Below are 434,317 nucleotides of genomic sequence, written 5' to 3'. Positions count from 1 at the left end.
TACGTCATCAAAACGTTATTTAAAATTGGACATACAACCCTAATAGTTAGCTAATTAAACTAAAATGTTCTAGATTGGTTATTAATAACCTAGTTAAATAAATTAAATTTGATTGAAATCAGACCCCATCTTGTAAAATGGCGGATACCAGGTAAAAATGAACTACATTCATTTTAAGGCAAGCGGTTTTGAATCCGGGGACACCCGAATATTACTAAAAGGAGTTGGCTTCACGTCGAAATTTGAATTAACATAAAAGTTGAATAAAAATATTAAATTCAAAAATATCATATTTATTGCATTAAATAAAACTGAAGACGAACATTTCAGGCTTCAAAATGCTCTCAAATTCAGCGCACCAACGTTTGTACGATGAAACGAGAAACTGACTCAATCCTTCTCGGTTGCCGCGTAAAAAGAGCTTTATTTTCAGTTTTCTACAGAATTATTGGCGATTGAAGTACTCTTCGGTGACGTTCAAGGGAAATTTGACCTTCATGCTCATACATTCGTCTTGAAACCTTTAAAATAATCACTAATATTCAAATAGGGATATACTTTTGAATATTGAATTTAAATAAAGCAAAAGAATAAAGTATAAGGCGCTCAATAGTGGATCAACGAATTTCATGTTATTGCCACTTGGAGCGCTGTTGATTGATATTTAGGAATATAAGTCTGTAGGAGCTTTTTTTACCTTATGCAAAATTCGAAATGGTGCGTCTATCCGAAACAGGGCTGGCTGTTTTAAACCACACTGGTTTAAACCATGGTTTAAGCCAAGTGATTTAAAAAAAACTTAGGTTTTTAATAATTTTTTTAACTAACTAAAAATTATTTCAAAATGTTTGTTCATTTTCTTACCGAAATGATTACATTTCTAAAAGGTGACCACATGTCCTATATTTTCAATACCTTCCTATAAATTCCTCAGGTTTTCTCGTGTAGTATATAACCCTAAAAAATTCCGTCGTCGTGTACCCTTCTTCATCCTATATTTCATTTTATTTTATCTACTGTTTTTCGACAAGAATCCTTTTTTTTTACTTATGGTTTTTCCTATATTTTCCTTTAATTCACTTCAAAAATTTCCTATTTTTTTCTATAAAATTTTCGAGGCATTTTCCTGGTCACCCTGCATTTATACAAAATCTCAAATGAAACTAAATCTAAAACTTCATTCTGTTGAGACTTGTAAAAAATGAAACCAAAACTAAAACTTTGTTCTGGTCATGTGAGACTTGTAATATTAATTTTTAGGCGATTGGTAATATTTATGAACGATTAAACAAAAGCGAAAAACAGATTAAAAGTAAAATAATTAAAAATTTGCGAATAAGTAGATTAGTCCATTATGAAAAGGGATAATAAAGCTAAACCCTAAACAAATTTGAAGAAACTTAAAAACTTACTAATAGCTCGTACCGATAGGTCTTCGTGCAAACAAAAAGATGCAAACCCGGACCAAATAAGTCTTCGAGTGAAAAACTAAATTAAATAAAATAAAATAAAATAGACAGAAATTCCAATGGTAGACCGGTTTCGTCCTATTTGGGACTCGTCAGTACCGTGCGGGAAATCTGGCTTGCGACTATTAAACCAAAAAGAGAAACTAAGCCTAAATAGTAAAAATTTCAAAACGAGTTGCATAGCAACGGAAAGCTGAAATACAGTCCATAGATTGTTCCTTTTAACTAAAAGTAAAATAAAGCAGTGTTTAAAAAAAACCTGATTTAAACCAAAAAAAAAAGGTTTCTTTAGTTTTCATAATTTTATTTTCAAACCCTGAAGTCTCTCCTCCTAGTCTTTCTTCGTACACTGGGGATAAAATTCTGTGGTTGTATACAGAAAAATAGATTTGACTGACCCTCAATTTTCAATACATTTTCTATTCTGTTTAATAAACATCAGTAGAAAAACATGGCGCTTTCACGCTGAAACCTCAAATTATAGACAATGTAAACTTTGGGTATGTAACGAAAATAATCAATAGGTCTGGGAAAAATTCTTCTCTTACTGGAAAATTAATCTTAGAAGATGGTGAAATTAATAGAGAAGGGGGCGAGTGCAAAATTCGTTCCTCCCAAAAATAATTCCCGAACTAATTTTTCTTTCGCGGACTTCCCCCGAGAGTGCATGGACGTCGGTGCGCGGATCCGAGCGAAAATAGGGGGGATCAGAGCGCAATTACTCAAGCAAGCTGCTTATTTATAGATAAGTATTTGCGCGTCGAAGCATCATTCATCGGGCTAAAAAACCTAATGACGAAACGAAGGATATACATGGTAGTAATTCGCCTCAGTTTTTGGGAGTTTTCGCCGCTGTCAAACTAATGAAAAAACGTATCTACGTATAATGAAATGCTTACTCTTCCAAAAATCATTTCCCAGATGAGTTAGGCTTAGCGTGGAATTTCCCGGAAATTTTATCCGCTTGTTTCTTCGTTTCAGGGAAAAACTGGTGACTGGAAATTTCTAATCAGTCTGTAAATACAAAATAGAACGGATTAAAAAGAATTTAATCTCTTGGGTTTTAATGTTTGCGGAATATTTTCTAAGGTTTTAATAAATGTTTTACCAAATTCATAGATGGATTATAAGCTTAATATTTTTGCGTTTCACTTGAAATTTCTGTCTAAAAAGCTAATATACTCAGTTGCTTGTTAAGAAAGGCAAAATATCTAGTACATTTGGCGGAACGATACTAGCAGGAATTTCCGGTAAATCGGCAGTGGGAATTTCGAATTTCGCCTATTTTCCGTTGAATTCCTAAATTTTCCTACGCGTGTTATATACAATCGCGTAAATTTCAAAGTAATTAATTAATATTTGATGTTGATTACAATTTTTATGTTGAGTATTTTTAGTATAATTATCCTATGCAATCATCAAATCGTACGTTTAAGTAGAGCTCGGCGTTTGGATAAGAATTAATCACTTTATTTATTTTTATCCAAAACACACATTTATCCACAAATTATCCGCAAAAATCTATTATTTTTACATGTTAAATTGCTTTTTATTCTGGATAATATCCACGAATAAACAGTTAATCGTAATTTTTATGGTTAATCGAAATTTTAGTGGTTAATTTCGCCGAGCTCTACATTTAAGTACTTCAACGTGGTAATTTCGGCATTACCCGTTCTATACTTACCCTGGATTCGCCAACGTGGTAATTTCGGCATTACCCGTTCTATACTTACCCTGGATTCGCCAAACGGAAATTTTGTACCCCTCTAAATCCAAAAAGTTCATAAGCGTCTGTGTTTAACCACACGTTATCGTTTTCGAAATGGCCTCAATTTTACGTCACACTATAGCTAATTATCTCAACTAACTGACGTACTTAATAGTAATAATCTTAATTTCTTAGATATACGATGGATATTATATATTATGCGGACCAAGTGGTAATACTACTTTAAGCCACAACGCTCAATTTTATAATTACAATAAATATTGTGGATACTAAACTATTAATGTAAACAATACATACAAAAAAGAATAAAACAATAAAGTTAAAAAAAAGGATTAACTATAGTAGAGCGTACAATTAATTTGGACCTTGATACGGTTAGGCTTGAGTATCTCACTATGCAGGGTGTCTCAAAGGGTTATGAAAAAATTTAAAGGAGTTGTAAGGGGTGAGTTGAGAAGCTTGCCTGTTTTTTCCCATTTTACTACGATGAGTGAAAAGAGCGCCAGAGAGCTTCAAAGTGTGTCTTCCTATTGGCCCTGGAAGTAGACTGCAACTAGCGCCAAACCAAGCAGCAGGGAAATGCGAACATTTAGGTTTGGGCTCGTGTGATATAGGTTTGCGCTTGTTGCAGCCTACTTCCAGGAGCTAGTAGGCCACACTTTGAAGCTCTCTGGCGCTCTTTTAACTCATCGTAGGAAAATGGTGAAAAGACAGGCATACTTCTCAACTCAACCCCTACAACTCCTTAACATTTTTGCATCACATTTTGAAACACCCTGTATAATATAATATACTATAATATATATTAAGTATGTTAACTATAGACTTATGGTGTCAGCGTTTTTCATTTGTTTTTCTCAGGCCTGATGGGATCCCCCCAAACTTAAAATATTCCAACGCCAAAACCGATATAAAGAATCGATTATCGGGAAAAAGGTAAAATTGCTCTCTTTCACGTTTCTTTATTATTTAATCGAAAATGGCACGTGGCCGGTGACATCGGTGTAGTAGGTCAAGCCTACCTCCCCCCACCTTTATACTTTAACCCATATATTCGTACACCAGCCTACCGGATTCGACCCACCCCGTTTGATCGGAATAGCAATAAAGATACCCTTACCGCAATTCCATACTTCCTAACCAAAACTATAACTTAAGGAAGGTGTCTACGAAATATTTGGCGTTACGGAAACGTACATGACGGGAAAACGGTGTCCTTTAGCGAAAGGATGAATGAAGATCAATACATTTTTTTCTCCAGCTCGTGGATAAGCATCAACGGACAGTCGTGTAGAACGCGGGCAGGGTAGGTATCTACGCGGGGCAGGGGCTTGGTACGAAAGGGCGCTGGTGGTTCGATTTTCAATGTCATTTCACCTCCGTCAGTGGCTGGGCCGTTCTTATCTTTTTTTGGCGGCTAGCACACACGGCCGGCCACAAAAACATTTTTATTGATTGAACGACGAGCGGCTATTGGCAGATAGGGATGCTCACCGCGTAATATTGGAAGCGTCGATGTGTCGCCCGTTGGACCCGGTACTTGTGGCCGGATGCCTTTGCCAGCCTTTCTTGTATTACTCTCCAATAATCATCGGAATATCGATTTCAGAGAAGGAAAAACGGGAAAATACGAATACACAGACTGTTGCTATAGCATCTCTTCTCGGAGACTTCCGAGCGTTGCCGATAAGCTTACATTATTCAAAGGAGGGGCGAGCCCAAAATTCATTAAAGTAAACTTGAATGCGTTACAAAAGAAATTCTCAACATGTTTAAGACAAATGTCGAACATTTTATTTCAATCTCGATTTAAATCCAGTCATTTTTTTTGTTAAAATCAGTGATTTAAATCAATTTGACTTCAATCTCGATTTAAATGCAGTAATTATTTTTCTAAAATCATTGATTTCAATCCAGTAATTTTTTCTAAAATCATTGATTTAAATCCAGTCATTTTTTCTAAAATCATTAATTTAAATCCAGTAATTTTTTCTAAAATCATTGATTTAAATCCAGTCATTTTTTCTAAAATTATTAATTTAAATCCAGTAATTTTTCCTAAAATCATTGATTTAAATCCAGTCATTTTTTCTAAAATCATTGATTTAAATCCAGTCATTTTTTCTAAAATCATTGATTTAAATCCAGTCATTTTTTCTAAAATCATTGATTTAAATCCAGTCATTTTTTCTAAAATCATTGATTTAAATCCAGTCATTTTTTCTAAAATCATTGATTTAAATCCAGTCATTTTTTCTAAAATCATTGATTTAAATCCAGTCATTTTTTGAAAAATCATTGATTTAAAACGATTTGATTTCAATCTCGATTTAAATCCCGTAATCTTTATCTAACATCATTGATTTAAATAAATTTGATTTCATTTTGATTTATATCCAATCACTTTTCTAAAATCATTGATTTCAATCTTGATTTATATCCAATCACTTTTTCTAAAATCATTGATTTCAATCTCGATTTAAATCAAGTAATTTTTTGTAAAATCATTGATTTAAATCATCTATTTTACTTCAATGGTAGCTCTCTAGCAATGTCAATTCAGACCAAACTAACTTAACTTTAGTTTTTAATTAGAAATTAAATTTAATTGAGATAAATTTAAAATGTAGTTTACGTCAAAGCTGCAGTTTGTCAAGACATATGTTAAAAATCAATAATATTGAAGAATCAATAAAAATCAAATAAATAGATTTTTTCGATATTTTTAATCAACAACTCTTTTGAAGGAACCTATTTCAAAATGCTTTAGATTTTTTATTTTAGTTTTAATTATTTTATATGAAGACAACAGGAAAATTAAATTTCATTTAATAAATATTAATTTGTAATTAAAAAGATGAAGTATATGTATAATCAACACAACAAGTCCATGCTACAAAGACTTATCTGGATTCTAAGAATATCTTATAATAATCTCAATAATATCAAAATATACCTTAATTTATTCATAAACGACCTTAAATCTGTTATATTGTCTGCTATTAGTGTTTTATTGTAATTAATTTGTGGAAGCTTCAAAAATTAATAAAGCAAGGAGACGGAAAAAATTATTCTTGTTATATTTTAAACTGCGTACCTAATATTAGTTTACTTATATCATAAGTGATGTAATATACATAAGAATGAAACTTTTAGAATTAAATATTTATTTATTTTCTTACCACTGATAATCCGGAAATTAAGTTTGTCTTTGAGAGTAGCATTTTTCTTACTGGTTGGCTGATGTGGACTTACTTTAACACAAAACGCGTTTCGGTTGTAGAATTGATTGAAGTAGAACATTTTTATTTAACAATTGAAATAATTATTTCCTGAAATATATTTCTACACTTTTCCTACAGCTCTTAAAGAGCCACATAATCATTTGAAAAAATCGGCTTGTATTTCATGATCCCCTACCGTACCTTGTGATAGCAAATACGACGAATCAAAATATTGGCATTTTTTCAACCCTATTTGCGAAGTTCAAACGATTTTGTAACCCCTAAAGTAATATTGACGATTTTAAAGTCAATAATTAATTAGTTTGAATCTTTTCAGAGAATAAAAATTCGCGGAAATCTTCTTAACTAATTAAACAAATATGAAAAATTTTAGTTTTAACACTGGAACGTTTGATCTGCATGTCGAAATTTAGTTTTTTTGAAAGCAGTTTTTTTTTGGGCAAAGTCAGCGTTATTTTCCTTTTTGAAAGAGATTATAAATTTTGCTAAGCTTTAACCTATAATGGTTAACAAGCAAGTGAAAATATAGATCGGTAAGTCACTACTAGGTGCGCGCTATTTTGTCATACTTAATAATAATAATAATAATCAGCTAGGCTAATATCCATGGTAACACCTTAGGATAGCGCTCGGCGGAATAGATAAATTAACCGCGAAAATTTATATTATTAAAAAAAAATAGATTAACTGTTTATCTATGGATATTATTCGCGGTTATAATATTTAATATGCAAAAATAACTTTTAATTCGGATAATTTTCGGTTATGGATAAAAACAAATAAAACTGTTATTTCTTATCCAAACCACCGTATTTCTTGGCTAAATTGATTTGTCGCGTCATTTAACATATCGATTTATAGAAGTTCTTAGTTTCAATTTAATTAACTTCCAGAAGATACTGTTAAAAAGATTTTGAGATTTGTAAAGAGTACCAGGCACTGTTTTTAAATCCTTTCCTCTAATGTCATTTAAGATAAAATATAAGTAAATAAAGACATTAACTGGGCAAACGTAATCGCTTTGAAATGCTCTTAGTCCGGATTAAGTTGATTAAAGTTGGCGTGAAAATTAAATGAGCTGAAATTTCTATTTAAGACGGTATAACATTAAAGTTTTTTCTTTGAACATGCCCGTTATTTCCCAAATTAAGTCTTTTCGTTAAGACGACTTTTCTTCGTTTACATTTGGGGCCTTGAAGTAAAAGTTTCTCCTTAGGGTCTTAATTTGATTTTTCTCGGTGAAGTAATCCAATACTTTTCTCCGGGATAAAATCTAATTAAGAAAGCGGAAAAACTTATCAAGCTTATAAAGAGAGAGGAGAACGGATGACCATTTTCCAAAGTTTCCGGGTTTTCGATCAACTTTAAGCCATATAAGCTAAAGAGAGAAATTAAGTTTAATGTTTCAGAGTACGTCGATATACTTAACCTGAAAGAGTGAAAGCTTTCAACCGGATTAAAAGTGTTGGCGAGCATTTACATGGACCCACGTCCACGGCGACAACAAGGTCTTTGCTCGATTAACTCGTTGCAGTATTTAAAATAAAAGCAGTTAAATCGATGGAAAATAGAACAGGATTGTTGCATTTCATCAAATCACATTTAGAGAAAACAAATAAAAAATTAAACTCGGAAAACAGTTAAAAATTGCGCGTAAGTTGATATACCAGATACTAAATTCATAGACAATGCCCCGAAAGCTTATGATTTTTGATTATCTAATATATAAAGATGAGTGTTTGTACATATGTTTGTCCGCTATAGGATTACTCTACAGTTTTCATCTTAGGTCGACCACATTTGGTATACTATACCATGGTTACGGTCAGCAAAACAACTTTAATAATTTGAATTAATTTAATAATTAGGTATATCCGCTATATACAAGATACTACACTTTGGTCTTCGCCTAAAGACCGTAGAGGTCGGGGACGGGTAATCATTATAAATGTTTAAATTGATTTTTTTTCGGGGAAAAAATGTAAACAAAGAAATTTACCGGTTAATATTTCGGAAAATGATTGAAAAACATGTATTATTCGTAAAATTTTGCTTTTTATAAAAAAAACGTCTTTTTTTCGATTAATTTTACAAATTTATCAAAAGTAATCGGCTAATACAGAAATACAAATTACTTGATCAAACCGTTTTACGAACAATTTGGAGAGCTTTATCTATTGAATAAAAGTTAACCATCCCCGACTTCTAAAAGACCGATTGTCTTATTTCTTTAGGCATACACACGAAAATAGTTGGTAAAAAATATGTGATTACAAAAATATTAAGTCATGTTAAAAGTTAAAATACCGAAAACTCACTTAAACCTTCTTAAACTTTATTTACAATATAACAATAGTGTTTGACTTCTATGGCAGATGGAAATGGTTTGAAAAAATCTAAGAAAAATTACACCATGAAATACCGCCGAAAATGAACCATTCTTATAAATGGATTTTCGTTTCTATCTATTATTACGGAAACTTTATAATCATTTGTGTATGAAAAACAATTAGACCTGGCGCCTACGCGGCAGCCTTACCTGGAAAGAGGCTCTAGCGATCCCAATTTTGGTCAAATATAAATGTTTATAATGTTTTTGTTATTCTCGATAGAGACTAAATTCAATTTGTAAGTTCTAATGATAATTTTTTACTAATAGTTCACATTTCTAACTGTTTAAGAATATCCCGTATCTGTATCTCATTATCTTGTTCAAAGAAATTCAAGATGGCACAGACCATAATAGTAGGCTCACCCCTGTCCTTTACTATCGTAATTGGGGCCTCAATGGTCGCTTAGAAATTAAGGGCCCAAATGGGTATCGTGATTATTATTTTTTACTCAAACCAAACATCTCGAAACCAGTCAGACTAAGTCAATGTAAATAAAGAAGTCTCCACATTTTTTATAATTTCTCTTAATAGTAAATAATAAAAATATTTAGAGAAAAGGTTTTTAATTTTAGGCTAAAACGTTTTTTTTAGAAAATAAATCGCCTAACATACAACTTTTTAAAAGTCTACTTTCTTAAGTAACATCTCGGATAAGAAACAGATTATAAGTTCTATTAAATAAAACAGTTTTATTTTTATCTGTGTAGAGCTCGGCGGAACAGATAGATTAACCCTTTCGCGGGGATATTTAGGTCAGAATTTTATTTGGGGAGGGGGGCGAAACAACCCCCTTTGATCAACAACAAATTAGATAGAGGGAAATAATACCAATCGAACGACGTATCAATTAAACTTTTATCGAGTGCCGTTGATGAGTAATCGACTTTTCGCGGAGTCCCTTTCGGAGCTAGCGCCGCGGTGTATTCACCACCGATAACACCAAGAGTTAAAATAACAGCCTCAATCGCTCTATAACTAGAGGGGTGAGTCTAAAAACACATTCAACTACGTTATCTAACCCGATCAGACAATCTGTTAGCTTTATCTAAGTTTTTTATCTGATCTGGTTTTTAACTTAAGAATTCGTTATTTTCTACAGATTTTAGATAAGTAGTATTACCAGAAGTGTATCACATATATCTTACGAGTGAAGTATTCAACTCCCTATCCTGCTACCGTAATTGGTTTGAAATTAAATTATTTTTGGAAGAAAACTATTACATCCGGAAAATGATTAATTAATGAGTTATATTATATTATATTATAACATTTTATTTATCTCAATTTTCAATTGATATTCATTTTACTCTGAGCCCAAATTAATAATGAGGCGTAAAAACCGCTTGAAAATTCCGAAACATAAATTTATTTTAATATCTAATGTTCCTGGGGAACTATTCCCCTAAGAAGGAGAAAAGTTGGATGCTTAAATATATTTATATTTCTGAATTAAAAACCGCTTGTTATGACTGATATATTTAAGAATTAATTAAAAGGCTGATACTTCATGGAGTTTAAAACATTTTATTTACAAAATTAGCTAGTCAGAATTAGCTGAATATGTAATTGTGACGGTCCGAAAGCTCCTAATTTTGTAAATAAAATATTTTAAACTCCATGAAGTATCAGCCTTTTAACTAATTCTTAAATATTTCAAAATAACCATGGAACAAATTTTTTTTTTAAATTTATGTTATGATTGATCATTAATTTTGGTTCGTTTCACTAAGCTCTTCTCACTTGATCTATCAACCAGCTGAGTGGTTAACACTTTCGCCTCGCAGCAAGAGTAGTGTTCGGCATTCGATTAATTTTTATCCATGAATAAAATAAGCTCGGTGATATTTAAATAATATTTATTTAAATAACCAATAGTTGAATAAAAATTGTAAAATGTTTAAATAATCGAAAGTGAATAAGCCTATTATTTAAATAAAACAAACAATTATTTAAATAAATACCACTTCTATTCAAATAAATGCTTGGTTGCGTAAAAAACGTAATTAAATAAGTTAAAATGATATTCTTTTTACTAACGTTTTTTAAATAAATCGGAAAATTTGTGGATAATGAATAAACAATTCCGAGCACTAAGCAAGAGGAACCGGGTTCCATCCCAGCTTGTGACATAGGGTGAAAACTCGAAACAACTCCTTCCGCGTTGAGTTTGTAAGTTATCTCCTTGCTGGTTAGAGGGGTATCCCGTAAACACTTGTCGAGGTGAACGTTAATAGTAAGTTTAGGGAACTGTTGGCTCCAGTGGCATGAAGGGCTTTCCACTACCCTCCTACGCAATAGTTGATTTTATAAAATGTCTTTACGCTTGCCCAACTTGTTGAAATGTTGCCCTGGAATAGTTCAGCCAATGCCTAAGAATGAGTTCATAAACTCTTTAGTGGGAGAGAAAACGGATCCACAGCTGAAGCGGGGAGCCAACATTTCAACAAGATGGCCAAGGTTATTTTATAAAAAGAACTATTTAACCCGGCCACCTGAATTAATGGCTTTAAATGTCGCTAGATGACTTAGGCCTTAGGTGGTGTTTTGAGTATTAGTCTAAATAAAAAAAATAACCTTTACCCTCGGATGGTAAAACAATTGGGTTACTTTGATTTGGATACATAGAAAATAACAATTAGGCTATATTGGTTGAAAGCACTGAAACAACTTTTACTTCGTAAAATAATGGAACGGTCATAGAAATTAAAATTCAAACCTACTCTTATTAAAAACAATAGGGCTAAGCGTAAAATGAGCCTGAATTTAATTTGGCAAAACGATTCGAATCGAATTGAGAAGATAATTCTCAGGGGTCACGAACAACCAATTAAGGGGTGCTTTTAAAAAGCGCGTTCTGGAAAGCGCTTCGAAATTGCTTCCTCCGAAGTCCATTACAAAAATGAAGTTCGTAAAATTTAAAAGTCGCGCCAACGGTGATTCCGGCGAAATCATTTGAATAAAAAGCCTTCTTCTAAGCCTAGAAAAAACACGAAAGACTTCCCTCCACCGTGGCCCAAATAACCGAAAAAGCTCCCTGTTACTCTTATCAGCAGATTCGGCAGTCGGGGAAACTCCAGGGAGTGGCCAAACTTTTTTTTTTAGTTTAAATGTTCCCAATGGTTTTTACGGACGAAAACTTTTTTAATTATTAGCTATCCTTTTCTCATTTCCGAGATTTGGGTAATTCGGAAAAGGAGAAAATGGTTGGAAATTATTTTTAATTTTGGCCCTGTTTTATTGAAGCTACGGCTCGCTTTCGGTGGTTGAGTATTATCGGAAAACTACCCCTTTTAAGCGGGCCACTGCTCTGGTCAGATCAGACTCGTGCAGAGCAGGAAATTAAAAAGGAAATGAAAACATTGAGCCATCAAATTCCCCGAGCTTTTCGTTTCCTCTTGGAAATACGCCTAGCGACGGAATATTCGTAAACATAATTAAATAGTTTTTCTTTCGGTTTTTGTTTATTGAACTGTTAGTTCGGCTTGCCCGATTGTCTTGTCGATTTAAAGGCCCTATAAATAGAGCTCGGGGGTTGGATAAGAAATATCCGTTTTATTTTTTTAGACTTAATATTAAACAGCCCAAAAAACAAATTAGAATGCCCAAAAACAACAATGAATTTTAAAAACAATTTCATTGGTTTTTTTAGGCAATTTAATTTTTTTTGGGCGATTTAAATGTAAGCCTTTGTTTTAATCCATAACCGAAAATTATCCGAATTAAAAGTTATTTTTTGCATATTAACAGTAAACCGAAATTTTTATGAATAATCAAAATTTTTGGCGGTTAATTTATCTGTTCCGACGAGCTCTACTTACTGTATAATTGACATCTAAAAATGTCGACCTGATTATGAAGTTCACAACTTCACACATACGCCGCCACTAAACTTGGTCGACTTATCTCCTTCACCAGCACAGTTTTGATTGAAACCAAGTCTTGAAACCAAGTCTTGAAACCAAGTCTTGAAACCAAGTCTTGAAACCAAGTCTTGAAACCAAGTCTTGAAACCAAGTCTTGAAACCAAGTCTTGAAACCAAGTCTTGAAACCAAGTCTTGAAACCAAGTCTTGAAACCAAGTCTTGAAACCAAGTCTTGAAACCAAGTCTTGAAACCAAGTCTTGTTGAAAATAAAAACGCTTTCATAATGTAATCTGACAAATTATTGAATCGGAAGATGAAATTCAGTTTTGAAGGTACTTATTTTGAAATTTGATATAAAAAACGCGCTTTCACTAGCCATCTGTCATCGAAAGAGATAAATCTATAGTCCTCAGTAGCTGAAATATAGTATTTCGTCTTGCGTTGCCAACCGTACTATAATTATTAAAAATTTCGATAATATTACTTTACGATTTTCTCCGTACTATAATTACAATCGCGTGCTATATAGTACACTTTTTCCGATAATTTTACTATATTTCCGATATCTGTGCGATAATTAAATAAATTTTAGAAAGTTCCTTTCTGTTAACTTAAGAATTCAGTTTCCAGTCTATTATATTACTTCTAGTAGGCTAAGAATGGAAATAAAATACTCCTTGGAGTGTTTGGTTTGTAACTTCTTAGACTGGCAAATACGGCCAACTAATCAAGGGTGTTGTAGGAACGAAATAGGCCGTGGATCTTGGAAGTGGGTGAGTACGACCAACTATGATCAAGTGCTACCACGCTATAGCGAGTAATAAAAGCTGGCCGTACTTTGATAATTTTGGGCTTCGATACTATAATTTCGGTTTTGGGACCTGGCAACGGTGGATTCTGCTGAGCACTTAGGGTAGTCGGCGTACACGTTTCCTAAAGAATACTTAGTATCGGCGTAATCTACGACTTCCATGTACTTCGGGTTATCTCTATACAAAACATAGATCTGAGACCAACGAGGAAACAGAACCTTGTTATTAAGTTAACAAAGTTTGTACACTAAAAAGTGACATACTTTAGAAAATGATATTAGGCCTTAAAATAAAACATTGCCTTGCTTAACTGATTTTGATGATACTGACTATTTTATGTCATTGGTCAACCCCCCCCCCCCCCAGGCACGAACGGGGGAAGAGAAAACGTCACTAGTGTGCGCTTCAAACGCGTTTAAAATGAGAGATCCGAAATTAATTAATTAATTCTAATTAATTAATTAGAAACTAATTTTCAGATTTCAAAAGACGATTTTCTTGTTGATTTCGGGTTTTTAGACGGATTTCAAGTTTTTGGAACTGATTTTCAACCAGACTTCAAAATTTTCAAGATGATTTCAAGAGTTCTAAAATCATTTTTTTTTCTAGAGTGTACGGGATTTGTACGAATGTCGGAGCCCTCGGTCGAAACCAGCACAACAAATCACTTTCGTAATCACACAATCTTCGGGTACTCTGTTCGAATACCTCCAACGACTAAAGAAACAGATCGGAGCTCCAGTAGCAGAAATAGTAGTAGCGCTGTGCGAGTAGTGGTTTTAGGCTATATAATCGGTTATCGAGTATCAATTTTTTTTCATCGAGTATTCGAGTCGATTAATATTGAAGTCAAGTCGAGTAATCGAGTACTTGATTAATGGGAAACTTTCTCTTATTCAAGTCGAGTAACTAAAAATAAACCTTGAGTAATATTTTTAACGAGTCGGGTTATCGAGAACTTAATTAGAAGCTGGTTTTAGTCAAGAAATTATGAAATTAAATTTAAGGGAGTATAAAGTAACTTTCAATGCTGAAAAATATTCCTAATATATAAATGAACCTCAGTTTCCACAACTTTGTAGGTACCGTTTATTGCCCTCCAAAAAGTTGTAAAAACCCCTCTTTGAACTTTGAAGCAACGAGGATAGAAAAAACAAATACTCGACGAGTTTAGAGAGCAGCTTATTCAAGTAATCGGGTACCCGAATCTACAATTCTTTAGTACTCGGTAATCGCCGAGTATTCTCCAATTACTTATTCGAGGGCGAGTTCGAGTATTCGACCTTAAAAAAGGCCGATTACTTGCACAGCCTAATATTTTTTCCCTTATTATAAATATCAAAAGTGACATAATTACCAAAAGTGTGTCAATCGACCCTATTTCAGAATGAATGTTACGAGCGAAATACAAGTTGGGAGGGGAGAAGGGAAAGTACGCCTTGGGGAGGGAAGGAAGTTAAAACCAACAAATAACGCCTCGTAGTGAGAAACGGAGGAACTAAGTAGCACTGGTCAAAGTTAGTGTATTTTTTGTCGTTCTGTGGAGATGCTATCGCCATCTACCTACGATATAATACATAGACTAAAAAAAGATTCAGAAAGGCAACAATAAATAGTCTTTTACGTGGTCGATCTCGATTCGAGCATTCATTAAACCTTTAGCATACGAAAGTACAGGGATCGTCACACTTTTGGGAATTATGTCACTTTTGTAAATACATACTTTCTTGAAGCTACTGTATAAATAACATAAAGGAAATACCTCCGGCGAAAAATTCCAGAAATGTTCACAAACTTCAAGAAATACGAAGAGATATATCCAAATGAAGGTTTCTAGTTCTTCCTAAGTATAAATAAATAAATTCTTTATGAAAGTAAGCGTTTAAAAGAGGGTATATTTACATATATAGCCCTTACGCATTCAAACTGAATTTTCACGAACCAACCGACATTTCTGGTTACCGTTCCCCCGAATTCAACCGCGATATAACTTCTAAATTCCTAATTAAATATATTTTTTTCCTTTCGATTTGTATCAGATTGTGCGAATGACAGGCGAAAAGGGGACCCTTCTCCAGGGGATTAAACAAACCCCGGGGCGCTACAGCCCCCGCCTGATAGCTTCCTCAGTTTCATCCACAGCCTCATCCTACTTTCTCCCTACACTGTCATCTATCTCTAGGTTGCGGGATTTTTGAAAGTTAAATCGGGTTCACTCAACGGGTACGTTGGTCGGGGTTACACTCACTGGCGCGGGAATTCGAGTGGGTGGGGAACCGCGAGAATTTTTAAATCCAGAATGAAATTATTTCTGCAGCCTGCGTGTGATTTATACGCAACTAGGGTTACCCTATCTCCACCATCAAGTTGGTATTTCAGGTTTTTTATTTGATAAGGAAAAGGGTGAAATCACGCTGAATTAAATTAAATACTCTGGAAGGAACGTTCAGATTTTACAACTTGTATCGCTTAACTGTAATTCCAAACGAACTATGTAAGTGTAAAGCATGAAAATAAATAATTTGTGTTGAAGTAATAAAAGTTGGCATTTTTTCTGGTTTAACACTGTGCGAATAAAATAGTTAATCAAATTGACCCACAAAACCTTTATTTGATGTGAACAAAGCTTTAGATAACTAAAACGGTATGTAGGGAATAGAGCGCTTGACTAAAATAGCGTTTTCAAAAGCGCGTTTTTCAAAACAGCATATTGTTGCAACGGCGCTTTGTTAAAACAGCGGTTGTTGAAATAGAGTTTCTCAATACTGCGGTTTGTCGAAAGAGCGTTTTGTTTAGTCAGCGTTTTTTGGTTAAGCGTTTCTCAGTAGAGCGGTTTGTCAAAACAGCTTTTTCCATAAACAGTGTTTCTGAATATAGCGTTTCTCAAATTAGCGATTTTGAAACAGCGGTTTTGGTCAAGACAGCGGTTTCTTAAAATTTATATGAATTGATGATGGAAAATGTATAACACACATATGAACTTCAGGGGTTAGGTTAGGTTAGGTTAGGTTAGGTTAGGTTAGGTAAGTTTGCGATAATAACTATCGGCAGAAACCATTAGGTAATGAAATTTTCCGAAATTCCAGAAAAATATGTATTACAATAGGCCTATATTATTATTAGTGCTATAGAAAGCAGCGCCGTTTTGGGAAACGCTGTTTCAACAAAATACGGTTTTGAGAACCGCCGCTATGACAAAGCGCCGTTTGAACAATTTGTTGTTTTGGGAAACGCTGTATAAAGAAACGCTGTTATGACAAAGCGCCGTTTGAACAATTTGTTGTTTTGGGAAACGCTGTTATGACAAAGCGCTATTTTGACAAAACGCTGATTTGAAAAACGCTGATTTGAAAAACGCTGTTTTGGAAAATGCTGATTAAACAAATGCTGTTTAGGAAAGCGCTGTAGTCCCTACAAATCACTAAAACAGTGTTAAAGCTAAATCGGTATCTGAGTTTAATAACATCATAACTCAAATTATATTTTTCCTTTGTATTTTGCGTTGATCTTTCCACTAATATATTTCAACACACGTGCAAAAATTTAATAACAGTTCTGTATCGTCTATTTTTTTGAAAGTCAAGTTTTCAAGTTACGACGTTTTGAAATTGAAGGAACTTAATGATTGCGTCGTAGTTTCATGACGGTTATCCGACTTAAGTCATAATTCAAAATAGTTTATTGTCCAAACCCGAACTCAACCTATGCTGCCATCTATGCTACTAAGTTGACATTAAAAAACATACCTCGCCGAATTTTGTCCCTTCAATGCAAACCGTACGGTATGTCATACAATAACTTAAATTAACTTTAATTAACTATGAATTGCACATAAATAATAATCAGCTAGGCTAATACTAGAGGTGGACAAAACAGATAAATTAACTGCCCAAATATCGATTAACCATAAAAATGCCGGTTAACTGTTTATTTATAGATATTATCCACGGAGAGAAAGTGATATAACATGCCAAAAATAATTTTATTTTTCGGATAATCGTCGGTTGTGGATAAAAAAAGATTAAGTTATTAATTCTTATCCAAACGCCGACCTCTAGCTAATACCCAAGCCACCACCTTAGGCCCAAGTCATCTAGCGACTTTTAATGCCTTTAACAGGTGGCCAGGTTACAATGCGTAGGAGGGTGTTGGCAAGCCCTGCAAGCCACGCGAGCCAACAGCTCCATATACTAACTATTACCGTTAACCTCTACAAGTTTTTATGGAACACGGGGGAAAACCTCTTTAACCAGTGGGGAGAGCACTCTACGCGGAAGAAGTGGTTTCGAACCCGGTTCCTCTTACTACGAGGCGAAAGTGCTAACCACTCCCCCACCCAACTGTTAAAACAATGGTACATATCTCACCGGCCTACAAGCTCCACCGTAAGTCTTCAATATCAAACAAGGAAGTAATATCCAACAGATAAACCCCTCTTATACAAATAGAAAATCGTCGCCAAAAAAACCATAACACTTTGACAGGAGTATTTTTTTATTAATATTGACAAAAGCGTCCGGTCATCTAGAACCAGGCTCGCGGAGGGGTCATGGATGGACGCTGTCTCCCCCCCCCCTGTTCTTATAGCATCAAAGACGACGTGAAAAGAGCAAAGAAGCCACCACTTGTCAAATACAGCCAGCCGATCCGATACGCGAGCACCACCTTACAACCGCGGACGCTAGCGGAACTCTTACGGGAACGCTTAACGTCAGCCTCGCTTTGTACTGCCAGGTGATAATCGCCGCAGGGGCGGGGAAAACGGGCGAAAACCAAATTGGATGAAGTAGCGAAGAGGCGCAACCCATACAGGTACGTAAGAGCCTAGCGGGAAAGACACGGCGTAGGGGCCGAGGGAAAATAATAGGGGCCCGATCCCTTCGGGGCATTTAGAGTCCTTTGTTCCGGCATCTTGCTTAATTAAAGCTGACACGGTACAGGTAAAAGCTATCTTCTCATTTCCCCCCTCCCTCGTCCTTTCATCCCCTTTTGGCTCCGAGCTAGAAATAGAGCGCAGACTCTTTTGGCCAAAGACGCCACCGAGGATCCCAGCAATTTATTTCTCCGCGGGATTCCTCGTAATTAAAAACGAGACTTATCTCGCTACTATTAGTATTATTTTTCATCGCGTTGATATTTAATCTGATGAAAAGGAGGTTCCCTCTGATAGCATTTGCTGTTTCTAAATATAATAATTATAATAGACATATTGGTTTAAGCTAGGAGCAACAAACGCAAGGAGAACGCAGCTAGCCTTTAAACACGCTAACGAAGGGTTGTGTACGAATTTCATTGGACGAGCGTCACCAGCCTTTACGCTGAACGTTTTACGGGCGGGGGGAAGACAATTTCCAAATTTTCCCCTTCCGACGGCAGCAGGCGATAAAGCGTCTAGCCAATGAAAACTGTACGCCATAAAATCCACGACTTTTGACGGGTTACGTTCTCCTTGTGTGGGTTGTTGTGTTTGTTGCTCCTATAGGTTACAAATTCAGAGAAATTAAATTGGCAGTAACGTCCATTGTTTACCATTTTGCAATTTTCCAACCATTCCAAATTCTTTTTACAATAGGTTTCCAATTCCCAACCATTTACAATTGTCATAAGGTTTTCCATTCCGAACCATTTCCGATTCGATTAGACATAAGGATTTCCATTCCAAACCATTTCCGATTCGATTAGACATAAGGATTTCCATTCCAAACCATTTCCGATTCAATTAGACATAAGGATTTCCATTCCAAACCATTTCCGATTCGATTAGACACAAGGATTTCCATTCCAAACCATTTCCGATTCGATTAGACATAAGGTTTCCATTCCAAACCATTTCCGATTCGATTAGACATAAGGTTTCCATTCCAAACCATTTCCGATTCGATTAGACATAAGGTTTCCATTCCAAACCATTTCCGATTCGATTAGACATAAGGATTTCCATTCCAAACCATTTCCGATTCGATTAGACATAAGGATTTCCATTCCAAACCATTTCCGATTCGATTAGACATAAGGATTTCCATTCCAAACCATTTCCGATTCAATTAGACATAAGGATTTCCATTCCAAACCATTTCCGATTCGATTAGACACAAGGATTTCCATTCCAAACCATTTCCGATTCGATTAGACATAAGGTTTCCATTCCAAACCATTTCCGATTCGATTAGACATAAGGTTTCCATTCCAAACCATTTCCGATTCGATTAGACATAAGGTTTCCATTCCAAACCATTTCCGATTCGATTAGACATAAGGATTTCCATTCCAAACCATTTCCGATTCGATTAGACATAAGGATTTCCATTCCAAACCATTTCCGATTCGATTAGACATAAGGATTTCCATTCCAAACCATTTCCGATTCGATTAGACACAAGGTGTCCCATTCCAAACCATTTCCGATTCGATTAGACACAAGGATTTCCATTCCAAACCATTTCCGATTCGATTAGACATAATGATTTCCATTCCAAACCATTTCCGATTCGATTAGACATAAGGATTTCCATTCCAAACCTTTTCCGATTCGATTAGACATAAGGATTTCCATTCCAAACCATTTCCGATTCGATTAGACATAAGGATTTCCATTCCAAACCATTTCCGATTCGATTAGACATAAGGTTTCCATTCCAAACCATTTCCGATTCGATTAGACATAAGGTTTCCATTCCAAACCATTTCCGATTCGATTAGACATAAGGTTACCATTCCAAACCATTTCCGATTCGATTAGACATAAGGATTTCCATTCCAAACCATTTCCGATTCGATTAGACATAAGGATTTCCATTCCAAACCATTTCCGATTCGATTAGACATAAGGATTTCCATTCCAAACCATTTCCGATTCGATTAGACATAAGGATTTCCATTCCAAACCATTTCCGATTCGATTAGACACAAGGATTTCCATTCCAAACCATTTCCGATTCGATTAGACACAAGATGTCCCATTCCAAACCATTTCCGATTCGATTAGACACAAGGATTTCCATTCCAAACCATTTCCGATTCGATTAGACATAATGATTTCCATTCCAAACCATTTCCGATTCGATTAGACATAAGGATTTCCATTCCAAACCTTTTCCGATTCGATTAGACATAAGGATTTCCATTCCAAACCATTTCCGATTCGATTACACATAAGGATTTCCATTCCAAACCATTTCCGATTCGATTAGACATAAGGTTTCCATTCCAAACCATTTCCGATTCGATTAGACATAAGGTTTCCATTCCAAACCATTTCCGATTCGATTAGACATAAGGATTTCCATTCCAAACCATTTCCGATTCGATTAGACATAAGGTTTCCATTCCAAACCATTTCCGATTCGATTAGACATAAGGTTTCCATTCCAAACCATTTCCGATTCGATTAGACATAAGGTTACCATTCCAAACCATTTCCGATTCGATTAGACATAAGGATTTCCATTCCAAACCATTTCCGATTCGATTAGACATAAGGATTTCCATTCCAAACCATTTCCGATTCGATTAGACATAAGGATTTCCATTCCAAACCATTTCCGATTCGATTAGACATAAGGATTTCCATTCCAAACCATTTCCGATTCGATTAGACACAAGGATTTCCATTCCAAACCATTTCCGATTCGATTAGACACAAGATGTCCCATTCCAAACCATTTCCGATTCGATTAGACACAAGGATTTCCATTCCAAACCATTTCCGATTCGATTAGACATAATGATTTCCATTCCAAACCATTTCCGATTCGATTAGACATAAGGATTTCCATTCCAAACCTTTTCCGATTCGATTAGACATAAGGATTTCCATTCCAAACCATTTCCGATTCGATTACACATAAGGATTTCCATTCCAAACCATTTCCGATTCGATTAGACATAAGGTTTCCATTCCAAACCATTTCCGATTCGATTAGACATAAGGTTTCCATTCCAAACCATTTCCGATTCGATTAGACATAAGGATTTCCATTCCAAACCATTTCCGATTCGATTAGACATAAGGATTTCCATTCCAAACCATTTCCGATTCGATTAGACATAAGGATTTCCATTCCAAACCATTTCCGATTCGATTAGACATAAGGTTTCCATTCCAAACCATTTCCCATTCGATTAGACATAAGGATTTCCATTCCAAACCATTTCCGATTCGATTAGACATAAGGATTTCCATTCCAAACCATTTCCGATTCGATTAGACATAAGGATTTCCATTCCAAACCATTTCCGATTCGATTAGACATAAGGATTTCCATTCCAAACCATTTCCGATTCGATTAGACACAAGGATTTCCATTCCAAACCATTTCCGATTCGATTAGACACAAGGTGTCCCATTCCAAACCATTTCCGATTCGATTAGACACAAGGATTTCCATTCCAAACCATTTCCGATTCGATTAGACATAATGATTTCCATTCCAAACCATTTCCGATTCGATTAGACATAAGGATTTCCATTCCAAACCTTTTCCGATTCGATTAGACATAAGGATTTCCATTCCAAACCATTTCCGATTCGATTAGACATAAGGATTTCCATTCCAAACCATTTCCGATTCGATTAGACATAAGGTTTCCATTCCAAACCATTTCCGATTCGATTAGACATAAGGTTTCCATTCCAAACCATTTCCGATTCGATTAGACATAAGGTTTCCATTCCAAACCATTTCCGATTCGATTAGACATAAGGATTTCCATTCCAAACCATTTCCGATTCGATTAGACATAAGGATTTCCATTCCAAACCATTTCCGATTCGATTAGACATAAGGATTTCCATTCCAAACCATTTCCGATTCGATTAGACATAAGGATTTCCATTCCAAACCATTTCCGATTCGATTAGACACAAGGATTTCCATTCCAAACCATTTCCGATTCGATTAGACATAAGGTTTCCATTCCAAACCATTTCCGATTCGATTAGACATAAGGTTTCCATTCCAAACCATTTCCGATTCGATTAGACATAAGGTTTCCATTCCAAACCATTTCCGATTCGATTAGACATAAGGATTTCCATTCCAAACCATTTCCGATTCGATTAGACATAAGGATTTCCATTCCAAACCATTTCCGATTCGATTAGACATAAGGATTTCCATTCCAAACCATTTCCGATTCGATTAGACACAAGGTGTCCCATTCCAAACCATTTCCGATTCGATTAGACACAAGGATTTCCATTCCAAACCATTTCCGATTCGATTAGACATAATGATTTCCATTCCAAACCATTTCCGATTCGATTAGACATAAGGATTTCCATTCCAAACCTTTTCCGATTCGATTAGACATAAGGATTTCCATTCCAAACCATTTCCGATTCGATTAGACATAAGGATTTCCATTCCAAACCATTTCCGATTCGATTAGACATAAGGATTTCCATTCCAAACCATTTCCGATTCGATTAGACACAAGGTTTCCCATTCCAAACCATTTCCGATTCGATTAGACACAAGGATTTCCATTCCAAACCATTTCCGATTCGATTAGACATAATGATTTCCATTCCAAACCATTTCCGATTCGATTAGACATAAGGATTTCCATTCCAAACCATTTCCGATTCGATTAGACATAAGGATTTCCATTCCAAACCTTTTCCGATTCGATTAGACATAAGGATTTCCATTCCAAACCATTTCCGATTCGATTAGACATAAGGATTTCCATTCCAAACCATTTCCGATTCGATTAGACACAAGGATTTCCATTCCAAACCATTTCCGATTCGATTAGACACAAGGATTTCCATTCCAAACCATTTCCGATTCGATTAGACATAAGGATTTCCATTCCAAACCATTTCCGATTCGATTTGACCTAAGGTTTCCCTTTCCAAACCATTTACAATTCGATTTTACATGAGGTTTTCCATTCCAAAACAATAGTAAATGTTTTCTTAAAAATACCATCAGAATACAAATTTTATACTGTTTTATTGCATTTGAATAATATTTTTGAAAGTTACTTAATTTGAAAAACAGTTTTAGCATTCCGCAATTTCTACCCATTCAAAAATATGCCACTAAAATGCTCTGTCGATTTCAGAAACATATATTTATAATCATCACATTCATAAAATTATGAATTAGAACACAGGAGACTACACGAAGAATTCCGGGAAAATGCCCGTTTTAATAAAAAAGGTCCCCGAGACATGTTTCGTAGACCTCAGCGAGCTTCGTTACGCCTCTTCTTCCTTTACCGTACTTCCAACAACCAACTGATCAGGTTAATCAGTTCATAATTTTCAGATACCTGAAGATAATTAGTTAGTCAGACACAGATCGTGTAATTTTTTGTAATTCATATCACTCAGAAATCTGTTTTCAAACTGTTGAGTTTTGAGGTTAATAAATAGGTTAAGCAAAGACCTGCAGATGTTTTAACCTTTCTCCTAGGTTAAACGTATTTTTAGTATTATCGGCTTTCTTGGAATTATTTTGGTCCTATTTGAGACTAAACCCGGCAACAAAACGCGTACGGATAACGTGTAGAAGACGACTAATTCAATGAGAAAAGTCTGTAAAATACAACTCATTAGGTCACTTTCGTGTACTGTGGAAATGGCCAGTTCTTCACGTTTTAGCGTAGGCGTGCTTAATCTCGAAGTTGGTGAATTTCATTAGCACTCGCGTTCTTCTAATAGCGTTGTCGGTACGGAACATTAAGCAAGGGCCTGTTAACGCGTGTAAGAACGCTTCGGTGTCGTCAAAAAGAAGGAGCTCTCCCCGCGGACAAATTACGATTTAGCAGTCACGGAAATTAAAAGAGAGAGAACTAGCTGAAAGGAATATAAAAAAAATAAGTCCAAAGTGTTCTTTCTTCATCTCCTCAGAGTCATAACTTAGCGGAGAGCTCGGGAGAGCTAGAGAGAGAGCCGAGTCTCATAAATCGTGGCTTCTTTCCAGCTCCGTCGTAAGAATCCGAATGGCAAACTACCCAGATGAGACTTTCAAATAAAAAGGACGAGAAGAGGCGGAGGAGAGCGAAGGGATGGTGGTGTATGGCGGGGAAGTTAAGGAGATGTAAAAATGGGACGTGAGTGAAAAGGAACGGAACATGGCTGCAGAAACGGAGCCATCCATCAAGAGCGCGTTTCCAGCCGTCAGCGCCCGTCTACCACCACAGCCAGCGAAGAGGAACTTTTATTCTTCGCAGTCCATCGCGATGCCGTGTCTGGCCACCCGTCACCCCCGGAAAAAGCCAGCATTCTAGACAGTATTATAAAGCATTGCAAAGCAGTAGTAAAACGAGGGGGAAATTGGAGACCGTGTTCTGTACTTCCGATGAGTCATAGCAGCATCTCGGTCTTATGGAAAGGGTGTGCGATGTGACATCAAATGGGGATTTCTTGGTGAGAGTGATATAGCACTCCGGACATTAATATTCCAGGAAAAGGGTTGACTAAGAAATTTCGTTTCCAGAAATAAGTTTAAAACTTTTTAAATAGTATGTAGATTATTTTTCCATATTTTTCCAATGAAACTCTCCCAAGAAAGTTTTACGACTGCCGTAATCGCCAGTAGTCTTTGTGGGAGCACGCCATCTATTTAAAAAAATTAAAAGCCTTCTAGCTGGCCCATTTTCCTTGTGATTGCCGGATAGCGCATTGGTTCTAGTCTCATATCTATTTCTAGGGTTGGCACTACCAGTACGTGATATATTATTTTTAGTCCGACGCCATTTTTAAAAATGGTCGATAACTAAAATACTTAAGTGACGACGAAAGCCGTTGGTCAGAACTTTAAACCACACTAACAAGTAAATAAGAGTCACAACTTTATGGCAGCTTAAAACTAACGCGCAAGACCGTCTCGAAAAATAAATAAATTACCAAAAACTTGGTGGATTGATGCAGTCCAGACTGTTTTAGCGAGGAGTAACAAACGCAGCACCCCACACCAGGAGAACGCAACCAGTCGAATGTCGCGCATTTTTTTGCGTACATTTTTCATTGGTTAGACGCATTATCGCCTGCTGCCGACGGAAGGGGAAAATTCGGAAATTGTCTTCCCGATTTCCGTAAAAGGTTCGTCCAATGAAATTTGTACACAACACTGCGTTATAATCTTTAAATGCTAGCTGCGATCTACTTGTGTTTGTTGCTCCTAGATGGCGCTACAGACCAATTTTTAGCGCGTTACCATTCTGAGAAGTATGAGATCATGGCAACAGGGTACAAAGTTATAGATATTATAGTTCTTACTTGATGATATTAATTTTTTTACCGTTTTTTACCTGTAAAGATTTGATCTGGATTGGTCACCCGTTCATGAAAAATAATTGTTAGAATGAAGAGTTCACAACGATCCTATAATTCCCATATTTTGTATAATTGGGAACATAACATTTTTGTATCGAATATTTATATTTCTTTGTAAATTACTGCTTAAATTTCATTGATTAAGTTAAGTTTTTTCACTCCTAGGTTTTAGTGTCCAAGAGGGATTCCGATAGAAAAGCACCCTGTACATTTCGGGTTTCCTGTAAAATCGTTCCGAAGACAGGGAGACCCTGGCTTGTTCTTACATAATAGAAGTTGAAGCATTATTCCCCCTCCTGCTTCTAGAGCCCATTCTGTCCTTTCGTTTCTTTAAGTTCGCTTATCTGATCGATAACGGAGTCTTTAATTTAAGCCAACTCGAGCCTACCAGACGCATGAAACGACCCCCCTATTCGAGTCCTCCGCCACGTCATCCTCAGCACCACTTTCGCTTATCATCGGACAAGTGACTTCTGCTTCTTCAGGCCCCGCACCCTATTTTTCAGCTTACTACAATATGAAGATTAATGTTTTCCACTTTCTCCCGCCGCTGGTCGCCACAGTCGCTCGCCTATTAAGCGGCCCTGTCTTCCGTGGCCCTTAGCCTACCCTATTCAACCCCGAAAGTACGCTGACTGGCGGGCTTTATCAAAATTGACTTAATGCGAGTCGGCGGTTAACCTCCGTCGAGGTCTGCTTTGTTTTACGGTCGCTTCTCCCGTCGTCTTTTCGCCAACCGAACAGGGCTGCCATTCTGTCGTTTCAAAGGGCTCGAAATAAAAGTTGACGACCAATTTATACAAGTATGGGTAAAATCATAAGTAACATAATAACAATAAGTATGACAATTAACGAGATTTACAACCAAACTGATTTTAATAGTTATTGCGTAATCGTTAGAAGTTTTAACTTCAACTCCAAACTGCAGTTACCCGTCGATCATTTTCTCAGGTTAAGTTTTCGACGTAATGAACGCGGAACGTCTAGGTTTTCGCGTTGCTTTTGCGGAAGTTTTGTCAAGCGAACTTGACAGTGTTGTCAAGCATTATAAATTTGTTGATATTACATAAGTAACATAATAACAATAAGTATGACAATTAACGAGATTTACAACCAAACTGATTTTAAATCAAGATGTTTTCTCAGCACAGAGCCCTCTAGTGTCTAAAATATGCGAGACTTCCGCTAAGCCGAAATATCTGGTTTCCGATAGATAGGCGGAATATTAAGCTAAAATGATAAAAATTAAAAACGTTTTTCTCAACGCCACGAGCTCATGTTTTTTTTACCACGCGTGATTCGCACGCGGGCTTCAAAACAAAGACAAGCCCCTCGCGACTCCAGAACGTGCTCTCCGATATTAGGCTTAAATTTTTATCAAAATGTAGTCATCCAAAACGGTAAGTCGCGAGTCCAAGTCACAGCTTGATGAAGTATCAGTGCCGAAAAAAGGTTCGGTTAGAAAATTAGCATTAAAGCAATAGGAAGTGTCATACTTATTGTGTCATACTTATTGTGTCATACTTATTGTGTAACTTATGGTAAAATTAAACAATAACCGGATTATGCAATTTGTTTAAAATTAGTGTTGTAAGTCAGAAAATTTTCCATATTTTTCCGAAAAAAATAAAAAAAAGTTATAATTCCATAATTAGTCTAATATTGTTTGCAAATTTAAATAAAGCGGCATTTTCGCCATATTTTTTCGAATCTAAAAGTAAAACTAAATCTCTAGACTAGCTTGAAACTGATAAACAACGTAACACTATTAATGTTTTGTAGTATATGTTTACTGATATTAGACATTTTATATCGATAAAAAGTTAAAAACATTAAAAACCCTTAAAAAGAAATTTATGTTTCAATTTCTTATTTTTCCGATTTGCGCCAACTTTTTTTTTGGAAATTTTTCCGCATTTTATTTTTCCGGAAAATTAACAACACTATTTAAAATCAACCAGTTGTAGCCCTCATCGATGTCCCGATTAGTAATCATTGACACCGGTTTCTAACTGAACGCATTTTCGTGTTTCCGGTGTGACGTCACGCGGATCTCGGTTACTCGTGGAAGTCTTCGGTTTTTGAATGGACTAACATTTGCTGGACGTTCTTTTCTAACATAGCAATAATTTCGATTCCTGTAGTAATTTTTTTAACATAATTTTCCATGTTTTTCTTCAAATTAATTACACCAAATCCGAGGGGCAGATCACTTTGTTACAAGGTGTCCTAATAATCATGATTAAAAAGTTAGTCATGATTTAATCATTTTTAATCTTCGTACAGCCAAAGCTACAGATTTAATTTTAATCTAATCTAATCATGATTTAATCATACGAGGGAGTGAACTGCCCCTCGACCAAATCATCATTAGCAAGTTCAATAATTTGTTAAAGCAAAAGTAAAATAATAACAATAAGTATGTCAATTACGATAAATTATCACCAAACTAATTTTCAGAGCTTTTGGGCAATCTAAGTTTAGTTAAGAGCCCCTAGTGTATAAAAACACACTCGAAGATTAATTTGGTCCAAGATTCGCGTCTTTATGTTTACTCGAAGACCTATTGGTACGAGTTATTTGTATGTCTTTTAATTTTAATTTCTTCAAATTTTGTTTATGGTGTAGCTTTTTTTATCCCTTTTCATGATGAACTATTCTACCTATTAGCGTATTCAACACTTTCTTAGGAACCGAAATTCTTTCCGATGGATGACTGTTACTGAGCGCAGCCACTGTCTGCTGTACCAACAAGTGACGCCATTTTTGACTTCGTATAATAGAGATTTATTTTAAATTTATATAAAACGCTTTGTCATAGTTTGGCTAAGATCAAAGTGTAGTACCTTTCCTATTCAATAAAATAGTTGATTTCGTAAAAATATTTTGTTGAAATTTAATTTTAACTATATCTTGGTTTCGCCAAGTGTCGTATATTGTCGCATCAGCTGCGAAACGTATCTTGCTACACCCACCATTAAATCAATTTATAAGATAAGTATATTTATTTAAGACTCGCTCAGCCGAATAGATATGTTTCGTAAATTCAACTAAATTCAAGATAGATTTACATCTTTTGAACTCCCTTGAAGGTTTGGTGTCCAGGGGTGAGAAAAATGGTTTGACCTGGAGAGGGTTACCAGCTGGCAAACATTAACTGGCTGCCTGTAGAGGTAAGATTTGGATCACCTAATTTTCTCTTTTCAATTTGACTATAAAATTTTAACTTTTCCTTAATCTAAAATCTAAAATTTGAATTTTCAATCTACATTATTTTGGTAACGCAGTCACCATTTAGCACAACTAACTTACCATTTGCAAAATTAACTAAGACAAAATTTACCATAAATAACTTACCATTTACCATAATTAACTTACCATTTGCCATAACTTAATTACCATTTACGATAGCTAAGTTACTTTTTGCAATATCTAAGTTACCATTTACAATATCTAAGTTACCATATACAATAACTATCGTTGCCATTGCTAACTTACCATTTACCATAACTAAGTTACCGTTTACAATAAATAACGTAAAATATCCAAGTTACCATTTGCAATATCTAAGTTACCATTTACAAAATCTAAGTTACCATTTGCAATATCTTAGTTACCATTGGCAATATCTAAGTTACACTTTTACAAATTCTAAGTTACCATATACAATAACTAAGGCGCCATTTACCATAACTAAGTTATCATTTACAATAACATATTTGCCATAGCTAAGTTACCATTTACAATAACTAACATACCGCTTACATTAAATAACGTACCATTTAAAATAGCTAATTTAGCTTTTGCAATATTTAAGTTAGCTTTTGCAATATTTAAGTTACCATTTGCAATATCTAAGTTACCATTTGCAATATCTAAGTTACCATTTAAAATAGCTAATTTACCATTTGCAATATCTAAGTTACCAGTTACAAAATCTAAGCTAACATTTAAAATATCTAAGTTACCATTTGTAATATCTAAGTTACCATTGGCAATTCTAAGTTACCATTTGTAATATCTAAGTTACCATTTGTAATATCTAAGTTACCATTTAAAATAGCTAATTTACCATTTGCAATATCTAAGTTACCATTGGCAATATCTAAGTTACCATTTACAAAATCTAAGTTACCATGTACAATAACTAAGGTGCCATTTATAATTTTTTAAATATCTTAATCGTGCAAAGTTTAGAGCTGACCAAATAGGAATGGAACCACACAGCCCTGTCAATAAAGACAATTTCGCTATAAAAACTAGAAATATTTGATGGGGACATGCGGTCGGTTGGGTTTAACAAGATGCAGATTCGCCGTGGGATAACGCAGCCATTAACATAAAAACGGGGCTCAAATTTATTGGGCTGACGAACGCTTGATTGCTATCAGCCATTCTTTCCCCATTTTTATGTTCCGGCCAACCGTCGTCCATCCCAACGGGCACATTGCGGTTAAGCCATCACAAAAGAACCCTCTTTCCTTGTATGACGTCACGCAAAAAGGAAACCAAAGCTCACTGTTGAATAATTTTACTGTATTTTTATTTTATTTATTTTTATTTTTATTATCATAATTAACGTTAGTTGTATAATAAATCGATGCTCACTCGACAATGGATAAAATAAATTTAGATTAAAGGCTCATTTTTAAATACCCGATATCTTGCCATATGGCGCCAAAAGTCTGGAACCTAAAAGAAATTAATTTAGCTTAATAACAGCGAAAAATATTTCTTTCCTAGTAAAATCAATTTCTTAAAATTGTATAATAAGTTTTTAATTTTGATTTATATCTTATTTCTTATGGTTAGGAAAATGGTACTGGTGTAGTGAGGTGGGGGAGTTACTAGCGCTTTCGTCTCACGATAAGAGGAACGGGGTACGATTCCTGCTTGTGGAAGTTGTGGCACTGGGTTGAAACTTGAACCCACCTCTTTTTCGTTGAGTTTGCAAGTTATCTCCCCACGGATTAAAGAGGGTTTTAACTCAAGGTCTTCAGATTCCCATTTCCATAACAACTTGTTGAGATTAACGGTAATAGTGAGTGTAGGGAGCTGTTGGCTCACTTGGCATAATAGGCTCACAACTACCCTCCTACGCATTGTAACCCGGCCAACTGATTTAAAGGCATTAAAAGTCGCTAGCTGACTTGGGCCTAAGGTGGTTTCTCGGGTATTAGCCTAGCTTATTATTATTATTATTATTATCAAAAGTAGCATAAGACCCAAAAGTGTGTCAGAACGGTATAGTAGTTAATGAGAGTTTGTCGCAAAGTAAAAAGGTAAACGAAAGGGGGTGGGGGTCGGATAATACGTCATCAAAATCGAGGTACTCCAGCGCCGCCGAGTGAGGCGTTTTAGAACGTATGTCTACGGGTGAGTAAATCGAAGAGAGTTAATCGCGCCAGCCTATAGACTAAACATAAAGGTGTTAGTGCTATTCCAACTAGTAGGTTATGTAGTCTATAGTGTGACTAGGTCTCATTAGAAATTTTAAAAGGCGCGAAGGTACAGCTGACACACTTTTGGGTCTTATGTTACTTTTGGTATTATTTATTATTAGTTACATCAATCGGTGTTTCTATTTTATATATAATACGGAGGTCATGTGATAATGTTTCGTCTACGTCACTTTGCTGTAGCTCTTGAAGGTAGAGAGCACGCGCTGCAGTCGCAAGACCCTTCGGAATTTGAAAGCCGAGTGCAAAACTGGCGTGCAAGTAAAGCACTTAAATAACTTGTGCTCGGGACGCAGATTAAAACATTTTATATTTATAAATGTTTATTGATTTATTTTGTAACTTCGCTACCAAACCAAGCCCAACCGATCAAATCACGGGCCTAAGGTGGTGCCTAGCTCATTACTTGAATTTACTACCAACTAGATATTCTCCACTTTGGCGTTTACTAGGTTTTGCCTTGAGGCAGTCGTAGTATTAAATGACCTGTTTGCTTTCCTGTAAGTGATTTATTTATTGGTCTATTAGACCGATTTTGCAAAAAGCGTACAGGAAAACAAACATCTAGAGCGAAGCCCTTAGAGGTTCGATTTTAATGCTTTTATTAATACTAGATGGAGCTACAAAACTAAACACATTCTAGCATTCATTTAATTGAACCAAAGTTTAACTAACAAGGATACTACCCGAGGTGTAACACACCGATTTTGTTCAAACTCGGGGGTTAAGTAGGCCTTAATGAATCATGAAAATTCCCAAATGGAAAAGTTTCAACGGGCATTAGTTTTGCCATGGCAACCGAAAAGGTTTTTGACAACACAAAATGGAAAATTTCTTACCGAAAAAACCTGGGATTTTGAAAATTTCTAAGGGTGCCCCCTTGGAAAATTTGATAAATTTAATTTTATTTTTCGTCAATTTTGATAAAATTTTTCTATTTTTTGCATTTTAATTTTTTTTAATTTTTTGGAAACATTTCCAAGGGGGCACCCTTAGAATTTTTCAAAATCCCATGTTTTTTTCGGTTAGTAAAAATTTTACGTAAATACAAAACGTCATATTTATCTTTTTTTAAACCAATTAAAATTACTACGTTTCAGACGGCTAGCGCCATCTACTAAGACTTGTGGTATTTAAGAAATCCCCTCTAATGACGTTACATAATTTAGGGGGGGTTTACAACCAAATCATAATGGGGGATTTTATCCCTATTGTTTCGAATTCAATAAAGGAGTCTACGGCCTCCCAGCCACCTATACCTTCCTGGTGGGGAAAAAGGGCCAAATTCAAAGGGGCTTTTAGACGTATAGAGGTAGAAAATCGAAGGGTTTAGCCCCTGTTGGTCGGGTAAGTTTTATCTTTAATTTGTACGGCGCAAATTTCCCCCGTAATGTATTGATCCTTGTTCGATTTCGAGCCGAAGGGAGGAACCCAGTTCTTTGTCCTTAATGAAAATATTTGTTTTCCAAAACTTTGACGGCACTTTTTTAATTAACTGGGACAAAATGACAATAGGACGATTTATTCTACTGTAGCGTAACGAACATTAATCTTAGATGGGAAACCCTCTTGCAATTCCGTAACGGAAGTAAGCTGTTTTGTGTTTCTGGGGGAAATTAAGAGATGGCGCTGAAATACGTCTCTTGCTGGACTCGCTACCTGAGAGCAAAAGTCAAGTAAGTCGAGATACGTGACTATTGAAAGAAATTCAAAATAAGAATTCTTGAGTGTTTTTAAATTAAGGTTAGTGAATAAGTAGATTAGTCCATTATGAAAAGAGATAATAAAGCCAAACCCTAAACAAATTTGAAGAAATTTAAAAACATACTAATAGCTCGTACCGATAGGTCTTCGAGCAAACCAAAAGACACGAAACTCGGACCAAATAGATCTTCGAGTGAAAAACTAAATAAAATTAAATAAAATAAAATAGCCAGAAATTCCAACGGTAGACCGGTTTCGTCCTATTTGGGACTCGTCAGTACCTTGCGGGAAATCTGGCTTGCGACTATTAAACCAAAAAGAGAAACTAAGCCTAAATATTAAAAATTTAAAAACGAGTTGCATAGCAACGGAAAGCCCAATGGGAGATTAGTATATATGCAATGTTAAGTTAAAAGGAACCACCTATGGACTGCATTGTAAAGGATGATAAAATTAGCGAATAAGTATTAATTATTAATTTCTGGCTATTTAATTTAATTTATTTTTACACTCGAAGATCTATTTGGTCCGAGTTTCGCATCTTTTTGTTTGCTCGAAGACCTATCGGTACGATTTGGGTACATTTGTTCGAATTTCATTCGTCCGAACGGTGGTACAAATGTCCGAATGATCATTTGTCCGAATGCCGTAAAACAGGATCGTATGTCCGAAAACGTATTTCATTTGCCCGAAAAATTTATCACAACTTTTGTTGGTGATTTAGTCGTTCAATTTATTTACTGGCGAATTTCATTTGTTCGTATAATTGTTTGTCCGTTGTTTCTGAACATTAGGAATTGTTTTTTTTAAATATTGTTAATATAAGAAAATAGTAACATTAACGTGAACCTAACATTGATCGATATTAATACGAATATGAAGTAAAATATACAATATATAGATATAGCAGCAATTAAGAAAAAACAACTTGAACAAACAACTATATTTACAATGTAGTTTTTTATTTTTTATTTTTGCACTAAAAAAATCCGGACCAAAAAAAAACAGCAATAAGAAATACTAATTTAGCGACAGAATTCGGACAAGTGATGCTACCGATTCGGACGAATGAAAAACACAAGTTGTCCAATTCGAACAATTGAAACATTTGTTATTTTGGCGGTTCGGACGATTGAAATTCGAACAAATGTACCTACCCCATCGGTACGAGTTATTAGTAAGTTTTTAAATTTCTTCAAATTGTTTAGGGCTTAGCTTTATTATCTCTTTTCATAATGTACTAATCTACTTATTCGCTAATTTTATCATCCTTTACAATGCAGTCCATAGGTGGTTCCTTTTAACTTAAATTAAGGTGACTGAGTACAAAATTTTCAATATATATTTTCACTATTTTTATCAATTTTCATTATTAGATTACCATTGTTATTATGCTAGATTTCGAACTTAAAACTGTTTTTTCTCAAATAGAGGTTTTCAGACTGGCTTGACTCTAAGGTAGTGCGGTGTTGTCAGAAAAATATTTCAATTTCAATTTCACGTGATTTAGTTAAACTCATTGCACTGTTAAAGTTGAAAGCATCGCACGCGCATTTAAAAAACGTCCTCGCGCTGAAATATTAGCTCGCGGAATAAAACGATACTTTAGCGCGTTACATTTCAATTTTACTTTTTTTAAGAAAGTCGTAGCGACTTCTCGCGTCAGTTAGGCTAACTACTAAAAAATACGGTTTTAATTGGGCTAGCGGTGCCATTTTCAAACGTAAAAAAGATTTATGTCCACTGGAGTTATTTCTGACTTCCCCCTTAAGTCAAGTAAAGTCTTGTAAGAAAACTGTTGAAGATAACCGATGAAGATTGTTTAACAACACAGCGGGAAAGATAACAAAACCACGGAGAGATGTTTTTTACTTTACCTCTCCGCTTTATTGTCATATTTGTTTTTTAAATTTTTTCCCGCTCGGGTTTTAATATAAAAACCTTTTACACTGCGTAACAGTGTGTCACTAATTTACCAGCTTTCAATCATGTAACTTGTTCTCATTATTTTAATAAATTAAATCAGTTTATCGTTTATTCGAGTCCCTTGATCATCACTGCGAAGCGCTGCTGCTCTAAAACTTCAACAAAAACCCATTAGGGGATTCTTTCCCGTATTACATCAAAAGACCAAAGTATCGCCCTCTATCGTTGCATTAGCGAAAATATAAGAATTTTGTTACCCAACGCGAACATCCGGTGATTTATCAGAGAAAAATTTCTTAAAAATTCTTGAAAACATTTTAATCTACTATAATGTTTGTTGATAAATATGGGTAAATTTTAATAACTTACCTTATTTTTGTAAAATCTAAAAGATGTTTATTAAAATTGACCCATTCACTAAATACATACAAGGAAACACACTTTTAGCGGTTCGATTTCAATGCTTTTACGCATTCTACAAAACATCACATTCAAAGTTCAACCCTCGACCCTAAGAGACTGTAGATTAAGACTAAAATCGAGGTCATTTTTGAAATCTCAACCAATCAGATCTAATAGACTAGATCGCACTCCCTGCTGACAGCGACATCTATAGAGCCATCGAGATACTATACTAGAGCCGCCATTTGTATTTTGCAAAACATTATTGGCCAATACGTCTCACAAACCGTGTTAAAACAATAGAGTTAATTAATATCTTTAAATTACCCATAAACACTTGAATTCAAAATAGTTAAATTTAGCCATCCAAATTAAGGCATTAAAAGTCGCTAGATGTCGTGGGTATTAGCCTAGCTGATTATAATTATTATTAGTTTTATTAAATAATTTTAAATGTTTTTTTCATACGTCTATAATTGTGATTATTAAGTGTGTCAGTTAAAATAATTACTGATATCAGAAGTTATTAATATGTTTCATACGAGATAAGTTTTAATTTACTCCATTAAAATGAAGATTTGATGAATTTTGCTCCGAACTATGTTTCCTTCAAAATAAATGTTTTGGGAAACCATCGGGAGCCTGCAAAACAGATGTTTCAAGCTAATAACATAAGCAGGAAAGGAAATAAATATTTCGTTTATTCCCATTCGACCGAAATCCCATTCGACCGAAATCCCATTCGACCGAAAGAATTTTAAAATGTAGCCCAATTGGCGGGGTGATTTGGTATTTTATTTATAAGGTATGTACTATCGAAGATCCATGTTTAGGTTAGGTTAGGTTAGGTTAGGTTAGAGTTGGTTAAGTTTACTATTTCAGTTTTGGTTCAGTTACTTTTCTTGACTAGGTGAAGATAAAAATATAATTCATGCTCATTCCAAAAGCCAATTTATATAGCAGCGTTCGGTCGAATGGGACACATAAAAGCGTTCGGTCGAATGGGACACATAAATACCGCACGTTTCGGCGGAATTCGGTCGAATGGGACACCTCAAAAACCGCCTTCGGTCGAATGGGATTTCGGTCGAATGGGACTAAAGCAAATATTTATCTCTTAAGAGACATATTATACAAAATTTATACCCACCTTTTAAAAGCATAGCTTCTCTAAAGGAAAGCAAATATTTTTCCAAAAAACATTTAAACTAATGGCATTCTAAAGTTACTTCATAATTTATTTATAAAAGCAATTAAGAAATAGTTTAGTGTATTTTTAAATTAAAAAAATTGTAACAGTTAGGCACTACAGGAAAGCAAATGTTTTTACTAAAAAAAGAAATAGCTTTTTGTATTTTAAAATTAAGAAAAAATTGGTGCAGTTAAGCATAACATGGTTGCCACAATATTTTTAGAATCAAATTCTCCAACTTTTGTCGGTTTTCACGGGCAATTTTTAACTTGATATTTAAGTTTTATCAGAAAATAATAAACTGACTTCAACCAGACTTGGTTCCTTAAAACCAATGCGATTCAAACAGCTGGACGCTGGTGACGTTTTTATTTCATCCCCCACTCCTCTCATGCGGGGGAAATAAATCAACTATGACGTTAGCGAATCGACTCGACATTACGCCAAAGTATAAATAAATATTATCTTGGTTACAATTTAACAAAATCCTATTATTGCAACGTCAGTCTGACGTCCACTAATGTGTGGTCATTTTAGAAATGGCTCCGAATAAATATCCAAGATAAGAAACCGTCACACTAATGCCAATCATAATTATAAACATAACGTATAGCATAAGTAACATAAAAACAATAAGTATGACACTTCCTATTGCTTTAATGCTAATTTTCTAACCGAACCTTATTTCGGCACTGATACTCTCTTCAAGCTGTGACTTGGACTCGCGACTTACCGTTTTGGATGACTACCTTTTGATAAAAATTTAAGCCTAATATCGGAGAGCACGTTCTGGAGTCGCGAGGGGCTTCGGCTTTGTTTCGAAGCCCGCGTGCGAATCACGCGTGATAAAAAACATAAGCTCGTGGCGTTGAGAAAAACGTTTTTAATTTTTATCATTTTAGCCTAATATTCCGCCTATCTATCGGGAACCAGGTATTTCGGCTTATCGAAAGTCTCGCATATTTAAGACACTAGAGGGCTCTATGCTGAGAAAACATCTTGATTACGCAATAACTAAGAAAATCGGTTGGGTTGTAAATCTCGTTAATTGTCATACTTATTGTTATTATGTTACTTATGCGGATAGTAATATCAGTAAAATTTTAACGCTTGATAACACTGTCAAGTTTGCTTGACGAAAACTCTGCAAAAGCAACGCGAAAACCTAGACGTTCCGCGTTAATAACGTCGAAAACGTAACCTCTTAAGTGAAAATGGTGCAGCCTCAGAAAATGATCAACGGGTAACTGCAGTTTGGAGTTGAAGTTAAAACGTCTGACGCGAGGACTGTTTGCACGGTAAGAGCTTCGATAATATTTAAATATCTCAAAAGTAATAAAAACCCCAAAAATTTTGAAATATGTTCGTAGGGGTTGCAGCCCTCCATTTTCGATTTTTTTTTTCCTTTATAAAGAAGTTCAGCACCTTCTTCCGAGTCTTGGTGAAAATCGAAGAGAGCATTCTGTTAAAAATAAATGATGCAGGCGCCTCGCTATTATTTGCTTTTTTGTGATCAATAGTAACGCGTTTCTTGGTACTTTCTTTTTCTTTGTAAATGGCCCGGGGTTAGGAACCCCGCTCCTAAAAAACGATGAAGAGCTTCGAAGGGTTTAAGTTTTATCAACGTGCCATGCGGATTATTAATGGGGGGTATAGTGCCTCTTGTCACGTGATAAATATTTCAATTTTGTAGACTTTGTTTTGCCACCTATTGCTAGGTAATATATGATCTTTACTCTTTAGTTGCAGCGTGAAAAATATTAGTTTACTTCTTTAACAGGGCGTCCACATTTGATATCTAAAATTTCCCTTTTTCGACTTGGAAATTTCCATTTTTTATCCCTCGCTATATTTTGGAGCTTTTAATACTACTTTATATAAATATTCAGTTTCATTCTGAAAATAATTTCAAATATATGGTTTTATTTATTACAAAATAACTTACATTTGAATAATAATAAATAATATATAAGTAGCAAATGGATATTTAGATCATAACATCCATTACTCTCAAAATGACCAGCATTTTAGGAACGTATTAAAATTATTTTTTTCATCAGTGATTCATGGACTAAATGTAAAATTAGAGTAGATTACAAAAGGCAATGTTAATAGAACAACTAAATATTCCCTTTTTCCCCGTGCAGAGAACAATACTCCCTCCGAAGGGCTGTTTTCCCTTTTAAATTGCATTATTCCCTTTTAGCATATTGGAAGGTTGGGAAAGGGAAAAATTCCCTGCATGTTGAAGCATTGTTCTTCAATTTGCTATTTCATAAATCGTCAGACATCTCTATTTCTTGTATATAGCTAAGGTAACGTATGTGACGAGAGTATTTTTTGAAATAAAGGAATATTTTAAATTGAATTTTTTCACAATCAATATGATAACTGTATTTCACTATAAACAATGGTTTGTTAAAAAATAAATACGGAAAAAATTATAAAAAGTATTTAGATATTTAAAATCCACAATCATTTCTAGGTGATAATGCCTCAGTCCCTAACCTACCGCAATTGCGTCTATAATCTTAACCTGACACAACATAATAACCCAGCAGGGTGGTGTCAAAACTTATCCTGGCACAAAATTATTGTGCCTCAGTCTCTAACCTAACATAATGGCGCCTAAACTTAACCAAACACAACATAATGCTGCCACAGTGTCTTACCTAACACAGTGGTGCCTAAACGTAACCTAATACAACGTAATGCTTCATCGGTCTCTAACCTAACGCAACGTAATAATGACTCAGTTTCTAATGGTGCTTAAACCTAAAATAACATAATGGTGCCTAGGCTGATATCCTAGCATGGGGATGACCACCCTGAAACCTAGGAGCAACAAGCACAGCACCCCACACAAGGAGAACGCAACCCGTCAAAAGTTGTGCATTTTCTTGCGTGCATTTTTCATTGGTTAGACGCTTTAGCGCCTGCTGCCGTCGGAAGAGGAAAATTCTGAAACTGTCTTCCCCCTTTCCGTAAAACGTACAGCGTAAAGGTTCGTCCAATGAAATTTGTACACAACACTGCCTTAGCGTATCTAAAGGCTAGCTGCGTTCTCCTGGTGTTTGTTGCTCCTAGCTGGCCCGAAACAAAGTTTATTTTAAACAATGGAAATATGCCGGTACTCTTGCGTTATAATTATTTAATTAATTAATAATTAATATTCCTGATTTAGGTAGGTGTCTGTTGCTTAAAACTACTTAAATCATTTGAAAGTATTATTGATATATTACTATTTCAAAAAAATTTGAAAAAATACACGTTAGAGAAAGCGAACTTGACAGTGTTGTCAAGCGTTAAAATTTTACTGATATTACTATACGCATAAGTAACATAATAACAATAAGTATGACAATTAACGAGATTTACAACCAAACTGATTTTCATAGTTATTGCGTAATCAAGATGTTTTCTAAGCACAGAGCCCTCTAGTGTCTAAAATATTCGAGACAGCCGCTAAGCCGAAATATCTGGTTTCCGATAGATAGGCGGAATATTAGGCTAAAATGATAAAAATTCATAGAGATAGAAAATAAGTAGAGGCCCAATGAAATCTGAGGGTTTGTTCCGCGTAGCTATCCCCCTTCGCGAGATACGCGTTATAGGGAAGAAAACACGTGGCGCCACAAACGGCCATCTAAGAAACTAAACTCCCTTTGTGGCAACCAGCTGGGCTCTATGACGTCATTTCAGAATGTAAACAACGTCGATATTTGGAGAGAAAAAAAGTAAATTTACCTCTAATTTTCAAGATTAAATAAAATTATCAATCGTAATAATATATTTCTGATTTGCATTGCATACAAAATTGTCCTTGGAAAAGGATTCTTGTGGTAAGTTTTTTCAAACTGCTTCTTTCTTTTGACTATCGTTGATGTATCATGCTGATTTTTCTTAACCTTATATTAACAAGTTTCCTATAGGGACTTTCCAATGGCCGTTGATAGCCACAGCCATAAATACAAGGGCTGATGTTGCAATTTCGTCAGTGGCTCGAGTTTACGAATCCGGAAAATTAATTTCCATTCAGTATGTTTCTTCATTGACGTTTCATCAATAGATAATGCTATTAAAAGTTGATGATATGATTTGTCACTCTCATTTTTAATGTAGTTAAAACTTGGAACGATTTTGTTTATCCATTCTCGTAGATGGTTGGGATGTGGTAAACAAAGGTGTTTTCTCAAGAAATCGTTTGCTTTCGGAGAATAAAAATGAACTGTCATGGCAAAGCTTCATATTAACTGAGGGTATTGCTGTTTTTTTACTCTTCAATCCAGTTTGTTGTCAAAATTTAAACAGTTCTATTGAAGTTGGACCAAATCTTTTATCTAAATTCAATAAAAGCTTTTCTCATTTCATAAAGAGAGTTTTTTAGAGATGAATCATCTTCAATCTCGTCCATTTCAGTAGATTCAAAATCCATCCATACTGACTACAAATTTTAAATAACATTAATCATGGAATATTAATTATTAGGGCAACCATTTTCTTCTGTATATTCTTTATCTGAGGATGACACTTCTAACTCGAGAGTGTCGAGATCTTAGAACGTTTCATATTGGATATCCAAAGACGTTTTTGGGAGTTTTAATGTTTCCGTGCAATAGTAAGTGTTAGATGTATATTATTAATCTCGAGTGTCTCCGAACTGACCAAATCATTATGTTAACTGTAAGTCCTCTATAAAGTTATTTTGGTATATACCGATATCACCAGAAGTACTTCTGATATCACTAACATTATTAAACCCTTAAAATTGTATACTTTTCTCCCGGTTTTGTTGAATCTCAAGAGAAAATCCAATTTGGAACTTCACAAGCTTCAACTATTCAACTAAATCCATCCATACTGACTACAAATTTTAAATAACATTAATCATGGAATATTAATTATTAGGGTATCAGAGGATGAGACTTCTAACTCGAGAGTGTCGAGATCATAGAACGTTTCATATTGGATATCCAAAGACGTTTTTGGGAGTTTTAATGTTTCCGTGCAATAGTAAGTGTTAGATGTATATTATTAATCTCGAGTGTCTCCGAACTGACCAAATAATTATGTTAACTGTAAGTCCTCTATAAAGTTATTTTGGTATATACCAATATCACCAGAAGTACTTCTGATATCACTAACATTATTAAACCCTTAAAATTGTATACTTTTCTCCCTGTTTTGTTGAATCTCAAGAGAAAATCCAATTTGGAACTTCACAAGCTTCAACTATTTTCAGATATATTTAAATTTACATAATTACTATAATTAAATTATTATAATTCACTCGATTGTTAACACTTTCTGGCTAAAACTTGTGCGTAATACATAGTTGAAAGTGATTCGAACCACTTTTACACAATAAAAGGGTGGTTCGTATCTCTTTCAATTATGATAATTCATTCAAAATTGTATGTAAAAAGTATTATTTCAAACTTCAAAAAATGTTACTTTATTTATGATATTAAAGCCTATTACAGAAACTTCCTTAATACCCTATTCAGGCGAGGCTAATAAAACTAGGTTCAGTAAACCCAAGTTAAATTTTTATTGCACATTTCAGTATAGCTAAATAAGCTCTGGTTTCAAAAACGGGATCTAAACCCGGGTTTATAAGCCTCGTCTGTAAAGGGTATAAGCCTAAAAAGTTTGTTTTTCAAAAGCTGTATAGTTAGTTTTCATGGTTTCTTACGCCTATTTCTAGTTCTTCCCTGTAACGCATGTCACGGGGGGGAGATGAGATTTCCGTAACAGAAAGAAGCTCTTTTTCCCCCTGACTGGGCCTCTACTTATTTTCTATCTCTATGTAAAAATTAAAAAAGTTTTTCTCGGCGCCACGAGCTGCTTCAAAACAAAGCCAAATTAAGCCCCTCGCGACTCCAGAACGTGCTCTCCGATATTAAGCTAAAATTTTTATCAAAACGTAGTCATCCAAAACGGTAAGTCGTGAGTCCAAGTCACAGCTTGAAGAGAGTATCAGTGCCGAAAAAAGGTTCGGTTAGAAAATTAACATTAAAGCAATAGGAAGTGCCATACTTATTGTTATTATGTTACTTATGATTGTATTAAAGATAAATTCTAGAAACCGACATTTTACTTATTCTAAAATATTCAGCGGATAGGATCTGTCGAAACCTAAATAACTGGTCTAGGGTATATGGTTGCTCTATTAAAACTCAATTTAATTGAAATCATTGATTTAAGTAACTTAATTTAAAAAAAAATTATTTATTATATGTACAAATCAGAAATGCCAATTAATAACAATGAAATAAAATTAAATTTAAATAAATTATATTAAGCATTGAATGTCAGATAGTGTTGTTAATTTTTCGGAAAAATAAAATGCGAAAACATTTTTCCAGAAAATTTTCAGAATTGCGGAAAGTTTTCGGAATTGCGGATAATTTTAACCTAAGTAAGTTCTGGATAAATCAATAAATTTGAAAAGAAATAAATGTTGTAAATCAAAGAAAACTAGTAGGCCTATTTTAAAAAAGCTTACTGTAAATCAAATAATTATAATTTTAAAACCTTTTGTTAATCATTTTATTAAAAAGATTTCAATAACGTTGCCAATGTATTCATGAGAAGCAAAATGACTGACAATGTATCAAATAACTATCTAATAATAAAAAAATCTAATTTCCATAATTTAAATTATCAACCTATAAAATTACTCAAGATACCAGAGATTTCATTTAAAAAAAAAAAGGTTTTACGCTCCACCACCAAAGTTTTACATACCAAATCAGGGTATTAAAATATCTCATTTCCTAATTTGGTGTAGGAAAATAGAAAGCTTCAGATTCCAAGTTAACTTCCTCGCATCCATTTTTTAAGTAGCATTTCCTGAAATAAAGAAAAAAAACACGCTCGTAGAAGGTTAGAATATCATAGCGCTAAGAAATGTTAAACTCATTCGCTAGCGAAGAATTTAATTTTAAATCTGAATTTCAAAATCTACTTTGGAAGGATTTTTACGGTGCAACGCCATTAAAGCCCGAAGCGCATTATGCAAAAAAGGGCAGTAAAGGAGATTCTTTTCCTCTCAACGGAGCTTTCCTGTAAGACGCGCTATGCGGAGAAGAGGGGAATAAAAGATTGTCCCATTTTCTTGTTTACTCGCCTTTAGAATGGAAAGGATGTCGGATAAATCTACGGCGAAGACACTTTCTATCTCGAAATTATTATCCGTTAGAAACGAAGAGAAGGCGATTTCCATTTAAAACGAACGCCTCGAAGCGAAATTGAAAATTGAGTTTTAACTCAAACGAGAATCTCATTTCTGTTTTAAGGGATGTAGATTGCGCTTGGTAGGGCCAACTAATAGTTCATTACAGGGGAAACCCCGGGGGATTCTGGAAGACAAGAATAAAATAGTCAGTAATTTAAGTGATCAAGACAAAAGATCGATTGTATTATATCTGCTCACAAAATGTCATAAAATATATTTACTTTTGGATAATACGCCAAAAGTATTTCAAATTTAAATATAAATTAATTACTAAAAAGCTTAAATTTTAACGCTCAAGATTACTTACCGCTATAAAAAGTTATTAATCTTGTAAGGAATTTATTTAGTTATGAAATATTTTGTCAATGGGTACTGAACAGGTTTTTTAAAAGAAGTGAAAAATAGGGTTGTCAATTAGTCTATTGGTTTACGACTCGTGTTGGCCAACAATATTTTACAAAAATGTCGGTTCGTTTGAATAGACCTTTACTTGGTTTACGATCCGTGTTGGCCAACAATGTTTTGCAAAAATGTTGGTTTGTTTAATAGACCTTTACTTGGCTTACGATCCGTGTTGGCCAACAATGTTTTGCAAAAATGTTGGTTTGTTTAATAGACCTTTACTTGGCTTACGATCCGTGTTGGCCAACAATGTTTTGCAAAAATGTTGGTTTGTTTAATAGACCTTTACTTGGCTTACGATCCGTGTTGGCCAACAATGTTTTGCAAAAATGTTGGTTTGTTTAATAGACCTTTACTTGGCTTACGATCCGTGTTGGCCAACAATGTTTTGCAAAAATGTTGGTTTGTTTAATAGACCTTTACTTGGCTTACGATCCGTGTTGGCCAACAATGTTTTGCAAAAATTTAGGTTCGTTTGAATAGACCTTTACTTGGGTTACGATCTGTGTTGGCCAACAATGTTTTGCAAAAATGTTGGTTCGTTTGAATAGACCTTTACTTGATTTACGATCTGTGTTGGCCAACAATGTTTTGCAAAAATGTTGGTTCGTTTGAATAGACCTTTAGTTGGTTTAAGACCAATGTTGGCCAACAAAGTTTTGCAAAAATGTTGGTTCGTTTGAATCGACCTTTACTTGGTTTACGATCCGTGTTGGCCAATAATGTTTTCCAAAAATATAAGTTCGTTTAAACAGACCTTTACTTGGTTCACGACCAATGTTTCGAAAAAATGTTGGTTCGTTTGAATAGACCTTTACTTGGTTTACGATCCGTGTTGGCCAACAATGTTTTCCAAAAATATAAGTTCGTTTAAATAGACTTTTACTTGGTTCACGACCAATGTTTCGCAAAAATGTTGGTTCGTTTGAATAGACCTTTACTTGGCTTACGATCCGTGTTGGCCAACAATGTTTTACAAAAATGTTGGTTCATTTGAATAGACCTTTACTTGGCTTACGACCCGTGTTGGCCAACAACTGTTAAACACAAATATTGACCCGTGTGAAAAAGGGTCTAAACCATGAAGTCACGACCCCGAACATAACCCTGCTTCGTAGTACAAGATGAGGCACAACTAGTCGGGGAAACGAATTCCAACCGATTCCAACCCCTACCAGTCCGAAAATCTCCGCGCTGTACTTAAGTCGTTAGAGTCGCGGGCGGGTTGCTAAACCAAACGGCTTAATCCCCATCGGAGAAGAATCGACGTCCGCCACTAATATTTTCCCCCGCACCCCAATGAATTAAAAGCGAGGACGTTTTAAAAAGAAGTAACGCTCAAGCTGCTCCCTGATTTCTATATACGAGAGGGGCTTCCTCGGCATACGTCGCCCCATATAGATCGCGGGGGCAAACTAGGGCCCGCGCTCGGGGCATAGAGATCATTAATTCTAATTTGTTACATGACGACAGAAACTGCTTAAGGCTTTGGCTCCGGTTGCGACCCGGCCGACACCGACGGCAGCAGCTAGAAATGACACTCTCTAAAGGCCGTTTTCCAAACTTCAATCTCTCCAGGGAAAACTTCCGATGAAAGAGCTTCCAAAACTGTTTCTAGCGCTTTTTACGAATTAAATCTCGTTGAAGCTTTACCCCTTTTATTAAGCTGGAATATTTTAAAAGTTTTCAGTCTCCCCAATTAGAATTTCTGGATACAAGATAAGCTACTTAGCTCCCAAAGTTAAAATGTCAAAGTCACTTTTTTTGCGTCTTATTGTTGTGTTAAAGCGATTAATATTAATTCAGCTCGCTTCCAAAGTACGCAAATATATAGAAAATTCTGGTTTTTGTCGAGTTTATTCTCTAGCTACAGGGTGTTTAAAATTACTTTGATTAATTTTCTCCAAAAACTGTAAATTGTCGATATGTTTTGAAATAAACAAATTGAAATGTCGCTGAAAATTTGCAAGTTGAATATTAAAATTAATATTGAGAAAGATGGTTCAATGAAATTAATTACTAAATCTTGACTGTTTATAAGACTAAAGTTGTATCGTCCCAAAGCCATGAAATTTTTAACATAGATGAATTGATGTAGGGTGCTTTGCTGTATAACGAAAAAAATATGAGCCAGTACTATCTTTCACGCTAAATCATGAAATACAAATGTAGAAATTCTAATAATCCTTTTCGAAAGGCATCCGCTGGTCAGATATTTTGGGATTGGGCGTCTTTGAATGTTTATATCTGTTAGTTGGAACTTTTTCGGTGGGGGAGTGGCCAATCCCTTAACCGTCAATCATCCAGTATTAGTCCAAGAGCGCATGACAAAATAAGCATGTGATAAGGTACACGATGGGTCAAGGTATTTTTTAATTCGGTTAGTGATTTGTAACAAAGAACTGTTTGTCTTACGGGTCAAAGTAGGGGCTTTCCGGAAATACGAACCACGTGACGTCACTTCCGGTGACCTTGAAAATTGATATGAAATGATATTGGTATCATTCGATTGGTCTCAACGTGCTCTTACCAAATATCGCTAAATTAACCTTCAAATCTGAACCAAGAGGCGTATAAGATTAAAAAACTAATTTCGAGCCCCTGCCAAATTTACATGTATAAGATAAAATTACCTTTTTAGTCTTATACTAACCTTGACCCATCGTGTACCTTATCACATGCTTATTTTGTCATGGGCTCTTGGACTATATGGTTTAGCGAGGTTCTTTCTAATATAGTGTGTGTGTCCCCCCCCCCCTTTGTTTCTTGAATTATCAATAATTTTGAAACCGTTAAGAGGTTGCCGAGATATTTTTGGAATATGTATGTACACCACATCGAGATATTTTTTTACTTGACGTTTTTAACGATTTTTCGTTTTTCTCCATAGGGAAAAATGGCATATCAGGTTTTAAGTAGTACTATGACACGTATCACCATGAAAAATTTCATAACTTTTCCACCTTTACCACCCGAGATACACGCGATTTACAATTTTTCCCTATAGAGAAAAATGAAAAATGGTAAAAAACGTCAAGTGAAAAAAATACCTCGATGTGGTTCCATATCAGGTTTTAAGAAGCACTGTGACACGTATTACCATAATAAAATTCATAACTTTACCACCTTTACCACGCGAGCTACACGCGATTTACCATTTTTTATTCCTAAAGTTGCGGAGATGCGGTGTACCGTCGAACACAAAATTTTAAAACACAATTAAACTAAGATGCGCGTGTTCTCGGCAACAAAGGCTTTTTTTGCTTATAAAAGTTTTTCCAGTCGGTTTTTTTGAAAAATAAAATTTAGGTATCGAGAGTATAACTCAAGGCACGTGCATATTAATTTTCAGAGCTGTATACCAATTTCGAACAATTTATCACCATGCGCTCTCACTATAAACAAAAAATAAGATCCTAACGGTTTCTTGAAAAAAAGGTTATAAAATATTTAAAAAGATAGAAGGAAAATCAGTTAAGATCGGGAGTTGGTTCGTAAAGGACACTTCTAAAAATCGGATACAGATATTATCGGTTAATTATTCCACATATGTCGCGAAAAGTGTTCTAGTTTTGTTGTTGCTTAGCTATTTAGTATTTGGTTAGGTAGTTAGGAGTTTTCTTTTTATTAGTGTTGAAAATAAATAATATCAGTCTCTGGCAATCTCTAAACTGGTTATTAATAACTCTGCTTATTTTATCCCCTAGACAAATTTATTAGTTGAAGGACCCTCGCTAACTCATATACGTTATGCGAGTACCCCTTATGTATATTAAGTGTAGAGGAAGTTCACGGTGACTTCTAGAGTAATTATCCTAGTATAACAATTATTTCCTCTATAGCTGTGTAGGTTTTGGTGTTACATCGAAACATAGTTTTAAACAGTTTTTTTTGTATCCTGTTTCATTAAAATAATGAATGGATTGAAATCAAGCATTCTTTGAATCATAAGTCGAATTTTGTTCATTTCAAAAAGTGTTAAAAGGTCTAATTGGTTGGCCAGGCTGGTCGGTTACCAGATTCATCTGTTTATCCGAAGCCAAATAAAATCCATTTTCAAGTCAAACTAGTCCACGGCCAACTTTGATCACGCGCTGTTCGCGCTACAGCGGCCAAAACATTCGCCGAAATTCCGCGAGCAAGGATTTTCCCCCTATAAACTGTACTATAACGTGTAGGAGTAGGTTGTTATATTGACTTCAATGTAAAAACTATTCTAAAAATAATAATCCACGTCATACACAACTTTTGCTCATAGGTTAACACAGAAACGTCAACGAATGAGATGGCCGCTGTAGCGCGAGAGATCAAAGTTGGCCGTTTCCTGACATAAGGTTTTCGCGTAGACGCAAAAAATATCGGTTAGGCCTAATTTAGTGGGTGGTTTTTTTTTTCACTTGTCCAAGGACAAAAAGTGTAAACTTTTTACCCTATAACGTTTTATTCGCCTGTTCTCGGGGTAAGATTTACATTGTCCCGAATTTTGTTCGCTTGTTCCCTAGCTCAAAGGTTACACTATTATTTACTCCTCCTCGAAAGGAGGTGTAGAGCATTGAGTTGGGAATAAATAGAATTACAACTAAATCTAGCTGGCGCGGGACCAATTTCTTTCAATAAGGAAACTCTATCAACTTTATCGTTCTACCGAGGCGGCATCTGTCTAATAATAATAATAATAATAATAATAATCAGCTCAGCTAATACCCAGGGCACCACCCTAGGCCACTAGTGGTGGCCACTATATGGCAATTGAATTTTTGCGCGAATCTGACGCGAAATTAAAATGTATGATTTCTCGTAACAAACAAACTTTTGAATTATAAATATTTTCTTTTATTACCATGGTTGACTAAATTTAATAATTATTTAAAACAAAAGATCTGCTACTTCATGGTTATTTTCATTTAAAATCACTCGGGAGCTTTCGGACCGAGGTCCTTCTTCAGCCGCGTCTTACAATTGATTAGTTACAATTTTCAATAATATTTAAATTTTTTTTTAATTAATAATAAACAACGATTAAAAAACCACAATATCAAGTAATGAATACAACCCCTTTAGACCATAATGCTTTCATTCTCTAATCTCAAAATCTCCCCACCCTTTTACGTCTATTACACCCTTGTCTAAATTCAAATGTCCTATTTTTTTGATATACACAGCTTCTTTAAAAACTCTCTTATTCCAATTTAGTTCTTGAATTAAAACGTTGGCCGAGTCCCAATTAATTTCATGTTTTCCATTTCTTAGTATATGGTCCGCTAGGCCGTTTTTTTAACTAACTAAGTTTTGAACCATCATTTGGTGCTCCCCCCTTCTAATTTTAAGTGTCCTTTTTGATTGCCCAATATATGATTTTTACAACCACATTTTATTTTGTAAATTATTCCGGTCTTCTTTAATTCTTCTACTTTAGGTTTATTTTTTACTACGTGGGTTTTTAATGTGTTTGCAGTTTTATGTACCAAATTAATGTTATATTTTTTTAACTGTCTACTCGTTTTCTCACTAATGCCTTCTATATACGGTAAAGAAATTACATTTTCAATCTTTTGCTTCTGAGACTCATTTCTAACCAAGTTCGTTTCGAAAATTGTGTCTATTAAATATTTTGGATACCCACTATTTATAAATTGGTCTCTAATATTATTTTTGTCTTTGATGGGTGTATCTAATATTAATTCTATTTTGTTTTTAAATGATTTTAAGACTCCTAGTTTAACTTTAAACGGATGTGACGAATCAAAATTCAAAAAAGTTTTTGCGTGTGTCGGTTTTTGGTATAGACTACACTCAAATGAAATATTGTCATGTCACACCAAAATATCTAAAAATGGTAATGTTCCTTCTATTTCTCCTTCAAAAGTGAACTGTATATTTTTATGAAAGTTATTTACTATATCCAATAATTTTTCCGTAGTTAACATTTTGTTTTTTATTAAAAACACGTCATCCATAAACCTATTTCACAGTTTTATATTTGAGTTCATTAATTCCACTTCCATTAAGGATTGTTCCACATATTCCATTACCATATTTGCTATGGGGGAGAAAGTGGGTTTCCCATCGCTAATCCATTTTTTTAATCGTTGTTTATTATTAATTTAAAAAAAAATTAAATATTATTGAAAATTGTAACTAATCAATTGTAAGACGCGGCTGAAGAAGGACCTCGGTCCGAAAGCTCCCGAGTTATTTTAAATGAAAATAACCATGAAGTAGCAAATCTTTTGTTTTAAATAATTATTAAACTTTTGAAGTTGTTTAAAAATAATTTTATTCTGTCAACACCATCCCTTTTAACACAAGTTACGGTACATAAAAAATGTAGATGGCGCTAACGCCTAATTATTATTTCATACAGTCTTCTCAGAACAGGTCCCGCGTAACCATGGCAACCGAAATCGTAATTGTTATTCTAGCAGTATTATTCCCAATTCAATGGTGTAGAGGGAGTAATCTAGCTTATATAGAAAATTCGTCTGCTTAAATTTCATTTCACGAAAACATGACGGGTTTTGAACATACTCACATGTGACAAGCTTTTAATAACGAAAATCCAATTGTTAAATGCTATTTAATGACTTAAAAAGTCGCTTGATGACTTAGGCCTAAGGTGGTGCCTTGGGTATTTGCCTAGCTGATTATTATTATTATTATAACGGTAATAGTGAGTGTAGGGAGCTGTTGGCTCGCGTGGCTTGCAGGGCCATAGACATAATAAAGAAATAGACACCTTACGCGGAGTTTGATTTGCCAAAAATATACGGAAGTGATAACTAGCAGACAGCCGGCAGTTGTTCCGTATTCCTGTGGTACCCGTGTAAAGCGCCACCTAATGCTTATTGGGTTTAAAAACAGACGCAAAAACTTTAGCGGATAATTTGAAAAATGCGTAGTACGTTTATGTTTTGGAAAATTGGAAATTTAATTATAAAATATGTTACCTAAGTTTAAAAGAAGTGGTTTAAGTGTTTTCTACTAAAAATCAATTTTTATTTGGTAAAAATGGTAAACATTTGTGCTTTTACGCATTGCAATAACTTTTCAACAAGTAAAACAATACCGGAAAAGGTTTCATTCCATAAGTAGGATTAAATTATAATATTATTTAGATAAATATTCATTCTTATTTAAAATCTTTATATAACTATAGGTTTCCTTTACCTAAACCAACAATACTTTCTCAATGGATAATTGCTTTAAATCGCGAAAACTGGACACCTTCAAATCATGATTTCATTTGTAGTGATCACTTTTTAGAACGTGATATACAAATTGTAAATGGCAAAAGGTGGCTCACGCAAAAAGCCATTCCAACTCAGGTTTTCTTCCTATAAAATTAAAACAAGTAAAAACAGTCTAAATAATTTTTGTTTTATTTAATGTAAAGAAATTACATCCACTTGAAAGTGATGCTAACCTCTTACCTTTAAATTTTGACCACGGATCATTTTGTGTTGGTTAAATTATGTTATTATATTTTGAGCGGGATCTCCTTTTGTTTTTAGCAAATTTGGTTAAGTTGTTATGAAGAGATATTCCTCTCTCTATAAAAGAAATGTAGTCTAAGAACTAGAAATTTTACCATACCTACAGTTGAAACATCTTTATTACAGAATTCCTTTGACGATTACTTTTTCGGCTTGTGTGGACTCATCAATAGCTACGGTTCTACATTCGGTTGAACAGAATTCAGTTTCGGTATATATTGTTTAATGTTTTCCAACCAAACAGTCCGTGAAAAAATTGTAACTTCCATTAGGTCACTGTTGAAAATGAATATACTTCAGATATTTCAAATACAGTAGGCGAAATAGAAGATTTTTTAGTAAGTTATTGCCCCTGAAAAAAAACATGTTTAGTTAGATTCAGTAAATTAATTTCAATATTATTAAAATTATTATTTCAAGGACAATAGCCTCATACCTTTTGAAACATCCATTTCATCAATATTCGATTTACTTTTATTTACAATTTAGAAACTCATATAGTCAGAATATTCCCATAACAACCCATAACCACAACACCTGTAAATGTAAAGTACTTTAAGCCTTGGACAAAATATGATTTCGTCAATTAGATTTTTTTTATTTTTAATTAAAAGATCATCTGCTGCTTTTTATTTGGGTTTCGAAAGAATTAATTGACTTATTTACAAATTATAATGAAAATTTACCTTATTTTAAATTCTCACAGCCGAAATATTCGAGAATCACGTCAGATTACCTAAAAGATTACAAACACTATTATCTATGCACGAACACGTGACGATTTTTTATTTTCTCGCCTAATCGACAGGTGTCGCTTAAAAGTAGTACCACAGGAATACGGAACAAATACCGGCTGTCTGCTTGGCGTCGCCTCCGTATTAACCGCCCGTAGAATCTTGGGTCTATTTCTTTATTATGTCTATGTGCAGGGCTAGCCACAACCCTCCTACGCATTGTACACGAATGCGAGAATGGGGCCAAAACTTTTGGCGCGCCATTTTAAAGTTTGGTAGAACTTCCGTTTTAAAATATTTGTCCGGCAACACTGATATCCGGTCAAAACGATGATGGCAGCCGACGGGAGATTTAGCTCGAGCGCTAGCTCAAACAAAGGCTTAACAGTTTTAAATGAACAAGTGCTTGGTTCAAAAGATAATAAATTAATTTTCCCAATTCTTGGATTTACAAATTGTATTGAAAATGTACCTAAAATTAGCGTTGAGGATATTTTATCATATTACGAAAGGAAATCAATAGCCAATCGGCAATTTGAAAGAAGTTGCAAATTTGCCATTGAAAGTTATTTAAATAGTGGATCTGTACAAACATCATACAATAGGTTTGTATTATTATTTGATAATGAAGTATTAGTCGTTTAATTTAAATGAATCAATTTCAGTGGAACTAAAGTGGTATATATCAAGGGAAAGTTGTTTCAGAGTCAACGAAAGAGGTTGGAGCCATATACTCCAATGGTCGCTATCAAAACAACATAGCCTGTTACAATTGTTGATGGTGACTGTGAGTGCAAAGCTGGAAAAAAGGAACATGCAATCATGTTGTAGCTTTGTTAAGATTGTTATGTCTTTTAAAAGAAAATGGATACAAATATGCACCACCTGCTTTGGCTTGCACCGAGCTGCCTCAGAAGTGGAACCGGCCAAGAGGGAAAAGCGTATATTATTATTCAATAAATGAGAAAAATTAGTCATATATTGATGACCTCACCACCGGTCGCCATCTTAAAACCAAACTATGGCTGCTACGGCAAATAAATAACCTTTAATTTTTAACTACTCCCTTCTTACTCCAACTCGGTTTTTTCGTCAAGATAGAATTGGAGTAAAATGACGTCAGATGGCTACACTTTTTAACCTGCTCAAAAAACCGAGAACAGGCTAAAAAAACCACCTAGTGTTTTCCCGTCGACGCAAAAATTCTCGGTTAGGCCTAACATAATATTTTCGCGTCAATTCATATAGGCTTAGCCTAGTTTGTCGCACTTACGCTCTCTTTTGAAAACCATCCCTTACTAATCTGTAAAGTATGAATGTTATTGGATCGTTTTCTTGAAGTATATTTTGGGGCCATACATCTTAGATTCAACTCGTGCGTCGTAGGCATACGTCGTAGTTAAGCTCCGCCTTAAAACGGCCGCCATGACTTTATTCCACGTCACAGATCACCAGGAAAACAAACATCCTGCAAAATAATCATATGACCCCTATAGACTTAAACGTCTTACCATAGCAATGACCATAGACCACACCCACCACGAGACAGCTGTGAATAAGCAGCAGCAAATTTATGTATTTATTATTTGGTGTCTCCTAATAAACGCGCCCCATATTAAGCGATTTTCTCTAAGCTTACTTTATCTTTACTGGTGCCCTAATTTCCTGGAAATTTCCATCCCTCAGATACATTTTAGATGGGGCAGTAGCCCACCCGGCCCTTCCGCGCGCACACCAATTTACAGGAACAATCCATAATAACGACAAACCTCGCTACAAAATTTACAGTAAAAATAAAAATAGGTCGTTTAAAAAATAAATGTTTATTGATATTTCAATTCAGCGCGTTTCAAGAATTTATAGAGATTTATCCGCCATCTAGGGGATATTATATAAGTACCTGATAATTTACATTTCAGTTACAAAACATATAATTATTCAAAATATTTATAAACAATAAAGTAGTAGTATAACACAATTAAATTGAGAAAAATCATGTAAAATTTTTATTAAAAAAACAATACTCACAGCTAGATGTCGCTTTAGACGTGTGCGCAAACTTCTTTGGCTCGATGGTTTGGCAGAAGCCATTGAGAACCACCGAAACTTATCAGCGGCTCCAGTTGACTGATTCCTTAGAAAATAACGTCCTTGAGGGTACTTTCACCTCCAGTTCGAACCACAGACACTTAAAATAAAATACACATGTAAAAGATTTTTAAAGCAGATAGTAACAGGTTATTTAATAAAAGATGAAAGAAATTGCCATCATTAAATTAAATGGAAACAGTCACGTTTTTGTTCTATAAATTAGAGAGGTTAAGCACACGATGTTATGAACGTCAGTGTTTTACAGTCATTTCGTCACCCTAACCGTTAAATGCTGTAGAACAATCTTGAAGTACTTTAATTTTAATCAATCCCTACTACCATAAGTGTATAATATTGACACATAAGTTTGACACTTCCTATTCTTCACATGCAAAAGTTATTCGTCACATGCAAAAGTTTTACTGATAACTATTCACAAGACAGACTGCGTCACGGGCTTCTTCGTAGTTTTGTGTCCACTTGCTAACTAGTCACATGTAGCCTTCGACAGCGCCTCGCTAGGGAGATATTTTCTTCTTGTAATGACGTCATTCCGTTACTAGCTCTCAGTAAAATATTCCCCAAAGGGACAAATTTATGGAACAATATTATAGACTTATGCTACTACCTTAATTAAATTAACAAACACAGTTTTCAACGAAAGAACTTTTTAATTTTTACCCCATCAGCCGTGGCAATTTCTAAATTATTTCCGTTGCCATGACTACTGGATTTCCCCATGAATCCTCCAAGTTTATCATCCAATCCATAAATTGATTTTCCTGGTAGGCGCTGCCATCTTTTTCAAAGCATTGCTAAAGCTACGCGTTTTTAACTGACCAGTAGCCAAATTGAAATAAGTAATTCGTTGGCAGTAGACCATTGACCCAAGTTTAGGACAAATAATACACGATTTTTATCTAGATTGTAAGAAATGGAAACGTATTCTAATCAAATCTTTTAATTTAAATTGGAAATAAATTTATTTCAATCAATTTAAATTTACATACTTAAATTTGTATTTTAACTGTAACCAACTTCAAATGGGAAATTAGCATAACTATAAAGTGCCATTAATAACTTTAAAAATAAGCTTACATCGATATAAGAATTTATTAATTATTTTAACGATTTCATTCGCGAAATGACCCGCAGATGTCGCCACGAGTGTAAGTATCGCGTTCGAAGGCCACCCTACCGGAGAGAAGGGGAAACGTCGGTCTGAGAGGGCCGTCCATTGGTTTGAAGAGTCAGAGAGAGAGTCAGTCTCTCTTCGGAGTTTTGATTGCTACGTCGACGAATTAACGGATACCTTGAAATAGTTGAAAGTGACCGCAGAGTGGACCCGCATCCGAAGCAGGTAAGAAGCCCACTTACTACTTTCGCGATGAGATCTGGGTTTTTGTAGCTAGAGGTTTAAAACGCGGAGGGCATCGAAGGAGGTTGCTGCGAAACGGCCATTAGAAGCGGGACTGCGTTTTGTTCTCTCTAGCTTCGATCATTGTTGGGATCTGGCCGCTGCCTCTCACTCCGTTGCCCGGGGAACTCTGCACTCTCATATTTTATCCCCTCCCCAGATTCATACGCTACTCTTTTATCAATAGCTCAATTCTCGATTTAAGTTCCCTTTTACCAAGTACATTTAGCGTAGCATTTAATATAAAGCCGGCACAGTTTTACGTCGCTTTAGAGTTGATAAGCGGCGTGTTTTAAACCATTTGCATTGAGCTTTCTCTTTTTCTCTGGCAACCCTGCAGAAGAAATAGCGGGAAATTAGAAAAACGAGAAGACTCGAAAATTATTATCTTGAAAACTACTTTTAATTGGTCCAAATTATTATCTTGCTACTTTAAATTCGTTCAAATTACTATCTTGCTACTTTTAATTCGTCCAAATTATTATCTTGCTACTTTTAACTCGTCCAAATTATTATCTTGCTACTTTTAATTCATCCAAATTGTTATCTTGCTACTTTTAATTCGTTCAAATTATTATCTTGAAAACTACTTTTAATTCATCAAAATTATTATCTTGAAAACTACTTTTAATTCGTCCAAATTATGATTTTGAAAAGTACTCTTAATTCGCCCAAATTATTATCTTGAAATCTACTCTTGATTCGCCCAAATTATTATCTTGAAAACTAATCTTGATTCGTCCAAATTATTATCTTGAAAACTACTTTTAATTCGTCCAAATTATTATCTTGAAAACTACTTTTAATTCGTCCAAAATAATATCTTGAAAACTACTTTCAATTCGTCCAAATTATTATCTTGAAAACTACTTTTAATTCGTCCAAAATATTATCTTGAAAACTGCTTTTAATTCGTCCAAATTATTATTTTTAAAACTACAGTTAATTCCGCAAAATAAATATCTTGAAAACTACTTTTAATTCCTCCAATTTAATATCTCGAAAATTACGGTTAATTCTTTAAATTAACATCTTGAAAACTACGGCTACTTCCTCAAAATAATATCTGAAAAACTACAGTTCATTCCTCAAAAATAATATTTGGAAAACTACGGGTAATTCCTTCAAGTTAATATCTGGAAAATTACGGTTAATTCTTCAAATTAATATCTTTAAAACTACGGTTAATTCCTTAAAAGTAATATTTGGAAAACTACGGTAATTCCTCCTAATTAATATCTTGAAAACTACGGTTAATTCCTCCAAATTAATAACTGGAAAAATAGGGTTAATTCTTCAAATTAATATCATCAAAACTACGGTTAGTTTTTCAAATTAATATCTTCAAAACTACGGTTAGTTTTTCAAATTAATATCTTCAAAACTACGGTTAATTACTTAAATTTAATATCTTAAAAACTACTTTTAATTTCTTCAAATTATTATCTCGAAAACTACTGTTAATTCCTCCAATTTAATATCTTGAAAACTACGATTAATTCCTCAAAAATAATATCAGAAAAATTACGGGTAATTCATCAAAATTTTGGTTTTAAAAACTTCAGTAAATCTCTCCAAATAACTATCTTGAAAACGAGAATGTTTTTTCTCGCGGAAAACTTTTTATTCGTAAAACGTTTAAGGTGAATTTTTAATTCCAACTTGTGAAGAACTGTCAAAAAATATTAGCGTATATGGTAAGAGTCGATTTAGAGCTTTTATTGAAACGTTTAAAGTAATTCTGGAATTAAAAGCGCGGGAAGTGAAAGAGCTTAAAGTATTAGAATGAATACGGAAAAAGTTAAGATGAGCTTATCGGAAAATGTTTTGAAATTTTTTTAATGAATTTTCTTTTTCTAATATTATTCCGGAGAGTATTAAAAGATATATTTAGAAATATTAAGATTGAAGATTTTATGCGGTTTTTATGATTAAATATTGTAAAATATTGGTAAATTGTTAATTTATTTTAACACTTAATGGCATACTGAAACAAAATACGAACTTTTTCGAGATTTTATTTGCACTTTGTAGTGACACAATTTTGCAATTTTTCGAGATATTATTTTGCACTTTTTCGAGACATAATTTGGCTCTTATTCTAAGTATTATTTTGCACTGTTTCGAGATACAATGTGGCCTTTTCAAAGTATAATTTTGTACTTTTCTGAGATACAATTTTGTACTTTTCCAAGATACAATTTTTCACTTTTCCAAGATTCAATTTTTAACTATTTTGAGATATAATGTTGCACTTTTTCTAAGTATAATTTTGCACGGTTTTGATATATAATCTGGCACCGTTTCGAAATGTATTTTGGCACCGTTACAATTTAGCACTTTTACTGAGATAATTTTTAAGCGTTTTCTATCATCTTTTTTGTCGTTTCCCGCGGCGCACTTAAGACAAAAAGCAAAGGTTTTTCGGAAAATTCTAGACTTTTTTACAAATCCGTTTTAATGTAACACGGGAAAAACAACCAAGGTTGTCTCTTCTTATAAATCAATCAAATTTCAAAAATATACTACACTTTGATCTTAGTAGAAGCATAATGATAGATAGCCTAATAATTAATGTGTTTTGATAAAATTTCAAACCCTTTAAGAAACATTTTGGCTCATTAATCGTAATTTATATTTGGAATCTACCAGTAATCCTTGCTAGGCCGGTTAATTTAGTATTTAATATTTACTGAACTACGTAAGTACTAATTACTGTTTCTGCAAACATGGTAAATCAAAAATTCCCAACGAATTAAAATTCACGCGTTTGAACTTCAAATGATACGTTCCATTAGTTCGGAGCCCATTTTGTAAACAAATTTTGTTTATTTTAATCTTTTAATGTTAATTTGAACTTTCCAAAGGCTGTATAATATACCAGGCTTAAAATATCGGGTATCATAGGCATTTTAAATTCCAAAGCCTACTCTTCCAAAGGATCCTTTTGCGTCTAGACAAGAAAATCTAGGATCGTATTCCCTTTCGTGATTGATAGCAGACAATGCCGTTTATTTCAAGCCCTTAAACAATAGATGATACGGACTTTTAGGTCAAATAATTTTTGGAAATTGGGGAAAAGGCAATTTTAAGATTTTCGAAAATGTCAAGGAATTCAATTTTATCTTGAAAAATATTTTTAAAGGGATTATTATTTATAATATTATTAATATTAATATTTAGTGCCTTTAACCTAGGAGCAACAAACACAAGGAGAACGAAGCTAGTCTTTAAACACGCTAACGCAGTGTTGTGTACAAATTTCATTGGACGAGCCTTTAAGCTGAACGTTTTGCAGGCGGGGGGAAGACAATTTCCGAATTTTCCCCTTCCGACGGCAGCAGGCGCTAATGCGTATAGCCAATGAAAATTGTACGCAAGAAAATCCATGACTTTTGACGGGTTGCGTTCTCCTTGTGTAGGGTGCTGTGTTTGTTGCTCCTAGCTTTATCGTTCTGGCCATTTTTTTAAACGATGCAATTTTTTTTTGTTAAATTATATAAACAAGATAGTGGTATTATTTATAAAAACATTAAGAATAACTTTATTTACAGTTTTTTTTAGAAATATAAGTAGAATACTCTATTAAAATTATATATTTACTCTAAAGGATACTTTGGAATAGATATAGAAAATATTTGCTCAGGACATTCGCAATTGTTTTAGCGTATTGACTTGTCAAATACGAAAGTGCTTGAGGTCGAGAACTGGTTCGTTTCACGGAATTACTTCCAATCTTAAGGAACAACAGTTGTAAGATATTTCACAGGCCCGTTAAGCCAATAATTTCTCGCCCATTCGACTAAGTCCGGCTTTTAGGTAATTGACTTTAATTTCATAAGGGCCCGATAGCCCTGGCCCGCTGAAATATTCCAGGCTTAATCCAAACAGGGCGACTCAATTATCAAAATCCAGTCCAAAGACGTTGTCCACCCTCCGAGTTCTTAATCAAAGAGAAGGAGATTTCCGAGGCCCCCGCTAGAAGGCGCTGACGAGTGGGCCCGCTCCGAATGATAACGGATCAGGAGGGCTAAAGACTCCCTATGGCGGCCAACATGGCGCGTTCCCAGTTGCCATGGAAACCCCGACTAGAAATATCGCTCGCTGGTTGCGGCTTTCCCAGCCGCCGCATTGTGTCCGTGTATACCCCGATTCTACATCCCCCGCGAAGAGACCCGGACAGCGTGGCGAAAGGCCGGGATGCAGGTACAGTCGGCGAGATCAACGTCGTACTTCCGTTGTCATCTTACAACGTCAACGCTCGCCTATGCATTGAAGTAGACCGATTTGAGATGAGCGAGAAGGGAATGCTATAAGCGCGGAGATAGGCAAATCAGAGGGGCAAAAAACCTCGCCCCCTACCGTAACGTCATTGGTAGGAGCCCCCCCTAGTGGGCAAAAGTAGTAAATCAAATATATTCCGCTGTTTATTTTGGAGAGAGCGAAGACCGAAAATAGAATAGACTTTTCGCGGAGAAAGTTAGGCCTTGGTCGTTAGTCGTAATATATTCGCATTTCGCTTTCGTGGCCCAATTCGTTGGGAAGCCCCATTTCCAGGGAAGAGAAACGCAATTTAAGGCTTCTTTTCTATAATCCTATCTGCCTCGGATACAACGGCCCTCCCGTGGGTAGTTGTAACGTAGGATTGTTTAACCCGTTTTGTCGCTTAGACGTTGATACAGACTTTGTTTCGCGACAAAACGTGGGCGCCACCATTGCTGCTTCTACCGCTCCCTACGTACCACCATTCCCGCTCTATATGTTCCACCATTCCTGCTCACTGGGTTCCAAAATCCCAACTCACTATGCCCCGCGATTCCCGCTCACTGTGTTCCGAAATCCCCGTTCTATATGTTCCGCCATTCCCTCTCACTCAGTTCCAAAATCCTCGCTCACTACGTACCACCATTCCCACTCACGGTATTCCGAAATCCCCGCTTACTACGCCCCGCCATCTCCACTCACTGTGTTTCGAAATTCCCACTGTATATGTTAATCCTACATTCCCACTCAATGTGTTCCTTAATTCCCACTCATTATGTTCCACCATTCCGGCTCACTACGCCTCACCATTCCCACTCATTATGTTCCACCATTCCCGCTCACCGTGTTATGCAATTCCCGCTCTATATGTTCCGCCATTCCCGCTCACTACGTCCCGCCGTTCCCGCTCAGTGTTCCTAAATTCCCACTCATTATGTTCCACCATTCCGGCTCACTACGCCTCACCATTCCCCCTCACCTTGTTCCTTAATTCCCCCTCACCTTGTTCCTTAATTCCCACTCATTATGTCCCACCATTCCCGCTCACCGTGTTATGCAATTCCCGCTCACTACGTCCCGCCGTTCCCACTCAGTGTTCCTAAATTCAAACTCATTATGTTCCACCATTCCGGGTCACTACGCCTCACCATTCCCATTCACTGTGTTCCGAAATTCCCGCTGGGTATGTTAATCCGAAATTCCTACTCACCGTGTTCCTAAATTACCACTCACCATGTCCCACCATTCCACTCATCGTGTTCCTAAATTACCGCTCACCATGTCCCGCCCTTCCCGCTCACTGTATTCCTAAATCCCCGCTCTCTACGTCCCGCCATTCCCACTCACCGTGTTCTGAAATTCCCGCTCACCATTTCTCATCATTTCCGCTCACTGTGTTCCACAATCCCCGCTCACCATGTCCCGCCATTCCCACTCACGGTGTTCCGAAATTCCCACTCACTTAGTAGTGATTGTAAGTGTGGATTTTGAACTATTCTTCCTATAATCATCCTCAGCTGCTTTTGCTAGAGTGTTTTCCACTTTTTAAATATGACTGGTTTCCAAATATGCTTCTTAATACCGTATGGCAATAAATTTGACCAAATTATAAAATTAAATATCATTTTACAAATTACAAGGGTCCAACTAATCACATTAATTTAAAAACGAAGTATATCGATATACACATTTTTTATATTTTTTTTATAGAAACGTTTTATTCATACCAAATATTAGTAATATGGTAATCGTTGATTTTATAAAGGGGAGGAGCTTAGCTTTAAAATGTCTACGACACTTGTCTAGCTTTAACAAGTCTACGAGTGCGAGCTAGAATTTTGCAGTGGTGATGCAAATCGCTCGTGCCAAGAATAATCAAATAAAGCTCTGCCTCCTGACGTAAAGAGCAAAATTTTAAAAAGTTGGCTCAGACCACAAGTTATTTGTAAAATTAACTATTTCAGTTTAGAAGAAATTCTGGGTCACTGAAAAGTATAGATTTAAGCGAGAAATTATATATATTACACTTATTTTTAAAGATTAATATTAAATGGATTTACAGACAATACTTTTAATAGGCACCGTGGTACGCGCGCTTTTCGACATTAAACCTTGGCTCGAATAGAAGTTCACTTATCTCAGTTTTGTAAACATATAAATACTTGAATTGATGCGAAATGATAGAGACCAGTTTCGTGAAGAACATTATAAATTCTCCAAGACTAGCAGTGTGAGAACGAATCGGAATCTGGTTTTGTTTATTATCCGAGTGGGCGTCGTCCATTTTTCTTGCTCCGGCAGCGGCTGCTAATTCTCGTTGTTGTTCAGTCAATGAATTTGAAAATTAGGATTATGTATTACAAGAGCGTTTTAAAAATAGAGGTGAAAAGCAGGGTTGGCACAATTTTGCCAAGGTGGAAAAAACCTGGTGGAAAAAACTAGATTTTCCGCGGTTTTTCCACCTATTGTTTTCCTGTTAAAAACCGTGTGGAAAATCGTACTTCCTTGGTTTTTTCCATCTCTAGTGGCAAAATTCAATAAAAAATAAATAATAAAAGCAGTATATTCTTCTATTCTATTCACTCTTCTCCCGGCCTTTTTGTCATCTTCTATTTTCAATGACCAAATTAGTCACTTAATAGATATATCAATTATTAATTTAGCATGAAAAGAGTTTTTTCCGATTTTTACCAGTTTTTCCCACGTGTCCTGGCCATTGAGTTGGGAATAAATAGAGGTACAACTAAATCTGGCTGGCGCGGGACCAATTTCATTCAATATGGAGACTTTATCAACTATATCGTTCAATCGTGGCGACATCTGTCTCTAGTGGTGGCAACTATATTGCAATTGAATTTTTGCGCGAATCATATAACTTTACAAAATATAGATGGCGCGACCGCCTAATTATAAAGATGAATTTCGTACAGTCTTCTCAGAACAGGTCCCGCGTAACCATGACAACCGAAATCGTAATTGTAATTCTAGCAGTATTATTCCCAATTCAATGGTCCTGGCAAAAACCAGTTTTTGCCGGGTTTTTGCCAACCGTGGTGAAAAGCGACATAAATATTGCACCACGGTGTAAATGCACCATAGCCATTCTGAATGTATTCATATATCACTTTTTGATTGAAGTCAGTGGTTTTCAACCTGTCCGCGAGATGGCTGTGGGGGTTCCACGGAAACATTTAAAAATATACATAAAAAGGTTAAAATCCTAAATAACAAATTTATAATCTAACCTATACTACTTCATATATGTGTGGTTTTGGTTAATAAATTGATATAGTTCTGCAGTTTTGTTTATAAATAATTATAAATAGTATTTTTATAAATAATAATTCATTTTTTTATAAATAAATTATTATTATAAAAAATAATAATTTTTTTTATAAATAAATTATTATTATAAATAATAATTAATTTTTTTTATAAATAAATTATTATTATAAATAATAATTTTTTTTTATAAATAAATTATTATTATAAATAATAATTTTTTTTATAAATAAATTATTATTATATATTATAATTTATTATTTTATAAATAAATTATTATTTATAAAAAAAAATAAATTATTATTATTTATAAAAAAATAAATTATTATTATTTATAAAAAAAAATAAATTATTATTATTTATAAAAAAATAAATTATAATTATTTATAAAAAAAAATAAATTATTATTATTTATAAAAAAATAAATTATTATTATTTATAAAAAATAAATTATTATTATATATTATTATTTATTTTTTTATGAATAAATTATTATTATCTGCAATGTTTCATCTTACCAGATTCAGTTAGCTTAACAATTATCTGATTTATACGCTAAGTGTATATATAATCTGATGAAAGCCAATTAAAATAAACCGTAATTAAAATTTTGAAACAAAATTTAATCCGGAATATAGAATATCGGAAATCCGCTCACATTCAGTCTGTCGGCTTACAATGAATTAGTTTCGTACTTAAACTTAGAAATATGAATGACCCGTATCCTGGAATGGAAAACTGTATTCCCTCAATGCGGTAACGTAGCTCAAGCTAAAACTTTAAACTAAGCCTATATCACCATCTTAAGGCAGGCAGTGTTACTAGATTAACATATATGCGTGTACATATAATCTCTAATTACAACAATATATATTTACCATGATTTTTCTGTTTTTTACTTTTGGAAAAAAACAGTATAGTTGTGTTCTTGGAAAATTAAATTGAACGCTTTTCCTTGTTTCATTGTAACAACTAGCAGACGAAAATATTTTCTTAAGTTCAAACGTTTTCCGCTAGATGTCTATGTTTTATTAAGTTCAATGGTTTCACGTTAACAAGCCTACCTACCCAGTCTACTCCATAATTTCCTCATAGATAAAACAATCTGGTTTGCATTTTGACCCTATTCAACCAATCTGATAATATCTGAACGTAAATACAGATTATCTGATATCTGAACTATATTAATTATTTCTTCGGTTCAGATAACTAAACTCTAATCTGCAATCGAGAAGCACTAATAATTGTTGATCTTTGGGAAAATTAACTTGAATTAAAATTTAAATGTCAGGCTGCATGAGCGTATATTAGTTTGTGGTAATAGGGATATGTCGGCTCGCGTGTCATGCAGGGCTTGCCACCATTTTCCTACGCATTGTAACCCGGCCACCTGTTTAAGGCATTAAACGTCGCTAGATGACTTGGGCCTAAGGTGGTGCCAAGGGTATTAGCCTAGCTGATTATTATTGTTATTAATATTATTATTATTATTATTACATGTCTTCCATTTGGAGACACTAACAAGGAGACGACCCGAGGTGGAACACACCGATTTTGTTCAAACTCGGGGGTTTGGTAGACCTTCATGTAACTTGAAAAACTCCAAAGGGAAATGTTTCCATAGGCAACTGTTTGGCCATGGCAACCAAAAATGTTTTTGACTACACAAAATGGATATTTTCCCATTGAAAATAACACGGGAAATCTGATCAATTTTTTAAATAGGTAAAAATAGAAAATATAAATAAAAAAGTAATGAAAGAGTTCGAAATTAAAATGGTCAGATTCCCATGTTATTTTCAATGGGAAAATTTCCATTTTGTGTTGTCAAAAACATTTTTGGTTGCCATGGCAAAACGATTGCCTATGGAGACATTTCCCTTTATGGTTTTTCAAGTTACATGAAAGTCTAACAAACATCCGAGTTTGAACAAAATCGGTGCGTTACACCTCGGGTCGTCTCCTTTGTAAGTACCTGGAAATAGCAACATCCGTTAAAACTAACAGCGTCATGTATGTTTCTCATTACAGGGTGAAATAGAAATAGCGAGATAGAACGGAAGTCAGCATGATTGTCAGCGGAAGGACCACCTCGGTGGCCTCTCACCTTCTACTCTTCCTCCTAGCACTCCACACAATCAACGCTAAGGTAAGTCTCTCCGCTTTTCAATTAAACCACCTAAGTGATACTTTAACACATCCCTCGCGCTTAATTAAAACGAAACGCTATCTATTTTACTGAAATAGACGTTAATAAAACACACCCCAGCCCGTAAAACACCCTTATATAAACTTAAATGACACAGGCATTTACAGGCAAAGCACTTCACACCGTTGAAATTTGCATAAAAAAAGCAGGTAAGTCCAAACGCGTTAAAACCAGAAAAAGAACACGTCCTGTATATCACATTACCGAAAGAGACCAGGTCCTTTAAATAAATATACCTAAAAAAATCCTTTTAAAAAAAGGTCCTTTTAGAAATAGGGTTCGTATAATATCTCACTTACTGGCCCAACCCCCGTTTCAAAAAAGAGGCCTTAATACGAACGGGGGTCTAGGCTCCATATTTTTCAAACAAGTATCCTACTTAAAAATCAATCCGATTCATTTTTTTGAAGAACGTGGATTGAGAACCTATATTCGGGGTGGCCGATAGTCAAAGCAAAAGATGGGGCGGGGGTACGAAAACTTTGCCTTTTTGGACAGCGGTATCCATCCATCTTAAAAAAAGGCGAAAGGATTCGTTTTCAATCAATATCGGAGGAGCTAGACAGGGGGGGGGGCAAGTTCTTCTCTTTTGGGCCTCCAACACCGTTTATGTAACTTAACGGATGGGTTCTTACGCGTGGCAGCGCGTAAAAGCCTTTTTACGGAAAACCTAGAGCGCAAAAACTATTTTCCTCCGTCGCTACCCCCTCCCCCCTTACCTCATCCATTGCCAAAAGTTCCTTGGACCTTACCAGACCTAGATCCGCCTAGGCCCACCGAAACCTACTCCGACCCCTCTAGAAGAAGAGTGTTAAAGATTTTTCTTTAAAGGAATAAAAATCCTTTCTCTTTTAGCCGGGGATGGAAACGGAATGGGGCTGACTTTGCAGCGTTGCGCAATGCGCTCTCACCTTTTGGAAGGTTTAGAGACGGTTAAGCACCGACAAAAATGATTCTTTTGACCTACATATGTCTTTAATACCGCCATCTATATGCGGGATTCTTACTGGTTGTATCAAATACTCGAGAATACGTGGGGAGACCATCTTCGATCGTGGCTCCCCCATCGGTTTGGTCCCTCTTACCTCCCACCTCCTCTGGTGGTCATTTCCGACTAGACCCCGGGGATCATTTTCGTATATACCGCCCTCCAAAAGGTCTACCCCAACCCCCCCGAAAGAGGTTTTTGCCATTGGTCAGAAGAGACCCCTCGCGACAGGAAATGATCTAAAAATGGCACGCGGATTGATTCGAAAGTCTAAAACGAGACAGACGTACCCCCGTCAACTTTCGGCCCCACATTTTCCCAAATTACTCAATTTATCTTCTAGAAATAGTCCCCTTTTCGCGTTCTACTTACAGCTACGTACTCTCGCCGATAAATATCAGGGGCGCGTCAAAACTCTAAGAAGGAATTCTTCTCTTGAGAATATTAAAACGATTCTTCTAAAGATGAAATTCATATTCATCCACAAACATATCATAATTGATGTTTATTTTCTAATGGACTAATCTACTTATTCGCTAATATTATCATCCTTTGCAATGCAGTCCATAGGTGGTTCCTTTTAACTTAACATTGCGTATATACTAATCTCCACCACTCTCCCTCTATTCGGCTATGCAACTCGGTTTGAAATTTTTAATGTTTAGGCTTAGTTTCTCTATTCGGTGTTATAGTCGCGGGTCAGATTTCCCGCACGGTACTGACGAGTCCCAAATTCGACGAAATCGGTCTACCGTAGGAATTTCTGGCTAATTTATTTAATTTAATTTAGTTTTGCACTCGAAGATCTATTTGGTCCGAGTTTCGCGTCTTTGGTTTGCTCGAAGACCTATCGGTATGAGCTATTAGTAAGTTTTTTTTTAAATTTCTTCAAATTTGTTTAGGGTTTAGCTTTATTATCCCTTTTCTAATGGACTAATCTACTTATTCGCTAATTTTATCATCCTTTGCAATGCAGTCCATAGGTGGTTCCTTTTAACTTAAAACTGACTAGAATATTAGCTGGTAATTTTATATATAATAACCATCCGTTTTTGAGCAAGTGAGAATGCTTGGAGCCATTAAATCTTTGGCTTTCATTAAAGTGATACCACATTACCAAGAATGTATATTATCATATGTAACATAACTACTCATAAGTGTGCCTCTGTTTCACATCTCTGTATTAAAATTTTAAATGAGACCTTGTTTCACAGCCACCAAAGAAAATACAGACTAACACGTAAAACTGGTTTTAATTTCCTTACCTCCCCGCCAGAACTAGTTTTGATGACGATAAAACCGTTATCGATTGCGAAGTGACGTCAATTACGTCATATCCTCGCAACAAGGTCTCATTGAGAAAAAGTAATTTCTGGCACACTTATGATATCATTTATAAAACATTTCTATGGACTTCCTACAAAATTTCAATGAAGTTTTTAAAAGCTCTAATAGTTTTATAGAGTTCTCTATAAATATTTCTATAGAAAAGACCGTAGAAAATATCTGTAGAGCTGCCTTAAACATTTATAAATAGGTCGATCGAAAACGTCAGTGAGTGAAAATTTAATTTCACCCATCTTGTCAAGATTAACTTCCCTTTCGTCCAAACGTCGTCTGTTCAGTCGTCTTCTGTCAGACTCTTAAAATTTAAGGTGGCGATGACGTAGCGGAAATGAGTCTTGACAAGATAACGGAACGAAATTTCGACAAACTTATACTTGTCTAAGACTGTATAAAATCGAACTTTCAAGTGTTCAAGTGGCAGTCAAGTGGATGGTAAATTTCAAAATTGGTTAAGAAGGCACTAAAATAATTAAAATTTAAGACAGATACAGTTTATAATTTATAAATATATATATAAAAATAGATAAAGGTTCAGTTGGAGGTCAAGGTCAAGATCGCATAGAAGCAAAGATTGTACAGACCTCGTACCCTAGATTCAAAATCACTGCCTCAAGCTTAGTCAATGGCGTTAACCCACTTCCTGCCGGAACTCCGAAAAAATTAGCCCCATAGTTACCATGGTAACCAACTATAGATAGTGCTCTGTGGCAACCGATGGAGGCCCATTTTTCAGGAGGTCACGGGCCGGAAGTTACAAAATCGTCAATCGGAAAGCTCTCTAAATTCGAATTTAGTTATATTTTACCTTTGATAGACGTAACTAACCCGAGGTGTTTAATACCGATTTTGTTCAAAATCGGGCGTATATGATATATGAAATTTCCTAAAAGGAGACGTTTGCACTACCCATTCGATTTGCCATGGCAACCGCAAATGTTTTTGACCACTTAAAACAAAAAAAAATCCCTATTTTACCCAAAAATTTCCCCAAACTTGATGAAATTTAGCTAAATGTGGTCCAAATTACTCATTTCGTGATTTTCAAATTTAAAATTTTTAATGAAACCGAGAAAATCCCGTGCTTTTTTAAATTGAGATTTTTTGTTTTAAGTGGTCAAAAACATTTTCATTTGCCATGGCAAATTGAATGCGTAGTGCAACGTCTCCGTTTGGGAAATTTCGTATCTCATATAGGTCTACATGACTCCCAACTTTGAACAAAATCAGCTTTGCAAATGGTATATTTTTCCCAACTCTGATTTAAAATTGAATAAAGTCAGATAATAAATATTTCGCATATAAAAATATTAATATTATCTAAATGATAATTTATATGAAAATGTAGACACAAAAAAGCCCCAATTAATTCCCTCAGATTGAGAAGTATAACTTCAAGGTGCCATGGACCAAGAATTTATTGGACTCACTGTTCAGGCTTTAAAAAGCACGCGGTAATACTGAAAATACGAAGTCACGGATAATTTTAGTTCAATGTGGACAAACTTGGCGTCGCTGAAGTCGATTTCCGGCGTAGTTTCGTAGACCGTTCACGTTCAATTTCGAGAAAATGGCGCCGTTGTTGTCGGTTAAATGATGAGGCTTAGTAAGTTTTTGTACATTCATTTTTGAAATTGGTTCTTTAAGAGTTTAATTAATGGTAATTAACCATTGTGTTAAATAAAAATAACTAGTAAGTCACGTATGGCTGAGGTTTTTTATCAAATTCACTAAAATCCTTTTCATGTCTAAACTTAAAAAAATTAATGAACTAAACCTAGCCTAACTTTCCCGCCTAAGCCCCGACTAAGCCTCTCGCAGTGATAGTTGAACAGAATTCTTGAGGCGCTTCAAAGTGGCTGTTGTACCTCAGTAAGCCTTCCGATTTTGGCCACGTCTACCGTGTCAAAATATTTGGAACAGCTAGTTAGTCCCTTCAGATTCTAGGTCCATAATGGTGCTAACATTAAAAATTTCCATAGTTCTTAGTGACTTATACGAATTCTTCATAGTATCAAGCTTCCACCCTAATCAAAATTTATATCGAAACATTTTAACGCCCAAAAACACTAAACGAAATGTGGGGTATAAATATTTACAATATGTAAATAAAGGGCCGTTTAGAATTCTGTTGAAAAAAATTACGTTTACATTGAAGTTTTTCGGTCCCAAACTCGAAACAGGATTCCCGATGGATTCGCAAACCGTAACTCACTCGATAGAAATATTAAACAAGCCACGTCTAACCAGACAGTAAACGTGACGGGTGTCGCTGGGGTACAGTCAATACGTAAAAAAATAACAGGCCTATTTCATTCATACCGAAATATCATCGAGACCGAAATACAGTTAACTTTAGAAGGTGCAAAAAAAAAAAACATACAAAAACTAAAAAGTTGAAAAACCAAAAAATCTATTTCGTAATAGGCTTCTGCCGCGGCTAAAATAAGCTGTCACTGTGCCGTAAAAAAATAACGTTAGGTTTTTTTCGAGGAGGGGAGGGGGGAAAAGAGGGAAGTTGAATGTTTCCCTGATGCATAATTTGCATAATCATCCGTGCACAGACAAGTAAAGCTCGGCTCTTTTTCGACGAGAAAAATGAACCGAATATGCCTTTTTTTATTTTATCCCCTTCTGAATTTTTATTTTTTTGCCTTGATTCTTGAATTATCCAGAGAATGGGCTAAGTTTACTTTTTTTTTTAATATTTCGTAGAATAATGAAAAATGTTTTTTAAAGGGGGGGGGTGACTACAGGGGTGGAATAGACCAATCGTAAATACGCTACGAAAACGTGTTTTCGTATTTTTTTCTTAGCGGTGGTTTTTTATATTTAGAAAATTCGAAAGTAATTTCGCCGTCTCTTGGGTTTAAAAAAAAACGAAGTGAACTCCAAGATAGTTTAATATTAAAGATGACTGTTTGTTGGGCGGTTTAATAATAAAAATTAAATTACGGGAAAATGAAATATCGTAGTCATGAAGTCATTTTTAATTTATTTTCCTTCACATTTTTTTATTAAATTATATATATCTTTTTCTTGGAAGAAAGATTTTAATCCCTGTTAGTCATGATGTTTAATTTTCAATACCGCTTTTGATAAAAGAATAACAAGAACGTGTTTAGGTAACTGAGAACGTATGAGGTGACTAGTTTATAGACTATAGAAGTACAGACGTAATTAATTTAAATAAGGTTTGGTGGCACCATCATTAATGTAAACTTTTAAAAATGAGGTTTAAATATGAAAAAACTGTGATAGTAAATTTCCCAAGTTTTTGGCTCGCGTGGCATGAAGGGCTTGCTCCCACCCCCCTACGCGTTGGTGGTGCTCTGGGTATTAGCCTAGCTGATTTTTTATTATTAATATTTAATATTTCAGCTAAAATTAATTCAATAAGAACCTTCAAAGCTTGTTAAAACTGATCACAGATGGCGCATCACGCGACCTTTAAAAATTTTGTCGAAGATAATTTCTTTTTTTATAGTAACATTACGAGTCTCTTTGGATTTATGTGGTCTCAGACGGAATAAATCTACTTACATACTAATTAATAATTTACCAACGTTTTTCTCTACTTTTGATGAATTAAATCGTTAAATTAAGATTTAATTGAAATTACCATAACTAAATTTTTAGTTAAATTGATCTTTTCCTTAACTATTTAAACACTCTTCACAAATGAAAGGTTTTACGGGCCCATACCAGATGGCGCTATGTAATTTGAAAAATGGAAAATTTTCGTTTGAAAGAGAAGGTATATTCTCAGTACAATAAACACGTTCTTCGTCTTAAACAAATACTACTTGGTATTAACATTTACATTCAAAATTTGAACACGCCCTTTAGACATAATAATCGATATTTTTTATTGAAATGCTCTAGGAAAATAAAATACTAATCTAAGTAATAGACCCGCAAACAAAAGATTTCTAGGCACGAAAAGCCATTTTCTGCTCCAAAAACAGACTCGAAAAATCGCAAATACCTTCTTTTCCAGTTATTTTGCACCTGTCAATTTATACTGCCAAAAAAGCATTCCTTTCTCCCGAAAGTATTATCAAAAGTCCATACATAATTTATCTTGATGGAAGTAAAAATATTATTATTTTCCTTTTCATTTCTCCGAAACTCTAAACTGCTTTCGGTGATGACGCATTTCCGTCGCACGCACCCCGGGACCCATATTACCCGACAAACAGTCCAACTTGGGAGTGTTGCGAAACGTATATTTATAGGGTAAAGTCTGCCACGTTTTCGCTCTCAATATCATTGACTGAATCGTGTATTTCGGGATTACAATCTCGGAACTTTTTTCGTCGCATGCAATAGTGCGATTTGAATTATGAATTGAGTTGGGGTAAAAACACACATATCTTGATAGGGTTAGGACTAAGGCTGACCCCGATTTTTTACGGGACTAAATTGATCTTCTCTTCGCGGACGACGATGTTTGTAGATCGCAAAGGTCAAAATCTATTTATATTTACATATTCAAATTAGAATGACTTTTTTTATGTAACGTGTACGCGCGGCTTTATGACTGTTTCAATATTGTATGTCAATACTGATTGAATGGGAAGAATGCGATTCAATATTTGTTATCTTGGAAACAAATTAGTTATACCCTTACTAAATATTCTATAGAAATGCTATATAAATGTATAATATTTCACAGAAATTCGATATAATTGTAAAATATTCTGTAGAAATTTTTCAATTCAATTCAATTATTTTTCAATTCAATTTTATATAAATGTAAAATATACCATAGAAATTCGATATAAATGTAAAATATACCATAGAAATTCGATATAAATGTAAAATATACCATAGAAATTCGATATAAATGTAAAATATACCATAGAAATTCGATATAAATGTAAAATATACCATAGAAATTCGATATAAATGTAAAATATACCATAGAAATTCGATATAAATGTAAAATATACCATAGAAATTCGATATAAATGTAAAATATACCATAGAAATTCGATATAATTGTAAAATATTATATTCAAATTTTATATAAATGTAACATATTCTATTAAAGTTTTTCGCCTTGAAGGCCTATCGGCCGAAGTACCGCATATTTTTCCCCATTAAAGTTTAGTTTTCTCCCCTACTTATTGGTCTCTTTACTTGTTCGCGTTTTTACTCCTCACTCTCTAGACCATTGGTGGTTCTCGTGTTTTTGCTCTAAAATATTCTATACCAATTTTATATAAATATAAAATAATCTACAATAATTTTTACATAAAGGTCCAATAATCTTTATAAATTCTATATAAAGGTCAAATAATCTTTAATATTCTATATAAATGTAAAATTTTCTATAGATATTCTGTAGATATTCGATATAAATGTAAAATTTTCTGTAGATATTCGATATAAATGTAAAATTTTCTATAGATATTCTGTAGATATTCGATTTAAATGTAAAATAATCTATAGATATTCTGTACATATTCGATATAAATGTATAATATTCTTTAGATATTCTGTACATATTCGATATAAATGTAAATTATTCTATAGATATTCTGTACATATTCGATATAAATGTAAAATATTCTATAGATATTCTGTACATATTCGATATAAATGTAAAATATTCTATAGATATTCTGTACATATTCCATATAAATGTAAAATATTCTATAGATATTCTGTACATATTCGATATAAATGTAAAATATTCCATAGATATTCTGTACATATTCGATATAAATGTAAAATATTCTATAGATATTCTATATAAACATAGATTCTATAGAAGTTCTACACAGATTAATTGCTAAAATATAAAAATATTTATGTAGAATTTTTGGGTTATTTTCAATAGATATTGAAAAACGTATATTCTAAGGAAATATTTAGCTAAGTCTTTTCATAATCATGTATATAAGATTTTTTAAGAAGTCTGTTGCAAATATTTTTGTATGTTTAGTGCCAAGCTAGTGATTTTCTTTTGAATTTCGATATACTCTTAGTTTCTTGTTTATTTATTCAAGTGACGAGTTGCAAAATGCCTTTCAATGTATTTGTATAGCGGATAAGCAAATATTTAGGGGCTAAGCCCGTGAAATTTGCCGCTATTTCTAAAAGTACTTTTATCACATAAAATATCTAAGCAGACCATTTTATATCTCAACAACGATGCTACAAAAAGTCATTTAATTTACGTAGAAAAAGCGCGAGTTTTCGGTACAAATTTAGAGTCTTGATTTTATTATATTTTTATTTCTACATTTTACATTTTGTTTTGGGGATAGTGGCGTAAATTGCGATATCGTTGTTTAATATTTTTCTGCAGTAAAACACCTTACCTACTAAAAATACGTCAATTTACATATTTTCATCAAGTTTTGTGTAAACAAAAGAATGAGTACATAAATTATTGTATTTAAAAATTGTTATTGTATTTAAATATTTATAGTTAAACCTTGATTAGAAAAACATGACGTTCTTTAAAACTTCACCAACAAATGCGTTTATGTGGCCAACACGTGAAAAATTGTTGTCCATTCAGACGGAGCAATTTGGTTCACAACCAGTGTTGACCAACAAAATTTCCAAAAACGTTGTCTCATATCGTTTTTTAAAAGGCGTAATTTTCAAATAAGAGCACCCACAGATAAAGAAACTATCTCGCAACTTACGGGCTTTGCACTGAAGCTCGTGCGGATAAATCATCATGTTAATTCATATAGAAAAATGTGCTTTTTTCTGTCCAATCGTTAGTCCTTAGTTGTAAAATATTAGAAACAAGGTTGCCATGATCGTTTTAATGTAGAAGCGGATGTTAAATTTTTAGGTGGGAAAATATTTTATGGAAATACCAATTTTTTAACAAGCCTCTTCAAGCAAGCTCTTACTACATGGAGTGGTTAGCACTTTCGCCTCGCAGCAAGAGGAGCCGGGTTCGATCCCAGCTTGTGGCACTGGGTGAAAACTCGTAACAACTCTTTCCGCGTTGAGTTTGCAAGTTATCTCCCCACTGGTTTAAGGGGTTTTCCCTTCCATAAAAACTTGTTGAGGTTAACGGTTATAGTTAGTGTAGGGAGCTGTTGGCTCGCGTCGCATGAAGGGCTTGCCAACACCCTCCAACGCATTACAACCCGGCCACCTGAAATAAAGGCTTTAAAAGTCGCTCGAAGACTTAGGCCTAAGGTGGTGCCAAGGGTATCAGCCTAGCTGATATCAGTGACAGATAATCAATTTCACTCAACTCTAATCTAATAATATTTAACATAGATCACTTTATGTAGCGGACTATTTTTTCCGGCGGAGGCTGAAAAATACCCGCCTTCGTAGTGGTCGAAGGTAACATTGAATTCGAGTATAGCTTTTGTTGAACCTAGCCAGGAATCCATACTTCTACTTGGAATGCATACAAATTATTGTAAATAAAAGCGTTAAAGGTGCTTATTAAATTAATATTTATTTAAAATATTAAATATTAATAATAAAAAATCAGTTAGGCTAATACCCAAGGCACCACTTAATACTTAGCCCATGTTAAAAGCGACTTTTAATGCCATTAATTCAGGTGGCCGGGTTACAATGCGTAGGAGGCTGGTGGCGAGCTCTTCATGCCAAGCGAGCCAACAGCTCCCGACACTCAATATTACCGTTAACCTCAACATGGTTTTTTTAAAGAAAGGGGAAACTGAAGAACTCGGGGCAAAACCCCTTTAACCCGTGGGGAGATAACTTGCAAACTCTACGAAGAAGGAGTGGTTCCGAGTTTTCACTCACAATTTTTCAGTGCCACAAGTGGGATTTGAACCCGGCTCATATTGCTGCGAGGCGAAACTGCTAACCACTACGCTACCCCACCTGAAGGCAGAGATTTAAAATTCATTGATCCAATCCCTTTAAAAAACACAAAAATTTCTGTACAATTCTTAAGCCGTTATCTAAATCACGAGAATCCATTATTATTTAAAAATCATTAAAAAAAAACGTCCGACACACAATCAAAAGCTTTCCACCCGTGAACATTTCACCTTCAAAAATGACATAATCGATTTTGGAGCTGGGAGAGATATTGTCGCCCCTAATGTCTTCATTGTCAGGTGAGAATTGCCACGTCGCGTTTAAACAATGTCAAACATCAGTTGTAACAGCTCGCGTTTAAGTACGGCTCGTAACGAGATAACTTCACCGCGGGACAAGAGACCATCAGTTCCCCCGACAGTGTCCCCAAGGACCCGTTACGCCACACGCGGAAACGTCAAAATTTCTTAACCATAAAATATCGACGTCTTACGACGGGACAACTTGTCAATGAAAGGTAAGACGGGGTACACTGTTTATCCAACGCGGTAACTGCTATTACGGTTAGACGCGGATGCGGGCTTTGTCAAACACTAACCAGGATTAGTGTACACGCCGTTGGTAATAAAATGTTCTATCTAAGACAATGGTCGATGTACCGTTGAACTCGCGAGTACCGTACGTACCACGCTACGGTAGGAAAGCGACATTACGGGGGCGATAATAGTGTGAAAGCTGGAAGGCTGTAAAATGGATAATAAAGTACCGGTGAAATATTTGAGCAGGGAGCGAAAGCCGGATGTTCGGAATTCCCCGGAGGAACTTATCGACGCGGAGGGTTACATTCCGCCCCGGCAAGTAGTGCCGGGATGGGTCACGTGGTGGGGAAACTTCCGCCAGGGGGCGTTTAGAAATTCATTATACGATAAGGCGAGCGATTTATGGACGAAGCGTGATTATGGTCGTGAAATATCGTTTTATGGTCTTCTTCACTTCGGTTCGCCTTCAAAGTAGCTTCTACCGTGATACACGTGCCACGTTGAGAAAACCATTATAATCACGTGGCCTGCACGAAATTCCACCTTCCGCATTGTTATTTCTATAATATTTATGGGTTAATGGCTTACGAACCTTCGTTTGGTTTAAAACATTCACCAGTCGGAGCAAACGACATCTGGCGGGGATTCTAATTTTCATTATTATCCTGACCGACTCAAACATCGACAACGTGCGGCGGAAATTCGTAAGAGTTAAAAAAGTAGCTAAATTATTTGACTTGATTGAAGTTTGGAAAGTACGAGTCCAAATTCCAAAATTTGACCTTTGACCCGTGATATTTGAGGTAACAGGTTACTCTGAAAATAGCTGTAGCCAGGAATCCATACCTTTACTTGGAATGCTTTACTGCCGTATGGCGTATGGTAAGATCACTCTGACGGCTTTGGCCCCTCTGCGCGCGCTTCCCTCTCAAGTTGTTGTGTGACAATCTGTCGCCAGAAGTTGAGGTATGGGTTCCTACTGTAGCTAATAAATTCAATGTTATTTAGAATTACGAGTAATGAAGTACGATGTCTTCTAGTCTTTAGTAGTGGCATAGACTAAGAAACGTGCTCACATTTCTTACAAGGAGGCATCCCTAAGTGTAACCCACCGATTCATGTATGTAAACATTTTTCGTTGCCATGGCAAAACGGTTGCCCATTGAATAAATTCCCTTTAGGATTTTTCATGATACATGAAGATCTACCAATCCCCCGAGTTTGAACAAAATCGGTTTGTTACACATCGGGATGTCTCCTTGCTAGTCTATGGTAGTGGTAACAAGTATGGTTGTAAGCAAGCAAGCCCTGTATAAAATTCCTAACAGCATCACACTTTCCAAAATTAAAAAAAAATATTAGTTTCTGTAGAACTTTTAAAAATACAACCAAAAATCTTGAAGGGTAAAGCAGTCGCTTAAAAACTGGCAAACTTTCCTTAATGCCTGTTTGTAAAGTTTCCGAAAAAGCCGAAACAAGAAAGCGAAAAATAGTCGACACCCCGTCGAGACTGTCGGTCCTTCACGCGTGGCTGCCTTCCGAAGAAGCCCGACTCTCGGGAGAGTACATTTTTCTTTATCCCGAAGAGAAAGAACAAAAACTGTAAACCGCGTCCGCAAAACTTTTTTCATCTATATACGTCATAAAATAATGAAACCAATGAATAACGAGGAAAATAATGTAAAGTCTACGCGCTAAGACTAAACGAGAGAAGCGATGGGTTCAAAAGAAAGGGATCCGAATAGAGCGCGACCAACCGCGCCACCTATCGGACGCTAATGCGCCGTTTACTCTAATGTTGTTTATTGGCGGAAGAGGCGCCACCAGTTCGGCTAGTCTTTAGTTAGTCGTCCGTGACAAATTTATAACGTCATCCTTCGCGACTTCCCAGCGGACTTAGCCGCGAAGGTACGGAACGGCGGAGTACTCGTAGGTCACATTTCTTATCGTCGGGACGTAGAAAAGAACGAGTATTTTTCGCAGCTTTTTTCCTTTATTACGTCCTAAGATTAATAAAGTGAAAGGCTGCTCCTGCGCACGCGCCAATTGAAGGGTTGCACAGTGTGTTTGGCCGCCGATAGCCAACGAAAGGTAATCTAGCGTAAATTGCGAGTCATTTGTCGACACCTCTCGACTGACCGCCGTGGCTGGACCAAAGGGATGTGTCGCCGACAGCTGCCCACCCACTCACGCTTATACTACTATATAGAGCCACGGCAAAACGTCTTAGCATCGTATAACCCGTCTCTACTACTCTGGCGTTTTCCCATCTCGGTGCTTGACTATTTCCCGAAGGAGTCGGTTTAATAGGAGACATAAATTTACGTTTCTTTTCTTCATTGACAAAGATCACCTACGATGCACCGTTTTTCTGTCCTCTCGTACGAACTTTTTCTATAGACTTTCTATAAAATGTTATAAAATTTCATAAACAATATGGGATTTTTGGTAATCTAGACAGTACCCTATAAATTTTTCTATTAAAAAACTAGAAATTTATTTGTAATCTTGAAAAATTTCGTTTATTTTTCTATAGAATTTCGATTATAATTATATAGAAATTTTGATAATTTTTAACTCGATTATAGAGTTTCTATAAAATGGGGCAAATGATTCTCGAGATAATTTAAGTATGGCCTTGAAGACATGGGTCAAGGCTCGGTTCAAGGTCATACAATTTTCTGAATATTAAAATCACTTACCATGATGAGAATGTCTAGCAAATTTCGATAATGTAACATGACTTGTTTTGGAGTTATTAGCGCTTTCTTGCAATTTTCCCTTTTACGACCTTTGTGGTTTTGGTAAATTTTTTCTCGACTTCCTATTGGTCGAATCCGATCGGGTTCACGCTATATAAGCGTAGAACGTGACGGGGAAAACTTTTGTAATTGGAACCAGCTTTCTAACACTTACGGTTCTCGATATAGTTTTTAGATGACATTGAAGACATGTCTTCAAGGTCATCGAAATTTTGAAAGTAGGTTTCCCCCTACACACTCTTTGTAACCTAACATTTTCAAATTCGTACCCAAAAGTGTTTTGGAGATATTCGCCCTGGTCCATATTTTAGTGGACACCCTGTAGAAATTGGCTTATTTGTGGTAGGATTTCGATTTTTATTATATAGAATGTCTATAGAAATGAAGCTACTTTTTCTGTAGGATTCCAATTATAATTATTTAGAATGTCTATAGAAATGTAGCTACTTTTTCCGTAGGATTCCGATTATAATTCTATAGACTGTCAGTAGAAATGTAGCTACTTTTTCTGTAAGATTCCGATTATAATCATACATAATTTCTATAGAAATTTGGCTAATTTTATGTAAGATTCCGATTATAATTATATACATAGCTATAGACTAGAGCTTTTGGTTTGAAACGTTTTGCACCGGCATCCAAACCCAACGTACTCAATATTTGGGATTAAAATGAATTAGTACTAAAGTTACCACACCAAGCTTGAGTCGCGCGCCGTTATTAATTAGAAACAGGTGAGCCCCCTAATGTTGTGAGCGCCAACTTCAGTATAGACAAGATAAAAATGTTCCTCATTTAGGTGTGGTCACTCACGAAATCTGGTGTACACATTTCACGAAGTCGTTAAAAAAATTCGAATCTTTCAAGCAAAGTTTAAAAAAAAAATGATGAAATCTTTTGAATTCTCAATTTTTTTTAATTAAGCCTCCCAAAAAAATCTCGCGAAGTCTGAAATTTTATGACAAAGTCATTTGAAGTCCGAAGTCTGGTGTACACATTTTCTCAGAGTAGTTAAGCCCCTCGCCGTGAAGGGTGAATATACGAATATGGAAGCTAGGAGCAACAAACACAAGAAGAACGCAGCTAGCCTTTAAACACGCTAACGCAGTGTTGTGTACAAATTTCATTGGACGAGCCTTTACGCTGAACATTTTACGGAAAGGGGAAGACAATTTCCGAATTTTCCCCTTCCGACGGCAGCAGGCGCTAAGGCGTCTAACCAATGAAAAATGTACGCGAGAAAATGCACGATTTTTTACGGGTTGCGTTCTCCTTGTTTGCGGTGCTGTGTTTGTCGCTCCTAGCTGGAAGGATACCTAGTCGAGACTACTTGTTGGTTCGCACCTTGGCCATATCCAAACGCAATAGGTTAGAATGAGGGTTATCTCCCTTTGGGGTTTCTGACGGCGGCATTCGCTATTGGACACCTCCGCGAGAGGTGGCTGGCCAGTCAGAGACCAGCAGTCGAGTCCCGTTTATCCTGATCGAAATTCGACGTGAAAAGGCGCCTCTATGCAGAATGTCCACACTCCGCCAAAAACCCTCTACTTAGCCAGACCCCTCGCGGCCTACTTGACGGCCCGACGTGTTTTTCTTTGCCTACACACACGCAGCCTTTGGCCATTCGAAAGACCCAAACGCCAACGAAGATCAAACGAGAAAATAAGGACTGGCGTTTGCCGTTACGTCAAATTGGATAGAACGCGTTGCAGGCTGGCTCCGGCCCATCACACTACCACTCTCCTGGAGAATGGCAGCCGTATATTACCCTTTAAGCGGAGAGGGAGATGGAACTAATCCGCGGGGGGGCGCTCGTTGTTGTTCTTTCTGGCAGACAAACCTTTTCTTTGGATGTGGGTGGCCATATTTTAAGTCTCTCGGACATGATGACCAATGTCATTGAAAGTGCGGAGCCGCCTTTATTGGACGGGGCCTGTCACAACGATTAACGAGATACCAGCCAGTCGCGCGTCTAATATTTATGAGACAAATAACTTTGTTTTTATATATATTAACTCCGAGAACTTGGGCCAGACTCGGCGTCTCCTGCTAAATGCCATACTTCTCATGCCTAACTGCGCACTGTCCAAACAACAACTTGAAATAATGAAGATTCTCCTTTCGCTTTCTTCAACCTATTGTTACGTTCGCTAGGACGGAGTAACAAAGAACCCTTATCTACAGGGTTGGGGGAAAAACGGCTTTTTTAAATTAATAATAATAATAATAATCAGCTAGGCTAATACCCAAGGCACCGACTTAGGCCTAAGTCATTGAGCGACTTTTAGAGCCTTCAATTCAGGTGGCCGGGTATTAGCTCATTGATTTAAATATTTGGGGTTCTGGATAGATGATAAACTGACATGGAACATCCAAATTAATAATTTATGCAAAAAACTGGCGAGCGCAACATACTTAATACGAAAATGTAGATAATATTTTCCAAGAACCGCACTTTTCGACCTTTACTACAGTTTTTTCTATTCGTACCTTAACTACGGCATTGTAGTTTGGGGTAATACGTCAAACCACAATTTAAACAGATTAAATATTTTACAAAATCGAGTTTTGAGAGTAATTTTAAATTTAAATTGGATTGCACCAACGAGTCACTTATTTCTAAAAAACAAACTTACCAATATTTATCAATTGTATAAAATGTCATGCCTAAAATTTATCTATAAAAATACTAACAGCAGGAATACAACGTTGTTTGAATTCGGTATTGAAAACCGAACTACTAGGCAAAATATTCTGTTAAAACCACCTTTATGTCTTACTTCCAAAAAACAAAACTCAATATTCTATCAAGGTGTAAATCTATACAATTTATATTTTAACTAAATACAGGAATTAAAGACAGTAGGTGCAGTCACAAAATTTTTTAAAGAAAAATTACTAAATGATTTTTAAATTTATTATGTGAAAATTAATTGTTATTTTTTTGTTGTTTTGTTTTTTTTAAGAAATCTTGATTTTTTTTTATTCCCGAATTAACTTTATTTATTAATGTAAAAAAAATGAGGGCTATAAGTCGTTTGAAGACTTGGCCCTCAAACACCGTATTGTAATGATAAAATAAATAAAAACATTTTTGAATTTGAATTTGAATTAAAAAATCAAGTATGATTAAAACTAGTTGTAACCGGTGGTTTAAGCTGGTTAAAACCAACTAATAAAAAAAATTCTGAAATTGCTTATATCTAGCCCTCATTACTTCGTAAATACTCAAATTGCTTATATCTAGCCCTCAATACTTCGTAAATACTCAAATTGCTTATATCTAGCCCTCAATACTTCGTAAATACTCAAATTGCTTATATCTAGCCCTCAATACTTCGTAAATACTCAAATTGCTTATATCTAGCCCTCATTACCTCGTAAATACTCAAATTGCTTATATCTAGCCCTCATTACTTCGTAAATACTCAAATTGCTTATATCTAGCCCTCATTACCTCGTAAATACTCAAATTGCTTATATCTAGCCCTCATTACCTCGTAAATACTCAAATTGCTTATATCTAGCCCTCATTACCTCGTAAATACTCAAATTGCTTATATCTAGCCCTCATTACTTCAAAAATGCTCAAATAGTCTATAGCTACGGCGCAAAATTTTCGTTTTGAAAACGAAAACATTTGAGAGAGTTGGCCGTTTTCGGTATATTGAAATTAGGCAACCTTGCCTGCCTTCTGGCCTGTAGGGGTCGGAGTGTGCAATAACTGGTGGCTTTACCGGGGAGTCGGGGTCCGGCTCTTGTAACCCGTAAGGGCGGTGGCGCACTGGGAGATGTTAGCTCCGTCCAAAGGGTCCTATCTCCGACCTCCGACTTCGGTCAGGTGTGGGCTGGATACTGGGCTTCGGCCCAGGCTAATGGAGAGGGGCCGGGCAAACTGGCCGCCTCGGCGGATTGAGTAGCCTGCTGTGGGGCTGCGGGCCTCCGTATGAGGGCACGGCGGACCCATCTCCCGGCCTTTTGGGCTCCCACCGGGATCTCCGGTGCCAGCTGTGCCGGGTTATGCGGGCTGCTGTGTGCCCGCCGTTCCCCTTTAGGAGCTCTCTCCAAAGGGCTTGGCTCCCTGCCTTTATAGGTGGGGTGTCGGCCGGAGTTGCTAGAGCATCCGTTCTCTGTCCCACTGCTGTGTGCGAAGTGGCGGGCTGGTCGTCCCATTGTTGCACCTTCTGCTGGGTTGAGCGGCTTGCGTCGAGGGTGCGACCATCAGTAGTGGGGTTCTGCTACCCATGCTGGTTTTGTCACCTGTCCGGGCTTGTGGACGCTGGCGTAGGGCATTCTGATGATAGGCCTCCGGTGGTGTGGTTCTCTTTCCGGTACACCGGGCTATAAATTCTGACAACATGGCCTGTATCTCCATACCGAAAATGGCCGACGATTACGCCGCCGAAAATATTTTACTAAACTGATCGGCGGTGTTTTGACCGTTATTTTGAATTATCGACTAAGACTATTGACCGATTTCAAAATTACGTTTATGCGCGTGACAGTACCGTTACATTGTGAGGTATAGCAGACCTGCTTTTATACCCTAACATGGCGGCGTATTTTCACGTGCAAAATGAATTTTATAAGATCTTCAATTGGTTATATCTAGCTCTCATTACTTACGACAAAAAGTGAAGTTTAAGTTTTTGTTTCGTTTTGGAAGAAAAAATTCAGAAACTGCATTTTTTATACAGTATTCTATTTATAAATAGTATTTAATATTTTCAATATTTCTAATTCATTTCTAAATATTTTTTTTAATGAAAAAAGTGGTTTTAACCATAGATTTTTTTGGCGCTTAAAATCTGGCTGGTTCTTGATAACCCTGCTTATCAAACTAATGCTTTTCATATTTAAAGTTTAATTTCCGCTAGGGAATCATAACGTAACAATTGTATATTGATAAAGCATTAGCAATCTCTTCGTGGTACGTCATGTTAATTGATGCCCCCGGAACGCCATCTGTTAAGCTAAATTTTAATTAAAAATCAATCCTTTACCGTAGAGCTACCTATCGTGCATTAGCGAAACTACACAGCAGCTGGAAGGCCATATGGCAACCAATGAAAGATAAGATAATTATAATAATTTACCCCCAAATCATCCTCCAATTATTTTCATAAATATGATTTATTTAAACGCGTACAAACACTGTTAAAAGTTAAATACAGCCAACTTGATGAACTCCTGATACCAATTTCTCATAAATACTGAAATAAATGATACACATCAGATTATAGATCATTAGTAGGGGACTAAATTCTGGATAAATATCGTGCAGATTCGAATAGCTCTTTCTATAAAATAATATATGCGCATACATGTATAAAAAGTGTTATTTTTTGGAGCGCGCGCTTCCTAATATTTCCGTGCAGAGGGTCTCGTGCGTTTTCGCGCGAGCTCAACAAAAACAAAAATATGTGCGAGCTCTCTAACTTAAACTGCACGATGAATCTAACGTAATCACTGGACCTCTCGTTTTTTATATAAAGAGCTATTGACAGGCTCCCCAAGACCAACCGGGTATTACATTACAAATCAAGTAAGTCAACGCAGACTGTACCATTCGTCCGCATTACGCCCAACTGTCACTCCACCTCGGGATCGTATCCACCTAAGAAGTTAGTTGGATGGCACGTCAGTCACGTACATATCCGCCCTCTCCTGAAGGTGGTCCAACGCGACAAAAGCGATTTGCCATTCTTTCCTCGAAGGGGTCATTAACTGAACGACCCTAAGACATCTTCGCCTTTCGTCATCTCCCTTTGACAACGTCCGCTGTCAGCCCAACCACCCCTTGACGCTCCTTGCTGAACTGCCCATTTGCTACTGTCATCTGCAATTGTCCACGGTAAAGGGATAGTGGCCAAAAAAAGAGACCATCGGCACTGGTCCGTGAAATGGATAACCGAATGGGGCGGTAGGGTGGGCGGCAAAGTGGGCTCGTGCGTGCACTTCTATTATAGGTACCATTTCTTCGTTAAGAAAGAACTGAAGAAGTTCCTGTCGATCTTTCTAAATAATTAATCCAGCTTTTCTATACGAGGATAATTGTTATGCCTTCGAGTCATAAACTGCGGGGATACTGAAGGCTGGAAGTGGTCGCGGTTGTGTGCGGATTCTAAAGAAATTTTCAAACAGAATTTGGCAAGGTCGAGCAGATGTTGTCAGTTTTTTTTTGTTCGTTGTTTGGAAATGATGAACATACCATCTGCTCGGTTACTTATATAAGATTGTCTTGAAATAAGTTGATAAGGATATTTTATTTTGTCATTTAAATTTACTTTATTTAAAGGCAATATGTAATTTATGTCACAAATGACATTATAAATCATATGATAAGAATTTGATTGTTTCGTAGTTTTTCAATAACAGAAAAATTGACAGATGATTTATTTATTATTTGAAATTAAAATATAGACAAAATGAAAATCTTAATTCTTTATTAATTTTTAAAAGTCAATTAAATTGTTTTTATGATTTGGGTACATTTGTTCGAATTTCATTCGTCCGAACGGTGGTAAAATTTTCCGAATGCCGGAAAACAGGATCGTATGTCCAAAAACGTATTTCATTTGCCCGGAAAATGTATCACAACTTTTGTTGGTGATTTAGTCGTTCAATTTATGTTAACTTTATTGGCGAATTTCATTTGTTCGAATAATCCTTTGTCCGTTTTTTCGAACATTAGGAATGGTTTTTTTTTAAATATTTTTAATATAAGAAAATAGTAACATTCACGTGAACCTAACCTAACCTAAAATATCCACAAAAAACAGCAATAAGAAATACTAATTTAGCGACAGAATTCGGACGAATGAAACAAACAAGTTGTCCAATTCGAACAATTGAAACATTTGTTATTTTGGCGGTTCGGACGATTGAAATTCGAACAAATGTACCTATCCCGGTTTTATATTATCTTGAAAAAAGTGTTGGAGTCAGTAAAAGGAGATTTTATTTTATCATTTAAATTTATTTTATTTAAAGGCAATATGTAATTTATGTCACAAATGATATTGTAAGTCATATGATAATAATATGATAGTTTTGTAGTTTTTCAATAACAGAAAAATCGACAGTTGATTTCATTAACATTAAAAATTAAAATTATAGACGAAATAAAAACTCTTAATTGGTGAGGTTCTTTGACGTTCTAATCTCAAAAAATAATAATCAAATTTCCACATCAGTATATAGAAAACCATTCTCAGTGTCTCTACCCTCACACGCTAACTCCAATCATCCCCAATGTCAAAAAACAACAGCTTTCCACTCGTACATATATAGAGCCTTTAAGATCTCATCAGACCAAGTCTCACTAGATAACGAAATAAATTTTATAAAAGCTATAGGAAACGATAAAGGATACAACGAAACCATAATTAACCAGACTATTTCGAAAGTTAAAAGCAGACATTTAATAAATAAAACCACCAATATTCCATATGAAAAAAAAATAAAAAAATATATACAGTTATTCCTTACATAAAAAAATATATCCGAAAAAGTAGGCAATACTCTCAGTAAATGCAAAATTAATCCTGTTTTTAAACCATGCAATAAAATTAGTAATACTCTAGCCCCAAAAAAAGACAAAATCCCTAATCACCGAAAGCTACGGTGTTTACAAAATTCCATGCACATGTAAGGGTGCTTATATTGGCCAAACAAAGCGCAATTTTAAATTCCGACTAAACGAACATAAAAATGATTTAAAAATAATAAAACCCATTCGTCTGCTCTAGCTGAACATATAAAAATAACCCTCGCCATTCCAAACTATTTGATGAAAGTAAAATAATATGTAAAATCGATAACTATGTAAAACTTGACCTCAGAGAATCTCTAGAAATTTTAGACTATAAAAAAACCAATTGAATTTTCAATCGTGACGAAGGGCCAAATAATTTTTAGCCACATTGTGGAAATTGTAACCGAGTTTCGCTTACCTCACATCACACCTGATGATGCAACCGAACGTCAGCGAAACTAGTCGTGACCAACATTTTTAAATAAAATTTTTAAAAAAAAATTTACTATGCAAAAGTGGTTGTTTTTATTTTATTTAAAAAAAAACTCTTAATTGTCTATACATCTTCAAAAGTAAATTAAACGAGTAATTTGGTATGCCTTTAATAAGGGAAGATTGGTAACGACAAAATTCAAATTATGCAAATTATAAAAATTAAGGACCGCAATATTTACAAAATAAAATTTTAGCATTTAGTATGTAAATTGAGCTTACTAAAACTCTCATTTTGACATTCAGTTCTCGTATAATTCCGCCAGGCGTCCTTATTATTCAAACTCATACCATCATTATTAACGATATTTACCAAATAATATATTAGTATACTATAATCGTAATATATATATATATATATATATATATATATATATATATATCATTTGGGCAGCCAGTTCTCATAAACTTTCCCCAGACCCTTATAAACTTCATTATTCAAACCCATACCTTCATTATTCACCGGAAAACCGATAAACGAAAACTGTCCAAAAAATTGTATAATAAAACCTGCATTGTTCTGGACGGGCTTGAAAATAATACTTCATTGTTTTCGCGACAGACAAGATTAAAAAATGAGAAATTTTTAAAAGCCTTTTCGGCTTCTGGGATGAAAAAAATCCAATCTTATTTTCTTCTTACGAATCTCAAAGATAATTCGCAAAATTAACATAGAAACAATGCAAAGTTAATGAAAGGGCGAAATACGAGCGTATAGAATGAAGAGCTTGTCGAATATTTATTAAGAACTTTTTCCTTCCGAGAACCCGGGTAACATCCAGAATTTATTTACTTGACGCGAGAGCGAAGGGACATTCTAGGATTAATCCGCTAGTTGGCCGTCAGAGGTCACCCGCTTCCGGCGAAGAAGAGCCTTATTAAGAATTCAGCGCGACCCAACCCTCGAAAGAGCGAAGCTATCGTATTAGATTTGTTCTTGTTCCATTCTCTAATGTATATTTAGCGACATCTATATCTGCTTTCGATAAATATTTATCGAATTTCCCTTAGTCTGTATCAAATCCTTATTTGCCTACAAGGTTTGTTTTGGTCATATGTATATTCATTGTAATATGAATGTTCAGTAAATACGTAAATACAAATTATTCGTTGGATAATTACAATGATTTTTGATACACTTAAAAAATCGGGATTATTTTCTTCCATAATCGATAGTTTAGTTAACCCTCGTCTCCCAAAAAATATATCTGATATTTTAAATAAAATACGCAAGTTTTTGACGAATTTCAAAATCGATTTTCCTAATTTTCATCGGTTCGATAATATCACCTATAATTTTATACTTTGGTTAAATCTATTAATAATCGATATCTACGCGATTTTCCTAATCGATATGACTTTTAACAATTTAAATTATTATTTTTATATATGGGATTTTTTAAACGATATTTGTCATCGACATATTTTACGATTTTTCATTGTGTATATATTTTACTATTTTTTCTTTTTCATCGATATATTTTACTATTTTTGTTCGTCATCGACATATTTCAATATTTGTCTTCATCCATATATTTCACCACTTTTCTATTTCGATATATTTCACTATTTTTCTATTTCGATATATTTCACTATTTTTCTATTTCGATATATTTCACTATTTTTCTATTTCGATATATTTCACTATTTTTCTATTTCGATATATTTCACTATTTTTCTATTTCGATATATTTCACTATTTTTCTATTTCGATATATTTCACTATTTTTCTATTTCGATATATTTTAGTACTTTTCTACTTCGATATATTTTACTACTTTCCGTGATCGATATATTTACGATTTTTACTTATGGATATATCCTATCTTTCATTATAGATATATCCTATCTTTCATTATAGATATATCCTATCTTTCATTATAGATATATCCTATCTTTCATTATAGATATATCCTATTTTTGAATATGAATATATTTTTTGAATATGAATATATCCTCTGTTTTAAAACTTTTAATACGAATGTTTATTTTCCTGTTTGTTTTTCACTATTATTTTACGACTTTTCTTCATCGATATATTTTACGATTTTCTACTTCGATATATTTTACTATTTTCCGTGATCGATATATTTTACGATTCTCCGTGATCGATATATTTAACGATTTTTTTCATCGATATTAATTTATGGTTTTCTCAATCGATATTTTTACCGATTTTTTTCCATTAATATATTTTACGATTTTTCTCAATCGATATATTTTACGATTTTTCTCAATCGATATATTTACCGATTTTTCTCAATCGATATATTTTACGATTTTTCTCAATCGATATATTTACCGATTTTTCTTCATTAGAGTTTTTTTTCCGAATCTTCAAAATTCCATAATTCGAGTAATTTCATTTAGTTTTTCCTTACAAAACCTCGCGAATGGGACTAAAACCCAACCATTATTCGCTTCGTAAAAATCGTCCTGCCCTGATATCAAACCTATATAATCTCACGGCAAACAGAATCTTAACCAAGTACTGCGACCGTAACTCCCACAAATCCTTGGCAGTCTTAAGGGTATTCAAAATATGACCACCTTATATAATATTGAACTAGCTCATAACACACGCTGTAAAAATAATATCACAGCCCGCTAACGCAATTTCCCAGTGGTAGGAAAACAAGGCAATTTTCCGCTTATGGATATGCCGCGTTTTTACGACTAAATCTGCGTGGAAAATCAGATAAAAGGTATTTAGCGAGGCTATCTGCCGAAATATGCGTCCACCCATAAAGTACCCGCTTTTAATACGCATCGCCAACGCCATCACGCGCCCACAAAATAAGAAAATAAATATTGCCTAAAAACATACGCCGGTATTTTTCCGCGCGCGGTTATTGAAACTGTCTAGACGGCGTTCTTTTTTTATCGGATAAACAGAGTTGCCAATTCGTCGGGGAAACCGCCCAATTGGGCTACTTTTAAAATTCTTCGGTGGGAGGGGGTTTTTGGGTTGTGGTGAAGAAGGGTTTAAGTTATAATTAATAATCAAGCTAAAGTCGTACAATAATTTTACCCAGAAATTAAAATATAATAACTATTTCTTAATTAAATATTAAATAATGTTATAAAATAACAAAATTATAATATAAAAATATAATATGAATAACATAATTGTATATTTCAGCAATATAATAATATGATATAAACATTTATTATTAATAACAATAATAAAATTATTTGACGATAATTTTAGTTTTTTAAAACGTTTTCTACTCGTGTCGCGACAGTCTAGAAAGTAGTTAAAAATCTCATAACAATAGTTTTAAACACCTCGAAACCAGATGGGAAATTGTTATTTTATACTACTTTCTAGACTGTCGTGCCCCGAGTGAGTGTTGACGGAAGCTTGACCTTCCTTGAAATGATTATATTCCTTATAATATATGGCCGGAATCCATACTTCTACTTGGAATGCTTATCGCTGCAGATTTTTGTCTCGATGTGGTTGACGGTTTTTTTGGCTTCAGAATGTTAACTTAACATACAACAACGTCAGAGGGGAGCGCGTGCAGAGGGGATATTTTCTCTTGTAGGCGGGGCCAAAGCCGTCAGAGTGATCTTACCCTACGTGATACGGCAGGATAAGCATTCCAAGTAGAGGTACGGATTCCTATATATGGTTATAAAATGAACTCCTTAATTTAAAAACATTTGTGATAATTTCGACCATTTCTAAAAATATAATTTTTGGGCTAGATTTATTTCCATTTGGGCGGGGAGATACGTTATTTATGGCTGGCAACCCTGCTTCCAAGCCGTTGCGGTCGCCCATCGGCGATATGGTAGCATATGGCAGACGCTGTTTACGTGATAGATATTTTCGGTGCTAGCTTTTCGCTTTCTTTGTAAAGGCGTATTAAATTTATTGTTTATTACCCTTCGGACCTCTGGGCGAAGAGGGTATCGCTTAAAAATGCAAATGAGCACTTCGTTATCGTCAATATTACAGAATACTGTATAATTAAGAAGTGATTTGTTTTTATCTTTCAAAATTAAATTCATTTTAATATTAATGAATTTTGGAAATAGGGGTTATTTGCATTCGCGCTTTTTAAAACACTCTTTGTATAGAGTTATTTCACGTCGTGGCTTTCACCATTTTGTGCGGGTTTTTTCTCTATGCGAAAAAGCATGGATGACGTCGTGTCACGTGAGACTTAAATCACTGAATATGACACTGGAACAAAAAAAAATGCGATTCTTGATAGTAGTTGTATTTTAACTAAATTAAGGATATTGACTTCTTGAAATTTATTTATTTATTTATTATAAATATGAATTTTAATTTCGAAAGGCTAATTTTTATGGACGAATAAAAATGCTGGAAACAAAAGTTACTAAGCTTAATTTGAATTTAAAAATAGAATATCACATTTTATTTCAAATGGGATAAAAATGTTAAGTCAAGGAAATAAGTAAATTTTATTTTATGCATTTTTTTACTCGAAGATCTATTTGGTCCGAGATTCGCGTTTTTATGTTTGCTCTAAGATCTATTTGTAAGTTTTATAATTTCTTAAAATTTCTTTAAGGTTTAGCTTTTTTATCCCTTTTTATTCAATTCAATTCAATTATTTATAATTATTTTTCTTGGTTTGTCATTGATGTTAGAGGGCCAAGTCTGCATGCGACTTATAGCCCTTTTTTACAAAATTATCATAAAATAACAATAACAGATCTCAACGTAAATCTAAAAACCGATTAGTTAAAAAAAGAGAAAACAAAGTTATTGAAAACAGTAAAACAATTTTTTTGGTACAAGACTAACAGAGCTTAGATGAGATTTGATTATTTATAATTAAACATTTCACTTTTAAAAAATCTTTATGGTCTATTCTACCTATTCGCATATTTTATCACTATTTAAAAATCTTAAGCCGATTAAATAGTTATATTTGTACACCTATCCTTATGGGAGGGGTACAATTTGTTACGAATAATATTTATTATTTATATTTTCATTAAGAAATAGCTTTATCAGCTAATGAAAAGAGTTGAATCATGAAATACATTTGAATTTAAATTAATTCAATAAATATAACTTTATGAGATATCGCTCCCACAACTCAACCTGCGCTGCCATCTATCGTGCAAAGTTGGCATTAAAAAACTTCCTTAAATAAATACGCTTGTCGAACTTGTTTTGATGTTGCTCTTACGTCACGATGTCATAGCTTTATTGGAATAGTTTTGACAAGCGCGGTTTGCACGCGCACGTGAAAATCCGACGTTTTTCTCGCCTTAAGCGCGTGCTCGTAATATTACCAAAATTATAGCAGTGACGTAGTAGATACATTTATAGAAACATCTATTACAAAAAAAAAGAAAATCGAAAATTTATATTAACGCATGGACAGTAAACTAAGAGGACAGGTTTTCGATACCCTTCCACAGTGCATTTTATTTCTCCCCGCGTATCAATCAGCTCGAGAGACTCCGAAGGAGTCTTGCAAGGTCGTTTGTACCACGTGATCTTAAAATTTCAAAATGGCAATCTAATGCGGTTGGTATTGTTACGTAATTTTTTGCGCTTTATATTTTAGTAATTTTTAATTCAATAAAAAATATCAACTGATATTTAGTATATCATATTTAATCAATAAAAACGTGAAAAAATACGTTTTGGCGTAAAAATGTACTTCGTGTTTATCTTTTTTCTTTTTTCGAACAGTATCGTCCACTCTTAGCGATACTTATTTTTTTTTTCAAATAACCTTGGCCGACTCCCTTAGTGTGATTGGTTTACGGGGTCTAAAAAACAAGCTTTTTACCGATCCTCTAAAATCTACTATCCATGATTAACGTAATTAAATTTGATTAGAATAAGAAGTGAAAAAATTGGAAAGTTGACCTTAAGGGGCTGGGTCGAAATACCGACCCCTATACACCAAGGCTACACCACTACCGACCTTTTCCCATACGGTTGAGCAAAAATCGTAGTTCTAAATTGGCCGCTTTCAATTATTCACGAAGATGGTAGGTAACCTGCCAAAAGCGACAGGGACTTGGTGGCTCGCGCCGAGTCGCACGCCATACGGTAATTAAAAAGAGCGATAAAAATCTACCCTCCCTTGTGCCTCCCTGGGTTCACCTTGTCCACCAATTTCTTTTGTACGCGGCCTAAAATAAATAGGTAAAGGTAGGCGGCTCACGCGGCGTGTTGGATCTGCGTGTCTAAGCGGCATCATTCATCCGCTTGCAGGTAGGCTCTTCCGTTTGTTGGAAGATGCATTTAGGAGTAGCCCACTTTTAACTAATGGCCGTAAAAAGGCGTTCTGTTTTGTAAAAATTAAAAGCGATTTGCATACATTTTCTACACTGTATAAATTTAGATTATTATTCTAAAGCGGTAATTTTTTTTTTATAATTGTAGCGGAAAAGAAGTTGACTTAATTAAATTTAGATTTAGCGTACTTCTGTATAAATTTTGAGCGTGGTTTTTTTGTAATAGTGTTTAGAAATGTTCTTTAAAAGTTTCCATATAAATTATATAGAATTGTTATCCGAATGCTTTAGATAAGTTATACAAATATCTATAGAATGTATATAATTTTATTTTTTGGATGTTAAAGACCTTACAAAACATTATACTTTCTATAAGAAATTGAAAACATTAGACTTTCTATAAAATATAGAAAACATTACACTTTCTGTAAGATATAGAAAACGTTACATGTTCTATAAGATATAAAAAACATACAACTCCATAGGATATAGAAGATGTTAGACTTTTTATAAAATAAAACATTAGACTTTTTATAAGGAAAACATTAGACTTTCTATAAGGAAAACATTAGACTTTCTATAAGATATAGAAAACATTAGACTTTTTTTATAAAATAAAAGATTAGACTTTCTATAAGGTATAGAAAATTTTCAAGGGGGTATGAACTAAATAAAAAAATCGTCTGCTAACGTTTTTTAAGTAACTAGCGCCAAATATCCCTAGCTTCGGTTAATCCTAGTGGCCAAATGAAAAATTCGTTGATCACCAATAAATATGGACTTTCATACTTCCTTTAAAATGTATTTATCTAGTAGATTATTCACAATGTATAACAAAATTTTTAAAATAATTGAAAGGAAATTAAAGTATATGACGATAGTTCCAATAAATTCGATTATAACAACTCAAGAATGAAATTAAAAATATTCTATTTCAATTTTTGATATTTAATCAAAATATATATTATCTAGATGGAATTGTTTTCAGATTGGAGTATCCAGATATTTATTAAGACGACGGAAATTACAGATATTTAATTAAAATTCGTATGTGGAATCCTTAAATATTCGTTCCCAATTTCTATTGTCCACGGAGTGAAAAATATCTTCGATATCGAGAGCCTGTAATTAATTTTTGCTTTATATGAAAGCCCCTTCGAGTTAATATTGAGAAATTTCGTCCTTTGTCGCGCGCCGTTCTAAATATCGCTCCGTCCGAATAATTAAATTTCCCAAACAAACGTATTGTTGCTCAAATCGCCTATTCAAAAGCCATTAAAATATATCTCCAATATGTTGCTCAAGAATTAATTAAAATCGTACAAGTATATTGTGTACTTCCCGTGGACTAACCACGTATTAGAGTTAATTTGGAACAATAGACGAAAATAAATAAAAATAAACCAAGATTACATTTATTTATATAGGGCGTTTTAAAAGGTTATGCAAAAATTGTAAGGAGTTGTAGGGGGTGAATTGAGAAGTAATGCCTGTTTTTTTTAAGGGCTATTCGTTTATTAATTTGGCAAATTTTAAATTATGTTTCCAAGTCGAGTAATTTAATTATTAACTGGAATTGTAAAATGGAGTCAAACGGCATTGTGAACATCGAGCAAATATTTTACAAATATAATCGATTCGTAATATCTGTAATTGATTACGTAATCGGTGTACCTTCTGGTTGATATGTTTACAGTAATATCTCCGTACTAATAATAATAATCAGCTAGGCTAATACCTAGCTATTTATATACCATTTTAAACAGGTGGCCGGGTTACAATGCGTAGGAGGGTGGTGGCAAGCCCTTCATGCCACGCGAGCCAACAGCTCCTTACACTAACTATTACCGTTAACTTCCGCATGTTTCACTCGGGTGAAAACTATTCTAATCAGTAGGGAGATAACTTGCAAATTCAAGGCAAAAGGAGTAGTTCCAAGTTTTCACTCACAATTTGGGATCGAACCCGGCTCCTCTTGCTGCCGTAATCATGCCGTAATCAATCTGTTACACTTGCTTAATCACTCGGTAACCATTTTAATCGATTTCGTAATCTGTGATAACGTAATCGGAGTTCTCAAAAATATGGAAGCGTTTAGTTCCTAAATCCCAAAGCAGTCACCTATTTCTTCCTGCTCGTTCAAGTGAGACCAAAATATCCCATAAATTGGCAATCAAAACACCCTACGTACATACGTATATTTAGTCCAGAATTGGAGCAGCCACTATACGTTTGGTCGATATAATAACAATAGAAGCAGTCATCAAAAATACTCGGCTATAGCGAAGCGAAACGCGCGCTGATTGCAAAGTTAGAAGTAGAGAAACCCGCTTAATATATTCCGAGCAACGGGGTTTCATTACTCATTTTTGGCAACCGCGCGCGCGGATACAGACACGCCATTTTAGCGAAATTGGGCAGATAACGCCCTCTACGGGAGAGTCTATGAATGACTAAAACACATTTCGCGGCCATTTAATTTTAATTAGAGCTCTTCTCTCCTTTTTCACACGAGCTCCGAAACCTGCTAGACCTAAAAACGACCTCTTTTCGGGCCTAATTGGAAGCTCGCCAAGTCCTAGTTAATATCACGTAAAGGCCCTTTAAGTACGGTAAAGTCTTCGTGGACTTATATTGAATAACGTACCAGCATACCCTTGTTTGTCTTTAAGCTAAGCCTCGTCATTAACGCCACTTTTTTTAAACTGGTCGTGTAAGATACTTTTTCATAGTAATAAGGTTTTAGAGGGGTCGAGATTTTTAATACGCTTAAAAGCATTATATAATTAATGATTGGAAGATGGGTTCATCTCATCCATTAACTCTTACGGATGCCAACGCTCCCCGACGAGGAATGCAACCATCATCATTATTATCATTTAATTCCCAAATGCCCATTTGCATATTCTAGCTATAATAATGAACGTTTTTGAAATATTCCCACCATGTGTTCCAATTTATGAAATTGAAGTTTACTACGGGGAAGCGCAACTTCATTTTCAAACCCTTCGCCCTTGGCTTTTAAAGTTTATTATACTTTAATAATGAAACTTTTGTTTGCACTGGTAAACAGAAATTGTATCGATTTTGGGAGGAAGCGCGTTTAAATTTTGAAGTGAAAGACCGCTTACATTTTACAATTTCGTTATAACCAAAGCAAACGCTTCCTTTTTGACCACACGCTTGGACAATCATAACTGTTGTTTTTAGTAAAATGAAAATACTGGACGATAAAAAGGAAACAAATGAACTACATAGTTTATGTACAAAATTGTCTCTATTAAACTTCAAACCAAGAAACGAAATTGACCACAACAGGAATCCATACCTCTACTTGGAATGCTTATTGCGGCAGATTTTCGTCTCGATGTGGCTGGCGGTTTTTTTGACGTCACTATAGCCGTGTTCACACTAGCCACTTTGGAACAGTTTTTAAACGGTTTAGAAAAATAATATTGAACATTTTCGGTGTCAACTGTATTAATGTCCATACGATAAATACATTTGACAGCAAAATTTTAAAATTTACACGTTCGAAACCGTTTTAAAACGGTTCCAAAGTGCCTAGTGTGAACGTGGCTTATGTGAACTTAACAAACAACAACGTGAGAGGGGAGCGCGCGCAGATGGGATTTTTTCTCTCGGAAAAAGCCGTCAGAGTGATCTTACCATACGCCATACGGCAAGATAAGCATTCCAAGTAGAGGTATGGATTCCTGACCAAAACAATACCGACAATATAGACCCTATTACTAACAATGCAAGTCCTAGCTAAGCCATTAAATCAAACTACATAGTGCTACTACCGAAGGACTCAAAACTGGAACTTTTCTTTGGTTTAAAAATTAGGTTTATGCTCAGCCCTTTTCGGTTGGTATTTTCCCATGCTCCAGACATAAAGTAAACGTTGTTTTGTATATAGGTTAGTTAGTCTACGCGAAGATAATATATTTCAAAACATACATATTTTGTTAATTTTGAATTTCTGCACAGTAAACGTGATATCGTTATTTTACTGTACATTATAGTTTGTACAACTTACAGCGAATGGAATATACTTATTTTACTGTTTGTACAACTTACAAACTTTGAAATTACCGCGATATTTTGCATAGCAAATTGAATCGATTTCTGTCCATTAAGTGAGGTGTTTAGTTTAAAATTAATTGAAAACGTGGTTTAATCACGGGTTTAATCGTACAAGTGGATTAAAATAGATTAAATTTGAGATTTAATTTCTATAGAATTAAAGTATTTTTAAAAGTCTCTTAATAGTTGTGCCAGACAATATATTAGCTAACTGTAATCTAATTATACTTAGTGTATTAGTTTATATAGTTGATTTAATTTCGTGTGTATTTCCTAAAATCTCTACCTCTGATCTTGGTCTCGGGTAACGGTGATTGCGTTTGTTGTGAGGTTTTTTCCAATGAGCCAGAAAATGGGAAGCTCAGTAGTGAAATTACACCCGCGTGGACCATTTCTTGGAACGAGTAGCAGTGGCTTGGGATGGGGCACTTTGCTTAATTGTTCGTCCCTGAATTCCCTCGACTAGCGCGTCAGTCACGTAATCTCTATTAGAATTACTGGCGGCTGACATTACGACGATGCGGCTGTGACAAAGAGACCATAAAGGCATCCAAGCCTTCATAGACTAACGCTTGACCTCTACAACTTCATCACGACCACGCGACTCAATTAAGCCGAGAGAAACTCATTTAGGAAAAAGGAAAAAAAGTAACTGCATGGTTTTCTAAATATGCCTAAAAATAGTTTATCGCTCCTGCAGAATAATCTTCTAAAATATAATTAATTAATTTCCACTTCGTTTTTAGTTCCAAACTTCTTTGAATAAATAGTTCAAGGTTATCCGAAATGCATTATCTAATGATCCCTTTGAGAAAAGTGACATGGAAATTTCTCTTTCGAAGCCTTTATAGGTGGAGGTTTTTGTTTGAGTGTCTCAAATGCGTATAGTTCACCATAAAAATAGTAATGGTCATCACCTTAAGAAACGAGTACTTTTCGAATTTCAATCGCATCGGACAATTACTTTCCGTGCAAGTACTTACAAAACGTCATTTGCTTTTAGGATTCGCTCTATCTGTCTCCCGCTTGGCGTTGTTAATGATATCTGCCACGGAAAACCTTTTAGAGACGATCGTTAATTTAGCAAAGGTGGAGCACAAGTTCTTGTTTACAATGTACTCCTTCCCCAATTATTCTCAAATGAAAGCTTGACTTCTCTAAATGGATTGGACACTGCACTTTCCCTACTATTTAAAGCAAGCACTTATACGAGTGTTAGCTTTTTTTTGAGTGGAAAACCTATACGGATTTTTGGATAGCTTTGTTATTGAGCGGAAGAGCTATTGCTGGTTCTAGTATCGATTGGATTTTGGACAGAAGAAACGAATACAATTTTTGGATAGCTTTGTTATTGAGCGGAAAAGCTATTGCTGGTTCTAGTATCGATTGGATTTTGGACAGAAGAAACGAATACAATTTTTGGATAGCTTTGTTATTGAGCGGAAAAGCTATTGCTGGTTCTAGTATCGATTGGATTTTGGACAGAAGAAACGAATACAATTTTTGGATAGCTTTGTTATTGAGCGGAAAAGCTATTGCTGGTTCTAGTATCGATTGGATTTTGGACAGAAGAAACGAATACAATTTTTGGATAGCTTTGTTATTGAGCGGAAAACTATTGCTGGTTCTAGTATCGATTGAATTTTGGACTGAAGAAACGAATACAATTTTTGGATAGCTTTGTTATTGAGCGGAAAAGCTATTGCTGGTTCTAGTATCGATTGGATTTTGGACAGAAGAAACGAATAAAATTTTTGGATAGCTTTGTTATTGAGCGGAAAAGCTATTGCTGGTTCTAGTATCGATTGGATTTTGGACAGAAGAAACGAATACAATTTTTGGATAGCTTTGTTATTGAGCGGAAAAGCTATTGCTGGTTCTAGTATCGATTGGATTTTGGACTGAAAAAACGAATACAATTTTTGGATAGCTTTGTTATTGAGCGGAAAAACTATTGCTGGTTCTAGTATCGATTTGATTTTGGACAGAACAAACTAATACAATTTTTGGATAGCTTTGATAATCGGCGGAATTACGTTTTACGAATTCTAAAATAGCTTGGATTTTGGGCGGAACACCTATCATGGATTATAAAATAGCTTTGATTTTGGGCGAAAACCCATTACGGATTCAAATAAATATTTGATTTTGAACGGGAAAAACCTATTACGAATTCTAAAATATCTTTGATTTTGGGCAGAATAAATCTGACTCTTCTAGGATTGCTTTGATTTTGGACAGAATAAACTTAAACGGATTCTAAAGTAACTTGAAATTTTGATGGAAAAACATTTACTGATTTTGTGGATAGTTTGATTTGAGGCAGATAAACTATTACCTATTCTAGGATCGCTTTAATTTTGGGCTATAATTAAGCTTCAATGGTTTTTGGATCGCTTTGATTTTGACAAAAAAAAAACGTTTAATGATTTTTTGATGGCTTTGATTTTGGCAAAAAATGTTTAATAGTTTTTTGATCACTTTGATTTTGGGTAAAAAATATTTAATGGTTTTTTAATCGCTTTAATTTTGGGTAAAAAACGTTCAATGGTTTTTATCGCTTTAATCATGGACTGTAAAATAAGAGGACAGGTTTTCGATACCGTTCCACAGTGCATTTTATTTCTCCCCGCGTATCAATCAGCTCGAGAGACTCCGACGGAGTATTACAAGGTCGTTTGTACCACGTGATCTTAAAATTTCAATCTAATGCGGTTGATATTGTTACGTAATTTTTTGCGCTTTATACTTGAGTAATTTTTAATTTTGGATTTTTAATTCCATAAAACTATCAACTGATATTTAGTATATCATATTTAATCTATAAAAACGTGAAAAAATACCTTTTGCCGTAAAAATGTACTTCGTGTTTATCTTTTTTCTTTATCCAACAGTATCGTCCACTCTTAGCAATATTTGTTTTTTTCTTATAACCTTGGCCGACTCCCTTAGTGTGATTGGTTTACGGGGGCTAAAAACCAGGCTTTTTCCGATCCTCTAAAATCTACTATCCATGCTTTAATTTTGGATTGTTTTGATTTTGAACGGAAAATCTTTTAAAAATTGTAAGATCGCTTTGATTTGTTAAATACATATAGTTTATTATTCCGTGTTAAATCGAACGACAAAGATTTATTGTCGTGTTCTTATAAAGACAGATCCTGTGCTGATAAAAAAAAAATCCAATGCTTGGGAAATTTCCTGTCTCGAATTGAGTTCTCCATTACCGTTGTTCCGATAAGAAATAAAATAAAAGTCTCCAAATCGAAGCTAAGAGCCTTTCGCTCTGTTCTTTTCATTTGTCGGCGCCCGGACATCTCGCCCGTTCCTTTTGTCAGTCGCGTCTTAACTCTGACGTAAAATTATTAAAATAGATGGCGCCTTTGGTATTTTTAACGTGCCAAATCGTCCCCGCCTTTTACGGAAAAAAAAGAAACAAGCGTATCCCGCTGGGACAAGAGAATCCCTCAATTTCCTTTGGAAACACATCGCTACCAAAATCTATTCCCACTAAAAGGAGAAAATCCTAAGCGAACAAAAAAATACGACAAAATTCCCTCCAAAGAAAAGAACGTAAATTTTTCAAATTAAGAAGAATTCTTCAGCACTCTTCCTTCGCGTATCTCCCAATTTGTTTCTTCTTTTTGGTGGCGATGGCCGATGACTTCTTACAATATTTACGCTCTTTAAACCTGATACGCAATTTTAATACGAGGGAAACTAAATTATTTGAGAATTTGTTATCAGTAGTAGTTTACTGTTGTGGGATTCCCGTGTTCCTAAAAAGCCACCTTTTGGAAGAAAACTCCAGTTTAATAAAGAAAAATTGCATTTCAAAGCTTTAAAAAGTTCTTGGAATTAAATTTGTAAGAAGTTTATTGTAAAAATGTCCTAGTTTACACTGAACTTCCAATGTTAGAATTAATTATTTCAAAACAATTAATAGACTATTCTAATAATATTCAGAATCTGACCATTCATATGCATATATATTTGCCATTATTTCAAAGCATTAACAGACTATTCTAATAATAATCAGAATCTGAACATTCCTATGCATATATATTTGCCTTAAGTAGCCCAAGTCTGAAATTTCTGTCTTAAAATATTTTTTTATTATTATTTTATAATTTTCCGTGGTAAAAATATTTATTGGCCACTAAATTAACTTTTTTATTTTCCACTATTGTCCACCCGGCATTTTCCACCTCGGAACACGGTGGGATTCAAAGCGAAAAATATTTCGATTCTAAAAAGTGACCTCTTCCCCATGGTATAATTGTATTGCTACACACGAAACTAGTACAGTATCCGTTGAACACGTTTTTGGTCAACACAGTTTTCGAAATATGTTATTTCATATTGTAGGAAAATGATTGAATTTAAATATTAAATAATTAAATGTTTTCTCTATCAGGGTTGGCAAAAACCCGGCAAAAACCGGTTTTTGCCTGGACATGTGGGAAAAACTGGTAAAAACCGGAAAAAAAAACTATTTTCATGCTAAATTAAGCAGTGATATATCTATTAAGTGACTAATTTGGTCATTGAAAATAGGAAAAACGAGTGAATAGAATAGAAGAATATACTGCTTTTATTATTTATTTTTATTGAATTTTGCCACTAGAGGTGGAAAAAACCATGGAAGTACAATTTTCCACACGGTTTTTAACAGGAAAGCAATAGGTTGAAAAAACCACAAAAAACCTAGTTTTTTCCACCATTGGCAAAATTGTGCCAACCCTGTTCTCTATTTTATAAGACGGTTCGCCATCCATTTTTTCTAACAACGTTTTGAAAAAAGAATGTCCAACTTTAGGAGTTTCTTTTACAATAAATCTATCTTCATTTGCCATACCGGAAGGGCAAGACTTAAATAGGTATTTTTTAATGGCAAATTAGTATCACAAATGGCAGCAGAGATTCGCGTTGGGGGCGCCAAAATAAATAAACTAATAGAACTTTAAATTGATAAGTAAAAAAAATTGGAGTCTCACATTTTTTAACCGAAGCAGAAATAAAAAATTACCCTTATAGATCCTGCCCCTTAAATTCCGTCTTTCCCAAATAGAAAATCCTTTCCATTTCATTAGCTTTGTCAAGAATATATATATATATATATTTCTACTTAGGGAGAATAACTATTTAGAGACGATTTTTAGCGTTGCTCTGAAACCCGTTCTTATTCGAGGAGTTAGCTACTCACCCGAAAATATTTAAAATCAACCCATTATCCGATTGGTTCCCTAAAACTGACATTCCACGCTGGTGACATACCCCCCCTCTCATGCAGGGGTAAAACCATAAGTGTATAATATTGTTACATAAGTGTGACACTTCCAATTCTTCACATGCAAAAGTTTTACTGAGAGCTATTCACAAGACAGACTGCATTAGGGGCTTCGTCGCAGTTTTGCGTCCGATTTCTAACGCGTCACACGTAGACTTTGACAGCGCCTCGCTAGGGGGAGATTTTCTTCTTGTGATGACGTCACTCTGTTATTAATTCTCAGTAAAAAATTCCCCGAAGTGACAAACGTATCTTCTTGTGACGTCCCTTTACCCTTTTTACCGTTTTTAAGGATCAAAATTTCCCTAGATTTAGCTAATTTTTGGTCGGATTTCCCTTTTTCCTTTTTACCGTTTTCATTTTTACCGTTTTAATGGTCACAATTTCCCTAGATTTAGCTAATTTTTGGTCGGATTTCCCTTTTTCCTTTTTACCGTTTTAATGGTCACAATTTCCCTAGATTTAGCTAATTTTTGGTCGGATTTCCCTTTTTCCTTTTTACCGTTTTTAAGGGTCAAAATTTCCCTAGATTTAGCTAATTTTTGGTCGGATTTCCCTTTTTCCTTTTTACCGTTTTAATGGTCACAATTTCCCTAGATTTAGCTAATTTTTGGTCGGATTTCCCTTTTTCCTTTTGACCGTTTTAATGGTCACAATTTCCCTAGATTTAGCTGATTTTTGGTTGGATTTCCCTTTTTCCTTTTGACCGTTTTAATGGTCACAATTTCCCTAGATTTAGCTAATTTTTGGTCGGATTTCCCTTTTTCCTTTTTACCGTTTTCATTTTTACCGTTTTAATGGTCACAATTTCCCTAGATTTAGCTAATTTTTGGTCGGATTTCCCTTTTTCCTTTTTACCGTTTTAATGGTCACAATTTCCCTAGATTTAGCTAATTTTTGGTCGGATTTCCCTTTTTCCTTTTGACAGTTTTAATGGTCACAATTTCCCTAGATTTAGCTAATTTTTGGTCGGATTTCCCTTTTTCCTTTTTACCGTTTTCATTTTTACCGTTTTAATGGTCACAATTTCCCTAGATTTAGCTAATTTTTGGTCGGATTTCCCTTTTTCCTTTTTACCGTTTTTAAGGGTCAAAATTTCCCTAGATTTAGCTAATTTTTGGTCGGATTTCCCTTTTTCCTTTTTACCGTTTTAATGGTCACAATTTCCCTAGATTTAGCTAATTTTTGGTCGGATTTCCCTTTTTCCTTTTGACCGTTTTAATGGTCACAATTTCCCTAGATTTAGCTGATTTTTGGTCGGATTTCCCTTTTGCCTTTTTACCGTTTTAATGGTCACAATTTCCCTAGATTTAGCTAATTTTTGGTCGGATTTCCCTTTTTCCTTTTTACCGTTTTAATGGTCACAATTTCCCTAGATTTAGCTAATTTTTGGTCGGATTTCCCTTTTTCCTTTTTACCGTTTTAATGGTCAAAATTTCTCTAGATTTAGCTTATTTTTGGTCGGATTTCCCTTTTTCCTTTTTACCGTTTTAAGGGTCAAAATTTCCCTAGATTTAACTAATTTTTGGTTGGATTTCCCTTTTTCCTTTTTACCGTTTTTAGGGGCAAAATTTCCCTAGATTTAGCTAATTTTTGGTCGGATTTCCCTTTTTCCTTTTTACCGTTTTAATGGTCACAATTTCCCTAGATTTAGCTAATTTTTGGTCGGATTTCCCTTTACCCTTTTTACCTCAGTCTGGTCTCACTGAACTGTTCACGCGACGGGATCCAAACGTTGTGACAGCGCTCGCATTTCAGAGGCTAGGTGTGAACGCTGCTTTGATTGAAACCACCGCGCGGAACCCCGGACTTTTTCGCGTCAGACACTTTGAAAACACGCCGAACAATACGCGAGAGAGTGCGGCAGCTATTTGACACTCTTGGCCACCTCGTTTCGATTCCTTTCGCCGACGACAGTTGATCGTCTGTCTTTATCGCCGGGGATTTGTCGCGGGGAAAGCCACTTTCGCGGGGAACTGCCAGCTCGAACTGTCTCAGGGTGGTAAATCGATATTTAATAAATGTATGCGAGTTAGCTCGTCACCCCAGCAACGGTGTGTTCTCCCCCGCAGCCACCAACGCCCCGTTTTCATTTCCCCCACGCGCTCTGCCTTCTTTCAATTCGCATTTCGTTTTATATATATTTTCAATTCCGCTCGCGTGATTCAAAGCCAGAGACAGATTGAATATATTGGGAATCCGAAATGTGATGTGGTCGAGTCGATAAATTCCGTATTCGAGGTTTGACGCCATTCAAGAGATTATACTTTACAATCGCATTGTATTGAAATCCCGGGCCACTCTCCCTCTTCAACGGTAGCTTCACGTGGATTTTGGGGATACGCAGGTGCATCGCCTCTCTCGCCTTTTACCAAAAGTATATTATACATTTCTACGAGAAAAGTATCCAAATACGGTGAAAAAAATTAAATGTTTACTTTCGTATTCTCGGTGCAGTTTTCAATGGAAGCAATGAAATAGAATTGTAAAAATTACTACTTTATCAACCAAATTTACAATATTTTTCTCATAAAATGGTTTTAAAAATCACTTTAGTAACATACTATTTATTCTTCCGTATTTTGGAAAAATCTTTACTTCATTATAAAAGAAATTTACAATATTTCTCTAATACAATTGTTTTACAAAATCACTATAGTAACGTACTATTTATAATAATAATAATAATAATAATAATCAGCTAGGCTAATAGCCAAGGCACCACCCTAGAAAAATCTTTACTTCATTATAAACTACTGTTGTTAATTTTTCGGAAAAGTAAAATGCGGAAAATTTTCCGCAAATCAGAAAAATAAAAAATTAAAACATAAATTATTTTTTAAGAGTTTTTAATGTTTTTAACTTTTTATCGATATAATATGTTTAATATCAGTAAACATACTACAAGACATTAATAGTTTTACATTGTTAACCGGTTTAAACTAGTCTAGAGGTTTAGTTTTACTTTTATATTAGAAAAAATGAGGGGAAAATGCCGTTTTATTTAAATTTGCAAACAATATATTAGACTAATTTTATTTTTTTCGGGTAAATACGGAATATTTTCAGACTTTATATAAACCAAATTTTCAATAGTTTTCTTATAAAGGTACACTTTTCAAACGAATAGCACTAGCAGTATAGGGATATTAATATTTATATATCTTAAGAATTATATTATTTTCTTTGGGTATTACATATAACGTTAACAAAAACGTATTTAGATTAACTGAGAACCTCCAGGCCTAATAGCATGAAATGCTTCCTAAAGTCCTCCCTTAAACGGAAAACTATTCATTTTCCTATAGTTGTATGGCACCATTTGTTATCAATTGATCGTAAAACGTTTTCTTCATTCTTCGATAAAACGAGGATAATTAATTTCCGAAAAGTTCAATTTCACTAGTAAATGAGCTCGTGCAATTTTAATTAATTCCAAATTTAACGTATTAAATGTTGACTTCATCATAAAAATGAAAACAGAATGTGTGAAGAAAAACCATTTCAAAACTACAGATTGTGTATTTCGGTTTGTAAAAGGATAAAGTCTAATAACTTCGTAATGCAAGATTACATCAAATAATTTGAAAATAGCGTAAAAGATATTAATTTTTGCATCCGAAAGTTTACAAAAAACTGTTTTGTTTCAGAAGCATAATGTTTTTCCCAAAGTAAAATAAAATTAAAGTTTTCCCTTACGAAAATAGCGGATTAAAAAATTTCCAAAATTACATCAAATATTGGGCTGATCCAAATTGGACAGTGATGGAATACAAAAGTTGTTATATTTTATCCAATTGCAACATTGTTTGATTAAAATTATTTGATCATAATATAATTGGATTCAAAATTTATGTCTTGATTAAAGTTGATTTCAAATTCGGACATTGGATCAAGTAATTTCCATAAGGATTAATTATCTCTGTAAAATTTCTTCTTACAAGACAGAATCAAATCATTTTCGTAAAGATTATCATTGTAAAATTTCTTCTTACAAGACAGTATCAAATAGTAAAGATTATCACGGTAAAATTTCTTCTTACAAGACAGTATCAAATAGTAAAGATTATCACGGTAAAATTTCTTCTTACAAGACAGTATCAAATAGTAAAGATTATCACAGTAAAATTTCTTCTTACAAGACAGTATCAAATAGTAAAGATTATCACGGTAAAATTTCTTCTTACAAGACAGTATCAAATCATTTTCGTAAAGATTATCACTATAAAATTTCTTCTTACAAGACAGAATCAAATCATTTCCTTAAAGATTATCACTGTAAAATTTCTTCGTACAAGACAGTATTTTATTTAAATGATTAAACTTTCTAGTCTACTCTAGACGGCTGTAATGGGGGGGCAAAAGCGTCATTATGTTCCCCAGATGGAATTCGCCATTAGACACTCAAACGACCAAAACTAAACGATCATCGATATTTAAAAACGCCAATCTTGGCTTTTCTCGCGGGGAAAGAAATGAAGATACGCGAAAGGCAACCCATCCGGCAAAGCTTTTGCTTTTTCATCCTTTAGCCGAAACCGCAAACACAAAATGAAATAATTATCTCACAGTGGCGTTTTTTGAGCAGTCAGTGTATCCCAGGAGGAGAATACGTCGGTAATAAAGGCGCATTGGGGCAGGCACGGTGTTACATCGGCTCTTAATTGCATTCAGATCCTGGGACCCTAACGAGCCTCTTGGGTACCAGAAGAACGCCAAAAAAGTAGCTACACGTAATAGCTTCTCCCTCTTCGGCTTATTTTCTTTCGTAGAGCCGGAAGAATGCCACCCCTAAAAAATATCTGAATAAAAATTTCCCTTTTCTTAGCCCCTGCCGCCCTCTTTTTGCAAATTATGCGGGCAGAAACGTAGTCAGCGCGATAGGTAGGAGGCGCCACCTTTCGTGACCAAGCGAAATTTGGCCCCTTAAAAGGAGCTTAATTCGGGCGTTACCCGGGTCTCACTTTTTTTATCGTTATTTAACGATTCCAAATCGATTTTATTTGCTTCTACAGCGTTTGCCGTTAGTCGAGATTCCATCGCGTATAGATACGAGCATTACCCAATTATACCTACAATAGTGGTAATGGTAGTTTTTGATAAGAGACGAAGTTTCCGATAACCTCGGGGTTTCTGGTCGGTTTGGGGCAACCATCGAGGCTTAATGGGAACGTCATTCCCCTTGTTTTTATTTTCTGCGTAGAAAAAGGAGATGGTTTTCTTGCCTCTATTGATAGGCACTTTATCTAACGAGTACGGATATCCCGACATCTACTTGTCTAAAATGAGATTTGTTATTTAGGCCGGGGCTTCAATAGCCGCGACTAAATTTCATTATTGAAGGAAGATAGAATTCTGTTACGTTGATCACGCTTTAATGCCAGTAACTGATACTTTGTACAGAGTTGGCACAATTTTGCCAAGGGTGGGAAAAACCGCGGCTTTTCCTAGGAAAAAATTAGATTTTTCCCGCGGTTTATCTCCACCTATTGTTTTCCTATTAAAAACCGTGTGGATAATCGTACTTCCATGTTTTTTTCCACCTCTAGTGGCAAAATTCAATACAAAATAAATAATAAAAGCAGTATATTCTTCTATTCCATTCACTCTTCTTCTGGCCTTTTTTTCATCTCTCCTATTTGCAATGACCAAATTAGTCACTTAATAGATATATCAATGATTAATTTAGCATGAACAGAGATTTTCCACTTTTTTCCGGTTTTTACCAGTTTTTCCCACATGACTTTGTAGCTATAACTTTTATTTTGCTTATGATTAGAGTGTACAGTGGGGCGGCGGAGTGGTTGGCACTTTCACCTTGCGCCTAGAGGAGTCGGATTCGATTCCAGCTTGTGGCGGTGGGTGAAAACTCGGAACAACTCCTTCCGCGTTGAGTTTACAAGTTCTCTCTCCACTGGTTTAAGGGGTTTTCCCCGAGCTCTTTGATTTCCCCTTCCATAAAAACTTGTTGAGGCTAACGGTCATAGTTTGTGTAGGGAGCTGTGGGCTTGCCACCACCATCCTATACGCATTGTAACCCGGCCACCGGAATTAATGGCTTCAAAAGTCTCTTGATGACTTAGGCCTAAGGTGCTGGTGCCTTGGGTATTAGCCTAGCTCATTATTATTATTATTATTAGTGTCTTATTGTCCTTCGCTAATGAACTCTGTAAGAATAGTTTAAAGGGAGTGTAAAGAGTTTGGAAAAGGAGGAGACCACACCTGTTATATTCTCAGATAGCTACTTTTAGTAGGTGGTTTCTTTTCGCTTGTTCCGGGATTTTGGAGTAGGGTAAGAAGAGTAAGGCTATGACGTCATTTCACTCCGATTCTGTGGTGGCGAATAGTTTTAGTTGGAGTAAAAACGTTTTTCCAAAATGACTGCCTGTGAGCTTTTTAGCAGATAAAATCTGACTAGCAGACGACAAAATCCGATTTACTCTCTTTACACTTCTTTTTCAGAAGGAGTAAAAAGAGTAGCCCTAATACTCCGGAACCAGCGAATAGTTTATGGGCCCGAGTAATTCTCATCCCAGGAACAGGCAAATAAAACGTTTTAGGGTAAAAAGATTACACTTTTAGTCCGAGAACAGGCGAAAAGAAACCACCTAATGCCTTTAAATCTTACAAACCGGAGGGTGGTGGCAAGCCCTTAATGCCACGCGAACCAACAATTCCCTACACTCACTATTACCGTTAGCCTCATCATGTTTTTTTTAAAAGGGGAAATCGAAGAACTCGGGATAATACCCCTTTAACCAGTGGAGTGTTAACTCAACGTGGAAGGAGTGGTTAGGGATTTTTACGCAGTGCCACTAGGTAGGATTGAGCCGGCCCTCATAACCTTAGCTGTATCTGAAATATAATAAAAAAAAAATTCTGATTCTGATTCTGATTCTGATTCTCTTTGCAGCGAGGTGAAAGTGATAACCATTTCGCCATTATATTACATTCCTATTTTTGGGTAGTATTTCGTACTTGAACCGTTGCAATGACGTGTTTTGATATAGATAGGCCAAACAGGCGGTGCGGAAATTAGCACAAAAATTATATTTTACTGCTTACGAAATAATATACGTTTTATAAAATCACGACAGACATATTGATTATTGTGTAGCATAAAAAAAGGCCTAATTCTTGACCAACAACCACAAGTTAGAAATTCCTTCAAGCTTAAAGTAAATGAATAGAAAATGTTAACAGGTACACTTAAATAGATGTTTCTATAAAAGTAATAAAAAGTAAAAAGAAGAATATGTTGCTCTTATACGTCACAAATCACTGCTTTATTAGTTTATTCTTCTTATTTTTTACTTTTTATTCATTTTAATTTATATATATATATATATAGATATATATAATGATGCTTCCTTTTTATCGACCCTAATGGCGCTTTTTTATCATCGTCGAAGGAATAATACAAGTTAAGGGGGAAGACTACAGTGGCCATTGTTTCGCGCTATTTCAAGCTGAACTGTTTTATTTTTGTGTTTTAACTTATAAAATTAATATTGATGTGTAGAACAGCCTCTTGTTTAGTGCTTAAAATAATTTTGACAAGTTTAAATTTCAAAGTAATTTAATTATTACGTTTTAATTCGGACCACCGGAGCTAAACAAGTTGGGCAAGCGACCAAACTGCCCTTTAGTTAGGACCTTATATCTCTTTAAATATTAATATTATAATTATGAAAATTATTTTAAGCACTAGAGGAAGGTTCAGCCTATTAATAAAAATATAATTCGATTGTGTAATTGTTAAAACAAAAACGTTCAGCTTGAACGAAAAAGAGGCTTTTACTATAGTCTTCCCCCTTAATCAATTCGAATAAAATGTTTAACGTAACCAGATCGAAAGAGAAACTGTGTAGTAATGCATAGGCCCAAATTTTAAATTTCGTCCATGATCTGAGATAACCTAGGCTAATTTATACGCACGCAATTTAATTTTAATGGTTTGTCTCACGCAGTCGTACGTTCTTACACGCGTTGTTTGGGAGTAAAAAGAGGTTTCTTAAATGACTAATATTAATTCGCTTCAGTGTCTGTCCAGTAGACAGAACCAAGTTCATACAGCTAACTTTAAATACTGTATATTTCGTGTACAATGTAAGGTGGTTTCTTTTCACCTGTTCTCGGAGTAAAGTGTCCGTTTTTAACCTAAAACGTCTTATTCACCTGTTCCTGGGATGAGAATTACTCCGCCCCACAAACTATTCGCTTGTTCCGGAGTATTAGCGCTACTCTTTTTACTCCTTCTGAAAAGGAGGTGTAAAGGAGTAAATCGAATTTTGTCATCTGCTGGCCAGAATTTATCCGCTAAAAAGGCACAGGCAGCCATTTTGGAAAAAAAATTTACTCCGACTCAAACTAATAATAATAATAATCAACTAGGCACCACCTTAGGCCTAAGTTACAAGCGACTTTTAAAGCCATTAATTCAGGTACCCGTTTACAATGCGTAGGAGGGTGGTGGCAAGCCCTGCATGCCACGTGAGCCAACAGCTCCCTACACTAACTATGACCGTTAACCTCATCAAGTCTTTATGGAAGGGGAAACCGAAGAGCTCGGGGGATAGAACTTGCAAACTCAACGCAAAAGGAGTTTTCACAAAGTGCCACAAGCTGGGATCGAACCCAGCTCCTATTGCTGCGAGGCTAAATTTCTAACCACTCTGACACCCCACTATAACTATTCGCTACCACAGAATCTGAAAAAAATGTCGAAGTCCCGGAACAAGCGAAAATAAACCACCAGTAATAAGGTTGAGAACGAGATACCGAAGCTCGATTAATCCGTTTTTCGTTTACATTTACAATATGTGGTCCAAGCGCATCACGAAGGGTAAAAATATCAAAAAGCATATCCAGCATTTTATAACGGAGAACAAACGAAATCTTGATGGTCCGCCATTACTCGGTCCATCCACGTAGTTGCAATAATTGCCTTTCTCCTACACGTCCACCATCCGGCAAATAAAAGACTTTTGGGACACAAAACCAAAACGAGCAGACCCTATACGGATAACTCTAAACAATACAGAATCCGAGACGTTTCAACCACACTTACATTACAAGGAAGAGTGGGAACCCGGCCTGTACGGAAAAGACACAATCGTGGCACGTAATAAAAAGACAAAAGGAAGAAATGGCGTCCTTGGATGGACGCGACTCGTAGAGGAAGAGAATGTGGGTTAGCTAACACTACGAGAAATTTATAGCCCCGTACCAACTTTACTGTTTCGCGGAGCGTTGATTGAACTCTCAACTAACGTTGGTTTGTAAAAGTATACAAGGTCTCGCTCGAAATTTATCGAATAAGAAGACAATTGTTTTTAGTGCGCAAACATCCCGAATTTTTTTTCTCTACTTTTCCTCTCTCCATCCCACGCTCTTGAGCTTCCCTCTCCGTCGTCATCCGGATGCTCCAGATGAGGATGGAACCTCGGTGGGTGGAGGAGGGATGATGCTCAAGATCGCTTCAATTGTTTTTCCGGAGTGTTGGACACTTACCACCGCGACTAAAAACCCGTTCCAGTTTATCGACAAGAAAAACCCTCAAAGTTACTTCCCCCCAATCCGCCAGGAGAAATCTTAAGTTTTTCTTATTTTCTCGATTCTGTACGGTTGGGTCGTGTTTTTTACTACTTCGGAATGTATCTTCGCCAAGCAACGATCCGAAGTTAAAATCGACTAGTTGGTAATGAACTTTAATTCTGTACAAAAAATATAAATTTTCAGCTCGAACGCAATTACACTTTATTTCAGACGAATGGACAGAATTAAGGATTGGATTTCCCTCGCGTTTGGTTCTGCGGAATGTTTCTAGATCACGATGATTGTAGACAATGCCTTCAAATTTCTCGAAATTTGAATCTTAGTGCGAAATGTTTCTAGATCACGATGATTGTAGACAATGCCTTCAAATTTCTCGAAATTTGGTTCTTAGGGCAAAATGTTTCCAGGTCACGATGATTGTAGACAATGCCTTCCAAATTTCCCGAAAGTTGGTTCTTAAAGGGAGTATGCATTAATTGACCAAATTGTCAGCTAACACGAGCTACGACTTGTTTTTAACGTGAAGACTCACTTCCCTTTATTCATAACGTCGTCACATCCCCGGGCTTAAGGGCTGGTTTTCACCAGAGAAAACGTCGACGCAAAAAAAATTGTATTTGTCCTAACGGGTATTTTAGAGTCGACGCTCGTCGTTGTGGCGTGTTTAACCTAAATGAATACCAGCTTTAAGGGGAGAGGATGTAGCGGACGGCTTTATGAAGTAGGGGAAGTGAGTCTTCAGAAGATAAAAGAACGAAATTTTCACTTGCCAAATCGATCTATGCCTTGAAAATTTATTGAAATTTGGTTCCGAATGAGAAATGTTTTTAGGCTATGACGATTGTAAATCAAACAAAATATTTTCGAGAGTAGTGAAATTTACTCATTGTAAGCAACGAACTAAATGTCTTTTAATCAATATATTTTTTAAATCCAGTCAACTCTCGTCGCAAAATCAAAACAGAAAAACTGTCAAAAATTTAAACTGGCTTGTAGTCCATAAATCGAGAGCATCGCGTCTGATACTTTTTAAATTTAGCCGCCTCGATTTAAATTGATATTTAAATAGCGCCAATACGTCACGTCAAATTATCCGTTAAAAATTAGGTCCTTCCATAAAACCCGTTTATTTCCACCGAAAAAGAGGGTTGTAGCACGGCCACGTACCGCCCAGGAATGATTTATTACCGGCATCCGTCGAATCGATACACCCTGGAAATTGGTTTTGCCAACCCCCGCCAGGGGCGCCGCGTTCGCCCGCCGTCCGTATAATACACCTAGCCTTCTCCCCTATCATGCAAATTGATCGTGTAATTAAAGCGAGACGCTTCTGGCCATTTCCTTCTCACTCCACGAGATATACTTTCTCCTAGCCGCCCCGTACGATTACCGTTCACCTATCAGTACGCCTATAGTTATCCCGGTAGGTACGGTTGACGTACGTATCATTCTTCCATCAGTGTAAGATCACTAAGGACGAACGGCCCTAACGGAAGCTTGGAGGAGATATATCCTATTCTACTTCGACCTAATTGGAAAGTGGCCAGAATTTTGTCTAATCCACGCGCACCAGCACCCTCCCACAGGCGAGCCCGGTCCTGGTCAGATAGGTGGCTTGGGGTTGGGTGCCAAGAGGACCTCGTTGTTTCCATAAGAAATAGCGCCTTCGAAACAATAACCAAAACCCCATTAGGAAAGATTGGCACGCGCGCGCTGCCCTTAGCTCTAGTGTTTTGTTCTATTTGTTATTAGACACCACTGCCCTCCGCTGGAGATACGCCAAGGGTCGTTACTCTTGATTGTTGCGGATACCGGATACTCCGTTCAATTTATTTGCTTACAAAGTTTAATTTCAGCTCTCGGCCCAGCCAAATTGTTCAGGAAAATTATTATTAAAGGTCTTTCTATAGCGTAAATGAATACCTGTATAATCTGGGAATTCTAATTTCGCAGTGGCGTACCCAGGAGAGCCCCTATCGTAAAATAGAGACTCGGAAGTCGAGGAAATTGGCCAAAACGTCGTAAAAAGTTTAAAATTTAATCATCAAAAATCCTAGTTTGTTTCTCTCATAAGCGGAGATAAATTAAAGTAAAATTTTCTATTGCTGTTAATATATGGTGTCACTGAAATTTAAATTATTTTAACCATTAATATCCGTATAATTCTCAACGAGTTAACGATAGGGAGCATTCTCGTGACGTCATTATCACTTTAGTAAATGGCTAGTGTTCCGCTTTCCGCCATCTTGTCTACATTTTGCCCGTATACCATCTAGATAAATCATAAATAATTAATTTATTAACCATGGTATAAATTCTATACTACAATACTTCATGGTAATAATGTTAAAATTTATAAAAACGCTAGCTTTCGGGTCGAAACCCCTCTTCAGGCGTCAGGTTTACAATTGATTTATAATAATAATTTAATAATAATAATTTTAAATCAATTGTAAACCTGATGCTAGATATATCAGCTCATTTCATTATTCATTAAATTTGTATTAGGTGTGCCTTGTTAAATTAAATAAACTAAATCTTTAAAATTGTGGAAAATTATACGTATACTCGGTTGCAGGTTAAGAAAGGCAAAATATCTAGTACATTTGGCGGAAAGATCCTAGCATGAATTTCCGGTAAATTAGCGGCGGGAATTTCGAATTTCGCATATTTTCTGTTGAATTTCTAAGTATATATATATATAAACTGTTGTAATAATTTACTTTTAGTACTAGAAGTGAGGCATATTTAAAGAAATTCCATTTGGCGAGTCCAGGGTAAGTATAAAACGGGTAATGCCGAGGTTACCACGTTGACGTACATAAACGTACCATTTGATGATTATTTAGGAGCATAATACTAAAAATACTCTATAAGGAAGTTTAAAAATAATAATCTACATTAAATATTTATTGATTACTTTGAAATTTACGTGATAAACATTTCTAAAATGGATTAATATAACACGCGTAGAAATATTTGCGTTCTCCTTGTGTGGGGTGCTGCGTTTGTTGCTCCTAGGTGCTAGTATCTTTCCGAAAATGACCTTTCTTAACGTGCAAACAAGAATGTATTGAAGTTAATAAGAACATGGGCCAAATAATGATAAATCCAGGACATGACTCTGGTACCTTCACGCGTACTAAATCGGCCGTCCACTAAAAGACACAGGCGGCCATTTTAGTAGGGGGGAAAAGGAGGGAAAAAAAAAGGGGGGCAAAATCAAGCAAGTTTCCGGTTTCCCGAACGCCATCTAGTGATGACTGAGTCGGAATTCGGAAATAAGTGGCGGTTGTAATTCGAAAATCCTGCCATATTTGGCCCCTCATTTTTTGATAAATTGTAACGATTCTATGTTTAATATTAAATAATTATATATATTATACTAATTATGAACTTAGTACGTATAAAAATAAGTACTTACTTTAATAACCACACTATATATGATAACTGTGAATAAATATTCCAGGTTATTTACTAAGACGACCACGTGTATTATTTTTGAAAACTGTCCCTAAAACATTTGCCCCCAAAATGACGTATGTCCGCGATCGCGCCTTTTTCCCAATAGGGGGCAATAGTGATCGGGTGTTAGCGCTGTTGGACGGGTTTTTCGCATAGAGTCATGTCCTGGATTTATCATCATTTGGCCCATGCTAAGAATATTGGACTACAGGATTCTGATTCCCATCCTCGCAGCCTTTGGAGCTTAAATTCGTCCGCTTTCCCATTCAAGTTTGCTATAAGGTATGACCTTGAATGCGCCTTAAATGCAGACGAACTTTCTCCACAAAAGCTGTGAGGATGGTACCAGGGGTTAATGCTATGCTCAAATATTCTTAGTAACTTCAATACATTCTTGGTGCAACTGATTATATCACAATCATATTTCTATTTTCGAGAGCACTTAGAGAACAGTTACGGATGATTTGTGTTTTTGTCTAGCCTCTAAAAAAAGTTTTGGCGGCGGCCGTTGTAAATCGAATGAAATCGCACTATAAAACGAGAAAGTCATCCTTGTTAAAAATATCTGATTCGTCGATAATTCGAGACGCATTAGAGAGTGGGCCAAACGAGTGGGAGGGAAGATACGGCTTTCAAGAAAAATGGTCTCTACGTATCAAGTTATCCAACAGAATACGGAACATGAATGCGCACTTTTTCTTCCACGCTTAATCTATTTTTGCGCGCCATCTATTGGAAATGAGGGATAGAAACTTCCGGTCCATTTTTACCTCCCTTTTTCGCCACTAGGCCTCGAACAATGTAGCCATCCATCAAGTATTTGGACGGTTTTATGTAAAAAAAAATACGCATCGCGAATTTTCAAAATGCGATAGTGGTTTTTATTCTTCAAGGTATAAAGTTATTTTCAATAGCGAGATACAATAAAATTGTCCCGGGGTTTGAATAAAAAGTATCAGAATATTTTATCCCACTTTTTTTTCTGTCCCACTAGACGTATATCATATCACAACACAGGTATTTCTTCTTCCTTTATATTTTTAAATTTAAAGAAAGCGCTATTTTCTCATCCTTAGGCAGTTTTCTAAACAGTATCTCTTAAATACCCACAGGTTTAAAAGTAAACAACGTCATTCAAACATTAAATATTAAGAAACTGTCAAACCTTTGCAAGTCCCTAATAGACGTTTCTTTGAAGCCAAGCAAACCCTTCACATAGTACGTATGCCGCAGCTTCAGATGGACTTACAACATAATTATTCTTGGTTTTAAAAAATTCATCATAAAGTCGATTTTTGGTATTTAACTAAGGTATCCTATTCAAAGATATTACCCGCCCGGGCAGTTTACTATCATGTTTATTAGGACACCCTCAAAATATTAAATCATGATTAAAATGATTACAGGGTTGCCACAAAATTTTGAGATTCAAATTCCTTGACAATTTCCTGTTTTCTCTGACCATTTTAAAAGATTTTCCTGACTTTTAAGGGCCAAAATTTTTATTTTAAATTTTCCTTTTATCAGAAGTTAATAAATTTAAATGGACTTATATATCAGTAAAACGTTTATTGCAAAGTTAAAAATATTATCCAAACTTTCAAGAAAATAAATGATAATCATAGAATTTGTCATAGATCTAGAGTAAAATTACCTTCACAAAATGTCAATCTAAATTTTAATTCCCTTACTTTTCCCTATATTTTTTCAAATTCTTTAAATACCCTGACCTTTCCCTGACTTATTAGGTCCATTTTAAATTCCCTGATTTTTCTCTGTTTTCCCTGACGTGGGGCAACCTTGATTTAAAACAAGATTAAATAGATTAAATCATGATTAAATAGATTAAACATGATTAAATCATGATTATATAGATTAAATCATGATTATGTAGATTAAATCATGACTATATAGATTAAATCATGATTAAATAGATTAAATGAAGATTAAATCGATTAAATCAAAATTAAATCATGGTTTAAAAGATAAGATTAAATAGTTTAAATGATTAAATCGTGATTGAAATGATTAAATTTTGATTGAAGTTATTAAAACCAGGTTGTAGTGATTAAATCATGATTGAAATCATTAAACTAAGATTAAAATGTTTAAACTGTGATTGAAATGATTAAATCATGATTAAAATCATTAAATCATGATTGAAATGATTAAAATGATTAAATCGTGATACTTTAATTTACATAATTAAAAAAATCCGACTTGTTTCATATGAAATACGTAAATTTCTAGGATATTTTTTCTACAAATGTTGACCTCCACATAAAGTCCAAATAGTGACGCGCTTAAATTCGTAGGAAAAGAACCCGTTGATAAAAAATTAATGAATTTCCTAGTTTCTTTACTTAGCTCACATAACCCGAAGAACTAACAGAAACACGAAAGCTTAAAAGTTAATTAGAGAACATCCTTGCGTGAATATTTAAAGATTCTTTTTACACGTGCTGTTGTTTTGTTTAACAGTTTGCAAACTTAATTGGTTTTTTGATACGAAGATCAAGGTGCGTTAAGACTAAGTACATATTACAGGAGCGTTTCTAAAAACCGGGACACCTTATTGAACACCATACTCGCTAAATAAATATCACGTGATAAATGAAGTAATGGCAAAATACCATCCCATGGAGACTAATTTTTCGAAGGAAAATGGCAATAAGTTTAACAATACCAAGAATTTTTTTCTTTTTAGACGATTTTTGCTTTTTTGCCAATCTCCTCGTGCACGAAGAGTAAAGTCTTCAGGTTTTCGAGTATGCTCTACAACTTACTCATTGAAACTTTTCGTTTACCACCTAGCGTTCATAAACTACAAATTCTAAAACCGTGAAAAATTTCATGATTTTTCTGAAATTCACAAATAAAAACGATCTCTCCCGAGAGAGTACATACTGAAAATTTCACATTTCTAGAAGGTATAGTTTTTTAGAAAAATGTCTGGGCCGATAAAATGAAGACACCCTGTATAAATATGACCATTTTTTACAACAGGGAGAAACTGACGAGATGATCAACCGTCAACATCTTCGGCTCACCCGTATAAAAGTTAATTTCAACTAACACACGCTAGACTTACTAAATTCCCACAAACAAAGTTCGCGGGTACAAAACCCTATCCTTAATTAAGCCTTCGTGAAATATTCCCGAACGAAATTGTTCGCGGCCTATTTAGGTTTTCCAATTAAACTCAAAAGTCCTTCGCAAATCCCCCTCCTTGAACATCGTCTTCAGCGGAATGAAGTGTCTCCTTATGAAACCTCTCAGCTCATCATCTCTGTTGAGATTGGTTGGTCACCGCTGTTCCTCGTTTTCACGCGTACTCAATAAAGGACAGTGAAAAAGAATTTTCTTCGAAAACTAATTAAGCTACTTCTAAGAGAGTTTAAGCTTATAATTAAAGAACCCTGTATACTCCCAGCCATCTCGGGAGGGCGTCTTAAGGAACCTTCGCGAAATATGCCCCGCCAAGGTCGATAAAACGCGTGTTCCCTCCAACAAGCAAGCCAACGTTTTTAAATGATGGAAGATTCGTGTAAAACAACCCGCTCCCTTCTACTATACTCGCTTTTTCATTTTCACATCAACGCCACCTCGAGAGGCTTTTGGGGTTAACCCGCGCTATCTCTTTATCGGGCGTTTTTAATCTAAGGTGTGAATTTAGGGACGAGATCTTACAGATTAAGGACCCTTGCAGTTTTTTTCTTCTTCAACGGCATTAGGGGGAAACGGTCCTTCTACGAAAGACAGGGCCTGGGTGATACATCACCCGCTGTATACCGTCCAAATTTGGAATTTGGGAGCAGGCTCAAAAGCTTACGCTTCCTTCTTTGATAGTTCCAGGTAGCACTAAATCTGTTCAGGGAGGTGCCAAGTACCTTCACCTTACAATTTGAGAAATAATAACTTTTACAAGCTAACAAAACCTCTAGTGAAATTTTCGTCGACTACGAATCAGCTACACGTTACATTAATCTTGACTTCATGTCGACTTCACGTTGACTCCATGTCGACTACTATTAAACTATAGTACTTGTCCTTCACGTTGCCTTCACAATAACTCCATGTCGACTGCACTTGACCTTCACGTTGCCTTCACGATAACTCCATGTCGACTGCACTTGGCCTTCACGTTGCCTTCACGATAACTCCATGTCGACTGCATTTTAAATACACGTTGCCAGCCCGATAACACTTTTACTTGGGTCCAAGTTAACTAGAGACTTGGGCCAAAAGTGGTGCATAACTGTTAATTATTATTATTTCTTATTATTCTTACACACTATACCTTCCATTGACTCCTTGTCGACTACACTTTGACTACACGCGGACTCCGCGTTGAATCCATGTTGACTACTCTTTGACTACACGTTGCCTTTCCTCTAAACTCCACTTTTGACTTAACATCGATCCATTTCGTAAAATAAAATTAATTGTAGATTATACTCTCATTTACTGTTTAAAATAGATCCGGTATTTTTAAAATTAATAAACATTTTTATGTGTTTAGTCCGTTCCCTTTTACCACCAGAGACTTATTCTACAGCCAGTTGAATGCTATTAAATAAATTTGATTCCAGCCTCGTGAATTCAGAATGGCCCTAGAGATCATTTGAACGCGCGCGTTAGTTTTATATAATTTTGCTATTAGGCCTAATTTTCCTAGCCAGACATAATCAAATAAAGACGAGCTAAAACAATGGTGCCTTCGTATCGACACCTGGAGCCAAAGAACAAAGTAGCCGCAGCCTTTGAGACGAGCGAGTAACGCGGCTCGACAGTTAGTATAGCATTTTATCGCCTTTTCTAACACGTAGGTGGCGCTGGCTACGATCAATTTTGAGAGACGCATCTTCTTAAAGCCTTCTCCATTGAAATGGGGTCTTCATTAGGCGTTGCCCGGGTAACGGATTAATGACTCGGTCCCTTCGTGACGTAAGTGCCAAAGAAGAAAGCTTAAGTTAAGACCTATTTTCGGGGTGTGAATGGAACGCGAGTATTTTTAATTTAACTTATCTGGCTCGAGTTTTAAGAGGTTAGCTGTACGGAGCGTTCAAACCTGGTAATTACTGATAATAAAGTCACTGGTCCTTGACTCCTTTCAATCCGCCACCTAAATTAAATTTCCAAAGGATTAGGCGGAAAGCTTGCATTCCATAATCTGCAATGTTTGTCGTTTCAATTGAGAATTGGAATTAATCGTTGAAGCCTCTTCCCTTAAAAGAGATTAAAGTTTCAAAGTAATTTTATATTTCATAATATTATTCGTATTTATTTTAGAATCTAAATATATCTTTAATCCTTAATACCACATTACCCTCTCACCACCAATTCGTTATAATCAATATTAGAATATTAATGAAATATTAATTTTAATTTAATAATTTTGTTTGACCCATTCATTCTGAATAGTACTTGTTCAAATAGAGAATATAATGAAATGTTTACCTCGGAGTAGCTCGTTTCCAAGCCTAAACTTGATTAGTCTTTCAAGATTTTTTCCACTAAATTACAATCAGATGAACCCTAACCATATGCAGATAACAGTTGGCTTGTTCACTGGAATCTGAATAAACAGATATAAATAAATATTCATCACTTTTCTCTAATCAGAAAGTCCTAAAATAATTAATAAATAATAATTATTTAAATCTTTAGCAGACAGCTGTTTGATTTGGGGTGGTGGAGTGGTTAGAGCTTTCGCCTTGCTTGAAAACTAGGAACATCTTCTGCGTTGAGTTTGCAAGTTCTCACCCCACTGGTTAAATGGGTTTTGCTCCGAGCTCTTCAGTTTCTCCTTCCATAAAAACTTGTTGAGGTTAACGGTAATAGTTAGTGTAGTTAGCTGTTGGCTCGCGTGGCATGAAGGGCTTGCCACCACCCTCCTACGCATTGTCACCCGGCCACCTGTTTAAAACGCATTATAAGTCGGTAGATGGCTTGGGCGTAAGATGGTACCTTGGGTATTAGCCTAGCTGATTATTTATTGATTTTTAATTTTAATTTTAAAAGCATATCAGTTAAGAAATGTGGGAAAAAAACACGCATTTTTATACCCAAGTTTATAAAAATACCCTATTTCATAAAAATACCATAGTCCATATAAATACCCTAGTCCATATAAATACCCTTGTTCATAAAATACACTTATTCATAAAATACCATAGTCTATAAAAAATACCTTAATTAATAAAATAACCTAGTTCATAATAAAACGTATTTTTAAAATACCCTAATTCATAAAAATACTCTTTTTCAAATGAAATCCCCGTTAAAAATACCACTTGTACATAAAATATCCTAGTTAAAAATACCCTTGTACATAAAATATCCTAGTTAAAAATACCCTTGTACATAAAATATTCCAGTTAGAAATACCCTTTGTGCATAAAATATTCCAGTTAGAAATACCATTTGTACATAAAATATCCTAGTTAAAAATACCCTTCTACATAAAATATCCCAGTTAAAAATACCCTTGTACATAAAATATCCTAGTTAAACATACCCTTCTACATAAAATATCCCAGTTAAAAATACCCTTGTACATAAAATATTCCAGATAAAAATACCATTTAAACATAAAATATTCCAGATAAAAATACCATTTGTACATAAAATATCCTAGTTAAAAATACCACTTGTACATAAAATATTCCAGTTAAAAATACCCTTGCACATAAAATAACCTAGTTCATAAAAGGAAATATCCTAGAACTTTAATAAACTAGGTCAGCATTAATACAGATGCGATAGAATTCTCTTAGGGTTCGATTATATAACGTTTACTGAATATTATCGGCAAACACACAAGGCGGGCTAGAGCGCTTCTGGCTATGGAGATGAAAGGGGACCATATTTGATTGGTAAATTGAAACTATACATAGAATTCATTCGGCGCGCCAAAGATAACCCCCCTTTGACTAAAAGCAGCCGGGGTTGAGTTGCTCCGTATTAGAGCTCATGTAGTTGGGACATCAAAGACCCACTTAGAACTGGATACGGACCTAACAAAAGGCAAAGTTTCGGAGCGAACACTCCGTATGCAAATTGGCGGACGCGCTGGAAATCGTCTCTGACATCTAATCCATAAGATTAGAAGCGGATAGTGAGTGGAACGAGAACAACCTAGTAAATCCCTGGAACCCGAGGGCATTTCGCTGCGAATATTTTAAGGTGATGTACAAAATCAGGCGGTTATTGCTAACCCTAAAACGCCATTAATTTTGGAAAGGTTGCGGCGATAAGGACTTAGGCCTTTGCCGCGCTCGGTTAAACCCGGCAACGCCGCAACCGTTAATAGCACGCGGGCGGGCAAAGGCCCGAATTATTTTTAATAATCTCAACGTTAAATATTTCTCACCTTAAGACGCGTTTTGCCGAGACAAAGGAATCGAAAGGGCGAGCGACGAACAATGAAGCGATGTCCTTCCAAATGGGTGTTATATTTTCCCAATCTTCGAAGATTTATGTATCGAGAATCTTCTCAAAATTATACGACCCTACAGGGGCGTTAGGCTTAGAAGATTGTCGGCGCGTAAAGTACCCGATAAGACTGACCAAAAATGAATTGTAGCTAGTTAATCAAAGTACGATATATTTAAAACGTTCGTTATAATGTTCGCCGCTGGTGCCTCTAATGTATTAATAATTAACTACGTCCGATTTTCGAGAGATTTATAGTCATTTGGAAATTCTGTCCACGTTTTAATTCCTGATTTGAGGGGGCGTCGTTACAGGTGTGTTTCGCGATAAATGGGACAAAATTCTAATGGCGCTTTCAATTTCGCCTTGTTAATATTCGCATCTAGCTAAACACAATGAACGTTCATTTAAACTATTCATTTATAAAGACGATGAAGACGCGAAGTTGTTGATCATTCGTGTTTATTTAAATGGCGTCTATGGAACAAACAAACAGTCGGCATTCGTAGCAATAGTGCTTCCAGCGGCCAACTGATTAGCCGAATAGTTATCTGACTTATATGTTTAGTATATATATATAATTTTGTGAAAAGCAAATTAAAATAAACTTACAAACATTTTGAAAGTAGTTAAATCGGGGGAAATATATAAACCAGGGGTTCTCAACCTTTGCCACCTTGTGGAACCCCATTTCAGTTTCAAATTTATAGTGGAACCCTTGCTTGAAAAAAAAAGTGGGTTTAAATCTTTTTTTATGCCGAAACTAATTCTATCATAGCATAGTTCAATATCTTGTGGGGTCCCTAAAATTTTAATGGAGCCGCATTTGAGAATCACTGGTTTAAACAATCTGTCTGTCGGTTTAAAATGAATTCAGATTAGTTTTGGTCTTAAACTTTTGTTTTGCATTTTGATCCTTATCAACATACTGCTCTGTTAATATCTGAGTGTAAATGCAGATTATTTGATCATATCTGAACTTAAATGCAGATTATGTGATATCTGAACTTAAATGCAGATTATGTGATATCTGAACTTAAATGCAGATTATGTGATCATACCTGAACTTAAATGCAGATTATGTGATCATATCTGAACTTAAATGCAGATTATGTGATCATATCTGAACTTTAATGCAGATTATGTGATCATACCTGAACTTAAATGCAGATTATTTGATCATATCTGAACTTAAATGCAGATTATGTGATCCTATCTGAACTTAAACGCAGATTATGTTATCATATCTGAACTTAAACGCAGATTATGTTATCATATCTGAACTTAAATGCAGATTATGTGATATGTGAACTTAAATGTAGGTTATGTGATATCTGAACTATCTAAATTATTTTATTGTTTAAAATAACGCAACTATTATCTTGCAATCGGTTGGGAGCCCTACGTGGACAGGATTGGTAGAGTTCAGATCTAGTCACATTAACAACATTTTAGCACTCTACTACTACAAAATCAGCCGATTTTGTAAATTAATTTTCGATATTTTTCTGACTGAGTGACCACTACTAGTAGACTTCCGTGTTTTTTTGTCTTGAAACTGAAAATTACGTGCTGCAAGCCACCTCATACCATAAAGAAGAAGGTTCGGTTACTTCCTTCTCTCTAATAACTTGGGCCTCGCAGTTCTCCTAGCACAGGGTCTCCAGATGCTAGCTCCAAAAAGTTTGAAATGTTATCAATACGTTGGCCAACTGCGTTCGTCCTAAATGTTGGCTCGGGAGAATAGTCTCTCGACGTCAATCATGTCCGATCGATCAACCGCTGGAAATATTTAACAAAGAACAGAGAGATTGCAATCAAAGAGGAATTTAACACATTTCGCGAGTCCATACTTAGCGACACTTGAAAGTAAAAATATTCAAAGGAATTTCAAAGTCGGTGTTGGGAATGAGTGAATCGATTTTTGCCTTCCAGCCCGCTGGCCGGAGATAGAATCTGGAGAGAGTGGAGAGGAGATGAAGACGCGGAAAAGGACAATTAAATCCAGCGCGCCGACAACTCTCTTTCATCTTGGATCGAAAATTTTCAATTGGGTTTTTCTCACCCCCCAAAACGAAAAGCGTTCCCTCATTAGCCGTACATTCCTTCAGCACCGCTTCTATTAAGCCCCCTCCTTCGGGAAAGGCCGAGGTACGGGAGCGGTAGGAATTAGAAATAGGGGCTGGTTCCTCGGAGGGCTGCAAAAAATAAGAGTCGAATCTAATTTGCATGACGATCGACAACTTTTTCGCTACTCTGAAAGTATCTGGGTAAGATAAGCTTTCGAGAGTTTCGCCTTCCAACTGTCGTTAAAGTTCCAAATGAACAGTTTTGGGTTACGAAACTACGACGTGGATGGTACCAAATTAACCGCCGTATAGAAGATATTTGTCCAGATTATAGACTTTATTACTACCTTTTTCTACACCAGAACGTTCATTAGGTACACCCGTACTTTAATTTTTTACTTTTCTGAGTTTCATTACGAGCTTTAGATAATAAACGCGGTTACTTTTTAACTAAGTTAATTTTAGATGAAAATGTTAAACCAAATTTTCACTGGGACAAAACTCGGAACAACTCTTCCGTTGAGTTGGTTTTCCCTCGAGGCTCACACTTTTCCATAAAAAAAGGTTGAGGCTCACGGTAATAGCAAGATTATTCAATTGACCACATTTGTATATTATTTTTCACAAGTTTCAACTTATTTACAATAGATGGCGCTGTTGGAAAATCCCTACAAATTGATCCCTTTTCTTCTCAGGCGGGAGGGAAGACAATCGGAATTTTCGTATAGCAATGGCGCTTCTAATAATAATAATCAGGTTGGTTAATACACAAGGCAGCACCCCAGGCCCAAGTCATCTAGCGATTTTTAATGCCTTTAATTCATGTGGCCGGGTTAAATTGCGAGCCCCCTACACTCACTATTACCGTTAACCTCTACAAGTTTTTATCGTAAGGGGAAACCGAATACCTCGCGGTAATCCCCTTTAACCAGTGTAGGAGTGAACTTGCAAGCTACGCTGAAGAGGTGGTTCAGAACTTTCACCCAGTGTCACCAGCTGAGATCGAACCCGGCTCCTTTTGCTGCTGGCAAAAGTGCTAACCACTCCGCCACCCCTTCTACTACTGGTATCGAACCTTACAGTTGAATAGTCCTGGATATAGTGACTGTAGGGAGTTGTTGGCTTGCGTGGCATTATAGCCCGGTTATTTGATTTAAAGGCATTAAAAGTTTGCTAGATGACTTCAGCATAAGGTTGTGCTTTTATGTGTTAGTCTAGCTGATTATTATTATTATTATTATTGTTATTATTATTTACACCAAAAAACCGTTACTTTTATTTAGCCCTCGATTTAGCCTTAAAGGGCCACACCGGTGTTTGAATATGCTCTGTTTCACGTGCTAGTTTACAGAATAGAACTCTTCGTATCTGCTACCACGTGCTAAATTCGGGCCGGATTTTTAATTATTAGCCTAGCCGATTACTATTATTATTTTATTATTTACACAAATAAAACATTACTTAGATTTAGTCGAATCAGTGCAACAATAATACACAGATCCAATTTTAGCAGCCGATGCTTAAAAAAACCCACAATTAAAGCTCGGGGAAACGGATTAATTAACCGCCTAAATTAAAATTAAACATAAAAAATCGATTAACTGTTTATTTATGGATATTATTCGCGACTATTATACGATTTAATATGCAACAAATAAGTTTTTATTCGGATAATTTTCGGATATGATATAAAAGAAATTAACGGAAAATTTCTTATCCGAACGCCGAGTCTAACAACCATATTGTTAAAAAGGACTAAAGGCTAGTTCCCACTTGGCGAATTTTCGAGATGAATAAAATTTTTGCACAACGAAAAAATACGCGTTCTTTCGGTCGCTGGGGAAGCGGTTCTCACTTTAGCCCGAAAATTTAAAAACGCTGAAAACAACTCGCGCGGGCTTTTAGTAACGTTTTAGGCCTAACATAAAACATCAGTTCAAAATGAACCAAATGGATGTTCCTGTTGATAATTTCAATAAATAAACGATTCTATTCGTGAGATAATTACCTTTACTTCAGTATCTTGGTCAAGTTGGCTGAGCCGCTTTTCTAAAGACCTAGGCTTAATAAGTGACCGACGGGAGCGGAATAGATCGAGGGAACGCGTTTTCTGATTGGCTGAAGCTTTTTATCGCCAAGATGTGGACGTCAAAAAATAGAACATTCGCTAGAAACCGCGCTAAGTGGGAACTAGGCTTAAGGCAAAATTTTCACACGAAACAAAGTGTATATGACGCGGGGAAGGAGAATATCGCGGGGGACTTCTTAAATTAATATTCACAGAACGCGAGTAAAGATCATCGCGGTTGATATAATGCAGCCGAGTTAAATACACTGGCGAGAAGAACAAAGGAGATCCCTTCACCGCAGCGCGCCGATATAGGCCTTAATTATACGATACTCCGTTAATGGTGGATAGTAACCCTCAGTAGACCCAGCGAGAAGCCCCCGCAGACACGAAAGAATAGAACAAAAGAAAGTCCGTGCGCAAACAAAAGCATTAAGGGTTCCTCTTTAGGGACGAAAATGAATTTTATTTCTAGTCCCTGTGGAAGGGTAGACTGTCTTTAAAAACATGGCCTTTGGCCGTTGCGTACCAAAAGAGTGCTTCGGAGTTATAAGCTTCATAATAATAATGTCTTAACAAAGACCGAATTTTAGGGTTGAAATCGCAATTGGTGCGTGAATTTCGATTCAGGGAATCATAATGGAAATAAAAAGTTTTTGGAACGAAAGTTAATGGATAATGGGGAGTTAGAAAACTATAGCAGATATTTTCGCCATTAATATCAACAGTTGACTGGTTTTGCCTTTTTAGGACTCATCATTTCTGGGTGGGAAGTGGTGGGCAACAGTTTTGGGCAGTGCAAAGTAAATTACGGCTCTGAAAAACCTATTACGATCACTAACCACACCAAGAACAGATTGGATTAACTGAGAACACATAACGAGAAGTAATTTTGTATCTTTTTTAAATCCCTAACTTCATAAGTGTATAATATTGTAACATAAGTGTGACACTTCCAATTCTTCAACTGCAAAATTTTATTTAGAGCTATTCACAAGACAGACTGCATTATGGGATTGGTCGCAGTTTTCCGTCCGCCTGCTAACGCGTCACACGTAGCCTGTGACAGCGCCTCGCTAGGGGGAGATTTTCTTCTAGTGATGACGTCACTCCGCTACTAGCTCTCAGTAAAATATTCCCCAAAGTGACAAACTTTAGCACTGCCCACATAAATTTAAAGGGGTAGATCTTGGAAACGTGGTTTGATCACAAGCGACAGCCTCGCATATTTGAAACTGAACTATAACGAAATTAATCAAACCAAATGTCCTTGGTGCGTTTTATGCCAATGGAGATAAAATATAAGATGTACGAAAAACGTATTAATTGCAACAACTATAAATTACCCTACAAAACTCCGAGTTAGGGACAATGGAACGGAGTGGCGACCGACACACTACTGCGGAGCTGAATAAATAACGTCCGCCCTACCCGCGACATTTCTTATTCAAAATATACCAGAGTGGACAAAGTGGACACTTGGGAGTACACCCCCACCCTCCCACCACTCGCCCTTTTCGGCATGGCATAATTCCATACTATTATAATGCCGAGAAACTTGGAGTGCTGAACAAACGGGAAAGATGGGGTGGTGGTAAATGGTAACGTATGCTGGTAGAACTCTCCATGTTCCACTACAATGTTGAATGGAGTTACGCGTAGGGTCTGGCAATTCCCTGACGTAAACGACCGCCCCTTTGACCGTGTATAGGAGACAGAGTGGAACGGCGAATGGCCGGCTGAACCCATTCTTTGTCGATAATGAATTGAAGTCCGTGGAAAACAATGGTCGCCAGCGTGGAGTGAAAGGCACTTTGGGGAATAATGAAGGAAACTGGGTTCAAGGTTCAAAGTCGCTAGCCGCCGAGAACAAATGAAGACGTCGCTCCGGTTTCATCCGAGTATATTTCATCACCCTCATAAGTTGCCGTTCCATATATCTTTTGTCGTTCATTAGAATGATTGAACTTCCTACTTCGACAAATTCCATATTTGTTTTTGAATTTTTCTCTTAAAGCCGCATTTAAAACACTAAAGGATGTTCCACGAGCTAAGATTTCAATGCCGAGTTCGCGTTGGCTCGGTCGTAACGTGTTTCCTCCCCCCGCGCTTATGAATTTGTAGCGCCATCTCGTATTTTTTTAAATAATTTCGCGGGTTTTTGGAATTTCGTGATTTGCGTCTGCTCTTTTAGTTGAAGATTATAACCACATGGATCAAAACACGCTTCTTTAATCAATCTTCAATTTCGTTTAAAATTACAAATAGTAAATAGTGAAAAGGCTGAATCTGCAAAGCTTCAAATCCTAAAATAAAGCCGAATACATATTAAAATGAATGTACATATTAAGATAATCAAGCATGGAATTGCACGCCCGTTTGTTTGCCCCTGGATAGAAAACAATTTCCGGTTTGCGGGCTCGCGCCGCTAGGTGGCAAGGTTACAGAGTATTTTGGCGTTTTTTTGCTCGTGGAACATCCTTTAGTGTTTAATCCATGCTTCCACAATTATTTTCCACTTCCGCTTGGAACACCCGTTAAATTTGATAATTTTCTCTGGCTTTAAAATTTAACGATAGCTAGTACTGGAAGCGTAGTTTAAGTATTTTTACCCGCTACTAGCGAGCGTGAAAATGCCACTTTAGATTACGTTTATAGGGCAGGGATAACCATTATCACCATTTGAAAGATCCTCATTTTGAAGGTCCATTTCACCATTTTCAATATCGAGATCACCCAAGATCGTCCAGTTTATTGTAGTTATTTTCTGTTACAAGAGTTTAGTATAATTACTAGATTAAACGTTTTCAGGTAGAAATATCAACATTTATTAAAGTTAAAAAAAATATAAAACCATCATTTTGTTTAATTTTTAATAGTTATTTTCAATAAAATCCAGGTCAAAGTTTGTTACCTTAATAATTTTTAATAGTTATTTTCAATAAAATTCAGGTCAAAGTTTGTTACCTTAATAAATTTTAATAGTTATATTCAATAAAATGGAAGTTCAAGTTTGTTTAAGAATTTTGAATATAGGAACCCGGGATTAGTTGCTTTAAAAAAATTAAAACTAATCTTATTAAAACTTACCTGCAACGTAATCTTTTTCGGGCACATCAAATTAAAACGACTTCTATATTTAGACTTGATAATAAATGTCGCGAATATGCAAATTGTAATCTTAAGGCCCGCTTTATAATTGAATAAATTCTTTCCCGAGTAGGCTTAAATTAGCTAAATAAAAAGTCGGCGATTAAGGCAAACGCATTCAACATTGGAACCAAATAAACAATATAAATCCAGGCATAAATATTCATGAGTGAAGTCAAGCCAATGTAGGGACATTTTTCACTGGAAACGGCAATTTAATCCGAGGGAATAGACGTCTACCGATAAAACTAATTCCAACAAAGGCCCAAAACGTCTGCCTTCTTGCAATCCCTTTCTATTTCGCGCTTGCTTGAAAAAAGGGGCTGGAAAGGTAATTTGTTTTGGCGCATCCAGAAAAACAATTTTCCCATTTCACAATTAGTTCTTTTTGTTGCGCTCGGGTCGGAGTTTCTCGCTCCGCCGCGAATGAAATGGTAATTATACTCGAGGCTAGTCGTGGACCCCTCATCCGGAAAGGGGAATTTCTGGAATTTAAATGAATGGCGACATATCTTGCGAAACAGAGGAAGAAAATCAGGTCGCATTTATTTTCGGGCAGGACAAAGAATCCACCAAGTTTTGCTTTTCGCCCGTGACGTACTAGGTGACTTACTGATAATGGGCAATGATAACGTTATTAGAATAATGCCGGAAGCACTACAGATGCCCATTAATTAAGGCGCTGGAAATGATTTGTTTTGGGGGAACTCTGCGGTAGTGGCGACCTCACCTCAGCACGCATATGCTTGCGGGAAATGCACTGGAAAGTTTGTTTCGCCTTTTTCTCAGAAATGCTCGGGATTGAGATACCATAGATAACATTGGAATGGGGATAACCGAGCTAAAGGTCCTCTAAGTAGACTGCTAATGGAAAAAATAAACGCTTTTAAGACAAGCAATGAATTAAAAAGAAACCGTCTGCCTGCTTATAGAGGGGTTCTGCGGCGAATCATTCTTCTTGCCTCCCCATTGGTGCTCAAACTCCGCCACTAGAAGAGCAGCGAACCTTTCTTCTTGAATCACCATTGTAACTGATGCGCCTAGAATCGACTTCTCCCTGCACCGCCGTGTATTGCGAGTGGACCACGTTTACAGGCGTTTATAGGCCAAAAATAGACCAAATCGAACACAAATTCCCGCTCTATAAAGCCAATTATAAAACCTAATTCCACCCAAATAAAAAAATTTGATATATCTATAAAATATATTTTTGAACGAAAAAATGAACGTTTATCGATAATACGCTGAACTATAACCTCGTTTTATATCGATACGAAGGCAGGAATTTATCAGCGTACTCTATAAAGAGCGATTAAGCCTAATCATCCTTAGATCCACGAACGCGTAAAACGAAGCCAGAGAGGAGGAATTGAGGACGGAGTGTCCGGTGTGGCGATCATAATTAGATGTCCCATCCCTCAGGGATAGAGAGAGACGATAGAACGTGAGCTTACTTGTCCTTAAAGGTCTGACGGAACCTCACGCGACGGACTAACTTGTCCTGCTGGAATGCGGCTGAATTAGAAACTCATTAGATGAATTCCCCAACAACGAACACGAATATATTTCCCACTATTAAGTTTTCAAAGCGAAGCGAAACGCGGGAATTTAAATTATGTAGCTTCGCAATTTTAAGATCGTCCACGCCGCTGTATTCATCCAGTTGGTTCGCGGAGCGGAAATAAGATTCAAAGTTCACTCTATTGTCGGTTTTATCTAATTACATTTTTAAACATTCTTGGGAGAAGACATTGGTTCATAAACTCCGACTTATACTATGATTCAGCCGAGAGGAAAACGCGTTTATAGATCATTTAGGATTCCAACATAGGCTTGTTGTCTCGTGAAGTCATCGAATAGGCTTTCAAGATAGAAATTTCTAAAGAAAATGATAAGAGCAGCTCACTGACTTAAATTGACTCGCAACGTTAGACCAAAATATTTCATCAACCAGAATTAAGTGCGTGTCTAGGTTTTCTGAGAATTTACGAGTCGACCCTTTTTAAAAATGATGCTTTTTCAACGGAACAAATTCAATTCGCGACCAAAACGAGTTTAGATGTCTGCTACAGACAAAAAAAAAGTCATAAGAACGTTTTTTCTTAAATAAACTTATCAAAATATAAGCAAACGATGCCAAAGTTATATTAAAATGCAAGAATCATTATTTATAAAATAAAGTCAAATTTACGAATAACGATGACGAAAAAAATTAGCGTCAACTTTAGCCGCTACCGATCTAGGTTTCAATGGCGAACCAAAGGGGGCGTTGCGATAGTTTTCGATTAGTAATCGGTGACATCGGTTTCCTACTGTACGCTTTGTCGCGTATCCGGTTTTGACGTCATGATAGTCATCGGTTACTCACCGAAATCATCGGCTGGAAGAGTCGGTTTTTCCGATGACTGACGTCATTTCTGACGTAAAACTACTATAAAAGCTACGGCATTTTAAAAAACACCGATGACCGAATAAAAGCGTTCAGCAACTTCCGACGTCATTATGACGAAAAGGCTCATCGGTGGAAAATACCAAATCCGTCCGGTTTTTTTCGTTGACTGCTGCTGAACGTAGCCCTAGCCTTACAAATAAAACCAACATAAACACGTGACTATGCGCTTTGGGGAGGAATAAGAAAGAGAACACCTTTTATTGAAGCGCCTATTAGTTTGAGTATTTGCTTAGCACATTTGGTATCTGTTTTCGAATAAAATCAACACTTCGTTAGCACTGCTTATGTGACATGATACTAAATTAAAACAAATCCGATTCAATATTCAATTAGACTAATCAGATAAAGCAAAGGGCAGAAAATTTTTTATGTAATTTATTATCTGATTATCAGAAACAAAATAAACGGAACCCCGAAAATGTTTTTGGAACCAAAATGTTCTGAACCTTATGATAATTTTCTTGGGTTTTCTAAAGGAAATTTAAATATAAATTTTTAAAGAATTCCTTTAGATTTTTTTAAAGAATATTTCGGAATATTGGCCCCTTTTTCTAAAGAAAAATATTGGGTTTTCCTATAGAATTTTATAAAGTTTTTCTCTATAAATACCCATATATTTTTCTAAAGAATATCTTTAGAAATATTAGTGTACACGCTCTCGCTCTAATAAATTGTGTTCTAGAAGGAAATTAACTAGAAAAGCTGCCGTTTTTTGGTTTACCTAACTTATAAAACAATGCAATCGGTTCCCATTTTTAGACAATTGCTATCAAATATTCGCAATTGTGTGTAGCGAATATATTACCGAAAAACGTTTTAAACATTTCAAAGATAATAGACTTACTTCATTTAGAACACAATAAAAAATAACACAAAATTGTAATTAAGGTAAATTATGAAATATCTTAGTTTTTTCTACCAAAAGAAAAAATTCACGCCCTAAAAATATTTTCTAAAGATTTTTCTAAAGAAATCTATAGAAATATTTTACTAAGCTTGTAGTAAGAAATGTCTTTAAAAATTTCTATAGAAATTCTCTAGAATTTTTCACTAGACTTATAAAACTTTACTACCCCTTAAACCACTTAATGATATTCTATAGAAAACCCAAGAAAATGTTCATAAGGGGATCAAGGAAATTCGTACACTATTCAAATAAAACCACTAAAAATTCGTCCTCGTCTGAAATTTCCTAGTTAGAATTAATAATAAGCTAGACTAATACAAAAGGCACCAACTTAGGCGCAAGCCATCTAGCGACTTTTAATGCCTCAAACAGGGGGTCGGGTTACAATGCGTAGGAGGGTGGTAGCAAGCCCTTCATGCCACGTGAGCCAACAGCTCCCCACACTTACTATTAAAGTTAACCTCTAAGAAATTTTTATGCGAAGGGGAACCGAATAAGTTGGGGAGAGCCCCTTCAACCAGTGGGGAGAGAACTTGCAAACTCAAGGCATAAGAAGTAGTTCCGAGTGCTCACCCAGCGCGACAAGATGGGATCGAACCAAGCTCCTCTTGCTGCGAGGCGAGAGTGCTAACCACTCCCACAATGTCCTGATCGAGGAAATTCGTACACCCTGTATTCAAATAACTTCCGCATCTGAATAAAACCACCAGGACCTCCTCTTCGTTTGAAATTTCCTAGTTAGAAATCACTTAAGCAATGGCTGCCCCCTCCCTGCGTGGACAACGAGTAGAGAGTTTAGTCTCGTCGACGGCATACGACGCGGCCAAGTTAAGAACAAAAGAGGTAGATTTAGTCACGTTCCTTCGCCATGGAGTCGCGGGGAGTCAAGTGCGGCGGAGGAAAAGAACAGTTAGGTGTGTGGGTGAAAGCGGCGCGGCCAAATTACGTCTCCAATTAAGTTTGACTGTTTCCCCTTAATGCCATCACGGTCACGTTTCCACGGCGGCCGCGCGTAGATTTTGCATTACCCACCACCCGCGCTACTTTGGCGCTGCCCGCGTATTTCGACACGATAACCCCTTACCTGCCCGAACGCGTTCCCTCTCAAAATCGAAAATTGGTTTCTAAAGATAGCGCCAGAGGTCGCCGCGAAATTCCACGATTAAAGTAGCACCCTCTGTTACGTCACATCTCCAACCTAATCACCTAATAGTACGACTAGAGGTGGGTTGATTGTATTAAACCCTTAACAAACACTGTCAAATAACGCGCGAGAATTTCAGTCCTAGGCTTATTTAATATTTTCCCCCGCCTTCAAACGCGGTGCGTTATTTTACGTCGCTTTCCAAATCGAATTAAGTCTCAGTGACACTGGGGAGAGCGCTGGGGGGTTCGAGAGCGCGACGGTTCAATTTTAGGGGGTGTGGAAACGGTCATCCCCCCTTTTAATTGAATAGCTTTTACCCCCCGCCATCAATAATGCCCGTGCTAGTTCCGCCGTACACTGAACCGTGATTGCGAACCGACGGAAGAAGGCAGTGCTAAAATATATTTTTGATGGTTCGTTATATCGGGGTTCTAATGAGAGGGGAGGTCGCCATCCGCACGGGCCATGTACCGGGAGCTTAGTTAATCAGAGGGCAAGTAGCCCGCCTCGCTAATTTCAAAGGGTCCCTACTCGTCTCCATTAGTAGTTTGAAACTGCATCCAAAACGGGCCGGAGGTTGATGACCAAAATACTCTCCCGACGCCAAATATAAGTCCGTATATGGACGTGCTGCACGCGCTTGATTTCGAGACGCCCTCTGTTGCGTTTGTAAACAAATAGCTGCCCCCTGGTGGAGAGTGTGGAATTAACCGGGAAGAGGAGCGAGTGAGGAAGTTGACCTCTACAAGTTAAGAGTCAAAAGTGCATTAAAAGGATTTTAATTTATGCGAATATATTTGCATGAAGGATTACCGCCAGGATATTTCACCACGTTTGTCGACGATTGGCCGGCCGATTTAAAAGCCGACTTACACTTTGCGGAACAATCATTGTTTTGTAATATTGGCTAATTTACATCAAAGTGGTTAAGCAACCGATATTTCTGCAGTCTATACTTTTAAAAGCATTTTAAAACTCTCGTCAAAACCTTAAAGGGCTCCTTTTGAAGAATTATATACCCTTCTACGCATTGTAACCCGGCCACCTGTTTAAAGGCATTATAATTCGCTAGATAACTAAGGTGGTGCCTTGGGTATTAGCCTATCTGATTATTATCATTATTATTTTTATTACTACTATTATATTATTATTATAAGTAACATAAAAACCATAAGTAAGACACTTCCTATTGTTTGAATGCTAATTTTCCAACAGAACCGGTTTTCGACATTTACATTCTAGCCACGCTCCGACTTGAAATTGCACTCGAACTGAGTTATCATTCTTGATAGTAGTAGATTTCACTTTAGCCATATTTAGACACTAGGGGGCTCTGTGCTGAACTAAACCTTGATTGCGTAATAGTATTATTATATTATTATATTTTGGAATTATTATTATTATATTTTTGAATTGTTATTATTAGATTTTTGAATTGTTATTATTATATTTTTGAATCGTTATTATTATAATTTTGAATCGTTATTATTATATTTTTGAATTGTTATTATAATATTTTTGAATTGTTAATATTATATTTTTGAATTGATATTATTATATTTTTGAATTGTTATGTTTATATTGAAAATATATCTATTTGTATTATATTTAAAAATATCTATTATTATATTTAAAAATATCTATTATTATATTTAAAAAATATCTATTATTATTATATTTAAAAAATATCTATTATTATTATATTTAAAAAATATCTATTATTTTTATATTTAAATAATATCTATTATTAAGAAATACACTTTCCAGATAAAATAGTCATATATTGATTTTCAAAATCTCTTTCGTTATGGAAATATGGTTTATAAATAAATGAATATCCCTAGGACAGTGTTGTATTTACATTTTACATCGTTATGTGGAGTTTTAAATGTAATTTTTGGGCCGTAATATGATTTGAAATATTTTTAAATCTCAAATTAACGATGGCCTTAGTAATAATTTCGAGAATGTAATAATTTCGTCTTATCAAGGATAACAGCATCAAAATTATTCTTCATTCAATATTTTTTTCGTGTGCCAATGGTCAAAAAATCGAAATGAACTTGCCATAAAAATATTTAAAAAGATGATAGAATATATTATCGGTCGAAATTCAATCGTGCAGCATATGGTCGAGTTCCTTTGGAACTCCTGAGCCATAAAAACCAAACAGAGTGAAAGCAACCATATTGGGTGAAAGATATTTTTTCAACTGTTTTTTATCTTATCGTTTTTTATTAGTGGCTGAGTCGCAATCTACGTAAGTACTCTGTAAACTTATTTGGATGCCTTGTAAGCCCCTGGTGAGAAATGGTGGTACTATTGCTGGTGGCCCGAGTTTTCATGGGCTCGCGCCTGTCGTTATAAATGGTCACTTTACTAAATGACTCTGCAGTGGCAGTTTTGGAAATTGAAATGATTCCTTAATCGACCACCAGGAGGCGCGCTACTGCGCGTATCCACCGCTTTGCCAAAATTATGCAAAAAATAAAAAATTCTCCTTCGAATTATTTCCGCGGAAATAAATCATTTTTTCAGGCCTGTCACTTCCTCTTTTTCTTCTTCGGGAAATTTTTCCAATTTGAAATTCTATCCAGCATATTTCCGGGCTATTTCCACTTCCAACGGACCGAGTTAATTAAAAATACGGGAAATACACGCTAGTTCCTTTTTTTCGGATAGCTTTTAGCGGAAAATTCGAAATATGAAACTCACTTTTTCGGATTTTCTTTTAAGGGTGATTTAAGTGGTTTGCTGGTTATTACCGTCGTGGTTGTATTGATCAAAGTGCTATTTAATTTTCTTATTTTTTTGGGTTTGGATTAAACTCGTTATTATCGAAAAAGGATACTTTCATGTTACGCTTTGTTTAGAGGGCTAACACGATGGTCAAAATTCAACTTTCCAATTTGGTGGTTCGTATGTTCGTTTCGTGGAGAAAGCAATAGCTTCCTTTTAGTACTCGAGACAGACGGGAGATGGAGTTGCTGTACTCAATTGAAAGCGTCTAACACCAAATTGTTACACGATAGTACAACGGGCCTGTAAGGTTTTGAAAAATTAAACTTAGCCTCGCAAATTATCTTAAAAAAACATATGTTACCTTTTTTATAATTAAAAACTAAAATAAATAATAATAATATATTAAAAAGTAAGTTGCAAATAGATAGAATAGAAACTTAACTACATGTACTTTATATTTTTGGCGTTTATTTGATGATGGGTTTTTCGAAAATGTCACTCACTTGATGAAATACCGTCGTTAAGTGTATTTAATATTAAAATGAAATTTACGTGCAGCCCGGAATTTTATTAGGAAAGATAATTTTATCACACCTAATTTGTGACGTCATGGACTATGGTTCTGTCTGAATTTTTCCCACTGCATCTGGTAGACTATATAGTCCCCATTATCCTACCAAGATGATCCTTGGTAGATTATATTTAGCCCGCGCTTTAAAGAATAAGCTTCAACACCTGTTTTTAAAACCATGTAAGAACCCGCTTATAAAATTCAGTAGTAGAATCCCATAATTCTATAGGAGTATTTTCGGATTTGCCCATTAGCATCTACATTTTTTATCCAAGCCTAAACTCAATGTTGGGGATAGCGGCCAATGAGAATTAACGTGTAGTCAATGACGTCAATCATCTCGCTAATATTTAAATTGTTTTGGCGTTCTACTAATTATTTCTAATTAACTACGAAGTGGAAAGCAACTGAACTTGATATTTGGGTACTTTAAACATAAGCACATCGTTTAATCACAAAATTAAGGATAGGGCTCGGCGTTCGAATAAGAAATTTTCCGTTCATTTCTTTTGTATCCATAGCCGAAAATTATCCGAATATAAACACTCATTTGTTGCATATTAAATCGTATAATAGTCGCGAATAATATCCATAAATAAACAGTTCATCGATTTTTTTAGATTAATTGAAATGAGGCGGTTAATTTATCCATTTCCCCGAGCTCTAATTAAGGCATAACGAATAATTTGCAACTTACTCTTTAACACTATACGTTGTAGTGTTGTAAGTCGGAAAATATTCGGCGGAAAATGACCGAGGCCTTTTTTCCGGAAAATTTTCCATATTTTTCCAAATTAAATAAAAAAAGTTTTCATTCCATGATTAGCCTATTATATTGTTTGCAAATTTAAATAAAGCGGCATTGTCGCCTCAATTTTTTCAAATCTAAAAGTAAAACTAAACCTCTAGACTAGTTTAAACTGATTAATACTATTAATGTTTTGTACACTTACTTTTATTAGACATTTTATATCGATAAAAAGGTAAAAACATTAAAAATCTTTAAAAAGAATTTGTTTCAATTTTTTATCATTCCGATTTGCGGAAAATTTTCCGCAATAGTTCTTTTTATAAAATAACCTTAGCCATCTTGTTGTTTTCTCTCCCACTAAAGAGCTTATGAACTCATTCTTAGGCATTGGCTGAACTATTACATGGTAACATTACAACAAGTTGGGCAAGCGTAAAGACATTTTATAAAATCAACTATTCGGTAAATTTTCTGAAAATTTTTCCGCATTTTATTTTTCTGGAAAATTAACAACACTGCTACGTTGTACTGAAGTTTCGGCCGTTGTCACGGAAACCGAACCGATATCGCGTCAATTTCCGTACACAATCCAACCAATCAACATCATTTTGAGCGTGAACCGATAATCCGAACGAACCCCACTCTGTTCTCCAGAGAGGATCCGAATAAAGGCAGAAATGATGGAGAAAAAATAAATAGCTTGTTAGAGGAGCCCCTGTGTGGCAGGCAGCCCGAGAGAAGAGACTTCCTAGTTCGTGGTTTCTATTGTTGGGAGCTGGGCTTAATTCTTTTGTGTTTCTTGATGACCAGCCATTGAGACCAATCACCCAAAGAAAAGCGAGAATAGAAGCTACTTAACGAGCTAGGCATTAACTAGAGTCAGTGAAAAAATATATCTCTATTGACCATCTCTACAAATCGTGGACTTATCATAGCACTCATCAAATATATAGCAACCTAAAATGATAACAAAGATGGTTAATTAAATCAAATATTTGTCAAACTAGCGGCTTATACAATCTAAGCTAATGCCAAGAGCATCGCGCTTATATCGACCGAATCAATAGGTCGAGTTTACAGTGAAATTTCTAGTTCGATAATGACTGATTAATATCGCGGTAAATTAACACTAACAGTACCTTTGATAGTAAATTAAATTAATTAATTAATTAGTTAATTAAAACAAATTAAACTGATATAATAGTTTTGGAAATATTCTTTAAAAAATTTTATTTCGTCCAGAAATAATGTTTTAGATTTTGGTTCTTGGGGGATTAAATAAAAATTGAAATATACATAGGAAAATCCTCTGTAAGGTAATTCTGTAAAAAAACCATAATCAAACTCAGTAATCGATTTGTAAAACGAGTAGTCGGTCAATAATTGCGTAATCGGTGTAGTCGATCATTGAGCACATAATCAGTGTAGTCGATCATTGAGCACATAATCAGTGTACATAAAAATGTAAGGTGCTGATGCTCTCATACAATGACACATGTTTCAAGTAAATATTATTGTGAGTATTTGGAGATCGACTAGTGATTGCAACGAAGAACTGATCAGGTTATTCAGCTCGTTATTCTCAGATATCTGAGGATAATCAGTTAGAGAAGGCTAAACTATTATACTTCCCTTATGAAAAAGTTCTATAGAATTGTATAGAGCGTTAAAGAGGTTGAAGGTGGTGCTATAGAGTCTATATATTGCCATAGATATTTCTTAGTTTCTTTATCTATGGATCTTTCTAAAGAATTTTGCGTCATAATCTGTAGAATTTTGTAGAATTCTAAAGGGTATTCTATAGGTTTTCCCTATGACGGCTATAGAAAATATCTTATAGAATATCATATAAATCAACATAGAGGATTGGGCCAATTCTCTATTCATTTCTATATGTGTATCTATAGAAATCTTAAGAAATAACTGCCTTCTTGTCTATATAATTTTATGACTTTTTTTGCATTACATTTGATTCATTATCCAAAATAACCACAATGGTTAAACTGCTATAATTTATCAACCCAGATTCAGTTAGCGAACACAAATAAACATTAATCAAAATTTAGAAAAGATTTTTATCGAGGGATATGTCTTCAAGGTCATTCAAAACCTATCTCGAGAAGCGTTGGGTTTACGGATTTGGTTCCAATTATAAAGTGGTTGCTCGCCATATTATTAGTTCAAATAACTTTTATTTGACCTAATTTGACCATCAGAAGCCGAGAAATTGAAGACATGGTTCAAGGTCATTCAATTTTACACTAGTAAATGTCCCCCTGCACGAGGAATGATCCATAGAAATTTGAAATTTTAAAGAAAAGGGTTTTTCAGTTATTTGTATATACTTTCGATGAAAGTAAATGAAAAACTACAACACACAAAAAGAAAAACTTGCCTCGAATAGCTGAGCGTTTAACTTTTTAAATTCAGTTTAATTCAAGAGTCTGTAAAAATAAAATGAAAATGAAAAGTACGAAAAACGAGATCAAAGAAAAGGGAACAGGAAGTCGTAAAATTCAATTTGTCTCCGGGGTTTCGATGGATGTATCGGTCACGTCTTCATCGCGACATTTTCGCCGACGCGAGAAGCTGGCAAGGATTTATCACTCACTCATCGGCCGGACAAAATAGCCCCCTTTCACGGGTGACGTCACCGCAACGTCTTAGTCATCGCGGAGGATGCGATGAATGGGCTTTCATCCCAAGACGTACTCGTGATGGATGGAACAATTTGCTTTCCGCATTTGCATAAATGAATATTCCGCTTACACGTTACGGACCCTTTCGATGTATGTATTATTTTCGAAGAAAAATAACGCGTTCGTAATTTTAAAAGGCAATTTTTGTCCGGTGAAAACCGGACAAAAGGTACAAAAAAATTGGGTTATGGTTGCGGTGATATTGCGGAATAAATTCACGTTTCTATTTTTCGCAGTTGTCGGCATTTTTTCGGCGCTGCGGAATTTTTGTGATCTCTATATGCGGAATAAGCATATTTAATTGGTAATGGTAATAACGGAAAATATTATGGTTGTTTCTCCTCGATGCGAATTTGTGAAATGGAAATGTTAATTTTATCATTATTTGAAGTGAAATCCAGTGAGTTTACATATATAAAAATGATTTACCTATTTAGTTGAATTTGAATAATTTTATAATTATTTCCTTATTATATTTAGCAAACCTGGCCGTTCTCGTATTGCTCCCAGATTGCCCTCAAATCTATTTCAGATTGTTCTCGTAATGTTCTTCGATTGTCCTTGGAATGCTTCCAGATTGCCCTCAAATTTATCTGCGATTGTTCTCGGAATTATCTCAGATTGCTCTCCGAATTATCTCAGATTGCCTTCAAATCTATCTACGATTGTTTTCGGAATGCTCAAAGATTGCCCTCAAATTTATCTACGATTGTTCTCGGAATGCTTCCAGATTGCCCTCAAATTTATCTACGATTGTTCTCGGAATTATCTCAGATTGCTTTCCGAATTATCTCAGATTGCCTTCAAATCTATCTACGATTGTTTTCGGAATGCTCAAAGAGTGCCCTCAAATTTATCTACGATTGTTCTCAGAATTATCTCAAATTGCCCTCAAATCTATCTACGATTGTTCTCAGAATTATCTCAAATTGCCCTCAAATCTATCTACGATTGTCCTTGGAATGCTTCCAGATTGCCCTCAAATTTATCTCAGATTGTTCTCGGAATTATCTTAGATTGCCCACAAATCTATCGGATGCTTTTGGAGTACTCCAGATTGTGTTCGGTTTGCTTTTTAATCGCTCAAGTGCCACTGTAATGTTGCATTGAGAAATTCCTTTTAGCTAAGAGATGTATTCTCGCCTCGAGATTTACTCCGAGTCGACATGACTTCGAAGACAAATTTCTGTATTTAATTCTGTAATTTTTAAGAAAAACGTTTATGGTTTGGATACTATACAGACGTCCCCAGAAAGTAATTTAAAGGAATCTTAAGTTAAGATTTTCTTCGCTGTATTTTCCCTTTCTCTAACAATTTTATATTATTCTAAAAAGCGAGTAAATAGACATTCATAGCAATGTCCTAAAAACCCCCGCCTTAACTCGAGTACTTTCAAACCGTATTATATTTTTAAAAAGTTTTCCATGTTTTTATTTCCCGCAAACCAAAACTAACAATTCTTACTTAGAAATTCATTCGCTAAGCAAATTTTGTTAACTTTATATTTTTTTAGAAAAGAGATGAAAATTGAAAACAAAATGTGTCTAAATTCAGAGTATAAGGTGGTAGTTCCAGCACAAATACATTTAGGGTCTTTCAAGGCTCAAGTTAACTAGCAGCTAACCCCGTCTCTTTTTAAATCTATGCCTTTTTTATTAAAAAAGAAGAAGTAAAGAAAAAGGCTTGGGATGCGTTTATAAACAAAGAACTTTGAGCTTTGTTAAATAGATGGCGCCTGCAGACCTGAAGCGAAATTTCTTATTCGGAAAACGTAGGGGCTACCTTGGGATTTAAGTCGTTTATGAAGGTTTGGGATGGGGAAAAAGAGCGAGAGGGCCTTGCCCAAAAAAGCAGCGCAAAAAATCCTTTTTTTAGTAAGTTAAAACTCAATTTCTTCTTTCCATTCTACCGTTTTTTCTCCGTTCGTATAAGATCGTGTAGTCACGCAGTTCCGCGAGTTTCCTTTTTTTTTTCTTATCCGAGTAATAAAAAAAATGTGAGATGTTGCAGAAAATAGCGAAAAAAATATGATGAGAAAAATTGAAAAACAAGGAGAAAAAGTTGGACTTGGTCATCTGCTGTTTTATTGGGTTAAAACAATAAAGCGTTGTTATCCAACTTTTTTATTAAAATGTCTTATATTAAAATAGACAATGAATTAAATAAATTTTTTTACGTAAAGTAATTTTGGTGTGAAATATGTGAAATTAAATTAGTTTTATATATATAGTTTTATTTCACATTTTCACACCAAAATTACTTTACGTAAAATAATTAATTGAATTCACTGTCTATTTTAATATAAAACATTTCAACAAATAATTCAGTCGATATTAAATCGGGTGTAAAATGGGTATTTGAGTCATATATTTATTAATTTATTTATTTAATATATACGAAGACTACAATGCTATAGTAACCTTATATTAAACTGCATGCAGTGATAGTTATAACTTCACGAACTATTACAGGGTTCGTACACGACCTGGAAAACCTGGAAAAGTCAGGGAATTTGAAAATGTTTCCAAAAGGTCAAGAAAAGTCAGGGAATATGAAAATGATTCATAAGTTAACCCTGGAATATGTATCGTATAGATTGGTTAAATTTTAATGGTATTTGTAGCGAGAAAGATTAACAGGTGATGGCTTAAGATACTACACTTTAACCTCAGCTAATTAGCTAATGAAGAAGCTAATTAATAAAATTTTGATAAATTAGTTTTAGAAATTCATATATTTGGTGCCAAACAAAATATTTTAAAGGTGCCAATCTACAAATAGATCTATATTTATATTTTTTTAAAATGAGTTACGAAATTACACCCAAAACCTAGACAGCAAAGAAACGCTCGATTTCACGTTCCAATTAATTTGGGTGATTGCCAAAAAATAGACCTTTTGGAATATAGTTATCCCGTCAGAACAAAACACACAAACACACGTCGAAAGATTTCGAGTCTACTGAAATCCTACGTTAGAGACTATCTCAATCCATTATCCATAACAAAAACTTGAAAAAGGTGAACCCTTAAAAATAAAGGGTAGTATCAATATGCCAATATCTGATCAGCGCGGTTCCACTATGTATTCAAATCTGATATTTTTCGGGCCAAAGTAATATTATCACATTCGCTTTCTTATATCTCGCTTTCCATAAAAAGACGGCTCTCAAAAAATCCCCGAATAAGAAGCAATAAAACTATACTAGATGCAGTTATGTCTTATTGCTGTCTAGCGTCGTATAAACACGTTCCTCGGGCGAAAATATAAAAAGCACGTCTTAAAAGAATTTTTAGCCTATCATTTTTATCTAAGGAAGAAATTTTACAGCCTTCTCATACGCGCGTCTTCGTCGGTTGGAGGAAGACCTAATCCCCGCAATTCCATATCGCCTTACCAATAAACTGGTGCCACGTATAAGTATAAAATTGCGACCAACGTCGTTCTATATTCAAACTTATAGGCGTCCTTAAGTCTGCGCCAAACTGTTTTCTACGAATACGAATTGTCCTTAAAAGGAGCGGCATCGCTTTCATTTTCTTGAGACAATCCAGCGTAGACCTCGAGATGATGCGAGCCCGAATAGAAAAAATCTTCTCCGAATTCTCTCTTATGGTTCTTTTTTTTCGTTCGCTGGGTTTTCCAGTTTCCACTCCTCTCGGCAGCCTTTCATCCCCGGCTTCCTTTGATCCCTGCCCGTCATCAGCATCTTTCTTCCCAACCCTTTTTACGCTTTACACAATCGCGAACGGTTTATGGAAGTGGCGTTTATGTACGTCTTTCCAAACTTTATATTGTTTTCAAGCTAAAATATGAACATAATCAGTGTTCCTAAAAAGCCACCTTTTTGGAGTAAAGTCCAAGCCAGTATCTAAAATGTTTTTATTTCATTTTGGTGGCAATGGCCGATGACGTCTTACAATATTTACGCTCTTTAAATTTGATACGCAATTTTACTAAAGGCCTTTTCACACGAGCCAACTTTTTGATCCAACTAGATGAGTCGACTTGTGTTGAGTAAACTAGTTGGTTCGTGTGAATAAAAGTTCGATGAGTTGATCCACCAAAAAAGTACGCGAGAAAAAAATGGATCACTGATCCATTTTTGCTGACTCAGCATTTTGATTTGAAAAGTTGGCTCGTGTGAAAAGGCCTTAAGAGGGAAACTAATTTAAGTTGTTATCGGCCACCTTTTTGGGGAAAAGTCCAGGCCAGTGGCAAATAGTTTAAAATACTGGAAAATTGGCATATAGTGGCTAATAAAGAAAAATTGCATTTCAAAGCTTAAAAAGTAATTGGAATTAAATTTGTAAGAAGTTTATTGTAAAAATGTCCTAGTTTACACTGAACTTCCAATGTTAGAATTAATTATTCCACAAAAATTAACAGAATATTCTAATGATAATTAGTATCTTACCATTACTATGCATATATAATTGCCTTAAGTAGCCCAAATCTGAAATTTCTGTATTAAAATATTTTTTAATATTATTTTATAATTTTCAGTGGTAAAAATTTTTATTGGCCACTTTTGGCCACATTGGCCACTAAATTCACATTGCCCAGGCCGACATTTTCCATTATTTTACACTTGGCATTTTCCAACTCGGAAAAAAAATTCTAAAACAATTAAATAATTTTATTGTATCGTTTTATTGTACCGCTTTTAGTAATTTAAAAGTAAAATATGTCTCGATTGTGATCGCGCCATCTCACGGCAAGTAGAGGCAGTTCTGAAGGTACAAAGATGAACTAGGCGCGATAATAAAAAAATGTGTTGTAAAAGCTGGCCCACGCAAACTTTTATTTTTATTTCGTAAAATAAATAAATAAATAACGCCAGGTGTTTAGGTTCGAATTTTCGCCGCCATCTTAGGGGCTGCCGCCAGCGCCCTAACCCCGTATGAGCGATTTGCGCACTATCCTAACTTTTAAAATCGCACAATCTAGGCTTAAGTCTCTTATAACTGGAACGCGTCTTCAGCAGCGCGCGCTTGTACGTTGTTTTTCTGTCTCACCGACTTCTCACCAGGTGTCGCGGCGGACGCGCGATTTTCAATTTCCCGAAATTTCTTTATTTTATTAAAAATTAACCACACAATATTTTTTGATGCGGTTTTCGACATAAATTTTAGTTTTTAATGGGCTATAGGGCTATCTAACTGGTTAAAGCTTGACCGTTTCCCTTTAAACAGGTGGCCGGTTTGATTTTTATGGCCTAGTAGGATACTTCTCTGTTACCAGATTTTTTATCTACTTCCGGTTAGAGGAATTGAAAATTCGTTGCGATTAGTGGCCAAAAGTTTAAAAAGTGTTATATATGGAAAATATTAAATTTACAGGCTTAAAGAAAATGATTAAAGAAAACAGAAAAATATAATCGAAATTATTAAGTTAAAGAAGATTATAATTACAAAATAATGTAGTCGAAAGTCCAAAATTAAAGAAGACTTAAAAATAGGAAAATATAATCGAAATTACTAAGTTAAAGAAGATTAAAAATATAGGGAAAATTACAAAATATAGAAAAAAAAGATTAGATGGCAATCAACTGGAAAATGAGCTTAAAATTTCAAGCAGGGTATATCTGATTCCGAACGAACGATATATCTACAGAGTAAAAACACTCCCAATCTCTATGATAAAAAAAATAAATCTAAAACAATAAAAAAAAATCGGAAGTAGAAAAAAAAGATTGGTAGACTTAAAAAAAAATAACTTCTATTCCGGCTTTCGGTAGTTTTCCAGTTTCCTCTATGGAACGATTCGGTTGGCTAGTAGCGCGGCGCTGAAGAAAAGAGACCCATGGATTCCGTGGTGCGGGGGGGAGTGAGCTGCACTAATGGAAGAACGCTGTCCCGGGTCAGACCGTGTCCTGACTTTCCGCAGACGAGCAAATCGGCAGCAACCCTGCAGCGGCACACAGCCCCGGCCCCTTCTCGCCCCTTTCCGACTTTTGCCATGTACCAGTCCAGTGCCCCCGGTCTGGCTGCGCGCGGAGTGCGAGAGAAGAATTGCCTTTCAGCCTGTATTCCGTCTTCCCCTCATACCGTCGCCGTTAAATCTTGGGCAAAATCTCGCTTGTCCCTCAGCCGTGAAACAAAAGGATTCCAGCTTCCCTCGTCTTGCCCGTAACACGGTCATCCAACTTACAAAACGTTTCCAAGTTAACCTTGTAACTGGATAAGATAAAAAAAATGGGAAGAGGTTCCGTCGTTAACTCGCCTGGCTGGCGCTAGGGGGCAGCTACGTCGCTACGAGCCAATCTCGCTCGGTGACAGTGCCGGCAATCTTGACATGGACAAAGAACGGTGGTCTACCCTTATTAGTATTCCCATAATATACTTCAGCGAACCTGAATACTGATGGACGGATGACGGTAAGAGAACGGTACAGTCTGTTTGGACTGAGCTATGTCAGTATTACGCCTTGCTTCTTTTTCTTCGGGCATCGTTACCCGGCGGGACTTAATAATCAACTCCACAAAATCAACAAAAACTTTAAAAAATAAGTAATCTTAGAAAATCAAACATAGTCAGAAACAAATCGGGAAATCTTTTACGCGTATATTAAAACTCAGATTATTTTAGAAATAATAAAATCGTTGGGAATCGGGAAATCTTATATTGCATATCTGAAAAATTAGATTATTTTAGAAATCATAAAATCACTGGGAATCGGGAAATCTACAATGCATATCTGAAAATAATATTATTTTAGAAATCATAAAATCATTGGGAAACTGGGAAATTTTTAATGGATATCTCAAAAATGATATTAATTTGTCATAGAAATCAGATTATTTTAGAAATCATAAAATCATTGGGAATCGGGGAAATTTTTAATGGATATGTCAAAAATGATATTATTTTGTCTTAGAAATCAGATTATTTTAGAAATCATAAAATCATTGGGAATCGGGGAAATTTTTAATGGATATGTCAAAAATGATATTATTTTGTCTTAGAAATCAGATTATTTTAGAAATCATAAAATCATTGGGAATAAATTTATTCCAATTTAATATTTAATATTCGTGACTATTTAGGTGAAAGTTTCTTTCAATATTAGTGAAATTTTAAAATAAAATTAATCTGGTATCATTTTAATATACCCCTTAAAATTTCAAAGACCAACATTTTATATTTCGATAAAAATAATGAAAGAAATTGAGTAGATAAGTTAAATTTAAGAATAAAATCATTGTGGTCTCATATTAATATGTCCCTTAAAATTTCAAACACCAACATTTTATATTTTCGAGAAAAATAATGGAAGAAATTGAGTAGAGAAGTTAAATTTAAATATAAAATAACTGCGGTCTCATTTTAATATATCCCTTAAAATTTCAAACACGAACATTTTATATTTTCGAGAAAAATAATAAGAAATTATGACCGCGATTTGGACTTTATCTTCGAAGGCTTTGAAGTTCATCTTACCTCCGTATACGAAACCAGATCCTATTAATTTTAAATGGAAAACAAGGTGATTGTGAAGTGGACGGAAAACAACAACCTTAATTAAAAGTCTCGCGAGAACCGCCCGAGAAAACCGGAAAGTCAAAGTCGCGTCGGCACGCTCCGAATTAGCATCTTCTCGAAGCGACATCATCCTTTCAGCTCCCAAACTTTCCCCGCCTTCATATTATTTGATTTACAGCCTCCCTTTTCTCGGAGCCAGACTCTAATTGCATTCCGGAGAGGCGAAACAATTCCTCTACTTAAGGCCGCGACCGTGACCCGCAACTTCCTAACGTCGCCTTCCATCCGCGTACGAAACGTCATTACGAATCGCGAACGATAGGTTTAGAAGTTGCCAGTTTTAAAAGGAGGGTTCTTACAATTGAACGTGTCTCGCATTAATTTCTTTACACTGCGCGCTATCTCGGCTCTGCTTCCTTCTCAGTTTCTGTTGGCTTCTTTTTTCAGTGACGACTGACTGATGACGACTCTATCCGCTCTCTCCGTTCCGATGGAAAGTGGCCACTTTTTTACGTTTCCGCTTTCTCGGCCATAAGATTCTTTTCTCTTACTTAACAGCCATCTAAAACTCACGATGCATTCTGCTTCTTAATGGTCGTCAGTCTTTCTACCTCCTTTTTTCCTCGAGTTGTTCTTCTCCTCGCGTTTCCTCCTTAACGCCTTCCAAACTATACATATGCTATCACTGTTTTGTTTTCCTTCGCAGCGCGATAAAAACCCGTTTCTCCATTTCACGAGCGTTATACGGATACATCAACGAACTATTCGAAGTGTTCTCAATTTTGTTTTGTTTTTCTTTGTAGCGGAGATACAAACGATTTTACAAGTATGCTTCAAATTTGGGGACATAGGATGAAATATTTTTATTTAAAAAGACTAATTTCTTAGAAAATAAAATACGTAACTTCTTGCAAGTCGTAATTTTTTTTTACTCTAAAAATGATTTAGGCCTTTATTTCGTCGAATCGTCCCATGTTACTACGAATCCAAATAGTTATTTCTATAATTTTTTAACGCTTATCCAACTTGTTAAAAGTAGAAGTATAACATGTTGCTCTTACGTCACAAGACTTGGCTTTGGTAGAATTATCTAAGCACGCGCGATTTGCGCGAGCGTTAGAAAATAGGAAGCTCCTCGTGATTCGAGCGCGCGCTCGTAGTGTTGGAAAAGGTAAATATAGTGACGTAAGAGCTACATTAAAACAAGAAGGCCATGTTACTTTATAGAAAGAATAATTGTCGTTAAATATTTTTAATATAATTTTATGGATTTATCTTTAATTTTTAATAATTTCTTTTGGCGTAGTTATAATAGGACAGCTTTGGTAAAATTAAAATTAAATTAAATTAAGTTAATACATAAAAGGGAATATAACCTCGGGTATTTGCGTTTGCGGCTCTGGCCGCTCTTCTCTTTGGCTTTAAAAATGCTTGGCGCCACTGTAGAGGGAAATTTGAAAAATAAAGATTGTGTTGCAGGTTATATTCCCTTTAACAAGCCGTCGAAGTTTTAAATAAATAATTGTCGAAGTGAGCTTCGATTAGTTTTTAAAACAACTGCATTTGCTTGTGTTTTAGATTCTTGACGTCGTAACTGCATTAATTGTTAGAGCCAAACGTTTCTGGCATCTAGGAGCAACAAACACAACACCCCACACAAGGAGAACGCAACCCGTCAAAAGTCGTGGATTTTCTTGTGTACGTTTTTCATTGGCTAGACGCTTTAGCGCCTGCTGCCGTCGGAAGGGGAAAATTCGGAAATTGTCTTCCCCCCGCCCGTAAAACGTTCAGCGTAAAGGCTCGTGACGCTCGTCCAATGAAATTCGTACACAGCAATTCGTTAGCGTGTTTAAAGGCTAGCTGCGTTCTCCTTGTGTTTGTTGCTCCTAGCTGGCATGATTATTCGTAACCATGCAGTAGATGAAAACGGTTTTATAATTTAATTTTAATACTGCGCCATCTTGGCAAATGGCGGATTCTATAACCTATAAATCGCATAATTGCTTGTAGAATAATTGAATCGCTCAGATATAAAATAAAATATATTATCCTATCCATAAATAAAATTACCTATAATAACCGGCAAAAATTTGGTTTTCAAGTTTAAATATCAAATCATTTTTGCAATTGACATTTAATAAGATAAATATTGTTTATATGACAAATTTCATTTATGACTACTATTTTGTGATTGAAGATAATTCAAAGCAAAATTTCACAGTCTATTTTCCAGAATTTATCAATCGATAAAATAAATCAAAAGCTGACCCTCATTTCTAATTTTATTCAGTTAATTGAAATATGCAGTAATTCAGAAAGTTGTAATTTCAGAAAATTTAAAAAAGTTAAATTAACCGAAATGATACAATTATCTGGGTGTATGCGAGAAAGTTGTAGATTTACCCGAGTCACTACGTTATCAAATTAACTTAGTTTAATTGTTTAACCACTATTTAATAGACTTCAAAATAACAGCTGAATTGTATGGTGAGTTCTTTGTTGTGACTAACAATTGTAAGATAGATGTTAACATTGTCATTACTACACTTTTTATTTTTCCAGAAACATTAATTTCCGTAAAATTTCCGAAAAATTTACCAGAAAATTATCCGGATTGCGTAAAAGTTAAAAATTGAAATATTACTTTTTTAGGGTTTTTATTCTAGATTTAACTAGAGGTTTAGTTTTACTCTTGGAATCGAAAAAATGAAGTGAAAATGCCGATAAATTGAAATTTGCGAACCATATTAGGCTAATCATGGAATGAACACCTTTTTATTTCTTTTTTTCGGGAAAATAGGGAAAAAATGCCTCGATAATTTTCCGAGCGGGAAATTTTCCAGGAAAACCTTTCCGACTTACAGCTCTAAACCGTACCGTTACGACGAATATTAGATTTAAAGCCCACTCCTTTTTATACTAAAATAATACAATACGTTTGTAATTCCATATCAAATACGGCAATTTCCTCCTTTCAAAATAAATACAGTTCATTTAATCTCTAAGGAAAATATTTTATTCAAGAAAAACGTATTCAAATATTATTTATTATCCATGAATAAAAAATTTGATTTTCAAATAAATTAAATTGTTGTGTCAACTTACATTTAATAAGATCAAGAAACTATGTATTCGTACAAAGGCGAATGACTGTGTTGAAACGATCCTAGGGAATAACGAGCGAAATTTTGCTTATAAATATTATATATAAGCAAAGTGCGCTTAGTAAAATCTCATTTATTACAAAGACATTTTAAATAATTTGACAAAAGAGAGTCAGGTAAAAAGGACAAATTTATCAAATAATAAAACACAAAAGACAGTACATACTACATATAAAAGAGATTTTCATTTCAAATTTATCAAATAATGAAACACAAAAGACAGTACATACTAGAGCTCGGCGTTTGGATAAGAAATAATCACTTTATTTATTTTTATCCACAAACGAAAATTATCCGGGAAAAAAGATTATTTTACATGTTAAATTGCTATATATCCGTGGATAATATCCATGAATAAATAGTTAACCGTAATTTTTATGGTTAATCAAAACTTTAGCGGTTAATTTATCTGTTTCGCCGAGCTCTAGTACATACTACATAAAAAAGAGATTTTCATTTCAAATTTATCAAACAATGAAACACAAAAGACAGTACATACTACATAAAAAAGAGATTTTCATTTCAAATTTATCAAATAATGAAACACGAAAGACAGTAAATACTACACATAAAAGAGATTTTCATTTCAAATTTATCAAATAATGAAACACAAAAGACAGTACATACTACATAAAAAAGAGATTTTCATTTCAAATTTATCAAATAATGAAACACGAAAGACAGTAAATACTACACATAAAAGAGATTTTCATTTCAAATTTATCAAATAATGAAACACAAAAGACAGTACATACTACATAAAAAAGAGATTTTCATTTCAAATTTATCAAATAATGAAACACGAAAGACAGTAAATACTACACATAAAAGAGATTTTCATTTCAAATTTATCAAATAATGAAACACAAAAGACAGTACATACTACATAAAAAAGAGATTTTCATTTCAAATTTATCAAAGAATGAAACACAAAAGACAGTACATACTACATATAAAAGATATTTTAATTACAAATTTATCAAATAATGAAACACGAAAGACAGTAAATACTACATAAAAAAGAGATTTTCATTTCAAATTTATCAAATAATGAAACACAAAAGACAGTACATACTAGAGCTCGGCGTTTGGATAAGAAATAATCACTTTATTTATTTTTATCCACAAACGAAAATTATCCGGGAAAAAAGATTATTTTACATGTTAAATTGCTATATATCCGTGGATAATATCCATGAATAAATAGTTAACCGTAATTTTTATGGTTAATCAAAACTTTAGCGGTTAATTTATCTGTTTCGCTGAGCTCTAGTACATACTACATAAAAAAGAGATTTTCATTTCAAATTTATCAAACAATGAAACACAAAAGACAGTACATACTACATAAAAAAGAGATTTTCATTTCAAATTTATCAAATAATGAAACACGAAAGACAGTAAATACTACACATAAAAGAGATTTTCATTTCAAATTTATCAAATAATGAAACACAAAAGACAGTACATACTACATAAAAAAGAGATTTTCATTTCAAATTTATCAAAGAATGAAACACAAAAGACAGTACATACTACATATAAAAGATATTTTAATTACAAATTTATCAAATAATGAAACACGAAAGACAGTAAATACTACATAAAAAAGAGATTTTCATTTCAAATTTATCAAATAATGAAACACAAAAGACAGTACATACTAGAGCTCGGCGTTTGGATAAGAAATAATCACTTTATTTATTTTTATCCACAAACGAAAATTATCCGGGAAAAAAGATTATTTTACATGTTAAATTGCTATATATCCGTGGATAATATCCATGAATAAATAGTTAACCGTAATTTTTATGGTTAATCAAAACTTTAGCGGTTAATTTATCTGTTTCGCCGAGCTCTAGTACATACTACATAAAAAAGAGATTTTCATTTCAAATTTATCAAACAATGAAACACAAAAGACAGTACATACTACATAAAAAAGAGATTTTCATTTCAAATTTATCAAATAATGAAACACGAAAGACAGTAAATACTACACATAAAAGAGATTTTCATTTCAAATTTATCAAATAATGAAACACAAAAGACAGTACATACTACATAAAAAAGAGATTTTCATTTCAAATTTATCAAATAATGAAACACGAAAGACAGTAAATACTACACATAAAAGAGATTTTCATTTCAAATTTATCAAATAATGAAACACAAAAGACAGTACATACTACATAAAAAAGAGATTTTCATTTCAAATTTATCAAATAATGAAACACGAAAGACAGTAAATACTACACATAAAAGAGATTTTCATTTCAAATTTATCAAATAATGAAACACAAAAGACAGTACATACTACATAAAAAAGAGATTTTCATTTCAAATTTATCAAAGAATGAAACACAAAAGACAGTACATACTAGAGCTCGGCGTTTGGATAAGAAATAATCACTTTATTTATTTTTATCCACAAACGAAAATTATCCGGGAAAAAAGATTATTTTACATGTTAAATTGCTATATATCCGTGGATAATATCCATGAATAAATAGTTAACCGTAATTTTTATGGTTAATCAAAACTTTAGCGGTTAATTTATCTGTTTCGCTGAGCTCTAGTACATACTACATAAAAAAGAAATTTTCATTTCAAATTTATCAAACAATGAAACACAAAAGACAGTAAATACTACACATAAAAGAGATTTTCATTTCAAATTTATCAAATAATGAAACACAAAAGACAGTACATACTACATAAAAAAGAGATTTTCATTTCAAATTTATCAAAGAATGAAACACAAAAGACAGTACATACTACATATAAAAGATATTTTAATTACAAATTTATCAAATAATGAAACACGAAAGACAGTAAATACTACATAAAAAAGAGATTTTCATTTCAAATTTATCAAATAATGAAACACAAAAGTCAGTAAATACTACATAAAAAAGAGATTTTCATTTCAAATTTATCAAATAATGAAACACAAAAGAAAGTACATACTACATATAAAAGAGATTTTCATTTCAAATTTATCAAATAATGAAAAATTAATACCATAAAAATTACAAACTTCAATTAGCTAAAACAAAGCTATCGAACCGAAAAATAACCAAGCCTACTAGGCTAAGTAAAAATACGTCGTTATCAACCGTAAAAAAATCGCAAAGAACCATAAACAATAAAAATAAAACCTAATTGTCATTTGGCTTTGTCAAAGAAAAGAGAAACTTTTGTTTCTACGCCACTGGAAACAATAAACAAAGTCGTTTTCCCTTAATTCGCGTAAAAATTACTCGACGGGAAACGGCTCCAGGCGTTTTTGTGGCAAAAAAAAACTGCTATAATTAAACTTTCAGCTCGATTTTTTTTTTATTTTTTCCCCAGGAGGGAGGGGGGGGACGTTATTTTTTCTCCCTATTCCATATTTTTCTTCATCTTTATGCCTTCATCTTTCAGTTTATGACAATGGTTGTACCACTTGATAGTTAAGTCAAAGGCAGAGGAACGAGTACTTATTACTTACCATTCTGCGGACGTTGAATGTCAGGTGGTATTTTATAGGTATAAGTTCTAGCTGACGCGTATATTTTTAAAAGCAGGCCGCGTCCTAAAAAGAAAAGGGAGAAATACTTTTGGGAGATAAAAATCTACACTTTTTCCGTATACTCCAAACGCAAGCAATTTTACAGGAAAAAACTAAAAGTGTTTTTTTATTTTAACTTTTCTACCGAAGGGTTTTGCCAATAAGTTATACGTATTGTGAAAAGTGGTGTATAAGGGAAATGATGAATTATTCCTCAATTCTGTTATAATTCCAGGGTTTAAAGGGTATTGGTTATAACTTAATTATGTGAAAGTAATGAAGTATTGAACGGCACGCCTATTCGGCACACTAAAAAGTATAATTCTAATGTTATTATTTTTTAACATAAATACGTTATGGAAATATGTGACATAGTGTAGTTTCTAAAGTATATTTTAAAATAAAGTGTAGTTTCTAAAATATATTTTAAAATGTAGGTTAGTTTCTCAAGTACATTTTAAAATATAGAATAGTTTCTGAAATATGTTATAAAATATATGATATATTATAAAATATATGATATATTATATATTATAAAATATAGGGTAGATTATAAAATATATTTTGAAATATAGGTAGTTTCTAAAATATATTTTAAAATGTAGTGTAGTTTCTAAAATATATTTTATAATATAGTGTAGATTATAAAATATATTTTCAAATATAGTGTAGTTTCTAAAATATATTTTAAAATATAGTGTAGTTACTAAAATATATTTTAAAATATAGTGTAGTTTCTAAAATATATTTAAAAATATAGTGTAGTTTCTAAAATATATTTTAAAATATGTATTATTTAAATATTGTTATCATTTTGACCATGGACATAAAATTCAATTTATACAATGTATTATTTCCTTCTACTCACATTAAACCCAACCTACCCGTACTACCTCTTTCCTCCTGGTAGCAAACGTCTCCCTGAACACTGGTGCGCGGCGGGTGAAACACTTCTACAGGCGCTTGGTCTATTTGTAGCCTAATAAATCCGCAACGTTTTCAAAACATTTATAATAGCAATCCTGCCATTTTTCCAATAATTCTAACAGGAGCAAATAGCCACCATAAAGCAAAATTACTAATAGCGTTATTATATTTATATATTGCTTTATAAATGCAATTTTCTCTAGCGACCTTCATAGATCAATGGAATTAGCTCTTGATAGTCAAGCATTTCCCCCCGAATCGAATCAGTCGAAGTACAAGTCTATTTTTTCTCTCACTAATCTTATATTTTTTTGGTATTTTCTCGACAACAAAATTGGTTCATTGCGCACGTGCCAATGGCCTTTACGTGAGCCACTAGATTTTTTATTTATTCTTTTTGTACCGGAAGAAACGCGCTCTCTTAAGTCTCGGTCGACCCTCGGAGCGACAACATTTTACTCGCTATCAACCACGAAGGTGTAGGGTAAGGTAAAGACTGCGTATTTTGGCAACTGAGGTCGGTTCTAGGTTAAAGAAAGGCTAGCGTAGAGTCCGGTGACGAAATTTTCCCCGGGGCACCCTTCAATATTCACTGGGGATCTGTAAACACGAATTAAGCCTTGTCTCTTCATTCTGGATAGCTTTAGATGGAGATTTTTTGTCCGCTGCCATGACAACGGGATAAAGTTGCTTTATTTATCAGCTACCTCTTTTCTTAGGCGGGACTAAATTTCGTTGAAAGATGGAAGACATTGTGTTGTTTTAAGTTAACGTACATAATTATTAGATTAACAAAGTTTTAACAGCTTAGGCTTGCGAGATTAAAGGACAATATAATAGTTTGAATTTAATAATAATCTTTTAATAATCAGATAAGCTAATACCCAAGGCACCATCTCAGGCCCAAGTCATCATTAATTCAGGTCACCGGGTTATACTGCTTAGGAGGATGGTAACCAACCCTTCATGCTACGCTAGTCTACACTTTTGTAGGCTTGTTTAATTTTTGAGTGAAACAGAGTACACGACGACGGTATGAGCTGTTTGGACCAAAGTACAGATAGACACCGTTTTAGGCTTGTAATTCCAACGATAATACACAGGCGAACTACTTTTTTTGTAAACCTTTAGAATTAATAACTAGATTTCAAAACTAATTATAAATTCCTACGTAATAATAAAAAAAATTATCAATGTTAAAAACTACCGCTGAAAGAAAAGTATGCATTATCCAATACTAGTAATGTTATTTGATTGAAACATGCTCCTTCGCAGGCTCTCCTTTATTTTTTTAAATATGTTTTTGAAAAAAAATACACCATACAGTAACTTTCTAAAATTATTACGGCGATAAAACTGTGTTCATACATAAGTAAATATCCATAAACATCGAAATTTTTACATTTTACGTCGCCAGGCGGAGGAATACACGTCGTAAATTTTGAGCAGTGATGCGGTGTTTGCTTCCGCGGTTTTAAAACTGCCTTGGACCTGGTGCCTGTTCTCATTTTTATGGGTTCTACTCTCGTAAGATAAATATTCGGAACTTGTACAATAGCTATCTTTACTTCTACTGGACTAGGAACAGGGTTACGAGAATTCCTTACAGCCATTATATTTTGGTGCGTAAAGTTGACAAGAGTATGCATTCTTATTTTAGAAAAAAAAATATTTTACAAAAATTATAATGTTAAGTTTCCAAGTTTAAACTCTCTTATAAATTTCGGAATAAAAATAGTGTAACGAAAATACGTCATAAATCAGCGTAATTTTTAAATATTAAATCGGTTGGCGGCTTATGTACAATTGTTAGCGCCGTGATTCGACCACAAACCTGCGTTGAGCATACGATAAGACATGTTTCACTTTTATGACATAATGAATGAAATATATATTATTTAAACCATATCATTATAATAATTATAAAAAATAAACTATATGCTTTAATTAAATTATTATCTATTTATAATAAAATGATACACTGTAATTTCTGCCCAAAAACTTTGTGAGTTCAAATCGTAAGCGATGTTAGTAATCGGGCATGAACAGCTAAACAATTCACACTGCTTCAGTAATGTTGTTTGCTGAAACGCAGAAACTGACCTGCCATCTATTATCAGTAAAGTTAAATGCTAAGTTTATAAATTTAATTTCATCCCTTTTTTACAATACTTAAATAGTACTTCCGGAAACGAAATCGCCACAATAAATTAATATTTCTTATTTCCGGTTTGAAAAGACATTTCGTTCTGCTCACAAGGATTCTTATCAATTTGACGTACTTGAGACGTATTCTTATACTTTTCCCCTTATGATCAAAAGTAACGTAATCAATCTTATAATAATTCTATTTAAAACTATTAGTTTAAAATGGTAAATATTGACGAAAATCATATACCGGTGCCAATTAGTTGTCAAAATACCTTTAAGTATTTTGAAACAAAAGTTTACCAGTAATTTAACTTGTCAAAAGCATCCGCTTCAGTTTAAACTATGTACCTTTTTAACAAGGAAACTTCCACCAATTAAAATAAGCTGGGAAAACTCCGCTTAGGGGTTCACGCTTTTATACGGCTAACAAACTTTTGCAAAAGCAAATCCTTTAAAATCATAGTCAATTCGCTATCGGTACTCATTTTTCTTTTAGGAAGAAATCTTCTCTTTTATACTGAACAGAAACTTCAAACCCTTTTGGAGAGGAAGTTTCGCGACATCCGAGGGGTCTAATAACATCTATTTATAACTCGCAAAAGCCCGGCGGTTCGCTTTAAAGGACTTGGAGCAAAAGATCCGTCCATTCTGTTTAGTCCAGAAGGGAAGCTCAAGAGGCAGGGACGTAATACGCTGTTTGCCAGCTAATTTTATCCCCAATCCTCTCGACGTTCCGGGACCCGCGTTGACACAAAATAACCTTTGAAAGAGAGAACCATCGAAGAGGGGCTCTTTTTAATTGCCTTTTCCACCGATAGGCTCCCGTTTCCGGCTGGGTGAATAGTTTAAAAAGTATACTACGCCTTAGGGATGCCAGCTTGCCGGTTTTCCGTCAAAATTTGGCGGGTTTTGTATTTTTATGGTCAAGTTTAAAATACAAATTTCAGAAAAAGGAACCAAAATATTTAGCATTCGAACTAGAAATCCTCGTTTCTGGTTTTATAACATTGTAGCAGGAATAAATTTAGTATATCTAAGAATATGAAACTGCTTTCAACACTTTTTCACACAGACGCTAAGATAATTGTATCCAGGGGCGCAACAACAGGGGGTGTCCAGGGTGGCCGATCACCCCTAGGGGTCCACGCAAATGTCACGTGTGGGGTTTTTTGTCATTAATGTAGCAACTTGATTGACACCTCCTAGCTTTTGGAGGTTGTGGCGCCTCTGATGGTAAATGCTATGGTCCCATATTCTTAGATAACTTAATTTATTCTTGGTAATTTAAACAATCATTAATATCAATGATATCCTAAGTATTTATTTCTGAATATGGACTTTTACATTTGCGATTTTCGATAAAGACCTTTACTTCCATATATGAACACTTAAAATAAAGAATCGATGGTCATTTGCACTAAAACGTTACTTCCGTATATGACCATTTGCAATGAAGAAGCTTACGGCCATCGAGTTCCATTTGTACTTAAAACAATTACGATCGTATATCACCAGTGTCACATTTAAAAATGTATCACATTTAAAATAGTCCCTTGGATGTGACGTTGACATTTATTGAATATATTTTTTTAATGAACCAATTTAATTAGCTTATTCGCATTTATTTTTTATTTCAGTTTAATTGTAATTTTGTATTTCTCGATGATTTTTTTTATTTTCGAAATCTTTCTTTATAATTTTAAAGCAATTTTTATTTTCGGAACCATATAACAAGAAACAGTAAAATACCATAAAACGTTTGTTCTCAATTTTCGACTTGAAACTATCAATCGTCGTGTATGAGCGCTGGACGCTCTGCATGACGGTTGACAGGTTTACCACCCGAACTCTGCAAATAACGCCCCCTAAGTCTTTCGCGGAGTCACCCTTAAGAGTGGCTTGGAGGACCAAAGGCCACGGTCCGTCCATTCCCCACTCTCCCCCCTAATTAAGTCACCAGCTGGGTGTCCACGCCAAACCATCGCATTCTATGTTTATTGTTTTTTTTTAAGTGTACCCCCTCATTGTATTTGAATTCCCCGCTCCCAATTTGCGCTACTGGACGCGAAAGAATTATCTCTCTCGCTCTCTCTCTCAATACCCGTCGAACATTCGGCTTCCTCAAAGAAACTCTTACGCCTTTCCAACATAAAAACCAATAAACGGTCCTCCACCGACAATATATATTTCTCCAAGGAGCTCATGGTCTCTCGATTTCCAACTCTCCACTTTTCGTCATACCACTATTTTCCCACCAATCAACAGAGCTTTAACCATCTTTACTATACCGTTCTTTCAACTTTATCCAATCAAAAAAAATATAAACAAAACTCGACCCAGAAGAAAAACCCTGGACACGAGGGCGACTGGCGAAGAAACCAAGAGTCGAAGGACGAGTGTCAAGGAAGACGTTTGGACAGCGAGTGCGAGGAGCTAAAGTTAGCAAAATAAGAGTAAGGACGGATAAGTCCTGAGAAAAAGATACCTAGAGGTACAAGTAGGCGAAAGTTGCTTAGACCACGATTATCCGAGTGGACCACCGTCAAAGCCAAAGTGCGCGCACGACCAACGACAGGGTGAGCTATTAAACGTTTATGGTACTACTGTTTATCTACCGAGAGAGAGAGAACCCCCCCCCCCCCATTTTAAATATAAGCCGGCGACGTGAAAATTATATTATTTTAGTGTATATTGTTGTTTGTATTGTTTTAAGCGTCATTACTTGTTTTATTGTGTATTGCATTAATCTTGATAACTTAAATATATGGTTTGGACACCCGATTGTTAAGTTCTTTACTCACTGAAACCTATCATCCCCTAGACACAACCCCAAACCCCGGGTGATCATATACATACCATCAGACGAGACCCTTCTTTCACCTTTGTTAGCGCTAGGAATACCATATTAAGATTAATTGTTTCATCATCGATAAATTTTAGCGTGACACCATCTACCATATAAAATGTTACGGCCATCAATGTCCTTTTGCGATAAAGAAACTTACGTCAATCGATGCCCATTTTCAATAAAGGTACTAACGGACATCGATGTCCATTTACAATAAAGATACTAACGGACATCGATGTCCATTTACAATAAAGATACTAACGGACATCGACGTCCATTTACAATAAAGATACTAACGGACATCGATGTCCATTTACAATAAAGATACTAACGGACATCGATGTCCATTTACAATAAAGATACTAACGGACATCGATGTCCATTTACAATAAAGATACTAACGGACATCGATGTCCATTTACAATCAATATAATAACGGACATCGATGACCATTTACAATCAAGATACTAACGGACATCGATGTCCATTTACAATCAAGATACTAACGGACATGGATGTCCATTTACAATAAAGATACTAACGGACATGGATGTCCATTTACAATAAAGATACTAGCGGACATGGATGTCCATTTACAATAAAGATACTAACGGACATCGATGTCCATTTACAAAAAAGATACTAATGGACATTGATGTCCATTTGCAAATTATGAAGGTTACGGACGACGATATGCAAATCGATGGCAAAGAGCTATTAATGAACTTTGATTCATATTTTACGAATTGGGCTACTTATATACTATAATTTGACGGTTTTAGTAACGATTTCGACGGCAAAACATTTCCCGCCAATGACCGGCAACCCTGTAAACGGATATACACGGGAAGAAGAGATTACTCGGGGGTTTTTTGAGGGTGTAATTTATCGCCATCTATCGAATTAGAAAGTACTATTGGGAATGTTCCCCGGCTTCTTCTAGGATAAATCTGACTCCCCTGAAGAGAAAACCAAGATAAATTGAATCTCGGAGAAGTGTCTTTATGTTTCGATCGGAGATGGACGATCCTGAAGAGAGAGCCAGCGAGAGGGATTTCGGAGGTTTTAAGCAGTCAGGTTCCCCGCGGAGTAGCCTATTTAGGGCTCTACGGAAGTTGAGTATATACACGGCCTCCGAGTTTGAGAAGTACTCCATCACCAGCGTGTCCGAGAAAAGGAGGATTTACAGCCGTTTCTGAAACTTCTGGGAAATTATTTAAATTATTCCAAGAATGTGCCGGAATATAGAAGCAAAGGCGCTTTAATTTCCCCATGCAGCTCCCTTCCATCTTAAATTCGCTCTTTTGGGTTTTTGACACGCGCGTTCATGTTTGAAATTCTACTTAGTTTCGCGACAACTAAGAATGCGGATTCATACAAAATCTCCGACTCGCATCACTTGTATGAATATATTATCAAGATTTAAATGTGGAAAACTAACTTAAAGCCATTCTACGCTCGCGGAAAGATCATTCAAAATAATAACCAGAATTCGCCACTCTATAGTGACCATCCAGTACAAAACGTTTCTCAGAAACAGAAATCAAATTATCTAACTTTATGAAGAATTCCTTATTCCTTTTTGTAATCGAACGATTAAATTTTTATCGAGTGCCGTTGATGAGTAATCGACTTTTCGCGGAGTCCCTGTCGTACATGTATCTAGCACCACCACCAACACCGCCACCACGGATAACGTCCAGAGTTAAAATAACAGCCTCAATCCCTCTATAACTAGAGGGATGAGGTTAAAAATAGGATGCCTTTAGCATGGATCATGTTATTAAAGACATGTACTTTAGAAGACAATCTGTAAAAAACCGTAGATTTTCCGAATAATGTGCTTAAGATATTTCTTAAATATTTTAACAGACCAAAACTATCAAATGCCTTTAGCATAGATAATTTTTCTAATGATATTTGCTTTAGAATATGCTAAAGGTTTTTCTTAACTGTTTCTATAGACAATCTCTCTTAAAATGAATGCCTACAGCATGAGATATTTCTCTAAAGCAATTTACAAAACCCTAAGCATATTTCAATGTGGTCCTGACAGACAATCTATTTAGCTATATAAATAATATATAAAGACTTTTGCTTTAAAATGCTCTAAAGATATTTCTTAGTTGTTAATACAGACAGTCTCTGTAAAATATCCTTAGAATACCTTTATCATGAGTCATATTTTTAAAGTTATTAGATTAGAATTTCTTTAGAGCAATTTTAAATCCGTTAGAATAATTTATATTTTCTCTATAGAAACCTTTAACCGTCTGAAGATTTTTATTTAGAATTATCTAAGGTAATATGCTTTAGAATTTCCATGAAAGCGTTTTCTTTCTTAACCGACTTTTCAAGTCAACCTATTTAAAATTTCAACTTCTCACAATTGTGGCGCCATCTACAGTCAATAACTTATTATGTATATTGCTAATGCTATACCATTACGTTACTTGTAAAGTGTATAACCCCGTGACATTAACAAAGTGCACCGATGTTTACCATAAATGTAAATGAGCTAGACAGATTACATTCAACGTCTAAATATTTTCTGAATATCTACATACTAGGAACAATTTTCTCAGAAAACGGTTTGAGAACAATAGCAAAGTTTTTCGTTCAAAATCCATTACCAGATAAAAATACCTTGAAACAGAAAGGATAAAACAGCGTTTGGTTTGGCTCGGGCCAAAGATCGACGCACCGAGACATTTGAAATCTTTCCTAACGCGCCGTTCTCTCCATTCGACCGTTCAAGCCAAAATTTAAATTTCCCAGCGACCCCAAATGTATTTTTTTTCTCCCAAAAACCCGACACCTCAATAAACTTTTCACTCTTTGGCAGACCATAACTACACTCGCCGACTTTCATTTTAAATTCGATTCGTGAAAATTCAGGGAAAATTTCAGGCCTTCTGGCCAAATTTAACTATTTATTACTATTGATCTAATAACTATTTACTATCACTATTGATCTAATAACTATTTACTATCACTATTGATCTAATAACTATTTACTATCACTATTGATCTAATAACTATTTACTATCACTATTGATCTAATAACTATTTACTATCACTATTGATCTAATAACTATTTACTATCACTATTGATCTAATAACTATTTACTATCACTATTGATCTAATAACTATTTACTATCACTATTGATCTAATAACTATTTACTATCACTATTGATCTAATACTTATTTACTATCACTATTGATCTAATAACTATTTACTATCACTATTGATCTAATAGGGTCATTCCATACGATTTCGACCAGTCATGTCACCATGGGTCAATCGATTTTTTTCAAATTTTAAACACCGATAGATTTGTCTAAAAAACCGTGATATCCAAGGTTTTAGCTTAAAATATTAAGAAGTTTTTGAATAAACACAGTTTAACCGAAACCCCACATTTTTTGGTATATCGTACCTTGATTTCAGTACCCCTTCGCTTTAAGTTTAATAACTTTTTAGAAATATGTTTTATTTTAACAAAATAACACAATCTGACAGAGTTTGGCCAGGCCAATTCAATGGTGGAGTTTATATAGTCCTAACTGGAATTGATACCAGGTTATTGGATGACAAAGTGTACATTTTTATTTTTGGGGGGTCTCATTCGAGGGGTTAAAGGGTCATGTGGGCGAGTGAAAACACAAAATATAAAAACACTATTAGATAGCTCTAACAAAGAGCTTTAAAATAAGCTCTTAAAAAAAAGGGGTAATTTCCTTGTTTTTATTTGATAAATCAAAAACTATTTTCTTGAAATTCAACACTTTTGAAATTTTATATTTTTGATATCATACAAAAAATGGTTTAAATCTTTTAGAAATTATTGCTACGTATTGAACGATGTGTGATAAATAATGCTCGAATATTTTCTGAATTATAATCTTTAAGAATAAAGGATCTAGCTCTGGAAGCAGTCGCTGTAAGCGTTGATATCAGTCGCAAAATCAAGTTAAGAGCTACATGGCATTTGTGGTCCCGTTTAGACCATGACAGACTGCTAACTTATGTATATATTTTCAACCCTTAATTTTGAGTAGTAAATTGATATAATATTAAATTGAAAATAATTACGTGTTAAATAGAGGCATTGAACTTTTTAGATTCGCCTGTAATGTTTGTTAAATCTATAAAATAACTGGAAAAAACCTTATACCCTTCAGTATTGAAGTTTTGTAATCCACCATTCTTGGAAAATACATTAAGAGACACATGGTTCAATAAATGCTTCCGAATTTTATTTTTACCTTTTGTAATACCAAGCCCCCAAAAGTATCAACACTTGCAAAAGATTCATGTTATATCATCTATAATGTGTGCTAGGTTCAATTTAACCTTCATAGGGGGCATCCTCGGCTGTGACCAGTTCACCTTTTACTGAATCCTAGGCAGAATTCACAATTTAAAGAAATAATAATAATAATAATAATAATAATCAGCTAGGCTAATACCCAAGGCACCACCTTAGGCCTAAGTCATCAAGCGACTTTTGAAGCCTTTAATTCAGGTGGCCGGGTCACAATGCGTAGGAGGGTGGTGGCAAGCCCTGCATGCCACGTGATCGAGCCAACAGTTCCCTACACTAACTATTACCGTTAACCTATACAAGTTTTTATGGAAGGGGAAACCGAAGAGCTCGAGGGAAAACCCCTTAAACCAGTGGGGAGAGAACTTGCAAACTCAACGCAGGAGTGGTTCCGAGTTTTCAACCAGTGCCACAAGCTGAGATCGAACCCGGCTTCTCTTGCTGCGAGGCGAAAGTGCTAACCACTCTGCCACCCCACCTAGTTTATAGCATGTATAGTCAGGAGTGGTTCTTTGAAAGATAATAACCCAAAAAATATTACTTGTATACAATCACAAGACTAAATATGTGTTGAAATAATACTCAACTGCTCATGTTTCTCACTTCGTAAAACTCACATTTTTATATCTGCTTATGGAAGGGATGATTTTATATAATGATTTTTGAGGCACCAGTTTAAAATCATTAACAATAAGGTCAACGTTAAAATAATAATTAATAGACGAAATTTAATGAAATTAACATTACGCTATTTCTTAAGTACTAACAATTTTTTAAACTAAGGATGTTTTTAAATGATTGAGTCCCTTCCTATAATTTGCACAACATAATAGATAAGAACAAGCAGTTAGGCTTACATTAAAAAGTTTATTACAATTAAATTAATTATCAAAAATAATTCATTATGGATTTGCATTTTTGTATGTAAACGGTGCATGTGCCAGTCACGGAAAATAATCATTTATAAGAGGAATAACAACCTGAACTATATATTTCTTCAAACTAGATTTTTTTTATCTACTCACAACCAGCCTTTGTTAATTTATGCAATAAATACCAATTCCTCTTATAAATGTTTATTTTACGTGACTGAATTTTTTTAAATTATTTTAATTAATTTAATTGTAATAAACTTTTTAATGTAAGCCTAACTGCTTGTCCTTAACTTATTATGTTGTGCAAATTATAGGAAGGTACACAATCATTTAAAAACATCCTTAGTTCTAAAAATTGTTAGTACTTAAGAAATAGCGTAATGTTAATTTCATTAAATTTCGTCTATTACTAATTATTTTAACGTTGACCTTATTGTTAATGATTTTAAACTGGTGCCTCAAAAATCATTATATAAAATCATCTCTTCCATAAGCAGATATAAAAATGAGTTTTACGAAGTGAGAAACATGAGCAGTTGAGTATTATTTCAACACATATTTAGTTTTGTGATTGTATACAAGTAATATTTTTTGGGTTATTATCTTTCAAAGAACCACTCCTGACTATACATATAAATTATTATTTTTCTTTAAATTGTGAATTCTGCCTAGGATTCAGTAAAAGGTGAACTGATCACAGCCGAGGATGCCCCCTATGAAGGTTAAATTGAACCTAGCACACATTATAGATGATATAACATGAATCTTTTTCAAGTGTTGATACTAATGGGAGCTTGGTATTACAAAAGGTAAAAATAAAATTCGGAAGCATTTATTGTATCATGTGTCTCTTAATGTATTTTCGAAGAATGGTGGATTACAAAACTTTAATACTGAAGGGTATAAGGTTTTTTCCAGTTATTTTATAGATTTAACAAACATTACAGGCAAAACTAAAAAGTTCAATGCCTCTATTTAACACGTAATTATTTTCAATTTAATATTATATCAATTTACTACTCAAAATTAAGGGTTGAAAATATATACATAAGTTAGCAGTCTGTCATGGCCTAAACGGGACCACAAATGCCATGTAGCTCTTAACTTGATTTTGCGACTGATATCAACGCTTACAGCGACTGCTTCCAGAGCTAGATCCTTTATTCTTAAAGATTATAATTCAGAAACTATTCGAGCATTATTTATCACACATCGTTAAATACGTAGCAATAATTTCTAAAAGATTTAAACCATTTTTTGTATGATATCAAAAATATAAAATTTCAAAAGTGTTGAATTTCAAGAAAATAGTTTTTGATTTATCAAATAAAAACAAGGAAATTACCCCTTTTTTTTAAGAGCTTATTTTCAAGCTCTTTGTTAGAGCTATCTAATAGTGTTTTTATATTTTGTGTTTTCACTCGCCCACATGACCCTTTAACCCCTCGAATGAGACCCCCCAAAAATAAAAATGTACACTTTGTCATCCAATAACCTGGTATCAATTCCAGTATGGACTATATGAACTCCACCATTGGATTTGCCTTGCCAAACTCTGTCAGATTGTGTTATTTTGTTAAAATAAAACATATTTCTAAAAAGTTATTAAACTTAAAGCGAAGGGGTACTGAAATCAAGGTACGATATACCAAAAAATGTGGGGTTTCGGTTAAACTGTGTTTATTCAAAAACTTCTTAATATTTTAAGCTAAAACCTTGGATATCACGTTTTTTTAGACAAATCTATCGGTGTTTAAAATTTGAAAAAAATCGATTGACCCATGGTGACATGACTGGTCGAAATCGTATGGAATGACCCAATAACTATTTACTATCACTATTGATCTAATACTTATTTACTATCACTATTGATCTAATTACTAATTAATTAAAAAGGGCTTGCCACCACCGTCCTACGCAATCTAACCCGGCCACCTGAATTAAAAGGCAATAAAAGTCGCTAGATGACTTGGGTCTAGGGTGGTGCCTTGGGTATTAGCGTTGCTGATTTTTATTATTATTAATCCCATAATTATTTTCTAACTGTTACTATTGATCTAGTAACTAACAAACTATTAATTTTGATCTAGTAACTAACAAACTATTAATTTTGATCTAGTAACTAACAAACTATTACTGTTGATCTAGTAAATAACTAACTATTACTGTTGATCTAGTAACTACATAACTATTACTGTTGATCTAGTAACTACATAACTATTACTATTGATCTAGTAACTATACAACTATTAATGTTGATCTAGTAACTATCTAACTATTACTGTTGATCTAGTAACTATCTAACTATTACCTTTTACTATTACTATCAATGTTATTACTATCTATTTCTATTACTATTGATCGTCTTTCAAATCAAGCCATATGCCATTAGCTAAAAAATTTTTATTTATACGCCTATTAAATGTTTTCAACGGTTTCATCTTCAACACTAAATATCAACGGTCAGATATAGACTTCTCTTTTCATTCGAAGAAACCTCCAAACTTCACTAACGTATATGAAAAAAATTTATTTACCCAGAACATATCAATACCAAAAAAATCGATAGGCATGCCGGGACATTTTCCAATATCATACGCCGTCCTACGTATAAATATGTTTCACGAAACTTTTTCTCAAGATGGCCACCGTGTCTCAATGGCAGACGGAAGAGAGTGACACCAGCCTTCCACCATAGAGACGTTGACGTCACGCGAAAACTACCTATATATTTCTTATCCCATATCCTTATCGGTACGAATTTTTTCGCTCTGGGTTGAAAATACCTATCAGAAGTAAATATTCACGCGATTCCACCTTAGGGTCCAAGTTAGTCTCAAAGCCATCTCGTATAACTGAAAACGGTACGGCGCCGGGCTCAGGATAGGCTGACGGCACCCGGAGGTATTTGAAGGGTCCACGAAGATGGGGGAAGAAAGGGGGTGATAAATCAAGAGCGCGCCGCCCCCTGGCGAATTTTATCGGCGACTTCAATCTCTTCTTGGCCCTTTTTATAGGCAAGACGCCGATAGACTTTATATCCTAGTTCCGAGTCATAAAATTAAAGAGCGGATATTTTTATATCAAAAAGATGGCGGCACAGGTTTCAATCGGGTGAAACCCGGCCGAGACCAAATTAAGCGTGAAAATTTGGCCATTTCGGAAGAGAGGTAAAATATATATAGCCCATTCTATATCTATTGCTGTTCATCACTACGCCCATACTGTTATAAGAGCTTTTAATTTTAACTATAATATTCTTGGCTATACCCAAGATAATATAAACCTTGTACGCTTGATTCGAAATAGCAAGCTCGCGCGTAGTCTATAGCGTTTACCCACTTCCTGCTGGAACTCCGAAAAAAATAGATCCATAGTTACCATGGTAACCAACTATGGATAAGACCACGGTCAACTTTGATGGCGTACTGTTCGAGCAACAACGCTTCGTCAAAGTTGGCCGTGATAGGACTGTGGCAGTGACCAGCGAAATTTATTGAAGATGGCGACCATGGTTCAAATATAAAAACGTTACGTGGACAAGGGATGACACTACCAGGCCGTCCAGGTGTCCTATAATTCCTACAAAATCCTATTGACCTATCCTGTATTCTCCTTTAATTTCTTGAAATATCCTATAAAATACTAAAAGTTCCGAAATATTTATGAACTTCGTAATTCGTGACGGAAAACTGTCACTACGCTCTTTTTCGGTGGTGACAACCGTAGTTTCTTCTGCTAAGCAGACTATTTTCTATTACAATACACAAAGCTTCTGCTTAGTAGCTTGAATATCCAGCAGTTTATGAGCCGCTACGTGGCTCTATGTACATTGAAAAGGCTTATTTGAAAGTTAACACCTCAATTTCTTAATTTTTAATGAACCATTATTACGTTTTTTTATTCTCAAATTTGACAAATAATATCCTATGTTAGAGACCTTTTAGTCCTATATGATCCTATAAAATCAATTTTTATGTCCTATTTAATCCTATAAATTGACAAAAATAATCCCATTTTTCTTATAATGAATTTAAATTTTTGTCTGGGATCCCGGCACTATCCTCCCACCAGGAATTTATATTACATACATTAGGAACGTCTAATGATTGATTAACAGATGGCGCTTAAACTAGGTTAAATCTAAGATGTAGCGCGTTTTTTTTTAAATTATATGGCTGTCTGCCGTCGCTAAAAGTAAAATTAATTTAAGAAAACCCCGATTAGCTCTCAGAATGAAGATCTATCATTTTGTCACGATCTGCGTGAAACTAATCTAGTAAAATGGCATCATTTGATTGTTAAAGAGGTAAATGATCTGATTTTCGAGATAAGGCTTAATGTCGACTAGGAGCCGAGTCTAGCTTAGCACATCGCGAGTCCCCGTTGTAAACCACACTCGTTTGTGTGATAATTATAAAGGCCACCATAGTCTTCCTTAGAGTTTCCACTTAAGTTCTATAGACCTAAAGGATAGTAGTAAATTTCAAAGCGGCACTGGTTGGCGTTTCCTGTTACGCTCTCGGTTTGCACTCACAATTGTGAGTTGGCTCAGTTTCCACACGACTGGCTAAATCGGTCCAATATTGAGTTTCAAACTATCTTTGGAAAACAATTTCAATGCTAGCTTATTTAACTAATTATCACGAGACTTAAAGGAAATATAACCTCAGGTATTACCATCGCTATCCAAAGGGTTCCAATATTGGCCGGTCCCTCCTTTGGCTTTTGACATATTAGGCGCTGCTTGGTGGTTCATTGCGGAGGCAAAACCCTAAAATTGTTGGGGTGTTCGGTGAAGAATGCTGTAGATGTTATATTCCCTTAAAACAACTACTAGTATTTGTTAGAAAGGCCTACTATAATTTTTTGCTACAGGATGGAGAAATAGTATCGTCCAATCATTTTCCCTTCGTCGTGTATTCTTTGTATCTGTCACAACTACCCCTCTTCACGTTGTTTTGCGAATCGGTATGGATGAAGCGGTGAAGAACTAGCTAGTTCGTGGGCTTTAGCTGTCGTGTTATCATTACGTCACTAACAAAATCAGACATTTTAACTAATTACCTCCTTTGGCATAGTTAACAAGAAAGTTTCCTCATTTTATAAGCAAGCAGAAACACCTCAAAATGATATCAATGATTCTAAGCTTTTGATAATTATTATAAACTTCAGAAATATTTTTAACTACATACAGTTTTTTAAACAGTATCTATTTCATATTATGTGTATTATATTTACACTAAAACTCTAATGATAAGCAATTTGTATTATTTTTAAATTGTGAATTTGTAAGTGAATGTTTTGAGGGAGTTATCATTTTAATTTTTATTCAAATCTTGCAAGAACATTAATTGACATCAGTCCTTTTTACCACCGGTTTTATAAACCTGTTAAGGTGTCTTATCAACTTGATAGTTTATTGAGGTATATTAATATAATTTAGGTACTATTAAGTAATAGTAATAATAATAATAATCATCATCATCAGCTAGGCTAATACCCAAGGCACCACCAAGTCATCGAGGGACTTTTATTCCCTTTAATTCCGATGGCCGGGTTACAATGCGTAGGAGGGTGTTGGCAAGCCCAATATGCCACGCGAGTCAACGCTTTAGTCCCATTCGACCGAAATCCCATTCGACCGAAGGCGGTTTTTGAGGTGTCCCATTCAACCGAATTCCGCCGAAACGTGCGGTTTTTATGTGTCCCATTCGACCGAACGCTTTTATGTGTCCCATTCGACCGAACGCTTTTATGTGTCCCATTCGACCGAACGCTTTTATGTGTCCCATTCGACCGAACGCTGCTATATAAATTGGCTTTTGGAATGAGCATCAATTATATTTTTATCTTCACCTAGTCAAGAAAAGTAACTGAACCAAAACTGAAATAGTAAACTTAACCAACTCTAACCTAACCTAACCTAACATAACCTAACCTAAACATGGATCTTCGATAGTACATACCTTATAAATAAAATACCAAATCACCCCGCCAATTGGGCTACATTTTAAAATTCTTTCGGTCGAATGGGATTCGGTCGAATGGGATTTCGGTCGAATGGGAATAAACGGAGTCAACAGCTATAACCTCAACAAGTTTTTGTGGAAAGGGGAAACCCCTTCGACCAGTGGGGAGAAAACTTGTAAACGCAGAGGGAGTTAGACAATTTGAAAATTACTATATATGCGCTATAGTAAAGTATTCGGGCACGGTTTCGTCATCTATTTCTCCGCGCTGTTGATATGACGGGCGCGAAAAACTTCAAGCTCAGCTGTTTTCCTGAAATCCAGGAGAGGTTGTTACCTCCAGATGTTCCCCGAACGGTTCCGAAAACGCCGTTTAAGCCTTTCAACCCGGCGAACCAAAATTATCCGCCTGGAGATTCAATGTACAGCTATTGGCGAGAAGCAATTTAAAACCTAAACCTGTCAGTAAACATGGAAAATGTGGAAAATGTTTTGAGGGAGAATATGAAATTGATACAGAAATAAATATATATTCTTCAACGATAGCCTGGTTCAAATTCTGGATTTGGATTTGTTGCAAATAAAAATAATTTTAGAAAGTATTATATTTTTTATAGTATAGTTACATGGCTATACAAAAAATATTTTGTAAAAGCGTTAAACTAAGGTTTTATGTGTTAAAACTAAATAGTAATTTAAAAAAAAAATGAAATCTTAGTACCTCAATGGCTCAATAGATGTCGTTATTGGTAGGTGACTCTGACCGAAGCTTAGAAACCTATTTTATTTGTAATTTTTAAATAGACGTATTTTCGATTGAATAAAATTAAGGTATTAAAAGTCAAAATTATAGGGCACTCTGAATGTTTATTAAAATTAAGGTAGTTATATGTAATTATAGTTATCGACATTGTAGTACATAAATTATCTTTCAATAGTTAGAGGGCGATACTTTACGCGGATATTTTTGGTGGAATACGGAAAAGCATCCGTTGCTTCAACGGTTCTAAAAAATATTTTAAATATCAAAATAATATTATACATTTATAAATATTTTAAAAATTATCCGAGATTTAAACCTCGGCCAATCAATAAAAACATTATCTTAAAATTTTGAACCTGAAGATGGTGTTACGTGCATATTTTGGGGCGTCTACATGCTGAAAAGTAGGTCATCATAGCCCCAGTATAGCCTTAGTTAAAGGTTCTTACAACATAAATACGTTCTTGTTTATTCTATATGGGAGTGGAACTCAACCGACCAAGGCTCGCGAAAAACAGACAAATAGACTTTAGACTATCCAATCCTAGCATCTCAATGATGCAGTTGAAAAACACGCAATATATTTGGAGTTAGCTGCTAGTGGAATGGATGGTTGAAGTTGCGTGCTTACTCCTTGTAGAAAACTAACAGAAAGGAAAGGGGTTAAGAAAGTGGGAGGAGCCGACTCCATTAGCGGGTTTGTTCGGCCACGCCCATAACTCAATAATGGATTTTTAAAAGTAAGCTCGTGCAAAGCGCTTCTGTGTTTGGATTTCTGTGTTTCGTTCCGACGTGTTTCTTCCCCCTCCCCCTTCCGAAACGTTTTCTCAATTGCATTTTAACCCGCGCTTTATCCTAGTATGGACGCACCTTATGCAATCGTCAATGTGAATCGGAGAAGTCTAAAGGCCTAGGTTTTCATCTGCCTAGCTGTCACCCTTTATATTTACTTTCCTTCCAAGCAAATACCCTGGTGGCAGGCCAACAGCAGAACACGTTGGCCTGCCACCAGGGTATTTGTTTGGAAGGAAAGCAAATTTAAATGGTGACAGGCAGAAGAAAACCTAGGCCTGAAAGAGAACTCCGTGTCGGTGGAATAGGGGGTACAGGATTACATTGCACCCCCCCCCCACATTTCAGTTGGAGGTACAATGTATGTATTTGAACCCCGTGACATTGCCTTTTTCAATTGATTATAAATTAGATTAGACAATTGAGTCCTCTCGTTTAAGTGACTAGATGTTTAAATTTAATCTTCATTATATCGTATTTTTAGTATTATGCTCCTAAACAATCAAAACATCGCACGTTTATGAACGTCAACGTGGTAATATCGGCATTACCCGTTCTATACTTACCCTGGACTCGCCAATCTGATATTTTTAGGTGTAGCTCACTTGCACTACTAAAAGGTTTCCATGGGCAACCGTTTTGCCATGGAAACCAAAAATGGTTTTGACAACACATAATGGAAATTTTCCCATTGAAAATAACATGTGAATCTGACCAATTTCCATTTTGTGTTGTCAAAAACATTATTGGTTGGCATGGCAAAACGGTTGCCTATGGAGACATTTCCCTTTAGAGTTTTTCAAGTTAAATGAAGGTCTACCAAACCCCCGAGTTTGATCAAAATCGGTGCGATACACCTCGGGTCGTCTCCTTGTTAGTATACGGTAATAATGGATGACGACATGGAAACAGGCTACAGTTGCAGCTACATATTTTCCGTTACCTTGGCTACTTATGTTGAAACCATTAAAAAAGACACGGTTCTTAGGGTTTCTCTATATTTCGAGAAGATAAGAAGATATAGAGCCGTTACTGCAGTAGAACTCGCGCCAGGAAACGTGCGGGAGATAGTGTAACGGGTGAAAAAGCCACCAATCATCGTTCGGTATATCCAGCCGTCGTTCGGTACCGGCAAAACCTTCCTTCACAATTCCAAATGAAAGGATTTCTTTATGACTTTGGCAGTTTTGGGGGGTGAGGATGGTCGTCTTTTGAACTCAGCCTGAACTCTGCCGGGTCTTCTTTTTAGGAAGCCCTTTCAATTTTCATTACATTTCTCTTTTATAAAACTTTCGCTCGAGTAATATAAAAGGAGACGATAATGGTGTACTTTATCTTGTCCGTCTTTATGTCCGTCGGGAAAATTACTGGCGGAGGGTGCTTGCAAATAATATTCCAACTTTTAATATTTCTTAGAGGTATGATAGCGGGACTGTTAGTTAATAGAAAGATTTAGAAGGTGGAAGATCTATCATAAAAACTTTCCAGTTAAATGACTCCTTACTTAAGCTACATTTTAAAAACTTTCACTGAGATTTACCGAAAGTTTTTCGAACTTTGAAATTAAAATTGAAATTCCGAATTATTCACCAATCTCAGTTATTAAATCTTTTGGCCTATACATTTAAATGATAAATTTTATTATAGGGTAATAAATTAGTAAAATAAATGTTAATAGTTAGTAATCAATAAAATTACTATGATTTTATTCTCATTTAACCAGCATTATTAAATTCCAAAATAAATTTCACATAAATGTCAGAATATATAAAATTATACAAAGGTCACAAAACCATTTTAAAGTGTTAAAAATATTTTGAAAATATTAGAATTCAACTTTGCTTCTGATTTTAAATTATAAAACCTGTTTTCTAGTTTTACAAATCCCTTTCTAGCCCTGATTTCTAACTAAGAGGGTCAATTTTTAATATTTTCAAGTTCATTTTAATATTATCAAGTTCATTTTAATATTATCAAGTTCATTTTAATATTATCAAGTTCATTTTAATATTATCAAGTTCATTTTAATATTATCAAGTTCATTTTAATATTATCAAGTTCATTTTAATATTATCAAGTTCATTTTAATATTATCAAGTTCATTTTAATATTATCAAGTTCATTTTAATATTATCAAGTTCATTTTAATATTATCAAGTTCATTTTAATATTATCAAGTTCATTTTAATATTATCAAGTTCATTTTAATATTATCAAGTTCATTTTAATATTATCAAGTTCATTTTAATATTATCAAGTTCATTTTAATATTATCAAGTTCATTTTAATATTATCAAGTTCATTTTAATATTATCAAGTTCATTTTAATATTATCAAGTTCATTTTAATATTATCAAGTTCATTTTAATATTATCAAGTTCATTTTAATATTATCAAGTTCATTTTAATATTATCCAAATCTATTTTATCGAAGTTGTACCCGGAATTTACTCGGTCTGTCACGCGTATGTCAAATGTTAAATAGGGTGAAACTAAAATGGTCTGGCAGTGACCGACTTGTTTCGTTATTATTTCGTTGGTTTGTGCGTCAAATTTAAAGGTCAGTAGAGCATACTAGTTCAGCTAATTGAATTCAAATGTTTTACGTAACTAAGGAATTGTTTTGGATGACGTTTAAAATTAAAAAACTGTCAAAATAATATTTTAAAAAAAAAGTTGATTGGAATTAGAAATCAAGTCAACCCATTTATCTATATTTTTATTTTCTTATTTTTATTTATTTATTTATTTTATTTTTTTATTATTTTGTCAAGTTTAATTTTTTATTTACATATTTCATTTTTTTCTATTTTTTATTTTTTTGTTTATTTGTTATTTTTATTTATTTATTGTTAAATAACAGGGTGACCACTGCTCCTATATTTTATAATTATAACTATATTTAAAAATATAATCCTATAACTCCCTATAATTGCACAGTTTTCGTATATTTTCCTAATTTAGAGGTATTGTTTCGTACTTGACCCGTTGCAATTACGTGTTTTGATATAGAAAAAGTACAAAGCTGCAAAGCATTTTGAACCAAAATTATCGCGGTATTCACCCAATTAAATATTGGCACTCACTGGCCTAATTATTAAGCCAAATTCCCTTAATATATTTCTGTAATTTAATCAGAAATTATCTTATATTTTCCATTATTTTCCTTTATTTTCGCAAAAATAAAAATCGAATACAAATTCTATTAAAAATTATTCTATATTTTACAATATTTTTCAAAAAATATCTAGTATAAAATTTTGAAAATCGAACACAAATTTCGTCAGAAATAACAATATATTTTTCTTTATTTTCCTAAAAATATTTCCAATACAATACTTTAAATCGAATTTAAATTTCATCAGAAATTACTCCATGTTTTCCTAAAAATATCTTCTATAAAATCTTATAAATCGAATACAAATTTCATCAGAAATTACCCCATATTTTCCTAAAAATATCACCTATACAATACTTTAAATCGAATTCAAATTTCATCAGAAATTACCCCACATTTTCCTAAAAATATCTAATATAAAATCTTGTAAATCGAATGCAAATTTCATCAGAAATTACCCCATATTTTCCTAAAAATATCTCCTATAAAATTTTATAAATCGAATGCAAATTTCATCAGCAATTACCCCATATTTTTCTAAAAAAATTCCAATACAATACTATAAATCGAATACAAATTTCATCAGAAATTACCCCATATTTCCTAAAAATAAATCCTATAAATTTCTATCAATCGAATACATATTTGAAATGGACTTTATTTCAACGAAAAATAGAAACAAGTTCTGCCAAAAGATCCAAATACGTGCAGAGAAAATAGGCTTGGCACATCCCCTTTAAATCAGTATCAATGTGGCTGTCCAAATCAGATTTCTAGTAAGGCTAGATAGCTCTCCTTACCGGATCCACGACAAACTTAATAACCCCCTCCCTCCCCTTCCACGCCTGCCTCTTTCCATTAAAGCGTGTTTTCTGCAAAACCCGTTAGATGTCGCCGCGTGGGGTCTCCCCGAACGCGTCGCGAATATTATTGGAAAAAGTGTCGCTAAGATAAAATACAAGCACCAACCTGACAGCGACTTTAAAAGCCCACTTCGACGTCAATATACAACCGCGGTAGTGTCAGCTGACGCCCACGAGAGCTTCGCCGTAGACCCTAATGTAACGCGAGAAGATCTAACCCCTTTTTCTGCCCAGCATCCCCGGCGTCGTCATGACAACCATCCGTTCGACGCCTCTCATCCAACGCAAACACGGAGACACGAACGAAGATGGGCCGATGGAAAAAAATATAAACTGTAGTTGAAAGTTAGCTGCCGCGGGCTAAGGACTCAATTGACTCAGTACACAGCTTTTTACGCAGTTTCTCACCCCGGGCGATATTAAATTATTTTCTACTATTTTTTTGGGTAATTTGATGAGGATCGAAGCTTATGAAAGGAGACCAATTAGATAATTTTGTTTATCCACTGGGACTTTAAATTATGAAGATTTAATTCTGATTAGTTCTCGTAAGTAGAATAAAATTACACTTTTAATCAAGTTTACTAGTATTTCAATTGTTTTAAGTTTAATTTAATTTTAAATAAATGAAAGATTAAGCACGTAAGAAAAACATTTACAAATGTTCTCAATACGTTAGGTTACTATTTAAATTTGAAATTTATGTAATGACCTCTAATTTTACCGATTGGTTCTCGTAATTTGTAAGTATTAGATTAGAAATCGTGTATAACATAAACCGGGTTTGAATGTAGTTTTAAACAGTTTTAAACATGGTTTGTGTAAGAAAAAGTTTTAGAATGATTTTGGGATAATTTGTTTAATCAAATTATATTTTTGCGTAAATTAAAGTCTGACGAAGAGTTAAAAATACGGTTTTAATTTTGTAGTATATAATTTTTGTTTAAAATTAATTGGAACAATGTAATTTGTTTTAAGCAAAAAACCTTTAGAAAAAAATATTTTTATTTAAACCTACTTTTTATCGTTTTTTCTTAAACCTAGTTTTTATGGGGAATTGTTTTTAAATAAAAACGATTTTTGCAAATCGCTTTTGCTCATAAATAAATATAGATTAAAATAGAATAAAATTGAATAAAATAATAATTAAGAATAAATACGTATCTATAATAAGAATCTTCATGTAGTCAATTTCTATAATTGATAAAAATAAAACTCCATATCTAACCAAAAACGGAAAAATCGTATAATCTTATTTACCCACCGTGACCACGAATTTTATCAAGCAAATCTAAGTCCTGTAGATAAGGGGAAAATACGAGTTGCCTAAAACTGCGGAGTTAATTCGGTAACGCGCTATTGCGATTATTGATTTAGCAAAAATATGAAGTTAACATTTTCCAGGGTATAAACTGGAGGAAAACAGAGACTCGTTTGAAAAATATCGGGTCAAAGTTGAAAGAAGCAGTTTTATATTCCTAATGCATCAGAGGTGTACTGTCATCCCAGATACGGATCGTTAGCCGGTCGTTTTCCGTGTCAGTTTGAAAAGAACGGCGGGAGTAGAAAGATGAGTCTCGACCTTCTCTTGATCTCGGTTGCGTCGTGGAAGGCGCGTTCTCGTCCATTAGGACAAATGCGACTCTCCGATCCCAGCGCCATCTATCTGTCGGATCGCGGAAAACAGTCCGTCATTCCGACAGAAGAGAGTAGACCCAATGGCACGGAACGGAATAGAGTGTATGGCAATGGACCTGATTCAATTTCAAATAAATTACTATCTTCCCTATATATATATATTCTGTAATTGATCATTAAATTGAACATTTAAAAAGAGCAACTATCACTTCTTCCACGCTCTTCGGCTCGGGTGCTTCGGATATGGCAGTCATTTTCGTATTTTGTGAACTCGTGGCTTGAAGGGCACCATCCTCCTACGCAATCTAATCTAGCGTCACTAGTTAACTTAGGCCTGTGTGATTCCTTGTGTATTTGCTTAGCTGATTATTATTTTATTTCAAAAAGTATTTTTTTTAAGAAAATTTTGGGAAAGTTTGACAGAACCGAATAGGGACCTGATTAAATTTCAGATAAATTACTCTCTTTCGTATATATATATTCTGTAATTGATCATTAAATTGAACATTTAAAAAGACCCACTATCACCCGAAAAGGTCGCCGGATCAAAAGAAAATTGATTCTCCGTCGTTGCGACGATGACGAGCGGTAATTAAATGGAAATGGTCGATACCAGATAGTCGTTCAAATATGCTCGATTGATTCGGAAAAGTTTCTACCTCGTGGCAACTTCATTTTTGGATTACATTCCTATTTGAGATCTGCGTGAAAGTGCGGTGCTAGAGCATAGCGCCGATTGGATTTGGGTCGGCGGCGCAGCCCCAATTTTAAAAAAATCCTTGGCGGCGTTGAATTTTTTCGGCGGCGGTGGCGGCAAAAGTTGCTTCCCCCTTTTGAAAATTTTGAAAAATTTTCCAACATGTTTTTGAAAGAAAGAAAAATAAAGTTGCTTAGAAAATCTCAAAAAAAATCGGCGGCGGGATCAAAATTTATCGGCGGCGGCGTCGTCGGCGCGCTGAAAAGTAAATGGCCAGGCGGCGGCGGTCCGGCGTCAAAGAAAATTTTCGCGTTGGCGGAGTTGGATCGGTGGCGCTAGGCTCTATGCAGTGCGATGACATTTTCAACTACGTATAAGGGATTTTTAAAAAAATTTAGGCCTTATTTATAATTTTTGGGCAGATTTTTTATGTGGGATGATTTTATGATTTTCAATTACAATAAACGATTTCTAAAATGGCTTCTAATGCAGATTTTACGCGCATTATTTTAGTGGGGTGGCGAAGTGGTCTACACCCTCGCATCGCAGCAAGAGGAACCGGGTTCGATCCCAATTTATGCCACTGGGTGAAAATTCGGAACCTCTCCTTCCGCGTTGAGTCTGTATGTTCCCTCCCTGCTGGTTAGAGGGATTTCGGTTTCCCCTTTCCATAAAAACTTTCTAGGGTTAAAGGTAATAATAGGTGTAGGGAGCTAGTGGCTTGAATGTCTTATCACCACCCAACCTAGGTTTTGTAAATTGCGTAGCTACTCAATTTAACTTAGCGTCATAGTTGACTTAGGCCTGTGTGATTCCTTAGAGTATTAACTTAGCTGATAATTAATTAAATTTAATTAGACTATTTCTAAGAATATTGTTGAAACTTTTGGGGAAAGTTTGACAGCGAACCCAAACCTTTGTATGATTCTACTGCAGAATTTTCAGTTTAATTAAACAATTTCTATAAATTGTTTTCCAAGGAATTGTGTAGGAGTTTTAGGGAAAGTTTGAGAGTGAACTGGGACCACTGGAGTGTTCTTAAAACGCTCGCAGAACGGTAAAGATAATTCGTAATTAATTTCCGCTTTGCTTTCAAAGCCATCCAAATTTCAACAGAGCAATTTTTTTCCCTTCCTTTCAATCCAAATTGGACGACCCGCGTTGCATTTTTTTAGCGAAGTTGGGCGGGTTTCGGTGTTGAAAGTGATCGATTAGCCAGAGGAAAAGTCGGTACGATCCGACTTCAATACTTCTTTTTAATACGGAGTTAAAAAGCCCATCTCACATTTTCGCAATTGGTTCAAATAGATTTTAAAAGCTAGCGACTTTAATGGAATCGGCATAGGTTGACTTTTTTATAAGCGATTTTATCGTTTTATCGAATTGACATATTGGACAAAAATATCAGGGTTTTTTTTTAATTAATTTTTATTTCGTTACTTTTCAATGGATGGTTTTAAATTCGAGCCATCTATTGGCGTTTTTATCAAAGTGCGACGGAATTCCGCTGTCAGAGCGGCTTTAACCCATTAAGTTTACTATTCTAATGTCAAGTTAATAAAATTAATTAAGCTATCAATATCCGTATAAACGCTTCGTATAGATATTCTATAGAATCATTTAGAGGTACATTGAGACCATTTGCTATCTATAAAGTTTAGACAGGAATCCATACCTCTACTTGGAATGCTTATCGCGGCAGATTTTCGTCTCGATGTGGCTGACGATTTTTGACGTCACTATGTTAACTTAACAAATAACAACGTGAAAGGGGAGCGCGCAGAGGGGATTTTTTCTTTTGAAGGCGGGGTCAAAGCCGTCAGAGTGATATTACCATACGCGATACGCCAGGATAAGCATTCCAAGTAGAGGTATGGATTCCTGGTTTAGATTATTCCATCTAGGAGCAACAAACCCAGCACCCAACACAAGAAGAACTCAACCCGTCAAAATTCGTGCATTTTCTTGCGTACATTTTTCATTAGTTAGATGCTTTAGCGCCTGCTGCCGTCGGAAGGGGAAAATTCCGTAAAACGTTAAGCGTAAAGGTTCGTCCAATGAAATTTATACACACAACACTGCGTTAGCGTGTTTAAAGGCTAGCTATGTTCTCCTTATATTTGTTGCTCTTAGATTCAATAGACATTTCTAAAAGAAACTTAAGAGGAATTTTATTTAAGTTATTCTAATAGCCGTAGAAAGAAATTATTTTGAGACGTGTATTCGATTTTGAATTTCGTAAAAGTAATTAATTTTTTTTTGGTTCCATTTCTATTTGATCACTTTTACCAAAAAAAAGAACAATCAATTAAAAAGGCCAATAGCCATTTCTTCTAAAAATAGTCATATCTGGGCGAACAAGGCGAACATTTATCAGGGCATAAGCCCGAAAAGCGGAGCCCACCGGTAATGGAAATCGGACGTGGAACTTTCCGACATTCAAAAAGCGAGAGCCAGTACACGAGGAACCTCGCCATTATCTTCCCAACAGAGAACGGAAGAATAGCCTTCCCCGCTTCCAACTTTATCCTTTATCGCCACCGCTTCCTGAGAGAGAGAGAGAGAGAGAGAGAGAGAGAGAGAGCTAGCGCCGCGGCGTAGAAAAATGATTAAAACGGACAGCGCTCGCGGAAAGATCCTCTGGAAAGTGGGTCAAATACGAAGCCCCAACTAATGGACATTTTCGAGTTTTACTTTTTATTCTTGGCCCGGTTCGCTATAACCATATTTTCACTCTCTAAGTAGCTATCCTGATAGGCAAAATAACGACCCTTCAGCGGTAAATCCACTAATAGTCAACGAGGGGTACTTATTTAGGCTTCAAAATTCTCGCTGCGTGCTTGCGGGATACGAGAGCGGATACTTCCAGTTTTTTCCTATCCTCTGCTCCCGCGGCCTCCCTAATTTAAGTGGAAAATTCGGTTGGGCTTTTTTTATATTTTTTTGACCTAAGAGCGTCTAATGTGGGATCGATAATCCGCTCATCTGCCAATATCAATATCGATTTTATGTAGCAGAATTTTAATGGGAAGAATTGAACGCGATCTTTATGCAAATTTTATAGATTTTTTTCTTTTACCAGTAATTATAATATCCGGGTCGTATAGAGGCTGTAGAAAATACATTTTCTTCTCAAAATATTGTGAATGTACTAAATTTCTTTAAAGGATTTAAATTTCGCCTACCCAGACGAAAAATTTGGGCTTTAGTATTGATGACAAGATAATTTATCTCTCGTTGTTACGTTACCAATATTTTCTATATAAATTCTATAGAAACGTATTCGGATATCTATAAAACCAAGTAAATTGACGTATATTCTCAATTTCTAAGTTAGATTTTACTTTCCGAAATATATCTATAGAAATTTGAATTATTTTTCTATAGACTTTGAGAAATCCTTGAAATTATGAAGTATTTTCTATTGAAATTTTTATAGCAATATAGACATCTTTTGACTTTTTACAGACTGGTCTAAGATTCTATGGAAAACTTATCCCAAATTACGAAAAAGACGTCATAGAACTTTAAGTAAATTTTTAATAAACATGGAAAACCCTAGAAATTATTTTCTATAGAAATATTTTTAGTGGTATAATTTTAGATTTTTAATTGATAGCTATAAGATTCAATAAAATTATTTCCCATTCATTTAAAAAAATTCTATAAGAAATTAGAAAAAAATTCGACATTAAAAACACTAGAAATATCTTTAAGTATTTTCTATAGAATATTAACAGAACACTCTATAAGATATAAATAACAACTCCTCATAAATGGTATTCGAGTTTATGGAAAGTCCTCAGAAACAATTTTATACGGGAAATCATTAATCTTAATCACGCAGTTATTAGACAGATTATAAAACGCGTACAAGAAACGTGAAGGGTCAGCAGCTTGTGGAGAACAAAGCTACGTTTACACTACTACGCCTAATGGGATATCGCCATCTTGGCGTATAGCCATCCGAGCCTAAGCAGGGTTTCTACTGTATACATCTCGATCTTTCCAAACTTCTTTTTCTTTTCCATGCTAGTTGGTAGTAGTTGCAGTATGGGATGAAAGGGCGGATGCGAAGTTGGCCTTAATTGGGCTGGCAATCTTTTCACCCCTTAGATATCTTCCTCCCGAAACTTCCGATAGATGGCGCGCGTTGGGACGAAACCAGGCGCCTTATCTGTCGTATCGATCCCCCCGAAATACATTCTCATCACCCGCCTTATATATAAAGTAGGCTTTCCTCTTCCTTGGCGCCCCCTACGCGATATATTACTTATATTTTCTCTTAGAACTCGCACTTGGGATTCGCTCTAATGTCAGATCGCTTCCTACGAAGCTCCGAGAAAAATGGGTGGCGCAAATTGCGATCGTAGAGAATAAAGCTTCCCTCCTTTTGTAACGCTGTAAACTAACCTTGGCGTGTGGCTAAAACAAACTGCCCGGGTTAATAAAGAGGGTCCAGCAAAAGGTGATGATGAAACGATGCTCTTAATTTTTTATAACTTCCTAATACGTTTTATAGCCGTCTGTAGGGAATTTGCTCTTGACGTCATCATCGCCCGTATTGGAAGCTTTATCTCGTACCTCTTTCACCCCCAAGCCATACCTTAGAGCCCTGGTCGCCATCTTGTCTAAATTTATCGTGAATACCACGTATGTTAACGTTCATCTTCCAATTTCTATAGCGAGATCAACTTAAAATTGACGTACTGCGCAAGTGAAAAACCGTATGGAAATTCGAGCTATATACAGCGCGTTACATACCACTTCTTTCTTTAAAAGGAATAGAAACTTAATCGTAAAATCGTCCACTATCACTCGCTATGACTTTCACGTTGTTGAAATCTGTACTTCATTCAGTTCCAAAAGATAAATGTAAATCTTCATACTTCTTTTAATTTCGTATTTCGTAAACCGTCAGTCTCAATATATATTTTTGGTATATAGCTAAGGTAACCTACGGGAGTAGAGTATTTTTTTAAATATAGCAATATTACAATTAGTATATCTAGATAATCAAAGATATATCTTTATTGCACCGTATACAATGATTTGTTTAAAAATTTAACCGATAAATAAGTTAATTTTCGGACTCAAATCTAAATTCTTTAAATACTCAATAGGTCGATAGTACTTAAGCAGAAGCATGTAGGAACAAGGGAGAAAATTTCCAAAAATATTGAGGAGAAATGGAGGAAAATAGCAGTCTGTATTCTTTAGATTGTAGAGCAAAACTATTATTCATATTAGAGAAGTCAAATTTTCAAGACATTTTTTATCTAGATGGAAAATAGATCATTGTGAAAACGTCAAAATCTTTCCTTTCTGGGGTGCAGCCAGAACACCAACGACCCAAATGTGTCAGAGTGAAATTTCAACATTTTCGCCCTATTTCTGCAGAACGAATAAAAACTGCGAAATATGTTGACTGATTATACTTTCGTTTTCCCAAAATCTGCTCATGGCACATGGCGACCAATGAAATAGATAGCTTTAAAATATTTAAAAAAAATTCTATATGATATCAAAACAATTCAATGGCCTGTAATTTCCTATTTGGAACTGGACGCAACTGAAAAGAAACCAATTATTAAATAATAACTACATTTTATATATTTTTATATAGCCGCATATTCTTTACAGTATTCTATAGATAAATCTAAAAAATCCTTTTTAAAGGAAATAGCGAAGTCTACTTATTCTAAGTCGAATTCTTTTGAAAAAATGACCATTTATTAATGAAGTTCATAGATATTTATTCAGAGTTTATCTCGATAAATATTTTAGAGAGCTAATTATCTATTGAATATTTTATAACGTGTTTTAGTAGAAATATTTTATAAAGTTTGTCTTCAGAAATATTTTATAAAGTTTGTCTTCAGAAATATTTTATAGAGTTTGTCTTCAGAAATATTTTATAAAGTTTGTCTTCAGAAATATTTTATAGAGTTTGTCTTCAGAAATATTTTATAAAGTTTGTCTTCAGAAATATTTTATAAAGTTTGTCTTCGGAAATATTTTATAAAGTTTGTCTTCAGAAATATTTTATAAAATATAGACCAATATTTAATAGAGCTAATTGTCTAAAGTAATATATAATAGAGCTAATTGTCTAAAGAAATATTTTATGGAGCTAATTGTCTTCAGAAATATTTAATAGAGCTAATTGTCTTCAGAAATATTTAATAGAGCTAATTGTCTTCAGAAATATTTAAAAAAAATTAGATAAATATTTAATAGAAAGATTTTTCTAAAGAAATATTTAATAGAAATAATTTTCTAGAGAAATGTTTAATAGAAATAATTTTCTAGAGAAATATTTAATAGAAATAATTTTCTAGGGAAATATTTAATAGAAAGATTTTTCTAGATAAATATTTAATAGAAATAATTTTCTAGAGAAATATTTAATAGAGCTAATTGACTAGATACATATTTAATAGAACTAATTGTCTAGATAAATATTTAATAGAGCTAATTGACTAGATACATATTTAATAGAACTAATTGACTAGATACATATTTAATAGAACTAATTGTCTAGATAAATATTTTATAGGGTGTCTATATAAATATTTCATAGGGTTTGTCCATAGAAATATTTTACACAGCTTATCTATAGTAACAACTCAGAAATATCTTTAGAGTATTCTAATTTTAGGAACTTTTTATAATGGTATGATCATCAGCAGCTATACTAATCCGATTGATTCCATTTGAAGAATAGCCTAGTAGAGACGACGAAGTAAATTTCACCGCGTGAGGGCAGTGGGCGCCTAATTCCATGGGTTAATTGCTCTCATCCCCCCGACACAACGGCCCACTTCTCAATGAAGTAGATAGCCTATCCTAGATGGAGCCAAAATACGTGTTGTGGATCTTGCAGAGGCGCCTGCTGCCACGACATATCTCCGGCTTACGTTTAATATAAAACATTCCCAAGAGGCCTCACTGGGGATCGATACGACCAAAGGACGCCAACGCTACCTGGTAGCGTTTACTTAGAAACGAGCTGATACAAAGGCGGCTTCCTACGACGCTATCAGGTCGCTTCGCGTTGTTTTTCCGGAAAGCGAACCAACTTCGTGGCGTTGTGGAATCGGCTCGTCTATGAAATATTTGGAAGTGGAAGGGTCGGGTAACATTGCTTGACATTTCATACCGTCAAAGTGGAATATAGCTGCACGAGATAATGTGGCAGTTTGAGATAAGCGTTCGGTTCGCTGTTGCGGTTGAAGCAAAACATATAATTCAGAACGTTATTTACGCTTATATATATAACCGCGAAAATGTTTATAAAAAGGAGACAATTGCTTTGTCCTCAACATTGAAAGGGACGACATTAGACCGCGCTTTCTTGTTTGAAAATAAACCCAAACGATTATGTTAATATTTGCAATAAACGCGTTTTTGCTTATAGCGATAGCTTGGACCTGATTTTAGTATTTATTAATAAGATTATAAATATTATATATCTAGTAAAAGGAAATAAATTATTTTGATCTGTGTTGAGGAAAAGATGTTACTCAGAAACTATTTTTATAAATAAATCATCAAAGGTTCAATTATGGATAATAAATTTGCCAACTATAGTAGTAAATATAATATAATAAGTATAATCAGTTAAGCTAATACCCAAGGCACCACCCTAGGCCCAAGTCATCTAGCGACGTTTATTGCCTTTAATTCAGCCCTTCATGCCACACGAGCCAACATCTCCCTACACTAACTATTAACCTTTATTTACCCTTGATAAGAATAACGATTTTTCTTGATAATATCGCCAACTTGACGGTTTTCCAAACTGGAAATAAAAATAATATTTTCAATTAATTTACAACAATAATTAAAAATAGTCGCTATATTAAAACATTTGATTTAAATTAATATTCAAAAGAAATAAGAATGACCGTTCTTAAACGTTTTTAGGAAAAATTAACATTGTTTATTATTGGTATTAATATTAATATTAATTTTAGACAGTTAAAGCCAGCACCAGACAACGGTCTGAAAACGTGTTGGGATAACTCGTAAAAGGTTCAGGCTGTACACGCAAAGGTGCATCTATAGTCCTATAATTTCTTCCTACACGTTTTCGGGCGCTGGCTTAACCTCACTTTTTATTAGAATTAAAAACATAAACTCAATAAAATATAAACATTATCTTGGTTGTTAACCGATGAAGTCGTTGAAAAATTAAAACTCAACGATTATACGAGCATGTTACAGTGACCAAGTTGACTTTATATTGAAGCTGGCATAGACAAATTTTCCTATAATTCAAGTGACGTGACCGGTTTGGGTCCACTTGCGCAGTTTTCATTTGCGCAGTTTCCATTTGCGCACTTCCCACTTCCGCAGTTTTCGTTTGCGCACGTTCCCAATTGCGCGTTTCCCATTTGCGGAATTGCTATTTGCGCAGCTCCCCATTTGCGCAGTTTGTCATGTGCGCAATTTACCATTTGCGCGCTTTTTCCCGATTGCGCAGTTTCCAGCTTGCGCGGTTTTCTCGTTTGCGCAGTTTCCCGTTTGCGCGGTTTCCCTGTTGCGCAGATTTGTTATTTGAACGGTTTTCCCATTTGCGGGGATTTTTATGACTTAAATATTCACTATTAATCCTTTTTCCTCTATATAAAAACTATTTCGTTGAAATGGCCTCCAATATAGGACAATAAGCGTCCTGTATTACGTAGGAATGGCCTCTGTCATAGGACAGTTACGTCCTATGTGAGAGTCCAATACCAAGATATTTCGTTAGAATGGCCTCTGTCGTAGAATACCTCCTATATGAAAACGGTGCCTACGCGCCTGCGGCGCGCCCGGCTAACCTAACCGTTAATAAAATATTCTTTCTGACCCCTAGGAAACATGCAGTGCAATTAAAAAGGTGCATTTTTGGTGGAAGGCACTAAATTTAAATATACTGTCCTCAGTGTTACAGATACTACATTTTCTTTTAGCCTAAAGGCTGAGAAGCTACGATTTGCTTGTCGACCGAAGATTTATTCCCAACAAAATATTTCAACAACCGATATGTCAACTTCAAACAACTTTAAATTATTGGTATGGACAGCGCGACCGGTAATTAAAAATACACCAGCAGCACAGTTGGATGGTAAATAAGGTTACGTTAAAAATAAACTACCTGAAAAAATCTTATTTCAAGGAAAACCACGCAAATGACAAACCTGCGCAAATGGAAAACAGCCCCACTGGGAAACCGCGCAAATGGAAAATCTGCGCAAGTGGAAAACCACGCAAATGACAAACCTGCGCAAATGGAAAACAGCCCCATTGGGAAACCGCGCAAATGGAAAATCTGCGCAAGTGGAAAACCACGCAAATGACAAACCTGCGCAAATGGAAAACAGCCCCATTGGGAAACCGCGCAAATGGAAAATCTGCGCAAGTGGAAAACCACGCAAATGACAAACCTGCGCAAATGGAAAACAGCCCCATTGGGAAACCGCGCAAATGGAAAATCTGCGCAAGTGGAAAACCACGCAAATGACAAACCTGCGCAAATGGAAAACAGCCCCATTGGGAAACCGCGCAAATGGAAAATCTGCGCAAGTGGAAACCCACGCAAATGACAAACCTGCGCAAATGGAAAACAGCCCCATTGGGAAACCGCGCAAATGGAAAATCTGCGCAAGTGGAAAACCACGCAAATGACGAACCTGCGCAAATGGAAAACAGCCCCATTGGGAAACCGCGCAAATGGAAAATCTGCGCAAGTGGAAAACCACGCAAATGACAAACCTGCGCAAATGGAAAACAGCCCCATTGGGAAACCGCGCAAATGGAAAATCTGCGCAAGTGGAAAACCACGCAAATGACAAACCTGCGCAAATGGAAAACAGCCCCATTGGGAAACCGCGCAAATGGAAAATCTGCGCAAGTGGAAAACCACGCAAATGACAAACCTGCGCAAATGGAAAACAGCCCCATTGGGAAACCGCGCAAATGGAAAATCTGCGCAAGTCGAAAACCACGCAAATGACAAACCTGCGCAAATGGAAAACAGCCCCATTGGGAAACCGCGCAAATGGAAAATCTGCGCAAGTGGAAAACCACGCAAATGACAAACCTGCGCAAATGGAAAACAGCCCCATTGGGAAACCGCGCAAATGGAAAATCTGCGCAAGTGGAAAACCACGCAAATGACAAACCTGCGCAAATGAAAAACCGCGCAAATGAAAAACCTGCGCAAATGATAAACCGCGCAAATGGAAAATATCTGCGCAAGTGGAAAACTGCGCTTACGGAAAAAGCGCAAATGAAAAACGCGCTAATGGAAAACTGCGGAAATGGGATACTGCGCAAATGAAAACTGCGCAATTGGAAAACTGCGAAATTGCATTTGCGGAAATGGGAACTGCGCTAATGGGAACTGCGAAATTGCATTTGCGGAAATGGGAACTGCGCTAATGGGAACTGCGAAATTGCATTTGCGGAAATGGGAACTGCGCTAATGGGAACTGCGCAATTGGCCCATTACCACGTTACCTCTGTTGTTATTTTCTATAAGCTTCAAGGTGCTTCGTAAAGTATTTTGTTAAAATAATAAATATATTTCAAATGATTACAAATAGAAGCTCTTAAGTGTCTTATTAAAATCGTATTTAGTTACAATATTAAATATTTTACGATAAATTTAAAAGGCACGTTAAAAGTTTACATTAACGGACAAATGATGGCGCCATCAAATTTATCCGCTTTCGGAAGGTGACAAATATTTTTAGCGTGGGGTTACCATGGACCAAGAATCTAAGGGGACTCACTGTTCCCGATATTTTGACACGGAAGGCGTGGCCTAAATCGGAAGGCTAACTGAGGTACATCAGCCGCTTTCAAGCGCCTCAAGAATTCTGTTCAACTATCACTACGATAGGTTTAGTCTGGGCTTAGGCGACAGTACGTTCTAGAAAGTTAGAGTAGGCTTAGTTCATTAATTTTTTTTAAGTTTAGAAATGAAATGGATTCCAATAAATTTGTTTAAAAAACCTCAGCCATACGCGGCTTACTGCCCATTTTTACTTAAACAATAGTTGATTACCATTACTTAAACTTTTAAAGAACCAATTTCAAAAATAAAAGGTCTAAAACTTACTAAGCCTCATCAACAACGGCGCCATTTTATCCAAATTGAACGTGAACGCTCCAGCTTCTCTACGAAACTACGCCAGAAATCGACTTCCATATTGAACTAAAATTACCCGTGATTTTCCTATTCCCAGTATTACCGTATGCTTTTTAAAGTCCCCTTAGATTCCTAGTCCATGGCGTTACCAATCCCGTTGGTTGTAAATGTAACCCGGCCACCTGAATTAATGGCTTTAAAAGTCGCTTGATGACTTAAGCCTAAAGTGGTGCCTTGAGTATTAGCCTAGCTGATTATATGCTTATTAGTTTTAACGTAACTAGAGCCAATGACTTCCACCATCTGTTGGACCTGGTGGCAGTAATTTGAACTAGAAATATGAAACTTTATTCTCCCATTAAGACGAGTTACTAAAAAAAAACCTTTTTCTTTTAAAAACCTATGCCCCGGTCGCTTAGAAATAAATCCACGCAATTTAGGTCAACCCAATCGGTGAATCGTCAGGCTAATCCTCGCTGACCCTAATGAGTTTGTCGTTCCCACGTCGCGCGTTCTCGGTGGAAATGGACGGCTTGTCAGGAAATACAAGCACGCCGAGCTTATTTGTCCTCCTATAGCGTCATATCGACGGTCAGTCCTCCGTCTCCAGGGTCGAAGAAATCGGGCTGAGAGGACATTCCCCGTTGTTATAGATATCCGCGTGTCTCGCACGAGCCGCCACCATCACATCCGGACTAACAAGCCTGCAAAAGACGCCGAGAGAGCTATTACGGAGAGAAGAAACGAATTGGCTGATATAGACAGACACACGGAGGAGGGCGGGGGCATTGGAAGATCGGAGCTCTGCCTTGAAATCCCCTTTAAAGAGAGCTTCCCAACTTATCCCCGGACATCTTGCTACACTCTACGCTACTCGGATCTATTATCTCGGGGATTTTCTACCCCTCTCCAGGTTTATTTCCCCCCTTTTCTACCCCTATTTCTCTCACCACTAGACCCTACTATTTCGATTCCACTGTCAGTCAGGGCATGGACCAAGAATCTAAGGGGACTCACTGTTCAGGCTTTAAAAAGCACTCGGTGATTCTGCGAACAGGAAGTCACGGGTAATTTTAGTTCAATTTGGACAAACTTGGCGTCGCTGAAGTCGATTTCCGGCGTAGTTTTGTAGAGAAGCTGGAGCGATCACGTTCAGTTTGGACAAAATGGCGCCGTTGTTGTCGGTTAAATGTTAGGCTTACAGTACCGCCTAGAACAAAGTTCACTCAGCGAGCGCTCGCTTAAAGCGGCGCTTATGGGGGGGAAACATGAGCTAGGGCTGCTGCCAGACCCCCGCTTCGCTTTAAGCGAGCGCTCGCTTAGTGAACTTTGTTCTAGGCGGCACTGTAGTAAGTTTTAAGCATTTTATTTTTGAAATTTGTTCTTTAAACTTAACCAGTAAGCCGCGTATGGCTGAGGTGTTTTTATCAAATTTGCTGGAATCCATTTCATTTCTAAACTTAAACAAATTAATGATCTAAGCCTAACCTAACTTCTCGCACGTACTGTCTCCTAAGCCCCAACTCGCAGTGATAGTTGAACAGAATTCTTGAGGCGCTTCAAAGCGGATGATATACCTCAGTAAGCCTTCCGTGTCAAAATATCGGGAACAGTGAGTCCCCTTATATTATTGGTCCATGATCAGGGATAGACAATCGTTATTAAATTCATTATTTAATTAAAGCTAATGCCTACATTCGGGCTGTTCAGTGTATCGGAAAGCGTATTTCACAGTTTCTAATACAATCAGTAATTTTTTAAATTTAAGTGTTATTAGAAATACTCTTAAGTAGTACTTAAGAATTGTTCAAAAATGAAAGGCCATTTCTTAATTAACCTTTTCCGTTTCAATAATAGCCAATATTTAGAGATTAATTAAGTTAAAAAATTATGTTTTGAAATTATAGTTTTAAAAAGTTCCAGTTTATGTCAGTTTAGTTTTTCAAATTAAATTTAAAAGCCATCAATAGTTAAAACAAAATTGCATCAATTGAATTCTGATTTTTCACATACTTCAAATCATTTTATTCCAATAATAATTTTAAAAGCGTTTATCAGTCCTAGCCATTATGATACGTCAACAAATATTAAATTTTCAACTAGAGCGGTAAAAATAATATTTATAGAAAATTATTATTTTTTATCTAAAAAGGTCGCTATTTGAAAACTTTCGACAGGTTTATTTGCAAATATACTCCGAAATTTTCAAAATTCCCTAATTATTTGACGTTTCCAAAATTAGCCTTTTAAGTTTACATAGCGCCACATAGTGGTCAACGCGACAAGCTCATAAACTGCTGGAGTTTCGTCTGCTAAGCCACCGCTTTGTGTCTTATCATGTGCAGACGAGAAGAGCATGTCGCGTTGTCCGGTTTGGGTCTATATACAAACCGAAAAGGCAAATTTTGGGAGCTACGTGACTCAGCAGTAGCTCCATATAGCCCCCTTCAAAGTCAAATATAGCGTGTTTACCGACAAGCTTCGTACTGCTAAAACTGTTGACAGGAATCCATACCTCTACTTGGAATGCTTATCCTCCCGTATCGCGTATGGTGAGATCACTCAGACGGCTTTGAGAGAAAAAATTCCCTCTGCGCGAGCTCCCCTCTCACGTTGTTGTTTGTTAAGTTAACATAGTGACGTCAAAAAAACCGTCAGCCACATCGAGACGAAAATATGCCGCGATAAGCATTCCAAGTAGAGGTATGGATTCCTGCTGTTGCAGAGTTCGAAAAAACCCGGCTTTTTTTAAATTAAATAATCCAGTATGTTTAAAACCGTTTGTAAACGGTGCCGTGGTTTAAGCCCGCTAAAACCACTAATAAAAAAATGCTAAAATCGCTTATATCTATCCCTCATTACTTCGAAAACGCTCAAATTGACCGATTACAAAATTACGTTTTTGCGCGTGACAGTACCTTTACATTGTGAGGTATAGCAGGTTTACTTACCCGCTTTTATACCCTAACATGGCCGCGTATTTTCACGTGCCAAATGAATTTTAAGATCCCTAAATTGCTTATATCTAGCTCTAATTACTTACGATGTAAAGTGGAGGTTAAGTTTTAGTTTGTTTTGGAAAAATAAATGTAGAATATTATATTCTGTATTTTTTATTTGAAATAAATAGTATTTCATTTCTCAATATTTTTTTAAATAAAAAAAAATGGTTTTAACCATAGATTTTTTTGGTGTTTAAAACTAGGGTGGCTTAAATCAGTCTGGCTCGTTCTTGCCAACCGTGTACTGTTGTCAAAGTTCTTTCAGCTTGTATGGTTGGGCAACAAGACAGCCTAGTATGATTTAACGAAAACAAGTATCGCCTTGTCAAAGGCTTATAACAAGAACAATTTAATTTACGAAAACATCACGCATTATATAGATTGAATCACGTTAAAAGGAAAAGGCCGTCTACAAGAAAGCGACGAGTTGTTTCCTGTTGTATTTTCTCGCCTGCTGAAAGCTGAGTCGCGTCTGTTCGATTCGGATGATTCGGTCTCCTTCAATCTAGCGACTTTTGGCGCCAACAGCTGCAATCGCCTGAGTTCCGTCGCTCCACAGAGTACCCTCGATCCCCGTCTCCGTCCTTACATTCATTTATTTCGCTCGCCTAACAAGCCTGCAGGGGGAGCCAGCCACCATCAACGTGCCAGTATGAGTTCTCTTGTCTGGCCTATCATTGGAAAAGCATTTTCCGCGAAGGCCAGTTTGGGCGCTCGCTATTATATATTTTCTCTCTTTATTTCCTCACCGTCGATTCGGGTCCATTTTTACGATGTCCGGACGAGCGGGGTTCCCGCGTGCCCGTTAAAAGGGAAGAGCCCCTGGTCACTAAAGATTAAAGAGAGGTCGAACGACCCTCGCCCGCCGTGTGTTCGAATCCTAAAAGTAGGACTCTGGTCAATCGATTGGACCCACTTTTTCCTTAACGGCTAAATTCTTAGAATAGGATTCGAGGAAGTCTTCCCGTCTAACTCTCCAATGATATAAAACTACATGGAGGAGCTCGCTTTTCAAATAAAACTCAAAAAGGAAATTATCTTACTTGACCAAGATCTTTCGACAAAGGTCAACTCTTCCCTTAATGTATTTACCACTATTTATATCTACATTAATAGAAATTTTTTCAAATGTTGAAACTCGGAGTGGTTTTTGGTTTGGTTTGCACTACAAGATTGGTTTTCACTAGGACAAAGCCGTATCAATAGCTATTTTTGACGCAAAAAACTCACGTTAGGCCTAAGAGCGGGTTTTCACTAAGACAAAGCAGTATCAATAGCGATTTTTGACGTAAAAGAAATCCACGTTAGGCATAAGAGCTGGTTTTCACTAGGACAAAGCCGTATCAATAGCGATCTTAGACGCAAAAAATCAACGTTAGTTCTAAGAGCTGGTTTTCACTAGGACAAAGCCGTATCAATAGCGATCTTAGACGCAAAAAATCAACGTTAGGCCTAAGAGCTGGTTTTCACTAGGACAAAGCCGTATCAATAGCGATCTTAGACGCAAAAAATCAACGTTAGGCCTAAGAGCTGGATTTCACTAGGACAAAGCAGTATCAAAGATAATTTAAACTCGTACCCTAGATTCGAATACTGAGAGCTTTCCCATTGATGGTTTTGTTACGAAGCGTTTACCCTTTTCCGGCACGTGACCTCAGAAAAATCGGGCTCCATCGTTTGTGGCACGGCCAACTTCGATCACGCGCTGCCGCGCTATATAGCGTGGCAGCGCGTGATCGAAGTTGGCCGTGGTTGCGGTAAGGCGCAAACCATGGAGCGAATAATTTCGGAGTTCCGGCGGGAAGTGGGTAAACGCTATCGGAAACGCGCGAGAGAGTGATTTCGAATCTAGGGTACGAGTTTAAATTATCTTTGGCAGTATCAATAGCGATTTTTGACGCAAAAAATCCACGTTAGGCGTTAGAGCTGGTTTTCACTTGAACAAAAAAAGCTGAGACAGCGAGGATCGACGCAAAAAATATATTTTATGGCTGGTTTTAATTAGGGCAAAAATGCCACATCAGCGACCGTTGACGCAAAAAAAACCATGTTAGACGTAAAGGTTCGTTTTCAATAAAGCAATAAATGCTGTGACAGCGAATGGCGACTCAAAAAATATATATTAAGGCTGTTTTCCACTAGCACAAAACCGTCTCAATGGCTAGTGTTGACACAAACAAATCCACGTTAAGCCTAAGCGTGGGTTATCACTAGGGCAAAAACGATGCGTCAGTCTGCGTCGACGGAAATTTAAAAAATGGAGGGAAGACGTCGGAGCAGACGACGTTATGACATAGCGGAAGAGAATCTTCACAAGATAGTCTGAACGAAATTCCATGCGAGCTGATTGACATATTTAATTTGTCAGTCGCATCACGTTTTGATATATGATATATCCATGGATTAAACACTAAAGGATGTTAAGATTTCAATGCCGAGTTCGCGTTGGCTCAGTCGTAACGTGTTTCCTCCCCCCCCGCGCTTAACTCCCCTGGGGGCACCAGATATGATTTTGTAGCGCCATCTCGTATTTTTTTTAAATAATTTCACGGGTTTTTGGAACTTCGTGATTTTCGTCTGCTCTTTTAGTTGAAGATTATAACTACATGGATCAAAAAACGCTTCTTTAATCAATCTTCAATTTCGTTTAAAATTACAAATAGTAAATAGTGAAAAGGCTGAATCTGCAAAGCTTCAAATCCTAAAATAAACTCGAATACATATTAAAATGAATGTACATATTAAGATAATCAAGCATGGAATTGCACGCCCGTTTGTTTGCCCCTGGATAGAAAACAATTTCCGGTTTGCGGGCTCGCGCCGCTAGGTGGCAAGGTTACAGAGTATTTCTGCGTGTTTTCGCTCGTGGAACATCCTTTAGTGTTTAATCCATGATTATTCAACAGAAGAATAAAATATATATCTTTTATATTATTAAAAATGTACTTAATTTGAAACCATATTTTCGCGATCTAATTACTTTGATTTAATTTTACATAATTTTCAATTTCATTTTAACTTCAATAGGTTACTTCCGAATAATCAGCTAAATTAAATCAAATATCATTAGCAATATGGAGATATGAATGCTAATAACTCTTATGTTTACGCGCAGATTCCGCCTTCGGCGTCGTTTGAAAGGATACCTTAAAGGATCTTTCCGCTTTGAAGTAGTACTGTAATTTAGTTACTTAAAGTCGCGGCATTTGAAAGCAGTTTGGAATGTTACGGACGTAAAAAAAGTAAAAACTTAATTCCCTTATGAAAATAAACTAAAGTTGTTAATTTTCCGGACAAATAAAATGCGTAAAAATATCCAGAAAATGTTTCGGAATATTTTCCGCAAATCTGAAAAATTTTAAATTTAAACATAAATTACTTTTTAAGGGTTTTTATTTTTTTTTTACTTTTTATCGATATAAAATGTCTAATAACAGTAAACATACTACAAAACATTAATAGTGTTACATTGTTAATCAGTTTAAAGCTAGTCTAGAGTTTTACTTTTAGATTCGAAAAAATGGGGTGAAAATGCCGCTTTATTTAAATTTGCAAACAATATTAGACTAATCATGGAATTAAAACCTTTTTTTAATTTTTTCGGGAAAATACGGAACATTTTCCGACTTACAACACTAAAATAAACGCTTTCAGCATCAGTCTTTCAATCACCTTGACATCTCGTTCCAGTTGTAGGTAGCGAAATAAACCTGTTGACATTTCCCGGGCCGAGGCTCGGAGAAATTAATTAAATAGGAAGACAGCCACTAGATGGCTCTCGTCACGCTTTTTATTATTGTTTCCTCGGTCGCCAAGTGGCGGAGCTGGTGAAGTGACGCGGTGTAGGCTCAACCCCGCCACTATAGCAATTAGAAAAGAGGCTTTGCCATATCTTCATTCTATCGAAGGGAAGATGTCCCAAGGCAAACAAATATCCTATTTCTTTTTATATACGACACGCGCGCGAGCTCGATATTGGGTGAGAGCGGTTCTCAAGCCTAACGCTTTATCGATTGCGAATAAGTTCGACTACTGTTTAAAATAAAACCTCGGGCCAAGTAATCCTTCCGTCAACTTGGCAAACACTACAAAATACGTCGCATCGATCCGTTGATTCGTTGGACGGTGGAAGTTTAGCCGGGGGACTTGTACGTGAAACGCCTACTGGTATGAGACTTTATTTCCAAACCTAATTTATTATTGCGCGTACTTCTGTTCATCCATACAAAATAGGTCCACGTTTATATCAGCTAAAACTGAATTTTGTTCAACAAACACTTTCTCAATTTACATACTGTTCGCGCAATCTCGCGATATTATATTTACATATTAAGTTATATAGAAAAAGAAATCGTTTTCGGTTAAACGTGAGAGTCGTTGTTGCTTAGATTAGTTGAATCAGGAAACTATGGAGGTATACACTACACTTGGAATGTCTAAGGTTCCATTGGGACGGTGATACGAAAGCGCGTCGAGAAAAAGGTGGGGCTTAACTACGTCAAATGTAGGACGTAACACGACATTTCTAATTCATTGGATAGAAGTTTGACGCGAAAAGAATGCGTCGCCATGGTAACAAATAGGCGATCTTCCCGCGCAAAAAAGGCTTATAAAACAATGGATTTAAAAACCTCAATTTGTTATCGTACTTAATATTTTGAAGTAATTATAATGTTCTTCGTGAAAGAAGTGTAGTGATACCTAATTTCAGATATTTGTATGGTTATAAAAGAGATAATCAGGTAAGCTAATTGCCCGATTTCAAAATTACGTTTTTGCGCGTGACAGTACCTTTACATTGTGAGGTATATCAGGCTTATTTACCGGCTTTTATACTCTAACATGGCAGTGTATTTTCACGTGCAAAATGAATTTTAAGATCCACCAATAATATAATAACCTTGACTAGGCTTAATGACGAGTTTTCGTCGAATTAGGGTAGCGAGGCGCGAGAGATTTTCTCGTGAGTTTTCCCGCGAGATTTAAGACGCGCCCTTTTCTACGAGCTTCATCACGGCCGTAAAAATCTTCCTTAAGACATTCCAAGTGATAACCTATATAGTTTCCTGGTTGAATATATTATACAACGACTAAGTCGAAAGACTATGTAACTTAAATAGCGATCTAATTTTAATTGTGGATAAGCTCATTATTACATTTTCAAAAATATTATCAAGAATGTAATTATTAGAATAATGATGCTGAGACCATGGTCTATTCACTGACACGTCAGTGTTGGGGAACCAATCAGATGCCGGGATGATTCGCCACGAAATACGTAGAAGTTCAGTTCAGTTTATGCCTAAAAACCGGGTGCCTCGTGGAATTTACTCTTATGTCCACGGAATTTTGTTGTAAAATGTCATTGATACGTCACCCGTGTCGCAGCAGCAACATCAAAACTATAAATCCAATGTTACTTTATAGAAAGGCCTATTTAGGAAAGTACACTAAAAACAATGGAGTCAAGAATTAGTACATCAAGAGACATCTTTCTAAAAATGAAATCTTTTTGGAGAAATGTACTTTAGCTATCGCTCCTAGACAACAGACACAAACAGACCTAAAATATTTAGATTCTACTAGTAGTGGATTTGGAATGAATATCGAAAATATGTAACATACAACTGAAACGAATTTTGAATAAAAAACCAGCATAGGAAACAGTTCGATATAGAATTGTAAGTCGAAATTTCCGTGGAAAATTACCGAGGCCTTTTTTTCCGTAATTTAAATTTCGCGCCATTTTCCCCTCATTCTGTCGAATCCAAAAGTAAAACTAAACCTTAAGACTAGTCTAGAATGAAAACCTTTAAAAGGTAATTTATGTTTCAACTTTTTATTTTTCCGATTTGCGGAAAAATTTCCCTATTTAATTTTTCCCGAAAATTAATAACTCTAGATCGATATAAAATGTAACATGTTATATGTTAAATATTGTGTTCTTGGATGCTTGTGACATCAAATAACTAGGACACTTGGAGCTAATATAAACTTAGTCTGTAGAAATATATCCAATAGAAAAATTACATAAATTTCTGTAAGAATTTGAGTATTTTCAATAAGAAATAAAATAACCTAGATAAATATATTCATAGAGTACTATAGGATATAAAACTTCAGACTTCCTATTCATATGCAATATATATATATATATATATATATATATATATATATATATATATATATATATAACATTGTAGAACGTATATAGAAAACATTTTCAATAGAGCCAACTTTGTAAGTAAATAATTTCACGTACTCTTATTCTTAAACAAGAATATTTACATATACAAAGTTTCTTTGTGAAATATTACTAACAGCTATCGGATTTATTTAGAATGAATAGTTCTCAAAAGCTTTTATCTTGGTACTATAAATTCTAAAAAAGTTCTTGGAAGAACCATTAGATTGAATGGTTCGTAAGATTAGAATTCCTAAGAAGTAATATTATAAAATTCAATTCAAAAGGTAAATAAAATAAACTCTGCTATGTTGAAATCTAAAGGCGTTTTCATCAAAGATATTCCGTACTTGTACGCTGCAAAATGTGGCCTTTATTTGAGAAAATAAGAATTGGGCGTGGCTCGTTGAAAAGTAATATAAGAGTGTGGATAAATAAACACTTACATTCACATACACGAATTTGCCAAAGGTATAGAAAGTACTTTATGAAAAATCAATGAATCGGAAAACTGTCATAAACAAATATTTGGAAGGCAATTGGAATTCGTAAGCATACGACCCGACTCGTATACAGGTGCGGGGCCTAAAGGTGCGGGACCTAAAGGTGCGGGACCTATTTATGGTAGATGTATTCTATAGAATATTTATCAGATCCGAATTTTTCTGGTAGATTTATTGCTTAAAATTCCCAGCGGCCGATCAAATATAGTGGATCTTCAATAAGGCTCTTCGATGCTCTGAAAAATAACTAAGAACAGATATAAATTCGCCTTTGTTCATGGTTATATTATAATGTTACATGCATTATTAAAATATACATCACATTTTATTATATATATTATTATATTATAAATTATAAATTATTTTATTATATATATTATTATATTATAAATTATAATTTTTTATATATTATAATATTATAAATTATAAATTATTTTATTATAAATTATAATTTTTTATTATTTATATTATTATATTAAGAATTATACATTATAAATTATTTTACTATACATTATAAATTATTTTATTAGACATTATGAATTATTTTATTATACTTGATGAATTATTTTACTATACATAATAAATTATTTTATTATACTTTATGAATTATTTTATTATACTTTATAAATTATTTTATTATACTTCATAAATTATTTTATTATACTTTGTACTTTATTATATTGTAATAGCTATATTTCGAAAGTAATGACGTATTACCTTTGTTGTAAAATAATTCAATTAAATCCGGACCGCAAATCACGCTGCTCTAGGCTAATTTTATTCATTTCAGAAAAATTACTAATTAGAATATTTACTATCGCAAAATTTCATAATTTTCAAAGTTATATTTAACCAAATTTCAATTTGCTTACTTCCATTTTAATTAAATATACTAATAATATTTTAAGATAAATTAATTTATAATTTACTAATGATTTTGTAGTTATTGATTAATAATTTTGCGGTTACGGATTAAACATTTTGTAGCTACTGAATAATAATTTGGTAGTTAGTAATTATTAATTTATGAAATTATAAATATTCTAATGAGTGATAATTAAAATCTTACATTATTAAGTTTTAAATTAGTAAATTCCATTAGTAATAATTAATTATTTAAATTAGTATATTCCAATTAGGTAAAAATATTTATTTAAATTAGTAATTTCCAATTAGTAATAATTCATTACTTAAACTACTTATTTTCTTATTAGTAAATTAATAATGGAAATGTTTAACGCAGAGTTACTATGTTTTTAACCTCAGTTAACGATTTTAATTTACTTTTCGTCAAAAATATAATTTCACCCGATAACTTTACAGGCTCAATCTATCTTTGGAACGCAATGCACTCTCACGTTGTAAATACACTTAGACGCCTAAGTCCTCTACCTTCATCAAATAATATACTGTTTTTTATTTTTGGCCTATTTACGCCTGTAGAAATGTTCATGTAGCAATACGTCGGTGTTCAGGGAGAGGCCAATTTATGAGCCGAATAGGGGCACTCATTCGGAAGCTTTATATTTAAGGGACTTCTGGCATGTTTCGCCAAAGATAAGAAAGTTTTTTTCGGAGAAAGGATTAGGCCTGTAGAAACGAGTTTTACGCCAGGGTAACCTCTTGCCTAAGTTACTCGCCGCGTCGGTTCTACAACGAAATATTATCAATCTTTGGTTTTTCTCTGATAAAAAGCTGAAGGCGTCGTTTTGATTGAAACCAGATTTACGCGTTTCTTTGTACTTCCAAACAAACTTTGCATCCATTTTATAAAAGCAAAAACTTATTTTGTTTCTGAGCACGTTTGAGTCTATCTTTCAAGCGTTATCTACGACCTAAATTATAAAATATGGTTCTAAGAATCATGATTAGTAGCGGAAAAATCTAGTAAATTCCTAATTTAGTTCATCTAAGTTTAGTTAAAAAATTATTTAACGAGTTAATTAATTTAAAAGACTCCCAATTATTGAGTTAATAAATAATATTTTAAAATACGTATCCGAGAGATGGCGTTACTGTTTCAAATTGAATTGTGAATTTCTGTCTCGTTTATGACGTTCTTCTATTGCTTCTGTAAACGGGCGACTCAAAGTTTGCTAGATAACGTACGTGACTTGTTCATTAACGATTATTAATTGAAGAAGAAGCATTATTGATTTGCTAATCCTTATTCATTATATATCGTCAGTAATAATAATAAGTAGTATTTCAAATAAGTATATAGTGTTGTAAGTTGGAAAATTTTCCGGAAAATGGCCGGGGCCTTTTTTACGGAACTTTTTCCGTATTTTTCCGAAAAAAATAAAAAAAGTTTTCATTCCATGATTACTCTAATATTGTTTGCAAATTTAAAGGAAAAGTCCAGGTTGGGTAAAACTTGGGTCTATTTGAAAGATCATGTTTAAATATACTCAAAAATATCAGTCGTAAAATTGTATCTTTTTTTAATAACGATAAATTAATTTTTAAACGAGCGAAATTTACCGCCAAGGGAGCTGCCATTTTCTTTCGCCTTCCCTCCGCAGACCGCACGCGGAGCAAGCGCGCGCGGGGAACAGAGCGCCGTTAAAGCCTGTTATAGCGCGAACAGCGCGTGATTAAAGTCCTAAAACGTCACCCCGGTAAATTTGGCTCGTTTAAAAATTAATTTCTCGTCATTAAAAAAAGATACAATTTTACGACTGATATTTTTGAGTTTATTTAAACATGATCTTTCAAATAGACCCAAGTTTTACCCAACCTGGACTTTTCCTTTAAATAAAGTGCCAATTTCGCCTCATTTTTTCGAAACTAAAAGTAAAACTAAACCTCTAGACTAGCTTTAAACGAATTAAAAATGTAACACTATTAATGTTTTGAAGTATGTTTACTGTTATTAGACATTTTATATCGATAAAAAGTAAAAAAAAAAATTAAAAACTATTAAAAAGAAATTTATGTTTAATTTTTTTATTTTTCCGCAATTAGGAAAATTTTCTGGAATTTTTTCCGCATTTTATTTTCTCGGAAAATTAATAACACTACAAGTACATAATATATTTCTTAAGAGATAAGTTTCAATTCAGTTCTATCTTTATATGATGTCCGCTTAGGCTCGTGTGAATGTCTTGAAAATTAGCAGTAGATGAATATTTCCCCAGTTTCATATATATTAAATACTTTTAGTAATATCACGAAACTCTGTGGGAAAATCTGCAGCCGATATAATTATTTATTGATGAGAAGATTCCTTATCACTGACTCAAATAGAATTTTGAACGTAACTAGATCAATCGAGTAACTGTGTGCTACTGGGGTTAAAATTTTAAATTTCCGTCTGTGTTCTGAGATATTCGATGTTAAATAAATATATAATATGCAAATTTAAATGAACGACCACACGAAAAAAATTAAATTAATTACCTCAATCAACTTGGAATCATTTGATGTATATATTTTTCACTGGAACTTAAGTTACTGATGTATTTAAATTTTAATAAGTCAGTTTAATCACGTGAAATATTGATTTCTTAAATAATGTGACCAGAAGTTCGTAATATTACTCTCACCAAAAAAGTAACGATAACCTTCTCAAGCTAGCAAATTTTCTTAGCCAAGTAGTACGGGTAAAAGAGGGTAGCTCACCGGCAAAATTCTTCCCAACTTGCAATGTGGCCTAAAAATTATATTTTGATGTCTACTTTAAGGATCCGATGAGTCCGCAGCGATGCGGGGTGGACAACACAGTTTTTGGGGAGGCAAGGGGGGCAGGAGGGGGCAGTTGCCCCCTAAATTTGCTTTCACCGTGTTTGGTATTGTTCCCGATGGTACATTTCACTCTGAGTCGAATGCGACCAACCACATGCCCGTAAGATGAACCGTTTCCGAGTTATGGCTGAATTTGTACTGAATCGCGTGGTTTTTTCTCTAATATGAAAAAAAATCCCCAAATGTTAAATTTAGCAATCCGGTCAAGTTGGGTATCGTTTCTGTAGTATGTTTTAACGTTGAGTCGAATGAGACACGCCGCGTATCGCTAGGACTAATAGTTTCGGAGGTATGACCAAAAGTACACTAAACAAAGGTTTTTTTTTCGGAATTTCACTAAATGTTGAAAAGGTATATCAACCATTTGGCCAGGACCAACCATACTTTCGGATCGTACGTATTATTTTGTGCCGAATCGAATGAGACCAACCACAATTCCGTAGAATAAATAGTTTCCGAGCTATAACAAAATATGTTCGAACCATAAATGGTGTTTTTTTTTTCAAAAAGTTCGAAAATATTCATTTAAACCACCACCCGTGTCTACAAATTTCTCCCCGGACGACCACAATGTATTCATCTTACATACCACTAAGTGCTGAATCGAATGAGACCAACCGCAGCGCCGTGGATTGAATAGATAACGAGTGATGACGGAATTTACATTAGATAATTGACATTTAATCCTCAAAGAGGTTCTGAAAATGTGTTTTTTCATTTTTTTACCAAACACGGCTCAATTCGGTGAAAGCAAATTTAGGGGGCAACTGCCCCCTACTGCCCCCTTGCCTCCCCAAAAACTGTGTTGTCCACCCCGCATCGCTGCGGACTCATCGGATCCTTAAAGTAGACATCAAAATATAATTGTTAGGCCACATTGCAAGTTGGGACGAATTTTGCCGCTGGAGAGCTCTTTTTGGGCCTCTTTTACCCGTACTAAAGACTAATATTAAAATAAAATTACGCTGCATAGGAATATGAACTAATTAATAACTCATTTTCCGTCTGTAATGGTTTTAGATATTCTCTATATGTTGAATTTTGCCCCAAACTATTTTTCCTTCCAAAATTAAATTTTGAAAAGCCATCGGGATTAGCACTATATTGGTAGATACGGTTACTTGTCTCGTAAGATATATTTTATACGCTTCTGATATGACTGATATACGCCGGGTCATTAGAATCTAGGAGCAACATACACAAGGAGAACGCAGCTAGCCTTTAAACACGCTAAGGCAGTGTTGTGTACAAATTTCATTGGACGACCCTTTATGCTGAATATTTTACGGAAAGGGGGAAGACAATTTCCGAATTTTCCCCTTCCGACGGCAGCAGGCGCTAAAGCGTCTAACCAATGAAAACTGTACGCGAGAAAATGCACGACTTTTGACGGGTTGCGTTCTCCTTGTGTGGGGTGCTCTGTTTGTTGCTCCTAGGTGTACGAGAGTTTCAATGCCTCAAACGTTTTTAAAATCTGAGACTAATTTCAAGAATTTGAAAAGCACATTTAAGATATTAAATACAATTTCCATAGTGATATTTATCATCTCTTTGTGTGGGGTGCTCTGTTTGTCGCTTCTAGCTATAATCAACCTAGAAATAACAGAACTTTTAGAGTAAATCCATTTAAAAAAAGTGTGAAAGATAATCCGGTTGGAAGTCACTTCTAATTTCGACTTTTTCAATGTTTAATAGACTTCTTTTAAATATAATCGTGCTTTTCATCCATCTTGGAGGATTATAAGTAGAGTTAATGCATTCTCCTTTTATCTGTATTCCCGCAGTCTCGTCACACGGCCTACTTGGAGGACGACGAGGACCATTTCCTGGGCTTGGACTCAGTGGCCCACGACGAAGACGATTACACGCCGCCCAAAGCTCTCCCGCTCGAAAGTGGTAAGTACTCTCCGACACTACCACCTTTTTGCCACTTCTTGGCGCGTGGCAGCGCTAGCACGTACTCTCCTCGAGTTTCCTAAATGGTGAGGGAGTCTTAACACCCCCGGGCTTAATCCTACCACGCTCCCAACCCTCCCGTTGATTAGTCATCGTCGCCTGTTTCTATGGCGTATACGAGTTTTAATTCGCAACCTTATAACGTCGTACAGGTTACTACCGTGTCACGACGCGCTAAGTGCGAACGAAGTCTCCGGGGTAATTTATCTCTCGTGGAAAGGGGGCGCTGTCACGAGGAGGAAAGTGGTACGCGCGATTTCATTATTCACGGAACTATGATAGAGAAGTGTTTGCGGATCGCTTGTTACTACGATACAGCGCTTTGCCGTTTGACTCGTGGCATACAAATAGCCGTGTTTCCTCATCGCGCGCTAATCTTGTACTTGCCAGCGTTGCATTATCAGCCAATTAAAATAATACGCTTTTCCATTCTCGTAATTATCCGTAGAAGCTTAGTTTCCTCCCCGTTTCCTACTTCCCTCTTGTATCAAAAGTAAACAGATGGCGAAGCCTTTCTCTTCAATGCCCTATTCCTATTTACAGGATTTTAATAAAACTTGTACTCCGCCACCCTAAAAATGGGGTAGGTACATTTGTTCGAATTTCAACAAATGTTTCAATTGTTCGAATTGGACAACTTGTTTGTTTCATTCGTCCGAATTGGTAGCATCACTTGTCCGAATTCTGTCGCTAAATTAGTATTCCTTATTGCTGTTTTTTTTTGTCCGGATTTTTTATTAGTGCAAGAATTAAAAATAAAAAACTACATTGTAAATATCGTTGTTTGTTCAAATTGTTTTTTCTTAATTGCTGCTATATCTATATATTGTATATTTTACTTCATATTCGTATTAATATCGATCAATGTTGTGGATATTTTAGGTTAGGTTAGGTTAGGTTCGATTAGGTTCGATTAGGTTCACGTTAATGTTACTATTTTCTTATACTAACAATATTTAAAAAAAAACAATTCCTAATGTTCTAAAAAACGGACAAACGATTATTCGAACAAATGAAATTCGCCAGTAAAGTTAACATAAATTGAACGACTAAATCACCAACAAAAGTTGTGATAAATTTTTCGGGCAAATGAAATACGTTTTCGGACATACGATCCTGTTTTCCGGAATTCGGACAAATGATCATTCGGACATTTGTACCACCGTTCGGACGAATGAAATTCGAACAAATGTACCCAAATCCTAAAAATAGTGCTTTATTAAAGCAAGTGGCAGCTCCAAAGAAAACCCCTGGGATGGTTCTGCGTAGTACACCAAAAAGAACCCGTAAAGTAACGCCCTCTATGGTAGCCACAGTGCGAAATATTTTAATCTTATCACTCAACGAAAAGCACCTGCAATTTTTTAAGTAACTCTTTAAAAATTACTTAATCTACATAATGTACTTGCGTGTCTTTTAATATTTCACGTATTTTTGTTCATTTAAAAAGATGTTTATTATAATTAACGATCAAAATTGGAAGCTAAGCCTCGGTCATAAGACGTAGAACGTTTTAAATTCGAGAGACTAGTACTTTGAAGCGACGATGTAAATATACGGCAATTATTTAGTCCTTGTAGTACGTTTTGGAAATCTAGAGCCACCACTTGCTTTAAGGCAAAACTAAACTTGTTACTGTTTAGAAAATTAAATTTTTTTCGCAGTTATTTCATTCTATCGCTTAAATATATCAGATTATAATTAATAAAAAAAAAGGTACCAACACTCCTTATTTGGTATTATCATATACTCAAAGGTTTTAAACTCACAATTTTTCAAACATATAATAGTAAAAACCCATAATTTACTTACTTCTAAGCTTACGTCAAGATTTCGATCCTGGTTTTGACCAAAGGGTAAATTTTTATACTCTAATGGTAACAAAACAGCCATATGTTTCTATAATTATGTATTAAAATGGGGCTGTTCATAACAGTTTAATTGGTATTTGGTAAACTTTCAACGACTGAGAGTAAGCCTTGAAAACAGCGGAAGAGTCCGAATTGGCAGTAACTAGACGCCTGGCTAGACGTCGCTGCAAAGGTAAGAACTAGAGCTTAACACACAGCGCCTGCGGTGGTTTTCCGCGAAACAGAACTGGCTCCCTATTCTCCATGATAGGGACCCCGACTTTTCGCCAACTAGAATCGAAATATTTAAGCCCAAGGGGGAAGGGTGCTGGTAGAACGCTACCTAACCCCCAAAAATGCGTTCAATTTTCGACTGGTCCAACTCAACCCCTACCGTCCCAATGGATTCGCCCTTGGGTTCGAAACCAACGACGCCCAAGTGGGATTTTGCCCACGTGATCACTCCGCCTATTTGCTAAACTATTATTTTATATATTACCATAAATAATGTAATAAACATAAGTATGACACTTCCTATTCACCCAATGCAAATTGTTTAATGATAGTCTGTTTCGCCAATACTATTACCAGAAGCGACATAAGACCCAAAAGTGTGTCAGTACGGTATAATGTTTAATGGGAGCTTGTCGCGAAGTAAAAAGAGGGAGTGGAAGAGGGGGTTGAACATACGTCATCAAAATTTGAAATTTCCTCCACTTCAGCGCCGCCGAGTGAGGCGTTTTAGAACGTATGTCTACGGGAGAATAAATCGAAGAGATGAAATCGCGCCAGACCATAGACTAAATATACCGTTGCTAGTACTATTCCATCTAGTAGGTTATGTAGTCGGACCAGCAAAGGCTTATTGAAAATTAAAATGCTTTCAAAAGTGTAAATAACGCTTACTTTTGGAAAATAATGATGAATAGAGCGTTCTATAAAATCGGTGTGGTGTGCTTTCCCCTTTTGAGTTCGGAGGAGGTGAAGGTTTGGCCGTTTTTCGTGCGACAGAAAAATATTTATCAGGCAAACCCGTAAGAAATTGAGAGCAGTCGATTTTTAGGAGTAGTGTAGTTGCTAGCCTAGGCTTCACTAATTTCCGGCTTTCCGCGCCGTTTTTCTTATTTTAAATGATTTTTGTAATAAATGTATGATGGCATATAAGCAAAATAGTAGTCCCAAATCCACGGGTTTAAAAAGAAACTTAGATCATGAAAATATTCTTAACCCCAAACATACTTCAACAACTAGGGTCCCTACTACCACTCCTAAAAGGTACGTCTCTAAAATATTCTAATAAAGACAGGACATAAGGCGAATTCTCTTAAACCAAAGAATAGCAAATGTTGTTAGTCCTGCTGAACTAGCTCTATAGTCTGTATGAAAAGTTTGGCCGGTTTTGGGCTGATTTAATAGAACGCTCTATTGTTGAATCGGAAGATAAAAATTATCATTAAAAATACTGGCTCCATTTCAGAAGTTAGTGTTTTTCGAATTTCAAACCTAAACGCGTGTACGCTCGTATTTCTCGCCATCAAACTAACCAACTATTTTGCCAACGGAAAGAGTAGGAAGTGACGAGTTTCCTGTTCGGAAACTTCCTATTTCGCAATCACTCCACGACAGACTATCATTAAGCGAATTCGTTCTGCGCCGTACTTATGTTTATTATGTTACTTATGATATTACGCATTTTTTAAACTGATTACAGTAAACGGAAACATCAGTCTTGGAATAAATCAAGTGAGGGTTTCAACTCATTTCTAGATATTCATTTATTTTTAGAACCCCAACAAGTTTTTTATTATCAGAATGAAAGCAAACCGCCCGAAAATATTCTTCGCAAATTTCTAGGTCCCGCGATTAATTCGCTCCTCGTTTGTCGCAATTGCAGCGCGCATTTAGGGTCGGGCAAAGTACCATCATTCTTTAAAGTGTCACCGTCGCGTTTGGAATGGGTGGGCTATCCGGGATAACAGTGGTCCCTACCAAAAAGTCTGTGACGGATGAAAACTGCTCTCCGACAATTTTACCTCGTATTTAGGGGGACTATTTTTCCCGCGCTTAATTTTGAAAAAGAATATAAAAGCGGGGATCAGGCTTGGTCGTAGGTGGATCGTTTGGGATGCTGCGAGGGACTTCTCTCTTATCAGTCGCGAGCCACGCGCGTTGCGAAAATCGCGGGGTGAATCATCGCGTCGCCGCCGCGGTGTCCACTCGAGCGACAACCCCAAAACTGCGACATTCGCCAAAGGGGAATCTCCCTTCCAGCCGAAACGCCCGCTGTTACCCTGACGAATTTCGGGAAAGGGCGCGTGTCCCTGACCCGAGCGGGGCAGTGAGCACCTGACGAGGAGGCTGAACCGTGGAGGCGAAGTCATTTAGAAACCGCTAAATATACCATTATTTTATGCGGAATTAATTGCAAGTATAATGGGCTAGCTCCGTTACGTGACGATGGCGGCTGCTGTATTGGATTTGTGGACGCTGCTTGCTAGATTTTGAAGATTTATTCCAGAGCTTACGATGCAAATTGCTAATGCGTTGGCTTATTTAAAATTAAACATTTAAAAAGCTTCTCGGAAAAGTAAAGGCTTAAGTATTGTATCGTTCAGAGAAAAATTTATAAATTATCGATAGAAAGTCAGCTATATTTGACATGTTTGGGCTTATATTTATTTCACCTAATTCAATCTGATACAACGATAACGCCAATAGCCAAATAAGTACTATATTATTAATTAATAAATATAAATTTATAGTATTTAACTTAATAAATTTATAGTATTTAACTTAATAAATATAAATTTATAGTATTTAACTTAATAAATATAAATTTATAGTATTTAACTTAATAAATATAAATTTATAGTATTTAACTTAATAAATATAAATTTATAGTATTTAACTTAATAAATATAAATTTATAGTATTTAACTTAATAAATATAAATTTATAGTATTTAACTTAATAAATATAAATTTATAGTATTTAACTTAATAAATATAAATTTATAGTATTTAACTTAATAAATATAAATTTATAGTATTTAACTTAATAAATATAAATTTATAGTACTTAACTTAATAAATAAATAAATATAAATTTATACGCTACTAAACCTTCACAATCTTTCCCATACTGCGCGTTAAACAAATGAAAAAATAGTATTTCTAATGCTAAATGGTTTCGAAATCAAAATGTATGGTTAATAAACGACCGAATTTCTAAGATTGTGTTCGAAGTAATTGATCTTCGCAGCCTGGCCAAGCGTGGTTTCAAATTTCAACCATATTAATCAACATTTAAAAAATAATTAGTATTTACACGCTCCTAATTAATGGAAAGCTGTAATAATACAAAGTGGACGCGATTAAATTTAATTATAGTTCGCTAATACTCGCGATTCCTATAAATACCACGATTTAATGCCTCTTACGACGCGGCGCTAAATGTGGACGCGCAGTTGGTCTCTCCTTAATTGGGGCCGATCCCCTCAGCCACCAGGCGGCGATGCTGGCGCGATTCGAGGTCATTACTTTGGTCCAATGACCATCGGCGGAAGTAAGACCTGGCGATTCCTTATTGCGAGATTATTGACTGATATTACAATTAATAATATTATTAATGACAACGCTTTTCAAAGAGGCGCGCGCCGGCATCGGGAAAGGGGATTTTGAGCGTCCTTGATTAAGTTAATTTATTACGAATTTGGCACCGCGACCGACCACGACGTCGTGTTGTATTCGAGATTTTAAGTCCCGTAATCGGCTTCGTCGTTGAAATAAGGAATAATTATTCACAGGCTGTCCTCTTTGACGCCGACGTCATTACGAGAAATTTGATACGGCCTTCCAAATCGGCCTGTTACTAAAGCATTCGGTGTGGATAACGCCGAGGCTGGATGAGACGAGCTTTACACGCAATAAATTTGATAAGTTGGCAAATGAGGTTTGGTTGGCAAATAGAATTATTTGTCAAAATGAGGTGTGGTTGGCAAACAGATCTATTTGGCAAAATGAGGTGTAGTTGCCAAACAGATTTAGTTGGCAAATGAGGTTTGGTTGGCCAACAGATCTATTTTGCATAATGAGGTGTGGTTGGCAAACAGATCTAGTGGGCAAAGTGAGGTGTGGTTAGAAAACCGATCTAGTTTGCTAAGTGAGGTGTGGTTAGAAATCAGATCTAGTTTGCTAAGTGAGGTGAGATTGGCAAACAGATCTAGTTGAAAAAAGGGGGTTTGGTTGGCCAACTTATTTAGTTGGCAAAGTGAGGTGTGGTTGGCAAACAGATATAGTTTTCAAAGTGAGGTGTGGTTAGAAAACAGATCTGATGGGCAAAGTGAGGTGTGGTTAGAAAACAGATCTAGTTGAAAAAAGGGTATGGTCGGCCAACAGATTTAGTTGGCAAAGTGAGGTGGTGTTGGCCAACAGATTGAGTTTTAGGAATGAGGTACAGTTGTCAAACTGAGATCTAGTTGGCAAAATGAGTTGCAGTTCGCAAAATAAGATGAAATTGTCAAAGTGATAGGCAATTATAGCGAAATGAGGTTGAGTTAGCAAAATGTTTTGTAGTTTGCAAAATGAAATGAAATTGGCAAATGAGGGGCAATAAGATAAATGAGGTTGACGAAATGAGGTTTAATTTACAAAATGTATTCTACTTGGCGAAATAAGGTCTAGTTGACCAAATGATTTTTATTTGGCAAAATGAGGTGCAGTTTTCGAAATTTCTTTTAAAATATTAAGCCCTCTCCCATCGAATCCGAATCTGTACAGAGCCAAATGTGAGATATAACCTTAAGCAGAACAACTGTCGTTTCGTTGCAGTAAAGCATCTTCCAAAATTAAATCAATAAACACCTGGTACACATAAAATACGCGAAAAAGTAGATTAGTCCATAATTAAAAGGGATAATATATCTAAATCCTAAACAAATTTGAAGGAATTAAAAAACTTACTAATAACTCGTACCGACAGGTCTTCGAGCGAAACTCGGATCAAATAGATCTTCGAGTAATAAACTACATAAAAACTAAATAAAATAGCCAGAAATTCCAACGGTAGACCGGTTTCGTTCTATTTGGAACTCATCAGTACCGTGCGGGAAATCTGGCTGGCGACTGTTATATCGAAAAGAGAAACTAAGTCTAAACATTAAAAATTTCAAAACGCGTTGCATAGCAACGGAAAGCCGAAAAGGGGGGAGTGTGGTGGTGGAGTCCATAGGTGGTCTCTTCTAACTTAACCTGGTACACATGCAGAGGGAATTTTATGGCACAGATTTTCAGCATATATGTTTTAAAATTAATGAACAAAAAATGTTAAAATATAAAATCGAAAATTATCACGCATAATGTCGAGAGCCACGTGAATATTTTCCACGTTTTTTCACGTTAAGTTTTGGAAGAGGAATATTTTATAACTTTGAAACAAAGTCATATTTCTTTCAAGCTGATGCCAAGATTTACATAATATTTAATATTCAAAAATGTACTAAAAACGTCAAATATAAATGAACCTATTTTTTTGTTTGACTCTTCCTTGGCAATTTTTACGAGAATGATAATAAATTATCAACTTTGATTATATCTTTTTCCTATCTACTGTAACGTGGTTTTTCTACACGTGGATATACCCTGTACTTTAAATTCCTAGATTTAACAAAACGTCGGTACCCAATCAAAACATTTCCGTCGAAATCTGACATGGCCTTCCCAATAAATTCTTTACTTCTCGGAAACTTTCATCAAAAAAGAACCCAAAAATTCTCAGGAATCAATTTCCTTAAAACGAATTCGACGTCGAGAGAAAAATCGGGCGCGCTTAAACAGAAATGCTTTTCTAATATTAATCTGGAACAATACGATCTATCAAAGAAAAAACAACGCTGTCAATAGTTTGAGACATTTGTCTAAGAAAAATAGAAACTGAACAATTTCTTGAGGTTCAGGGTTTTCCCGCGCGTTTTTCGGTTTCCCATTTCCATAAAAACTTGTTGACGTAAACGGTAATAGTAAGTGAAACTGAGCTGTTGGTTCGCGTGGCATGTAGGGCTTGCCACCACCATCCTACGCAGTATAACCCGGCCACCTGAATTAGTGTCTTTAAAGTCCCTAGCTTACTTATGTCTATGCTAGTGCTACTGTCAAAAACAAGTATTTTGTAGCCATTAGATGAAATGTTGTGCTTGTCAATGGTAAATGTTTTTCATAATATTTCTTAGTAAGAAATATATCTCCATTCACAATCTGTATTAGTCAAAATATTTTGGTAGATTTATATTTCGTATCTCAATTAATCTCAACCTTATCCTCAACTGGCTTAGACTCAGAGGGCAAATTTACTAGCTTTATTCAATAATATTTACTATTATTCCTTACGGACTAAATGTACTTTTAAAAAATAAAAATGAAAAAATAAATATTTATTTTTATCGGGAATCCATACCTCTACTTGGAATGCTTATCCTGGCGTATCGCGTATGGTAAGATCACTGTGACGGCTTTGGCCCCGCCTGCGAGAGATAAAATTCCCTCTGCGAGCGCTCTCCTCTCACGTTGTTGTTTGTTAAGTTCATATAGTGACGGCCAAAAAACCGTCAGCAAAATCGAGTCGAAAATCTGCCGCTATAAGCATTCCAAGTAGAGATATGGATTCCTGTTATAATAGATAAGTTCACAAACGCCTTTAATTCAGGTGGCCGGTTATATTGCGTAGGAGGGTGGTGGCAAGCCCTTCGTGCCCCCGAACCAACAGCTCCCAACACTTACTATTACCATTAACCTCTACAAGTTCAATTTCTCAAAAGATACCAAACAGTGTGGTGATGGTTCAGACGCTTGGATTTCATTAGTTTTCTTGCAAAAGGCAATACGTAAAATGAGAAAAACGACCAAAATTCTTAAAAATTCTGTCCGCGTGAACCAGCCTTAAGGATCTATCCCTCTATAGAAAGTCAGGAAACGGTTGATCGATATGAATTCCGTCGGGATTCGAATACTCTGGTAGGTCTAGTTATAACTAAACCGGAACAAAAGCACCTTCCACACTCAATACTTTCCAAGCTCTCTATGTTTCAGAAGTTTCTTTTCCACGAATTTCCAGTCAGCCTCTTAAGGCTGGTTCACACGGGCAGTGCTTTCTTGATTTTCTCTATTTTCTCGTTTTACCACCTTTTCCCGTGGTTCTGGCGCACGGGAAAACGACTGTACACACGGAAAAAATTTGCCGGATTTTACCGCCGCCAGCGCTGCCGGTAAACGAGGAAACGGATAAAAAATGTTGAAATATCTCTACTTTTTTTTCCCAGTTTTTATAAGCACGTTGAGGTCGACCAATCAGCGAGCGTTACACTGTCACGTGATATAAGGAGCGATTTTGAAAGTCTTTAAAAGTAGGCTTACGAATTTTTGCGTCTATCACGTGACGGCATAACGCTCGCTGACGCTGACTGGTCAAGAACAACGCGCCCGAGCGAACACACCTCAAAAAAATAGGTACTCCGTTTTCTCGTTCACCGCTAGCGCTCGCGGCGGTGAAATCCGGCAAATTATGTCCGCGTGTACAGTCGTGTTCCTGCGCGCCAGAACACCGGGAAAAGGTGGTAAAACGAGAAAATAGAGAAAACCAGGAAAACACTGCCCGTGTGAACCAGCCTTTGCGTATCACTCCCTTTTGGCGTATGTCTCTAAACATTTGAACCCCTCAAAACTGGCAAGTACAGTCGAAGAAGAAATTTGAGAATGGGATTATCTCCTTCGGTGGTTTTCAAGTTGGAAGGGTGTGGGACTGGCGAGAAAAATCGCTGGGATCAAAAATTGGTCGGCTCCTCCGCGCTTGGCAACCGCCAGGGAAATTACCGAACCTTCCAGCCTCCCCGGACACCCGGTGTCTTTCCCGCAACGCCCCTGCATCTCCATCTTCAAGCGGGGCCCTTTAGCGGCCGCCTATAAACTTCAAAGGGCATTTTTCCAGGTCTTTCAATGAAACACCTATTCCTCTCGCGAGAGTTCCCGCCACCGGGTTAATGCCGGGATGTCTCTATTTTAGAGGAACGCCGCATTTTCGAGGGTTTTCGTTCCTAAGAGGTTTAGAGCGACGCTGTTGACCAAAGCTTAGCCTTCCCGTCACCCCTCGGCGACTTGGAAATTGAGCTCTGAAAGACCAATAGTGCGAATCAAGGAGCATCTATCCTTCTTTAGCGGTGCTAAATTATTTATTTTTCAAAGAAACGAGGTTATTCCGGGTTGGGTTCCTTAGACCCGTCTGCCACGCCGTGAAATTAGATCGGAAGATATATTTTTTGCTCAGTACAGAGTGCCTCACAGGTATGCTCTCATTTAACTTGGAACATCCGGAACATAATCACCGTAAATATAACACTTGTAGCTTTGACATTGCGTTTGTTTGTTTTTTAATAACAGTAGGAATTTATTGTACAGGTAATACAAAGTACATACACTTATGGAACCCTGGGTCTTACGCAACAATAAAATAAATGTATATAACTATCAATTTTGAAAGAACTACAATTTAATTTTAAAAAGAATTGTATATAACAATCAAATTTGAAAGGACTGCATTTTAATTTGAAAAATAATTGTATATAACAATCAAATTTGAAAGGACTGCATTTTAATTTTAAAAAGAATTGTATATAACAATCAAATTTGAAAGAACTACATTTTAATTTTAAAAAGAATTGTATATAAAAATCAAATTTGAAAGAACTACATTTTAATTTTAAAAATAATTGTATATAACAATCAAATTTGAAAGGACTGCATTTTAATTTTTAAAATAATTTTATATGTAATTTGAAAGAACCGCATTTTAATTTTAGAGAAACAATCCAATTTTTAAAAGAATTGTAAGGCTTACGGTGAGGTGGTTCCAAATCCAATATGCTGAATGATTATTTTATGATAGTAAAACTGCGTTAGATTTGCATATTTATTTTATTTTTAAATAATCCATCTTTTATTAAAAATAAATATGCAAATCTAACACAGTTTTATTATCATCAAATAATAAAAGAATTGTATATGTAATTTGAAAGAACTGCATTTTAATTTTAGAGAAACAACCAAATTTGAAAGAACTGCATTTTAATTTTTAGATAAACAATCTATTTGAAAGAACTGCATTTTAATTTTAGAGAAACAACCAAATTTGAAAGAACTGTATTTTAGTTTTAGATAAACAATCAAATTTGGAAGAACTGCATTTTAATTTTAGATAAACAATCAATTTGAAAGAACTGCATTTTAATTTTAGAGAAACAACCAAATTTGAAAGAACTGCATTTTAATTTTAGATAAACAATCAATTTGAAAGAACTGCATTTTAATTTTAGAGAAACAACCAAATTTGAAAGAACTGCATTTTAATTTTAGATAAACAATCAAATTTGAAAGAACTGCATTTTAATTTTAGAGAAAGCATAAAATTTGAAAGAACTGCATTTTAATTTTAGAGAAAGCATAAAATTTAAAAGAACTGCATTTTAATTTTAGAGAAAGCATAAAATTTTAAAGAACTGCATTTTAATTTTAGAGAAAGCATAAAATTTTAAAGAACTGCATTTTATTAAAGAAACAATCAATTTTGAAAGAACTGCGTTTTATTAATAAAGAAACAATCAATTTTGAAGGAACTGCATTTTAATTTTAGATAAACAATCAATTTGAAAGAACTGCATTTTAATTTTAGAGAAACAACCAAATTTGAAAGAACTGCATTTTAATTTTAGATAAACAATCAAATTTGAAAGAACTGCATTTTAATTTTAGAGAAAGCATAAAATTTGAAAGAACTGCATTTTAATTTTAGAGAAAGCATAAAATTTGAAAGAACTGCATTTTAATTTTAGAGAAAGCATAAAATTTGAAAGAACTGCATTTTAATTTTAGAGAAAGCATAAAATTTTAAAGAACTGCATTTTATTAAAGAAACAATCAATTTTGAAAGAACTGCGTTTTATTAATAAAGAAACAATCCATTTTGAAGGAACTGCATTTTAATTTTAGAGAAACAATCAAATTTTGAATGGTTAACAAGCGAGCAGAAGTCGCTTCTGGGTAACGCTATTGCGAACCCCTCCACTAAAGTGTTAATAGGATCTTTTTAGGGATATATCATAGCCTGGGCCTATCTTTGCCCGTTTTCCGTGCAGCTATAGCGTAACTCGTGGTGGGGATTATGGGAATACATACAAGAGAAAATATAACTGTTTATAGTCGCGCCACCTAACGACCGTTAGGGGAACTAATATGGATTTTAGTGTTAAGACTATAGTAAACTGAATAAACGCTATACACTACGAATAAATTTTGTCTCAAAAATATATTACAGAATATAATTGATGTTTAACTATTAAGATATAATTATAAATAAATAAGACAAAAAAATTTATTGGTATAATAAAATAATAAATTTTATATAATTTCTTGTAAATAGTTTGAGGTACCCGTATAGATGTCGCTCTGAAACTGTTGTTCCTGCCTAAATCTGACGACTTAAAAAAAACCACGAGTGCACTAACCTCTGCCCAACTTGATACTGGTGTTAGTTTAAGTTACTATGTATTTGAAAGACCGGTAGCGAGGAAAATTGGGCCCCAATGCAAGATAAGAAAATGGGCTCTTAGTTGTGACATGTCCATGTATATATATATATATATATATATATATATATATATATATATATATATATATATATATATATTTCCCTGTCTATATATATATTTCCCTGTCCATTGCTACCTTTGTATTGGGAATAATACTGCTAGAATTACAATAACGATTTTGGTTGCCATGGTTACGCCGGACCTGTTCTGATAAGAAACTACGAAATTCATCTTTATAATTGTGCGGCAGCGCCATCTATATTTTGTAAAGTTATATGGCTAAAAATAAATAATTATTAGCTAAATGACCGTAACTTGAGTTAAAAAGGATCATGTTGACAGAATAAAATTATTTTTAAACAACTTCAAAGGTTTGTTTGTTACGAGTAATCATACATTTCAATTTCGCATCAGATTCGCGAAAAAATTCAATTGCAATATAGTTGCAATCACTAGAGACAGATGCCGCCACGGTAGAACGATAAAGTTGATAAGGCTCCTTATTGAACGAAAGTGGTCCCGCGCCAGCCAGATTTAGTTGTACCTCTATTTATTCCCAACTCAATGATTCCTACGCACGGCAAAAATAAAGACTTTTAATGAAATAATAACGATTTTAACGACGAGCCGTCAGTCCGTCCTTTAATATTTATTTCTGCTACTCATGCAATGAAATATAAATAAAAATGCAAATTTACGTATGGACGGACAATGTCGTAAATTTAGTCAGATTTTGAAAAGATGCATAACTTTATATTTCAGTCAACTTGGAGTAAAGTCGGACACGAAATATATGAGTGATTGAAAGTGCAAACTATAATAATTGTTATAGTTCTTCGTCAGTTCGTATGGACTTTCTGTATATATACGGCGTTCTTTCATGTGACAGGCGATCGGACAGTCGACTTAGTAAAGGTTTATTACTGGGGGGGGGGGGGCAATGCCCCGCGTTGGCTGCATTGGCGTATTTACGCCACTGGGTTTACCATGGGAAACTATTTCTCGTAATTGTGAAAACCATTTTAACCTGGCAATGTCGAGGCAATATGAACAACGCGCTATTAAAAATCGGTCATTTTCAGCGAGTAATTTGTACGTCGCATCCCATTCCAATTAACTAATTCGCAAACGAAGGTAATTAACCAAAAAATTGCTTTCGTAATTGAATCAAGGCAAGTGGGGCAAATGTAAACAGGGAAACTGGCCTCGAGACAAAAGACAAGCGGCCCAAGATTATCCCAGCATCGTAATAACTCAATTACGCGCGCGTGCGGGGTTTGCAGTTTTACCCTCGGAGCGGACATGGAGGCCACAAAACTTTATTAAAAATAATTATGTGGCTCGGTTAGACGAACAAGATGAAGGTGGTTCGCTGGTGGTATGGGTAGTTCTTGGGAATGAAGAAAAAAAAACCGTTATATCTAGCAAATTAGGAAATTCTTTGTTGGTAACAAAGAGACCGGTGGTAGAGAGGAATCTAAGATTGTTATAGAGAAACCAAACTCTTCGGAGAAAAGACGAAGGGATACTGATGGCGCTGAAAATAGGCAGAGAGATACTCTTCTCTGGAGGCCGCCGGATAACGAAGCTAATTTTCTTCCACCGTGACAAAGAGAGCGAGAATACTGTTCCCGACTCAGGGCAGACAGGGTTGCTTTTCTTCATCACGCGCTTTTGTTGAGATCCCAAATTGTTTAGATGAAACCAGTCCTAATGATGCACTCATTGTCCCGCATCGTATTCTCCGAGTTTCCGAAAGAGTAATAAAAAATGCAATTACTACGAAAAAGTGATGGTTCAAATCTGAATAAAACAATTTAATCAGTTTAGAAATAAATAAATGGTAAATCTGCTGCAGACGCGTCTCAAATCAGTTTTATTTTTAGGTTCTTTATACACGGTGCTCGTGTCAGTCTCACCATCATCTCAGGGTTCTATCTCAGCCAAAAATTTCGAAAATGTCTCACATTTTTGCGAATTTGAGGGTACGTTATTTACGACCACCTCTGGAAAAGACAAAGTGGCCGATACTGGGCATCACGGATAACTATAAAACAAAAACTCTGGGCCCCAAGAGAGCCGTTATTACTGGATATAATTTTACGCTGACTGCACGTTCGTATGGTCTTCACCTCTATCGTCTTTAATCGGAGGACACTTAGATCCTCGTTCATTACACATTCGAGGGCAAAGAACGCGCCACCGAAGTAAGGGGTTTTTGGGAGAAACTGATATTAGGACCCTATGAAACCCGCAATTAGGTATTGAGTAGCGAAACTATATACATGTAGTGGTTACGTAAACATTTTATCGCGTAATAAATGGTTTTTATTTTCGGCCAAGTGACGTAACTAAGGTTTTTAGGGCCCGCCTGCAGAGCTTATTTTATCACGGAAGGCCGTTACTTACTGTCTTTACCCTATTCGTAAGTGACGCCATAACATCGAAATACTTCTTGGATATACTCCAGGGTTGGCAAAAACCCGGCAAAAACAGGTTTTTTAAAAAACGAAAAAAATGGAAAAAACCGGAAAAAACTCTTTTCATGCTAAATTAATCATTGATATATCTATTAAGTGACTAATTTAGTCATTGCAAATAGGAGATATAAAAAAGGCAAGAAGAAGAGTGAATTGAATAGAAGAATACACTGCTTTTATTATTTATTTTTTATTGAATTTTGCCACTAGAGGTGGAAAAAACCATGGAAATACGATTTTCTACACGGTTTTTAACAGATACACAATAGGTGGAAAGAACCGTGGAAAAATCTAGTTTTTTCCACCCTTGGCAAAATTGTGCCAACCCTGGCTATACCCTAGATAGATGCTGAAAATGTTTTAAAGCTAAACAAGGATTTAGTAAGCCATTAAAACCTGGAAATCAGAATTGAGTCATTAGCCGCCATTTCATTAAAAATCGAGCCTCGTAACCCTTGAAGCGAAGTGTTGGGGAGGACATCAACGCGGCTAAGAACGAGGGAGGTGAGGAATCGGGATGGTTTCCCTGCTGCCTTTTTTTAATGGGTGAGTCACACGCGCCTCGGCTGAGGCTGGTATGGCCCGGAGGGAAAATGTAACGCGATTAATCCGCGTCGCTTAAAACCGTCTTCGTCCTGGCCAAGTTAATCTGATTAGACTCTGTCAGCTTTCAACGCACCGACCACCACTCATGTCATTTTCATTAAGAGTGTGGCCAATCGAGATGTTTACGTTTTTGCTTAATGGCTGGTTGACTCAACATTTCTCCACATAGAGACGGCAGTTTTCCGCTTGGGTTTGCTCATGAACTAATGGGTTTCGAAATGTTTGCTTTTTTTTCGTTTGGTATTTCTTATAGTTACAACGCCATCTCTCTAAATATAGCCGCATTACTAATTTTTAAACGCATCCTAAACGCTGCAACGCCATCATGCAAAATGTAGCCGAATTGTACGGTTTCTAGGAGATTTCTAATAGTCACAGCGCCATCTCTCTAAACGCAGCCAAAGGATACAATTTATTGCAGTTTCCTGACAGAATTTGTGTTATCTCGTTAAACGTAGGTGAATTATTCAACGTATTGCGACGCCACGCCATTTCTCTGAACTCAGACGAATTATACAATTTTAGAAGCATCCTATAGGTCACAGCGCCATCTCTCTAAACGCAGCCAAATTATTTTTTTTTTTCAGAAAATCTAAATTTCCAGCGCCATCTGTGTAAAAGTAGCCACTTTATACAATTTTACCAGAATCCTTATTGCCGCAGTGCCATCTATCTAAACGCAACCGAATAATACCATTTAAAGCAAAGTAGCCAAAGTCGAATTTTACTATTAAGGAGTTCTATCAGACTACATTCATTAAACGCAACCGAATAATAATATTTAGCAGAGTCCCGAGAATCGCACGGCCATCTTTCAAAACGTAACCACATCATACCATACAGCGCCATCTGTCTAAAAATACACAATGAAAAATAGCCTAATTTATATTTCCATTACTAGACCATCAAACTTAAAACAACGAAAAAACGGAATATCACTCTTTTCTCAAAACACATCGAGGCCTACGGCGATTAGTCAGAAGACGACCTACAAGACGGCGACATTTAAATGAATCGAAACGCATTAGTAAACACCCTACGCACAGCCAAAGTCTCCCTTCCTCAATGAAACAAAAGCAAAGGAAAGAGAAACTATTAAAGCTAGTCCTTACTTTTAGCATCGCTCCATCATTGAGAGAAAAAATCAAAGTTCCATGACCTTCCCCCTTTTTCTCTGAATCATCTCAAAATATCACGGCCAAGAATTCCCCCCTTTGTGTGTTCTTTCCCTCTGAATGATTTCGACCGTCCTAATGGGACCAAACAGCACCGGCTTCAAAGTAAATGGATAAAATGTAAGGCTTCGTTTTATTTTTCTTGAAAATTAATGTCTGCGGAAATCGGAATGACGTGTCTGACGATTTGTTAAAAATGGGGGATCATTGAACAAGCCTTTTTCGCGCTTTCAAAATGGAAAGGAAAAGGCATAGACCAACGTTATTTTGATAGGGTTAATGTAGTATGCCATTGTCAAACCTCAGCCGCTGCTTGAAGGAAGGACGCGGGAACGGTGAAGTCTGCTCGTCTCGTTTGGGTTTGACTAATGTCACTTTCGATCGCTTTGAAGGGTACGTTTTAGTTTCGCATTAAAACAATAGCTTGTCCATTTCGGCTGCTCGCTCTATTTGAGGATCTTTCGTTTTGATCATCGTTTGAACGAGGGGTTAGTCACTCGAGTAATTAGATGTACTTGAATACGGAAAATTACTGATTTTAAGGGTAAAATCAATATAGTAACCACTTACAATCAGTAATAATCATGTTTAATTCAATAGTAATCCAATGGTAATTAACTGTATACACTTGTTAAAATTGTGTATCAGCAGTAATCATCGCAAGGTAGATATGTAAGTAATCAGATATTCTTAGATATTTTTTTAAATTAGTAATCAGGTGTACAAAATCTCAAAATCAATTTCTAAATTCTTAAAATAGATCATTGTTTATCCCATATTTTTAGAAATGTAGAAATCTCCCCCGATTACATTTGAAATTGAGTACAGCGTTTGGTAATCTAAATTTGTAATCAGTTACGTAATCACTTTGGAACAGTCAATGTTACAGGCTTGTAAGAGTATTTAGGAGAAAGTATTTTTGTGGACTTTTTCTGTACACCGTTTACGTAACTACAGATATTACCAAATGATAATGATTACAAGAGTGAGTAAGGAGTAATTTTTGGGTGATCACTGGGTGATTAGGGAGTCATTATAGGGTGGTCACTTGGTAATTAGGGAGTATTTACAGGATGATTAGGGAGTCATTAGAGGGTGATTACTTGGTAATTAGGGAGTAATTACAGGGTTATTATGGATTATTGCTAGGTGATTAAAGAGTAATTATAGAGTGAGTAATTATTGGGTAATTATTAGGTGATCACTGGCTGATTATGGAATAATTAGAGAGTGATCATTAATATTAATATAGGGAATCGAAAATCACAACATTAATATTAATATAGGGAATCGAAAATCACAACATTAATATTAATATAGGGAATTGGATATCACAACATTAATATTAATACAGGGAATTGGATATCACAACATTAATATTAATACAGATAATTGGATATCACAACATTAATATTAATACAGGAAATTGGATATCACAACATTAATATTAATACAGGGAATTGGATATCACAACATTAATATTAATACAGGGAATTGGATATCACAACATTAATATTAATACAGGGAATTGGATATCACAACATTAATATTAATACAGGGAATTGGATATCACAACATTAATATTAATACAGGGAATCAGATATCACAACATTAATATTAATACAGGGAATTGGATATCACAACATTAATATTAATACAGGAAATTGGATATCACAACATTAATATTAATACAGGGAATTGGATATCACAACATTAATATTAATACAGGGAATTGGATATCACAACATTAATATTAATACAGGGAATTGGATATCACAACATTAATATTAATACAGGGAATTGGATATCACAACATTAATATTAATACAGGGAATTGGATATCACAACATTAATATTAATACAGGGAATCAGATATCATAATATCAATATTATTAAATTCAGAATTTTAGCGTGTCATTTACATTTTAAAGGTTGTATACTTTTTATAACAAATTTAACGCCAAGGTATAACAAATTTAAGGCCTATGTATAACAAATTTAAGGCCTAGGTATAACAAATTTAAGGCCTAGGTATAATAAATTTAAGGCCTAGGTATAATAAATTTAAGGCCTAGGTATAATAAATTTAAGGCCTAGGTATGACACATTTAATGCCGAGGTATAACTAATTTAACGCCTACGTATAACAAATTTAACGCCTAGGTATAACAATTTTAACGCCTAGGTATAACAAATTTAACGCCTAGGTATAGCAATTTTGATGCCGAGGTATAACTAATTTAACGCCTAGGTATAACAATTTTGATGCCGAGGTATAACTAATTTAACGCCTAGGTATAACAAATTTAACGCCTAGGTATAACAATTTGGATGCCGAGGTATAACTAATTTAACGCCTAGGTATAACAATTTTAACGCCTAGGTATAACAATTTTAATGCCGAAGTATAACAAATTTAACGCCTAGGTATAACAATTTTAACGCCTAGGTATAACAATTTTAATGCCGAAGTATAACAAATTTAACGCCTACGTATAACAAATTTAGCGCCTAGGTATAACAATTTTAATGCCGAGGTATAACAATTTTGATGCCGAGGTATAACTAATTTAACGGCTAGGTATAACAATTTTAATGCCGAGGTATAACAATTTTGATGCCGAGGTATAACTAATTTAACGGCTAGGTATAACAATTTTAATGCCGAGGTATAACAATTTTAATGCCGAGGTATAACAATTTTGATGCCGAGGTATAACTAATTTAGCGCCTAGGTAAAACAATTTTAATGCTGAGGTATAACAATTTTGATGCCGAGGTATAACAATTTTGATGCCGAGGTATAACTAATTTAGCGCCTAGGTATAACAATTTTAATGCTGAGGTATAACAATTTTAATGCCGAGGTATAACAATTTTGATGCCGAGGTATAACTAATTTAACGGCTAGGTATAACAATTTTGATGCCGAGGTATAACAATTTTGATGCCGAGGTATAACTAATTTAGCGCCTAGGTATAACAATTTTAATGCTGAGGTATAATTAATTTAAGGCCTAGGTATAACAAATTTAACGCCTAGGTATAACAAATTTAGCGCCTAGGTATAACAATTTTAATGCCGAGGTATAATTAATTTTAGGCCTAGGTATAACAAATTTAACGCCTAGTAATTTCGCTCAACGTTCTCCTCACTTTGAAATAAATTGGTGTAACCGGTAAACAACGGATATCTAAGAGGTTTTCCTCAATGTTGTTAGTTTCCTCGGCGAGACAGCGAGTGGAGAATCTGAAATCTCATTACTGGAGGCGAACCATCTTTTCTTTACTAAGGACTACTTTAATGAAGTGGCTTGGAAAGATAGCTACTGATTATAGACGGAGAAAAGAGTCTTTTAATTCAATTATGGGTCCGCGTGTTTTATCCTCTACAAAGTCGCCTGGGACCCTTACCAAAAAAAAAACAGCCAGGAAACTCGAAACTAATGCGCGACTAGGGTTAAGGCTATCAAGGGCTCCCGCCAGGCGTCGCTAGTAACCCTTGAAATTAGTTAAAGGACTATCACAGAAGCTAGTTTTTTTTTCTGTCTAATCAAACTGAATAATTTTTTTTAAATAATTTAGTTACTGTCTAATGAAGTTTATTTTTCAAGCTATTGTCACATTTCGAATTTTCCTCGAAGATAGTGAGTTTTAATTTAATTAATTATATTTTATCATTAAGTTTAGCCATAAACTAATGTTTGTGTGACCAACGTTTCCAAGCCATTATTTATTTAATACATAGCATTTTAAAAATAAGTTACTCTTCAAAATCCTCAAATTTTAATTAGTTTATAGAAAAAGCCACTTAAATCGAATTACATGGTTTTTTCTTTAAATCTTTATTTAAACTCTATGATGAATTTTGATAGTAGAGGCGAAAACCGTAGTTTTTTATTACGCATATTCGCAAAAATGTCTAAATTTTTATGAGGCACTATAGTCCCAACTCTAAATATTTAAATCAATATTTTTGGTAAGGTTACGTGGTTTTGGCTTTCAGGCGATAACAGCACGTCGTAGGCCCATAGATGTCGTGGTCGGCGCCCTGTTAGACCAAGTGCATTGAGTGTCATTGGTTGAGATTTCCAATTAACCGAAACTGTCTCGCGTGTTTAACACAATGAGAGCCTTTAACCGAGGTAAGCCTCGGTTAAAGGCTCTCATTGTGTTAAAGTTTATTTCGTAAATTATAATTAACTCCTTTCGACGGTTAAACTGAGAAACCACACAATCTTTAGGTGATAATTAAAAATATTTGGCACTACTGCAACGATAGGGGCGATGCTTTACGGAAAAGTGCAACGATAGGGGCGATAAATAATGAAAATAGGATAAATAATGAAAATAGGATAAATAATGAAAATAGGATAAATAATGAAAATAGGATAAATAATGAAAATAGGATAAATAATGAAAATAGGATAAATAAAGAAAAATAGGATAAATAATGAAAATAGGATAAATATCGGAAGCATTGAGAAATACCAAATGAAATATCAGGAAATCGAAAAATGGAGGAAAAAAATGGAAATATAAGAAATATTTGTAAATGTTTTTTCGAAATATCTCGAAATAAACAGATGACGTCATGAAACTCTCCTAAAGGTCGTCATCCCCTGCTTTCAGCCATCTTAACCAAAATGAAACGCAAAGAACGGTTGTAAAAAGTCAAAGTTTAAGCAAAACTGCGCAACATTTAGATCGGGTCGGGAAGCAGACAAAGCTTAGACTCGTAAAAGGAAAACGTCCCATCGCATCGATTAGAGCAGGGCTCGTGAAAGCGGGTCAGTGTTCCGGTTCGGTTTCCCTTTTCTTCTCGCCAGGCCTTGGCCGCTGAATATATTGCCTTTTTATTTCCGATTCTATATTCAGGGGCAGATCCCTCTCTCTTTGGTCTCTGCGCCACTCGATTATAACTTGAAAGAAGGAGACTATGCAAAAGAAATAAAGTAATCCGGGGGTAATGTTTCAAGAGAAACCAAACCGCGAGGGAAAAGGGAAATCCAATAGTGGGATGAGACGCGAATTCAAAATCCGCTGAAATAAGAACCACTATTTGTTTTACCGGGATTGCAAAAGTAAAAATCCAATAGCTTAGCACTCCTTTCGCTATTAATTTCATCGTTTCTGGATAATTTGATATTCGTACGAAGTTTTTACCAAAAACGTATTTAGGTTTACTGAGAGCTTAGTAGTCCACCGAGGATCCTACCTCAAATGAGAACTGAGGGAGTAGTTACTTATGTAATCACGTGTACAAATCGTATTTATTTACTCAAGTAATCAGGTGCACAAATCATAAGTAATAACTTAAGTAATCAGGTTTATCAATCATAGTTAATCGCTTAAGTAATCAGGTTTACCAATCATAGTTAATCGCTTGAGTAATCAGGTTTACCAATCATAGTTAATCGCTTAAGTAATCAGGTTTAACAATCATAGTTAATCGCTTGAGTAATCAGGTGTACAAATCGTAGGTAATCAGGTGTACAAATCGTAGGTAATCGCTTAAGTAATCAGGTGTACAAATAATAGGTAACCACTTAAGTAATCAGGTGTAGAAATCTTAGGTAATCGCTTAAGTAATCAGGTGTACAAATCGTAGGTAACCTCTTAAGTAATCAGGTTTGCAAATCGTAGGTAACCCCTTAAGTAATCAGGTGTAAAAATCGTAGGTAATCCCTTAAGTAATCAGGTGTACAAAACATAGGTAATCGCCTAAGTAATCAGGTGTACAAATCATAAGTAATAACTTAAGTAATCCGGTTTAACAATCATAGTTAATTGCTTAAGTAATCAGGTGTACAAATCGTAGGTAATCGCTTAAGTAATCAGGTGTACAAATCGTAGGTAACCACTTAAGTAATCAGGTGTAGAAATCTTAGGTAATCGCTTAAGTAATCAGGTGTACAAATCGTAGGTAACCGCTTAAGTAATCAGGTTTGCAAATCGTAGGTAACCCCTTAAGTAATCAGGTGTACAAAACGTAGGTAATCCCTTAAGTAATCAGGTGTACAAATCGTAGGTAATCCCTTAAGTAATCAGTTGTACAAATCATAGGTAATCTCGTATGTAATCAGATATACAAAATGTAGGTAATCGTTTAAGCAATGAGGTGTACAAATCGTAGGTATTTAATTATTTATGTGTACAAATCGTAGGTAGTTAATTAATTATGTGTACAAATCGTAGGTAGTTAATTATGTGTACAAATCGTAGGTAGTTAATTAATTATGTGTAAAAATCGTAGGTAGTTAATTAATTATGTGTACAAATCGTAGGTAGTTAATTAATTATGTGTACAAATCGTAGGTAGTTAATTAATAATGTGTACAAATCGCGGGTAGTTAATTAATTATGTGTACAAATCATGGGTAGTTAATTTATTATGTGTACAGATCGTAGGTAGTTCATTAATAATGTGTACAAATCGTGGGTAGTTAATTAATTATGTGTACAAATCATAGGTAATCTCGTATGTAATCAGATATACAAAATGTAGGTAATCGTTTAAGCAATGAGGTGTACAAATCGTAGGTAGTTAATTAATTATGTGTACAAATCGTGGGTAGTTAATTAATTATTTGTACACATCGTAGATTACTTCTCAACGAAACACTCACAGTTTTAAAATGCATTCATAATTAAATTGAAATCAATGATTTAAATATTGTGTGGATCATAAATAACAAAATAATAACTTCGGATTTGTAAGAAATACTAGAAATTAATCTTTTTCTTGAGGCCAAAAATTAGGTAATATAATTATAAATATTAACATCACAATATATTAAATTCAATGACTAGTAAGGGTTAAATTGAACACTTGTGAAAAATTATAATTTAAAACATAGTAGTTTGGTCGAAATAATAAAAAAAATTATATAATTTGGGGCTGCTGAAATAAGGTTTAGCTTGTATAACTTTATGTTATTATATATTATAATATATATATTATATATTTAAAAATTTGGGTTTATAATATTATATAATTATTTGAACAATAATCACAGAATCAAGCGATTGAGTGCGCTTTAAAGGAATATAACCTCAGGTATTTGGTGTACGTGGAACACCAACGTTTGCAGCTCTGGCCGCTCTTGCCTTTGGCTTCAGAAATGTTTGCCGCCACTGTACAGGGTAATTTGAAAAATTGAAGGGGGCATCCGTAAAGACTGCTTTACAGGTTATATTCCCTTTAAAGGGGTTTTTCCTCGAGTTCTTCGGTTTCCTCTTTACTTAAAAACTTGTAGAGGTTAACGGTAATAGTAAGTGTAGGGAGCTGTTGGTTCGCGTGGCACGAAGGGCTGGCTACCACCCTCCTACGCATTGTAACCTGGCCACCTAGTTGTTTAAAGCATTTTAAGTCGCTAGATGACTTGGGCCTAAGGTGGTGCCTTGGGTATTAGCCTAGCTGATTACTATTATTATTGGTGAGCTGACTAACTCCATCTCAGATAAATTATAAATTTTTGAACATCCAATTTGAGACCTAGAGTCCAAAGTTAGTCAATTCGTGTCTAATTGAAAGTTTGGTCGCGTTATCAAATTTCGAGATCCTAAAAGACTCGAAAAAATCCGTTTTCTTAATTAGATTTGATTTCCGCTAAACAAGTTCAGTTTTAAATAAAAGATAAATTTAAATTAAGGGAATTAAAAACTAGGGAAGATATATTTGGGAGTCTCATTTCGGAGTCAAACGTGAAAATAAAGAATCCTAGAAACACTGAATCAAATTCAATTTCTTAATGGGTTTCCTAGTACACGGCGCTATGAAAGACAACAGTAAAATGGAGCTCGACGGAGGAAGAAAACCAGCTTTCCGATAACGGAACTAATCTCCTAGAAGCTGGACTCATCTCGAATAACAGACCATGCGAGTCTATACGCTGCCTTAGAATGACAGTTTCATCTTATAGGGATACGCGCGGGTGGTCGAGGGAGTGTTCGAGTGGATGCTCGCGACTGGATGTCACACAGCGCCAGTCGGTGACAATAATTGAAGGGCAAATATTCCAAGTGCCCCTACGCCGATCAAATGTCCACTTTCGACCATCTCTCGGTATAAGCGAAGTCAATGGGGAGTTGACGGTTCGCGGCCAGCTTTGTTCCAACTAGCGACGCCTCTATCGGCTCTCACGATTGGTTCGAACGCTACTACGTATTCGCAGTACCTAGACGCACCAGCGTAAGGGGGGTCAAATCATGTAAAGGTTACTTGGGTTAAAATCGTTGTAAAATAGAGATAAGTTAAGCAGAGCGCTTTGTTAGTTTTAACAATAACGTCGGGAGTACATCGAAGTTCGAGGAGAACCGTTCTTTAAAATCTGTTAAGAGTTATTTCAGTTCGCGGGCTAACGCAATAAAGTACATTTTCAATCGAATTTTAACAAATTGAACACTTTTCGCTAATCCAGGGTACACGAAGAATCAGAAACGTCGTTTGAACAATCAGGGTTGCCACACGTCAGGAAAATCCGGGAAAAGTCAGGCAATTATAAAATGGGCCTAAAAAGTTAGGGAAAAGCAGGGAATTATAAAATGGGCCTAAAAAGTTAGGGAAAAGCAGGGAATTATAAAATGGGCCCAAAAAGTTAGGGAAAAGCAGGGAATTATAAAATGGGCCCAAAAAGTTAGGGAAAAGGCAGGGAATTATAAAATGAGCCTAAAACGTCAGGGAAAAGTCAAGGAATTTTAAGAATTTGTAAAAAGTCAGCGAAAAGTTATGGAAATCAATTTTATCTTGACACTTTTTGACGGTCTAGATCTATGACAAATTTTATGATTATCATTTATTTCCTTGAAAGTTTGGATAATTTTTTCAACATTGCAATAACCTTTTTACTGAAATTTAAGTACATTTAAATTTATTAACTTCTGATAAAAGTAAGGTATAAAATAACAATTGTGGCCTTTAAAAGTCAGGGAAAATCTCTTAAAATGGTCAGGGAAAACAGGGAATAGTCAGGGAATTTGAATCTGAAAATTTTGTGGCAACCCTGGCAATACTAAAACAGACGTTATGTAATGGGTATGAGTGTTGTCGAAATACAATTATTTGTTTTTCGTGTGCCCGGGTGTACCGCAAATTTCTTTTATACTCGTACTTAATATAACGAGTTCCAAGTTAGAGCTAAATTTTTAGTTAAACGAGCATTTTGTCAAGCCTTACTTTAATAAATATGCCGATCAGTGAGCTTAGATGGCGCCACGTGCTCCACGAGGTATCGTTTTTTACGTCTACCATAGATAATTGTTTATCTGCAACAAGCAAAACACGGTCTCTGCGCATGCTCAAATGTCAACCAATCCGATGTTGCCTCCTGAATTTAATTAGCGTCAGCGACGGTTAAAAATTCTACCCTCATTTATTTTACGGTCTATTTCTCGACTTTTTTCGAAACCGAGCCAGAAAAATAATTTTACCTCCGTCGGAAATCCGGTTGAACTTTCACACCACTCATACTCAAAAGGAGGAAAACACTTGTAGCAAATTTTGTAGAACGGTCTCTTGCGATGAATGGCTACGGACGGTTATTAAGTTACTTATGGTTGCATATTATGAAATTATTATTGTGTAGCAAATTACCAAAATATAATTCTGTTATGAACTGAACTTTAAAGTAAAGACTAAACGGTTGAGAAGCTCATCATAAATGGGAACAAAACTGCTAAACCCTAAGATCATTCAAAGATATTACAAACTATACGAGTTATTCGGATCCATAGGAATTTTTTCCAAATTATAGGCCAATCTCAACGTGTCAGGGCGAGCAGGCGGATAGGACCTGGCAGCCGCAACTGTGGTGCCATCCTTAGTTTAATTGGCAAGAAAATAGACAAGTTAGGCAGTCAACAACTGCGCGCATCCAGTTTGCTAGCGCCTGCTTAACCCCTCCGTAAAATAGCCAGTTTTGAAATAACAAAACGAACTACCTCCATCAATTTATTATTAGTTGGACACAAGTAAAAATATAAAAATTTGATATTAAAATGGAAGATAAATTATTTGGTCCCAAAATTCAGGTGTACTCTGCTTCAGTACTAATCACGGTCTTGATCGACTTGTCCCATTCGTCTGAACCACCCTCGTCGTTATCCGCGATAGGGCAGCATTCCAGCTTTTCTAGGTTGGCAAATGAGGAAATCGGCACTGGCTCCGTGAAGTCACAAACAGTTTCTTTCTTGATTGAGCTCATGTCGGCTTTGAGGTATCCAGTAGGCTCCTCGGGTTCGGGAACTTCGTCCTTTACGGTGTGGAATGAGTCGCGTTTGTCTGTCAAAACGTTTATCTGTTCGTTCGTCAAATGTCGAAGTGGCGCCGAACCAGGTTTCAATTCCATTTCTCGGCGGTGATTGGTCGAACCGTCTTTTTGGTTTCCGGGAAGACCATGAATTGATAAATGAGCTTCCGTATCGAAGATTATGCCGTAACTAGACCATTCGTTGGTCTTTGTCTCCTGAGGGTGACGTCTGGCCCGGTATCCACACTTCGTACATTCCAAGGGGTTCTCTCCCGAGTTTCTACTTTTGTCGCGGATAAGGTTGCGCTTCACCACGCTGACATGGTCGCACTCATTATATTTAATAGTTTTATCTCCCACGCGAGTTCTTTCGTGGCAAATGACGTGACTCGAATATGTACTTTCAAAACTGCACTGTTTTCGTCGAAAGGACTTGTCCCTCGTGTGTCTTTTTTGGTGGTTTCTCAAGTTGTCCTTTCGTGCGCATTTGTAACTACATTGATCACATTGAAAAGGTTTTTCCCCCGAATGCGTTCTCTCATGCTTCAACAAATCAACTTTAATTGCAAAGGCGTAACTACATTGGTTACATTGAAAGGGTTTCTCCCCAGTGTGTCTTCTTTTATGGCAGCTCAAGTAGTCCTTTCTAGCGCAGGTAAAACTACACTGATCACATTGAAAAGGTTTATCGCCGGTGTGTCTTCTTCGGTGGAAAGCCAAAGTACTCTTTTTGTTAGTGGCATAAAGGCACTCAGTGCACTGATACTTTTGCTCTTCTAGGCTATTCATTTCAACCGTTTCAGAGTTAATAAGTTCGGTTCGAAGTCTCTTCTGGATTTGTCTCGCTAATACGAAATTTTCTTAGTGCAGCTTGTTGTTGAAAGACCTTCAATAATATTATTATTATTATTATACAAAATTCCAGTATTAGAAATAACGAATCAACTTAATTGTTAATTAAAACGTTTGTGGCCTATTCAACTGAGATTTCCCTCCAAAAAGACATCACCGGGTGTTTTTTTAGTATTTACACGTGCTTAATATAAAAATGTATTTTTTAAATGGACTTGGTCTTTAAACCTAATAATTTCATACACATCCTTCTTATTAAAAAATCAAATAAAATTTTAATCTCACCAACATATATGGTATTTTTCTTTAAAAATTACTATTATCTTTGAGACTAAGTGCAAAATATCAATATTATATCGTAGACCGTCACATCCATCAATATGACGACTAGTTAAAGTCAAAGTTGGCCGTGGCTCCACAAAAGGTTGCCGAAATTTGGCGCGGGAACTCAGACTTTTAATGAGTGGAAATTTTGCCGGATTTTCTATATTGACGAGAAAGGGACTAGACATATAACAAAATAAAAAGAATATATTCGATTTGCATTTTAGGCTGTGTCCGAAACGCGTGTAAAATTAAGTTTGGGTGGACTAAAAATGGGCCGATGATTTCTATGAATTAAGGCCAAGGCTTAGATATATTTAAACATATAGCATAAGGTTAGTTAAGAAAAATTTAAATATTTACTTTTTTGAAAAAAATTTGGAATTTGATGTAAACGTTTTTGAGTTGAATGTATTAACTTACATTTTCCAAGAATTATCCGATTGGCTGACAGATTGAAGGGCCGCACCGCCGTTTCAATTTGACCTTTTTCCCGCGCTAGTTTCCAGAATAGGATTCGTCGTATCTGCTACCACGTGCTGAAGTCGGGGCGAGTTTTTCAAACGCCGGTGTGGCCCTTTAATATAAAAAATAAAAATACTAAGAACAACTTTAATTCCCGGATTACGAATTGAATAATCTTTCTAATAATTTGTCAGTATTAAAGAAAGTGATAAAATCACAAGTGTCACACTTACTAAAATAATTATTCTATTAGCAAAGGCTTTTCGGTAATAATTATGGCGACAAAACTTGGTAATCAGATCGACACTTTTTAAATGTCAACGATGTTTATCGGTACAAATATTTACTATTTTAAACCCCAATATTTTTCAAATTTGAGATAAACCATTTTGCGTTTATATAAATTAACCTACATTTTCCAAGAATTATCAGTTTGACTAAAATTCAATTTGGATGACTAATAGACAAAATAAACTCGTTGAAACGACTAATATTTCAGGATTGGGAATTGCTAATCCTTCTACTAATTTGTCAGTGTCCAACAAAAGTGGTGATAAGAAATGTTCTAAAAGTGTCACACTTGATTATACTTATACTACTAGTAGAGGTTTATGTGTCAGTATTTGATTCTATTTGATAAACATACTTTGGCTAAAATAATAGTCAATTAAGGAATAGATACGGAAAATGTACAACTACTAATAAGTAGCTCAGCGAATAATCTCGAAATGGTTGTAATGTAATAACAGGAATTGTGTTGAAAGAAAACAAATCTGTAGGAAATAAACTTTTAATAAGTTAAAAATGAATTTTAATTTAAAAACGTTTAATCTCGTTCAATTTAAAGGTCAGACACAACATATGTAAACTTAAGTGGTAGAAAAAGTGTCTTTAGTCCCAATATTCAGATGCTTTCGTATTCGGCTCGGAATCTTGAAATGACGGAAGGGTAAATGCAAAATTTTCGTCTGCTATAGCAGGAATTGTGTAGGAAATAAACCACTCTTAGATAGAAAATTAATTTTATTAAAAGTCGTTTAATCTCGTTCAATTTAAAATTCAGAAAATAAAAATATGTATATATGAAATTAAAAAGGTAGAAGAAGTTTATTTTCACAATCTTTCGTATTCGGCTGCGAACAAGGTCTTGATCGGCGTGTCCCATTCGTCTGAACCACCCTCGTCGTTGTCCTCAGTAGGGTGGTATTCCAGCTCTTCTAGGTTGCCAACTGAGGAAAACGGCTCCAGGAAGTCGCAAACAGTCTCCTTTTTAATGGAGCTGGCACCCGCTGTGAAGTACCCAGTTGTGTCAGGGTCAGTTTCCCCGGGTTCGGGATCTATGGCTTTTGCACAGTAGGTGGATTTAATCGGTTCGTTCGTCAAACGTTGAAGTCGCTCCGAACAAGAGTCAACTACCGTTTGACGATAAGGGATGTCCAATTGCCCGGGTTGTGACGGTGTTGGTTGCGCTGGTTTTTGATCGTGATTTGTCGAAGCGCCACTCTGGTTTCCGGGAAGGCTATGATTTGATAAGTGATCTTTGGGGGCTTCTTCCGTAGCGAATTTCTGCTCGCACCTAGAGCATTCGTTAGTCTTTGCTTCCAGAGCGTGTTTCGCTTTTTCGTGGTAAGCTAAACTTAGCTTATGTCTGGCCCGGTATTCGCACTTTGTACATTTAAAAGGCTTCTCCCCCGTGTGCCATCTTATGTGGCACGTCAAGTGGCGCTTCACTGCGCTGGCATAGTCACACTCTTCACATTTGAAAGGTTTATCTACGGTGTGAGTTCTTTGGTGCCTAATCAAATTATTCGAATCCTCGCTTTCGTAATTACAATGATTACACTTAAAGGTTTTCTCACCCAAATGCGTTCTCTGATGCTTGAAGAAATTACCTTTCTGCGCAGATGCGTACCTACACTGATCACATTGAAATGGTTTTTCTCCCATGTGAGTTCTTTCGTGGCGAATCACATCACTCGAATTCGCGCTGGCGTAAACACAATGCTTACACTTAAAGGGTTTTTCCCCCGAATGCGTTCTCTGGTGCTTCAACAAATCATCTTTCTGCGCGGCTGCGTACCCACACTGATCACACCGAAAACGTTTCTTTCTCGTGTTAGCTCTTTCGTGTTGAATCAGACCACTCGAATGGGTGCTTGCGTAACTATGGTCATCACGCTTGAAGGGTTTTTCCCCCGAATGCGTTTTCTGATGCTTGGATAAATCACTCTTATGGGCGGATGCGTACGTACACTGATCACATTTATATGGTTTCTCGTTGGCGTGTCTCCTTTCGTGCTCAACGAGATGATCCTTTTTGTTGGTGGCGTAAAGGCACTCAGTGCACTGGTACTTCTGCTCTTCTCGGCTATTCATTTTGGTAGTTTGACTAGTTCCACAGTTAATAATTTGGATTCAAAGTCACTTTTAGATAGACGTATTTATCTCGCTAACTACGACCGGAAAGTCTTGTGCCATAGCTTGTCGATGAAACCCACTTCTAGAAAGACCTCAGCAAAACAGAATTTTAATATTAGCAACAACGAAATATTTAGTTAAAAAAGTGAGTTGTGAATGAAAATGAAAACGCTTATGACCTATTCACCCGAAATTTCCCACAAAAATTTATCTCACCCTTGATATATATTATTTGTTAGAAATCTTAACTGTGGTTTTTCAATCTAATAATATTCCTACATATCATCAATTCGTAGCTTGCTCGTGGGTGTGGCTTGTGTTCGTTGCCATGCTAATGGGTGTAGGTCGGCCATGACATTAAGACGCCCATGGCGGTCACGTGATTATTTCGCAGGATCGTGTGGCGTTTTGCCTCGTGATCTGTGACCGTGTGACGTGAAATTAATGTCAAAGCGGCCGTTCCAAGGCGGTACTTAGCTATGACGTATGCCTACGAAGCTACGAACAACCACCCAATAGGTCTTTGCATAAAATAAAACAAAACAAAAAAAAATTTTAAGTATAAAATGTTTTTCTCCACGTCACAAGCTTAAGCTTTTGAGTGCTTTATTGGCACGCGCGTTTCGCACGTGGACTTCGAATTTAAAAATATTCATCGACTCGAGCGCGTGCTCTCTATCTTCAATAACTATAGCTAGTGACGTAGAAAAAACGGTAGGATTGCACTTTACCTAACCCGCCCCCCCCCCCCCAAAAACCACTTGATTCCGACTAATTAGACCATGGGGAGTTAAAACAAAATACTAAAAAAATTATCTGCCCGCCGCAAGTATTTTAATAATTTGATTGAATTTAAAATTGAAGCGTCTACTGTTACATTGCCTTGGTATTTTTAGGCTAATTCATAATTAAAAAAATAACAAAATAAAGCCAATTTCGGTATATTTACTAATTTCCGGAGTGGGAGTTAAATATTATGATTTTTGGTATCAAAACAATTTGAGCGCCCCCGAGTTTTGGCGGCTGGTGACGGGCCTGGCAAACTTTGTAAAGCGACAAACGGTAACCGAATCACGTATTTTAAATGGACTTCAACCTCCCTTTAGATCTATTCAATGAGCTAATATTTCGGCCCAACTTTGTTGCAGTTTTATTATCTAGAACCAAGCTGGATTTTCGTTCATACACATGATACACTCCATGGGCCTGAGGTACTAGATCTCGCGCAACAACCAGCGAAGAAAATTACCAGTGATTTATAAACCCTCGGTACTACAACATATATTAATTTAAATTAATATTATCATTCAGTATTGTGTAATCAAATGGTTGGTTACGAAACCAACTTATACAAAGGCCTAAACCAATTACAATATTAGGAAAAAGATATTCGGCGGGAAACACTTATCAAGTAAATTTTTAATGAAAACATTTATTGTCTATTCATCCGAATTAACATTTTCTAACCAAATGACATCATCGAGGAATTTTCCTGTTTTATTATATATTTTTTTTCGAATGTAGAATTATAATAATTTTCGGGTAAAATTGTACTATTGGGGATCCTCCGCAATTTTGTTTTTATTTTTTTTTAAACATTCCTTGGAGAATACAATTTTATTAAATATTAACCCCCGCTTTTTGAGAATCATTGTGAATTTAATTTATATTTCCAAATTCGTACATTCCGTTATATTTCCTAATATATGTATAATATACAGCGCAATTTTGGTCCTAATTATAAATTTTGATATATCGTAGGGTACATGACGGTAGTATTACTACTTTTGAACTTTACTACGATTTGATATCTTTGTTGTAATATAAAATGATATAATAATAATGATAATATATTGAACCCAACCTAACCTATTTAATCGTATCATAGGTTAGGTTAGGTCAGGTTAGACTATTTTTACCAAGTTTTCGTATGGTCTGTACACCACTAGTGTGTTTTGATATCTTTGTTGTAATATAAAATGATATAATAATAAGAATAATATATTGAACCCAACCTATTTAATCGTATCATAGGTTAGGTTAGGTTAGACTATTTTTACCAAGTTTTCGTATTGTCTGTACACCACTAGTGTGTTTCGCGTGTTCTACTAGACCTATCTCAAAGTAAAAGTAAAGCGGAATTTATGAAATTGGAATATAACTGAAATTGGAAATATAACGTAAATACTCAATGTTTCTCGAAAAGCGGGGGTTTATTTTTAATAAAATTGTATTATCCATTGAATGTTCAAAAATAAATAAAATAAAAAACAAAATTGCGGCGGATCCCCAATAGTACAATTCTACCAATTTTCGTACACATCACTTTGAACTAAAACTAAATGAAAATTTGATTTTCGCTCACCTTTATTAACACGTGCAGCTCATAAATTGACGTTTTTTTCTGCTAAACAATAGATTTCTTACAAAATTACGGTACCTAAAGAAATAATTATGTCGAATAAATTGTGAAAATTGCTTTTTCCACGGCCAACTTCGATCACGCGCTGTTCGAGCTACAGCGGCCAACACATTCGTCGAAATTCCACGAGCAAGGATTTCCCCACTATAAACTGTACTATAACGTGTAGGAGTTCAGCGCCACGCTCGGTTGTTATATTGACTTCAATGAAAAAACTATTCTAAAAATAATAATCCGCTAGGGGCGCTCACGTCATACACATCTTTTGCGTCATAGGTTAACACATAAACGTCAACGAATGAGATGGCCGCTGTAGCGCGAGAGATCAAAGTTGGCCGTGCTTTATCCATTTCAATTTACTACTTCTGGGTTGCCGGATTTGTCTATATTTTCGGGAGAAGGGCCAGACACGGAACAAAATTAAAATATTATTTTAGACCGCGTTTTACTAGGCTGTGTCCGAAACGCGACTAAAACTAAGTTTAGGATTTTATGTTACAACTCAAAAGCGAGCCGATAATTGCATTAGGGTCGACTAAAAATGGATTAGAGATTTCGATAGTTAGATTTCTCGATAAAAATTAGACATTGAGCCCAAGAAGTTAACCTTTTTTTCCGTTTAAGTGGTTTTTCGTGGCTATCGATCAGAGCTTGCTCTTATATTTTAAAGAGCCATCCATAAAGGTCGAATGAAGTACGATATATAAAATAATAAATTTAAATTTGTTGCAATACGGTTTTTTGAAGCAAAATATTATTAATTTATTTTGGTAGCAAGATATAAAAGAACCCACCCCGTCATGGCAAGTTGGCCCATACGTGGCGTGATCCTCAGTTTCAATGCGGAGCTAATAGAGGGGTTAAAAGAAGGCGTTAAGTCTACACTCTGACTCATTTTGCAGCTCTGGTTTAATCCGTTTATTATTTAGAAAAGCTCTCGGGCCTCCTCCAAATGATGTCGTCGGCTAAGTAGCGGCTCAGCAATAAATCTTGAAATGGCGGAAGGGTAAATGCAAAATTTCCGTCTCATTGTTTAGGAAATAAACTACTCTTAGATAAAAATTAATTATAAAACGTTTAATGTCGTTCAATTTAAAAGTCAGAGAAAAATAAAAATATATAAAATTAAAATGGTAGAAAAAGTTTCTTTAGTCCCAAGATTCATATTCTTTCGTATTCGGCTGCGAACAAAGTCTTGATCGGCGTGTCCCATTCGTCTGAGCCACCCTCGTCGTTGTCCTCAGTAGGGTGGTATTCCAGCTCTTCTAAGTTGCCAACAGAGAAAAACGGCGCCAGGTCTCTTTTTCGATGGAGCTGGCACCCGCTGTGAAGTACCCAGTTTTGTCTGGTTCAGGTTCCCCGAGTCTGGGAACTACAGCTTTTGCGGCGTAGATGGAATCTTGTTGGTCGGTGACAGATTTAATCTGTTCGTTCGTCAAACGTTGAAGTTGCTCCGAACAAGATTCAACTCCCGTATGACGACAAGGGATGTCCAATTGTTCTGGTTGTGACGGTGTTGGCTGTGCTGATTCTTGATCATGACTTGTCGAAGCGCCACTTTGGTTTCCAGGAAGACCATGAATTGTTAAGTGACCTTGTAGGGTTTGTTCCGTAGCAAAGTTCTTGTCGCAACTAAAGCATTCGTTGATCTTTGCTTCCAGAGGGTGACTTTCTCTTTCGTGGTTTGCTAAACTTATCTTACGTCTGGCCCGGTATCCACACTTTGTACATTTAAAAGGTTTCTCCACCTTGTGTTTTCTCATGTGGGGGAACAAGTGGTGCTTGAGCGTACTGGGATAGTCGCACTCGTCACATTTGAAAGGTTTATCTCCCGTGTGAGTTCTTCCGGGGTAAATCAAATTATTCGAATTAGTGCTTGCTTAATTAGAAGGATTGCCCTTAAAGGGTTTTTCACCAGAATGCATTCAATAAATTACCCTTCAGGGCAAATACATAGCTACACTGATCACATTTATATAGTTTCTCTCTCGTGTGAGTTATTATGTGGCGATTCAGATCACTGGAGTTCGCGCTGGCGTAATCACAATGATTACACTTAAAGGGTTTTTCCCCCGAATGAGTTCTCGGATGCTTCGACAAATCACCCTTCTGCGCGGATGCGTACCTACACTGATCACATTTAAATGGTCTATCCTGTGTGAGTTCTTTGGTGATGAATCATACCACTCGAATACTTGCTTGTGTAACTACACTGATCACATTTAAAGGGTTTTTCCCCCGAATGCTTTCTCTGATACTTTAACAAATCATCCTTGTGCGCGGATGCGTATCTACACTGATCACATTTATATGGTTTCTCTCCTGCGCGTCTTCTTCCGTGGACAAATAAATTATCCTTAATGTTGGTGGCGTAAGGGCACTCAGTGCAGTTCTGCTCTTCTCGGCTATTCATTTTGGTAGTTTGACTAGTTTCGCAGTTAATAAGTTTGGTTCGAAGTCACTTTTGGATTGACGAATTTATCTTGCTACCTACGACCGGAAAGCCTTGTGTCGTAGTTATCAACGAAACGCACTTCTAGAAAGGCGTAAACAAATATGTCGTTATTTTTTTTTTTTTTAGAGTCACACGATATGGTGTCGGCTAGCGCCTTAGACACCAATACAACAAATACACGTCACAGACAATAGCGGCACCAACGTTAGAAGCGCTGAAGGGATCGCAAAAATCCCGACAGCAGGCGGAAGTATCCCGGGCGGGAGCTACCTTCCGGAAATATGTCGTTATAAAAACCGATACGGTGATTAACCTATAGCAAGTGAATTGAGAATGAAAACGTTTATGGACTATCCACCCGAAATTTCCCACAAAAAATAATATCATCCTTTTTATAAAAAAATATTTTTTATATGCGCTTTATCTTACGAGTGGTTTTTAAATTTATAATTTACGTACATATCATAAACTCGCCCACCAGGGAATTTTTTCGATAAAGAAGGATTCGCGTACAATTGTCAAAAGTGTTACAAATAACTGAAACAATTTTGCATTAAGTGTATCAAATTTAACCTACGTTTTCCAAGAATTATCGGTTTAACTAATAGACAAAATGATCACATAAAAACGACTAATATTTCAGGACTAAGGAATTGATAATCCTTCTACTAATTAATCAAAGTAAAAAAAAATGTGTTCATAAAAAAATTCTACACGTGTCACACTTTATTATTCTTATGAAACATAAAATTTAATAACTTAATCTCTATTTGATAACAATGCTTTGAATGAAGTAAAATTCCATTATCAAATCGATTCGGAAAATGGACGTCTGCTCAGCGATGAATATCTGTTATAGAAGGAATGTGTTGAAAGAAAACCAACTTGTAGGAAATAATTAGTTAAAAATGATTTTTTATTTAAAAATGCTTAATCTCGTTCAATTTTAAAGTCAGACAAAAATACAGTTATGTAAATATAAAATTAAAATGGTAGAAGAAGTGTCTTTTGTCCCAAGATTCATAATTTTTCGTATTCGGCTCGGAACAAGGTCTTGATCGGCGTATCCCATTCGTCGTCGTCGTTGTCCTCAGTAGGCTGGTATTCCAGCTCTTCTACGTTGGCAACTGATAAAAAGGGCGCTGACTCCACAAAGTCACAAACAGACTCTTTATCGATGGCGCTGACATCGGCTGCTAAGTACCCAGAGGTGTCAGTGTCAGTTTTCCCGAGCTCCGGATCTTTACCTTCCATTTGACCACGAGGAATGTCCGATTGCAGTAGTTTTGACGGTGTTAAATGCACTGTTTCTTGATCGTGACTTGTCGAAGCACCACTTTGGTTTCCGGGAAGAGCATGAATAGCTAAGCGACCTTGGAGGAGTCTCGCGTGTGTTTCTTTGTGGGATTCCAAGTTGCGCTTCATCATGCTAGTATAGTCGCACTCGTCACATTTGAAAGGTTCTTCTCCTGTGTGTGTTCTTTTGTGGCGTAGCACACTACGCGGATTCGTGCTCGAGACAATAAACTGATCAAATTGATATGGTTTTTCGACGGAATGCACTCTCTGGTGCTTGGACAAATCACACTTCTGTGAGAATGCGCAGGTACACTGATCACATTGAAATGGTTTCTCGTTGGTGTGTTTCCTTCCGTGGACAACGAAATGATCCTTGTTGTTGGTGGCGTAAAGGCACTCAGTGCACTGGTACTTCTGCTCTTCTGGGGCACTCATTTCGACAGTATAAAAGTTAATAAGTTTTGTTAAAATTTTATTTCGGACTGACGAATTTATATTCCTTGTGCGACCGGAAAGTCTTGGACCTTTGTTTATTCTACAAATGCTTAAACAGTTCTAAAATAATTCCAATATTATCAGGAACTAAATATTTCATAAAAAAACTTTTCAGTGGTTAACCTTTATCAAATAGATAGTGAACGTGAACGTTAATGGCTTATTCACCCGACATTTCCCTTTTAAATACGCCTTCTCGGCCTGTAAAAATACATTACTTTTGAATGGACTTTATTCCGACCGAGGTTTTTTAATTTAAAAAAAAATTGTTCGTATCATTTTGATTGAAATGTTAATATCGCCTACCTTTATTGATGCAAATTAAAATATTTTATAGTAGACGAGGTATTTTTTAAAGGGAATATAACCTGCAAAGCAATCTTTATGGAAGACCCCTTCAATTTTTCAAATTACCCTGTACAGTGGCGCCAAACATTTCTAAAGCCAAAGGCAAGAGCGGCCAGAACTGCAAACGTTGGTGTTCCACACCAAATAACCGAGGGTATATTCCCTTTAAAGCGAAAAATCTTAGAATTATTTAATAGAGTGTCTCACCAAAGATAATATAGATTTTGTACCCTAGATTCGAAATCACTTCCTCACGCGTAATCAATAGCGTTTACCCACTTCCGGCCGGAACTCCGAAAAGGTTAGCTCCAATGGTAAATAAACAACATCACTTTGCTAATAACATTTTCGCGTATTGGAAAACCGTTTTTAGGTCGGCTCGTCTGCGATGCTGAAGGTAGACTAGCTAATCGAGGACTAACAAACATGTTATGCTTTCCGGCACTTTTTGCCTTATCGGAACCGGTGTCCGAGTTCTTTCCTTGGTCCAGATCATTTGCAATAATAAAGTCGATGAGTTTGAATGGGACGACTATCGTTCAGAGGATTGCAAGGCCGTAGGGAACACAAGGGATGTTCGGAGATATTTGGTTATTGGAAACCATTAGAGACAATCCGGAATTTTTTTCTGACTAATAGGTGAAGCTCTAATGATTGAATTTTTCTTTTGCCAACCGTAATACGGCAGCTTTAGACTAGAGTGCAGTCTCGGGAGTAACTGCTTGTTCAGAAATCCAGTAGATTGGCGACCTATTCGATGAACTAACATTTGTGCACAATTTTAGTGGTTAACCAACTGTAAAAAGTCGCCTTTCGACTAGAGCGCAGTCTCGGGAGAAACCTGATAAGAAATCCATTAGATTTAAAAACTATTCGATGAACTAACATTTGTGCACAACTATTCGATGAACTAACATTTGTGCACAACTATTCGATGAACTAATATTTGTGCACAACTATTCTATGAACTAATATTTGTGCACAACTATTCTATGAACTAATATTTGTGCACAACTATTCGATGAACTAACATTTGTGCACATTCGATGAACTAACATTTGTGCACCACTTTAATGGTGAACACAGTTTTCTACTCGTGAACCACTTGCATTTTCGTTCATGCGCTCTACGAAACATTGCCGAGATTTCAACGTGAACCGGCAAAGAAAATTTGTCGTAATTCTTAATCTTTAGGTACTACAAAATTTTTCAATTTAAAGTAACAAAGGTAGTTCAAAATAATATTGCCATTTAATCCAGCTGTATTTGAGCTTCTCGCTTTTGCCGCTACGTGGATCTACGTAAACTGAAAAGACTGTTAACGGTATCTAATAAAATAATTACGTCGAATAAACTGGGAAAATTACTTTCTATAAACTATGTACTATTTCTGGGTTGCCCGATTGATCTATATTGACGGGAGAAGGGCCAGACACGGAACAAAACATAAAATATGATTTTAGCCCGCGCTTTACTGGGCTGTGTCCGAAACGCGTCTAAAACTAAGTTTGGGATTTCTATCCGTTACAATTTAAAAGTGAGCCATTAAGGGCATAAGGGTCGACTAAAAATAGATTGGAGATTTCAACTTTTAATTTTAACGATGCAAAATAGGCCTTGTTTTGAAACCACCCTATAAACCAATATATTCAGTATTAATTATCGGGTTAAGGTTTAACTGATCACCTTCTTTTTAACATAAAAGTTAATTATATTTTGTACCCGCAGTTTCCCTTGAGTCTTTTCGGGTTGGGGTTTGAACATTCAAATCCTCCCTACTTAATAAACCTCGCGAAACACTGTACTTCAATTAATTTAGAAGTTTATCAAATTCAAGAATAATCGGTTTGGCTGAATTTCAATTTGGTTAACTAATAAACAAAATAAAGCCATAAAAACGATTAATATTTTAGGACTGCTGAATTGCTAATCCTACAACTAATTGGTCAGTGTCAAAGAAAAGTGGTAATAAGAAAACTTCAACACGTGTCACACTGTATTATTATTATGGTAACATAAATTTAAGAACTTAATATCTATTTGATAATAATGCTTTGAATGAAGTAAAATTGAATAATCGAATTGATTCGGAAAATAGACGTCCACTTAGCTATGAATATCTGTTATAGCAAATTTGTGTTGCAAGAAAACCAACTTGTAGGAAATAAACATGTCATTAGTTAAAATTGATTTTTTATTAAAATGCTTAATCTCGTTCAATTTTGAAGTTAAACAAAATAACAGATATTTAAATATAAAATTTAAATAGTAGGAAAAGTTTCTTTAGTCCCAAGTTTCAGATGCTTTCGTGTTCGGTTCCGAAAATGTTTTGATCGGCGCGGCGTGTCCCATTCGTCCGAGCCACCCTCGTCGTTATCCTCAATAGGGTGGTATTCCAGTTCTTCTGCGTTGGCATCTGAGAGAATTGTCACCGGCTCCACGAAGAAGCAAACAGTCTTTTTCGATGGAGCTGACATCCGCTGTGAAGCAGTCAGTGGTTCCTGGGTCAGTTTCCCCTGGTTCGAGATCTACGGCTTTTGCAGCTTTAGTGTAGCCCGAGGGGTAAGACAGTCTCAGATAATCTGTACACCGAGTTCGTGCATATAGCACTGTTAAAGGTACATATTTTCAAGAGTTCGCGAGTTCCATTTAGCACTTTCAAAGGTTCGGCAGTGTACACCGAGTTCGCAGAGTGTCTTACCCCTCGGTGTAGTCGGGTTGGTCGCCACATATTTATATTGTTCATTTTTTAAATCTCAAAGCTGCTCCGAAGAAGATTCAAATCCCGTTTGACGACAAGGGATGTCCAATCGCCGTGGTTGTAATGGCATTGGTGGCACTGGTATATGATCGTGACTTGTCGAAACTCCACTTCCGTTTCCGGGAAGACCATGGCATACTCGTACTCATCACATTTGTAAGGTTTATTTCCCTTGTGTCTTCTTTTGTGGACAATCAAATGACCCTTTTAGTTGGTTGCATATACGAAGGGTTCGACATTTGCATTTTGGGCTACGGGATTTTTCTGCTAGTCGAGGAGAGAAGTAGTACCAGTGCACAAAGTCCATTTCGGATTTCCGGTCGCATTATCGAAAAATTCATAGATTGGTGTCGTAGTTTGTCGACGTAACCCACTTCCAGAAATTCCTAGAAAAAAACAAATTCCATTATTAGCAAAAAGCGATTACGCGGCCAACCCTTATCAAGAATATTGTCTACATTTTTCACCTAATTTAAGGATATTTATTTAAATAAAATAAATTCAATTGTCGAAATCAATCTTACCGTTATATACTTTACAAACACTAAACACCTTAAGATTTTAAATGTACTTTTGAAATGGGAAGAGTTTTACTCTGGTATTTACCCAACCTTCGGCCGAAGGACGTTGAGGCAAAGACCCGTATGAGCAGCGTTCAGTGTGGCTTGAAGGCCGGAAGTAGCTCTTCCTGTTCGACCAACCAGTTTATCTTGGCAGCATCATGGTAGAGGGACGAGGGTTCTACGGGGCCCTTACAGTCCACTCAAGGACCAATACATGCTATAAGGTTGCAGCTGATGATCACGTGTCACTTGCAATACCAGAGAGGGAAATAAAAGTACTTGGTTATATATGTAAAAGGTGCATCCATAAATATAGAAAGATATACAATATATACAAATGACAAATATCTAACAATAGGGTAATATTAAGCTACTACAAAATACAAACTGATTCACCTGTCTTGGCGTGTTCGCGCACTGCCGCCGCTAATGTGGCCCCATCCTTAGGTTCATTTCTGAACTTTTTTTTTGAGATACACAAACATCGGTGTCGACCCGAGGCCTTAGACACCAGCACACACACACAATAACTGATTAATCAGGGTGAGATATGTGTAACGGCCACGCCAACGGGGGGATACGTGGGGACAAGGGTGGGGCAGGGGCGTAGGAACCTTCTAGAAGTTGGAGGGGGCAAAGGAAAACCAAAAGTGATCTGGAGTATGGTTTTGAATTTTTAATGGAGTGTAGCTTCTCCGAATGCATTTGTACATTTTTCTACTAGATACATTGGCGGGAAAATACTGAAATTTGAATACGGTTGAGGTTCTATAAGCTTTATATGCTTTTAAAATGATAATTTGAGCCTTGCGAATATTTCTACTGACCAAAAAGTTGGAGGGGGCAATAATATTAGTTGCCCCTCCGAGTAAATTTCTAGGGAGGGGCATTGCCCCCCTTGCCCCCCCTGGTTCCTACGCCCCTGGGGTGGGGACACCCGCGGCGGAAGTATCCCGACCACTCGTTGAAGGATTGGTAGTCGTCCTCACACGGCCTGCCACAAACTCTGCCTCCCGGACGCCTGGGATTACAGGAGTGAGCCACTACTCCCGGCTTCATCTCTGAACTAAATGACAGCTTAAGAGAACAAGTAGAGAGCACGTGAAGGGTAAACATTCTGCGCGCATTAAAGCGACGCCTACACTCTCATTCGTTTTCTCGCGCTGGCGTAGCCTGTCTGCTAAGAAGTGGCTCAGCGATGAATCTCGAAATGGCGGTAGTCTGTTTTAACTGGAATTGTGTTAAAAAATAAACCTGTAAGTTATGAACTTATAATTCGTTAAAAATGATTTTTAATTTTTAATGTCGTTCAATTTATAAGTAAGACAAATAAAAAAATGTATATATAAAATTAAAATGGTAGAAAAATTTTCATTAGTCCCAAAATTCATAATCTTTCGTATTCCGCTCGGAACAAGGTCTTGATCGGTGTGTCCCATTCGTCTGAGCCACCCACTTCGTTGTCCTCAGTAGGGTGGAATTTCACCCCTTCTACGTTGGTAACTGAGAAATTCAGAACTGGGTCCACAAAGTCGCAAACAGATTCTTTTTCGATGGCGTTTACATCGGCCGTTAAGTACCCAGTGGTCTTAATGTCAGTTTCCCCGAGTTCCGGATCTTTAGCTTCCACTTGACCATGAGGAATGTCTAATTGCGGAAGTTGTGACGGTGTTGGATACACTGTTTCTTGATCGTAACTTATCGAAGCCCCACTTTTGTTTCCGGGAAGACCATCAATTGCTAAGCGACCTTGGAGGATTCGTGCGTGTCTTTCTTTGTGGATAGTCAAGTTGCGCTTCACCGTGTTGGTATAGTCGCACTCGTCACATTTGAAAGGTTCTTCTTCTGTGTGTGTTCTTTTGTGGCGTAGCGCATTACTCGAATACGCGCTTGCGTAACTACACTGATCACATTGAAATGGTTTCTCGCCGGTGTGTCTCCTTCCGTGGATCCTTAAATGTTCCTTATTGTTGGTGGCGTAAGGGCACTCAGTGCACTGGTACCTCTGCTCTTTACGGACACTCATTTCGACGGTATAACAGTTAATAAATTTCGTTCAAATATATTTCGAACCAACGAATTTATCTTCCTTGCGCGACCGGAAAGTCTTGGATCTTTATTTATTCTGTAAATGCCGGATCAGAACATGATTCAAATATTAACAAGAACGAAATAATTAAAAAAGCTTTACAGAGGTTAACCTTTATCAAATAAATAATGAGTGGAAACGTTTATGGCTTATTCAGCCGACATTTCCCACCGAAATGACATCACCAGCGGTTTCCCTGGTAAATACGCCTTCTCAGCCTGTACCCTGATATAAAAAATACTTTACTTTTGAATGGACTTTATTCCGACCGACGTTTGTATTTTAATATCGCCTACTTTTATTGATGTTAATTAAAATATTTAATAATATGAGAGGTATTTTTTATAGCGCAAAATCTCAGTGTTATTTTATATAGCGTATCACCAAAAATAATATAGTAATCCAATGGATGGTACGAAAATTATTGGATTCAAAAATTTTTGATTAGCTCTTACAAAACGCAATTGGTCAGTGTCAAAGAAAAGTGGTAATGAGAAAATTTCTACACGTGTCACACTTTATCATTATTATGGTAACATATATTCAAAAATTAATCTCTATTTGATAATCGATTCGGAAACTGGTCGTCTGATTAGGGATGAATATCTGTTATAGCCGAAATTGTGTTGAAAGAAAACCAACATGTAGGAAATAAACTTTTCATTAGTAAAAATGATTTTTTATTTAAAAATGCTTAATCTCATTCAATTTTAAAGTCAGACAAAAATACAGTTTTGTAAATATAAAATAAAAATGGTACAAAATGTTTTTTAGTCCCAAGATTAAGATGCTTTCGTATTCGGCTCGGAACAAGGTCTTGATTGGAGTGTCCCATTCGATTAAGCCACCCACGTCGCTATCCTCAAAAGGGTAGTATTCCAGATCTTCTACGTTGCCAACTGAGAAGAAGCAAAGAGTTTTTTTTTCGATTCACTGTGAATTGGCCTGTTGTGTCTGGGTCAGTTTCCCCGGTTTCGGCATCTATGTCTTGGGCGGCGTAGATGGAATCGGGTTGGTCCGTGACAAATTAATCCGAAGAAGATTCAACACCCGTTTGACGACAAGGGATGTTCAATTTCCGTGGTTGCAATTGTAGCTCTGGTTCTTAATCGTGACTTACGTGGACAATCAAATGACCGTTTTGGTTGGTATGTAATTTTCTTCTATTCGAGGAGAGAAGAAGTACCAGTGCACAAAGTCCATTTCAGATTTCCAGTCGTATTAGCGAGATAAATTCATACAGTCTTGTGTCGTCGTTTCTTGAAATTCATAGATAAAACCAAATTCCATTATTAGCAAAAAGCGGTTACGCGTCCAACCCTAATCAAGAAAATTGTCAACATTTTTCACCTAATTTAAGGATATTTATTCAAATAACAAAATAGTCGAAATTAATCTTACTATTATATACTTTAATAACACTAAACACCCTAAGATTTTAAATAACCTTTTAAAATTGGTAAAGCTTTACTATGGTAATAACCCAACCTTCGGCCGTAGGACGTTGAGGCAACGACCCGTATGAGCAGCGTTCAGTGTGGCTTGAAGGCCGGAGGTAGCTCTTCCTGTTCGACGAACTAGTTTATCTTGGCAGCATCATGGTCGAGGGACCAAAGTTAAACGGTGCCCTAGAAGTCCATTCAAGGACCGCTATAAGGTTGCAGCACAACAATTTGGAAACGTGATAATGAAGTAGACGTGTTGTTATTAGTTGGGGAAATAAAAGTGCTAGGTTATAAATGTAAAAGGTGCATCCATAAATATAGTAAGATATACAATCCAGGTTGCCAAAAACAGGTTTTTGACGGTACATGTGGGAAAAACTGGTAAAAACCAGAAAAAATGGACAAAACCGGAAAAAACTCTTTTCATGCTAAATTAATCATTGATATATCTATTAAGTGACTAATTTGGTCATTGCAAATAGGAGAGATGAAAAAAGGCCAGAAGAAGAGTGAATAGAATAGAAGAATATACTGCTTTAGTTATTTATTTTTTATTGAATTTTGCCAGTAGGTGGAAAAACCATGAAAGTACGATTTTCTACACGGTTTTTAACAGGAACACAATAGGTGGAAAGAACCGTGGAAAAATCTAGTTCTTTCCATCCGGTTTTTTCCACCCTTGGCAAAATTGTGCCAACCCTGTCAAGAGTAATATTAAGTTCCTACAAAATATTAACTGATTCACCTGTCTTGGCGAGTTCAAGCACTGCAGCCGCTAATGCGGCACAATCCTTAGGTTTACTTTCTGAACTAAATGACAGCTTAAGAAATCAAGTAGAGAGCACGTGAAGCCGGAAGGGTAAACAGTCTCCGCGCATTAAAGCTACACTCTCACACGTTTTCTCGCGCTGGCGTAGCCTGTCTGCTAAAAAGTGGCTCAGCGATGAATCTCGAAATGGCGGTAGTCTGTTATAACTGGAATTGTGTTAAAAAAACCAACCTGCAAGTAATGAACTTATAATTCGTTAAAAATGATTTTTAATTTTTAATCTCGTTCAATTTATAAGTAAGACAAATAAAAAAATGTATATATAAAATTAAAATGGTAGAAAAATTTTCATGAGTCCCAAAATTTATAATCTTTCGTATTCGGCTCGGAACAAGGTCTTGATCGGCGTGTCCCATTCGTCTGAGCCATCCACTTCGTTGTCCTCAGTAGGGTTGAATTCCAGTCCATCTACGTTAGCAACTGAGAAATTCGGATCTGGGTCCACAAAGTCGGAAGCCGACTCTTTTTCGATGGCACTGACATCGGCGGTGAAGTACCCAGTGGTCTTAATGTCAGTTTCCCCGAGTTCCGGATCTTTAGCTTCCACTTGACCATGAGGAATATCTAATTGCGGAAGTTGTGACGGTGTTGGATGCACTGTTTCTTGATCGTGACTTGTCGAAGCACCACTTTGGTTTCCGGGAAGACCATGAATAGCTAAGCGACCTTGGTGTATTCTTGCGTGTCTTTCTTTGTGGATAGTCAAGTTGCGCTTCATCGTGTTAGTATAGTCGCACTCGTCACATTTGAAAGGTTTTTCTCCTGTGTGTGTTCTTTTGTGGCGTAGCACATTACTCGGATACGCGCTTGCGTAACTACACTGGTCACATTGAAATGGTTTTTCTCCTGTGTGAGTTCTTTCGTGGCGAATCATTTTACTCGAATTCATGTTCGCGAAACTACACTGATCACATTGAAATAGTTTTTCCCCCGAATGCACTCTCTGGTGCTTCAACAAATCACACTTCTGTGAGAATGCGTAGGTACACTGATCACATTGAAATGGTTTCTCGCCGGTGTGTCTCCTTCCGTGGATCCTTAAATGTTCCTTATTGCTGGTGGCGTAAGGGCACTCAGTGCACTGGTACTTCTGCTCTTCACGGACACTCATTTAGACAGTATAACAGTTAATAAATTTCGGACCAACGAAAGCCAAATCAGAATATGATTCAAATATTAGCAAGAACGAAATAATTAAAAAAGCTTTTCAGAGGTTTACCTTTATCAAATAAATAATGAGTGGAAATGTTTATGGCTTATTCAGTCGACATTTCCCTGGTAAATACGCCTTCTCAGCCTGTACCCTGATATAAAAAAATACTTTACTTTTGAATGGACTTTATTCCGACCGACGTTTGTATGTTAATATCGCCTACTTTTATTGATGTTAATTAAAATATTTAATATTAGGAGAGGTATTTTTTATAGCGCAAAATCTCAGTGTTATTTTAGAAAGTGTCTCACCAAAAATAATATTGACCCTGTACCCTAAATTCGAAATCACTTCCTCGTGCGTAGTCAATAGCGTTTACACACTTCCTGCCGGAACTACGAAATGGTCAGCTCCAAAGATAACATGATAACCAACTATATGGATAAGACCACGACCAACTTTATTGACGGGCTGTTCACGTAACACCGCGTCATCAAAGTTAGCCGTGATAGAACAATACAGCGACCGATGGAGGTCTATTTTTCGGAGGTCACGTGACAGAAGTTGGTAGACGCTTCGTTTCGAAAAACGTTAATCAGAAAGCTATCAGAATTCGAATCTAGGGTATAGAGTTCTATATTATCTTTGGTCTCACCCAACTCAGAGCCTAGACTTCTTCGATATTGAAGGACTCGCGATGGAAAAATTTTAGACGTAACTAAATAACATTATTTTCCTAATAACATTTTCGCGGATTATAAAACAATTTTATTGAAATTGGGTGCTAAGCCTTGGCAATAACAATAGTAGGGAATATATATATATTTTTTTAAATATACACAAACAAAGACCATTAAACCACAAGGGGCTTATACTAGGGATATGTGGATATGGTGCCGATTTGGTTATCGGAAAGCATTAGAGACAATGCGGAATTTTATTCTGACCAATAGGTGAAGCTCTAATAATTGAATTTTTCTTTGGCCAACCGTTATACGGCAGCTTTAGACTAGAGTTCAGAAATCCAGTAGATTGGCGACCTATTCGATGAACTAACATTTGTGCACAATTTTAGTGGTTAACCAAGTTAAACACTCGTGTACCGCGATCGCTTTCGTTCATGTGCTCTACGAAACATTGCTGAGATTTCAGCGTCAACAGGCGAAAAAAATAAGTCGAAATTCTTAATCCTTAGGTTCTACAAAATATTTCAATTTAAATTAATAAAGGTATTTTGTATTAATATTGTCAGTTAGTTTTGCGTAATCAAATGGATGGTACGAAAATTATTGGATTTTTTTTTTTAGAAGCTCGTTATGAGCGATTGTGACGGGTGGGACAATTCAGTCCGCTCGTCCATTTGATTAATCAGGTGCGAGATATGTGTTACGGCCACGCCAACGGGGGGATACTTGGGGATAGGGTTGGGACACCCGTGGCGGAAGTATGACAACCACCCGTTGGGGGATTGGTGGTCGTCCTCACACGGCCATCCACAAACTCTGCCTCCCAGACGCTTGGGATTACAGGAGTACGCCACTACTCCCGCCAAGTTATTGGATTCAAATATTTTTGATTGGCTCTTACAAAACGCAAAGCGTCTGCTTAGTTGACGAAATCCATCTTCTCGCTTTTGCCGCCACGTGAATCTACGTAAACTGAAAAGGCTCGGAAAAGGCTGTTAACGGTATCTAATAAAATAGACGAACAAACTGAGAAAATTACTTTCTATAAACGATATACTATTTCGTTTTGTAAATATAAAATAAAAATGGTAGAAAATTTTTTTAGTCCCAAGATTAAGATACTTTCGTATTCGGCTCGGAACAAGGTCTTGATTGGAGTGTCCCATTCGATTAAGCCACCCACGTCGCTATCCTTAATAAGATGATATAACAGATCTTCTACGTTGCCAACTGAGAAGAAGCAAGCAGTTTTTTTCGATAAAGCTGACATTCACTGTGAATTGGCCTGTTGTGTCTGGGTCAGTTTCCCCGGTTTCGGCATCTATGTCTTTGGCGGCGTAGATGGAATCGGGTTGGTCCGTGACAAATTAATCCGAAGAAGATTCAACACCCGTTTGACGACAAGGGATGTTCAATTTCCGTGGTTGCAATTGTATTGGTAGCTCTGGTTCTTGATCGTGACTTACGTGGACAATCAAATGACCGTTTTGGTTGGTATGTAATTTTCTTCTATTCAAGGAGAGAAGAAGTACCAGTGCACAAAGTCCATTTCAGATTTCCAGTCGTATTAGCGAGATAAATTCATACAGTCTTGTGTCGTCGTTTCTTGAAATTCATAGATAAAACCAAATTCCATTATTAGCAAAAAGCGGTTACGCGTCCAACCCTAATCAAGAAAATTGTCAACATTTTTCACCTAATTTAAGGATATTTATTCAAATAACAAAATAGTCGAAATTAATCTTACTATTATATACTTTAATAACACTAAACACCCTAAGATTTTAAATAACCTTTTAAAATTGGTAAAGTTTTACTATGGTAATAACCCAACCTTCGGCCGGAGGACGTTGAGGCAACGACCCGAATGAGCAGCGTTCAGTGTGGCTTGAAGGCCGGAGGTAGCTCTTTCTGTTCGACGAACCAGTTTATCTTGGCAGCATCATGGTCGATGGACAAAAGTTAAACGATGCCCTAGAAGTCCATTCAAGGACCGCTATAAGGTTGCAGCACAACAATTTGGAAACGTGATAATGAAGTAGACGTTTTGTTATTAGTTGGGGAAATAAAAGTGCTTGGTTATAAATGTAAAAGGTGCATCCATAAATATAGTAAGATATATAATCCAGGTTGGCAAAAAGTTTTTGACGGTACATGTGGGAAAAACTGGTAAAAACCAGAAAAAATGGACAAAACCGGAAAAAACTCTTTTCATGCTAAATTAATCATTGATATATCTATTAAGTGACTAATTTGGTCATAGCAAATAGGAGAGATGAAAAAAGGCCAGAAGAAGAGTGAATAGAATAGAAGAATATACTGCTTTAGTTATTTATTTTTTATTGAATTTTGCCAGTAGGTGGAAAAACCATGAAAGTACGATTTTCTACACGGTTTTTAACAGGAACACAATAGGTGGAAAGAACCGTGGAAAAATCTAGTTCTTTCCATCCGGTTTTTTCCACCCTTGGCAAAATTGTGCCAACCCTTTTAAGAGTAATATTAAGTTCCTACAAAATATAAACTGATTCACCTGTCTTGGCGAGTTCATGCACTGCAGCCGCTAATGCAGCACAATCCTTAGGTTACTTTCTGAACTAAATGACAGCTTAAGAAATCAAGTAGAGAGCACGTGAAGCCTGAAGGGTAAACAGTCTCCGCGCGTTAAAGCTACACTCTCACACGTTTTCTCGCGCTGGCGTAGCTTGTCTGCTAAAAAGTGGCTCAGCGATGAATCTCGAAATGGCGGTAGTCTGTTATAACTGGAATTGTGTTAAAAAAACAAACCTGTAAGTAATGAACTTATAATTCGTTAAAAATGATTTTTACTTTTTAATCTCGTTCAATTTATAAGTAAGACAAATAAAAAAATGTATATATAAAATTAAAATGGTAGAAAAATTTTCATTAGTCCCAAAATTCATAATCTTTCGTATTCGGCTCGGAACAAGGTCTTGATCGGCGTGTCCCATTCGTCTGAGCCACCCACTTCGTTGTCCTCAGTAGGGTTGAATTCCAGTCCAACTACGTTGGCAACTGAGAAATTCGGAACTGGGTCCACAAAGTCGGAAGCAGACTCTTTTTCGATGGCACTGACATCGGTGGTGAAATACCCAGTGGTCTCAGTGTCAGTTTCCCCGAGTTCCGGATCTTTAGCTTCCACTTGATCATGAGGAATGTCTAATTGCGGAAGTTGTGACGGTGTTGGATGCACTGTTTCTTGATCGTGACTTGTCGAAGGCACACTTTGGTTTCCAAGAACAGCATGAATTGCTAAGTGACCTTGGAGGATTCGTGAGTGTTTCTCTTTGTGGGATGTCAAGTCGCGCTTCATCGTGCTAGTATAGTCGCACTCGTCACATTTGAAAGGTTTTTCTCCTGTGTGTCTTCTTTTGTGGCGTAGCACATTACTCGAATACCCGCTCGCGTAACTACACTGATCACACTTGAAGGGTGTTTCATTCGAATGCACTGCCTGGTGCTTCAACAATTCACTTTTATGCATGGATGAATAACTACACTGGCTACATTGAAATGGTTTTTCTATTGTGTGAGTTCTTTCATGACAAATCACATTACTCAAATTCGTGCTCGCGAAACTACACTGATCACATTGAAATGGTTTTTCTCCTGTGTGAGTTCTTTCGTGGCGAATCACATTACTCGAATTCGTGCTCGAGAAACTACACTGATCACATTGAAATGTTTTTTCCCCCGAATGCACTCTCTGGTGCTCCAACAAATCACAATTCTGTGAGAATGCGTAGGTACACTGATCACATTGAAATGGTTTCTCGCCGGTGTGTCTCCTTCCGTGGACCATGAAATGATCCTTATTGTTGGTGGCGTAAGGGCACTCAGTGCACTGGTACTTCTGCTCTTTACGGACACTCATTTCGACAGTATAACAGTTAATAAATTTCGTTACAATATATTTCGGACCAACGAATTTATCTTCCTTGCGCGACCGGAAAGTCTTGGAACTTTATTTATTATGTAAATGCCAAATCAGAACATGATTCAAATATTAGCAAGAACGAAATAATTAAAAATGCTTTTCAGAGGTTAACCTTTATCAAATAAATAATGAGTGGAAACGTTTATGGCTTATTCAGTCGACATTTCCCACCGAAATGACATCACCAGCTGTTTCCCTGGTAAATACGCCTTCTCAGCCTGTACCCTGATATAAAAAAATACTTTTGTATGTTAATATCGCCTACTTTTATTGATGTGAGTTAAAATATTTAATAATAGGAGAGGTATTTTTTTATAGCGCAAAATCTCAGTGTTATTTTATAAAGCGTCTCACCGACGTTTGTATGTTAATATCGCCTACTTTTATTGATGTGAGTTAAAATATTTAATAATAGGAGAGGTATTTTTTTATAGCGCAAAATCTCAGTGTTATTTTATAAAGCGTCTCACTAAAAATAATATTGACCCCGTACCCTAAATTCGAAATCACTTCCTCGTGCGTAGTCAATAGCGTTTACCCACTTCCTGCCGGAACTCCGAAAAAGTTAGCTCCAAAGATAACATGATAACCAATTATATGGATAAGACCACTACCAACTTTATTGACGGGCTGTTCACGTAACACCGCGTCATCAAAGCTAGCCGTGATAGAACAATACAGCGACCGATGGAGGTCTATTTTTCGGAGGTCACGTGACAGAAGTGGGTAGACGCTTCGTTACGAATAACGTCAATCAGAAAGCCATCAGAAATCGAATCTAGGGTACAGAGTTCTAAATTATCTTTGGTCTCACCCAACTCAGAGCCTAGACTTCTTCGATATTGAAGGACTCGCGATGGAAAAATTTTAGACGTAACTAAACAACATTACTTTCCTAATAACATTTTCGCGGATTATAAAACAATTTTATTAAAATTGGGCGCTAAGCCTTGGCAATAAGATTAGTAGGGAATATATTTATTTATTTTTAATTTATACAGAAACAAAGACCATTAAACCACAAGTGGCTTATACTAGGTATATTTGGAGATGGTGGCGATTTGGTTATCGGAAAGCATTAGAGACAATCTGGAATTTTTTTCTGAATAATAGGTGAAGCTCTAATGATAGAATTTTTCTTTTGTCAACCGTAATACGGCAGCTTTAGACTAGTGTGCAGTCTCGGGAGAAACTCCTTGTTCAGAAATCCAGTAGATTGGCGACCTATTCGATGAATTTACATTTGCGCACCATTTTCGTGGTTAACCCAGTTAAACACTCGTGTATTACGTTCGTTTTCGTTCATGCGCTCTACGAAACATTGCTGAGATTTCAGCGTGAACAGGCGAAGAAAATAAGTCTTAATTCTTAATCCTTAGGTTCTACAAAATATGTAAATTTAATTTAATAAAGGTATTTCGTATTAATATTGTCTATTAGTTTTGCGTAATCAAATGGATGGTACGAAAATTATTGGATTCAAATATTTTTGATTGGCTCTTACAAAACGCAAAGCGTCTGCTTAGTTGACGAAATCCATCTTCTCGCTTTTGCCGCCCCGTGAATCTACGTAAACTGAAAAGGCTCGGAAAAGGATGTTAACGGTATCTAATAAAATAGTCGAACAAACTGAGAAAATTACTTTCTATAAACGATATACTATTTCTGGGTTGCCGGATTTGTCTATATTGACGGAACAAAATATAAAATATGTTTACAGCCCGCTCTTAACTAGGCTGTGTCCGAAACGCGTCTAAAATTAAGTTTGGTATTTTTATAAGTTACAATTTAAAAGCGAGCCATTCAGGGCGTTAGGGTTGACTATAAATTGATTTGGGATTTCAACATTTAAATTTAACGATGCCAAAAAGGCAAAGGTTTGAAACTGTCCTATAAACCAATATATACATCAAGGGCGAATACGGTAATCATTATCGGGGTAAGTTTTAACTGAGAACCTCCTTTTTAAAATAAAAGTAAATTTTAATTTGTACCCACCTTTCCCTTGAGCCATTTCGGGTTGGGGCTTGAGCCTTCAAATCCTCCCTACTTAACCCACCCTCGCGAAACACTGTACTTCAATTTGGCATAAAGTTTATCAAATTTAACTTACATTTTCCAAGAGTTATCGGTTTGGCTGAATTTCTATTTGGATGACTAAGAGACAAAAAAAAACATAAAAACGACTAATATTTCAAGACTGCGGAATTGCTAATCCCTCAATCAATTGGTCAGTGTCAAAGAAAAGTGGTAATAAGAAAACTTCAACACGTGTCACACTGTATTATCATTATGGTAACATAAATTTAAGAACTTAATCTCTATTTGATAATAATGTTTTGACTAAAGTTAAAGTCGGAAAATGGACGTCTGCTCAGCGATGAATATCTGTTATAGCAGGAATTGTGTTGAAAGAAAACTAACCCGTAGGAAATAAACATTTCATTAGTTAAAAATGATTGTTTATATAAAAATGCTTCATCTCGCTCAATTTTAAAGTCAGATAAAATTACAGTTATGTAAATATAAGTGTCTTTAGTTCCAATATTCAGATATTTTCGTATTCGGCTCGGATAAATAAAACAGCCTTTGGTAATGCTAATTCTGTAATTGATTATGTAATCTCTTAACTACAGTCGAAACTACAAGTTTTTACACCAACTATAGGGAGTGATCTGCCCCTTTGATTTAACGTTCTGATTAAAAACAAAATTCGCTCAACAAAGCGTCAGTTTTAATTATGAAAGTTATTTTTAACCCCAGCCTAGTTACGGCCTTGGCTGTAATGTAATTACAGGAATTGTTTTGAAGGAAAACCCACCTGTAGGAAATAAACTTTTAATTGGTTAAAAAATTATTTTTTAAGGAAAACGCTTAATCTCGTTCAATTTAAAATTCAAACAAAAATAAAAATATAAACACGAAATTAAAATGGTAGAAAAGGTTGAGTCTGAAGATTCATAATCTTTCGTATTCGGCTCTGAACAAGGTTTTGATCGGCGTGTCCCATTCACCTGGGCCAACCTCGTCGATATCCGCAGTGTGGTGGTATTCCTGCTCTTCTACATCGGCATCTGAGAAAATTGGCACTGGCTCCCCGAAGTCGCTAACAGGCTCTTTTTCGATGGAGCTGGCACCGGCTGCTAAGTACCCAGTTGTGTCAGGGTCAGGTTCCCTGGGTTCGGGATCTTTAACTTCCATTTTACCACAAGGAATGGCCAATTTCCCTGACTGTGACGGTGTTGGTTGCGCTGGTTCTTGATGGTGACTTGTTGAAACGAGAATTTGGCTCCCTGCAAGACCATGGGAAGATAAGTAATTTTGGAGGATTCGTGCGTGTCTTTCTTCGTGGGATGTCAAGTCGCGCTTAATCGCGTTGGTATAGTCACATTTGCGAGATCTTTTGTGGCGTAGCATATTACTCGAATACACGCTTGCGCAATTACAATGATTACACTTAAAGGCTTGCTCACCAGAATGAATTCTCTGATGCCTCGTCAAAAGAGCCATTTTCGGAGCCGTGAAGTTACAATAGTCACATTGAAATGGCTTCACTCGCGCGTGTCTCATTTTGTGGAGTGCTAAGGCGTCCTTTCGCGCGGTGATGAAACAACACTGATCACAACTAAATGGTTTCTCGCCGGTGTGAATTCTTTGGTGGACAACGAAATGACTCTTCTGGTTGGTGGCGTAACGGCACCCTGTGCACTGATGTTTCTTCTTTTCTTGGCTGCTCATTTTTGTAGTTTCACAGTTAATAAGTTTAGTTCAAAGTCTTTTTTTATTTACGATTTTGTCTCGCTTATACGACCGTAAAGTCTTATTCCGCAGTTTAGCGACGCAACCCATGTATGAACAAATAAAACTCCAACATCAAGTATATACTAAATTAATTTTCCCTGTATTTATGCCCTCTGCGACTGTACCCTGATCTAAAAAATACATTATTTTAGAATGGACCTTTATCGTGGCCGAGGTTTAAAGCCTAATAATTTTTGTTCACGTTAATTTGAACTAAACTTCTGTTCGATAAAGGAGGACTCACAATGGTGAAAATAAATAAAATCAAAGTGTTAGAAGTAAGTAAACAACATCACTTGGCTATTAAGTTAAAAAGAGATTATTGCACAAAGAATATTACTCGAAATTCTTAAAAACAAAATAACTAATACGAAATATGTAAATTTAAATTAAACGAGGTATTTAATATTAATATTGTCAGTTAGTTTTGTGTAATCAAAGGTCTGTGTACAAAATTAATAGACTTACATTTTTGCGTGTAGAATATTTTCAGGTCGATAATTTTTTAGTGTCAACCATGTTAAACACTTGTAATATTTTTTTCTAATTTGAGATAAATGTTTTGGCGTGGAGATTATCAACAATAATTTACATTTTCCCAGAATTATGGGATTGGCTGAATTTTAGTTTGGCTGACCAATAGACAAAATAAACACACAAAAACTATTGATATTTCCGGTTTACGGATTTGCTAATCTTTAAGGCAGCAATTTGTCAAGTAAGAATAGTAATAATAGTAATCAGCTAGGCTAATACTTAAAGCCTGGCGCCATCCTTATATTAATTAGTGATCTATTACCATGTGTTACATAAGTATGCCTCGATATAAAAATATTTATGAGACCTTGTTTCACACAAATCATAAAAATAGTGAATTCTTAAGCCGCGGCTGCACAGTTAAAGCTCGCGCACGAGCGGCCGGCTTTATATTGTATTCTTATATTCCTTGTGCTATTAAAGAGGTTACCATGGAAACAAAATCTCGCGCTAATCAAAATCCGATTCGTGAAATTCCATTTCCAATAAATCTTTAGTTTTTCGCTATGGAGTTAGATGTGACGTAATTAACATCATATATCCCGTGAACAAGTTTTCATTGCGCTCGCGAATCAGCTAAGCCTTAATAAAAAACAAACTTGTCGAGGTTAACCGTAATAGTTAGGGTAGTGAGCTGTTGGCTCGCGTGGCATGAAGGGCTTCCCCGTGATGGACCAAGAATCTAAAGGGTCTCACTGTTTAGGCTTTAAAAAGCACGCGTTAATACTGGGAATAGGAAAATCACGGGTAATTTTAGTTCAATGTGGGCAAACTTGGCGTCGCTGAAGTCGATTTCCGGCGTAGTTTCATAGATAAGCTGGAGCGTTCACGTTCAATTTTGACAAAATGGCGCCGTTTTTGTCGGTTAAATGATGAGGCTTAGTAAGTTTTTGAACTTTTATTTTGGAAAACTTAAGGAATGGTAATTAACCATTGTGTTAATTAAAAATAACCAGTAAGCCGCGTATGTCGGCGGTTTTTTAATCAAATTTATTGGAATCCATTTCATTTCTAAACTTAAAAAATTTAATGAACTAAGCCTAACCTAACTTTATCACACCTACTGTCTCCTAAGCCCCAACTCGCAGTAATAGTTGAACGGAATTCTTCAGGCGCTTCAAAGCGGCTGATGTACTTCGGTAAGCCTTCCGATTTAGGCCACGCCTTCCGTGTCAAAATATCGGGAAAAGTGAGTCCCCTTACATTCTTGGTCCATGGCTTGCCACCACCCTCCTACGCATTGTAACCCGGCCACCTGAATTAAAGGCATTACAAGTCGCTAGATGACTTGGGTCTGAGGTGGTGCCTTGGGTATTAGCTAAGCTGATTATTATTATTATTTTATTTTAAAGAACTTAGGGCCGATTTAAAACCTTCGATTTAACGTGGGTTTTCACTTCTAAAATGCGCCTATTTATGGAAGAAAATGAAACGCTTCAATGAGAACCAGTGGCCAAAAAATATCTTCGAAGATCGGCTGCGTGTGGGTGGGAGGGACCTTCCAGTTTGTATTATTATAACACTGGCGCTCTGATCGTATTTGCTGTTTCTATTTTCGAAGGCGGCTAGAAAGACCACGACTCAAAGGCCGCAGCTGTTTGGCACAGTCAAGAATGGGCCAATCTTAACTATATATGTACCGAAAATAGTGGTAAAAGAATATATAAAATAAATTTTACCAAGCGAGAAATATTTTTCAACTATTCAAGATGGGGGAAGTCTTTAACCGCGTGATTCGGACGAACGTAGATAGAAGAGTAAAGTATGCGGATGAGAAAGACGGGATGAAGGTTTCAGTAGTATCTGGTGAAAGGGAAGCCAGAGGGTTTTTTCAATTCCCCGAAGGGACTGAGAATTCGCTTTCGATGGAGCCTGCATTTTTTACTCCACTTTTGCGGAAATTCGAGCGGAAAAATTCTCATTTTCAATTTAAAAATTTTAAACTTTGAAAATAACTAGAAATTTTACAAGCGCAATATTTTCTGCACTAATATTATCCGAATAAAAAATAATAGAAGAGGTTAAGCAGGACGTTCTAGAAGTTAAAACGACAACGTCGGGAGTATCTAGACGTTCGTGAAATTAATTGCCTTAAAATCAGTTAAGCTTGCTCTCACTTTGACTGCTAAAAAACATTTACAGTTACATTGAGAATTTATTTTTTTATAAAAAAAAAATAAATTCTCAATGTTATGACTACAGGCTATCAAGGTCCTGTTATAAATTAGTTGACGTAAAATGCTACGGCACCGTCAACAACGGGTTAAATGTATCCCGTCAATAATGTGAACTAGATCGAGTCATTCTTATAAATTGGATGTCCAATGGTAGTGGCGTTGGGACGGTAACCCAAAGGTCGTAGGTTCGATTCCTACCCGAGGTGATATGATTTTTCTCAGTCACTCTGGTATGGAACAATACGCAGAGGTATTCCTTGATTTAAATGAAACTTCTAATTTACAGTTACAATAGAATTTTAACGTGTTTTAGAAATATTTTATAAACACGGGTACATGACGAAAATAAAATAAAAACGTTTAACCAATACTAAAGGATGATAAAATTTGCGAATAAGTAGATTAGTCCATTATGAAAAGGGATAATAAAGCTAAACCCTACAAATATGAAGAAATTTAAGAACTTACTAATAGCTCGTACCAATAGGTCTTCGAGCAAACAAAAAGACGCGAAACTCGAACCAAATAGGTCTTCGAGTGAAAAACTAAATTAAATAAAATAGCCAGAGTACGAGCTATTAGTAAGTTTTTAAATTTCTTCAAATTTGTTTAGGGCTTGGCTTTATTATCCCTTTTCATAATAAACTAATCTATACTTATTCGCTAATTTTATCATCCTTTACAATGCAGTCCATAGGTGGTTCCTTTTAACTTAACCAATACTAAAACACGCCTTATGTATGACTTTGAACATTGTCTAACATTTGCGTTCGTGTACCCTGCTTTACTTCAAATGTGTCTCCGTGGTCCGATTTCGACTATAATTATAATATACAACACTTAGGATAAATCATGGCCCCCAGAGGTCCTATAATTCCTATAAAATCCTATATTTTCAAATATATATATTAGGAAAGTCCCCAAAACGTAATATTAAATCCTATAATTCCTATAAAATCCTATATTTTCAAATATATATATTAGGAAAATCCCCAAAACGTAATATTAAATCCTATAATTCCTATAAAATCCTATATTTTCAAATATATATATTAGGAAAATCCCCAAAACGTAATATTAAATCCTTTAATTTTGATATCACTCGGTTAATTTAGATATAGGATAAATTCCTATACAAAGTAATTATAGTCTATACTTTGGTTATTGTTAACATGGTTAGCTACTAGTATATTTTTGTAATAAAATGGTAAAATACTTTTTATTTTATAAGTGAAAATCAAAGATTTATTTCACTAAATATAGATTTTGTTTTTAAATGCATAAAATCTTATAATTTAAAAAAAAGTGTCGTATAATGTCTTATATCCTATTTTTCCTATAAAAAAATTGAAGATTTGAGTGGGGCCCCCGAGAAATTCAAATTCAATTTATTTGTGATTATATAAGAAACATAATAGTGCTATTTCAATTTAAACAAGTATTTAAAATCTTGATAAAACGCACGTTGCTAGAAAAGGAACAGCCTGCCATAATTATCTCTCGATTTGTTGAGTAGGATAATTGTAATTTTCAGTATTTTTATTTAAACGCCATAGATATTATACTACGTGTCTCATAAGCTCGACAGAAATATTCCGCGAAAAGAAAACCGTGTAGAATAATCAAATATTGTTGCTTCCACCTAGGAGCATGGAACAACAAACACAAGGAGAACGCAGCTAGCCTATAAACACGCTAACGCAGTGTTGTGTACAAATTTCATTGGACGAACCTTTACGCTGAACGTTTCACGGGCGGGGGTGGGGGAAGACAATTTCCAAATTTTCCCCTTCCAACGGCAGAAGGCGCTAAAGCGTCTAACCAATGAAAAATGTGCACAAGAAAATGCACGACGTTTGACGGGTTGTGTTCTCCTTGCGTGGGGTACTGTGTTTGTTGCTCCTAGCTTCCACTACGTTTCAGAAAAGCATTTTTTGTAGTTCTTGTGAAAATAACATTACTACAGTATTTAGGTAACTGAAAACTAGTTGTTCGGGGTTTTTTTTAGTCCGCAATCTAAATATGACAACGACTATCGCCAAAATTAAGTAAATATCAGAATAATTCGACATCATGCGTTTTGTACGTTTATATTTGGCTACAACTCTTGGCGGAAATGCATTATGTGGTATAATAATACTGAGTAACGGCCATTGTGACTGTTACCCTGGGAATGCGGCTGAAGAAATTAAAGCCGACGAAATTATACGAAATAAAGACTCTTATTGGTTTATAACGACGTAATGCGTTTCTGCAAATTTTCGACGGTCGTTAATGCGTTTCTGCGGAGTATTTTCGAAACTTTTCGATTTTAATGCGTTTTTGCATTTTCACATCTCGGAAACTAGACCAGATATAAGGAAACGGAAATTTAGAATCAGCGCCCTAAAATTAGTATGAGGAGCATTCAAACTCAAAAAGTAAAAAATGGTCGATAATGCGTTTCTGAAACGTAATGATAATCAAGTATTGTTGCTTCCACTATGGTTGAAAAGTTTTTAAATATAACTTGAGAACACGTGACTCAAACAACCAATATAATTGCTCTTCAGAATTTTAGGTTTATTTGATAGTGACAAATAACTAGTGTTGTAATTCGGAAAATTTTCCGGAAAATGACTGAGGCCTTTTTTCCGGAAAATATTCCGTATTTTTCCGAAAAAAAATTAAAAAAAAGTTTTCATTCCATTATTAGTCTAATATATTGTTTGCAACATTTTCGCCTCATTTTTTCGAATTTAAAAGTATAACTAAACCTCTAGACTAGTTAAAACTGATAAACAATGTATCACTATTAATGTTTTGTAGTATGTTAACTGATGTTAGACATTTTATATCGATAAAAAGTTAAAAACATTAAAAACCCTTAAAAAATACATTTATTTTTCCGGAAAATTAACAACACTACAAATATCTAATTATTGAAAGAAATAACTACTTAACGAACTGTCGAATTGTGGGAACAGTAATTAAATTTAGAATATTTTAACCGCAAATTTGAAATCTGGGCAGTTTTTGGCTTTGTAAACATACTTAAATTGCTATAGGACCTCCACATTTCTTTAATTTTTGAAATGCATCTGTTAATGAATTACTCGAAAATCGAAACTAACTTAGTATGCAACGCCACTGTGTAGATTAATCCAAGAAATCCTTTGCGAATTTGTAGTTCGCGCAGTGGCGTAACTAAGAAACTCTTTGGGGGCCCTTATAATCAGTGGCGTTTATAGGGGGAGAGTGTATACCTAGATATAGATTGATGGTCATTTAAGGGCTCCCTGAAGCCTGTGCCCTAATTACGGTACAAATAATGGCTCCAACAGACTTCACTGTAAAAGTCAATCAACGGCGTTCCTAGTGGCAAAAACATGAATTCGGTGGATCTACCTTGGAACGCCCTAGATTAATATTTCTCCAAACGTTTTATTTTTAGTTTGGAAAATACTTTCCATAATTTCGACTCTTTCCTAATAAAAAGCTCAATTCGATTCGCAATTTGGAAGTGTAGAGGCTGCAGTCGCCTTTTACGCGGCATAAATTCACTCTTCAGGGAATCATCGAGGTTGGGCATTATTGATTGGGGAATACGAGATGGAAACCGTTCCATCTTCCTGGTGGTGGCGACCTACATGACTGAGAAAACCTCCGAAAGTTTTGAGAGCGGCTCGGGGGCTGTTTTGAAAGCCCTTCGGAATTGGTCGTGCGCGCCTTTTGAAGGGAATAAAACCGAATGTCCACGAGCGCGCTTAACAGGATCGTTTTTCATCGCTGGATGCTGCTGAGAAAATTGTATTTGCCGACTTCATTCGAAAATGATGTCTCTCTTTGCTACGTGCTTTTACCTTTTACCCGACCGAGCTCGCGGTTGTTAGTAATCTCAAGAACGAGGGAAAAATACAGCTAAAATTATTCCATAAAGACTGCAAACGTTCTTCTTCAGTGGTCCTGGACGAAAATGATATTAGCGGTCCTATTAAATAGTGCTTCCAAACGGCCAACTGTTCTGGTTATTTAGGTCGTTATGCTCAGAAATCTTAATTTTTCAGTTAGTCAGATCAGGTTTATCTTTATATGAATAAGTAGATTAGTCCATTATGAAATGGGATAATAAAGCTAAACCCTCAACAAATTTGAAGAAATTTAAAAACTTACAAATAGCTCGTACCAATAGGTCTTCGAGCAAACAAAAAAACGCGAAATTCGGACCAAATAGATCTTCGAGTGAAAACTAAATTAAATTAAATTAAATTAAATAGCCAGAAATTCCAACGGTTACCGGTTTCGTCCTATTTGGGACTCGTCAGTACCGTGCGGGAAATCTGGCTCGCGACTATAACACCGAATAGAGAAACTAAGCCTAAATATTAAAAATTTCAAAACGAGTTGCGTAGCAACGGAAAGCCGAATAGGGGGAGAGTGGTGGAGATTAGTATATACGCAATGTTAAGTTAAAAGGAACCACCTATGGACTGCATTGTAAAGGACAATAGGTGTAAAGTCCATAGGTGGTTCTATTTATCTTATCTTTATATGACCCACCCTCACCCAGCAATCTAATCTCATGTTACATCTGATTCATTATATCATGTAACAGCGCGCGCTTGGCGGGAAAATTTCGGGAAAATGGCGGCAACACGTAGCGTAGCGGCCGCAATCTTGCCGCCATTTTTCCGAAATTTTCCCGCCGAGCGCGCTAAGCTTCTTACAAGGATGCTGGCGCGTTCATCCCTCCTACTTCGCCTCCCTTCCTATCCTCCTTGTTGTGATAAATTTTGGTACTAGAATTTCTTTTAGAAATCTGAAAAATTAAAATTCTATTGAACGAAGAATCAGAATTATCACTGGTTGAAGGAACAATTGGACATTAAAGATAGGAGTGTTTTGGCACCCCTACAAGATAGCCAGCTTGGCGCCCGGTTAATTATTAACCTCCTTAACCCGGGTCGGAACGCCTCTGTCCGTGTAACAAATCAGAGTGGGGCCTACGTCGGATTTTTTACGTAAATGACCTACGTTTGTTTCCACTTAGGGGCCCACAAATTAAAAATAAATATTTCATTTGTAAAAGTTTAAAACCCGCAGTAATATAAAAATAATAAAATAAATAACCCGACAAAAAACGATGTACTAAAAGTTTTAATCGATTTAACATAAAATTTACAAATTACCTTTTAGCTACCACAAATTCGGAAATTTCTATATTTTTAATTCTGTCGTCGTCAGTTTCGAGTTAGTAGACAGCGTACCGTTTTCGAATTTACTAACCTTGGCCGTTTGACAGGCAAGACTGTCGCCAAATTAGTTGTACAAATCCTTACGATTTTAATGTTGTGAGTATGTAGGCAGGTTTTATTTTTGTAAATTCTGTTCGCAACGACGGATCGAAAAGTTATGATTGTCGTGGAATTAAGTTATTATATATTAAGTCTATTTATAGGGAGGGGACCCCACAATAGAGTAATATCGGTGTGACGTATGTCGACGTCACCCATGCTATTTCCTATAGATAAAAAACTGCCCTCAAAATGGCGGCCATAGCCGAAAGCTACAGAGCGATACTAGGCTCCTCTATTGAGAAACATTATTAGCCAACACCTAAAAATCTCTTGGTGCCGCCCCTGATCAACTGATCTGATAATATCCGGACGTAAATGCGGATAGTCTGATATCTGATTTACCTAGTTTAAGAGATCGGAACTGTTTTCTGGGAATCAGTTGGAAGAACAATTTTTAGTTTACAAGAAAAAATAAAAGTGTGCTATACTCAGTTGCAGTTTAAGAAAGGCAAAATATCTAGTACATTTGGCGGAAAGATACTTACACGAATTTCAGTTTGGATACATATACATTGAAGTCTCAAATAAGATAAAAATATACATAGTCTCAAATAATATAAGAATATACATAAGTCTCAAATAATATAAAAATATACATAGAAGTCTCAAATTAGATAAGAATATACAACGAAGTCTCAAATAATATAAAAATATACATACAAGTCTCAAATTAGATAAGAATATACAACGAAGTCTCAAATAATATAAAAATATACATACAAGTCTCAAATTAGATAAGAATATACAACGAAGTCTCAAATAGGATAAGAATATACAACGAAGTCTCAAATAGGATAAGAATATACAACGAAGTCTTAAATAGGATAAGAATATACAACGAAGTCTCAAATAGCATAAGAATATACATAAAGTCTCAAATAAGATATACATACAAATCTCAAATAATATAAAAATATACATAGAAGTCTCAAATAATATAAAAATATACATAGAAGTCTCAAATAATATAAAAATATACATATAAGTCTCAAATAAGATAAAATATACATACAAGTCTCAAATAAGATAAAAATATACATACAAGTCTCAAATAAGATAAAAATATACATACAAGTCTCAAATAAGATAAGAATATAGGCCTACATAGAAGTCTCAAATAAGATAAATATATACATGGAAGTCACAAATAAGATAAAAGTATACATACAAGTCTCAAATCAGATAGAAATATACATGTAATCTAAATACGTACCCTTTGTGGCACGTATTTGGTTACCTATGGGTGTTAGTCACTGGGTTTCGAATTTACCCAAATATCTTCCGAATTAGAATACCTTTGAAGAAATAGAGTTATCAGACTTAGAAACCTGAAAAGTTGGTAGAAAGTGTTTTAAGAATTCTTGATATCCTCTTTTAAATGTTTCTCTAGGCTTTAAAATAACTGCAGATATTAAAGGATTTGAAAAATATGTTAGCACTACTCCGATATAATGCTATTGGAAATTTTAATAAGCTGAACTTAATCGCATCTCCAAAATCAATATAAGGTGTTTGAAAAGTACCGCCAGTCGACTTATATCCTATTCCCTGTGATATTTTTTATACAATAGCTGTAGAGAAAAATTTACGTAGCTTTATTTGGGAAATGAAACTTTCTTTTACTAATCTCGAACTCTTTTTCTGCATCCCGTGATCGATATATGGCGCAAATTGCTTTCTTTTTTACCGGATTAAGAACGATTTTGTATGAAAAATTTCAGCCCACCAGTTCAACTGAAATATTTATGGGAATCACTTTCATTGCCATTTTTAAAAGAAATTTCTGCTCGGGATTATCGATACAATAGACTCAGCATCCTGGGTAATTTTTCCTATAGCCTCTGCACGGGCAACTATTTCCGCAGCCTGAACGCGAGTAGCTTTGACCATCATCTCAGCACGAGTAACTTTTGCCGCATCCTGAACGCGAGTAGCTTTGACCTTAGCCTCAGCACGAGTAACTTTTGCCGCATCCTGAACGCGAGTAGCTTTGACCTTCATCTCAGCACGAGTAACTTTTGCCGCAGCCTGAACGCGAGTAGCTTTGACCTTCATCTCAGCACGAGTAACTTTTTCCGCAGCCTGAACGCGAGTAGCTTTGACCTTCACCTCAGCACGAGTAACTTTTGCCGCAGCCTGAACGCGAGTAGCTTTGACCTTAGCCTCAACATGGGAAACATTTGCCGCAGCCTGAACGCGAGTAGCTTTGACCTTCATCTCAGCACGAGTAACTTTTGCCGCAGCCTGAACGCGAGTAGCTTCGACCTTAGCCTCAGCACGAGTAGCTTTAACTTTCACCTCAGAACGAGTAGCTTGTAGGGAAATCACCTTGCTTTGCTTGCGTGCGTGATTAGAGAAAAACAAGATGTCAGGGACATTTGGGTACGATGTCATCAATCGATCGATGTATAATTTTCTTTTCTATCGCTAATGGCGCAAGAGAGAGCCAATTAATGCCCAATTTCTGGAGTCCTAAGTGCCCAAATTCATACAAAGAAAACCACTGCAGGATATCACCTTTCGATTGATGTATTACTAACATTTAATCTTAAACGGCACGAAGAACAAGCAATGTCTAATGGCTGGGCCCCAAATGCCCAAAATTCAAACAGTGAACGTAAGAACACGATATCGGCTTTCGATTTAAAGGGAATATAACCTCAGGTTTTAGGTGTGGAACACCAAACTGCGACCATTTCCCGCTCCCTCCTATGATTTTAGATATTTTGGGCGCAGTTAAGTGACTTTCCGCCAAAATTGTTTACATAAAAAAGCATAAAACCATAAAAAACGACTTGTGGTTATATTCCCTTTAAGTATCATTTTAGTTTCTATCCCCAACGATGTGAGATTTTTTAACGAGTCTAATATTATAACAATATTATTGCCATATGGGGACTCTGATCATATAAAAATGCACCGATTTACTACGTACGTCTATATTTCTTAATAATTGTGCAATTTACCTATAAAAACTTAGCCCTTCGAGTATCTTAATAAAAACTTGTTGAGATGAACGGTAATAGTGAGTGTAGGGAGCTGTTGGCTCGCGTGGCATGCAGGGCTCGCCACCACCCTCCTACGCATTGTAACCCGGCCACCTGGATTAAAGGCTTTAAAAGTCGCTCGATGACTTAGGCCTAAGGTTGTGCCTTGGGTATTAGCCTAACTGATTATTATTATTATATTTATATTTAAACATGACATCTTGGGTAGTTAACTAAATATTAAAATTACTGACAAAATGTCCAGTTATATTGATATGAACACAAATTAAATATATGTTAAAGGGTTAAATAATTATCTGCCCTTAAGTCAGAAGAAATCTGTAAATAAATACATAAAATAAGACAGCAACTAAATTAGATTTGGGTTTAATTTTATTATTTATTCCTTAAAAAAACAATTTACACATTGACATATTATTTCTAATAAACGGGTATGTTGATAGTTAATTTATTTTTAAACATAGTCTTCTTATTTTTTAAATGAAACCACATTAGTTATATACGAGATTTTGGTGTATTTAATAATTTTTTATGTTTCGTTTTTATTTAGGTAGATCTCTTAATTTAAATTCGTTGTGTATTGCATTACCGTTAATAGATTTATAAATTAAGTGTACAAAACAATAGTTGAGTATCTGAGGAAAAATGAGTATATGAATAATGTATTTATTCCTACTTGGGGGAAATGAGTATGTTGAGCGCCTTAAATGGTAATTGCGTATGTTCGAAATATGGTTCGTGGTTAATAATACGAATTATCCGCTGCTGTAATCTTGTTCTATTATGTCAAATATTTCCCGAAATAATTATACATTATGTTAATTTAGAATATATAAATTTTTTTCCCAAATAATTATACATTATGTAAAATTATAATATATAAAACTGTAATTTAGTTGTTTTTTAAACAAGTTAACAAACTGTAATATATGATTAACATTCCTTATTTCGAGAAATTAAATAATACGATATTTTCTTTGAAAACAGCATTTAACGGGTGTTAAAGGTTAATTTATCATCCATCCACTGACGTAGATATTTATACTAAGTAACTCTATTTAAATTTGTTCCAATAATCAACCTCGTAAAGAAGGTGTCTCAAAATCGATTCTGTTTTTATTCTTTATTTTTACGAGAAAAATAAAAAAGTAATGCTTTTACAATACATATTATCGCATGTGGTCGTCTTTGTACCTTTAAAACTGCCTCTACTTGCCGTGAGATAACGCGCTCTTAAAAAAGCATCACATTCGACACATAAAAATAATTTAAATTACTACCCGCGGTACATGTCCCTCCTGAGGTAGGTGGCCTCTGGTTCCATCAATTATTAAAGCAAGTGGCGGCTCGACGTGAAGTAGCTCTTTTTTCAATAGATGTCGCTAGCGTCTATATCAAAAAGGCGCGAGATTGGATCGTTTGTAAATTACAGGATTTTAAACAATATTTTTACATGGGATATATAATTTAGGTTAAAGCCCACAAAATAGAGTATACGTTGTCTAACTATGATAGTTTACAATGGCTCTCTGACGACAGTATTATTTGGTTATTTTAAATTTTAGTTTCCTTTGATACAAATAGATGGCACCACGCTCTCCAGTAAAGTCCGTTTTACGAAAAATCTTTTCATAATACAGTTGAAGATTGTTTTGTACAGCCAGCTTTTAATATCTCTTAATTTAGTATTAACCTAATTGCAAGCCTAGTTAGGTCTTTATACCCCTCATTTATAGTGTTAGTAGGTCATCTTTATTCAAATAGTTCTAAAATCGAACGCTAGATGCCGATACCATACCTTATAGCAAATTATTGGAGATAATAATATCGTGGAGCCTATCTGCCTGTGCGTTGTTATTTTCATATTTATTGAATTTGATGTCGACCAGCCTCCGTTGCAGGTGTAAAGACTGATTATCGTTCTTGAAATTATTGATTTATTTTCATCCGGGACTCGGAACCTAGAAATGTTAAAAGTTAGATGAAATAGGGCTAGTAAAAGCATTTCATCATCATAGGTAACATAATAATAATAAGTTTGACACATCCTATTGTTTTTAATGTTAATTTTCTTGCCGAATAATTTTTCGACGTAACCAAATTGAGTAGTTTATTATCGTACTTGGTAGTTTTAAATCTCTATTTGAGAATATTTAGATGATTGAATTTGAATGATGATTTAGTTATATCATAAGTGTATAATATTTTCATAAGTGTTACACTCCCTATTTTTACATACAAACGTTTTACTGACACAAGACAAACTGCATTACGGGCTTCCTTGCCGTTTTGCGTCCGCTTGCTAACGCGTCACGCGTAGCCTTTGAAAGCTCCTCGCTAGGGGGAGATTTGGCTCTTGTGAGGACGTCACTCCATTACTAGCTCTCAGTAAAATATTCCAGAAATTGACAAACGTATGGAACAATATTTAGGGATGCACCGATATATTGGCTTATTTTTCTAATATCGGTATCGTGAAATATCGGCTTAAGCGAAGCCGATATTGGCCGATACGGGTATTAGAAAAATATTTTCAGAAAAACATTTAAAAATAAGAAAATTCTCAATTAACTAATGATAATATTTGATTTGATTGGCCGCGTCACGTGCGCCAGACTTCAGAAGCTAGATCATACATTTTTTAGACAGGGGTTACGAGTGTAAGCAAATAAAAACACAACGATACGGGATTTGTGATAGAAAATATGTATCACATAAAATGAAAAGCAACATATTCGGATTTGCTCTTGCAAACCTTTTTTCATGAACAATTATAATAAAATGGTATGACAGCGTACTGAACCGTCTTTTACAATAAATTTATCATAAAGACTACTGTGATGAGAATATCGGCCCATATATCGTCCGATATTACCGGCTGTATCCATATCGGTGCATTTCTAACAACAAAAGTAGCATAAGACCCAAACGTGTGTCAGAACGGTATAGTAGTTAATAAGAGTTTGTCGCAAAGTAATAAAGGGAAACGAAGGGGGGGTCGAAAAACACGTCATCAAAATCGAGGTACTCCAGCGCCGCCAAGTGAGGCGTTTTAGAACGTATGTCTACGGGCGAGTAAATCGAAGAGAGAAAATCGCGCCAAACTATAGACTAAATATAAAGCTGCTAGTACTATTCCAACTAGTAGGTTATGTAGTCTATAGTGTGACTAGGTCTCATTAGAAATTTTAATAGGCGTGAAGGTACAGCTGACACACTTTTGGGTCTTACGCTACTTTTGCTAACAATATACTAGACTTGTGGTTATATTTACTAAATAGAATCTTAGTGTCTTCAAGGTATTATTGTTCGATTTAACAGTTGCTAGAGTGGTACGTTTATGCCTGTTTAGAAAATGAGAGTGAGCGTACGAAAAACACGGGTTGTTACAGTTTTCGCCGATGTACGTCGCTAGCGTTGGCAAACATTTATTTTTCAAGCGAAACCTATAAAGCTAAGAGTAAATTTTGTTTGTTTTTGCGGTTGCAGATCCCTGTGATAGTACAGTCTGCGGGCGAGGTCGCCAGTGCGAAGTGAACCAACTGGGAGAACCTGTCTGCGTTTGCCAGCGATTCTGCAAGAAAAGGAAGAAGCCGGTTTGCGGCTCCGATGGCAACTACTACATCAACCACTGCGAGCTCCACAGGGCAGCCTGCGTGGCCGGCCGACCCATCACTATTGACCACAAAGGAGCCTGCCTTAAGAAAAAAGGTGCTTGCCCAGTTCTCTTTCAACCTAGTCCGCGTAATCGATTGACCAATCTTTCACGGCGCCCTCACACTCTCCGCTTCCCAGAGAAGCGATGACCGTGAACTCCGTCCATTAACTCACCATCTAATACTGTTTTTCTCCCCCAAAATGGCAACTACGCTACGGGACGTACGAGATAGAGAGTGGTGGTGGGTAGGACTATCTAGCGTTACGCCGTGATAGATTATCGAAATCCCAGGAGGGGACTATTGACTCGGTGGTTCGGCCTATCGGGCTCATTTTGACCGCTATATTCCCAAAAACTGCAACGTTGTTTCGTTCGTAGGCTCAACTAGTGATACGACCACGGAGAAACTTGAGCTGACTACTCAGTTGAAGAAAACCGAAGTCCCTCCGACATTATGGTCCAACATTCCACAACCGGAAGTCAGCGTGTCCACATCGCCCGATCCCACCATCGACGCTCTTCAGCGAGAGTGCAGTCAACAAGAGTACGACTTCATGAAGGAAAATCTCTTACTTTACAACAACGCCAAACTGATGGACAGCAAGAAATCTGGTATTGGTTACGCGTTAACCATTTATTAGTTATCTAGGTTCGGTAAAGGATGTACTTAGCTTTGTGTTTCGAACGCCATCTGACGGAAAAGGTTGATTTCTAGACCCAACAAAACCATCTCCATGGTTACGAACAGCGATATCGCTAGGTCCAACCACGGGCTCTATTATATCTAAAGGAGTCCGTGGTCCATGGGCAGTAAATTAAGAGGACAGGTTTTCGATACCCTTCCACAGTGCATTTTATTTCTCCCCGCGTATCAATCAGCTCGAGAGACTCCGAGGGAGTATTGCAAGGTCGTTTGTACCACGTGATCTTACAATTTCAAAATGGCAATCTAATGCGGTTGATATTGTTACGTAATGTTTTGCGCTTTATATTTTAGTAATTTTTAATTATTGTTTTTTAATTCAAAAAAAACTATCAACTGATATTTAGTATATCATATTTAATCAATAAAAACGTGAAAAAATACCTTTTGGCGTCAAAATGTACTTCGTGTTTATCTTTTCTCTTTTTTCGAACAGTATCGTCCACTCTTAGCGATACTTGTTTTTTTTTTTTCAAATAACCTTGGCCGACTCCCTTAGTGTGATTTGTTTACGGGGTCTAAAAACCAGCCTTTTTACCGATCCTCTAAAATCTATTATCCATGCGTGTTCCAACAAAAACAAACCGTCGCCTGAAAGCAAAATCAACGTAACTTTATTCTCAAATTTTAAAAAGGTACCTGGATTTGGCTTTCCGGCGAGAAATCAGCGTCAAGATATACGATTTGATGTGCACCCTTTAACGAAGCTAGTTAACCAATCTACTATTTGGTCTAGTGTTGTTAGTCGGAAAATTTTCCGGAAAATGACCGAGGCCTTTTTTCCGGAAAATGTTCCGTATTTTTCCGAAAAAAATTAAAACATTTTCATTCCATAATTTGTCTAAAATTAAAACTAAACCTCTATACTAGTTTAAACTGATTAACAATGTCACACTATTAATGTTTTGTAGTATGTTTACTGATATTAGACATTTTATATCGATAAAATGTTAAAAACCTTAAAAACCCTTAAGAAGTAATAGTTCTTTTTATAAAATAACCTTGGCCATCTTGTTGAAATGTTGCCTCCCCGCTTCAGCTGTGGATCCGTTTTCTCTCCCACTAAAGAGTTTATGAACTCATTCTTAGGCATTGGCTGAACTATTCCAGGGCAACATTTCAACAAGTTGGGCAAGCGTAAAGACATTTTATAAAATCAACTATTTATGTTTAAATTTTTTAATTTTTCCGATTTGCGAAAAAATTTCCGGAAACTTTTCCGCATTTTATTTTTCCGGAAAAAAATTAACTAATTTGGTCTTAGCTAATAACTCTTTCCAACGTAGGTAACGAATACCTCGTCAGTATCATGTTCTCGCATTACGACCAGAACAACAATGGCCTCCTGGAAGCCGAGGAACTGTGGCAAGCGGCCGAAAAGGACCACTTGGGTCAGTTGTCCTCCTCTTGTATCCTGGCCGATATGTTACTCTTCGACGATTCGGACCACGACGGCAGACTGAACATCAACGAGTTTTACGTTGCTTTTAGTAAGTTATACAGTAAGTTGTCATCCTTCTCGTGCTTCGATAGGTAGGCTTTTACTTCCATTTTCTTTCCGTTCAAAATAACAAACACTAATTCAAGAAATTATAGTGACGTGATTAAAGGGAGTAAAAAGTGATGGTGGATCAACTAATTGCGTGTGTTTTAGGGTGAAGGTCTGTAGTAGCCTCTATTTCTACTGCTTTATGTAAAATTCAAACGCCTTTCCAGTTTTAGTGAAAGATGGTTCGTAAATTGAGGGAAACCTCCTATCCCCACTATTAGTAACACCAATTTACAAAACACTTTATACTTCCTAAGCGAAATAGAATGAGTAAAATAACAATAGTTTAGAAAAGAGTTTGTGGTAGTTTATAGACGAAATCTTTCCGTTTGTGCCTATTAGCTGTAGCCGCAGCGGCATAGTGTCTGCCTAATAGTAATGTCCTAATTGGGTTCTTTCGATGTGATGGCCTTCAAAACAAATGGTTGTTGAACGATTGGTGCCTTTTAAAACGACGATGAAAAGTGAATTTGGGATATTTAATGAAATTATTTGTTGAGCGTGCTCCAGGATTTTTGATAAAAAGAAATAGTTGTTACTTTAGCCGCTTTTGGCGTGACCGAGCTAGACGTTCTCTAAGCAGACGACGTATTTTTATTTAATAGATTTAACAACGTGTTGTTATTCCATTAATAGTCTTGACGATTTCTTAGAGGACCACTACGCCGCAAAAATCTTTAATTCCTAATTCAACATTTCAAACTCTAAAGTCTTTACCATAGATAAAATAACTTCGTATATAGATAGGACACTTCAATGGGGCAAACTGACTTTCAGCAGACTCCCCTGACATCTAGTGACTGCGCCAGTTGGCTGTGTTCTCAAGAGCGTAGAAAGTGTGTAGGAATTAAAGTCGGCGTTTTTGCTAATAAACTTATTTATAAAGGTAAATGCCTTCAAATATACAAGAAATAACGTGTAAAACAAACTATTTCTTTGTGCTTGTTTTAAATTTGCTTTCAGTACATGAATAAAGTACTTTTAATACACCTAGCTCACTTAAGCCTTTGCAATTGGCATGGTGACATACATTCAGCCAATTTCAGTATCATTTAAATAATTTTTTTAACATACCTTAACCTTGGATAAATAACAAAAGCTACATAATTATAATTCATCATACTTTTTTTATCCTAAGCTCGTATAAGTCATAACTTATGGAAGCCAGGGATTTTGGATTAAAAATATAAGTTTATATTATTAATCAAAGCTGAAGCATTAAAGCAATGTTTATAGCCAAGGCTTACGCTGAGCTAAGAGTAGTACGGACTTCGAGTAGTGCGAACTTCACCAAATAATATTATTCGGGTGCAGCCACCAGATGTCGGACAAATTTCTGGAGTCACCTCTACAACATATAGTTTCCTACCTATGTACGAAGTTATTTTATCTATGGTCTTTACGTAGCCTTTTACAATTTTTGTTATTCCAATTATCCCCAAGCGGTAGTTTTTGGAAGCTTTTAAATGGGTAATGGTGTATTTTAACGGGGTTTTCGTTGTAATCTTTTATTTCACATGTATTGTAATCCTGTTTTCTAGTCTTTCACTTTCAAGGTGAAATAGATAATAGGCGCTTAAAGAAAACCTCCTTCAAGGAAATCGCCAAGAAGTAATATTTCCGAGAGCCAGGACCCGGGAGGTTTTGTTTATATAGTGCTTTTTGAAATAATGGAAACTTTCCACGTGTAAACAGAACGTCGTGTTTTTGCTAAGCCTTAATATGTCAAAAAAGCTACCTGGTTAAAAGGGAACGCTTATTGCGGCCGTCTAGGATCAACAAACACAACACCCCGCACAAGGAGAATGCAAAGTCAAAAGTCGTGCATTTTCTTGTGTACATTTTTCATTGGTTAGATACTTTAACGCCGGCTGCCGTCGGAAGGGGGAAATTCGGAAATTGTCTTTCCCCTTTCCGTAAAACGTTCAGCGTAAAGGCGCGTCCAATGAAATTTGTACACAACAAGGCGTTAGCGTGTTTAAAGGCTAGCTGCGTTCTCCTGGTGTTTTTTGTTCCTAGTTGTCGTAAAGTTGAAAATTTTCCATTATTTTAACAAGCACTATATAAACAGTGACTTGGGGGTCCTGGTTCTCGGAAATATTACTTCATGGCGTTTTCCTTGAAGGATGAATTATTGAAACGTCTATTTGGCGTTAAAAATGCATGGCAATCCTGTTAAAAATTTAAAACAACAAACAACCGTAAGATCACTCTGACGGCTTTGGCCCCGCCTACGAGAAAAAATCCCCTCTGCGCGCGCTCCCCTCTCACGTTGTTGTTTGTTAAGTTAACATAGTGACGTCAAAAAAACCGTCAGCCACATCGAGACGAAAATCTGCCGCGATAAGCATTCCAAGTAGAGGTATGGATTCCTGCTCCATATAATCAACCTCGTTCAAACTTAGTAATTACGTCAAAAAATCCTTTAACACTCGAACGTCACGCGACGTCACGATGAAAGAACCCAATGGAAGAATGTCACGGTAGCTTGTTGTATTTTGACTCGTAAGATTTGTTTGACGGGATAAAGCGGAATTAAAACCATGACCTCCGCGCCGCCTGCCCTCTCTCTTTTCTTCTCGTAACCTTGAAAAGGCGTGTCCGTGGTGTCGTTGGACAAGGCGCTGGAAGTCAATCACGTGACTGCGCGAGTCGGCGACAACGTCGAGATTAAGTGCGACGTCACCGGAACTCCGCCTCCGCCCATCGTCTGGAGAAGAAACGACATGGACCTCTCCGCTCTCAACGAAGAGGACATTAAAGTAATACCGTCCAAGACGGATAGACTAAGGATAAATATCGAACGCTCCAAAAACACACACCCTTCTTTTAGGTTTTTATCGATGGCTCTCTCTATTTGACCAACGTCCAGCTTGTCCACGGAGGGAATTACACCTGCCACGCGCAGAGAAATAACGACGTGACTCAAACCCATATTCTTCACGTGCACAGTAAGGTCTCCCCTCCCCCCTCCTTGGCCTGAAAGCCATTAATCATAAAGGTTTCGAATTTTCGCAGCTGTTCCGGAAGTACACGTCATCCCCAAACTACAATCGAGGGCGCCGGGAGAGCTGGCGGAAATGGAATGTCACGTCGTAGGAATGCCTCTGCCGCAAGTTAGCTGGCTGAAAAACGACGAGGAATTAAAAATAACCTCCGAGAAATACACCATCGTCGGTTAGTTCAAAAGCGCGTTGTTGCGAAAAGCGAACATTGTCCTTAACTTCGATGTTATTTTTTAGGCAATGGTACCGCTTTACTGGTGGGTAAAATTACCTACAGCGACACGGGAGCTTACATGTGCGTCGCCAGTAGTTCCGCTGGCTCCAGACGGGATATTAGTTCGTTGGTCGTACAGGACCAGCCCACACCAAGTACTTAAATTAATTAACAGTTTGTCGGATGAATGGGTATTAATAATGGTGTTGCTCGTTCCCACAGTCGCGCCCTCTCAAGAGCATCGCTTCTTCGCGTTCCACGACTGGGGAATCGCCGTGTACGATCCGGACAACTGCCGGTTGTACCACCAGGTTCAGAGCACGGATATCATTCCGGGAACGCAAGAGTACGTTTGCGGTGACCGCGGAATTAACTGCTCTTGGGGTAAAGCGATCAACGTGGCTGACCGATACATTTACGTATCACAACCCACCAAAGACAGAGTATTAATCGTCTCCAGGGTTCAGATGGTTGTGGTTGATGTAAGTCCATTCAAATTCTATCATAGGCTATATAAATGTAACGGATTAATAACTACCCGGGCCGTAGGCTTGAGATTTTGGGCCCATCTGAACCTGCTCTAGCATCGTCTAAAGCCCTAAACCAGGTACACGAAGACCAAATAAATATTTGGATCCAACTGAAACGGATTATTGCTTTGAGCATTGTCTGATAACATTTTGTCTTCTTGTGCCCTGGTTTATTATATAAAACTTAGAAGCATTTTGGTTTAAGAACACTAGTTGGCGTTAGAAAAAGAATTACCTAAAATTTGCTTTGACGAACTGTAGGTCGTAGTGACGGACAAATATCCGGTTGAGCTGCACTACGTCCCTCATTTTGATCAAGTTTGGGTATTGTGCTGGAGAGGCCCTGAAAACAAGGGCACCAAGACGATACAAATAATCAGGGACGCCAGTCAGAAGAAGAAACACCACACAGTGCACCCAGAGCCCGTTGATGGCCACTTCGATTTGGTTAGTCAAAAATAACCCTCGCTTCAATAACCACAAACTCTTTTAACGTTCGATTTTGTCGCGTACAGGTCAGTGGCATCTTCATACCGCCGCACCAGGACCTGTCGCATCCGTGGAAGTACGGATACGTGGTACACACCAACCAAAGGGGAATGTACAAATTAGATTTGAAGGGCATGAAGTACTTGAAAACCGTCGACCTCACTCCGTACAACTGCGTACCTCAGAGCGCCGACTTCGCCTCACTCGGTACATTCTGGTCGCCATGGGTGGAAATTATTATCGTAAATGGCCACAGAACCGATTTGACCAATCAATACTATAGCCGCTCGGCATTTGGGGTAGGGAAAATAATGCGAGGGCATTTTCGAAGATAACGTTTGAAAATGACGTAACTGCCCTGAAAGTGTTCTATTGCTGCGTTAGTTAAACCTCATTTCAAGAACCAGACTTCAATTTAGATATCCGACTTCAATTTAGATATCCGACTTCAATTTAGATATCCGACTTCAATTTAGATATCCGACTTCAATTTAGATATCCGACTGCAATTTAGATATCCGACTGCAATTTAGATATCCGACTGCAATTTAGATATCCGACTGCAATTTAGATATCCGACTGCAATTTAGATATCCGACTGCAATTTAGATATCCGACTGCAATTTAGATATCCGACTGCAATTTAGATATCCGACTGCAATTTAGATATCCGACTGCAATTTAGATAGCCGACTGCAATTTAGATAGCCGACTGCAATTTAGATAGCCGACTGCAATTTAGATAGCCGACTGCAATTTAGATAGCCGACTGCAATTTAGATAGCCGACTGCCATTCCAATCACTTTTTTCTGTACTATTTACACTTTTCATTAGGAAGAAAATATTCTACACCTAACGCCCCAAATGGTAGGCGCGGTGTAGTCTAAATATGGGAAAACTTCGGAGTGGTTCTATAATTTCCGCCTAATACGTCGAAGCCTTTGCGAATTTCATTCTAACCATCGTTTCGATATTATAGGCGGTTACGTCGTCTTGGAGTGCGTAGAACCAGTTACGAGCCGTCCTATGGGTCAAATCCTGCTGGACTACTTGACGGATACGGTTCTGGCGCATAAGACCAATCTCTTCGGGGGTCCCATGGTGTCCCCTGACTCCAGATACGTCGTCACTTTGGAAAAAAGCAACACCAGCGTGGTCATTGTTGTTCAACAAATTAACGAAGAAGGTCAGTTATAGCGTACAACGGAAACGACTCTAAAGCCAGGTTCACACTTTCCCCTAAAATGGCTTGGTTTTAGATAACTAGTTTTCAAAACCAGCGTGAGAAATCGTTTCGAGTTGGTTCGGGAAGCCACTCAAAACGACGAGGCGGGGAAGTCAAATTGCTCGTATTTTTCAAAATAATGGGAATAAAATTCTAAATCATGTCAAATATTATTACTGTATGTATAGTAAACGTGATTAACTAATTGTTTTGGGATATATTTTAGTATTTTCCAAATTCTGGTCATAATTGAAATGACGATAAGCCTTGGCTATAAGCGAACCGGGGTGAATAGATTTCGCACGTGTGAACCAAGAATTTTCGTTGACGGTCAAAACTGGCATTCAAACCTACCTAGCCAGTAGAGTAGTCTCAGTTTGCTTTCCTAGAAATTAGAAGCCTCAAAAAGTACTATTCTAAGGAAGCAGTGCAGTCTTAGTTTGCATTCCTAATAATTAGGAGACTCGCAAAGTACTATTCTAAGTCAGTAGAGCAGTCTCAGTTTGCATTCCTACAAATTAGGAGACTCGCAAAGTACTATTCTAATCAAGCCGAGCGGTCCCAGTTTGCGGGTCCTACAACTACGGAAGGAACGTGAAAAAAGGCACACATCCACGCTCGTAGATAACCGGACTATAACGAATAGCTTCGATCGCGCTATACTATTCAAAAAAGCAACATATATAAAACCTAATGTGGAATATTAGCAAGATTTCACCCGTAAATAAATAATTTCACTCGAGTGCAGTCGACCGTATTCAGAACGCATTGTATTTCGTTTTATCATTTTAACGCCAAAATCTTCTAAAAAGGTCTGGAAAAAATTTCAAACCTTCCAGAAAGTAGGTAATTCCGCGAATATTTGTATAATTGTCGGGTCTGTGGTATATTCAAAGCTGTACCGGGATACGGGATACCGTCCTGATGGACGTTTCACTACGGACTTTAAACGCTAACCTTAAAAGCAAATGGGGTATGTCTCAATGTTCACCCAACCCGTTAACTTTAAAAATAATGTTAGTTTTTGCAGCGACTTCTTGGTAAAGAAAGGAAAAAACTGTACCTTAACACAGTCCAACGAACATATGGTCGTTGCCAGGCATTGAACTCCGCAACGTTCGAACACTTTTCAAACCAATCGTGAAAGTTCGGAAAAATTAAGGCGAGAAAATTGTTCTCAAAATACCGTATTTAAAGATAGATTTCGTAATATCCTTTTAAAAAAATAATTGGCTATTTTGAAAAGAACAATGGGAATACGCAAAAAGTGTTTTTACAAACATTAAATTATCATTTCGAAATAGTCGAATATTCCACTTAGTCATGGTTAAAGATCGTATTATTTTAAACGAAAACCTTCTACTTGAGATTCACTGGCGCGTATAGAGTAGACTGGGTGGTGGTTTCGTACGCAGCCTTCTTGAAGTCTTTCTCTTCCGCAAAACTGGTCAACCCGTCATCCAAGCCCCCGTTTTATTCAGGGACATAATGATACCCAGTTTCAAATTACAACTAGCTAGAAATGACATTGAACGAGTATCAAGGATATTATATCTAGTTTGCAAAATGATATTTCTATAAAGCCAGCCTTGTTATTAAATTTCAACAAAGAAAAAGGGTTATTTCCTTTTTAAAATACCGTACCATTATTCTGCCCAAATTCACGTATAATAACTTTATCGACCTACAGACTCGAAATTTCCCATAAAAAAAGCGTGGGCTAGTAGACCTTTAAGAAAACGTATTTTAGAAATCTTAAAAGTCAACTAGAATAAAGTCGTTACATCAAAATCGTTATTTTCAAAACGTTTTCCAACTTAAAGAAATGAACTTACCTTACACATCCTGCCCCATTCCAAAAGAAATTATAGTCCTATTACGACTTTAAAATGACAAAATGACCTTCAAGAAATCCAAGGTCGGAACTATTGGCGAAATCCTGTAATCCCAAAGCATGTGGACGGCCTTATGAGGACGACCACCAATCCCGCAACGGGTGGTTGTCATACTTCCGCCACGGGTGTTCCGTCCCCAAACCCCAAGTATATCCCCGTTGGCTTGGCCTTGACACCTATCTCACCCCTGATAAATCGCTAAGCGGTTAGTGGACTGAATTGTGCCATCTACTCTAAAAAACCAAGAGCTATCTTCGGCGTAATTGGGCTAAAACCCTTTATTTCTGTCCCACCAAATGACCTTAAAGAAATCAAAGCACCTTATTAAATTTCTAATTGAGTGGTTTCTCGTTTCGTTGAGTAGGGTTGAGGTTCCTGTTCGACGTCAAGACGACCTTGCAGATCAGCGACGTGACCTTCTTCCCGTCGAGGACCACTCACAGCTACGACCTGTACGCCAGCTCGGCCAACAAAGAGGACATCCTGTTCGTGAACCTGGCCGACGGGAAGGTCGAGATGATCACGGGCATCGGGCGGGCCATGGAGCCGCGCGTGGCGGAATGGGGCAACACCAACCGCCCCATTTCCAGCGCGGGGGTCTTCGGCACCTACATGGTCACCACGGCCAACGAGGCCATTTTCGTCGTCAACGGAAAGACACGAACTGTTAACTGCGAAATTGGCAGTATCGTCCATCCCAGAATGGTCGTATGGGTCAAATCCCCGTGAGAACCCCCCCAAGGTCAACCTACCCAATACGAAGGACAAAACCGTAAATACACGACCTCAATCCCCGAATAAGAAATATTTCAAACCGTATTGGATATTATAACAAAAATACCGTCAGAAAAATGGACAAATTTTTTCACTCGTGGTGTTCTTATAATTTCGAGGAATCAACAAAAAAATGTTAACGAGGTTTTTGGTAATTTTACCAAAAATAATAAGAGCATGTTAGTCACTGCGTATTTAAATAAAACAAAAAAATCGGTACCAATTTTACGTTTTCTAGTCCAGAATAATTACCGTCATTTCATTGTTTTATCGTATAATTTTTTATATTTTTAAAAAAGAAAAAAGTTAGAAAACTTTAAAAATTCTCCGACATCAAGGTATAGATTTATTCCGAATTTGCAGGTTCTTACGGAGACAGTTACGAATAAATGATATAAACTAAAAAAGGTCGCTGGCGAGATTTTCTATTGCTTGGAATTTGTAGAATAAAGGTCCATCGTAATCGAATTAGCTTTAGTAAACAATTTATTTTTATTACGGAAAAAAAATAAAACTTAAAAAACTTTATTAGTAGCTGTCTCCGTCGAGAAACGAAAACCAAAACCTCTTTACCCAATTATAAACAGTAAAAAAAATCAGTTGTGCCAATTTCTGTTGTACAGCGGCAGTAGGCAGTGTTATTGCGCGAAGGGCGAAAGAGGTAGCCGAATATAAGTATAAAATAGTTGTGATTAATAAAAAGGTTATAGAAAAATTCATAAAAAACCTATAGATCTCATCATAACTTTGCATCTAGTGAAATATAATTAAAAATATTCTCATTAATTCATTAGTTTTTGGTAAGATAAAACTATTTGGGCTACTTAACAAGAAATAAAAAAATAATAACCAAAGTTCTTAAGATTTGCATCAAGAGACCAAAATCTGCCTTACTGTAATCTGCTGCTATAAAAAAACCAAAGGCTGTTAAATACCTTAACCCCCTCCCAGTGTTACAATTCGTATTCATTTTCTATGTATTAAAAACTGACTGAATGTAATTATATATATTCGCTAATAACTACTATTTTTCAATGGTTTTATTACGAGTAGAGAAACCTTTGAAAATTAGTACGTTTCGTATAGAAAACGGTCCAAACAAAAATATGTAATTTGACTGAAAAAAAAAGCTATCTTATGCAAATTTCAGAATAGAAGTAAAACAAAAATATTGTATAAGACATATTTGGCCTACGATCTACGGATTTTAAGGTGTTTTAGTTAATTAATGGGAGAAAAATGCTTTTCTTCTAAACTCCATAGAGGCAGTGTGAAAAATAAAAATATTTTAAGTGCCAGAATTCCAACTATTTGGGTTCATTTGGTAGTTACTGTAACGCTCTCTAAATATCTCTGTACAGGTTGTAATATTATATAAAAAAAAACAAATTTAAATGTTCTACATTCCTTTCGACCAAAAACAAAATAAGAGAAAAAAATCATCATCACTAAAATTAAGCTCCGCTTAAAATGAAAAACTATTATGTGCAGTATTTTTACTTTTTGTTTTTTCGTTCTTTTTCAAAGAAAATAAATGAAAAAAAGTTCTTTCCAATAAAATTCTTATACGTCATTATTATTAGTAGTTGTTAAGTACGAACAATAATAACGTTATTCATAAGAAACGTTTCGTCTTTATTTAATTCATTCTGGCAACGCAGGAACAAAATATAGAAAATATTTTTTATCATCTCAAGATTTCTTTTACAAAGAAAATGTCGCGAAATTAAACCAAAAGCTTGATTTCTTTAAATCCATTTAAAGATTATAATTTTCTTTCATAATCTCTGTACAATATTATATATATTTACTTATATAGTTACCTGATTTCGTTTTCATCTACTGACAGAAAAAAGAGAAAATATCACAACTTTTTTTTTATATATTTCCGACATATGTACACGCGGGGCCGTATATTATTCACCGAGTGCCGACATTTTGGAAAATGGAGGATATACTCGCGAGAAATTTGTGAAAATGGCGACGCCCAAGGACACTAACTTTACAATAGTTCTTCGTCGATGGACAAATCCAGTAATTGGGATATGTTAGCGGGTTCTTCGCGAGGTCCGCGCGGGTCCCGCCTGAGATACCTTTCCAAGTTTTGGTTCGCGTGGGCGTACTTGACTCTGGGTTCCGAGAGTCTCGACTTGGCCGTACCGTAGGACGAAGCCCTGGACGCGAAATCTTTGGCGGAACTGGGGTTGACGTCTAAGGAGTCTTCGAAGTCGACTTTGGAGCCTCGCTCGTCCTCCCCGCTTTGCGACAAAGGGTCGAACTCGCTGCAGATGCTCTCCAGTTCGGCCTTGTCCATGTCCAGGATGGACGGCGTGCGGGTGCCGGGAACGTGACTAGCGCCGACGCCTTCCCTCAGGAACGATCGAGTGTTCGGAGACTTCCCACGAGGGGTCGTGCCTGATTCGTAGAACGGGGAGACAGTGACTGCGGCTCCTTCGTCGTCCGATCCAATGGCCTGACTAAGATCCGACGCGAAGATCTCCTTGAGAACGTGGTGGTTGGCCCCGCCCGGCGCGTACAGCACCGGAGGTAAGGACTGACACTCTTTGGGCTGCTTTTTCGGGCTCGGTAGCTCGTTGAAGTCTATGAAACTAGTCGTGTCGTTGTTGTCGACCCGAACCAACTGCGAGAAGGGATCCAGTTCCGTATACTGATTCAACGCGCTCAAGTCTCGCTCCAAACGTCCAACTTTGCCTCGCGCGCTCGTCAAGTCCTGGCGCGCCACGTCCAACTCTTTGCGTTTACTGTCGTACAGCTTTCCGAACTCGCTCTTCTCGCGCATCAACTTGTCGATGTTCCTTTTCAGTTTCGACTGGAACGCTTCGGATTCTTTGGCGCTGACGGCTCTCAGCTTCTCGGCTTCCTCGACCTTGGTGACCAGCACTTCGTTCTCGAGGACGTAAGCCAATAACTGTCGCTGCAGCTCCAACACGTTCTTCTCCTTCAAGATATTGGACATCTTGCTCTTGCTGTCTTCCAGACTCCTGGGACGATCGACCGGAAGTAACGCGGACGTTTTCTCGCCGTCATCCGGAGCCTGGAAGGTGACGACACTCTTCTTCGATCCACCATTCATCTGAGTCTTGACGAACTTCTTATGCAGTTCGTGGATGGTACTTTCGAGCTGTTTTTTCTCGGCCAGGACTAGTTCCATTTTGCTGTCCATCAGGGATCGGTCGAAGGTCAGCTTCTCGACGTACCTTTCGGCCAACTCGGCCCTTTTCCTCAACGTCTCGTTCTCCTTCCTCAGGTCCCTGATCTGCGATTGCAAACCTTTACACGTATGCAGCAAATTACTCTTATCGTCGGTCGCCGGGAGTTCCGCGACCAGCCTCCCCTGTTCGTGCGCCTGGATTCTCATCCGGAGACTTTTAGTTTCGATATCGTCGAGTATCTTCATCAACTTGCCCGATACGTCGTCGTCGAACTTCCCGGCCACCGCGGGACCCAAGATGGACGCCGGTTGAGGAATCGCGTTCAGACTCATTTGAATCTGGCAGTCGGAATCGACCCCGCTGTCCTGTTTATTCTCCGGGTCATCGGCGCCTTTGGCAAAGTCCTTCTTTTTGGACGTCGTGGTCGCGCTCACTTCCTCGGTGTCACTGACTGTCTGCGGCGGACCCATTTCCCGAAACCGGCCATTCCCGGAACTATTGGCTTCGAAGTCCGCTTTGGAGTTAATCCGATTGGTTCGCGACACGCTGCTGGACTGCCGGTTGGTCCCGTACATGACGGAACTGGGCAGCACCAATCCGGGAAAGGTTTGCGAGGCCTCCGCGAGGATTTTCGATTCGGAGTCCAGCCGGAGTTCGTGGAAAGCTTCAAACACCTCTTCCTGGACTTGCTCCAGATTCCGAACTCGGTCCTTCAGCTCCTTTGGGGAAAAAAAATAAAACATGATTTCCAAGGTTAACACGCTAATAAGCGCCGCTAAATGCAGATTCGCGCGTAGCTACGACAAATATTCTAAGGTTGCCTCGTCACCCTATTTTTGTACGACTACCTAATCCTCGGTTTCAAGGGGCTTCAGTTAGACCCAATTAGTGACGAAGCTGAACTTCCACTAAGTGCGTAAACGGTGTCAAAAAATAGAAATTCTTGAAACAAACTAGCTTCATTCTTGCGATTAAAGCTGGTTTCCTTCGCGATGGTTCATATCCTCATAGTTAATTATTGTTTGTTTATAAAACTAGAACGAGTACAAATACGGTTGAATTAAAGAAATTTACTATAAAATTTGTTTAAAAATCGCAATTTGATTATAAATTGTTCCGCAAATTTAAACCAACCTTACGTTTCATATTTTGTTTCTGAAGGAACTATAAAATAACTTATCCGCTTTCGAATGCCTTCAGATCAAGTACAATAACTTGGACATTATCTATAGAAAGGAAAGCCTTTGGAATGAAGACACTAAGGTTTCCATTTAGAAAAAATCTACTGAATACTCTAAACACCGAAAGGCCGAATTTCTTAAGAATGCGCGGAGAAAATCTTTTATATTTCTGTTATCGCAATAATTACAAGGCTGTGTTCGATTTAAACACTTTATTGTCAAGGTTCTAGTTTTAGAACAATGCCTAGCCCAATTTAGTTAAAACATGGTGTTTTTAAATATAGTTCCGAGTTCAAGGTTCTAATTTTAGAACAAGGCTATGTCCGATTTCGTCTAAACTGAACTCTCGATGGTATTTCTAAAAAAATGTTCCGAGTTCAAGGTTCAATTTTTGAGAACAAGGCCCTATCCTAGTTCGTTTCAACTTGACATCCTGATGGTAATTTTAAAAAGTTCCGAGTTCAATTACATACAAGCGTCCACTTTCTTCAAACAAATCTAGGTTAACTACGAACAGGAATCCATACCTCTACTTGGAATGCTTATCCTACCGTATCGCGTATGGTAAGATCACTGACGGCTTTGGCCCCGCCTACGAGATAAAAAATCCCCTTCCCAGGTTGTTGTTTGTTAAGTTAAAATAGTGACGTCAAAAAAACCGTAAGCCACATCGACACGAAAATCTGCAGCGATAAGCATTCCAAGTAGAGGTATGGATTCCGGCTACGAAATATCTAGTTTTGGCCAGGCTTAATAGGCGTTTGACCTACACTAGTATACAACGCCACACTTCCGTATGAAATGCAACTATAGTTACTAACCCTGAAACGCGGCTAAATCTACTCGAAAATGAAACAATTTTAAAAGAAATAATCACTTATTCCGTTCGGTTCCGCGGCAACCGCCTAAACGTCTCCATGGCGCGTAACTCAATGGGTCCAATCTTAGCGATTACGAGCCAGAAACGTATGGGAACAAAAAATTACTAATGACAGGGCAAAAAGCGTGGGGAAATAGAAAAATTTCCGCGTAGAAGTAAACCGAATGAGACAAAATTATTAAAAATGACGATTGTTCTCGTTGCAAAAAGCGATACAGTCGGTTAACCGGGTTGAGGCGACTTAGACACGCCGGAAGCGAACGTCAACTCGAGCGTGAAGAAATTAAAGCGAGCCAATGTAAGTGTTTTCTAGAAAGGATTGAAATTGTAAGGCTTCTCTCTCCGATTTCTACCTACCCGCCTTTAGCGCGCCAAGTGCGAAAAATAGCGCTTCCTTAAGTCGCTTTGGGTCAAAGGTAAACCCCCACTTTCACCGAACACGGTCGCCTATTACCATTATGCCCCCCCCCCCCCCGGCACAGTTCTTTCGTAGCGAGGTTGAGGCAGACACGAAATAAGAATAGGGGTGACCTTGTCATAACTGTTAAAGGCCGCTGTAAATTCTTCATAATTTCATACACTAATTTGATATAGGAAAAATAAGAAATTTATAGTCATTTTATAGGAAATAATAGGAACCTTCAGGTGAAATTAAAGGAAATTATAGGAAATTAAAGGAACGTTCAGGTGAAATTAAAGGGACGTTCAGGTGAAATTAAAGGAAGTTATACGAACGTTCAGGTGAAATTAAAGGAAACGTTCAGGTGAAATTATAGGAACGTTCAGGTGAAATTATAGGAACGTTCAGGTGAAATTATAGGAACGTTCAGGTGAAATTATAGGAACGTTCAGGTGAAATTATAGGAACGTTCAGGTGAAATTATAGGAACGTTCAGGTGAAATTATAGGAATAATTTTAATAAAGATAAAAATGCTTTTAAAGAAACTTTGGTTGTGTTGTAATATTACATTTAATATGAAAACCTCACAGACTTTGTGATTAGATAAATGAATTAAAGTAATATTACATTAGGTGGTTTATTTTCGCCTGTTCTCGGACTAAAAGTGTACTCTTTTTACCCCAAAACGTTTTATTCGCCTGTTCCGGGGATGAGAATTACTCCGCCCCACAAACTATTTGCTTGATCTGGGGGATGAGAATTAATACGTTCCATAAACTATTCACTTATTCCGGAGTATTAGGGCTACTCTTTTTAGTCCTTCTGGAAAGAAGGTGTGAAGAGATTAAATCGGATTTTGTGGTCTGCTAGCCAGAATTTATCTGCTAAAAAGGCAAGAACGTTTTTACTCCAACTAAAACTATTCGCCACCACAGAATCGGAGTAAAATGACGTCATAGCCTTACTCTTCTTACCCTACTCCGAAATCCCGGAACGGGCGAAAAGAAACCACCTATACTAAATTTAGGCTCGCGTGGCATGAAGGGCTCGCCACCACCCTCCTACGCATTGTAACCAAGCCACCTGAATTAATGGATTAAAAAGTCGCTTGAGGACTTAGGCCTAAGGTGCTGGTGCCTTGTTTATTATCCTAGTTGAATTACCCTATGTTATACCGACGGGGCTAGTTTCAAGTAAAACCGAGGGGCTAATCACTCTTAGAAAGTCTGTACACCGGATTACGCTAAGATTACCACTGCCAAAGGCAGGGACTTCAAAGATTACGCGTAATCCCATTAGTACAGTCAAAGGTACGGCTCTGTACACCGATTACGCGGAGTGATCAGCCTCTCGAGTAAAACAATATTGTACACCACCTATTATTGGATGGTTTAGCACACTATTATGACGAATCTAAATTGATAAAATTTCATATACTCTGGATTTATTATTTACGATCATAGAAAATGGAAAGTTAAAATTTCATTACGCCAAAAGTAAATAAGGAAACTCAAACGAAACTACGTCATAAAAGTAAATATGTAACTTAGCAAGCTCAATTTTTCCGCGAAAATGCGTACGCTTAAACCGCATTACAAATGGAAGTTTACAAAATATAATAGAGTAGTATCGCTGCTTTGTAGCTTTGGGCTATGGCCGCCATTTTGGGTGCAGTTTTTTATCTAAAGGAAAAAGCATGGGTGACGTCGATATACGTCACGCCGAAATTACTCTATACTCCATATTTAATTAATTGTAAATCAGACCAGGGTTGGCACTTTTTTGATCAATCGAATTTTTTGTTAAAATCTTTTTTTTTAATTTTATTTTATGGAATTTATTGATTTTTATGCAATTTATGGATCTTTCATTGTTTAATTAATGGATATTTCACTTTTATCAGTTAGCTAATCTTGAATTAAGTGAAATCTTAATTAAATTTAATTACTATTTAATATTTTAGTTTGATCAGATTTTCTATGTATTTTAATTTTTTAAGAACCTATATCTTACCAATTTTTATTCCTCCATTGAAATACATTGAGTGATTTAAATCAACATTTTTTTCAAAAAGTCACTTGATTTAAATCTGGATTTTAGTTACGATTTAGATCAATTTGATTACGATATAAATCAACTGGATTTAAATCAGCGAACCCTGAATCAGACATTTTGAGAAACCATTGAGAGATGGATACTTTTCTCGTACGAGATATTATTTACTTTTGGTTAAACTGATAACGAAAAACTAAAATTATTTTATAACTTTCATAAATGAAATAATGTGGAGATACGTAGTATTAGCCTTGCGTAAGAGGGCTTTTAAAATTAAGAGATCTCGAATTTCTGAGAGCGAAAGTCAAGCGAGTGGAGATACGCCAAAATAGAAATAACAATCGAGTGTGTCTACGCATTACACTAAATTTTGAAAATATTAATTTAACCTTCTTTTAAGTAAGATCATTACAGGATGACCACTGTAAATCCCTATATATAAATAAAATATTCAATTTCATAGATTTAATAGGGTTTTTTATTGGAAAATAAAAGGAAAATTAGAGAATTTCTGTATAAATTGCAGGTTTCAAATGTTTAGGAAGCTAATTCTGTATAATAGACATATAGTGGAAAAGATCTGGGATTGGAATCTTGATTACAGCGTTTGCTTCGCAACGGCAAGAATACGAGTAAAAGGGGAAAATACAGGAAAGTTGTTATTCGTTAAATGTAAGAAAAATAGTAAAATATAGGGAGGCGTGCTCACTGCTATTATTCCAGATAAAAAAAAACTTCGTTTTCCTCAAAAAGGGGTACTTAAGACTCGCTTGACCTTTAATCTCAAGTGGCATCGAAGTGTAATAAGTTAAGTAAGTAATCGGGCATACAAAACGTAGGTACACGAAAAATAGACCAATATTTTCCGGAAATCAGTAACCACGTGTACAATACGTAGGTACACGAAAAATTACCTTTTGGAAACCTTTTAAAATTCCCCGACCTTTTGGAAACCCTTTAAAATTCCCCGACCTTTTGGAAACCCTTTAAAATTCCCCGACCTTTTGGAAACCCTTTAAAATTCCCCGACCTTTTGGAAACCCTTTAAAATTCCCCGACCTTTTGGAAACCCTTTAAAATTCCCCGACCTTTTGGAAACCCTTTAAAATTCCCCGATCTTTTGGAAACCCTTTAAAATTCCCCGATCTTTTGGAAACCCTTTAAAATTCCCCGACCTTTTGGAAACCCTTTAAAATTCCCCGACCTTTTGGAAACCCTTTAAAATTCCCCGACCTTTTGGAAACCCTTTAAAATTCCCCGATCTTTTGGAAACCCTTTAAAATTCCCCGACCTTTTGGAAACCCTTTAAAATTCCCCGACCTTTTGGAAACCCTTTAAAATTCCCCGACCTTTTGGAAACCCTTTAAAATTCCCCGACCTTTTGGAAACCCTTTAAAATTCCCTGACCTTTTGGAAACCCTTTAAAATTCCCTGACCTTTTGGAAACCCTTTAAAATTCCCTGACCTTTTGGAAACCCTTTAAAATTCCCTGACTTTTCCCTGACCTTTTGGAAACCATCTAAAATTCCCCGACTTTTCCCTGACCTTTTGGAAACCTTTTAAAATTCGCTGACTTTTCCCTGACATTTTGGAAATCTTTTCAAATTTCCAGACTTTCCCAGGTCGTGTACGAACTCTGCATTACCGTGACAGGGTTGCCACAGTTTTTTCACATTAAAATTCCCTGACTTTTTCAGGTTTTCCCTGACCGTCTCCGGACATTTTCCCTGACTTATTTTGTGCGAAAATTTTGAATTTTTTACCTTAAATTTTAGTGAAGATTTTCTATTTGTACCTAAATTAAATTCCCTGACATTTCCCTGATTTTTAGACAACTTTTTAAAATTCCCTGACTTTTCCCTGATTTTTAGACCCATATTCAAATTCCCTGACTTTTCCAGGAATTCCAGGTTTTCCAGGTACCGTGGCAACCCTGCGTGAACCTCCACACGTGTTTATATAATTGACTTACTTTAATGGCTACAAGCGACTTGGCCTGTTCCCGAACGAGAAAGTAAATGGGTGCTGGTATGGGCATGGCTTTGGTCATTTGGCGACCAGGTCCACTCTCCGCCGAGGACATCTCTCCACCGTGGCTGGCGTTGTCTTTCCTGTGGCCGTTGTTGAGTGGCTGACCGACGCGCTCCGACGTCGTCTCCGGCGTGACATGATGTCTGATCCGTCGCTGCTGTTGTTGGCCCTGCACCGCAAAGATAATCCTCTTTTAAACGACACTCGTAACACCAATAACGCGCAGCCCGCACTCTCCCCACTAACGTCGACCGTACTGTCGTCTACTAATCAACGATGGAATGCTAGAAATTCGATACGACTTCGCGAAGAGGCCTGGCGTTAACGGCGAATCGCGCTCGAGGGTAATAGGTTGCGGGAAATATGGAGCGCCTGGGAAACGGCCGCTCGCGTTGAAGACATTTTCGTGACTGTCCACGACTCGATGCTCGCGCCCGAAACTCGTTGCTCCGAATAGTACAGAAATTTTCCCTCCAGTAGAGGGCGTGCTAAAGGGGCCACCGTCTAAGACGGATTTGCGACTAGCCAGCGTTGCCAGTTCCAAAAACTCAAATTATCGTACCTGAGCCAAAAAATTATCGATTTCAGACATAAAATATCGTACGCCTGAAAACTGAAGCTAAATTTTAATTTTGCGTGATATACCAGAAACATTACACTCTCTGGATTAAATAAATATATCGTAGGCGTAAGATGAATTATCGAAAAATACGTGCTATACAGGGTGTTTCAAAAGATTATGCAAAAATTTGAAGGAGTTGTAGGGGGTGAGTGGAGAAGTTTAAGGGGATTTCCCACGAGTTCTTCGGTTTCCCCTTCCATAAAAACTAGTTGGTGTAGGGAGCTGTTGGCTCGCGTGGCGTTAAGGACTTGCCACCACCCTCCTACGCATTGTAACCCGGCTACCTGATGTAATTAAAAGTCGCTTGATGACTTGGGCCTAAGGTAGTGCCTTGGGTATTAGCCTAGCTGATTATTATTATTATTATTATTATTATTATTATTATTATTATTATTAAGTATGCCTGTTTTTTTCCATTTTCCTATTATGAATTAAAAGAGCGCCAGAGAGCTTCAAAGTGTGGCCTACTAGCCCCTGGAAGTAGGTGGCAGCAAGCGCCAAACCAAGCAGCAAATCAATCGAAATTTTAATTATATGGTATTTTATGGAATCTAAATATTTTTATACAATTAATCACTATTCCTTTTAACTTTTATCAGTTATCTAACATTGAATTAAATGAAATTTTAATTAAAATTAATTACTATTTAATATTTTAGTTTGCTCAGATTTTTTTCTATTTTAATTTTTTAAGAACCAATTTATTTCCATTTTTATTTATCCATTGAAATACATTGTGTGATTTAAATCAATGATTTTTTTAAAATCTGGATTTGAATCAATGATTTTTTTAAAATCTGGATTTGAATCAATGATTTTTTTAAAATCTGGATTTGAATCAATGATTTTTTTAAAATCTGGATTTGAATCAATGATTTTTTTAAAATCTGGATTTGAATCAATGATTTTTTTTAAATCTGGATTTGAATCAATGATTTTTTTTAAATCTGGATTTGAATCAATGATTTTTTTTAAATCTTGATTTGAATCAATGATTTTTTTTAAATCTTGATTTGAATCAATGATTTTTTTTAAATCTTGATTTGAATCAATGATTTTTTTTAAATCTTGATTTGAATCAATGATTTTTTTTTAAATCTTGATTTGAATCAATGATTTTTTTTAAATCTTGATTTGAATCAATGATTTTTTTTAAATCTTGATTTGAATCAATGATTTTTTTTAAATCTTGATTTGAATCAATGATTTTTTTTAAATCTTGATTTGAATCAATGATTTTTTTTAAATCTTGATTTGAATCAAATTCTTTTTAACATCTTGATTTGAATCAATGATTTTTGAAATATCTTGATTTGAATCAATGATTTTTTGAAATATCTTGATTTGAATCAATGATTTTTTGAAATATCTTGATTTGAATCAATGATTTTTTGAAATATCTTGATTTGAATCAATGATTTTTTGAAATATCTTGATTTGAATCATAATTTAAATCACACAACCCTGAAATAACATTAGCGTTACAGGGAGATAAACACTTATAAGATTTATTAAATTACTTCTGCTAAGAGTAAAATTTAATTAAGCTACAACGAGTACTTGTTATGGCAGATGAGTCATAATTATACAGAACCTACCAGAGTTTAAAAGCAACGGCATCGCGTCGTCAAGGAAAGAGATTTATTTCAAAAGATAACCTTCCAGGATCATTTCCGACGGATGAACTATAAACCACTTAACATACGCGAATAAAACCTAAGCCTAGGTCATGGCACAGGCAAAAAATACAACCATTCTTCGCTTCGATTATTTAAACGGAATTAAACTATTAAATAAGAATAAAAACTTCTAGATTTTAATCAATAAATTAGGGCGAATTTCAAAACATCTGCCTCTTTTCACCGTGAAAGAAATTGAAGTGGCAAGGTGAAAATCTGTACTACGTGTAACTTGATTGTGATTGTACAGTGAGGCAGCTGAACAAGCGCTGGATTTGGGCCAACTATAATTTACTTCTATCGTCTACTATATCAGTCATTTATTACGTCGCAATCTTAGTTACAAAACCCGGTATCTAAAAAACCATGGATTTCGTAAAAACAAATTAAAATATTTGCTTGAAATATCATTTGTCCTGTTACGATAGCTAACGCTAGATTTTTCCAAAATAATGAATTTTGGAATTTAATTAATTAATATATCTTTGGTTTTTATTGTTATGTAACATACTTTTTGAAAAAAAAACTAAAAACAAACCTAAATTAGGAGAAATATAATTGTAATAAGCTTCCTAGTAATTTGAAATTTGACTAAGATCGAAGTGTAGTATCTTAATTAATTACCAAAAAAACTTTATAAAATTCTTCGTTGTTTAGCTAAGATCAAAGTGTACGTAATTTTTCACATCAACTGTCAGAGCCACGTCCACCATTAAAATGGGATCGCTATTAATTGTATTCTAGATTCAACGAAATTCTACTAAATAAATTAGTTTATAAATCCACGTTGAAAAACGGCAAAAAAAAGTACGCATAAGTTGATATACTTGGTTTTGGAGCTAAGATAGCACCTGTGTAATTTTAGGAGTCTAAATAACTTATCACTACCTCGCTGAAGAAATTACGAAATTTTCCACTCATCATAGTTCCAAAACCAAATAAGTCTAGTTAGGCGTTTATATCAACCTGATAACTATCAAAATTTCAAATATTTGATTTTAATACATGTAAATTAATTTATTACATTTTTTTGTTAATTCAATGTATGGCATAATATTTTAATACATTTAATTTAAATTTTGTTAGTTACTTGAATATATGGCATAATACGGCTTTAATACATTTAAATTAATTTATTTGAATTTTATTTTTTTAGTTAATTCAAAGTATTTCATAATACGGTTTTAATAATTTAAATTAATTTAATTTAATTTTGTTAGTTAAATGTATGGCATAATACGGTTTAAATACATTTACATTAATTTTATTTAAATTTAAATTTTGTTAGTTAATTCAATGTATGGCATAATACAGTTTTAATAAATTTAAATTAATTTTATTTTAATTCAAATTTTGTTAGTTAATTTTTAATTTAGTTTTTTACTCGAAGATCTATTTGATCCGAGTTTCGCGTTGCTCGAAGACCTATCGGTACGAGTTATTAGTAAGTTTTTAAATTTCTTCAAATTTGTTTAGGATTTAGCTATATTATCCCTTTTAATTATGGACTTATCTACTTTTTCACGTATTTTTTCATCCAATTCAATATATGGCATAACACGGTTGAAATACATTTAAATTAATTTTATTTAAATTTTATTTTTTTTAGTTAATTCAAAGTATGGCATAATACTGTTTTAATTCAATAAATTTCATAGTGTATTTAAGATAATGGAATCTGGTGATATATTTTTACTTTAGATAGTTACTTCAAAGGATTGACAACTATTCCTTTTGTTATTTTTGAATACTCATGAATATCGTACGTTCATTTTTCTGGTGGGGTGGGGGGTTTAGTGTGGGGATGAAATTTTTTACAAAAAAACTTAGTTTTTTTCTTTTTCGGCTATTAATATATTGGTCACGCTTTGTAAGCCAAGCGGCTTAGAATTGCGTGTAAAAATAGACCATAATTCCTACTTTTTCCCCAGAAAAGAAAAATATCGGAGTTATAGTAACGGCTCGCTTTTTTGGCAGAATCTCGCGGAAAACAATGAGCTGGAAGTATTGTATGACACTGCTAATAGACTTCGAAGCGAACAATAAAGTTTAGCTTTTTATTTATTACCAAGTTCTTATTTTTTAGGGAAAGGCTTTTTTTCATTTTTAAGAGCACGCGCTTTTTACTATCAGAAAATAATGATTAGGGACAGGGTTGCCAAAACTTTGTTTTAGAATGTTTTTGAAATAAAACCGTAAAAAGCTATTTTTAAACAAAAAAAACATTGGTTAAGCCTATATTGTTTTTAAACAAAACGTGGTTTAAAATAATGGTTTTTAAACAAAACGTGGTTTTAAATAATGGTTTTTAAACAAAACGTGGTTTTAAATAATGGTTTTTAACTCATTGGTTATATAGTTTTTAAACAAATCATTGGTTATATAGTTTTTAAACAAATCATTGGTTATATAGTTTTTAAACAAATCATTGGTTATATAGTTTTTAAACAAATCATTGGTTATATAGTTTTTAAACAAATCATTGGTTATATAGTTTTTAAACAAATCATTGGTTATATAGTTTTTAAACAAATCATTGGTTATATAGTTTTTAAACAAATCATTGGTTATATAGTTTTTAAACAAATCATTGGTTATATAGTTTTTAAACAAATCATTGGCTATATAGTTTTTAAACAAATCATTGGTTATATAGTTTTTAAACAAATCATTGGTTATATAGTTTTTAAACAAATCATTGGTTATATAGTTTTTAAACAAATCATATGTTATATAGTTTTTAAATAAATCATTGGTTATATAGTTTTTAAACAAATCATTGGTTATATAGTTTTTAAACAAATCATTGGTTATATAGTTTTTAAACAAATCATTGGTTATATAGTTTTTAACCAAAAAATTAGATTAAAAAATATTATCTTTAAGCAAAAAAATTAAATAAAAAATATTTTTCGTTAAGCAAAAAGTAACCATATTCAAACACAATAAAAGGTAGTTTAAAACATTTTAACTTTTCTTAAATTGTTTTGTGATATTTATAAATATATAATAAATAAATCATAAATATTAATAATGTAATTTTATTGTGTATAATACTACTATACTTTGAAATTTAAACTTTAATATTTAATCAGCTTTATAAAATTTCGTATTAGACAAAATAATAAAAATAATTTATTTTATATTGCAGTTATTAAAATTACTGAATGAATCATATTTAATTTCTTAAGAATTATTGAACCTTATTTACTTATTATATTTTTATTTTTATAATTTATCCTTTCAATATCTGTCACGAAAAAACTCCTACAGTAAAATGCATTTACGGGCATACAAAACTAATTAAATTTTTAATAATTAATAATTAATGTATTTAACGCGATGCAGAAATTGTAATGATAGAATAAAATGGTGTTCAAATTGCGTAACCGCGCCTGCATTTCGAGCTGTTATTAACTTCAAGCTTAATCTTCTTTCTAATCATACGAAATTATCTAACGAGATAACAAGTATTCGAATTAAGTGATAAAGAACTCTAAAACAGCCCTATAATCGCTGGTTGAAATGATGGGAGGGACCGAAACAATTTCATTTTAGGCACTATTGCCCTTAAATTACTCATACATACTTCGAAATCACTTATAAAAAAAACGCCGTTCGTTTGCATAATTTAATGATAGGTGGTGCGCGATGTAGACTCAAATATTTTAATTTTAAACAGTTTTGGAATTAAGCAATAATTTATTTCGCAATTTGTAGTTTCGAAATTTATATTAAAGAGAAAATGATATTTGTTAAAAGAAATAGTATAATTATTTCGTCTTTTGAAAAGAATATCTTAAGTTACCTTGACCTAACTTGCTCGCCTATAAACCGACTAATGATATGACATTGTAAGAAACTGGATTTGTTAAAGGAACTAGAAAACGGCATCGATCGAGAAAATATCAATATATTTATACAGGGGGATTCAGATTTACTCGAAGTGAAGCAATGCACGATAAAAAAACTTAAGAAAATTTAAAAAAAATACTTTTTCAAAATCTGCAATTTAACATAACAGGGTGAAGCTTGAACGGCGTTTTTGGGAATTAATTAATATTCCCTATCTAAGAATAACAGGAAAATAACTAAGTACTCTAAAACCTTACCATCGTCATGAGTTTTACCAAACTCAAAAATAATCAATGTAATTTAACAGGGTTGCCACAGTTTTTCCACAATCAAATTCCCTGACTTTTCCAGACTTTCCCTGACTTATTTTGTGCCAAGTTTTGTATTTTTTAACCTTTATTTTAGTTAAATTTTCCTATTTGCAACAGAAATTAAATTCCCTGACATTTCCCTGATTTTTAGACTATTTTTTAAAATTCCCTGACTTTCCCCTGAATTTTTGACTATTTTTTAAAATTCCCTGACTTTCCCCTGATTTTTAGACTATTTTTTAAAATTCCCTGACTTTCCCCTGATTTTTATACCCATATTCCAATTCCCTGACTTTTCCAGGAATTCCAGGTACCGTTTATTAAATTATAAATAAACTAGTGACATCCCAAGCCGGAAATTTCAATGCCACTATAAAATCAAAAAATATCCATCATAGCTTTTATTACAACGTTGCCAATTATAATTCCATTACCAGTTCTACTGCATACAAATATTATCGTAAGTTTGTTTATAAAAAAAAACCCCGCTTAACTACAAATTCGCTGATACCAGTAACAACCTAAGCCGGAAATTATATATCTGTGTCGTCAGTTCTACTTCACCATCAAAATAAGCATAGTATATTGAAAATAACTAGCGCATGAAAAGGTTACCGATGATATTTCCATCTTCAGTTCTACTGCACACCATTATTATCATAACCCTATTTTTCCTTAAAATTTACCAATTCTAGTAGAAAAGTAAATAATAAATATTTATAGTTAGTCCTACTTCACTCCCCAAAATCACCATTGTTTTAACTAACGCGCAAGATTAATAAAAGCTTATCGATTATATTTATATCATCAGTTCTATTGCATACCTAAATCAATAAACGTTTATTTAAGTAAACCATTCTAGTAAAAATAGCGAGCCTGAACTAAGAATATATCTTTAAAGTAAACAATAAATATAACAAACCAACGACAGGGGTGTTAGGTGAGTAGCAATTTACCAATACCAATACCTAAGTAAACCAGAACTTTTATATATTTATCGTTAGTCCTACTTCACTCTCCAAAATGCCTACAAGACTATCGATTATATTTATATCATCGGTTCTACCGCATACCTAAATAAAAAATCGACAATTTTTATTTAAATAATTTGTGAAAACCGCAAACCTTAACTAAGCATATTTCTGAAAACTAAGCAAAAATAATAGAAAAGCAACAAAAAAGGGCGTTTTTTGTACAAAAAAACGGACATGACCCACTTGTTTGCCTGCAAGACCTCATCCTTAGCGAATTTTTAATTCCTTTGGAAAAAAAGGGGTTTAAAAATATTATTAATTCGATATAAAAACAGCGATAAATTTCCAATGAAAAGACCCCGACGTCAAGGACAAACACGGCAGAGAAAAAATAATACAAACAAATTTAAATAGACTAATTACGCGCCACGGAACTAAGGTAATAATTATAATTGTCCATGAAACAAATTATATTCGTAGGTGCAACACGAGTGGGTATCTTCCTCCACATTCAAAAAGCAATTTTAAACGCGAAAAAAACCTCAAATTTACTATTGTTTCGAAAAGGATGTAATTTTTACGTTGTTTCCTGTAGTTATTTAAATGCCCGGTGGAAAAAGTACTCCCAAAAAATGTGTAATTATAGTCGGGGAAATTTATTTTAGGAAACGGGAATATTACGATGATGGTCGTTTTCCCCTCAGATTGTATTCGTTGAAATGTAATAAAGGTTATCTAGATTGAATTACATTTTTCAGCGGTTATTACGGGACCACACAAATTTTACATCTCTAAATTACATTCTTACATCCTGTACCCGATACATACTTACAAGCAAATAAATTTGTGTCGCTTGCAAAATGTAAAAACAGTAAAAATTGTGCTAAAATTAAAACTACTTCTAATGATAGTTTCCTAATTTATGAGAATGTTGATGATCAAATATACGAACTAAGGAAATTGTATAAAATTTATAAATGTTCCTTATTTATATATAAATATTGAAATAATGCTAGCATTTTAATACATTATATATATAAATATAATCTATATAAATATAATATATATAAATAAATAAAATATTGTGCTTTAAGATAATTTATAATAGAGATATATTTAAAAATTGGTTTCTTAAAAGGGCAAAGTTCACTGGCCACAAGGATCAGTTAATAAATTGGACAATTAAATGGAATTTATAATTTTTATATACCCTACTATTCTATTTTAATTTTAATTATTAAACCATAGTATCAAATTGAAATTTAAAAACATAACTTGTTGACTATTTTATCAATAACATCGTCCAATCACGTTTTCGTATACCCTACTTTACCACGAGAATGTATGTCAACAACCGCTGATAATTTATTTATATAAGTATTTTATTATCATGCTACAAAAACGATAAATAAATCCAAATAGACGAATAGCAATTTGAACTTCGAGATCAGGGTTGTTGATTTTGTTTTGGAAAAATAATCGAAAACTATTGATTTGCTTTTAATCGGATTTTTGTTGATCAAGTTTAGAGGTTTTAAGCTTGTTTTTCTTGCAACATTCTTTAACAATTTGAGATAAGCAGAATGTAAATAGTATATACTAATCATCATAATATTTATTTATTAATTAAAAATGAGATTGTTCTGAATTGACATTAGTACACTTTCAGAAATACATTAAATGATTATAACTACATTTTAACCCTCGGTTCTAATTATGGATTTTAATTAAACGTTTATTACGTAAATAAAGTAGTGTTTATTTTATCTTTTATAACTTACATAACAGTATAGGTAAAATAAATCAATGCTTAAAAAACACTTAATTTAAATCCATATTTAATCGAAAGATTCCGGAAGCTACAAGTTTTCTATTCCCATTCTATATTTTCTTTCATAAACCACCGAAACTCATGATCGTTTCAGCCATGGCGTCATGGCCAGATATATTACATGCACTCATAAAACATGACTAAGGAAATATTTAAGCATAAATGATAAATTCGTGTTACCTGCTTCATCCAAAAGTGAGATTTCACTTTCTAGGACGTCAAATCGTGACACGTTTTAGGACGAACCATGGCCAAGCACGGTATCACTCGCGCCAAAACTAAATTGAAATCACATCTTTCTATAAACATCACACGCGAGTCGCCCGAGGGAGCGAAATAAATTCACGGAAATATCCCGGAGATGTTCTATAAACGGTTGATATTAAAAACACCGCAAAACCTATTTATTTTTTGCTTTTATTATTTGAAGTCACGAGCACGGTAGCACGTCCTACTTCGGCGTCGGCTGCTTTGGCCACTGAATCCTGGGACTACAGTACAGCCGAAAGCGGTGACTCTAGCTCTCTGCAAAAATATATCCCGTTCCTTCTAACAACGAAACGAGTTGGAGGGGGGGCTAAAAGAACGATGACGTATTTAGTAGAGAAATTCAAGGTTCTAAACGACGACCTCAAGGTTGTGTCGGGGAAAACGATTTGGCGGGTTCTACGTGTGTGATCGAAAACTATGGCGCAAACTCGAATATCGATTAAAATACGCTATTCGTTTAAGGCTTATTTGGACCACCTTTGTGTGTCTGGCATTTATTTAAAAAGAATTATTTCGTGACCAAATGTGGGCGCTGCCATGTTGAACCGGAAACGCTACTATCGTCGTAGGAGATAAGTTACAGCCAGAAAAATATCGTTATCTTATTTCATTTCGTATTTCCTCCGCGAGAAGAACATTTTTTACGTAATGACAGTAGATTTCAAAATAAAGGAATATTATAAATATAATTTTTACGCAATCAATGCAAAAATACGTTAAAAAAATCACCAAATATTAATCAAATCAATCGTGTTATTATTTGAATAAGATTTAATTTTATCGAATATCTTGCTTTTCAAACGATTAATGGCTCTTTTCCATTTTCTAATTGCTTCTATTGGTTATTATATAAAATCTTAATTATTTTTAATTACTATTTCATATTTTAGTTTGCTTTGTGATCAGGGTTGGACATAGGGATATTTTTTTATGGTCAGCTTAACTAGTGAGCCTCCTATCTTAATTTATTTTGGTAGTCACTGTTTAGAGGGCGTAAAAATGGGGGTATAAAAACAAAAAGGACAGCCAACATTTTGCTTTACCCGTCAGAATTAAAATAGGAGTTTATCCCTGGAGTTGCATGATGGGATTTTTTTAAATAAAAATTGTTAATTTATGATACGCCATATTCACCATTATTTATGAATATTTAGGTAAAGTTTTCCAGATTTAGATTAATTTTAGTAGTCAGAGCATTTATTTTAGTAGTCAGAGCATTTATTTTAGTAGTCAGAGCATTTATTTTAGTAGTCAGAGCATTTATTTCAGTAGTCATATACCTTATGTCCAACCCTGTTTGTGATGCAACTGTTTTGGAACCAACTTGTGACATAAAAATAAAATTAAATAAAATCAAGAATTTTCCAAAATCCCCATAATAATGATGTCGGACATAGTCAGCCGAAATGGCGCCTACGTTTTGGCGCGAAACTAAATCTACATAGATAGTTTTGAGGTGAAATCATACCTGAAGTCTGTAGTCTCCACCTGCCTTTGAGTCACCTTTGTTTATCGTGCAAGCTTTCTATTATAGGCGAAAGGTTAAATAAAGCTATGACGTCACGACGACGTAATTTTATGATAAAGCGGTTCTCCTCATTATTTTCTAATCTTACGCACTTCAATCATTATCGTCTTCAGGATAATTTTAAGAGGTTTCTACATTTTGGAATTTTACAGAATAAACTTTATCAGGAAAAGCAAATACCAATTGAACGTTTTCTCTTTCGAACGTTTTTATCAAATAACAGACTAATTTAATTAGAATTTTCGTTAATCGAATTGATTTTATTAAAAATTTAGATACTTTGCTTGTATTGATAAATCTTATTTAAAACCAAGCGTTTACTTTTTTAAACATTTTAAGCCTTGCCACGTGTATCGATAATAAAACAATATATTAGACTTAGGCCTAGGGTGGTGCCTTGGGTATTAGCCTAGCTGATTATTATTATTATAATCATGGAATGAGAACTTTTTTTAATTTTTTTCCGGAAAAATACGGAACATCTTCCGGAAAAAAGGCCTCGGTCATTTTCCGGAAAATTTTCCGACTTACAACACTAGAAAATTGATTTGATTCCCTTTAATAAACGGCGGGCGTATGAAAGAGTTCTTCGTCTCATTATTAAATACGTTTTCATGCCAAAAAATATATAAAAAGTGACAATGAAATAGGGGGGTTAGACAAAGAGGGGGAAGAAAGAGACGGAGGCACGAGGAATATTCCGGATCTAATTAGTATTATTTGACAATTATCTCATTAGGATAACAAGCGTTTAAACATTTAACCACAATCAAATTCAGGAAGACGAGATAGAAAGATGTGATATGAAAATGATGTAACCAGTTTATTCCGTCCGGGTAAAACACGTTCGTCCTTAGGACTGAGCTATGCGGTTATCGTCACCGCTGACAAGTCGACTTTCGTCAACAATCGCTATTTCTTTGAATGGCCCAATTAAAGTGATACATTTATTACAAATAAGTTGTGACTATTAATTATTGTTAATTTTAAATGCCAATCTTTAGATCCAAGGTAATTTTACAATTTATTTAAAAATATATATAAAAGGACTGCTACTTCGTGGATTTTAAAAGCATTTTAATATCAAAATTAAAAAAATTTAATTTTCATTTTGATATTAAAATGCTTTTAAAATTTTTTATTGCTAATTTGTTTGATATATTTCAATTTCTATTTATTTAAAGGCCTAGGTTTTTTTTCTGCCTGTCTCCCTTTAAATTAACTTAGTGGAGCACAAATACCCTGGTGGTAGGCCAACCGCTGAACATGTTGGCCTAATTCCAAGGGGGACAGGCAGAAGAGAACCTAGGCCTTTAATATAATTAATATAGGCTAAATATACGAAGACGTTGCAATGCTGATGAAAATAAGACCCTACCAAAATAGCTTGTGCCGCGTCGTGTCGTATTCACACCTTAACTAAAGTCCTGATACTAAATATAATAATATTATCTATATTTTTATTCTTAAATAAATAAATACATATATAAAATTTACTGAAATAAAATATGCTTTAAAGAAAAATCAGTTCTGATTAAATAGAAATACACAATTGAATATTCTTAAAGGTAATATAACTTCAGGTATTTGGTTTGGAACACCCAACGTTTGCATCTCTTGCCTTTGGCTTTAGAAATGTTTGGCGCCACTGTACAGGGTAATTTGAAAAATTGAACGGGTCTTACACAAAGAACGCTTTGCAGGTTATATTCCCTTAAAGAAACTTTAAATAGCGTTTAAAAAGGCATATTTTTGCTGATTTAAAACTAAAAATTATAAATATCTCATTTTAGAGCCATATTAAAATTCATTGCAATTTTGTTTAGGTTTTAAAAGTAGATAAAGATAGTTCAGCACTGATAAAACGAAGTTCAATTTTGGGATTAACCGACTTGTTTTATCTTCTAGCTCGTAAAAAAACCAGTGGTTCAACTCTTTGATATAACTGGTATTTTTTATTGTGACAAATTGGCGGTGACCTATTCTCACTGTTTACCTAAGCGGTCTATCTCTCTCTCTATAAGGAGGTATATATGTCATTAAAAATGATAGAAGTTCATTAACGAATTTTTGTTTTTTTATAGATAATGAGAGATAGCAGAATGACCTCTTCGGGGTCGAGATAAGCGGGGTCAATCGAGGAGGAGTCCCCCAAAAGAAACCAAGTCACTAACCCTACCGTATAAGCCGTCATGAAATCGAGATATTAAAATAGTGTTATTATTTTTAGAATTGATAGTTTTCCTTAGCTAATGCGGTAAACAACAAACAGGTTTAATATTGTAATTAAAAAGAAAGTAATAAACGTATTTACTAAGTAGTACTTACGATAATAAGTGTTATTTATAGGGTTTGTTTAAAAGTTTTGTTAACTACGTGGGTTGTTTAAAATTGCAATTTCGATTACCGTTTAAGATGAAATTACTTTAACAACGCATAAATGACTTTATTACATAGTCATTAAAAATATTTTATTAAAAGAACGTGCTTCATTAAAATAAAATATATTTCTAAAATAACATTTAGTGGTCTTCCTTTTCTTGGAAGATCTTAAGCCTTTGATTCTTATTAAAAGAGTTGATGATTTTTTACATAAGCAAAAATCAATTTATTTGATTTAAATTGGATTTTAATATTATCTTTTAATTTTATGGATTTTAAGGTTATATTCCCGTTGTTAATAATTTGAGAGCAGCGGTAATTTAAATTTACCCTAATCTGCGATAAATTAAAAATTAAATTTAACAATAATAATAATAATAAACAAGATATTACTGTGCTTATTTTATTAGGTTTTACTCCGAATGGACTAGATAACCTACGTCCATACATTTTTATAAATACATTTAAATACGATAGGCGATTTAAATCAAATTTGATTTATTAATAGAACCTTTAATATAATTTTTAGTGGTCATAATTCAATCGCGATTCAGAAGACCAATAAATTTAAAGATTTGGCATTTCCAGCGAAATTTCCTGCAGCATATAGCGATTAAGCCCGTACAATGAACCGTGTAGTAAGAACAGTCTACGGGCAATAACTCTAGGTCTACCACTCTAAACGTTCTTCCTACGCGTTGTCTAGCGCGAGCTTAACCCCGTCTATTGTCCTTCTTAGGTCAAAATCCCCGCATGTCAAATACCTCTTTAAAACAAAGAACTAGAGAACGTGAAATATTTCCGATCGAAAGAAGGTAAAAGGCAAAATACTTTTAAACGCGAAAGGGTTCAAAATACCTTCCGGATAAATTCCAAACCAGGTATTTAAATCTAAATTCTTTGAAAGTTTAATTAAATATCCAAGTCAACTCACCGTCGATTGATAACAATGAGAGACCGTCATTGTCTCCGGCGAGGCCGATAACACCGAATAATCCATTAAGAAATTAGAATGTCGGAAAGTCGAAACCTCCGAGATAGCAGCGGCGGTCATTAATTAGCCAATTGCGTCCATTAGCCATCATCGAAGGAAGGTCGAAACGTTTAAAATGGAGCGGATCCCGAGGTAGCATCTTCGAAGGAATGACTCGAAACTTAGAAGGAGCGAACGGATTCGAGGCACCGGAAGTGTCGGGCATTAGCATAAAACGGCCGTGTACGCGTCAATTGGAATAGAGGCGACCATGCGTGTCCAGTTTATGGCATCAATTTAATGGGATAATTGTCCGATACTCGAATCTCCCCGGACGGGTCTTTGGACGACCTTCCGCCTCACAGCCGTGACTCCAAATAAAAGTGGAATATTCAATGCCATCCTACACCCGTTGAATATTCATCGTTATTTTAACGGATAGAGGGATGTGACAAGAAAGTATTGAGAGTTAACTGACTCTGGTACGTCGAAAGCTTTCTGGTAAAATAGTCACGGTTGATGATAATGGGTCCGGGCCCCCGTGAAACAATAAGAGCCAGCCTCGGGCCCCGGGAATAGCCCCGTAAAACAATAAGAGCGGGTCCGGGCCCCCGTGAAACAATAAGAGCCGGCCCCGGACCCGGGAATAGCCTCGTGAAACCATAAGAGCGGGTCCGGGCCCTCGTGAAACCATAAGAGCGGGTTCGGGACCCCGTAAAACAATAAGAGCGTGTCCGGGCCCCCGTAAAACAATAAGAGCGCGAAAATTAATTATACAATAAGAGAAAACGTTTGTCAAGATTGTTTAAAGGGGGGATAACATTAAAAAAAAAGTTGATAGCAGATAGAAATAGTCGAAAACTATCGGCGAACAGTGTTAGAAATAAGCATCTTTAAAAACTAGGACGTTTTAGAGACTTCTAAGGGTAAAATATATAACAATTTTAATTTCTTCAGACTTTTGAGTTAAAATATAGGGTATTATAGGACATTTAATGAAATTATAGGATAAAAAAGGACGTTAAATTATAGGAAATATAGGAACTGCGGTCATCCTGTATATTGAAACCATAATGTCCCAAGTAACAAGATATTAATTGGTGGTTTCTTTTCGCCTGTTCTCGGACTAGAAGTGTACTATTTTTACTCTAAAACGTTTTATTCGCCTGTTCCGGGGATGAGAATTACTCCGGCCCATAAACTATTCGCTTGTTCCGGAGAATTAGGGCTACTCTTTTTACTCCTTCTCAAAACGAGGTGTGAAGTTTGTAAACAGGGTTGCCACAAAATTTTCAGATTCAAATTCCCTGACTATTCCCTGTTTTCCCTGACCATTTTAAGAGATTTTCCCTGACTTTTTTACATTTTACTTTTATCAGAAGTTAATAAATTTAGATGGACTTATTTTTCAGTAAAAAGGTTATTGCAATGTTGAAAAAATTCGCCAAACATTCAAGGAAATAAATGATAATCGTGGAATTTGTCATACATCTAGAGTTAAATTACCTTCAAAAAGGGCCCAGGTAAAATTGAATTCCCTGACTTTTCCCTGAATTTTTACCAATTCTTAAAATTCCCTGACATTTCCCTGACTTTTTAGGGCATTTTGAAATTCCCTGACTTCCCTGACGTAAAGGAGTAAATCGGATTTTGTCGTTTGCTAACCAGAATTTATCTGTTAAAAAGGCCACAAGTAGCCATTTTCTCCGACTCAAACTATTCGCCACCACAGAATCAGAGTAAAATGACGTCATACCCTTACTAGGGTTGGCTATTTTTATTTTTTTTTTAAATCAAATAAATTTTTTTTTAAATTTAAATCGGATTTTTGTGGATTTTTTTTGTTTTTAATTAAAATTTCAAAGTTTTATATAATTTAGTATCATAATTTTACCTAAAACAATTTTAATTTTTTAAAGACTTAATCTATACATATGTATAATGAATTTATTAAATTTAAGCTAATAATCATATAGAAGTTTTTATTTTTTAAAACCTATTTTGGTACTTTACAAAAAAAATATTCGAAAAATCCCCACCCACAGGTAGAATCTAATGCAACATTAGGGGCGAAGTACAAGAAAGTTTATATTTAAACCTAAATTATAGCAATTGGCGGGGTTTTTTCTTTTTCAAAAATACTACATAAAAATTGATTTAAATCAATAAAAATCAATGAAAAATAAATCGTGATTTAAATCAAGTTCATTTAAATCAGCCAACCCCGAGCCTTACTCTTCTTACCCTACTCCGAAATCCTAGACCAAGCGAAAGGTATCCATCTAATATCGAGGGGCAGGTCACTTCCATTTTGGGAGCGTCTTAATCATAGTAATCGTGATTAAATCAGGGTAATCAAGATTAGAAAATCTAATCACGATTTAAACGAGATTTAATCATTCTAATCTGATCTAATCTTTTTAATCAGGATTTAATCTTTTAAAGGAGATTTAATCATTCTAATCATGATCTAATCTTTTTAATTAGATTTAATCAATATAATCGGTCAAATCGAGAATTTATCATTAAAATCAAAACTAATTTTAAATCAGGATTTCATCATTTTAAACAGATTTAATCATTTTAATCAGATTTAATCATGATTAAATCAGATTTAAACATTCTAATCATGATTAAACGCGATTTAATCAACTTAATCGTGATTAAATTGAATTTAATCAAAATAATCACGATTAAATCGGATTTAATCTTTTGAGGGGTGCGTCGTTAATCAAGGAAGTGACCTGCCCCTCGCCTAATTGTAGGATTAGCAAAGCGTGGATGTCAAAATTCCAGCCAGGAAATTCGAGCGCCGATCAAAAAGGAGGCGGGTTTGAAACACCTTTTTTGCGCGTGTAAATTTCCTCTCCTGTTTAGGCAGTAAAAACACGACCAAAACCGTAAATAACGAATCGTCTTCCTACAGTCGCTTATTTCCGCCCAAGTCAAAAGCCAGAAAAACGTCGTAAAAACGCAGAAATGCTTTCACGGATTCACGTTTAAATTATATACCTTATGGTGATGGTAAAAATAAACAGATGCGAGCCAGATTTGCAAAGAGCGTTGGCATCCTGTGGAAGCGTGGATTGTCGCAAACGTAAAAGAGCAGATGTTATTCACACGCGGATAGCCACATGTACCATCACGAACCGTTACTAACATTTAGAATCAACCGCGTGTTTTCGTGACGACAAAAGGCTTAAAAAAAAGAAGTAATTAAATCTAATACGTTATTTTAAACGGTTTGCTCTACCCATTTCGAAGTGCAATTCCTAGAAAACTGAAATTTATTTTTAGCAATCTCGAAAAAAACTTCAAAATTCTGTATCTACGCAATTTATACAGAGTTCCCATTCAACCGAATACTACCATTTCGGCAGATTACAAATAAATTTACGAGGATCTTAATAATTATATATCATTTTATTCAACCTAACCTAACCCACCCAAATTTATGCCCTAAACCAAACCCATACCCTAACCCTAAATCAGATTGATATATTACTTTTAAAATATCGGATTTTAATTTATTCGGTTGAATGGGACCCCGCCAGCTTGGTGCTATTTTCATATATACATGTGTAATTGTGTATATTGATTTTGTCTAATGGGAATTCGTTTATATGGGACACAATTTTTTTTATTCTGATATAGGTATTAAAATATCACTATTGAAATCGTATTCAATATCTTAAATGTGCTTTTAAAATTCTTGAAATTAAACTCAGATTTGAAAACGATTGTGGCATTGAATCTTTCGTACACAAAATGAGTTTTTAAAACGTAAATTTCAATTTCTGAAGTTAAGAGCATCGACAAGATTTCTTTGCAATCTCGCAAACTTGACGGTTTTAACAAGCGAAACTAAAATTATTTTACAAAATTTCTAAGATTGCTTTCGTTATTGCTTATAACAAGCATTCAAGACATGCAAAATAACGATTTAATTAAAGTAATAAAAATCGCCGCTTATAAACGTTTTTGGATACAAATAAAACCATAAATTAATTTTTATTTTTGCATTTAATCGCTTATTAAAATTAGTTTAGTTTTACTTTTATTAAATACTTATTTTACATTTCAGAGATTTAGATGAAAAAAAAAACCATTACCAGCATGGCAGCCATAACTGAATGATAATATTTTATTGGGTTGGCTGATTTAAATCATGATTAAAATCAAGATTTAAATCATACAATTTATTTTAATGTAGGAATAAAAAATTACAAAAATAATTTCTTTAAAAACATAAAATACATACAAAATCTGAGCAAACTAAAATATTATATAGTAATTAGATTGAATAAAGATTTCATTTAATTCAAAATTAGCTAACTCATAAAAGTAAAATATCTGTTAATTATACAGTAAAAGATCCATTAATTGTACATACAAAAATCAAAAAATCCGATTTATGTTTAAAAAAAGTACCAACCATGTGTAAGAATGATTCCATTTAAAAACTAGAAAAAATCGATTTATATGATTTAAATCGGATTTTTATTAAGTATTTTTTGGAATTTTTAAGGGTTTTATGAATATTTATCTCGACAAATTGATTAATAATTTTGAGTTCAGCGGTAAGGTAAACTAAAATTTAAATTAATCTTTATTAAATTTAATTGAGTTGCCTCTGATTGACATTGTTAAAGAACCTACGTTCTTGAAATATAACAAGTTATTTAAATCTATGATTTTTAAAAATTAATTGATTTAAATCAGACAACCCTGTCAGCGAACGCAACCAAGAGCTTCTAAGGCGATCAATTTAAACTGAAAAATAGTCTAAGCTGTGAATAAGTAGAGTGAAATTTACAACGAAATAATCGTCGAACGAGAGGAATTAGGCAAAAGGGTGGGGATGGGTCAGTTAATTCGGGTAACGCCCATGCTCTTGTGTCCGTCATAGCCGAAGGGTGGAGCTAATTTAAAAACGCCACGGAACAAAAAAGGTCCCGTTCTGATTACGAATTCCGTGCCGACCCTTAATTTAGGATTATGGCAGGTTCCAAAATAGAAAATGACCCTTATACTCTTTTATCTCGTCAAAGAAAGAACCGATCGTATCCATGCGTGGGCATTTTTAAAAATTCCATCTCAACATTAACGCTCGCGCTCTTCTCTGAGCGGTTTTTGATAATATGGCACTCTCATATCCGGTAAATTTAATACTAGTTCACCTCATGTTTGGCTCATTTTTATCACCAAATTTGCAAGCCTATCTAGCTCATTTCCCCTACATTACAGATAGAACCTTCGAAAAATTAACGCTCGCATTCTCATATCCGGTAAATTTAATACTAGCTCACCTCATGTTTGGCTCATTTTTATCACCAAATTTGCAAGCCTATCTAGCTCATTTCCCCTACATTACAGATAGAACCTTCGAAAAATTAACGCTCGCATTCTCATATCCGGTAAATTTAATACTAGCTCACCTCATGTTTGGCTCATTTTCATCACCAAATTTGCAAGCCTATCTAGCTCATTTCCCCTACATTACAGATAGAACTTTCGAAAAATTAACGCTCGCATTCTCATATCCGGTAAATTTAATACTAGCTCACCTCATGTTTGGCTCATTTTTATCACCAAATTTGCAAGCCTATCTAGCTCATTTCCCCTACATTACAGATAGAACCTTCGAAAAATTAACGCTCGCATTCTCATATCCGGTAAATTTAATACTAGCTCACCTCATGTTTGGCTCATTTTTATCACCAAATTTGCAAGCCTATCTAGCTCATTTCCCCTACATTACAGATAGAACCTTCGAAAAATTAACGCTCGCATTATCATATCCGGTAAATTTAATACTAGCTCACCTCTTGTTTGGCTCATTTTCATCACCAAATTTGCAAGCCTATCTAGCTCATTTCCCCTACATTACAGATAGAACCTTCGAAAAATTAACGCTCGCACTCTCATATCCGGTAAATTTAATACTATATCATGTTTTGCTCATTTTTATCACCAAAGTGCACCCCTATTTAGCTCATTTCCCCTACATTACAGATAGCGCTTGGAGAGCTTAGCTTAAATATCAAGACCGAATTGATGTCCTTAAGAACCACGATACAATTAAAATGATGCATTTCTACTTTCCTAAATAAGAACGCCATTAAATTTTCGTGTCGCGCCATCTGAAGGTGTAAAAACAAGGTTGTTTTAGGTATGAAAGACCTAGGTTCCAATCATGGTTCTACCGTATAAACATTACTTTAAATAACTGTTTTTAAGAAAATATAATATTTTCTATAAAATGTTCATAATTTCATTTCCACGCATAAAATAATTTTATAAAAGCGTTAAACCAAAATTTAAGTTTATTAAAATAATAATTATCGGGTTTAAATTATTGAAAACCGGCTCGGGTAACTCTGATGTAATAGACGGCTCATTTAATCTCAAAACGCTCAAACCCGCTCCAAAACGAGCGGATCCCGCCCATTACTTTTCCTATCCGAGTCTTAAGATAGTAATCTTTTCTAGTCTCAGTATGGGTTAACCGGAAATGAAAAAAAAATTCCCGGGATGCGTAGGACACGAAACGTGCTCCTGAGGACACCGCGAGACGGCTATTTTTGGCAGATCCCTTTCTCCAATACACTCGAGGACAAAATCAATTTTTAATGAACTCTTTCCTATAAAGACCTATCATCGAAGGCCGCACGAAATGACGGCCGCGGCAAAACAGTGTCGGGTGCGATAGGGGGAAAGACAGCGGCATTCTACTACAGACACGATGACGTCACGAAGAAGCTGCACGTACGGATGGAATCGAAACTGTTTCAAGTTAGGGAAAGGGTGAGGTCAGGAACGTATTAATTTTGGTGAAAACGGATGAGTGCACCGTGCAAGCCCGTAAATCTTACGAATTCGAAACTCGCTCGCGGGTGTGGCTTGTGTTCGTTGCCATGGTAACGCTCATAGGTCAGCCATGACATTAAGACGCCCATGGCGGCCACGTGACTTTTGCATCGGTATTTAAGACGTCAAATTAAAGTCATGGCGGCCATTTCAAGGCGGGGCTTAGCTACCACGTATGCCTACGAGCAATAGTAATAATAATCAGCTAGGCTTAGGCCTATACCCAAGGCATCATGCGACTTCTAAAGCCATTGATTCAGGTGGTCGGGTTAAAATGTGTAGGAGGGTGGTGGAAAGTCCTTCATACCACGCTAGTCAACAGCTCCCTACACTCACTATTACCGTTAACCTCTACAAGTTTTTATGGAAGGGGAACCGAAGATCTCGGGGGAAAACCCCTTAAACAAGTGGGGAATTTTCACCCAGTGCCACAAGCTGGGATCGAACTTTATCCATAAAACCTTGTTGAGGTTAACGGCAATAGTAAGTGTAGGGAGCTGTTGGCTCCTGCGGCATGAAGGGCTTGCCACCACCCTCCTACGCATTGTAACCCGGCCACTTGAATTAATTACTTCACACGTCACTAGTTGCCTTAGGCCTGTGTTCCTTGGGTATAATTTTAGCTGATTATTACTATTATTTTAAAAAAACCACTGACATATGGCAATACTCTTTCGATTTGGTCAGTTGGAGAATTTGAAAATCGATTTCTTTTAAAAGCGACACGGCCTTCAAAGAGACCTACCTATACATTATTTAGGGTCAACTACAACGCGACTACTTGTTTGTATCATTGAGTTACGTCACTGAAGACGAATAATTTGTTTTAACAACGAACTCAAACGTACAGTTAATTCAATACGAACTAAATAATTTATATAAAAACTCAAGGATTTTCGATCCAATTTTGGAGTAATTGTTACTTATTATTGTTATTAATTAATAATTTTCGATTAAGACTTAAAAAACGTTTTGCCTCCAAGATACGTGATTTATTTTCTATGGGGTCTTTTTCGTTTCCTCGAAACCCACAGGAAACGTGGTCGTTGGGGAAGACAAGCCGAGACAGCTGATAGGAAATAGGTCTAATTTAAAACGAAATAGCCCGGGGCCACAGAGATAAGGCGCGTCGATCGGGAGCTCGCCTCGAAAATAAAAAGGTCTTTGACACAATTTATGAACAACCTTTTTGGACGGTTAGTTATGTTAGACAAGCCCGCATCCGGTAATTGCAAATTTTTGGACACGAGCTACTGATTCAATGCCAGGTTCAAATTAACGGAAATTTTATACCGTTCCCGCAATTTAAGCGAATCTAGATTACGATATTTATTTATTTGCGTTGTTCCGAGTTTCATTGCTTGACCCACTGACCCTACAACTGAGCGCCAGCCGCGAAAAGGACAATTGAAGTCTCTTTTCCGAAACCGACACGTGAAAAGGAAGATTATCACCGTAGGTTTAAGCAGTTTCAAAATCGCGGTTTGGTGGTTGATTTAATTTCAAAATATCGGGTCGGTTGTTCAATTGATTTGAAAGTCTCAAGTTTTTATTTAAATTGATTTAACAATTTCGAATTGGTGGTTGAACTGATTTGAAAATCTCGAGATTTTATTTGAATTGATTTAACAATTTCGAAATGTTGGTTGAGTAGATTTAACAAATTTCGAATTGTTGGTGCAACTGATTTAACCATTTCGAATTGGCGGTTGAAATTATATAAAATGATACAAAAACTCTGGTTGGAAGTTTAAATAATTTCCAATCCATAGTAAACGGTTCAATAATTTCAAAATCTCGATTTATAGGTAAAAATATTTTCAAAATCTTGAGTTAGAGGTTCTAATAATTACTAAATTTCGGTTTACCGGTTTCAATAATTTCAAATACTCGAGTTACAGGTTCTAATAATTTGAAAATCTCAGGTTAGAGGTTCCAATAATTTGAAAATCTCCGGTTAGAGGTGCCAATAATTTGAAAATCTCAGGTTAGAGGTGCCAATAATTTGAAAATCTCAGGTTAGAGGTGCCAATAATTTGAACATCTCCGGTTAGAGGTGCCAATAATTTGACCATCTCCGGTTAGAGGTGCCAATAATTTGAACATCTCCGGTTAGAGGTGCCAATAATTTGAACATCTCCGGTTAGAGGTGCCAATAATTTGAACATCTCCGGTTAGAGGTGCCAATAATTTGAACATCTCCGGTTAGAGGTGCCAATAATTTGAACATCTCCGGTTAGAGGTGCCAATAATTTGAACATCTCCGGTTAGAGGTGCCAATAATTTGAACATCTCCGGTTAGAGGTGCCAATAATTTGAACATCTCCGGTTAGAGGTGCCAATAATTTGAACATCTCCGGTAAGAGGTGCCAATAATTTGAACATCTCCGGTAAGAGGTGCCAATAATTTGAACATCTCCGGTAAGAGGTGCCAATAATTTGAACATCTCCGGTTAGAGGTGCCAATAATTTGAACATCTCCAGTTAGAGGTGCCAATAATTTGAACATCTCCGGTTTGAGGTACCAATAATTTGAAAATCTCAGATTAGAGGTTCTAACAATTTCAAAATCTAAGATTAGAGGTTCCAACAATTTGAAAATTTCAGTTTAGAGGTTCCAATAATTTCAAAAACTAAGATTAGAGGTTCCAACAATTTGAAAATTTCAGTTTAGAGGTTCCAATAATTTCAAAAACTCAGGTCAAAGATTCGAATAATTTCAAAAACACTTAATTTTGTAACACTGAATTAAGAATATCAACATAAAATATGGTATAATACTGTGGTACAGTATAACGGCGCACGACTATACAAATAAACGAAACCGTTAGCGGAAACAAAAAGTTAATTTGGAGTTTCGGCACAAGTCATTATTTTCCATTACAACCACCATCTACGAGACAATGCAAATTGGGAACGACAACGACGGTACCATCACGACCACAGAGATTAGAACACAATAGGAGAGGAAGAAAAGTGACGTTTACGGGGTCAGCACATTGGTCGTATCTCTCTCCAGAAGCCCGAAGGAAACATTCGCCAAAAAAGGAGTCTTTACTCGGTGGTGCGGCTCTCGGTTTCGACACCTTCGCCGCTGGGTGTTACTCTTCTTCAAATCACATTCCTGCCCAGAAAACCTCTCGCGACCGACAGTTAATACAGAGTAGTACAAAATTTCCGGAATTAAATTCCCTGACAGGTCCAGGTTTTCCTTGACCAAATTTCCAAACTTTCCCTGACCATTTTTATAGAATAAATTAATGGTTTGAGGTTAAAATCTTGAAAAATATTTTCTTTCAAAAATGTATTTGCCTGATTTTTTTAGGGGTAATTTTAAAATTTCCTGACCTTTTGGAAACATTTTCAAATTCCCTGACAGTTTGGAAATATTTTCCAATTCCCTGACATTTTGCAAACATTTTTCAAATTCCCTGACATTTTGCAAACATTTTTCAAATTCCCTGACATTTTGCAAACATTTTTCAAATTCCCTGACATTTTGCAAACATTTTTCAAATTCCCTGACAGTTTGCAAACATTTTTCAAATTCCCTGACATTTTGCAAACATTTTTCAAATTCCCTGACATTTTGCAAACATTTTTCAAATTCCCTGACATTTTGCAAACATTTTTCAAATTCCCTGACATTTTGCAAACATTTTTCAAATTCCCTGACATTTTGCAAACATTTTTCAAATTCCCTGACATTTTGCAAACATTTTTCAAATTCCCTGACATTTTGCAAACATTTTTCAAATTCCCTGACATTTTGCAAACATTTTTCAAATTCCCTGACATTTTGCAAACATTTTTCAAATTCCCTGACATTTTGCAAACATTTTTCAAATTCCCTGACATTTTGCAAACATTTTTCAAATTCCCTGACATTTGGCAAACATTTTTCAAATTCCCTGACATTTGGCAAACATTTTTCAAATTCCCTGACATTTGGCAAACATTTTTCAAATTCCCTGACATTTGGCAAACATTTTTCAAATTCCCTGACATTTGGCAAACATTTTTCAAATTCCCTGACATTTTGCAAACATTTTTCAAATTCCCTGACATTTTGCAAACATTTTTCAAATTCCCTGACATTTTGCAAACATTTTTCAAATTCCCTGACATGTTGCAAACATTTTTCAAATTCCCTGACTTTTCCAGGTTTTCCAAGTCATATACGAACCCTGTAACATACCGTACAGGAATGGTTCGATGTTTCCAGCCAGAGTTGCCTTTTGGAGGGCGATGGAAATGTTTTTTGGGCTTGATTAGATGTGTTAATAAACACGAGAATATCAATATCTTATTTTATATTATTTCTGGGTAAACAATTAGAGTAACTATTTTTAATATTCGAAAAAATTAAATACTGATCGAACGTTTTTTGGGCTTGATTAGATGAGTTAATAAACATAACTTATATCAATATCTTATTATTTTTATTTCTGGGTTAGCCATTAAAGTAACTATTTTTAATATTCGAAAAAATTAAATAATTTATTGACATCAATAAAAATAAAGTAATTTTGGGAGGAATTTGGGTTTCTTTAAAGGTTTCTAACTCTTTCATATTAGGCAATGAAATGGGCTACTTTTTTTAAAGAAATGGCAGGGTTGCCGAAATATTTCCAGATTCAGTTTCCCCGACTTTTCCAAGACCAGTTATGGATATTATTCTGACAGTAAAAGGTCTAAATTAGAAACATTTCTATTTCATATTTTACATATATCAGAAGATAATAAATTTACTATAGCTGTTTTAGTTTAAAAGGTTATGTTTTAGGTTAAAAAAACGTTTTACTTAGATGTCGAAATAGCACCATTTAAAAAATTACCAGAACATTTAAGGAAGATTAATTGATTAATTCGTAGTTTGCGTTCGTTGCTATGGTACCACGGCTTAATTCAGCCATGACATTAAGACACCCATGGTGACCAAGTAATTATTTGCATCCTAGGATCGTGTGTTGTTTTGCCAGGTGATCTATGACGTTAAATTATGTCATGGCAACCGTTTTAAGACAGGGATTAGCTACAACGTATGATTACGACGCTACGAGCAAACACGCAATAGCAAGATCACCTTCATAAAACAGGCGTTTCAATAAATGAGCTCTCTTTTTATCCCCTCCCCTTACGCGCATGCGCGAGTCACTGCATAAAATAGTCACGTGTTTATGTTAGTTTTACTTGTAAGGCTAAAGTTGATAGTCTATTTTAGGGCCTCAAATTAAAATAAAATGTTTGATGATAGTTAATACTGTAAAAGTTTAAAAACCGCAATAATATAAAAATAATAAAATAAATGGGTCTTTCTGCAAAGTACATTGGCCTTCTTATTTTGAGGTTGCTGCTGCGTCACGGGTGACGTATCGATGACGTTTTACTACGAAAAGCCCAGGACGTAAATGTAAATTCGACGAGGCACCCTGTTTTTAAGCATTAACTTATTATTATTATAAAGCGTCTATTGTCAAGATAAATTAAGACGGACTTTTACAAATGCCAAAAATTTCCCGTTTATTCCCATTCGACCGAAAGAATTTTAAAATGTAGCCCAATTGGCGGGGTGATTTGGTATTTTATTTATAAGGTATGTACTATCGAAGATCCATGTTTAGGTTAGGTTAGGTTAGGTTAGGTTAGGTTAGAGTTGGTTAAGTTTACTATTTCAGTTTTGGTTCAGTTACTTTTCTTGACTAGGTGAAGATAAAAATATAATTCATGCTCATTCCATTTTATTTTCCGCTCCATTGCAAACGACTTCAGTAACTAAATTGAAAACATATCAAAAGCCAATTTATATAGCAGCGTTCGGTCGAATGGGACACATAAAAGCGTTCGGTCGAATGGGACACATAAAAACCGCACGTTTCGGCGGAATTCGGTCGAATGGGACACCTCAAAAACCGCCTTCGGTCGAATGGGACTAAAGCAAAATTTCCTGACCTATGGCAACCTTAAATGGACGACCATTTAAAAATAGTATAGACCAGCGGTTCCCAAAAGGTGTTCCTCTTAAACCTAGGGTTCCGCGGAAGGGTCACAGGGGTTTCGAGAGTTCGCAGCGCGGCCATCTTTGTTTGTGCAGGGTGACCAGATAAAGGCTTTTAAAATTTTATACGAAAAATACGAGTTTTAGAGGCGAATTATAGGAAAATACAGGAAATAAAATAGGCGAATTGTAGGGAAATATAGGAAACTAAATAACACTAAATAAGAAAATATATGAAAAATAATAAGGTCATTATTACATATCGGTATACTTTGTCTCTAATCACCTAGAATATTAATAATTTTTGTACACTGCTTTCTTGCATTATTGGATCACTTAGCGGATTTACAAAGCCCGTACATTTCCAGATTTGGTTCGAAAAAAATTCTTTCATTTTCAGAAAACTGAAATTATAGAAAAATATGGGAAAATGGGTGAAAATAAGGAAATTATAAGAAGGCATTAAAAATATAGGAAGTATGGTCACTCTTGTTTGTGTCAAGAGTCAGTTAAGATAAGTAAAAACATGAGTTGGGGTTCCGCCAGAGTTAGGTGGATAATTTAGGGTTCCATTTGGGCTACACGGAACCCAATAATACATAGTTTGCACCGAAGGGAAGGGGCCTATGGTCTCCATGAAAACCGGAAGGGCGTCAAAAACTCAAAACCTTTCGCCGATAGCTACTAAATAGGTATCCATTTTGTTGGTTATCTCATTAAAGCGACCAAACTGACGAAAATTAGATTTATACTCTTTAAAGTTTTTAAAATAATATCGTTAAGGGCCTTAAGCAAAACCAGATAAGATTTTAAACCCGGGTTATTGAAATAAATAGCAAATGATGACAGGAATATCTCCGAAAAGAGGTTGGCAAAGTTGATCAAATTAGGCCTTTGTGGTGATCCCTTTTACAATTCGGTATCGAATAAAATGACAATATTCGGTCTCTTTCTAATTGAACTAATCGAACAATTTTTAACAATGCAGGTAACCATTTTTAACGTGAAACTAAATTCTTAATCATTTTAAAATATTAAAATTCCGCAAACAGACGATTGAAACTGTTAACCCTCGCGTTTTACTCAGATCGTCGCCGTTAAAACTAAACGACATAACTTGAGATACGTGGTTTTGTAAAAATTTACATATTTAGATTTTACACCCCAATTTACGTATATAACATTAAAAACATTAATAGGTTGGAATTGGATTTATTTTTTAAAATCGAGAAAATATTTAAACGTATCTTTGATATTCACAACTTATTTCGCGCAAAAGCACGTATCTCGCTTATTTTCAGCTCCTATCTCACTTCCTGACGCAAAACCACGTATCTCTAAAAATTCCCCTTTAGCAAAATTTTTTTAAATTAAAATCCTCATAAATTCAATATTGAAACTAAATTATTTAACTATAAAATTAACTCGCGTGTAAAAACCTAACACGCGATTTCACAAGTCCCTGCAAAATTAAAAATCCATTTTTCTCAAAAAGGCCACCGAAAAGATACGTGGTTTTGTTTTAACGGCGACGAGAAATCTACAACAGCAAAATGGCGTTATAGTACGGTTCAAATTACAAATATCACATATTTATTCTTGGTGCGTTATTGATGACGTAGGGATGCAAACTATGTATACCTGGAAACTCTGAAAGTTCCGAACATGGCAAAAACAGGCATATCTCCGCCTAGAAAGGCGTCGAGAGCCTCGGGCGCCTATTTACGCGAAGAGTACGGCAAACGTTTCAAGCGAATGTAAATGGCGGGAAGAGACTCGGACACTTGGTCGCGAGCGGGCATGCGTGCCTTCATTAGTCTCTTTATTAAAGCTAACTAGGCGAACGGCATCAATCAAAGGACGGAGACCACATACGATCTAGGAAGAAGAGGTGTTACGGCGCCGTTAGTGGCCGACTTAACTATACCCGGAAACCAGATGGCTATCTGTTCATAAATCACGACTTTTCCTCGCCTATGCTTTCCACTTCTTTTCTCAATGAATCGCGATAAAGGAAAGCCCGAAATAGAGACGTATAAACAACAGCTTTCAACATCTTCCCTATTGTTGAAAAGTTACGTCTCATTTCGGATTGGGAATAAGCAAAACTGGCGTTACGTATTAGCCGCCGGCGGGGCAACCTATTTCAGATGGAAGATTTAAGAGACGCTTTGTCACGTCCGATTGATTTCATCGCCTGTTCGCCCGTTTCGCGGATAATCCTAAATCTAAACAAGATTGTATTAGGGGAAATTATTACGTTGAGACGATTTTTATCGTTCCTGCCTAGCGCTCGACATTCGATTAATTTTTATCCATGAATAAAATAAGCTCGGCGATATTTAAATAATATTTATTTAAATAACCAATAGTTGAATACAAATTGGAAAATGTTTAAATAATCGAAAGTGAATAAGCCTATTATTTAAATAAAACAAACAATTACTTAAATAAATACCACTTTTATTCAAATAAATGCTTGGTTGCGTAAAAACCAAATTAAATAAGTTAAAATGATATTCTTTTTACTTACGTTTTTTAAATAAATCGCAAAATTCCTACCTATCGCTCCTCACGCTCGGAGAATAAACTTCTTTCTTTTGAACCAAACGAAACTCAGTCAGGTATCTCATTGGTTACCCTAAGACTCAGGTTTGGCTGGTTTAAACGGTATGTTCCCATTTAACCCAAGTTATCAGTTCTCCCAAAAACATGGTGTCCCATTTGTCCCAATTCCATTTCTCCGAACCGGAGTTCATTTAACCCAAAAATATGTATTCCCATTTTTCCCAACGATCAAGTTTCCCAAAAACGTTGATTCCCATTTCTCCCAACGATCAATATTCCCAAAAATATGGATTCCCCTTTCTCCCAATCATTATTTGGAATCGGTAAACAAAGTAAGTTTACCGTTTTGTGAATATGTGAATTGACTTGGCGTTAGGTTAGGTTAGGTTAGGTTAGGATCCAAAACCCCAGAAGAATTCCTCGAAGCGATAAAATGGGGATTCGATGTAAAATGAAATGGGCAAAATTTGATGTACTTGCATATTAAAATAAAACTTAGATTCATGTTTATACCAAGTGTAATTTTGGGACAAATGGGATTTGGGATAACTATTTTGGGACAAATGGGATTTGGGATAACTATTTTGGGACAAATGGGATTTGGGATAACTATTTTGGGACAAATGGGATTTGGGATAACTATTTTGGGACAAATGGGATTTGGGATAACTATTTTAGGACAAATGGGATTTGGGACAAATAGGATTGGTAGAAATGGATGATAAAATACGCGAAAAAGGAGATTAGTCCATAATTAAAAGGGATAATATATCTAAATCCTAAACACATTTGAAGAAATTAAAAAACTTACTAATAACTCGTACCGATAGGTCTTCGAGCGAATCTCGGATAAAATAAATCTTCGAGTAATAAAATAGCCAGAAATTCCAACGGTAGACCGGTTTCGTTCTATTTGGAACTCATCGGTACCGTGCGGGAAATCTGGCTGGTGACTGTTATATCGAAAAGAGAAACTAAGCCTAAACATTAAAAATTTCAAAACGCGTTGCATAGCAACGGAAAGCCGAAAAGGGGGGAGTGTGGTGGTGAATAGTATATACGATAAGTTAAGTTAGAAGAGACCACCTATGGACTGTGACAAGGATGATAAAATACGCGAAAAAGGAGATTAGTCCATAATTAAAAGGGATAATATATCTAAATCCTAAACACATTTGAAGAAATTAAAAAAACTTACTAATAACTCGTACCGATAGGTCTTCGAGCGAATCTCGGATAAAATAAATCTTCGAGTAATAAAATAGCCAGAAATTCCAACGGTAGACCGGTTTCGTTCTATTTGGAACTCATCGGTACCGTGCGGGAAATCTGGCTGGTGACTGTTATATCGAAAAGAGAAACTAAGCCTAAACATTAAAAATTTCAAAACGCGTTGCATAGCAACGGAAAGCCGAAAAGGGGGGAGTGTGGTGGTGAATAGTATATACGATAAGTTAAGTTAGAAGAGACCACCTATGGACTGTGACAAGGATGATAAAATACGCGAAAAAGGAGATTAGTCCATAATTAAAAGGGATAATATATCTAAATCCTAAACACATTTGAAGAAATTAAAAAACTTACTAATAACTCGTACCGATAGGTCTTCGAGCGAATCTCGGATAAAATAAATCTTCGAGTTATTAGTAAGTTTTTTAATTTCTTCAAATGTGTTTAGGATTTAGATATATTATCCCTTTTAATTATGGACTAATCTCCTTTTTCGCGTATTTTATCATCCTTGTCACAGTCCATAGGTGGTCTCTTCTAACTTAACTTGGGAGAAATGGGATTGGGAGAAATGGGAATTGGGAGAAATTGGAATTGGGAGAACTATTTTGGGCGAAATGGGGGTAAACCGTTTAAACCACACTGCTTTTTATTAATAATTTGGTTTTTTAATTATCTAAAATTTATTCCAAAATGCTTGTACATTTTCTTACCGAAATGATTACATTTCTAAAACATTTACAAGGTGACCACATGTCCTAATATTTTCAATACCTTCCTATAAATTCCTTAGGTTTTATCATGTAGTATAACCCGAAAACATTCCATCGTCGTGTACCCTTCTCAATCCTATATTTCACTTTATTTTATCTACGGTTTTTCGATAATAATCCTTATTTTTGTTTATGGTTTTTCCTATATTTTCCTTTAATTCGCTTGAAAATTTCCTTCTTTTGCTATAAGATTTTCAAAGAGATTGTGCATCGTTTAATCTAGGCATATTTTTTATTACATTAATTTTTAGTTGATTGGTAATATGTATGCACGGTTACACAAAAGCGAAAAATAGATTAAAAGTAAAATAAAGGAGAGTTTAAAAAAAAAACGTTTTTTTTTTCTCCAACCCACTGATGTTTTACGTAGAGAATAGCGCCGATTGGATTTTAGTCGGTGACGTTTGGCGAAAAACACCCGGCAGCGGCGGGCCAAATCTTCAGCGGCGTTGATTTTTTCGGCGGCGCCAAGGGGAAAAAACCTTCCCTACCTTTTGAAAATTTCCCAAGTTCGAGTCTGAGTAAGAACATTCTTGCAAAAGACATATTTTCTATCACAAATCGAATATCGTAGTTTTTTATTTGTTTACAAAAGGTATGATCTAGCTGTAGAATTCTGGCGTACGTGTCACGGCCAATCAAATCAAATATTATCTAATTGTATGTGCGGACTATCTTGTACAAGTATTGACTAAATTAAAGTTATGGAAACCACTGTACAATAAAAATTATTTTATTAACAATAAAATAGAAGCTACGCTACGGCCGTTTCGACGCCAAGTCTAGCGTCGTCGTCAGGCGATTACATAGCGCTAGTCGAAATTTCAGAAGGGTGGACAGAAAACAGGGTAATAGTAGTTAGAGTGTATACACAATCTTTTTTATAAGACACCAGAAAAAACCGAAAGAGTAATAGTAATTTGAGTATATACAAACTTTTGTAAAAACACCCGAAAAACCGAAATAATTCGAGTTGCGCTAGTATGTAATCACCTGACGACGACGCTAGACAGCGTCGAAACGGCCGTAGCGTAGCTTTTATTTTATTGTTAATAAAATAATTTTTATTGTACAACAGTGGTTTCCATGGTTTTAATTTAGTCAAATATTATCATTAGTTAGTTAATGGAGAATTTTCTTATTTTGAAATGTTTATCCTGAAAATATTTTTCTAATACACGTATCAAAGCCGATATTATAAAAATATCCCTAATCGTATCTGTATTTTTTATACAAAGAGTCGTCAGCCGGGGCAGCTGGCTTTTCGGGAAATGAGGAACGTTGAAAGGGTTCACGCGTCACTTGGTCCAGCGCGGGTATACGCCCTTCCACGCCGAGTTCCTGCCTATCAAATCAACATAGATATAATGCCCCAGCAAAAATTTTATTATTATCGCGCAACGGACGAAACCTTGGCCATTGTTTAAATTTTTTACATAATAGCTATTGCCAAAATATTTACACTTGGATTATCGTGATTACGAAAAATTGATATCAGTCTTCTAAATCTACGAATCGTGAAAGCAGACCCTCCCCTCGGCATCGGACCACGGCGGGGACCGGGTTATCATTTCGGCGATTAAGCGCGTGAAAAGTCCGAAAGGGGCGTCTGTTCCAAAGATTTTATCATCCGTATTTCGAGGAATCAACGCTAATTGCCATCGGAATTCGTAATGAGCTTATCAGCAATAACGGGTTGTACAAATAGTTCCGTGATGTGATCAAATGGAAATAGCTTGCGCGTGACGTTATCATTTATAGTTTTTATTAATGATGTATTCCGATAAATTTGGAAGCAGTTATGAATATTTGCCGTACTCTGGAAAAAATTTCGGGTCATATCTTCATTTTTAGGCATTCGGTGAATATTTGAGGTCAGTTAGGAATTTTTGACATATTTCGGATAATTTTAGGGGCAGTTCTGAATTTTTTATATAGTTCGGATAATTTTAGGGACAGTTCTGAATTTTTTATATATTCCTGATAATTTTAGGGACAGTTCTGCATTTTTGATATAGTTCGGATAATTTTAGGGGCAGTTCTGAATTTTTGATTTAGTCCGGATAATTTTAGGGGCAGTTCTGTATTTTTGGTATAGTTCCAATAATTTTAAGCACAGTTCTGAATTTTTATATATTCCTGATAATTTTAGGGACAGTTCTGAATTTTGGATATATTCCGGATAATGTTTGGGATAGTTCTGAATTTTGGATATATTCCGGATAATGTTTGGGATAGTTCTGAATTTTGGATATATTCCGGATAATGTTTGGGATAGTTCTGAATTTTGGATATATTCCGGATAATGTTTGGGACAGTTCTGAATTTTGGACATATTCCGGATAATGTTTGGGACAGTTCTGAATTTTGTACATATTCCGGATAATGTTTGGGACAGTTCTGAATTTTGGACATATTCCGGATAATGTTTGGGACAGTTCTGAATTTTGGATATATTCCGGATAATGTTTGGGACAGTTCTGAATTTTGGATATATTCCAGATAATGTTTGGGACAGTTCTGAATTTTTGATATATTCCGGATAATGTTTGGGACAGTTCTGAATTTTGGATATATTCCGGATAATGTTTGGGACAGTTCTGAATTTTGGATATATTCCGGATAATGTTTGGGATAGTTCTGAATTTTGGATATATTCCGGATAATGTTTGGGACAGTTCTGAATTTTTTATATATCCCGGGTAATTTTAGAAACAGCTTTGAATTTAGTTTATAATAAGCCAAATTTGCGCTACTAACAATAAAGAAGCCTCCAAAATGCAAAAGCTTAACGAAAGATATTACCAATTATACAATACAAAAGAAATATTTTTAACTTTTTCGAACGCTATCTTTACGTTTATTATTCGAAAAGGAATGAAGGGTTTTCCCCTCACGTACTAAAAAAAGTCCAATATATCATACAATGTAAATAAAAATGGAATATTGTTGGGAAAAAATAGCGAGTCTTGTTTTCACAGTAATATGGCTACTAAATAATTTACACGCTCGAAAAATCACGGGCTGCAAACCAAAATATTGTCCTAGAAAGAGAATTATTCGCCAACTTCAAAAAGGGGCTAAAATGGGCCTAAAAAATATATTGGTTCGGGAAAAAAAAACCAAGACTATAAAAACGAACAATATTTCAGCGAAATTAAGGTCACCACGAATAGATGGCTCTGCTGATCCATATCCGTGGGCGTCGGTTAGTTAAACTTTGACCTTTCAACCATTACTCGTGGCAGGTACGCTTTTACCGCGTTTCCTGCTGGAAGGTGATTAGGCCCCGATGGGGAAGTGCTGCCCCGAAAGTTACGGCGGAACAAAGGAGCCTTTCTTTTCAAAGGACACCGATACCTTGAACTCCAGCCGCTTTCTAACTTTAGGAAAGTAGACGGTGTTCTCACTTTTGCTTGAGTTATTATTCGCGAAAGTGCTAGCGATATCCCACTTCGGTAGCACTGTTTGGGCGCGCGCCATCTACTGTCAGAAAAGAGAAGTGTCAAATTCTTTTTATCCCTTTTCTACTAAGTAGTATCTAGTTTTAGCCGTCGATGGTACTGGGTGACAACTCGAAGAAACTCCCTCCGCCTTGAGTTTGCAAGTTCTGTTCCCAATGCTTAACGGGTTCCATCGAGTAACTCGGTTTCCCCTTCTCATAAACACTTGCTGAGGTAATAGTAAGTGTAGGGAGCTGTTGGTTCGCATCGTAAGCCGGTCAACTGACAAGGAGACGACCCGAGGTGATAATCACCGATTTTGTTCAAAGTCGGGTATAATGTACACCTCTATGTAACTTGAAAAACCTGCAAGGGAAAAGTTGCGACGGGCTTTCGTTTTGCCATGGCAACCGAAAAGGTTTTTGACAACATGATTTGGAATTATTTCCATTGAAAATAACATGGGAATCTGAAGGATTTTAAGGGTCCCCCCCACAATTGACCAAATTACATTTAAATTTGATTAAATTAAATTTTTAAAATCAATTAAATTTTTTTTTTACGTTTTTGAAATTTTCAAAATTTTTATTTTTTAAAAGGTTTCCTTAAAATCCTTCAGATTCCCATGTTATTTTCAATGGAAAAATCCCAAATCAGGTTGTTAAAAACGTTTTCGGTTGCCATGGCAAAACGAAAGCCCGTCGCTACTTTTCCCTTGCAGGTTTTTTAAAGTACATGGAGGTGTACACTATACCCGAGTTTGAACAAAATCGGTGATTATCACCTCGGGTCGTCTCCTTGTGAGTTATAGGCTTTAAAAGTCACTAGATGACTTAGGCTAAAGGTGGTGTCTTGGGTGTTAGCCTAGCTTATTATTATTATTATTATTATTATGTCACCAGAACAAATACTTAAGTGACGTAAGAAGTTAATTACTCAAACTAAAATTAAATAAACAAGGCATGCACCGATATATCGGCCTATTTTTGTAATATCGGTATCGGTCAATATCGGCTTCGATCCCGGTATTAGGAAAACATTTTCAGAAAAACATTTAAAAATAAGAAAATCCTCCATTAACTAACCAATGATAATATTTGATTTGATTGGTCGCGCCACGTACGCCAGACTTCAGAAGCTAGATCATTCCTTTTTTAGACAGGGGGTTAAGAGTGTAAATAAATAAAAAACAACGATATTCGATTTGCGATAGAAAATATGTATCACGTAAAATGAAAAGAAACATATTCGGATATGCTCTTGCAAACCTTTTTTTCATGAAAAATTAGAATAAAATGGTATGACAGTGTACTGAACAGTCTTTTACAATTATTTTATCATATACAATAGGGAACGTACGGGGAGAGATTTTAGTCGGGGACGGGGTCGGGGATAGTTTGCATTTGTAATTATTAACAATAATTAAATTTTGTAAATATTAATATGTAATAATGTTAAATTGTAAATAATTGAATATGTACGTATTTTAATACAAAAAACGTTTATTAGAATGAAGATAGTAGTACATACTACATACACTGAAAATCGGAAATGATCAATTCATACAACAGTTATTGTTATTTGTTATATAGATTAGATACACTTAATATACTATGTATCTTGATGATCATCAAAATCAAATGGAACTGAATCTTAATTATCTTCTATATCTAGCTCCTGCTACGGAACTTCCGGAAAATCAGAGTTTTTGTCCTAGCTAGGCTTGCTTAAACTTTGCTATCTTTGGTATTCATTTACCACATTTTCGATTTTGTAATCGATTGCTCTCAGGAACACCAATATTATCGGCCGTACCCATATCGGTGCATCCCTAAAACAAACTAAAAGCTAATTGATCGTTCGAAAAAAGGATTACGGTCGAAAATTTAAAAATTTTTTTAATTACACTGCCAATTATTTCACGAAACTAATTGTTCTTTAAAAGTTGTACGAACAACACTTAAATCGTACAGTAGTTCTCGATCTAGTGTTTTCAGAAAATAATACAATAACAAATTAAAGTATAAAATGTTTTTCTCCGCGTCACGAGCTTAAGCTATTTAGTACTTTATTGGCACGTGGATTCCGAATTAATTACCGACTGCCGCGCGCGCTCTCTATCCATCAATAACTATAGCTAGTGACGTAGAAAAAAACATTTACACGTGACCTCCAGTATTTTTAAGAAACACCTATTTAATTAAGTGCCATACGATAGTGGTTAATCCATATAGATAAAAGGATCAAAAACAAACCGTACGTGTGTGTCCAAATAATATAGCCGCATCATAAAAGGTAGACTGTCTCCGAAATAAATTATGACGTAACACAATCATTCGTTTAACGCTATATCCATTATCAAAAACACAACGCAACGGATGTGGAAGATACAGTCGCTGCCATAATCTTTATAGAGGTTTTACATAGCGAGATCCGTCAAGTGGAACTAGCCCAGCCCTTCGTAATCAGGCCCCTCGCGACAGAAGTCACAATTAGATGATTTTTGACTCATTCCGTGATGGAATACATCCCCTGCAGCGCATTGTGTTAGCGACGTGAGATATGGGAACAGAAATTGCATTTCGCCTTGACGCGCGATGGTACCGAAAAAAAAGCTTTTATTTTTTCGCGAGTTTACGGGACCGTGAAATTCGACAAATGAGAAACTACGTGTAAAGGAAGTTGCTAAAAAATGCCTGCTAAAATGAGGAAAAAAATTAAAGTACAAAATCTGATTAGGATTTACATCGTGTTAGAGGATTTAAGATGCGAACAAAGATTTGTTCCAAAGGAAAAAAATATATATTTATAAGTACAATTATTTATTTAAACTATCGGATCATTCTGAAACTGCAATGTTAAATATAAATGCTACAAAAGATAAATTTTAAAAAATGGGATTTCTAGTTGCTCGTTTTTGATATCGAGATTTTCCTATGGTTCTTGAAATAGTTTTGGTGATTTTTAGGTTGATTACACTTTATTTAGCTCCAGAGGGATAAAATACGTTATAGCTAACTAAACGATTTACTATTTTAAGTAAAAGTGTGGCAAAATAAGTAGTACCAAGAACATATTTAGGTTGCTCAAGAGGTACTAATTAGGACTTTACTGAAAATCTAAATTAACGGCTCTACTGATAATACCGATTACTTGCTTTTTGACACAATAATTAACCTTTTCAGTTAAGTGGTTGGATTTTCATCTGCTAAGCAGACGCTTTGTTTAAAATGGCAATTATTAAAAACTTAAATTTAGCAGCTAATTAACTTCTCCCGATCGCCGTTACGTGGCGCTTTATACCCTAAAGAGGTTAATGGAGATTCTATCATCAACCTTGCTACATACGATGACCTAATGGCAACTGTTTAAGCCATTATAAGTCGCTATTTTGTTGGGCTAAGGTGGTGCGTTGGGTATTAGGCTATTAGCCTAGCTGATTACTATTATTAAATGTTTAAACGATAGGAGGAAAGTTTATTTAGCATTGATAAACTTGAGAAAATGGAGTTTCAGTTTGAGGTACTAACAGGTCTGGAAGCTAGACTGGTACATTCCCAGTCATATAAATTATGTAAAAATATAAATAATATAATAAATAATATAAATATAAATAATATAATAAATAATATAAATATAAATAATATAAATATAAATATAAATATAAATATATAAATAATATAAATATATAAATATAAATAAATAAATATACAAATATAAATAAATAAATATACAAATATAAATAAATATAAATATATAAAATGAAATATAAATATATTTAAAAAATATAAATAAATATAAATATATAAAATAAATATAAATATATAAAAATATAAATCACATAAAGAATATAAATGATATAAATAATATAATATAAATAACATAAAGAATATAAATGATATAAATAATATAATATAAATAACATAAAGAATATAAATGATATAAATAATATAATATAAATAATATAAATAACAAAGAATATAAATGATATAAATAACATAATATAAATAATATAAATAACATAAAGAATATAAATTATATAAATAATATAATATAAATAATATAAATAACATAAAGAATATAAATAATATAAATAACATAAAGAATATAAATGATATAAATAATATAATATAAATAATATAAATAACATAAAGAATATAAATGATATAAATAATATAAATAACATAAATAATATAAATAACATAATACAAATATATTATTGATAGTGCGCTTCTTTCTGGACGAAATCGGCGAAACGGTGATGGGGAAAAACTACATACCCCAAAACATAAGCTGAAAATTCGATACCTGACGAAAAGGTTTGTCTTAAAATTAGGCTTGAAAAGTAGGCTAAAGCCAATTTCGTACGCTTGAAAAATCGTAGGTTTCTGAAAGGAATTCCTTTTGGGAAATGTGGGGTCTATTGGGTGTTGCGGGATCCTTGGCCGATAATTACGGGACCAAGCGAATAAATGAAAACGTAAACATCCCACCGGGGGCGGCTGACAACGAGGATCTTCCAAGAAAATCACTATATTTACACGCCTAAAACGTCAGACAATGCCCACAATTACCAAGAACTTCAAGGAGTATAAAAACAACCACCAAAATTAGCACCACAGTCGCGTAGTCAAAACAGGCTGATTTATATTTCAATCAATTTTATTTATATTAAAATGGAAATAAAGTTATTTTTGAAAAATCGTTAATTTTAAATCACGTATTTCAATTAAGGAAGGCGAACTAAAATAATAAATATTAATTATTAATAAAAACTATACGCAATTTTTAACTTTTTTTACTCAGATCAAATCAAGATTTAAACAAAGTTATTTAAAAAATCATTAATTTAAATCCCATGTATTTCAATGAAGAATTACCATATGTCCAAAAATAGGTTCATTCCATTTGCTTAAATCTGAGTAAACTAAATTATTAAATAGTAAATAGTAATTAATAATAAAGTAATGTGTTATTTTTAAACCCTGAATTGTAACAGGTAAAGACTAACCTCCCTACACTAACTGTTGTTTTAAACGATCTGAAGGTTTTGTGGAAAGGGGAAACTGAAGCACTCGACGGAAAACTCCTTTAACAGACGGGAAGATAATTCGCTAACTCAAAGCGGATGGAGCTATTGCCAGATTTCTATCCAATGCCTCTTGCTTCGTTTAAATTACTATGTAACTACTATTTATTAAATTTCCGGTTATATAACCAATAAAAGTAAAGTATTCATCCATTAGACCGGGAAAGTCATAAATTGTTTAAAAATTAAGAAATCTCATAAAATAAAAAACTAAATTTAAATTAAAAAATATTGGTAACTTTTATAAAAATATTGATGGGATTTTCATAAAAACTAATGGTGTGATTTTCATAAAAACTAATGGTGTGATTTTCATAAAAACTAATGGTGTGATTTTCATAAAAACTAATGGTGTGATTTTCATAAAAAATATTGATGGGATTTTCATAAAAACTAATGGTGTGATTTTCATAAAAAATGTTGGTGTGATTTTCATAAAAATATTGATGGGATTTTCATAAAAACTAATGGTGTGATTTTCATAAAAACTAATGGTGTGATTTTCATAAAAACTAATGGTGTGATTTTCATAAAAACTAATGGTGTGATTTTCATAAAAACTAATGGTGTGATTTTCATAAAAATATTGATGGGATTTTCATAAAAACTAATGGTGTGATTTTCATAAAAAATGTTGGTGTGATTTTCATAAAAATATTGATGGGATTTTCATAAAAACTAATGGTGTGATTTTCATAAAAAATGCTGGTGTGATTTTCATAAAAATATTGATGGGATTTTCATAAAAACTAATGGTGTGATTTTCATAAAAAAACTAATGGTGCGATTTTCATTAAAAATATTGGTGCGATTTTCATAAAAAATATTGGTGCGATTTTCATAAACAATATTGGTGCGATTTTCATAAACAATATTGGTGCGATTTTCATAAACAATATTGGTGCGATTTTCATAAACAATATTGGTGCGATTTTCATAAACAATATTGGTGCGATTTTCATAAACAATATTGGTGCTATTTTCATAAACAATATTGGTGCTATTTTCATAGAACATATTGGTGTGATTTTATTAAAAGATCAATTTAATTAAAAAAATATTGGTGTGACTATTAAAAAATATTGACTTTTTATTAAAAAATCAATTTAAATTAAAAATATAGGTGTGAAATTTATTGAAAAATAAGATTAAAAATTTGTCGAAAATCGTCTCACAGGTTGGATGGACGGACAGTGACGACCACACCATTGGCCCGACTGTCGTCTACCTCAACAGGGCGTTACAATGAACAGACACTGGTTGGGTCGTACCCGGAGTCCATTGTCACTCGGAATCGGCCTCCGCAAAGAAAATATTTGGTCAAGTCGAACCGAAAGTGAATTCTCCAGTTTGGAATGTCAATTGCAGAAGGAAGCTAGCTAAGGACGTCAAGACCGCTTAATTTGGGTTCGACCATTTTACGGTTCTAAACACCCGACTGAACCGGCGAAATTTCCACTAAGAATGCGCCTCTCTTATCACGCCGAAGAGATCTCGATTCCCGAGCTCCTTTTCAATAGCTAATGTAACAGTTTACAGAATTTCCCATTTATCTCGAAAAAGTAATTCCCGAACCGAAATTGAATAGATTCTCATTCGAAAGTTTGACGAACCCTCAAACAGTCAAGACGCGCGTTTAATTCACGCTATTTTTTACACACTAAAGCCTAGTTCCTACTTAGCGAAAAAAAACATTTTTTGCGCTGAAAACTGACGCTCGCGAATAAAATTTGCGATTTTTTTCAAATTCGCCGCTAAAGTCGCGTCTCCGCGGTATCTAGCGAATGTTCTATTTTTTGACGTCCACACCTTGGTGATAAAAAAGCTTCAGCCAATCAGAAAACGCGTTCCCTCGATCTCTTCCGCTCCCGTCCGTCACTTATTAAGCCTAGGTCTTTAGAAAAGCGGCTCAGCCAACTTGACCAAGATACTGAAGTAAAGGTAATTATCTCACGAATAGAATCGTTTATTTATTGAAATTATCAACAGGAACATCCATTTGGTTCATTTTGAACTGATGTTTTATGTTAGGCCTAAAACGTTACTAAAAGCCCGCGCGAGTTGTTTTCAGCGTTTTTAAATTTTCGCGCTAAAGTGAGAGCCACTTCCCTAGCGACCGAAAAAACGCGTCTTTTTTCATTGCGCGAAAATTTTATTCGTCTCGAAAATTCGCCAAGTGGGAACTAGCCTTTACGAGTTGATTATATGGTTCTAAAAGGACTTTAAAATATGTTTACGAACTTTCTACAAAATAATTACGACCTGACGATTCGCTATTTTGACGTTCAATGAAATATTTTTTATTCGAATCAAGGAAAAGAATGTAAACCATTTTTTACGTAATTTGTCGGGTTTAAAATGCGCGAAACATCATAAAGTACTTTTAAGAAACTCAAATCCAACCATGGAAAAAAAGCATGAAAATTACGACCAAAAGGCGTGCCCAACAGTGAAATTTACATCTTTTTTATCTCAATGAAATTTTATTTTGTTTACCATCTAAGTTAACCTACTATTAACTCTAGCTTGATAGAGAAATCATTTGGTAAGCAAATCTTCAGTTTCCGGTTTAATTTTATGGTTGGAGCCAAATGCAAAATCTACATCTAAAATAATGTAATACCAAAAGTATATAATACATCTTACGAGATAAGTATTGGAATGAAAAATACTGTGGCAAAGACCGTCATAAATAGACTTCGTAAATTTTGCCTCGAATTGGCGGGAAATTCGACCCCAGGGAATCAGGGTTAATTTGTTTAAAACACGTAGTCTTTTAATCCTTTGGTTTATTAACTTTGCTATGATTTGCTCTAAATTATTCCCAATTATTTGTACATTTTCTGACCAAAACACTTTTAAACTAAAACAAAAACGTCATTTTGGCCAAAATATCTGTAAATAATCGAAACAAAACCAGTAAAACTTTATCTACAACTACACATTTTATAACGATACTGTTTCAATTTCAATTTTTCAATTTTCAATTTATTGAGTAATAGTAATAGATGTATTTGGGTTATATTACAGAATTTAGCGACTTATTGGCCCTGAACGTTTCAAAATTAAAGAAAATAAAACAGCATCAAATATCAATTAAAAAAATGGTTAACAACATTCCAACTAAAATCTAGGAAATGCAATAAAAAAGATAAGTTATACAAAATAAATAAATAAAAAAATAAAAAAAGAAATGCTGTTCTATAGTTGATTATTGGCTAATAATAATCGACTAGGCACAGAAAAAGCATCAAAACTTATGTTTTTGTTTGAAGTCTTTAACAAATATGTTAATGAGAGGCAAAGAATTGTAAACTATTTAAGTATAGTCACAGAATATTAAACGTTAATTTTTTAATCTTGGCATATAATTTTGGTAGTTTAATATTTTTTAACTCAAATTAAATTTTAGAAAATAAAGAACCGTATGTACAGTTAAAAAGAATTTAACACAGGCGAAAAAATCGTTAAAAAGTAATATAAACCTGGTAATAGTCTTAGTCGATAATTCAAAATAACGGTCAAAAACGCCGCCGATCAGTTTAGTAAAATATTTTCGGCGGCGTAATCGTCGGCCATTTTCGGTATGGAGACACAGGCCGGAAGGCAGGCAAGGCTGCCAGATTTCAATAGACCGAAAACGGCCAACTCTCTCAAATGTTTTCGTTTTCAAAACGAAAATTTTGCGGCGTAGCTATCGACTAAGACTATACAAAAAAAACGGTTATTTATGTTTTATTTTTTTAAACAGTTTTTCCCAACTCTGCAGAAAATACGCGTCGAGCCTGCCTAGGTGCATGTCCTACATGAAAAGTTTTCTCGTAAGATACATATTATAAACTTCTGGTAATATTGACGATAAAATGTACCAAAAAGGTCTGATATTTCTACGTAAATTTAACGTGTTGCTTTATCTCGCGAACTTCAGTGAACAATACCAAAATTATAAGGTCGTTGTTTTAGACCATAAGCAAAAATACACAGAAATTCCTAAACAAAGATACATTTACATCAGTTTTATTTGGAACAAAAGTTTCACGTTTAGCCTTGATAAACTAAAAACTTCCCAAAACTAAAATATTTCAACAAACCGAATTAAAAACAAAAAGTTGAAACATAAAATTAAGAAATGTGGGTTTATATTTGTGTAAAACTATTTCTTCGTTTGTTACATTGTTAAGACGAAAAATGGAGGCCTATACATAGGTGGCGTTCTTACGTAGCTAAGGTCACGCGCATGATTTTTCGGTCAAATTTGTGGGATCTGGTTGATTGAATAGATGGAACGATTCTTGGAGAAACGAAAAAACGCGTGTGGCCTAGATTCGCGGAAGAGAAATTTCGTTGCTTTTCAAATCACCTTCCCTCTCGAAAGGGCCCCGTTCCTTCGGGTACGAAGCCAGCTTGCAATACGCCATGGGAAACAGTCTACGCCTGATAAACCGAAGTCTTCACCCCTACAACTTCCCTTAACGAGATTTGAAAGCGCGGACTTAAACTCTATATTTATTATTTTACGAAAACTATAAAAGAAATGAAATTATAGTCTCCGAAACGGCCATCAACGTGAATGGAGCGCTATTAAAATAGTTTCGCTTTGAAAGAAAACTGAACCTTCCGGATACAAGAACTAAATATAAAAAAGATGGTTTTAAAATTCCGATTTTGAAATAAGGACGTAGAGAAAAATAGAACATTATGCTTAAGCGCGCACTAGGATTTTTCAACGAATTAGTTCAAACAAGCGTTTATTTTATCTTGAAAACAATTTTAAAAAAATTACTTTTTTATTAGAATTGGATTTTGTGTTATTTTTATAATTTTAAAGAAAGCCTATTTTTTCTCAAAATTTTCAAAACGCGACTACTTGTTTTCCAACTCGAATACATAAAGCTAAGCAATTTCCGGTACGATGTTGAAAAAAATTCACATTCTTTTTTCAATAATTAAAATTACTTGTGGTTATATTTTTCAATTTAGGCCTATATGATTAAACTGACACAACATTTTATTAAATATTATAATATAGAATAAAAATTTCTCACATACAGAATATTGTAATGCAAAATTTCAACATGAAAAACGCAATTATCCAAAAAACGTAAAAAGTACAAATCTTTAGTAGGGATGTGACAATTATTTTTGAGAAAAACGGCACAATATTGTTGTTGGCAGTCGGCAACCGAAAAAGGATTAAGCGATAGTTTACGGTGAAGAATTATGTCGTTAAATAACAAAGCATTTCGGAGAACCAACTCGAACGTATACGACTTTATAGGACATTTAAAGATTTACAGGACAGGTTTAAAAATATAGGATTTTAGACGAGTTAGATTCATGCTTTCTGGTAAGTTAGAAATTTCTGTAGCAACGACTTCCTAATTTATGAACTATTGACACTTGCTCGTAGGTTTTGGTTTGGAGTTTACGACCGAGGGGTAAGATTACAGATTATCTCAAACTGTCTTACCCCTCGTTTACGACCTTTATCCTGTTTTAGAACTTATTTTGGAGGTTTCGACCTTTTTCGTAGTGATGCACCGATATATCGGCCTATTTTTCTAATATCAGCATCGGCCAATATCGGCATAAACGAAGCCGATATTGGCTGATACCGATATTAAAAAAATATTTTCAGAAAAACATTTAAAAATAAGAAAATTCTCGATGAACTAATGATAATATTTGATTTGATTAGCGCCACGTACGCTAGACTTCAGAAGCTAGATCATTCCTATTTTTAGACAGGGGGTTACGAGTGTAAACAAATAAAAAAAACAAGGATATTGGATTTGCGATAGAAAATATGTATCACGTAAAATGAAAAGAAACATATTCGGATATGCTCTTGCAACCTTTTTTTCATGAAAAATTAGAATAAAATTGTATGACACTATGACAGTGTACTGAACCGTCTTTTACAATGATTTTATCATACACAAAAATACACTACTGTTATGATAGATAACTTTGTTAATATCGGCCACGAATTGCCGATATATTGGCTGTACCCATATCGGTGCATCCCTAATTGTAACCCGGCCACCTGAATTTATGGCATTAAAAGTCGGTTGATGAATTGGGTCTAAGGTGGCGCCTTCGGTTTTAGCTATAGCTGATTATTATTATTAGTAGTAATAATATGACAAATCATTTAACCGGAAACAAATATTTTCTTTACTAACTTTTAAAGCAACTGTCGGCTCTATCATTGCCACCTGTATTATGATAAGGCCTTTGTTAACAGAGATAGCAATGAATCTATCCGATTCTTCGAAAAACCGACTTTACTGGAGAGCATGGTACCATCTGTTAATGTCAAAGGAAGCTAAAATTTAAAATAGCGAAACGATAACACCGTCAGAGAACCATTTAAGAGTATTATAATTCGACAATTTATACTCTACTTAGTGGATTTTAATTTTAATCTAAATTAACCAACCCCTATAAAATTGCTAACATTACTATAATTAACGTTATTGTCAAATTTACAAACGAGCCAATCAACGCTAGGGGTACTTTCATGTCCCGTCTTTTGGGCCAAAATGTAGCTTAAGTATCTTGTTTTGAATTCGACGCTAGCGACATCTGTTGAAAGAAGAGCTACTTCACGTCGAGCCGAAACTTTCTTTAAAATAAATTCAAAGGCTATACTTTTGTATCTTTTTTGTAAATTAATTGAAGTAGAGTTGTAAGTCGGAAAATTTTCCACTCGAAAAAGTTTTCGGAAAATGACCGAGGCCTTTTTTTCGGAAAATCTTCCATATTTTTCCGAAAAAAAAATTAAAAAGGTTTAATATAATTGTTTTCAAAATTAAATAAAGCCGAATTTTCGCCTCATATTTTCGAATCCAATAGTAAAACTGAACCTCTAGACTAGTTTAAACTCATTTTATATCGATAAAAACATTAAAAAGTATAAAACCCTTAAAAAGTAATTTATGTTTAAATTTTTTATTTTCTGGAAATTTTTCCGTGTTTTATTTTACGGGAAAATTAACAACTCTAAATTGAAGTTTATTATTTGAGTTAAATCAATAGTGTGAAACCATCTAATTTGAAACATAAAACGCGTTTCGAAAACGTGCAAAACTTGTCGAAGCCCCACGTTTCAAGTTCAAATACTTAAAAATAGCATAATACGCGAAATATGGCGTCTGCAGATAAAAAGTTTGAAAAATAGAAACCAACAAAAAGTACCATCTTCGTTAGATAGATGTCAGCTTATGGTTAAAAGTGGGCTAATCTGCGATTAACTTCACCGGGGAAACCGTACACATTTCTAAATAAGCCTTTTTCAAGCCAATTATTAAGCGACGATATTAATAAGATAAAATACAACGCTGCTCGTAAAAAATGACTAAAAATAAAACGTGAAAAAAAAAGATTATTAATCATGAGGAAAATATCGTAAATCTTTTATTAAAATCATGAAGTAATAAAAATGACGGACGAGAGTACTGATAACGTAAGCCGTACGGCAGCGAGACAAAAAAAGCGAATATAATCTAGAATATTGTTTATAACTTCTATAGATATATAAAAAATATGGGCTTGTCCATATTTTCAATTGTTAACAAATTCCCAGCTCATTTTTTTCTATATCAATTTTAACAATACTACCCCAAAAATTTGGACAGTGGGGAGTTCAATTTTCCACAAAGCATCGGAAATTGGGAGAGTTTTTTAAGGGACATTTTCAAAGTGTAGTTTCCTACTTCCGTCATTTTATAATAAATAATAGAAAAAATATATATTTTATATTTTAGTACGTCTTGTTTAAATTCATCCAGCTGTAGAAAATTCGCGATTTTGGGGAGGACACAACTACGTTTTTTCTCAAAGAAATATTTCTTTTAAATATTTTAAAGCGGATTTTATTGAATTTTTATTATTATGTTTTACTGCGCTAAATCTATGTCATTGGAACGAATTCTGGGTTTAATAAATCACGAGTAAGAAGGTAATAAACAACGGTGGAAATTACGTTTGGAGTTTGAACTTAAATTAATTGTTAATTTGAAGGTAATAAGAACGATCGCCTTTAAAAAAATTAAGTCTTTACGCACTACATATTTCTAACTGCAAAAAAGCGTGTATCGTGATAATAGTGGGGTGATCTACTACTTATTTCCCAGGCCCCACCTACTTCAAATATCGTGGCGCCCTCTTTTGAGTTAAAAATGGCAAACTAATATCACTTACTTTTAGCAAATTTAAATATTAAAGATTAATATAATTATATTAAATAGAATTATGTTCATGTTAAAAATATCAACAGCATTTATTAGTACGTATATGCTCAGTATTAATATTAAATATTTTAAATTTATAAATTAGAAATATTTTATTTGCATATTAACTATATTTTTGGATTGTAGACCATTGGACCGAAATCCAATTCGTCCGAATGTACCATTCAACCGAAGTCCAATAGACCGAAAACCACGTTTTGGGCGGTTTCTATTTAATATACAGTAGTGGTACATTTTTACTTACCGTAGGGTACGTGACGATAGTATATTTATTTTGGACTAAACTATGTCTTAAATATTTATTATTACGTACCGTTGGGCATTTCTAGACCTTTTTCCCATAAAATTCGATATTTTAATGGGAAATATTTCGCTACTGGAAACTATCGCCTGTAATATGTATTGATTCAGTCAATTTATTCTTGTATAAATAAAAATGATTCTGCAATAAACCAAAAATACATATTTTTCTAAGCATAATGGCTTAACCTAACCTAAAGTGCCTACGCGCCTGTGGCGCGCCCGGCTAACCTAACCCAACCTAACCTGATAGCCTAAATAAATATATTTCGGTCCATTGGGAAAACCCATAGCATTATATCCCATTAGATCAAATCCCATTCGACCGAATACCATTAAATAATAAAAGCCTGACATATGTCCTGCATTTATATACTATAATGGGATTCGGTCGTATGGTAAAACCTCTAGCATTATATCCCATTGGATCGAATCCCATTATATCGAAAATATTCGTATTACATTTTTGTTACTAGTTTAACATGGAGTGATTCGTTTGATTAAGAAAAAATGCCCCCACCCAAAACCCCTCTTTAAAAACCTGTTCCCGTTTAAATTTTTATTTTTTTAAACCATTTTAACTATTATAATATTTTATTTTATCTCTGAATAACACGATATTTTATTAAAAGTAATTACTTACCCACCCAAAACCCCTAGTTTTACCCTGGTCCCGCTAAGATTGTTGGGTTAATTCTATTAAGCAAAAAGCACTAAATTCGTATTCCGAACCTCGGCGTGTATACGAAGTGCCAGTATTACAATGTAAAAATATTACATTATGATCTTAGCCAAGTGGCCGAGAATACAAAAATCAGCGTAATAGATACTACTTTTTTGTCCCAGCCAAAAGGCCAAGAAACTACGATTTGATGTTCGACTAAGAAAATTTTTCAAAAAGAATAGTTCAACAATCGATATAGGACCTAAGTAATGCATTAAAATAACGGTTATTGAGAGGCTGACTGTCATGGTACATGTATAAGAAGCTTAGGTGGATATTTATCTAGGTTATTTCCAAAAATTAACGCCGGAGAACATTGAATTTCAAGGGAAAACTCTAAAAATACAAAACGATACAAAATAAATGTATTGAAAACATAGCTTAGTCCAAATTATGAATACTAAAATCGCGAACCCTACTATACATCAAAATCTACAAATAAAAACACGAAGCAGATTTAAATTTCCGAATCAACCGAATCCTCACCATATTGGGCTATAAACGAAAATACTTTTCGTTGCAATGGGATTCGGTCGAACGGGATTCGGTTCAATGGTATACAACCATATTTTTGTAATACATTAATTGCATATTAAATATATTTTTGTAATATATTAATTGCATATTAACTATATTTTGGAAATATATTAATTGCATATTAACTATATTTTGGAAATATATTAATTGCATATTAAATATATTTTTGTAATATATTAATTGGATTTTAATTATTTATCAAATAAAAAAAATATTAATATATTTATTTATCAAATAAAAAAATATTAATATATTTATTTATCAAATATAAAAAATATTAATATATTAAATAATTTTAATAATTTTCAACGAATTAAATGTTTAGAATTATATTATAAATGCATATTAAATATTAAAATAATAAAAATTAATTATATTATATTTTTCAATTATAAATACTATAAAAATATTAAATACTACTATAAAAATAATTGATATTAGGGACCTACAGAGGTAGATCGTAACATTTTTCAATTAGGATCAACCTACAAAATTTTAAAACGAGTACTTCATAAAACCGCAGAAATAAGTCACCGTTCTTGCTTCTAAATTTTCCAAAATATCATCATTTGTTTTCCAAGCGGTAGCGTCTGACATTTCCGGCAAAACAACGTTATTTTGAAAACATAAATATCTAATAATACAGGTAGAGAGTACGGGTATGGGGTTCACGGGTGATTTGACGGCCCACGGCAAAGGATTCCTTTCAACATTTCGTGCCGCTTGACAAACACCAGTTTTCATTAAAACGGATTCGGGATGAAAAATATTTTTTCTCCCAGCGGGCGCAGTATTAGAGACAGGTTAAGCTTGATATGCCTATTGCCTATATTAGAGGGGTTAAGGTTACGCGAGGAACTTCAGATTTCTTTTTAAAACGTACTTTGGAATGTTTTGATAGTATTGTCAAGTTAGCGTTAAGACGAGAGGAGCGTTATGTGAGAGCAAATGTCAAGCAAGTCTAGAAAACCCTATTTGAGAAAAAAACGAGTTTGGTTTGGTATCTGATACCCAGCGTTGACCATACATTTTAGTAAAAATAGTAACTACTTTCAAAATTGTAACCAACTACTTTCAAAATTGTAACCAACTACTTTCAAAATTGTAACCAACTACTTTCAAAATTGTAACCAACTACTTTCAAAATTGTAACCAACTACTTTCAAAATTGTAACCAACTACTTTCAAAATTGTAACCAACTACTTTCAAAATTGTAACCAACTACTTTCAAAATTGTAACCAACTACTTTCAAAATTGTAACCAACTACTTTCAAAATTGTAACCAACTACTTTCAAAATTGTAACCAACTACTTTCAAAATTGTAACCAACTACTTTCAAAATTGTAACCAACTACTTTCAAAATTGTAACCAACTACTTTCAAAATTGTAACCAACTACTTTCAAAATTGTAACCAACTACTTTCAAAATTGTAACCAACTACTTTCAAAATTGTAACCAACTACTTTCAAAATTGTAACCAACTACTTTCAAAATTGTAACCAACTACTTTCAAAATTGTAACCAACTACTTTCAAAATTGTAACCAACTACTTTCAAAATTGTAACCAACTACTTTCAAAATTGTAACCAACTACTTTCAAAATTGTAACCAACTACTTTCAAAATTGTAACCAACTACTTTCAAAATTGTAACCAACTACTTTCAAAATTGTAACCAACTACTTTCAAAATTGTAACCAACTACTTTCAAAATTGTAACCAACTACTTTCAAAATTGTAACCAACTACTTTCAAAATTGTAACCAACTACTTTCAAAATTGTAACCAACTACTTTCAAAATTGTAACCAACTACTTTCAAAATTGTAACCAACTACTTTCAAAATTGTAACCAACTACTTTCAAAATTGTAACCAACTACTTTCAAAATTGTAACCAACTACTTTCAAAATTGTAACCAACTACTTTCAAAATTGTAACCAACTACTTTCAAAATTGTAACCAACTACTTTCAAAATTGTAACCAACTACTTTCAAAATTGTAACCAACTACTTTCAAAATTGTAACCAACTACTTTCAAAATTGTAACCAACTACTTTCAAAATTGTAACCAACTACTTTCAAAATTGTAACCAACTACTTTCAAAATTGTAACCAACTACTTTCAAAATTGTAACCAACTACTTTCAAAATTGTAACCAACTACTTTCAAAATTGTAACCAACTACTTTCAAAATTGTAACCAACTACTTTCAAAATTGTAACCAACTACTTTCAAAATTGTAACCAACTACTTTCAAAATTGTAACCAACTACTTTCAAAATTGTAACCAACTACTTTCAAAATTGTAACCAACTACTTTCAAAATTGTAACCAACTACTTTCAAAATTGTAACCAACTACTTTCAAAATTGTAACCAACTACTTTCAAAATTGTAACCAACTACTTTCAAAATTGTAACCAACTACTTTCAAAATTGTAACCAACTACTTTCAAAATTGTAACCAACTACTTTCAAAATTGTAACCAACTACTTTCAAAATTGTAACCAACTACTTTCAAAATTGTAACCAACTACTTTCAAAATTGTAACCAACTACTTTCAAAATTGTAACCAACTACTTTCAAAATTGTAACCAACTACTTTCAAAATTGTAACCAACTACTTTCAAAATTGTAACCAACTATTTTAACATATTTTTTAGCTTAAATAACCAATTATTTGGAGAAATGTTTCAACCATATTTATTTGCCACAATAATTTAGGCCGAAGCTATAGCGGGGATCTTAAATATCGTGCAATATAAAATTCGGTGGTTTTAAATTTTTAATTTGTTATTAAATGCCTTAAATAATCTATTAATTAAAATATACTAAAAAAAGGTTAAAGAATCAATAAAAATTTAGTATTTGGTCTACAAAATGTAAAAAGACGGGAAATTCTTTCAAAAGTGAAGTATATCGACTTATTTGACTGTGGCCTTCAGTTAGCGGGCGGTAAAGCACTTTGGAAGTTGGCTCTCGGCCGTTAACATTCAACCACAAAAAAACGTGGTTATAATTCTACCGCAGTTCCAAAAAAGTCAATCTGATAATGAAATAAACTTTTTCTACGTTTCTTTCCTCTATTTCAAAAGGTCATCGTGATTTTTTAATCGATTATTTGATTTAAGTTACTTTTTGAATTTTTAAAATTTGTTTGCCTCCCGTTTCGTGTCTAAGTGATTGATTTTTAGCGTTAATAGATAAACAGATATATCAAATTTAAATAAATCTCAATTTAATTAATTTAATTGGATTTCGTGTACTTTATATTATCATTATTTCATTAATTTGTTTATTTTATTAGTTTTGAATCAATTAATTATTATGATATTTATTCATTTTTTTATAATAATAATAAATGAAATGGCGTTTTAATGTGCAAGTTTATACGCAAGTAGAATAAATATATTACAAGTTACAAAATATATAATACAATATCAAGAATGTATTTATTTATGCATAGGGAGAATGTCTATGTCGAGACGGTTTTTAGCCTTTCTCTCAATCCACCCGTTGGTCCCCCCAGTACGCTCCTCCGCTTGAAATAAAACGTATAGTCCCGGTAATTCATTGGCTGCTTAAAATTTACGTCACGGGGGAAAGGCGTTCAACGTGCCCGGCGATTGTCGCAACATAATCATTCTTCCTAAATATAAATAAATACATTCTTGACAATATATTAAAAAAACAAGTTATATAAATCTTTTTCAAATAGGCGGTTTAAAATCTTTAACAAAAGGAATTTACAAAAATATCTTAACATTTTACCTGTAATAAAATTATTGTAAGTAACAGCAAGTTGTTAAACTAGTAATTGAAATACTTTAAAGTTACATAATATGGAACCAAGGGAAATTCACAATACCCCTCGCGAATGTTTTACTTTTTACAACTCGTTAAGAAAAATGTAGCATATACGAAATCTTCCACAAAATCAACAAAATAGGAAACTTAAGGGACGAACAAATATATATACAGTTTTATATGGTTAATAATTTAGTTAAAGAACTAGGTAGAATATACATGTTTGATATCTGTAATTTTACAGCTAAATATATCAAATATAATTTAATTTATTAGCTGTTTTTTTTTATTTAGATTAAGGGATTTAAAAACCTCTTCAGTTTTAAACATATTGCTATTTCTTATAAATAATTACTTATTATTATTATTTATTTATTTTGTTTTAAATCGCTGAATTGAGAAACCTTGCGAGATTGAAAACTGGAAATCAGTGTTGATTTTTACGTAATTTAAAATTTAAGAAAGACTGAAAAATATTAATAAAAACCAGACAAATTATAATAATATTAATAATTACGATAAATATCAATTTTCTTCAAATAAAAATAACCGCAATCAGTTCGTTGACACGTAAAACTACAATTATGAAACATAAATTTATTTATTTTCGGGTCTAAATCACTCGACAATTTCCTTTAAAAAAATTCATACGTACCGTTTGGGAATTTCAAAATCAAAAGAAATATTATCGTCTCGTGGTTAGTGAACTATGTAAGAACTTAAGAAATAATTACTCGGGTATTAAGTTTTGCGGCGATCGGGCAAATAATTTTTCGTAAACTTGGGGAAAAAATATTAAATTAACCGTGTAAACGACACAACGCGACCTTTTCAATTGATTTTTTTTTAAAGATTTCTTTTTGAAATTAATCCAAGGGCAAAATAACCGTTTAGAGTCAGTCATATAGAACAAGGTAACTTTTTTATATTAAAATCAATAAAACTGACACATTCAGGAACGTTTCACGAATGAATAAATAGTTATATAAAAAATTATTTATTTTGACAAGTTCATTCGCGCGTGATCCACGACTGTGTCGCAATTGTTCAGACCATAATTTATGTTTGTTTCAACATTTAACAAGAACCAACTAGATTATATTATATAATATTTGATTGTGTTTGACCTTTAATGTCTTCTTTTTGTGGATATTCAAGGATATTCAAGAAATTTCAACAAATGTTTTAAGAAAGGATTTCATCATTCCACTATATTTAAAATACTAACTAGATAATATTATATTATATTAATACCTTGTGTTCGACCTTTAATGTTATCTTATTTTTGTAGATTTCAATATTTATTTTAGAAAAGATTTCACTATATTTAAAGGGGAATTTAAAGGGAAAAAATAGCGAGATATTTTCTACACTCAATTCAGATAACACTTATTTTTGGTAAAATATAAATTTACCCGAATTTGGGGTATCACGAGAATATATTGAAAAAAAAAAAGGATTTTTTGACAAAATATGACTTTAGTTCCTTACTATAAATTTAAAATGTCCAAAGATAATTTAAAACCCGATTTAAATTGATTAAAAATATCGAGTCAAACGCAATTAATTACTCGACCTTAATATTAATCTTAAAAGTTCAACGATAACTTAAAGAGTTATTTAAATTGTGTAAAAAACATTTAGATAATCAAAATGAATAACTCAGCATGTTTGGCAAAAAAAGCTTGATTTATTTTTGTAAAAACTCACTGGTCTGGTTTTTTTTTGTTGGTTAAAGACGGCGATATTTTGAAACCCATAAATTTCCTACGAACTATATGGTTTTATCAATAAATACATTTTATCGAAGTACTTTTTTTACGTATTTGTAAAACAAATGTGCTTATTATTCTAGTGGCCTAGATGCTGTATGATTTAAATCAATTTGTTTTAAAATGATTTAAGTCAGTGATTTAAATCATATGCCTTTTTAAAAAAATCATTGATTTATACTTCAATGTATTTATGATAATGTATAAAAATAGGCTCTCTACCAATATCGATTCAGAGGAAACTAAAATTACAAATAGTAATTAAACTTAATTAAGATTTATTTTAAATTTACTTTACTTTACCGCTCTACACAAATTATTTATGGACTTTTCGAGAAAAAGTGACGTTAAATGTTTAAAAATTAGAGTTGTTAATTTTCCGAAAAAATTAAATGCGGAAATATTTCCGGAAATGTTTCAGCAAATCAGAAAAATAACAATTTAAACCAATTACGTTTTAAGGGTTTAAATTCTAGACTAGTGTACATATTTTAGTTTTACTTTTGGATTCGAAAAAATGAGGCATAAATTCCGCTATATTTAAACTGCCAAACAATATTAGGCTAATCCTGGAAAACCTTTTCTACTTTTTTTCGGGAAAATATAGAAAAAGACCTCGTTAAATTTAAGTCAACGGCCCTGCCCAGTTATTTAAATATTCATCTAATAAATATCTAGCTAAAGAACACCTGGATCACCCGGATAGTCACAAAAGTGGGATTATAAAAATTATGCAGATTTAAAATTATAGATCACGATTTTCACCCAGATCAATAAAAGCGGCGGATCAATGAAACCATTAGTAAAACATTAGCCCGAATTAAAAACTCATAGTGAGGATCGCGATTTTCAACTCTTGTCTGCCCCGAAGTTATGGAGAAATTCAAAGCTTGTTTTCAAATATCTGAACTTATTTGGACGCGATACGGTTTAGAAAACTTAATTGAAAATTTAAATTAATACGAAAAAGTTAAATATAACCAATATACTATTGTAAAGCCAAAGTGTTGATCAATAAAGCGTCATTTCTTAGTTTTAATGGATTTTTAAGTGGATTAAACCAATGTAATCCAGGTGGCGAAAAACGTTATTTGGTCTAATTCAGTGTTGCCACATTTTTTAGAATTAAAATTCCCTTACTTTTCCAGGTTATCCATGACAATTCCTAGATAATTTTAAGCTATATTTTAGTAAACGTTTTCCATTTAGACTCATTTTCCAATTCTCTAACATTTCTCTGATGTTTACACACATTTTCAAATTAACTGACTTTTCCGGACATTTTTACTATTTGTTTTCAAATTCCCCGACTTTTAGACCAATTTTAAAATTCAACGAATTTTAGAACAATTTTCAAAGTCCCTGACATTCTTAATTTCTTACTATTTCTTAAAAGTCCCTGACATTCTTACTATTTCTTAAAATTCCCTGACATTCTTACTATTTCTTAAAAGTCCCTGACATTCTTACTATTTCTTAAAATTCCCTGACATTCTTACTATTTCTTAAAATTCCCTGACATTCTTACTATTTCTTAAAATTCCCTGACATTCTTACTATTTCTTAAAATTCCCTGACATTCTTACTATTTCTTAAAATTCCCTGACATTCTTACTATTTCTTAAAATTCCCTGACATTCTTACTATTTCTTAAAATTCCCTGACATTCTTACTATTTCTTAAAATTCCCTGACATTCTTACTATTTCTTAAAATTCCCTGACATTCTTACTATTTCTTAAAATTCCCTGACATTCTTACTATTTCTTAAAATTCCCTGACATTCTTACTATTTCTTAAAATTCCCTGACATTCTTACTATTTCTTAAAATTCCCTGACATTCTTACTATTTCTTAAAATTCCCTGACATTCTTACTATTTCTTAAAATTCCCTGACATTCTTACTATTTCTTAAAATTCCCTGATATTCTTACTATTTCTTAAAATTCCCTGACATTCTTACTATTTCTTACCCCGACTTTTTCAGGTACTGTTGCAACCCTGTAATTGAGTATCGAATGGTTTAGTAAGTCTTAAGATGTTTAATTCTATTTTCAAAGAGATAGTTTTACAAATATTTAATTTTCTTTCACCAATTCCAACCGGAAGAAATACGAAGATGTAAATCGGACAAAATACCTCGGAAGCGAGTGGGAAAAATTCTGAAGATTACGTTTTTATTCGAGTTTGAATTTTCACATTAATCACAAAAAAGAGAGAAATCTGTTTTGGGAAATGTTTTGAAAAGATCTAGACTTGGAATTAAAAAATTGTCTGTTTCGCGCGGGTGGTTCGAGTTCCCACACATTCAACGTTTTCGCCTTTTTAAATCGAAATTTATAGTTCTTAGAAGAGAACAAAATTCTAGGCAAAGATCAATACACCGCGACGTACAAAAAACCGTTCCTCAAACATTGGAAAATAAACGCAAAGTTCGTCGTCCGCACCGGGTTTTAATCAAACATTACACTTTGTCTGGCTGGGCTCGTGGGATACCACATTCCATCGTGGCTCGCTTGAACTATACGCAGTGATGCCAGATCGAGGGGAAATTTCCCACCTTTAAGCCAAATTAAGATCTCGAAAATTCGAAAAAGGAAAGTTTAAACCTCGAAAATTCGAAAAAGGAAAATTTAAACCTCGAAAATTCGAAAAAGGGAAATTTAAACCTCGAAAATTCGAAAAAGGAAAAACTAGACCTCGAAAATGCTAAAATGGGAAATTTAAACCTCGAAAATTCGAAAAAGGAAAGTTTAAACCTCGAAAATTCGAAAAAGGAAAGTTTAAACCTCGAAAATTCGAAAAAGGAAAATTTAAACCTCGAAAATTCGAAAAAGGAAAGTTTAAACCTCGAAAATGCTAAAATGGGAAATTTAAACCTCGAAAATTCGAAAAAGGAAAATTTAAACCTCGAAAATTCGAAAAAGGAAAATTTAAACCTCAAAAATTTGAAAAGGGGAAATTTAAACCTTGAAAATTCGAAAAAGAAAAATTTAAACCTCAAAAATTTGAAAAAGGGAAATTTAAACCTCGAAAATTCGAAAAAGGAAAAACTAGACCTCGAAAATTCTAAAAACGAAAAACTAGACCTCGAAAATTCTAAAATGGGAAATTTAAAACTCTAAAATTCTAAAAAAAAATTAGACCTCCAAAATTTCTAAAACGGGAAATCAGAACTAAAATTGAAGAAATGTAGGGAAAACGAGGGAAATTCGAAAAAGGGAAATCAGACCGAAAATTTCGGAAATAAAAATAAATACAACCAAATTATATTTAAGACTTCGTTAAAGAACTTAATTTAAAAGTCAAACAATAATGGGTAATTAGTTCGATACTGCTAAAATAGATGGCGCTTTATTTTCTCAACAAGAGGGCATACAGGGATAATTATTTTGAAAATCAATAAAATCACTATTCCCAGGGTAACTTATGAAATTTGTTTTAGATAAATATGAATATTTATCGACTTTTGGCCAAACTAGGAAATTTGTTATCCGAAAAGCTAAATTTTAACGCCGCGAAAGGGAAATTTCATTTTAGCGATCTGGCATCACTGATAATATGACGGTACGAAATGTAAACGATGGAGGAAATTGGCTCCTTACGCCAACAAGTCGTAAGCTCGCCCATACAGACGAAGTGTCACACGTTTGGGCGTTTGTCAAGTGAGGGTCAAAAACCTACCGAATAGGAGGATCGATAACTGTACTAATACCTCGAATAGCTCGGTATGAAAATGGAGAAAATTTTAATGTTTGAGAGATTGTATTTGTCTCGCGAAATAGTCGCTTTTATTGGAATGCCAGCTGATTAAATAAAGCTATAGAAATAAAGTTGAAAGCGGGAAAAACATTTCTGGATATTATTCGAAATATAACCGTTTCTCAACGAAATAAAGGCAGTGGTTAGGGCAAGGGCGAAACGAGGGCCTAGGGCTCTGCGGTTATTTTTTTTTAATTTTTTGTATTTCGGTGTGAGTGGTGGTTTTCCTCTTTCGACCAAATTTTTATAGTTTTTCTGATTTCCTACTTTTGAGGGGTTTCCGAACCCCTAGCGGTTTTAAGTGGTTTATACAATCCCTAAGGGATTTGTGTGTACTGGGCTCACGTGCAGTGTAGCCGATCACATTGATTTAAATCAAGTGATTTTTTGAAAAAATCTGATTTAAATCAAATTAAAAAATCTTTGATTTAAATCAAATTAAAAAATCTTTGATTTAAATCAAATTAAAAAATCTTTGATTTAAATCAAATTAAAAAATCTTTGATTTAAATCAAATTAAAAAATCTTTGATTTAAATCAAATTAAAAAATCTTTGATTTAAATCAAATTAAAAAATCTTTGATTTAAATCAAATTAAAAAATCTTTGATTTAAATCAAATTAAAAAATCTTTGATTTAAATCAAATTAAAAAATCTTTGATTTAAATCAAATTAAAAAATCTTTGATTTAAATCAAATTAAAAAATCTTTGATTTAAATCAAATTAAAAAATAATTTAACTTAATCAAATTAAAAAATAATTTAACTTAATCAAATTAAAAAATAATTTAACTTAATCAAATTAAAAAATAATTTAACTTAATCAAATTAAAAAATAATTTAACTTAATCAAAATAAAAAAATCATTTAACTTAATCAAAATAAAAAATCACTTGATTTATATCTGACAACCCCGGCTACATCCACAAGCCTGCTACTAATAATTATCAGTAATCATTTCGGCGAAAAAGACACATTTACGGAGCGTAATTATAGACTTATGTAACTAAATTTTGAAGAGACAGACTGGGGTTACGGAACAGATGTTTCTTCAGAGAATACGCGTGGAAATACAAAACCTCTTTTTCGAAAGTCGGAGAAAGTAAAGTTGCGGCTAACGACCCATAAAAGAACGCTGCGGAAGCGAGGTCTAATATTCCAGAAATGGCCCCCGGGTAACACCCCCGCCTTCTCAAACCGTATAAAAACAAAATGTTTATAAAATGCAAATTACGTCGACGGAAAACGAAGCTATTTTTACACTGAGCATGCTCGCCGTGGAAAGCCTTTGCTGGAAGTCTACAAGGGACTATTTTTAAACAACAAAGGCTCGTTTCTTATCTCGGATCATATACCTGAAAACGGCCTACCCACTATCACCGTTTCATCTCTACGTTTTCCAAAAGATTAACAGAAAAACACTTTTATGGGACTATATTTTTCGGCGATTAATATCGCTATTATGAAGTGATATTATGACGGTTTGTTCCAATTATACGATTAAATTGCAGATAAAAATATTGAATATGAAAATACGCATTGAAAATATTGTTAAATTAAATGTACTTATACAGTAAAAATTACTAGAACATCTTTAGTATTTGATTCAAAATACCTTAAAAGCTATTACACTTTTTAGAAAAATTGTAGAAAAGTTTTAGTTTGTCATTGATCTAAAGATATTTGATTTAAAATACCTTTAACACAATTACACTTTTAAGAATAATTGTAGAACAGTTTTAGTATGGGCTATTATTTAAAAGATATTTCATTGAAAATACCTTTAAAACAATTACACTTTTTAGAATAATTGTAGAACAGTTTTAGTATGGGCTATTATTTAAAAGATATTTCATTGAAAATACCTTTAAAACAATTACACTTTTTAGAATAATTGTAGAAACGTTTTAGCATGGACCATTATTTAAAAGATATTTCATTTAAAATACCTTTAACACAATTATAACCTTTCTGAATAACTAACGAAAAGCTTTATTATTTTAAAGATATTTGATTTAAAATTGGTGTAATAGAATAACTTCGACATTCTAACGGTATTTCTTTAGATAATATTTGACGCTAAATGTTTTTCTTAATATCTATAGAATCTTTAAGATTTTCTACAAAAAGTATACTCGTTGATTTAAAGTGGTTTACTTGAAAAACGTGTAAAGATTTTCAAGTCTATTTTTAAAAACTGTGAAAGTTAGTAGCTTTCTGAAGCCAGCTAAACCTCTCACGATTTAAACACTGTTTACACCAGATGGTAGCCAGCGAAACGATCTAATATTATCATATAAGCAGGGCCTCCCATCTGTTTACCTAGTCCAAAGTCTTATCACACACGTTATAGCTTCTACACCCAAATCGATAAATTTAAGCTCTTCTTTTCGTATTTTAAAGTATTCTACGACTTTTTATTATGACATGAAAAGGAAGTTTTACACGCTTGCGAAATAGACCGTTTAAGCGAACGGATAAAGTACACCAAAAAAATTGTAGTTTTCGGGTATTCAAGGAAAGCCGCCAGGAGAAATTGCAGAAGAAGGATTCCGATACGAAAACTACATTTTTTACGCGATGAACCCGACAGCTTTGGTCATTTCTTCAAACGCTAGACTCATTAAAAATTACTTCCAAAAGAGTCATCGCCTCACTATCGTGCGTAAATTATTCGCTTCAGAAAAAACCGAAAACTTTGAACATAATGTAATCGGGGAAAAACATGTTTCAAGGTCTACTGCTGTCAATTATTAGGAAAACCGATATATTATAACGTTAAATACGCGTACTAAGGATCCCGTTTCAAAGTAAGATATAGGTACGTATCTGTCTTAAAACAAGAAGTTTGAAATCCCCTCAAAAAAAGGTTCAAACCTCCCTCCCCACTGCTCCCAACCCATATTGTTTTTTTAATTCACAGAAAAAATGTTCGAAAGAGCCTCACAAAAAAATGTTCGAAAGAGCCTCACAAAAAAATGTTCGAAAGAGCCTCACAAAAAAATGTTCGAAAGAGCCTCACAAAAAAATGTTCGAAAGAGCCTCACAAAAAAATGTTCGAAAGAGCCTTACAAAAAATGTTCGAAAGAGCCTTACAAAAAATGTTCGAAAGAGCCTTACAAAAAATGTTCGAAAGAGCCTTACAAAAAATGTTCGAAAGAGCCTTACAAAAAATGTTCGAAAGAGCCTTACAAAAAATGTTCGAAAGAGCCTTACAAAAAATGTTCGAAAGAGCCTTACAAAAAATGTTCGAAAGAGCCTTACAAAAAATGTTCGAAAGAGCCTTACAAAAAATGTTCGAAAGAGCCTTACAAAAAATGTTCGAAAGAGCCTTACAAAAAATGTTCGAAAGAGCCTTACAAAAAATGTTCGAAAGAGCCTTACAAAAAATGTTCGAAAGAGCCTTACAAAAAATGTTCGAAAGAGCCTTACAAAAAATGTTCGAAAGAGCCTTACAAAAAAATGTTCGAAAGAGCCTTACAAAAAAATGTTCGAAAGAGCCTTACAAAAAAATGTTCGAAAGAGCCTCACAAAAAAATGTTCGAAAGAGCCTCACAAAAAAATGTTCGAAAGAGCCTCACAAAAAAATGTTCGAAAGAGCCTTACAAAAAATGTTCGAAAGAGCCTTACAAAAAATGTTCGAAAGAGCCTTACAAAAAATGTTCGAAAGAGCCTTACAAAAAATGTTCGAAAGAGCCTTACAAAAAATGTTCGAAAGAGCCTTACAAAAAATGTTCGAAAGAGCCTTACAAAAAATGTTCGAAAGAGCCTTACAAAAAATGTTCGAAAGAGCCTTACAAAAAATGTTCGAAAGAGCCTTACAAAAAATGTTCGAAAGAGTCTTACAAAAAATGTTCGAAAGAGCCTTACAAAAAATGTTCGAAAGAGCCTTACAAAAAATGTTCGAAAGAGCCTTACAAAAAATGTTCGAAAGAGCCTTACAAAAAATGTTCGAAAGAGCCTTACAAAAAATGTTCGAAAGAGCCTTACAAAAAATGTTCGAAAGAGCCTTACAAAAAATGTTCGAAAGAGCCTTACAAAAAATGTTCGAAAGAGCCTTACAAAAAATGTTCGAAAGAGCCTTACAAAAAATGTTCGAAAGAGCCTTACAAAAAATGTTCGAAAGAGCCTTACAAAAAATGTTCGAAAGAGCCTTACAAAAAATGTTCGAAAGAGCCTTACAAAAAATGTTCGAAAGAGCCTTACAAAAAATGTTCGAAAGAGCCTTACAAAAAATGTTCGAAAGAGCCTTACAAAAAATGTTCGAAAGAGCCTTACAAAAAATGTTCGAAAGAGCCTTACAAAAAATGTTCGAAAGAGCCTCACAAAAAAATGTTCGAAAAAGCCTCACAAAAAAATGTTCGAAAAAGCCTCACAAAAAAATGTTCGAAAAAGCCTCACAAAAAATGTTCGAAAAAGCCTCACAAAAAAATGTTCGAAAAAGCCTCACAAAAAATGTTCGAAAAAGCCTCACAAAAAAATGTTCGAAAAAGCCTCACAAAAAATGTTCGAAAGACCCCAAAACGTAGGGATGCACCAATATGGGTACAGCCGAATGGGTAATATCGGACGATATTAACAAAGTTATCTATCATAACAATAGTGGATATGACAAAATCATTGTAAAAGACGGTTGAGTATACTGTTTATTTTCATTTTACGTGATACATATTTTCAATCACTCGTAACCCCCTGTAAAAAAAATATACTCTAGCTTCTTAAATCTGGCGTACGTGTCACGGCCAATCAAATAAAATATTATCATTAGTTAGTTAATAGAGAATTTTCTTATTTTTCAATGTTTTTCTGAAAATATTTTTTTTTAATATCGGTATCGGCCAATATCGGCTTCGTTTAACTTCAAACCAAAACCATTTAGCCATCATAATAAGCAAGTAGAAATAAACGAGATTTATTCAGAGGTATAAGTTTATCTTTAAGCTCCAAAATTATATAATTTAACGGGTCATTAACTATAAGGCATCATTATCATGGCGTCTAAATAGACCTAATATAAAATTATTTCGCGAAAATAAAAAGTGATTACATTATTGATGGTGCGCAATTACGTATTAATAACACGTTGTATTCCAGAAGAATGACTTCATGTTCAATCTGGTTCCGTGACCCTGCACTCATTAACGCAAAAACGTTGATTACACCAAAAATAATGAAAAAAAATTCGCGTAGAACCAGTCCACCCGAAATAATGATGAAAAATCCCGTAATATTTCATTAGAGAATTCTATATATCGGACCTCTCTGTGACGAAACTCGGATGGAATTTCGGGCCCCCCGACCCATCAACATTTCAACAATCGAAAAGCATCTCCAACTGGTTTGCCTTAATTTTAGCGCCTTGCTTAATGAAAAGTCACCGGAAATTTAGCTCTACTGGGTATATACCTCCCCTCCCTTTAACTGGAATGTCAGGTAACCGACTTCTCCCCAGGGGGGAATCGGGAATCATAATGGGACGAACGTCAAACAAAATTTTCGGCCTTTACATACTAGCGCTTCCGTGTCAGTCAGAGCAGATGCCCAAAGGGACCTCTACCTACACCCATCTCTCTCCTATCTCTGTTTGGTTGAAAATTGCAGGCAGGAATAAATTTACACCCATAAAATAACAGTGGACACAATGCGTGACTCTTCTTTCTACCTTTCCATTATCATTTGAAAATTGAACGCATAAATAATACGAGGTTGGAATATAGCTTCTTACCTGCATATTAGGTAATCCAACAACGGTGGCGTCCGTAGTTGCATTCTATCGTCCAGAGAGATGATGAAATTAAGTCCTCATAGAAAAGCACACCATCAACCAACACATTCTGTTCTGCACGTACCCAATATAAAACCACGAAAAATATAAAAATTAATAAATTAGAGTATGGAATTTTAATAAAAATAGATGGTTAGTAAAAGCATAGGCGTGGGTATAAACACGATGTAACAACAAAGCAAAAGACAAATTTTAACACATGCTTCGCGATGCTAAAATACATCAACTCCTTTTTTGTTAAATCAGCTGAGCGTAACTGTGGACTAGAGGATCTTTCAGTTTGTCCTAAATGATCACAGAAGCGGTTAGGGGCCAAATTATTGACTGTTTGCGAGTAATTGTACAGCTACCAGTGATTAAGGACTAAACATCACATAAAAATAGACAAGAATAATTAATTTAATGTGGTTGAGCACCATTGTTTTCGAATTTAAATAAGTGGGGTATGGCTGTTATAAATTATCTCGCTTCAAATATCATAGCTATTTCCAATTTCGTAGCTCTACTGCAAAAATATTAACCTCATCTACGATGCAATATCGATCTTCAAGACAACAATCCCTGCGGCCACGTCCCCCCCCCCCCCCCCTAATGGGTTAAATGCATTGATAAATACCGGAACTTCTACAACAATGAATCTTTACAAGTTATGGGTTATTTGACCTAATACATTCCTATTTATTAAAATATGCGGATAAGCTACAAAAACATTATTATTTCTGGTAGATTTTATGAAATTCGACTCGTTTTAAAATATAAACAATGTATTTATCAAGCCTGGATTCCCCGCGTTCCATAACAAGCCATTGAACGCACAAGTTAAGGCTTAGTAAGAAGATATGAGATTCACGTTAAATTTACCTTTTCTATCATTTGTAATTATTGCCTTGATTGTCCAATACACTACACACACCGTAATGTCACTTAACAACACGAAATTCACAAGATACAGTTCAAAAAACACAACATAAATAATAACTTTTTAGAGAACCTCGCATAGAGATCTGCTGTCAACAGTCAACATATCCAACTGAAAGTCTGCTCTCGGCTTTCGTGCAAATCAGATCCCGTCCTCGATTGGCCCTTTCCGACGTGACGCAACTTCCACGTCCGGAGGAACCTCACGTGACGTAAATTACGAAAGACAGATGTCTCTGTAACGAAATAGACCAAAAATAGGCTAAACTAACCTGTTTTTCAAGAATAACTTCCGGATAATTATAACAATTTTTTCACAATTTTGAGTTGAAGTTATTATTCTTTCGGGGCCATTATTCCGCGGTATAACCTTCATGCATTCTATACTACTTATAAACCTCGGCGGTTTTAAAATTTCACTTTAATGTAAACGTATCAAGGATGTTTTGACAACAGCTTTCTTTTAATACAATTTGCATAATTTGTAAAGTTAAAATGTTAGGTATGGGAGATTCTAGGGATCGTATGAGCGCCGCTGCAGCGATGGCAGAAGGGTAATGTGTACAATTAATTCAAAAATAATGAAAAATTAAAGTTACACAATGATTAATCAACATTAGATCTGATTGCTTTGGGATCAGCCACGAAATATCATCTCGTTTGAGTACACTGTCAGTGAAGTATGTATTTGCCAGCCCTTTTCTCAAAATGCTAAAATAGTCATTCATATTCTTAATTTCAGTGATGAAGAACAAGCGAAACACCAAGATCTTCCCAAAAATTACGCAAGTACTAGTGCAGAGAAGCCACCTTACCGTAACCCACATCATACCCCAAAAGCATTCGAAGCTATGAATATACTTAGAAAGTAAAGGTTTAAACTATTTAAAAGCAATTATTATCTTTTAAATAACTTTTTTATATCTAGGCAAAATCTATTGTGTGATGTTATATTATGCGCTGAAGGTGTTGAAACTCCTGCTCACAAAACAGTTTTGGCATCATGCAGCCCTTACTTTTATGCCATGTTCACTAGTTTTACCGAAAGTAAAGCAGAAAAAATAACTCTCCAGGGAATTGATGGAAATGCACTATTATTGTTAGTTGACTACGTTTATTCTGCGGAAATTTTAGTAACTGAAGATAACGTGCAGGTATGCTCAAATTATTGTTACAGCATTGTTTTGATTCAGTTTAATTTTATAAATTTGTGTCAGGTTCTATTACCGGCTGCCAATTTGCTACAGCTTACAGATGTGAGAGATGCTTGTTGCGAATTTCTGCAGTCCCAACTTCACCCTTCAAATTGTTTAGGAATTAGAGCATTTGCAGATTTACATGGTTGTCTGGAACTTCTATTGGCTGCAGATTCTTATACAGAACAAAATTTCACGTAAGACGATAATAGAACAGCTTCATCTTTTTTAGTTGCTAATTTTTTGTCATTATCTATAGAGATGTTGTAGAAAGTGAGGAATTCCTAGCATTATCCGCAGTTCAAGTCTGCAAACTCATATCCAGTGACAAGCTAGCCGTATCTTCCGAAGAAAAAGTGGTGTATTATCTTTCTCATTCTTAATTTGTTTTAAATATAATATTTATGATATTTTCCTTTTTATAAAGGTTTTTGAAGCGGTTATGACGTGGGTAAATCATGAACTCGACAATAGACAAGAGTACTTGTCACAGCTGATGGAACATGTTCGACTTCCTTTATTACCTCAAGAATTCCTAGTGCAACGAGTTGAAGAAGAGCCTTTACTGAAATCCAATCACGCTTGCAAGGATTTCCTCATTGAAGCTATGAAATATCATCTATTAAAAGGGGAGCAGAAACTCATGTACAAAACACCCAGAACGAAACCTCGCAATCCAGTTGGAAGGCCAAAAGTAAAGACATGAAAAATTACGTTTATGTTTCATATAAAACAATAGGCATAAGTATGACACAAAAATATTTTGGTTTGTCAAAGTTACTGCTACGTTAGTTTGTTAGCTACAAATAAAGCCAAAATGCATTTTGCCAAAGTGAACGTTAATTTTACTTTTAAAAACGTTTTAAATAAGCATTGGCAGCTTTGCAGATAATTGTCAGTCCTTAGCCACGTTATGATTAATTTAGACTTAAGGGCTGTGCGAATAGTGGTTTTAGGCAATCGAGTCGGATTTAGAGTATTAATACATTTTTCATCGGGTAGCAGAGACGGGTAATATTTTGATCAAGTCGGGTTTAGAGTATTAATAAATTTTACATCGGGTAGTTGAGTCAGTTTAAGAGTATTAATACCTTTTTCATCGGGTAGTCTAGTCAGATAATATTTTGATCAAGTCAGGTTTAGAGTATTATTATAGTTTTCGATGCTGATCGAGTTCTCACACAGCCTTAATAGACTTTCAATAAAAAACTAGCATTGGGAGAAATTCAATGTGTCATACTTACCATGTTACTTATGTTTTTACGTATTGATAAATTTATTTATGTCTAGATATTGCTGGTTGTAGGTGGGCAAGCTCCCAAGGCCATACGCAATGTAGAATGTTATGATTTCAAAGAAGAGCGTTGGTACCAACTTGCAGAGTTACCTACTCGAAGATGCAGGGCTGGATTAGCAGTTGTAAATGGTTTTGTCTACGCAGTTGGAGGCTTCAATGGGTCTTTAAGAGTTCGAACTGTGGATGTTTACGATCCTATACGTGACCAGGTGACCCTCCATTTTCTCTAGATAAGAAAACTTACCCTCAAGAATAAGATAGGAAATATTATTGGCGCCAGGTGCGCATTGTCCCCAAATCCATTCTTTATAATCACGGTGGGTAGTGATAGCTAGGGGAGGCAGCCCACACAGGGTGCCATCCGTTTAGGGCCATTTGTGAGTGACATCCAACTGTGAAAAAAATCAAAACTTACAAAAACTATAGAAATTCGAATTACATGTTTTGGCTAGTAAGTAGCACACCATGATATTTGCACTGGGAGCAGGTCCGTAACCAGCTGCCAAAACTTGGTGGGCACCATTGTCTGATACTAAAAATCGTAATTTTTAATTCCCACTCCTGAGATAAGTAAATATACGGAAATTGGTTTTATTTTGTTATTTTTTAAACCAAATATTTTATTAAAAATACAGGTAACCAATGTTATATGATATTAGTTGGTAGTTGAGCAATTGATTTTTTTGGGGTTGGTTGGGTTGAGGATGCTCAAGTATTCATTTCGGGGCGCTTAGCATCCCCTGGCGCACCCCCGTATACAGGCCTGACCGGGTTTCACCCATGCTAGCTCCGCCACTGGCAATGGGTGTATATAAAAATCCCACCTACTGACATCGTAACTTTTGATTTCTTAGCTAATGTCTGGGGGGATTTTGGCTCATCTAATGAAAATGGGGGGGGGGGGGGATTCTATCCCATTACCGAGGTATAGGATGAATATGAAGTAATTTACCAAATATTTGACCACTTATTGTATTTAAAAGTGGACACAATCTCCATCTATGGAAGCAAGACGTAGCACGTTAGGAGTGGCAGTGCTTAACAACCAAATATATGCTGTGGGGGGCTTTGATGGATCCACGGGTAAATTGTAAAATATAATCTTACCAAATTGTCTCTAACGTTTCTAACATTCTTTTCAGGTTTAAACAGTGCCGAATCTTATGATCTCAATAGTAACGATTGGAAAACAATATCTCCCATGAGTACAAGAAGAAGTAGTGTCGGAGTTGGAGTTCTTAACGGTTAATACTAGAATCTCTATTACCAATTTTCTCAGGTATTTAATGTTTAAAATCGTCATTAGATTTTTTATACGCTGTTGGCGGGTATGATGGGGCTTCCCGGCAGTGTTTATCAACTGTTGAATGCTATAATCCTGAAACTGACACATGGACGCTAGTTGCCGAAATGTCATTGAGGAGAAGCGGAGCTGGTGTTGGAGTCCTAGATGGATTATTGTATGCTGTCGGAGGTCACGATGGCCCTTTAGTTAGGAAAAGCGTAGAATGTTACTGCCCCGAGACAAATTCATGGACTCCCGTCTCTGATATGATGATGTGTCGAAGGAATGCTGGTAAAATTATGGCTTATTGAGGCAGGAAATATTATATATTCTAATGCCATATTTTGACAGGAGTTGTTGCGGTTGACGATTACCTCTATGTGGTGGGAGGAGACGATGGTTCTACGAATTTAGGGTCGGTTGAAGTGTTTAACCCCAAAACGGATACCTGGACAATGCTAAATTCTTTTATGACAGTTGGTAGAAGCTACGCTGGAGTCGCTATTGTTGACAAACCTATGTAAATTGAAAATTAATTCAAACTGAAATTTATTTTCAATGGTGAATAGTTTTCTTTTTGTTAGTCCGCAACATGATCTCTTTTAAAAAAAAACAGCATGTGTTTTAAATAAAGAAATTTATTTTTAATCATGAAAATCTGCATAGGTGACAATTTACACATAGTGATCAAAAAATGTGTTTCTTTAATAGTTGTTCATAAGATAATTTATACTGTATGGTTCATGTTTCATTGTAAATAAATTTTGTTCTACTAATAGGTGTTGATGTTGATTGGCCGAAATAAGTGCTTCAAGCGGCGTAGTGTTAACTACTTAATCACGTTCAATTTTTTTAGCTGGGAATGAGCTATATGAGCCCTGACGATACAGGGTTGCTGCACATCAGGGAATTTTAAATTTGGCTTAAAAAGTCTGGGAGTTTTAAGAATTTGTAAAAAGTCAGGGAATTCAATTTAATCTTGACACACTTTGAAGGTAATTTTACTCTAGATCTATGTAAAATTCTGTTATTATTATTTATTATAACTTCTGATAAATGTAAAAGTTTAAAACTGTCTAATTTTGGCCTTATAAAGTCTGGGAGAATAACTTAAAATGAATCTGAGAATATTGTGGCAACCCTGCAATACACATCATTTTTCGGTTATTAATTTCTTTAGATAAAACTATAATGTATTCTGGAATTTGTTAGGAGCATTTTTTTCATTAACTTTTCAGTTAATGTTTTAATAGATTTTAAACTTAACCAACCAACTCAAAACTAAACATCTTGACAATCTAACCTACTTAATTGTTATGAGAATGGCATAGGATTGTTTAATTTTATTAAGTATATTACACAATAATAATATAAAATGCATTCAGAGCACATTTCTAATTTAGATCCTTAATTAATTTGTAAAAATGTTTTAAAATAGGCGTTTAAAGTTGCACTTTTATACATTGTTCTCGATACTTATTGCAGCTTATAGATTCTGTTTTATACTATTTATTACAGTTTCAACAATTCTAAGCTCTTATTTCAAATTGCTTATTTTGGGGCAGAGCCTCAGAGGTGAGAAAAAAATCAAAGATGATATTTCAAAGCATGAAAGCTCTTACTCGCCTCTGGTTAGCGACTTTTTATTTGTGCTTTACTAATTGAAATTATGAAAGGGCCATCGAATCGTTTTCATTTTGATTGTGGGAGTAAATAAAAACATGTTTTGGATGCCTGAGTCACATAATAGGAGGGGAGAAGTTATCAGAAATTTGGACAATATTTTTCTTATGGTTCTGTGTCCCTTTAGTAACAGCAGTCGCGAACAGAGCGCAAGCACGTGCATGGGGCATGGTAACAGCAAATGCATGCGGACGTCTCATTTGGACGACCACAAAATACACGTTACGCCGATCAGGGTTGTGCGCCGACTGTCCATTTGGCCGACCGCACATTTGTCCGACTGAGAAGTCGGCCAAACGGACTGCTCAGTTGGCCGACTGTCCATTTGGCTGACTACTCATTTGGCCAACTACTCATTTGGCCGACTGCTCATTTGGCCGACTACTCATTTGACCGACTGCTCATTTGGCCTACTTCTCGTTTGGCCGACTGCTCATTTGGCAGTTGGACGATATTAGGTGCGTTAACCTAGGTACTATCCTCTAGGTCGCGTTATAGAAGGCCCAGCTTGGTTATAAAGAACGTGGCTGGGGGGGGGGGGGCGCCGGTCGCTCGAGCGAAGTGATTGCGCGGCGCCGTCAGGCGCGAATACTTAGAATACATTGCCCGTTCTATAAGTCAACCTAACACTAAAGATATAGTTAAGGACAGGCTATAGTATAAGAGTCGGTCAAACGAGCAGTCGGACAAATGAGCATTCGGACATTATGAGCAGTCGGCCAAATGCACCCCACCCATCAGTGGCGTAGCGTACACGGGGTTTGCCAGACAGCTTTCCCTGGGCCCCCGACCTTTTGGGGGCCCCATCGCGATCGCGAACAATTAAGAAGAGGTGCGAATCACTGCAGGTGGCCAAAAATTAGGGTTAAAATTATTATTTCAACTATTCCATAATTTCATCTAAATTAAAGGTTATATTTAAAAAATAAATGGCTTCAACGGCCTATGAATTTCAAAGCAGTAGGTTTAGCAATTGAGTTGGGAATATAAACCTAGAGATCCAATTAAATCTGCTCACCGCGAAACCAGTTTTGTAAATTACGAATGTGTTGTCTGCCCTAAATTGACGAGAAAACTTTATAATTCGACTCGTGGCGCCATCCGCTTTTTAATTTAGGGATCTTAAATCTCTTGGCTGACAAACGCGATAGATGCAGTGGCGTAACTAGGAACTCCGCCCCCCCCCCCCCCGCGAAAAACGACCCGGGGCCCTTTTAAATAGCACCGATTTTAATCATAAACGTTTGGGGGCCCCTTAGTTCTCGGGGCCCCCCCACGCCGCGGGGTCTGCGGGGGCGCTATTGACGCCACTGGATAGATGGCCACACGGGTAGAATGATAAAATTTTATCGTCATTTTAGAGCAGACGGCAGTCACGAGACACATTCGTATTTTTCAAAACTTGTTTCGCGAATTACCGAAATCTGAAGTCAAATTTCCATCGCCACTGCTCTACCTAGACTCCTAGTGAAATGAAAATTTCAACGAGGTTAATTGCACCCGAGGCCGGGAGTAGTGGCGTACTCCTGTAATCCCAAGTGTCTGGGAGGCAGAGTTTGTGGATGGCCGTTTGAGTACGACCACCTATCCTCCAACGGGTGGACGAAATACTTCCACCACGGGTGTCCCACTTCTATCCCCAGGTATCCCCCCTGTTGGCGTGGCCTTTACACATATCTCACGGTTCTCACCCAGTGACGTAGCCAGGAAAATTGGGCCCCAATGTAAGATTAGAAAATGGGCCCCTGTGACATGTCAACTTTTGCACGTTCCAATGCACGCGATTGGGTGCGTTGGCCTATTTTCGTCACTGGATTCCAATGTCGTGATAATGACTTCACGGTAATACTCTCTATAAAAATATACATGTATATGGCGTTCTTTCGTGAGACTGTCGACTAAGTAAAGGTTTGTGGGCTGCATTGGTGTATTTACGCCACTGATCTCACCCCTGATTAATCGCATAGCGGTTAGCGGACTGTATCGTCCTTTTTTTCCCCATCTACTATTAAAAAAAAATTGCGCCGGAGAGCTCAAGATGCTGTGAATCTTCAATGCCAATAAGGTTATTTTTTAATTAGCTTATTTAGCCTCAAATCCTCAATTCAATAATTATCACAGGTACTGTACTGTTAGTAAACTTTTAATCTTATACTACAGGGTGTTTCAGAAGTCAGTACAGTAACTTTGAGGTGTTCTAGAGGTCGAGTAAAGATGTATGACTGTCTTTGTCGCGATCCTCTGCGCCGAATAGGAATAGCGCTAGAGAGCGTTAAAGTTTGGCCTAAAAACGCCTAAATGTAAGCTTCCAACGAACACAAGAACTCAGATAGAAAGCCGGTTTTAAAGGGGTAGTAGGAAATTGTACTACCACAAAAAACTCTAAATTTTCGAGTGCAGAAAACTTTTATTTTTAAAGCAAATGCTCAAAATGTCGTCCTCCAGCTCCTAAACAAAGTCGGCAGCGATGAAGAAGGGATGAACGTACGGCCTGAAACACTCCAAGTGTGGTACGAATCTTTTCCGAAGCTGCGTGTATTCTTGCGACCAAATCCACTTCCGTCTCCACTGGTGTCTCGTAGACAAGTTCCTTCATCCACCCCCACAGGAAAAAGTCAAGTGGGTTTAAATCCGGTGATCTTGCAGGCCATCTGACTGGACCTCCTCTGCCTATCCATCTCCCTGGATATTGCTCGTCGAGGAACGCTCGTACCCGCAAGGAAATGTGAGCCGGAGCCCCATCATGCTGAAACCACATGTGTCTTACAATTGCTAACGGGACGTCTTCAAGAAGGTCAGGTAAGACGTCACGAAGGAAAACCATGTACGTCGTCCCATCTAGTCTTAGCGGCAACATGTACGGACCAATTAACACATCTCCAACGATTCCAGCCCACAAATTTACGCTAAACTTTTCTTGAAATCCACGGGTAAATGTCGCATGTGGATTGACGTGGGCCCATTCATGCTGGTTGTGCGTGTTGAATATGCCCTCCCTGGAAAATGTGGCTTCGTCACTAAACAGTACAGATCTTGGAAAAACAGGATCTTGGGCGGTTTGCTCGGAAACCATCGTGCTGACTCCAGGCGCAATGGGAAATCGGTCGCTTTGAGATCTTGCACCTTTTGCCGCTGATAAGGGTGCAGTCCGTCATCGTGAAGAACACGCCAAACGGTCGAATGATTGTACCCCAAGGAATGCGTGACAGCACGTGTGCTGGTTGAAGGGTTGTTATGAAAGGCCTGCAGGACATCCGCTTCCATCCGGGGATTGCGCATATCCCTTGGGTGGCCAAGGTCTTGATGGATTGCCTAAAGAAATATCCTAAAAATCTCGTCTTCAAAATAAAGTTAACAGTAATTTCTTACCCGTGTTGCACCTGTCTCGCGCAGTCGCTGATGGACATTCGTAAAAGTTCTTGGATTTGGTATATTTCTGTTCGGGTGCCTTTCACGGTAAAGTTGTTGAGCAACATTTGCATTACCATCCGCTCGTCCGTACGTAAAATGAATGTCCGCAAGTTCTTCAGTGGTATATCGATAACGCTCCATGACGGGTAGTAATCTCAAAGTGATGGAGAAAATACAGGATCAACAGGCCTTTAAATACCGTTTTTAGTCGCAGCGAAACAAATGATTAGACCGGTTGCTAGGCTGTTTCCAAAAAACTGGACATTTCTTCTAGCAACATGTCTACTCATTTGTTTCGCTACGACTAAAAACGTTATGTCAAGGTCTGTTGGTCTATTTTCTCAATTGTTTCTGCAGGCCTTCCTTAACGAACCTTCGACCAGCACACGTGCTGTCGCGCATTCGTTGGGGTACAATCATTCGTCCGCTTGGCGTGTTCTTCATTGCTGCCGACTTTGTTTAGGAGCTGGAGGACGACATTTTGAGCATTTGCTTTAAAAAAAAAAGTTTTTTGCACTCGAAAATTTTGAGTTTTTTGTGGTAGTACAATTTCCTACTACCCCTTTAAAACCGGCTTTCTATCTGAGTTCTTGTGTTCGTTGGAAGCTTACATTTAGGCGTTTTTAGGCCAAATTTTAACACTCTCTAGCGCTTTTCCTATTCGGCGCAGAGGATCGCGACAAAGACAGTCATACATCTTTACTTGACCTCTATAACACCTCAAAGTTACAGTACTGACTTCTGAAACACCCTGTATATTATTGATGTTATTTTAGTATATTTGAAAGTCTAAATTTATAAATTTTTCTATACATTTAATTTTTATGAGTAGTGACCCATTCAAAGCTGGATATTATTACAGTAGAAAGCTATAACCATAGAAATCAATGCGATATTCGGCTTTTCCTGCACAAGTAGTTTTCAAAAATTGTTTCTTATTGCACTTCAGACTTCAGTCATTGATTTTATGTTTTATAAGATATCTTCAAACTTAAAGTAAAGTGGGATACACGAATTTCATAAGTGTACAAATTATAGTTCGTAGCTAGAACATCTGCCTTAATTAAATTAGGTATATGTGTTATTGTGTTTACGTTTCTAGGCCTACCTGAAATACATAGGTTTGATCTTGAAAAAATTACAAAAGCTTTAGGTAAAGTAGGGTACATTAAAATGTAAAATATGTCCGAACGAAACTCACTTGAACAGGTGAAGTCAAGGGTAAGAATTGATTTTTGAAAACTACATTTTGTATCTTTCGTGCGGCAACATATATAATTATTAAAGGGATATGCAAGTGATGTTGCATGGGCTTTGCGTCATAATTTTATGAATTGGTAAATTTGTAGTCATAATTTTAACCAAATTACATGTACCTAAAATCTGAACCGTTTAGAATTTAGTAATAGTCTGAACTTGTTTAAATTGACCTTTATGGGTGCGATTTAAAAACACGTAGGGTGGGGGCCCCTTTTTCGCGTTCAACCCCGTGCCCCACGTCAATTCGCTACGCCACTGCCACCCATATTATCATACATTATCATAAGTAACATAATAAAATAAGTATGACACTCCCTATAGAGTAGTAGCACTCCGTAGCGTTGGCCTTGGCCGCCATTTTGTTCGCAAATTTCTCATCTACAGGAAAAAGCAAGGGTGACGTACTATTAGCACGTCAAAGTGCCATTACTCTATTGTTTATAACAGCAAAGCGTCTATTTAACAAATTAACAGACAAAAAATTTAAATCCAATAAATTTGATTACACAAATCAAAATTAAATGATAATATTAATATAAAATTAATTCAAATTGATATATTTTGTAGTACATAAGGGTTAAGAATTACGGGTAGAAAACTGTTCACGAAAAACGTTGTGTACAAATTTTTGTTCATTACTAACAGAGAGTGTAAAGATTATAGCACCTACTAAAAGGCATATCGGCATACTTGGCATACCAGTTATCCAAGGTAAGAACAAACTTCGCCAAAAGCATAAAAAACAAGTCGCGTTAAATTTCTTTTATACGGGTCCCACCCATAGAAATCTCATAGGTACCTATGAGATTTCTATGGTCCCACCCAATTGTATCGTTAACTCTACTTCGATTTGATTTGATTTTAAAGTAAATCGCGGGTCCCTCGGTTGTCGCTTGGAAACTTCTCCTCTAAACACCAAAAATGGTGTCCAAGATGTGTCGCCCTCTGGCGAGTAAAATAATTCATCGATATTTGGATTGCAAAATTGTCACGTGACTTGAAAACTTATTTTTCCCCTCGTATGCTGGAGGGGTGTTTCATAAAAAAATTTTACATGGTCCAAATTCCCCTTATTTATTATATCTATGGTTTCAAATAGGGAGTTCGTTGTTAGTATTTTTTCGTCTATCTGCTGCTAGCCAATTTTCAAGGCCTAATTATTCTGATACTGATAATAAATTATTCTGATAATAAATAAACGAAATTAAAAAGAAAAATACTAAACTAATTTACTTTGAAAAAAATAAATAGTTATTGCTCAATAATATTTATTTGAAATATTCATTTACTAATTACTATTTACAATTCATTTAAAAAACAACAATTAAAATTGCAAATTTCATATCCACAAATATTTAAATTTCATTATCCTCTTCGTCACTTAAGTAAGATAGTACTCTTTGGCTTTTATTGGAAGATGAGAACCGATTCTGTTGAAGTTATCTTAAAAAAAAATTTCAGGACAGTCAACCATGCATCCCCCTATTTGGGTGAATCTTTTTGGGGTCATTTTCGATCATTCCCTGCCTTTTTCTCATGTCTCCCTATAAAATTTTAAATCAAATATAGATTAACAATTAACTACAATTTAACATTATTGAATACCTTGAAGTTCATCCGTTTTTCGAAGATTTTCAGCAGAAGATTATCGATATACAAATATAGTTTTGGTTCGTAAACTGGGACCATGTACCACGCTTTACTTCGTTTGCTATATGCTTTGTTATCGCTAATTAATAAATTATAAGGTAACATTGATTAGTTATTTTTATTATCCTTGTTACAATTTTTTCCTTATATAATTACCGTAAAACCCCGTCTTTCGCTTTAGCTTGAGCCCTTCCATTATGGTAGTTATGATCAATTGCGGCAAGTTTTGCTCGCATGTCATATATTTTGAAACTAACAAGGAGACTACCCGAGGTGTAACTCACCGATTTTGTTTAAATTCAGGGATTAAGTAGACCTTCACGTATCTTAAAAAACCCCAAAGGGAAAAAATGCGATGGGCTTTAGTTTTACCATGGCAACCGAAAACGTTTTTGACAACTAAAATATTATATTTCTCCATGTAAATTAACATAGGAAAATCGAAGATTCTAATGGTCCCTCGTTATGAAATTATCCATTTTTTTTAAACCAATTTGGTTAATTTTGGGTAAATATCAAATTTGATATATATCCACAATTTGATATTTACCCATAATTAACCACCTTTGTTTAAAAAAATTTGAATAATTTAGGAATCTTCAATTTTCCTATGTTAATTTACATTAGTTATCAAAAACGTTTTCGGTTGCCATGGTAAAACTAAAGCCCATCGCATTTTTTCCCTTTGGGGTTTTTTAAGTTACGTGAAGGTCTACTTAATCCCTGAATTTAAAGAAAATCGGTGATTTACACCTCGGGTAGTCTCCTTGTAAGCGCATACCTCTTACTGGCATATTTCAAAAACATACTGTGATAAGTTTCTAAAAAACCAGTATGGCTAAAAAGAAAAATAATATAATATGTAACATTATATAATATATAAAAAAATATATACTATATAATATAAAAATATATATAATAAAAAATGTACTATCAAGAATGTATTTATTTATTTATCTCAATCCACCCGTTGGTCCCCCCAGTACGCTCCTCCGCTTAAAATAAAACGAATAGTCCAACAATAATTATATTAATAGAAATAATAGAATAAATGAGCAGTTAATATTCAAATAAATAAAATAAGATTTTTATTAAATGATCAAAAACACTTTTGTACTTTCCATTCCAGCCTTATGGTAAGTCCCCCTAAGCTCTGACATTTCGATTTCTCAGGCGAAATTTGAATTTTAGGACTGCGTAAATGGGACGACGCGATTGGCTTGGGTTTGACCAATGAGACCAAATACACTTTTAAATCCCGGTTTTGAAAGTTTCGAAAAGACCCACCTAGCGGCAAAAACTCGAGTTACTCATGACCCGCGATTTGCTTTAAACATTTTTAAAATAACCTTAATTAAATTATTTTCATTTTAAAACAATTCCTCTTAATTTTAAGTATAATTGTAAACGTTTCTACGCCGTTTGGAGCTATTCTGGAAAAAGCATACCTACAATGAGAAAAGGCATATCAAACAAGAAATCGCATTAGATTTAGAGGTAATGGTCCAATTGCTCAGTTCTCATTAGCGCATATGCAATTGCGCAGTTTTCCATTTGCGCGAGTTTCGATTGCGCAGTTTCCCATTAACGCAGTTTTCCATCAGGGATTAATTAACTTGGACGAATAATTATTATTCGTCCAAGGTTACATGTTCGGTCGTGCTTTAAATACCAACCATTCTACAATCCCACGAATTTTTGATCAGACCAAGAGTTTCACCTACACACTAAAACCTTGCTGTTGAAAAAACAGCAAACACAGTTATAATTTACAGCAAGGTGCAGTTGAAGTGGGTTAACAGCAGTTTGTCGTAAAATTTACAGCTTTCTGCTGTATTTTGAAGAAAACAGTACGACTGTAAAAATTCATATTCGTACTGTTTTTAAAATTACAGTTATATTAAAATTAACAATATGAAACCGTGGTTGACGTTTTACTTCAAAAATGCGTAAAATTTACCACACGTTGCTGTCTTTTCTGTTTTAAACGGCAAGCGCTAGTATATAAAACAACTAATTATTATTTAGTTGGCAAAACATTTTTTAAAATCGCACAGGTTTCATTTTAGTTTTAAATGTAATAATATCCGATAAAAATATTTTTATATATTCTTTTGTATAAGTAGCACACCACGCAAAATGCTATATTAATTACAACCCTTGTTCATCGTGTGCTTAATAATTTGAAACCAAGTTTATAGTTTACTTTCCTTTGGATTTCCCTATAACTCTAAAGTGCAAAAGCTCGATGAATTTTTTCTGTTGGTTTATGAAAGTATTTGAAAAAGATTTTGTTATAATAATTTCAATAAATGATAAATTTTTTTATATATTTCTAGCGATAGCTTCAGTTAGAACGACTCTCGAACTTTGTAGATATTCCGACAAGGAGTTGGTAATCCCTAATATTTCATCTAAAGCTGTAATCAAAATCAAGTTAGTGAAGTATTGTAATTGCAATATGTACCCACGACACTCGGCAGCTTCTTCGGGCTTACCATATTCTACCAAGTTCTCCAATGCTAATAGAACAGAATCAAATCTACTTCTGAAGTAATGAAGACCTTTTTTTTGCTCCACCACATAGTGTCGCAGCTTTGCGTCATTTTAAGAACTATTTCGTAGCCCAGCTCTTTTTGAGAATTATCAAAACATTCACTCCTAATAACTGAATTGCTTTTGAAATTATAGATCACTTGAACTAGTCCGAGTAATTCCCTAACCGCGACTATATTGGAGCAGCATTCAACCAAAACTAAATTTAAACGATGGGCATAGCAATGGACGTACGGACAAACGGACAATTTCCACCTACTGCCTTTTTTATTTGAACCCTCACCCCTTTTACGTGCCCACTCATTACACTGGCCCCATCATAAGTCTGAGCAACGCTATTTTCAATTTTCAGTCCATTCTCCGTCAAAAGGGTAATTATAGCGAAGCTGATGCTTTCAGAGTCGAACTTATGCAAATCTGTGTATGCTTAAAATCGCTCTACTACGCCAATTTCCTTTCTAGTATACCTAATGCAAACTCTCCCGCATTATCTCTAGTCTCATCGGCAATTACGGGAAAGAAACCACCGGATTCATTAGCCTCCTTTACCATCATTCGCCTAACAAAATTTCCTCTAAGATTAATCAGCTCATTTTGGACAGTGCTATGAATGTATTTAGCATTATTTGGCATACTTTCGAACTTGGCTTTTAAGTCGGGACAATTTCTCTTTAATAAATCTAACATTTCTACGAAATTGCCCCTGTTCCCATTTTTAAACGGCAAGCGCTAGTATATAAAACAACTAATTATTATTTAGTTGGCAAAACATTTTTTAAAATCGCACAGGTTTCATTTTAGTTTTAAATGTAATAATATCCGATAAAAATATTTTTATACATTCTTTTGTATAAGTAGCACACCACGCAAAATGCTATATTAATTACAACCCTTGTTCATCGTGTGCTTAATAATTTGAAACCAAGTTTATAGTTTACTTTCCTTTGGATTTCCCTATAACTCTAAACTGCAAAAGCTCGATGAATTTTTTCTGTTGGTTTATGAAAATATTTGAAAAAGTTTTTGTTATAATAATTTCAATAAATGATAAATTTTTTTTATATATTTCTATCATGAACTGATTAATAAATTACTTGAAAATATTTAATGACATTTTAAGGTTGTGTACTAAATACGTTTGATAACTAAAACTACGGCAAACATTGGATTTTACTGTAAAAACTACATGCATTTATCGTATTAAATACGTCTGGAATGAAGGTTAATTAAACAGCAATACTCTTTAAATATAACCTTATCTTGCGGTATTTTTAAACAACAGAGTGTCCAGTAAATTTAACAGGAAGCGTGACAATAAAAAAAAACAGTCAGAGTTGGTTGTGAAATTAACAGTATTCTGCTGGCATCTATGCTGACCGCAGCTTACTGTAAAATTTACAATAATATTTTTCTGTGTGTAAGGGCGGCTTCCACTTCAGTTAGAGTTTTGCTCAATTCTTCATAGTTGAGTGACGTTTTCCCCAAAATTCTTTTTAGGCAGGTTTTGACGGAGCGAACTAGTCTTTCCCAAAATCCACCATTTTATATTTCTGGAACTGACGTACGCTTGTATATTTTTTCTTTTCGTATGTTGCTATAACGCGTCTTAATGTCATTTCCTGCACGCTTAAAGGCCTTCGCATTATCGGAATATACGATATGGCAAACTCCCCGCCTTGACAGGAAACGATGGAAGGCCAGTAGAAACTTCACAGCGTATTGTAGAGTACCCGACGAGTGGTCGATTACCGGAATATTGTCGGCGCGAAAAACCATCTGGCGAGTTTTACAGGTGGCTTACTCGAGTATTCGAGTACCCGATTAGGGCAAATTTCTGATACTCAATAATCGACGAGTATTAAAAAATTTCTTATTCGAGTTCAAGTATCTGACCTCAAAAATCGCCGGGCACTCGATGTTGATCGAGTTCTCGCACAGCCTTCATTACGGTTCATTCCCTTCGTTTTGGCCACCATGGTCAAGTCTTTTTGTCGTCCTCCGCTGACGCCTTTCCGACGTAAAGTAAAAAAGGTTGTGACAAGAGGAAAACGGGGGTCGCATCTTGTCTCGTATGTTTGGAAAAATAATGATGGAGGAAATGGTGCAAGCTCGACTCGAAACGATATAAAATGTGTAACTGAGAAAAAGTATAAATCAAGGACAAAGAGTTATTACAGATTGGTTAAAAATTTTGAATGAAGTTCAAATTCTTTTTAAAACAAACTAAGAACTAAACAAGAAGTTTAGCGCTTGTTTATCAAAAAATATCAATACACTTCCACGAAATGAAAGTGGAATCGAAGTTGATTCTTTCTTATCAGGGCTAATGTACACTGCCAAAGAAAATTCTAGAAAGGAAACTAAAGGAAAGCGATACAAAAAACCATCAAACTATTTGCAACCTACTTGTTTTTAATCGGGGGACGCTAATCATACGATACCATACAGAAAAATTTACCTTTTCCATCAACTCAAAGCATTCTAAAATCCATTAAAGACAATGGCCCGGCGGTAAACGAAGGGACACTTAGGATGTCAGAGCTTAAAGATTTTCTATTAGAAAAAAAATTGACATTAAAAGTCTGGTTACGTGAAGACGGAACAAGAATTGATGGAAAGATACGACACGCGGAACAATCAAATCGTTGGTCTATCTTCACCAATTGATGCTGAGACTGGGTTGCCAGCTCTTTGATCTTCCCTCACAATAAAGATGCCAAGCAGTAGAGTAATCGATGTCTTAGTTCTTAAAGCCAAGAAAGAAGCAATTAGAGATGCTACTAAACTTGGCATGTCTTCAACACCATCAGTCCTGAAATGTCAATTTATACCTAAATAGCAAACTACTGAAGATGAAACCGTTCCACAAAAAAACACGATATATGATTCGGACACCGATATCGAACAAGATGATAAGGAGCTAAACATGGACAATGATATATCTTCAGCAAATGATGCTATTAGAGAAGATTAAATTGTAAGGAAGCCGCTCTCTCAATAAATAGTCCATTTGTTAAATTAATCACGAAAATTGGTCGGAAAATTATAGTTCGAAAATAATATCTCTGCATGTACCATTGAAAAACATCATGCAATTAAAATAGGCGAATGAACTGTATTCCAAAAATGCGAAGATTCTGAATTGTTAATAGGATTAGTCCTGGGCTTTTCTTATTTGACGGGAACCAGGATAAAACGAGAGTATTCGCTACCAGAAGCCCCAGTTGTTCCTAAGTATAAGAAAACTGCCACAAAGAAAACCGATAAAGGCTCGGATAAAAGCTTGGGTGTGTAATTGGTACTGTTTAAAGTCCAACTTTAAATTGCAACCTACTGAAATGCGATCAAACGGATTTTATGATATAAAATACTATAGATACACTATTTCTCGACCTTTGTTTCTTTCCCAAGTGGTTGCAAATAAAAATTTTACACCTCCAGCGACATCTCGGAAATCGAAGAGAGAAATGTGACAGTTTTAAGCAAAATATATAGGAGAGCGTTTATAGGTAGGTTAAAAAATGTAAATCAAATTGGTATCTACACAGCAAATCTTTATGACATCTAAAGAGCACCTAAAAACATCGGTTGAACACATAAAATGCCTTCATATGTCTTACAGATGTTCATTATGTAAGACTTAGATGCTATTTACATATTTACAAATGCAATACAGATGTTCAACGTGTACTCTAAATGGTCTAATCCGTACTCTATATGTCCATAGGACATCTGTGGAACATGGAACATCTATGTTGCAACTAACGGGTCGTTTAAGGAGCGCCTGTGTTACATATTAATACCAAATTGCCTATGTCTTGCCCTCTTGTTGAAATAGCTAATCGCGGTTTTCAAAGAGTAACGGTTAGGTCGTGGTTCACTCTATCGGACTTGGCCAGAAATTTCCATGCAGATAAAATTATCATCACAACAAATAAGTAAGTAGAATTTCATAATAATTAAGTAATACTTAAGTAAATAATGAAGTCATTAAAGTTGAGTAAATATATGCATTGTATTTTCATATAAATAAATGGCCTAGGCTTAACTAAATTAAAGTTTAAAAAATAGCACACCTAATAGTATTTTCACCCTCACTTATAAACAACGTTACCCAATACTGACTAACTATAATTAGAGCAATAATAAGGATGGTTAAATAGTTTTGGATTCAATAGTTTTATTTCTGTGTGAAAAATTCGCATTAATTAAAGTAATCGCGTTGAACAGAGGTTCAGTGTTTTCAAATTGCTTTTAAATATAGTTGAAATGGAAAAATCTACTTAAACTAAGAATTCACTTGAAACTAACGAATTCGTAGATGCATTCGGTTTATTCACTTGAAACTGACGAAGTTTTAGATGAATTCCGTGTATTCACTCGCGACTGACAAATTCAGTGAGTTCACTTCAAAAATTACCGAATTCTGCTGAATTCACTTAAAATTTTACGGGTTTCAGCTGAATTCACTTCAAAATTTACGAAATTTCTATTGAATTCACATTTATTTTGTGAATTCATTTTGATTCTTTGAATTCTCACAAAAATTCAGTATATAGTCGAAATACAGCAATTCATCAGGTTAAAAAAAAGAGGAATTAACGAATCCGAAATCAGGTGAACAAATCTAGAGAGAGAGAGTAGCCCCTCGGGAGTAACACGTATCGATGGTTCTGTGGTAGAACGCTCACCTGTCATGCAGGCGGGCTCGGGTGCGAATTCCGCTCAATCCTGAATGAAAATGACAATAAGACGTATACCGTAAAGAATTGGTTGCAGGCGGGACCAAAATCTGACGCTACGCCACTGGAATACTACGGCGATATAAACAGTTCTTACGCAAATTGCAGTAATGCACAAGGAAGAAAGAAGCCAGGGGTCTCTTTTTTCAATTTCCCAAGGGATTCTGAGAGGTTTGCAATTTATATTAAACAAAAAAAAAGGATTATGGTTAAGCGTTGATCAATCACGTGGCTTTGTTGGCATAATCTCGGTAAGTGTTGGAAATAAGCTTTTTAAAAGTACTGGTCAATGTGACCACTATACCCCCTACTTAAAAATAAATTAATTGGTCATGACCACCCTTTTCTGCCCCAACTCTCCCCCCCCTTTATTTTACCTTTGAAAGTGAATTGTTAATAGCGATTAGGAACTATAATGAGTTTTATTTGTCACAAACCAAATAGCTTTGATATTTATTACATTTCTTAAGGAACTTTAAAAATTATTTCAGCATCATCTGGTTCTTCGAGAAAAAAACAGTTTTACTCCTTTTTGACCTTCTTTTTGTTTCTAAAGTCATAAATAAATTGCAATGTCTTCTATGCTTATTTTCTTAAACATATTCTTAATGATTGATCTATACGTTTCGCATTTAGTTCGATGAATCTGACTGATTTTACCGGAAGAACGTCAAATTGCATTATTGCCCGATAATACACTCAATTTAGGAGTCTAAATCCGCAATTTCATTAGCTGTGAGAAACTGAGAGCGCAACGCTTTTATCCCTTAATTAAAAATAAACTGGCCATTATGACCAGTGAACCCCCCAGATTCTATTTTATTTATTGGTCATTGCCCAAAATAAACTGGTCTTTGACCGACGCCACCGCCTTATTTCCAACACTGATCTCGGTAGATGTGAGGTATGGTTAAAAAACGCCGGAAGTAAAGATCTATTGAGAAAGGAGGAACCATTGAGTTGGGAATAAATAGAGGTACAACTAAATTTGGCTGGCGCGGGACCAATTTCGTTCCACAAGGAGACTATATCAACTTTATCGATCTACCGTGGCGGCATCTGTCTCTAGTGGTGGCAACTATATTGCAATTGAAGTTTTTTGAGAATCTGATGCGAAATTGAAAACAAACCTTTGAAGTGGTTTAAAAATAATTTTATTTTGTCAACACGATCCTTTTTAACTCAAGTTACGGTCAGTTAGCTAATAATTATTTATTTTTATCCATATAACTTTACAAAATATAGATGGCGTTACCACCTAATTATAAAGATGAATTTCGTACAGTCTTATCAGAACAGGTCCCGCGTAACCATGGCAACCGAAATCGTAATTGTAATTCTAGCAGTATTATTCCCAATTCAATGGGAGGAACATGTTTATGCCCACAATTTGCGTATATGGTTGTTTGGGCCTAAGAAAACGATTTTGAAAGTTTCATAAAGATCGGTAGAGCCGTTTACGAGGTACAGCATACGTGTTTTTTCAAAAGTACACCTTGACCCCCTAAATGTTTTCGCCTATATCTTATGAAGTAATTTTCGCAAAATCACATATAATATCTCATGTTAAAGGGAATGCGTAACCAAATATGAATATTTAATCATGGTTGTTATGTGACGTAAATTTCATTAAAATCTGGGCCTTTAAATAATTTGACCTTTGACCCCGCCCAGACACCTCAATCGTAGATCAACGATTTTAGCATTTTCAAAATCTGCGCTATCGAATACATAACAATCACTCAAAATCTCAAAGTAATATTTGTAGTTTTCGAGATATTAATTTTTGAAATTCACCCCACCACACATAAAATTAAATACCAAAACCTTTTATTCTTATAGTTTACACACGAATCAATTTTTAGCTCGATTTTTAGGTTACACGAAACAGCTGGCACTTCTTTATACTTTGTAAAGGCTTTGGTAATTTTATTTTTATTGTCTTTCTTTAATTGATAACCTACAAGAATTTCAATTGCACAAAGAACATTTTAATTTGATACCATAGATGGGCAAACCTCCGGAGGGAACGTCGGAGGGCTGGAGGACATAATGTTAATTTCAATGAAGCCCTCCAAGCCCTCCGGAGTTTGGCCCATCTATGCTTGAAACCGAACAGCTATCGATCCTTCTGGCCCATGTGTATTTGTCAGAAATACCAGGGGGGGGGGGGGGGGGGGTGTATAATACTGCACCGCATGACTCCGGCTCAAAGTAATATTTCTAGTTTTTGAGATATTAATTATTGAAATTTATCCCACCAATTAACGAAAATTCTATTTGTTATACTTGACCCTAGTTGACCTAGTAAATAAATTAATATTATTATGATTCTAGTACTTTAGAGTTTAGAATATCAAAAATTCTTCTTCTTACATTACGATTAGGTTTTCTATATTTATTTTGGTTTTTCATGTTATCTACAGAAGATGCAACTAAATTTCTTGTCCAGGATAGTATAGTCTGGGCCTTCAATATTATTTTAGCATATATTACTGCACCCTAAATTGTGCAAGATATCAGACTTTGCAAAAAGATTTATTAATTAATTTTGGCGGCCCTGGTTTGAATGTTTTTCTTAAAGGGCCCCAGAACTCTATGTATTTCCAAGTCTACTAGAAATCACAAGGAAAACCGACGGAGTAGCTAGGAACACGAAAGCTCGGTACCCTGGAATAAAAACGGGTATTCCCCCATTACGAGCTCTCCTCTTTATCTACAGCAACAGACTGAACGCCAGCCAGAATCGTGGACATAAGTGCTTAGCGACCCATTTTATCTATATATTTTTTAAAACTCGTCTGTTAATTTTAGAATATCAAGAGCTGGCTGCGATTACATTTAATAATATAAATTTTTGTGTGAAACGTCTGTTCGATTTCAACTCATTCAATTGCAGACTCCATTTCACGTAAATGTCCGACCACTCAAAAATGTTATTGTTAATATATACGCGGTCTTTATTTACTACCGCTAATTGCGCCATCTTCTCTGAAACATAACTATCTAAAAAGCAACTTGAAAAAATAAAAAAAAGACATTTATAATGAGGTGTTAAATTAAAGTATGTGTATCACAACAAATGTAAGGATATGTCACGTTATACCAAGAACCCATAGACGTACTAAAACACGCAATTGTAGCTTTAGGCCATCGTGGAGCCTCCTAATCTATATTTCAAAATAAGCTCCGCCTTTTCCTTTGTTTCCTTTCGTAACTTCTTATTACTATTATAAACCTTTTGTCCCCCCTCCTCTGGTATTTCTGACAAATACACATGGGCCAGAAGGATCGATAGCTGTTGGGTATCAAGTTAAAATGTTCTTTGTGCAATTGAAATTCTTCTAGGTTTACCGAATTCAAAAGGTTATCAATTAAAAAAAGACAATAAAAATAAAATTACCAAAGCCTTTACAAAGTATAAAGAAGTGCCAGCGGTTTCGTGTAACCTAAAACTTGAGCTAAAAATTGATTCGTGTGTAAACTATAAGAGTAAAAGGTTTTGGTATTTAATTTTTTGTGTGGTGGGGTGAATTTCAAAAATTAATATCTCGAAAACTACTTTGGGATTTTGAGTGATTGTTATGTATTTGATAGCGCAGATTTTGAAAATGCTAAAATCGTTGATCTACGATTGAGGTGTCTGGGCGGGGTCAAAGGTCAAATTATTTAAAGGCCCAGATTTAAATGAAATTTACGTCACATAACAACCCTGATTAAATATTCATATTAGGGTACGTATTCTCTTTAAAATGAGATATTATATGTGATTTTGCGAAAATTACTTCATAAGATATAGGCGAAAACATTTAGGGGGTCAAGGTGTACTTTTGAAAAAACACGTATGCTGTATCTCGTAAACGGCTATACTGATCGTTATGAAACTTTCAAAATCGTTTTCTTAGGCCCATAAAAACCATATTCGCAAATTTTGGGCGAAATCGAAAGGGGTCGGGTGTTAAAATTAAAAAAAACTAGGCGTTTTGTCATGGAATGACCCGATAGTCAGTTCCTTAATCTTAAGAGGTAATAATAATAATATTAAAAAGAAGAATATAGGAGCCTAGTTACGTTAGATTAAGACTAGTTTGGAAAGCTGTTCCTAAGATAATGTTACCCTTGTGGCGCCATATGGCGGGAAAAGAAAAATATATATACAGTATTTTGTTTGTTGTATTTCTATTCCTTTTTTTTTATTAGAATCCCTCTTAAAGGGAGAAGGTTTTGTTTCATATCAAAATAAAAAATTGATCCTAACGCCATAAACATATAACAATAAGTAAGCATACAATAAAATTAAAAATAGAACCAGTTATAAAACCAAACTCATGTATATATATATATATATATATATATATATATATATATAAAATTCCAGAAAATGGGTATGATTTGAAATTCTAAATATTAAAATTAAACTAAAAAACCCCTAAACATTTAGTTCATTTAAACACGTAGTTTCGCAGATCCATTACTTGTTGCACTTAAGTGTTACCTTCCTCCTTTCCCCTAATAGACAATCCGGCACCAGGAAAGACTAGAAAATTTACCCTAAAGTTCAGATTGCACCACGAAGCGACAGTTCTAACAAGAGCAAGCGTCCGAATTTTTTCCCCTTTTCCACGCAAACTATGTAATGGCCGACCTAACCCCTGCCTTAAGTCGGGAAGCGTAGTAAAAACCAGTGCCATTGCAATTTATTATAATCAGTCATTAGCTAGTTAAGATAGAGAATCTATCGATAATGTTACAGGTACAACATGAATGTTTTAGTTAACTTCTATAGGTTCTTGATATTATGTAAAATCTGAAATAATTTTTAGGCCCTGTAGTTTGTAAAATACCGGTTGTATCTAGTCCAGAAAGATCAAGTTTATACTCTCCAGTATTTAGTCGTCATAAAGATGATACAGGTAATATCTCAACATGCATTTTAATCAGATTATATTAAACTAATGAGACTCTTCGGTTTATAGGTCCTGTAGTAGTCAGTCTAGCAACAGTATGTAGCCAAGAGAGATCAATTAATCATATTCCTCCAATATCTAGTTGCATTGAAGATAATTTCCGTTATGTCGCAAGTGCTTAAGATAATTGTTTATAGATCCTGTAGTTTAGCTAACACCAAACATATTAAGAAGTCTAATATCAAGTCAAAAGAGAGGAAAATCTTTGAACAGTGGTAATTAACCCCCAACCGACTAAGAGTGTTTCGCAAATCTAAAAACCAGTTGTTAATCTGACGACAGTGGTGAAACTAACAGATTACAGCCAAAATTTTTACAAGGAAGTTTCAACTAACAGGAAAAGAGATCTTGACATTGTCTTAGAAAGTACACATTCTACAAAACGACTTAGGACATCATTTTCAACACCATGCCAAAGATTTTAATGACACCACAGTTTAAAAGTAAGGAAGCTCAATTGCAAATGTTCAATGCAGAATCACCTTTACCAAGAAGTTCCTAAATAAATATTCAAATTAGGCCACGTCTTAAGAGCAAGAAAACATCATGATGCTCATTTTAAAAACAGTTGGTTATTTGAAGAAACGGAAGGAAAATGAGAAAAAAAGAGGGGAAAACAACAAATGGGAAATAAAACCAAAATGAAAACCCCCAGAAACTCTGTAGATCGTAAATTAATTGAACTTGCCCATAAATAGTTTGAATTTTAAATAATTTTTTATTTTATTTTCTATATTCTTGCCTCTTTTTAATAATTTATATCCCTAAAAGCAGCTAAAAGTTTGTTTATATTGACATTACCACCTATTTTCAAGTTTCTATTACCTTATTTTTTAAAGCAGACGTATTATTCACAAAATTTTAAATCACGTGCAAAAAAACTATCGCCATCTTGCTGAAAACTATAATTTCCAGTGTTGCCAATCACTTTTCAAGAAAAGCACTCCATGATATCCTCCTTGGTATGTTCAAGAATGTATTTATTTATACTCAGGGAGAATGAATATGTCGAGACTATCGACGGACACGTTGAGGCGCTAACCCCGTCACGCTAGGGGGGGGGGGGGGGAGGAAAAAGAGGTGGTCTTATTTTTTGCGTCCTCGCAGCGGAGTTAATCGCGTCGAAAAACGTAATTTTTAAAAACCAATGGGATTGCGGTATTATTTGATGTTATTAAAGCGTAGGAGCATACCGGGGGCCCCAACGGGTGGAATTGGAGTAAAGCTAAAAATAATCTCGACATATTCATTCTCCCTGAGTATAAATAAATAAATTCTTGTTATGGTTATATCTATCAAACTCCATATAACATTAATTATATTAAACAGGTAATTCCTTTAAAGGAAATGATTGTAAGAGGACTAGTTACCATCATGTATAATAAAGAGTTAGCCCAAGTGATTTCTGATAGAAACAGATAAGTACTTGGACTAGCCGGTCAGAAAAATGAGTGTACAATTTTTTCATGGTACAAACTGTGTCTGTGTATTCTAAAAATAATGTAAAATAGGCAATCCCGTAGGTAAATTACCTCGGCAGGGTATCACCCTGTATTTTCTTTTTAGTATGGCGTATGTAATTTTATGATAATTTTATTTCAAACCGCCTCTGGTGGCTAAGTGTCAAGGCAGGACCTTGTAGGTAATTTTTCCGAATCAGATCTCAAAATGCTTCATCGGCGGTAGCTCCCGGTCTAATTAGAAAAATTTACTTAAAGATGTGTTTCTATGAGATGCAGTTCAAAGACATAATTCAGAAACAAATGACAGATCCAGAAACCAATTTACAAGTTTGGAAGTGGCACAATTCTAATGATTATTGCGAATAAAGTGTAAAATTTAATATATTTAAAATTGAAACTAAGTTTCTACGTATTAAAATACATTTTTAAGCATTTAAAAGCATCGTTCTTCTCTCACTAGTTGGGTTTCACCTCTCACACTTGGTGACCAAAACTAAAATTTGAAAATTAGTTCGTAGAACATTTGAGTCGCATTTTAATGAAAGCATGTAATGCAAAAATACTGTTATATATAAATAGTCGAGGGATTGGTCACTCCGCGAACTCGGTGTACACTGTCGTACCTCTGACTTTGTTAATAAGAGTTCGTGAACTCTTTAAAATCCGTACCTTTAACAGTACTAAGTACGCGAACTCGTTGTACAGGTCATCCGAGAGTGACTTACCCCTCGTAAATAGTGGAGTAAAAAGTAGGTTTTACTCAAACATTTCAAATTTGAAAAACAATATACTTGACTGAAAAATAGTTTTGCAAAATTCAATCAGTTACAAATTTTAAGATTTGCAATGACCATTTCAGTTTCGTGTTTCTTTGAATTTTGAATGCTAATTAACTTTAACGACATTCATATACGGCAAATGTGTTTACTTATTCTACAAAAATAAGTAAAAATAGGTCAAAATTTCAAATTCCCATAAATATGGTAAATGCAAAAGATTTTATATACATTTACATTTTTACAAATATCAAAAATCAAGGAACAGTCAGAAATCTGTAAAATTTAGAAGAAATTGTTTGATAACATTAGATGCAAATTGAAAGTTAATATATTACGTACTTGAAAGAACGCGTTTAGGAACGGAGTAGTGGCTTATTTGCCGTAATATGTCACTCAATAACCGATACCAAGTCCGTAAGCTGGGACTCCGGCAAGACCGTGGGCGCCGTAATCTCCGAGTCCGTAAGCTGGGACTCCGTATCCGAGAGCTGGAGCCTTGACGACAATTGGAGCAGCCTTGACTACACCCAGTGCCGTAACTAGGCAGGTGCGACAGGTGCGGCCGCACAGGGCCCAGAAGCCGAGGGGCCCATAAACGAGGTTAAAAACAAATATATTATTTTCTCAAAGCTGTAGTGGCACCGAAATTATTTGGAAATTAGTAGGCCCCTCATTTTTATTATTCTTTAAGTTTAAAGGGAATATAACCTTCAAAGCAATCTTTATGGAAGACCCCTGCATTTTTTCAAATATCACTGTACAGTGGCCAAAGCTGCAACTGTTGGTGTTTCGCACCAAATACCTGAGGTTATAATCCCTTTAATATGGCGAGTCACCGTCTACATTACAATTTCTTTGTCCATTAACAAAATTTCAATTATTTTAAGGGAATTTAAATATTACTAATTAAGCCGTCACGGAAAATCAACTGGACCACTTAGGGCCCTATAGTAGCAGGAAATGAAGCTAAATGTTTTGAGACAAAATTGAAAATTCAAACGTTGTCAAATATTTGAAAGGGAATAATACCTCAAAGCGTTAATTATGGAAGACCTCGTCACAATTTGAGCAACAATTCACGAAGAAGCGCCAAAATATTTAACTCATACTAGGAAGCGGGCAATGTTGGAAATGTTGGTGTTCCACACCAAATACCTGAGGTTCTATTCCCTTTAAAGCGATCAACTACATATCATGTAATTTACGGTCCACAATTTTCAGGTTACACAGCAAATTCAGCTCTGCATTAGACATAATTAAGCCCTTGATTATTTCCTTCAATTCAATTACACTTCTCTTGATCGTCGTGTTTTTTATTGTTTTGTTAACTACCGGTGCCCGGGTATACAATTGATTTGTCAGGACAGGGCCTAGGCGGTGGTGTAGCGACGGTACAGCAGGCCCTTCAAGTTAAGGGCCCTTATCATTTCAGGAGAGAGTGCCCAAAAACTGTAAATTGATTTAATGAAATAATTGAAAATTCGCCTAGAACCATCACCACATTCATAAATAAATCTGTGAAATTCTATTTCTACGTGCTAAAAAATTCGATGAATTTTAAGCAAACTAAATTATCTTTAGCCAAAGCTAAAGATTTGATTTTAACTATATTTAATCATCAAGAAAGTGATCTGCTCCTCGGGTTTCTCTTTGGAAAAATTCTGAAAAAGAGCGAAAATACTCAGGAGGAGTTACCGAATTTTTACCCTGATTTCTGTAAACGTCGATGTGGCCCTTGAATTAAGAATATTATTTAAGCAAAACAAATCGCTCGGCCAATAAACTTCAAATATTTAATTCAGTAAATATCCAAAAAGGACAATGAAATTAGTAAATAGAAATATAACCCTCTATAATTTAAATTTATAGACGCCAAATGACCTGGAGCTCGGTTAAACAATGACATTACAATTTAAAATGTGTTTGCGGAGAACCACCATTATTATCACCGTCGAACAACACGCCCACAAACTTGTACCATAAAATTTAAATCTTAATTATTTTCCCTGCACAATTCATTCTGTGTTTGTTTTAGTAATTTACCCAAAACAATAAGGGCCCCAATAATTGAACTTTGCACAGGGCTCAAGAAAAGCTAGTTACGCCACTGATTACACCAATTGGAGCGCCGATGACATGAGCTCCGTGAGTAGCGAGACCGTATCCTCCGTAGCTGAGGCCGTATCCGGCGGGTGCCAAATCTTCGATGTTGGTGTAGGTGCAAGCCACGATGGCGAAGAGAGCTAGGGCAACCTGCGAAGGACAAAAATTAAGTTCAAATTATGGTCCGAACAATTTTGGTTTATTAAAGTGTTCTTACCAAGATTTTCATTGTGGAGAAGTTGAGTTGTTGATCTTGCTGATGCAAAGAGAGACTGAAGAATGGTGGGCTCGTCAGTCTCTTAAATACTCATTGGTGCCAAGCGTCAACTTACCAGAAAAGTATTTGTCGGACACTCGACATCCCCAATGGTATTAAAAATCGATTAAATACTGAGAATTTCATCATTAAACTTCACCTTCAAAAAGGAAGTAAAACCATTATTATTATTCACCCAATTGTACATGTTATAAGTATTAAAATTTTGTAATTTAATTGTATTTTCTATTCTTCAAGTATCGCAATCCTGGTATATTAATGTACGTTATAGACTCAATTCTTCGTGGCATTTTTAATTATTCTTTTCATCGAAGTTTTGCCTCACTGATTTAATTACTAGAAAGGTTCAGCATCCAACGCCTTGACTGGAACGCCTGACCTTTCGAAGTGGTTCCATCATGCTAGATTGGCAATGCAAGCCCAGGTTCTAATGAAAGTCTGCAGAGCATTGATTTGCCTCTCCAAATCTTCAAACTCTTTTTATTTTATCGGGTTATTTTTTAACAAAATCTATTTTTACGTTTTAAAGAGAGTCCTTTCTCGGCCAAATTTTGAATCTTTTCGAATAGAGAGCTGGAAGCGGTTTACAAACAGAAGATGAAAAAAAAGAAGAAGTTGACCGTTTCGGCAATTGCCCATTGACCCTCGTGAATGGTTTGGCAGATTTTAGAGTTTGACAAAAGTACGGTCTTTCTTTGATTTATTAAGTTATGAAATTTGGAAATCCGATATATTTCTTCTATTTGGATTTGCAAATCTTTCTCATGATTTATGAATAGCAAACTCGAAAAATTTTCTTATTTGGAAAATCTTATTTGATTTCGTTTATATAGAAGGTGCAATTTTTTTTATAGACAATAGCTTTTTTTTTAATAAATTTTGATTTATAAAGAGGTTTTAGTATTTTAAAATTAGTTAATTTTGTTGAAATAACTGTACTCTCCCGGGTGGTGAAATGAAATTTTCAGTGGTAGACTTGTTTGGGTACAGGCCCGGACTGACCCGGGCGGTCAACCGGCGATCGCCGGTCAGATCAGGGCCAACTCAAATTGGGGGCCAAAGAGGAAATATTTAGCATTAATGGGAAATGGGGCCAACACGATTGCATAGCTGGTGGGGTCAACTACTAGCCAGTCCGGCAGTGGCGGCGCCAGGGGTAGGCTACGCAGGCTACAGCTTACTTTTATTTCGCTTGTAGGGGCCCCAAATCTAGATGAAGGGGCCCCGAACAGCCCCCTAAAATGATTTGCGAAACTAGAAATATCAAAATCCGAATTAAAAGCCTGCTGTTTTTAAGTTGCGAACACTGAACAGTGATTTCTAATATTTTTTAGAACGCAGCCTTGATTCTTTGTAGTTGCTAAACTAGCTACTTCAAAAAGTGTTGCATCGTTAGACAGATGATAAATTGCGCGGTTTTCCGACTATCCGAGTCTCAATTTCCAAAATTAAGATAAAATAAAGCGAGGCAACTGGCAAGAGTTTTTGCAACAATTGTAAGTGAAAATGGAGAATGCTGTTGGAGGATGTTGCCCATATGTGCATTGTTATGCTCATCGACTAAAAAAATGACTTCAGAGTACATTTAAACAGTCATGTACATTTCTTTTGTAAATTATTAAAAATAAACTGGTTTGGTCACAGTTTTGTTTAGTAAAGGCCTTTTCACAAGAGACAACTTTTTGATACAACTAGATGAGTCAACTTGAGTTGAGTCACCTAGAGTTGAGTCACCTAGTTGGTTCGTGTGAATAAAAGTTCGATAAGTTGATCCACCAAAAAAGTACGCGATAAAAAAATGGATCAATGATCCATTTTTGCTGACTTAAGGCCTTTTCACACGAGCCAACTTTTTGACCCAACTAGATGAGTCAACTTGAGTTGAGTCAACTAGTTGGTTCGTGTGAATAAAAGTTCGATGAGTTGATCCACCAAAAAAGTACGCGAGTAAAAAATGGATCACTGATCCATTTTTGCTGACTCAGCATTTTGATTTGAAAAGTTGGCTCGTGTGAAAAGGCCTTAAGCCTTTTTATTTGAAAAGTTGGCTCGTGTGAAAAGGTCTTTAGTGTATGTAAAGGGGGGCCCCCAAATTAAAGAATTAAGTAGCCTACCCATAGTAATATCCTGGCGCCGCCACTGCAGTCCGGCCCTGATTGCATACCCAGGGAGAACGTGGGCTCGCATCCCGCCCTGAATTATATGATTGTACGACCAAATTGTGTCACTGAATGAATCAATTTGCGACGGGAGAAAACTGTGAGTGTGTACGTTATCAAATTAACGTGAAATAGTCGGTGACCTTATAAATGGTCATTTAGTGGGTTTCGATTGTTTATGGTGCTTTGAAGACGGAAAATTGCTTTAATTTCATTGGTCAGGTAACTTAGCTAATTCGCAATCAATCAAAGAGCTATGTAAATACGAGTAAAGATAAACATAAAACTTCAAAAGAAGCTTTAAGCTAGTCTTTGAAACGCTAGGTTCGCCAAAATATATTCGCCTATATATATGGATCTGATGGAATCATAAAAATTTTGTTTGAAAAATAACTGTTTAAAAATAATACATTTATGGTTTGGAAAGGTATAATAGACGTTTGAACGGTAAACTACGAATACATTGCCAATCTATCTTGTAGGAGCTATTGTGAAATTAACAGAGAAAGACTTGACGTCCCCTCGAATCGTCGCCAGTTCAATCTTCCTGCCAAAGTAAATCAGAATAAATCACCATTAAAATGCCCTAAAGAATTGAGTCAACCCCAACTACGCAATAGACGGTAAAATAAATGGGGGTGGAATTTTAAACCGTCATTGCCACTTAAAAACTGGACACTAGCCAGGGAGGGAACACCGGATTGGTTGGTATTGGAGCATGCGCAGAGGCCAATTTTTAACTTTCGCCGAGTAACAAATATCTAAATCGTGATTCTTCGTAGAGCACGTGGCGCCATCTAAGTAAACTGACCGTTATATTTCGGGAATAAAAGCTAGACAAAATGGTTGTTTAACTGTAAATTTACCTATAACTTGAATTCTTTAAATTAAAATACAAATTATTAACTGAGATCCATCGTAATGACGTGAAAAACGGTTGAAATGATTTCAGTGACAATTAAAGTCGCGAAGCGGAGAGGCTGGCAGCCATGCTGTCACGAAACGTTTCCTCTTTTTTCGTACCCCCAAATTCAAAAACCCTTCAGAGGCTGGGAAGCCGTTGGAATTTATTTTACCGTCTATTAACCGTTAAAAACACACCAAAAATTTATTCTATAAGCTACAATTCATATAGTACGGTTTAAACGCTTGAAAACTTAAAATTCTTAAAATTATCAAGACTTAATGAAATACAAAGCGACAATTAAAATAATTAGGTAACTGTTGAAATACTGTTCTTAATAATAATAGGGTTCCTTTCTATTTGAAGGTAAAGTTTAAAAAATTAAACATTCCGTACGAAATCAATGTTTAATACCATTCCGATAAATACTTTTCTGGTAAGCTCATACAATGCGTTTATAAAGAACGGGTTCAGACAACCAATCTTCAGTATTTGTCTGGAGGATTAACACCACAACTTAACCTTGGAGGAATAAAACCAGTATACTTGTTTTATTCCTCCAAGACTTAACCACAATGAAATTCTTGGTACGCAAAACCCTCAGCTACTGTTTGGGCTGTAATTTGGACGTAATGTTTGTCCTTCTTAGGTTGCCCTAGCCATAGATGGGCAAAACTGCAGAGTTTCACTCCGGAGTTCCGGAAGGAATGCCAAAAAACTCCGCAACTCCGGAGAGAACTTCCAAAACTTCGGAGAGCCTGATAAATACCCCCAATTTTGCAGAGTGACAAGGGATTTATTAGAGGAGTGAACGATTACTCCGGAGGGATGGAGGGAAAAACAATACCACAACGATTGGAGGGTGGAGGGACGGAGGGATAAGTGTGGGAGCGATAGTCTTCAGACGGAAGGATTGAGGGAAAAACAATACCACTACGATTGGAGGGTGGAGGGACAGAGGGAAAAGTGCTGGAGTGATAGCCTTCAGGCGAAGGGACGTACGGAAAAAGAGTACCAGTTGTACCACTATGACTGGAGGGTTGAGCCTTGAGGGACGGAAGGAAAAATGATAGAGCAATAGTCTTCAGGCGGAGGGACTACCGGAAAAAGAGTACCACTATGGCTGGAGCATAGAGGGACGGAGGGAAAAATTCTAGCGCGATAGTCTTCAGGCGGGGGGACGGAGGGAAAAAGAGTGACTCTGATTAGAGGGACGGAGGGTGAAGTGCTGGAGCGATAGTCTTCCGGCAGAGGGGTGGTAGGAAAAAGAGTGCCACTATGACTAGAGGGTAGAGGGACGGAGTGAAAATGCTAGAGCGATACTCTTCAGGCTGAGGGAAAAAGAGTGCCACTATGACTGGAGGGTAGAGGGGTCGAGGGAGAAGTGCTGGAGGTTTTTGCGATTCCCTCCAGATTTCCGGAGTTTTACTCAGGACTCTCTACGTCTAACAAATAATGTGTTTAATGAAATAACGCCTTCCTATAATACATGACATTTTATTTTATGTAATTATGGAATTGTTATCATTTTTAGCTAATCGAACGAATACATAAACTTGCACAAGTAACACAAAGATCGGGGTTCTTTAGAAATATTGTACAATTATTATTTCAAATTTTAATAAAATAATATAATGATTTGTGGTTTAGTTCAGTAATTTGATATTTGTGTGCTGTATTGGAGCTTTTTCATAACGGGCGTTTAGCTCGCCCTATGTAGTTGGTAATTTGAAAGTTTAAACTGTAGCTATCTTTTATAGGTCTAACTCCCTATCGTAAAAATGCGCGCTTGTTCTAGACTCAATTATTTCACGTTAAGATTGAGTTATAAATGAGGTAGTGTTAAGTACTAAATGTATAGGGAATGGTGTGAAACATGCTATTACATGAATTTGTTTTTTTTGTGTAAATATGTTTATACGTAGGTGGGTAGGTACGGGTGTGGATGGATATCGGTAGGTGTGTAGATAGTAGCGAAAATGTACGGTTGTATTTTTTTGCAGGTATTTGTGTACATGTATGTATTTATGTATGTAGGTATGTATGTAGGAAGGTATGTATGTATGTGTGTAAATAGATAGGAGTATCTGCATGGTTTTAGGTAGGCATAAGTAGAAAATTGTATGTGTTAGAACCCATTGGCTACAATAACAATTGTCAAATATCGCCTTTGGGGGAAAGGTGATTAACATCACCCTTCGAAAATCCTGGGCTCTGATTTCCGTATATCAAAAATATGGTTTATACTCGAGACATAGTTATTTTACTTACGAAATAGAATATTAAAGTGATAATTTTTCTAAGTCTATTACACTTTTTTGGTATTGTTTCGGTGCAATATAAACTTTAAAATAGTCAAAACATATTAACCTAATATGAACCCGTTTCAGATTAGACAAGTTTGGTCTCAAATGTAACCTCAAAAATTTGCATTTTTTCGTGAAAACAAAGCTACAAATTTCCTATCTACGTTTTCAGTGGTTCTGTCATGATTAAGTTTTCTTTTTTAAACTCAAACTTAGTAGTCCACAAATAAATAGTGTCAATTGTAGCAGTCGTTGTCCGTGACGATGGAAGTTACGACCAGAACGTAGTTCTTCTAACTTCTCATTAATGCCAGGTGTAGGGTGTACACAACAAATCTAAAGTCAGTGTCACACCAGGCCTTATGGCCCTATAGCTAGCTTCGCCATGGTGGCTTGCACCTACGCCAACATCGAAGATTTGGCACCCGCCGGATACGGCCTCAGCTACGGAGGATACGGTCTCGCTGCTCACGGAGCTCCAATCATCGGCGCTCCAATTGGTGTATTCAAGGCTGCTCCAATTGTCGTCAAGACTCCAGCTCTCGGATACGGAGTCCCAGCTTACGGACTCGGAGCTTACGGCGCTCACGGACTTGGTCTCGGTTACGGAGTGACCCATTATGGTAAATAAGCCACCATTCCATTCCTAAACGCGTTCTTTGAAGTATATATTGCAATATATTTTATGACATTAACTTTAAATTTGTGTCTAATGTTATCAAACGATTTTGTCTCAATATTTTACAGATTCCTGAATTTAAATTAATAATAATAATAATAATAAATATAAGAATCAGCTAGGCTAATATAATAACTACTACATAGATCTACTGTACTCGACAACTCCGACGTATAGATGAATTAATGCACAGTTCTGATGAGCCCCAAAATGGCGGAATTGGTCTACAGTAGGAATTTCTGGCCTTGTTTCTTAACTTTCGGCACAAGTCGCTTACTGACTTAGCCCCTTGCAACCTTGTACCACTTCCAGTCGAAAATATTCTAACAATAATAAAAGACTTATATTTGTAAAAATGTAAAAAAAAATCAAATCTATTTCCTATGCCATATTTGTATTTTCCTTCATTATGTATTCATTTATGAATCGTACGTACAGAACTAGACCAACGTGGTCATGCCGAAACTTAAAATCGAGATTTTTAATAAGTTTGAGCTAGTTAACCCGAAGAAAGCTACGTCTTAAGTCATAAATTAATTTATGATTTATCCTAGGAGCAACAAACACAACACCCCACACAAGGAGAACGCAACCCGTCAAAAGTCGTGGATTTTCTGGTGTACGTTTTTCATTGGCTAGATGCTTTAGCGCTTGCTGCCGTCGGAAGGGGAAAATTCGGAAATTGTCTTCCCCCCACCCGTAAAACGTTCAGCATAAAGGCTCGTGACGCTCGTCCAATGAAATTCGTACACAACCCTTCGTTAGCGTGTTTAAAGGCTAGCTGCGTTCTCCTTGTGTTTGTTGCTCCTAGGATTTATCAAACTAATATATCTCTAAATTGTATTCCTTCTTGAACTGCTGGTTTTGTGCCGCATCACGTTCGCTGAGAGCATAGTCAAGCAAGTCTGTTTGAGAATTCTAAGCAGGTTTTTGATTTTTAAATTTAAAATTACTTTGATAAATTAAGTAACGAATGAGCCTAAATAAAACCAATTAAGAATTCTTATTTGGAATTTCTTCCAAATGTCACATAACTCAACTTGCTTGACATTTGCGCTCAGGTAATTCAATCGAAAATAATAGTGCTCGGAATTGTTTATTCATTATCCACAAATTTTCCGATTTATTTAAAAAAACGTTGGTAAAAAGAATATCATTTTAACTTATTTAATTAGGTTTTTTACGCAACGAAGCATTTATTTGAATAAAAGTGTTATTTATTTAAATAATTGTTTGTTTTATTTAAATAATAGGCTTATTCACTTTGGATTATTTAAACATTTTACAATTTTTATTCAACTATTGGTTATTTAAATAAATATTATTTAAATATCGCCGAGCTTATTTTATTAATCGAATGCTGAGCACTAGAGAATAAGACCGTTATTAAGCACAAATTAGAGATAAAATTTACTTCGGTTTATTTCTGATATTATTTATAATTAATTATACTTTTTAATTGAGACAGTATTATCGGATTTTATCAACACAAATAGTAAGTGAAAATGAAAATCGAATCAATTGAAGTACCATCTATATTAAGTAAAGAGCATTAATAAAATTTAAATTTAGTTTATTTTTTATAAATTGCCGCATACCTTTCAATATTTGGAAATTTAAAACCGAATTCGGGTACTTTACCACAACTAACCAATCAACGTTTTTTCTGTAAGTTTTGTTAATATAATTTTTGAAAAAAATTCATAGGCATTTGGTTCTTGATATAATTATTTTTTACGTTAAACCAGAAGTTCATAATAAACCCCTTCGGGGAAAGTATTCCACTTCGGTTTAATTCATGATAGAACATTCCGCGGCACTCATGGGCTCTACTTAAACGCGGCGGAATGCAAACGCGTCCTACTCGCGGTTGGTGATAATCCTACACCATACGCGTGTTCGCCGCCCGTCGTCTGCGGTCGGCAACTCGGCATACGCAAAGATGTTTAAAATAACGCGCCGATAAAATTATGAAAGGTATACTTTTTAATAAGTTAAAATATTTTAGTAAATTAAATATTTAATATCTTTTAAAATAGGAAAGAGTGTGAATGGAAAATGTATTTAAAAATATTGGGGAAATAATTTGTTTTTTTTTCTAAAAACTTCACTTTATCATGATTTACAATTTATAGGAATTCTACAAAGAATTATAAGTGAAAGAATTGACAAGGTAAATAATTCCAGATTTCTTATGTTAATACCTAACATCCAGGATTGAAAATGCATCTAGAAAATTATATTAATTATGAGGTTAATTATATATTTAAAACTTAGTTTGTACAAATGTTTCTTATCACTGTGGCAAAGAGATACACCTTAATTATTTTATTGGTTTATCAATCTATTTAATATAAATATTAAATTTATGTCAAATAAAAACATTTGAAAAAATGCCCTGATGACTTTAGACGTAGGATTTCATAACTTACTGTTTAAAATTGTGTTTATGTTATTATGTAATTACATTAGTGTTTTCTTAAAAAATGTATTTTAATTAAAACCAAAATTTATTTTTAAATGTAATAGAGTGCCAACAGCTTGAAACCCTGCGACGTCACCAATGTTAAACGTCTATTGAGAAAAAAACGCGAGTTTTCATGACAACCACTACGGAAGCTACGGCTGTGAGCCTGTGACGTCACTAACTTTTAAAAACGCATCAACTCTATTTTATTGAAAGTAAAATAAACTTAAATCATATACACTTCAAAATTATTTCCTATTTATTTTTAATTGGCTTGAACTTCAGCATGACAATAATAATATCTATTTCTGTTCTTCAAAAGTTGCATCTGTAATGTCTAAATTTTCATACCCTTCAAAAACATTATTTAAAGCTTTCACAATTTTATAAAATTAGCATACCATTTATGTGTTCTACATTTTTCCAACAAAATAACACTTCAACTAATCGCTACCTGAGAGGAAGGTATGTGATGACTTAGGCCTAAGGTGGTGCCTTGGGTATTAGCCTAGCTGATTATTATTATTATTATTATTATTATTATTAAAATATTTGGAGAATACTTAAGTGTTTAGTTATTGACTTCATGTAATGTATAATATTTATATTATTTTATTTAATATTTTAAAATATATATCCACTATTAGATTATTATTGTCATTATTCTAGATACAAAACAGAAAAAGGTCTAGTTGTTTCTAAATAAGACTGTCTCAAGTTGTGCAATATTGTTAATTTATTTTCCTTCAGTTGATGGTTTTTTTTGAAACAGTATTCAACAATAACATTTATTTCCTAGACAATAATTTTATCGCATTTTTTTATGAAAACCAGTTAAAATTAGTAATATAATACATATAGCCAAAGCTAAAAAATACATACTTTATCCTCATGACTGCAGGTTCAAGTTTCCTTAATGACAAAGATCCCTGTCATTGTTTCATATTTATTATTTAACTTAATTAGTTAAACAACCTTTGTCGTAAAAATTACATTTCATTAACATGTAAATTTAATTTATAAGGAAAAACAGTAAATCAATTTATAATTGTGAATTTGTGATCTCCAGCTCGCTCTAAAGACGCCTTTTTATTTTTAAAGACCCGGTACCACTTTTTTTTCTTCAAAACACGTCATAATACTAAGAACCAATGGAAAGCGCCCGCGGTTTTTGAACTGTCGCAGAATGATCTATCATCAAAATAACATGGGTTCAATGAGAAATGGAATACTTCCTCCGAAGGGGTTTATTATGAACCTCTGGTACTAGTAAGTGTAGGATTAAGCTGTTTGCTCGCGTGGCATGAAGGGCTAGCCACCACCCTCCTACGCATTGTAACCCGGCCATCTTTTTAAGGCATTATAAGTCGCTAGATGACTTGGACCTAAGGTGGTGGCTTGGGTATTACCCTAGTCTAGCTAATTATTATGTTCCGCTTCGCAAATTTTGGCAAACCCATCAGAACACGTTTCTGTTGAAAAACCTTTGTCCCAAATTTATTCCCAGAAAACCATTTGCCCTAAAGAGTACGAATTTACACCAATAAACCTTTCTATTATAGATTCGACTAAATTATTTCTCTTCTATATTACAATATAAAAATATTATTATAGTTAAAATTCCACGGAGATTTTTATCATAAGATAAAACATTGGATGCTCTTGCACCTGGAAAAATCAGGGAAATAGATGTATTAACCCAAGATTTAACTCTACTTGATTTCTTAAAGGTATCGCTTCGTATAGACGGCAAATATTTTAACCATGGTTATGATATAGAGTTAGATAACATGTACACTATGTGTCACTAATCTCTAACGTATTTATTTCCTAACATTTATAATCGGCAGGTTTGTTCAAAATGCATTTTGAAAATGCCAAACGCAAAAGGGTATTTTGCATTTTGAGTTTCTAAGTAACTAGGTTACATTTTGTGGGTTTTATATTTGTAAAAATATTTTCAAAATGTTTTTACTCTGTTACCCTCATCGCATCACTTGTATAGAAAGTTCGTCTGCGATTTACTCCCAAGTAATCATAGATGGCGATACTCACTTACTCAGAAGCAGACGAACATTCGTACTGTGCCACCCAGGCTGAGAAATAAGGAATTTTTTTAAACTGGACCTGTGACCAGTAGAGCCTAGGTAGTTTAATTAAAAAACTGGCCACTGGCCACTTACCATTTTTAACCTTCAAAATCAGACTTTCATAATATATGGTCAAAATATCTATTCTTGACAATATGTACTAGGGCATAGGCTTAGAAGTTAGTGCATGGCAAGCACACAGCATAGAAGCAAAGGCCAAAAAATTTTAGGGATTAATATAGAATTTTTTTAATGGACTACAATATTGAAGGGAAAAACTTTGAATTAATTAAGTGGTCAACAGGGCCACTAACACCCCAAGCATTTAATTTTTAAACTGGCCCAGCTAATTTTTAAACTGGCGATTGGCCAGTGATAGTGCCTTATTTCTCACACTGGTGCCACCGCTTTATTTCCCACGCTGGCTGCGAGCGTAGTTTTAAAATCTCTACGTAATTATTAATTGCTAATTATCAATAATTATACACTAACTATGGTGACTAATTAAACCACAGTTAGTTTGTAAATAACTAGATAACAAATTAACAATGGAAGGTAAGCGACTAATTAAAAGTAAACATGTGCATTTGTAAAAACATTTTTTATTTTGAGTTATGGAGAAAGTATTTTGTATTTTACATTTTGCATTTTGAGTTAAGGAAAAAGTATATTGCATTTTTAATTTAAAAAAAAAGCATTCAGAACATTCCTTTCCGAACAGCTCGGCAATTTCGTAGAATTTTCCTTTCCGACCTTATCCATCATAATTACCCACCGTTTAATATTACAATAAGATTTCATATTTAGAGACATATGACGAGAGACAATAAGGTCCCGCGAATTGGCTAAAAACCTCACTTAAAATTATAAAAAAATTCGTTCAACTATAAACATAGCTCACCACAAACTGTAATTTTCAATAAACTTAATTTGTGAAATTTATGTAGATTTGAAGGCTAAAATCGAAACAACGTGTCATTCCCGATAGCCGAAATCTATTATTTATGGTAATTGGATTTACTTTTTAAGTTTGTATCAAGCCCCTAAGCTATCTGGCACCAAACATTTATCCTTCTACGGAAAAATGTCGTTGAATTACGTAGGAAGCGCCAACAAGAGAAAATAGGGGAGTGTAGCTTTTCGCCGCCCGCACGCGTCGCCTGGTTGTCACCCCCACACCACCCCACCCCACAGACGCCTCTTCACAGTATCTCGTTTTTTTGTTACCGTGCGCTCAAAAAATAGTTCGTATTAAATTTAAAACCGAGTAAATGATTGTTTTATATAATATATTTAAATTAGAAATTATATTTATAAACAAAAGGCGTATTTGTAGTAGCCTTCCTGCCTAGAGTTTTACAGTTTATGTCAAAATGGAAACGCGATGAATCATATTAAACCCAGTCATTTTGATAAATAGCTTTGAGAATGATATTTTTTAGTTAGATGAAAGTGGAATTTACAGGAGCATAATAGAACAAGTTGGCAAGCTAGCCAAAATATACCTCTCCTCGGAAGAATTTGCCCTAGGGTGTATTAACTACTGAACACGGTACTCAATGATATTCCACCATTAAAAGCGGCCCCCAAAAATTATCCCGGTGCTATTCCAACCAGCAGATTATTTTTTATTTTAATTATTAATATTACAAATGTTATTGTATTAAACAAATTTCCAATATCAATAGAACAAAAAACCAACTTTAGACCCAAAACGTTATTAAATTACCAAAGCAACAAAATGAGATATAGAAAATACAAATTTAAAATTATTAGAACGCTCACGAAAGGTAAAATATACGTGCAAGAAACTATTTCACAGAGAAAAACCAACCCATGGTATTATAGGTCTTAAACAATCAAATTTATATGGAAAAACCAAAGTTAAAGCGAAAACCAAAACTATAAGTGAAAGCACTAATAAAAAATGCGTGGGCTCATGACGACAACCTAACGAAGCCGATAAATATTAATGCAAATAAAATTCGTAGACATGAATGATCCCCCCCCCCCCATTATCTATAAACAAGAAAAATAACCAATAGAATACTTAGGAATCAAGAAAAAGTCAATATAAATACCCACAGTAATAAACATTGTATTAACAGAAATATGCATTAAAAATTATAATAATAACCCAATCAAACAACAAGGTAATTCAAATTCTTAGAATACCAGCAAATGTCAATCCATATACCCACGGTAATGAAAATTGTAATAGAAAAAACCAAAAACACCTTACCATTATCAATTCCCGGCTTATAATGCACAAAAAAACCTTAACTGAATAGTGGAGGCTAAACAACAGCGCAAATCTCAAAATATAAAACCAACGTAACCACATAAATGAAAATGTATCACATATTTAAAGCCGATAAGAAAACACGTAAAATAAATTACGAAGTTACGAGTAAAGTAAGCAAACCGAAAAAAACGCGTTGTATACCACTTGAAATTGTATTAATAAATGACTTTTAACGTTTCAAAAGTACCGATAGACAAAAAACTAACTAAGTGGACGCCCACGGGGTCTACCCTTTAACCCTCTTACTTCTGCTGACTGCGCTAAAACAAAATCTGACCTTTAAAATTTCGTACGTATAAAAATGTAGACTTCAAAAACTGTTAATATACCCTTCCGCTTAAGCTGAGCTTATAATTTTCAATGAAACGTAATATTTATCGGTGGTTCGGTTTTTAGAACGTCCGACTGTCATGCAAATTGATACTAAGACGAATACCGTGAACAATTAGTGGAAACCCTGACATTTTGACGTTGAGACGTTTATCGTAACTCTCAGTACTCGGTCCGTCCCAAAAGTCAATAAGAAGAAGTTAGAAATAAAACACCCATACATCCAAAAACGCAAACACCACAAATTCAACACCCACACCTGCCATAACACAAACTTAACATTCCCACACTACACGTAAACCTTACAAGAACAAAATTTCCAATAAAACTGAGTTGAAACAGTCGCGACGGTGAGCATTAACGAAAAAACAACCAAAACCAACACGACCCAACCGCAAATTTATCCGTTAACGCTCGCCGTCAGACGGTGGTTTTGCCAACCTTTAAATTGCAAACACGGTTTTTCGACTTTGCTCCGGTAACGCGTTCGCAGCACACACACACAGACGGACACACAGACACGGTGATTGTAAAACCCTCCCTCGGAGAGGTAAAAACTACGAAACAGTGGTGCCATGGTGCGTTAAACCAACTTTGTAATACTTTGAGCATTATTTATAGCCCTGGCCTGAACCCTGAACAAAGGCCTACAGTCACCTACGTAAATATTAAAAGCCATGAACGTCCTCTTCAAAACGTGATCCCGGTCCTATCCCGACCAGTAGAATATTTTTATTACAATTAAAATAAATATTACAAATGTTATTGCCTTAAACCAATTTCAATATCAATAGAGCAGTAAACCAATTTTAGACCTAAAACGTTATTAAATTAATTAGGCAACAAAAATGAATAAAAGAAAATACAATATTAACAATTATTAGAACCAACCCATTGTATTAAAGCTCTTAAACAATCAAATATACAGGGTCTTTTTTTTTGCTCGGAAAAGTGTTTTTTTTCAAAAACTATTTATAGTACCGATTTCAAATTTGGAAGGTCAATTCTCTATACCGGGGGACATCAGTTTGAGAAATTTGAGCGTTTTCGGTAATGTTTTTCACCAATTTTGAAAAATTATTTTTCGACCACTAGGTGCGAGATAAAAAATTTCTATTATAAAGTTGTAGGCCGTCATCGAAAACCCTTAAAAATTGTTCACTCGACGAAAAACAATTTATTTATCAGTGAAAATTCGAGCTTGAAAAATATACAAGTTGGTGAAGCCAAATTACGATTGTTTGAAACGATAATTGAAAAGGGAACAAGTCTAATACAAACGTAGTAGAGTTTTCACACTTGAAAAAATGTACACGTTTGGTTTTTAAATGCAGATATTTTATTCACATAAATTTTTACAAAACATTTTCAATAATATCACCATTGGCTGCAACACAGGTTTGTGCGCGGACAATTAAGTTCTCAAACGCTTTCTCTACCATTTCTGGTGTGACGTCTCGGCAAGCACTGATTATTCGTCTAATGAGTTCCTCCCTAGTTTCAATGGGCGTGGCGTATACCTTTGCTTTAACGAATCCCCAGAGAAAATAATCCAGCGGTGTTAGGTCAGGTGACCTTGCTGGCCAATGCACTGGACCATTTCTCCCTATCCACCTTTCAGGAAACTCGTTGTTGAGGTGCTCAGTTACTTGCCGGGAAAAATGCGGAGGGGCGCCATCTTGCTGAAACCACAACTGACGTCTTTCAGCCAATGGAAGGTCGTCGATTGCGTCACTCAGTTCGTTCTGTAGAAAATGTAAATACCTTTGGCCGTTGAGGTTCGTCGGCAGGAAAAAGGGACCAATCAAACGGTTTCCAACAAGTCCAACCCAAACATTGACCCGTTCAAATTGAACCTGGTGATGATATTCAAAACCCCAATGTGGGTTGATGTCAGACCAAAGATGGCTGTTTTGATGATTAAAGGGCCCATCTCTAGAAAATGACGCTTCGTCGGAGAACAAAACATGGCGCAAAAATTGTCTATCTTCTTGGACAGCTTTTAGTAACCAGTTGCTAAATTCATAACGTCTTTGATGGTCTCCGTCAATTAGTCCTTGGTGGAGCGTAGCTCTGTATGGGTGATAGCGATTCTTACGAAGAATTTTCCACACACGATTTGCAGAACAACCCAAATCAGCAGCGGCGTTAGCGCAACTGTGACGAGGATATGCCACAAAGTACGCGAGTACATTGTTCTCGAAGTCTAAATCCGGTTGACCCAATCCGCGAAACCTAGGTTGCAAGTTACCAAATTGATTGAAATCGTGAATTGCTCGTCTTACTGTATTTAAAAATGGTGCTCCATTTGGATGTCTTTCTGCGAAGATTTCAGTCACTCTTCTAAGGTTTTGCGCTGCTTCTCCATGGTAAATGGCAACTATCTCGGTACGCTCAGCTACTGAATAACGAGGAATTGTTCGAAATATTATCAAACACTGATAATAATCTCCCAAAGTTTTCCTTTAAATACCCAATGCATGTTTAGGATTGACCTATAGCCTCGTGTTTTTTAAATCCGGTCGTTTTTTTAACCAAAGTTTCAACTGGATTAGGTAATTCGGTTTCAATTATCGTTTCAAACAATCGTAATTTGGCTTCACCAACTTGTAAATTTTTCAAGCTCGAATTTTCACTGATAAATAAATTGTTTTTCATCGAGTGAACAATTTTTAAGGGTTTTCGATGACGGCCTACAACTTTATAATAGAAATTTTTTATCTCGCACCTAGTGGTCGAAAACTAATTTTTCAAAATTGGTGAAAAACATTACCGAAAACGCTCAAATTTCTCAAACTGATGTCCCCCGGTATAGAGAATTGACCTTCCAAATTTGAAATCGGTACTATAAATAGTTTTTGAAAAAAAACACTTTTCCGAGCAAAAAAAAAGACCCTGTATACGGAAAACAATCAAATATATACGGAAAACAATCAAATATTTACGGAAAACAATCATTTATATACGGAAAACAATCAAATATATACGGAAAACAAAAGTTATAAGCGAAAACAAAAACTATAAGTGAAAGTATTAATTGAAACTGCGTGGGCTCACAACGAAAACCCAAAGGAGCCGGTAAAATTCAATGCAAATAAAAAAACCGTAGACATGAATTATCCCTCACATCATCAACACTTTCGAGAAACGAAAGAAAAATATAGAATAACTCAACCAAGCAACAAGTTAATTCAAATAACTAGGAATCAAGAAAATGTCAATCCAAATACCCACAGTAATACAAATTGTAATAGCAGAAATAAGCAATATACAAATATATAATAATAACCCAATCAAACAACAAGGTAATTCAAAGACTTAGAAATCCAGAAAAAGTCAATCCATATACCCTCGGTAATGAAAATTGTAATAGAAAAAACCAAAACAATTCTCGGCTTATAACACACAAGAAAAACCCTTAACTGAATAGTGAAGGCTAAACAACAGCGCGTATCTCAATATAAATAAAACCAACTTAACCACATAATCAAAATATATCACACATTTAAAGCCGATAAGAAAACACGTAAAATAAATTACGAAGCTACGAGTACGGTAAGCAAAACGAAATGGCATAAGAACGCGATGTATACAACTTGAAACTGTTTTCATAAGTGACCCAATTCACTTGAAAAGTAAATATCGATAGACTAAAAACTATGTAGACCCCCCGAGGATTCTAACCTTTGTCCCTCTTATCTCAATACCTTTATAATTTCATACGTAAAACAAGATTTGACCTTTAAAATTTCATACGTAAAACAAGATTTGACTTTTAAAATTTCATACGTAAAACCAGATTTGACCTTTTAAATTTCATACGTAAAACAAGAGTTGACCTTCAAAATTTCATACGTTAAACAAGATTTGACCTTTTAAATTTCATACGTAAAACAAGAGTTGACCTTCAAAATTTCATACGTTAAACAAGATTTGACCTTTAAAATTTCATACGTAAAAAAATGTAGACCGTAATATGTATCGGTGGTTCTGTGGTAGAATACTCGCCTGTCGTACAGGAGAGCTCCGGTTCGAAACCCGCCCGATGCGATCGCAAAATGGCACTATGACGTATACCGTGAACATTTGGTGTAAACCCTGCCATTTGGACGTTGAGACGTTAATCGTAACCCTCAGCACTCGGTCTGTCTCAAACGTTGAAGATTCTTTAAGCACAATTCGCGAAATAAAATTATAATACACCCAATGACAAAAAGAGGGCGCTTTTGGAAAAACCTTTTCCCTAATTTTAAGAAACTGCGAACGAGGTGATTTCAAGAAACTGCGTACGCAGTGATTACACTTTGCCCCGAAAATGCGTAAGCGTTCGCAGACCAACAGACAGACAGACTGACAGACACGGAGATTGTAAAACCCCTCCTAGGGGACATAGTCACCTCGTAGAGGTAAAAACTTAAATTTCTGACATTTTAGCGTGCTTTTCGTAGAGAACGAGAGATAAACGTATCCCAGACCACCTTGGTCAGCACTATCTTCCCGAGAAGAATGACGTTGGGGTCACATGACTTACGCGCGTCTTTATTGGTTCTCGCTCGCGGGGAAAGTTTGAAAAGATTGAGCCCCTCGCCAATAATTCATTTAACTTATTTGGGTCCGGCAAATCTGCTGATCTCAACAGTCTAATTTGCCTCGAAGCAACGTGTTGAGCCCCACTTTCTATTCAGCACTGTTATCGCAATAATATTATAATTAGATTACTTAATAAGGAAAATGTTGCATATTTTTGTAGTCGGAAAGTTAAAATATATTCATTTGAGATTTTGAGTAGCGATCATGAAGACAAACGCCAGAACAATCCGCTTCCCAAACTCTCCGACGTACGATTTCATTTTCCCTTTTGAGGAGAATTTCGACCTTTTGGTAACTCTAGAATGGTTGAGTCGAAATTGGACTCTTTGTTGGTACATCGCCGCCTTCTACCTGTGCGCCGTTTTGGCCGGCAAAGTGTACATGAGGAACCGTCCACCACTGAGAGTTCGCAAATTCCTTATCATTTGGAACGTCGTCCTGTCCGTGTTCAGTTTGATCGGCGCCTACAGAGTGGTCCCGGAACTGGTCCACGTCCTGAAGGAATACGGTCTTCATTATTCCGTTTGTACGAGAATTCACGACGCCAACCATATCAGCGGCTTCTGGGCATGGGCCTTCATCATCTCCAAAATTCCCGAATTGGCGGACACTGCCTTCATCGTCGTCCGTAAGCAGAAACTAGTTGTTCTTCATTGGTTCCACCACGTCGTCACGCTGTGCCTCTCCTTTTATACTTCACCCGATTATCCCTCCATGACCAGATGGATGATGAGCTTGAACCTTTCCATACACGCGGTGATGTACGGCTACTATGCCCTGCGAGCAATGCGCATCCAAATTCCCCGCGCCATCGCCTTTGTTATCACAACAGCCCAAATATCCCAAATGGTGATTATTCTCGTCTGCGGTGTGTACGCGGCTTCCGTTCTGATAAATGGTGGGCAGTGTCAAATGAACCCGGAATCTGTCTCAGCCATTTTGTTCGGGTACGGCACGTTCTTCGTGTTCTTCGTTAATTTCTTTGTCCATAGCTACGTTTCCAACGGAAGATCGACGACCTTGAAATTCGAACAAAAGAAACATTCTTAAAGTATGGCTTTTCGGGAAATAATTTACTTCCGAAAAAAAAGGAAAAATCTTCGTGAGACGCGAGAGTAAAATGCTGACGAAGCCCGATGTACAATCTGTGTTAACCTCTCAGTTAACGATTTCCACGTGAATAATGGGTAAGTATCATACTTATGAAACCATCTTTAAGACTTAAGCTATAGGCTATTTTGTTCATATTCACAGTACTGTTTACTATTTCTCTTACTAATAAATATGTTTATTTAAAATGATCAATTTAAGTTTAGGATAACTAAAATTATACCTTGAAATCATATTACAAAAATTAGGCATATTACTGTTAACGTTTTAGCTCAAACTTACAAGGAGAGTACCCGAGGTGTTTATTGCCGATTTTGTTCAAAGTCGGGTGTAGTGTAGACCTATAGGAGATATGAAATTTCCCAAAAGGAGACGTTGCACTACCCATTCGATTTGCCATGGCGACCTAAAATGTTTTTGACCACTTAAAACAAAAACAATCTCTATTTAAAAAAGCATGAGATTTTCTAGGTTTAAAAAAAATCATGAAATGGGTAATTTAGTTAAATTTCATCAAGTTTGGGTAAATTGGACCATTTTTGTGGTAAAATTGTATCAATTTTTGGTTAAAATAAGGAAAAAAACTTATTTTTGTTTTAATTTGTCAAAACATTTTCGGTTGCCATGGCAAATCGAATGGGTCTACGTTTCGCCCGACTTTGAACAAAATCGGCAATAAACACCTCGGGTACTCTCCTTGTTAGTTTGCTATACAGGGTATTATAATTATGAATTGTTTCGGGAATAAGTATTATTTGTGTTAATTAAGCTTTAATTTGTAAATAAAATATTAAAAACTTTACATGATTTTGAAAATTTTATTTTTGTCACCACCTTATGGTAAATAAAGGTGTCAATGAAAACGTTGCAGAACATACTCGAAATCAGAGTTGTTTGATTTAAATCAATTGGATTTAAATTAGCGATTTAAATCAAAGGTTTTTTTAAATCGTTGATTTAAATCAGTTCCTATAAAAGGTTGTTTAAAAGGTATTAAATTTCCGTAAATGATAGATTTACCATTGAATTAATTTATTTCAGACTATTTTTGCCTTCTATTAGACCATAGAGGAACTATATTATCTCTCACAATGATATTCCCCCACGGTCCCCATCTCATATTTGTTTTTTTTGAAAATATGGACTATCCCTAAAACCGGGAAAGTTTTAGTTTTACATTTATTTCTGAAGGTTACTCTTGTATCACACGGCTCGCGCCGTTCTCATTTTTACCTCTCCGAGGGGACAAAGTCCCCTAGGAGGGGTTATACAACGACCGTGTCTGTCTGTGGGTGGGTCTGTGGGTGGATCTGTGGGTGGGTCTGTGGGTGTGTCTGTCTGTCAGGACTGCGAACGCGTTCGCATTTTCGGCGCAAAGTGTAATCACTGCGTACGCAGTTTCTCAAAGGGTTGGCAAAACCACCGTGTGACGGTGAGCGTTAACGGATGCATTTGCGGTTTGGTTTGGATGGTGTTTTTTCGCTCACCGTCGTGACGGTTTGGTGTATTACGGTTTTTGTAATGTTTATGCGTAGGTTGTGAGTGTTGAATTTGTTGTGTTTGTGTTCTGATGGATGTGCATGTTGAGTCTGTTGTGTTTATATGGGCGTTTTCTCTCCAACTTCTTCTTAATGACTTTGGGACGGACCGAGTGCTGAGTGTAATGCTACCTCTCAACGTCCAATGGCAGGGTTTCCACCAGTTGTACACGGTATTCGTCTTAGTATCAACTTGCGATCGCATCGGGCGGGATTTGAACCCGAGACCTCCTGATTGACAGGCGGACGTTCTACCACAGAACCACCGACACTTGTTTCGCCTTATTGAAAATTAGACCTTCAGCTTTATCGGAAGCGTATTTAATAGAGTACGAAATTTTGGTTTAATTGAAATAGAATTGAAATTGAAATTATTGCATCGAAGAAATTCTAATTTAGCGTTTCTCTATTGATTAAAAACAAATGCGCCACTCAGGTTTCGAACCCAGACCATTCGGCTTGGCAGTCGAGCGCTCTACCACAGAACCACCGATAGCTGCTTAGATTCACTGAAATTAAGACAGGCATCGTAAGCATAATAGGTAATAAAGTCTTTTTTTATTAATGAATTTATGAAGGCCTAATCTGGTATTTTTTAAAGGTTAAATCTTGTTTTAGCGCAGTCAGCCGAGATTAGAGGGTTAAAGGGTAGACCCTGTGGGTGGTCCACTTTCTTAACGACCTATATATAGTTCTGTTAATTCAAAGGAGATAATTTAACGTTAATTGCTTTAAGAGCTGGCGGTTAGTCAAGTGGCTCTCTGTGCTTTGTTGATGGTAAGGTTTTTGCTTCTTGTAAATACATTTGGTGTGGATATTTGGATATCTACGATTTCTAACGCAGTCAATGATTTCTTGGGTGTGCGAGTCATTATATGATATTGGAAATTGGACGGCATTGGTCTTTTTCATGTGGTATGCGTCACAACGTCAACAGGAAGTGAACGAGTCGTCCACTACCAGATATCTACGGTATCTTCATCAAGGGCGAGTGTTGAAATAAAATGAGCGTTAAAGATGCGGCAAGTATTTCGTAAGCGAGTAATTCCAAAAAGCCTCTGTAGATATTTCATTAAAATTTGCTATTATATTTAACTGATAAACTTGTTCTGTAAAAGGGTTTAATTCAATTGTGCATTGTTATAGTACGTCTAACTTACTGTTGTAACTACTTAACTTATGATATTCTGAATAAATTAAAATTGGTCGTTTCGTCTCAATTATTTTAATTATAATTAAAATTTTATACCGGGCGGGATAGAAATGGGTTAATATTTTTAACAAATAACTCTAAATTGCGGAGATATATCTTTAAGGGTTATCTCGAGAAATTAATACCACTAGGGACAATTCTTCCGAGGAGAGGTATATTTTGGCTTGCCAACTTGTTATACTTTATACCTGTTCTACTGGTTGTTTGTTCACTCAGGCTTTAATTAAAGAAACCAGGAACTTTAGAGGTTGTTATAGAATTTTTAAGCTTTTTAAAGTTGATAATGTCAGCTGGTATCAGTTTCGAAAAATTAAACAGTCAAATAGATCAGGCTGTAGAGCTAAATGTATATACTATGGGGCTGAAATGGAAGGTTTAGTCGTGCGGCTGGAAAATCACAAAAATAAATGTGAGGGAACTATCATTAACGGTTGCTGTAGCACCGTTGAAGAAAGCCAAAGCAATGAGAGTGTGAGTCAAGGTAAATAAATGTTCGGTTACTGTTTCTTAGAGTTAAATTAAACTGACTGCGTTTACACTTTACAGATGTTGCCTGCTCTAGCTCCAAGTATAAATGCTAGTGGAACTTCAAATTGTGTTAAAAGAATAATTGTAAGTGATTCATATCAAACTAAAGAACTATCTAGCATGGTCACGGTGGACAATAATTTTATAAAGACCACTAATAGGCAAAAAGCAGACATAGATAAGCAACTAGCGCGTAGCATATAAGCTACGAACACTTAATTTCGTTTTGTCGAACACCCTGAAGTTAAATTTGCCCTTGAGAAATTGCGTCCAGGGTATGTACCGCCAGAAGAAAATAGGGGGGAAGTACGTTTCTGTAGCTTTGGGCCATGCAAGGCGACCCTTGTCCCTAAATACCAGACTCGCGCCCAGTGGCGTAGCTAGGAGGGGGCGGTGGGGGTGGTCCACCCCGGGTGCCACCCGTTTGGGCGTGTTTGGGGGTGACACCCGACCGTGAAAAAAATCAAAACTTACACAAACTCGAGACTACTAAGAAGCTCACCATGATATCCGCCCCGGGTGTCACCCATGCTAGCTAAGCCACTGCTCACGCCAAAGAAATTCAAATTTAGCCAATCAGAGAGAGGCAAAGAATCGTTCGCAATTTCCGTAGTGGCGCCACCCAATGTTCATAAAAAGAACTAGTGACTATTTACTTGGCGAAAAACGTCGAGAGACTCGAGAATCGAGCCAGATCATCTGATAACGGTCCCCTGCACGCGCTTGTTCCGCGTGCGCTCTGCTCGCGACGATAGCGGCCCGGGCAATCGCTTTAAAACCGCAACAGTGAAAGGGTGGGGTCACCAGCGCCAAAATAGCGTCGCGGGAAAAATGTAAACTAAACTTTCCACTGAAATGTTAGGGGAAAGATTAAGTAATTTTGGTATTTCGTTACTTATTTAGAAAATATAAAATTTAGAGATAAATTACTTATACCATATTTAAGTTAATTATTAATGAACAGTTTAAACGCGTTTCGAGATTTTTTGAAGCTAAATATTTCGAGGAATAATTTATTAAAAATCAGCCTTCTAGCAAAAGACGGCGCAATCACCTTTACTCGAAAGAAAAGTAAACAAACGAACACGTGGTTTTCAGAAGAAGTCATTTGCCTAGGTTTTTTGTCAGTAAGTAGGTATAATATTTACAATTCCATTTCTTATATAAATCATTAGGAGCTTTACAAACTAAGTAATTATATTTTTTAGATTTAAAAAAACTAGAGTACAGTAAAGGGTATAATCTAAGGAAGTTGTGTAAAAGCAAACTATGAGCTTTTTCTTTCTACTGATATTGAAAAGGTAGGTTGTGCTTCAATGGAATGTTTTTATAACTAAATTATTCTAAATATAATAATAATATGTAAATTTTATTAATTATAATTCTGATTAGTGTCATATTTAAAACATGGTTTCTAACGGTGGTCTGTCATTATTCATTAACTTGTTTTCAAAGATGTACTCTACGATGAACTAAGAGTCAAAATGCCTAATGATTTTCAAAACCGTCAGTTTATTGGTATAATATCAACAGTGTCATTGAAGAAAAACATAAATTATACGCCCAAGGAATTAAACAAGAAATACGATGGGCTTGACTATAAAAGAATTTACTTCGCTGTGTTTACCGTTATTAAATAAGCCATAATTGTAATAATTTTCTTTAAAGTAGATAGCGTGTACCATTTAGCATAGGCCAAAAGAACTAATTGCATTTCATTATGAATTCAAACAAGTCGCGAGAAGTCGCATAATATTTTTTGTCGTGCGTTTTTTCAATTCTAACGAATTTTTTTTTTTTTTTTGCTCAAGTGTTGGGACGGGCTAGGGCCAACAAGCCATACAGCCCGAAAATAAAGTATGAAATACAGAAACAGGGACAAAATTGGAAAATTTAAAGTTATAAAGTCTAGATCGGATAAAGTCTATGGGGTCACGTCTTAGTTCCGATGTCCGTTGGACAAATAGTTGACGATGGGAAACTTTACAAAATTTAATACGAAGAGGACGCCGATTGGAGGATTCAGTGGAAAATTGACTAAGTCTGTCAATTTTTAGCCTCTGACAGTCAGAATGTGAGAAACCCATGGGTTGAAGGATTTGGAAGATCCTGATTGGCTGCGTTACAGGAACTTTAGCAAGACCCTACGAAGAAAGTCCAGAGAAGCTTATTACCGCTTTGTGTCGCACCTTCACGACACTATTGCCACGTATCCGAAACGATTTTGGAGTTTCATTCGGTCGAAATCCCAGCTTCCTCTTCCGTCGTCTTTTAAAGTTCAGGACAGACTACTTTCGTGTCCGCTGGCCATTGCGATGGCCTTTGGCGATTTCTTCCATCGAAGTTTTACTAAGCCGGGCCCTGATCTTGGACCGAGTACGGATAGTTTCACAATTGGCTCTATTGAGTATTCGGATGTTGTATCTGCCGTGAAACGTTTGAAAACTGGATCCGCCTGCGGACCTGATGGTATAACTCCCAGGTTTCTACAGATAATGTGTCCTGCTATAATTGACCCGCTGGTCAATTTATTCAATTTGTCGCTCTCAACGTAATCCCTTCCTTCGGCCTGGAAACTGGCTAACGTCGTTCCAGTTTACAAGGTATCTGGCAAGCAAAATGAGATATCCAACTACCACCCGATATCTCTGACCTCTGTTTTTGGCAAATTACTGGAGTCGATTATTTACGATAAGCTAAATAAATACCTAGAAGACAATTCGGTTTTCCCGGCCTCTCAGTATGGTTTCCGACAGGGTCTATCGTGCACGCCTCAGCTCCTACACTCTTTCCATGAATGGTCGTCGTTACTCGATGAGCGTAACCCGCCTGACATACACGTGGTCTCATTTGACTGGTCAAAGGCATTTGACTCTGTTTGCCATAGGTCACTTTTGTTTTAACTCAAACGAGCTGGTGTCAGTGGAGTTCTTTTGAAGTGGTTTAGAGATTTCTTAAGCAATCGCTTCCAACGTGTTGTTTATCGCGGAGAGTTCAGTTCTTACCGACCGGTTCTTTCCGGTGTACCTCATGGCTCGATACAAGGACCACTTCTATTCAACTTGTTTGTCTCTGATCTTCCATCAGCTCTGACTGGTAACTGTTCCCTTTACCAATATGCTGACCGTATAGCAAGATAATGTCTCTCGGGTCCCCCCCTATCACCTATTGCCTTAAAAAGGGGTGCCAATCAAACACACTCATTACGCACCATTATGCACCACAGTCGATTTATTATGCACCATACTAGTTATGGGATAAAAATAATTATTAAAATTTTGGACGTCTGAAAATCTAGCTTTCCCTTGGCGCCCCCTATCGCCTATTGCCTTAAAAATGGGTGCCAATCAAACACACTCATTACGCACCATTATGCACCATAGTCGATTTATTATGCACCATACTAGTTAGCGGATATAATAAAGTTTTAAATTTAGACTTTAGATTTTCAATTTTAGCGGGAAATGATTTTCGTCAAACTATCCCTACTTTCACCAATCGTCCTGAAATTGGTTCCATTCAATGGCACCCAATACGCACCATTATGCACCACAGACGATTTTTAAGCACCATAATAGTTAGCAGAAATAATTTATTTCTAAATTTGGGCGTTCGATTTTCAATTTTTAACAGGGGAAAAATTACGTCTGCCCGCCCCACTTTTACTAATCGCCATACAAATGGTACCATTCAAATGCACTCATTACGCACCATTATGCACCACAGTCGATTTATTATGCACCATAATAGTTAGAGGGGAAAAAATTAATTTTGAAATTTGCGATCTCATTTTTAACTTTTTCACGGGGACAGAGTTAAGTCACCCCCCACTTACAACAATCCCACTAAAAATAGTGCCATTCAATTGCACCCATTACGCACCATTATGCACCACAGTTGATTTATTATGCACCATGTGCACCATAATGCACTCTCCATGCACCAATTTGCACCACCAATTGAAAAGCAAAAAGGGGTGCTAAGTTAACATTAAGTTATCACCTCCCCTCCCAAAATGAAAAGATGATACTTGACACATAATGCACCCGTCATACACCATCGTGCACCACAGAGATCTTTCATTGCACCATTTTCTTTCAAAAGATATAGGAACTAGTCATAACCATATGGGGGGTGCTAAGTTAACGGTAGCACCCCCACTCTCGATATCGATATTTTTAACGTGCCTATTAGATTGCACCCGCTATGCACTATCATGCACCTCAGAGATGTTTCATTGCACCGTGTTAATTTTTAAATAAAATTTTTTTCTGTAAAATCTAAATAAATAACTTTAGACCGAGGTGCTAAGTTAACGGTAGCACCCCCACTCTCGATATCGATACGTTTAACGTGCCTAATCGAATGCACCAACGACGCACTACCATGCACCACAGAGATTTCTCATTGCACCATACCCCTTTAGGAGATATAATTGAATTTGCTCTTTCCAAGCTTTTAAAAAAATTAAAATATTTGCTTTTAACGACAGCTCCCCCCCCAACTTTCGATTTCGATAATTAACGATTTTAACGCGCGTAATCGATTGCACCCTTAATATAGTGCTATGCACCGCAGTTAGTTTTCCTTGCACCACACTCCTTTTGGAGATATGGCGTATATTCAGTATCAAGCGTTCGGGGCGCTCAATATAAAAATATTAACGTTAGGGCTAGGTTAACGACAGCCCCAACTAATGATCTTATTTCAAAAATGACTTCTCGACTGTAAGATAGCCGACATTTTTAGCAGCTTATAAAACATGCGTAAAGGCGAACGTCTACGGTTTTTCCTAACGTTGGAACAAGAAAGTCGTAGATAATAGGGATTTCGGTTGTCTTATTAGCACCAGTATATAAATTCTGCTGAAACTGTTCGTGTAATAGAAAAATGAAGATCAAGCTTAGCTTTTTAGTCGTGCACTACATCAAGTGGCTTAATCTGAAGTCAAAGTAAAGTATAGGGCCAATAATAAAGTTGCGTATTCTACACTGTTAAAAATAAAGGTTTATAAAACGAACAAAATTGGACTTTTAATTTATTTCAAACCATTCGGTTACTAAAAAGGGTCTAATCAATTATTTTAGACCCATTTTACTCTTTCATGTTGAATACAATACCTTTTGGGGTATTAAAAAGGAACGAGCCCTAAGAATAAACCTTTTCCATTCCTAGTGGTAAAGGTATAAAAAAGTTATGTTCTAACATTTACACTTTTGAATACCCATTTAATTCCCTTAAACGAAGAAAAAAATGAAATGGACCATTTCGAGACAAGTTATTTATTTTTTTAATATTTTCTTTACAATAACAAAATGCGAAGAAATTCCAATCACAAGGAATATTTAACTAAGGTTAAGGCTTTAAAAATTTGATAACCGATTTTAAATATAGGCGATAATTATTACGGCGTCAAACTATGATAACCCAAATATCGGCACTAATGAATTTTTGCTATGTGTATATCAAAAACTGAATGTATTAAATGATACTCTACGTGATCAACTCCCTTCGTTCAACGACTTCAGGGACGCTCATTCGGCTATTTCCCCCGAGTGAAAACCAGCCTAAACTGGCTATGTTAATGGTTAAAATATTGAATAAAAAAATAAGGGCCTATAAAGGACTGAAAATAAAGTTAGAAAGGATTAACTTCTTACTGTTTATGAAGTAAAATGGATAAAAGAGTGTAAAATAAGTACTTAAACACTCCACGAAAGGACTGAATTTGGGGAGCAGAAGGTTTCAAAATGTTTTATGATTAAACCCTGAATGTTCTTAAATATTGGAAAAGGTGTTAAACACTTTAGATGTCTAAATTAAAACCTTTATTTTTAACAGTGTAGATTTACAGCGTGTTACGGATAAGAGTACCGAAACGTTTATAATTTATTCTATTAGTCCCTACGAGTTTAAAATGTCAAATGAACCATGGTCCTAAAAAGCCCCGTTTCAGAGTTGCGAGCTCCCAAAAATCGGCCTAAAAAACATCGAAATCAACGCTAATGTGAAATTTTTATTCATACTTGACTCCAATGGTTTTCATTTTATCGGTTGTTTTTTAGCGACAGAGTGACAAACAGATCGTCGAATATCAAAATATCATCAAGAGATCGTTCGGGAGTATGCACCGCTAGTTTTTGAAATTAATAATTAGTCAATTTTTCCAGCTTAAATTTAGTAAATCTTTCAAGAAAAATCAGCTAAACCCTTGTAGTGAGTCTGTGAGTGATACGCAAAAACCCAGCACTCATAATGAAAATGTTATAATTTTTTTTAATATAAAAAAAATAACTTTTACAACCACTATTCTGAATGCCGATCTTGGGCTCTAAAAATGGTAGACCAACATTTGCAAAGATTTCCGGTGTGTTACGAACAGTCTCAGATTCATAAATTACGCGCTGCCGTAAGTCGTCGACATCTCGGACTTGTAAAGTCTTTGAGATGTCCCCAAAGATAAAAATCGCGTGGGTTCAAATCGGGAGATCGTGCCGGGCATGGAATGGCTTCTCCTCGTCCTACCCACCTGAATTTTTCTTGGTGCGATGCGACAACAGCTCCGTTAGGGTTGTTTTGGCTCACTGTATAAACTTCTGCATAGCACTATATTGAGGGTGCAATCGATTAGGCGCGTTAAAATCGTTAATTATCGAAATCGAAAGTGGGGGGGGGGGGGGGGGGGGAGGCTGTCGTTAAAAGCAAATATTTTAATTTTTTTAAAAGTTTGGAAAGAGAAAATTCAATTATATCTCCTAAAGGGGTATGGTGCAATGATAAATCTCTGTGGTGCATGGTAGTGCGTCGTTGGTGCATTCGATTAGGCACGTTAAAAGTATCGATATCGAGAGTGGGGGTGCTACCGTTAACTTAGCACCCCCCATATGGTTATGACTAGTTCCTATATCTTTTGAAGGAAAATGGTGCAATGAAAGATATATGTGAAGCACGATGGTGTATGACGGGTGCATTATGTGTCAAGTATCATCTTTTCATTTTGGGAGCGGGGTGATAATTTAATGTTAACTTAGCACCCCTTTTTGCTTTACAATCGGTGGTGCAAATTGGTGCATGAAGAGTGCATTATGGTGCACACGGTGCATAATAAATCGACTGAGGTGCATAATGGTGCGTAATGGGTGCAATTGAATGGCACTATTTTTAGTGGGATTGTTGTAAGTGGGGGGGGGGGTGACTTAACTCTGTCCCCGTGAAAAAGTTAAAAATGAGACCCCAAATTTCAAAATTTATTTTTTCCCCTCTAACTATTATGGTGCATAATAAATCGACTGTGGTGCATAATGGTCCATAATGAGTGTATTTGAATGGTACCATTTGTATGGCGATTAGTAAAAGTGGGGCGGGCAGACGTAATTTTTCCCCTGCTAAAAATTAAAAATCGAACGCCCAAATTTAGAAATAAATTATTTCTGCTAACTATTATGGTGCTTAAAAATCGTCTGTGGTGCATAATGGTGCGTATTGGGTGCCATTGAATGGAACCAATTTCAGGACGATTGGTGAAAGTAGGGGTGGTTTGACGAAAATCATTTCCCGCTAAAATTGAAAATCTAAAGTCTAAATTTAAAACTTAATTATTTCCGCTAACTAGTATGGTGCATAATAAATTGACTATGGTGCATAATGGTGCGTAATGAGTGTGTTTGATTGGCACCCATTTTTAAGGCAATAGGCGATAGGGGGCGCCGAGGGAAAGCTAGATTTTCGACGTTCCAAAATTTAAAAAATTAAATTTCCCCCGTAACTAGTATGGTGCGCAATGAATACGCTGTGGTGCGTAATGGTGCGTAATGAGTGTGTTTGATTGGCACCCCTTTTTAAGGCAATAGGGGATAGGGGGCGCTGAGGGAAAGCTAGATTTTCGGAGTTCCAAAATTTAAAAAATTAAATTTCCCCCGTAACTAGTATGGTGCGAAATAAAATCTCTGTGGTGCGTAATGGTGCGTAATGAGTGCGTTTGATTGGCACCCATTTTTAAGGCAATAGGTGATAGGGGCCGCTGAGGGAAAGCTAGATTTTCGGACGTCCAAAATTTTAATAATTATTTTTATTCCATAACTAGTATGGTGCGTAATGAATACTCTGTGGCGCGTAATGGTGCGTAATGAGTGTGTTTGATTGGCACCCGTTTTTTAGGCAATACGTGATAGGGGGCGCTGAGGGAAAACTAAATTTTCGGAGTTCCAAAATTTAAAAAATTAAATTTCCCCCGTAACTAGTATGGTGCGAAATAAAATCTCTGTGGTGCGTAATGGTGCGTAATGAGTGCGTTTGATTGGCACCCATTTTTAAGGCAATAGGTGATAGGGGCCGCTGAGGGAAAGCTAGATTTTCGGACGTCCAAAATTTTAATAATTATTTTTATCCCATAACTAGTATGGTGCGTAATGAATACTCTGTGGCGCGTAATGGTGCGTAATGAGTGTGTTTGATTGGCACCCGATTTTAAGGCAATACGTGATAGGGGGCGCTGAGGGAAAACTAAATTTTCGGAGTTCCAAAATTTAAAAAATTAAATTTCCCCCGTAACTAGTATGGTGCGAAATAAAATCTCTGTGGTGCGTAATGGTGCGTAATGAGTGCGTTTGATTGGCACCCATTTTTAAGGCGGTAGACGATAGGGGGTGCTGAGGTGAACCTAGCGCCCCCACTTTGAAAATGGAATAACTTTTTAATTAATATGGTGCGAAATAAAAACTCTGTGGTGCGTAATGGTGCGTAATGAGTGCGTTTGATTGGCACCCATTTTTAAGGTGATAGGCGATATGGGGGCGCTATGGTTAAGTTAGCACCCCCTTTTAAGTTTTAATTTTCTACTAAACGGAAGTGGTGCGTAATAAAATATTGGTGGTGCATAATGGGTGCCTTTTATTTAGTCGGTTAATTTCTGAAAAAGAACACAAGGGGGCGCCAACTTAACGGAGCCAGCGAGGATTCGTCTTTTACCATTATCTGTTCGTAGAGATGTTTTTGATATGGTCACGCTTTTGAAATTGATTCTTTCTAAGCGACTTTATGACTGTTAGTACTCTACATTCTGGCCCTTCATACTATATCAAGTTTGCTAGATGCTTAGCCCTGGATCACTCATTTTTCATCCGGAGTGCTAGAACCTGGAACACGTTGCTCACAGACATCTTGAATTTCTTTTGACAAATTGGCTGAATCAAATTTCTTAACTTTCACTCTCCTTTTTTTTTAAATAATTCTTAAATATTTTTTTTAATTGATTCTGTATCTATTCAATCGTGTATTTTTTGTTGTTGTTTTGTCCCGGTAACCACCACGAATATATGCTTTGCCTCCGTGGTTGTCAGCAAAGCTTGTGTTTTTGCAAAATAAATATTATTATTATTATATTAATACAAGTCGAATGGAATCGAAAGTTGACTTATGACGAACCGTAAAATAAAGATTTTATGGAAATTAATTAATGAACAATTTTGGTTTAATTTTAATTTTATTACAATTAGTTTCGTAACACCTCCGACGCATCTTTTGAGAGTATTCTTGCATGGCAAAGATAGGATGCAGTAACGTCTAGGGTAGTTGTAACATTTTGGAGAAGAAATGTTCCATGCAACGCATTGCCTAACGGAAACTTCATTTCATGTAGGGCTCTTTTTGTTGTAGTTGCAAACTAGGTTTAACAAGAAAATAGCACCATCGTTTCCTTCGTCAGCGCCCGTCATTAGTCATTGAACCTTCTAATAAATAATTCAATGGAGTTTGTGAGAAAATATAAACTTTAGTACTTTACCGTTTTATTTATAAATTATTAAGTAAAAAATTTATATTTATAATTAATACTTGAACTAGATTAGGTTAAAATAATCAAAAATTATGCTTATTTAACAAAACTCAAAGTTTAAACTACAATTAAAAATAGTTTTCATACCTTGAAAACTCATTATAATGCAAAACCATTGGGAACAATAGTTAGGCTTAGTGATTAACTGTTATCATTCTAAATATTGCAATGTTTTAGAAAAACGAACTATTTCATTCGAAGACTTACCTTTTAATGGTGAAATGGTGGAATTTTTCTATTAAAATTCGCAATAATTCTTCATTAACAGTTCAAAATAACTCCAACATGTTAAATCGACCACCATTGAAAAGCTTTAAAAATCCGCTGAAATATTTAAATTAAGGGCGGGCCCGACAGCGCCTCTAGCGGAGATTTCTCACTGTCGCGAAAATACATAGGATGAGAATTCTTTGCCCGGGCCGCTATTGGCGCGAGAGGGAGCGCACGCGGAGCGAGAGCATGGAGGCGGCCATGATCTGATCGAGTTTACAGTTTCGTGTACTGTTATGGTACTTAATTTAGTTAATTAAGGATTAATAAGAGTGCAGGCCCGTAGCCACGGGGTGGGGGGGCATTCGGGGGTGATGCCCCCTCAAAAGTCAATGTTGCCCCCTCAAATGAAATTTCTATTTGCCCACACCTGCCTCCTCAATTTAATCCATTCCCCATCAAAGAATATTCTCTACCCCTTCATCTTTATTAGTTTTTTAAACTTCTATTCGTTGAAATTTTCCTTTTGAACCACTTGTCTTTGTCTAAGGCTTAGATCATTATTTATAGTTAACTATTTCTTAATAAAATGCAAGTTGTAGAATGGTCTGCTTCAGAAAGCAAGGTTTTTTTGTTGAACACCAAAAACATTTCACGGTGCCACTTATGTTAATTTTCGAAATTAGGTAACGAAAAAAATGTGCCCCTCACAAAAATTTACTGCCCCCTTAACGAAATTTTTCTGGCTACGGGCCTGTAAGAGTGTTCATTGCAAATTTTTGTCGAGTGACGAGAGACAAGATTTGCCAAACCAGTTCAAAAGGTTGTAAATAAAGGTAGTCAGTTTGAAATTTTGACAAACACTAGCGAACAATTAAGCCTTGGCGTTTCTAGCCCGTCCGCTAGTACATGTAGTGATGACAAAACTCAAACAGCTAACAAGACTGGTGATAAAAATGCAAGCTATTGGATTCATTGGGGCATTACATAAATCTAATTTGGAATACATATAATTACATTTCTAAAGATAAATAAAATTTTCAAACCATTGTTAACAATATTCACAATTAAACAAATCAGTAAGCCTTACAGAGGCAGGTGAGAAACAGACAACACGAACTCTAGTCCACAAAATAGTTTTGCCATTTTACTAACGTCATTAAGTAGGGCTGTGCGATTAGTGGTTTTAGGCAATCGAGCCGGTAATCGAGTATCAAATTTTTTTCATCGAGTATTCGAGTCGAGTAATATGGAAGTCGAGTCGAGTAATCGAGTACCTTTTCAAGTGGAAACTTTTTCTTATTTGAGTCGAGTAAATAAAAAAAAACCCTCGAGTAATATTTTTAATTTTTACCGAGTACTTGATTAGGAGCTGGTTTTATTTAATTAATTATGAAATTAAATTTAAAAGGAGTATAACGTAACTTTCAATACTGAACAATATCCCTTTAATTTATATGAACCAGTTTACACAACTTTGTAGGTACCATTTATTGCCCCCCCCCCAAAAAGTTGTAAAAACCCCTCTTTGAACTTTGAAGTAACGAGGATAGAAAAACAAATAAGTTAAGTTAGAAGAAACCACCTATGCACTGCACTCTAAGAAATTGGGGTGTTTAAAAGGTGTTAAGAAAGTGTTACACCTCGTTCACACCGTTTTAACACTTCCAAAACGGAGTTGCTTTTTAAAGGTGTAAAATAGTGTGACAACACTTTACAAATGTTTAAATAAGATAAACATTCAAAGAATTTGGGATTCATTACACACCGTTCTAACACCATTTACACTCAATTTGATGAGTCCAACTCTGATTCAAGAAATTAACCAAACAATTAAACCGGTTTTAAGCACTCTCCACAGTTTGTGAAACAATAAATCCAATAACATGTAAACGCACTTTTAATCAGTTACGACGCATCTTTTAAGCGTTAATACGCCCTTTTATAGAGTGAAATCACACCTTTAAAAGTGTTAATACGCCCTTTTTTAGAGTGAAATCACACCTTAAAAGTGTTAATACGTCCTTTTTTAGAGTGAACTGACACATTTAAAAGTGTTAATAAGCCCTTTATTAAGAGTTAAATCACACCTTTAAAATTATTAATACGCCCTTTTGTTAGAGTTAAATCACACCTTTAAAAGTGTTAATACGCTCTTTTTGGAGCGAAATCACACCTTTAAAAGTGTTAATACGCCCTTTTGTTAGAGTTAAATCATACCTTTAAAAGTGTTAACAAGCCCTTTATTAAGAGTGAAATCACACCTTTAAAAATTTTAATAAGCCATTTTTAATAGTTGAATAACAATATTAAATCTACAGCGCCTGGGCCAATGAAATGATCCATAACCCCGAATTTCACCATCGTGTAAAGCACGGGTGAGATGATCCGTGAATTCTATCCAACAGACCTGGTCCGAGACGATCAGCCATTACGCCTTTAGTAATATTTTCATCGAGGGTGATCACTTAAGAAAAATGAGATGAAGGCATTTTTTGTTCTTAAGCTATTAATAATCAGTAGTTTTTTATGCATATTTTATCTCTCTGTCATTCTGTATGGCACGCCATCCCGATCAAAATTAAAAAGAAAAAAAACTGGAGTTTTTCGTTGAAAAAAAATTTGATATTTTTCCAAAAAAAAATATTTTAAAATATAATTTTTGTTGAAAAAAATTTTTAAAGAAAAAAATTTTGAAAGAAAAACATTTTGAAAGAAAAAAAATTTAAAAAAAAAATAATTTGGAAAGAAAAAAGTAATTTTGAAAGAAAAAAAATAATTTTGAAAGAAAAAAAATAATTTGGAAAAAAAATAATTTTGAAAAAAAAATTATTTTGAAAAAAAAAATAATTTTGAAAAAAAAAATTAATTTTGAAAAAAAAATTTGAAAAAAAAAATTTTTGAAAAAACAAATTTTAAAGAAAAAAAATAATTTTGAAAATTTTGAAAAAAAAAATAATTTTGAAAGAAAAAAATATTTTGAAAATTTTAAAAGAAAAAAAATAATTTAGAAAAAAATTAATTTTGAAAGAAAAAAAAATATTTTTTGCATATACCACACATAGATGGCTCTACTTTACGCTTGCAGGGACTACTAATACTGTCATGGGATTATTTTGATTGTGAATTCAATGCATATTTTCTTACACCGCTCCCTTTCGACGAAACCTAAAGAAGCTCGATATTAATATATCAAGAGGACTAGCTGATTATTATTATTATTATATTTTCTTTCCACATATCGCCTTAACAAATCTGTATCCCTCCGGATACCTCTAGTTCGAGTCTCATCTACCGAATCCCTTATTCCTTTGATATATCATTCAATTACTACTTGTCTACTTTTCGATGACACCCGAATGAGGGCGTAGCGATAGCTTTTGATCGTTAAGTGGGTAATACACCCTGTCAATGCCGCAGCTAGATGTAAACTAGAGAGTTGCAGAGCAGCGAAAATACCATACCGTTTCCGCTCCGTTTTGTTTCCCGGAATGGTACATATATCCGTTTCCGGTCCGCTTTGTTTATTTTCCGTTGTTTCCGTCAGTTTCCGCTCCATTTCATTTATCGTCAATATTTTCCGTCCGTTTCATTTATCGTCAATATTTTCCGTCCGTTTCCGCTCCGTTTAACATTTAAAATTTTCGAGCTCGTTTATTCGAGTACTCACTTTCGAGCGAGGCATCTTAAGCGAGTGTGCCCACCACCCACCACCCGACGCGAAGTTTGAGGTTCACTTGACCTTAAACTCCGAAAATATACGTAAAATAAGGCGTAAAAAGGGACAAGAATTTCGACAACTTAACTAGCCAACTCCCCCCGCGTCGCTAAAACTGACGAGAATACAGTAAAAGTTCCGAACAGTTACGGTAAGCTTCCAGTGGCCGAGAGCGTAGAGGCGTCGTGATTTGGAGTTTTTGACTAGCCGTTTGAGAGTTCGAATCCCGGGTTCACCAAAACTGCAAATTATTTTCGCAGCGCCATCTGCCGTGTCGTTGCTTTCCACACCAGACAAACAAACAAACAAACACACAACACTTAACGACAATCCGTCCATAGCAATAGTCCCACTTCGATATATATATATCTCGATGTGGAACTAAAAATGAGGAAAAATTATTTTATTTTCCTGAATACAGAAATTAACAGAAACATTTATTATTTCTATTGAACTGTATGTAAAACTAACACTTTACCGCAATCCGGGTCACCCCGCTAATTTATTCCCCCTTTTCGCTAAACGGCCTTTGTACCTTTTGCGATTCTGCGCATTGATGTACGCAACGTAGTCGTAGAGAAAAAGGCTTCAGTTGCAGTTATGTTTCCCACGAGCCGGTGAAGAAGGGGGATTATGATCTCACTGTCTGTTCCGTTACAACGATTTTTCGGAAATTTGCTCCGATTCCGTTCCGTTACAACGATTTTTCGGAAATTTGCTCCGATTCCGTTCCGTTAAAACAAATTTTCGGAAATTTGCTCCAATTCCATTCCGTTCCTCTACTTTCTTATAAATTAGCTCCGATTCCGTTCCAGCGCCGCGGAACGGAACGGAGTCTGCGGAAACGGAATAATTTCCGCTCCGTTGCAGCTCTCTAATGTAAACTAAGGCAGGCTGTAGCTATTATTAGAATTATACTACCGGTCACATAAGCTAGAGAGAATATGATGTCGTCTTTAAGTTGTAAAATATTCGACTTCAAAGTACAAACTGGAAAATAAGGCTGCCAAAAATAGTCACGTGGCTCTCGACGTTGTTGTTCGAACTTCTAGAGCGCTTTGCTTAACACATGTATAAAATTCCTATTTTTGGAGACGTGAACTAAAATTAATTTGTTTTCCAAATTCCCCTAATCCACGTGTACTTTTTTAAGTCAAACCTGTAAGTCCCTTTATTATTATCCTGGAGGGTTACTGAAGCATAGAAAGTACAACAGGAATATAAGGCCCTGCCTTTGTACGTGCTTTACTAAGATGTCACGGGAAAAAGGTTCTCCCCTCATTTCCGGTTATCTCTGGTCCAATCAAAAAAGTTTTGGAAATGACGGCCAATTAGATTCAAGCGGAAATGGACGGAGAACCTTTGGCCCGTACCGAGCCCGTCACACTTTTCATCGACTCTTTCTTTTCGAATCTCTTGTAGTTTCTAACATAGCGACGAACATAGCCAATAATTCAAATTTCAAGGACTAAATAATTTTATTTCGAAAAATTTGTTTCAACCTTGCTGTTTATTTTAGAAATGAGTTACAACTTCTTGTAACTTAAACGTGCATGACAAAAAGCATATTTAATTTTATTCTTGATAAATCGTAGCCATGGATAGAAAACAGCTTGGAAATATTATTTATGGAGAATTCGCCTCGATCCTTGCGAAAAATGAAGTTACAACTTGTAACTTAAAAACTCCAAATACACGTAAAGATACAAGGTAACAGAAAAACATATAGTCGAAGTTCAATTTGTCAAAATCCATACGATTAAAAAAATCAGTTACAATTTGTAACTTGCAAAGGTCCAGGTAACATGAGAGAAGGTATAGTCAATTTTAAAATAGCCCAAATCCTTGAGAATTTTGGATTGAAAACTCTATTCAATCTTTAAACTCTTCAAACGATTTGTAATCCACGGGTAAATTTAATGCTTGCGAACATGTGTTCGCTGTAATTAATTTTCGGTCTGTATTTTTTGCGAAACGCTCTTGGTGACTAAACGTGATACTGGGAGGTGGGTCCAAACCCAAAGGTTACGAATCTAAACACATCCATGAGCTTACATTCTGTTAGGCCCTCTTCACACATGATAATATAATCGAACTTATTACTGTCTCGTTCCGAATATTTTATGTCCCCAAACAGAATTAAAAAAATTTCAGCTGTTAATACGTCTTCGCTGTAGCAAAATACTTTCTTGAAAGATATTGGATTTGTCAAGCATGGCTTCGTATACTTTTAAAGTCTTCAACCCTTTAATGAAATCTTCCCGTTCAACGCTATTTCGCTTCAGCACCAAAAAGTGTAGCAATTCTTTCAATATCTCCTTTTTTTGATACAAATCTTTTATCAATTTTGTGTAGCCAATTATTTCTAAGTACACTTTCATTTCATCAACCAGTTTTTTCAATACAGATAAATCTTGACAGTCCTCAATTTGATGGAATTTATCCTTCAGTTCGTAATCTTGGATATATTCAATAGTTGGACAAAGGTTATTGATGTTTGAAGTGATAGACGCGTACGTAATATCTGACAAACAGGATGGCCCAGGTCCACCACGGACCAGAGATAGAGCGAAAGCTTCACCCGCGTAGAAGTACAAATTTTGTGACATCGCAGATGTGGCAACGTTGATATACTTTTTGAACTCCGAGCCGACGAATATGTTGCTGGAAACTAGCTCTTTGACCAGTAGAGTTAAAAATTCCCGTTTTGGGCCGCCTTGGTCTATCGCTTCCTCCTTGAAACTTCCGCAAACGAAGGTTACGTTAATTGGGTTTTCCGGACGAAATGTCGGTTTTTTTTAACACTCGCAAAGCACCATTTAAAACGTTAGTGCGCTTGATATTAAACCTGTTGATAGTTTTACTGACAGGTTTTAATTCCGTTGTTGCAAGTTCTTTCAGTATATCTTTCGTATCTCTTACTTCAGACTCTGAATTATTTTCATTTTCATTTTCATAAAAAGAACTGTCAAGATTCGGTGGCTCATCTTCATCAGTATCATCTTTCAATAAATTTCTGTATTCGTTATAGAAAGTTTTTTCCTCTAAGGTAACGGTTGGCTCAGATTTGTTATCGTTTTAAGAGCGGCTCCCGAATCTTCGAAACTCTTGATATTTTCAAGCTTAATATCTGGCAACGATTCATCACAGCTACTAAAATCCAAAATATTCTCGTCTGATGATTTTGACTTCTTTTTCTTTCCACTTCGAACGGGATAATGCAACTCCGACAGTGGGCGCACAAATATTGTTGTTTTGGTTTTGAATAGACTGTTCAATACGTCCCCGTTCAAAGAATCCCCATCTACCATATTTGGATGACCAAGATATGAACCGCTGCTTAAGAGTATTTCAAACCTAAAAAATATGAATATAAGTTAGAAAATGTAAAAAAGTAGAAACGTTAACCAAAGTAACTCTATTCGCGACCAAAACGTTATACTCAGTATAACAGCGCATTATCCTCCATCTAAGGGCGCCTTAGAAAATGAATGAGGTATCAATACCCTAGGGAAATATGGAGCGGGGGTATCAAAATCGTTATGAATGGTTAACTATTTCCTATAAAAAAGAGCGGGGGTACACTGAGAGAAAAATATGCTGTCGAATTTACAGGTATATTTTGGACCCACGGGTGTCCATGTCGTTTCTGCAGATTGAACTGGATCTTTTCGTGAAATTTATGTACATAAACAAAATGTAGATTTTACATTTAAAAGTTTACGGTAGAGGTTTTTGTTGTTACAGGACAATATGTAAACATAACAGTAGGTAACTCTATACATTTTACATACACTATAGTACAGTTTCTAGCTAAAAATGTTTAAACTACCGTGCGCCCCTCAGTATATTTTACAGTGATTTGTATTTTATGAAAAAATATGTGAAATATACAGTCTGAAGTACTGTATATTTTACCGTAAGTTATGTTTATTATATTGAAGAATTTGTAAAATATACAGCTCAAATTACCGTATATTGTACAGTAAGATATATTTAATATATCGAGGAATATGTGAAATATACAGTCTGAGGTACTGTATATTTTACGGGTACGTATGTGTATTACATTGAAGAATATATAAAATATACAGTTTGAAGTACTGCATATTTGACGGGTAGTCATGTTTATTACATTGCAGAATGTGTGAAATATACAGTTTTAAGTATTGTATAATTTACGAGTTCGTATGTGTATTATATTGAAGAATGTGTTAAATATACTGTTGGAAGTGCTGTATAATTTACGGGTAGTCACGTTTATTACATAGAAGAATATGTAAATTATACAGTTGGAAGTACTGCATATTTGACGGGTAGTCACGTTTATTGCATTGCAGAATATAGTTAAGAAATTATGAGATGGTGTCTAAGTTTAACTGTGAAGAACCCTGTGATCTTGTTCCCAACCGCACTCGTACCCGTGAAACTAATCAACAACCCTAGGCATGGACACCAGCAGGCGCGGAACTAGGATCTGATAAAGAGGGGGGCCCATTAGACGATTGATGAAAGTTGGGGGGCCGAAAATTAACATTTTTACCTGGCAACTCAGCATATGGACGGAACATCCGTTTCCTTACTTCCGCCTGTATATTTCAATGGCGGTCACGTGGTTCAAAACGTCACAAACAGGATGTTCCGTCCAGAGGTCTCACTTAAGTCTCGTCTGCGGCCCCTCTTTTGTTATGGGTCTATTAAGTTTTTCATTTTATCGCCATCTAAGGTTAGAGCTAACTTGTGTCGCCATCTACAGTTAGAGCTAACATGTATCGCCGTCTACAATTTGAGCTAACATGTATCGCAGTCTACAATTTGAGCTAACATGTATCGTCATCTACGGTTAGTTAACACGTACCTCCATCCTATTTAAATAGACGCTTAAAATGACTTTATACGAGGCATGCAATGTCAGTGCTGGGAGGCGACATGCTAAATCGCCTCGCCAAACCTAAGTCAAAGAATTCAGCTAAATGACCCCAATCATCGTCTGGAGCATTGAATTGTGAAAAATACTGCTAGAATTACTATTACGATTTCGGTTGCCATGGTTACGCGGGACCTGTTCTGATAAGACTGTTCGAAATTCATCTTTATAATTAGGCGGTAGCGCCATCTATATTTTGTAAAATTATGGCTAAAAATAAATAATTTTAATATTAGCTAACTCACCGTAACTTGAGTTAAAAAGGATCGTGTTGACAAAATAAAATTATTTTTAAACAACTTCAAAGGTTTGTTTGTTACGATAAATCATACATTTCAATTTCGCATCAGATTCGCGAAAAAATTCAATTGCAATATAGTTGACACCACTAGAGACAGATGCCGCCACGGTAGAACGATAAAGTTGATATAGTTTCCTTATGGAACGAAATTGTTCCCGGGCCAGCCAGATTTAGTTTAGTACCTCTATTTATTCCCAACTCAAACAAAGAGTCTGGAGTTCAGACTCCCAAGTTCGACCAGAATCACGATATCGATGACTCATTGTAAATTTAAAAATTATTGCTACTATTCTCTCGTAACGAACCGTTTAAAGATGAGGGGTTGAAAGTGATGAACTTTCAAGTTTTAGAAAGACATTGCCTTCCCTTCCGGTCCTCATTTCTTTGAAAAATATACCAGCGATATTTCTATGACTCCAGCCACGGCCAACTTTGATCACGCGCTGTTCGCGCTACTACGGCCAACACATTCGTCGAAATTCCGCGAGCAAGGATTTTCCCCCTATAAACTGTACTATAATGTGTAGGAGTTCGGCGCCACGCTCGGTGGTTATATTGTCCCCAATGTAAAAACTATACTAAAAA

At 35.4% G+C, this 434,317-nt stretch overlaps 7 protein-coding genes and 1 pseudogene across 11 annotated transcripts; 3 read left to right on the top strand and 5 right to left on the bottom strand.

Annotated features, from left to right (window-relative positions):
* Nucleotides 1-55,703: 55,703 nt before the first annotated feature.
* Nucleotides 55,704-289,352, top strand: LOC149927025 (follistatin-related protein 5-like). 2 transcript variants are annotated; one of them, XM_090158325.1, is made up of 15 exons: nt 55,704-55,807; nt 65,441-65,558; nt 207,243-207,354; nt 277,316-277,537; nt 277,863-278,096; nt 279,474-279,677; nt 282,332-282,498; nt 282,570-282,687; nt 282,755-282,913; nt 282,979-283,110; nt 283,178-283,437; nt 283,747-283,932; nt 284,001-284,181; nt 284,955-285,161; nt 287,460-289,352. In XM_090158325.1, exons 2-15 carry the CDS (start codon nt 65,478-65,480, stop codon nt 287,822-287,824), a joined length of 2,628 nt encoding a protein of 875 aa, XP_090014451.1. In that variant the 5' UTR covers nt 55,704-55,807; nt 65,441-65,477; the 3' UTR covers nt 287,825-289,352. The 2 variants fall into 2 exon arrangements, with proteins under 2 accessions (XP_090014451.1, XP_090014450.1); XM_090158324.1 differs by having other exon boundaries at nt 279,474-279,689.
* Nucleotides 234,117-235,390, bottom strand: LOC149927029 (uncharacterized). Its single transcript, XM_090158706.1, has 2 exons — nt 235,370-235,390; nt 234,117-235,291 (listed from the first exon to the last, which is right to left on the bottom strand). Exon 2 carries the CDS (start codon nt 235,192-235,194, stop codon nt 234,184-234,186), a length of 1,011 nt encoding a protein of 336 aa, XP_090014832.1. The 5' UTR covers nt 235,195-235,291; nt 235,370-235,390; the 3' UTR covers nt 234,117-234,183.
* Nucleotides 244,246-250,833, bottom strand: LOC149927028 (uncharacterized). The gene is made up of 2 exons (XM_090159268.1): nt 250,226-250,833; nt 244,246-244,392 (listed from the first exon to the last, which is right to left on the bottom strand). Exons 1-2 carry the CDS (start codon nt 250,831-250,833, stop codon nt 244,362-244,364), a joined length of 639 nt encoding a protein of 212 aa, XP_090015394.1. The 3' UTR covers nt 244,246-244,361.
* On the bottom strand, nt 251,571-254,281 carry LOC149927027 (uncharacterized). The gene is made up of 2 exons (XM_090159267.1): nt 253,506-254,281; nt 251,571-251,710 (listed from the first exon to the last, which is right to left on the bottom strand). Exons 1-2 carry the CDS (start codon nt 254,279-254,281, stop codon nt 251,581-251,583), a joined length of 906 nt encoding a protein of 301 aa, XP_090015393.1. The 3' UTR covers nt 251,571-251,580.
* Nucleotides 261,846-262,806, bottom strand: LOC149927026 (uncharacterized). Its single transcript, XM_090158903.1, has 2 exons — nt 262,441-262,806; nt 261,846-262,260 (listed from the first exon to the last, which is right to left on the bottom strand). Exons 1-2 carry the CDS (start codon nt 262,703-262,705, stop codon nt 261,926-261,928), a joined length of 600 nt encoding a protein of 199 aa, XP_090015029.1. The 5' UTR covers nt 262,706-262,806; the 3' UTR covers nt 261,846-261,925.
* Nucleotides 289,353-289,500: 148 nt separating the features above from the next.
* Nucleotides 289,501-363,981, bottom strand: LOC149927024 (uncharacterized). Of its 3 annotated transcripts, XM_090158418.1 has the most exons (4): nt 363,800-363,981; nt 362,879-362,992; nt 297,532-297,759; nt 289,501-291,761 (listed from the first exon to the last, which is right to left on the bottom strand). In XM_090158418.1, the coding sequence occupies exons 2-4, from the start codon at nt 362,882-362,884 to the stop codon at nt 289,872-289,874; spliced, it is 2,124 nt and encodes a 707-aa protein (XP_090014544.1). In that variant the 5' UTR covers nt 362,885-362,992; nt 363,800-363,981; the 3' UTR covers nt 289,501-289,871. The 3 variants fall into 3 exon arrangements, with proteins under 3 accessions (XP_090014544.1, XP_090014543.1, XP_090014545.1); XM_090158417.1 differs by lacking the exons at nt 362,879-362,992; nt 363,800-363,981 and adding an exon at nt 307,043-307,344; XM_090158419.1 differs by lacking the exons at nt 362,879-362,992; nt 363,800-363,981 and adding an exon at nt 299,811-299,980.
* A 186-nt stretch (nt 363,982-364,167) lies between these two features.
* Nucleotides 364,168-368,412, top strand: kel (kelch protein). Of its 2 annotated transcripts, none has more exons than XM_090158582.1 (12): nt 364,168-364,410; nt 364,477-364,536; nt 364,599-364,724; nt 364,785-365,010; nt 365,074-365,249; nt 365,312-365,408; nt 365,480-365,746; nt 366,343-366,558; nt 367,333-367,432; nt 367,492-367,593; nt 367,656-367,925; nt 367,986-368,412. In XM_090158582.1, the coding sequence occupies exons 1-12, from the start codon at nt 364,352-364,354 to the stop codon at nt 368,156-368,158; spliced, it is 1,872 nt and encodes a 623-aa protein (XP_090014708.1). In that variant the 5' UTR covers nt 364,168-364,351; the 3' UTR covers nt 368,159-368,412. The 2 variants fall into 2 exon arrangements, with proteins under 2 accessions (XP_090014708.1, XP_090014707.1); XM_090158581.1 differs by having other exon boundaries at nt 364,169-364,410; nt 365,312-365,411.
* Nucleotides 368,413-410,559: 42,147 nt separating this feature from the next.
* On the top strand, nt 410,560-411,405 carry LOC149927022 (very long chain fatty acid elongase 6 pseudogene; annotated as a pseudogene).
* Nucleotides 411,406-434,317: the final 22,912 nt, after the last annotated feature.

The sequence above is a fragment of the Leiobunum rupestre genome, chromosome 9, assembly GCF_980474605.1.
Source record: "Leiobunum rupestre chromosome 9, qqLeiRupe1.1.hap1, whole genome shotgun sequence".
Lineage (NCBI taxonomy): Eukaryota > Metazoa > Arthropoda > Arachnida > Opiliones > Sclerosomatidae > Leiobunum > Leiobunum rupestre.
This window is presented reverse-complemented; position numbering and strand designations above follow the sequence as displayed.

What these genes read in the sequence shown, in the direction of transcription:
- LOC149927025 (XM_090158324.1), top strand. Translation starts at nt 65,478, where the DNA reads ATGATTGTCAGCGGAAGGACCACCTCGGTGGCCTCTCACCTTCTACTC. An exon ending in TTCAGATGGTTGTGGTTGAT is followed by an intron (nt 283,438 to 283,746) that starts GTAAGTCCATTC and finishes GACGAACTGTAG; the next exon opens with GTCGTAGTGACGGACAAATA. An exon ending in CGCCGACTTCGCCTCACTCG is followed by an intron (nt 284,182 to 284,954) that starts GTACATTCTGGT and finishes TCGATATTATAG; the next exon opens with GCGGTTACGTCGTCTTGGAG.
- LOC149927029 (XM_090158706.1), bottom strand. Translation starts at nt 235,194, where the DNA reads ATGAATAGCCTAGAAGAGCAAAAGTATCAGTGCACTGAGTGCCTTTAT.
- LOC149927028 (XM_090159268.1), bottom strand. Translation starts at nt 250,833, where the DNA reads ATGAGTGTCCGTAAAGAGCAGAGGTACCAGTGCACTGAGTGCCCTTAC. An exon ending in TGGGACACACCGATCAAGAC is followed by an intron (nt 244,393 to 250,225) that starts CTTGTTCCGAGC and finishes GCCGATCAAGAC; the next exon opens with CTTGTTCCGAGCCGAATACG.
- LOC149927027 (XM_090159267.1), bottom strand. Translation starts at nt 254,281, where the DNA reads ATGAGTGTCCGTGAAGAGCAGAAGTACCAGTGCACTGAGTGCCCTTAC. An exon ending in TGGGACACGCCGATCAAGAC is followed by an intron (nt 251,711 to 253,505) that starts CTTGTTCCGAGC and finishes TCCAATCAAGAC; the next exon opens with CTTGTTCCGAGCCGAATACG.
- LOC149927026 (XM_090158903.1), bottom strand. Translation starts at nt 262,705, where the DNA reads ATGAGCAGCCAAGAAAAGAAGAAACATCAGTGCACAGGGTGCCGTTAC. An exon ending in GCATCAGAGAATTCATTCTG is followed by an intron (nt 262,261 to 262,440) that starts GTGAGCAAGCCT and finishes ATGGTCTTGCAG; the next exon opens with GGAGCCAAATTCTCGTTTCA.
- LOC149927024 (XM_090158417.1), bottom strand. An exon ending in AGTCGCTTGTAGCCATTAAA is followed by an intron (nt 291,762 to 297,531) that starts GTAAGTCAATTA and finishes TTTTCCCCAAAG; the next exon opens with GAGCTGAAGGACCGAGTTCG.
- kel (XM_090158581.1), top strand. Translation starts at nt 364,352, where the DNA reads ATGTTAGGTATGGGAGATTCTAGGGATCGTATGAGCGCCGCTGCAGCG. An exon ending in ATCCAGTTGGAAGGCCAAAA is followed by an intron (nt 365,747 to 366,342) that starts GTAAAGACATGA and finishes ATTTATGTCTAG; the next exon opens with ATATTGCTGGTTGTAGGTGG. An exon ending in ACGATCCTATACGTGACCAG is followed by an intron (nt 366,559 to 367,332) that starts GTGACCCTCCAT and finishes TGTATTTAAAAG; the next exon opens with TGGACACAATCTCCATCTAT.